The sequence below is a fragment of the Grampus griseus genome (assembly GCF_964374135.1).
Source record: "Grampus griseus genome assembly, chromosome: 13".
Classification (NCBI taxonomy): domain Eukaryota; kingdom Metazoa; phylum Chordata; class Mammalia; order Artiodactyla; family Delphinidae; genus Grampus; species Grampus griseus.
The window spans coordinates 78,295,497-78,817,893 of NC_139007.1; the positions used below are offsets into that span (position 1 = coordinate 78,295,497).

Below are 522,397 nucleotides of genomic sequence, written 5' to 3' on the forward strand. Positions count from 1 at the left end.
CTACATCTAACGTGAACCATCACTCAGTTGCCTTGTTTTCTTGTGGAATAGTGGGATCTTAGGTTCAGAGTTAAATTCATCCCCTGTCGTGACATGGCACCACGCTAGGCACCTGCACGGAAGTCAACTCACCTTGTCCTTATGCAAGGGTATGGGGCTGCTATTAATATCTGTCTAGTAACATAAGGAAAAAGGGTTTAGTAGGTCGTGCGATTTGTATAGTCATACAGACTAGTTCAGACTTGCAGGCCTAGCTTTTTAAACTCCAAGTTTCAATACTACGTAACTTAGAAGTGACTTCATCCTTGACCTATTATTTTTCTCTACAACCATCTCTCACGAGCTATCTTTATTTCCTCCTTTCCTCCTTTTCTCATCCTTGTCTTTCTTCTCCCGTCCCCACCATGGTCACTTTTTTCTAGACTCTGGATGGCTGGCGAGGAGGAGGATTAAAGGGCTGTAAGCAGAGGAAATCCTATCCATCAGAAGAGGATGGAGGCAGAGCCGGGGACTTCTGCTCCTGCTGCCAAGTTAATATGGTACGAGAACCAGCTGGGTCGGGTCTGGACACGCTTTTCTGTTCTGCAGCTCACAGAATTTTTTTGTGACTTCAACTTCAGTGATCTTTGGTGCCCCTGAAGGCAAGTAGCACACCTGAATCATAAAGCTTCAGATGAGTTGAGTTCAAAGTTTTATTTTCTCCTTTTAAAGCCCTCAATAAATTAGGGCAAAGGTAGTTTGGAATCCACCCTCCTGCCTTGGCGTTCCTCTGGGATTATTAAGGTTGGCTAAACAATACGCTCTTGAGAAACCAGGTGTAACGAGACCTGGGCGGAGGGATCTGGGGGTTGTTTGTGGAACTTTCTCCTCTTCTGTGGCATATGCCAGAGTCTTTCCGGAGCGATCCTGCGAGCTGGGCGCCATCGCTACGTGGTGAAGTCGTGGCGGACACAAGAGAGAGGAAAGGGGTCACTGAATTCTGGGCTGCAGGCTCAGTACATCTCTTCACGCCCTCCACCCCCTTTACCTTCTCCCCCATCATCTTTAGAAGCCTAGTTTGCTAATATTCAAAGAGAAGTAATGCTTCAGAGCTCTGCCACCAACTTGACTCGAGTTCTGAGGGTTAAAATGATATAATACAGTCAAAATGAACATTCTGTACAAATCTAAGTTGATCCTAAAGGAAGCAATTAATTGTCACTGTTCTGTTTCCCTTATCTTTATGTGGAATCATATTTTGTCCTCGCTGTCTAATGTTTTTACATTTCCAGCAAAATAGTTGATTCTAACGCTCTTTTAAAAATTATAGTGTCGGGGTAGTCAGCAATTCCTGTTTCTTCTCTGAGCATGTGTACCTGCAAATCTCCTCCTGCTGCAGCGACTAACGTGCTTTTTGAATCCAAGCCTGCAGAGATGCCATTTGCTATAATTTTCCAGGTTGTGCTGTTTCCTCAGGGAAAACTCAGAGAGCCTGCGACATGTATGTATGTTGAGACAGGACGGGAACTTAGAGCAGCAGAAGGAATGTGGCATAAGGTGGCTCCATTCCAAGCCCCTAGTATGCCCCCTCAATCACGCCAAAATCCTGTTCTGGAAGATCTGACCCGCTCAAATCTGGTTCCCAACAAAAACAACTGACAAAAGTAGGTGGGAGTGGGAACTGTGGAAGGATCAGCCCCCCACGAATGAGCTTGCTGATCTTACAAATGCCTTCCTTTCGAATAGAGTGGAACTTAGAAAAACAGAGGCTCTCTTGCAGGAAGAAAACAAAAAGAGAAAATGAACTCCTTATCAAAGATAAAGGAAATCTTTTTCACTCTGCTTTGTACTTTGATCTAAACCTACTGGAAGTCAGACCCAAAAGAGCTACAACCCCAAATTGGTAAGAATATCATGCTGTCAGCTCCATGGGGTTTGAAAAAAGCTGAGAAGTGATTCCATTCCTCAGGGTCCTCCAGGACATTCTCCAGTGATCTTCACGGTGATACCAGCTGCTTCTCTACCTCTGGTTATTTACTAGAGGGTGTTCTGCATGGAGAAGAAGGACCCCTTTCTACTTTATTCCAATGTAGTGGTCATTTTTATAGCTCTTTATCTCCGTGGTCCCCAAAGTATTTTACAGAGGAATCTAAATCTATTATTATGGGGAAAATACAGACTTTTGAGGAACTGAAATGAGAAAACCCTTTGGCTAGAATAACTTTTCCTTTATTTCATACAGGCTCTCAGTAACATAGAACCTAACTATGCAGTAAATAGATTCAAAGTCATAGAGAAAATGACCCAAAGATTATTTTTTTGTTTTTACTCTTTTGTTACGTTCTTTGAATCAATTTAGAAAGTTAACGATTTTCAAAGTGGGGTAGTCTTTTACTTACACATTTACAAATCAACATTGACACATGTCCTTAAATAAAATTAAAAACCAACTACTAATCATTTAAATCATGGTGCAAAAAAGAGCTTGTTATAACCAGCAGACCAAAGGACCATTTATAGAGTAAAAGGTAGATGAATTAGACCGAAGGGGAAGTATGGAAGATCAACCTAAGTTACTGATTGTTCCTTTTCTCAAAATTCTTTTTGGCAAAGATTAAATTATACCAGGGCTTCCCTGGTGGTGCAGTGGTTGAGAGTCCGCCTGCAAAAAAAAAAAAAAAAAAAAGTTAAATTATACCAAATATCAATCAGTTTTTTTTTTTGTTTTTTGTTTTTTGTTTTTATGGCGGTACGCGGGCCTCTCACTGTTGTGGCCTCTCCCGTTGCGGAGCACAGGCTCTGGACGCGCAGGCTCAGCGGCCATGGCTCACGGGCCCAGCCGCTCCGCGGCATGTGGGATCTTCCCGGACTGGGGCACGAACCCGTGTCCCTGCATCGGCAGGTGGGCTCTCAACCACTGCGCCACCAGGGAAGCCCATCAATCAGTTTTTTGATGGTAAGACTATCAAACTTGTTTCATTAAACACTTTGCCTTTGTAAGAGAAGTTGTAGCTCCCTATCAATCCAGAGTTATGATTATGCTGTAACTTGGGAGATCCCTCATATCAAATATTAATATTTGTATAGTTATTAAAGTACTTGATGACTTGTACAGGGACTCTCAAATTAAATATAACATGTCATTTATAGTCTTTCCTTAGGAAATTATTTTCTAACCTTTGTCTCTGCTGGAACAACTTGTAGGATGATTTATACTTTAAGTAGTATATATAATAATGAAACACTTTTAAAAAGTACAGCATTTAAGCAAAATCTTTTACATTATGTAATGCAGTGGTTTTTCAGACTGCATTTACCCAAGGACTCTTTGAAAAAATATATATATATGTATATATTAAATAGAAGCCAAATAAATAAAACAGATAAAAACAGAGTGTTGGGGGGCAGGCAGTGGAGAAACAGGTTTTAATAATTTTAACCTTTTCAAGGGCCATAGAAGCACCTTTGAGGAACACTGGAGCTCTAGGGAAGTGCGAACGCCAGTGCAATATAAGTAGACTTATAAAAAAGAAAAAAATAAAGGGCACTGTTGGAGATGACATACCTCTTCCTTGCAGCTGTATGTATGTGTGTCTGTGTCTGTATATGTGTTTGTGAAATCTCACTCAATTAATATCTGGCTCCTGTATTTATCATTCTTGCTCTCAGGCTGCAAGTTTTGTGACATTTTATGATAGTGCAATTGGATTCTGTGTCTATGATTTTCAAATTCTTACTTTTTTTTTTTTTATCCTAGCAGTACAGAAAAGGTCAGAGGATATGTTAGGGCAAAATATATATGACCTCCATGAAATTATTTAGATAAATATTTCTATTTTATAGAATAACAGTAACATCTCAAGAAATGATTGTCAAATTATGATTAGGACTTTAGAGACTATTTCACCCCAAGATTCTAATTTTTTTTTTTCAGTTGAGAGGACTGAGGTCCTCGAAATTGAGAGACCTCACCATGGTTACAAGGGTAAATTCCAGATCCAGACACGATCTTCTTGCCCTTGAGTCACATGGTTTTTTAACTACTCTATGGGCTGCATTATATAAATTAATATGGAACTTTTACAATTTGAAAATATCAGAATTAACTGTTGACTGAAATCAGTTGAATATTTCTACATTTGTTTAGACTAATCCAGTCTGGTTCACATTCAGTCACAGTCAAGAAACACAGCTTGTGTTAGATCGAAGATCGTGGAAATATCCTTAAGCAACACACGTCTCCTGCAAAAGGATTTCAGGAGGTCGTACAGGGAGACAAAGCATACTAACATACACAAAGCATTCATGCCTTCCTTGGAAAGCAGAGGTTGCATAAGCATGTTACGGAGACAGATTAGCAAATCTGAGGCTGAGGGTGGAAGGCTGAAACTTTGGTTTGGAAGAGTCTGGTCCTTTTCCGCCATTGAGAGCTCCTTTCACACCTAACTCCTTGAGCAGGAAGTGGGGAAAGATTGATCCAGAAGCTGACCTTCTCATAAACCCAGAGCATGAAATTTGGGGCTAGATGAGAAAGTCTGTGATTTTTTGACCTGCCTTGTGTACGTACTATCAAAATAAGTGAGGTTTGTGTGGTTTTTACTAGTCTAGGGGTATTTGTGCATATGCCACCTACATTTTCAAATTACATAATTGGACACTTTATTTAGAAGTCACATTTCTTTAAACATGCCATTCTCTGCTTCAGGCTAAGTTGGAATTGTTTAAGTTCCTTTTGAGCTTTCAAGAGAAAGAGTAGAGACAGATTTGCTATGAACCAAATAAATACGCTAGGTTCCATTCTTGTTTTTTGGCAGCTTTGTTTCTGCCAGTGAATATTAGCTGCTGTAACGTTAGCTATTGTGTGCCTAATTGTATATACAATTATATTACATGCATTTCAGTATTTATAAATGCAAATGCTTTAGAGTGAACAACTACCATAGGCTTCAGTGGGGCAGCCGGACAAGGGGTCAGGTCTGTAGGTGAGGTTGTTCAGCCAGGTCTATCGAAGGCGATCCATAATGAGTCTCCAGCTGGGGGCTTACTTGTTGTTTAGAATAGTTTGGTAAATGGAAGATTCTTGTCTTTTCAAAAGCATCTGGGGTACTTGAGGCAATGATAATGTGTGTTATCTAGTTTATTCAGATTACATTATCCAGGTCGGCCTTGATTTTTAAATCATATGCTCTATTCAGTATTTAAAGTTGCCTCAGAGCAAAGCTAAAAGGAAAAAGAAAAGTGCTTGTTGTCTATGATTCAATACTTACGCACCCTCTCTCACAGGATTAGTGTGAAAAGCAAATAAATTTGAAAACTGCTAGGGACGTTGCAAACTGTGAAGAATTATTCACATCTGTTGATATAGATACATATTTGAATTACATGTCAGCACTGAAGTAAAGATAAAAAGTTCAGATGACCACTTTGACCCACTCCTATAAAAACATATGACACTTACTGGGTTTTCCTTTAACAGCTTTACTGAAGTATAATTTACATACCGTAGAACCCACTCACTGTAAGTATACAGCTTACTGAATTTTAGTCAATGGGTGCAGTTGTGCAGCCATCACTAGAACCCAGTTTTAGAACATTTCCATGACCCCAAAACGTTCCCTCCTGCCCATTAGCAGTTAATCCCTTTTCTAACTCCCAGCCCCAAGAAATCATTGGTGTGCTTACTGTCTCTGTAAATTTGCCTTTTCTGGATATTTTATATAAATGGAGTCATACAAATATAGTCTTTTCCAACTGGCTTCTTTCATTTAGCATATGTTTTTGAGATTCATCCATGTTGTAATATGTATCAGTACTTGGCTCCTTTTAATTGCTGAGTAGAATTCCATTGTATGGGTATACCACATTTTATTTATCCATTCATCAGCTGACAGACATTTGGGTTGTTTCAAGTTTGGGGCTATTATGGAAAATACCACTATGAACATTCACATATATACCTTTGGACATATGTTTTCATTTCTCCTGAGTGGATTTATACGAGTGAATTGTTGTATTTCCTGGTAAGTTTGTACTTAACTTGTTAGGAAAATGCCAGTCTGTTATCCAAAGTGGCTATATCATTTTATTTTTCCATCAGCAATGTATGGGGGTTTCAGGTTCTCCACATCCTTGTCAGCACTTTATATTGTCTTCTTTTTTATTATAATCATCCTAGTGGGTGTGTAGTGATATCTCATTGCAGTTTGGATTTGCATTTCCCTAATTACTAATGATGTTGATCATCTTTCTGTGTGCTTATTAGACATTAGTACATCTTCCTTGTTGAAATGTCTATTCAAATCTTTTGCCCATTTTTAAAAACTAGGTTGATTGGCTTACTATTGAGTTGGATACCACTTGTTTTGTTACCATTAATTACCACTTCATCTTACACTCACCTGTGGCTCTTGTATTCTGCTGTCTTCCACTGTTACTAAACTTCTATACTGCTATTTAACTTTTCGTGTGAATGCATTTCTTTTCTCCAAACTTGTTTATTTTTCAATTTTTCAATTTTTTTTTTTTTTTTTTTTGCGGCACGCGGGCCTCTCACTGCGTGGCCTCTCCCGTTGCAGAGCACAGGCTCCGGACGTGCAGGCTCAGCGGCCATGGCTCACGGGCCCAGCCGCTCCGCAGCATGTGGGATCCTCCCGGACCGGGGCACAAACCCGTGTCCCCCGCATCGGCAGGCGGACTCTCAACCACTGTGCCACCAGGGAAGCCCTTTCAATTTTTAAATTGAGGTGTAATTGACATGTAACATCATTTTAGTTTCAGATGTACAACATAATGATTCGATATTTGTATATATTGCAAAATGGTCACTACAGTAAGTCTAGTTAACACCTGTTGCCATACATAGTTAGAAAAATCTTTTTTCTTGTGATGAGAACTTTTAAGATTTACTCTTTTAGCAACTTTCAAATATGCACTACAGTATTATTAACTATAGCCGCCATACTGTACATTACATCCCCAGGACTTACTTATAAGTGAAAGTTTGTAGTTTTTGACCTCCTTCATTTTACCGCCTCCCACCCCCAGCCTCTGGCCACCACCAACCTGTTGTTCATATGAATGAGCTTTTTTTTTTTTTAGATTCCACATATAAGTGAGATCATATGGTATTTGTCTTTCTCTGACTTATTTCACTTAGCATAATGCCCTCAAGGTCCATCCGTGTTGTCACAAATGGCAAGATTTCCTTTATATGGCTGAGTAATATTCTTTTGTATGTATACATACACACTTTCTTTATCTATTCATCCATCAATGGACAGTTTCTCCAAACTTGATTTTTAAACTCTCTCAAGAAGATGAGCACTTTCACCTTCTGTACTTTTTTTCCCCACAAACCAGGCCTAGCAAAATACTCTGAAAATAATATATCCTTAATAAGTATTTCTAATATATATGATAAAAAGCTCATCATCTTTGTAGAAATAGCATCAGCATACCTGGTATCATAATTTACTAGCAAGTCGAATTGAATTTTATTTCTTTATTACTTGTTTTGCACATCAGAGGTTTCAGTTTTAAAACCATTTTTGAAAGGAAGGAGTGCTTCAGAGTATACACTTAGACAAACAAATTTAATTATCAGAGAAAAATTGAAAGGGATTCTGAGGAAACATTAAAATTTTGTGGTAATCAATATGTTTAAATAAAATAAACCCAAAATTTTAGGTATTTTTTTCTGCAAATGTCCCTAAGTACCTTAACAAGAGTAGCAAAAACATGTTAATCACGAATAGTCAATGCTCTCAAGTGTACCCACAAGTAAGTAGAAAGCCACCAGATACCCCAACTATTGCCAGTACTGTGGACCCAAAGTAAAAGATTTCAGGTTATCAATATAAACTTACTTATGTGTAAGCCTGAACGTAAAACGAAAACAACTTCCCCTATAACTGGTAAATAACAGGGGGAAAAAAAAAACTTTTGAGCCTTGCCTGGAAGGATGCCAAAGATATACACTTGAGAATATTTTAAGGTAATTAGCATTTTTGTCTCTGTGTCAGTAAAAGTAGGCTTTTGCCTGCTACTAATTTTCTTTGGGTTAGTGAGACCATTGTATGAATGAAGGGCTGTTAAAGGCCATTTATATTGTGCAAACAGAGGCACAAATTAGAGAGGGCATGTTAATAAGGAAAGGGGGCTTATGAGTGCTCAATTATGAGCCCAGAACCTGTTTCTATTTTAGGGGGATAGAAAACACATCAATCTTGCTTTTAGAATATTTTCAATTAAAATGAACAGCACATGGCACACTAAGAAGCAGAAAAGGCTGCGGCCATGTGGATTTTGAATAATTCTTACGTACCATCTTAGTATCAAAACTGAATACATATAATGGGCTGAAATATAATTTGAGATCCCAGAAGACGGAAGTCCTTGAGCTGCATAAGAAATTCTAAAGGAAAAGAAGTATAAAACTGGACCATCTGTTTCACTTTTTAGCATGCAACCTTTACAGTAGAATAGTTGGAGGAAGATGCTGTTTAAAACCTGAATAGGGATGAAATATCGTGCGTACACTCGCAACATATCATTAACCTCTCTCCTAAGTATAATCAATAGCGTCTGCAAGCCTAGTTCTGCACATTAAAAGCAAAGTACAGTGTTAGCTGCACAGAGGTTCACTTCTCCCCACACCAAGACTATAGTGAGTAGGTTACTCTCCGTCCCTACTCAGCGCCTCCTGCCTAATTGGGGTGTGCAGAGGGAGACATCCCCTCTGCACAGTCAAGTGTTTGGGGAACCTAATTACAGTTTGCGTATGCAACTATATGCATAAGGGGCATATCAGTTTTGCCCCTGTTTTAGCCACTACTTCCGATTGCCTAATAACATGTTTTTTTGTATGTATTTATGAAAACATTTCAAGATACCCCCAAAGCTACCTTTTCCCCTATATAGAATACCTATTTTGGAATTACAGTTAACAGGTCACCAGGGTTCACATAGTGGTCATGCAGTGGAAAACACTAAATAACACAGCAAAGGGTGACAAGAATGAACGCCTTTGGTCTCAAAGTAGAGAAACCATTACCCCCCCCAAGGCTATTCAGTAAGTCCAATGCTGAACCTCTGCAAACCATGATTTTATTGGATTTTGGCCTTTCTTTTTCAGGTGGCTCTAGTCCTGTCTCTTGAAACCTTTGTTAACTATTAAGGCTAAAGTGCCATTTAAAGAAAAAGAAAGGCAAAGAAATGAGCTAAACGAAGCCATGGTGAGTTGTTTGTCAATGTATCCTTTCTTGAGCTCATTGGGGGAGCAGACTTCACGGTGGCGGGATCATAGGCTTTATTTTGAATTTGTCTGTTATAACCTTAAAGCTTTCTTCAAGGGAGATACGTAGGGTTCATGCCTGATACACAATGTCTGTTGCTATGGAAAGGTTTGTACTTAATCATATTACAGTGTTCTGTTAGGAGCAGGGAAACTGGGATATCAGTTCATCTCTTTTTAAAAACCTTATGTTTTATGGGATAAAACAAAACAAAACAAAAACGTGCACAGCACGTACTTCCGACATTGGAGAACACTTTTAAAGGCTTTCTTTACATTGTGTGTATCAAGAAGTTATTCTGCATCCTAAGATCCAGAGTAGCCTCTTGCTACGGAAGTTAGTAATAAATAATGTTATACATGGCAATTGCTCACAGTATATTATCTAATCTCCTCTGATGTTTCCATCTCTAAATTCATTTCCTTGTGGCATTTCTCATTTCTACCTGAATATCTGCTGTTGGGTCCACAAGACAGCTCTCCTTTTGGCAGGTTATCTAGTGCTCCGTTCTTGGTGAACAGTTTCAACATGGTAAGATTGTACCATGAACACTCACTGTCCGTGAGTCTCCTGTTCAAAATGGAAAGGTGGAGGCTGCTCTAGTATTAAAATCTTGGCTTTTCTAGAAAAAAAGCAACATTGCTTAAGCAATACAAAAATGTTCAGCTTTCACATTTTTCTTTGTATCAAAGATTGCAAAGTGTTGTTTCATGTTTTAAAAGTAATATATTGTATGATGCTAACTCCTACACTTGTAGGAAAACATGTTGGTTCAGAGTATGGATTCTAGAGCCAGACTGCTAGGGTGGGCATCCAGGTACGCCATTTGTAGCCTGTGTGATCTTGGGCAGGCTTCTGAACCTCTCTTTGCCTGTTTCCACATCTGTGTCACTGGGTTAATAATAGTATCTATTTCATGGGGTTGAAGATAGTTCTGGTAAAGCACTTAAAATAGTGCCTGGCATGTAGTAAGTATGAAGTAAGTGTTCGTTTATTATATTGGTGAATGTCTTCATCATCCTACAATTTTTAATCTCACCTTTTTCCATGAATATGCAACCACTTCCCTTAATTCAGAAGAATTTTGAATGGTAGAGTCTGGAGCAGTGTGCCAGGATGTTTGAAAAATACGTGGGATTGGGGGACTTTCCTGTGTCCCAAAAATAATACTAAGAATATAATTGACAGCTTCCCCATACCCGTAAGGACAACTTTGCCTTTCAGTCTACAGTGACTATGATTCCCTCTTTGCCCATTGTCCTGGTGAAAGCTCCTTTTTGGTTCTAGATAATAAAAATTTAAAAACAGTTTCTCTAGAGGTATATGGGTTACATATATCCTTAAAACTTGTTCACATCACGGCTTTATTAACAATCTTTATATGTTATTAAATGTGGAAAGGGGTTTAAGATAACTTTGATAATTTAACCCAACGTATGCAAAGCTTTACCACTATTCCAAGTAGAATAAATGTAGACATATAGAAAAAGACAAAGAGCTCATTTTGTGCATATTCAAACTGATGCCTGAGGTTTCAGCCCAGACCTGGAATTCATTGTCAGTACTTGGCATTTATCCACAACCAGCGGAACCACTGTTAGTGGGCCTGTTTTCTTTACTCAGAACATAATTTGGTACTGTCAAGTCAATCTAGCCACAAATGAATGGAATTTTTTATCTTTAAAGTTTTTTTTTTCACATTTCATTTATATACTATCTCTAGTGAGGTCAAATCCCCCTGTAAATGTTATCTAATTTATTCTCATAACATGTCTAAGAGATCAGGTTCATTTGTCTTTATTGTTAGCATCTGGTTTTAAGAGATTCACATTTACTTTGTTGGGAATCACCAGGAATAAATCTTATGTAGACGCTAATGAAAAATATAATAGGAGATAAATACAGGTATGTCTGCAAACGAAGATATTTTCCCACCTTTGATATCTGTTGACTAAAAGGATAAAAAGTGGATCAACTTACGATGATTAAATAGTAATAAAAAGCAGCATTTAATCTAAATCTCTCCTTCCCATGATTACAGCATGCTAAATATTACTCAATACTAGAGAGTCTGCTGATGAGCTCTGTAAATGTTTTCCAATAAAATTAAATAGATTAGATTTGGAAAGCAAATGTTAATGTTTCTAAGCCTTTAAAAGTCTTCTTTTAAAACTTTCCTGAAAAATACAAGTTAAGACTATGTCACAGTGTCATCAGTCCGAGCAGGGTGAACATCATTGTTTCCACAAGGACAGACTAGGCAGAGGCAACCATCATGTTCAAGAAGTTCTTGTCGTCTATGATCCTTTATTGTTAATTCTCTTCATGTATTTTGCCTGCTGCTTTGTTTTGCTTGTCAAAATTTGTTACTGAGACAAGACTAAGATCATCCTACTCTGACAGCCGCAGATTGAGTCAGCGTGACGCACCATGAGGTAAGTCTAATTGCTGTTAATATTGGAAGGATGAATAATCCTATTAAAAAGAAGAACAGTTATAAAAAAATAAATAAGTGGAGGCAAGTCTAGATTACATGAAAGAAGGACAGCTTGATGAGGAGAAACCCATTAACCTGAAAGGAAACAGTTCTTTGCTTCCAATTTAGCAGTTGTGAACAAGACCACATTCATACTAAATCAAAATAAAAACAATTTTTCTGATTCATTCATAGACTTAAATGCTAGGTTTCCTTATATGTGGAAAATGAGACCCTACTGTGATTCTGAATTGTTAATAGAATATCAAAATGCTACATTAGGTAGGTTTATGGGAAAACCTTCACCTTGTTCCTTAGTTACTAATGAGTTAGAAGAGGTAACTCTGAGGTGGAGAGCACAGTACTCTAAACCATTGCTTCCCAGACACGAATGTGCATTTGCATCATCTGGGATCTTGATAAAGTGCAGATTCTGATTCAGCAGCTCCGTGTCCAAGATGCTACATTGGAGAAGCTCCCAGGAGACTCCCATGGAGCGGAATCAGGACCACTCTTGCAGAAGTCAGGCTCCAGAAAACTATTTTAAAAAGAAGTACAGTTTAACTTGCTTTGTCATCATTTCAGGAAATTGAAGGCATTGAGATGACAAGCCCCAAACCACTTGCTTTGTAAATGGAAATGGAGAGAAAGGGCCAATGCAAAGCATCAAGGACTCTTTTAAGGACAATCTGAATTACTGGTAAAGTTGAAGCTATAATGGAACGGTCTGGAAAGGCAGAACGTCTCCTGGTTCCTACTGGAGCATCATTCGTTGCCTCCTTCAGTGCCTCCTTTCCCATGATCATAGTCATTAGACGGCTACAGGAAATGCAGAAGTATTCCCGCTAAAGTATAGACTTCACTGCTTGAATTCATGATGCCTTACTAAGAGAGAGCATTATGCATTTCTTCCTTTCATCCTCCTGCAAACCAAGGTGTTAAGAGAACACCACGAGGGTCTCACATCATGCACATTTCACCCCTGCAGTCTGTGCCGAGGATATGCAGTTTACTGCTGGTTACGTTCTGGTAAGATCATCTGACACCCCCCAGCTCGAAGTCTAGTGTTGTAGGCTCTTGAATGCATTAATCTTAATCAAACCTCAAATAGCTGAATAAGAGGGAGAGCACAGAATTATTTTGAATAACTAAGAGTGCATTTGAGTCAGGAGAGCTTTAAATGGGGAAAATGAGTTTCAGAAACTTGACTCCCTGTTAAATACACTTAATTTTGGGTGATCACAAACTTTCATTTATTACTTATCTAGTAAGTATGTAGGGACAGCACAAATCTAAAAAACAGATGGTAGGAAAGCAGGTTACAGCTATCTGAACAGTGTGTGCATGTATTAGTCTGCTCAGGCTGTTACAAAAATATACCATAAACAACAGACATTTAGTCTAAGATCAAGGTGCTACCAACTCAGATCCTAGTGTGCAGACAGCTACTAATCCCATCATGAGTACCCCACCCTCATGACTTCATCTTATCTCAATTATCTCCGGAAGCCCTCATCTCCAAATACCGTCACAATAGAATAGAGCTTCAACATATAAGTTTGGTCCACAGCAGTGCATTAAAGGCCAATGAAGATAGTCACTTGGCAATTATAATACAAGCACAAAGATGAAGACTTTTATTCTTGCTTTTCACCTTATAATTATATATATATTCTTTACAATTGTCTTGAAAACCTTAAGTTTATATGTATATCATACTGATATCAAGTCTGGAAATAAGGTTCCTGATGATAGTTTCATCACAATATTGAAGCTTATTTGTTCTAAAATTAATTTATTCTCCTACCCGCATAGAACCTTTTAAAAATATAGTTGTGACAAATTTAATGACTACTAACTCACATAATCCTACCCTACAAGGACAAATTTGATACAACTCTATGAGGGCAAATATACTTCTAGCATGTTAGAAAAAATATCTTACACTTTCTAGTATATGCAATTAGAAAGTGAGCGTGGTGGACAAATGGGACATGGAAAGACTCCCTTCCTAGTACAGATTCATGGAAGTGATGGATAGAATGAAGCAACAAAACTCCCCGGACGTCAGAAATAAACAAGAAACAAAAGCCAAAGCAATAAGTACAAGCTGATGCTACAGGGACCTATGGGGATTTAGTCCTGGATAAAGACTCGTAGAGATGAGGATGGGACAGGAAATAAGGCCTTAGATTTACTGGGTTGGAAGGCTGAAGCCAGTGCCCTACAGAAAGTCCAGAGCCTCAGAAAGAGAGCTAGCAAAACATACCACTTGGCCTGTAGAAGGAGCAAGGAAGTTTGCTGTTATTGATCCCTAGAGTGAGCACAGGTCAAGGAAGGGACATCTTTTGAAAGAAACTAACACCAGCCTGGGTCACATATTGAGAGGTCTGAATTTATACTATTTGCTTAGAATCCTAGCCCTAAGTCCATTATCTTGGAATGGACTCTCTAAGCCAGTAAATTAACATAAAAATAGGGCCAGAACCTTGAACACCTAGGAATCTGATAGAAGCAAGTGCAAAAGCACCCTGTGAGGTTACATTCACAACCTAGGGTTCACAAACTGTCTTAGTCTGTTCAGGCTGCCGTAACAAAATACCACAGACTGGGTGGTTTAAATAACAGAATATATATATTTTTTTTCTCACAGTTCTGGAGGCTGGAAGTCCAAGATCAAGGTGTTGGCAGGTTTGGTTTTTCCTGAGGCCTTTCACCTTGGCTTGCAGACAGCTGCCTTCTTGCTGCATCTTCACATGGCCTTTACTCCGTGTATGACATCCTTGGTGTCTCTTCCAATTCCTATAAGGAAACTAGTCATATTGGATTAGGAACCCATCCTTATGACCTTATTTAATGTTAATTAGCTCTTTAAAGGTCCTATGTCCAAATATAGTCCCACTGGGGGTTAGGGCTATGATGTATGCATTTAGGGGTGGGTACAGAATTCATTTCATAACAGAAGCCTCTCTGAAAAACAACTGAACCCACTGGAGATGAATTCACAACAACAACAAAACGTTATAAAGTACACAAGGAACACTACTCTAAAGGAGAGCCATCAGAGGCAAAAATCAAGAGAAGAAGCACCAAAACAACTATAGATGGCAGAACGAAATCAAAGACACTCTAAAATAAATAAAAGAGCAAAGAAATTTTAAAAAAAGAATTGAAAACATCATGAAACAATAGGACACCGTGAAAATAAAGAATAGGCAAATTTGAAATGAAACAAATAGAATGTCTAGAAATGGAAATTATAGTCATTAAAATCTCACCAGATAAGTTAAACAGCATGTTAGACACATCCAAAGAGAAAATTAACCAAACTGGAAGATATATTTGAGGAAACCACTTAGAATGAAGTACAGAGAGAAAGAGATGAATGGTTCAGAGATGTGGAAGATAAAATGAGAAGGTCCAATGAAAATGTCTCATGAGACATAGGGAGAGAGTAAGAAATGGGAGACAGGTAACATTCAGAAAGAAAGACAATAAAATTTTCTATAATGGAATGCAAGGGTATAAAAATGGAAGTACACTGATTCCCAAGGAGGAAAAACAAAAGCAAGTATATACCTAGTTGGAGAAAAATCCAACAATTCTAAAGTTTCCCATGAAGGAAATCTCAATAAATAACAAAAAATTGGTTTCATATAGAACATATTCTCTGATCATAATGCAGTAAAATTAGAAATTAGTAGCAAAATAATAGCTGCTAGGAAAATGAAAATGACCATAGTATCAATAAAAAGGGTCTGGATAACACAAACTATATTAAAACATGAATCTTTTAAACGATTTCATTACCTCAATACATAGAAGAAAACAAGTTTTTAAGGTATTTGGTATATACTTGTGCCTGATTATTTACAATTCTGGTTTCATGAGCAAGTAATTTTCCTTTGCCTCATGGCTATTCCTGAGACTATTTTGTTAGCCTCTGTTTGACCCTGATATTAGAGGACTATATTTTGTTGGAACTTTACAAAGTACTTTCACATACATCCTATCAGCATCTAATCTCTCCTTCTTGGTCATACAAGTCAGAGATGTATTTGCAACATCCTTAACTAGCATGCAAATCACTTACCAATATGCAAATGAACAAATACTACTGCAGTCAGAAATTTCTTGCCAAGTGATTTTACTTCCTTTCACAGCACATAGAGACCTCATGACGTATGCCCAGTGAGTAGAGCTTTACAGAGGAAAATTACTGACATTAAGGACTGAGGAGCTTGAAGACAGTACTCTCCCACCAGTAGTAAATATTAGATACAAGTTATAATAGGTTTGTTATTTAATTGATCTAATTCAAAATAGCCTTAAAATATTTTATAATGGAGCAGAGACAGTGTAAATAGAAAAACTTATTTTTCATTTAAAACCTGACTATGAAAATTAAATAGATCATTTTTGGAAAAAAAATTTTTGACTGACTTTTAAAACATGACCGCTTTGACTTTAGGCCCTTAAGACCTAAAATTCTGTTGAAGATTATGTTCATGTAATTTCTTTAATAAATCACCCATAGAGGCCTACTTTGGGAGGTTCTTGTCTCTGAATGTGTTGCTAGTGAATTTTGATTGCTATTCCAGAGGGGCAGGGCACTGAGTCTTGAGCAGTGTTGCATAGGCCCAGTAGCATTCAGAACCCCAGACGCAACCAAATGGCAAAGCATTTGACGTAAAACTCTCTCGGTGCTTATTTATTTATTTTTGGTATATGTTACTAAGACGTCCTTTTCAGCTATGTTGTGCTGACCGTTCACTTTGACATGAACTCTTTCTATTCACTGGCTTCCACATGAAATCCTATCAGTCCAATAGTCTAAAAGATTCACTGAAGATTTGTGGTGGCGTAGTGAGGAGTTACATCCCACACTGTGCTCACCTTCACCCCACAATCCCATGACCACGTCCTACCCCATCCCTGACCCTGGGTCCCCAACCATCAGAAGTCCCGTTTCCTCACACACTCTCCAGCACAGCCTCCACTGGAGCCTCGCTCTTTCCTCCAGGATTTTCTCAATGTAAACTCGTTTGCCACCTGCCCACCCCACCCCGCCACCGCTGCCTAGTAAGCAGGGTAATTCAGTCATCAAGCCCAAGTCCCCTAGCTTATCCAGAACCTAGTAAACTGACAGCTACAAGAATTTATCCTCAGAGAGAAATGAGGGATACAACCAACAAGAATTCCGTTATGTATAAACATAAATGCTTTATTAAACTAGCGGTACTGACATTTTTTTCCCCCAAAACACGTTTGTCTTATGAATAAATTAAAATGCAATATAAAGTCATTTTTAAAGAAATGCAATCATCTAACAACAGGTTGGTTATATTTCCACATTATTACTAATATATCATAACTAAAATTTGAGTTTATTTTGGGGTAGACAGACACTTCTGGATTAAAACCACATGGACTCGGCTTTTACAAAGGCTTTTACAAAGTCTACATAGCCCTTGACTCAGACTTCAAATGCTTTTAATTCAGTTCTCATCCAAATTAATCTCAACAGGTGCTCAGTAAATATTGGTTTAATGAATGGAAGGGACTGTAAATACTACAACTTCCAGATTCCTTGGGTCAAAACTCTGCCTGTCTTCCGATATGTCTTCTCTTTTTTCCCTTACTGAATCAAAAACAAAAACAAAATACACTAGTCTCCCTTGCCCAAACCAAAAAAGAAACAAAAAAAGGAAAAATAAATATTAATAAATTAGAATAAAATAAATTAAATGTTATAACAAATATTCTTAAGATAGTAAATAAAATAATTTTTAAATAACCCTTACTTCATCCATATTTAAAAGTAAACTAAAAATGCTTACCTACCAACATATTTTAATTATATCAGATTTTAATTTAGTCACTTCATTACAATGCCTGCAATTTTATAGGCTCTTTAGTACAAGGGATAATTCATTTCTTAACATTAGTCAATTGATTAAAAAATAAACCATTGAGCATCAAAAACAGTCTGGAACCTGAAACAACGGTTTGCAAACATAGGTAAATAGTTACTTCCACATAAAATCCTAGAATCGTGAGTTCATAGAATTTTAGAGGTTAAACTGTAGAATAATATGATTCTCAGAGATTTAGAAATATTAAAGAATTTCATTTACCTAAACCTGCCTTTAGCATTTAGGTTACTTCATCTAGCATCGATGTTCTAATTTTCCAGCGATAACACTTTGAGGAGCATTAGTTAAATCAAGCAGGTTAAAACACTGCTACTGATAAACCATAAGCCCAGTGATCTGAGATTTAGACAGTGACCTTTCTATAAAATTGTGTATGGAATCTAACAGTGATTAACTTTTAGATCAATCCTATTTCCCTCAAAATATATAAAATTTCAGAAGATATGTGAGATAATTTGGGAAAGAGAGTATGGATAAAAAGAAGGAGTTTGAAATATGTTCCCCAAAGAGGGAATTGCAATAGAAATGATAAAGAAGAAATTTGGCAAAGTAATTAAGGAGAAAGTTCTGAGCCAGGCTTGAAATCCTCATGAATGTTCTATGCTTTATATTCTTAATTTATTTTATTCTAAAGATTTTATGAAAATGAAGATGGTCATCATTATTCTTTGGCTTTTCATTGTTCTTTCCTAATGTTTTCCTTCTTTCTGAAACATAAATCTATCTTTGAGGTAATGATTATGTATTAAAGTTACATCAAACAACTATCTTAAGATTAAATCAAATAGAAGAATGCATTTTCTTTGGAAAATTGATTAAATCAAGGCTCCCTAGTGAGAGATATAAATAGAAATTATTTTAAATCAAACTCACTCTGGATAAGGCATCTACTGGTAAAATTAGGAATATCCTTTTAAAGCAGAATGTTTATTACACATTCTTGGAAAAACATTTTTAATACATATGACAATGTGTTAATTTCCTTAATATCCAAATATTCTTACATATTAATAAAAAGTAAACAAGTTAAGTTTAAAACAATAGATAAACAGTTTGTTTGCAGGGAAAAAACTGATTGATAAACATATACAAAGTTCAAGTTCAGTTATAGTTGAAGAAATGAAAATTTCTAAAATTGAAAAATGAATTTTCTTTTTTCATATTGCCGGGGATGAAAATATTCGTTGTGAGTGTGGGAAACTGCAGTCTCAGATCCATCAGTAGGAGTGTAAATTGATACAAACTTTTTAGAGAGCAATTTGGCAGGATGTGTTAAATTTTAACACATGAGTTTTACTTTTCAATTTAAATAACACATCCTTTGATCTTACAATTCCATTTAGAAATTTACCCTATAGTTTTTTACACAGATGTACAACAATAATCATTGTCATGTTATTTGTAAATAGCCAAAAAAACCCAAAAAAACAAAAAGCTGAAGATCCATCAATAAGGATCTAGTTCTCTTAAAAATGATGGCACATCTGTGCTTGCATGCAGATGTTTAAAGGAAGGAAATAGAGCTATATATGCTACTAGAAAGAAGTCCAAGATAAATTGTTTCATGTAGAAAGAAAAGGCAAGTTGGAGAACATATATTGTAATCCCATCTGTCTGAAGTAAATATATATATATATTTTTAATAAATTTATTTATTATTCATTTTTGGCTGCGTTGGGTCTTTGCTGCTGCGCGCGGGCTCTCTCCAGTTGCGACGAGCGGCGGCCCCTCCTCGCTGCGGTGCGTGGGCTTCTCATTGCAGTGGCTTCTCCTGTTGTGGAGCACGGGCTCTAGGCGCACCGGCCTCAGCAGTTGCGTCACTGAGGCTCAGGAGTTGTGGCACACGGGCTTAGCTGTTCCGTGGCATGTGGGATCTTCCCAGACCAGGGCCCAAACCCGTGTCCCCTACATTGGCAGGCGGACTCCCAGCCACTGTGCCACCAGGGAAGTCCCTGATGTAAATATTTTATGTATATGCTCTGGAAAAAACACTGGGAAGTAGGAGTGTGAAAAGTACTTTTTCTTTGTACGTTATTCTGTACTGTACCATGTCTTTTATTTTCTTTCTTTTTTGTTTTCTTGTTGTTCTATTTATTTGTTTGTTGCCATGAGCATGTATGATTTTTATAAAAACATATAGCTAATGGTGAAAGTCATTTTTACCTATATTAAATATTTTGTTTAATGTCCCTAAATCGGCTGGGAGCCACAATATCTGGATTTTTTCCAAGAATAGGAACAAGATCAAGAATGTTATCAGCCCCTTTTCCTCTTGTCTCCCTCATAGCATCCCTGGTGGAGAGACTCTTCTTTAATTGTTGACTACAGAGAAAAAGGTGCCTCTGAGGCCAGAAGCTGCTTAGGGACATGTGCACACCAGGTCGAAGGGGAAAGTGGGCTTTAAAAACAAGAGTTAAATGTGCTTTTGTAAAGAACCTATATTTATGTGTGGCCCTTCTTCACCTTCTCTCATACTGTATCACTTAGCAGCTATTAATTACAAGTAAGGGAAAGTGGAGAGGAATTAAAGGCACGAAATGAAGCAAATATTTTGAAGCTCTCTTTGGTAGGAGATATTCCAATTCCAAATAACTCTTCCAATTCTAAATAGCAGCACCAACAAGAACCAGGATTGCTTCACATCATGTAGACATCAGTTATGTGTGGAGAAAAAAATAAAATATTCGTGCTACAGGAGAGTGACTTTTGCAGACTGAAAAGCAACTGTGATACACTTACAAATGCTTATTTCAGTGAGATTTTCTGCCATTGGACTCAATGCACTGGGGGGGGAAAAAATGGAAGGAGAGAAATAGGCTGTCCTAATAGCTGTTTTATTTATTTCTCTTATTTTCTCAAATTTTCTTGCAAACTCCTTTGCAGGTAGAAGTTTATTTTAGTAGGCAGTACCTTGGTTGAAGCTGCTTTTCAAAGGAGGAGGATGGATGAATCTGTCCTCTTCCTAATTGCTTTGTGAAGCCTTCCCTTCTCCCTAATCTCACTGTATTTTCTCAAGAAATGAGGCACTTACATATCCCAAGGGGTTAAATGGAGATTTCTGCTGCAGAGGGTAAAGTAGGGAGTTTGCTGCATTAATCATTGAATAACATCAATCAAGCATCCGCTTGGGCAGTTAAATTTCTGTTGAACAAAGTACAGAAGTACCTGGGGAATGTCTTCCTCTTTGTAAATGGTATCATTAGACATCTGTCATGAAGACCTTGTGAAAATAGATTTTGGGATGCAAACAAAGTCATTTCAATGCTGACACAATTATAGGCACATAATGAGTAATATTCTATAAAAATTATTGAATTAATAAATAAAATTGTAAAATAAATTATTGCACCAATTTCCTAAACAATTAGTTACTTTCTTACTCCAAATTTGTGTGTTCATTGCAGCAAGAAGTATCTTCCTTAAGCGCCATTTTGATTTTTAAGACTCATTTTCAGAAACTATAATAGGTCCAAATTTTTGCTCTCATAAAATCCATTTTGCTGACCCATGTTGAAATATTTTTTAACAATTAGTTATCTTCTCCCTAATTTCCCTTTTTAAAAATTATTGTATATTTATATTATCTTTGCTAGCCTAGAACACACGTGAATCTGCCTCTTAATTTGCTTTCTCCAGCCCAAATGCTACTTTTGCCATCTGCAATGCCTTTCACCCTCTCCTTTACCATTACAGATCAATTCTATTCTGCTCTTATTGCCATTTGTCATTGCAGCCAGATTTGCAGGGTGTAAGTACAGAGCAGTGTATTTACAATAATAAAGTTATGGAGCATTTTATTTCTGTTTTATACAGCTTCGTGTCAACTCAATGCAGTCTTATTTATCTTTAGTGGAATATGAGCACATTGGAGGCAAAGTCCGCTTTCATGACTTTCTTACTCTTATCAAAATGTCTAACATATACGAGAGGCTTTATAGCCTAATGTGAAGCATCTGATAGCATCTAAGAAAAAGGTCATAGTGACTTCATTTGAAAATAAAAGGAAATATCATATTGATGAGTCAGTAGTAAAAAAAAAAGTGTCAAATATTTGCAAATCAATCTAAAACTATAATGAAATTCCAAACAAAGTCCCAGCTGTGGTAGATCTATGGATTTTTTGTTTTGTTTTGTTGGAATACATTTTTTAAAGCATTCTAAAATTCATCATGAGAAATTTTTTAAAATTTATTAGGGAGAATATACCACATCAGTTATTTGCAAATATTTAAAAGATAGAATGATTAAAGCTATGGCACTGGTAGAGAAATAGATATATAGATCAATAGAACATAACTGAGGGATCAAAATGATCCATGTACATAAGGGGAATTTAGTTTTCCCTGGAGATAATATTTTGTATCAGGGGATAAAGAATGACTTATTCAACAACTGTTGAAATATTTGGTTATCCTCTTGGAAAAGTAAAAGCTTAGATCTCTATCATATAGCAAAATAAGTACCAGATGGATTAACAGTTTCAAAGTAAGTTTAATAAAAACAAAATAACACATAAAAGTATTAGTGGATATTGTAGGCAAATATTTCTATAATATGTAAGAAGAGAGAACTTTCTGAAAAATGATACCAAAGAGAAATCCTGATAAAGTTTTAAAATCCTGCATAAAAATACCATAAACAATGTGTAACAGCAATGAACTGTCTGAAAAAAAATTAATGCTATGTAAGACAAAGGGTTAAATACTCTATATATAAAGAGTCTTTTAAAATCAATATGAAAAAGAATGCCTTAATAGAAAAATGATCAAGGAACTTCAAGAAGCAACATATGAAAGAATAAACACTTCCTACTGTATAGCACAGGAAACTATACTCAATATCCTGAGATAAACCATAATGGGAAAGAATATAAAAAAGAATTATATATATATATATATATATACATATATATATATGTATGTGTATCTATATATACAACTGAATCACTATGCTGTATAGCAGAAATTAACACAACATTTTAAATCAACTATACTTCAATTAAAAAAAACACAAATAGCAAACAAATTTTTAAAAATGTTTAACCATCCCAGTAATCAAAAAATGCAATCATATTCTTAGCCTATCTGATTGTCAAAGATTGGCAAGAATGATACCTGCTGTTGGAATGGGTATGGGATAATGGAGCACTTTTATTCACTGCTGGTGGAAGAGTAAAGTTGTACAATCTTATGGAGTGAAATCTGGCAATACATCTCAAAAGCCTTTAAAATGATATATCACATGATTTATACATTCCATTAGAAGTGGGGAAATATATGCATAAAGGAATGCTTACTGCAGCCTATCATTGCAGCAAAATACTTGGGAAAACATGCGTTATTCAGGAAAATCCCAAATAATAATAGTTTAAAGAAGGTAGAAATTTGTTTTCCTGCCATGTAAATAAAGTCCTAAGATAAGCAATCTGCAAACAACAGTGACCCAGGTTCCTTCTATCTTGTGTCTACAATCTTTTCTCTATGAGCGTTCTACCTTGTGATCCAGGATAGTTATTTGATCTCCAAGCATCTCATCCATACACATCAGAAGTCATATATGAAGATACACAAGGAAGAAATGAGGGCAGAAAAGACACAGTTCTTCTCTTTAAGGATACTTCCTGGAAGTTGAACATGACACTTCCATTTGGTCACATGGCCACAACAAACTGGAAAGGAAACTGGGAAATAAGTTTTTATTCCAAACAACACCTTCCAGCTAAAAACTAGGAGTCTTGTTACTAAGGAAGAAGGGAAGAAGGGATATTAGGAGATAACCTGCAGTCTCTAACACATAACCAAAATGTTGACTCATAAATGGTTCAACAGCAAATAAAGTATGGTACATTGAGACAATGAATTATTTATCTACTTATCTCTTATTGATCTATCTAGTTGCCCTTTCATATATGTTTTCTATCTATGTTGAAGTACCTTTTAGTTTCTAAAATAATAGAATCTTTAAATTGTCTTGTTCGTTTTTTAACTTCTGACTGTATTGCATTGTGATATGTAATGTGCTCTGTATGAAATGAATACTTTGGTATTTGTGTGACTGGATTGTGGTCGCTCTCTGATAATTATCTGTTTTCTTTAATTATTGGGAGCAGGATTCTCTATATGTCCATTATACCAAGCTTATTGTGTTGTTCAAAATATTTTATACTTCCTAATTATTTGTGGGCTTTCTATATCAGTTTCTGAGAGATGTGTGTTAAAAATACCCACCAGGGGGCTTCCCTGGTGGTGCAGTGGTTGAGAGTCCGCCTGCCGATCCAGGGGACACGGGTTCGTGCCCCGGTCCGGGAAGATCCCACATGCCTCAGAGCGGCTGGGCCCGTGAGCCATGGCCACTGAGCCTGCGCGTCCGGAGCCTGTGCTCCGCAACGGGAGAGGCCACAACAGTGAGAGGCCCGCGTACCGCAAAAAAAAAAAAAAAAAACCATGACTGGGGAATTTAACAATTATTTTAGTATATATCACTATGTGTCTTTACATATTTTGAGGCTAGGGTTTGGGGTGCATGCAAGTTCAGGATTATTATATTTTCTTGGTAATTTTTTTTTATTAAATAACGGTCCTTTTTAGCTAATATTATTGCCTTAAATTCTGTTTCATCTAATATTGCTTTTCTACTTTTATTTTTGTATTTACGTGGACTATGTTTCCCATAATTTTACTTCAGATTTTGAGGTTCATTGTCTTTTATGCTTGCAAAGGGCATACATGTAGTATTTGTATTTCAATTCAGATGATTTCTGCTTTTTAACAGGTGAATTTAATATTTACATTTATTAGGATTGCTTATAGTTGGATTTATTTATACATCTCATTTTGTGTTTTCTATTTACCATATCTTTCTTCACTATTTTGGGGGTTTTTCTTTCTATTGGACTGATTGAGTTTGTTCCCTTTTTCCCCCTCCAGTGTTTTGGAAGATATATATTCTATTTCTTTCAGAGGTTATTACCCTTGAATTTTGAATATGTTGCACTTGACTTAAGAAAGACTGAAGTTCATCAATAGCTCTGATCTCTCTTCTCTGTTATCGTTGTCTAGTTTATTAGTTTCACCTGTTTTTAAACATCTCTCCAAATTAGCATTTATTATTAGGGCCATAGGGTATCCCACACATAGCACTTACCTGGAATTCAGAACCAATATGGAGAAAGAAGGAAGGAGAGAGGCAGGAATAAGAGATGGAAAATCAAAATACAGTATTAGCTTTATTTCAGATAAAGCGGATTGGAGAAAGTTATTTAAGATCTGTGGCCAGATGGGCTTGCTGATACTGTACTTCATTCCTGAATTAGATGGACTGAGGCCCCAGTGGCACAGTGAAGCACCAGCAGGTTTCCCTAATAAGGCTGGTCATTCACCACCTGGACACAGGCAGCTTTCCTTCAGTGGGGCAGGCAGTTCTGAAGGAGAGAGAACAGCAGGGGCTGAGCCAAGCATCTTGCTTGGGTCTTCCTCCTAAACTCTCCAAACCTCCTGCTTTTGGGGAGGAATGGTTAAGGGAGCAGAGAGAAGTTGAGAGTGTTCTTATACTACTCCTTATGAAGATTGGAGCAGAATTTCTTTTCTATGGATGTATGAGTGGGAAGTAATTGTTCTTGTCAATAGTGTTTTCTATAGTCCCTGCTTAAGGCTGATTTCCCATGAAGCTAATGGTTCCGCTTCAGGGCCCTTAACTTGATAGATGCTCCCGAGGCCCTGATCCCAGGAGATAGCAGCAGCTCCAAGAAAGTTGAAGAAATGAAGTCCTGCTAGCCTGGAGGTTATTCTATTTGCCCTGGTGGTGGTCTTGGAGCTGCAGGAGGGGGGCAGGCATTGGGCACCATTCCCGGTGACAACCTACACTCTGTGGACCCCATGCAGCATCAGCATCTTCCCCAAGGAGAAGAATCTGACTGAGACACTGTTCCACTCTCAGCCTGAGGGCCATGTGACTTGGCTTTGTGGACACCTTGGCACATGCCACTGCTGAGAACTGCCCTGGCACAGTAGGGGGTGGGAGGGTTGCTGGGCGTGGTGAAACCCAGCCGACCTTGGTCAGCCTGCTGTGACAGTGGGATCAAAGGACTGGACTTATCTGACGACTCTCCGACCACTACTAATGAATGTGAAGCTAAAATAAACTTTTCTAAACTATGACTGATTTTTTTTTTAAAGAACAAATTTTGACCAACTGTGTCAGAAGACTGGTTTATCTTTCTACTTCTTTGTATAGGTGATATTTAAAGGTAATTATCACATTAAGAGGTGAGCAAGGAGTATGCAGCCAAAAAACAGAAACCAAATTTCACTTACATAGAGGAAATGAAATTATAATAAAAATAATTAAAATTATTTTTGAGGTTTTGCAACATTTAGCTAAAATTTAAATTTTTTTGTGTGATTTATATTTTTATTCCAAGGAAATACAAACCTTAGTACCTAATTTTCTATTAATACTTTTTTTTTTTTTTTTTTTTTTTTTTTTTGCGGTACGCTGGCCTCTCACTGTTGCGGCCCCTCCCGTTGCGGAGCACAGGGTCCGGACGCGCAGGCCCAGCGGCCATGGCTCACGGGCCTAGCCGCTCCGCGGCATGTGGGATCCTCCCGGACCGGGGCACAAACCCGTGTCCCCTGCATCGGCAGGCGGACTCTCAACCACTGCGCCACTAGGGAAGCCCTCTATTAATACTTTGGTATTCTTTTCTTAAAAAGTGTTCCTTGAATTATGGAAACTTTAAGTCCCAGGAAACATGGATCCACCCCTGTTTTTTTTCAATTTTACAAAAATGTTTGCCAATTTTTTTTCTCCTTGTTTCCCACATCTTTTTTTCTGGGTAATTTTCCTTCTTAACTACGTACATCTTTTAGTAGTTCTTCTAGTGAAGGTCTGTTACGGCCAAACTTTTTGATAAAGTCATTATTTAGCCCTCAGTCATGAATTAAACTTAGCTGGGTAAAGAATTCTATTCAAGATTTTTTTTTCCCCTTTCAGTACTTAGAGTTGTTATTTCATTTCTGGAGTTTGTCATTGTTGCAGAGAAATGTACTTTTTCCTCTGAGAAAAGGCAATCTGTCTTTTCTCCTTGAGTTTTCTTTCTGTCTTTTGTGCTCTTCAGTGTCACTCTCATCCATCATCTAGGTTTGAATTTGTTTTTATTTAACTTACAAGGGCTGGGGAGTACTGATGTCCTTTTTCAATCCTGGAAAGGTATGACTCTTTAGCATTCTATTTTTAAATTGTTTTTAACAAATACTGAGCAGATCCAAAACAATATCTTAAGATATGTGTAAAGTATAAAGAATATGGGAAAAATTTAAAAGAATAAGAGTACAACACTTAGGTGCACACCATCCAATGTGCGAAACGAACAAAAAGAGCATCACCATTATTCTTCAGTTCCCCTGTGCTCCCTCCCCCTGCCACACCACCTTTCCCCTCTCCCTTCAGAGGCTATTATCCTAAACTTAGTATTTATCATTTCTTTCTTTTCTTTGTAGTTCCACAATGAAAATATATTGTGATGCATGTTTTTAAACATTACATCAAGGGACTGATGCTATAAATGTTATTCAATTTGTTTTTTCCACTCAAAATTGTGTTCCTGAGATTCTACTATGTCGTTGAGTATAACTGTAGTTTATTCCTAGTCATTACTGTATATCTCCCATGTTCTATCCATTCTGCTGTTAATGGATATTGGCTTGTTTCTAGTTTTTTACTAGTAGGCATAATGCTACTTTAAGCATTTCATAAATGCCTCCTGGAAAAGGATAGTTTCTCTAGAGTTTACACCTAGGAGAGGAATTGCTAGGTCATAAAGTATGGGCATCTTCATAAAGCAAAATTGCTTTCCAAAGTGATTGTACTAATTTACACTCCCATCAGTGCTATATAAGAGATTGTCTTGTTCCACATCCCTGCCAATGCATGATAGTTTCAGACTTTCATATTTGCCAGTTTTGTGAATATGTAATGGTACTTCATGGTAGAATTAACTTGTATTTTCCTGACTGGTGATGAGACTGAGTGACACTTTATATGTTTATTGGCCATTTATGCTTTCTTTTCCAAAAAAGGCTTGTGTAATTCTTTAGACCCTTTAAAAGTTGCTTTGCCTTTTTCGTATTGATTTGTAATAACTCTTTACATATTCAGGATACTAATACCTTGACAGTTATATATTTAGCAACTATTTCCTCCCAGTCTGTGGCTGGTCACTTCATTCTCATTATGGTATCTTTTGATAAACTGATATTATTATTTTTAGTGTAGCTAATTTGTCAATTTTTCCTCTGTGGTTTTCATTTTTATTACTTGCTTAAGAAAATTAGATCATAAAAGTATTCTCCTATATTGAATTCTAAAATTTTTATAGTTTTATATTTCACATGTAGCTCATTAATTCACCTGGAGCTGATTTTTTTATATGATATGATAAAGGGATGTAAATCCTAATTATCTTATGTATCTTATCAGTGTTTGTTTTTATTTGTATATGTTATTATCTCTCATCTCATTTGTTATGCAGAAGATACATTGTGGGATGCAGGAAAATGTTATTCTGAGAGAAATTCATAGCCTTAATACTTAAAGTTTAAAAATTAGGTATCTGGGCTTCCCTGGTGGCGCAGTGGTTGAGAGTCCACCTGCCGATGCAGGGCACACGGGTTCGTGCCCCGGTCTGGGAAGATCCCACATGCCGCGGAGCGGGTGGGCCTGTCAGCCATGGCTGCTGAGCCTGCGCATCCGGAGCCTGTGCTCTGCAACGGGAGAGGCCACAACAGTGAGAGGCCCGCGTACCGCAAAAAAAAAAAAAAAAAAAAATTAGGTATCTGTGTTTCCAAATTTGAAAGTCAAGAAAGTATAACAGAAAAAAACACAAAGGAAGTGCAATAAAAAACACTATAAAGAGCAGAAACAAATTAAATAACTATCATATAAACAATATCAATTAAACAGAAATCATATTAAGTAACAGAGAGGCGCAACAAAGCCAAAATATTGTTTTTTGAAAAGACTAACAAAATAAACTAAGGTGTGACTACTCAAGAAAAAAGAAAAGGCACAGATAAATGTCATTAGATTCTACAATGAGATATCAGCTCACCTTATGCCTGTCAGAATGGTTATCATCAAAAAGGTCACAAATAACAAATATCGGTGAGGTTGTGAAGAAAAGGGAATCCTAATGCACTGTTGGTGGGAATGTAAATGTGTGTAGCCACTATGGAAAACAGTATGGAGTTTCCTCAAAAAAGCTAAAAATAGAACTACCGTATGATCCAGCAATTCCACTCCTGGGTACATATCCAAAGAAAAAGAAAACACTAATTTGAAAAGATACATGCACCCCGGTATTCATAGCAGCATTATTTACAATAGTAAAGAGTTACGGAAGCAACCTAAGTGTCCATCAATAGATGAATGGGTAAAGAAGACACGATATATGTATACAATGGACTACTCAGTCATAAAAGAGAATAAAATTCTTCCATTTGCAACAATGTGGATGGACCTAGAGAGTATTATGCTTAGTGAAATAAGTCAGAGAAAGACAAATACTGTATGTTATCACTTACATGTGAAATCTAAAAAATAAAATGAATGTATATAACAAAACAGAAACAGACTCACAGATATAGAGAACAAGCTAGTGGTTACCAGTGGAGAGAGGGATGGGAGGAGAGGCAAGTTAGGGGTATGACGTCAAGAAGTACAAAACTATTATGCAGAAAATAGATAAGCAACAAGGATATATCATACAGCACAGAGAAATATAGCCGTTATTTTGTAATTATTATAAATGGAGTATAATCTATAAAAATATTGAATCTCTATATTGTACACCTGAAAATAATATATTATAAATGAACTGTACTTCATTAAAAATCATTAAATTGATAACATCATAAATTCAGATGTAACAAATTTAAAAGATAAGGAAATGCTTTTAATTAACTTTATGCTAATAAAATTGAAAATTTAGAAGAAAACATGCAAATTTCCAGGAAAAAAATGTATATTAATTTTGCATCTATCTTGCTAAACTCTCAGTAATTTTAATAATTTCTGTGTGGATAATTCTGGGTTTTTTACATAAAACAACATGTAAATTGTAACAGTATTTTTCTTCTCCCACTATCTCTTTGAATGCCTCTACAACTTTTTCTCTGGAATGCCTCTTAGAAGTATATTGAAACTTCTCATTCTATCTTCCATGTCTCATAACCTCTCTTTATATTTCCATCTTGTTATCTCTGTGTTGCATTATGGGTGATTTATTCAGATCTATTTTTCAGTTGACTATTTTACGTGATTATTCATTGAGTTTTTAATTTGAATGAACTAATCTTTTATTTCCAGGAGTCCAATTTTGTTCTGTTTCAAATCTGCTTATTCTCTGCTCATATTGTTCCTTTGTTTCATTATTTCAATTCCTTCTTTTACTTGTTTAATCATTTTAAACATAGCAATATTTATAGTCCCTTTCAGAGTGTTCAATTTTCTGTGGTTCTTTGGGTACTAATTTTGTTAATTATTGAGACTTTTGATTGATCCTCATTTCCTCATATGGTTTATAATTTTATATTGTGAGCTCATCTTAAGCAGTGATGGTTCTTCTGTGTGAGTCCTACATATCCCAAATTATGGATTTGCCCCCTGTAATGAGGATTTACATTTGGTTCCTGGAGTTTTCGTGGACCAAATTTGTGGGGGTTTTCCCAACTTTTTCATTAACCAGCTGAGAATTTTCATGCTGTAAGACCAGAATAAAATTAGATCCTACACTCAGGCTTGGGGTTTTAATTTCTTAGATGTTTCTTTTTCATTCATACTCACACTTGAATAGTACAAGATTCCTTGCTCTTTTTCCTTGCTGGAGTTCTTTTTAGTGCCATTTTAATGGACTAAGCAACTTTGCAAGAGCCTGTCCTTAATTCAGACTTTTAATTCCAGATATTCATCTTAAGTGGACCCAAGGCCATGTCTCTTATCTCCATGTGAGGTTTATACTCCAACTCCATTCTCTAGGTGCTGGTTCTATCAGTCCAACCTTACAGCTTGAGCTACTAGAGGATTTTCCTTTCTTCCTTCCTGGCCCAATTATCTACTTTTAGAAACACAATTTATTTGTTTATCAGTAATTTCTTGTATTGATTATATTTACCCCAAATATCTATGTATTTATTACAGGAGTGTGTCTGCATCAGTCCCTCAGGTTGCTGAACCAGAAGTAGAAAAAAAGGCTTGATTTACACCCAAATTTACATCATATTTAAATAAATAGTCTCTGTTGAATGGGATTACAGGTGATTTTGATCTTCTATTAAAGTCTTTTATTGTCTAGACTTTATACAATGACTATGCAATAGTTTTATTAGTTGAAAATATTATTAAATGATTTCAATTTTGAAAAGAAAGTTTAATGAAAGCTAGATTAGGGTATTATATTACTGTATAGTTCATAAATTATTTTGCTCTTTATGTGAAGCAGGGAGAGAAGTCACACAAAATTCTAAAATTATATTATGTTTGACTTCAGAATACATTACAAATGAAACATCACTATTTCAGGCTAAATGAAGAAAATGAATCTAAGTTAGTCTAAAGCCTGAATATTTTTAATGCTTTTTAAATTTATTCAAGTAAATGCAATAAATGGAACAAGAAATGGTGTTATTAGGAAAGGTTCTATGTTTTATAACAAACAAATATTAGTTGTTTTATGCTTTTAAGTAGAAAAATATTTCCCATTCCCATCTCTACTCCTCAATCCTTGTATTTACTAGTTTCCATTAAAGTCATGTATCCTTGAGGTTGTTGGACTGATAACTTTTTAAATGCCTATAGTTTCAATTTCCTAATGATATTTTTGTATGTTTGTTTCTGGGTATATCTGGGGATGTGGGATGTGTCCCAGGGTGTGAGGGCATGTATGTATGTTTGAGGGAGACTGTTGGGGGTGTCTGTGCCTGATGATTTTTAAGTTCCCTTACTCTTTCAATGAATACACTTACTTTTAACCTTGTCCCTATTCAAGTGATCTCTAATTCTAAGTTATTGAGGCTCAAATAATGTTTTTCTCTAAATTATTTTCCAATATGTATGTACAGAAATTGTCTTAATTCAAGGGTTTTTAAAAACCTAAATCCTAAAGGAGTGGAAAACATAAAATATCCTCCACAAATGGCTTATCAACACATCACACAGTATAATATCTGAACATTTTGTTCACGGCCCCTGCTTCCTTCAGAAAGCCTTTACAAAGAATTTTATTAAAACAAATTCTGTATAGAACAAAAGATTGCCAGTATAACAAAATGTGTTAGACAGTTTCTCACAACAGACTTTCAATGGAATATAAACCTCTAGATGTTATAGCTTTCCTAAGACCTTAGAAAAATTTTAAAGTTTTCTTAGAGAAGGAAAGAAAAAAAGAAGGAAGAGAGGAAGCAAGGAAGGAATGAAGGGGGGGAGGAAGAGAACGATAAAAACCTAATAAAGTTTTACCAAATATAAATATATTTGTTTATAAATGTAGCATTTCCCCTTCCAAATTATTGGTGGTCCTGAGCTAGAAGAAGTAAGGAAAATGGTTCCTATGTTGTGGGTTAGGTGTGCATGGAAGGGCTAACTACGGGAGACTAGAACAGTTAGGCAATGTCTATTGTGACCCATCTGTCAAGTTGGATAGAAACTACAGAACCAAATTCAGCCCAGGAAACTGGGAGAGGTGCAGCAGTTCAGGCTTCCCCTAGGTCCGGAGAGCATGGCCACTGGCCATAGGACTTCCCTAACTAGCTAAACTAGCTGAAGACTCCTCCAGTTTAGCGTCAGACATACCTGTGTCCAATCCCAGATTCTCCCTTTACTGGTTTCATGAGTTTAAGCAAGTTATTTTACTTCACCTTTTTTTTCAGGATCCTTATCCATGTACCTACGTCCTAGGATCTTCATGAAGATCAAAGGAGATGATGCCTGTGGAGCCCTTTGTACCATGCCCTGTCACACAGCAAGCACTCATTGTCACTGTTTGTACAGTTACTCTAGTACTTCTGGTAAGCAGTAGGTGTCAGGGAGTGTTCAGTAAGGAGGAAGCTGATATTTCGCAATCCAGGCAGTCAGACAGCATCAGATACAGTTGTCGACGGATACCAAGCCTACAGCCATGAGCCAAGAGTGAAGGGATCAGACTTCAGTGCCAAGGGAGGATGGAAGGATAAAACTGCCATAGTGGTAGGAGCAAAGCAGAGCTCCCAGCTCAGGATAGAATAACAGGCAGGATTCAATGGCTGGGACCCAATCCCAGGAAACAAGACAAGGATGTGGTTAGCAAAACTGATGGACGAAATGAAGACTGATCTCAGCTACAAAGCACAGCATAGCCCTGGAGGACCAGGATTAAAGGGGAATGGATGTCCAGTCTAAAAGTTCTGTCCATAGCTTTTGAAACCTGCCATACCCATCACCCTGCCCCAATTAGCTAATGACTGGTCCTTGAGCCAGAGGGGGCTATACCTGCTGGAGAAGATTAATGGAATTTTTTCAGCTTTATTATTTTTTATTGGCTTGCTTTTGTTTATTTGTTTTTATTGGAGTATAGCTGCTTTACAATGTTCTGTTTCTACTGTACAGCAAAGTGAATCAGCTATACATATACATATAATCCCCTCTTTTTTGGATTTCTTTCCCATTTAGGTCACCACACAGCACTTTTTCAGCTTTAGTTTTACTTATTTGTGAACATATATTTATGATTTGGAAGTCAAAACTGTATAGAAAGGTACACACAGGAAGTCTCACTTCCACTGTCTTCTCCATTCCATTCTCTTCCACCCCCTACAGATAACTACCCCCTACAGATAACCAACCCCTACAGATAGTTATCCTTTCAGTGTTTCTTTTTATAAATATAAACAAATATGTGTACATACTCTTACTCTCCTTGCCTGTTACACAAAAGGTAGCACACTGTATAACCTTGGGGTTTTTTTTGTTTTTTTGTTTTTTGTTTTTTGCGGTACGTGGGCCTCTCACTGCTGTGGCCTCTCCCGTTGCGGAGCACAGGTTCCGGACCCGCAGGCTCAGCAGCCATGGCTCACGGGCCCAGCCGCTCCGCGGCATGTGGGATCTTCCCGGACCTGGGCACGAACCCGCGACCCCTGCATCGGCAGGCAGACTCTCAACCACTGTGCCACCAGGGAAGCCCGACCTTGGATTTTTTTACTTAACAAAATACCTTGTAGACTTCTCCACACTGGAAGATGGAAAACTTTGTTCTATTTTATGGCTGCATAGTACTCCACGGTGTGGATGCACCATAGTTATTTTGAACAAATTTCTTATCATTGCTGAGTACTTGGGTTATTTCTAATCTTTTGCTGTTAGAAACAATGTCACAAGGCATGATGCTGGCTATATGTTATTTTGTACTTTTACAAGGTATCAATAGGATAGCTGCTTAGAAGTGCAGTGGCTGCTCAAAGGTAAGTTCATTGATAATTTTGCTCATTATTACCAAGTCTTTCCAAAAGAACTGTTCCATTTTTCACTAATACTGGCAATATATGAGAATTCCTGTTCCTCCACAGCCTCAACAACACATTATGTTGTCAAACTTTTAGACTGTTGCCAAGCTGGTGGGAAGATTGTAATTTTGGAGTCTAATGAAAGGTGAATTGTACTTTCATAAAAGCCACAGTAAGTAATGGTTTATTATTTGGAGTGGTCCTTCTTCCTTCCTTCTTCTCCTTTTTCCTTTAAATGCCATAGACCCAAATATTTTGTGTTTAGTTATGTGGGCTTAGTTATGTATTCCAAAACCTGAAGTGTTCTATGATGAATTAGACTGGCTGGCATAGGTGAGAAAGATGAAGAATTTAAAATCCTGACTGGGGAATTCCCTGGTGGTCCAGTGGTTGGGACTCCGTGCTTTCACTGCTGAGGGTGTGGGTTCAATCCCTGCTCAGGGAACTAAGATCCCGAAAGCTGCACAGCACGGAAAAACAGAACAAAACTCCTGACTGACGTCTGGGTCCTGAACAGCACGTGAACTTCTCCCTCCCCTTGGGTCATCCTAGCTCCTGGCCACCCTCCCGCCGCTGCACACCAATACGAGCTAGGTCCCCCCAACACTGGGCTGACCTCCCAGCCTTGGCGGAGTGGCATCTCTGCGCACATTCTCTCACAGCCTGCAGCCCTCTGGCTACCGCCTCACACATACTAGTACCTGTGGCACGTAGGAGGCAGTGGGAAGAATTCTGGAAGCCTTGCATGCAGTACAATTAGCAGACTAAGAACAAGAATAACCTTGAGAGTTGTGACACAGAGGCCTCAGCCAGGGTGACAGGTTTGTGGAGGAGCACATGTTATTTCCAATATGTTTTATTTTCAGTGAGTGTGGGTCTGGAAAGATACATCTTTTTCTACCTTGTATTTTTCTAATTTGGACTCTAGGCATTAAAAATGGCTTTGAGCAGGCCTAAGGGATTTTATGGACAAAGGGGACACTCTTGGTGCCCAGGGCTGGAAGAACAGATGCCAGCAGAGGGTCCTGGGTGTGCTGGCACACCTGCCTCTCCGTCCTGGAGGAGATGCTCCCACTTCTGCAAGGCTCCTGCTACCAAATGCGGGGCCACCTTCACTGGGGAATTTTCATATGGAGGCTGCCAGAAGCCAAATTAACACTCTCCTGAGACTGCAAAACAGATCAGTATATTTCCCCCCAAACTCTGGAACGTAAAACTATTCAAAACAAAGAAATAAAATCAGATTCTGCCAGAATAATACAAGGCCAAGACTGCACATCATATCATAGCTAGCATCTTATACTGGGACGAAAAAAATTAGAAGTTAAACCAAAGTATCTGGAAAAAACATCTCCACTCAGCTATGATTAGCCTAGTTTAGATCAGTCATGCTAATAATTTTATTTTTTGTAGTACAAAGAAATATCTAGTATCTGTATCTAATAATTGTAATAATCTTGAGCTCTTTGGAATTATACTGTCAAAGATTTTGCAACAGTGTATTTTAGTTATAGAACCTTTAAAAAAAATGCTAAGTCTATAGGTGGCCAAAAAGTCTTTTTTCATGCTAGTTAGAAGTTATATGTATGGTCCTCTCCACGAAAATCTTTTTTCCCCCATGTTCTTCCAGATATCTCCTCCGACACTGCCGACTGAAAATTATTGAAACATCCATGATAGCTGTTCCTCAGTCTTTGACTCTTGTTACATGAAGTGGGGAATTTTTCTTTCATATTGTCCCAAGGCAAATCTCCCCATTTGTTAAGTAACTTCCCCATGCTGTGAGAAGTTCTCCAGCTCCAGGAGAGAATGCTGATGCTGTGTCTTGTTGCAGGAGGGAGGTTGTCTCACTTTCTCTTTCCTGCACCAACCACCATGAAGTGCATCTGGATGAGCAGAGTGGCTGGCACTTGTCTTGCCATAATATGGTTCTACTGGGTGATCTTCTGAAATTGCTGCCCATATCCTGACATGGGAAGGATTCTGCTTAATTTCCTTAGAATAATGAATTGATTACTAAGGATACATTCTCATGTGTAGGGACTTTGTGACTGTTCAGGAAGTGTCAGAGGAGCTCAGGTATATCAGTCACACTGGTACCATACTGAGGGAGGAGGTGATGTTGCCCTCTTATCACACTGACAGGTTGCAGAGGTCATTCATTCATTCAACAAACACTAATGGAAGACCAGGTCCTACATTAGGCCCTGGATATTAAAAAAAAAAATGTGGGGTGCCTTCCTGGAGTACTCAGTCTAGGGGTGGAGATGTAAAAATTCACAAAAATTTACAGTATAATATAATAAGGGCCAAAACAGTGATGTCCACAGCTGGTTTCATAGCTCACAGGTGACTATTCCACTAGGTGTGTGGGAACTGTGATCAGGAAGACTTCACAATGGGAGTGACATTTGGGCTGAACTTTGGAAGACCAAAGCTCTTGACCAAGCAATGGGAAAGAGAATAGAAAGTAGCAAATGTAAAGGCATAGAGGTGTGAGAGAGTCTGGTGGGGCAAGTGATTACAAATGTAATCCATCAGGGACAACATCTCAGAGCAGGTGAGCAGTGAGCCAGACTCTGGAGGAAGTGGCTGGACATCCAGAGGAATTAAGTGCACAGAGAGAGGAATCAGCAAAAGTGTATCAGGGCAGACAGGGTGCCATCTTGGCCAGGGCAGGGCTGTCCCCGGGTCACCGTTCCCTGAGCTTCTCCTGTCCCTCTGGCTTTGATACCAGTGTTCTTCTGTAGTGGAGCTGGTTCACTGTGCTTCCTTATCTCCTCCAAAGTAAAAGTGTTCCACATCATTCGCTGTCCTCTCTAGCCACAGAATCATGGAATGATCTTTGGCCTGGAAACACACCCCCATTCTGCCTCTCCCCATCAGTGCCCACCTCGATCTGCCAAAGGTCAACCGTAACACAGCAATGACAAATCCTGGGATTCCAGCCTTAGGAAATGCTTGACGATCCGCAAGCCTGAGCTCTTAGGATGGAAAGCAAAACTTCTTCAATATTTAGATATGCTTTCCTTTTCATACTTTCAGCCCATTAATACGTTACACTGTTTCTGAGGGTAACGGAATTCTCCAGTAAACAGAGTTTGTCCCTCTGCCATTTCAGCCTCCCATTCGCCGCAGTCACTCCTCTTCCTCTCACCTTCTCTCTTGTACCCATCCTGCTTCTCATCCCGTCTTCTGCATCAAAGCAGGCCTTCAGGCATAGATCCGGAGTATATTCACCATAAGGTGTAAATGACTGATAGAAGCTTAAGGTATTCCTCGTTATAAGCATAGTTGTATTTTGACAGGGCTCAAAGCCTTTAGAGAAAGGAACAAATCCATAAAGATTTAATGGAGAAATTTTAATTAGGCAACAGGAGGAACGTTTGGGGTTGCGTGGAGTATACCTGGTTTTCCTGAAATCACATGCCAGACAACTATTCTATTTAGAAATTAAAATACATATACACACACATACCCTACTTACCTGTTTAATTCCAGGTAATATGTTAAATGCTTTACAAATACTCTCTCATTTAATTCTTGCACCCCAAATCCTGCAAAGTAGACATTTAGTGTTTCACGTACATTCTGCTGCACAACAAGGTTAAGTAAATTGCCAAACATGCAGAGCCCATAAATGAGGAACTGGGATGTGAATCCAGCTTCTTTCTACAGATCAGGAAGCCCCTCGAGGTAACACTCTTTTCATGTGGTGGGAAGCAGTCTTCCTGCTTGCCTCCTGGGGGTTGCTGAGTTAATGAACATATAGAGCTTTAAAAATCTTTTCCAATAAGTCATCTTAAAAAGCACCCTTAATCATCTTTGTTTTTCTCTGAACTCCCCAGACTTTGTGTATGTCATCCTCATAATGATGTGCCCCTATAAAACATAGTGGCCTGTTCTATTTTCATTTTTCAGCCTGTGCAGGATATAAAAAATAAACAGCATATGGTGAAAAGTTCATGTGATTAAAAAAAAATAACTTCACTTAAAATAATCCACAGGCTTTTCTACATGGGTTCTTGGTTTGGTTTCAAAAACCACAGGAGTTTTACTATGCTTTAGAAAAGGGTGAATATTTGCATTGTTTCTATTGGGGTCAGTGGAAAGCCAATCTCATAGAATCGGCACTAATAATCATGTTGTTTATAAACAAGTGCCACGCTAAACTAGTACAGACCAAGACTACTGTGATGTGCTCCAGCATTAAACACACTCAAGGCAACACTGTAACTCTCTCTCCAGTTATAAATCTCACGCCAACACAATGCTGCTTTAGCCAACAAGAATAATGAAGTCTTACCTAGAGAATAAGATGGGACATCAGACAAATAGGTAGATCTGACCTTTTAAGAAGAACTTCCTATACCTTGAGGCAAATAAAAAATAAATTTAAGAATCCTGTCTTTATTTTAAAAGTGTAACTACATAAAAAGTCATTGTTGCTTAAACTACATCAGTTCTCAGCACTGAAAGAAACAAGTAACTTAAAAATGCAGGTAAATAATTTTATTGGCACATTTGTGTTCAGCCACAAAGTTCTCTCAGCAATTAAGTGCAGAGCCCACTGTGGGTCCAGGATTGTTCTGAGCATTGTGGAAAATGGAAGAGATCCTGAAGATAGGGACGTTATCCTTCAGGAATTGATGATCCAGCTACAGAGATGTTAGGTCCTTAATAAAATAAAGAAGAGTATCAAACACTTCCCTTGTGCCAGGCACTGTGCTCAGAGATCTGCAGGGATTATTTCATCTAATCCTCAGAAGCCCAGAGAAGTAGGTACTATTATTTGACACAGGAGGAAATCAAGGCTTAAGAGGTTAACTGAACTCTCAAAGAGTTGTAAGAATTATATGAGAAACCATAATGCACTATATCAGTTCGGTGTAGATTTTGTTTCCTACTGAAAAAAAAAAGAAAAGAAAAAAACCCCAAACAAAACAAAGCAAGATAAATCAGTAGCTTAAACAGAGGTTTATTTTTCTCTCTCATAAACCAAGTCCGGAGGTAGACAGTAACTAAACCAGCACCACAGCTCTCCTTCAACACAGGGACACACCTACCTCCAAGGCATCTGGGAAATGTGCAGACATTTTTTTCTTACAAGTGGTCATGTGCCCTGTTAAAAAGTGGGGCTTCTCTTACTACAGGTGAGGAGAACAGATATTAGGTTAGGCAACTTGCATCTCTGCCACATGTTTGCAGAGTGCTGGGCACAGGACAGACACAACAAAGGTTAAGTGATAATAATTATAAAACTCAAAGCAGCCCGGAAGTGGCTTGGTTTATTGATTAAGTACAACTATGTCTGCCCGAGGTTTTCCCTTTTCCAGACTCCTGCCCTATCCCTAAATAGGCATGTGAGTGAGAGGAAGGGAGTGCGTGCTGGGTGCTCCAAACGCTGCCTCCTGGGAGCACCGACTCCCAGGCCTGGCCTCTCCATTTCCTCCTCCAGACATTAGAGGTGGTTTGCCCCAACGTTTGCACCTGTGGAAAGGTGGCAGAAAGCCAGGTCATGACACAAAATAAGGACAATGCCCACGCCTGGGCATTTCCCAACCTGGGCTCCTGCTTTCTTCCCATGCCCACTTTCAGGGACTGCAAATGACAGCTCTGGCCTCTCGCAAATGCAGAAGGAGCAGGGCAGTCACACTGCATTAACTCCAGGGGACAAGCAGCCACACTGGACAGAGATGTCCTTTAGATCAGTGACAACAAGCATGGCATTCCTTGGTGCTGTGCAAACAGGAGGCTCTGGGAAGGCGGCAAATTGTAACTTATGGGTTGAGTGTCAACTCATTTGGTTTATTGGTTTCGAAGAGTTTTCCATGGATCATCTCAATCTCACAGATTCCTAGGTAAGAGAGAAGGCTCTCACATCGCAAAATATTTGCACCGTGTGGATCTGAGGAGTTTCCCTCAGTCTCTTAAAACTTCTAAGTTGTTTTTAGGTTTAAGATTCTATGACGGACAGAGCTGGCTTATCATAACGGTTGGGGTGTGGTACAGAGAAAACTGGGTAGGATCGATGGATAAGGTGAAGTGGACAGGATGGTAGGGATAAAAGCTGGAGTTTCCAGCTGTTTCATCATTGGTTTGGACCAGGAAGGGGGGTATGGAAAAGGAAGTGAGAGGTAGGAACTTGATCCTTCTATTTGCTCACCCCCATATCCAATCTATTACCAAGTTCTATGTTATTTCCTTGCCCTCCCTGCCATGGAGGGCCACTGCAAGCACGCACGATGATTTGTGCAAATTAGAAAAAGACACCCCATCCTCCAGCAGACTCAGTCCTGTGCCAGGACTCAATGGGCAGCAAGTAAGGCTCTGGCTGAACTGCAACCCCCATTCACATCCTTGGTTGGAAGCCCTTGCTCAGTGAAGAATCCGCAGATTCTTAAGTGGTGGACTCAAGTGGTGGACTCTTTAGTGGTGGAATCAGTTCACTTACCTCCATCCCCGTGATCCCTCCTGCCTCCTTCCTGGCTCCATCATCTCTCATCTCTCACGTGGACGATGCTCCGTCATGACAGGTAACTGGGAGAGGGTGTACAGAGGGTCTCAAATTCAGGCTTGGTGTGGTTGCCAAGTAAGGTTATTCATACAAGGACTAAACGAAAAGGTGTTCATCCTATTACTTGTTTTTAGACTTGTGATCGATTTAACAGACCACCCAGCCTGTGGGGCACGACACTGTAACTTAATCAAACATAAATGAATCTTAGTTATTCTGTGAAAAACACACTTGTATCACCTTCTATTTTTGAGGCCGAGTATGTTTTAAAGAAACCCGTGAACATTCAAATAGACTCATCTTACGATGCTTTTATTATCCCTTAGTATCGCAGAGTACCAGGAGGCTCCCCGCACGAGCGCGCCCGGCCGGGGCCGAGCCGCGGGAGCCTGGACTCCCGGGGCCGGCCCCACGCTCACGCCCAGCCGCCCTGGCCCCGCCTCTCTTCCCAGCAGCCCGTGGGTCCCGTGACCACCCAGGGCCCCGGCTCGGCCCCCGGCTCGGACGCTGCAGCTTCCTCGCGTGGCTCTCGAAGCGCGAGCCCAGCGCGGGGGACCCTCCTCCGCGGCCGCGGCGGCGCTCCTGCCCCTCTCCGCCCCCAGCCCCGCTGGCCTCCTGCTGTCTGCGACGCTCTTTCCCTTCCTTCTCGGGTTCATTTCTCCTCACTTTTCGGTTGTCAGTCCCAGCCACGTTTCCTCCGGGAAGGCTTCCCTCGGGCCCCAGTCTACGTCAGCTTCTTCGTTTATTTCCCTCATAGAACCCTGGCATCTTTCCTTCCGAGCACGTTATCTCTGTGCAATTTGACACTTATTAGTGGGATCATTTGATTAATGTCGAGCTGGTAGACGGTGCAGGAAGTTCCTTACACCCCCCCCCCCCCGCCCCCCTCAGTGTAGTGCCGCAGAGCCTAGCACAGGGCTGGTGCAGAGTTAGGCAGGGCTCGGCAATGATTTGCTGGATGGATGGATGAATGAATGAATGAATGGGGTTGAGCCAAGAAGCTACCTTCTCAGCAGCTCCTTGTGGGTTATGCTTTGGGAGGGAAACCTATATCCCACATGGTCCTTGAGAAAGCAGGTCACAGCACCACAGAGAGATGTACAGCTTGAGAGGAGACGTCTGAGGGTCAGAGAAGGGGCCAGGTATAGGCCCCTGAATTTTAAGTCCTATAGTAACATACTACAATGTGGACATTTCCTTTAAGTAAGGGAGAGAAAAAAATATTTATGCTTAACCACTTGGGCATTTCTAGAGGAATGCATTGATAAGCAAATTCCCCAATGAAATTATATCATTTGGTATAACAGCAGCATATCACCAAGCCCTTTGGCCCTTAGAACAATCAGATGACTGTCAGTAATTTGCCCTTAAAGATGCTTACTGATTCCCTTAATGAATTAGGGACAAAGCAATCGAAGATAAGGAGGGTGAAATAAATATCTCGAATGCACTACATTAATGCACATGAGGTATTGTTTGGAATTTATTGTGCTTGATAAGTAGTTTTATTTTAGAAGGTTATATGTACTATGAAGCAATTAATCACATATGACAAAGACGCAGAAGGCCTTCAGCTAGGTCGCTAAAATCTTTCCATAAAATTGAGGTATTAACTCTCCAAATGATTTCCCTTATATTCTTGATTATTACAAAATTACCTCAAATATGTTTACTTCCCAAGTATTTATTTATGAGGAACTAGAGTGGTGTTATCAATAAAGTGCCTTTATGCAAGCAGCAGGTTATCAGTGACAGAAGCCATATAGATGAGTATATGTCACGATGTAATCATAGGTGCTCAGTAAGTGATTCTGACGATGGCAAAATGAGGACAATCTTGGGAATAAAGTGAAAGAAATGCCATTGAACACACATTTGTCTAAAAGTTATAGAACATTTCTAAACTAGGCTGTAATAAAAAATTTTATTACACATCATTCAAAATGTGGACAGTCCAGTATAAGATACATAGTACAGTGTTCCAAAATGTATTAAGGAAATAAATGTAATTTATTTCACTGCTGTTACTATGTTTCTAGGGACTTTGGAGAGAAACTGTAGTAGCCTAATGGTAAACCTGACTTAGGGTTCTGGAAGTCTAGCTCCAACATTGGTGGGTTCCCAGCATCATGTCAAAGCCGTGCCAGACTGAGTATTAGGGTGAGGTGCCCGGCTGATGGCAGCCAACAGGGCAGACCTGCAGGGAAGGTTGTTAGGTGGGGAAGCCTGAACTTACTTCTTTCCTGGCCAGATCCTCTATGATGTTTCAGGGCAGCCCTAAGTATGTTTTAGGTAATAGTTTCTCTCTCCTGTTGAGGACAGGACGAAGGTAATATTTATCTTTTTATTCTCAGGGAATGTCACAAAGTGGATTCTAGATAAGTTTGTTGGAAAAAAAAAAAAGTGTAGTTTATCCCTATCCCCATGGAGGTTTATTATCCCCACTATAATATTCTTAGTAAATATAGTAGCGCTATTGTTAGTCAGAGTCCCCAGATTTACTTAAATTTTTTCTTGCCTAGATTTTTTTCAAATCCTAATTGTTTTGTGTCCTAAACTTATGGGCCACTATTAAATTTGCATAGTTGTTTCAAGCCAAATGCTACATCCCGTATCTTGCGTTTACTTAGTTATTCACTGCCAACGTCTAAATCAGAGACGTGAAAAGGACAATTGTTTAGTGCTCTTTAAAGTCGCTGACCAAGATTAGTAGGGAAATCCCATTAGCTCCATTCATTGCATTTCTCATAAATCTAAAAGGAAAGCAAGTATCCAAAGCCTTATTCTTTAATAGTTCTTACTTGTAAAACCTTGACAGGGCTTTATTCTAAATTGCTTCCAAATGATGCAAAGAATACTGAGAAATATGATGGGTAGTGAATTGTGATAGTTTCAGTTGTCGAATAAATAACCAGAACACTAAAAGGGGACTAATCTTAAAGCAAACAGGATGATGGGCTACGATGAGGCAAAAAGAACAGAACCGTGGCATTCTTAAACTACCATCTGGCTCAATCCTCTTTAAGTGGGCAAGTTTGAAGAGCCTTTTATTCACTGCCCTAAAACTTATTCAAAGGAAATTGTATTTGAATATTAATTTTTCATATAGTTAAAAAAACCTCACCAAACCCAACCCCATTTTTGTAGCCAAAAAGTAATGTTTAACAAAGTAATGGGTGACCCTCTGGCTAAACATGAAGGCGTGGGGCAACCTTGGCTGCAGGCGTGGAGAGGCCACTCTGCAGCTTTTGGGCCTTCACTTCCTGGGCTCCTTCGTGGCTGGAGTAACTTATTAAAGTTGTCACCATGGTTTGAAATTTAGGCAAGAGGTGTAAAAATAAAAAATTCGTTAGGAAAAGAGTACGCGGTGATTTCTAGTATTTTATTTTACATTAAAAAATACTGTAGAATTGCCATATAGGATAATTGAGGCAACTGGCACAGTAGAAACCATAATTTATAGTTCAAGTTGTGCTTTTGTGAAATTGTGAACCTATTTCATCACTTTCTCACAGACCCCTGACAACTGTGATTGCATTTAAGTCCTGGATTTTTAAATGAAACTGTTAAGAGGCTTTTGTTTTCCCCGAGAAGGTGTGTTTGAGAAGCCTAAGTTGAATAAATAGGAGCCCACTACTTATCTTCAGCAAGACGCTTTTAAAAAAGGTATTTTAGCATTCTCTGTGGTTTAAGAGACAAAACCAAGTCCTGCTGGCTTTGTGTGTTGTGCTTCTCTTACAGACTGCAGTGCCTTCTGTCTGCTTTAGGGTGTGGCATCTGCCATTGGGGAGGAGAAACTGGCATGTGTCGCCTTTTATAGCAGACTGATTTCATTGTGCTGGGGGCCTCTATTTCATAGCCTCTTGGCTCCAATCTTCTAGTTGACTTGCTGAAGCAAAAGGAATTAAAAGAGATTTCGACCTACATACCTAATTTTTTTTTAAGTTTCATGATTTTTCTATATGAAAAAAATTTTTTTAAAAGGGCCAGAGGTGAACTTGGTGACTCATTTTCCCTTTTTAGGATTAGTTGTGAAAATAAGCCACAAAATACGGCTACACTTGTACAAACTGACTTTGATGTATTTTATCAGTTTGAAAAAATGCATTTTTATGATTATATCTATATATTTAGTTTGACTATAAATGTTTAAAAGCATACATATGTAATGGATTTTAGAATATATGTATAAACACATATACACAAAACAGACATATTTATATTTGCATATGAAAAACTTTAAAAATTCAACTTATGTGGTATAATCATATAATTAGTATGTATTTGAATATATAGAGGGAGAAAATCCAGGACAAAGTGTCAAAGAGGCACACTAACAAAGATGTAGTATTCTCTTGGCAAAAACTGATGAATGATTTGGCATGAATTTACCTTACGGTTCTGTTATTCTCTCTTACACATGATGATATAACTCCTGTTTTCCAGTTGTTTGCAATTTGTTGAATGCAAATTTGTGGTTTCTACACTCTGTAATGACCCTTGGGTGTGCACCTGATTCCCCTTCCCCCAATCAGTCACCAGTTTTTCACATCTATCATTTTCTATTTAGTCACGTAACATATTTACACTCGGTCAAGCAAACAAAAATAACCACTGCAGTTGAAATAAACTAAAATAGCCTTTATGGAAAGCTAAAGAATGAGATGATTTTAGAAAGCTACATTCTACCAAAATCATATGTATCATTTCAGCTAGCAGGACTTCTTGAAAGCTCTGGTTTCAAGTGCTTTCTCTCCATGAAAACTGAGTCCACACTAGTACACTAGTACAACTGAGCTATTGTTCAGGTTAAGAAGTCCTGCTTTTGAAGATATTCAAGATGTTACCAGGTGACAAATTCACAATAATAAAAACATTTAAAGCATCAAAAAGTGATAGAATAATGGATAGTATTTTTTTTTAAAAAAAACAAAGCGTGAAACGTTTTTGCTCTAGGATTAGATTCGACGGATTTATATCATTACTGATCTTACGTTTATTAAATATAACATGTATTTCTTTTAGTTTTGTTTCACATCACTTAGAAATGAACCCGTATCAAGAGGGTTAATTGTGCACATAACCTCTGAAATAGGGGGAAAGGCATCATACAGATTTATGAAGACAAGAGATAAACCTTAGCTATTATGCTGCCAATAGTTAAATTTCCACGTGCAAGCTGTTGGGAGCATAAGGCACCACTCTACATATTTGAGGACGTTCCCTTCAGAGAGAAGACAGACAAGTGCATTGCAGGAAAAATGCTCCTCTGGGACTACTTCGTGTTTTCGTTGATAAGCCTACGTACACACATAAGATGCCTTAAAAAAAAGTTATATCAACGTTATCTTTGGGCAGGTGCAGTCAATAATAAGCATATATTGAGTACCTGCTGTGTACAGGGCACACCGCTCCGGGAATGTGCTAACCTTCACTTAAACTCTTTCCTAATTTTGCAGTTTGAAGAAGTTGTGGGAAATACGCTGATGGCCCGAAATCAAGGGAGAGAGACTAACATTCTGAAAAATTACATAACTCTTGGGAGAGGCAGTACTTTTGCACAGATTGCCCAAATATTTTCTTTCTCCGCCGGCTCGTCGTAACCTTTGGGGCCAGCGGACAACTTTGTTCCTCAGCCCTTCTCCCTCTTTTGTCTGCTCGTCAGACTCGTTTTCCACCTTTGTATCGGGCCTTTTAGACGTGAAAACAAACACGCGAACGCCCGGTTGGCAAGGAGACGGAGGCACGAGGGGAAAGTGCAGGCTCCAGTTGCCCCACGCCGCCGCCGCGCTCCGGGCGCCTGCGGCGCCTCCCGAGCCCCCGGCCCGGGGCCGCCGGTGCCCGCGAGGGTGCGCCCGGGCGGGCGCAGGGCCCGGCGGGCGGGCGGGCGGCGGCGGCCGCGGCCGCGGCCCGGGCCGAGTCCAGTCCGCGTTTTGCGAGTGCGCGCGAGTAATCAGAGAGAAGTGGATAATAGTTGCTCGGGCTCGCTCGGCTCCCTCTCATGCCATGCTGGGCCCGATAGGCTCAGTCAGTCGTGTATTTACCCATATCCGGGTTAGAGAGGAAAAGAGAAAAGTTTCATTTAAACCTGAACTAAAAACTTTCACCATGAAATCACACAGCGAGAACAGGCCCAGACCGTAAGGCGTGACTCCCGGTTCGGCTCCGGTGGGGCCTGTGGAGGGGGAGGGGGCTCGCTCGATTCCCGTCGGGGCGTGCGGATGCGCACAGGAGGGGCTGCTGACTAAAAAGTGGGTTTTATTGTCTCCCCCCCCGCCCCCCGCCCGGCCTCGCCACGCCGCGGCGATCATGGCCGCGCGGGCAGCGGCGGCGGCGGCGCGGGCGCGGGCTGGCAGCGGCGAGCGGCGGGCGCCCCCCGGGCCGCGGCCGGCGCCCGGGGCCCGGGACCTAGAGGCGGGGGCGCGCGGCGCGGCGGCGGCGGCGGCGGCACCGGGACCCATGCCGGGGGGCGGCGGCGACGGCAGCGGCCTGAATAACGTGCACCACCACCCCCCGCACCCCCGTCACGAACTGAACATGGCCCATAACGCGAGCGCGGCGGCGGCCGCCGCCAGCGCTAACAGCGCCAAGAGCGGCGGCTCCGAGGCGGCTCTCAAGGAGGGTGGAAGCGCCGCCGCGCTGTCCTCCTCCTCCTCCTCCTCCGCGGCGGCGTCCTCCTCTTCCTCCTCGGCGGGCCCGGGCTCGGCCATGGAGACGGGGCTGCTCCCCAACCACAAACTGAAAACCGTTGGCGAAGCCCCCGCCGCACCGCCCCACCAGCAGCACCACCACCACCACCATGCCCACCACCTGCACCACCATGCCCACCACCTCCACCGCCACCACCACGCACTACAACAGCAGCTAAGCCAGTTCCAGCAGCAGCAGCAGCAGCAGCAGCGGCAGCAGCATCCCATTTCCAACAACAGTCTCAGCGGCGCGGGCAGTGGCACGGCTCAGCCCGGTCCCGACATGGAGCAACCGCAACATGGAGGGGCCAAGGACAGTGCCGGGGGCAGCCAGGCCGAGCCCCCGGGCCAGCCTCTGCTGAGCAAGCCGGGCGACGAGGACGACGCGCCGCCCAAGATGGGGGAGCCGGCGGGCGGCCGCTACGAGCAGCCGGGCCTGGGCGCCCTGGGCGCGCAGCAGCAGCCGGTCGCCGTGCCCGGGGGCGGCGGCGGCGTCGGCGGCGGCGGCGTCGGCGGCGGCGTCGGCGGCCCGGCGGCCGTCTCGGAGTTTAATAATTACTATGGCAGCGCTGCCCCAGCTAGCGGCGGCCCCGGCGGCCGCGCTGGGCCTTGCTTTGATCAACATGGCGGACAACAAAGCCCCGGGATGGGGATGATGCACTCCGCCTCAGCTGCCGCCGGAGCCCCCAACAGCATGGACCCCCTGCAGAACTCCCACGAAGGGTACCCCAACAGCCAGTACAACCATTATCCGGGCTACAGCCGGCCCAGCGCGGGCGGCGGCGGCGGCGGCGGCGGAGGAGGAGGAGGAGGAGGCAGCGGAGGAGGAGGAGGAGGAGGAGGAGCAGGAGCGGGAGCTGTGGCGGCGGCGGCCGCGGCGGCGGCGGCAGCAGCAGCAGGAGGCGGCGGCGGCGGCGGCTATGGGGGCTCGTCCTCGGGGTACGGGGTGCTGAGCTCCCCCCGGCAGCAGGGCGGCGGCATGATGATGGGCCCCGGGGGCGGCGGGGCCGCAAGCCTCAGCAAGGCGGCCGCCGGCGCGGCGGCGGGGGGCTTCCAGCGCTTCGCCGGGCAGAACCAGCACCCGTCGGGGGCCACTCCGACCCTCAACCAGCTGCTCACCTCGCCCAGCCCCATGATGAGGAGCTACGGCGGCAGCTACCCGGACTACAGCAGCCCCAGCGCGCCGCCGCCGCCGCCGCCGTCGCAGCCCCAGTCCCAGGCGGCGGCGGCGGGGGCGGCGGCGGGCGGCCAGCAGGCGGCCGCGGGCATGGGCTTGGGCAAGGACATGGGCGCCCAGTACGCCGCTGCCAGCCCGGCCTGGGCGGCCGCGCAACAAAGGAGCCACCCGGCGATGAGCCCCGGCACCCCCGGCCCGACCATGGGCAGATCCCAGGTAACCCCCGCGCCGGCCGGGCCTGCTTCCGCCGCGGCGGCCTCGCCGCGCGCCGCGAGCCCTAGTTTCTTTCTTTCCGCGTACTTTTTCTGCGTCTTCTGCCGGGGGAGGCGGGGGCGAGGCGCCCAAAGCCATTTTAACTCGCGGCTGCCTCCCTCCGAGGCCGGGCGGTGCACAGGGTCGGACTGCGCGGCGCGGGGGCCGGGGCCTGGGGAGGGGGTCTCTCCGAGGCCCGGGACGCGCGCCGCGATCGCCGGTCGCCGGGCACCCGCCTCGCCACCCCACCCCGGGCGCCGAGCCGCGCGTGCGGGAGTCGGGGCCCGCGCCGCGGGGAAGCCGCGTGGGCGCTGGGGACCGTTCGGGCAGCTCTTTCAACAAAATAGGCGCTCCCGGCCAGTAGGGTCTGGGGAGGAATATTGACTCCCTCGTCTCGGTTAGCGCCAACAATGAGCGAGAACTGGGAAAAGAATGAGGAACTTTGTCCTCCCTCCGGCCACACTGCGTTGCCTCTTAGCTCACAAGGTGAAGGCAGGAAAAATAGGTTAGCTTTGTGGCAGCCTGGTGTGTGTTTCGTAGTTGTGCCTAGCCATTCGGGGATATTCGATGCGGGCTTTGAGTTTAAGCGTTTAGTAGCAGCAGTCGTACCCACATTTACAACGATGTGAAGCTCAAAAAATCCAAAAATATATCGATCCATTCCTAAGAATAGCCGGGAAATCCATTATTTGGCTTGCAGGCTCCTTGAAAGGAGTCACCTTCAACAGATAGGCTGTGTTAAAGGAACACATTCCGGTTGAATTGAACTTATTTTGATCGTGGATTAGGCGTACATTTTATTCAGCGAACCCAGGGAAGTAGCAGACCAGTGCAAATTGATCTTTTTGGATCGGATTTATTTGGATTTTTAATTTCCTGTCACCCAAGTCTTGCAGCGTTGTTAGGAAGTGTCCTGCACTCTTGCTGTTTCTTGCTCGAAGGCTGAGCCTAAAGACTTGACTTGATCTCCTTTGCAAGGTTTGGAATTTGAATTGTGGAGGTAAACTGGCTGTAATAGTCTCCAGACAGCTGCCTCTGAGTTGACATCTAATCTGCCATCTGATTGGCTCCCCTCTCACCATTGGGCATTTAGCACTGCTGATGTAAATAGAAGTGCTGAGCAGTACAGTCACAAAAATTCTTGCCACAAATAATAACTGAGCTCTATTACAAGCAGATGTAAGGTTGAATATTATTTAAAGCTTAAATTATTCTACATCATAGTTACTAATAAGAGGATTAAATACATAGAAACATTATGCTGGTGTCCAGGATTGGGCATTTACAAAATCCAGCTCTTTGACAGTCTCAGCAGGGCCATTCACTTCAATTGTAGGGTGAGGATATGGCAATTGAAAAATAATTAAACCAAGAATTTTACTAATTTTTGGATTTGTAAAGCTTTTATAAAAGTACCCTTTATGGATTAAACCATGGAAAAAATTTGAATTATGTCATCACATGTGGTTTAATGTAAAATTAAAATTTATTTCATTAAAAATGTCAAGATTCTGATATCCAACAATATCTTTTAGTAGTATTTAATTAGCTTTATAACAAGATTAAATCTATGTTTCTAGTAAGTTGTGTTTTAACAGTTCTGATTGTTTTAAGCTGTTGGTGGATGAGAAGTTTTAGTTAGAATTGACATTATGTTTAAGAAAACATGAAGTGAGGAAGCTATATAATAATTTTTGCAGACAACAGTTAGTTAAAAGGGAAGAAATGGATGTTCTTGCGAAATTTAAAAAATCATTTTACATTTGCTTCTGCTTTGGAAGCAAATGCCCCAGGAATCTTTTTTTTCCCCCTTGATTATTTTGCTAGGTTAGGTAATGTGAACCTTATTTGAACTGCTCACACAATGTTTTAGGGAAACTATATTACATGCAAGTTGTGCTGGGTATGTTTCTTCCAAATAATTTTACTTTCATAGACATTACAATTTTTTAAACTTTCAGAGCATTAAAATATGTTAGAAAGGAATAATGGGGGTTGTAATATATATTTTTACTCAGCTCATTTATTTTAGGAAGGTGTATTTTAATAATAACCATATCTTAGATGAGAGACCTGTCAGAGTGAATGCAGTACTGAATTTAACAGATAATCATGCGAATCCCAGGCTGAGGACGTTGGTGTCCACTCCTTTCTAATCTTTAGTTAGTGGAATTTTACTTTTAATAATAATGTGTTTTCCTATTCTTCATAGAAAACTTGGAATTTCAATTTTTATGATTTGTACAGGTAAAAACATAGAAAAACCTTGTGTAAATAAACCCATGTAATTTTAAAAAGATTTGCTTTGTCAACTTCCTTTTAAAGGGACAGTTTAGAATTCACATCTCTGTAAACTAGAAACCAGGATGATAGAGGCAGATGTAGGTCGGGGTTGCTTTACGCTATTTTTTCGTAATGGAACCAATTATTTTAAGTATTTTGTTTTCTTGGAATGAGAGTGAATTCATTATGTCCCCAGTATGACCCTTGGGAATAGCTTTTTTATTTTTGAGGGGGAAGAAAAATGATGGGCATGTGACCTAGATTCACAGATTTCTTTTAGGTACCACCGTTTAACATGTGGAATGTGTCTCTTTTTTATATTTTTTCTTTTTGGAAGGCTGGTATCATTTAATATTTGTTGTGACAGTTATCCTAAGGAACAGTCGTTTGTCCAGAATATTAAATTACTGCATAACTATAGGTCATGAAGTACTATTAAATTTTCTTGTGGCTTTTAACACATTTAGTTTCATTTTTGATTTTAGGAATGGTTTACATTGGGTGGCAAATGTTTTTGTAATTGAGAACAAAACATGTGCGTATATTGTAACGGGAGGGTCTTTTTAAAAAGTGAAATAAGGCATTTTACGATACAGTTTGTTAGTAGGTTTCTGTGAGATAAAGTATTCAGATAAAGCAATCTCAAAAGAAATACTGAGGTCTGCTCACATAACTAAGATTTTATGATGTCCACATTTGTGCTGAATTTCATTAATGCTATTTTAAATTTACTTTTATATAATATAATACAATGTAATTTAAAAAAAGCTTTATCTACCATTAAAAGAAAAGTGATTAGCTGACTTACAAAGCAGGAAGTTACAGGCTGGTTCCTGATTACCTTAAAATTTGTATAAGGTACATTATAGCACTTCCCACTTTGCCCACTCAGTGCAGTGTTACCCTATGTGATATGTTAAATCTTGTAAACAAATATTTGTGGCCTAAATTGATATATTTGCCAAGGTATGACTGGCCAGCTGCTCCATCGTCAGAAGAGGTGGAATTGACAACTGTGTTTCATAGAAAAGGTTTACCATTTAAAAAACAAAGAAAATATAACAAAAATGTCTGTAGTTGTCTTTCTGTATTATTGATTTTAGTTGATTTTCTGTATTATTTGGAATGAAATTATGCATAGCTTAAAATTGTTTTCATTGGTGATCTTGATTTCTGTGTACTTTTGGCAGTGTGTTGTTTTTTAATGGCAACTACTCTGTAAGACAGCTATCACTTAAATTTACGTTTATATTAACACAAAATCGATAAGTATGTTCCAGGGAGCAACATATTCTTACCTTGCATCTATGAAGAGAAACCCTATTCCCTCGTTTTTCTTTGGTTTTGTTTTTTATCTATATTTAGGAATGAATTTTTGGCAAAGCTTTTTAGACTTGTTCCATTTTTCCCATGCCATGTTGTATCAGAAGTATTAGAATTGTGTTGTGGATATGGAAATATTCCAAATCACACTTAGACACTTGTATTAATGAACAAGCCTCTAAATATCGTTTTCTTTCATTAGAACTAAGAGAGTAACATCTTCACTCTGGTATAAAAACAGTGTTAATTCTGGCTTGAGAACCGATTTAAAAAATGTAAGACAATGTAGAGGAAGTCTCTTAATATAAAACTCGGTAGTTTTATTAGACATAGACACATTTTAAAGAAAACAGGTGTAACAATGTGGTTGAATTTTCAGTTCTATTTCTTATTAATGGACTTTATTACTTTATAATTTGGAGCAGGGTGTATCTAAAACAATGACTTCTGATGTAATAGGAACTTACTTATTTCCCTAGGATAAATACCAGTGTGACAGGCAAACCAAAAAGATGATCATTTCGTTTATTTAACCCTATCCTCTCCTAGGGAGAAAGTAGTTTCGTTGAAAGTTTTTGGGGGTTCTATGAAATTTTGCTACTTATGTTGAAAACTGACTTGGAAATGTATATTTTGGATGTATTGGCATAGGAAAATATATTAGCTTTTTGCCTAGTGTCCTCAATTGAGAGGTTTTTCTTCCTACTCTCCGGGACACTGATACTGCTCAGTTAATGGATCTGTGTGCTTTGATCGTATTTGAGGAAAAGGAACTAGAATTTCACTTGTGTCACTTTCATTTTGGGCTGTGTGTAGATGTATAAATTTGAGTCTTATATTTGTGTTTGAAAGAACTCTTGTGTGTTACTTAAAACAACAGATTTATGGAGGCTCAAAACGAGTATTAAAAAAACTCAAGTTCCATGAATATTTTTGCAATATTTAGATTTTCAAAATGGATATTACAAAAATTTATGACATTTTACAATCTTCTTTATACTTAAGGACCACATCCACATGCTAGGCCTTGTTGGAATTGGGTAGATTTTGATCATATGCCTTTTCAGAGGTGTCCTTTCTTTATCAGGATATTGGTGCAGATTCTCTGTGGCTATGTAAAGGAGAGTTGCACAGTTGCTGTGTATGCATGCTTGAGGCAGAGGAATCCCAGGTCCTAGTTCCCTGTAGTGTTGGGGGAAACTACCAGGCAAAACTGCTCATCCACCAAGGGTACATTTATGTAGATGTACAACTATTACACAGTATTGCTTTTTCCAGTTTGGAGGCTGTTTATGTAAGACTTAAGTGGCCCTTTTTGGTTTAATTCAGTGGTTGAGTGAATTAATTTTGATCTAAAATCTTGGTATATGTTAGTGACTTTTTCTCTTAGAAATCTGATGAAAAGAAAATGACTTAGGTATAATTACCTAAGTATCATTTATTGTCCAGTTATTTTGCTTTATGCCATTGGAATGAATGGAATTGTTGATATATGTATATAATAGTTTCAACAATTCACGTTAATTGAATGAGTGAGTTTATCAAAGTAAAATATGTGTTTCTACAGTAAATTTTCAACAAATATGTTCTATTTTCAAAGTCTTTAACTTGGAGTAATTCTAAGAAAACTGTTTCCTTAGATTTACTTAATTGAATAGGAAGGATCCAGTGGCCGGTTTTTTTTAAACCACTTCTGAATGGGTCAATGCCAAGGATATTAGAAGGCTACTGAGTTTGACAGGTGAACTAATGATGAAATTGATTTGTTTCTTGAGTGATATTTATTGCTAGGAAAGAGACGAAACCCTTAAAATCTTAAGCATATCTGATTTACCCATAGACTCTTATTTTTGGTAGATGGCAGCAGAATCTGGAGTACATCTGTCACAGCAAGGCAGTCCTTCTGAATTGAACTAGATTTGGCCTCTTTAACTACATTCTGTAGGATGCACTTCTCAGTGTCTCCTTGGGCCTTGATGAAAGATGAAACTTGAGAATCAGACGAGAAGTCATTCCTTATTAGGTGACTCTGGAAGGGAAGCCATATTTGATGAAATCCAGGAGAAAATTCTAGGCCATGTTTTTTTTTCTTCTGTGTGGGATGCTAAAAAAGTTATATATATGTGTATTTTTTTGATAGTGGCAAAATATACATAACATAAAATTTACCAGTTTAGGTGTAAAGTTCAGTGGTGTTAAATACATTCACATTGTTGTGCACCCCATCCTTTCCAGGACGTTTTCATCCTCCCAAATTGAAATAAAAAAATTTTTCTTCCCTTTCTTCATGTCAGAATTTAAAATTGTTAGTTATTAACATGTAAGTAAAATAAGCTTATTTTTATAACCATTAATCTTGCCACTTCATAGTTTATGAGTAAATCCTTCCTCAGAGGAACACTAATGGTGTTTTTGGTTTGTTTGTTTTTAGTTCATTACTTCCAATTCTAACTTTAGGTTCGTCTTCCCAGGTTTTGTCAATTTGGAAATGTGCATTGTGTAGGTTAGTTGTTTCATTGTCAGTTATGTCATTAACAGCTGAAAAGCAGCTTTTTGAAGGCTTTCTGTTTAAAGGTTTGAGGTACTTTGTTGAGAGAAGTCTGGGACTTTGTTAAATAATAGGATATGGAAATGAACTGTTAGCATGATCATTTTCCCCATATTTCTCATCTTTTGCATTTTTAGCCTCTTTAAAAAATTATTGGTTTTATCTTTCTACTATTAGCGGAAATCAATTGTAATGATAATTTTTTAAAAAAGGGTATTTTAAGTGTTGGGGCATCTCACCCTCCCAACCTAGAGCAAACAACCAATCCACGTGATGCTGTGTCCTTTTTCATAGTGTTCTGTGCCCCAAATTTATGCTTCCCCCCCTCATGCTTTTAATTTGTAGTCCTCTGCAAAACTGCAGAAAGTCTTTGCAGGTGGAAAAATTCCTAAATTAAGATGATTGGTCTCTTAATTAAATTTTCGAGGCAGCTGCAAAGGGATACTTCTTGGAATCTGGTTAGTCTTTCCCGTGAACAGGCTTTTTGTGTGTAAAATATTGGGATTGCATTTTAGTTACTGTTGATGCTGATATGCAGTCACATCTTTATATGACCAGTTATGTACTTTAACACCAGAGTCCATAGAGGGCACAGAGAAAATGAACCGTGATTAAAGAGCTTGTGCCGGGAAGCAACAATTACTTCTTAAGGTGTAAGCATTTACCATTTGTGTATGCTGTGAGGTGTATGTTAGGTAAATATATCTACTACAGACTATCAATTGGCAAATATTTATTGAGCAGCCATTTTCTTAATCAGCCGTGTGCCAGACCCAGATGATAGCCAGGGTGTGGGGATCATTGCTGCTCCTGTGTGCAGTTCAGGCCAGAGACATCCTGCCAAAGCCTGCTCTCCCTGTACCTGGGCTTGGTATTTTTGGCATGGTCGTTGACTTAGAACTGGCTCATTTAAACAAAGTGCAAACAGCAACCATGTGGGTCAGCCGTCTTCTTGGGTAGGGGAGTAGATTTTGGCAAAACAAATAATTGTAGATTGTTGTGATATAGTTGAGGTGAGCTAATGACTCTTCCGTTGCTACCAATCAATTGCTGGCTTGGTGCCAGAGCACGATAGAGATCTACTACGGAAAATGATAACTAAAAGAAGGAAAATATGATGTCTTTGAAATTTATGTAGAGTGGTTCTTTTTCTTTTTCTCAGTTTTCTACATTATACAGGCTCTTGGGAAAAAAGTTAAAACAGTCTGCTCAGATTTAGGAAGATACTTAGATTGCTAGAGTATTTTTGGTAACTGTTTAAATAATGTATGCTGGCTGAGGAGTAAATTCAGCTACTGCTTCTGGGTCCTGAAATAAACCTTTCAGAAAGCAAGGCATTGGTGATTAGTGGAGGATGTTCCAGAATCCTTAGTATCTCCTGTTTCTTTTTGTGATGAGTATCTGAGAAATGAAACCACTCACCATACTTCATAGTCTAATTTTGAAATGCTTGGTAATTCTAGAATGTGTCTAGAATTTGGCATATAATTTCTGAAATTTTAAGAAGCAGATTTTAAGATTCAGTGATCATGTATTTATATATACAAGCTGTAAACCCATTTTACTATCCTTTAACGTATCTGCTACCTGTTGGTATTTTTAATAATAAGTTTACTTTACCCAATGAATTATAACTGACCTTGGAAACGGAAATGTAAAACATTGCTACTGCTGAGTAAGTATCTTTCTGAAGAAGCAGACAAATTCCTAAGGGAGCTGACATGCTTGTTGTGTATTAGTTTATTTCTGTGATTATGAGGATTTATGAGAGAATATGAATATATTGCCAGGTTTCCTGATGTAAGGGAAAGATTGTGGGCTTGGAGTTGGGCAGACCCTTTGATTGATTTGTAGGCTTCAGTGCTCATTTTCTCTGAGACCTGGCAGGGGCTCAGCTTTCTTATCTGTACTGTGGCCTGCTGGGCGGGGTTGTCACTGAGGTCATCTCTGCAAATCCTGTAGCATCCTTACGTGGCACCTCTTCTTTCCCCACCTGTCTGTCCACTGGTGTAGTGAAGCGGGCCTGGGTTCTTGTTCTCTGCCTGGCCCTGCTGCGCTTCAGGGTGTGGTTGAGGACAAGTCCCCGCCTCCATCAGATAGTGACCCCTGGTCCCTCCCAGCTGCAGAGTTCTGTGCAGCTTTGAATTTAAAAGAAAATATACTGCCTAATCAGTTATGCACCACTGAATATCTTATTAAACTACACTAGATCCCAGACGCGTTCAGAGAATATCAACTGAGACCTGTGCAGATGTATAGATTTTGTGAATTCCACTGTAATTTCCCTCAGAAATGTAGTTATGTGCTGATTGGGACTCTTGTAAACAGTTACATGAATTGGTTTTGGTTTACCAATAGCGCGGGGGACTGATGCCATAGGAGCTAAGCCACTGACCCATTCAAGATTCCATGCTATGTATTAGTAAGTTCTGTCCTCGGGCCAAGAGTCATTCCTTTCTTCGGCCTCTTAGACCTTTCCACTTTCATGATCTGCAAAAACGACTGGCTTTTTAGGGGAAGTATTTTTTGCAAAGGAACGAAGTTTAAAAACTTTAAAAATAGGCTTCTTTGAGCTTCTGGGTGGTAGACTTTGGTCTCTCATTAGTTAAGTAACTTGCTTCTGTATCTGCTTCAACTTCACTGAATATATGGTTCAGATTTGGTCCATAGCAAGATTATAATTTACATATCATGGAAGTTTAGGTCTGCTCTCAAACCGGCAAAACAGGGAATGTAAAACCTGAGAATGCCAAGGGCTTGTCTCAAATATGTAGAGAAGAACAGTCTTTCTTTTTTATGCTAAGATATTTAAAAGTATCAGGGACAAAATTTAATTCTGTTATGAACAAATACTTACCGAGCGCCACTTGGTGCTAAGATACAAAGAGTAAATATAACATATGATCCGTAATTTTCCCTGTTGAATTATCATAGACTCCTGGTGTTTTTACAAAGTGGAAATTAAAATGAATGGCTACATTATTTCTTCTGCAGTTCTATGCAGAAAGACTATATCCACCAAAGTGCATCATCTAACAACCTGAAGAGTAGATGATAATACCTTGCAGTTCTATGCAGAAAGACTGTATCCATCAAAGTGCATCATCTAACAATCAAGAGTAGATGATAATACCCGCAGTTCTATGCAGAAAGACTATATCCATCAAAGTGCATCATCTAACAATTTGAAGAGTAGATGATAATGTATGTAAACTGAAAATTTCCTGATGAGTGTTATTATACATTTCACTAATTTACGTGGAAGGTCAGTGTACTTGAAGGTTGTTCTTAGGTGCTGTGACATTGATGAGAAAATGATCTTAATTTGGATTTTATTTTGGGTATCATACAGTGATTTTTCTCCTAAAGAAATGACTTTATAATATCAGTATCGTGAAGGATTTAAAATTCAGTTCATTTACCTTCACTGTATTGAACAGCCTTGAAATGTCAGGGCTTTGGGACTATAGGCTTATGTCAGTGTAGCGAGACCTGGGGCATCAGGCAGACGTTTGTGGAGAGCCTACTGTGTGCTTGGCCATTTGTTGGATGATGGATCCCTTGATGAGAAGTCCTGCCCTTTGACTAATTGACGGTGCAGAGACTAAGGACAGGTAGGCATGCTGCACAATACAGCGTAAACAGTTTAGGTGGGACAAGTTTAGATGTTAGAGGGACACCTCGCAGAGACCGGGGTGGGGTAGGAGTAGGAAGACTGTGTAGTACAGCAGGTCGAATAAGCTAAGACCTGGCTGAGGAGCAGAAGTTGACCACGTGAAGAGGCTTGGGGATTAAAGCAAGGGCAAAGGCAAGAGCTGAAGGTGTGGAGGTTAGAGAACCTGAAGGCTGGGCATTTACTACCTGTGTGACCCTGGGCAAGTCGCTTCCCCTCTCTGAGGTTTGTAGCTTCCTCATTTCAAAGGAATGGGAAAGAATACATAACTCATGGAATTCTTGTGAGAAGTAGATTTGATAAGTACTGGTATACTACCTGGCAAGGAAAGGGATGTGTGATAAGGAATTGAAACTAGTTAGGTGTGATTCTGTATTAGTTAATTTAACAAGTTAATTTAACAGCCTATTAGTCTTTCCTCTCAGAACAAATAGGTTAATATTCAAAGCTTATTTCGAATCCAGACAGTGTCAGTTTTTATTGCCCGGTATGTCTTTATCTTGCCAGGTGTTTAGGAAAAGTTATGGAGCAATTTATCACATTTCTAAAATGTCTCCTGTGTTTTCCAATTTTTTTTTTTAACAGTCATGTTTTTTAACTGGTTAGGAAAAATAAATGCAGAAGATCGATAATTAGAACATTTAATTTCACCACCATCAACAAACATTTAGTGACCTTGGTGTGTAGTGACCTTGGTGTAGTGACCTACAGGGACACGGTATTAGATAAAAAGATACCCAGAGAATATTGGGAAATGGTTAAACATCGTGATGTGCATTGTTTAGCCTAGAGGAATATTCTTAGATTGCTAAGTGAACATTGGCAACTAAAATAAATAGAGACAGTTTGTGGTATATGTTTATTTTACTGACTGCTCCATTTAATTAGAATATGGATTGAATAACTCTGACCTCATAAGCAATCTAAAATTTGAGTTGAAGGAAATTGGTGGTAGGCAGACAGTTTGCAGGTTGATGAAATGGATCTTTTGCTTCCAATTAATTTTTGCCGTATACTAAACAAGTAGTTTATTATTGTTAACTGCTGAAAGTTTTTAAAATTGTAGTAATGTTTGTAACGATGTTGCTGGGTCTGAAACCCACCCTTTTCCCCACTCTTGGTGCCAACTCCCTTTCACTTCATTTGTCTGGGTAGAGACAACTCAGGAAATGCCGTGCCCCCAGCAGGCAGAGGCGTGCTTCATGAAGGCTTGGTTTCTCCCCTGGTATCCATTATGTGTGGCAAGACTGTCCTTTCTCCTCCATTGAGATGTTTGTCAGAAGTATGAGCACTTTAAAGCAGGAGTGTTTTACTTTTATTCAACCATTCATTAGTGAAAATAGGATGTGAAAAGCAGTTTTGTGTTTTGTCTTTTACCATGCATTAAGTTCCTGTAATTTTCCACATTGCTATATTATTAGTGAAGAGAGAGAGGAGAATGGAGGGAGAAGATGAATTTTATTTAAGGCAGTCATACTCAGATAACTTGAAGGAATGTGCTTTTTTAGTGTAAATACCCTTTTCTTGGTGTTTCACGGTTCTTTGAAAAACTAATGCAAAAAACTTGTAATCAGCTATTAAGATATTTGAGGCAACTGGTTGTCAATATGTTGACGTTTTATTCCCGGTGGATCTAGAAATTTCATATAAGCGCATTTTGTGAAGAGGGAGATGTGCCAGCCTGGCTAAACTGGTAAAGCTGGAATCTGAATTTGATTTGCATATGTGGTATTTTTTAGGGACTCGCAAAGTTTCGCACATGAAATAAACTAGGTAGTGTGTATGGCATCACATGATCAAAATATTTTTCCCCTTGCTGCTGCCAGAAGCTATCTATTGCTTTTCAACAATCTTACTTGTTGGGCATCATGCCAAGATGTTTAAGACAACCCCTTACGTGAGCTGTTCCATTCTTAACTTCTTTGACTGAAGAGCCGTGACCTTCACATATGTAGATTAGCCATGTGCTCTGTGAATTGAAACTTGCTGCCTCAGGAAGAAAGGGTTTTTCTTTTTATTCCACTGGGAATTTGACAGCCATTCATCCCTGACCTGGGCAGAGGTAATGCAAGGAAATTGGATTCAAATGGAACGTGGACAGATAACGCAGAGAGGCAGGCAAGCTTACCTCCTTGTCGAGGATGAAACTATCTGTGGTGTGGATAATGTGTTGTTGTGAAGGATCTGAGAAGCAATAGGTACACGGGGCGGGGGCGACGGGGTAGGGAGAGAGAAATCAGTGTAGGAGTTCCGGAACAATGTCCTTTTAAAATGGGAAAGCGTCATTATGGGCATTTCTAATTAGTTTTGACTCCACTCTTTTTCTCCTAACCTAAATTTTTGAAATCTTTTTCAATTTTTGTTTATTCCTTAATACTACTCGAGAATTAAATAATTTTAATATTGTGGGCAATCATGGGCTTAAATACATTTAATTTAGACGAGTCTTTCAAAAGTAGAAGTCACTAAAAGGTTGGGGAGATGAATGTATCACCCGTGTCTGGAGGAATCAGCGTGTTTGTCTTTGCCTTACAGAATCTTGAAATGAATTGATAGTCATGGACATAGATTTACTCATGTGCGAGTCCTTACTCAGTTTTGTAATGATTAGTAAAAGTAATGAACAGTGAATTAGGGGATTTTTATGAGACAAAACTAGATTTAAAGAATGTTTACCTTTGCTCTGTTAGTAAACATACTTGAAATTAAAGTAAAATTCAGTCTAAATAATAGTTGTGACACTTGATTAGGTTGCTGTGATAGAGCGTTGAGAAGGAAAGTTCTTATAAGAATCCTGCAACTGAAGTGGCACTCCAGCCAGTTTCTTAGAAGGAGGGGATGATGAGGGCAGTCTGAAATTTATGAGCGCTTTTGTGTGGCTTTCAGAGCCCAGCCTTTCCTGTGTACATTAGGGCTTGTGAAATATTATGGGTCAGAGCATCCCTTACGGGCTCTGTGGGAGGCCTTGTTGGTGCCCAGCTCTCTCTGTGGGGTGCAGAAGAGGACGTCTGTGTGGGGAACATGCTTAATGGATACAGTAGACTAAGAGGGAAGGAAAATTATCCTTAACTTGAGGAAGACTTGTTTCTTTACCATATGAGGATTAACAAAAAAATAGGAAAAAGTACCTGGTCATGATCATGCAGAACATGGGGCCTTTCCTGGATTTCTGTTAACGTAGCAGACGTTAGGAGTGATGGTCCATAGGTGGCAGGACTGATGTCTGACCGACATCTTCGCGTGCAGTTGGGAAGATGGAGCAGCAGGTGCACCCGCAAAATTACATTAATTCAAGGGCGGAGGTGAGGAGGAATGGCCCGCCCCCCGAAGACAGGGTCATTCTGCCATTGGAGGAGGAGCAGGGCAGGCACGTGACTGAGATCAGAGCGGCCAAGTGCGAGCGGCCTTCCTGGGGAGCGGCCAGCTGGGTGCAGACGAGGCAGGAAAAACGACAAGGTGGTAGTGAGTCGGCAACCAAATCTTGAGTGATTTTTTCCTTTTTTTTTTTTTTTGCGATACGCGGACCTCTCACTGTTGTGGCCTCTCCCTTGCGGAGCACAGGCTCCGGACGCGCAGGCTCAGCGGCCATGGCTCACGGGCCCATACGCTCCGCGGCACGAACCCGCATCCGCCTCATCGGCAGGCGGACTCTCAATCGCTGCGCCACCAGGGAAGCCCGATTTCTCCTTTTTTTAAAGGGCGACCTGTGTAAGACTGTAGCGTAGCGACACATGAAGCTCTTACAAATAAACTGCTTTCCATTCTCCGCCTCCCGAGTAGAGAAGTGCAGATTCAGAGAAAAATTTTTAGAAGAGTCCTAAATAATAGTGAGCTACTAAGATCACTCCTTTTACTGAACACGGACTCCGTGTGCCAGGCCAGGCACACTGCACGGAGTAACTGCAGCCCTCGCAGCAGTCTTGCCAGACAAGTGTCCCTGTTTCCTAGACAAGTAAACTGGTAGAACTAAGAAAGTTCTTCAATACCCAGGTCTGTCTGATGCTCAGGCCTACATCCTCTCCGCTAAAGGAGTGGTTCTCAAACCTGGTTGCCTGTCAGATTCACCCAGGGAGGTGGGCAGGGTCCCCAGGCCCCTCCCCCAGGATTCAGATGCTCAGGCTGTGGCATGGCCTGTATGCCCACCTTTCTGCCACCCACAGAGGTCGTGGACAAGCTAGAGGTAACGTTTAAATAGACAGACTTCGTGTAACCATTAAGACATGTAGAATTACGTTCTTGTAATTGAGCTTTGGTGTATTTTAGCCCCATAGTCATACCAGACACAGGAGAGGAGAAATCTGCTCCAAGGGCATGAAGGTGGCTATTGGATTTTTCTGATAGTGTCACTGAGCATTAATTTACATCCGCCTGTTGGGGGAAACTGTCCCATGATCTGGGTCACTGCTTTAAGTTGAGTCGTCAGGGGAGGCTGTGAAACAGTCTGTTGACGTTTCAAGAGGAGCACAGGTTCTCTTCTGTTTGGGGTTACTATTTGCATGTGGCTGTAACTGAAGCTTCTGGGATGGGGAGGCGATGGATCAGCATGTAGAACAGTGTCTACTAATATGTGCTTAATAAATATTTTTGGATGAGAGAATAGATGAATGTACCGGACAGCATCTCAAGGTCACTTGGTGTTAGGAGTCCAGAAACCTGTAAGTCCAAGAACGTAGAGGAGAGGACAAGTGGCAGTCAGGGACCAGAAGATTGGAGAGAAGGGAGGATACGAGCAACTGGAAGAGAGAATTTCAGAGTGAAATATCAGCAAAATAAAAGTGAATGTCATTATGTGCCCAGAGCGAACTCCTGTGGTGGTAAAAGTTGTAAGACAAACCCCCAAATTAGCATATCTTAATCAGGGTGTTAATGTACAGTTAAAAGAACAAATGTAAGGCAGGAAAATCCTCTAATTCTTTGGTGAGGTCATTTCATGACATTGTAGTCATGATGATTTCCTTTTTTGCTGTTGCCACATGGCCCTCCTGGAGTTGTCGGTGGTGTTGGGAAGATGTGAAGAGCACTCCGTCTCTGGAACTAGTCAAACTCCTCATTTTCATTTGCTGCCTACTTAGCTGAGGAACTTCTAGGCTGGCTGGGGCCAAAGGATGTCAGGATGGGTCCTGAGACCCTTTTAGTCTTTTCTCTTGCTAATTGTGTCTAGTGGTAAGGTACAGTACTGGGAAATTCCCCTTTTATGTCCCCACCTATTTTTCTCTTCTAAAATTTGTCAGTTAAACCAAATCTCACAGCTTTGAAAAAGAAATCAGTTTGGCTCATAACCTTGTTTTAGACAAGCGATGCAAGTTAAATTCCACTTAACCAATGCTGCAGAAGTGTTTGAGCGTTAGGAAAGTTCACAGTACGGGCTCTGTTCATGTCTATTTCCTGGGTTTTGAGCTTGTGTTTTCCTCACCTCCTGCTTGATCCTAAATTTGAGGCTGAGAATATTTACAAATGACCTACCTCCACAGTGCTGTTTATAGCTTAGAATTAAATGAAGGCTTTCCTGTCTCTTGTTTCCTATTTTCTGATGATATTTGATTTCATTTTACTCTTTATAATAATATATCACTACTAGAGTAATCTTGGATTTACAGTTTTTGAAGTTAATGCTGACTGTACCTAAACCATCTCAAGCAAATGAATCAACAGCCTATTTGTAGGAACCCACAGAAGGAAAAAAAACAAAGCAAAACTGGTAGCCTGTTGCTTAGGCCTGTTGCCATGTGTTACAGGCACGTCCTTTTCTCAAGACCCGACCTTTAATTTTGTTTGGTTCTTCAAACTTCTGAAGGGATGGGTGCAGCCACATTTTAATCTTGTTTGTTATGATATAAGGTATGTCTTGCCTAGAAAGCTAACACCTGTCTACCTGTGCTAGTCCTTTCAGAGAATTTCTGCAGGAATGTTATCATTCACCTAGTGCTGTGGTTTTCAACAGTGCAGCCTTAACATTCTGAAACAGCTGAGAAAGCCCTAAGAAAATACCTGTCAAAATGCTCATGAACTTAACTCTGTCAGAGAAGAATAAAGCCGTTGCCCCCTTCTTCAGGCTTAGATGATAGTTACTTTGTTCCCCGTGGTAACTTTCCTTTTGGCCATATTATAAGTACAAAGTGGAGAAGTTAGTTGAGCAGCTCTGGGGAGCAGTTTCGAAGTGAGGCACCCGTGGAAGCAGACAGGTGAGATGCCATAAGTTCTGCCAAAACACAGGGAGGAAACAAGCTGTGCTGGCTGGTCCCTTGTGCCCTTCTGAGGGCATCGGGGGAGAAGCAGGTCAAGCCTTACACGCCTTGCGTCTTTGAGAGCCTCGGACACCTCCTGTCTGCAGGAGAGACAGTGAGTCAGTGATATGGGGACATTTTGAGGGGTACTTTCTGTACCCCAGAAGACCCTGCGAAAGAAGAGTGGGAAGCCAGCGTTGGAGCAGGTGGAAGACCTGTTGATCGCCAGCTACTGTGCTACCTTATGTGCATACTTGACTCATTCTGCAAATAGCTGTTGCTATCTACCTAGATGCTGGTATCTATTTAGCACCTACTGTGTGACAATAGTGTCAGGTGCTAGGGATAAAACAATGAATAAAACCCAGGCCCTGCTTTCATAGGGTCTACCTTCCAGTGAAATTTAATCCTAGAGATAGCGGAACCACGCATCTACAGGGCGGTGGTAGCTTTTATGGTAGGCAGACCAGCAGCACAGGGGAGTGCAGGAGAATCGAACATTTTCATAGGAATGAGGCTATATAAGAATATATATAAAAATCAGTTTGTAGAGGAGCCATCGTGGTTACTTCCGTAGTCTTTTACAAACGCTTGGCACGCACCCCTTGTGTCACAGGGCAGTGATCAGACGTAGCACTTTCACTGTCAGTGGTTGAAATGGCCCAGGGCAGCCCCAGTGCTGTCTTCATTCCCTCCAAGCTGGGAGGAAGAGGTGGTGCAAACCCAGAGTTCTGGATCTGACTCCACAGGGAGAAATCCCATGGGATGGTAACCTTTTGAAGGTGTTCAGTTGCTTTTGAATCATCCTGTATATTTAGTAACAGGCTGTGGTTTTGAACATGTTGGGTTTGAGATGTGCTCCGAACAGCTAAGTGGAGATGCCTGTAGGCAGATGGAAAGTAGGGATCTGGAGTAGAGGAGGGTGATCTGGGCCCAGAATATAAATGTGGGTTCTCAGCATGGGGTGTCAGTTGAGAGTGGGGTTCATGAGATTGCCCTTGGGAGCACGTGTGTGAAGAGAGGGGTGCTAAGGACTTTCAGGGGGCATCAGCATTGAACGAGTGAAAGGAGCCAGCCAAAGAGTTGTAAAAGGAGGTGGAAAATGTGGGGCAAGCTCCACAGAAGCCACGGAGGACAGAGGTTTCTGGAAGAAAGACCTGCACAGCTGTGGTAAGCGCTGAGGAATGGTTAGGTAAGAGTGGGAGTTGGCATCTGGGTCATTTGGGCATTGGTGGCCTTTGGAAGAGCAGTGAGGAAGGGGGCAAGCAGGGGGCTGAGGAATGCATAGGAAATGAGAGAGACAAATTAACTGGAAAACAAATTAACTGGAAGAGAGGTAGAGAAGTCGCATTTGCTGTGCTGCCTTCTTTGTGCCCAGGAGCTGTGCTGGGTGATCCCGAAATGTCAGTTGACCTTTTGCCTCTCCCAGTGGACCGGGCACTGCTCTGCTGGGGACAGGAGGGCTGTCCTCTTCCTTGTATCCCCAGTGCCCGACGCATCCCCACTGGCGGGACTCAATGTTTGCTTATTGAGGGCCACACATGTTGCACAAGGCCTCAGATTTAATCCTTGCAACATGACTACGTGACAGGTTTTGCCATCCTCATTTTATAGATTCTAAGGAAACGTAGGATCAGAGGGGCACGTGTACTTTGACCAAGGGCATCAAGTGTTGGCCCTGGAGTTGAACCTGAGTCAGGTTCACGCGAAGCCCATGCTGCCCTGGTCTTTGTTGAGGGTGGAGGGTATTTCATTAGAGTTGTAGGCTGAAGAGAAGGAGCCACATTTTTATAACGATTATTTACAGACATTTTCGGAAAATAAGTTTTGTGATATGTTGAGCTGCCAGTGTATTTTGGGTGCTTTTGCTACCTTTGGTAAGCCGGACTGTGAACATGAAGTAGTGAGTCAGCTGGTGTGATGGAGACATCTTTGATGTGTGGAGAGACCTCTTAAAACAGAGGTGATTGCATTTGGGAAATTAGCTGTGGCTTTGGCAGTCATCTTAGGCTAAGGCAGTGGTCAGAAGGAGTATAAGTTGTTCATCGTTTTCTCGTTATTCCCTCTGAAAACTTGTGTTTGAGAGCTGGCATTCAGGATTGGCCACTAAAAATTCTGAAACAGTTTGCTCTGTGTGTGTAAGTTATTCTCTGATGTTAAAATTGTTACTGTAAGACAGGTATACGTTTTCTACCACCTACTTGTGACACCGTTCTTTAAATTACAACTCACATACACATCCCCTTTTTGAGTATTACAGATTATAGGTCAGAGTCCCACCTGGTGCCTAAAACCTCAAAGGGAACCTCATTTGTTTTTCCATTGTACTGAAATTTTATGTATTGAATAATTAGTAACATATGCTTTGATGAAGAGTTACTAGGTATCAAGCACTGTGCTAAGAACCATATATGCATTATCTATGCATTTGGTAGTATTATTGTATACATTTTACAAATGCGTAAACGAAGGCACAATCTAGATAAGCTTAAGGCACATATCTAGGAAGTGGCGGAGGCTCAGCGCGAACCCGTACATCTGTCTCTATTGCCTTCTCAGATACTGTGCTGTCTGTATTTGTGCTCAGCAGTTACTGGCATGCGTAGATTTAGGTGAGTGACCTGAATTTATATTTTGGAAGCTGTCATTATAGTAGCAATTTTTTTCTTGCTTTTTGCATTCACATCATTTGATTCTATTCTATTCTATGAGGATATTGAAAAAGTTGATGAAGAAAGATACCTCCTTTCCATAGATCGGATATTATTTTGTTAGAGAGATAGCGAAAATAGAACCTTCCAAGAAGCCGCACAGTAAGCGGTAGGAGTCCCAGCCACCGGGTAAGACAGGAGGAGTTGTGTCCTTGGTGTCCGAGACTGGGACTCTCCCTCCTTTCCCTGTGGCAGACATTTTTCTTATGCATGTCCCTTCTGCCCCATCAGTAAGGAAGCAGATTTGAACTCAAGTGTATTTCTTTTTTGATGAGAATGTGGAGGGGATCTTTATACTTGGTTTAGCTTTCATTACCATTCCCCCTTCCAAAAGAGAAAACTCAGCATCAGGGTACATAACATGACTGAAGGATCTTTTTTTCCAGCAGACAGCCTTTTTAGCATTAAAAGTACTCTCTAGAACTGCTCTGTCCAGTTTTGTAGCCAGTAGCCACATGTGGCTATTAAAATTAGTTAAAATTAAATAAAATTAAAAATTTAGTTCTGCAGCTGGACTAGTCACAATTTAAGTGCTTAAAAGCAAATACAGCACAGAATAGAACATTGCAGAAAGTTTTATTGGCCACTGCTGCTCTAGAGCCTGGTTGCATCTTGTAATTTTTAAAACAATTTAAACATACGATCACTGTGCACTGCTCTTAGTAAGTACAAAACGTGAGCTATTTGAATTCTGGATGGCTATAAATAGGAAAGGGTCTGTATAATCATTTTCGAAACTCTTTGTCATCAACGGTACAGATGTATTGTGATGATCCAAAATTAGAAGGAATAATGAAAAATCCGATGAAACAATATTATAAGAAAGAATTTCTTTCTCTGTTTTGGAGTGTTCTGCCCAGGCTTCTGCCAAGTTTCCTGAGGACCATAGACACAGGGAGGGCATCTGTGTCATCCACTGTTTTTAATAGGAGAGAAGATGTGGCTGCTGTTTGTACCCAAGCATGCGGGAGGCCTTTTAAGTTGATTTTGTTTTATATCCACTGCAAATAAATGTAAGACTAGTTAGTGTTTTTTTCTTCTGCAACATTTGAAGGGAAGTACTTGATTTCTGTCTGTGTCGCACTTTGAACTTTAACCAGTGGCCTGGTAGTTGGAATAGGTTATGCATTTTGCGGTGGAAAAAAATCAAATTGCTTTCTCAAGGTTGACTGAAATGTTTTAACTCTTCATAGCAAATGAGGCGTGAAACAAATTGTCAAAAGGATGGAGACGAAATTATCGCAGTGCCGAGTGTTTAACTGGCTGGTGACGCTCCACTGAAGGTGTGAGCTGGGCAGATAAATGTGTAAACGGCACCTTTCTCTTTTTCTCCTACCCGATTTCTCGCAGCTTGTCTTCACTAAAGGACCTAAATCTGTGTCAGAAAAATCACAGCCCTTCTGGAAGTGTTAGATTAGTGTTGCTAGGAGGAATAATTAAGAAGTACTATAGGCTGTGGATTAGAAGAAATACACTTCCTGTTTGCAAACATTTGACTTCACATCATCATTAGATGAAGCAAAAATAAGTTTTTAGTGTCTCTGAAAGCTTGATTATGTGTAAAGTATGTCAGTGGTTCTCTATGCCCATATACTTCGCTCTTCATTTGTTGTGCATTGCTGTACTCAGAATAACACCCTTTCTAGGATTTAGGATTTTACGATTTAGTTGTTTGAATAATAATGCTTGAACGGAAAGATAATGAAGTGTTTAAATCGTGGACTTTTTACTTTTAGAATATCAAATGTTAATTTAAGGAATGGTGGAGGTTTAGTTTACTAGGGGGCACTTTATAGTTTTGGCTGTGCTACTCCTTCACTTTTCATTTTGAAGCTCCTCTTTAGGTTCTTAGAATTTATTAAGAGATAGCAAATAGAAGGTTACAGCTCTCCTAGCCTGCTGGGGCTTTTAATTTTGAACACAGATCATAGAATGGCTACAATAGATGTTTCATACAAAGTGAGGGGAGAAGTATTAAATTAAGAGAAAGGTCATGCATTGGCCTTGTTTTTCTGTGGCTAAGTATAAGTTATTTTTATATTTTTAAGTATTTTTAGCATCTTATAAGCAAAGGGGTATATGAATATATGTGTACATATATGTTCATGAGTACGTGTCTTAGGTATATTTATGTATGTGTGTATGTATTTGATATTGGGTTGGCCCAAAAGTTCGTTCGGTTAAGCAATACGTTGTTCAATAAAGTTCTTGGTGAAAATGAAAAAGGTCTCTTATTTTTTACTTGAAACCGAACGAACTTTTTGGCCAACCCAGTATAACTACAAATACGGACAACAGTGGAAAGTATAATCCTCTCACACTGGCACAGCTGATGGTACTTTGGCATCTTTCCCTCTGCTTGTTCCTTCTGATGGATGTATATTTGAGTACGACCACTATTTTCATCCTCTTTTTTACTTACTGCCATAGTAGTACATATATGTAAGGGGTATTATCAATTGATTATGCAGCTTCCAAGCAACCGTGTTTCCTTTTTATCAGGCTAACTCCAATATGCAGAGATGATTGAGTTTTTTTGCGTGTGATTTTGTCCGTTTATTAAAAGTCTTTCAGTGAAGATGTAAGAGCCAGCATTTTATGTATGGAATGTAGTCCACCTTTATAAATTTATGTAATAGAAATGCATGTATATTTCCTGTGGGTTTTCACATATAAAGGAGTAGTAGGTCTTCAAAGATTGTAGTGGATGCAACTTACCTTTTTAAGAGGGAACCAAAATATTTTCCTTTCCCTTCCCTTTGATTGACTTTCATCTTTGAGCTAACTAGCCATCTGTCTGTCTGTCTATCTACCTGTTTATCTATATCTACTGTCATCTGTCATCTTCATCCCTCTGTGTCATATCTGTCTCGTATTTACCTAGACTTATCTTTGCTTTTGTTTTTGCATTTCTTTATGACCTGTCCACCTCCCACATCAAGTGAATTCTCCGGTTGCTTTCACAGCGTGCTCTTTCTTGCTTTCATTTTGTCTTTTTCTTTTTTTTTCCTTTTCCTTTTCTTGATCCAGTTCTTCCTGTCCCCTCCTCAGCTCCTCACGTTATAAGCTTCAAATTCCATATCCTGCCTTGAGTGGGCATTCATGTAAAATTTTTCCTGTGTCTGTTGTTACTTTTTGCCAATGCGTATTAAAGATCTGGCCCTTTTTATTTCTTAATGTCCCTGGTTTTTTTTCCTCCTAAAACTGTAAATTTAAGATTAGGCAATATTACTAATTGCCAATATTTATAAAGAGGCATGCAGTTAGAACAAGAGTTTAACAAATGCAAACATCTTGCTGAAGTTCTCTACTCGCTGACCTTTTGACTGTTTAACCAATAATTGCATATTATGACTGTATTTGTTTGCTTTTGGAACCAACATCCCTCAACTTACCCTGAGTCTGGCTGCGTCTTAGATGCTTTTTCTGGGGTGTGGTGTTGGCTCCTTGGATTTGAATCTGAAGGCAGATTTAGCATAAACACTTGACTCTCTCCTGTCTCTTGCTGGGCAGTATGCTTAGCGAGGAAGGGAGTGAATAGAATAGTCCAGCAAGTAAGGGATTCGGTTTGAGCTCTGCCGCATATTAGGTGATAAAGTACCTGAGTGCTGGGTGGTTAAATGAGGTAGTATACATAAAGCATGTAGAAAGTGTCCTTAAGTGTTCCTTATTACCGTTGCCATCATGGAGGAAGCAGGTCTACACTTAATCGAAGATCGAGCGTTGATTTGCCTGTAGGAATACTCTCTGCTCTTAGGGCTCTTACCAGAAAACTTTTTATCTATCCAGTGGACACCTTCGCGTAGAAAAAGTTTTTTTCTATCCACAGGCCACCTTTGGTTTTATTTTCTTTCTTTTCCACACCTGGATGGAAGAATAAAGTAGGAAAAAGAGTTACATACATTTTGCGACTTTGAAACCTTGTGATGCGATCGTTTTCCAGTTGGAAAGCTACATTCCTAATTTATATAATGGCTACTTTGCCTCTCTCACATTCACTAAATTAAGTTTGATGCTGCACCCAAAAATCTTAACCATAAACCTTCTGTGTCCTTATCAGTAAAATGGGGATTATGTGAACTGCTGTGAGGTCCTTGGTAAATGATAAACGCATGTACGGTGTATCTAAATAAACCTTTACAGCGTGTTTTTTTTTTTTTTTTTTTTAAAGATTATGGTCTTCAAAAAGTGCTTTTAAGGGCTTCCCTGGTGGCGCAGTGGTTGAGAGTCCGCCTGCCGATGCAGGGGACACAGGTTCGTGCCCCGGTCCGGCAGGATCCCACATGCCGCGGAGCGGCTGGGCCCGTGAGCCATGGCCGCTGAGCCTGCGCGTCCGGAGCCTGTGCTCCGCAACGGCAGAGGCCACGGCAGTGAGAGGCCCGCGTACCGCAAAAAAAATAAATAAGTAAATAAAAGTGCTTTTAGTTTCTGAAGTTGAGACACTGTGCCTTAGTATGCCACTCAGCTGATGAACGGGTCCCGTCTATGGCTTTCATGATTTCACCAGAGCTGGCTTAGAGGTGTTCCTGCTCTCCATTTGTCCTTTGTTCTAAAAACACATTTCCCATAAAAATATATTTCACAAGTTTTTCTGCATCACATTTTCAACCAAAGTTTAAATGTGGATTGCTTGCTTTTACTTAGTAATAACAACTTTGCGGATCACTTAATTTCCAAAGTGCTTTTCTTAACCCAGTTCTCACAGTAATCTTGTGAGGTTTGGTTAATATCCCTCCCTGAAGCACAGTGACTTGGTTAAGGACGCACTTGGATCTCAGCTAGATTTTGTTCCCCAAACCTAGCTTTGGCACTGCACACCATCTCTGTGGTGTGTATGGTATCCGTTCGACTTATGGACACACTCAGCGTTTAGAGCAGGGGTGGGCAAACTTTTCCTATAGAGCGCCAGGTAGTAGCTATTTTTGGCTTTACGGGCATGGTCTTTGACTTTCTGCTGAGGTCCCTCTAAAGTAGGCACAGACAGTCTGTGAATGAAGGGGGAGGTTGCGTGTCCATAACAGTATGGACACAGACATTTGAATTCACGTAATTTTACATGTTGTAAAATACACTTCTTTTGATTTTTTTCCAACTGTTTAAAAATGTAAAAAGCATTCTTAGCACACTGGTCCCGCAAAAACAGGTGGTAGACCAGATTTGGCCCACGGGCTGTAGTTTGCCAACCTCCGGTTTAGATCATGATAAGGACAGGATACACTTTTCCATTTCAGATTCCATCCAGATCCGTCACCTTCCCCCCCAGTTAGCCGTCTTTATTTACACAACTCTCTATTCCCTCGGATTTTGGCTCAGGCAGCAGCACTTAGCTGGCATGGAGCTAGGAAGATTTTCTGTCTTTCAGATGAGACTGAGGTCTAGAGGGAGTAAAGAGATCACCCAGGGCTGGAAATCCCATTAGCAGTAGAGCCTGCGCATGTTAATCCAGGGTTCTTGATTCTCCATGCAGCGGTTTATTTTGTTTTATTTTTTACTGGCTGTGATTTAATTGTGTTTCTTCGTGTTCTAGGCAGTCTGTCCATTCCTTAATTTCCCCCCCCAACATTTTGAGTTTTAGTCTGAAGTTTTTTTGTTTTTTTTTTAAATTACTGAAGTGCAGTGCATGAATACATTCTTACGTAGAAGATTCAGACACTGGCAACAAGTACATTGAATATTTAAATTTCCTTTTACTGCTTCTACTTCCCCAAAGTATACACTCATAAGATCAATGTATTTTTTCTGATCTATTTTTTCTTTAAAAATACTGCATATGACCATATACAATTATATAAACATAAACATCCATGTATAAATCATACTATACATATTCTTGGACTGGCCTTTTGCCCCATTGAAGCCTCTTTCAGACACATCACAGCATGTCTGGGTAATTGTGTGTGTGTGTGTGTGTGTGTGTGTATGTGTGTGTAGAGGTTCTCTTATTATTGTCTAAGCAGTCACTGAAAAAAACACAATATCGTTTCTCCTGTGGGCCACCGAGCCGTTTTGGACTGTCGCTGTCTGCTGAGGGAGTTGGCCAGGAGGATTTGCCTGGAAGGACCACGAAGGGTCTTTAGGCAGCAGCCCCGCATCACTTTCTCTTCTGATACCCTCAGATGCTGTCCTAAGTCTCCTGTGTCGCTGTGTGCTGTCCATAACAAAAGTTTCGTACAAAGACTGTGTTATAAAAATGCAACCTCTTCATCGCTGTGTTAACCCTTGATGCTTTAACTCTATTGTATTCCAAAGCTGAGACAGAGGGAGACATTTCAAAGTAATAGAATTTAGTAATTGAAATTTCAAAAGTAATTGAGAGAAGAGAGCATTTCCTATTTGGAAGGCATCAGCTGGATTTTTTTCCTTAAGTTATTTTCATTGTATCTAGTTAGCTTCAGAAATAAGAGTGGGGAGAACAGAAAGCAGAACGTGGAGTGTGTACCGTGGATCTCGGAATACCTCGAAGTTCTCATTCCTTTTCAGGTACAATACTAAATAGGTAGGCTACTCAGATGTAGGTCATAACTTTGTAATTAAAATCTCTAGAAAAAAAAGGGAGCCTTCATTGTGTGCTTGGCAGGCTATCACGTGGTGTTCTTGTGAGTGTGGGCTCTGGCCAAAATTGACTGTGACCCAGAGCAGCCCTGGTGCTGAAGTAAATACTTGTAATTCTCTGTAGTCCCCGTACCACAGATTGCCGTGGAGTCATACCTTTTCCCCTTTCATTCTCTTTCATACTTGATTTTTTTTCAGTTTAGCTGAAATTAAAAAATAACACTGAAGTACGCTGAATCTCCGTAGTTAATGAAAATTGAAAATAAAAACATCTGTGTTGTTTATTAATAAGGATTTATTCATTAGTTGTGCCAATTATTTGTTGATCTGGTTTTAAAATATAAACGAATATCCCTCTTGTTTTTGCTTGATAAAAGAAACTTGAAAAAAAAATTTAGAGCTACTAAAATCTCTGATTAAAAAAAGTGTGAATGATTTTAATTTCCTTGGACTTTGGGGAGACTATTTTAAAGTTTGTACACAGAAGTTTGTTTTATCTGTGTGACTCTAATTAAAGTTAATCAAAGTCACATGGCTGAGCAGATCTCTGCACTATTACTTTTTGGAGATTTTTATTCATTGTATCTGATTTACTCAGTTGATTTGCTGTTATTCTGTTTAAAAGTAGAACCCCAGTAACCTAATGTAAGAAAGCATTGGCCATCTTATTTTTGGGCTCCTTTACGTTGTTTATTCTGTGCACCAAGCTGGTGCATAAAGGCTCAGTGTGTTTTGGCTCTGGACTGCTGAATAGCGTCATGTCATGACTGACCTCCTGACTGTAGAGAAATCAGCACGAGACCCACAGTGAGTCTTTTGGTCTTTGCTTCATATGCTTTGTGAAAGATGTGGTCGTTTTGTACGCAAGATGTTATAATGGGGTATTGACATTTTATTGACCCAGAAACCTGGGTATAAATTCAGCTGCCTTTCTTTTTAAAAAGAAATTTTACAGTTGTAAAATTTTAGCCCTATTTTAATTTTGGAATCTAGATGAAACATAATCCCTGGAGTGCTCTTTCACTGTTGCAGTGTAATCTTTTCATATGATACCTGATTTAGTTGGAAACAAATTAGTAACTATGCATGCTTAAAGGAAGCAATTTAATAAACAGGATTTTAGAGAAACCTAATCAGAATTGTAAAATGATACTAGCGAATCAATTACATTATACAGAATTACTGGGTTAGATGCAGCTTTTAGATAAGTGTGGGCAAATCTGAGGCTTCTGTACCACCATTGTCAAGAGCATTTAAAAATTTGCCTCTCACTTAAAAAAAGAGGGAGGAGGAGAACTTCCCTTTCCCCTAAATTTATTGGTTCATTCAAAAATGATTCACAAATAACCATCTCAGATCACTTGGGCTGAGGCCAACCAGACAATACATCTGGCTACAGCTGTGACACGGTCTCTAAAATTAAGTTCAGCGTGCTGGGCAAGGCTTGCCGTTTGGAGTTGGGCAGGGTGTATTATGTGGTAAGGTAACATGAAAAAGATAAAGGGATACAATCCTGAACCTGAGGATTTAAGTAATCAGCTGGGAAACCTCTATGGCTCAAAGCCAAGGAACCAGCTTTAGGAGTGAGGTGAAGGCTGGCAGGTGCCACAGGCTCTAACCCAGAGACATTTGGCTAACCTTACACATGAGGTATAGGCAATGAGGAGTAAACAACTCCCATTTTAGATCATTTACGTCCCTTGTCAGCATATATGTATATACTATTAATAGTTGCCATTAGTTTTAACCACTTATTTTTTTTTTTATTTTTTATTTTTTCTGTACGCAGGCCTCTCACTGCTGTGGCCTCTCCCGCTGCGGAGCACAGGCTCCGGACGCGCAGGCCCAGCGGCCATGGCTCACGGGCCCAGCTGCTCCGCGGCACGCGGGATCCTCCCGGATTGGGGCACGAACCCGTGTCCCTTGCATTGGCAGGCGGACTCTCAACCACTGCGCCACCAGGGAAGCCCTAACCACTTATTTTTAATTCACAATTTTGTCCACATTTTCTTACATTGGTATCACTGCTAGTAACTTGTTTTTTGAGTTAGACTTTACGTTGACCTTTCAATCATATTTTAATTGTCTCATTCAGTCTACAGACATGTATTGTGCTGGGCTCTGGGCATAAAAATTTAGTACCTACTTGCAAACTATTCTGTTTTATAGATGAGGAAATTGAGGCCTAGAGAAATTGAGTGACTTGCCTCATTTCAGGTCCTCTCGCTGGTGAACGAGAATTGGATTCCTGTTCCAGTTCTGTCTAGATTACAATGTGAGGGGCGTTTTCTTTTATCTTTGTAAACTCAAAGTTCTCTTAGACTACAGAAGAGACTAGGGCTTCCCTGGTGGCGCCGTTGGTTGAGAGTCTGCCTGCCAGTGCAGGGGACGCGGGTTCGAGCCCTGGTCTGGGAAGATCCCACATGCCGCGGAGCAACTGGGCCCGTGAGTCACACCTGCTGAGCCTGCGCGTCTGGAGCCTGTGCTCCGCAACAAGGGAGGCCGCGGCAGTGAGAGGCCCGCGCACCGCGATGAAGAGTGGCCCCCGCTCGCCGTGACTAGAGAAAGCCCTCGCACAGAAACGAAGACCCAACACAGCCAATCAATCAATCAGTAGAAATGCTGTAGAATTATAAAAAAAGAAAAAAGGAGAGACTTTTAATTCTTTCTGATGATTTCATAACAAACTCGATGGGGAAGTTGATCCTTGAATCCAGGTTTGAAGGATGAGTAGGAGTTTGCCCAGAAATCGGGAAAGTAAAGAGCCCCCAATAACTTCTGGGACTGTATGTTTTAGGGCTTCCTGTCAGTGAAATCATAGAGTGCCAACACAAATATTTTGAGCAGTAGCAGGTCCTGCCTGGGCGTAGGTTAGGAGCAGCAGTCTGCTTGAACATGGAAGTGAGGAGGAGATATGTGGAAAACATTCTTTTCCCTAAGCTGTGGATTAGTTTTCTTTTTCTGCATAACAAATTGAATGGCTTAAAACAACACATTGATTATCTCAGAGTTGCTGTGGGTAGGGAGTCCAGGCATGACTTAGCTGTGTCCTCTATTCAGGGTCTCCGGTAGTCAGCTGGGCTGCATTCTCATCTGGAGGCTTGGCTGGGGAAGGCTCCTTCAGACTGTTGGCAGAATTCATTTCCTCGTGGCCGTGGGATTCAGAGCAGCTTGCCTCCCAGTGCCACCACAGAGAGAGTCTCTGCTCCTGGGAGCCTCTCACTTCTGGGGAGGCCTGGACCTTCTTTTAAAGGGCCCATATGATCATCACGTCAGGCCCATGGGGATATTCTCAATTTTGATTAACTCAAAGTCAACTGATTAGAGATTTTAATTACCTCTGCAAAATCCCTTCACCTTTGCTATAATCTCTGGCCTAGATGCAGGTCACAGGTCTTGCCCGTACTCCAGAGGAGGGGATTGCACAGGAGTATGGATATTGGGGGGGGGGGCAGGAATCCCAGGGAGCCCTCTCAGAATTCAGGTTGTATGCTAAAAATCAATAAAAGTAACAGTGGTGCGTCTTAGTCTGCGGTACTAAACTACTGTAGGGTGAGTGGCTTAAACAACAGAAACTTACTTCTCACGGTTCTGGAGTTCTGATGTCTAAGATCAAGGTGCCAGCAACGTAGGTTCCATTCTGAGGTGTCTCCTCTTTGCTTGTACACCTTGCTGTGTGCTCTCACGACCTCTTTGTGTGTGCCTGGGGACAGAGACAGAATGCCCTGGGCTTTCATCTTGTTACGAGGACACCAATTCTGTGAGATTGGGACCTACCCATATGACCTCATTTAACCTTTGTTACCTGCTTAAAGGCCCCATCTCCAGATAGTTACACTAGGGGGTTAGAGCTTCAGCATAATTTGGGGGGACACAATTCAGGTTAAAAGAGTTTTCTATTCACAGTTCTTTCATATCAAGAAATATTAATCGGAGTAGCTTGGAGGGGAATCTAATGGCTGTTCTAGTCTTCTTCCCCAAAGAGCACCGGTCAGACCTGGGGAAATCCTGGCTTCATCATTATTGTAGGGTGATCTTGGGCAAGTTCCCTAATCTAGGAGTTGGTTTCCTTCAACTAAAATTGGTTTGTAGTATTAACTACTTTGCAGGATTTTCGTTAGGATTGGTCATGTCGTTTGTAAAGCACCTAGCACAGTGCTCAGCTCATAGTAGGCACTCATTAAATGGTGGCTGTTATTATCACATCTGTGCCTTGATATTTCTGTATATCTTCTTCATCTTTTATTATCTACCTTAAATGATAAATTTCCCATGAATCCTTCCATTTCTTGCAACTGGAGGTTAGAACCCTCAGCTGAACTCCCATAGGACTTTCTTTTTCTCTGTCTTGTGGCATTTACAAGTGTATTTATACCTTGTATTATTTATATACGTCTCTTATCTCTATTCTGATGTATGTTTCTTAAAGTCAAGGACTGTCTTACACATCTACTTATCTTTTACGGTGCCTTACACATTAGTGTTTTTTCAGTTTAAATAATGTTAAATGAATGAGTGGCTATGGTCTCTGACTAACTTCTTGCCTCTTTTATCTAAATCTTTGTTTCTTAACCGTTTCTAACTCATGCCTCCTTTTGATAAGCATAAATTTCCTGACACCTCTTCCAGCATTCAGATATATCCTCTCAAAAGACCAAGTCCCTACTCCCTACCTCCCTTGGAAAGACAGCTAGATTTTTCCTGCAAATCTTCAACGATTAATTTTTTTAAAAATTAAATAATTTATTTTTGGCTGCGTTGGGTCTTCGTTTCTGTGCGAGGGCTTTCTCTAGTTGTGGCAAGTGGGGGCCACTCTTCATTGCGGTGCATGGGCCTCTCACTGTCGCGGCCTCTCTTGTTGTGGAGCACAGGCTCCAGACGCGCAGGCTCAGTAGTTGTGGCTCACGGGCCCAGTTGCTCCACGGCATGTGGGATCTTCCCAGACGAGGGCTCGAACCCGTGTCCCCTGCATTGGCAGGCAGATTCTCAACCACTGCGCCACCAGGGAAGCCCCAACGATTAATAATATTATTTTTATCAACCTTTACTTTTGCATAGTATGTTATATAGGTAATACTTCCCTCCCTTTCCAAATGGAACATTATAATCCTGAATATACATTTTCAACTGCACCTTCCTGTCAGCTTCATTCTTGTTTATATAGCATTCATCCATTTTCACTTCTGTGAGTTACTGCTCTAAACCGTTTCTGACATACTGTAGAATCCTGTCATAGGTAGTAGTGATGCTAGCATTAAATGTTTAGGTGAAGTCTCCACCCTCCTTGCACAGGCTTAAGAGATTCTCTGTGTCGTCCCCCATCTCCCACCCCATTCAGTTCTTTTGTAATGAAGGGTGTTGAACTGATATGTATTTGAATTTGTGAATTGTATTTTCCAGAACAGTTACATTGTGTGCAGCTTAAGGAGTGATCCTAGGCATGCATTATGCTTTCACAATGCCTTTCTTTCCAGAATTAAAGCACATTGTAGACATGACCTTGGCAACACTTAGGGCGTCCCTAAGAGCTAAGTAAAAATTAGAGACCGTTGCTCTTATTCTGCCAGGGAGTAAAATGTGGCCGAGAGGTCAAGGAGGGGCCTGCCCTTCTAAGGCCCCCTGCCCCTCCCCTGGTATGTGTGCTGGAAAGACTTTGCCTTTACGTTCTCCAACCATGAATTTGTTCTTTCAGCCGGCAGTGGGGGAGCGGGTACAGTGTGCCAATTAGCTCTCTTTACCAAGCCAGCAAATAAAACACGTCGGTCACAAGATAATAGAGCAAATTTATGAGGTGATCTTCCTTTTGAAAGGAAATCTGTGACTGTACATAGGAATCAAAATTCACTGTACTGAAAGGAAAGTAAATTACCTGTGGTCTCCTGAGGAGGCCTCCTTTAAATTCAAAGTGACCCTTTTAAAGAGGCCTTATTTGGAATTGGATTGCATTGAATGGGGATTGTTTTAAATGAGTCCCCATCTATACTATGGAAATTATTTTATGCCTTTGAAAACAACTTGGTGCCACGCGGTCCACCTTGCTTTTATGGAATGTTGAGGATGTGGGAGACGTACCTGTGAGCTTGGAGGGTGCACTACTTAGGGTGCTTTTGCAGAATTGAGCATTCTTTCTGAAGAGGAAAGTTAGTGGTAAAGAAAAATGGAATCTTTGGCAGGTTCCATGCTCACATGGCTTCGTCTGAAAATATGACAAAGGTAATGTGGTCTCACTTTTCATGATACTCAGTAACTTAAAAATTCCCTCTTTCCTCCCTTGTTCTGTACTGTCTTTTCCTTTTCTTTTACAGGGGAAGGATTTTTTAGCCTAATTTTTATTAATTAATTGTGATGACAGGTTTTTAGGTGAAGACCCATCAATTACCAATAGACTACTAAATATTAAATAGTGAGCAAGAAATTAAATGTAAAAAGTGTGTAACAATACTAGATACTGTTTTTGAAAGACCGATGAATGTATGCTTTTGTGTGTTTTGCATATGCTTAAAATATATTTTGGTATTAGTCATAAACTCCTAAAATTTCTGGTCATGCCTTTTTTGTTTTGTTTTTTTTTTTTTTTTTTGGTTTTTCTTTTTCTTTTTTTTTTTTTTGCAGTACGCGGGCCTCTCACTGCTGTGGCCTCTCGCGTTGTGGAGCGCAGGCTCAGCGGCCATGGCTCACGGGCCCAGCCGCTCCGCGGCACGTGGGGTCTTCCCGGACCGGGGCACGAACCCGTGTCCCCTGCATCAGCAGGCGGACTCTCAACCACTGCGCCACCAGGGAAGCACCCTGGTCATGCCTTTTTTTATTAGAAAGTGTGAGAAAGGCAGAGTATGGGAAATTGAAATGGTGAGCAGTAGACCAGTAGTCTGCCAGACTAATCAGTGCTGCCCTTTATCTGTCTATCTATATCAAGATACATATTTTATAACATAGGTTACAATTTAACTCTAGTGGTGAATCTGTGCTTTTACATTCTAGTTATTATTTTAAGATAGTAAAAATCCTTCATGCCCTGAACCCTAGATTTGTATGTTAATTAATTTAGCAGAAGGGTATTGATACAGTGTAATTAGCATGAAAATCACTTTCAACTTTCTTTCAGGCTGAAGGGGGTAATGTAACTTCTTTGGTTTTCCTCTTTTATCCCTTTCTCCCCTCACCCATTTTTAAAATAGCAGTGCTTTTCATACTGTCAGAATTTCATGTTGTGACACCCTACTCAGGAGTTATGACAGCAGGGTAATGGCAGCAACTGCCTCCTGAGGATCAATCAGGCAATTAATTTTGTAAATGAAATGCTGATTATACAAAGCTTCACACGAGAGGCCCAGTGATTAAAATCAATTTAACAAATTGTTTCAGGTGGGGCTTGATTAATCATTTGCCGTAAATGCTAAGGATATATGACCAGCATACCTTGTTGTTACTCTTACTATCCAGCTATATATAAAAATACCTTGTAGTTGCTCTGACTGCCCGACTGTATATAAATATCTACAGGTAAGCTAAGCACTGTGTTGTCCTCCCACACTTCCTAGGATGGAAGGCTTGCATGCGCACACACGCTCACGCACGCTCTTTGGTTGTCTACCTACATAGACCCAGCTAACAACGAAAATGGAATGCATTCTTACATTTTTTATATCATGCTAGTTTATGTTTTCCTGTGTTCTACTTAACAAAACAAAACAAAACAAAACAGAAAACTTGCCCAGCTTTGGGTACGACCAAATTAAATAGGTTTTTTTCTGTGTAGGATGCTTTAGACTTTTCTTATGCTGACATATATTATGTATCTTAAAGAGTGGTATGTACTTTATAGACATCTTTCACTCTTAGTTACAGTAACAGCTATAAACATAGTTTGGGAAATGATGTTCTAGGGATGTTAAGAATGGTGACAGTGTAGCCTGGAAATAAAAATGCCTGTTGGGAGCATTATAATCTGAATCCAGGAGAAGTCGCACTTGGAATAGGAGATACAGTTGGATGTCTTTCTCACATGCGTGTACCAAACATTTATTAAGTGCCTGTTACAAGCCAGACTCGGGATCGGGTTTCATAGTTTTTTTTTTTAGTTTTTGCGGTCCGCGGCCTCTCACTGTTGTGGCCTCTCCCGCTGCGGAGCACAGGCTCCGGATGCGCAGGCTCAGCGGCCATGGCTCACGGGCCCAGCCGCTCCGCGGCATGTGGGATCCTCCCAGACCGGGGCACGAACCCGTGTCCCCTGCATCGGCAGGCGGACTCTTCAACCACTGCGCCACCAGGGAAGCCCGGGTTTCATGGTTTTTATTACCTGTCATTGACACATCTAGGAAGGCAGTACAATATTATTTAGGAGAGGATAGCTTGGAGAGGTAAGGGTTAAGGTGCACTTGAATTCTTTTATTTTGTTTTTTTATTAATAAAATAACAGCAGCAGTAATTGCTCACCGTGTATAAGTTGGGTCTATGAGGAGAATTAGGATGAGGAAGACACCATTTCTGCCCTTAAGGAGTCTGTTGAGGAGGGAGACTGACAGAAGCAAAGAGTTGCCGTTGGTTGTAATGAATGTTGACCGGCTGTTAGGTAGGCGAGTCTCAATAGATGGCGGGAGCCCTGAGGAGGCAGAATGCTTTATCTGATGGCACTTTGCGGAGTCGGAAGAGTTTCTCCAGTTCACAGGTGGCCACGGCACGTGCGGCGCAAGGGCTTTCCACATGGGGGTGTTCCTTAGTGCACGGGCCCGGAGGTGTGCAAGAGGGCTGTCCAGGTGTAGTGTGGTGAAGACTTGACAGGTGGCAGGCGTGTCACCTTAAGGCGAGTGTTGATTGCTTGGATGTTGAACTTTTCGGGTTTGAATTCTTTAGAGCCCTTTTATAGCCCTCTCTCTTTGACCTTCAGGGCAGTTTATTGATAAGATTTCTGGTCAAAGAATGAGACAGAAAGGAGAAATATCCCTAACGGTTCACATCCCTTTTGACATTTTACCATGACATTGGAAGTTCTGGTGGATGATTCTAGAATTAGAGCATGCTAGTACGGGAAGAGACTTACGGTAAGAGTTCATTTCTCAATCCCTCACTTTACATGTGAGGAGTCATGAAGCTCAGAGGAGTGAAGTTATCCAGTAGTAATCATCTCTGACGTTATAATTGAGCACTTACTATGTGCCAGCCACTGTTCTGTGTGTTTTGTATCTACTATGTTATTTAAGACTTAACAACCATGCTCTGAGGTGGGTACTCCTATTATCCCAACTTTTCAGAGGAGGAAGCTGAAGTTCAGAGAATTTATGAGATCTGCCCAAGGTCACACAGTAAGTGGTGAGCCAGGCGGCCTTAACTCCAGAGTCTGTGTACTTGACCTCGCTCCACTGTACCAAAGCTTCTTAAGATCCTAAGACTGGACAGTTGGAGAGTTAGGCTCCCTCTGCAGAGTGAGCACTTAAACTGTTAATTAGTTGGCAGTCTCTGAACCCTGTTTCCTGCAACTGAAACCTTTGTCAACCACAGTTTTGGGATATTTCTCTTTTTTATTTATACTAAGATTTAAAAATCCCAGATATGTTTTCATTTGGGTAGTTGCTTCCCTTATTTTAAACCTGAGAACTTGACGGAGGCGCTGCTAGGGGAGCTGGTCTGCTTATACCCTTTGTAGAGAAGAGGCAGGAGCAGGGCGACATGTGAAAAGTGGTGGTTATAAAAGCACTTTTTGAAACTTACAAAAACAAACAAGGAAGGGTTCTGGGTTAAAAGATGGCACATCTCGCATCTTTCAGGGTTGGGTTGAGCTCTTTGAAAAAGCCTTGTAAGAAACCTGAGGGGGCAGAAGCCTCATTACATCTTGAGGATTGAGGCTGATGACCTGCAAAGGCGATTTGTGAGAAAGGGTCTCTACCAGAGCAGGGTTTTAACCTGGGGGATCCTTTTTTTTTTTTCTTTAGATTAAGTTTTTGTGGAACGGAAGCTTCCTAAGAATTTTTAGAAAAAAGTATTTCAAAGTTTGCATTCATTATGTGTTTTGCCAACTTGAGTACTTTTAGGAACAGTGCAGCAACCTCTACCCCTTCCCAGCTCCACCTTATCACGCCCACTTCTTTCTTCCATCCGTCGTGCTGTCTCTCCTAGTTTTTTGACGTTTCCTTTGCCCTGTAGTCCTCCCCACACCGCCCGCCCCTCAGCCTGCCAGAGACCCCTGACATTGCGCATTCATTGGTGTCTCTTGGTTCTGAGCAGCTGCAGACCTCCTTGCAGACCCCTTGTGAGGGGTAGTGATTATTTTGTTTGGTTTTCAGTTATCCTTTCCTTTTTGCCCCTTCTCCTGTTTTAGCTTTTATTTTGAAGCAATTTCAAATTTATAGGAAAGTTACAAGAATAGTACAGAGAAATCCCATATACCTTTTACTCTTATACATCAAATTTCAACATTTCGCTATTTATTTTATCTGTTAATCTACCCACCTCCCTATCTGCAGTGTATTTTCCCAGAATCATTTGAGAGTAGGTTGCATACATAGTGCCCCTTTACTCCTCAGTGTCTCTGCGCCCTGTGTATTTCCTAGGAACAAGGTTTTTCTTTTATATACCCCAGTGCAATCATCACCATCCAGATGCTTAACTTTGAAGCAGTGCTTTAACCTACAGTCCATATTTTAATTTTGTCTCCTCTCCTGATAGCATCTGTATAGTAATCTTCTTTCCGTTGTTATAGTACCCTGTCTAGGGCTTATATGTTGTGTTTAGCTGCCTTGTCTTTTTCAGTATATAAGATTTGACTATATATGAGTCATGTTACCTTTTTTCCTTTGAATAATCACATTACAGTAAGAGTCAGTATATGCTTTCACTTCATTATGGTTCTGATAAAGTAGATCTTAAATAGGGCCACGTCTCTGAAAAGCACATTTACACCAGGGGGCTGTAGCCTGTGTATCTGCACAGCAGGCATTCTTTGTCCAGCGGTAGGTAAGTCAATTGCTAACATTCATCATATTTTAATGCATTTTCTTTAATGCCAGTTTAAAGTTGTTACTTTATAAAAATTAATAAAATACTTTGAAAGAGGCATGATGGCAACCATGGAGATTGCTGGAGAAATCAGTACCTTGTCTGTCTGTCTTTAGGTTCGGCTCTGACATGTCTGGAATTGTTTACCCATGCAAACCACACATCAGATATCTTTAGAATGATTGTCTTTTTCAGGGCAGTATTATCTTCACTTGAAAGATGGGAAAACGCAGGCTTTGGGCACTGGCTAATTCACCCAGCATATTTCATGGCCAGTCAGAAGCCGGAGATGGATATGCATTCAGGTCTACCCAATGGCAAACTTTATGTATTTCCATTGTACTGCAGAGAGCAAATTGGATTCTGATTGCAAAATCTGATAGTCCACAGTGGCTGCGTGCCACTCCACAGGGTGAAAGATGCTGAGGCTTACTGGACTTTGGGAAAATGAATGCTAGGATTGATAAGCAGTGCCTGTCTTATGCACATTAGTGGAGGAGTAGAGGGTATCCATGCCTCATAGTGACTATTCTGGTGTTATACCTCCATATAATGATGATGATGATAAAATCTATCCCTATTAAAAGGCTGTCGTGTCGAACCTTGACTATTATCTCTCATTCTCTAACAACTCTATAGTGATAGTGGTAGTATTCTTGGTATGTAGCTGAGTTAACTGAGATGCAGAGAAGTTAAGAGGTGAATTTTTTTTTTTTTTTTTTTTTTTGTGGTACGCGGGCCTCTCACTGTTGTGGCCTCTCCCGTTGCGGAGCACAGGCTCCGGACGCGCAGGCTCAGCGACCATGGCTCACGGGCCCAGCCTCTCCGTGGCATGTGGAATCTTCCCGGACCGGGGCACGAACCCGTGTCCCCTGCATCGGCAGGCGGACTCTCAACCACTGCGCCACCAGGGAAGCCCCAAGAGGTGAATTTTTTTAGCATCACACAGCTTTAAAAGTGGTAGGGTTGAAATTTGACTTATTCTCACAAAAGCTTCCTTTGTTGATTTAAATCTGTATTTACATGGGAAATATACCATATTATTTCCATTTCTTAAATAAGAGCCTGCTACTAGGTTGTCAGTAGTGATACATGGATATGAACAATATTGCGTACTTAGAGATATAAATTTTAGAAATTGTCAACACCATGATAATAGTTTTACAGTTGTTTTGGATGGTGAGAATAACAAATCTGAGGAAAACAGAAATATATTCAATTACTATTTTGATATTCCTTTTAGATCTAATTTACTCTTGAAACAAAAAAAATACGTATACACTTTGATTTGTTCATAAAATTACTATGTTTGCTAAATTACATTTAAAAGTATAGTTTAGGGCTTCCCTGGTGGCACAGTGGTTGGGAGTTGCCTGCCAATGCAGGGGACACGGGTTCGAGCCCTGGTCCGGGAAAATTCCACATGCCGCGGAGCAACTAAGTCTGTGCGCCACAACTACTGAACCTGTACGCTAGAGCCCGTGAGCCACAACTACTGAAGCCCATGCGCCTAGAGCCCATGCTCCGCAACAAGAGAAGCCACCGCAATGAGAAGCGCGCGCACCTCAACGAAGAGTAGCCCTCGCTCGCTGCAACTAGAGAAAGCCTGCGTGCAGCAACGAAGACCCAACAGCCCCCCCCCCCCGCCAAAAAAAAAGTGTAGTTTAGTCAGACAGTAATTTACTCATTGAATTGACTTACAAGTTGCTGAGCTTGGCGGATTAGGCAAATAATAGGTTTTGCCAATTTATAAAAATCAGGTAAAAACCAGGAAACCAAAACAGCCTTATATTCTGTTGTACCTAGACGATAGCTACAAATGGGTTTAATATTTGTCTTCTTCACTTCCTGTTCCTTTTCCTGCGGGACAATCTAGTTGGGGATATGTATCAAGTAGTCACAAATATTCTTACAGACTCTGATGAGTGCTATGAAGGAAAAGCACAGTGGTTTTGGAGAGGATCCTGCCTCGGTCTGGAGCTCAGGGAGGGTTTCTCTGAGGACAGGGCTGTAGCGCTGAGTTCTGCAGGAGAGCAGAGCTCCTTCTTCGTGGCGGGAACAGGGTCGTTGAAGGCCCAGTGGTGGGAAGGTGTGTGGATCTTCTAGAGGCCCACAGAGGCCAGTATGGTTGGAGGGGGAGATTTCCTGTTGGCCTCAATGACGTGTCCAGCTGACCAGACTTGGTGAGTGGTTGGCTGTGGTGGAGAGGAGAGAGGGGAGTCAGGAGCACCCCTGGACCCTGTTTTGTACATCTGGATGGGGGTGTCTTTCACTGAGATCACAAACAGAAGGGGAGGATCCTGGGTATCCAGGCAGGAATGTTGGGTGGCAGTTGGAAATAGAACTCTGAAGCTGAGAGAAAGCAGCCAAGGGTGACACCTTTGGGGCACAGACATGAGGGGGTACTGGAAGCTGTGGCTTACGTGAACTTGGGAAAAGTGAAGCTTTGTCTGCAGTGATGCATGCTTCTTTGCCTATGGTACCCCTTGGCCATCAGAGGCCTACAGTCTGATAGAGCCCTGCTGTTTAACCAGCATTGCGGTGTTGCGGAAGCCATTGCTCTTTCTGTTCAGCAAATGTTAATCATGCCAGGCATTCTACTGAGTGCTAGGTGTGCAAAGATGAATAAGGCAAAATGTCCACCTTTAATTAACAGTATGCGGGTGAGACAAGAAAGTAAATGGATTAAATTATCGAGTGATTGTTTGCTCTGACTTCAACTTGCTAATTTGTTGAGAGGAAAAGAAAAAAGATTTAGGAACCTCCCACTGTGTGATAAATCCTGTGGTACCTCATTTAATCAGTCCCCCAGCAACACCAGAGGTGAACACAACTGTGCTGTATTAAATGTGAACCGAATTTTACGTAGCTAATAAGTAGTATAGGCAGGATTCACACCCAGGTTTGTCTGAGTCTAAGCCACCTCCCTTTCCGTTGTACCTTTTTGTCTCAAGTTCTAAGTGTTTTTCTAAACTTTGGACTATCTATTTTATATATTAGGAAAGATGGAGGAATTTGAAGTGGGCAGGAGGTTGTCATCCAGAGGTAGGTACGGACTTGGGCGTGCGTCATGAGCGTAATGAGTGAATCGGAAGAGTGCTGTGGATGAGTGGAGTGGAAAGGCTTTTCCTAAGGTTTCTGATGAAGACCTTCCTCCAAGAGCTCTGATGCCTGGATTTATGTCAGGCCTTATGAATGGGACTAGTAGTTAGCCAAGGCTCTGTCCTCTCCCTTGACCTCTTCAGTATTTTTATCAGTGCCGTGGAGGGAGGTATGAATGAAATGGCATGCTGATTTAATTGGTGGTTGACGTCAAGATAGGAAATGCAGTTAGTATGTTAGATGTCAGGCCAGAATAGTGACCAGAAACAAGCAAAATGAAAATAAGCAGAGATAAAAATTTTTGCCACTTGAGTCAGCTAACCAGCTGTATAATAGGAGATGGGGGAGGTAGGGTTCCGTCACAGCTGATGGGACGGATCAAGGGCGTGATGAGTCTGTCAAATAATACAGGTACCTGAGGCCAGATTTGTACTAATGTAGGATTTGTCCTAATGTAGGAGGAGAAGCAAAGTCCTCCCCATGATATGTTTTGTGTTAAGAGGACTAAGAACTGGCATATTTTGCTCAGAAAAGGGAAATAGATATAGCTATCTTCAAATATTCTGCGAAAGGATCAAAGTAACAAAACCAATGGGTGTAAATTACAAGGAACAGATTTTTGTTATATAGAAGGAAGAAATTCATAACATTCATGGTTGCAGACACTTTTAGGGGATTCATACGTACATCATGTATGGACCAATGAGGTTCTTTTCAGTTCTTAGATGCTGTGTTTCATTGATAAATCCTTTATCAGGGTGCCTTAAGAATTGTGTGATCAAATGATAATGTGTTAAAGTGCTTTGGAAGTGCATGGTAGATGTTGGTCATTATATGATTATGCAGGTCAGGAGGGTCTTTGGATGGGTTTCTAGAGGATATTATACGAACCTCTGACACTATATGCTAGATTTGAGATGTATATACATCCTGGATGTATTTTTTTTTAAAAAAGAGTGTCCCTAAGAGTTAAGAATCACAGCTTCTGATTGTTACTTTTTATGGGTAGTTGATGGAAATTAGTTTATATACATAGGTAACAACCTATTAATATTTTATTTCTAATCTTAATAATTCTGAAAAGTAAAAATCCAGTGATATTTTAGATTTTTAGATTAGAGATAAAATTTAAAATGTGGTTAGGAAAAAATACTGTGCCTTCTACTCCTGTTTTGTTTAATGATATATATGTGAAAAACAAACTTCTTTATTTAAAACTGTAAATCAAAACATGTTTATTTCAGAGAAAAACTGCTCAAATAAAAGTTGTCTATAATCCCACCTTTACAAAAAAAATTTTTATCATCCCCTTGCCCCCTTCCTTCAGATTTCGTTTTGTGGCTCCACAAATATGTATGTTCCCTGTAACTTGCCTTAAGGAAACCAAACGAAAAACAAAAATATTGACAATGGTCCTCTTTCCAAGTCAGTATATGAGTATTTCGGTTCCTCCCTGCCCCTCCTCTCACGTTGTGAATGGCATCATGGTTAGAGGGCATCAGTAATTTGATGGTTCTTAGAGCCAAGAACAAAACAGCCTTTCCTGCCTTGTCTGATGTCTTAGGATTCCAGTTCTTGATCCTTCCTGTACCGTTGTAGAATGTGGCAAATATTCCTGACTGACCAGAGGAGAACCTACAGTGTATAGATAACCAAATTTGAAGTTTCAGTGTTTTAGTTCGAGTCTTAATTAAACAGGCACTATTTTGCCATTAATAGAAGTAAAAAAAAAAAAGTGGTTTTAGATGCTGGGTTGCATTTTTTTTCTACCTGATTCTCATGATCGTACACAGAGGCGTGATACAGCGGAAGGAAATGTGGACCTGAGTCAGGAGACCTGCACTAGTACTGCAGCCCTGGGCCAGTCCCCGCAGCTCCAAGCCTCCATTACGTCATCTTCGGTAATTGGATTCTGTGGTAGTAGTGACAGTGGTAACTGAGAATCTTGGTATTTTCTGGCTTGAAGGGAATATGAATGAAGTGAGGGAAGAATATTTAGTGCCCCGTGCCTGTTTTTGACTTAAACTGATTTTTTTTTTTTTTTTTTTTTTTTTGCGGTACACGGGCCTCTCACTGTTGTGGTCTCTCCCGTTGCGGAGCACAGGCTCCGAACGCGCAGGCTCAGCGGCCATGGCTCACGGGCGCAGCCGCTCCGCGGCATGTGGGATCTTCCCGGACCGGGGCACGAACCCGTGTCGCCTCCATCGGCAGGCGGACTCTCAACCACTGCGCCACCAGGGAAGCCCACTTAAACTGATTTTAATGCCATTAGGAGAAGAATTTGACTACTAATGTTGCATTATATATTATCATTGACTTTACGTGCATCTTCTGCATGTGTGTACAGAAATTGCTTAGTGAGTTTTACTTTTTATTTTCGAGAACACTTTATGTGATCAGTCCTCATTCCCAGGCAGTTATGAGGCACCATGATCCTCCTAAGTCATTTGTGCTGTATGCTGAGTGAGACATAAAAAAGTACAAAGCATGGACATTGCCATTTTAGTCTCCTTGGGAGTTAAGAAGTAACACATAAAAATGAAAAAAACGGTACATGAGTTAAATATCAATATAAGGCAACCCAGAAGTCGGTTACAGCCTGCATAGGAGAGATTCTAGCAGGTCCCACAGATAGTGTTACTGGGGTGTGGTCCTTGATCCGGGGCTTGAGTGAGCTTGGGTTTAGACAGGCAAAGAGCAGAGCAGCAGCATCCTCCTGCTTGTGTGTGCTGTGAGTGAGGGTGTAGGTGCGGGGACGGAGGCGGCCGAATGTGGGGCAGCTGTGTCCCGCCCACCCCCATCCCCCAGCAAGCCATGGTAGTGTTCGCAGGATGCCTGGGAAAAAACAGGCATTTTATAGTTATATTTAGACATCATCACAGAAAAGTCAACATAGATTGCCTCGCGATATGACAGCCACTACTTACAGGTCACTCTGGCTGGCCCTGATCGCTATCAACTGAGTTTTCACACAGCTGTAATTCATGCACATCACTCTTAAACATTTGACATTGTTTTAGATGTACTTTTCCATGTCCCTGTCCATTCCACTATGCTGATATATTATGGCTCATTCTCATATTCTACAATCGTTGAATAGTTGGGTTGTTTCAGTTTTCTTCTTTGAACAACTAGTCGCTCTGAGATCCTTTTAGTTCTCACTAATTCAATTTTCATTATAATTATGAGGCAGGTATTTCTCGCATTTAGTGAGTGAGAAAACTAAGAAATAGGCACCAATATTCAGAGTCACACAGTGGTATTAACTGTTGGGATAAGGGTGTGGACCCTCTCTGAGTCCAAAGTCCATGCTTTCCCCACAGGACAGACCATGCTTTCTCCCCTCAGTATTAGAAATCATGTAGCTGCAGACAAATTTGGATAAATAGCACCCCTGCCCCATTCGAGAGGGTATTATAGTTGGAACAAGGTAATAATTTTTGAAGCTTTTGTTTAAAGCTTCTTGTCATAGTGGGCTTCCCTGGCGGCGCAGTGGTTAAGAATCCGCCCGCCAATGCAGGGGACACGGGTTCAATCCCTAGTCTGGGAAGATCCCACATGCCACGGAGCAACTAAGCCCATGCGCCACAACTACTGAGCCTGTGCTCTAGAACCTGTGAGCCACAGCCACTGAGCCCACGTGTCACAACTGGTGAAGCCGACGCGCCTAGAGCCCGTGCTCTGCAACAAGAGAAGCCACCGCAATAAGAAGCCTGCACACTGCAACGAAGAGTAGCCCCCGCTCGCCACAACTAGAGAAAGCCCGCGTGCAGCAGTGAAGACCCAACAGAGCCAAAAAATAAATAAAATAATAATAATAATAAAAGCTTCTTGTCATATTATCCTTCAGAAAGAGTTTACCACTGCTTTATACATACTAGTTCAAATACTCGTTGACTCACATTGGGATTTATTATTTTTGTCATTTCATACGTAATGGAATATTACTTCAAAAGTTTTCTTTGGTTGCTGGTAAGACAGAACATTTTCCCAAATAATGATTCAAAAGGGGGAGAGTTTTTCTTTCCTTGAGCTCTTGTTTAATCCAGATATATAGATATGATTATAGATCAAGAAGATGTGATAGTTCTTCTTTCTGTGGGTTTTTCAATGTCTTTCTTCAATTTGTGGTTTAAGGAATTTGGCTGAAAAAATTGTGAAATATTATATTCATAAAGAAACTACTAATAAGATATCCCCTTAACTTGATATTTAGGAGTGAATACGGTTACGTAGATATCTTTATTATAAATACTTGTGTATGTATACTCTGAAAGAGGGATAATGAGGGAATATCTAAGTATAAAAAGCATCTGAAGGATGCTATAATATCTGAATATATATCTGAAGGATGCTAAAAATATATAGGGACTTGTTCTTTAACTTGGATAATCTTTAAAGGGTAGGTGGATTTCCAGGCCAGCCTCTGAAACCCTATTTAACCTATAATACAGCCTAACTGTGCTACCTGATATGTCTAGAATCTATATTCAAATATATATTTAAAAAATTTACTTCGTACTCCTTCTTATTTAGTAGTCCCAGGGATGGGAAACCTTCTGAGACTTTGGAGGATGTAGGCAGCAGTGGCAGCTTGCCAGAAGGAGATCCAGGAAACGGGTGTGTGTGTGTGTGTGTGTGTGTGTGTGTGTGTGTGTGTGTGTGTGTGTGTGTGTGTGTGTGTGTGTGTGTGAGAGAGAGAGAGAGAGAGAGGGAGGGAGGGAGGGAGAGGGGGAGGGAGAGGGGGAGGGAGAGAGAGTTATAACTCATACATACATAACTACATTTTTTTTTTTTTTTTTTGCTGTACACGGCCCTCACACTGTTGTGGCCTCTCCTGTTGCGGAGCACAGGCTCCGGACGCGCAGGCTCAGTGGCCATGGCTCACGGGCCCAGCCGCTCCGCGGCATGTGGTATCTTCCTGGACCGGGGCACGAACCCGTGTCCCCTGCATCGGCAGGTGGACTCTCAACCACTGTGCCACTAGGGAACCCCCATAACTACATATTTAAATATATACATATGTAAAAACTTACTTGAATAAGGAAGAGTTACAAGAAAGTCTTATCAAGTAATAAAATTCATTAGAAGCTGAGTAACTAAACATAGACTAGTTATGTTAAGACTTCTTTGAAAATGGGCTGGACACACTGTGACTCTAAAAGCGCTTGTCTTATTTTATGGAATTGAAGTCCAAATTGCAGCAGTTGTGGAATGGTAACTAGAAAGGAAAAATGTGCTTGGAATAACATATTTAGAGAAATATTTGAGGACTATTCTTAATGTGGTGGTCTCTGATATAAATTATATGTGAGAATTGAAAATGGTGATACTGGAGAATCAATAGAAGGGTAGATGATAAAAATACAAAGTTGTTTTGGGTTAGATGTGACTATGAGAAGTGAATTGATTTTTGGGAAAGTCTTAGATTTGATCTGGGTTTTGTTTTCTTTAAGGAGAGAGTTGTAAAAAGCAGGGGTTGAGATCCTGCAGTGGTACATATTTAGTGTTAAAAGTAGCAAGAGTACACAGTGGGATGAATTTGGATTGTGGTTGATTATTTAATAATAGGCCATAAGGAGAGAAGGTTAAAATTAAATAATTTGCACTGTGTAAGTATCTTATTTTCATATCTGAATCTCACTGAAAGGCATTTGATGCATTTTGAGAGGTAGAGATAATCTGTGTATTTCATGCTTTCGATTTTCAGAAATCTCAGGGTTAAGCTAACATTTTGACATGGGTGCAAATTAACTGAATTTTAAGTAGGGCTGTGAGAGTTTATGGCAGTGATGAGAAAGATATTACAAAACAGTTTCAGTCACTGATAAGGTGAATTTGCTGCACTGTTATCTATAGCATTAAAATATAGACATTCCAATCATTCTCCCATTTTAAATTTCTGCTTTAATTAAGCCAGTTTGGGTCGTGCACTATTTAAAGTCAAGTAAGCAGACCTTTCCTATGCCCCGGCTAATTCAGATTGAATGTGAAGATAGGGCTGCCTCGGGCCCCATATTGGAAATTTAGCCTGAAATCTGATTTACTCTCTGTGGGCCATTCATTCACTCTGCGGATTCTAGCATCACCAGCTCAGCCTTGATTTTCACACTTTCATAGAAAGTTTTATTTTATCTTTTGAAAGAAAGTGTGGAAAATCATTACATTTTGCTTTTCTTAGGCATAAATTCTAATTTAAATCATTCTGAGAAAACTTAATTTAGTTTTCAATTTTAGTTTCATTACATGAGGTCACCATGTATGTTTGTATGTTGATTGTGAAGTCAGCACAGTTTGTGTAACATCAGTATATTGTTTGAGCAATTTCTGTCACAGTAAGTAAACGTTTTTCTTGGCTGGTGAAAGTGGCACAGTTGAAATTCCATGAAATTGTGAATTTTGAGCGGAGCTGTTTGGCCTACACATATCTTCATTCAGGTGAGATCAGTTCCTGGCAAATTCCTATGAACCCCTCAGGACTAAGCTCAGGTATTTCTATAGGTGGGCTTTGTGAGAACTCAGACCCACTGGCGTGCTCTCTCCTCACGGCCCCTTCAGGATGTCTGCTGGGCTGCACTGTCATCTTTGTTCAGCCTGTTCACCTCTCCAGGACAGCCACCGACACTTGTCCACTTTTTGCTTCCAGTGTCCTGCGTAGTGCATATGGTAGATGCTTAGTAAATGTGTGATGAGTGGGTTACTCAAGTCATTGAAATGAGCACCAGGGTACCCCTAAGAAGGAGGGAGGGCAGAGACTGCGGGCAGCCTTGGGGGATGTGTAGGACTGGGGCTTCTTTTTTTTTTTACATCTTTATTGGAGTATAATTGCTTGATTGGGGCTTCTTGTAGCTTTCCCGCCTTGGGTTTGGGGTCTACACTCCTGGCTCCCCCTCACCTCCTATTCATGCCCAGCTCCCGGTCTTCCAGGAGCTGCCCTCACCTCTGCAACGAGACTGCCCTCGCCCAGCTCAGCAGTTACCTCCCAGTCACGAGGCGTAGCCAGAGCTTCAGCCCTCACCTGTCGGACTCCTGGGCTGCAGTTGGCATGTTGCGACACCTGCTCCCTTCTCCTCCATAGCACCGTGCTCTCTACAACCTCTAACTACATTTTCTGACCATTCTTTTGCCTCCTTTTCCCTTCTACCTACTGTTCTCTTTTCATATATTCTTCCTGGGTAGAGTCCTTGAGTTTTATGTTCTTCATATTAATGAATTCATCCAGTATTTACTGAGGAGTTACTGTGTGCCAGGTGCACTGTTTGACTTGTGTCCTGGAGATATAATGTGAGTGAGTAAAACAGGAGTCGCCGCCCTCCAGGAGCATGTATTCTCTGTATGCTGACTTCCCTATTTATGATTCTGGGTCAGACCTTCCTCCCCAAGTTGGAAACTCATGGTGGCTCTTCCTTCTGGATATTTTCACCTGGATTTCCTTACAGGAACCTCAGTTTTAATATGCAGAATACTAAAGGCTCCCGCCCTCTGGGGAGGGTTGATCTGCTTCTACTACTGCATGCTGTCTCACCTGGTGTCTTATCATCTGTTAAGCCACCCTTGACACCTGTCTTCCATCACTCACAAGTCGTGCTGTGTTGCCATTCTCTTACTTGAATCTGGGCTTGCTTTTGCCCAGCGCTGCTACCAGCCCAGGACCTCAGCTCCCCTGCCTCTGTGGCAGCCCACCCTGGCTCCGGGCAGCTGCCAAGAGAGTGGTCCTTGCGGAAGGCGGATCTGACTCTATAGTTCTCTGTTAAAAGCACCCGGTGGTTTATCCCCAAGGTACAATCTGAAGCCTTTAAAATAGCACGTAAGGCTCACCCATCTACTGGCTTCTGCCTGCTCCAGCTGCCGCTTGGCTTCTTGGATCTAAACTGCTTATGTTTCCTCACACACGCCAGGCAGCTCAGCTCCCTTGAGCCTGTGCTTTATGCCGTTTCTTCTGCTCCGTGGTACTCTGTGCCCTGGCCCTCCCCACCTTGAACGTGGCTTCTTCCATTTACCCTGCTAATCTTCAAGCCTTCCTGAGAGTCCCCGTGTACTCAGTGTGAACATAGAGTCTGGCACACAGTAGGCATCAGTATATGGTTTTGGAAGGAAGGAAGGAGGGATCTGTAGGCCTTTGTAGCACCGCGGTGAGGGACTTCCGCCACCACCGCTTTGCTCCTTTGAAGCACCCAGGGCATGAAAGCGCAGACTGAGGCTCCAGTTCGGCTCTCCTGAATGGCCTTGGCCCTGAGGCCCATGGGCTGACTCACCAAGCCAAAAATAAAACTCAAAGTCTAGTTTTGAACTGGTTATGTTTGGTAAGATGCTTACTTGCATGGAGAAGGTGGCTTGTGACTCACAGTCTGGGTGCTTATTCATGTGCACTAGTGATCTTTGAAAATTTTTACCCTAGACATTCTGTGTTATCTGAAATCTATCCTTTCACTTTCTAATGAGCACTCAGATGCATTAATGTTTGATCAGGACTTGCAGACTCAGGTCTAAAATAAAGTAATTGTTCTAAGAATACTTTGAAGTCAGAAAGGGTTCCTAACCACTCGCTGTGCTTTACCTTTGTTACTAGTAAGCTAAAAGGAGCTGGGTGAGATTAACTCATGCCCGTTTCCCGTATGCATAGTAGAATTTTAGATGAACGCGAAATCTTTCCTTATATTGTTTGCTCCAGATCCCTCTTAATTATTAAAGCCTTACTAAAAGTAAAAAATTAAATGTCTTATATCCACCTAGGTTTTTTTCTTAATGTTTTTCTGGGTTTTATTTGTCAGGTCATCGTTTTTAATATTTTCAAAAGAAAGGATAGTTGCGTTTATAATGTATACGTTAGCATAGCAAACTTTCTGCCTTTGTAATAATGACTTAATAAGCCTACTTCTTCGTGTATTTCTTCACAGGGCAGCCCAATGGATCCCATGGTGATGAAGAGACCTCAGCTGTATGGGATGGGCAGTAACCCTCATTCTCAGCCACAGCAGAGCAGCCCTTACCCGGCAGGTTCCTACGGCCCCCCAGGCCCACAGCGGTATCCGATTGGCATTCAAGGTCGGACCCCAGGGGCCATGGGAGGAATGCAGTACCCACAGCAGCAGGTTTGTGCTAGTTTTTACTCCACTTCCCCGCACAGTTGGTCCTAGTTTTGTCTTTGTCTTTTACTGTCTACCGAAGATTAGTTTTGAGAGTATTGGGGGGGCATTTCACTGATTTTTCTCTACTTTTTAAAAGATTTCATAGTTTCTTGAAATAATCACAGGTACAATGTTTCCCACCCTCTCTTTTAAAGAAAGAAAAGTGACCTTCTTAGAGCAAAGTGGACAGAATTCCTGTTTGGTAGGAAGCCTGTGTTACCAGCTATATTTGAAAGATTGACTGTGTCCTCATTTTGCAGCAAATTATATAGATCTAAACCCCAAAGTGAACTTGGCTTTCTAATATTTCTGATGTCAGACAGTGTCAAATTTTGAGCTGTGAATAAACTTCTTAGGGTGAAGTTTTAAGTTATTTAAAGGTCTTTCTCATAAAGATGGCATCAGCTTAAAATTTTTTGAGTCTCCCCAGAAGTTATTTTGCTTTTATTTCTTGACGTATTTCTTCTGTATCTTTTAAAAAAGATTTCTGTATTTCTTATAAGAGAATTTGATGTGTATCAGTTTTCGTAGGTTTGATGGGTTTTGTGTTTTTACATAAACAAAAAAGAGTTTTTCTTCTTTTAAAAAACAATATTCTTCTCCTTTTTCTCTAGAATCAAATAGTTGGAGTTACCTTAAATGACCATCTACCTTCTTGCAGTAGTAAGCCTCCAGTCTCTTGGATACTGGAGAGTATATCCTTGTAATGTTGCCATGAGGAGAGTCAGACTTGTTTTAGGGTATGTCGTTTCTAGGAGCACCAGAAAGGCTGATTTATAAATTCCCGCACCATGCCTTTAACCTGGTGGTGCATCGGGTTGATGCCCTGCTTGTTTTCCTGCCTCCAGATAGGTTATTCCACAGTGTTGCCAAGCAACCCGTTCCAGAGTTTCACAGTACTTCCTCTCAGGAAATTCTTCCCCATGTTTGACCAAAAATCACTGTGGAAAAAGGTTGGATAGAACTTTTGTTCTCTCTGAAGTGAATGTGGAGAATGATATACTTTATATGCTCCATAGCTGTGTCCTAAAAGTTCACAGATAAATGACACTTCAGCCCTGTCTTTTTAGAGACTGAAAATTGTCTTTCCTCTTTATCTTAGTTTGTCCTTTGGCGATATTTTTATGTTAAGGCAGTTGTAAGGAAAGATAGAAGCAGCTCAGCCTTTGAATCCCAGCTATTGATTCTTTAAATGGCCTTCGTTATTGTCAGAAGTTCTCACCCCTTGTTTATTAAAGATTGGCCACTCAGAATTTTAGCAGTCAGTTGCATACTTAATTGTATTGTAATTTGATTCAACATTACTCCTTTCTTCCAGTAATACTTTGCTGCCTAGAGTAAAATTCTTTAGTTGAGGCTGCTAGTTATGAGAAGGATTTAATTTGTAAATGATTGAAAAGTACGATGAGAGTTGTGATTTTTTTTTTCCTCTCTCTCTCTTCCTTTTATTTTATTTTACTTATTTTTACGTTTTAAAGCTAATTTTCCCTTAGTTGAGGGGAAGAAGGCCCAGGCAGCCAGCCGAATAGAGTCCTGATTCTGCTCTACAGCTGATTTCTTTTGGGCTCTGACAGTTCTGTATGATACTCTGGCCACAGGAAGAGAGTAGAGACAGAAGGGCAGTGAGAAATGGCAGGACGGGTGGAGGGAAGTAGATGCCGCCACTCCCTGTTCCTGCACCTTCCTCTCCACCATGTTTTCCTGAAGGGAAATTCGAGAGTCATTTCAAAAGGAGCTGTTCATGGCAAGCTACTGGATGACCCTTTACCTTTTTCTCTGAATGAGTTGAAGTCTTATTCGAAGTTTAAGACGTTGGTTTATTTTGCAGTCCCAAGGTGGGAATCTAACAAATGGAGAGGTGTGAAGAATGATCACCTAGGAATATTTTTTTTCATTATTTTCTTCCCACATATGTAAGGCTAAAAGTAGAGGACATACACAGTTACATAGAATAACCTTAGTTTTCTTGGCTTTTCTGTTTTATTTCATCCTGGTGGATTTACATACTTTCAAAATCCAGTAACTCTCAGATTTATTTGAAGGGACAAATTGATAAAGGTTACCCACCAAGTATTTTAGCAAATTTTTTAATTAAGATTTTAGATTAGGTATTTTACTACTAACCCCAAAAAAATGCCTAATTCTGATTAAGCACAGATCTTTCTGATAATGAAAGAAAAGTAGGGTATCTGGTAAGAAATGGAATGCCCTGGCTGTCACACTTCCATATTGAGTTAATCATAATCGGACGTTCTAAATAATGTTTATTGCTTTTTTACTTTTTCATTTAGTTATAATAAGACCTTCAAGTATTGTTTTTTTGTTTTGAAACCTAAAAGGCTAAAAAGAACTGCTAATGCATTTTTGAATGTGTGTAACATTTTAAAGGGGACACACAGCACAGTACCAAGTTCATGTGATCAGTTAGGTGTAGGCTAATTAATAGCTTTGGAAAGGAAAAGAAATAATGTGGGTTTTGGTAAAGGTTATTAGAACACATTTATTTTTTTAGCTTTAGTCTGTGTCCTTTGGTGAGGAATTTTCGGTGAGTTGCTTTATTTGCGAATTTTGGATAATTATAAACTTGGTCCACAAACAAGGTCCTGGCACAGTGATTGGCTGCCAGTCCTATCCATCTTCTCTTAGTGCTGATGTAATTGGTTAAGCATTGTTGTGGTCATGGCTGGTAATGTTCTTCAGGGAAAAAACTGGAAGATAATGATGACATTGAGTTTTTATTGAGTGGACATCACCACCTAGGCATGACTTTACTTTGGATGGCCTCCAAAGCTTTCTGTGCTTGGTTTGTGAACCTCTAATGAGCTGAATCCAGTTCATTTAATATCGCTCATATATTTCTGCAAAGGATTAAAATGTAGGAATTCAAGTTTGTATGTTGAGTTGCCCACTTACTAGCTGAGTGGTAAGTTGTCTTTGGCTCAGGGGTCACAGTTTGATTCCTGGCTGGCGTTCTACTCCTGTGACAGGAATTTTAAATGAGTATTCTGTTAGAAAGAACCACAGTGCTTATATGAAATTTAACATTCATAGTATCACTGCTTACTTTTTGTCTTGGAGAGTTAGGGGGAACTGGCCACTGAGTGTTGGATTTTAGTATTAACCTGGGGATTCTTGATTTGTATGGTGATAATTTTATTTTTGAACTATACTCATGACTGGGTCTTCGAAGCATGATGTGATAATAGTACATCGTTTTGGTATTTATTAACTGGAACTAGACTTGTGGTCTTTCGCTTGCTGATTCTCTCACATCATCAGACAAAGACATGGTAAACAGATTAGTTTTGCACCGTGTCCTAAAAACTAGTCTACTTGGGTTTTTATTGAGCTGAGAGGGGAAATGAATTTTCTGTGCCTCTGTGGAGAATGTTCTGCCCCTAGGCTCCTGGAATTCAAACCTGGGGATGGTTAACAGAAGTACACTGGTTGATTTCATCTAATACGGAGCTACACAGAGGATGTATATTCTTTAAGGTTACTAGAATCTGACTCTGAGTTTTTTAGATTTTGTTTTTTTAAACTTAGACACCAATGTATCCTTTGCTTGATCGGGGATGTGGGTGAGCAAATGTTTTATTTCATTTTTCTTGTCCTTTGTGATCATAAATGTATACATAGGCCTATGCTGACTTGCTTTAAAAAAGATTTGTCATATAAAAGAAATAACACCGAGAAGAAATAGGTTACAGAAGCGAAGTTATATTTATTTGTGTCAAGCTGATTTCAATTATGTGGTCTGAGATTTTTCTCGAGTTATCAAGTGTTATTGGACTGGTATTTTAACTCTCCATATCTTGTTGCAGATGTTTGTATAACCTGATACCTGTTGGAATTATAAAACCAGGGAAGGAGAAAAAGGGCAAAGTGAGAGATGTATAAGTTCATGAGTGCTTCTGCAATGGGAAAACATGACTTTTTAGTTTTTAAACACATCTGTATTGTGAAGACCTTTACAACAACAAGAATATGGAATATAATTATTGCTTTGAAAGATATCGTGGCAAAATTAAATAGAACTTGTTATTTTTGTTAAGGTGACCCATCTGAACTTATCACTTTCAATCTGAATAACAACTGAATTAAACACCAAGGTTGTTTTGAAAAAGGCTTTAAAAATGAATAGGTGTTTCAATTTGTGCCTTTATCCTCTACACCCTTTGGATGTGTCTATTTTGCTGTGTGTTTTTTGAGTAGAATATTTATTTCAGAACATAAGCATTTTATTTGGTACCATCTTAACAGCCAAAACACTTCTTCCAACACACGTATTTATTTTGGCAGCAGATGTTTCTAAAAGGAGACAAACATTACAATTGTTTGGCTAAAATAAATGTTTTCCTTGGGGTTATTAAGGAGCCAGGTGAATTCTAGGATTCCCACCTGTGTTACTTTATATTGTCAATCTATTCTGGAAAAAAATTGCTTTTTAAAATACAGTTAAAATTATGTTTCGATATAGTTTTAACAATGTTTCTGAAAAGTAAGGAAGAATGGGGTGAGAAGGACTGGTTAAAAGAGTTTTTTTTTTTTTTTGCGGTACGCGGGCCTCTCACTGTCGTGGCCCCTCCCGTTGCGGAGCACAGGCTCTGGACGCGCAGGCTCAGCAGCCATGGCTCACGGGCCCAGCCGCTCCGCGGCATGTGGGATCTTCCCAGACCGGGGCACGAACCCGTGTCGCCTCCATCGGCGGGCGGACTCTCAACCACTGCGCCACCAGGGAAGCCCTAAAAGAGTTTTTTGACATGAAATGTTTATTTAGACTTACTCTCTGAATCCTAAGTGTGAATTCAATAGTCAGGGCTTAATTTTAGTTTTCTCTAAAACAGAGCTGAGTTTTCTCTAAAACAGAGCTTCCTATTTAAGGAGCATAATAGGGTGTGATAGGATGAGAAAGGAAGGCTTGACGTAGTGAAATAAAGGAAGGCTTAACATAATGGAGAGGAATGGGTGCCTAGTGTCTGTTTTACCTTCAGAGTCTTAATTTTTTGATAGTTTGTATTCACTCAGAGACATCTACCTGTACTAAATAATATATTAAACATGTATTTTACATGTATATAGATATATACACATATAAACAAACAAATCAATAAGATGAAGGTAAACTTTTTGGCCAGTAAAATAGTGAATGCTTTGAGATTTCTTCTGCTGTGTTATTCACAGCATTTTTCTATACGCATGTTCTGTTCTAAGAGAGTTGGAGCCAAGCTGCTTTGCTTGTATACCTGAAACGTTTGGAGTTTTTTTTCACGGGTTGCAGATTTTATAAATAATGGCCTTTTGTTGGCCACATTTTGTCTTGATTTCCTCACTTGTTCTTCATCAGTGAATATGAAGATATATAAGCTTTACACCTCACATTTCTGCTTCCAAGTAGATAGCAGATGCTACTGTCTTTGATGCCAAAGTTCCCTGTAGATGGAGTTTTGTACCAAGAAAATATTTTTGAAAAGATCTCTAGATATGTTAATTTTTAGTTGTGCTTTAAAATTTAAATTTCTGGACTATTTAACTGGTTTTATTTACTTCTTATATTGTAGTTGAATTTCAACATATTTTGAAACATTCAGTGTGACATTCTTAACAGAGGTGTGTTAGAAGAGGTTAAATTTTAGGTTAAATATAAAGTTTTAAATCTTTAGCCTTTTTTCTTAAAAATGAGGGAAGACCAGGTTTTATACTTGAAAGTTTAATGAGAAAATGTGAAATGATTTCTCTTGTAGTTTGGAAAACTACTTTTTTAAAATAATTAATTAATTTAAGTTTTGGCTGCATTGGGTCTTCGTTGCTGAGTGCGGGCTTTCTCTAGTTGTGGCAAGCGGGGGCTACTCTTTGTTGTGGTGCACGGGCTTCTCATTGCAGTGGCTTCTCTTGTTGCAGACCATGGGCTCTAGGCATGCGGGCTTCAGTAGTTGTGGCACACGGGCTTCAGTAGCTGTGGCACGTGGGCTCTAGAGCGCAGGCTCAGTAATTGAGGCGCAGGGACTTACTTGCTCCGCGGCATGTGGGACCTTCTCAGACCAGGGCTCGAACCCGCATCCCCTGCATTGGCAGGCGGATTCTTAACCACTGCGCCACCAGGGAAGTCCTGGAAAGCTACTTTTATATTAGGAAGTTTATACTGATGTGTGTGTGTGTATATTTTTTATTATTATTATTATTTTTTAACCTGGACATTTACATTGCCCTAGAAATTTTAAAGGTTACATACAGTGTACAGTGCCTATTCTCTGCTGGTAGCTTATTCTGTTTTTTCATTTACATATGAGTTCTATGTATTTTACATATCTAGACATTCAACCTAAAATATCTGTTAAGCTTTTCTATTATATTTTTATTTTTGAAATGTAAAACTCAAGTATACGTTTTAGGCAGCGTTATAATCACCTGGATATTTAAATACATTTGGTTTATTTGCTTTCATCAAAGAAACATTTAGTGTGATATTTATGTTAAAATTTAAACAATTCAGTTAAAGCTAACAGTTGATAACAGTAAAATCAACCAACCACGTTCCTTCACAGCTCCCTGAAAAGCAAACGGTAAAAACAAAAATACCAGAAGATAAATAGAAAGTTAAACTAAGTGGCTTAGCTTAGGCCAGTGGTTCTCCAACTTTGCCGAAGGTTAGACTCTCCTACAGTGCTTTGATACCTCCCAGGTGGATGCCCATATCAATGGCATCTGAATGTAAAAGCTTCCCTCTTTCTAAGCTCCACAGGTGACTCCTGTGCAGCTAGGGTTAACAACCAGGTGTCAGAGATAGACACAGAAGCAGCTTCCTGACCTGCAGGTGTACGCCCTGGGTGCTTGCTCTCCAGCCCTCCTCCAGTGAGTCAGAAACTCACCACTGCTTAAAGGGAAGAAATGTGGCCAGAACCAGGAGTTGGAACAGTTCAGTCCTTGTCGGTTAATGCTTAATCTATGTGCAATACTGAAAAAATCTGTATCTCACTCTGCTCATCTGCTAAATGAGTTTGACTGTAAGATCTCCCAGCTTGGATTTTCCCTTTAAGATAATAGTAAGTTAATGTCTTTTTATTTTAGAGTTTAGAGTCTTGTCATTTCAAATACAGTCTGGTGAAATTTAAGGGTTAACGTTTGACAAGTTGTATTAGTACAGCTACTAACCCAAATCCTTTAAAATTCTTTCTAAAGGGGAAAGAGATTAGCTCAAAGATTTAGCAAATTGTTGTAATCAGTACAATAAATTATCTTCTAACTTTTTTTTTCAATACATTCATTTATTTATTTTTGGCTGCGTTGGGTCTTCGTTGCTGAGCGTGGGTTTTCTCTAGTTGCGGCGAGTGGGGGCTACTCTTCATGGTGGTGTGCGGACTTCTCATTGTGGTGGCTTCTCTTGTTGCAGAGCACGGGCTCTAGGTGCGCGGGCTCAGTAGTTGTGGCACATGGGCTCAGTAGTTGTGGCTCACGGGCTCTAGAGCACAGGCTCAGTAGTTGTGGTGCACGGGCTTAGTTGCTCTGTGGCATGTGGGATCTTCCTGGCCCAGGGCTCGAACCTGTGTCCCCTGCGTTGGCAGGCGATTCTTAACCACTGGGCCACCAGGGAAGTCCCCTAATTTATTATTTTTAAAGTGAAAATTTTCTCAGGGAAACTCTTCCTTCTGAATACCTGGTGTGTGTTAGATATGTAGAATGTTATTTTTTTTTTAGTATGTAGAAAATCTTAAGTTTGAGGGTGCTAACTTTACTTGGAGTCACAAAAAGAATCAAAGAGAGCCAGTAATTACTTACACATTTTACACACTATTACTTTCTAAGTAGTTCTGAAAATAGTGTATACTGTACAACATTGGGATAAACTGTGTACAGTGAATTCTTAATGGAAATAATAAGTTTTAAAAGATTTGTCCTGTGCCGTTACTTCAACTCCTCTTTCACCTCCACAAAGAAGAGCTGGATGGCTTTGTTTTTGTATTTTAAAACAAGTTTTTTCCTAAGGGTAAAGGAAGTCTCTTCTTTTATATTAGTGGAAGAAAGTTAAATTCTTTCTGGTAAAAAGTTGTTTATGGCAGTTTGATTATTTTTATATGCAACAAATCTATTAAGGCCATTTGCCCTTACAGTTTTGAAAATAGCTATAAAAGTTAAAACTGTAGTTGTGAATGGAATTAGAAAAACACTTTAGTAGAGAGGGAGAAGAGAAAGAAGGTGGGTGGAAGCATGAAGGGAAGAGGGGATTACAAGGAGAAAAAGCAGGGAGCCACAGCAGCCTTGCTTTTCTCAGTGGGACTGTGTGGACTCCTCACTAGCACTGGGGACCTTGCTCAGTCCAGGTTTCTCTGACCTCAAGAGGAACTCCCTACGTGGAGCCAGGTGTTAGAAAGTTCCTGGAAATTCTGGAGCTGAGACTTGAGTGTGGTTAGTGTGTGTATATAACATGAACATCCCTTGCCTACTAACAAAGTCCGAAACCCAAGATTAGTAACTGTCTACAGCAGCAGGCATTACGCAGCTTCCCATTTCCTACAAAAAAGTGTGTTTAATCTAGAAAACAGATTGTTCCAAAGATTTAAGCAAATTGGTCTCCCTTTATTGGTATTAAATCATTAAGAGTATACTTTTTTTTTTTTTAATTAACTACCAAACAGACCAGTGGAATTGGCTCTTCAGGGTTAGTCAAAGGCACTGCCTTTGTTCTAGACAACATCAAACATTCAGAAACAAAAAGTAAGATGAATAGCAAAAAAAAAAAAAAACCCAAAAAACAAACCCAGAAAGTACTGGAATAAAAATGCAAAAAAATCTATCATTGCTGAGGTAATTAAGTTTTACTTAATGGTCCTGAGACTGAAAAAATTGAGTTCTACCTGGATGGTTGTAGGAGCTGGTCCCAAGGAGGGCTGGAGAGATTTCTGCTGGGAAGGGAACACCAATTTGAGATGTTTCCACAGAAAAGACAGCCAAGCAGGGACGGTTTCCCAACACTAAAAGTAAAAAGTTCCTTTTTAATCAATATCATCATCATCATTGCTGCCAGAGAGAACTGCGGAAGAGCTGAGGGTCAGAATAATTGTTGGTCTGTGGGCTTCAGAATATTCCTTAAAACAGTCAGCCATGGGGCTTCCCTGGTGGCGCAGTGGTTGGGAGTCTGCCTGCCGATGCAGGGGACACGGGTTCGTGCCCCGGTCCGGGAAGATCCCACATGCCGCGGAGCGGCTGGGCCCGTGAGCCATGGCCGCTGAGCCTGCGCGTCCGGAGCCTGTGCTCCGCAACGGGAGAGGCCACAACAGTGAGAGGCCCGCGTACCGCAAAACAGTCAGCCAGAAAGGAGACTTCCCTTTCCTTTAGTTACTATGTTACCTTGAAATTTCCAATAAGATCTTGAGATAGCCCAGTAATCTAGGTGTCTAGATTATCTAGATAGCTGAGTATCTACGCCTAGGTATGTAGGCGTTTCACATCTTTGGAGGGTCTCCTCAGTGTTGTGGGCTTCATACAGAAATACGACTTTCCTTCTGTACTTCCTACCTGTATGTCCCTTGCCACTTGTCAGGGTCTCAGAGATGAGAGGATCTTATTCCCCGGTAGTTGGCCAAATTCTCATAGTTGGAGAGAAGAGGAGAGACCAGAGTTCCCTTCCAAGTGCACTGGGCTGCTGGAGGGAGAGCTCTCTCCCTTGTCCACTGTTGTCTGCGGCTGAGTTCTCCCCCATTCTTCTTCCTCGTTGGCTTAAAAAATAAAGGGTGGAAGGAGTGATAACGTATGACATCACTGGCCCTGTCTTCACGACATCAGGTGTATCACAGCACATGTAGAGAACGTCCCAGAATGAACAGTTAAAGGACATTTTACTCCACACATGCAGCAGGTCACAAGAGTAATAACGTACAGAGTGCACAGTGAAGCACAGGGATCCGGGGGGATTCCAGTTCTGACCACAGCTGCTAAAAGCTGCAGAAATGGGGCAACGAGCAACATGCAGCGTGTGTAGTTTCAAGTCAGATTCGGCTATGGTCAGTCTAACTGGAAGAATTTAAGTCATCTGAATGCATCCTAGCTGCAAGGGAGGCTATGAATTTGAGTTCTGAATTCATAACTGGCGGGGGACGGGGCGGGGTGCTTTTGGTTACTAAATCTTTGTAGAGAACATTTGACGGTTCCCAAGTTTCTCCTGTGTAAAAAGCACCTGCTCCATTTCCTCCTACCGTTTTCCTCACCCCATAAATGGCAGCTTTGTGCTTCTGCTTTGCTTGCCCAGGCCCAAACCTCACAGTCATCCTCTCTTTCTCAGCCTTTCAATCTGTTAAATAATTCCATTGCCCCTTTTTTTCAAGATAGATCCTGAAACTGAGTACTTCTCACCACCTTGATAGCTGCCACCCTGTGGCCAAGCCCCCATCTCCCATGTGGATTATCACAGCGGACTCCAGAATGGTCCTTTTAGAGGGCGTCCGTCGGGCCCTGGCCTTGCCTCTGGGAGTCCCCCCTTCACTCAGGGTCCCTGAGCCTCCACCACTGACCCTCACCCCTCAGAATACCGTCTTTCTTCCTCTGTGCCTTCGTGTTTGTCCTTCCTGTGCCTCTGAGGCTTTGGCAGGGTCTTTGTGAGTCTTGCTGTCTTATTACTTCTAGCTTTCTCTTCGAAGAAATGTTAACTTGAGGTGCCGTCTGCGACTCGCTGGAGTAGAAGCACACACTCCTCCCGCCCGGGCATTCGTCCTTCCTCCGCCGCGCTTACCACCTGCGTGTGCTTTGCTCCTGTTCGGGCAGAAGCTCTGGGCAGCAGGCACTTGGTTTTGCCCCGCTGTAGCCCATCATCTAGAGCAGTACGTGACACTTCACCAACATTTTCAAACAAGCGAAGGAAAGAATTTGCAGAATTGTAGCCTCTGGCCAGTGGGATCCGTGGACCCCAGTGCAGAGAGGTCTGAGTGTGGTAGCGGCGCGTCTGGCACCTGTGCTCGGCTGCGGGCAGGCTCTTTCCCCGTTGCCTCCTTAGATTCCAGTTGAACTCAGTGACCATCTCCTTTGCTGACCTGTAGGAAGCCTGCTGACGTCTCTGAGCTGTACTTTTAACCCTGTTTTTAGACCCCTGAGGAGTTTCTGATGCCTGAGCTAATTACAGCAGCTGGTTTTCTGTCGTCGCTTATTTCAGTGTGTGCAGTGCAGGGCCCTGTATTCCTTCTGGCTGGGACTAACCCCATTGACTGGGCTGGAGACAGCTGCTCCATGACTGCCTGGCCGGTGATGTTCCTCTGCGTTTGCCTGTGTTTAGTGTAGCGCTCTCAGGAGGGAGAGGAGCTAAGATTCTAGCTCAGAGCTGACTCAGATTTGGTGCCGGTGCGCTGCGAGCTCAGCTCTTCGTCCGAACACCGGCCATCTGACGTTGCTTGCTGTGGACCACCCCTGCCCTCCACCCCCAAACAGTTAGGAGGCCGTTTATAGAAAGACAGTTTTCCGGTGGGGATTTACTGCCGGAGGGTAGAGAATTCCTTCCCAGTGGAGGCAGAGCTCTGTCCTGTGTGGTGGAAGTATGGGGGCTGTGAAATGATGGGGGCACATTTTACATCCATGCTCATACTGGAATTGTGTAAAAGTCAGTGTTTATTTATGGAGAAAACCGTGAAGTTTGACATTTTAGTTCTCCGTAAGTGGAATTGATAAGTTGAGCTCACTGTTCTGAGTAGACGTGCTTTATGGGGCCAGAGCACTTCGCAGACGCTTAGCTTTTAGAAAGGGTATATTGCGGACAGAGATTTGGAGCTGTAGCCTTTACACCCACACTGCACTGTAGCTTGTTTCCGGAAGTGGAGGTTGCGGCTACACCTAGGAGTAGAGAGAGGTGATTTAGCCTGAATCTTTAAAAATTACTGCCGTGTGGTTTATTCCCGTTGAGGATGTATGGTAGGTAAGTAATTCTCACTTTCCAGGAAGGACAGGAATTACCGGCCCCCTCCTCCCCCCACAGTGTCCTTGTCTTCTTCCTGGGCCCGTTTCCCTAGTACTCTTGAGAGGCGGTCACTAGATGACAAAGTACAGTCGTGGTGCCAGGAATTATACTAATAAGTACTTTTACATTACACTCATTTAATTCTTGCCACGCGATTTATCTCCATTTTAAATTATTAATAATAATAATAGCTAGCGTTTGTTAGGGCTTATTCTCTGTCAGGCACTGTTTTTCTTGCTTTACGTCGATTAACTCAGTCCTCACGATGGCCTTCTGAGGTAGGTGTTAGGATCCTCAGTTTACAGATGAGGAAAGTGAGGCGAGAGAGGTTGATCAGGTTGTTCCAATTTACATGCTTACTAAGTGGCGGAGCAAGGACTTCAGATCCCTGGCGCTTTAAGTCTGGGCCCGTGCTAGCACTGCATTTTATGATTCTGGTAAAACTGGAACGCTTCTCATCACTGAGACTAGGATTCATTTGAGTTCTTAAATAATAAGACTGATTATAATTAAGGTAGCCTCATTTTGACATTGCATATTAGTTTCATGGAAAGTCCTTTGTGACTTTTACCAAGTTGAAAACCGAATGTTACCATGTCTGTCACACTTAGAGTTTTTTTTTTATTGAGGTGATATTCACATAACGTAAAATTAACCACTTTAAAGTGTACAATTCAGTGACATTTAGTACATTCACAGTATTGCATAACTATCATCTCTGTCTAGTTCCAAAATGTTTTTGTCACCACCAAATGAGACCCCTGTGTCCATTAAGCACTCACTTCCTGGTTCCTCCTCCCCCTAGGTCCCCTCCCCCTGGCAACCACTAATCTGCTTTCTGTCTCTATAGATTTGCCTATTCTGGACACTTCATTATAAATGGAATCATATAATGTGGGACCTTTTGTGTCTGGCTGCTTTCAGGGTTCACCCCTGTGGTAGCATGTATCAGTGCTTCATTCCTTCTTGTGTTTGAACATTATTCCATTATGTGGATAATACCACATTTTATTTATCCATTCATCTGTTGATGGATGTTGGGTCATTTCCACTTTTTAGCTATTGTGACATGGAAATACATAAAGAAGCTAAGTTTTGAATAAAAACGTAAACATTTTTCATTTCCCCCTTAAACGAGTTTACTAGTTGACTTTTATGTTCATCTCTGACCTCTGCTTTTATAAGTAGGAATGTAAAAAACTGCACCTCTCATCACTTTTTCTGATTATTGCCAGTTTTACCTGTTATTATTGCCCCTGATAACATATTTTAGGGCATCTTTTCTTGTTTTTTTTTTATTAGTATTCATTACATTGTTTTTAATATTATGACAAGATGTGAGCCTGGCGTTATATGATTATTAAACATTAGTTACATGGAAATCCAGAGCCACACACGAATTAAGTCAAATGATTTCTTTTCAAGGTAAAGATGTAAGGGATGACTTATCTTGTTTTAAGTTGATTACCTGATTCTTATAATTCGAATATGAGTAAGGAAGCTCGCAAATCCTTCGTTACTAGTGGCTCACCTGCCATTGGGAAACCTGCATTTGAACTTACGTTTTGATTGCTTTGCCGAATATGCGCACTTGAATCATTCCTACAGATAACATATAGTTGCAATATCTAGCAAGTTACTTATAAAGATTAGATTAAAAAGGACGCCAGTGTCAGTGTCAGGATTCGCAGATTTTCCCTTGTTGCCATTACTGTTACACTTGGCTTAGTTTGCTTCTGGCGCATGGACCACAGGGTCAGTCTGATTGGCTGGGCAATGCAGCTGAGCCCAACAGTCTCTTCTTTTTTTTGTTTTATTATTATTTTTTTTTGCGGTACGCGGGCCTCTCACTGTTGCGGCCTCTCCCATTGCAGAGCACAGGCTCCGGACGCGCAGGCTCACGGGCCCAGCCGCTCCACGGCATGTGGGATCTTCCCGGACCGGGGCACGAACCCGCGTCCCCTGCATCGGCAGGCGGACTCTCAACCACTGCGCCACCGGGGAAGCCCTACAACAGTCTCTTCTTAATGAATTATCATATTCATTCTGAGGGATCTTTCCTATTTGTATTTGAAAAAGAGAGAGTACCTTAAAAAATATCACAGCTATTTAATGTTGGTTGGACATCTGGCTACAGATGACCAGTGTTAAAGAGGGTCTACGGTATGCTCCTTACTCGGTAGAAAGGACTTGCCATCGAGAGGCTCACAGTCTAGTGGAGGAGACATGTAAATTGAAAAGTTAAAAAAGAGTTTCCTCAGTGTGTGTACGCGGTTTAAAAAATAGTATTACAAGGCTTCTTGAGAAAAATACCAATTCCTACTCCATCTTTCCCTGCCCGTGAGTTCCATTTCCTGGAGGCAGCCATTTTCAATTCATAATAATTTATTCTGGTACTTAAATCCATTTCTAAATGACATGATTATATTGCTATTTTTTTTTTCAAATTTAGATTTTATCTATTCTACTATGTAAAAGTTAACTCTTTTTACACTGTCCTGCCTTAGAGTTCCTTTTCCCTTTCTCGTCCCATTAAGGCTAAATCAACATTCAGTGTTTACATTAATAGGGCTGTATAAAGTAACTGTCTTTAGTTGAGACATGAACTATGAATATATTTCTTTAATATACAACTTTCTGTTATCTTGGTGTTGGTAATTGCCTCACTGTTTCACTTTTGAAAAATGTAAACATCACCAATTCGTCTTCATCCTCTGATAGAACTGTACAGGGCCTCTCAGTAAGGTGGGACCCATCAATTAATCAGCTGTATTCAATGTTTTTCATGTTCTTGGATGCCCACCCTCTGATGAATAGCTGTTTGGAGAAATGCCCACGTTTAAGAGCTCTGCCTCTACAGTTCAGGACTCAAATTCATAGGCTCCCTTGCAGCTAGGATGCATTCAGATGACTTAAATTCTTTCAGTTAGACTGATCACGGCAGATTTTGATCTGGAATGAAGCGTGTTGCGTGTTTCCAGATTTCTGTGGCTTTCAGCAGGCAGTGGTTGAGTCCCCAGTCAGAACTGGAATCCCTCTTCCTCTTTTTTCTGCATTCTGAACTCCGTTCCTCTCATGTCTTGCTGCATATGTGTAGTAAAATTTCCCTTAACCATCATTCTTAGAATTACTTTGGCTTCAAACTCAATTTTCTGAACCCATGTCTTCATGTATTCCCTCATTTTAGTGGGGTATATTCTCCAGTAGCTCCTTAAGAAGGGTGAGAGGAATGTTTCCCTGCATGTCAGAAAGATGTCATTTCTACCATTACACTTGATTAGTTGTTTGGTTGAGTATAGAATTGTAGATTGGAAATAATTTTCCTTCAGAAGTTACTGTTCGATTGTTCTCTAAGCTTCTGTTGAGAAATCTAGTGCCTCATCTTTTTTATGCCACCTATTTTTTTCCTCTCTGGTGACTTTAGAAGCTTTTTATTTCTCTGATTCTAAAATATTGATGAACCTTGCAGGTGGTATTTTTATGTTCATTTTGCTGGGCCAATCCAGTATGAAACTCTTCAATTCAGGGAATTTTTTGGAAGGGAGGGCTGTCATTTCTTTGATAATTTCCTCATCTTGATTTTTCTCCTCTCTTACTACCTGGAACTATTATTAGTCAGATGTTAGAAATTCTGGACTTGTTTATTGTTTGTTTATTTATTTTTGCGGTACGTGGGCCTCTCACTGTTGCGGCCTCTCCCGTTGTGGAGCACAGGCTCTGGACGCGCAGGCTCAGCAGCCATGGCTCACGGGCCCAGCCACTCCGTGGCACGTGGGATCTTCCCGGACCGGGGCATGAACCTGTGTCCCCTGCATCGTCGGGCGGACTCTCAACCACTGCGCCACCAGGGAAGCCCTAATTCTTTATTTTTTAAACCTTTTGTTCTATCTTTTTTTCATCCCTTTGTCTTTTTTATTCTGTTTCCTGGTAGATAGTCTTAGTTTGTTTTCCAGCTCTTCTGGTGAATTTTTGGTTTCTGCTTTCATAGTTTCACTTTCCATGAACTTGTTTTTGTCTAAATTGCCTTTTTAAAAATGCCATCTTACTCTTTTTCTGATGGATGCGGTAGTTTATCTCGCCGATGATCATCTTAGGATCTTTGTTTTTGGAGATTTGCTCCACAGTGTTCTCTTGAAGCCTTTCTTGAAACGTCTGTTGTAACAGTTTGGTGCACATGGACAGAAAGCTAAACACTGATAGAAAGCTCTGTGTACTCCGACAGGCATGCCCACTGCTGGGCCTGGTTAATGGGGAGGGGAGCAGACCATTTTGTCTGAGACCCCTCAGATGTTATCTGTGTTCTCCCTTCCCCACAGTTACTCATCCAGAGAGGAAGTCAGGGCATCTGGAAGCTGAATATGTGTGTGTACGTGTATGTGCATATGTCTGTGTGCGTGTGTGTGTGTGTTTCCATTTAATGCTCTCTTCTCCAGCCCCTCTCTACTGCCAACCCCTCCAGATGGGAATCCTCTTGACTTCTGACAGGACTGGGGTTGGGATTAGGGAGGGGGGCTCTGAATAACTACTAACACATTTCACCCAGCCCCCTGCCATCCTCTGACTCCTGAGTCTTTGGGGTTCTGAGCTTTAATTAGTTTGCTTCTTATCCTCTCACCTAGAACAAATTAAAACTTTAATTATCACTTGTCTGTCTGCTTTACTCCTTCCAAAAATTTTTGACCTCTCTTATCTGCTGTCATCTCATCTTCGGTTTTCTTTGTCCTTGTGGGTTTATAGTTTAAAACAGTTCCTTTACTTTTATTTTAATGGGGTTCTATGAGGGAGTAGAGATAAACATGATTATTTAATCTGACATGTTTGCTGGAAATCTCTACAAAGACATCTTTAATAAAGCAGTTTTTTTTCTTACCAATCTGTTGGGAACTCAAGAGGTTTGCACAGTGTGCTACCTGGTAATACCCTAGACTTTCCAGTGGCTCAAGGAATTTGAAGACCCAGAGTCAGCCTATGAATAAATGAACTGAACAGCACAACTGGAGTGTCCTCTGGTTGGCAGGGCGCCTGGCCTGAGGAGGCTGTGTGAGGCGGGGATGGCCTTTGTTTAGAGTAGCCAGGAAAAGCCTCCTGGAATTCAGGAAGTGGTGCTCAGGGGAAAATGACCTCCCCAGCTGTGTTTAGGAAGGAGCCAAGGGGAGGTCGGAAGTAGGAAGGCCAGTAAGGCTCTCCTACCAGCCAGAGGAGAGATCAGTGCCGTCAGGATAAAAGTTCCCCACTGAAGGGGAACCGGGAGGCAGAGTCTAGTTGAGAGAGGTGATACAACAGGGGAAAAAAAAGCTGGAGGTTAATGGCATATGAGAGCAGACATTTTAATGACATTTAGGTCGAAGATGATCCTAGTGTTTTCAGTTTTAAGGATACACTGAATGTGGCTACACTGAATGTGGCTACATTCTGTGATAAAATTATTTAATGCAAATCTACAAGTAGATAACATTTTTCTGGTTGCCTTTTGCTTTTAAGAGGAAAAAAAAAGGGCAGGTTACATAAAATTTTGTAAGCTTAACCTTTAAATAGAAAGGAGTTCCTGACTATAGCTCTGGGCCTGCTGTCCCCCACCTGCACGCACCCTGGGAGCCTCTGGAGGACCCAGTCCATCCAGCAGTCAGAGAGCAGCGGCTCTGCTTCCGGCCACACTTACCTGCCTCCGCCTCGTCCTGTCACCGCACACCTCTGCTTTCAAGGTTGAGAGTAAGAATCATGACAGAGACGTCTGAAAACCTTCAGTTCTCCAAGAAAGAGGAAATGATATTCATTCACGGCAGAAAATTTTTACTAATGTCGATGTTCACATGGAATTTTTAACAATAAAGGCTGAAACTAAAAGAAAGTTCTGATTAATACTTATTTATCCAGAAAATTACATTAACCATAGTAGCACAATCCTTGAGCCCTTCAGCACTCAGCTTTGTGTGATCTTGCCGCATTGGCATTCTGTCTGAGGGGGCAGCTTCATGGTATCTGTATGTGTGGCCCAGTGCCAAGACCAGTGGGAAACTAAGAACAACGACAGCAAACTGTTAGAGTAATTACAACAAAAGTCAAGATTGTAGTCTTACGTGTCAGGAATAAAAAATAAGAGTCCAATTTATTTGGCCAGCGTTTGATGTTCACATGGCCGTTTACGTAACTGTACATATGGTCTTTCAAAGTGATTGTGCTTTTTCACAATGAAGTATCTGCCCACTTTTATCAGCTTTCACGAATGTTATCTTTTTATGTCTCCATCACCATTAAAACACTGATTGGTAGTCAGAAAAATTCAGGAAGAAAATCTGATGTATCGACCACCGTCCTGGCTGGAGGTGGTGGTTATTCTTCCCTGAACATTCTGGTGCACTGGTGTTGGCCTCATCCTCAGGCCCCCTTAAGTTAAAAATACCTGGTGTGTGGTCTTGCCAGCGGGCCAGAGGCCAGGCTTTTTATAGCCTTGTCTGGCCTGGGAGTGGAACTTAGCACTCAGGGGAGGCGCAGGAGTGGCCCTGTGGGTAGTGTCTTCTCTGGCTTGGGGGGCCCTGCTGCCACCCTGTCCTAACTCTGTCATCCTAAATAAAATACAAGAGTAATCTGATGCCAATCCCCACTCCCCCGTAGCTTTTGGTAAGATGTTTGTGAAGCTAACCAAGGAGACAACTTGAAGTAAGTTTTCCCCTTATTTTTGAAGCCTGTTGTACCATCTGCTAGGGAGAAACTTTCCTGCCTAAGTACATATACTTGTACTAATTAATTGAGCACCAGGTTCCTAGCGAAACATGTTTATTAAATGTCAACAACTTGGGGACATTTAGTCTTCATTTTTGGTCTTCTGTGTCCACAAGCATTTTTCCTGAATTACGTCCAGAATTTCCTTGGGATTATGCATGCTGCTTTTTATTCCAAATTGTTGCTTTGTTTTTTTCTGAAGTTTTCATTGGTTTCCGTGGTTCTTCCCCTTCCTCCCAACAATACCTAGAAAATTATTTTTATCTTCTTTTCCCCCTCCCATCTTTCCTGGGTCCTGTTTCATACACGAAAACCATAGGATTAAAGTAAAAAAATGCCATTCACACTGTTTTGTTACTAAATTTGGTGAAGTGAGGTGTGACGATACAGAATTTTCATTAGAAATAATTTTCAAGCCATGCACTTCAGTCAGGCATTACCTGTGACCCACTGCTAAGACTTCAGTTAACATTCTGCTATTTCATATTTTTAATTCATAGAACCTTCTGCATTTACATAGTTCGGAAGAGTCAAATTTAAACTCCTCTTTGCGTAAACTCTTACTTTCTTTGTATGCTCTTCTGTCCTGAAGAGCGGACAGTCACATTGATTCTCTCCCTCCTCTCTTACCACTTGATGGAAGGGGGAAAAGAAGAAGACAAATATTTGTGTGGGTGTGGGGAGGGACGAGGTTTTTTGTCTTGTTTTTGTTTTTAAAGCTCTTAAGGAGCGTGATTGGTAAGCCAGTTGTAACAGTTTGTGTGGACCCCAAGGAAGGGAAACCGTGTCATTGGCCCTGACGCTGATGATTGAAGGACAGTTGTTCACTTTCTCTTGCGGATTAAAAATGCATTAGAGTACTTTTTGACGCTGAGTTTGCTAAAATATCACTGCTGTCTTTTTTTTGCGGTACGCGGGCCTCTCACTGTTGTGGCCTCTCCCGTTGCGGAGCACAGGCTCCGGACGCGCAGGCTCAGCGGCCACAGCTCCCGGGCCCAGCCGCTCCGTGGCATGTGGGATCTTCCCGGACTGGGGCACGAACCCGTGTCCCCTGCATCGGCAGGCAGACTCTCAACCACTGCGCCACCAGGGAAGCCCACTGCTGTCATTTTTGTAATACTCCTGTGGATGTTTTTGTACGAAGTGGCGTCTGTCAGAACTTGAAGTATCCTTGCAGAGCTGTTTTTGAACAGGTAGCACAGAACAGGTTTTATTTTAGCACTTACCTAGTTCCTCGACACAGGGCTGCCTATGACTGGGAGAGAATTCTTGCTTGCATGTCTCTGAGTTGAGGGGCAGAGAACTCTGCCAGTTTACATACTCACTGTACATAACTGCCACGTTCCCATTTCGAATCATTTCTTTTTTTGAAAATAGAAAAAAATGGGACACAGTGGTGGAAAACCTTCAGAATGCTGGAACGATTTATGATTAGATTGGAGAGGCTTGTTTTTGCTGGTCAATATGAACTTAGGTATTTTGATTGTGACAGTTTTGGTGATTTTGAACTCCAACATTCTTATTCAGGATTGAATTTTCACCACAAGACACTGCATAAATATTTTTCTTTTGGAGGAACTGTTTCTAAAGTACAAGTGGCTTTTGTAAATTCATATCGTGAATTCTTAATTTTGTAGGATGGGAAATCCATAAAAGCAATCCTATTTTTAATGTCCTTTATATTCATAATTTCAAGAAGTTTAGTAGGCTGAATGAATTAAGACCATTTCCAGTCTTGTTGCTGCATGTGGTATTAGTTTTCAGTAAATGAGGTACATATAGCTGCAAATGGATATGTTTTATTTCCGGGGAAATGACGGACTTCAAATTTGGGGTGAATGGGGCGCTAGTTTTAATTTCCTGACTACAAATTACTTTTGTAGAAGATTAAAACATTTTTTGAAATGCTTACTGCAGAAAATAAATGGCTAAAAAATCTCCTCTGAAATCTCACTCCTCGGAGATTGGTCTGGTATATGTACTTCTATTTTTTTTTTTTTAATTTTTTAATTTATTTATTTTTGGCTGCGTTGAGTCTTCGTTGCTGCGCACGGGCTTTTCTCCAGTTGCAGCGAGCAGGGGCTACTCTTCATTGAGGTGCGCGGGCTTCTCACTGCGGTGGCTCCTCTTGTTGTGGAGCATGGGCTCTAGGCGCGCGGGCTCAGTAGCTGTGGCTCGCGGGCTCTAGAGCGCAGGCTCAGTCATTCTGGCACATGGGCTTAATTGCTCCGCGGCACGTGGGATGTTCCCGGACCAGGGCTCAAACCCGTGTCCCCTGCATTGGCAGGTAGATTCTTAACCACTGCGCCACCAGGGAAGTCCCTGGTATATGTACTTCTAAACAGAGTTTTAAAATGGTGGAATATTATACATATTCTTCTACCACTTGCTTGCCTTGCTTAATATATCTTAGACATTTTTCTACCTGTTTCCGTTATCCATATTTAGATAATGCTGCACCGTATTCCTTAGAATAGATATATCTTTAGTTATTTGACCAAATTTCTGATTGAGGAATATTTGGGTTGATTCCGATATTTAGCTATGACAAATGATGTTGCAAAGAATGCTATCTTACAGTTGTACGCTTGTGAGATTATTTCTTTAAGATGAATTTCTAGAAGTAAAATTGGAGGGTCAGAGAGTCAGGGTTACTTTTCTTGTAATAGGATAACAGTCAAAACACAAGCATTCAACTTTGGCCGTCTGCTTTTTAAAAAAGTATTCTTTTACTATATCATCAAAAATTAGGACTCTAGGTAAACTGCATTTTGAAGGGGAAAATCTCTCAGGATTAATTTTTGTTTGGAAATGGAATTTTTGTTATTTAACTTTCTCAGATAGTTTTTGATCTGCAATTCAACAGCCTTTCTTTACAGGAAATGAGTTTTAGAATATTTAAATTTTGCTTGCATTTTATAACAGATGATTCGTAAAATGATACGTATAGTCTGTTTGGTGTGAACATTGTTTCCTCCTGTTTTATGATCTGCACCAAATACTGTAATGTTAGGAAACTTCTTTGAGCTTATTTGTTGCCTTTGAGTTTTTTTTTTGATTTTGTAGTCAAAATGATAGCTAAAGTCTAGAAAGTGGGTAATGTTTATTGGTCAGTAATTTATTGAACACTGTTCTGTGCAAAGTGTTCAACCAAGTGTGAGAAAGTTTCTGTCCTCAGGCAGGTGGGGATTTGATTGGAGTTACAAGACATAAAAGCCTAAAAGGATGAAAAGTAATGTGAGGCAGAATAGGCTAGATGGAAACACTATAATAAACCCTTAGACTAAGCGTATAGCATTTTTAATAATCACAAAGTGGCTCCCCATTCTAATTAGTATAATTCCACAGATAAATACTTAACATACAAGAAGTTTAAGTGATTTTTTTCTCTCTGAAAATTAAAGTTAGACCTAGTATTTCACAATTCTTCTGTGTAGAAAGAATTGTGTAGTTCAATTACCCCTTAAGGCACATGACAGATAAGTAGTTTTGCTGGTCGTTGCAACTGTTCTTCCTTTTTTTTTTTTTTTTAAATGATCTGGGGCTGAATAGACATGTTTGAAAGCCACTGACCTGGTTGAAGATGTTAAACTTGCTTATCATCCCTTCTTTGAAGCCACACTGAATTAAAAATTAAAAAAGGAAAATGGTTATTTATTTTTTTTTCTGACAGGAGAAATGATAGGTGTCTTCTGTAATATGTCCAGGTAATGTGAAAAATATAAAGACATAACAATTCTGCAGTAATCCTTCCACCCACAGATAACGGGTTAACAAGGCATTGTATGAATCTCTACAGCTTTGCATATTTGTTTAACAAATATTTATTAACAACAGTGGGCACTATTTTGTACACATTCTGTGTGGTCATATAGTTTATTAGCATGTTGGAGTTGGAATGGACAGGCCCTGGTGTTTGAGTTCTCCTGTTACACACGGAAAGAGTCAGTTGCTTTGGGCTCTGTGTTTGCTAGAGCCCAGCAGGTAGGGGCTGTTTCCAGGTCTTCAGAACCTGGAATGGGGATACAGAACTTTTGCCTCTGAGGAGGAGGAGTTGTCCCTTCTTTGTTAATAAGGGTTCACCTTGTTCTTTGTTATTTTGCAGCTTCTGTTTTCCGGTTTGCTTTTGGCACTCCCATATTTCAATAGTATATATAAGAAATAACAATAAAGAGTCTATGTTTTAAAGAAGAATATATTTTGGAAGGGATTTTTCTTCCTCTTCTTTTTTTTTTTTTTTTTTTTGCGGTACGCGGGCCTCTCACTGTTGTGGCCTCTCCTGTTGCTGAGCACAGGCTCTGGATGCGCAGGCTCAGCGGCCATGGCTCACGGGCCCAGCCGCTCCGCGGCATGTGGGATCTTCCCGGACCGGGGCACGCACCCACGCCCCCTGCATCGGCAGGCGGAACCCCCAACCACTGTGCCACCAGGGAAGCCCCTGGATTTTTCTTCTTTTGACAGTGAATTAGACTCCCTCTGAGGCTCTGGATCTAGGTTATTGCAGGGTTTGCCTTCTCTAAGCTGGAACTGTCCAACTGTTAGGCTGTTTCAGACCTGGCCCATCTCTCACTTTCAAGCTCCAGAGATAATTTATAGCTGTAGGGTGTCAGGAGTGCATTTGAATTGGGCCTGCACAGTGTAACATGAAATTTTGCAAAGATTGCTAAAACTTACTATTTCAGCATTCAAATGACCAGGTACAGTAAACTTCTTACACAGTTAATTTATTTGAATATTTATTGATTGAGTGCTTCATGTAGAATACTAAAATAATGAAAATAACCCCAGCACATGTTCAGAGCTGATCCGGCTTTTTAAAAAAGTCTGGGCTTGAATATAGCATCTAAATGATCTTTAGCAAAATTGTCAGTACACAGATCCCTGTGGTCTGGGATCAGCTGCTTATTCTTTAAGGGTATTACAGAGGTATTGTTATCTTTTAGTATTAGGTCGGTCTAGAAAAGGGACATTTTCAGTTGTACAGATACTTGTGATTTACGTATTTCCTTTCTAATTGGGGAAAGTTGTATTTCTGCTCTTTATCTCTGGAATAAGCATACAGGGACTTTGAATCAGAATATTTTGTTTGTTCAGTCCGTAGTAGCTTTCATAAGTTTGTTTCTGTGTTTGTCTCTTTTAACTTAAAAAAAAAAAAATTGAGAGCCAGTAATTGGACTTCGTTAATATAATGTTTTCATAAAAATTAGTCTCCTAAGACTGTGACTCTTTTCCACCCAGAAGGATGTAATTTTTCCCTCTCAGAACCAAAAATTTTACCATTAGCAGATGTTTTTCCAAAACTGACCACAAGGAAACTTGTCAAGACTAACTCAGGATTATACAGAAGATTACACTATGATTTAATTACAACAATTGACTCTCTGGCTCTATTAATAGCTAATGACTTATATTTTCCTGTGCCTGTGAGCTATGCTTTACTGTGTTATAGAGCTTTCGGATACAGTCATTAGTGTACCCAGAGACAAGACTTCCCAGAGATGAGATTCTTCCTTTTCATTTATGATTTAGTTTTTATACTTAATGTTTCTTCCTCCCCATTTAATTGGGGAGCAGAGGAAGAGAAGTTTGCCAAACAGAGTTAGGCTTGAAAACCCAAACCTCCTTATGCCGTTGTGAGCTTGCTGTAAAGTGCAGGGGATCCTGTTACAATGCTGATAGGAGCGATAGTGTCCAGAAACTTTTAGTGTTACCTTGAGGAATGTACCGTGCACATCATTTGCACGTAGGCAATCTGTTTGACAGGTGGAATTACCAGGACCATGGTATAGAGTGGTACTTTATAATCTTATAGAGTTTAAGAACTGGATTAGGAATTAAGAACTTCAGAATTCCAGGCTTAGCTCTGTGCTTTAAGTCCTAATTAACCCACTGGAATTATAGTCCTTAAATCAGCCTGTGTTGTAATGGTGTTGTGAGACTAGATGAAAGTCTATGTGAAAGTGATGTGAAATACTTTGCTATATTCTTTAAGACAGTCTTGTCATTTTAAAATTCAGAGTCCTGAGAGTGTCTAAGGCTGACCTTTATTTCTGCCCTGAGCATAATAATGGGCCCTGATGGTAGATCCCTAAGCTGGTCAATTTGGGGCCCAAGCTTCCTTTCCAGGGAGGCCTTGGTTTACCTCCAGGTCACCCTGTGGGTTGAGGTAGGGCACAGCTGGAGCCTGTTGGAAGCCTGCTTCTTTCTTCTTCCACCTGGGCATTTTGTGGTGGAAGGAATGTCTGACTTCTTGTTACTTCTGATTTGCCAGCACAGTTGTGCTTGTTTTATATTGTGTCACTTTTGTGACACATGGACTTCTTCCTGTTTGCTTTTGAGCTCTCAAGCTCACCCTTAACCTCTGGGAGATGGTTTCTGCATTTGTAAAATGGGTCTGATAATATTAATCTGCCTCCATAGGTTTTTACGGTTAAACGAGGTGATAACTTGTGAAGACTTTACCAGTAGAGCTCACTGAAAAACATTTTTTTTCTTTTTTGGGTGAAAAACGCTGTTATGAATGTTTTCACAAAACATATGGTTCTTCATTGAGTTTTGAATTGTGACGTTAACAGTTTTCTTTTATGAACTAAAGCCAGCTTATAACTAGTACCCTATTCTCCCTCTTTCTTCTTTTCTTTCTTTTTTTTTCCGGCTAAGGATTGAACACGATTGCCATAATGAGCTAAAATGAACTTGAAACGGCTGTTTTCTTTGGGTTTGAGTAATTATTGATTTTTATTTGGGGATTTTCCATGGAATTCAGAAAATTAAGAATCCTTACCACCCATACCTGAGGCAGTTTAAGGACCCTTTGAGAGGGTAGGAGGCAGGGGTCGGGGGTGATGGAGCAGCAGAGAGCGCTGAAGATTTGAGTGTCTGGTTCATTTGTCCAGGCTTATTAAATAGCCGCTTCAGACCCAAGGCAGGTGTTGGGAGAGATGTCAGAATTGACCAAATTGTCTCAGGATTGAGAAACTCTAGGCTATGCTGTTTCCCATGCTTTAGATCTTACAGATGTAAATGACTGAGGAGTCACCCCCCCCCCCCACCCCGCCCTCGATCTGGTTAATGTGGAGTGCTTTCAGACTCTGGAAATCAGCTAATGCAGTGCAGTCTGGTTGTTGTGTTGAGTGTGTTGGGCATGGATGAAATATTGAAAGATTTGGGAAGGTTTTATTATATTGAGAGTTCATTTCTTTTGTGAAAATGTTACAACACATTAACTGCTATAATTACCATAAATAATTAAAACAAAAACAGGATCACTAGAATAAATGAACAAAATGTGTTAGGTGGTAACATGGGCTTCTGTTTCTTTCATTGCTTTGTCCTGTTAACTTCCAGTTAACCGCTAGGCAGTTTTTGTCCATTTGGGCCACTTTGATAAGGCTTTTGTGATAAACTACTAGCTCAGGGCGGGAGGGGGTTAGGTGGATGCTTCGCATATCGAATGGAATTATGTGTTAAAGTTGAAATCCATGCTGTAGGGGCTTCCCTGGTGGCACAGTGGTTAGGAGTCTGCCTGCCAATGCAGGGGACACGGGTTCGAGCCCTGGTCCTGGAAGATCCCACATGCTGCAGAGCAGCTAAGCCCGTACGCCACAACTACTAAGTCAGCGCTCTAGCGCCTGCAAGCCATAACTACTGAGCCCACGTGCCACAACTACTGAAGCCCGTGTGTCTAGAGACCGTGCTCTGCAACAAGAGAAGCCACCGCAGTGAGAAGCCCGCGCACTGCAGCGAAGAGTAGCCCCCGCTCGCCACAACTAGAGAAAGCTGCGCACAGCAACAAAGACCCAGTGCAGCCAGAAATAATAATAAATAAATAAATTTATATGAAAAAAATCCATGCTGTAATAACAGTACCAGTGTCAGCTTAATTTAACATGAAGGGATGAATGAATATAGGTCAGAAAGACTGGGAATAATGTTCAATTTTGGAAGAACAAGTTTATAATATTATCTAAGTTATATTAAGAATTAGCAGTAAGTTGTCAAGTGGAGTGCATGACACTTTAAAAGTAAGTTAATGAGGAAATTGCTCTTTGATTTTCAAAAGCTGGGGATTCAACAGAATTTACACTGAGAGTGAACTTTAGCTACGAAAACATTAATGTATACAAATGCATCCAAGTTTACCTTCTGCAGAATATAGGCTCTTTCTTTTTTTTTTTTTTTTTTTTTTTGCGGTACTCGGGCCTCTCACTGTCGTGGCCTCTCCTGTTGCTGAGCACAGGCTCCGGAGGCGCAGGCTCAGCGACCATGGCTCACGGGCCCAGCCGCTCCGTGGCATGTGGGATCTTCCCGGACCGGGGCACGAACCCGTGTCCCCTGCATCGGCAGGCGGACTCTCAACCACTGCGCCACCAGGGAAGCCCTAGGCTATTTCTTTTGTGGAAGTGTATGTTAAAATAGAAGCATGAGATTGTAGCACGCAAAGTATAGCAGACCTGTATCTTCACTTCTGTGTTTCATTTGTCCTGGTTTAACTGGTATTTATTTCACAAATGAATAATCATTTGATCGAGCTACGAGTTTACGTTTATTTTTAGTTTCTCTGTTTTGACAGATATCACATATTTTAGGCAGTGTTTCTGATAAAAGTTGTAAAATAATCTTTTATAATTTTATTAAGATGAAATATTAATAATCAAGCCAAGCAATAAGTTAGCTATATGAAAACTGATGAAAACAATGAAGCTTTAAGTTCATCAAAACAGTTCATTGTTTTGAATGGAGCCCTAAATCTGGGGGGTGTGTGTGTGTGTGTATGTGTGTGTGTGTGTGTTTGTGTGTATTGTTTAAAATACCACAGTTAGAGATGGGAGTATGTAATCCACTGATTTATATCAGAGAAATTAAAATTGACTCTATAATATAGGAAGTAGCTGACTGCTCTCTTATTCATGGGATCCTTAGAGATGCCGTAGTACTCTTATGAAAAAGAGTTGTTGAAAATACCAGTATGAAAGTAAAGACTATAGTGGTTTGTTCTCTGTTATCAAATTCATAAGGAAAAATTTTGGTTATGTAACCTGCTGTTTTCATGTACTGTGATTATAACTGTGTTCATGTAAACTGGTGGCCAGTAGTGGATAAGATAGTGGGTTCAGGAGTCATTCTGCACCTCAGTTTCCTTGTAGGGTTGTTATGAGGATTAAACATGTTCATATATCATTGAGTTCTTAGAACAGTGCTCGGCATAGGGTAAACACTCAGTATGTGTTAACCTAATGTTAACCCAAATGAACTTTCTGTAGATACCATATGGAAAGATGTGTGTATGCTTAAACAAATCCATTCAAATTCAGTTGCCCCTTGAACAATACGGCTTTGAAATCCCAGGTCCCTGTACATTCAGACTTTTTCCACTAAATGTGTACTATGGTGCTGCGCGCTTCACGGCTGGTTGAACCCTTGATGCAGAGCTGCGGATCCAGAGGGCTGACTGTAAGTTACACATGGAGTTTTGATACGCCAACCCTCGTGTTGCTCAAAGGTCACCTGTATCTGAACGCATAGAACCATATATACATGTGTCTATGATGATCTTATAACCTACGCTTTTCAGGACACATTGAATGATGTTAATATAAACACTTAACATCCCCCAGTATATGCCATATGCTGTTTCTATCATTTTATCAATACATAACTCATTAAACTTCACAGCAATTCTATGAGGTATATACTATCTCATTTTACAGATGACGAAACTAAGGCACGGAGAGATTAATAAGTAACTTTCCCCGTACTTGTAGTGAAGAAGCTGGAATTCATTCCGGTCAGCACTACTCTAGACTCTTAACCACTAAGCCATGCTGCCCCCTCAGCATCACACACTGGGTTTTGTGTGTAGATTGGATTCTTATATTTGGCTCACTCTCTTATAGCCATAGGTGTGTGTGTGTATGTGTGTGTGTGTACACACACACATCATAGCCCATATGTACATATATATGCACACACACATATCTATATCATAGCTCATTTGTTGCGTTGTGTATATATATATATGTGTGTGTGTGTGTGTGTGTTTCTATGTGTGTGTGTGTATTCTCACACATGAAAATAAATGTCAGCTCTTCTAAATGCTTAGGTCTAGTAAACCCCACTGCTTAAAAATACACTGCTTTGCTTAAATGTAAAATGTATCAACCGTTTTGTGGAAACTATGGCATAAAATGTAAAGGGAAGACGCTTGGGGGAAAAGCTAGAAAAATGATGGATGCAGTATCTAAACTGAGCAGTTGAGAGACCGAAGTACTGGTGATGTAAGGTTAGGATGGCGTCTCTGACTTCACTAATTCATTCCAAGGTTGTAATGACCCAGAAAGGCCTATGGTTGAATTTACGGGTATCCTGTGGTGACAGCTGTGATGGAGGGAAACTTATATTTCCCACTATGGAAAAGTATTACAACAACTAGAACATCAACTTAGTAAGGTTTGTACAGCTTGTTAAGTGCTTTTAAACCAGTAATCTCACTTGAACCTCATAATAGCCTTGTTAAGTAGTACCTGGAGTATTACTATTCTCCAGATGAGGAAATGGAGGTTTAGGTTAAGTAACATTCCCAAGGTTATACAGTTTTGAAGTGTCAAAAGGTGAACTCAGGGGGCTTCCCTGGTGGCGCAGTGGTTGGGAGTCCGCCTGCTGATGCAGGGGTCGCGGGTTCGTGCCTTGGTCCGGGGGGATCCCACATGCCGTGGAGTGGCTGGGCCTGTGAGCCATGGCCGCTGGGCCTGCGCGTCCGGGGCCTGTGCTCAGCAACAGGAGAGGCCACAACAGTGAGAGGCCTGCGTACCGAAAAAAAAAAAAAAAAAAAAGTGAACCTAGGTTTTCTGAAGACAAAAGTATGTTGTTTTCCTGCCACCCACATTTTGGAGAATGCAGAACCCTGTCCTCCCCATGTAGAGGCAGTTTGTAGGCCCTCTGAAGCTTAAGTACCAGGCATAAGCCACTTGAAATTAAAGGACAGGTGGCCCAGTGGATAGAAGGAGAGGCCCTGGTGTGGCCATGGCCTGGGTCCAGATTTCTGGTGTAGGGCTCCGCCAGGCTCTCCTGCTCGCGAGCGCTGTTACTTATTTGCGTCCCTGGGCTTAGTGTTAGGGAGGGCTTTTTTCTGAAATTTCTGTTTAACTGGAAATTGAAGGTGGAGCTGGAGATGAGCGAGGGGCTAGAGAGCCATGACCAAGGTGCTGGTCGCCTGTTCTGGGACTGCTTTCATTTTCATTTTTCTTTTTTAATTTGGCTTGAAGGGGAAAAGAGGCAAATAGCTTTCTAATCCTTAATCATTACTGTAGTCAGTTTTTCATTTGAAATATAAATGAATCAACAATGTCTAATTTATTCCTTCTCTGTTATCCTTTAAACTTTTGGCCGTAAACCTGATGTGATGATGTGCTGGAGATCAGTACTGCTATTGATGCCATTGGCATTGCCACCCATTGCCTGATTTATTTTGGCCGTAATGGGATTCAGAGCAGGGAAGCGCTCTCCTTCCCTTAAGAGTTAGTATTCTTTGGTGACTTAAATAATATTTAGATTTTAGTTTTTCGGTTGTTTTTTCTTAAACATTCCAGTGTTTAACTGGCATGTTGTAGTACAAATGTGAAAAGGAAACTGTTGAAAATGTATTTTATAATTTATACACCAGCGTTTTATATGGAGCCATGCGTATGGCAGCTTTTCTGTTTGTGTTAACTGGGACTAAAGCTTTTCTAGATTAAAAACTGTAGGTTGCAAAACATGTGGTTTTTTCCATGTGCAGTTATTTCTTTATCGCTGAGTCGTCCTTCCAAGCCTGGTCTAAATGTACTTGAAAATTACCATCTGCTCCCTGCAGTTTGGAGAGGGCACAGAAAGACTAAGGTGGAAAGCTGTCACTTCTAATATTTTCATTCAAACTTTCGCACCCTTCTTGTCTAGTTGTGTAATTGCATGCAGCAGGAGTTGTTGTTTCAACCGCTTGGTGCTATTCTACCTTTTAAAGGGTGGGGTGGGGGGCACAGGGAAAGACTGTGCTTTTAACACAGTACTGATGCAGATTTGAGAATCTGATAAGCCGTAAAAGGACTGAGAATTTAACCTCTCTGCTCATCGAGTTAGTGGCTAAGTGCATTGCATAAGTGAGATGAATGTGAATAAAAACACTTATGGATACATTTTCTTATGCAGAATTTGCTTTCTTACCAATTTTTAATGCTATATTCTCAAATTTCATTTTCTAAAGTTGGTATAGCATAGATTTAATGACTTAGTAGTTCTTTATAATCTTATTTAATGCTCAGATTTTATTGTAGATAATATTGGAAGGATTTTAGATTGCTTGCATAATTTATTTTTTAATGTCCCTTTTCTTAATCTTCAAAATTGATCGATTTTGGTTTTGATTGGGATGAACAGCCACAGTAGGATTTGGAAGTGAAACATGACGGAAGCCTGTTAGTGTAAACTGCCAATAATTTCTAATAGTCGGGAACCAGAAGACCATTAAAAAAATGGGATTTATGCCAATAAAAAGGTAGTAAGATAAAATGATAGTACTACTGTAGTCCAGAGCTGTAAATTTTGCTCTTCCTGCAAGTTAATTATCTAACATCTATACCAAGATGAAGACAATAGTTTTACCCTTTCATTTTCTTGGGAATTATTGTAAGGGAAAAAAAGAATTTCAGTCTTCAGTTGGCAAAATGATAGTTTTAACTTCCATTTAATGGAGTCTTCAGTCACTTCCACAAATCATATTTAATTAAGATGTCAATAACTGATTTTTGAGGAACAGCATTCTGTATTTCTCATAATTAGAATAGAGAACTTAAAACAGAAATCCTCTTTTTTTCCCCTGCTATTTTGTTTCTAGACTGTGACAGTCTGAGTCTCTTTAGAAAAAAGCCTTGGGTCTATTTAAGGCACCCCCTTCGTGCCAAGGTAATTTGCCTTTTGTGCAACCAACATTTTATAATTTCTCTAATGTAACAAAAACTTGGTTTTGAAAAAGATATACATTCTAGGCCCTTAGAGAACACTTGAAGAGCCATAGAGCAGGTATGTCAACAACCTCATATAGTGTGGTAATTAGTATCATAGAGGTTTATAAAAAGAGCTATGGGAATCAGAGGTGAGGGAGATATTGATTCTGTGAAGGCTGGAGTGGGAAGGCTTTACAAGAAAGGAAGGTAACATTTGAAGCAGGTTTAATGAGAATAACAGGAGTGTGTGTGTGTATGTGTTTCATATTCTTGACAGTGGAAATGTTTTATAATCCTAAACTTGATTGGTATGTTGATGAAGAGTAATCTGATTCTCACAGGGCTAAAGATGTTGGAGAATGTGACAGAAGTTTGGATTGGGAAAGTAGATTAGAGAAAGGCTGTGAATATGAGTGGTATTATACACCATTCCAAGGAATTTGAACTTTACCATGTCTAAGTAGGAGAGCTTTCTCTTTTTGTAGGAAGTTTTACCTGGGAAGTAACTATAAATCTGTGTCTAGATAGGTGATCGCTGGTGGTGTGGAGGGTAGACTGAACAGGGAGCCTGGAAGAAGGGTGAATGATAAGGAAGTTACCCTACTTAGGGCTTGAGGGGTCGGGGCTGCCTAAGATGTATTTAATAGGTCGAACACATGGATCTTAGTAACTGAGTATCAGGTAAGGCAAGGGAAAGGTTCCCCAGTGTGTAGCTTGGGCACCCATGTAGGTGTCAATTTAGAGATAAAGGAATCCAGGAGGAGGAGCAGATCTGAGGGAAGATATCAACTTTGGTTTTATGAAAGGAGTGTGCAGGAAACAAGTGTTCAGTGGGCATTTGGAAATATGGTTCAGGGGGTTGTGGATGTTGAAGAAATTTGAGGTTCCATTCTAAAGTTAATGTGTGGCTCAGTGCTTCTGAGCCCTGGCATTCCTTTAGAATCAAGTGGGGAATTTTAACAAGTGTCCATGGTGAATACTTCCCCAGAGAGTTTATTTTACTTGATCTGGAGTGGGTCCTAGACCCTGTGTAACCTGGGTTGAGAATTGCAATGGTAGGTCCATTGTAGAAACCATAAGAAAGGAGGTGCATTGCCAAAGGAATAGAAGAAGGAAGGGGACTGAGGACAAACCAAGGGGAAAACAAGCACTTCAGAGGTGAGTGGCAAAAGAGGAGACCGAAGGTACAGTACAGAAGACAGAGTGGTGAGAGGAGTATCAGTGTTATGAAAGAGCTGGGTATCTGTTACAGAGTAGTACAGAGTGGCCAGCAATACCACATGCTGCAGAAGGGTCAAGAAGAAACAAGGATTATGAAGTGGCTAGGGATTTTTTCCTGTGATTTAGTAAAAGCTAAATTGCGGTGGTTTGAGGAGTGAATGAAGAAAGGGGCAGTGAATGTAGACTGTTCTTTGAGTTGGCATCTTTTGTTTTGTAAGATTGATGAGTGCTTCTGCATTATTGCAGGCCCACTCTGTGTCTACCTGGGTGCTGGACCCTGGCAGGGTGAAGTTGTGACTAAATTACTTCCCAACCTTGATGAGCTTGTAGTCTTGTAAGGTGATGGTTTTAATCAGATCATCAGCCAAGTTTTATAAGATGAATAAGAGTCATTAAAAAAAAAAGAAAGGCGAGACTTGTGTCTCAGGCAGAAAGAATAGCATACGGGTGGGTGGGAAGTGGTGTGTGGTGCCAGCCGGTCTTGCTTGCTATAGGGACCTTTGCTTAGTTGCTTGTGGGTAGCTTGCTTGGGATGATACTGGAGGGGTGCTGGTCATGGAGAACTCGTAATGCCAAGTTGGGAAGCTTGACTTGATCCTGTAAAACAATATGGAGACTTTCTAGTTCCAAGGAGGAGGAGGGGGTGGCCCTTTGAAGTTAGCATTTTAGGTAGGCCATTTTCTGCCTGCTGCTTGGTAGGGAAGAAGGATTTAAAGGAAAAAAACCTGGAGACAGGGAATGATCTGCTCTGAGTTTTGCCACACAAAGACCAAAATAAAGTAGGGTCCCAGTGGATTAGTATAGTGGTGGTAAGGATAAAAAGGAAAGGCGTGGGACTGAGTGTTTTTGTCTCCCCATAATTCATATGTTGAAACCACTGTGATGTTATTAGGAGGTGGGACCTTTGGGAGGTGATTAGGTCATGAGGGCAGAGCCCTCACGAATGGGGTTAGTGCCCTTATAAAAAAAGACCCCAGAAGGGCAGAGTCAAGATGGCCATGTGGGAAGACACCGAGTTAGCGTCTCCCCACAACTAGGGTACCTGCCAGCCACTGGTAGGGCACACTGACGCCCAAGGAGGCGGGAGGAACCCCCAAGTGAACCGCCACCCCACGCAGCTTGTGGGATCTTGGTTCACGAGCTGGGGGTTGGGCCGAAGCTCCTGTGGTGGGAGCTCCAAGTCTGAACACTGGACTAAGAGAGAACCTCAGACGCCAGGGAATATTCATCGGAGTGAGGTCTCACAGAGGTCCTCATCTCTACCCAACAGCCTACAAACTCCAGCGTTGGAAGCCTGAGGCCAAACAACCAGTAAGACAGAAACACAATCCCACTCATAAAAAGAAAAAAAAAAATTTGAGACAGCAAAAAATTATGTCACAGATGGAGGAGAAAGGTAAAAGCCTATAAGACCAAATAAATGAAGAGGAAATAGGCAATCTACCTGAAAAAGAATTCGGAGTAATGATAGTAAAGATGATCCAGAATCTTGGGAATAGAATGGAGGCACAGAGTGAGAAAATACAAGAAATGTTTAACAAAGATCTAGAAGAACTAAAGAACAAACAAACAGAGATGAACAACACAATAACTGAAATGAAAAATACACTAGAAGGAATCAATAGCAGAATAACTGAGACAGAAGAACGAATAAGTGAGCCAGAAGACAAAATGGTGGAAATAACTGCTGAGGAGGAGATAAAGAAAAAAGAATGAAAACAATTGAAGACAATCTCAGAGACCTCTGGGACGACACTAAACGCACCAACATTCGAATTATAGGGGTCCCAGAAGGAAAAGAGAAAAAGAAAGGGTCTGAGAAAATATTTGATGAGATTATAGTCAAAAACTTGCCTAATATGGGAAAGGAAATAGTCACCCAAGTCAAGGAAGCACAGAGAGTCACATACAGGATAAACCCTAGGAAAAACACACCAAGACACATATTAATCAAATTAACAAAAAAGAAATTCAAAGAAAAAATATTAAAAGCAGCAAGGGAAAAACAAAAAATAACATACAAGGGAATCCCCATAAGGTTATCAGCTGATTTTTCAACAGAAACTCTGCAGGCCAGAAGGGAGTGGCAGGATATACTTGAAGTGATGAAAGAGAAAAACCTACAACCAAGATTACTCTTCCCAGCAAGGATCTCCTTCATATTTGATGGAGAAATCAAAAGCTTTTCAGACAGGCAAAAGTTAAGAGAGTTCAGTACCATCAAACCAGCTTTACAACAAATGCTAAAGAAACTTCTCTAGGCGGGAAGCACAACAAAAGAAAAAGACCCACAAAAACAAACCCCCAAACCATTAAGAAAATGGTAATAGGAACATACATATTGATAATAACCTTGAATGTAAATGGATTAAATGCCCCAACCAAAAGACACAGACTGGCTGAATGGATAAAAAAACAAGACCCATATATATGCTGTCTACAAGAGACCCACGTCAGACCTAGGGACACATACAGACTGAAAGTGAAGGGGTGGAAAAAGATATTCCTTGCAAATGGAAGTCAAAAGAAAGCTGGAGTAGCAATACTTGTATCAGATAAAATAGACTTTGAAATAAAGACTGTTGCAAGAGATAAGGAGGGACACTACATAACGATCAAAGGATCAATCCAAGAAGAAGATATAACAATTATAAATGTTTATGCACCCAACATAGGATCACCTCAATACATAAGGCAAATACTAACAACCATGAAAGGAGAAATCAACAGTAACACAATAATAGTAGGGGACTTTAACACCCCACTTACACCAATGGACAGATCATCCAAACAGAAAATAAATAAGGAAACACAAGCTTTAAATGACACAATAGACCCAATAGATAGATTTAATTCATATTTGTAGAACATTCCACCCAAAAGTGGTAGAATATACTTCTCAAGTACACATGGAACACATGATCCTCCAGGACAGATCACATCTTGGGTCACAAATCAAGCCTCAGTAAATTTAAGAAAGTTGAAATCATATCAAGCATCTCTTCTGACCACAGCGCTATGAGATTGGAAATCAATTACAGGAAAAGAATGTAAAAAACACAAGTATATGGAGGCTAAACAGTGTGCTACTAAATAACCAAGAGATCACTGAAGAAATCAAAGTAGAAATAAAAAAATACATAGAAACAACTGAAGTGAAAACACGAAGACCGAAAACCTATGGGATGCAGCAAAAGCAGTTCTGAGAGGGAAGTTTATAGCAATTCAGTCTCACCTCAAGAAACAAGAAAAATCTCAAATAAACAATCTAACACTACACTTAAAACAACTAGAGAAAGAAGAACAAAGAAAACCCAAAGTCAGTAGAAGGAAAGAAATCATAAAGATCAGAGCAGAAATAAATGAAATAGAAACGAAGAAAACAATAGCAAAGGTCAATAAAACTAAAAGCTGGTTCTTTGAGAAGATAAACAAAATAGATAAACCCTTAACCAGACTCATCAAGAAAAAAAGGGAGAGGTCACAAATCAATAAAATTAGAAATGAAAAAGGAGAAATCACAACTGACATTGCAGAAATACAAAGGATTATAAGAGAGTATTACAAACAACTATATGCCAATAAAATGGACAACCACGAAGAAATGGACAAATTCTTGGAAAAGTACAATTTCCCAAGACTGAACCAGGAAGAATTAGAAAATATAAACAGACCTATCACAAGTAATGAAATTGAAGCCGTAATTAAAAATCTTCCAACAAACAAAAGTCCAGGACCAGATGGCTTCACAGGTGAATTCTATCAAACATTTAGAGAAGAGCTAACACTGATCCTTCTCAAATTCATTCAACCAAGCCACTATCACCCTGATACCAAAACCAGAAAAAGATACCACAAAAAAAGAAAATTATGGACCTATATCACTGATGAACATAGATGCAAAAATCCTGAACAAAATACTAGCAAACAGAATCCAAAAGCACATTAAAAGAATCATACACCATGATCAAGTGGTATTTATCCCAGGGATGTAAGGATTCTTCAATATATGCAAATCAATCATTGTGATACACCACATTAACAAATTAAGGAATAAGAACCATATGATCATCTCAATAGATGCAGAAAAAGCTTTTGACAAAATTCAACACCAATTTATCATAAAAACACTCCAGATAAGGCTCATAGAGGGAACCTACCTCAACATAATAAATGCCATATATGACAAACCCACAGCAAGCATCATGCTCAGTGGTGAAAAACTGAAAGCATTTCCACTAAGATCAGGAACAAGACAAGGAGGTCCACTTTCACCACTACTATTCATCATAGTTTTGGAAGTCCTAGCCATGGCAATCAGAGAAGAAAAAGAAATAAAAGTAGTACAAGTTGGAAAAGAAGTAAAACTGTCACTGTTTGCAGATGACATGGTACTATACATAGAAAATCCTAATGTGTCACCAGAAAACTACTAGAGCTAATTAAGAAATTTGGTAAGGTTGCAGGATACAAAATTAATGCACAGAAATATCTTGCATTCCTATACACTAATGATGAAAAATCTGAAAGAGAAATTAAGGAAACAGTCCCATTTACCATTGCAAAAAAAGAATAAAAACACCTAGGAATAAACCTGCCTAAGGAGGCGAAAGACTTGTACTCAGAAAACTATAAAACACTGATGAAAGAAATCAAAGATGACATAAACAGATGGAGAAATATATACCATGTTCTTGGATTGGAAGAATCAATATTGTGAAAATAACTATACTACCCAAAGCAATCTACAGATTCAATGCAATCCCTGTCAAACTACCAACGGCATTCTTCACAGCATTAGAACAAAACTTTTACAATTCGTATGAAAACGCAAAAGACCCCGAATAGCCAAAGCAATCCTGAGAAAGAAAAATGGAGCCGGAGGAATCAGGCTACCTGACTTCAAACTATACCACAAAGCTACAGTAGTCGGGACAGTATAGTACTGGCGCAAAAACAGAAATATAGACCAGTGGAACAGGATAGAAAGCCCAGAGATAAACTCACACACATATGGTCACCTAATTTACCACAAAGGAGGCAAGAGCATACAGTGGAGAAAAGACAGCATCTTCAGTAAGTGGTGCTGGGAAAACTGGACAGCTGCATTTAAAAGAATGAAATTAGAACACTCTCTAACACCATATGCAAAAATAAACTCCAAATGGATTAAAGACCTAAATGTAAGACCAGACACTATAAAACTCTTAGAGCAAAACATAGGAGAAACACTCTTTGACATAAACTACAGCAAGATCTTTTTGACCCGCCTCCTAGGGTAACGGAAATAAAAGCCAAAATAAACAGATGGGACCAGCAAAGGAAACCATAAACCAGACAAAAAGACAACCCTCAGAATGGGAGAAAACATTTGCAAATTAAACAAGGCAAAGGATTAATCTCCAAAATATACAAATAGCTTATGCAGCTCAATATCAAAAAAAACAAACAATCCAGTTAAAAAATGGGCAGAAGACCGAAATAGACATTTCACCAGGGAAGACATACAGATGGCCAAGAGGCACATGAAAAGATGCTCAACATCACTAATCATTAGAGAAATGCAAATCAAAACTACAGTGAGGTACCACCTCACACCAGTCAGAATGGCCACTATCAAAAAATCTAGAAACAATAAATGCTGGCAAGGGTGTGGTGAAAAGGGAACCCTCCAGCACTGTTGGTGGGAATGTAAATTGATACAGCCACTATGGAGAACAGTATGGAGGTTCCTTAAAAAACTAAAAATAGAACTACCATATGACTCAGCAATACCACTACTGGGCATATACCCTGAGAAAACCACAATTCAAAAAGAGTCATGTACCACAATGTTCATTGCAGCACTATTTGCAATACCCAGGGCATGGAACCAAATTAAATGTCCATCGACATATGAATGGATAAAGAAGATATGGCGCATATATACAATGGAATATTACTCAGCCATAAAAAGCAATGAAATTGAGTTATTTGTAGTGAGGTGGATGGACCTAGAGTCTGTCATACAGAGTGAAGTAAGTCAGAAAGAAAAACAAATACCGTATGGCAACACATACACATGGAATCAAAAAAAAAAAAAAACGTTCTGAAAAACCTAGGGGCAGGACAGGAATAAAGATGCAGACATAGAGAATGGAGTTGACACGGGGATGGGGAAGGGTAAGCTGGGACGAAGTGAGAGAGTGGCATGGACATATATACACTACCAAATGTAAAATAGCTAGTGGGAAGCAGCCACATAGCACAGGGAGATCAGCTCGGTGCTTTGCGATGACCTAGAGGGGTGGGATAGGGAGGGTGGGAGGGAGGCTCAAGAGGGAGGGGATATGGGGACACGTGTATGCATATGGCTGATTCAGTTTGTTGTACAACAGAAACGAACACAGTATTGTGAAGCAATTATACTCCAATAAAGATCTGGTAAAAAAAAAAAAAAAAAAAGACCCCAGAGAGCTCCTTTTTCCTTTTTACCACGCGAGAACACAGCGAAAATATGGTTGTCTATGAACCAGGAAGTGGGCTCTCACCAGATATCAAATCTACCGGTGCTTTGGCTTGACTGTGAGAAATAACTTACTGTTGTTTGTAAGCCACCTGGTTTATGGTATTTCTGTTACAGCTTGAAGAGGTTAAGACAAAATCTATATGGAAGGGAAACTAGGTAGGGCATGGAGACTGATTACATTGAGGTACAAAGGTGCAGGATGGGAGAGGAGGAGCGTTAGATGATCCAGATTCCCTGGTTTGAGTGGAAGAGAAGATTTGGGGGCCATTAACCCAGAGCCTGAATACAGAAGGAGAGTCAAGTTTTGAGAAGGTGGATGATGAGTCTGATTTTAGACATATTGAGTTTGGGGTGATTGTATTCATTGTATATAGTGAGGATAGTAAAGAGATTATATTGGATTTCTTTTTTCCTTTAAGAATCTTAAATGTATTCATTCCACTTTCATAAACTTTTCCTCTGAAATATATTTTACAGATGGGAAAGTTGAAGCAATTAAAATATTAAGTGACTTAACCAAAAGTATAAAATAGGAAGTGGAGCCTAGGTTTATGAATACCCCAGTTCTGTGATATAATTACATATAGTAATTACCAAAAATGTGTTTTAAATTGTTAATGGATAAGTGAATCATTTTGACCTCGTGATTCTGCGCACAGCCCCGGAGCGTTTTGGTTGGTCACTGAACCTCTCTGAGCCCTGGGCTCCTCATCTGCAGAACTGGATGCATATGGGGCGTGAAGACGGGAGAAGAGATTCTGTGACCTCTTAGATCCTTTCAAGCTCAAACGTTCTGTGTTTCTAGACTTTCATTGCCATCATCTTGAATTTTTCTTTGAAGTAACTAAAAAAATAGTGTTCCACCCCAACAGATGATTTATGTTCTATCCTCTTTTTCTTCAAGTAGAGAGTGGAAAAATTATGTCTGTAGAACACAGTAGTCTAGAAATGTCTTGTGAGAACTAGTTCCATATTTTCTTAAAATTAGTCTTTTCCCTCATAGCAAAGCCTCATGTACTTTAAAGTAATTGAAAGGGCTGCAGGGTATACTGGGAATTGTAGTTTTCCACTTCTTTGTGTTCTGAAGATTAATAATCTTGCAGCCCTCTGAGGGAGATAAGGAGAGGACGCTCTCTGATAAATTGTTATCTTGTCTTTCAGAAGTGTGCTCTGAGCAGTGAGTATACCCTCAACGCCTCCCCTGGGCTTTTAGCTTAATTCTAAGTAACGGTGATATAGAAAGGATGGCTTTTAAATTTGTTTGGCGTATGATACTGTACATCTTTTCCACTGGTGTCTTTAATCTTTTAGCCTAGTTTTTGAAAAATTTTTATTTGTATCAGGGTTGCAGATGTCAATGGTTTACAAAGTCAGTGGTTCTACAATATTTACCATCAAAAGCAGTAGTAGCTGCCCTCCTTCCCGCATTCCCCTTCCCCAGAGGCAGCTACTTTGAGCTCTGCTAGCTGATTCTTCCAGGATGCCTCCATAGTTTTGAATAATGTACTTGAATTACTACTTTCAGTTTTAAGCTTTATCTGTTGATTTCTCCTGCAAGATGACCATTTAATTCCCTTTTTTTTACCATGTCCTCACCACAAGCATGAATCCTTCATATCAGCTCATCTTGCCAGTATGGATGTGTTACGATTTTGATTTGATCACTGTTCTGTTTACGTTATTGAGACTGGGGAAACTGTTCAGAAGTGAGCTGTGTAGTAAACTACTATTTTCCTTTTCTACACAGTTCTTTGTTTTTCTTAGAGTTAATAATCGATTTTTCTTTAATTTTCTACATGTACTTATCACTCCATTTAAAAGTTTTTATCAGTTACAATTGTCCATTTTTGTTGTAAGATGTTCAGCTCCAACAGGTATATTATCAGTTTTATCTTCTAGAGATATCTCTGCTAGAACCTCTACCTTATACCAATCTCTCAGGGTACCCCCTGTGTCTAATGCACACTTGTTATCCAGGGTCTCCCTTTACTGTCATCGTGCAGTTTCCCTCCAACTCTTTGGATCTTCGGCTTCCTAGATTCTGCATCTTTCTCGTTTTGGTGAAGCCCATCCTCCAGCAGCTTTCTCGAGATGTTTCAGGGAAGTAAAATTTAAGATCTTGCATTCTGAAAACGTCTTCATTTTACCCTCATACATGACTTAAAGATTGACTGAGAATAGAATTCTGGAAATCATTTTCCTTCAGAATTTTGAAACAGTTGCTCGCCTGTCATTTAGCTCCCAGTGCTGTGGTTCTGAAGTCTGAAGCCATTCTTCTTGCTTCCTGATTCTCTGTAGATACTCTCTCCACTCCCTAATGTCTGTGGGGCCTTCTTTTCCCGCAGTGTCCTTAAGTTTCATCTGGGTCCCTTTTTATCCACTGCCCTGTGCGTTCCTTTCAGTCATGGAAAATTGAATTACTTCTTTGATCTCCCTTCCCCTCCTTTTTACTCTTCTCCCTTTCTAGAACTTTTTTCATCTGATACTGGACTTATTGGACTTCTTACTTTCTTATCTTTCCTACTATTTTCTGTATCATTTTCTTTTTGTTACCTTTTCTGGAAGAGTTCTTCATTCCTTTATATTTTTAATTTCCAAGGCTCTCTCTAGTCCTCTCAGAATCCCTCTCTTCCTCCCTCCCTTTTTCCTCCTGTTTCCTGTTTCTTCCTTTTCATTTCCTAATTCTTTTTTGTTTTGTTTTAATAGAATCCTGTTCTTGTTTCATGGTGTTTTCTTTTATCTCTTTGAGATACTAATGATTGTACTCTGTATTGCAGCATTTCATTGTCTTCTAGTTCATCTTTTTTTTTTTTGCTTGTTTTGGTCTCTAGTTCATGTTGAAGGTTTTCCTCAGCTATCAGTGATCCTTGGTTGTCTGAATGCCTTGGCAGGACTTGCTGACCATCAGTTCTACTGTGGGGTACCTGGGTAGGCTGTTGAGGGGAATTTGGGACACCCCTTCTCCTACCCCAGTACATAGTTAGATCTTCCCTATTGGTCTGGCCTCAGATTTACCAAGGGAAGGGTACTGTTTGGCAGGGTTGTATGAGGGTATCTCAACGTTCAGTAGATGTTGCTGTAGTGCTGCTCCAGCAATGGTTCTGGAACTACTCTTTGTCCTCTTCTGGGAGTACTCTGGGCTTCTGTTAGGTTGAGGGAAGTGCTGTGCTTATTGGGAGAGGTGCTGCTTCTTAGTCAACTTTTAACTATTCCTCCTTGTTTTAGGCACCGGCTCACTCCCCCTCTTGCCCTGCCCCCGTCCCCGCCCCCAGCACACCACCCCTTTGCTCTCAGAGGTATCTGGTACCACCAGTTTCTGAGCCTTGTGAAGATTCTGCCTCGTCAACTGTGTTGGCTAAGTTAGTTCCTACTTGTCCATCTGTTTTTGCATTCACAATTTTGTTGCTGTTCCTATTCTTGTGAGTTTGTGTTATAAAAACAAACGAACAAAAAAACAAATGAAAAGCAAACTGTACTGTTGATTTTGTTTTTAGGAGAGGATGACACTAGATGTTAGCATTGAATCCGCCATGTTTACCCAGAATCTCTCTGTAGGTTATAAATATGTACATTTAATTTGTAGGTCTGACCCAAGTGTGCTGCTTTATAAATATCTCTGTAATTTATGTGAATATGTACATACTGTGGGTTACAGTCTGTCCAGTACATAAACAGAATTGTCATAGACATTAAAATGTAATTAACAGCTACAAAAACTGTCTACACTCTGTGATCTCTTCTGAGTGGTTTATACTATTTGCAAGTTAAATGCAGTTGATTTTGCAAGCATCATGGAAGTCACTTCATTTAAATGTGGTTTCGTGCATTTTATTTTCTGTACAGACATCTGAAAATGACTTGTGACCATGGTCTTCCCCTGTACATGAATAGCCCATTCAGTGTGGCCTGGCACAGTGCTCACTTGCTATAATGATATTTGTTTCTGATGTACCTGGGTGCTACCATTGTATCATTACGACATTAGGATAAATATTTAGGATCTAAACATAATATGATGGAGAATTGACTTTAGAAAGCAGAAATGCTGCAAAGCTTTAAGACAAAACAAAGCAAAATAATACATATTCACACACCAAACCATTCAGTACTGTAAATGATGTCTCTTTAGAAATAGAATCTAGAGAAAACTTTTAATTTCACTTTTTAAATATGGTATTTTCTGTTCTATCAGTGTGAAATTGAAAGGTTTTTGAAGAGGAATTCAGCAAAATCATTATAAAAGAGATGACAGACTGGTGAAGACCAGTGATTATTGGAATATCAAATTTTACTCAGGGTGTCTAATTTTAACTGGTTGAGGGAGAGACATATGATGGTTTATAAAACTTTTCTGATTTAAACAATAAATTTAGCCTTTTCTCCTTGAATGCATTAAATTATCTGTTATCAATTGATATTTTTAATTTCATTTTAATTGATGTACTTTGTATATACTGTGTATGTATTTTTTTCAAGAAGAATTTGAAGATTTGGAAATCCATATTCAAATTTGTTTCAGAGTGGCCAAATTCTCAGATTTAATAATTTTAGCTTTTTTTCTGAATGATAATTCTTACAAAGACAAGAGACTAAAAAAAAATCTTTGCGTTTTTCTTATAGGTCATCTTCTTTCTTTGGTATAATTCATTCATCTTCCATTGCTTCAGCATTTGGCTATAAAAAGTGAATAATAGTATTTATTCGAAATTTGTACTACATTTTTGGACGAAAAATCTCTATTATTAGAAGATAAACATTGAGGAGCACAACTGTCCTATAAATATTAATGAAATTTTATACTCAAATTAATTTTTAAGCTGTTACTCTGCACGAATTTGATTTATCTGAAAATAGAAAATTAAAGAAGGAAAGTGATGTATATTAACTACTCCAAGGGGTTGGGGCATATAAAGACCTAATTTTATGCTATTTTCCTTGCATTAGTTTAGTAGGCTTGCAGGCACGCCAAGAGTCAGATAATATGTGAAGAGATGGATTTGTCTAGAGTGAACTATAAGTGAATTTCTTTGTATTAAATTTTATGTGCCCATTGAAATTCTTTTAAAAAAAAAAAGTGATGCATTCCTATGGGGGAAAATTGGTTCTGAGAACTAGTAGTAAACTCATACTTAAGAACTTTAGACATCTGTTAAAAATGCATATTTAAATATCTTTTCCAATATTCATTGTACAAGATAGAGCAGTTGATAATTATAGATATTACTGATTTCCCTGGTGAATGTTCCCTACACAGCAGGGACCAAGGGGAGTGGGACAGCGGCGGAGGGCAGCCAGTCTGGTTGTTGTCTGCTTTTTCGTTATCTTGCTGGTCCGGTTGGGTCAGGACTCTGCTTCTCCTGTCATTCCTACTTGCTTTCTTCATTCCAGACAGTTCTAGCTCTGAAACATCCTGGATTACAGTGTCTGAAGAAGTTGAAAAGCCAGTGGCTGAAATGCCTACTCGTGGCCTTGCCTTGTAAATGGAGATGACCATCCTGCATTCTGTTGGGTGATAATGGGAGAGGCTGGAGAGGGCTGTCGGTTTCACTGGGAATTTCAGTAAATCTCCCTTCTCTCTCCCGACTACATGCATTTATCATATGATAGCAAGTCCCCGTTCTGAGCCCCACTCCTGGCTTGCGTTAAGAGACAGGACTATGGCAGGGAGTTCCAGCTGGCATTCTGATGGTTGTTTATAGCTAGACACTGCCTGACCCTGAACGCAGTGCATCCAGCCTGGTGCCAGAGGCCAAGGACACCTGGAAACGTCCTAACTTCAGGGCTTAGGATAACATGGAGTAAATATATTTGCCATTAAACAAATTATCTAGGTTAAATTTCATTCATTGTCTTTTATATATTGGTAGTTTAAAAGGTTTCTTGTGCTTTAGTGGCTACGTATTGAAGAGCTAGCTTTGAACTAAATCCTGTCAAAGACTGTGTGGTAACTTATGATGGGAAAAGTGTGGATTCTGTGTTTTGCCGGGAAAAATAGAAGTACTTTTCAAGCAGTACTTAAAATGGTAGCGTATATCTTCATAAACTGGGAAAAGAGCTGCTAAGGATATTATATTTGAACATTTTACATATGTTTAAATATTTAAAAAAATTGTGTCACATTGGACTCTAGACCCAGAGTTAGAATATTTTACTAAACCTCACTTTCTTGTGACAATATTTAGTGATGATTCTCTATTCAAAAGTTCCCTAATAACATCTCACAAACAACCGTAATAAGTCTGAACCTGTTTTATATTTGTGATTTTCATTCTTGTTTTGTGATACCTAGGACCTTTGGGTTTCCTAGCATTATATCTGAAAGGGCTTTAGTGCTTATCTCATTAAGTTTTGTAACTCTAATTTAAGTGGGTTTTTTCACTTGTCATTAATCTGGAAAAAAGAAAGACACCCGTTGATGAAGAGGTATAAGCAGATTTGAAACGAAGCCCGCTTTCATAGTTTCTTCTGTATTGTGCAGTCTTTGTTTCTTATAAATACCCATATAAACTATAGTCTGTGGTGTAGAAAAGTGAAACTTCTGGAGAGCAGGGCTTAGTCATCTCCTGTGTTTATCAGCACCTAGCTGGTGTAGTGCCCGACATGTAGGAGATGATAAATGTTTGTTAAGTGAAGCTGTAACAGAATGTCGAGGGAACCCCACTGAATGGTCTTGCTTACTTATGTAATGGACAGTATAAAAAATGGTCCTCGATAGACTAGAAATCAAATTTCTTGCATAATCCTCTTGAACGCTGTATAGCGTGTAGTGGAGAAGGCCTGATAGAGATGGGGAACTAAGATTTTCTTAGAGCGGGTAAGTTGCTCAAGGTCACCTGATTACGGGACAGAGCCACCGTTAGAGTCCTGCTCTGACTGACTCCAACCACACTGTTGTCCGTAACTACTTTATCCTACTTTTGTGAATTTGTAAGTGCTGTGTGGAAGGACGTATTCTGGTTTGAGAGTATCTTTTTCTTCTTACATGCTCTCTCTGTAGGGAGAGCCAGCATGTCGGCAGTCTTCCCTCTGTGGCGTGAGGTTATGGGAGCCTCACCACGGGGGTGTAGTGTCCTGTGTATGACGATGCCAGTACCTTCCAGGGCCACTTGAGACTGACTGGACTCAGTAGGGGTTACAGGAGCAGTCACTTCTTTTTTCCACTCTTGAGGAATCACTGTGTGCTTTTTTTCTGATGGCTTCTTGGTGTTTGAATGGTTTATGTATTCTTGAAGGCTTAAGTTTTTCTTTCTGTTTTTATTTATGTTTTTAGATTTGAAAAAATAACAAATAAATGCTTAGATAATATGGTATCAAGACATATATGATCCCAGAGTGCTGTATTAGGGGGAGGGTGGAGTGGAGTCTGTGGAATAAAATAAACCTGGATTTAAGCAACAGGTGCGTGATCTAGAGCAAGCTGCTTAAATAGTCAATGCCCTCCTTATTAAAAGAGAGTTGTAATTACTAAATGAGATTTTGTGTGAAAAAGCCGGTAGTCTCGGACCCAGCACTAAGGGCCTAAGAAACGTTCCTTCCTCCATTTCATCCTTTCTTGGAGTCATAGCTGATCTGATTAACCCATCAGTTCTTAGTCTGTCTTGTTTCATGGCTTGATAAACACTCCTTGATCATTTTCATTCAGCAAGATAGAGCCTTCTCAGAGACTGGTAAGGGGAAATAGGTATTTAGGAAATAACAAGACCACTGAATGCTTCCTCCCTAACTGTGACGGTCTCACTGTTGATGTTCCATGAACCTGCTGCTGTGGTTGTCCTCACACATTCTCTTGTTTCTCGGCTCTTTGTTTTTCTACATGCTGTTTCTTTTCTTTTTTTTTTTTTTTTTGCGGTACGCGGGCCTCTCACTGTTGTGGCCTCTCCCGTTGCGGAGCACAGGCTCCAGATGCGCAGGCTCAGCGGCCATGGCTCACGGGCCCAGCCTCTCCGCGGCATGTGGGATCCTCCCGGACCGGGGCTTGAACCTGCGTCCCCTGCATCGGCAGGTGGACTCTCAACCACTGCGCCGCCAGGGAAGCCCTACATGCTGTGTCTTGACTGGAGCTCCCACCCATCTACCCAGTTATACTGTGTGATGGGTGGTTCCTCCTGCTCCAAGACTTCTCTGCTCAGTGAAGCCTTTACTTTCCCTTCTTTGCCACTCTTTCCATGACTGCAGCCTGAGCTCCAGCGTGGCCATGTTCATACTTGGCAGTTAGTGTTGCTTTTTTTTCCTCCTCCCTCTGTGGTACTTTATTTCCCACCCCCAACTTTATTGAGGAATAATTGACACATAGAATTGTATTTATCTAAAGTGTTCAGTATGATGGTTTGGTATACATATACGTTGTGGAATAATTACCAAGATCAAAATAATTAACACATTCATCACCCTCACATAGTTAACTTTTTTTTTTCCGTGAGGGCATTTAAGATCTATTCTCAGCAGATTTCAACTCTACAAAACCATCTTATTAACTGTAGTCACCATACTGAACAGTAGCTCCTCAGAATTCTTCCTTATAACTGAAAGTGTGTACACTTTGTATATTTCCTCATTTCTCCCTACCCTAACCCCTGGCAATCACCATTCTCTTCTGTTTCTGTGAAGTTGGCTTTTTTTGTTTTTTCTTTTTTTTAAGGTTCCACATAAGTGATATCATATAGTATTTGTCTTTGTCTTCCAGGTTCATCCATGTTATCACAAATGGCAGGATTTCCTTCTTTTTAATGGCTGAATAATATTACTCTGTGTGTGTGTGATTTTCTTTATCCATTCATTCATCAAAGGACATTTAGGCTGTTTCCGTATCTCGGCTATTGTGAATAAAGCTTCAGTGGACGTGGGGGTGCAGATCCTCTTCAAGATCCTGATTTCATTTTCTTCAGATGTGTACCCAGCAGAGGAATTGCTGGATTATATGGTAGTTCTCTTTTTAACTTTTTGAGGAAAACTCCATACCATTTTCCATAATGGCTGTACTAATTTACATTCCTGCCAGCAGTTACCAGGGTTCCCTTTTCTCAACATCCTTGCCAACATTTGATATCTTTTTTTTTCTTCAACTAATAGCCATCCTAACAATTGTGAGGTGATATTGTGGTTTTGATTTGCATTTCCCTGATGATTGGTGATGTTGAGCACACCTTTTCACCTACTTATTGGCCATTTGTATGTCTTCTTTGGGAAAATGCCTATTCAGGTCCTTTGCACCTTTTAAAAATTGGATTATTTGCTTTTTTGCTGTTGAGTTGAATGAGGCCTTTACATATTTTGGATATTAACGCCTTATCAAATATATGGTTTGCAAATGTTTTCTCTAATTTTGTAGGTTGCCTTTCCAATTTATTGTTTTGTTTTGCTTTTTTGCTCTGCAGAAGCCCTTTAGTTTGATGGAGTCTCACTTATTTATTTTTGACTTTGTTGCCTTTGCTTTTGGTGTCTTAGCCAAGAAATCATTGTCAAAACCAGTGTCAAGAAGTTTTTCCTTTGTTTTTCCTCAAGGAGTTTCATGGTATCAGGTTTTACATTTAAGTCTTTAATCCATTTTGAGTTAATTTTTGTGTTTGTTATAAGGTATGGGTCCACTTAAATCTTTTGCACATGGATATCCAGTTTGGCCAACACCATTTACTGAAGAAACTATCCTTTATCCATTGTGTGTTCTTGACATTCTTGTCAAAAATTAATTGACTGTATATGCATGGGTTTACTTCTGGGCTCTACATTCTATTCCGCTGGTCTATGTGCCTGTTTTTATGGCAATACCATGCTGTTTTGATTACTACAGCTTTGCAGCATAGTTTGAAATCAGGAAATATGATGCTTCCAGCTTCGTTTTTCTTTCTCAAGATTGCTTTGGCTGTTGGACGTGTTTTGTGGTTGCATACAAAGTTTAGGGTATTTTTTTCTGTTTCTGTGGAAAATGCCATTGAAATTTTGTTTCCGTCTAACTGCATCAGAAGCCAGGGTGCATGGCTTTTCTTGTTTTTGTTCCTGACACCTCACACAATGCCTTACAAATAGGAGGGCTTCAGGGAAAGTGTTTGAATAAATGGGACCAGGGCACAAATTTTGGTATTCGTGTAAAATTAACTTGTAGATTAATGATTAGAAAATTCTGGGTTAGGCCACTTGTATAAAATTTTCTATCACTATAATTGTATAATGGTTCAACTCACGATACTGATATATAAGTTCAAGGTAAGTAGTTTCTTTTCTCTTAGAAAACATCCTTCTTGTGAAGAAATTATACTTTGAGGGGAAGGTAACTAATACTAGTCTATTTTTACTGCTTTAAATGTAAATTTAGGCATGTATATTTTTGTGACCTTTGGTGTAAAATTTAGAGACTGATTTTTGAAAGGGGGAAACAGTATTTCCCAGGGTAGGTGAAAATATGAATATATGTCATTGAAGATCCAGAACCATTTATTTGAAATCTATAAACCATCTGCTTTGGTAGAGTCTGTGTCTTTACAGTTGGTTCGTGGATTAGAGCTATAATATACAATGCAAATTATTTAGCAGATGAAGTGGAATCTTGTACAGTGCTTTTATGGTAATACTTCAAGCACTTTGAGGATTTTTCTTTTTTTAAAAATAAATTTATTTATTTAATTTATTTTGGCTCTGTTGGGTCTTCGTTGCTGCACGGGCTTTCTCTAGTGCCGCGAGTGGGGGCTACTCTTCGTTGCAGTGCGCGGGCTTCTCATTGCGGTGGCTTCTCTTGTTGTGGAACACAGGCTCTAGGTGCGTGGGCTTCAGTAGTTGTGGCTTGTAGGCTCTAGAGCCCAGGCTCAGTAGTTGTGGCACACGGGCTTAGTTGCTCCCTGGCATGTGGGATCTTCCCGGCCCAGGGCTTGAACCCCAGTCCCCTGCATTGGCAGACGGATTCTTAACCACTGCGCCACCAGGGAAGCCCGAGGATTTTTCTTAATTTAGATGTGTTTGCCTGATTGTATCCTGAAGGATAAGCCTGGTTTTCCATCCTCTTGTCTCTGTACAGCCCCTTTGTTGATAGTCTTAGGCCTCAGTTAGCTTCAGCTATCCCCTTGAGGCCATGACTCCTAGCTCTCACCTACTCCCATCTCCAGGCTTGCCTTTTCAACTGCCTGCTAAGAAGTTGCCCAAGTCTCCTCAGAAACAGCTATTCCTCCCCCTGTTTATCTATTTCTCTAACAAAACCATGGTATTCTCAGTCCCATGGGGGCGATACCAAAGAGTCATATTTCATTTTGCCCTGGATTCCTATATTGGTTAACTTCTCAAGTTGAGTTCATTTTAATGTATTACAGTAGGGGCCCTGGCCCCAGGTATTCTAGATTTCTAGTCTGGCTTATTTATTTATTAGGTGTGTGATGTTCAAATCACTCACCTAGGTAGCCTTGGTCTCCTTATCTATAAAGTAAGGATGATGCCCTCTACCTCATCAGGTTGTTGAGAGAGTGAAGCGACATGGCCCAGGGCCTAGCATATAGGTCCAGTGACCAGCATATAGTAGACCTTCAGATTGGAATTCCGTCTCCCACTCCTGTCACTTGTTAGATAATTCTTTGAGAGTTATTCCACGCACAGGAACTCTCTGTGCTAGCCCATCCCTTCATCTTCCTCCATCCTTGTCTCTCATTCCCCTTCTTACACACACCCTGCCTTCTTAAATATGCCCCACATTTTATTTATTTATTATTTATTTATTTGGCTGCACTGGGTCTTAGTTGTGGCCCGTGGGATGTTTAGTTGCAGCATGCAGGATCTAGTTTCCTGACCAGGGATTGTACCTTGGCCCCCTGCATTGGGAGCCTTAACCACTGGACCAACAGGGAAGTCCCTGCCCCATACCTTTTATTGTGCCATTAGTAGTATTTTTTAATTTCTTTATTTTTTTTTTACACAGCAGGTTCTTATTAGTGTATACATGTCAATCCCAATCTCCCAGTTTATCCCACGCCCCACCCACCCCGTTTCCCCCCCTTGGTGTCCATACGTTTGTTCTCTACATCTGTGTCTCCATTTCTGCCTTGCAGACCGGTTCATCTGTACCATTTTTCTAGATTCCACATATATGCGTTAATATACGATATTTGTTTTTCTCTTTCTGACTTACTTCACTCTGTATGACAGTCTCTAGGTCCATCCACATCTCTACAAATGACCCAGTTTCGTTCCTTTTTATGGCTGAGTAATATTCCATTGTGTATATGTACCACATCTTTTTTATCCATTCATCTGTCGATGGGCATTTAGGTTGCTTCCATAACCTGGCTATTGTAAATAGAGCGTGCAGTGAACATTGGGGTGCATGTGTCTTTCTGAATTATGGTTTTCTCAGGGTATATGCCCAGTAGTGGGATTGCTGGGTCCTATGGTAATTCTGTTTTTAGTTTTTTAAGGAACCTCCATACTGTTCTCCATAGTGGCTGTATCAGTTTACATTCCTACCAGCAGTGCAAGAGGGTTCCCTTTTCTCCACACACTCTCCAGCGTTTGTTGTTTGTAGATTTTCTGAGGAAGTTCATTTTAACCGGTGTGAGGTGATACCTCATTGTAGTTTTGATTTGCATTTCTGTAATAATTAGTGATGTTGAGCAGCTTTTCATGTGCCCCTTGGCCATCTGTGTGTCTTCTTTGGAGAAATGTCTGTTTAGGTCTTCTGCCCATTTCTTGCTTGGGTTGTTTGTTTTTGTAATATTGAGCTGCATGAGCTGTTTATATATTTTGGAGATTAATCCTTTGTCTGTTGATTAGTTTGTGTATATTTTCTCCCATTCTGAGGGTTGTCTTTTTGTCTTGTTTATAGTTTCCTTTGCTGTGCAAAAGCTTTTGAGTTTCATTAAGTCCCATTTATTTATTTTTGTTTTTATTTCCATCACTCTAGGAGGTGGGTCAAAAAAGATCTTGCTGTGATTTATGTCAAAGAGTGTTCTTCCTATGTTTTCCTCTAAGAGTTTTGTAGTGTCTGGCCTTACATTTAGGTCTTTAATCCATTTTGAGTTTATTTTTGTGTATGGTGTTAGGGAGTGTTCTAATTTCATTCTTTTAAATGTAACTGTCCAGTTTTCCCAGCACCACTTATTGAAGAGGTTGTCTTTTCTCCATTGTATATCCTTGCCTCTTTTGTCATAGATTAGTTGACCATAGGTGCATGAGTTTATCTCTGGGCTTTCTACCCTGTTCCATTTTTCTGTATTTCTGTTTTGGTGCCAGTACCATATTGCCTTGATTACTGTAGCTTTGTAGTGTAGTCTGAAGTCAGGGAGCCTGATTCCTCCAACTCCGTTTCTCTTTCTCAAGACTGCTGTAACTATTCAGGGTCTTTTGTGTCTCCATACACATTTAAAAATTTTTTGGTTCTAGTTCTGTAAAAAATGCCATTGGTAATTTGATGGGGATTGCATTGAATCTGTAGATTGTTTTGGGTAGTATGGTCATTTTCACAATATTGTTTCTTCCAATCCAAGTACATGGTATATCCCTCCATCTGTTTGTGTCATCTTTGATTTCTTTCATTAGTGTCTTATAGTTTTCTGAGTACAGGTCTTTTACCTCCTTAGGCAGGTTTATTCCTAGGTATTTTATTCTTTGTGTTGCATTGCTGAATGGGATTGTTTCCTTAATTTCTCTTTCTGATCTTTCATTGTCAGTGTATAGGAATGCAAGAGATTTCTGTGCATTAATTTTGTATCCTGCAACTTAACCAAATTCATCAATTAACTCTAGTAGTTTTCTGGTGGCATCTTTAGGATTCTCTGTATAATATCATGCTATCTGCAAACAGTGACAGTTTTACTTCTTCTTTTCCAATTTGTATTCCTCTTATTTCTTCTCTGATTGCCGTGGCTAGGACTTCCAAAACTATGTTGAATAATAGTGGTGAGAGTGGACATCCTTGTCTTGTTCTTGATCTTAGAGAGATGCTTTCAGTTTTTCACCATTGAGAATGATGTTTGCTGTGGGTTTGTCGTATATGGCCTTTACTATGTTGAGGTAGGTTCCCTCTGTGCCCACTTTCTGGAGAGTTTTTTATCATAAATGGGTGTTGAATTTTGTCAAAAGCTTTTCTGCATCTATTAAGATGATCATATGGTTTTTATTCTTCAGTTTGTTAATATGGTGTATCACATTGATTGATTTGCGTATATTGAAGAATCCTTGCATCCCTGGGATAAATCCCACTTGATCATGGTGTATGATCCTTTTGTTGGATTTTGTTTGCTAGTATTTTGTTGAGGATTATTGCATCTATATTCATCAGTGATATTGGTCTGTAATTTTCTTTTTTTGTAGTACGTTTGTCTGGTTTTGGTATCAGGGTGATGGTGGCCTCATAGAATGAGTTTGGGAGTGTTCTTTCCTCTGCAGTTTCTTGGAAGAGTTTGGGAAGGATGGGTGTTAGCTTTTGTCTAAATGTTTGATAGAATTCACCTGTGAAGCCATCTGGTCATGGACTTTTGCTTTTTGGAAGATTTTTAATCGGAGTTTCAATTTCATTACTTGTGAGTGGTCTGTTCATATTTTCTACTTCTTCCCAGTTCAGTCTTGGAAAGTTATACCTTTCTAAGAATTTGTCCATTTCTTCCAGGTTGTCCATTTTATTGGCATATAGTTGCTTGTAGTAGTCTCTTATGCTTTGTATTTCTGCAGTGTCTGTTGTAACTTCTCCTTTTTCATTTCTAATTTTATTGATTTGAGTCCTCTACCTCTTTTTCTTGATGAGTCTGGCTAAAGGTTTATCAATTTTGTTTATGTTCTCAAAGAGCCAGCTTTTAGTTTTATTGATGTTTGCTATTGTTTCCTTTGTTTCTATTTCATTTACTTCTGCTCTGATCTTTATGTTTTCTTTCCTTCTACTAACTTTGGGTTTTTTTTGTTCTTCTTTCTCTAGTTCCTTTACATGTAAGGTTAGATTGATTATTTGAAATTTTTCTTGTGTCTTGAGGTAGGATTGAATTGCTGTAAACTTCCCTCTTAGAACTGCTTTTGCTGCATCTCATAGGTTTTGGATCATCAAGTTTTCGTTGTCTGTGCCATTATTTTTGATTTGGAAGTCCTGATTTCTTTACCTCTTTATCTCTGTCTGCTGAACCTTGGGCCATTCCTCAAAGTTCAGTTCCGTTCTCCTTTGTGGAGCATGTCTTTGTTTCCAGAATATGCCATAAGTGTGCTTCATCATGGTCACAGATACTGAATCTTGACGTACAGTACTTTGAGTACTGGTCCTTTCTCCTTTGGTTCCTTAAGAGCAGGAGCCACATCTTGACTTAATTGCTGTGGCATAACGTATAATAGCCTGTGTGTAGTAACTGGTCAATTACATATTTGAATTTAATTGACATATAATATTTTATTTTACCTGCTAAAATTGACCATGTACTTTGAAAGACCATCTTTAAATTACCTATTTGAGTGTATAAGCATTTATTCATTGTTATTGTTCCCTCATTCCATCATTGCGTTGACATTAAGTACCATTGCGCTTCAGTATGTCATGTAGCAGAAAGCGCATCATGTAGAAGGAAAGAATTCTTTAGTCTTTTAGGAAATGATTGTGAGTATGTATGTACTGCATGATCAGATTTCAGAACTTTAGAAATTGTTAATTGAGTGCCATAAACTTTCTTCATATCTGTGTCCATCTTTCAGTCTAGTGACATCTATACTTTATTCCCTAGGAAAGTATAGAACCATTTGCCATTTCTTCAAAATTAATTGTGTTTATAATTCTCCATGATAAAAGCTGAGCAAAGTGATAAAGAGATATATGACCATTCAGAACTATATTCTGGATTAATGTTTTTGTTATTTCTATTTCATACCCTGCATTTTAGTGTGAGAATAATGGAACCTTTAAAATTATTATAGTTTTTCTCCTGCCAACTTCTCCTCACAAAGTAGAGATACCAGACTTTGCCCAAATTTTAACAGTATCATGCTTTTGCCAGGAAGCTATTGTTTAAAATGATTTCCTTAGGGGAAAAAAAAATCACAAAGAATGCTGTACTTATTGAGAATGTTTTCTTTTTCTTAGTAGAAGGATGGCTTACTGCCACGTTTTGTTGTTGTTTAATATTATAGAGGTTTTACTGCAGCTCTGTTGGTGATTACAAGAGTGCTACATTTTGGCTAACAAATAGAGTAAATGTGATGAAAATCCCCTATTTTGTGTGTTTCTCCGAATAACATGTTTATATAACATGCTAAATACTTCTGTTGGAAAAAATTGCTTTTCTGAAAGGAGGTTGCAAATTCCTTTTTAGAGTTTTGGTGTTACTGAAGTGTATCACTGACTATGCTGAATTGTATGGATATTTTAAAAACATCCTGAAAATTTTTATTTGCACACACTATCCTTTTTGAAGTCACGGCTCTGAAAAAATTGAGAATTGTTATCTCTGCATAATAATGTTGATTTTCTTATTGTACCTACGGGCCACTGAATGGAGTTATTTAAAGGTTTTATATTTTTTTGGAGTAGATAGCACTCATGTGACCATGCAGACAGATCACATGCACAAACTGGTACATTTGTGTTTCTGTTTATAAAATGACATTGTGGTGGCGGTCTGACTCTGAACCGAGGCCCTCCTAGCCTCACGCTTCTGTGGACTTCATGCTGCGTCCTAGGAGCCTTCCCTTTGTGGTCTCTGGCCTGCCTCGTATCCTCCAGACCCAGCCACATCTAGCTGTTTCATGTAGCTTCTGGTGTTCCTTGTTGGTCCAGTGACTCTACCCTGGACTATGGGCTCCTCAGTTTGAGGCTCTGATTTCTGATTGCCAGGTGGGCATCTCCACCTGGATGTAACCCTGGAAACTCCGTGCTGAGTATTCCATTGGCTTATCTTCTCCTGAGTCCATTTGTCCCATAAAATCATGGTACAGCTCATTCAATTAAGTCATCCCTCTAGAAGTCATGCTTGGTGTTCCTCCCTCACACCCCACATCCAGCTGATCACTAATTCCTGCAAATTACGTCGGACCTTTTCTGTCCTCTCTGTTCGTGGCCTTCTTCACAGTAATCTCTGAAGTTGAGTTCTTTACCATCACCGGCGTGGGCAGTTGCTCTTGCCTGTCACCCAGCGTCTTTGCCAGTTGTCTCTCTCCTGCTTCTAGGTCATTCTCACTTTGAGGTCCCGGGACCCCTGAGTGTTCACAGATGGACTTCAGAAGGCTGTGGGTTCTTTGAAATTCAATATTAAGATTTCTGTGTATGTGTGTAGGTGCAGTTTCTGGTCATCATATTCTCAAAGGATCTATGAGTCCGGAATGGTTAAGAACAGTTTTTGTGTAGTTAGTTCTTCATGTGGCATCTTCACAGTCATCTCGCTCATATAAAATGTAAATCTGATAAGTTGCTCTCCTGCTTACGGTTCTTTAGTGAAATCCTGTTTTATGTAAAATCCAAACTTGTTAGCCTAATGGCATGGCCCTTCTGAACTTTCCCACCTTATCTTCTACCAGCCCTTCCTCCTGTGTCTGTGCATCGGTCTACTGAAGTATTTTCAGTTTGAGTATATACCATGCTTTGTTTCCCACTATTCCTTCTGTCCGAGATTACCCATTCCACCTTGCCCCTTCCCTGTTTGCTTTATGTGTCACTTTCTCTGTGAGTGAAGTCTTCCTTGCTCACTGACCCCCAACTACATTTAGGCAACTTCTATTTCAATTAAAACTTCTTTCTGTATATTAAAATTATTGGTTTATATTGAACATGTCCACTACTGAACTTGTGATCTCCATGTAGTACATTAGAACTTCCTGCCTCTGAAATCTCATTACGTGTGACTTGTGAACCTTCTCACATAACCATATTTATTTTTGACTTTTGATTAGTTAGCTAAGATCTTATGAAGGACTTAGTTCTTTTCTTGTTCTTGACTTAAGCGACTGCCCTTCATCATGTGTATCGTGACAGCTGTGTATCATGTTGTGTCTCCTCTTTTTGCTCTGCTGTGCTACACACTTTGAAGTTCTCCTTTACCTTCTCTACCTATCTTTTCTACCATTTCCAAAACTGCTTCTATCAGCCAGAATTCTTGGTTGTTAGCAGTGAAAACCAAGTTTGGCATATCCACGCAGAAAAGGAAGTATCGACAGGCTAGTGGGAAGCTGCAGAATTGCCAGGAAGGATGAAGAACTGGGCCAGCAAGAAGGGAAAGCACATGGGCCACCACGCTGTGAGGACAATGCCAAGGCCAGGTCATGAGGACAGAGAAGGCACCCACAGTCACTTAGTAGGCAGCACCACAGCGTGTCCTCCACCGTCACCCCCATTGGTATCTTGGAAACATACACCTGTGACACACACCTGAAATTGAGTATTGCTGTCTTTCTTTGTTTGTGTTCCTGGCTATTGAGTCAAAGAGCAGAGCATGTGCATCTGATTGGCTGATCCTGGGTCACATGCCAATACCCTAGTTGCCAGTGAGTTTGGTAAAGCAAGTGTGGCATTTTCAGCCTATTAGGAGGCAGAGTCTATCTCTACAATCCTGACTAATTACAGCGTCTGTTTTTTCCCCACACCACTAAGCAATTCTCAGATACCAGTTGGGTGTCGTACAGTTTAACTCAATTCTGACGCTGTCTACCTGGAAATAGCATTAGATCCCACAGATTAAGGGCTCAGTCCTACAGTACAGCCCCCAATCCCCACTTCCGATGGCAGTCACAAATCCAGGTCGTCATCTGTGCTTTAATTGGCTGGCTGTAGATCCAGAAGTCCCAGCAGCCCTTTCCTCGGGTTCCATTAATTCGCTAGCGCAGCTCACAGAACTCAGAGAAGCGTTTCACGTACCAGATTACTGGTTTGTTATAAAAAGATGTAACTCAGGAATAGCCGGATGGAAGAGATGAGTAGGGCAAGGGCGGGAGCTTCCCTGCTCTCTGAGTGCACCACTCTCCCAGCACTTCCGCGTGTTCAGCCACCTGGAAGCTCTCTGCACCTGCCCTTTTGAGTTGTAGGGAGGCTTCACATAAGCACGATTGATTAAATCTTTGCCCCCTGGTGATTGATTCAACCTCCAAACACTGTCCCCTCCCCAGAAATCCAGGGCTAGGACTGAAAGTTTCGACCCTCTAATCACTTGGTTGGTCCTCCTGGCAACCGGCCCCCATCCTTAGGTGAGTTTTGAAAGTGTCATTAACATAACAAAAGACACCTTTTAGGCTGTCAACATTTAGGAAATTCCAAGCGATTTTGGAGCTCAGTGCCAGAAATGGGGACAAAGACCAAATATGTATTTCTCACTCTAAATCACCACATCACAGCCTCCTATCACACTCAGTGAGGAATTATCCAAATACCAGAAGTGTTCGTAGCCTGGGCAACCAAACGGACGGACAGATGTTTACCACTCGGGCTAGATGTACTTTGGGGAGTTTTTATTGGTGAGATACGTGTTACTATCTTGTGACTGTTTAGAGTGGCTGACCATTTGGGAAGCTTTCACGTCAGCATCTCATTCAATGAGGTGGGGGGAGTGTTGTAGTCCTATCACATAAGGAACCTGGTGGGCAAAGAAGTAATGCAGTCTGACAAAGGATACGTAGCCGTTCAGGGCAGAACTGGAGCTTGACCTTGCGCTTCCGACTTCGGAGTCCGCGCAGCCTGTTCCCACTGCACCAGCCTGCAAGACACAGTGCCCTGGTGCAGTGCCGAGAGGGGCTCAGGAAGGTGTGTTCACACATGCACGCTCACACGGAGCCTCTTCCGAGGACAGCAGTGCGCGCTTATCTGGTTCTGCGAGGGCCAGTTTAGCATTTTGTATCCTCGTTCTGTCTACTTGTGTTGTTCAGTGTTGTAACATCTCTCTGGTTGACTGAAGCCATATGTCATCCAAATGGAACCTGGACTGTGGCATTGGCCTGGCAAACCCTTGGCTGTGGAGTACAGCAGCAGAAATTATGAACACTGTATCTGTTCATCAGGCCAGTGGAATTTACAGGCACTTCTGTGGCTGTGCCCCACACCTGTGCACCCTGGCAGATGAGAGTACAGCAGGTTAAGCCTTCACACTCTTTTTCCTCTCTGTGAATCGTGCATTTGCTTCCTTTTGTGGATTGCTGTAGAAGCCAGGTGGATGAGCACTTTAAAGGATTATAACATTGGCAAATATATTTGGGGAATGACTACCTCAAAACAAGTAGTATGAGAAGTGTTCAAGTTGATTTTTTTTCATATCATATTAAATACTTCTGCTTGCATCATATTAAACACTTCTTAAATTCTTAAGAATTTTAAGAATATTAGGTAATTTTTCTGTTATAGGGACAGAGGGTTTGTATCTTACTGTTTCTTATAAAGTAGGACATCGATTCTTGCTGTGAGTTAAGATATTAACTTGACACACGCATGTATACGCATGCGAGGTGGAGGGTATATATGTTAAGCTTAATGTTCCTGTGTTTTAGACTAGGGAATCTCTCATATCTTGCGGGAAAAGCTGAGTCAACTCTTTCACAATGATGGGAGGAAAACAAAGCAAAAACAGCAATAACAAAAATCTCAAACCCTCTCTGCATCAGGAGATGGCAAAGTATCACCAGAGTGGAAGAACCCTTCCAACATTGGAAGGTCCGCCTTGGTGTATTTGAGGCGTGAGGTGGGGGCCAGGTGGTAAGAGAGTGCAGGTTATTGTCGCCAAGGGGAGAGGAGGCTGCGAGGGCAAGTCTGGGAATTAGAAGAAGTATATTTTCTGGGGAGGGGGACATCATAAAGTGAAGAATAACCCTGTCATTAGTCAGGAGAGTCAGAGGGAAAGAGGGATGTGATTGGAGAGAGAAGGGAGGGGGTAGAAACTGGACTGCTGGTAATGAAGGATAATGGGAGAAAACCAGGGAGAATGTCATATGATTGTGTTAGAAGCTTACTCCAGAGCCTTTGCAGGGGAGTTGATAAGTTGGTGTAGTGTTTAAATGTCAAACATAATGCTTTATATAGAATAAGAAAATTTTGTAATTATTTAATAAATATCTTGTGTAAAATTTGCGTAAGAAAAAATACTGATGGCTTTTGGCGGATGGTAGTTACTAAGCTTTTATTATTTTAGAAAATACTTGTAAATTTTGTTCAGGAAACAGATTTTACTTTGACAACAGTTTGTGTGGTTGTTTTCTCATATTTCTAATGTAGAGAAAAAGGCCAAAGAGAAGAATTTGGAAGCTTGATAGATAGAGGAGGTCTTGTTGGCTTGGTAGAGGTTAGAAGGGATTTAAAATGCAGGAGCCCGTGTGTCTGTGCAGCTGCACTGTTGCAGTGTGTTGCCCTGGGCCTGCCGGACTTTCCACAGCTCTACCAGGTGACTAACTTGTAACTGGGCCCAAGTGAGCCACCCCTAATGCCCAACTGCTCCCCTCTCGCCTCCCTCCCAACCCTCACCTTGGCTGTGAGGTCTGGAACAGCCTCTCTGTGGGCCCTCCTGTGACCGCCGCAGGCCAATTTCAGTTATTTAGTACCAGGGTAACCCTATAGTTGTTTACCTGGACCCAGATTGAGGTCTGATATATGGTATTTGAAAATTTGGATGTATCGGATTTGAAATTCATGATATGCCGAAAGAAATTGGAAGAAATTAGATAATTTTTAGTAGTTTTATTTTTCAAATAAACAAATATGTACGTATATAGGTAGCGTCACCTATACCGTCTTCAGGTGCTTTCTCTTACTGTGTGCACATGTGATACATTGTCTTCAGCTCTGCATCACTCACTTTTCAGGGAGTCTGAGGATTGCATGGGTTTGTGGACCTCAGTATTTGACTACTTTCATCACCCATTATTGGAATTTTAGTCTAAGTAATACCCATTGGGGCATGCTCAGTGTTTGTTCATGTTGATTAAAGGGGAACAATTACAGCAATAATTTCCAAATGGTAGGTATTCTTTAAAAATTATTGCATGGTTTTGGAATGCAATATTTGATTTCAGAGAGCAGAAAGTTTGCCTCCTTACCAATGGCTTATTTGGGTTACCATGAAAAAGATGTGTTCTTGGCCAGTAATGTAAGGAGGCGTCCTAAAGGTGTCTGTGACAAGGCGGAAAGCCTTAATGGGCTTAAAATTTTTCCAAGGACAATTCGCAATTGATATTTGAGAGTTAACTGTAAGTCATTATCTTGGGTGGTAACTCATAAGTTTATGTTTTAAAATGAAATGTACTAATTTATTACAGAGTCAACCATTCATACAGCCAGTGTTGTTTTTTTTTGTTTTTTTTTGGTTTGTTTGTTTCTTTGTTTAAGCATCTGCAGTGTGCATAATGTGGCCTGGGCATTAATCAAAATTATTCTCTATCATTACCTCACACTGCACTGAACTGTTTATTCCTCATACCCTTAATGTGTTCCTGTCTTCCCCACCTGGGTTTCTGTTACTCAACAGGGATTCCTCTTTTTTCTCTTCTCTGCCAGTTGAGAGTCAAGTCCTCCCTCCAGGCCTAGGGCCAGTACCTCTGGTCTGAGCAGCATTTCCTAACGCTCTAGGACTCGTTTCCGCAACTCTTCAAGTGGAATTTACCTGCTTCCTTCTCTCCTGTCCTGTTACTGCTCAAAATCTTCCTGTTTATTCTGAACTGTAAACATGTATTACCTCTCTTTTCTGCTTGTAAGCTGCTGTGTGCAGGGATTTTGTCTTATTCGTATTTCTGTCTTCTATAGAGACTAGGATGATTCTTTTGGTACTTTATTGCTTAATAAAATGTTGAATCAGTACATGTGATATAATGGAATGTATAGAGAAGTTCAAAATCCATCTGTGAAAACAAAGCACAGATACCGACTTTAAGGGAGCCTTGCCGTATCTTTCTCTTTCAACACTGCAGTCTGTTTGAATCAGGAGACCAGCCATCTATCACTGATTCTGTCACCAGTTGGCCACATACTCTTAGAACCTTCACAGAGAAGGTTCTCTGTGAAAGGAGACTAACTCTACCTTTTTTCATAGAATTATCACAGAGTTAAATGAGATCATCTGTGTGAAAGAAGTTTAAAAGCGCTTTGTACATATGAAGTATCGATATTGTCATGAATTGGGGGGGGTGGTTAGCTGATAACAATGAACAATTTTTATGATGACATCTTTCTGGTAGTTACTGTAGTCAGTTGTTTGGAGAAAAGAATCAGAGCTGATTAGTCTTATACTCTAATTTGTGGTATAGGGGATTTCATATTGAGGTCTCGGGGTAGAGAACAAAGTAAGGTTATGATAAAAGAGTACAAGGGAAACGTGACAAGAGGGAGAGTTCCATAGCTTAATTTCTGTATTTTCTAAAGGTGCAAACTCAGTGGATACAACTGCCTTCAGTTTCTTCTGTTTTCCAGTGTTGGTTGTCCAGGGAACATTTGTGAGACACCTTCAGGCTCCCTGTTCTTGTAGCGTCTTACCCAGTGCCTCTCTACCTATAATAGTCTATCTTGTGAACATTCACTTTTTCGATTATATGTTAACTTCCCTTATTCTTCTTAGGAGCATCACTGCAACAAATATATTGCCTTGTCCCTATGAGGTTTTACGTTTCTTCTTTTGGGATCTATGTGGCAAATCAAAAGAAGTCATAGCCCTTTCTCTTTACTCTTTATATTTAAAAATTTACTCATTTTCCTTTCTTCGCCTCCTCTGGAATTCAATCCATTCCATGCTTTTAATCTCATTTCTTTCCTCCAGCGGTAATACGTTTGATATGTACCATCTCTGGCACTGGCCTGTTGTTCAACATGGCACGCCCTCATTCTCCAGATTCTCTGCTCAGCCTCCTGTCTCTCCTTCACCCGTTCTTGCTGTGACTCCCGATTCCTTCCAGGAGCTGCTGTCTCCTCCTCTCTGAGCAGTAGGCGCCATGGGTGGCTTGTTGCCCTGCGCTGTTGGAGTTTGCCTTCTCTCTCTTTGCTGGTTGTCTCCTGTTGAACCGCTCCAGCTGTTCAACCTACTCAGATCAAATCAGCAGTGGTTTTGTTCTCTGGCAGTGGCGTCGAGTATCGATGGCAGCTGCAGGTCAGGGGAAAGGAACTTTAGGAACCAATATCCATGGACCCTGATTGATTCGGATACAATATCACTTGGAACAGCTTTCCCTGAGATGCTCTGAAAGAAATCATCCTTGAGTGCAATGTTTTTTAAACTATTCATTGTAATCTGTTAGTGGGAGCATGAAAGCAGTGTATTAAGCTGCAACCGGAAATTTTTAAAAAGGGAATTTGAATATAAACAAAATATGAATGTATCACATGTAGTAAGGATGTCATGTGTGTTCAAGGTTGTGATAGAAAACGTAATTCTTCTTTTGATTTGGAATCAAAACATTTGAAAGCCGTTGCTCTGCTTACCCTTCAGTATTTTTAGCACCTTTGATTCCTCACCCCTTTTCTTTCTAATGGAAGTTTAAGATTTTTTTTTTTTTACAGTTGAGATAAAGTAGAATTAGAATATGGCCTATTTGCAGGACAACTTGATGGAAAATTGAAAGCACAGTTACTTGATTTACCAGTTGCAGGGCAGGTCACTTACCCTCCACATCAGCTCCACGTCAGGGCGTGGCCAGCTAAGCAGCCTGTGTCCCAGCAGAAGCCCCCTGAAGAAGCCTGCAGTGAAGGCACCCCACCTGGAGGCTGTCCTGCAGATGGAGAGTTTCATTCAGGAGCATTAGGACCTGTTCAGGATGGCACGCCCAGACCCTAACAATGGATTCGTCTGGGACGTATGGGGTAATCACAGTCTCCTAAGGGGGTGGCGGGGATTTCTAGATTCATTAGGCTCCCACCAGTCTGGGGAGTGGAGGATATTGGAAAGAGATTTTAGGAAACACCAAATGGCTAGATACTAGTGTTGTTACTTCTTTTCTCTGGCAGTAAGAAATAGCTATAGGTTTTAAGTGATTGTGATGATTATTGAATGTAATATCTCTGGTTAGAAAATGACCATTCTTCACTAATTCCTCATACCTGGTCCTGATTCGGGGAGACTTCGTGACCCCAGTGTTAACCTTGCTACTCTGATGGACTTCCACTGGTCTTGTAAGCAACGTTCTTGAAAGGAAACTAAATATGTCAGATGAATAGTTGGAAATCATCCCCCTCCCCCAATAATATGTATAATGCATCTTTTAAATTTAAAGGATTTATTAAAATGAAAATTATTTTGGCATACTGTTTGAAGTCTGGCTTTTTCCTTCTAAAGGTAATGAAGAAATTGGTTTTTTGTAGTTAAAGTAGGATTAGAATATGGTCTAATGAGAAACATTTTGACCCTGTTATCTTTATTTGCCATTGGATTGGAGGACTGTATCTTAGGACAATTATTTTGTACCCCTTCATGTTTTAGGAAAATAGTTAAATGACTTTTGTATTATCCCAAAGTCTACTGACTTCCCTGCAGAGGTGCTTAGAATGGACAGTCTGAGAACACATCTGTGTTCAAGTATAGTTTTGTGAGGGATAATTATAATTTTGATTATTTGTTGTGTTTCAAAATGAATGGGTTATAGAATGTCTAATTTTAATGATTTAAAATAAATTATTAAATATAAATAGAAGAGACGGTAGAGAAAGAAGTGAAACATTTAATTTGTTGATAATTCTACATTAGGTAAAGCTTCCTCTGTCCGCCCCCAAGTGTCTTTCTGTTAATGATTTTAAAATATCAACATCCTATATTTTTTCCTGACCAATCTTTTGGGACTATTTGGCACGTGTGTTCCATCTGATGAAATAAAAAAAAATTGCAGATCTCAAGGGAAATAATTAAATGATTTTCTCTTCTTATATAAACATTTGCTTTGAAATATATTTATACTTCAAGGGCTTTGATATTTTTATCTAAAGCATCATTTCCTCATACTGTCTCAACCTCAAAATGAAACTCCTCTTTAAACTATTACCCAATATCACAAGTTTATCATATAGGTTAAATTTATGTGCCAAATGACTAAAAATGAAGCGCCTCCCCGCCTCCTCTCTTTTGCCTTGAGTATATGATATCTGTGTTGGTAGAAATTTTATATCTTAATCCTTTCTAATTTCAGTGTTTAAAACTTTAAAAAATGTGTGTACATTTCTCTTTTGTAGCCACTGTGTTTTTATTCACCGAGCTCCCTTTTTTCAACCCCTTCCCACTCCAGCTGCTTCCCTTAGGTTCTTTGGGCTCCCCAATACTCTTGTCTGTTCTTAGACTGCTCTCTGCTAGAACAGAGCAGGGTGTCCAGAGTGTCCTTTGCTCTTCCTGTCCCAGCCTGAGTGTCTTCCATGCTTAGCTTAACATGCTACTCCCCAGTCCTTCCATTCAATGACTGAGCACCCTGGGAGAGTGGAATGAGCCCTGGGTGGGGAGGGGGTGTGCGCAGAGAGTTGAATTCCGATTGAGACTCCAGCTGGGTGAAATTGTGCAGGTTTCCTAACCCTTGACCCTACCTTCTTGATCTTAATAAGGACAGGGTTGAACCAGTGATCTCTGAAATCTCTACCAGTTCTAATAGCGCATGATAAAATAATTTACAATAAAGTGTAATTAGGCTTAGCCTTCTGAGGATGGGCGAATGAGTGTGTATTTTCAGTTTAAAACAATAGCTTATTGATCCAAATATGTGATTGTGTGTGTTGCATGTATTTTTGAGCATTTCCACCCGGCCCCCCAACTCAGACTATGATCCAGGGAATAAAATGCAAGGAGTCAGTTTTTCAGCCACTAATGTGCATATATATTTCCTTTAGTCTTACCTTTGCAGGTGGGGTTCAGGAGAGATATCACTGATTTGTGAGAGAGGGTGGGTTAGTGGTGGTAGGAACACCTCCCAGAGCAAAAGGACTCCTTTATTTTCACTCCTCATTATTTGTTATGAGTTCATTCTGAAAGGGCAAAAAATAAAATGACCAGCTAATTATGGTAATTTGAAGGCTGTTGTGTCCCTGGGTAGCACAGGACAAAGCCTGCAGCTGTCTCCCCACCCTCCGGGCCAGTGTCAGTGCCTCTACTCAGGGGGGATGCCGGTAAAGGTCCCCATACTGGTTCGTCCCCCGGGACTGTCTATTCTTAGATTCTTCCGTCTACTGAATTCTCAAAGTCTCAGAGGAAGCCAGGTTTGGGTTTTGGCCGTGTTACATGGAGAAGTCTGACCCTTTTGCATTACCGTCGCTATTACTTTTCTTCATTCATACAGTTTTCACCATATACATTATTTACATTTAGGCGTGGATAGATAAATGAGTACAAGTTTCTCCTTTAAAAGGTACCTTATAGAATACTTAGACTGTATATTTTTAAAGGATCACGTTTTAACACAATATAGTTTTTGAAATATCCATTTTTGAGGGGCTTGGTGGTTTCTTTACTCACATTTTTATAAACTCAGTTACTAAAATCATTCCCTCCCTCCCTCCCTCTCTCTTTTTTTTGTGAGCAGGAGAGAGAGGATATAGAAGCAACTAGCCCCCTTACCCTCCATGGATGAACTTTAGACTCTTGGAAAAGTGTCATCACATAGTTCCCCGCTTTGACTCTTTAATTAAAAAAAGAAAAAAGAAACAACTTCAAAACTGCATTAACACATCTCACACACACACTCGCGCGCGTGCGCGCGCACACACACGGGGTTTAAATGCATGGTATAAAATCCCCAAGGTAGAAAGATCCTGCTGTGAACGGTCTCTCTCCTCATGTCCCCCCACCATCAAGTTCCCCTCCATAGAAGATACCAGTTGCTTGTCTCTCCATTGGCTGGTTTAAAATTCTAGTCTGATTCTGGTAAATCCCTGTTTTCTCTGTTTTCCCCCACTCCATAGTTATCTGCAGTAGAACAGTCTTTTCAGTCTAGCATTCACTGCACATGTTCCAGTCATGCGGTTACAGAGTTGACCCTGCAGCCTCAGCAAAGGTTATCTCTTCAAAATTCTCTGAAACGCCCTTTCGGCACGTCCATTTTGGCAGCTGGGTTTATGTGGGAGAGTTGGCAAAGCTCTTGGCCTCCTTTCTGTGCTTTATGAAATCTGGCCAGAAGGGCAGCTAGGCAAGAAGTTCCCATCAGTTGCACTGCTGAGTATTTTCCATTTTTTACCTGTAGTAAACAACAGTGTTCTTACCACGTGTGAGTAGACCAAGTGGGTGGTTTTTAAAAACATGAACGTACTGTAGCCTCACACTTAAAGTCCTATTAGAAAACTGCTGTTCTAATATGTGTGTGAGGTACTGTTGTACTGTTTTGACTTTTGATTTTGTAATCTTTTTATATATATTTTTAAAAATTGAAACAACTCAAAGATTATATTCACCAGTTACAGCTACCTGTTGCAGTTTGGCCAGTAGTATAACAAGAAAGATGGAAACTCCAAGTTGCTTTTCAGTGAGATGTATTCATTACATACAACATCACGTGCCTGGGTTCTTGGTAAAGTGCTTTCTTGAATGGAGACAACTGAGTCCCTGTGAGGCAGCTCAGGCCTTTTCTTCCTCCCTCCCTCCCTCCCTCCCTCTTTCCTTCCTTCCTTTTTAAAAAATGTTTTTATTTTTAAGTCACTTTTTCTAAGAAAATGTTGCTTCTGTAGCAGAGTTGACCTATTTATTTCTATAGATGGCCATCAGAGCCCTTCTTTTCTTTCTGTACATACCGCGAGCTCCACAGAAGTAGGGCTTCACGCAAACCATGTTGATGCATTTCCATAGTTATGATTCTCTAATTGAAAAATGACTGCGTGTGTTTGGTATGGAAAATACTTATTTTTCATTTTGTTTTAAATGTAAATACTAGTAACCTAGATGTCAAAGCTTCTGCGTTAGAAATGAGCAAGGCTCCTTTTACTACTAAGTTTTTTTCCTGCTTGTATTATTATATTAGTAAGGCTCGCAGACTCATAGGTGAATTTTTCTCCCCATGTTGATTTATGAAAGATTTTAGACCACTTGGCTTTGGTATGCTGGTTCTGGTTGCTTCAAGAACAGGTAGTAAGAATTCATCTTTTACTCTTAGGTAGTAGACCCCTCACCCATTCATACACATTGGAAATATGCTCTTTTTCTAGCTAAAATTTTTAGAATGAGATTTATCATCATGTACATTGCATGCATACTTTCTTTCCGAAGCTGCAGGTTTTTTTCTCGTTATGCTTCTCTTTTGTCAAAGAAGTGCACTGTAGACCTCATAGATCTGTGATACCAAATGCCTTCGATGGATCCTTGGGAAGAAAGTGTTTTAAAGTGCATAATTAGGGCACTTGAGCATAAAACTACAATTATACACTTGTGTGTTAATTTTGTGTACAGTAAGACTTTCGTTCAACACTGGTTGTAAATGAGAGGAAGCATTTTCCTGCCAGTGAATGCCTGCGTTTTATGAATACTTAAAACCTCCTCTAATTGGCTGACCTGGAAAAAAAGGTGAAAACATCTGTAGTTAAGAGGTAGAGGAGAATACAAAATGTGTACTAGAGGTTTCTTTTTAAAAGTAAGTAGAGAAGTGATTTTACTTTCGTGTGCAGCCACGGTTGCTGTGCCTTTGGAATCACTTATGCAATTTTAGCTGCTATTCCACAATAAAGACTAACAGTGAAAGCAGTTTAGATAAGGCAGTGAAAATAATCAAGGGACTGAGGGGGGCAGAAAGCAGTTGACAAGGAATCTCTGATCTGGTACAATAAAGGCTTTGGCTGGCATTGATTGACCATGTATTTGTCAATCAAGTTCCATGTACTAGCATTAGGGGGCACTCCTTGAAATTTGGAGTTAATTTTATGGAAACTAAAGGATGTACCACTTTACAGAATGGATAGTAATGTTCCAGAACTTGTTACCCTCAAGAGACTAGAAATATAAATTAATTTAAGAAGGGTATAAATAAATTTGTGGGTAATAGAATGACAGTGATTATGAAGAGGAAATAAAGGCTGTTCAGGACATATTGCTGACTTTTGGAAATTGAGGTCATGAAAGGCACTACCATTTAGTTCCCACAGCCATGTAGCGTATTCACTCTGCAGAACATTGGTCTGACATAGTATTCACTTAAGCTGTGATTTGCTAAATATAGAGCAGTTGGACTTAGAATAAGCAGTGAAATTTTGTAGGCAATTAATAATTATAAAGAAGTCCAAGAGAGATTATATATATATTATTTTCACTGTTTATGATCTTATAAACGTAAAGTGTGTACCTGATAAGGAAGTTTTAGAAAGCAAAATTTGTCATGAGAAAAAATTTATTGCTGATGACAAATGAGAACTTTTTAATTTAGTTTCACAAATCAAAAGTAAAGCTATTTTCTGCTATGAATTAAAAAAAAAATTTTAAGCTAAGGGAGTGGGCTAAAGTAGCCCAGATATGTTGGTTTTTTTTCAGTCTGTTAAACAACAGCAGTGTTTATGGCCCGGAAGTTATCTGTTAGGTACAAGGGCATAGACAAAAATGGAAGTGGGCTCCGTAGCAACGAGAGCTGAGTAACTAGCTTGTTTGCGTGGTTGGTCATCAAGCCTGTTCTGGAGTTTAGACACTGCTTGACCCTTGACTTCTTTGCTGACTCCTCCAAGCCCACGTTGTCTTTTTTCTGTTACTCAAGGGAAGCTGGACAAAATTTGAAGGAACTTATGGCTTTACTATACAGTGCATACAGTAAGCACTCAGTATACATTCGTTGATTGTTTCTCAGTTTTCAAGCATGAAGGAGTAATTTCAGGAAGTTACGGAGTATTTTTTCCCCCCTTAGACAAGCTTAAGGACAAGATTTATTTCTCTTTTTAAAATAAGAAAGTGAATTTAAAAAGCACCTAAATTGTTTAAAAGTCTCAGTTGGGAACTTAGCTTAAGGGACTATATAGATTGTGGAGCATTTGTAGGATTTTGACCTTGTAAACTTTATTTATTACCTTCTAACACATTATTTTTGACTGGACATGTTGACATAATAAAATTTCCTCCTGCAGTTGGTTCAGCCACACATAGACTTAGCATCTGAATTCCTTGCTGTGGGGAATTTTCAGTCTGTGTCTTATGCATGAAAAATAGCATTTACTCTTTCTGTAAAATCAGAAGCCAGCAGAATATGCCACAGTAGTGACTAAAATGTAGCTGTTGTGAACTCATTTTTCCTATGCTTTTTGCCTTCCTTTTTTTGTAGAATTTATCTGGAAGGACTCACATTTATGATGGAAAACAAACAAATAAAAATTAGGAAGCTTTCTGCTGTTAAATATAAATTGTTATAATATACTTTTTGATAATTCTTAGAAAGACAGCAATAATTAATCCAAAATAAATTGCATTTAGTTTTAGATTCATGAAAAACTCAGAGTTGGTTTAAGAAATGATACATAACATTTGATGTATATTCTTCTGGGCTATTAATTCTTTACTCACCACACATATACAGATTTTCATGTTAAAAAATATATATATATGGTTTTGTAACCTGCTACCCCTTAAGTCCCACCTCAAAAATCCAGGGACAGACTTTCTTGCTATTCAATACATATTATCTACAATTAGAATCATTCATTTTAATGACTCTGTGATATTTTATTGAATAGAATATCATTACCCTCCCCTTTTAAACCAGTCTCTGTGGAGGCACATTTAACCATTTAGGCTGCTTCCCTGTTTTTGAGTGGGGGTGGTATCAGGGGCGTGCAGTGACCTCCTTGCCACACATATCTTTGCACACTTGTTTTATATTTTTCCTTAAGGTAAATTCCCAAAAGCAGAATTCTGGGTTGAAGGGATATCGTTCCTATACATATTGTGACTTGCGTTAAATATTTGAATTTACATACTCATTATGATTGTTTCAGTATTAATTGCTGTGTAGTATTTTGGAATTATGTAAATTGAAAGTATGAAAACTCCCTGTTAACTCCTAGAAACAGTTACTATTTTATTATCAAATAGGAAACTTACATCTAGGTTTAAGTAAGGCCAGAATGGTTTGACATAAATACATTAGAAAAAACGTGAGGTCAAAAGTTTAGATACCTTCTTCGTTGTTAAGTGTATATACATACTTTTAAAGTTATAATATACATACAATGAAATGCTCAGACCTTAAGTGTACAGTTCGATGAGTTTTGACAACTAAGGTACACCTATGAACCAACCATCCCAGTTAAGATACAGAATATTTTCATCACCCCAGAAGTTTCCTCACCCCTCTTTCTCACCAGCCCCCATATCCCACAAGCACTGTTTTGATTACTATCACTATAAATCAGTTTTGCTATAGATTTTGTTTTTGAACTTCATATAAACAGATTATACAGTTCGTTGAATGTGTGTTGTATTCGTTTAATATAGTTCTAGAGGGAAGTGTAGATACCAAACCAAACTGTTCTTAGAACAAAAGGATCTGAAGCTGATACGAAAATTATATACTAGAGTAAGAACAACAGGTCTTTCAAAAGAAGGAAGTTGGACCCTTACCTTACACTATGTGCAAAAATTAACTCAAAATGGGTCAGACCTAAAAACATAAGAGCTAAAGCTCTAAAGCTCTTAGAAGAAAACCTAGGGGAAAGCTTGATGACGTTAAATTTGGCGGTGATTATCGGACATGGAAACCAAATGTGCAGACAGCAAAAGAAAAGATAGATAAATTGGAGTATATCAAAATTGAAAACTTTCGTGCATCAAAGGACACTATCACGAGAACAAAAAGGCCACCCACAAAAGAGGAGAAAATATTTGCAAATCATATAAGGGATTAATACACAGAATATATAAAGCATTCCTACAACTCAACAACAAAAACCTAACAACCCAATCAAAAAATGGGCAAAAGACTTTAATACATTTTTCCAAGTAAGATAAACAAATGACTGATAAGCATGCAAAAGCTGCTCAAATCACTAATCATTAGGGAAATGAAAATCAAACCCATAATGAGTGTGACACCACTTCACACCCATGAGGATGGCTATTACAAAAACAAACAGAAAATAGCAGGTGTTGTCAAGGATGTGGAGAAATTAGAACCCTTGTGCACAGCTGGCAGGAATTAAAAAATGGTATTGCTGCTGTGAAAAACAGTATGGCGGTTGCTCAGAAAATTAAACATAGAACTACCGTATGATCCAGCCGTTCCACTTATGGGCTGGGTATATGTCCAAAAGAAGTGAAAGAAAAGGCTTGAGCAGGTATTTGTATGCCTGTTTTCGTAGCAGTATTATTCACAATAACCAAAAGGTAGAAACAACCCACCCATTGCCCACGATGGGACAAAATATTGTATATACTTAAAATGGAAATATTTTTAGCCTTAGAAAGGAATGAAATTCTGATTCATGCTGGAACATGGATGAACCTTGAAGGCACGAGGCTAAGTGAAATAAGCCCGACTCAAAAGGAATAACCAAATTCATGGGGACAGAAAGCAGAATAGTCGTTCCCAGGGACTGCGGTGGGGGATAGGAATGGGGAGTTACTGTTTAATGGAAATGGAATTTCATTTGGGGATGGTGAGGTTCTGAAGATGGATAGATGTGATGGTCGCACAGCAGTGTGAATCTACTTAATGCTACTAAGCTGTACCCTTTATGGTTAGAATTCCACGTATGACTCTAGCAAAATCTATTTTTCCCATTTACTTACTGTGTTGGAATTAGATTGCTTCCTCTTTCTGGCTCTTGTAAATAGTGTTGGATGGAATATCCTTCCTGGGACACATGTGAGTGTTTCATGGGTATGTATTCACAAGGGGAATTGCTGGGTCGTAGGGCAGTGCACCTTGAAACTTAGTGGAGAAACTGCTTTCTCAAACTTCTTTAGATAGGAAAAGGATGAGAATATAAACCTGATCATTTCTTCAGTGTTGAAGTATGAGCAAAGAGTTCAAGGTAAAGTAAAATGAAAAATGGGGCCTGGAATTCTGCACATTTAACATGACACAGAGATTTGAAAGTTAATACTCATGTCCTTTATCAGAGTAGTTTCATAAAATAAATACTCAAAGTAAATGAATCATTTTTAGCTATACTTTCCCTCTCCGATAATGTTTGAAAGCATTCACATTTCTTTGAAAATTGGAATAAAACATTTTGTGACTGTGTGTGTGCATGTTCCACTTGAAGATCCTCTTTATTTAGAAATGAGAGAAATTTTTGTTCTTCTTATTTTTACATAACAAATAGAAAATCCCTGATCTTAGGCATTTTCTGGAGATTTCCATTTGGTTTAGTTTAGTGATAAATGTCCAGCACGTTGGCTGGGCAGTAATGACCTCGAGGGTTAGCCGGTAATAGCCGAGGGTCCTCTGCTGCTGTCAATGTGAGGTTTGGGGTTTTTGTCTATTGGATGAAGCTGAATCAAAGACTTGGATGGTATAAGTCATTTCAGTTTTATAATGTGTTCCATCATTAAAGTTTTATATAATATATGTGCTGCCGAAGCGAGCGCTAAAGTTTTATATAATAATAACTTGATTTAATAATCCATCGAACAACATTCATTATTCATCCAACAAACATTTCAGTGGCAGGCCCCCTTCCAGGAGGCATACCACGGGTGTAGGAGTGTGTAGTCTAGTGATGAGGACAAACGGTAAACACATGAACACATAATTAAAGGGGTAACTGACGAAATCTAATAATCTCCCCTGTGGTAAAATCAAATCAGAAGTGGCATGAAAATGATGGTGGGTTAGGCCGGTTAGGGGACGCGTGGTATCTGAGACAGAAGTGCTTTGTTTCCTCAATTCTCAGCACTTGGTTCCTGAAACTCAGTAACTCTTGGTTAAATTTCAACAGTTTGGTAACTGTTGAACAGTTGAATTCAACAGTTTGGTAATCTTACTTACCCTGAATATGGTTAAGAACTAAGAGATAAGCAAAAAGACTCTTAGTAGCCAAAATTGATTTCACAAAACTTGAGACAATAAAAGCTCATATGCTTCCCTCATGGTTTAGTCCTTTGGGTCTTCATAACAGTGTAGTGGGTTTCTCAGTCCTCAGCAGATGCTGTGAAAGATGGAGGTCTGAGCGAGGAGCGTTGTGGCTGAAGGCCTTGATGCTGTGTGAGAAGCCGGCAGTGCGAGACCACAGTTTCTCTGGGGTTTGTGCAGACAACTTCCAGCAGTAGGCTCTGGGGCAGTCCATGTATTACGGCTCCGCCCTTCCATTTATGTTTCCTAATAATGATTGTTTGGTTTAAGATGTCAGAAAATCATATAATAGAACTTTGAAAGCCCTACATCTAAACTGATTAAAGCAAAAACATTGTTGCCCATTAAAGAATTGACATTAGTTCCTGACAGCTGAGGTGTATTATATTTAGAAATTGCCTTTTAAAGGTAACACTTAGTTAACAATGTTGTAGAGGTAGCACTACAACTTAGTTTAATAAGTAATAATTATTGTGTAGCATTCCGGATAGGATTATAATATTGCTGGTTATAATATTAATAGGAATTAATAGAGGAGGTAACCCCATTTTGCAGATGGAGATGTAAGGCATATCATTATGTGATCGATCGTATTCACACAACTGAGGTACAGGAGGGCTTGGATTCAGATTTCATATGTTTCTAGTACAGAGATGCTTTAGGTAGACTAGAACTTAGTCATCTCTGTTTTGTCATGGCTCCCACGTAAGGACAGTAAACCAAATGCAGTTGATTGGCTCTAGGCCCTATCAGTTATCCCAGGGTCTCAGAAGGTTAGTTAGCCAGTTAGTTAGTACCAAATAATTAGACCATGTATTTAAAAGGATAGCAGGTAGGTTTTTAATTGTGGAAGACAGTGATGGAATCTCCCAAGCAGATGCTTTGGGTGGTTCCCCCTCTGACGTTTGCCCTGTTCTGCAGCTTGTTGCCATGGATCCATTGAAGATTTGCTTACACTCCCACCCATCCTACCTGCCTCCCCTGCATCCGGCTTGCTTCCCCACTTTTCGGAGTTGGAATAGATAGTAAAAGAATCTAGTAAGTTCATGGCTTCTCTAGTGTGAGGAGACTCCTGCAATATGTCCTCTTGTTGTCTTGCTTAGAAAATAGAACCCCCCCCACACACACTTCCATATTGTGTGTAAGGGTTTCTGTAAACCAGAAAGTCAACATATTAAAGTGCAATTCACAGGGGAGTTGCTGGCTGTGTTGACTGAGCTTTACAGTCATTTTAACACTGGCAAAGTGTTACCCTAACTGCTTCAAATCAAACTGCAAAGATGCTTGTGTGAAATGCAGTATTAGATATCAAATCAAACATATGGGTGTTGAACGGAAGGGTATGTGTTGTGGTAGTATATGGTATTCTAGCATGTGGAGTTGTATTTTATGGAAATTCTTTGGCTTGGCTTATGTCAGGGACATACATTCATTATGAGATATCAAGCTGTAAAATAAATAAAAGCAAAGAATTCAACTGTGCTGTTGCATGGTTTTCAATACAAACTTGTCTGTTCTACTAACTTGGGGTCTGCGAAATGAGAGGCATTTGTAAGCCATTGTGGCCAAATGTTTTGTCAGCGTTGCTAGCAGCTTGAGAATAATCTAGATCGGGTCAAAAGGAATATGCACTTTAGCTTTCTGCATTTTTTCCCTTTTACTTCATTGAATATGTTGCCAATTACTGTGCTAATTGGTCTTAGAGGCAGAGTGTTTAATATTTTCCTCCTCACTCTCTTCTTTTCCTCATTCAGTATTCTGTAGTCAATTTGTTTTTTAAGTGTATATCTGGGACTGATGACTGAGTTCTTAAGTATGTGTGCTTATGGGGATCATGTTCTTGCAGTTCTCAAATGGACCCTATTGTGGTGTTCACAGTGACTTCACCATTCTCATTCCAGGAGTGCTTTTTGCCGTCCTGATATCTTGTTTTTCTTTTCCTCGCCTGTTCTTTCTCTCAATTAGGGGGAAAAAATGTCAATAGATTTCTCATTTGAAAGAACATCAGAAAATATCATCAGTGGTGTATTTACTGAATGAGGAAGGACTTTTGTTTGAACAATGATTTCAAGATTTTTTAGGCTCATGTAAATTAGAAATGGAGAAGACTGATTTTAGGTCATTCTGTCTGTAACTCGGGTATTTGCAGCACAGTACGCTTTGCTTTATATCAGTAACCGTTTTATCAACTAGGAAAATACTACCCTTGTATAGCTATGAATATCTTTCCATCAAGAACTCATATTGATAGTTATATTGTTTGATATACATAGTATTGTTTTCTAAATGGGTTTCATTTTATTATAAAGCAGTGTTGTTTCTTTTTAGCCAGAATAGTATCGGGTAATGGAATTGCTGCTGTAACTGGTATCTGCTAAAATGTAATTGAGGCATTCTGACCTTAGTTGAAACAAACATGTCCCCAAACCACAAACATCCTACAAAGTATTAGTGAGCTTGGACTGGAGTTCATTTTCATCTGAGTGTTGCATGAGAATGGATTAGCATAATGCTGCTTTGACTTTCTAGCGGAAACAATTTTTTTTTTTTTTTTTTTTTTTTTTTTTTTTTTTTGCGTTACACGGGCCTCTCACTGTTGTGGCCTCTCCCATTGCGGAGCACAGGCTCCGGACGCGCAGGCTCAACGGCCATGGCTCACGGGCCCGGCCACTCCACGGCATGTGGGATCTTCCTGGACCGGGGCACGAACCCGTGTCCCCTGCATCGGCAGGCGGACTCTCAACCACTGCGCCACCAGGGAAGCCCTAGCAGAAACAATTTTTTGACGTCAGTATTAGAAACTCGCCCCGACCCTGCCACTGGATTTTTGTGAAATTATCAATTTTTGATGTCTGATAATTTAACTCTGCTTCAAAAAATACTTTGTCTTTTGTCTTCATTGATAGTATGTGAGTAGAAAGCAGTATGCCAATTTATCTAATGGGGAGAATATTAAAAATATCGAATTCAATTGCTTAGCAAAGAACCCACTTCCTGTTGCTGAATTGAAACCATATTTGATTTCGCTGAATGGCACGTCTTGACTTTCTCACTTGCCCCGCTTGACTCCGTAACAGGTGCCGCCTCAGTATGGCCAGCCAGGTGTGAGCGGTTACTGCCAGCAGGGCCAGCAGCCTTACTACAGCCAGCAGCCGCAGGCGCAGTATCTGCCGTCCCAGCCCCAGCAGAGGTACCAGCCGCAGCAGGTGAGCACAGTCCTGGTCCCCAGGCCTCTGTTCTGAGATGTCTTCCCGGCCCCTTGAAAACATTTCTGTTCTCAGTGGGAAAAATTGAAGTTTTGAGAAAATGCAGAACTATAACCTAAACTCTTTGTTTACGAATGGATGTTTGAGATTGAAGGGTGGGAAGAATGACTAGTTTAATAGCTTCTTACATTACTGGTTAGTGACAGCAGAAAATGTCAGTCATTTCATGTTCTTTGTCATTTGTGTTCTGAATCTTTCCAGAAAGTACTCTGTCACTCCGTTGAGGCTTATTCAGGAAAATGGTTTTATTGATCATGTAATCTTTCTAGTTGGCACATACATGGTGTTTTTATGTTGAGCCTTCTTTTGATTTGTTTTTGTTTTAATGGTAAGTGCTACTGGGACGAAACATTGTTGCCTTTGGCAGTGTTATTCTTCCTAAACTAGCTTATAGACAGATAATCACTTCAATTACAATATATTAAAATACTAAAGGGAATCATGTACTTTTAAGTATGTTAAACACTTTCTAGTTTAAATTAGCCTCATTAAATACTCTTTTAGGTTATTGGGCTATGTATTTCAGCTTACATGATTTGTAGAAAAATAGTACATATGCATTTGGTACAGTGATTCAGTTTCATCTTGTTTTAGAGATTGTCGCTGAGTGATATTAAAAGATATCATGAGCTCAGGACCTGTACTCTGAATTCAAATAGAGCTTTCATAGAACTTTCAGTCATAAGCATCAAAATGTAACTTTGCATTTTATATTTTCCTCTCTTCTTTCATTTTTGTGGGTTGGGGGTGGTGAAGAGAGGGGAAGACAGTGACGTTGACTATTCAGTTTTTAAAGTGCTACTTACACAGCTTGGAGAGATTGTTGATGCTAAGCAACATATATAAATATATGAAGCTTAATTTTAATAAATTCAGCCGATTTCTTAAGTATTTTCTTGGGTTCTTTGGAGTCTTCTCCCATGTGACTTTTATTTGAGTTCCAAAAAGAGTTTATGACTTCAAAGAAAACATGTTAAAACAACAGCCGAGATTGAAGATCTGTAGAATCTTGTTTTTTGCATATATGTGTTCAAAATTTTGGTTTTATATAAAGCAATTTATAGAGGTAGGAATGTACATTATTTCAAAGTTATTCAGTCTGGTCTTTTATTAAAATGTGGGAAAATTAAATAACCTTTCAATACCGTTTCTTTTTAAGTGAGAGAGACTGGTGTCTGGGTTTATGATATATAAAGTTACAGGCTTTTCCTGGGCTTTCAGAGCCTTATTGAGCTTCTCTGTAGACAGAATGTTTTGTCATGTCATCAGAGTTTAAGGAGGACTCAATAGAGAGATTATATTACTCATTTTCCTTCAGTGAGCTAAAATGAATCTCTGATTGTAAAACCAATTTGATTAAGGATTCTGAGTGCCTGTCATTTCCTTCAAGACCAAGTTCAAAATTTACTTCCTTTATGAAGCATTCACTGATGACTTCTTCCACATGGCAATTAGTTATTTAATATCCTTCATATTTAAATATTTAAAGCATACTACAGGTCAAATCGTATTTTAATGAATACTATTTTAATGTGCTTAGTTTAGGCATCTTTTATGCTTTGAACGATACTGCTGTTATTTTATTGACTTGAATATAATAAATTATATGTCAGGAAATACTATATAAAAATGATTCCTTAATGTAAATACTGTCATTTTTTTTGTATATCCTGAGGAAAAACAAATATTTCTCAACGTATATTGGAAATTTTTTCTTGTTTTCATACTCCCTAACTATAGAATGTCTAAATATTTTTTAAGTTTAAGTTTCAGTAAACTCTTCTGGGACAAAGAAATGGAAATCAGAGAGATTTAGGTAGCCTGAGACATTTAGGTAGCCTAATCAGAGGGTCTGGTTTGACAGGAACAGTTTTACTTTTTAGGGGATTTGATGTTCAGATAGATTTGGAAAGTTTATCTAGGAAATGAGATCTAGCATTTTAGATATAGTTAGCACCTCCAAAACCAGAATAATCCCCCCAAATCTATCCCAAAACAAAGTAAAAATAACCACTAGAATATTTTCAAAATCAAGCCAAATTTTAATAAGAATTTAGAATGCTGAATTCACATGCATTTAAAAAACAAAGGAGCTCAACTGTATTTAATGTAAGAAGCCAGTGTTTCATAACAGACAGAACATTCCTTCCTGTAGACTTTCCTTTTGTTCCCAGATATAGCATACACAGTCTGTTGATTTTTGTATTAGGAGATAATCAGCAAGTATGACTTTGTGTCTTTTGTTAATGTGGTTGGTACAAAAGGTAATTTTAGGGTTCCATTAAGATACCTCACTTTGTGTCTTTAACATTTTTGAATGTGTAATGTTTTAGATAATCAATACATTCATATGGTTCAAAAATTAACAAGTACAAGGAAAGGGTACAGATTCCAGTCTCCACCGTAGTTCCTCTTGTCTAGCTCACCACCCTCCTCACCCTTTGCTAGATAACCACTTCATTAGTTTATTGTATGTTTCTTTATATAAAGAAGCAAAATACCATATTTTAATTGTTAGCTCTATTTTTACACAGATGTTGGTACACTGTAACATACTGTAAACATTCTTCTGTTCTTTGTCATTCCCCCTTCCCTACCCACTTAAATATATTTTCTGTGGTTCTTTCCAGAGGAGTACATAAAGCAATCCTCCATTCTTTTATAGCTTCATTCCATTTTATGGACATATCATAATGTACTTAACCAGTTCTCCTTTGATGGGCATTTAGATTATTTTTAGTTATTTGCAATTCAGACAATACTGCCATGATGCTCTGTATATGTGTCATTTCACAAATGTCCGAGTGTATCTGTAGGATCAATTCCTGGCTGTATCAGTGGGTATATGCAGTGGAAATTCTGGTAAATATTGCTGGATTGTTCCTCTTAGGGGTTGTGCCAGTTTATACTCCCACCATCGATGTGTGAGAGTACCTACCATGTGCCAGTAGCATGGTTTTAAGAAGCTTCTGGATTTTTACCAATCTGATAATGTAGTTTTAATTTACATTTTTCTTGTTATGAGTGATTTTGAACATCTTATATATGTAAAAATGTTTACATTTCCTTTTTTCCTGGACTGTCAGTTCATATCTTTTTATCTTGAATTTTTCTATTCAGTTGTTTGTCTCTTAAAAATTGATTTATATAATAAAAACTAGGTATATTAGGGAGACTAGACCTCTGTCCATGATATGAATTACTCACTTCTGCATCTTATCATTTGTCTTTTGACATTAATTGTGGTACATTTTTTTTGTCATGCAGAAGGGTTTTTTGAATTTAAAAAAATGTTTATGTAGTCAGAATTAGCAGTGTTTTCTTTTATGATATCTGGATTTTATTTTTAGTGAGATTATGAACCTTCCATACTCTGAAGTTACAAAGGAACTGTCCCCCTGTTATTTTGTAGTATTTTCATAGAGTAATTTCTACATTTCACTTATCCTAATCTATGGAGAGAGGTGTGATCCAACATAATTTGTTTTTCTCTAGATGACCACTTGGTTAAGTAACTTTTCTTGTATTAGGTCTCGCCAGAGAACTAGCCTATTGGTTAGGATGAAGATATTTTATTTTAAGGAATTGACTCAGACAGTTATGGAAGCTGGAAAGTCCAAAATCTAGCATGGACCAGCAGGCTGAGACCCAGGAGAGCTGATGGTGAAGATGAAGCCTGAAGGCAGTCTGCTGGAGAACTCCCTCTTGCTTGGGGGGCTGGTCTTTTTGTTCTATTTAGGCCTTCAACTGATTGGATGAGGCCCACCCACATTATGGAGGGTAATCTGCTTTACTCAAGGTCACTGATTTAAATGCTAATTTCATCCCCAAATACTCTCCAACTTGACACACAAAATTAACCATTACTGTTATCTTTCCTTTTAAACTTTTAAAATTTTCCTTTATGTACAGTGTTTGAGGTTATTCTGGGACTTTTATTCTTTTCCATTGGTCCTTCTGTTAGTGCGCCAGTACTGTACTGTTTTTATCATGTTTTAATATCTGGTAGGGTTAGTACATCTTCATTACTCTTTTCAGAGCTCTCTTGGCAATTTGTGTTTGCTTATTATTCATATAAACTTTTCATTTTTTACCGTGCTTTTTCCTAAGAATTTTGTCTTTTTTGTTGTTATTATAATGGGATTTTTTTTCATTGTTCCTTTTTTGTTTTATGTGAAATAGGTGATGCTTATAAAATAATAAGAGTTAAAAAAAAAAGTACCTCATTTGAACAATTAGCAACACACGTAATAGAACGAGCTGGGTTTACCTGCCTTGGGTTACTAGGGGCCAGGGAGAACACGCCCCTGCGGAGCCTCACGGAAGGTGTGGGGTTGGGAGGTTTATAGGGTAGGGGTTGGGGTGTGTGCTGGATGGTTCTAAGAGGTATCAGGGGAGTGAGGGTCAGTCTGGACTGGCTACTTCAAAGCAGCTGTGAGCATTTGGTGGTTAGGTGTCTTAATTTTGAGCCATGAGGCAGGACTTAAGTGTGTCCGGGCTTTGTCATCGGTAAAGAAGCACCAGTCACTTCGAGAAAGACAGTGTTAGTAAGAAGAGGCAGATGTTTAGTCATTTTTGTTGTCAAAAAGTGGCCTTGTCCAAATCTGCTTTCAGCGCTGCTTATGTGCTATGGGTGGTGCTCCGGTCTGCTTGTTCTCAGGGCTGATTTTCCTTTTCTTCTCACATTCCTACCCCACTGTCCCTCCTCTTCCTGAATGACTTCTCTCTCCATTTCTTCATTTGTTTAGATAGTTTTAAATTTCTTTTATAATATTCTTCAAAAAGAACTGTTGTACTTTTTGGTTAGAATTATTCCTATATACGTTATATTTTTCTTGGTATTGTAAACATAGATTTTATATTTTTATTATATTACATTTTTTCATTGTTTCAGGTATATACAAATATAATGAACTTGGTATATTAAATTTTGTTGTACATTGACCCTTTTAAGTTCTTGTGAATTCTACTAACTCTAATCATTTATAGATTCTCTTATGTTTTCCAAATTTTATTTTTTTAATTGCTTAAAAAAAAAAACACTCCCATCTCCCCTTCTTTTGTCCTTCCTCAGACAGCTTCTTCAATGCATTATTTGAAAGGACTGTCTGTTTTTGTATAATCTCTGATTTAAAAGAAGGCTTTCAGCATTTCATCATTAAATATAATGTTTACTCTCTTTTTCTTTTCTTTTCTTTGTAGCTGCCCATTGTTGGATAAGGAAGTTCCCTTCTTTTTCTAGGTTGCTAAGAATTTATCATGAATGGATGCTGAATTTTATCTTATGTGTTTTTTTTGTGTGTGTCTTTTGGGATGATCACTTTGTTTTCCCTCTTATAATCTGTTATTGGGGTATATTACATTTTTTTAAGTATTATGCCAAACACGCATTCTAGAATAAACCTAGCCTCATGACATATTTTTTGCACATCACTGAATTCAGTCTGCTGACATTTATTTAGGTTTCTTGAATCACTGTTCATAAAAGGGATTGGACTGTAATTATCCTCGTGTGGTTTTGTTATCTGTATTACGAAGTTTTGCAGAATGAGTTAGACACTAGTCTCGCCCCCTCTCCCCGCCCCCCCCACACTTTTTAAAATTTTTGGCCACACTGCTGCGTGACTTGCGGGATCTCAGTTTCCCTACCAGGGATTGAACCCAGACCATGGCAGTGAAAGCCCAGAATCCTAACCACTAGGCCACCAGGGAACTCCCAAACTAGTCCCTTTTTTTTTTTTTTTTTTTTGCAGTACGCGGGCCTCTCACTGTTGTGGCCTCTCCCGTTATGGAGCACAGGCTCCAGACGCGCAGGCTCAGCGGCCATGGCTCACGGGCCCAGCTGCTCCGCGGCATGTGGGATCTTCCCGGACCAGGGCACGAACCCGTGTCCCCTGCATTGGCAGGCGGACTTTCAACCACTGCGCCACCAGGGAAACCCCCTTTTTAAACTTACTGGAAGACTTTAAAGTCTGGAATTACCTGCTTTTGGAGTGTTTGGTAGAAGCATCTGTAAAGTCATAAAGGATTGTGTAGCCCTTGATGTTTTAACTTTTGTCCCATTCCTGATTTTTGATCTTATTTCTTTTGTGAATATAGGCATATCAAGTTATCGAATTCTTCTTGAGTCAGCTTTTTACTTATATATATTCCTATATACGTATCCATTTCATCAAGGTTTTCAAGTTTATTAACCTGAAGTTCATAATAGTCTTTATTTCTTTAATTTTTATAACATCCAGAGTTAAGCATTTTAATTAATAATGTTATTACTTCTTTTATTAATCTTGATTAATCTTGCCAGTGGTTTGTCTTTCCAAAACAAGTTTGGTCACTGTCCTCATTATTACATGTTCTTTTTTATAAGTTTAATTAAATTCTGTTCTTACTTTGATTATATCTTGCTTTTTGTCTGATAAAGCCAAATAAATATGCCTAAAAAATTTCCTCCTAAGTACTACTTTGGCTAAATCTCTCAAATTTTTTTTTTTTTTTTTTTTTTTGCGGTACGCGAGCCTCTCACTGTTGTGGACTCTCCCGCCGCAGAGCACAGGCTCCGGACGCGCAGGCTCAGCGGCCATGGCTCACGGGCCCAGCCGCTCCGCGGCATGTGGGATCTTCCCGGACCGGGGCACGAACTCGCGTCCCCTGCATGGGCAGGCGGACTCTCAACCACTATGCCACCAGGGAAGCCCAAATCTCTCAAATGTTGATGCGCATTATTTTTGTTCTCTTTTAGTTCTAAGAATTTTCTTACTTCCCTTCATTCATTTTTTTAAATAGTTTTATTGAGGCTTGGGTTTGTGTCCTGTTCCCTCAGAAGGATTGTTGTATGCTTTTGCCAGTTGCTTGTGGGCACTAGTTAGTCATCAGGAATCATATTTCATATTTCAGTTTGTAAAGTTTTATTGCTTAGAAAGTTCTTAATAGGCTGACAAACAGGATGATAGAATGAGCATTCACATGCCACCGTAAGTTCTTTTCATTTACTAACCTAGCCATATTCGGAGATCCCCAGTTGTCATCAGAATGCCTTATTTATAGTTAATTTGTTTCAAGCAGAATTCATACAGGGTTACTACATTGATTTGCTCCTTAAGTCTTTTTATCTGGAACAGTTCTCTTTTACCCCACCCACATTCATGCCTTTGGCATGTTGAGAAAACGGAGTCAGTTGTCCTATGAAATGGCTTTGTCTGATTGTTTTCCCTTGATGTGGCTTAATTTGTTCATCTAGCCCCTCTGTTTCCTGTAAATTGCAAGTTAGATCCAAAGGCTTGAAGTTAAACATTTTCATTTGTGATTGTGTTTAGGTCACTGCTTCTGTTTAGTGGAGGGGTCTGTGACCCTCCCTTTGAGTGAAGAAGCCTCCAAAAGGTTCCAGCCCCAGGCCGTCTGGTGACTATCAGCTGTCTTCCAGCTGAGGCTGTAGAGACGTTGTGATGAGGATAGGCTTTCCCTTTTGTACTCTGTCCGGATTCCTCACCCACAGAATCTGTGAGCATAATACGTGCTGGTGGCTTTAGGCCACTAAGTTTGTGGTGGCTTGTTACACATCCTTACTGACTGACATGGTTTGTATACTTCCTAGGTGATGCAGTGAGGGTGTTACATCAGGATGTTAACATCCTAATATTTCGTTGTCCTACCACAACTGGTATTAAGATTGATCAGTGGGTTCAGGTCATATGGCCTCTGGGACCATTTTAAATGGAATTCTCTTCTTGAGGTTTTACAGAGCACACCATTAAGTGTTAATTTTGACCAGAAACTCTGGTGATGGTTAGCCTGTGGTTGCTAATTCTCAAAGGAGTCATTTCTTAATTCCTCCTACCTCTCAGTATCAAGTTCAAGACAGGTATTTTTCCTTTCTCTTTAGTGAGTTTTCATGCTCTTAAATGATGGATGTAGCCCTTCTTAGTCCCTAAGTTATTTGAGAGGTATTGTCTCATATTTTACTCCCTTTTGGGGGGGCCCTAGATTCCTCCTTTCCCCTGTTCCCTGTATCGTCATCGAATGGAAAGTTAAAACCCATAACAGAAGTCAGTTTCTATTGCTCTCTTACTTTCCATGTTCTTGGTTTACTTTCTGTGTTCTTCGTTTCAGTCACATTCATGCCAAGTTTGTGATCCATTTAAAAAGGCATGTTATCGGGCTTCCCTGGTGGCGCAAGTGGTTGAGAGTCCGCCTGCCGATGCGGGGGACACAGGTTCGTGCCCCGGTCTGGGAAGATCCCACATGCCGCAGAGCGGCTGGGCCCGTGAGCCATGGCCGCTGAGCCTGCGCGTCCGGAGCCTGTGCTCCGCAACAGGAGAGGCCACAACAGTGAGAGGCCCGCGTACCACAAAAAAAAAAAAAAAAAAAAAGCATGTTATCAAGTATTTTAGATATTTCAATTATAGGCACTTAGAGTATCCAATCTGCCATACTCCTGGAACTGGTACTGTCTTCTGTTTTCTAGTTGTTTATTTGATATCTTGTATACAGTTTAAAACTATATAAACATGTAATATAATAATTTAGAACATACAGACAGTACATTCCTATTTCATAATGAAACTTTTTTAATAAATTTATTTGTTTATATTTTTGGCTGTGCTGGGTCTTCATTGCTGCGTGCGGGCTTTCTCTCGTCACGGCGAGAGGGGGCTACTCTTCGTTGCAGTGTGTGGGCTTCTCATTGCAGTGGCTTCTCTTTGTTGTGGAGCACGGGCTCTAGGCATGCAGGCTTCAGTAGCTGTGGCACGCGGGCTCAGTAGTTGTGGCTCATGGTCTCTATAACACAGGCTCAGTAGTTGTGGTGCATTGGCTTAGTTGCTCTGCGGCATGTGGGCTCTTCCCGGACCAGGACTCAAACCTGTGTCTCCTGCATTGGCAGGCTGATTCTTAACCACTGCGCCACCAGGGAAGTCCTATAATGAAACTTTTCTACTGCCTCCTTTATTCTTTTGAAATAAATTCATAGATAATATGTTACCTACACAAAATTCATAGATACTGTTTTGTTACTACACAAAATTTTAAACAGTTCTCAATAATGCACTAACTGTACATGGAAAAGTGAAAAGAAATTGGTGTATAATAAAATATTGTGTATTTAACTAAATAAATGCTCGGGCATGACTACATTGAAGGTTTGTGAAATGAAAGCTTGCGTGTATATGTGGGATCCGTGTGGGCCTGACAGCTACACAATGAGGCTGATGCAGGAGTGTGGTATCAGCCTCTCAGATGTCTTAGGCAGGGTTGTCAGTGGAGATGTCATCTTTTAAGATGATGAGCAGCTCTTGGTCAGAGTCCGACCAAAACAAAATATAATCTTCCCTCAGTATATATGGTAGTTTTATTCCTAGAAAATACAGTATATCAATAAAGTTGTTTTAACAATAGTTTGTTCTTATATGCAGAATGGAGTTGGGTTCTAGGCTTAGACAAATAGTTAGCTTTTTGTTTGTTTTTACATCTAAATGAATGCTGGGTCTTGTGAAATGAATGTGGTATGATGATCTGTTGGATCAATCTCTTATACATCATAGGACAATCTAGCATTCCTACCTTACACCCTTAAATTTCATTGCATTTCCTTATCCTTGTGACAACTAACCGCCCCCTTGAAATCTTATCAATATGAATAACTTAGGCTTCCTTATTTTTTTCTGAAATAAAGTTCATACATAATTAGTTACCTATATACAAAGTTTCAAACATCAGTATAATGCCATAAATGTAATGGAAAGGACAGAAAGTTTATAATAAAATATTGCTCAGATGTGTCTACATTAGAAGACTTGTGAAATAGTCTGGGGCTTGCATCTATGTGTGTAATAACAATGAACTCCACTGGTACAAATGAGAGTGATAGAGTTATATTGTATGAACAGCTCAAAATTGTGAACAGGGTTTGAATCCATGCGATTTATTACCATATAACAGCAATTCTATACAATGAAAATATTGAACATTTTAAATAACATGCTCACAGAATTGTTTAACAGAAAAAGTAAGGTACCCCAAAGTGTGGAGATATCCTAAGTTTGCAAATAAAGTGTACACACACACACACACACACACACACACACACACACACACACACACACAGTAAAAATCAGTAAGTAACAGTAGGCCTGGTTTATTCTTCCTATTGTAGTCCAAGAGATGAACTAATACAAAAGGGACATGAACTGTCCAGTCACCAAACATTTTATTTACTCAGCATGCTGACATTTCCTGCTTTTAAAAGGTGTTAATTTTAAAGTTCTTTTAAAATTTAGTTCTTGTTTAAAAAAAAAAGCTATTTGAAGAGGTTGCTTCCACTTGGAAGCATTTTTGTATCCTAGCTTACTTGCTCAAACTCCTTCACCTGAGATTTAATAATTCGGTACAGTAGAGAAAACCTCCCTTAATGCCGTAAGTTTTCATGGTTTTATTTTTTGTTTCAAAGTTTCCATTTTGTCATTCTTGGGTCATAAAGTATTATAGTTAGGTTTGTTTCCTGGTTCACTGTAACGAGAGCAAACTCTCGTTACCTTCCTCTCTCCTCCTTGTGCCTATAGCCTCGTCGTCTTTTTCCTTTTGCCTCTCAACTCCTGTCCTACTTCAGGTCCACTCTCGTGAGATGCTGGAGAAGAGATCATGTTTCTCTTGTGGCACACGTTTCTCCCAGACCTTCTTCCCACTGCTCCTAACGGAAGCAGCTGCTAGGTGTCAAGGGCAGTGTTCCAAGAATCGAGTAACCTGAAGGGAGTTGCCTGGTATGGAAACCAGACTGTCTGTCAATACCCTTTCCTTTGACATTGGTCTTGTGCTGATTCAGCTTCCTTTCCAGGACTGTGACAGTTGGCAGCCTTGCAGAACACTGTTTTCATGGCTTTAAACTACACTGTTGTTTCCATAGCTAGAAAAAAATCTTTCTTTCCTTAGAGAAAATTTGTAGGAGGTAACTCCATTCAAGTAAGTCTCAGTTTAAAGAAGATATATCAGGATCTTAAAACAGCAACAGCAATAACAAAACTCTAGTTTAAAGCAGTGAGAGTATTTCAAACTTTGCCTTTTTAGGTATAGTTTTTTAGCCGATAGAATTATCTCAGATTCTTGAGAGAAATATTGGGTATTATGAATGTGTATGCTTCTCAAGGTACAACTTTTATCTTTTTAATATATTTTTTTAACCTCAGGCTTGTTGGAAAAGTTGCAGAAGACAGGAAAAGCAAAACATAAACTGTTTATTGAATCCGTTTGTGCTTGGGAATGTTCTCTATGCTGGGAATCCAGTGATTAATAAGACATTGTATCTGAAGTGAAGGAATTCCCAGCTGAATAGAAGGGTCAACATGGGCAGATGACAGACAGTACAGTAGGAGAGGTGTGTTTTCGAGCTATGACTAGATACTAGTAAAAGTGTCCCAGAGGACGTCTTGAAGAATGAGTAAGAGTTTGCTGGTGAGAGAAAAAATGATCTTGGGGTAGCTAACTCTTTGTTAGTGAGAACAGAGGTAATGCCCAACCCTGAATGATACCGAACTAGACTCTAAGTTTGGTTCAGTAGTCAAGGTCATTTAGAAGGAGCATATTAATTATGCTTGGAACTGGTGAATTTCATTGCTTTTCCTCAGTGATTAAGAATGAAGTAAAAGGTTATTTTTCAATAATTTTTTTAAAGCAGAAAATAGTTCTAGCTCAGCGGTTCACTTGTAACAGTGGATCATTGCTCAGTAGTTAAGCCAGTTGGAAGTCTAAGTCTGCTTACATGTGCGTCGGTAGAAACGAGTGTTTAAATTATATTTTCTAAAATACCACTTCATTTGGACATCTTTGTGGACAGAATTTTTCAGAAGGAGATGCAGTAAACAAAGTATTTGGAAAACGGGCATCATTTTGAAAAGAAGGTGATAGCATTGGAAACGAGGGTAAAATACTTCAGAATTAATAACTTGCCACTGAAGTCTCTGAAGGAGTTCAGATGTTACATTAAGTGTATTGACGGTGATGCATTGTGGCACAGACCTTTATTGTTAATTATTTATTCTAATCTTTGTTTCTTATTATTTATATAACAGGATGTTAATTTATAAGCCACTTGTATTCTGCAGCTTCTGGAGGAAATTAGGCAGAGAAGGCCTGTGTTACATTACTGAAGCGCTCATATCGTTTGCTTTATAAGATTTTGTTGTCAGAGCAAAGACAAGGACATTTATAGTTTGCTGCCATTAATTGCCCAGCATTTAGATATTAACACAGGAGTCTGTTAATGAACTTGATAATAAAAACTTTTGGGATGTCAGTTGATAAAGGTATTATTTGTTTTAAAGGAGATTGCTAGTGAAGCCTGGGGTTTCCTTTGCATTTGACTCTCTTTCTTTCTTGCTGACCAGGCTCGCAGTTGTCCTAGGCTTTGAACCAGGGCTGGGGATTTCCTTTTATGTTTAAAGAGCTTGTGAGCATCTGAGGAGAAAACTTTTGAGTTGCTTTCAGGTCAGAGCAAGACCCACTCCTAGACTGATTTCTGCTTGTTCGCTTGGGTAACCAACCGCATAACTGCTTCTAGACTCAGGTTGGAGACGTTCCTGGGAGCTCACATGGTGCTCAGGGCCTGCTTGGCAAGGCTCTTGGCTGGGGGGGAGGGTAGGGGTCAGAGGTTAGGAGGACAGGAATGAGAAAGTGGCAACTTTTCCCCTCTCTCCTACTTTTTTGTCCCGTGGGAGACAGAGCAGTATATTAAAAATGTAGCACTAGTTTTGAATATACTCTACATGTAACTTGCTGCCATGAAAGTTTCAGTTTATGTAGAATGGTCAGTTCCGTGTGTATATTCGTGTGTGTGTTTTGTTTTGGTTCTTGTTATTCCTGAAAGCTTCTTAAATAAGCAAATAGAAAAAACTACTGGAGAATGAAGAAAAACTTTTTGATAATGTTAAAATTTGCTATGAATGTTTTGGTTTTAATTGCTGTAAAAATCAGGGTGGTCCTATGCAACTATGCCTGCCTGGGTCTTTGCTTTTATTTTATTAAAAGTGGAGAAAAGGAAGAGAAAATTCTCACATCTTGCACAGATTGTTTCCAGTAATAAAGCATTTTTGGCTCTCTGATGGAAAACTTTCAATAGTTATTCTTTTTATGTTTCGGATTGTACCTGGGACTCTAACTGCATTGGACTATAATTTGATAATGCTATTCATATTCATGTTCAGAATATTTTTAAAATAATTTTCTTCCTTTCAAGTACCAGAATTAAAGGAAAACAGAGCCAGGAAGTGAGGAATTATAGAGCAATAACCATATTTTCAGTACTTAATTTACTTCTGGAAAGGTGATGGAAGCTCCCTCCTGAGAAGAGGAAAGCCCCAGGCGGGCCTGGGATGTGTGTGCAGCCCGGCCCCGGCTTAGGCTGTGCTCCGACCTGTCCCGCAGGCTGCTCGTCAGAGCATCAGGCTTCCTTAGAAATGCGCAGAAGATCAAATCAGCTGGCTGTGACTGTCTGCTGTGGTGATAGAAGAGGAAAACCTTACATTGTTTAAGATACGTTTTATGAAAAGCTGAAGAAAAATCTCAAACACGAGAGCAGGATTTGGTCTAAAAATCATTTAAGCTCCACACCATTCCCTGTTTCTAACGTAGCTGTAATAGTGAGTGAGCTTTTTAAAGTTCTTTTCCTCACTTTTTTCTTTCCCCTCTCCCCCATCTCCATCTCCGTCTCCAATAGAGATGGAGCCATGGGATTGAACTGGATGCCCGGACACTTGGGTACACTCGGGACTTGTTCTCTAGCTCTTTATCCTAGTTGCCCAGACTCGGCGAGCAGGTGGGGGAGGAAGCCCCTCCTCTGCAGAGGGGGATATCGCGAGGAACTGGCACTCACACCTGATGTGGTTCTCTTCATACCCCTTCAACTTTCTCTCTCCTCTGACGCCCCATTGGGACTGAGGGATGAAGTTGAGGATAGAATAGGTTATGCAGTTAGAAGCATCATCGAGGCTCATTATATTTGTTCATACAATTCTCTTTGTTTGATATTTAAATTCTGACACTAGGGAGATTGAGGAATTTTTATTTTTCCTGGATTGTTTTTTTGCTACTCTCAGCTGTCTTCATTTGTCTTTAAATGCTCATTTCAATTTGTTGAAGTATAGAAAATAAAGTAAAACATAACTTACATATATAACAGTAAAATTCTTCCTTCATCAATTTCTTTGATTTTTAAAAGTTCTTAGGGTAACAAACTCTATGTATATGTATTCCAGAAGATGATTATCTGCAGATGTTTGAAACATAGGGTTACTTTTAGAACTGCATTGCTAGTGTGGGCAGTGACCACCTTTTTTCCTGGAAGGATAGCAGAACCAGCTCCAGTCCACTCACTGATTTTCCTTAGAGTGCTAGACTTTGGGGAGAGGAGTGGATGCATATCTCTTTGCATTATTTAGCCTTGGGAGGTGAAGGAAAGATAGAGCTGGAAGTAGGGTCAGGCGGAGCCATTGGATACGTGTACACCTGTGGTTTCCTAAAAAGAGAGAAAGGGACTGTCTGCCTCACAATCACCTGGAGTGTTTGCTCAAGTAAGTTCTCTTACTCCAAAACTGTTTGAGGGGGTGGGGAGTAGCTGGGGATCTGCATTTAACTCCAGCAGGCAATTCTGATGCCTTCCAAAGTTTGAGAGCCATGGAGAGCAGAAATACTAACCAGAGCTTTCCAATCTTGTACTCTAGCATGGCAGATGGATGTTACCCCCTATATTATGTTAACAGTGACCCTCAGAGGTCCTACAGCAAGTTATGCCTGAATGTGGTGGGGCTTGGTTTTGATCCCAACTCTGTTTTATTTTATTTTATTTTATTTTTTTTTGAAGTATAGTGGAATTACAGTGTGTTAATTACTGCTGTACAGCAAAGTGACTCAGTTATACAAATATATACATTCTTTTTCATATTCTTTTCCGTTATGGCTTATCACAGGAGGTTGAATACAGTCCCTAGGGTTTACTGTCTTCTTTATTGTTGTTTGCAGGAGAGATGCATTTTGTTTCAGAGACGGGCTGAAATTCAGGTCTTAAGGCCACTGTTACGGGCCTTTGCAATTGTTCGCCCAGGGTTTTTACAATTTTAGTGAGCACTAGAATCTCCTGGAAGGCCTGTTAAAACACACATTGTTGAACTGTACACCCAGAGTTTCTGACTCTGTAGTTTGGACTTTGGGCGAGTTTCTCAACCTCTGTGCCTCAGTTTCTTCATCTGAAAATAGTACTTATTTCGTGGAGTTGATGTCGAGACCATAAGTGTTTATTCAGTGAGTAAAGTACTCTCAGGAGTGCCTGGTGAAGAGTAAACGTTACATAATTGTTAGCTGCTGCTGTCAGCAGCATCGTGGTCACAGGATGAAGTTCCAGTGGTTCAGTGAAAATTTTGATTCTTATTCTTAAATGTGGTTTTAGATAATGTAAATAACAATAGCTGACATTTATTGAACATTTAAATGTGTCAAGCACAGTGCTCATTGCTTAGTCCCTCCTTTAATCATTAATAGAACTTTTGGAGATAAGTTCCTGTTATCTTGTTTTTATGGATGAGGAAATTCTTTAAGTGATAAGTTACAGAGCTGGGTTTTCTTTTTGCTCTGTGTATTATTATTATTAATTACATACACTATTTTTCCCTATAAAAAGTACAGCTGAACATTTACTGTGGCTCATTTGCTTTGTGAGTTTAATAAAATTAATTAATCTATTAAAAATCTTAATTACTTTACTCCTTAGCTCTTGAGTATCTTCATATTTCTCTTTAGTATTTTAGGAGAAGTGAAATTTAGGTAACCACGTAGCTTCCCTTCTCACTCTGGACCCCTTGTTAGTTTAGGAAGAAGTTCTTGCAAAAACCAAAATAAAATAAAGGATTTTCTTAAGTCTTGAATGCCAGAGTAGTGGCCTCCAGGGTCCTAACTTGATTAACGTAAGAGAGGCAGCTGCTCTTGCTGGCTCCTCTCTCTAATCTCCAGTCCTCTCATGCCCCTTTACTGCAGGCGTGGGGGCAGCTGCAGCCTCAGGTATACTGGTAAGTCCCGTGTCATAGTGACATTCTTGTTGATGGCAGGCTACAGTGGTAGCGAGGGATCTATTATCAATATTAATGAGACTCATCAGAAAGAAAATAACAGAGTAGTTTGGATAAGCCTGTTCTTTTTCTAGAATGGTTCTTTTTTAATGGAAATAATTATTCCTTTCAGTTAATAGAAAATTAACAATATTCTGAATCTAGCCTTTGGACTCATCAGTATATCTAGTGTATTACAGATAATAAGGCTTTAATATAAGCTTAGCGTCTGCCTGTGGAATCAGTAGCAGTAAAACAAACCATATGAGCTTTGGTCCTGTGATTTTTTTAATCTGATGTAAAAGATTTTTGGAGCAAGGGTGAGGGAAGATGCAGGGGAAAGTATTGATATGGACTTAGAATTAAAGTGACTTACCATTATCCTAAAAGATAGCGGTCGTGATATATAAGAAACCCCATTCAGCCCCTGTTCTTGAAGTACCATGTGCCTAAGCTGCAGAGGCACTGGGAGGGAAGGAGGCATTGTACCCTGAGCCTTCTCAGCGCCACTCAATCTGATACAGTTTCCAGAGCAGGAAACAACTCAGGAAAATTTGTTCAGGGTTGCACAGCTAGTGAATAGTCCAGAAGTTGGAATTTGAGCTTGGGTTGGTTTGACTCAAGTGTTTGTGGTCTCTGGCGAGATCTGTGGCTGGAAAAGGCATTTTGGAGTCAGTGAAATTGGACACTGGGCCTTTAAGAGGCTGAGCCAAAGTCAGTGTAAGAGTGTCAGATTTAGGCAAGGAGGGCATCTTGATCAGGAGATGAGGTCCAGAAAGGGTCAGAGTCAATATAAGGAGGTTTTACCTGGGGATCTAGGGGAAAATGAAACTGGGAAGGTTAATTTGGTTAAGATTATGGAGGGATTTTTTTTAATGCTTTTAAGGGTTTATTTTGATGTATTTATTAATTTTTTAAAATTTTATTTATTTTTGGCCGCGTTGGGTCTTCATTGCTGCACGCGGGCTTTCTCTAGTTGCGGCGAGCGGGGGCTACTCTTCGTTGCGGTGCATGGGCTTCTCATTGCGGTGGCTTCTCGTTGCAGAGCATGGGCTCTAGGCACGCGGGCTTCAGGAGTTGTGGTGCACGGGCTCAGTAGTTGTGGCTCGCGGGCTCCAGGGCGCAGGCTCGGTAGTTGTGGAGCAACAGCTTAGTTGCTGTGCAGCATGTGGGATCTTCCCAGACCAGGGCTCGAGCCCGTGTCCCCTGCATTGGCAGGCCGATTCTTAACCACTGCGCCACCAGGGAAGTCCGATTTTTTTTTTTTTTAAAGACAGTTAAGTGTTAGGATTAAATAGTACAGCAAATATGTTAAAGATAAAATGGGGAGAGGTTAAGAAACTGTGAAAGAGTAAATGGTCAACGCATAGTGGGCTTTCTTGGGAGATTGAGGATTGCAGGCAAGGGACCAATTCAGAAGTTTTGTGGTCTTGCAGGTGTAAGCCGGAGTCAGTACCACAGCCTCAGTCCCAGTTCTGGATTCCTGAATTCGTCTTTCATACCATTAACTCCATTTTACTTTAAATGGACATTTTCAAACAATGAACAGAAGTAGACAAAAATATAACGAGCCCCACACACCCATCGCTCAGCCTTCAACGATTATATGGCCAGTGTTGTTGTGTGTACATTTGCTCTTCCTTCACCCCCCCAATCCCCGCCCTCAATATTATTTTGAAGTAAATCCCAGCTATTGTATCATTTAATCTGTCAATATTTCAGTATATAGCTCTAAAAAATAAAGGGCTTAAAAAAAGAAACACAAACATACTACAGTTATCACATTTAAAGAATATTTTTCATACCAATTATCCAGTGTTCAAATTTCCAGTAGTTTCATAAATGGATTAAATGTTTCTGTTTAATTTACATTGTGGGGTAGTTTGAGTCAAGGTCCAAATAAAATCCACTCTCATAATTGGTTGATACCTTTTCATCTCTATAGTTTTCCTCTTTCTTCATCTCTTCATCTCTCCCTCTCTTCCTCTCTCCTTTCCTTTTTGCTGTTACAACTTAACTTGTTGAAGAAACTAGGTCATTTTTCTAGTAGAGGTTCCCACAGTTTGAGATTTGCTGATTGATTTGCTATGGCTTAATGTATTCCTCAGCCCTTTTTAATTTCCTATAAATTGGTAGTTAGATATACAGGCTTTATCAAACTCATTATCAGATTTTTTTTTTTCCTGCAAGAATATCTCATTGCTGTTCTGATCATTAGGAGGTAAAGGATGTCTTGATTTTTCTCGTTTTTGATGACACCACTGATGATCACGATAGTCTTTTCCCTGCCTCTTAATTTCCAGTTTTTTTTGCTTGTTTTTTTTTTACTGCATTCTTTTATAGTCATCTTTTTGCCGTAAGACTGCCAGTAACAAACAGCAAAATGTGTTTTGTAGCATATTGCTACCAGGCAGTGTAGCTGTTAACATGATAAATATTCTTGGACATGAGCCCAAGTTTTGTTCAGTTTTATGTTTGTCCTCATACATTTATTTTGTATGGCTGTGTCTAATTCTAAGTGTAAGCTCTTGGAAGGCATTCAGTCAGTAATTCACCAGGCTTTTGAGTACCTGTCGGTGCTCAGCGCTGGGAACCCAAGAGGAAGTAAGAGTCCAGTTCAGGAGATACACAAACAAATAGTTTAAGAATTTATAATGCTGTATTTTAAGAATACATCTGAAGTTGTGAGGTAGTTGTTTGGGGGAATGGAGGAGTTAATTTCTAGCAGGATCTTGAAGGCAGCGATGCTTTGCAGACACAGAAGGAAGGGCACCCACCTGGACTGAGAGAGTTGCACATGCAGGCAGGTGGCCCTGTGGAAGCCTGTGAGCAGTCAAGTGCGTGAAGCTGAGGACTTGCAGTGGGCCCGGGGGAAGGCCAAGATGAAGCTGGGGTGGCAGCTGGAGGTTGTTTGATGAGCTTTTCTGTGCCGGAGCAAGGACTGTGGGCTTCATTCTGTAGGCGCCACGGGGGAGGCCTTACCAGGCAGTAGCGCACCGTGGCCGTTTGTGTTTTAGCAAGTCTGCTCTGGTGGCGTGGCGGGCAAGAGGCTGTAGTGTAAAGGAGCTGACAGCTGCAGGGAAGATGAAGGGCGTGGACTTGACAGTGATTTTAGGTCTGGTCATGTGTCAGGTCTATATGGATGGTGAGAGAGGTAAGGGGTGTGGAAGGACTCTGAGAAGTCCATGTGGATGGGGATGCCCTTGACCAGGTGGCCCTTGAAGGAAGGGGATCAGATTTGAGGAGGACAGTTAAGAGAGTCATTTCTTGACATACAAGGGACTCCTTGACTACAAGGGACTCCTTCATAATGCAGTTAAGATATATGGGACTTGAAGTAGAGAGATTCGGGAATCATCACCATCCAGGAGTCTGCGTGGAGTCCTTGGAGGGAAAGAGAGGAACCAGCAGAGGATCCTTAAGCGAACATAATCTGAGGAGGCAAGATGGGTCTCTTTATCTTGTTTTCCATCAGCCTGTGGACCTTAAACGACTATTTGATGATAACGAGTAGTAGGTAGAGTGGCCTTGTATTCAGATTTGTGGGAGTTTGAATACTTTTTAATTCATAATATTATAATTGAATGTTTTGGAAGTATCCCACATACAAAATACTTAAGATTCATAATTTTTGAAAAGGGAATTGAGGAGAATAGGTGGAAGCTAGGATAATACCTTAAAAAGTTAAAATTACATCAAATCCTTATGATAGTGCTCAAAGCTTACAGTTGTCTGTAGAGTACAGTTAGGGTGGAAATGAAGATTTGTCCATCACGTAGAGATGCTAGCAATGTTCTCAGACACTAGCTACGCACATTGCGTAAGATTTTGTTTCCTCGTGGTAAAAAACAAGGTGATAGATAATAGGGGCCATCTCCTGGGGTTATTATAAAGGTGGAGTGTGCACAGCACCTGTCACGGAGCCCTGCCTGCAGTGTCAGCTGTCCTAGATCGTACTCTTTCCGTTAGGGCGTTCCTGAGGAGGCAGGGGGGTGATTTGGTCCATTCTCGAAGTGGATACTTTATAGGTTTATATTGTTTTCTTTTTGGAAAGGATATTTTAAATTTAGGTATCTACAAACTAAAATAGGTCAGTAGCTCGGGAAGTTTCATGGGCAGAGTGATGAGTTCATGTGACTGGCAGCCCTGTGTGGCCAGCAGGCATTTTCTCTGTGGAGTTGATTGCACTCTCCTCTCCACTGCAGTGTCTTACGTGCCAGGACCCTATCTGTTTCCCATTAGTATTTGGGATTGATGATAGGAGCTTCCAAAGCAGGAAGAGAAAAGGAGCGAGAAATTATTCTGACCTAGATATTGTGAGATGCTATGAGGCTACTCAGATCCTCGTCACCCCACTTTAGATTACTGCAGTAGTAATAAGTACCATCATCATTCTCTTTCTGGTACATCTGTACTTCATGTGATTATTGGAAAAACCTTTCTTAACTAACGTGAGAATCATCTCATTCTAGATCTAGAGGCCACAGTGGCTCCCTGTTGCCTTTGTTTCAGATCTGAAGCCCTCTCTGCAGGACTCTAAAGACAGCCAGTGTTTGCTAGCTTCTTGACTTAGCCTCCCCAGCCTCTTAGTACCACAGCTGTTGGTTTGTCTAAATTGTTTTCTTCTGTTACTATCTACCGGTCCTCCCGCCTCTCCCCTGGTCTGAGTTTGCTGCCTTTTGTACTGTGGTTGGGCATACCCTGATGCTGAGGTAAACATCTTTAGCCAGGTGATAGACTGTGAGTGTTAATTGACACTCCTTTTGCTGAGAGCACTTTGCCAGCCTCCATCAAAATTTTAAATGTACCAACCCTTTGGCAGAAGTTCCCCTTGTGGAGAGTAACGCTACAGAAGTATTTCAGCTGAAGATGTATGCACAAGGATGTGTATTATAGTGCTGTATGAAGTAGGGAGAGACTGGGAACAACCTGAATGTCCATCAGTGGGGGACTGGTTAAATAAGTCACAGAAGTGACTAATACAATACTGCATAGCAAAAAAAAGAGAATAATGTAGATGTTTAGGCGCAGATATAGAAGGAGATATATAATGTATTGTTAAGGGACCACAGAATAGACTGTGTACAGCAAATACGCTCCAGTTGTTTTTAAAGGAAAAGATTTAAATTCACATTTATACTTGGTTGTGCATTGAATGATTGTGGAAAGATAAATAACCTATTAGCAGTAAGCTTTGTGGAAGGGATCCTGGGAAGTAGGAGACAGTCTTTCTTTTCATTGTTTATCTCTTTGTATCCTTTGAACTCATACCATGGGAATATTTTTCCTTTTCAATTTTTTTTTTTTTTTTGCGGTACGTGGGCCTCTCACTGCTGTGGCCTCTCCCGTTGCAGAGCACAGGCTCCGGACGCACAGGCTCAGCGGCCATGGCTCACGGGCCCAGCCGCTCCACAGCATGTGGGATCTTCCCGGACGAGGGCACGAACCTGTGTCCCCTGCATCGGCAGGCGGACTCTCAAACCACTGCGCCACCAGGGAAGCCCCTCAAATATTTTATAAGTGTCCTTGACGTTACTTACTTATTTATTTATTTATTTTGGCTGTGTTGGGTCTTTGTTGCTGCGCGTGGGCTTTCTCTAGTTGAGGCGAGCGGGGGCTACTCTTTGTTGTGGTGCGCGGGCTTCTCATTGCAGTGGCTTCTCTTGTTGCGGAGCACGGGCTCTAGAGCGCAGGCTCAGTAGTTGTGGCGCACGGGCTTAGTTGTTCTGCCACATGTGGGATCTTCCTGGACCAGGGCTCGAACCCGTGTCCCCTGCATTGGCAGGCAGAGTCTTAACCACTGTGCCACCAGGGAAGCCCTGTCCTTGACATTTTATTCTACATTTTCTTCATAGTCCCATGTTGCCGTTAGTACTTAATTCATTTCATTATAAAAGAAAACAGAAGTACTCCTGCTCTTGGCCTCTACACTAGAGCCAGGACATAGTTTTGATCTTATCCTTCCTCACAATAGCACAGTATAACTAGTGTTTCCTTCCTGGTCATCCTTCACACCGTAAGATGTTAAGCACCCAGTGAAGGGACTGGTCCATACAAGATATTCAATAAATGTTTAGACATATTTTAAAATAAATTTATTTATTTATATTTATTTTTGGCTGCGTTGGGTCTTCGTTGCTGTGTGCGGGCTTTCTCTAGTTGCCGCGAGCGGGGGCTACTCTTTGTTGTGGTGTGTGGGCTTCTCATTGCGGTGGCTTCTCTTGTTGCAGAGCACGGGCTCTAGGCACGCGGGCTTCAGTAGTTGTGGCACACGGGCTCAGTAGTTGTGGCTCATGGGCTCAGTAGTTGTGACTCGCAGGCTCTAGAGTGCAGGCTCAGTACATGTGGCTCACGGACTCAGTAGTTGTGGCGCGCGGGCTTAGTTGCTCCGCGGCATGTGCGATCTTCCCGGACCAGGGATCAAACCGGTGTGCCCTGCATTGGCAGGCGGATTCTTAACCACTGTGCCACCAGGGAAGTCCCTAGACATTTGTTAAAAGTAACATCTAAGTGAAAACTTCTGAAACAAATGTGTACATGCCCCTATCTCAAGCTCTTTTCACACTTTTTTTGTTTTGTGAGTCAGTCTCTGTTTTCCCTTTGATCTATAACATAAAGATGGTTAAAACCAGAATCAGTCAGTGGTGAAAAGCTTGTGAGTGAGATGAAGAAAAATAGTACTGATAAAGGACTCTGAAAGGATAAACCACACTTCCCTTGTGTGGCTCCTTTGCGTTGTAGCATTATTACAGTGTGATGCTCTCTTAAATAGTCACAGCTGTGTATTTGTCACAGTGACAATCTGCGTGTGTGAACTAGTGTGCACACTAGTGCGCACTGGTTTAAACCTTTGAATATCAGAGACTGCAGTGATGTGTTAAACATGAAGGCTGTGCTTAGTTGTTGTTTATAAACTATGGTGCTGAACGTATTTCTTGTTTTCTAATAGACATTGGCCTCTTCTTGTCTGTTAAATTACTTATTCCTACTTACTTTTCCTGAGATGAAAATAAGTATCTACCAGAAAATAAGTATAGCTCTGAAGGGGAAAAACCTCAGGTTTGTTATGCTATATAACTTTTATATCTTTATTACAGCTGCCAAATGTAGCCTTTATAGTCCCAGTGTAAGTTACGTAGATGATGGTTGTTTTAGGTTAAAACCTGGTACCTTTTCTGGATGTTCTCTCGGTTAAATTAATCCTTATGTTCAAACATAAATTGAAGCAGAACAAGTTCCATTTTCAGTGATTCTCACTAAATTTTGTTTTGGTTTTATTTCCAGCTGTATTTAATAACGGAAAGCCTCTTGTGGTTAAGAATAGTGTTTGAGATTTTGGTGGGATCTAATTATTTAAAAATTTTAAGCCTTAAAAAATGAAATGTAAAGTCATAGTAAAATTTCATGATGGCTTTCATAGTCTGTTAGTTCAGTGTTGCTTATTTTAGAGGGGACAGTATCCACATTAAAATGTGTATTTACTGTAGTTGTAACGGTCTTTTTCAGCTCGTTTTAAAAATCAGTTCATTTAGCCACAAAGAGAAAACAAAAGGAAATGTAAAAGGCTTATAAGCATAGGGCATGTGAGCCTGTTCCTGTTTCTTAACAGTTTACTAAAACAAGTGTCTAAGCACTGCCCGTAAACCTTGTGTGCACGTGTGTGTGTTTGAGGCACAGGTGGGGATCTGCTAGTTTGTTTGCCCATTGCGTGGCCGTTCTGCTCCTTCGTGGGGGTTTTTTTGTAACAGGGTGAAGGTCCCTGAATGGAGGCCTTGTTCCTGGCTTGATTTTGAAGTCCTCGCTATTAATCTAAAGGAACCTGCAGGACATGCAGCTGGAAGTCCGTGTGACAAGTGAAAGTCTGGGATCCAGAGCAAGTAGTGTGTGTGTGTGTGTGTGTGTGTGTGTGTGTGTGTGAGAGAGAGAGAGAGAGAGAGAGAGAGAGAGAGAGAGAGAGAGAGAGAGAGAGAGAGTTCCCCCCCCCCCCCACCAGTCTAATTGTTAACCTCTGCCAGCAGCCAGACTGAGGAGCTACCCTTTTAAATATCCTTGGGCTGTCTGTGCTCAGAGACCTCACCTAAATGTTATCAGGTAAAAACGTGGACAATTGAGTGTAATTCTCCTACTATAGTATAGTACTGACTGGGCATTCTGCGCTGCTGTTAGAGGCTAGATATCTTGCTTGGTTGTTTGGGGGGTTTATGTAAAAGGAAGAAGAGTTGCTTGGGAAATGCTGGATTGCTGGCGTGCTCTTTGCTTCAGAGCCTGTTTAAAGGCAGGTTGCACCGACACTTGGCTAGTGAAGTCTAGTTGGTACAGCTTGTGTACTTTCAGTACCAGCTATTGGTCCAAAGTTTCTTGGCTTAAGAAGCTGTGTCATTTTAAGTGTATACTGTATGAGAGAGGGGTGGGGCAGCAGGAGCTTTTTATAGGGTTTCAACTCATTAATTTTTAAAGTAATATTTTGAGAATTTAACAGGGGAAGTAGAACTTGTATATTGTGTTTCTTTAATTCTAACACATACTTAAACTGACAGGGAAGAAGGAGAGAATTTTATTTTTAAGTGATATTTTCCATTCTTTTTTTTTCTTCCCAATCAGAAACTGGTTCTTCAACTTTCAGTGCCAATTAAGACATGCTATAATAAGCATTTTACACTCTGTCCTGCTGTTTGACTTCGGGTGTAAATGGGGGTAGAATGTTTAGTAACTGAGCATGCATAGTTAAACAGCTAGAGATCTGACATACAGTAAGTTTGGCGTGGTATTTGGTTTATATTTCAGCATAATACTGAAACCATGCAGAATTCCTCCTGGAAAAGTGTTCAGCAGGATGCCAGAAAGGCCATGTTACTGATAAGTTTCTCTACTTCAGTAGGTTTTTTTAGTGTGTTTTGTCCTCACTGCTGTTTTATTCTTTATTGTGGTTCTTTGGTAACTGTGCCACGTGAACATGAAATTCTATACGTGAGTGTTTATTGGTTTTGTAGAAACCCCAGGATACTGTCAGCTTAATAACTGTGTTGTTTTGTGGGTTGCTGAGAGGGCGTATTAAAAGTCAGTTGATAATAAAGTTTTCATTAATTATTTTACATTTTCAAGGTAATATTAAAGACGGTTCAACCAAAATCAGAATTAAACAATAACATGAGCTTTTGGTTTGCTATGGTTTAAGAGAGTTTGGTTATAGCTGGCTTTCTTTCCCTTCTATTACTGACTGTCACCTTCCTGCAGAACTCAAATATGGTCTTTAGGTTGTATGGTTGCCTAATAAATTTAATTGCTAATTATATGTATTTTTGCTCTTGATGATCCACTGCCTTTTTGTATTTTATTTTTGCTTTTGAGAAAGTGTTACAGAAATGATAATTCTAACATAGATGTCTGCTTAAATGTAAGATGAATTGATACTTTGTGATAAGCCTTTGCTTCATCTTGGTTACCAAAGAAGCTTGTAACTCACTGAGATATTTCTTTATATTTGTGTTTGTTTAGGATATGTCTCAGGAAGGCTATGGAACTAGGTCTCAACCTCCTCTGGCTCCTGGAAAACCCAACCATGAAGACTTGAACTTAATACAACAAGAAAGACCATCAAGTTTACCAGTAAGACTATTAATGTACTGATTTGGAAATTCAGTGAGTTACAGATTTCTAAAAAGAGCATTGGTTTTTGTTTATTCTACTTTATGTTGAGACTTGAGGGAGAAGCTTATGGATTTCAGGTATATTTGTGATATATTAATTTTTATTTTACAGTTTCCTTCTCAAAGGAGCTGTGTAGTCATTTGTAGGTGTCTCCGAGTCCAGTGTTGTAGGTATCTCTAAGTCCAATTGGAAGCTTATATTTGGCTGACAGGTTTTGTGGCACAAAGGTGTTTCTTTTGTACAGTTGTGCTTTGCATAGCCTGTTGCTTTCTGGTAGTGATTCAGAACAGAGGTATCTATATAGGAGTTATATGTAAAGGAAATTCCGATTTGGCAAAGAATGAGATAAGGCATCCAGTGGTAGTTTGAATTTCTTCTGGGACTTCATGTAACGAGAAGTCACCCAATCTTTTTTCACCCAAAAGAAAGTATTTTAGTTTAAAATTGGAAAATACAGCTTATAAGTATTTCCATTAGCAAATTATTGGGTATATATTGACTAGAGTAGTAGCTAAATTATAGGTTACATGTTAATGCCCTTAAATAGTTCACCTGGGCTTAATTTTCTTTTTTTTATCCCCCCATGGGCAACCTCATTTAAATGAGATATTCCTTAAAAATTCAAAGAATATATTTGTGCAAACAAATTTTTATATATATTTTCTTGTTAAAATATTTTGATGTGAAGACATTGTTATTGCTTAGTCTCTATTAAGAAGTCATATTTAAGACAGGAACTCAGACTAACCGTGATTTTAATTTGAATCTTAAACATGTTTACATTAAGTAAGATTTATTATATTACTTCTAAACATTTGAGAGCCAGCATTTGTAAAGACTGTTATACATGACATTTGGCACATACCATACCCATTTTTAAGTTATATGTAGCCGTAGAGTAGAAGGTAAGTGATGGCTACAGGATGTGTAATATCTTTGAATCTGATGCACATGTATTTGAAACCCTAATTTTTACAGCTTTTATTTCTATGGTGGGAAGTGGGTAAAATTTACTGTGGTCATTTTTTAGTCACACTGGAATATTTATTATCTAGTTATATGGTTTTTGAAGGAATGAAAAAGGTAATGGACTCTTGTGTTCTAAGCTGTAAGCTTTTTTATTCAGCAGATAATTCAGAGCTTGGTGAGCATGGGGGTGTGTGTGTGTGCGTGTGCGTGTGTGTGCGTGTGCGTGCGTGCGCGCGCACCTGCATCCGCAAATGCACGTGAATGCTGTTGATAAATGCAACATTTGCTGAACATTTGGAAATTGGCTTGTGGTTTTAGGAAATTTAAATTGACTCGTGGGAAGGTGAGCAGTGGTTGACAGTGAATTCTACTTTTTTACCACAGGATTTTTAGTGTTTTAGATAAGCCCCACTTTTTAGGTTTGTCATTGGCTGGTGATGTGTACTGTTTTACAGGTTGGAGAATTTGTTAAAGATCGATACCGGTTTTCTACAGAGCTATAAGAATAGTTTGCAGCGTACTGCTTTCTTCACATCCATTTGAACTTCTGTGTCACCTACTAGGCTATGCTTCTTTTCATTGCTCTGCTTTGGAATCAATGGTTGACTTTCAGCTAACTGTACAGCATAATTGGGGGAGAATGAAGTGTGGTAGTCCCAGAAAACTGAAGAGTTCTGCTTTGGGATGGTGCAAAGTTGGTTACTGGAAAAGGAGCTCAGAGTATTTTAGGAGGTGAACCAATATATTCTTCAACAGTTTAAGTCTTTTGGATGGTTCTATTTGTATACATACAATGGCTAACTTTATTCTTTAATGTTTATCTTACTTCCTTCCCTAGGGGATTTAAGGTTGCTCATAATATAAATTTTCTTATGAAGCTATTAAAAAAAGAAACGCCCTAATTAGTGGTTTCTTTCTGTAACTCACAGATAAATAGCATGCTGATTTTAATTTTGATTTTAATTTGAATTTCAAACATGTTTAAGTAAGATTTATTATGTTACTTCTAAACATTTGAGAACCGGCATTTGTAAAGAATGTTGTACATGACATTTGGCGCATACCACACCCATGTACTCAATAACATTTCAATAATCTTTTTTTAGAGAGGAAAGTTTCCAGGTTTTATGCTGAGTACATAGAAGCATCAGTTACTGAATAAAGGACAAATTGTAGATTGGTTGGTTGTACCTAACTAAACCTCCTGCCCCCAATCTGTTAAGACGAAAATTGGCTTTATGTAAATGAATTTTGGTGTACCACTTTTCTTTCAACAGGTTTTGTTTGTGTAGAAAGTTTTTCTATATAGAGTTTAGAAATATATTTTTATTGATATAGACACTGCATCAATATGTTATATAAAACAAAGGTAATTACAGTTTTGGGCAGAGATTTGTTGGTATTCTATATGGCTCTAATATGTATTTTTACTCTAACTTGGATAAATTGATTCTATAAGTACCATGAAACTGTATTTGTTATCACGTCTGAATTTATTAGGTGTTTTGTAGATTTCTGCTGTGTTTTTTCCTTTTCAAGTGTTAGTGATGCAACTTTTGTCTTTTTACTTAAGGTTAAAGGCCATCCATCGTATTTGTAATCTCTCGTTTTGTAATTTTGAACCAAGGAAATTGTGGGTCTTATCTGTATGTTTAAAAATATGTGGTAAAAATGATTCTAATGTATAATCAAATCTCTATCCGTTATGTATGTGACTATAAGAAGGAAGCTTCTTAAGTAGTTGTTTCTTAAATTTTTGCTTAAGTTGAGTTAGATTGATAGAGTTTGTAATGTTTTTCTGCATGTGGGGTATTTTCTGTAGTGTGTTTTTGTTATACAGTTAACTTTCCATTACAAGAAATCAAGGCATTTTCTTACGCTAGATCTAGAATTTGCTTCTCTCAGCAACTTGTCCTCTCACCATTGTTTAAATTGGTATTTGTCTGTATTTGCATTTCATTAAGTTCTTGGTGATCTTCAGTAGCTAATGCAGTTGTGTTTTCCATCTGACCGAGTTCTTCAGCTCATCCACATGAAGCCAATGACTGATAACTTAATATTTGTCGTCTTGTTGTCTTGGTGCCGTGACCAGTAATATTTGCTTTTCACTTAATGCACTCAGACCTAAGCTCCGAACAAATCTTCCTTAATAATGTCTACTGCTTTCTATACCTCTTAATCATATAGCCTTCTCCCTGTTGAGGTTCATTAGCTTACATATCATTGGTGTTACCATTACTAACAAATTTTAACATATAGCATGTGACATAAAAATTAGCTTGAAGACCTGACTCTATCTCCTTGGAATATTATCACTTAAAATTTGAGCACATTCTATAATTTTTTTCTACCTCTAATATAGATACGAAGTGAAGCCATCATTAAGTAAAATATACAGTGGAAGGTCTAAACAAATGCTATAGCTTATCAACTCCTTTATTTTATAAACATTGAGTATATCTCAATTTACACTCTGACCCCCAGACTATGATTTAATACATTTTTTGTTGAGTCTTTTTTTAACTTTTTCATCTCTTATGGCATTTACTAGTCATCCTTTTATTGCAGTTACTTTTTGTTTTTTTTGTTTTTTTGCGGTACGCGGGCCTCTCACTGTTGTGGGCTCTCCCGTTGCGGAGCACAGGCTCTGGACGCGCAGGCTCAGCGGCCACGGCTCACGGGCCCAGCCGCTCCACAGCACGTGGGATCTTCCCGGACCGGGGCACGAACCCGTGTCCCCTGCATCGGCAGGCGGACTCTCAACCACTGCGCCACCAGGGAAGCCCTATTGCAGTTACTTTTATAATTGTCTTGCCTCTCCCTCTCACCCTCAACAGACTAGAATCTTTTCACTGTATTTATTATGTTTTATTCAGTAAGTATTTTCCTAATAGAATTTATGTAAGAATTTTTCAGTACATTCTTCCCCTAGTTGCAGAATTTTCTTTTAATTGCTTACAGGATCTTTTCCAAGGTATTGAATTGACATCAGGAGAGCCTATGTTCTCCATATGCTACTGATACTAAAGGATTATATGAATGTGGTATCTGTATTGGCAGGGTGGTTTTATTCTTAAAACTATTTTCTTTTATTATAAAATGACATTTGAGTTTTACTTTGGTAACCTTAACCTTCAAGAGAAGAAAAAGTGGGCACTTTTGTATAATTAATCTAAAAGTAGTGTGAAACATTCTTTTCTTAATAATGTATATTTTTTAAGAAAAATATTTATTTATTTAGGCTGTGCTGGGTCTTAGTTGTGGCACGCAGGCTGTTCGCTGTGGCATGCGGGATCTTTTAGTTGCGGCATGCGTGCTCATAGTTGTGGTATGCGTGCGTGATCTAGTTTCGCAACCAGGGGTCGAACCTGGGCCCCCTGTATTGGGAGCACAGAGTCTTATGCGCTGGAACACCATAATGTATATTTTTAATTGTAAAAGTGAATAAATTGACAAACAGTAATCATGAATTCAGTGAATACAGTAAATACATGTTTATACTATTATTATAAAGCATCTGCAGACACAGTTAACCATTTGCATAACTTTGAAACTGAAGGTACAGACACACTTTGATAACTTGGAGAAGTGTTAAATGGAGCGTACAACATTCCGTTTCTTTCCTAGGATTTACCGTAATTTCCTTGTTCTAAGCAAATAGTGCTTTCTCCTCCAGGGATCTGAAGAGTTGCTGATACTCCTCAGTTTAGAAATAACTTATTTGTTTTTTTCTTCAGAGAGACCTGCCACCGGTTTGTATTTCAGATAGCAGGTCCATTATTCTGTTTACCTAAGATACAGAGTATGATCAGTCATATTCTAAAGGCCTTTGCGAAGGCCCATCAGGTCATTGAAAACCTCTTTCTGACCCTTTCTTTCTTAAATAGGAAGCATTTAAAGAGGTTGACATGAAAAGGGTTTGATCTGTCCAAGTTTAGTAAAAACCCTAAATGTCCTGTGGAACCGTGCTTATGGCTCTTTTGTTGAGCTTGCAATTAGAAGGAAGTATTGAGGTTTAGATAAAACGTATTCTTTTTCCCCTTTGTGAAAGGAAGGAGGTGGTATATGCTGGTTGTTCTTTGAAATAGAGGGTGTTAAACAGGATATTGGAAGCCTGAAAGAGAATGGTTGAAAAACTGTTATTACCAAGAATGTTCTTTGGGAGTTAGGTATTAGCAACAGAGCATGCAATGATTTCCCTTTATTGAAAAAGAATACTTCTGTGTGTGTGTTTGTTTTATTAATCTTTAATGACACATGTTGGGTTAGGGGTAAATGGTCATGTACTTCGGAAGCATGTATGAAAAATGATATGTTAATAGGGACATTTTAAGTGTGTGGATTTGATAATATAGTTCCTATGAACAATTAGCAACTATTGGAAAAGCTAGGCAGAGCAGTTTTTAACTGGGTTTTGCCTTTACCAAGTTCTCAATCCATCTAAGAATACAAATTGTTAAGATGATCTTAACCTGTTAGTTGTCAGGTTTTTGCAAAAGTTAAAATCTACCAGGTAAGAATTAGATGTTTGGCTGCTGAATGAACTTTTTCCAAACTTTTTAAAATTTGTATCTTGAGCTTGAATTAAGTGGTTGTCATTAAAAGGTTAAGAGTGTAACTGTCTTCTGTTGATTGATCGTTCTCAAATCGTCCTGAACATTTAAAAAAGTCTAAGTTAATAAAAAGAGAAATTTAAACTGTTGTCCCCCTTCTCTCAGTGTTCAAGCAGTGATAATCCCTGTGTGCAGCTGAAGACATCAGCTGTCTGTTATCAGTGTTTCCTAAATGTTATCAGGGTATGTTGGGTCTTGAAGTCATGGAAGTCTTAAAAAGTGGGCACCTGGTGAATGGAGCAGGAGGTTCTCTGAAGGGTGTGTCTTGTCAGCGAGAGCATCTGCAGACACAGTTAACCATTATGCATAACTTTGAAACGGAAGGTACAGACACATTTTGATATCTTGGAGAAGTGTTAAATGGAGCGTACAACATTCCGTTTCTTACCTAGGATTTACCATAATTTGCAAATGTAATTTTAGTCTCTGGTCTATTCTATATGGAGACGACAGTTCTTTTTGGATTCAGTTTGAGAGAAATATGAAAAGACCTTACTTGAAGGTCCTAATTTAGGAAAAGTGATAGTGACTCTGACAGATGTTTATTTTCCCACATGGATTATTTCTTTAAGATGTGATATTCTGTAATTTTATCCCCCAGAGTATTTTTGTGATATTTTGAAAATAGGGGAAATACTCGAACCTTGAGCAAGGTAAGAAGTCGTAGGAAGTGGGAAGGTATGTTTCTCTGTCTTTCAAAACAATCTTCCACTTAAATATTTGTTCTGTAAATGAATGTTCAATAAAACCTTACCAGTTTGGATTTCTTCCAGGTTACAGCAGGCTAAATATATGGAAATCTTGAATAAATTAATATTTAAAAAGAACTATAGTTTGTTTTTAAATAACTCGAATGTTTGTGTGCAAAGTGTTTCTAATTTGAGATCTTTCAGTCCTTTTGAAATAGATGGATAATTCTAAATTCATTAGAGCTGAGGTATTTGCTTAGTGGTGATGCATTATTTTCAGAAATTCGTTTAATTTTTAAAAACACATTTGAACTAAGCATACCTCCTGTAGACCTTTTTACATAATATTCTGAAGCTTTCCATTTAAAATATGGGGGAAATGAATTTTAACCCATTTTATGGGACTGTCAATTCCAAAAAAAAAATAATGAAGGAGTACTGTAAAAAAGAGACACTAGACAAAATTGGAGATGAAGAGAGGCTGAAACATAACTGATTTTCAGGATATTGGTTTTGATAATAGAAGGATAACTATGATCTGTAGTTGATAAATGAGGCTCATTAAGTAAGCGATGATAAATGCAGATATTCCTGGCTAATAGGAAAGTCAGCATACAAATTTTGCTGTAACAAATGGGAGACTGGAAGGTTTTGACCAGCCTTTCGGCTCTTCAGATGACCTGTGAGAGGCCATGGAGCCTCCTCTGTGGCCTCACAGGCTGGGGTGCACGTAACTGTCAGGTCTGAATGCAAATAGCCGCAGAACCATACCTGGACATAAGCCTCTTTTACCAGAGGGCCGTCTCTGAGCACAAGGGGGTGAGCAGCAGTGTTGGGCTTTAGTACAAACCACAAAGAGCCGTGTGTGTGAGGGATTCTCACATGTGGGCATGGGGGCTCCAGTAGGACAGTTATCAGCAGCGTAGCTCCTTCGAGGTTTTTTTTTTTTTTTTTTGCCTTATGCGGGCCTCTCACTGTTGTGGCCTCTCCCGTTGCGGAGCACAGGCTCCGGACGCGCAGGCTCAGCGGCCATGGCTCACAGGCCCAGCCGCTCTGCGGCATGTGGGATATTCCCGGACCGGGGCACGAACCCATGTCCCCTGCATCGGCAGGCAGACTCCCAACCACTGCGCCACCAGGGAAGCCCTCTCCTTCGAGTTTTAATTTCAATTTTTTATGCTAGAACAAAAAAACGAGTGATGTTCAAGAGGTACCTTTTCATATTTTAACCTGCCGTTTCAGTTTCCACAGATGGCAGTTCTTGGCATGTTGAGCCAGAAAGCCGCCTCCTTTTCTTCCTGGTGCTTCTCCTGTTCACTGGCATCTAGAAGGGGTAGCGGGCTTCCTCCAGATTATACAGGCATGGCCATTGTAAGACGTTGAGTTGAATGCATTTTACTTTACATTATCCAAGTTAGCTAGGAAGTAAATTTTAGTTTGCAGATTTCCACTTTGTTTGTAACTGAAGGCACACATCTGTAGTATGTAACAAGAGACACATAACCAACAGGAGCTCAGAGTAGCATTTGTGGACTGGTTAATTGCTTTTATTTTTTTTTTTTGAACTGGAAGGAACTGTTTTGAATATTAACTGTCAGTTTAGGAGAGGAAATAAATACATGTAGAGAAGGTTCTTACCTGAGAGCAAAAATTTCTATTTTTCCTTCACAATGTAAAATTTTAGAGGTGTCTCTCTCTTTCTCATCTTTTTTCTTTGCCTTTGCTAAATTGTAAAATAACTGAATGGTCTCGTTTTCCTTTGTTTGGGTCAAGAAATTTTAGCTGAAAATTGTTACTGTGTGAAAGAAGATTATTGACTCAACAAGCCTTCAATTTTCCGTGAATAACACTCCCACCCCCTAGCTTCAGGAACATGCCGTGCATGCATTCTATTTTAAAATACAGACTGTAATTTAAAACAGGCGGTTTGATGCCCCACTGAACTTTGTTTAAGCCTGGAATAAAAGAGGGGAAAAAAGCTTTAAGCCACAAAAAAGTGACTAAGCTTTCTCAACCAGTTTTCTTCATAATGCATTCTATTCAATAAAAAAAAGTTTCCAGGTACTATTGTTGTCTCTTCCCATACAACCTGCATTTTTATCCAATGTTAGATTGTGGCGTGTGCGTTTTTTCCCTTTATTTCATTACCGGGCTGTCATTGACTTTTTAAAGTGTTCAGAGTAGTGTTCGTTTGCAGTGGGATCTGCGTGCTGTGTGCCTCTGTGCATGTTGTCCACATTCAGCGTGTGTGAGAACATTAATTCTACAATTAAACCCATAGTTTTTAGTATTCATTTATTGATAGCTAATTTTCTAGAGTTCTGTTGTTTTAAATAGTACCTGATTATTAGACTGGACTGATATAAATAGTTAACTATAACATTTTTTACTATCAGATCATTATAAAAATGATTCATTAGAAGCATTTTATATCACTTGCCTTTTTTTCCCCCTTCTCACAGAAATGAAAGTGAACGGCTTATAATGACTTGTATGGAAGGAATGATGACTTTGTTTTGATAAAACGATATGTATTGACCTGGAGACCTGTTATAATGATGGTGCTGTATGGCAGAGGCAGGATTAAGTCTCAGCCAGGGTTCTGGTCTTGAGCAATTCATGTCACTTCTCAGGACGTGTGTGTCCTTGTCTGAAAAATGAATGTTAGAGCATGTTCCGACTCCTAGATTTTACGTTAAAGGCTTTGTTTGTTAGTATATGAGAAAAGCACTGACAAAATGAACTCTTTGCTTTCAGGGAGAAGTTGAATGAGAGAAGTGCAGCCATCTTGAAATCTTCAGTAACAGCTTGTGTATGCCCTTGGTGGCTCCTCTCCCATATTCTTAGGAGCCATTTGCCTCTGAACATATTTAAGGATTTGGGGTTGCCTAGTTGAGCGCCTAGCCTTATTCTTTAGGTCATGCGGGAGCCGTGGGCCTTCTTGTGGACTCCGTCTCCAACATCTCAGGGATTGCAGAGGTTCCCCTCTCTCCCCATGGGATCAGTTTGGGAGTCTGATGTATATGAGTCGGGGAAGCCTGGGGAGAAGAAAAGTCCATGTGAGAAGTTGAAAAGTACATATTCCAGGTAACTTTATGGCCTCCTGCTAAAGTGGGGGGTAGAAAAGACAAATAAGGAAGCTGCAGGACAATGAAATCTTGTCTTTGTAATGCACGGTCTAATGCCTTTTCCTACTGCACCGGTGGGAACCCAGCAGGGACAGTTTTCTGAACCAAGATGATCAGGTGTGAGTGGATTTTAATTTTATGCTGGTGGAAGGAAGGTCCTGATGGCCTACACCTGAGGTCTCTATTTACTTCTGACACGCCAGGTTTACATTTGTATATTGTAAAGTAATTGCATAATAACTCTTTGCTTTTTAAACTGAAATATACCACCAGTGGAAATATTAGCAACCCAGGGACATAAAAACCACCATTTCTTTTTAATGAACCCAAACCAGTTTTAATGCCCCCTGCATTTCTATAGTTTGTTTCTGTGTGCCTTTTAAGTCTTTGGAGCTCGCTGTTTTGATTTGGGTAGAATGCTATGTGACAAGTCTTACTTTTACTTGTCATTTTACTTCTCTTTCTTTCTTTTTTTTTTTTTTTAAGTATTTATTTGACTGCACTGGATCTTAGTTTCGGCACTCGGGATCTTCATTGTGGTGTGCGGGATTCTTAGTTGCGGCATGTGCAATCCAGCTCCCTGACCAGGGGTTGAACCCAGGCCCCCTGCGTTGGGAGTGGGGAGTCTCAACCACTGGACCGCTAGGGAAGTCCCTACTTCTCTTTCTATCAAAGCACAAAATGGTGTTCATTGAGGCGGTGGCATAGACTATACCTGATCCACAGGTAAACGTCTTTTCTCAAAGTAGACTAGAATGAGTGAACCTGGAGGCCACTGAGTGACAGGACAGTACAGCATTATCCTGCCCCCATCTGAAACCTGCCCTGATACCGATACTCTTTCTTCTTTTTCAAAATTTTCTAATGTAAGTAGGGATCTTCATTAGTCTTTATTTTTCCCCTGGGTTTGGGTGGTTGAGTGCAGTGAGCCACTTAGTACCTTCTGACACTAAAAATATGTGGTTGGTCTTTTGTAAGTATCTGCATCTGGAGAAAATTTGGCTTCAAAATAATAATATATTTATTATATATATAATAATTTATTTGGTACCATTATAAAATGTCGTGTTTTATATAAATAAAATTTTCAGTTGTTATTAGAAACTGCTAGTAAAAGAAGAATAAATATGCCCAGAGTACGATTTTTAGTGAATATCCTAGGTAAAGCACATGAACTTTAAAGACAGGACTTCCTGACATCTGTTTTGCCTGCTCAAAGCCACATCCCACCCCATTCTTCTATTTTTGAACGTCTGGGACTTTTAGGTTACCAAGACAAGTGAATTGTACCATGCCTTTTAGTTATGAAAAGCGTTCATTTTTCAAAATGCCTTTATTACTGCTGGAGACAGGGAGACAAGTTTAGAGCTATTGTATTATCTCAATAATGAGGTTGAGTCAGATTATTAAGAAGTGATAGCAGTGAGAACACAGAGGGAGAAAGTTGTGGAAATAAAGGGAGGGATGAATGGTAGTTGCTTTTAAGTTTTTAAACTAAATGACCAGGAGGTATGGTGGTGTTGGTGACAAACACAGGGAAATGGTGGTGGGGAGTTGGTTTGCGGAGAAAAGAATACCCAGAGATTTTATGAGATTAAAAGGCAAGTCCTGAATAACTGTGCTGGAATTCTAAAACTCCTAAAAGGGAGCAATTCATCTTTGCTACCAAAGCCTTATTTTTTGTATAGTTCTTTACATGGGTTAAAATATTGTCATAAATAGGAATTGATGTTAAAAGAATGATGGCATTGGCTATAACTTTACATTTCATTTAAATTCTTGGAGATGATTTGAAGAATATCATAGCAGAGTTTGTATAAACAACTCAGCAGATCATTCCAGAGAGTTTCTAACTCTAATTGGAATAAGACAAGAGTACAGTCTCAAGAAATAGAAGAAACTTTATTATTATTATTTTTTCAATTGGCATTCGTGGCTGGTCTCATCATCTTTGCTTTTAAGGTAGTGCAGTAAGTTTATATCCTAAAATGTTCCTTTCCTTGGGTAGGGACGGGTTACTTTATATTGTGTTGTTTGGTTTACTTTTGAATGATTTAGACTTTGTTCTTGTACCAATTCGTTTTGGAGGAACATTCCTTAGTTATCTCATAATCTCTTCTTTTCTGAAACTTATTTTGAGTATATGGGTTTGTGAGCCTAGTATACAAATTTATGTCTTGCGTGTGTGTGTGTGTTGTTGTTTTTTTCCTTCTTTTAGGGTGACTGTGGGAGGGGGCAGGGAACCTAGTTTTAACATGCTGTTTCTGAAAGATGTTCTATTTTAGAAATGGTTTACCCCTTTAAGCACCATGAATTTCTGTGATACATTTGAATCCCAGCAGAGGAAATGGGACCTCAGGGAGATAACTGTGCACTCTGAAGGGATACTCTCTTGTTTGTTTGTTTGTTTTTAAATCAAGCCCCTCCCCACTTTTTTCTTCCATTTTTAAAGCGTAGTCATTTCACTTCCTACATGCAGAGCAAAAGTTTAATATAAATGAGTTCTTAAAATGTGTGTATTTTGGGGCTTCCCTGGTGGCGCAGTGGTTGAGAGTCCGCCTGCCGATGCAGGGGACGCGGGTTCGTGCCCCGGTCCGGGAGGATCCCACATGCCGCGGAGCGGCTGGGCCCGGTGAGCCATGGCCGCTGAGCCTGCGCGTCCGGAGCCTGTGCTCCGCAGCGGGAGAGGCCACAACAGTGAGGGCCCGCGTACCACAAAAAAAAAAAAAAAAAAAGTGTGTATTTTTACGTATTTAATTTGATTCAGATTTTTAAAAATTCTGTTTCCCAGATGTGAAAATAGAGACTCAAAAATGGCAGGAAACTTGCCTCAAAGTTCGACAGCAGTGGAGTTACAGTGAGTCTGTAGCTCATTCCATTATAGCAGCTGTCTGCATATACCTGTTCCTGCGTACACCTCAGTGTCCTTGTAAACTTTGGTTGTTAAACCTAAAGTCCTTCTTTTTTTAAAAAATAAAACCGTTCTACCAATTTTGATTAAAATCATGAGTGTCCTTGAATAAACATGAATGTGTGCAAATTTCCCCAAGTGTTCTTACTTTTCATAGTTACTACATTTAGGCTTTTCTGAGCTAGCATGCCTAAATGTTGATATCCACTATAAAGGCACAAGATTTCACTTTATACAGAAAATTTCAATTACATTTAACAATCACTTATTGATTACCTCCTTTGTTTAAAATTTTATATTAGCTGTAATGAAATAAAAATAAAATTTTAATTATTTCACTAGCTTATTAGTGTTTGTTCTTTCCTATAACAATTCAGCAATAAGAGATCAACAAGAAAACAGGTCTGTGTTCAGGATGCCTGTTATTTAAAATATTTTAACATATTATCTCATTTTACCTTCAGAGAACCATCTATAGAATCTGCAGAATTCATACTTTCAGTATGTGTTATTTCAAGGAAATGATTTGTCATTTTCTGGAAGTCTTAAATATTTGAAAGTGTAAGAGCAGTGATGGCTATATCAAAATTATATTCACCTTTTATACAAGACATTCAAGTGGCTTTTAATCACGTATTATCAGCGCTAGTGGTTTTAGAAAAAGGAGAACACTGTTTGCCAGCACTTTTGTGATCACTTGGCTTGATAGAGTAACGATCACGCTGGCTTTCTTGAGTGGCTTCATAAGGAATTTTATTATTTTTACTACTTTTTTCCTGACTTAATTTGCACTTTCTATTTTTATAGGGATGAAGACAAAATAATAAAGTTCTAGTCATCTTTGACTAGACTTTGGCCCTGTTTTGAGATATCAGATTTTGAAAAGTGTACCTAATAATGCATGTTATGGTTGACACAGCATGTTCACACTTGCCATCAATTCAGTGTGACTGCCTGGTACTTCCCTTGACCCCTCTGCATCACCAGAGATATAACACATATAAAACCTCTTGTGTAGTACTTGTGACCTGTGTAGGTGCTCAATAAATGTCAATTTCTTAGCCTTTGTTTGCCCTCCTTCTGCTTTGAAATTGCATTTCGCACATCTTTAGTGCATGACTGCGGGTAATTTTTGGTTTAAGTACTGCAGACTGAATTATTGGGGGAGGGCTAGGATGGGGATGAAGAGGCAAAATCCTCTAGGGTTCATCTCATGGCTAACTACTAAGGAAAAATTACAGATGAATAGTTCAGACAATTGAAATATATTGATAATTCAAAAATGTAATGGTGGTCACTGGTTTTATATGGGTTTTTTTTAGTTAACTATAACAATGTAGTTAACTAAACAGTTGCAGTGATTGGAGTTTACTTTTTCCTTGCTCCTTCCAGCTTGTGTACTATCAGTGAGAAATAAAATCACCTAAAAGAAGAGAGAGAAAACAAAAAGAAGGCATAAGCAAAGGCATGGGTAGAAATCTACTTTGCTAGCAGTGAAGTCTGCTTTTTAGAACTCCTTAGATTTCACAAAGGATTTTCAGATTTCTGAGAGAACTGTGTGAACCCTAGTAGTCATCCAGGAAAAACCAGGTGTGACTGATGACACATCTTTAGTGCGTGACTGCAGGTAAAATAACAAGATATCCTTTTAAGTCAAATACATACACACACCCTATCTATCTATCTATCTATCTATCTATCTAGACATGCCTAAGTAATTATATCGATGTAGGAAATAATACCTTTTTTAATTCTGCCTTTTTTCATCTCAACTGATTTCAGTGATGTTAAATAAATATATGTTGTTGTGAGTCAGGTGGTATTTTGTAGGGGAGAAACACCCGGTTTTTTAGTGTTGCTCTTTTAGACAGTTGTATTAATTGATGTTTAAAGTATATATCCTAAATAGGGCACTTCTGCAAATGGTTAATTCATAAGTCAACTATATTTAGCCAGCAATGGAAGCTAGTGAAAAGGTACCTGGACAAATCATAGAGGAAATGAATATGACTTTACAGTTGTAAATAGATTCGATATTTTCCTTTTTCCAACATTTTATTGACTATCTTGTCATATCCTTTGTGTATTATACTGACCATCGCCAGTTTTACTTCTGACTTTACCTATAAACATTACAAACATAGTTTCTTATTAAAATATATAAAGTTTAATGTAATTAATACATTTTTTGGCCTTGGACTGAATGTTTTTATACTGTGGCATTCCGATATAAAATATGACCCAGATACTGTGTAACTTAATGGCCAAATTTAAGAATATGGATTTTTTTCATCTACAAAAGTGTTTAAAAAAAGAGCTTGGATGTCTTTCAACATGTGTCCCTATGAATTATAAATAAATTTGTTTACTTTTAAATATACCAATGGCCACTTTTAACTCAAAGAGTCCTGTTGTGACAGAAGGTTTTCATTTCCTATGATATTTTTATATAGAATTTATAACCTGGCTGCTTCTAAAAAGGGTTTGAGCTGACCTACAGTAAAACATTTGTATAAACTGAGACTACTCAAAGCAGAATACAAAGTTTTAAAAAATGTTTTTAAAAGGTAGACACAAGCAAACCATGATAATGCAGTACCAGAAATAATAATTAAATTTAAGGCTGCATTCCTTACTATCAAGATTGGAGGGAGAAATGAGGTTATGTAATTATTAAATAATGCAAAAAAACATTTATTAAAGAAGGAATATCACTTTTCCCCTATTATTTTGTAAAAGGAAATATTCTATAAAGGAACATATACTCCTGAGAAAATAATGAATAATGATGCCAAAATATGGGTTTTCTGGGTTTTTATAATGTTAAGTTTTTTCATGTTACTTGGGATGATTATCCAGGGCCTAAATTAGGCATCCTGTTACACAAATGAATGATTGGCTATTTTTTTCTATAACTTGCTCAAATGTCACAATTATAAATTCAGCAATTTTGTCCAAATGAGTAGCTTATTGAACCATTTTCATTTTGCAGTAATTTTTAAAAGTAATTATTTTGTAAGCATATTATATATTGTAGGATGAAAGCCATTTAGTAAAGCAAATAGTTCAGTTGTAAAGAGAGTATATTTTATCAATTTATTATTTTTTTTTTGTTTTGAGGAATAAATGACATTTTGTTTTGTAATTTGGCGTTTTCCTGTTGTTTTTATGGGAGAAGATTGCTAATCTTTGGGTTATGAGATTTGGACTTAAGGTTAATTGGTGAGATTGATGATGGCTTAAATTTTACAATACAAACATTACAATAAATGACTTAATAATTATAGCCACTCCAATTTATCTCTTGTGGCAAAATTTATACAATTTGTTTTTCTTGTACCTCTTGGCTTGAGTACATTATCAAATTGGAGATGTGTTTTTCAGGAGAAAAAGGATAAATCCATAATCTGTCTGGTTCCTTCAGAGTGTTAGTGGGGAGGAACGCTAAAGCTGGCGTGATATATCTATATATCCCACCCCGAGCTCTCAGGACTAGCCATGGAAAAAACTTAGACTTAAGCTATATTTTGGTGGTTGTACCTTATGCTTTAGAGAGAGTGGGTGTGGGCCTGTGACCCAATAGCGGGTAAGGATCTTGACACCAGCCCTGATTTGAGTCCACAGTTATCTTTCCCTTTTGGCCATCCATCAACCTTTTCAGGGAAGGGGAACAGGGTGTGTCCTTCAGATCTGTTGAAAAGGGGCAGCTGTGTTGTGCTCCTGTTGTTGGTAGGGAATGGGGCTTTTCTGAGCCCTAAACCATACAACGGAATTTAACAAAAAGAAAATTTAACATATATTTATTCTTATAAAACAACAATAGCATTATAATATAACTACCTCTGTTCATCTGTTGGCCAGTCTAGTCATTTACAACTTCCTTCAAGTAAAAGCAAGTCCTAGTAGTTTGGTAGTTCCTCCTTGTAGAGAATCTTCAAAAAGACTTTTAACTCCAGCGTTTGGTATTTCATTACCTGTAGGAAAATTACTCGCTCAGGATTTTGTGGCTCTCTCAACTGTAAGGGCTTGTGCTTTTAAAAACCGTTCGGCTGCAAAATCATGAAACAACACTGTATGTCAGCTTTATTTATGGTATTTTTCTTTTTACGACACAAAAACCTGTAAATTGGCAAATTGTTTTTCAGGATTTTCCCTTCAGAGGGCTTAAAAAAATACCTTGAGTATGCTGGGATTAGATTGGGTGGCTGGAAAAAGGCTCCAAGAGTTAGGGTAGCTGTTCTCCAGTAGCTGAAGTGCACAAATCAGTTTTGCTCCCTTAGCTGGCTGCTTGTGCTTAAAACAATTTTTGACAAATGCTGGAGTTTCACAAACGTAGGAGTAGCAGTTATGGAGGTGGTTTTGCAAGTCCCTTGGAACAGCCATGCACATCTTCAGTCACTCTTAATTTGAATGAGAAAGGGGATGGTAGAAGCTATTTTTATTTTCTCATGGGAGCAAGAGAAAAGGAAGGCAGAAGTCTGTACCATGTAATTTTAAAAAAGAAAAAAACCAAATTCCATTGAGATTCTTCCTTGTTTACTTTTTGTCTTACTCTTGCTATCTCCCAGTGTGTTTGACTAATGTAAGTCTTCCCCCGGGAATATGAGAATATATGGTACAGTCCGCCTCATAACCTTCCTGGATATTTTTATAATTTATCATCAGCTGACACCGCCTGGGTAGAATATTCTTACCACTCCCTCTGGCTGCTGGAAGTCTGAAATTACATCTTTGTCTTTGAAGTCAGGCATACTGTTAGCGTTGCTATGGCGACAGGGTGGGTAATGGCGTCCACAGACAGGAGATTGGTATTTAGCGTTTAAATGCTGCTGTACACAAGGCCTTGATTTTTAGAGTGGTTACTGAACTATCCCCTTTTAGTAAATGTTTAAAAATTACATTTTTACATGGTCTTACTAGATTAATAGTCATGGTTTATTTCATTTTAACTGCAAGGATAAAAGCATTATTCCATTAAATGGGTAGCTTTTTTTCTCTTTTGGTTTATGCATTATTAACACAGGCTTTCCTGTTTTGCTTGTAACATTTTATAGGCTTTTTCAAACATGCAGTCAGATTTGCTCTGTTGCTTCTTTATTTTTTGGACTTAACCCATTGTGGGACTGACCTTGCAAGATTTCAGAGGAGACAAAGTTCTAAGAAGGAACTAAGCTTTTAAAATATTAAAAATGAATGACATATTTTTTAAACTCTGAATATGACAGTGATAATTGGTCAGTCTTTTCCTGTGAATTGCAGCAGTAACTTTATTTTTAAATGTTTCTTTTGTTTCAGGTTTCTGTTTAGTCCCTCTCTTATACTATACCCTCACATAGGGATATTAAAGGAGAGACTCTTCACAGTTGTGGGGAACTGTAGGACATTTTGTAAAGGTTTTAGTGAATGTAACTTTTGAAGTTTTAATAAGTAATATTCTGTCACTTATTCAATGTGTTTGGTCTGAAGCCAGCTACTTATAGTTACATATGATTTGTTGATTCTTGATTATTTTGTCTTTAGAATAATGGTGAATCTTAAAAGTTCACATAATATATATATATGTCCCTCCCTATCTGATATATGAATTGCTTCTAAAATATAATTTTGAATGCCTTTTGCAGTGGAACTTACGACTTCATAAAGTATTTTATTTCTGGTAATTTAAATAGTTAGGAAATTCTTCCTTATATTAACTTGAAATGTTTTCTTGGATTTGTATTCTACTTCTGCATTCTTAAGTCTAAATCTGTCTTCTATATCATGGCTATTCAAATATTTGAAGATAGTTTTTACTTTACCTGAGTTTTCACGAGACTAACTAGTTGCTTTAAGTATTTCACCAATTATGTGGTTTCAGGTCCCTCTACTACCATGTTCTTAACACTTTGATAAACTTCATTTTTGTGGAAGCACCTTCAAATACGAATCCACAACTAAACTGAATACTCCAAAGTTATAGCCGGTATAGCCCCAGCCTGCCACCCACTTTATTCTGAACTGTCATGATACTAGGGGGCCAGGTTTTATAACAGCTGCATCCCATTCTGGCACTCTGATGTGAACGACCTCTAAGGCATATGTCTCATCTATCCTGTACCTGAACCCAAGTACAGTTTTCACATTTACCCTTTCTGAATGTGGTCTTGTTTGGGTCCATTGTTCAAGCCTGCTAATGTGTGTTTGGACCCTGTTATCATCCATTGTATTTAGTGTAATTCCTACTTTTTTTTGTCACCCGTAAATTTTATCTCATGACAGCTCTTAATATAAAAAGTTAAATAGACCAAATGCAGAACTTTCTGACATTCTGGTTTTGCCATTCATCCGAGTATAATAAATCTGGAGCTGCTATATGTTCTAGGTCATACTCTACACGTTAACCACAATACTATCCTAAGAGACTTGGTCAGTGGCTAGGTGGGTATCCAGAACAATTAGGGCTCTACTCCTATTATGTATGCTCTAGGACTATTTTTCAAAATTATTGTGGATTATACATGACTTTTACAATGAAATAAGACATATAAAAGCTTTATCATATTGAAAGTTATACATAATTTGCTATTGAGATAATTTTATTTTCATCAAACCTAAGTTTTCTGTATGAGAGAAGAAAATCTATCTATACTTCGTAAACCAGTTAATATTGCTGCATCCGATTATATGCATTGGCTTCTTCTCTATATCCAGGAGGAATATTCAAGATAAACATGAAGAAAAGGTAGAACAACCTGTGTTCATCCCCAGAAGGGCCTAGAAACAGAGCCCTGAATGTCATGCGTCCAAGGCAGAAGATAGTCCCCCCTGGTCCTGGGATCTTAGAAATGAAGCCGTCCCATTTGAGGGGCCTAAGATTTCAGGTAATGAGACACAGAAGCCATGGCCTATCCCGTCGGGATGGTAACTGGAAAGAGCAGGTAGCGGATGCAAGGGCCTCCTCTACTTCTTCCATGTTTCTTCATATTCAACTGTGTATCTGACGCATGCCTCACGCTTTACGTTTCATCAACAGCTGTCCAGGACCGAGGAGGTTCTGGGTACTAGGGAAGTTAAAACTGGTGTAGTCTTTTCCAAGCATCCAAAACCTTGGGGAAGACATGCACTGAGAGCCTGGTATTGGGGAAGAGACCAGGGCACCCACTTCTGTGGTACAGGGGGCTTTGCCTCCTTGCTCACCACTGCCTGTGCAAGGGGAGAGGGAAGGGTGAGCCTAGTGGGTGATTAACAAAAAAGATGTTGTTTTTTGAATGTGTCCCAGGCCCTTTCATGTACTCGTGGAGGCTAGGTACACAGTTTCTGCGTAGACTTGTAATAAGCCATCTGCTCCCTCCCCAACTCACACCCACACCTTCTGTCTCTGCTGAAGCCAGTGCTCAAATTCTGGAGATAGGCACCTGGGAGGCAGAACGCTTACAAATGAAAAGTCTGACAGTAAGCTTCATAGGCTGGAAAACACAAGTTGCTCCAGACCAGTGCTGGTTCACTGGTGGGAAGTGATCCTCTGGAGGTGGTCTCTAGGGACAGCATCTGTCCTTCATCGTTCAGTAGGCACTACGTGACTGGTGACCATTTAAGCTTCTCTAACTGACCGGCAGTTTTGGCTTGAATCTGGGGTGAGGGATGGGCAGATTGTCACTCCACTGAACCTCTTGATGAGATTTTCATTAAATGAATCGCCCCCAAAAGGAAAAGTATGAGTGAGTTTTAGGTCTGAATATTGCCCTCTTTACAGCATTTGTAGCAGAAAGTTATAAGAACTTTTAGGTATTCTAGATCAGCACTGTCCGGTAGAACTTTCTGCAGTGTTGGAAGTATTCCGTATCTGTGCTGTCCAGTAGGTTAGCCACTAGGCATATGTTGCTGTGCAGCACTTGAAATACGGCTAGTGTGAGTAATTGAATTTTAAATTTTAATTACATTGAAATAAGCACACGTGGCTAATAGCTACCATATTAGGCAGGGCAGTTTCAGATTATGGCTGCTGTGTGGTCATGTTTTTACTACAAAGTGGATTTTGATGAAAATAACAATGTGCTTATTTACATTAAGCCTTTCACGTTCTTGGCATATAAATCATTGATGTGCAGTGCATTCCGAACTAGCATGTAAACTTAACTCATTCATACATGTGTATAGGAGATCACAGGTACAAATGTGATATGTTTTAGATGTACAGTTTATCTGTTGCATGGTTTTGGCATATAGGTTGAAAATCAAGATTTCAGGAGTAAGGACAATCGTGCATTAGTGAATGAATGCTGTGCACTTGAGTACTGTTTTAGAAGTTAGAAAGCTGAGGTGCCTGCCTGTCTTTTGACTTGCCTGTTTCTCTGAGTTTCCAATTATCTATATTTACTGGAAATAGTTATTACAGAGGTGGTTACATTAAGGATGTTTTCTGGGTACCCCCTCCTCCCTCCCACATACACACCAGTATCAATGTTAGCTTCGGCTGTGAGGAGTCTGGGCCCCTGGGCACAGACTTCAGGTCGAGCAGTGGTGTGACCCACGGGGAGCAGAGCATATCACGTGCAGTTCCAGGATTCTGGGTGCCCGCACGCACCATTGTGCAGGTCTAAGCTGGGATGTGGAGTGTAAAATATCTTACGGCCTATCACTTGGCATCTTTCTCATAACTTGGATGTCACGTGTGACAAATAGGTTAGGGTTGAGCCTGTGGTGTTGTACATAATTTCCCTTGAATGTGTACAGCTAGTGTCTACTGATTCTTAGGACTGTCTACCTTCTGTTTAATTGTAAAGGGCAATGAGGTGTTTTCTTCCATGAGTCTCGGATGATTTTATATATTTAGAGCATGAGAGTAGGTGACAACTTCAGGGCAGGATAGGAAATTTTCAGACTCTTGACTTTTTAAATCTGATTTCCTCATTTGCCAGGTGATGATGGAGATGATGATGCCAGTGAAACCTGGATGTTGAGCCCATATCACAGCCACTTCCAAGTCCCCCAAACAACTGGATTTTTTTATTCTGTTAGAGAATTTGTGTGTAACAGTGCCTTCGCCTTAGATTTAAAAGCAGCTACTTCCTTCACTTTTTAAGTGGTCTGCATGTTGAGAACTTTCATAAAGACTGTATTTCACATTCAAAATAATGTAGTTGAGTAGTTTGAATAATATGTTCCAGGATTTCCAATTCACTTGTCACCGCCTTCAGAATTCAACTTTTGCTTGTTGTCTACATTCATTTCACTAAACACTGCATTTTAACGGTCATGGCACTGTCAATGTGGTGTGTCTTTTTCCTGATATCAAAGGGTTAAATATCGACTTGTTTGTTTTTCATTTCATTTTTTTTCATCATCACCCTGTTATCTGACACCTGGGAGCATCTTTTTATTTTTAAACTGTTTACCTCCCCCCACCCTCCACGAAGAGGAAGAAAACACTAGGAATGAATCATAATAATTTCTCAATATTTGTTTGATTCTGTGGCGTACTGTACACTTCAGCATCAAGAGTCGATGGATGGATTATTATTGCTAGTTGTTCTTACTCATTCAGTCTATAAACCTAATTTGTTTTATTTATGATGGGAGAAGGGGAATTTATGAATTCATTTTACTAAGCAATTCTTGAGTCTTTGTAGTATGCCGTTATGATGGATACATTCCTGTTTTGAAGAAAAATGAAGAAATACAGAGTCCCTGAGATTATGAAGCACCTTTCGGCAAGCATGTTTTGTTGTGATATACGTGCATTTACCCATCTTGTTGTGGGGTATTTAAATGTTCTCCAGATGTCTTCAGTATTTCTTTTGAATAATCAGTGTTTTTTTTATTACAGTTTGGATTTCTCTTTCCTGTTTTGACAAATAATAGTTCTCTCTCCCCCTGCTCCCCGCCTTTTGGAAAAGTCAGTAATCTGGGTAATTTCTATTAAGGAAGCGCTGTTAAAACCAAGGAGTGATTGCAGTCCAGTTAATGAAGCAAAGCACGAAAGAAGATGAGGACAGGAGCGATAGGGGGTTAGTTCACTAATGAAGCAAAGTTCTTTGAAGGGTAAGGAAATATAAAGAAGCCCCCTTGCCTTTCTTCCAGCCTGGCTGTTATCGGGAATTTTTACTTAGATAAAACCATAAACTACTTATATGTGCCTCAAACTAAACACAAAACCCCAAACACAGTTTAATTATCAAATTTTTGTTAAGATTATGGGAAGGTTATTAAACAAGTCTGTGAGACTTGCATAGGAAAGATGCTCTGCAAAAATGGAATTCTTTCTTCTATTAATAAGAATTCTTGGCTTGTATTCTTTTTTCTCTTTTTTTGTGGTACGCGGGCCTCTCACTGCTGTGGCCTCTCCCGTTGCGGAGCAGAGGCTCCGCACGCGCAGGCTCAGCGGCCATGGCTCACGGGCCCAGCCGCTCCGCGGCATGTGGGATCTTCCCGGACCGGGGCACGAACCCGTGTCCCCTGCATCGACAGGCGGACTCTCAACCACTGCGCCACCAGGGAAGCCCGGCTTGTGTTCTTTTTTAATGGTTGAGTGTAATATTCTGCTTTTTTAGTCTAGTCTGTGAAGGGTGAAAGCAAGAAAGTGACCATTACTTCACTCTGCCGGAAAGGTCTTACCTAATTTGAGTTGTTTGTTGTTACAGTGTGTAGGGTTTCATTCTTAAAACCTCTTCAAAGGGTGGATGTATATTGTCTTCTTATCAAGACATTTTCACTAAAATTTTAGCAATTTACTGAAATTTTACAAGAAGTCTTTCAAAAGAAACTGTAACAGTTGTAGAGTTGTTGACTACATTGAGTCAGTCCTTTTAAATATATCATCAGTTTTAAAAATACGGATCCTTCCTCACATTCCCCCAGTAAATAAATAATATTTAAAGCTTTAGATTTCTCCTGCTGTAGTTTTCTTTGTATATAGTTTAGTTGGGTGAAATCTGTAAGAGCACTGCTCGAAGTGAGAAGTGATTCAGCGGGTATCTATGAGGCATTTAGCTATTAAGGTTTTGTTTCTGCTGAGAAAGCATCAAGGTATGAGTTTAGAATGGGGTGGGGAGAGTGTGAATAATGCTTTCTGCTTGTGATAGCTCTTTGTTGATCTAAAGGGCATTTAAAGAGAGCTAGGTCACTCTAGTTGGTAGAAGAGCATTTTGTTTTCTCAAATCAGGATGGAAACAGTCTACCTTTTGAATGAGTTGGAACTGCATTGACTTCCTTGCCCCCACCCGGGTCCTCCTTTAATCCGTTACTGGCACGTGAGAAGTCTGCACACCATGCCTCTTTCTCTGGTTTGCTCTGTGGCTGCCCATGTTTCCCGGTTAAATTTTCATTCAGAATTGTCTTTGAAGATCATCCACTTCTTGATTTAACGGAGAACATTATGTTCGTCTTAAACTACCGTTGAGATTTTTTTAAAAGCAGTGTTTCATTTAACTTTACAATTCCTAAATTTCTTTGCTTAAAAATAAAACAGTAATTTTTTGTTTTCTGATGAGGAGTTGGGCCTTCTACATGTGTGATCTGGCATCTGTTTGTATGACAGATGTCCGTTATTGACTCGCTGTAAGTTCCCTTGTGTTCCCTTGATATAATGGAATTATTGTTCTTAAAATAATTTATCCTAATTTATAGTAAACAAAAATTTTCATTTGGTAATTATATTCAGTCAGCAAGAAATAATATGCATAAACCTTGTTTTATTGACAAAATGTTGCCCTTAAAAGTACTATTTTTGTTTATGAGCAATTGTGTTTAGTTTGTGTGGGTTTGGTATACATGCCTTTGAGTCGGTGCCCATAGGGTAGCTATTGACTAAAGCCTTAAAAATTAGAGCAACAATTTCACTTGTAGTCTTTGCATTTATTTTTATGTACTTCCAGGGCAGAGAACCCCAAATTACTCTCGGGGGAAAAAAAAAGTCTGGTAAACTAGGATAGCATTTGAATTTAGCAAAGTTACACGGTTTTAGAATTATAGGCACACAACACTTTCCTGTATTTTTTAAGGCTTGAATTTAGAGAGGTGATTCTGTTCAGTGAAAAAGCAGAATTATTCCCTGAGCGTTTTATGAAAAAGCACCAGGAAGTCTAGAGAGCACACCTCGCTGTGTTTTCTTGTATGTAGTATGGGGTGCCACTCTGAAAAACCATTGCAAAATGGGCCACCTTTTTACTTTGTTAAAGAGGAACAAAGAGTTGTAAAATGGAACATTGATTTCTAAATTTGAAGTTTTCTGTGTTCTCACAGGAAAGGTAAGAAATCGCCCTCCTAGAAGTCACAGAAAGAAGCCCCAAGCCCCTCAGCTCTTGCAGAGATGTCTTGGTCTCTAAGAGAGAACAGAGCCCAGCGCAGGAGGCGTGTGGACCTGTGCACGCTCCGTGGCTGGGCACCCCCTGCCCTGGGGCGGCTTCATCGAAACCAAGAACTTTTTACGTTCAGTCAACTTTCTTTCACTGTCAGATTTCAAGCCAAACCACATTTTGAAAACGTGATGCTATTCCATACAACTGAGGTGTGTATTTTGGAGAGTGAAATGAAAGAAGTGACCAGTAAGGACCTTTGGGAGGTGGTGAACGCTGACTTAGAAAACTGTGACTTTGGCTCTTCCATGTGGAGCTGAGGTGACTTCTTCGCGCGGCATCAGGCCCAGCCCTTCAGCTGCTTGCTGGCTGTTGCCAGGTGGCAAGTACTGCACCTCCGAGCCTGTGTCCTCATCTAGGGTAACGGGTTTGGAGCCGTTCCAGGAGCACATGTGCCGGGCCCTTCGCCTGCCGCTGCTCCCTATCTCAGGGTCACCATTGGAGCGGCCTCTTGATAGAAGCCTGGTGATCAGCAGTGTTACTGGGAATACTTGAAATTAGGCGTGAAGGGCAAGGTCACTGTATGCATAGCTCTTATCTCCCGTTGAATGTGAAATCCATACACAGGTAATATTCGCTGGTTGTTTGTTGAACTAGAAATAAATGGGCACACGAGGCTAAAGAACAGCTCCCTGTCTGATCTTACGTGGCTGAGGTTTTGTTTACTGAGGAATACATTTTTGAAAAGAAAATTTATTTTATTTCTATATATTCCAAAATGAAGTAAGAAACATCATGTGGGGGGGGGGCAGCCTGCCAGTTTTTTTCCGTATAAAAAATAAGTCAACTGTTTTTACTAAAAGGAATGGATATACTGATTTATTTCCTAGAGTAATTTTATACACACACACACACACACACACATATATATATATATACTCTTTTCAAAATACTACAAAAGGGTAAATGACAATTCACCAGTAAATGCAAATTTCCTTCCCCCACTTAATTAAACAGTTCTTTCTAACATTTCAAAATAAAACCAGGGTAAAATGCACCTCATTGTTTCTTAATTTTGTTTTTATTTTTTAGTTTTAGAAGGTAGTGTTTCAGAAATCTGTGCCTGTGTCAGTTTCTTTAGTTTATAGTTGGCATAACTTATTTTGATAGGTTCTGTTTGTCTTAGTGTGTTTAAAAATCACTCTTTGTTTTACTTACAGTTTATTTAACTGTGTTAAATTCTTGCATGAAAAAAGGAATGTAGAGTTAGATTAGAAAATAAGATAGAAGCCTACAGCTCAGTGATGAAAGTTTTCTTTGTTTAAAAATATCTTTACTCGTTATTTTAATGATGTAGGTGATATATATATTCATTATAAAGTTGAGATTACTATTTTCTATATCTTAGATTTGTTTTCTCTGTGTACATTCATGGTAATTCATTTCTTTTAGAAAAACAGGGTCCTATCATCTATGTACTGTCTTATAACCTGCTTAGAAAACTTAACATAATTTCTTGTCAAATATAGTTGTGTACCATCATTTTAAATGATTGCATAGCATCCATATGGAATGATGAATGAGCACATTTAAGAAAATATGAAGCCTAATTCCCATACACTAATGATGAAAAGTCTGAAAGTGAAATTAAGAAAACACTTCCATTTACCATTGCAACAAAAAGAATAAAATATCTAGGAATAAACCTACCTAAGGAGACAAAAGACATGTATGCAGAAAATTATAAGACACTGATGAAAGAAATTAAAGATGATACAAATAGATGGAGAGATATGCCATGTTCTTGGATTGGAAGAATCGACATTGTGAAAATGACTCTACTACCCAAAGCAATCTACAGATTCAGTGCAATCCCTATCAAACTACCACTGTCATTTTTCACAGAACTAGAACAAAAAACTTCACAATTTGTAAGGAAACACAAAAGACCCCGAATAGCCAAAGCAATCTTAAGAAAAACAGAGCTGGAGGAATCAGGCTCCTGGATTTCAGACTATACCACAAAGCTACAGTCATCAAGACGGTATGGTACTGGCACAAAAACAGAAATATAGATCAGTGGAGCAGGATAGAAAGCCCAGAGATAAACCCACGCACATATGGTCACCTTATCTTTGATAAAGGAGGCAAGAATATACAGTGGAGAAAAGACAGCCTCTTCAATAAGTGGTGCTGGGAAAACTGGACAACTATATGTAAAAGAATGAAATTAGAACACACCCAAACACCATACACAAAAATAAATTCAAAATGGATTAAAGACCTAAATGTAAGGCCAGGCACTATCAAACTCTTAGAGAAAAACATAGGCAGAACACTCTATGACATAAATCACAGCAAGATCCTTTTTGACCCACCTCCTAGAGAAATGGAAATAAAAACAAAAATAAACAACTGGGACCTAATGAAACTGAAAAGCTTTTGCACAGCAAAAGAAACCATAAACAAGATGAAAAGACAACCCTCAGAATGGGAGAAAATACTTGCAAACAAAGCAACCGACAAAGGATTAATCTCCAGAATATACAAGCAGCTCATGCAGCTCAATACCAAAAAAACAAACAACCCAATCCAGAAATGGGCAGAAGACCTAAATAAACATTTCTCCAAAGAAGATACACAGATTGCCAACAAACACATGAAAGAATGCTCAACATCATTAATCATTAGAGAAATGCAAATCAAAACTACAATGAGATATCATCTCACACCGGTCACAATGGCCATCATCAAAAAATCTACAAACAAGAAATGCTGGAGAGGCTGTGGAGAAAAGGGAACCCTCTTGCACTGTTGGTGGGAATGTAAATTGATACAGCCACTATGGAGAACAGTATGGAGGTTCCTTAAAAAACTAATAATAGAACTACCGTATGACCCAGCAATCCCACTGCTGGGCATATACCCTGAGAAAACCATAATTCAAAAAGAGTCATGTACCACAATGTCCATTGCAGATCTATTTACAATAGCCAGGACATGGAAGCAACCTAAGTGCCCATCGACAGATGAATGGGTAAAGAAGATGTGGCACGTATATACAATGGAATATTACTCAGCCATAAAAAGAAACGAAATTGAGTTATTTGTAGTGAGGTGGATGGACCTAGAGTCTGTCATACAGAGTGAAGTAAGTCAGAAAGAGAAAAACAAATACCATATGCTAACACATATATATATATATATGGAATCAAAATAAAAAGTCATGAAGAACCTAGGGGCAAGACGGGAATAAAGACACAGACCTACTAGAGAATGGACTTGAGGATACGAGGAGGGGGAAGGGTAAGCTGGGACAAAGCGAGAGAGTAACGTGGACATATATGCACTACCAAACGTAAAATAGCTAGCTAGTGGCAAGCAGCCGCATAGCACAGGGAGATAGATCAGCTCAGTGCTTTGTGACCACCTAGAGGGGTGGGATAGGGAGGGTGGGAGGGAGGGAGGCGCAAGAGGGAAGAGATATGGGGACATATGTATATGTATAACTGATTCACTTTGTTATAAAGCAGAAACTAACACATTATTGTAAAGCAATTATACTCCAATAAAGATGTTTAAAAAAATATGAAGCCTAAATATACTGTATAATTAAGCATTGCATATTTGAGTTGTCTTCCTTGTTATATTGATCTTTAGTGTTTAAAATGATACTTAGACTTTTAAAAAAATGCAGGGCTTCCCTGGTGGCGCAGTGATTGAGAGTCCGCCTGTCGATGCAGGGGACACGGGTTCGTGACCCGGTCCGGGAAGACCCCACATGCCGCGGAGCGGCTGGGGCCATGAGCCATGGCCGCTGAGCCTGCGCGTCCGGAGCCTGTGCCCTGCAACGGGAGAGGCCACAACAGTGAGAGGCCCGCGTACCACACAAAAGTGCTGAGCGGGGGCTTCCCTGGTTGCGCAGAGGTTGAGAATCTGCCTGCCAATGCAGGGGACACGGGTTCGAGCCCTGGTCTGGGAAGATCCCACATGCCGCGGAGCAACTGGGCCCGTGAGCCACAATTACTGAGCCTGCGCGTCTGGAGCCTGTGCTCCGCAACAAGAGAGGCCGCGATAGTGAGAGGCCCATGCACCGCGATGAAGAGTGGCCCCCGCTTGCCACAACTAGAGAAAGCCCTCGCACAGAAACGACCCAACACAGCCATAAATAAATAAATAAAGCAAACTGTCAACAAGTAAAAATAAAGAAACACTTAAAAAAAAACATTCTGAACGGTATTTACTAACAATGATCAGATGCTACTTTAAATTACATCAAGACCATGGAAGAGTTTGTTGTATAAACAAACAGAATTCCTCGAGACAGACTTTTCCTTTCGACATATTTATTTGAGATTCTCCTTGTTTACAGGAATTGTATCATGTTTATTTTGAAAAGAGAGAAATTTAATGTGCTTATGAGGGTAACAGTCTGAGAGGGATGACAGATAATCTATAGCATGAACTACGCATGACGTAAGTCTGGGTTCTGAGACAGTTTTCTGTTCCCTCTGTCTTCAGAATAAACTGGTGCTTGCCAAGTGGGGAAAGAAGCTCTCGTTGATAACACTTGAATGAGAACTTCTTGCATACCACGTTTTTGTTGCCATTTCAGAATCTCTTCTGTCTTGGGGAGAAGTCATAGCGATTCTGCATTCTGGCTTACTGTTGTGGGAGCCCTGTGTCCCATTGTCTCCCTCCACGCCTGGCCTTGCCTTGGGCCCAGCTGCCTGCCTTGTTACCGCATCTTGTACCCTTTGGCCCCTCAGGGCTAGGAGCTGTCAGGGCTCCCTGTGACATCAGTAGTATGTGACTTGCACGGATGTACTGCATATGCTGAATCGGCTGTTTTTTTTTTTTTTTTTTGGTCCCTTCCCAATGAGAAAAGCAGGCGCTAAGTCTCATTTTGAGAATTTATTTCTATCTGTTGGGGACACTTTAGAGACCACTCTGCTTATTTGACTGATAACCAAATGGAAGCTAATAGTCTGTTTTGACCATTGAAGCTTAAAATCCTACTAATTTCTTTCCCTGACAAAAAAAATCTCTTCATGCTTTTATGCTGAGACTGCAGACTGGCTCATTTGATACTTTGTGTAGGGAAAATTAGGATAGGATTATTTGTGTGATTTATGGTTTTAAATTCTTTTTTGATAGCGTAATCATATATGTATACTCAGGTCATAGGAGGTTGTGTGTATGTGTTTGTGTGTTTCTGTGCTTGTAAAAACTGTAAATTTGGAGTTAATGATTTTGCAGGAAAGAAGATACGTTTTTAAACAGCTTAACTTCAGTTGAAGTATGATTCTCTTATTTGAAAAGGTTTATTTTTCATGTTTTAGGAAAACTTACTAAGGTTTATGTGGTCTGTAAATGTTTTGTTTCAGATATTTGGAATCATTCTTTAATTCTTTTTTATTTTAGCTTGTAAGAATTGAAAAATATACGAACAATCAAAATATTAACATGGATGAGGTGCTAAATAGTAATAAGCACCAGAGGACATAAGAATGTATTAATCTCAAAGCTGCATGATGATTTTTGTGTTGTGAAAGTTTAGCTTTTAAATTGCAATACTTAATTACTTTTCAAATGAATATTTCATTACAGTTATTTTGTCATTGAATATACATCTACATACGTATTCTATTCCCCATGTGGTAGACATTGGTTAGCAGCAGTTTGAAATTCAGTTATCCACCACCCCCCGCCTTTTTTTTTTCCATGGAGCAGCTGTGATTGAGTTTCTTATTTTAAAAAAAAAAAATTATGGTTCAAAGTAATAAAATTCAGCAGTGCTTTCACACGTTGAATGTGACTGTGTGGTTTATTTTCTAAATTTTATCTAAGCTTGTCCCTGTTAAAAATATGACACCCACCGGTGTTTTCCACCTTCACACAGGCACTCCTGTTCATCTCGATGAGGCTATCTTTCTTACTCAGTCTCACTTCTACTTTATCTTAGCCGTGTGGAAAGTGTTTGTCATTTAAGAAAAATTACTGTTGATTATTCCCTGTCTGTTTTTCTAGGAATAAGCTCAATTTGCACTTCTATTCATGAATATATATTAATAGTTGTAGAAAGCTTAGAATACTTACATTAAGTTTAAAAACTTAGTGGTTTCAATGTAGGCAAAAAGCTTTGTTATATAAATATGGATAACTTTATAGCTTGCTAATTATCTTTGGGGGGAATTTGTGAACAGTAAAAAAAAAATTTTTGTTGTTAGCTTGATTATCCAGAAGTCATATTTAAATGTACATTTGGGGTTTATTGCAGATTATGCAAAAATTCAGTAATCTTTACTAAGGTCTGAGAATTTTCAGATTAGACTTATTTAATTTCGTCTTTAAGATGTAGGTGGTATATAGCTTTTGTGTTTTAATTACTGAGATGTATTCTTTGTATATTTACAAGCTTTGTTTTTATTTTATTTACTGCTTGCTGATGCAGTAGTAGCAGAACTAGATGGTACCTCTGATTGGCCTCAGCAGAGAGACCACAACTGCTCATAGTATCTGAGATATTTAGGGTATGCTGCCCATTTTCTGTCCAGTAAAGGGAATGAGTCTCCATTTGTATATACTGTTAATATTCAACAAGGTAGACCTACAGCCAAGCAAATTGTAGTTAACCATTTCTTGCTTAACTGGAAATTCATGTTAAGACTTTAGAGTGGGCAAATAATACTTTGTTATTTATTGGTATTTTGCTGTCCACAGTACACCAAGACTCTAAAATCGTGTTAGTCTTCTTACTTTGATAGTGTAAATGCTTAGAAGGAGTAGTTTCAACTTGTGGAAAAAGTTATTAGAGCACAAATATAGGTAACTTTTAATAGCCTCTTTTTCTAGCTCTTTTAATAACTTAGTCCATTTCCTTTTTCTCTGTATTTGCTCTTTGTTAATGGTGATGATGTTGTCCTGCTACTTTTAAATTGCCTTGATTAGAGATTTTATCTCAACCATCATTAGAGATATATAAATCTATTATTTTGCGGGACTTTGAAAGGGTCATAGTATTCTTCTTTTTTTAATTAATTAATTAATTTTTGGCTGCATTAGGTCTTCGATGCTGTGTGCGGGCTTTCTCTAGCTGCGGCAAGCGGGGGCTGCTCTCCGTTGAGGTGCACGGGCTCTAGGCGCGCAGGCTTCAGTAATTGTGACACGTGGGCTTAGTAGTTGTGACTCGCTGGCTCTAGAGCCACAGGCTCAGTAGTTGTGGAGCACGGACTTAGTTGCTCTGTGGCATGTGGGATCTTCCCGGACCAGGGCTCGAACCTGTGTCCCCTGCATTGGCAGGCGGATTCTTAACCACTGCGCCACCAGGGAAGCCCAGGGTCATAGTATTCTTGCTGTTTTTCAAAATATATCTTACATTTGAACATTTGAAGATAAGCATTACTGAATACAAATTAGTTTCGTACATACATATGTACATGTATATACGCATACACTTTTTAGATAAAAACAGTCACAGTATTAAGGCAAGAGTCACCATAGGAAATATCATTAAATAGGTATGAAAAAGTCATGAAGATAAGTCAGCTGTCATCAGTGAGGTTAATGATTAATTTGGAAAAATGGGATTTTTCTTTTTCTTCCTCTTGACGCTTCCCTCTTTTGATTGGTTTTCACTGCTCTCGGAATGATGAATAAGAAAAAGAAAGAGAGAGGAGGAGAGAAAGAATGTGTATGTTTGTGCAGTTGGTGCATACAATTTATTTTAATGCTTTAAAATATAGTAATATTAATTTACCTTATGTATTCCATTTGAAGTAAAAATTTCTAATCTGCCAGTATGGGTTAAAGCATATGTTGTATTTGTTATTATTATCATAGTGAAAATCTAAATTTTAGACTTCTCTGAATGTATTTTAATATTATTTGAATTGATCAGTGAGTTGAAATTATCTTTTCTTATAACATCAACGTACAATTGTATCTGAAACATAAATATTGTATGAACCTCGTTTTGGGGGACTTGCGGTTATTTTGACAATGATGGAGGTAAGATTCAAAAAGAACTTTGATTCATTTAATAGGGAGCTCAGTTACAAAATTTATTTTTCAGTTAAGTAAATCTTTGCAGTAGATATATGCAGAATTCAGATGCGTGTAGATTTTTGCACACTGAATTTGTTTCCTCTTCATTATGTCCTAGGAAAGGATTGTCCTTTCTTTCACCTTAGGTCACCAGTGACCTTTCCCAGTCCCTGTCTGTTCATGCTCTTTGCCTGCTGGGTCAGAGTGCGGGACTGCCCGTGTGCCACAGAGCCCTCTTTCCCGTGTTGTTAGCTAGACACCCTTAAACACCGTATCTGGATGTTGTCCATAACCTGGAAATGATTCTGTTAAACTGTTGATATTGGTAATGCTGCTTGGTAGCCAGTATTTTAATTTTAGTTATTGCGTATTATAAGTTGAAACAAACATTAGAATATTTTGCTCATTTTGCCCTTACAGTACAAACATTTTACAAAAATGAGGGTAAAATGGGAAATTGAGAATGATAATATTAGTGATGAGAAATGTGTCTGAAAAATATAATACAAAGATGTGAAACGTTTGGAGAGGATAAATGTAGAGAATATTTTGTCCTAACTGATTATTCATTGCCCCTTAGCAAAAAAGTAAATCCTCCTCGGAGATTATGTTTTAGAAGGAAAAGTATAAATTAATCATCTCTTCTCTTCTCCCACGTCATTTTCATGCTTATCCTCATCTTCATCACCATAACTCTGTCTGGTGTAGAAGCCCCACTGGGATTACCTTTGCTCTTGGGTTTTGTACATGTTTTTAGAAATCTCCTGTGTGAGTGTAGGATTACCTGTAATCTCAAAATTCTTGTCACCTCCAGTGGTTATAAGAATAGAGTCTGCTGCGGTTAGTTGGATCTGCATTTGAATCTCACTACCACCACTTCTGGCCCTGTGATCCGAGCAATTTCTTTGACTCTTCACCTGTTTGTTTTGCTGAAAATGGGAATCAAAGTTCTTTTTCACAAGGTTATTGTCAGGATTACTTAAGATCATGTAAGTACAGCACCTCAGTAAGTGGTGGCTCATTTTTGTTGTTAATGGTTAATTCTGGCTTGAGGTTCTTTGCTGCCTGCTTGGAGTGAAGGAATGGGAACAGATCTCTTACAACTTGTGAGTAGAACCCAGACACACAGAGCAGGACTCTCAGCCTGCAGCCAGCTGACTTTTGCTCCAGAGGGAAGCACTGTTGTAAAGAATGGTTAGCTTCTGGTAACACTGGTTCTGTTTGTGAGTTGAAATTTTTCTTGGGCTGAGAAATTTAACTTCAGTTTAGTGTGCTTCTGGAATGCATTCCAGGTTCCAAACAGCTTGACTTAGAGATGAACTTTAGTGTAACTTATTTGTAAATTATTTCAATAATGGTCACCAAGTAAAAACATACCCTGCTATTAATACCTCAGTTGATTTTATTTGTGTTTGTGTGTGCGTGTGTCAACAAAATTATCCAGAAAATATTCAAGATGAATGTAAATCTCTATTCAAAATAAGTTTGTTGGTCTAGGCTAAAACTGTATCCCCTTCCAGCCCAAGGGTGGGTGGTGGTTAGATTTGTACTGTTTATGTCTTGCTCAAGCTGCCTGCCTGTCATATGTTGGACCTGGTTCTCTCTCAGCCTTGTGTTGACCATCCTACCTATTCCTGGATCTCTAGCGGAGAAAGATAATTTTGCTCCAGTGTGTGTCTTGTGTGGAAGTGTAGATGGTTGATTTTCTCTGGGTGCTGACTTTTCTCTCTGCTGCTGGTTTCCTTAGCTGGGGAAGCTCTGATGCTAGTCATACATACAAACGACAGACTGCTGTGTCCTCATTCATCCTCATGTATCCTAAAATTCACTGTGGATGACATTTGTAGAAATTTATTTCTATTTAAGAATTATCACAGAGTAAAAACAGAAATTTGGGGGGGATTTTTGGGCTTAGGATTCAAATAGTTTGAATTCAGACATTCCTGTTTTTGCTTCTACTTGCCTGTGATCTTGAAAAAATTATGACTTCTCTGAAATTGCAATGTCTTCAGTAAAATGAGCCTCCTATCCTTATTGATAGTAGATTACATGAGCTGCCTAATGTAAAGAGCTAACAAATTCCTTCCTACATACAGTAGGACTTAGTTTATTCCCATGTCATTTAGCCTCAAGCTCCTTATCTTTATTTTTTTTTATTTATTTAAAAAAAATTTTAACATCTTTATTGGAGTATAATTGCTTTACAATGGTGTGTTAGTTTCTGCTTTATAACAAAATGAATCAGTTATACATATACATATGTTCCCATATCTCTTCCCTCTTGCATCTCCCTCCCTCCCACCCTCCCTATCCCACCCCTCTAGGTGGTCACAAAGCACCGAGCTGATCTCCCTGTGCTATGCGGCTGCTTCCCACTAGCTATCTACTTTACGTTTGGTAGTGTATATATGTCCATGCCACTCTCTCACTTTGTCCCAGCTTACCCTTCCCCCTCCTCATATCCTCAAGTCCATTCTCTAGTAAGTCTGTGTCTTTATTCCCGTCTTACCCCTAGGTTCTTCATGACCTTTTTTTTTTTTTCTTAGATTCCATATATATGTGTTAGTATACGGTATTTGTTTTTCTCTTTCCGACTTACTTCACTCTGTATGACAGACTCTAGGTCCATCCACCTCACTACAAATAACTCAATTTCGTTTCTTTTTATGGCTGAGTAATATTCCATTGTATATATATGCCACATCTTCTTTATCCATTCATCTGTCGATGGACACCTAGGTTGCTTCCATGTCCTGGCTGTTGTAAATACAGCTGCAGTGAACATTGTGGTACATGTCTGTTTTTGAATTATGGTTTTCTCAGGGTATATGCCCAGTAGTGGGATTGCTGGGTCGTATGGTAGTTCTATTTTTAGTTTTTTAAGGAACCTCCATACTGTTCTCCATAGTGGCTGTATCAATTTACTTTCCCACCAACAGTGCGAGAGGGCACCCTTTTCTCCACACCCTCTCCAGCATTTATTGTTTCTAGATTTTTTTTTTTTTTGCGGTACGCGGGCCTCTCACTGTTGTGGCCTCTCCCATTATGGATTACAGGCTCCGGACGCGCAGGCTCAGCGGCCATGGCTCACGGGCCTAGCTGCTCTGCGGCATGTGGGATCTTCCCGGACCGGGGCACAAACCCGTGTCCCCTGCATCGGCAGGCGGACTCTCAACCACTGCGCCACCAGGGAAGCCCTCTAGATTTTTTGATGATGGCCATTCTGACCGGTGTGAGATTATATCTCATTGTGGTTTTGATTTGCATTTCTCTCATGATTAATGATGTTGAGCATTCTTTCATGTGTTTGTTGGAAGCTCCTTATTTTAAAACGGGAATAATAACATGTAGCACAATTTAACACAGAGTTAATTGAGAAAAGGGGGTGTGTATTCATAGAAAATTTCTGGATGAGATATATCAATCAGTAAACAGTGGAAGAGCTTGGGAATGTGTTAGTTTCCTATTACCATGTAATAAATTACCGCTAATTTAGAGGCCTAAAACAATGCCTTTTATTATGTCATGGTTTCCGTGGGTTAGCAATCTGGGCACCGTGTAGCCAAGTCCTCTGCTCAGGGTGTCAGTTGGGGCCAGGGTATCATCTGAGGTGTGGGTTCTCTTCTAGGCTCATGTGGTTGTTGGCAGAATGTATTTCCTGCAGCTGTAGAACTTAGGGCAGCTTGCTTCTTCAAGGCCAGCTGGAGGGAGTCGCTGACCCTATTAAAGGGGCTCTCCTGATTAGGTCAGGCCCACCCAAGATAATCTCCCTTTTGATTAACTCAAAGTCAGTCAGTTAGTGACCTTAATTTCATCTGCAAAGTCCCTGACCTTTGCCATATAATGTAAGTTAATCAAGGGTTTAACATCCCAACATATTCACAGGCCCTTGCTGTGCTCATGGGGAGAGGATTATACAGGCTATGTATATCAGGGGCCAGGCATCTTGGGAGCCATCTGAGAATTCTGCCTACCACAGAGTGGGAATGGATTGGGAAAGATTTACGTTCCTTAGTTCGTAGGGCTCTGAACTTTAAAAATTTTAACATAGTAACAATTTAAAAGCCCAAGACAATTTTTTAGAGTTCACTTGACAGGAGAGTGCCTCCAGAACTTCTAAGTAAAAATTACGAAATTGAAATTCTAGAAGGAGTTTTAGCTCATATCTGTGAAGTCAACAGTAGCAGGTCTCAAATTTTATTGAGCGCTGAACAGTCTCTGAGGGACTGACCACCAGAAATAAGAAGTTAATAGTCCAGGGGAGCCCGGTGGTTTGCTCAGTGTCACAGCACCAGTGAGTGAGGGCTGGCAGTGAGCTGCCCATTTCACCTGGTGCCTCACCTTTGTCTCTCTGAGTATAAAATTATACAAATCTACATTATTAAGAATTTTTCCTTAGTAACCAGTGGAAGATGAACATTTAGTAAGCAGGTGAACCTAAACTTGAGTACTGTAGTTTGAAATCAGTCCCCTAAGCGGAGAGGCTTACCCACTGTTTGTTAAAATAGGAGGCTGTCTCTGCCACATCTTTTCAGGTAGACCCTTGCTCTCTCCTTAGTAATCCTTTAGGACTCAGGTGAGCAATTGAATTATAGCAGTCTCTTCATGTTCAACTGGATCTACCCAGAGGAACCTATAGAAATCAGACGTGGAATTGGCTGTGGTTCAGAGATACTTCTCTTTAAAACAATCTTCTATCAAAGCACCCACCAAAGAGGTTATCCTAGGAATTCTGGTCAAAATAATTCTGTTTAAAAGACACTTCAAACTTACAGGAGTTTTTCGGTATTTTGATTCTTTTGAAGGAAATAAATAGAAAAATCATGGAAATAAGTCATAGTTTATGTGGTTGGCATCTCTTCTTATTGCATTGTTGTAGCCTCACATCATATTATGTAAGTGAGAAGCGCCAGTCTGAGGTGTGCTGTGCAGCACAGTAGCCTTTGGGTACATGCGGTTGTTGAGCACTTGAAGTGCGGCTGGTACAGTTGAGGAGCTGAATTTGGAATTTTATTTAATTTTAATGAATTTAAAGTTAAATAGATGCATGTGGTTAGTGGTTGTCATAATGACAGCACAGAATATAGAACGTTTCTCTTGTCATAGCAAGTTCATTTGAGCAGTGCTGGTGTAAGTGAATGTAGTTTATAAGTTCATGTGATAAAGAGCCAACTAAACGAGTTTTAATATCCATTCTGGTTCTCAAATTCTGTGCTTTATTGTTTCCTATAAATTACTTTAAAATGCATTTTATTAGGATATGTAGGTTTATTTTATTAGTGAGTGTCTAAGTTGCTCATCTTCCTGCATATATATTTTTACTTTTATGCAGTGAAACCAGTTTTTATGTTGTTTTAAAAGGAACTTAGTTTTTTTAAGCATCACAGAATTCCCACTATTAAATAAAGAAGCTAGAGGCACATGAAATTCATAAAGAATATTCCATTTAGTTTATATTTTTAACTCTCCAAAACCATGCGTTGAATGAGCCTGCCCCCTGCCCCCATGAACACATTTATTTTTGATTCAGTTTGATCTAACTTATCTCAATAGCCATAACATCAGATTTATTTAAAAATTCCTTCATAACCATTTAGTGACAGTTCTTTACTCTGATTATGAATAGAAAACAGGAAACTATTGAGATGTGTATTTGTGGTTATAATGAAAACATGTGTTGTGGTCTGTGTCTTTTTGTTTTATTTCCAACTCCCGAACTTCTTGGCCATTCTGGTTATTTTTTACGTGGCTTAAACAGAGGTTTTCTGTGTATCTCAAAAGTTTTCCTTATGGAACGTTTTTCTACAACATTTTGCTCGATTAATTTAGATGTGATTTCCCAAAGGGCACCTAACTTAAAAAAATTATTTTATTCATTCAGGGATTGACAATGCCCAGGTTTTAGGAGAACAAAAAAACCCCAGAGAGTGTGGGGAGGAGTGAAGTAAAAACTGTAGTTTTGAATTTTGAGTTTTCACTGTGGGTATATTTCAAAGCTATCTATGTACATTTTACTTTTAATACTCTGGATAAAGATGTGCAATCTAAACAAGTTCACATTAACTACAGTTCAGGGTTTTAAAGCATGTAAACTCTTTGGGGAGCTTTAGTTTTATAAACCTTGTAATAACAAAGTCATATGAGTCCTGCAATCATTATTCATACTTCTTAGTTTCTCACAAGGGAAGCATTATTGACTCTTCTTTCTGCAGAGCATACCTCATTTTAAAACACAGTGAATTATGGTTATCAAATAGTGTTGTATAGTAAATACTCTTGTTTGGTTAATGGACATGAAAGGCTAATTGTGTGGAGATAGAGAGCAAAGTGTTGCAATTTTGCCTAAGATTGGAGAGGGTAAAGGTTAAATTGTTCCTTGAAAACGTGAAAACGCAGAACAGAAAACAACCGTCAGTACTGTTCTCTTGCCATCTTCACACAAGACATATTATGTCAATGAAATTCAGATAACTAAAAAGCCAAGTGAAAGCAGGTATAAAAATCTCCTATCTTTTAGTTTACCTTTTGTTAGATATTGGCAGGTTTGTTACAACTCAGTGGGTAGCATCACCCGGAACGTAGAATGTATTGGCTGTGTTTTGTTGTGTTGTTTTATCTGTAGCGTCAGCGTTTCAAATATACATTTTTACTTATCCCAGCCTATCTTCAACGTTTATTATACCACTGCACGGGTAGTGTAAGAACCTTACAGCAATGTACTGTTTTCTCCCCTTGGGCCTTTTTGCTATTATTATCACAGGTTTAATTAACCACTTATACATTTTATTTACCCACCTTTTGATGGATATTTGGGTTGTTTCACTTTTTGGTTATTATGAATACTTCTGCCAGGAACAGTCATGTGTTGAGTCTTTCTGTAGACGTCGTAATGTTTTCATTTCTCTTGAGTAGTTACCTACTAGTGGAATTTTGCTAGGACATGTGGTAAATTTCTGTTTAACAATTTAAGAAAGGGCTAAGCTGCTTTCCACAGTGTCTGTACCATTTTACATTCCTGCCAGCGATGTGCCTCCCCACATCCTCACCAATCCTCATCCTTTCACCTTCTTTCTCTTCTTTGTTAGCCATTCTTGTGGATGTGACTGGGGTTTTAATTTGCATTTCCATAATAGCTAGTGATACTGAACATCTCTTCATGTGGCATTCACCATTTGTATACCTTCTTTAGGGGAAATGTCTATTCAAATCTTTTGTCCCTTTTTTTTTTTTTTTTGGCGGTACGCGGGCCTCTCACTGTTGTGGCCTCTCCCGCCGCGGAGCACAGGCTCCAGACCCGCAGGCTCAGCGGCCATGGCTCACGGGCCCAGCCGCTCCGCGGCATGTGGGATCCTCCCGGACCGGGGCACGAACCCGTGTCCCCTGTATCGGCAGGCGGACTCTCAACCACTGCGCCACCAGGGAAGCCCCTTTTGTCCATTTTTAAATTGAATTATTTTCTCTTCTTCTTATTGAGTTTTTAAGGGTTCTTTATATATCCTGGCTACAAGTTCTTTATCAGGTATAATTGGCAGATACTTTCTCACAGTCTGTGGCTTATCTTTTCACTTTCTCAAAGGTATCTTTTGAAGGCTCACTCCCCCAAAGCCTTTACTGAAGTTCAGTTTATCATTTCTAAAACCACATCCGATTTTTCTGTGAAGTGTATGATTGCTTCATTTTTGAAAGATATTTTCACTGAATATAGAATTTTAGTTTGACCGTATTTTTCTTTCAGTACTTTAAACACATTGCTCCGTTGTCTTCTGGTCTTCTGTTTCTGACAAGAAGTCTGTCTTCTTGTCCTTTGCGTAATGTGTTATGTGCACCCACCCCCCTTAAAATTATCACTGGTTTTAGGCAGTTTGATCATTATATGCCTGTAGTCATATGTATAGCTGTGTGGCTGTAGTTTTCTTTGTCTTTTCCTTGGAGCTCATTGACTGTTTTGGATCTGTGTATTTACAGATCATCAAATTTGGAAAATTTTCAGCCATTTTTTCCTTCAAAACTGATATTGAGAGAATATTATTTCTTCCATAAATTTTGTTATTGCCTTTGAGTTTTACTGTGTAAACATGCGCTAGACATCATTTTAGTGTTGTTTTGAAAGAAACGTGGAAGTCCCAGTATATGGTACAGAATCCATTTCTTCACCATGAAAAATCTTCGTTCTTCTGCAATACCAATGATTCAAGCCTGTCGTGTGTCATTATGTAAAAAGTTATTTTCACTGTGCTACTTTATTAGATGGATCTTTACTTAAAAACCTATTTAGTTCCATGGTAGGAGTGTCTTCATTAATATAATCCAAAAAAGAATTTAATTTGAGAGTTTTGTTAGTTTAAAAAAGAACTATTTCCTTTGGAGAATCATAAGTTCTACCTTGCAGTAGGATATATTTAAATGTGATAATATTACTTTTTCCAGCTACATATCTTTTTCCAGGCTTCCTTATTATAGCAGAATCAAACTGTTATTCTGTTTGTTCCAAATCTCTTTCCATTTTTTATCCAGATGGCAGCTGACTCAAGTGTACATGATAGTACATTTACATTTTTGAGTTAAAAGTAATAAACCTGTTTTTTTGTTTGTTTTTTGTTTTGTTTTGTTTTGTTGGTGTTTTTTGGTTTGGTTTTGTTTTTAGCTGTTGAATTGCTTGATGAATGAAAGAAGATTTAAATGTCTTCGGTGCTTATGTCTCAGTTTGTAAAATGAATAATCCTGAAAGTACTAGTAGTGTTGATAATGCTGCCTGATTGTGATTTAAGAATTTTACTTTCTGTCATTAGTTTGCATATTCTTCTGCTTACAGTATCATTGAAAATTCTCAATTTACAGAGATCCCACCTTTGCAAAGATAAGTATATAGTATATCATGTTATAATAAAGTACCTATCTAAAGTAACTGCTGAAATGCCTAGTTGGAAACTTTTACCCTTTCTAGGTCAAGTTCCCGTGTTTCCCTTATACAGAATAAGGCAAACGGACTCAGCTGTAAACTCTCTGTATCCTGCCATGGGGAGAAATTACCCACCCCAGTGACAGGTATGGGAGGCTGGGAGGACAGGACGCTGCTGCTCATTTTCTTTGCTGCTGAGGGTATTAGAAATTACTACTTGCTCTACCTGAATTTGCACTTGGTAATGGTCCAGGAACATTAGAGATTTGCGTGAAATACACACATGAATTATTTTTAGTCAGTTCGTTCTTCCTTTTAAATGCTGAATGCAATGTGGCTTTTCTTTCTTTCTTTCTTTTTTTAAAACCACCCAATTTAAAAGACTCTAAAGAAAGTATCTTTAAAAGTTTAGTATTTCTCATTAAACAATCATCAAAATTTCTAATAAGGCTTAGATCCATAATTATAGTGTTATAATTTGATTAGTATATCTGGAAAAGAATTGAGCTCCTTTCTGTGTGCCAGGCAGTGTGCCGACTACTGGGGATACGGAGTTGAAATTCATGGTGGCTTCCCCTGAGGGGGGTGTGTGGTCGAGTGGCAGAGGCACTCCCTGAAGCGGTGGCATGGAATGAACTCTGTGTTGTCAGCTGAGGCCCTGTAGGAGACCCAGTGAGGGTTACTCTGCAGCTGAGGGAAGACCTTTCAGACTGTGGAGAGGGTCTGTCCTGTGCGGCAGTGTGGAGACTGTACATTGCAGAGGGGGCAGTCGTTTTCCATGTGCCAGGAGCTGAGATTTTAGCTTGAAGCCTCGAAGAGCCTTCGACATACAAAGTAGTGCACAGATCTTGGTGGATGTTTTTGGAGATAACCCCTTTCAATCATTTTCATTCACTGCAAGAAACAATTTCATGGTAAATCTACTCAGTATTTATTTTGATACTTACATTTTGGTATAGATCTCTGTCATCCTGGCAGTTGTGTGAAACCACTGTTCTTTTTTTTTTAATACATTTATTTATTTGTTTGTTTTTATTTTTGGCTGCACTGGGTCTTCGTTGCTGCATGTGGGCTTTCTCTAGTTGCGGTGCGCGGGCTACTATTCGTTGCGGTGCGCGGGCTTCTCATTGCGGTGGTTTTTCTTGTTGTGGAGCATGGGCTCTAGGTGCGTGGGCTTCAGTAGTTGTGGCTCGCGGGCTCTAGGTGCGTGGGCTTCAGTAGTTGTGGCACACGGGCTTAGTTGCTCCGCGGCATGTGGGATCTTCCCAGACCAGGGCTCGAACCTGTGAACCCTGCATTAGCAGGCAGATTCTTAACCACTGTGCCACCAGGGAAGCCCCACTGTTCTTGTTTAATTCATGACTTGGCTAGAAAAACAAAAGGTGTCTAATTTCTCGAGACTTCTAGCAAGCATCCTCCCTTATCTACTTCTGTGTGTGATGCCAGAGCTGTCCCGACTGTGAGAAGGCACCGCGAGTCTCTTTTCTCTAAGACTGCCCACACACTCACATTAGCTGTGGATGCGCAGGGCAGATGAGGTTTGGTTTGGTTTTATTGAGGGGTGGTAGTAAAGCAGGAAATGGGAGGTAATTAATGGCCTACTTAACTGAAATTGGGAAATGGAGAGTGTCTGCCTTTCTTCATGTCTAGTGTATAGAATCAAACGTGGGAAAACAAAAATGGCTTAAAGGCACATATGTCCCTTTTTAAGTTTTCAAAACTAGATAAAATTTAGAAAAGTGTAATTCATCGGTGATACAAAAAAATCAAACGAAACTGTCTTTTTTATATAAAATATTGATATGTCTGTATATCCTTAAACGCGCATTCATACAATCGTTAATATATGTTATTTTTTAAATTCGGTATTTTTTGATGACTTTTGCGTAGATGAGGATTATAGCTTGCTTTCCACCCTCTTTCCCACTCTTCCCCATCCTCCCAGTGTAATTACATCTCAACTTTTGGTTAAGCCTATATTACTATTTTCATTATTGTATCATTTAAAGTATTGTTCATATTAATGTAAGTAGTATACAGTACTATAATTACACTTCCTTTCTTGGGTAACTTTTAGCTTTGTCTAGAGTTAAAATTTGCCTCATTTTTTTCTCATGGTTCATTTTCTTTGAACATCCAACTAGCTCTTCCCACACCCTTCACCAGCTCAGCAATAAGACAGTTTTTCATCCTGTCGTTACCTATCAGATACTTGTTTTCAACGCTATTTTTTTCCTCTTAAGAGACATACTTTCTGAATTTCCAGAGTCTCCTATCCCAATTTGGAGTAGTGGTTATTTTTAGGTGTATACAGCTGTATCCTGGGCTGTCCCTTCATTATTTTTCTGACTCTTAGCCTCTTATTTATGGATCTTCTGTTTCCTAAATCACTTATTTGATTGTGCACAATCTTCAGTAGCTTCATGAGAAAGTGTGCTTGGGAGATAAATTTTTTGACCTTGTATTTTTAAGATACCTTCAGTATACGCTCACATTTAAATAGCTTGGCTAGGCTAGACAGAATAATCTATGATGGAAATAATTTTCTCTAAGAATTAAAAAAATAAAACCTTCTAACTTCTGACATTCTTGCCTTCAAACATCTCGTGTCGCTGTTGAGAAATTAGATGCCGTTTTGCTGAGTGGTCCTTTCTTAGTATGTGACCTACTCCCCCGCCCCTTCTAGGAGCTGTTAGGATTTTTCACCCATGTTCTAAAATAATGAAGTGGGTTTCTTTGGATTTTTGTTGTTGTTGTTGTTCTTCAGCAACACAGTTGTTGAATTGTGTGCTGGGCACTAAGTTTATACTAGTCTTCATTTCTGGGCAATTACGAGATTTATTTGATAATTTCTCTCTCTCCCTTTATCTACTCTAATTCTGAAACTCCTGTTGGTTGGATTTGGAAACTGGATTGATCTTTTCTTTCCTCTACTAATTTTTGCATTCCTTTATTATTTTCTAAGAGATAATGTTGACTTTATCTTACAACCTGATTATTATTTTATTTTTCTTTTTATATTTTTTATTTCAAAGTGTTTATACTCTGTTGCTTTTTAATAGCATCCTTTATTTGTTTCATGCAATAAATGCAATATCTTTTTTCCCTTTGAAACAGAATGTTATTTAAAAAAATGTTTCTTCTATTTCTTGCATCGTCTCTGTTTCTTCTGAGTTATTCTTTTTACTTTTTATAATCTCTCTTATGCCAGAGGCTTTGCTCCAGAGTGTTCTTATACGCGTGTGAAGTACTGAACTACTGTTGGGAAGCTCTCCACGTGAGCTGGACTTGTGGACTGGCAGGCGTTTCTTTAGGGCCATCACGTTATCAGCCAGCTTTCTCACTGGGGATTTCGTCAGGTTGGTGTCTGAAAATCTTTTTCTCTGGAGTTCATCGTTTATTTTTTTCCGGAGGAGGTACCTGTAGTCTTCTGCTTGGAGAGATGGTGAGTGATGTCTACGCTTGGCTGCTGACGTCCTGGAGCTGGATTAGGGAAGGGGGTTTCAGGTCTCAGTGCTCAGTACTTATCTCATTACAGCCTGTTGCCATCTCCTGGGCTTTCTCCTCCCTGGGAGCCCTGAACATTTCGGGTTCCATGTCTACAGAGAATCCCCCTTCTCTGATGGGGATGGTAGTGGTCTGATGCTATGGATTTGCAGACTTTCATTTAATCCCCTTGATTTTGGTCTGGAGATCCCCAGCTCTTGAGTTTTCCAGGTTATGCAGGCTATCTTGGTTTGTTCCTTATTGATACCCTATGTCTTGTGCCCCTCAGACATTTAGGATTGGCCTTCCTTCTCTCTGAGTTGTTTCTCATCCTTCCATTTCCTTTTACATCTGCATATATTGTTAGTAATTGTTTCGGTTAACAGATAACCTCAAAACCTCATTTTATGAAAGCAATCATTTGATGATCTCTCCCTGTTTCTTTGGGTCAGGAATTCAGGAAAGGTGAGGTTTTGGCCAGCCGTCTCTCACATGGTTGCAGACAAGACATTGGCTGGAGTTGCGAGGAGGGCACAGAGCAGCTCGCAATTGGCTGGTCATCGCTTCATGATGTATCAGAGCAAAAGCTTAGAGACAGAAAACAGTGTAGCACGGTTGTGCTGCAGCGGTAGTGCGGCCTAGCTCCAGAAATAGGAGTAAGCCATGGGAGATGGACCCATTAGCTGAATAATCATTGGAACTAATTCTCTTTTCAGCTTTCCCTTGGGTCTTTTCAAATTTCTACTTAAATCTTTTCTCAAAATACAATTTTCAGATCCTTGTTTTTGTCCCACGGGGCTCTCATTCTGCTGTTTTAAAGGAACCTGAACGTGACTGTGGAAGAAAAGGACATTCTGGATACATGAGAAACGCGCCAAAGCAGCTATTTTCCAAATTGGGACTTGGATCTCCTTGGACCTGTTTGGTGTCTGCTGGCATTTTAGGAATTTTCGAGGGGTGTGTCATGATGATGTGATGTTACTGGAAAGTAAAGTGAGGAAAAGCAGCTCTCTCTGAATGCTTTGGAGAAGGTTCCAGGGAGGGAAGCCGTGGGCGGTGCAGGTGCTAGGTGGAAGCTGCTGTGTGGCTGCATCTCCAGCACAGATCTGGAAAGAAATCAGAAGATTTCGCTCAGCTAAACAGAGTGTATTTCAGAAACAGTTTTTGCGAGTAAAGACCTTCATTTCCAGATAAACACGGTAGATTATTGTTAAATACTGCTTTATTTTTTAAAAAGTTCTTATGGACAGAAAGCTTTGGTGTATTTTAAACATTTTGAGATGCTTTCAGGCTGTGGCTCTTAAGGGCAGCCCATGACATATTTTATTGGTAGCAGACTTTGAAAGAAAAAAGAGTAAAGAGTAGTGAGAATATTGTGTTCTGTAAAAATTACTAAAATGATTTTAAATCGATAGTAGCCTTTGGATTGTCCCTTTCTAAAATCAATGTAATAATATCCCCAGCTTTGAGAAACTTAGCTGGCAAAGTCTTATTTAGTGTTTGTGTATAGAGCGTAAAGAAGGGTTTTTAATTCAGAGTAAATGTTCACGTTCAAAAGACAGTACATGAATCTGGAAGAAGGAAATCTTTGAATTGTAAGGCTGTCTGCTCACATTTAATTGGCCCATGTTTAAACATGGGTTGCAACGGATCATTTGCTATTTAACGGGCATTAACGACCTCAGCTAACTCCTGTTTTTATATTGCATTGGCTGTTTATTTTTTAATTTACTTTAGTATTCAGCTTCCTATAGACAAAGTTTTTCTTTTTATAAGTATAAAAAACTACTGTGTCTTGAATCTTTCTCTTTTTATTAAAACTTTTATACAGATATTGGGTTTAATTGCATATGCTTTTTATATAGTCCGAGAACCATATTGATAATAAAGCTTGAACATCTGCACATTGTTGCAAAACTTAATTCTGCCAGAAAACTCACACCGAAGTGTCATGATACCGTCCAGATCATCTTTAGAAAGTCGATTGTGCCCTACCTTTCACCTTGCATCAGCCTGCAGGAACTGATAGGCTCACTGCAGCAAAGCCAAAACAGAACCTTTACAACTTTCATTTTGAGAGGAGATGTTCCATTGTACGAGGTAATTTTCACTAGTATTCTTACCTCCTGCTATTTTTCTGTCAATTTTTTATCAATTTCTACCAAATTTCCTTTGCTTGGAAGGCTTTTGTCTTTTTTAAAATTAATTAATTAATTAACTTATTTTTGGCTTCATTGGGTCTTCATTGCTGCACACGGGCTTTCTCTAGTTGAGGCGAGCGGGGGCAACTCTTCGTTGTGATGCGCGGGCTTCTCATGGCGGTGGCTTCTCTTGTTGCAGAGCACGGGCTCCAGTAGTTGTGGTGCCTTGCGGGCTCCAGTAGTTGTGGCTCGCGGGCTCTAGAGCGCAGGCTCAGTAGTTGTGGCGCACGGCCTTAGCTGCTCCGTGTTGTGTGGGATCTTCCCGGACCAGAGCTCGAACCTGTGTCCCCTGCATTGGCAGGTGAACTCCCAACCACTGTGCCACCAGGGAAGCCCGGAAGGCTTTTGTCTTTGATCTGTCAAGATTCACACTAGTGAGGGAGGAGAGCAGGGAGGCTTCTCAGCCCTTCATTTCAGAGTTACTTAATTCCCGTTTGAATTACTCGTCTACCCTCAGGTGTCATGATTTCAGGGTGGATTTTTTTTTTGTTAGCCACCCTCACCTTCCTCTCATCCCCTTAACTAGTTAAGTGAGCAGCACCTCTCAAACAAGTTCATGACTAATGTTTATTAAAGAGAGAATTTTGTTTCAATTCTAATTTCTGTTTAGTAAAAAGATTTTAAGTTTCCAAGTTTGGTTGACTAATGACTTCTAAGCATTATTCAAAGTATAAACCTTCTGCCGACTAAGCGTTACAGACAAGTTAGCCAGGACCGACGGTTAGACTCTTCGGTTTGAATCTGGCTCTGCCACGCGCTTGTGCAAATTGTCTGATTTCTTTATGCTTTAGTTTCCTTGCCTGTCAAATGGGACAATAATACGTTCGTCTTAGCCTAAGATTAACATGTAATGCAATTAGAACACTGCCTGGCACATAGCAATTACTCAGTAATTAACTAGCTGTTGCTATTACTATTATTATTAAAGACCCATAGATCCTTTTACACAGACTACAGTCAACTTTTTTTAAAAGCTAGTGCTACCATTTTTTAAGGAAACAACTCTTAGCATAACAGTAGTAAAAGTGATTAAACAGGGCTTCCCTGGTGGCGCAGTGGTTGGGGGGTCCACCTGCCCATGTGGGGGACGCGGGTTCGTGCCCCAGTCCGGGAGGATTCCACATGCCGCGGAGCGGCTGGGCCCGTGAGCCATGGCCGCTGAGCCTGCGCGTCCGGGGCCTGTGCTCCGCAACAGGAGAGGCCATGGCATTGAGAGGCCCACGTACCACCAAAAAAAAAAAAAAAAAAAAAAGTGATTAAAACACAAGACTCCTCGCTTTCACGGCTGCGGGCCCGGGTTCAATCCCTGGTCAGGGTACAAAGATCCCACAAGCAGCATGGTACAGCCAATGCCCCCCAAAACAAAATATAAAGCAAAACAAAATAAAACCCCACAAACTGTCTACTCGTAAGTAATTTATAAAACACTAGAAAATATAAAAGCGGTAGTGGATACTTGGCTTTCTTCCATTCCAGAGAGAGAGTTAATTACAGCTAATGTTTTTATCTATTTCCTGAATGTTAATCTTCAGTGACTACAAGTTGTTGGAAGCTCTCGTAGCTGTACTACACAAAGCCAGTGCATAAATTGAAGAAATTCTAAATTTTTACTGCTAGTGGATCGTCATTTAGTAAGGACTGTTGGGTCACACACATTTGGGTTTTAATCCCAGTTGGCCCACTTGATGGCTGTGTGACTATGGCCAATTTACTTAACATCTGTCTCTAAACATCTCTAAACCTACGTTACCTTGTCTGTAAAATGGAGATGGTGACCCATTCACAGGGCTGCTCTGAGGAGTCGGTGAGATCATGTTTGCCCTTCACTTATTAGTGTGCACACAGATAAGACGCTCAGTCAGGGAGGTGGTGGTCATAGCTGCAGACGTAATAGTATTTCTTGTTATTTCGCATATGTTGAGAACCTTCTCTGCTGCTGCCATGTGGGGTGGTGATAAGAAATAGTGATCTAATATTTAATCAGAGACATCTAAGCTTGTAGTTTATCCCTTTAGTGTAATTCTTGCCAGTTAATTTGGTTTTTAACTTTACAGTGAGTAATGTAAAATTTCTTACACAAATAGCATTTACTTAACTTTGATTCAGTGAGCACTTAAGGAGCATGTGCTATATTGCCAGGCACTGGGCTTACCGTCCTGGGAGTGCAAATGTGAACAGGATGTGGCTTTGGTCCTTCAAGAACTTAAGAGTCTGGTGAATCGTAGAGTCAGTGAACTGGATAGAGAGCCAAGGAGGATTTCCATAACTTTTTGTTTTATTTTATGTTTTTGCTGTATTGTGCTTAATAATTAGGTGTCATAAATGGCTTTTCGTGGCTAATAATATTTCATAGTCAAGATGATTAATAATTACAACTGTAGTGGTAACAATAAGTAACATTGATTGAGGGTTAACTTGTGAGCCGGGCACTTTTGCAAGCGTTTTACAAGTATTAACTAATTTAATTTTCACAGCACTCCTACGAGGACTCTTATTTGTCCTGTTTTATCTTCATGCTCTGAGGAGCAGTAACTTGGCCATGATTGCACAGCTGACATAAATGTCAGGGTTAGAATTGGAACCCTGACGGTGAGGCCCCCCCACAGACCCTACTGTGCTGGCTTGTAGTGATATTCATTAGAAAATGGGGGTCCATCTATATATTAATCGAGGATTGCTGACAATATTGCACCAATTTAGAATTGGAAATCTATATTTCTTGTATCCATCTTGAATTTCAGAAATTTAAAGGACATTTTCATGAATACAGTGTCAGGATATTGACTTTCAATTTACTTTAATTAAGAATAATTGGAACTTAATGTGTTCATAAACATAAAAAGTAATTACTCTAAATGTCCTGATTCCCACTCCCACAAACATTTTCGGTACTTCAAAACTTCTATTGAAATTGGATGCAGTAATTGAATTTTTTTGGTAAAAAGTTCAATTGGATGCAAACTAATTTGCATCCAATTGAAATTGGATGCAAAAACTTGTAAAAATTGCTCTTTATTTTTACCTTAATTTGCTCCTCATGTATATGTTTGTTCAAGTATAGGTTTTTAAATTCTTAATATTGAAAATTGTCCAAACACGGGTAACAAAATTGTAATCCTAACAAAATAATATCTTAAGAATAGTCAACAAAGTTACAAAGATACATCTGTTGTTCTGAACAATAACCAAAACATAGTTGCTTAATTTTAATTTTTTTCACAACAGAAATATTTCATATGTAGTGTTTAGTAGGGGATGTAATATTTTAACATATAATAATAACTATACAATATAACATATAAATGTTAATTGCACTAAGCTTACATTTTAGCTTTGGGTTTATGATTTTCAGAGGTAAATAGTTACAGATATAGACACAAGTGTGCTTGTGTGTGTTTGTGCAGGACTTCATTTGGGAAAGCCATTTGGTTGCCCCTTTCTAGGTTTGCAGGTTCAAGGGAAAAAAATCTGACTAAACAAAAATGTTATCTATTAACATCTCATCATGTTTTAAATGCTCCTTCCAACTTGTTCAAAATCATTAAAAGATCATAATTATAAAAAATGAAAATCCAATGACTTTCGTTTCATTTTCACAGCCGTAGAATATAGAATATGGTTAGTGTGTTTTCAGCGATTCTCCAGCTATGTTCTAAATATGTTTTCCATTTTGGTGTGTGCCTCTTTGTGCTTCCTCTGTTTGTTTTCCGTATCAGAAAACGAGCCCAGTGAACAGAAGGACAGAAGGCCAGCACCAGGGCCTTGCCTTCTGGAGCGGGAGGTTTTCAGCGTGGGCTCCCATCTGTTGGGCCTGTTCACTGATAAAGCTTGCAGGAGCTGTCCTGGCTCCCCAGACGTGTCCTGTTCTGCTCACAGGCCACTGGGCCTTGGAGAGTCGGCTCAGCTGTAGAGAAGTCCCATTAGGCTTCTAGGCACCACAGTGATGCAGTGGCACGAAGGTTGGCAAGCAGGTATGGGATTTGAGTGAGCCACCAGCTACAGAAAGGATTGTGGGAGCAGCGACGCAGTGTCTTTCTTCTGGGGGCCAAGTTTATGTTTTGGATTTAAAAAGAAAACTAACCATGATTAAGAAAACAGTATTCAGTGAACTAAAAGACACACCTTATTAATAGGTCTAAAATTCAAATGCCTCCTGTAGAGGATTGAGATTTACTCAGTGGTGGGTATTCTAACTGTTACAAGGGATAAGGGAAATTTCTTTTTATCAGATTTTTAGCAGAAGTATTCTGTTAGACACACAGTGTAGTGACTCTAGCACACAAACATTTCCTATTTTGTGAGATGTTTGTGTTACTCCATTTTATATTAGTTTGTAGATAGGCATGTTGCTTGGATATAAAATATTTTAGACCTTTAAGGTCTTAATATTATATTTTTAAAAATTCTCTAAAATAACTTTTCTTCCAAGTGGCCATCAGGAAGTTGTATATCTAATGACAATACCAAGGCTGCTTTTGTACAACTGTCTTAACTTTCAGAATTTTCTGAGTGCGGTAGAAATAATACTTGTTCTGTTGACAAGCACTGATTGGAACCATTGCTGTTTCATAAAGGGTAGAAACAAAAAGTGTTGTTTTTTTTTTTGAAACAGTCTAGTGACTTGTGATGATTAACTTTTGAATTTCTGTTGATAAACATATGGACAATACATTCTAAAATTAATAAAAATCAAATGCAAATTTTGAAAGTTATCTCTTTGTTAAATATTTCCTGTACCAAATCGTTACTGAATAGCTAATGTTATTATTGAATGACACTTATTCACATTATAAAATCAGTATTTATTGAATGTCCCAGGCTGACGAAAGGCCACTGCGCCATGATAGCAAAGATAACGAAGCAGCGTGAAGTTTGTTTCGTAGAAAAAGAGACACACATTTCCACTTCGGGGAAATTCTTGTTCATGGATTTCTGTGTTTGCTTTATCCAGAAGTATTGTTTGATAATATTTGACACAGTGACAGTGGAAGTAGTGACTTATTTTTTTCCTTTATGAGTCATTCGACTTAAGGGATTGAACGGCTTCGTGTGTTTAAAGTAACGTCAATACCGGCACTCTGCTCATCATGTATGTTGGTCCACGTTCTCTCTCTTTTTTTTTTTTTTTTGCGGTACGCGGGCCTCTCACCAATGCGGCCTCTCCCGTTGTGGAGCACAGGCTCCGGACGCGCAGGCTCAGCGGCCACGGCTCACGGGCCCAGCTGCTCCGCGGCATGTGGGATCTTCCCGGACCGGGGCACGAACCCATGTCCCCTGCATCGGCAGGCGGACTCTCAACCACTGCGCCACCAGGGAAGCCCCACGTTCTCTTTTATAGCTATTTATTTATGGTTGCGTTGGGTCTTCGTTGCTGCACGCGGGCTTTCTCTAGTTGCGGCGAGCGGGCTTCTCATTGCAGTGGCTTCTCTTGTTGCGGAGCATGGGCTCTAGGCACGCAGGCTTCAGTAGTTGTGGCACACGGGCTCAGTAGTTGTGGCTTGCGGGCTCTAGAGCACAGGCTCAGTAGTTGTGGCGCACGGGCTCAGTTGCTCTGCGGCATGTGGGATTTTCCTGGACCAGGGCTCGAACCCATGTACCCTGCATTGGCAGGTGGATTCTTAACCATGTTCTCTTTTAATAACAGATCTGACTTACACATAAGTGATAGGTGGGCTTAATGCAGAATGCTCCAGTGGCTTTTATACATGTGATAATAGCAGTTTGACTCCAAAGAATGCCATTTGATTGCGAGGTACATTTATTGATTTACTCCCTCCAAAGGAGGAAATGATATTTAAACAAACACACAAACAAAAATATATTAATAAAATGCTTTTCCCAAGTAAAAACTCACACTCATACTTGGATAATCAGAAACAGCTTTTGTTGTTGTTGTCCTTTAAAATTGTTCAGAGTCATTAAGTAAAGGTAGCTACACGCCTGTTATTTCTAACAACTACTGTCATTGTCAGCTATTCGGGGTCACCTTACGTGCTCTATCTCTAATCCTCAGACCAGTCCCTCACACTTCAGTGAAATTTAGTGACCTGACCAAGACCATACAGCTGTTGAGAGACAGAAAATTGCTTCCAGGATTTGTCCTCCACTGTTTCCTCTTGTTACATGACATTGCTACCCTCTCCTCTCTGTGCCCTGGATTTCTCTCTCCCTGTCTCTGTCTCTGTGTCTCCTTGGCAGGGTTCTTTACCCTGAGCACCAAGCCCCCACCTGGCCAGCCATGTGTGGGTGAACCAAGCGGCAGAGAAGTCAGGGCACACAGACTTTTCAGTGAGTGCTCTCTGAGGCACCCCTCTGCTGTGCAGGATTGTGAACAGGAGGTCGCTGAACTTCTCAGTTGAGTCGCTCTCCAAAGAGAGCCCAGGAAGTACCAGAGGCGGTGGCTGTACCCTGTTCTTCTGGGCTTGGGGCTTCTACGTGCACCCGTTGTCTACTGAGGTAGTAGGAAGCCAGTGCCTCCCAGGATGGGCTGGGATGTTTTTGTTTTTGTTTTTGTTTTTGTGGTACACGGACCTCTCACTGTTGTGGTCTCTCCCGTTGCGGAGCACAGGCTCCGGACACGCAGGCTCAGCGGCCATGGCTCACAGGCCCAGCCGCTCCGCGGCATGCGGGATCTTCCCGGACCGGGGCACGAACCCGCGTCCCCTGCATCGGCAGGTAGACTCTCAACCACTGTGCCGCCAGGGAAGCCCTGGGCTGAGATGTTTTACAAAAAAGTTCCTGAAAAATTAATTTCATTTTCTTTTTTCCTTTAATTTTTTCTTACCACAAAGAACTCTGGGTGCACCTAAGGTACAAAAAGGGCCAAGAAAAAGGAAGAGATTGTAAATAGCTAACCTAAACCCTATTCTACCGATGGATTTAGGAACCAGCTGATGAGGTGCTTTACGGACAGAGATTGTCTTAAATTAAGCAGCAGAGGTTTGGTAACTCTTCACACAGGCTGCATTACAAGGGTTAAGTATTTGTTGCTAAGTAATCTATGGTCCTGTAGTGTGGTGCGTCTGCCTTGTGCTGAGCCTAGGGCACTGTACTGGGAACTGAACAACTTGGGAGTCCCCTTTATAACCTTTCTGAGCCTCAGTTTTCACTTTTGTGGCTAGTGCATAGTTCTTGTGAAAATGTGCTCAGTGACAGAGTGCTGGAGGATGAAATCATAGTTAATGCTGCACTAGCTACTATTAAGCTGTCACCAGATTAGCTGGACAACCTGCTTGCAATCTAGTCATGTGCTACCGTGTCGTGGATATGTAAGTAGAGTTGCCAGATAAAACACAGGACAAATTTGAATTTCAGGTAAGCGATGAATAATTTTTTAGCGTAAGTAGATACTATATATTGCGTGGGACACATTACACAGAACATACTATTGAGTCTGGCAATCCCGTACGGAAGAAGAATTCACTCTGGCAATGAGAAGAGGCCTCTCCATGAGTTCAGCTGCTGAAAACCTCTGGACCACACATCAGTTGGAATTCTTCATCTTAAGCTCCCCTGCATCTTTAAGCTTTTCAAAAGTCAGGACTAAATCCTTTAACCCTGCATCAAACTCAAGTACTGCGTGAACAGGAATACCTTCTATCCACAGAAATCTTAATTTACGTTAATGTTGTCCAGAAGCTTGGTTGATGATGAGTAGTCTAACCAGAATCTGGATGCCATGACTGTTCTCTGCTAGTGGTCCAAAACCCATGAGGAACATCTGCACGGCCGAGCCGTAACCCAGGTACAGATTTCCTTTTCCTGCAGTGAGAAGTGTCCTGATGAGATTCTGGGACAACCAGAAGGGGCTGAGTGTTCTAAGAATTCCCCAAAGCCTCAGAAAGGTGATCTTACAAACCCATCCCCAACAACCCACCACCTTCATGGTACCTGGTTAGAGACAGGATGATGAAATGAAAGAATGCTGAACTTTAGGAGCCAACGCCCAAGCCTTCACCGTCAGAGCTGGACTTAAGTTTTTATTTCTCTGGCCCTCAGTTTGTTCACTATAAAATGGGGTAGTATCTGCCCTCCAAGGATTGTTTGGGGAGTCAAAGTAAATGATAAATCAAAATGCAGTACTGAAAGTGTTTCATAAGTTGTAGTGTGTTTTACAGATAGAGGGTATTAAGGCTGTGAGTTTTTTAGCGACTGTGAACTTTAAGCCTTAGCAGTGCTTCATATTGAAGTAGTTTTTTTCCTGTTAATAAATTTTGTGAATTGGAATTATGGCTTCACAGTGGCTTCCTGGTGTGTGTGTGTGTGTGTGTGTGTGTGTGTGTGTGTGTGTGTGTGTTTTAATCCACACTTTTACTTGAAGTGGCCATGTCAGTATATAACCCTGATAATTTATTATAATGACTTAAAAATCACAGTGAAAATATGGTGGCATGTGATGCTGGGGGCAGAAAGCAACGTGTCCTTAATAGAGAGCATGCAACATGGTAACATTGGCCCAGCAGACATGATCATTAGCATTACTTAAGGGAGATAAATTTTCAATAATCTCAGTCTCCAGGGAATTTTTAAAAATTAATTAATTTATGGCTGAGTTGGGTCTTTGTTGCTGCGCGCAGGCTTTCTCTAGTTGCGGCGAGCGGGGGCTACTCTTTGTTGTGGTGCGCGGGCTTCTCATTGCGGTGGCTTCTCTTGTTGTGGAGCACGGGCTCTAGGCGTGCAGGCTTCAGTAGTTGTGGTATGCGGGCTTAGTAGTTGTGGCTTGCGGGCTCTAGAGCGCAGGCTCAGTAGTTGTGGTGCACAGGCTTAGCTGCTCCGTGGCATGTGGGATCTTCCCGGACCAGGGCTCAAACCCGTGTCCCCTGCCTTGGCAGGAGGACTCTTAAACCACTGCGCCACCAGGGAAGCCCCCAGGGAATTATTTTTGAATCTGTTGTTTTCACAAGCACATGTGAATTGTTGTGTGCTGTGGGAAACATGAAAATAGGTGTAAAATTGATGTTCTTAAGAGATGTGATTTACTATGTATATTATACCAGTCATTTATATAAACATGATTTTTTTCCCTTTTTGACAAAATTTAGGGGTTGAATTTGACATACACCTCAAAATCGTAGAGGTTTATGTTTGTATTACAGCTTCCTCTAATGTTCTGTGTTAAGAATCCTACAATCTGTCTTACAGCACTTTAATCTTTTTCCTGTTCTGTATACGTCTGGGGATTGTAATGATACACTTGGCACGCCTTTTACTTTATTATGAAGATACAGTTCTTTATTGTTGTCATTGTCACTAACTCTTACCTTTGTATAGCCCTTTGTATAGCATTTAGAAGTTTTGCCTTGTTATCTGATTAAATATTCACAATTACCAAGAGGTAAATATGGCAAGCATTTTTATCCTTATTCTATGTAAGAGGTAATGGATGTAGAAAATATTTTATTACAAAGTTCGGGTGGTAACTGGAAGAGCTGAGATTTAAACACATGTATTTTAACTTCTTTTTTTACTGTTATTTTCAATGTACCAACTACTCCCACAAGAACCTCTCCCCCATCATTTCTAAAAATTTACATTTAAGTTTACATTAGCGTAAAGGAATGCATTTTAATATCTAAAGATTCTCTTATTGAAAATTGATATGAAGTTATTTGATTCTAAATATATTATTTCTGAAAGATTTAGAAGACTGAAATTATACAAAATAAACTGTAAGCCTAAAAACATCATTATCCCAGGAAATCATTTATCTGAAAATGAATAAATTTTCAGATTTATTCATTTTATTTATTTAAATGAGTAAAGTCACCATAATTTTAGTATAATGGGTGTGAATAAATTCATATATGGGAAAACATTTGGGGGTATATTCCTACTTTTTTAGTCTAATGCTTAAAGCAGCCATGTCATCTTGGAAGTTGTTACTTTGGTAATCCTGTTGGTCTCAAAACAGAGAGAGTGTGGATTTTAGGTCCATTGTAGTGTAATTGTTACAACTCTTCTTCTCGCTGTGGACAGAAAGCTCTGAATGTGCTTGTGATGTGAGCGTGTAGTTTACTGGACGTAGCTTTTCTCTTTTGACTCCCTCTCCGTTTTTTTCTCTTTTGAAAGAAGGTAGGAAAAGTTCAGAGAGGTTGAGGGAGTTTGGAATGATAGGGGTGCAGAGCTGTCCAGCCCCAGAGTCAGTACTTATACCCAGTTTCCCGTCATCCTGAGCATAGTGGGTTGCTTTCCTGTTCTCAGTTGTTGAGTCAGAAAACATGGTAGAAGCAACACTGCATGTGAAAATTTGGTCTGTGTAACACTAAGGTAAAAAAGTAACCACTGCGTTTTCTCTGGTTCTGTGATAAAATGGTTAACTCCAAGCCATATTTAGTCTGCTTGGAAAAGAGAAAAAAGACATTCTTTTCCTTCAACTGTGATTGTCTGTGGCTCTTCAAAGATTTCTGTGCGCTTTCAGCAGGCTTTGAGTGTTGTGAGAACATGTTCTAAGTTATTCAGCAGAGCTGTCGGAAGAAATTTGGAGTGGGAGAAGGAAAAATGTTTATATGTCCGGTCTTCGGTGATGCCCTCAACCTCGTGTGGCACATCCACAATGTTCCTGGGCCAGTAACTTCCAACCCAGGAGGCCCCAGAGGTAGCACAGAGGCCCCAAAGTATGCAGTTGTGTGGAGACCAAATGCATAGTGAACTCTGTGTTTACATGTACCGTGTGCTGTTCGGATGTAGGAAGCCGCTGTCTTCATCAGTGCATTAGGGTTGCCATAAGGAGCTTCATTTTATCCGTTTACCCTTGGGACATGTAATCAGGTAAAGCCCAGCCATGCAAGCCAACTAGTTGTGTGACCTTGGAGAGGACTCTTGATTTCTCTAAGTTATAATTTCCTCATCTATAAAGTAAAAGTAACCATACCTGTCTAATAGTGCTTTTGTATCAGAGGAACCCATGTCTGAGCCTGGCCACCAAGAGCCCAGTAGTTTTTGTTACACTGTGATTCTCATCACTGTCATCACCATCATTCTTGGCTCAGTCACGAATACTACAGAGAGTTGCTCCCTTGTGGAGGTGCAGAACGCTGTTACTTTGTCTTTTGTTTCTGCCACTGGTTTCACACGCTGATGCTGGAAAGCAAAACGCCGGAGGAAGCACACAGGCACCAGGACATCTGGTGGTGATGTTCGTGTGTTGGGTGCTGTGTTGTCTGAGGTTGTGAGCGTACAGGTGCCCCTGAGCCACATCAGAGGCCTGTCTTTTCAGCAAACGTTTATGACCCGCTTTTCAGTGCGGTGCTAGGAACAGAGTCAGGCAAAGACCGGCACAGTTGCTGCTCTCAGGGAGCCTGTTTTAGTGGAAGACGGTGATCAGTAAACAAATAGATGTACAGAAAATGGCAGAGAGTGATGACTGCTGTGCATAGAATTAGATGTGACCATGTGAAAGTGAATGAGCAGGTGGCTAATTTATGTTGTATGGTCAGGGAAGACCTCTCAGAGGAAATAAGCCTTTAAGCTAAAAATCCAAAGGACAAGGAGCTAGCCGTGCAAAGATCTGAAATGACAGCATTCCAGGAAGAGGGAGTAAGTAGCTAAGGAGAAGGCTGTGACACTGGAATGGGTGGGACATAACTGGAGACAAGTCATAGGGGAACGGAGGGAGAGGCAGAGCCAGAATCATGTGCTTTAACTAGTTCTTACAGAGTCGGAGTTGGAGATTTTCTATATTACGTTGCTGAATAGAACTCCAGAAAAGTCACTGTGAACCAGAATGTTCGGCTGCTTTGCCCCTGAAAACTTTTCTTAGTTATCACATGGAGATATGTTTGTGTCTCTTTGTGATGGGGATATGAGTATATTAAAGTGCATGAAAAATGTCCTATGTACTGTGAACCAAATACACATTGAAAGTAGAGTGCAACGTCATACTTTAGTAAAATAATTTCAGAATTTTTGTCCTAATTTTGCTTTTGTGTATGATTATTTTCTTGGTATTTAGCACTCTATATAGATACGGAATGATGGTCTTAAGTTTTCCCACCATTGTAAACATATTGGGGAGGAGGGTGATTTCTCCAGTAATTACGTTGGATTTGCACTCTTTCCAAACACCTATGTTTAGTAAGGCATGCCCAGGCTAGGGATGAGTGTTACGGCACCATTCCTTGGCATTTTAAATTAGCAAGAACACGTTTTTATAGCTCTCTTTATAGTCCTTCAGAACTTAGTACACATTTAATTTCTAAGGGTATTTTCTTAATGCCATATAATAAGGAAACAGAGTGTAGGGGTTAAAAACTCGGCTGAGCACCTACTATATTCTAGGTTATTTTAAAAAGATCTCATTGCAGCAGCCTAGCAAAGCAGGTTGAAATTACCTCCTTTTTCAGGTGAAGAAACTGCTGCTCAGAGGCTTAGGGCCCTGTTCATACATCTCACAGTAGCAGAGCCAGGATTTGAAATCAGAGTTCAGGGTCCCTCCCAGTCTACATGGATAAATGATAGGTGCTGCAGGTTTCATGTGAACCATGTTTTAACCAGCTACAGATGGCTATGAGGTTCTGGATTATTGTGCACATTAAAAAAAAATTTTTTTTTGTAAAGCACTTATACTCCAATAAAGATGGTAAAAAAATTTTTTTTTTTTTTAAATTTTGCACATTTTATCTGAGGTTGCTTATGCTTCTCTAGCAAGAACAGGTCTTCTTTCTGGTGTCGAGTAGCCTAAGAGACCATGAGAACCAGCTACCTTATGATCCCTGTTTTAAGTGTTTGAAGGTTATTGAAATTTGTATTCCTGAGTATTTAACAATTTAATAATCTTGAGTATTAAAGCCAGGAAGCCTTGTTTGATATTTTATGCAGTACTACATCTAAAGTATATTTGGATTTTTATTTAGATTGACAAACAAACAGGGAAGGTGGAAGTATTTGTATTTCTGGGTTTATGAGCACCTAAATGCTAGCTGTGAACAGGACTCTGCTGCTGTCCTTGGCCGGTTGACTCATCATTACGTTAGCACCTCTATTCTAAGAAGGTGGATCCTGCAAAAGGTAGGGACAATTGGGTGAGATGACGCTGGCTCCCGGGGTCCCTCTTGAATTCCTCCTGAAGGGAGAGGAGGTTTGGCGCCAGGTAGCAGTACACCTTACCAACAGAGACCTGTCTCCTGGAGTGTTTGAGGATGGGAAGGGTGTCTCTAAGTATTTACGGGGTGTTCACATGAATGAAACTGTGTCCATAGAATTCCTGCTCTGCTGTATATCAGCTGTGATGGTACAGCAGAAATGTTAGCTTTTATTTATAGCTAGAACTTAGAAAAGCTCCATTTTAGTTTCCTGACTGCCAAGTCAGAATGAGAAATAGATTTCATAACTGTGATACACTTAATACCTTGGGGCAAATGTTTAACTTTGAAAAGTTAGATGTGTAACTTTTTGAAATTTTAGTATTTTATGTTCCTTTTGAAGATCTCTGTACTTCTATTTTTGAAGGAAACTTCAGCCAAAGGCATCTTTACATTTTTTATTCCTTCTACTTAAAAAAAATTGTTCAGAGGCTTCTCCTTTAACCTTAGATTCTGAAACCTCCTAATCTCTAGGAGGGCTAAAAAATTCCATACGTTAAGTTTATTATACAAAGTTGGCACTTGTAATGAACAAATCTTTGCATTTATAAGAAGGATACAGATGTACTGTATTAATCCACCATATTGCTGTCTAACCGGAAGCATTTGCTGGCTCCTGAGGTCTCCTCATTCTTGATACGTTTTTTTTGTGTGTGTGTGGTACGCGGGCCTCTCACTGTTGTGGCCTCTCCCGTTGCGGGGCACAGGCTCCGGACGCGCAGGCTCAGCGGCCATGGCTCACGGGCCCAGCCGCTCCGCGGCATGTGGGATCTTCCCGCACCGGGGCACGATCCCGCGTCCCCTGCATTGGCAGGCGGACTCTCAACCACTGCGCCACCAGGGAAGCCCTTGATACTTTCTATGGTTGTGTTAAATTTGTCTTTTGGAAATACTTTGAAAAATATTAAACTCATTTGTTAGAATTGTGAAATGGTTGTTGGAATATTTTAATTTGGTCTGCGTGAAAATGTTCATTTGATCATTCATCTAGTCCACCTGCTACGAGTAGAGAAAACAGTAATGAACAGGAAACAAGTCTGTTACTGTATAATTTAGTGGGGCAGAACAATTTGCAGGTAAAATGCAAATTGATAAAATGTTGCATTAGGAAGAAACATGGGATAACCTAGAAACAGGGTGTTAATCTTTTATTAAATCAGAGAAGGCATGTATGTAAACGAAGAACTGAAGGACGAGTAGCCAAGCACCAGAATGAAAAGGGGATTCTAGCAAGAGGGAGCAGCTGAGACCAGGTACGTGGGAGTTTGGGATGATCTAGGAATTCCAAGTAGTACAGTGTCCACTGGGGAAAGAAGCCAGGAAGTGGAAGCCTAGTACTAAAGCCCCCACAAGGGGCTTTTAAATTCATGTTAGTTTAGCCTTGATCCAGAGAGCAATGGGAAACTGTTGACAAGGGATTTTATCTTAATCTGGGACATAACCTGAGTACACTTGAATTTCTGACCGCAGTGTAGAGCATGGATTAGAGGGACTGTCTGTGTATGGCCATCATGGCCTTGCAGGTTACGCAGCACTGAATTTTAGGGAGCGTAATGTTGCGGTCCCATCCTCTGTTTTTAGTGCACAACCCAGGTGATGTTACACAACAGCTCTGGAGAAGTTGTAGACATTCGGAATGGAGACTCTGGTGGTCTGGGTTTAGGCAGTGACCTTGGAGTTGAAGAAAAACAGAATTAGGGGTTCTTGAGGAAGAAGAGCCACAGGTCTTAGAATGGATTGGCTGTAAAGGCGAAGGAGGGGGACAAGCTAGGAAGATACCTAGTTTTCAGACTTGGCTTATTTGAGTGGATAAGGGAAGGAGCACATCCATTTATTGTTTCTACCTCTTTTCACAAAGGAATCGACCATCCTGCAGTAAAGGGATAAGGGCAGCTTCTTTGGCTCTGCCTTTTATAGTCCAAATTCATCTAAGGGCTGTCGATCAACATTAGGGCACATCCCATGATGGTCTTCATTGAAATGTCTCAAGCTTGGAAAATTAAATATATACCACCCCTCCAAAAAGAGCTTAAAGTGCTATATTGTTCTGTCAGCTATATGTTTGCTAAGTGTTTATTAGGTGTGATCATTTTACAGCTCCTAGAATGTTAAGTGAAGCCATTTTGTTTCTCTTGTGAGCAAATATTAGAAACAGAGATCTAAGTGATAAAATACCACAATTTTGCTTGACTTCATGAAATGTAATTTCTTGACATAAAGGCTTAAAGGAACACTGAGACCAAGTAAGGATTTTGTAATTTTAAAACATAAGTTGTAATTTAAAAGTTAAAAATTGTTTCTTTTATAAACCGACAGATGATAGTTACCTTAAATTTAGAAATGTATTCAGAATAGTTGTAAAGATGAATTTGGCTTTGTGCACTAAGCACCTTTGTATTAATGTTAGAATAATTCTGTGTGGTTGAGTTTTTGAGAAGGGACACACTTTTGTACTATATTGCATACTAATTTTGTTAATCTTCATCAGTGGATACTAAAAAGAATCTAATTGTTTCTCAGAATAGGAAAGAAATATCTTTAGAACAGTAACATTTCTCCTTACCTATTTTTCCTGTATATTTTTAAAATTCAGGGTCATTTTTGACACAAGATTCATTTTCACCAAAAAATGGCATTTGAAAAGTCTTGATTCTCAAGGAAGTCCGCTTTACCAGCTTCCAAGAAGAATCAATAATTAGTTAATTTAACCATAAAGATGAAATCCCAACACCCTACGTTTTATGAGCAGATGACTTTAACATAATGTATTTTGAGTTCATAGACTAACAAAATAATTTCAAATATTTTAAATTGCTTTTTAAAAATGTGGCCAGCATTTCAACCTTTTCCCCAATTCGCTCTCCTGTGCTACTTCCTAACTCTGAGAATTGAGCTCTGGGCTTGTTTTTACGTCGCTAGCTTTAACTTTGTTTCTTATGCCATGGATCTAAGTGTCATAGCTACACTGCTACTTTAGGAGGCTTACTTACTGAGGTTTCCCCTCTCTGGTCCTCCTGTCTCCCCTTCCTTTTCCTTCTTCTGTTCTCCCTTCCCCTTGTGCCCTCCCCCACCACCCCTGCCCCACCCCAAAAGATCCAAACAAAAGAGAGTCCTTTGCCCTTGGTATTCTATAGAAAGTTCACAGATATATTATGTTACTATTATAGAAATTCATAGCACATATTAGCTCAAAAAAGGTTCTTACTTCAAAGACCTGATTTGAAGACCATTTGGAACCATCTCTGCGCTCTACCATTGATATGCAGTTTTACACCATCACTTCATTAATGTTATGTCAGAAACTCAGTGTATTGCAAGCCATTTTATTAAAACAAATGCTGGTGGGGAGAGTAGCTCCATGTAATGTGGCTGATGTGGAATATTGTCTAACAGTCTCTTCTCCACCCATACCCCACCTCCACCCCCTGGCATTAAAGTTGTCATTCTGAACAGAAAAAAAAATATTTAAGGAATTGTAGCGTAAGGTCAAATTTATGTTATTTTATAAAAATACTACTGTAGTATAGAGGTAGTATGTCATTGGAAAGAAGTACCAGTTTCAGTTCTGATTAAGCAGTCCTTTGGATATGACTAGGAGAGCATTCTTAGAAACTAAGCTCGTTTCCAACAAATACACAGTTTTTATTTATTTCAGTTATTAATTGTTAAGAAATGTCTTCAAGTTTTTTTTTTTTTTTTTTTAACATTGGAAAGATATCAACAAGAAGTGTGTAATCAGGGCATCCCTGGTGGCGCAGTGGTTGAGAGTCCGCCTGCCGATGCAGGGGACGCCGGTCCGTGCCCCGGTCTGGGAGGATCCCACATGCCGCGGAGCGGCTGGGCCCGTGAGCCATGGCCGCTGAGCCTGCGCGTCCGGAGCCTGTGCTCCGCAACGGGAGAGGCCACAACAGTGAGAGGCCCGCGTACCGCCAAAAAAAAAAAAAAAAGTGCGTAATCAGAATGAAAAATATTTTAATTTGTTCAAAATTCTCAGAGCAGCTATAATGTTCTTAATAGACTAAAGAGGAGCCTGTGCTGTTATCTCTTCCATGAAGAGCCTTTAAAGCACACAGCCGCAGTTTCTAGATGGAATGTTTTTATTTCAGAAAATGGAAAAGAGATGTTAATATGCGTGTTATCAAAGAATTTGTGTTTTATTACAAGTGAATTTAAATGCATCAGTACCAAAAAGTTTATTTATTGTCTTTCTCTATTGCCCTGTCTTGATCGATAGCTCTGTTGCATATTTCAAAGGGTATTGTTATTCCTCAGAATTTATGAAAATAAGGAATCTACAGATCCAGGAAGCACAGTGTATTTCCAAGTTTAAATAAGAAATATATGCCTGTCTGAACTGTAGAACACCAAAGACAGAGAGAATGCCTTACAAGCAGCTGGAGAAAAGAACAGGTCACCTATAAAGAAATAGAATGGTAGCAAATTTCTGTAGTTCTGTGGAATCCAGAAGAAGTAGGAAAGTGTCTACAAACTGAATTTAGCTAAATTATTTTAAGTACTATTCAAGAATTGCAATAAAAACGAAAATATTTAGAGATAGACAACAACTGAGGGAGTTTATCACTGAACTGAGGGAGTTTCTTACAGTTCCTCTAAGGAACTTCTATAGGATGTAATTCAAAAGAAAGAAAAATTGTCCCAGAAGGAATGCCTGAGGCGCAAGATGGAATAATAAACAGATAGAAGGCACAAATATAGAGCCAAATAATAATTGTCTAATTTATGGAATTAAAAGTAAAAGAACTGAAATGTTCAACAAGAGAATGTAAGCTGGAAAGAGGGAGATGGCAGCTACAGTCCTTTTACTCTCCAGAACATAAAGAGATTTTGTGTAGTTAAATATGTGGTAAAATGTTGAGGGAAACCACTGAAAGAATAAAGAGAGTGAAAAATATTACAAAACAGTGCACTGGGGTGGGGGTGGGGAAGATGGGGTCCTACTAGCCTGATAGTAATCTTACAAAAACAAAATAAACCATTTTCAACTAGAGCGACTCAGGGCTTTTAAAAAGATCATTAGGGCTTCCCTGGTGGCGCAGTGGTTGAGAGTCCGCCTGCCGATGCAGGGGACACGGGTTCTGTGCCCCAGTCCGGGAAGATCCCACATGCCGCGGAGCGGCTGGGCCCGTGAGCCATGGCCGCTGAGCTTGTGCGTCCGGAGCCTGTGCTCCACAACGGGAGAGGCCACAACAGTGAGAGGCCCGCGCACAGCAAAAAAAAAAAAAAAAAAAAAAAAGATCATTAGCCTTATTCCTGATTATGCAAATCTATAAACAATGTAGTCATTTTTAATCTTAAATTTGTTTACAGTATTGATCAGTTTAGGAAACCCATCCAAGCTCATTCCAGATTAAGAGACTGAAGTTACTGAGGCTTTACTCTTCTATATGATGAGATGTAATTCTGAGTCCTAAAGGGATCGCTGACATTCATGGGATTGCTAGGTGCTTAGCTTATGAAATGAGTATTGTAGATGAAAATAGGCATGCAGGTAGCTTATACGTTATGTCAGTGTTCAGTAATTGTGACTGCAGACGCCACTTATGTCTTTCTGTTTATTCTCTGTCTCCTAATTTGAAAATCTAATAATTGCTCTCATTTATTGAGCACCATTTTGGTCTGGGCATCTTGTTACTTGTTTTACGTATTTATCATTTGTAGTCCTTATGGTAGCTCTGCAAAGACAGGTATTATTTTATCCATTTCAGACATTAGAGACTAGATGTTGCAAGCAGTTACCCTGACCAGGGCTCCACAGCTGACCAGCGGCAGAGGCAGAATCCAAACCCAAGTTGGCTTCACTTTAAAGTCTTGATACTCTTTATACAACAGGTCCCCCTAACTCTTCATGTGTTTTTAAATAAATGAATAGCAGTAATGCTTTCAGATTGTTGTTTTTGTTAACCTGTGGATTGTCTCTCTTTCTGAGAGGCAGTTGTTTTGTTAAAAAGAACAATAGGGGAAGACTGTACGGAGAGATGTTTTGAGTGCCCTTGTGAATGCTGTGGTAGAGCCAGATTCCTAGATCTTGCATTTTATGGCAGAACAACCAAAGAGCTTTGCCCCAGAGACTTAGAAGCCCTGGCTAGCAGAACTCGTAGGAGTTATATTTCCCTGCCATGGAGAAATGTGACCCAGGTGTCTTTCAGTCACCATCACTTGTGTTCAGACCTGAAGCATTCGTGAGATGCACTTTTACTTCTGATCCTTTAAGCTGTACCGTCAATGCCCACATGAGATGCCACTGATTGGTTTCCCATCTAGGGGACAAAAATACTGGGTCTCTATAGCCACTGTGTTGCTTTGTTTGAAGGAGGATACTGTTCATCAGGATACTGATTCTCAAAGAGCTAGACTTTGGGGTGAAGGGAAGGTAGTGGCATCTGAAACATCAAAAATTCCGGTAATCCGAACCTACGAAATCTGAGGACACTGTCGTGTAAGATCCCCACAGCCTTATTAGACCCGTGGTTGCCCTTGGAGCCACAGCCTCACACTCAGAATGAACTGCCTTCTGTGCCCACTCGTTTCTCTTCACTGCTTTGCGTACAAGTGCAAAGGTTTAATTTTGTAAAAGCTCCCAGTAATCATAGGTCTGGTGATACCACGTTGGTATGAAAAAAAGAATACAAGATATCTCATAAATACATGGGCTTCCCTGGTGGCATAGTGGTTGGGAGTCCGCCTGCAGGTGCAGGGGACACGGGTTCGTGCCCCGGTCCGGGAAGATCCCACATGCCGCGGAGCGGCTGGGCCCGTGAGCCATGGCCGCTGAGCCTGCGCGTCCGGAGCCTGTGCTCCGCAACGGGAGAGGCCACAACAGTGACAGGCCCGCGTACCGCAAAAAAAAACAAAAAAACAAAAAGACAAATAAATATCTTTATCTTTGGCAGCGATTCTCAAACCTTAGTTGAAAATTAAAATGACCTGGAAGCTTTAAGAACTCATCAAACCCAGGTTACCCTCCAGTTAGTTAACAGTGGAATCTCTGGAAATGAGATCCAGACATCAGTAAAGTATATCGTGTAACTTTTAAAGGCTCCTATAAATCCATGGCTCCTAAAAGTCCGATTTTTAACACTTTTAGTTAAATTCATTAATTGAACAACTCTTGCTGTTTTTCTCATTTTTAACTTAAGCTCATTGTGTTACAATTTATCTTTATTTCTTCTTGTTTGTGTGTTCTATGGAGTAAGAAATAATACATTAATATATTTGAAAGAGACAGAGTATTTAATTCTAAGAAGTGAAAGCTGTGAGAGATGCAGGGTTTCAAGTTATTCTGTGGAAAGCAGGTTCTAGGGGAAAGGGTCGTAAGCCTAAGGCGGGCTGGAAAGAGGCTAGTTAATTTAGTTCAGAGTTGGCCTCCAGAAAAATGCGTCCAGAAGTAAACTTTTCAAGAAATAAGCTTTCAAGAATGTGGGACATTCCACGTTGGGTAGTGGTGTGTACCAGCACCACCTGACAGAGGTTTTCCTTGCCAGCAGCTCACGGTCATTTCTTGATTCCCAGAGGGAGTTGGTCCAGGTTGAAAAACTCTAGACAGGCAGTGATGGGAATACGGGAGTGGCATAATAAAGTAGATTAGAAGGGCTCCACTCTCAGCAGACAAGTGGAATAGAAACCAGGAACCGAGTCACTTACATAGAGAATACATGCTAGGGATGCCACCTACATTTTGGTAGATAGAAGGGTATTTGGGAGGCTAAGGGCAACCTGTATGGACAAGCTGCTGACACACAACTGGCCTTGGTGGTCATTGGTTGACTCTAACCTAAAGATTCTTCAGTTTGTAGCTGGCTCTCACCAAATATCGAGGCATTATTGGAATGGCATAGTATTGTATAGTACAAAGAGCGCTGACAGGGTCAAGAGACCTGGGTTTTAGTCTGATTTTCTCAAACGACTATGTTTGTGGCCTTAGACAAGTCATTTAACCTGTTGGGCTTCCACTTTGCCTCATCTATGGAATAAGAAATACTTGCTTAGTATCCAGTTTTTCTTTCAGATCTGCGAATATCCCTGCAAAATACCAACGAACGCAATGAATGTGCTCAGGTGATACGCACGGTAGAAAGATTGTGTTTTCAAGTAGGGTGTGAAGTTTTTGAGCTAGTCACCTCATGGGCCTGACATTGCCTACAGCACACTATACCTTGTAGAGGTAGTCAGTGCCTCCAAAGCTTGATCTCAGCTTAAGTTACTTGTCTTCTGAGATGATCCCAGGCACTAGCAACTCTAGTCCCTAATATTTAGATTCCATACTTTCTGCAGTATATTGACTCAGCATTATTCATTTCGTAGGAATGATGGCAGAAAAAGAATTCAATATCAGAACTATTGCACCCTGAATTGAGGTCTCAGTTGAGCCTAATGATAGAAAATAAATGCTAGGAGTACTATTACTGCTTTATATATGCTTCATTTGGTTGGGCAAAAGGTATTTACCGGATTATGTAACTAACACTGAAGACAGGATCCGTCATGAGCCAAGAACTGCAGTGTGTGTTTTGCTCAAAGTGAGCCTGGTGTCCAACACTCACATTAAATACCATGTGAAGTTTTTGGGTGAGAGTGAATCGAAGGTTGAGGGGCACTTGCATACAATCTCATGAACTTATTTTCTTCTGTGCTTCCTGGGAACTGATTGCACCGTAGCAAAATTAGATGTCAGCACAAAGGCAATTCAGAGGCATACCTGAACAGAGTAGAAGTGACAGGCGAAAATCAGTTAAAGGAGCCAGCCACATGGGTATATGGCCAGCACTGTAGGAATCTTATACTCAACACCTTGCTTGAGAGCAGTGCTTTGACTTTGTGCATTGCTGACACACGTACAGAAAACCTATGGGCATCATGATATTTTTGATGATACTGAATATTTGCTGGGTGTTTTGGTTTGTTTTTGAAGGCTACTTTCTTTTGGGGTCATTCCTCCAAGGATGAGACTTAGTAAAAAACAACTTTGTTTTTTTCGCTACTGAATCCAAAGGAGACCAGATCTTACAAGCTGTTGAGAGAACGTGTGACTAAGCCTTGGCCAGTCATAAGCTCCTGCTTGATTAAACGACACAGAAGTTGAGAGTCCAGCAATATTGGAAGCGTTGTGTGTCCATTATTGTAAATGCTGGTGGTGGCGTTCTGGGAAAATAATTTCTGTTGACCTATCTCCCTCGTTTCTTACCTCTTTTCCAATCCTGGTCCTCCACAATCAATTCTGTTAACTATCCTAATATTATTTCGTGAAATTCCCTCCTGGGATGAATGAGATAAACTCAGTTTCATTTCTTTTTAAGAAGTTTGATTAGTATAGTTAGTAAACTAGCTACCGTATAAGTTTTAAACTAAGGGGGGGTATGCTATGAATCACTGGTAACTTGGGTCCTGCTAGATTAAATGATAAGTGGTGGTCTTTCTATACTTACATGGATTAAAATTTACTTGTAATTGCATTGTTACGGAGTATAAGCTTTTTTTTTTTTTGTCTTACCAGTTACAGCTACTGGGTTTTGTAGATGCAAAACTTCATATGAGAGCTTCTAGATTTCTAACAATACAGTGTGGGATGATGTTATCAACTCCATTGAAATAAACAGCTTTTTGATAGAAGGGTGATCATCTAGATTTTAGTTAAATATGAACCTTTAGGTGGTATCACAAGTGTAACTGTTAAGTCTCCTTTGTAAACTAAAGGGTGATAAACCAAATGTTTATTTCATTTATTTTTATTCATTAGAATTTATCAGTTACCTTCTGTATACTAAATACCGTGCTGTTTCCGTATTATTCCAGGAATAAAAAGATGAATAGCAAAGTATGTTATTCTGTATCTTCTAGGGACTTTCGCAGGCTTTAGCCTGCACAGAAAACAAATAATCAGATACAAACAAATAATTTGTAGAAAACAAATAATCAGATCGTTGTAATTCAGTATTTTGAGAAGGAGTTGGCTAACCTGACTGAGATATAGGACTGGGAAAGAAGAGGTGACATTTGATATCAAGGACCTCTTATATATCCAGCATATTTCACACAGTGCTTGCTACATACATGGGAGGCACTTAGAAAATGTTTGTTGAATTAAGTTTGAACTGTGCCCTGAAGAAAAAAGAGCTGGTGAGAGCCTGGATTAAAGAGAAAGATGACAGTATGATTTCCGATTGGAACAGTCTCAGGAGACACGGATGAATTCCAAAGTTTTGAGCTCAGGCAAAGTGGTAGTCATTTGTCATTGAACAAAGAAAATACAGAAGTTGGTTTGAGATCAGTGGTATGATAAGAGAAAATTAGTTTAGCTTTTGACTGGCTAAATTCAAGGTTTTTGAGTGACATTCTCACAAGACTGTTCCATGTGCAGTTGGAGAGGTCTGGTCAGTCCTGGAGCTCAAGTAGAAAAAATGAAGATTTAGGATTCATCACAATGTTTGATATTGGAAGCCATCGGAGTGAGTGAGATTGCTCAGGGAAAGTGATAAGAATGTCTGTGACAGATGTATGAGGAAGAGAGTATTTTCAAATTGACATTTCTGGAGCTGATTAGATGTATTTTAAAAGGGACCCACCCTTGATGGAACCAAGCACCTCAACAGCCTCTTTCTAATGGAAGCATTTGGTTCTCTGGATTTAGAATTTAGCAAGTGCTGACTATCTAATGTTGCATTTGCTGTCATTCTGTCTTCCCTTCACTCCTTTCATCCCTGGCATGATAGTAAAATTGTAGGAAATGCCCTACTGTCCTTATTGTGCCAGTCACAGCATTACCCCCGTCCTACCACTGCATACGTCCCACCCCTCAGAAAGAAAGGCAGATTACGACAGGATTCCTGCATCTTCATTGCCCTTAAACACAGCAAAAATGATCTCAGACTGATCCAAGCCTCTTGATAGAGCTGTAAGAGACATTCACTGGAGACTTCTCACAGATGGAAGCACTTTTGCAGTTTGGTATAGGGAAGGGTCACTAGAAATGGTTTCTTCATTTCTGTCTCTCAGAAGACATTTGACTAATTTATATACTTGAGCACTTGGCTGCTGTTTTTACATTATTAGAAACATTTCAGTGTTAATCTTTATAGATCCTCCTTGAATGTTTTGTCCTGTGTTTCCATATCAGTAAAGGAATCACTGATACGCTTTATGCAGTGATGTCTTTAGTTTAAAAAAAGAAATGCACCTCAGTATAAATTTAAACGACATCATCCAATCCCAAATAGTTTTGTTGTTATTTTTCCAAGATAATTAGACCTATCCAGTATGGCTGTTGAGCCCTTGAACTGGGGCTAGTCCAAAATGATATGTGCCGCAACTGTAAATTATGCATCGGGTTTTGAAGACAATATAAAAAAGGTAAAATATCTCACGTATTTTTATATTGAGCATATGTTGAAATGATAATATTTTGGATTTATTGAGTCAGACAAAATATATTATTAAATTACTTTCACCATTTTTCTCTTCTTAATGTGGCTCCTCAAAAACTTTAAATTACGTATGTGGTTGCGTTAAATTTCTACTGGACAGTGTGACTCTAGACTAATCTACACCAAATACAACCTCCACCCCACCCCACCCCTGCGCATACCCCAAAGGAATTGCTCCGGCTTGTGGATTTGTTAGTGATTGATTGCTCTTGTTTCTACTGTCACTGCCCAGTGTGGAAGCCTATGGTAGTCTAACAACAATTCTGGTGATTTTTAAAACCATGTTTGTTGATTACAGAGAATTTTGCAAAGGGCAAATTGGGGAAATAATTTACATTTATTGAGCTACTGAAAAATAATACTTGCAACCAGAAAAACCGTCTATTGGGGACCACAGGAAGTTGTTTTTTGTTTGTTTGGGCTGTAATTTCTATAACTATTGGATTTTATAAAGTATGTTTTTACTTTCTTTTTTGTTCCAAAAGGGATTTAGTCAATTTTATAAAGTAAGTAATTGGTTAGCACCATTTTAGGAATCCATCAGTAGAAAGATGGTATTTATTTTAGGAATTTCTCATGCTAGCCGAAACTCCAGTAAAATAAAAATTTCCTCTAGGTGATTGCTTCTTACTCCTTTTTTGGTCTCTCTCCTGAAACCAGACCTCATTCATCTGGAAACAAAGCTCTATCAATCTGACAGAGGACGATCCATAGGTAAAGAGCACCTCACCTTCTCAGATTATGCTTTGAAACTGAAGTAAACTGAAAGTAAACATAGCCCCAGCTCCTTCTGTGTGGTGCAAATGTCTATAGCCTAAACTTGTAAAATGGAAACTTCCTTTTTTAGTAGGGAAAAAATGGTCAAAAATAAGCTGTAAATTTTAAAAATGACCTTTTTATGACGGTATAGAAAACTGTCTACTTCCTGGACATACTTACCCCAATACAGTTATTTAATGATTGCCTGTCTGCATATGAGAAAGAGAACCTTCAGGTCTCAACCTTACTCCTGTTTACTAATCTGAGGATTTGTATAGCTAGAGTATGAGAATGTCTGATTTCTAGCTTTTATCCCTCTTTTTAAGTTTTTGCTTAATTTAGTTACCTAAATGTGTGTAGCACACTTCCTAGGAGTTTTACGGGTAGCACACTTTCTAGGGGTTTTATGGGTAGTAGAACATACATAGGTACACAATGGATGGACCTTGCCTTCAGAGATCTAGAGGAAAATAGACTTGTATGATTACGTATAAAATTATATAAATCCAATCCAGTACTGTACAAAGTGCAGTAATTCTAATGAAGGGGATCAATAAGGTCTTATTGGAAGAAAGCATGGCGATTTCAAAAGGGCAAAATTATAGGGAAGGTAAAGGGCTCAGTATGAATACAGGCCTGGAAAAAAAAAAATATGGTAGGTTCAGCACGCAAGTTACCAAAGGTGATTAAAGGAACGAGTACAGGGAGATGAAACTGAATGGCAGATAAGAAACAGACTACCCAGGGCCCTTATCCCAAGGTAAGGAGTCTAGACCCAATTCTCTTGATATTCTGAAGGGTTTTGAGCAGAGTGACATAATTCAAATCTATGTTTGCTGAAGACAACACTGGGGCACTGTGCAAGGTGATGGGTGGGAAAGAGCCTGGTGTCAAGGAAACCAGTTTCACAGTATTCTAGGTTTTAAAGGGAGAGATGAGGCACTCAACTAAGGCAGTGGTAACAGGAATAGAGGCTAGGATGGATTTGAAAATCCGGATGTGGGGAGTGATTGGATGATGATCAAAGCGAACTTTTAGTCAGGTGCTATTTAATTCTCATAGCAACTATCTGCTGTCATTATTATACTCACTTTACACAGGAGGAAGCTGAGGCACAGAGACGCTGAGCAACATGCCTAAAGATACAAAGCCAGTGCTTGGAGGAATTAAAATCAGTCCCGGGTAGTCTTGCCTGAGTCCAAACTCTTAATTTCTATTTCTCCCTGGTTGTGGAGGAAAAAGCAACTCTGAAATCCTAACATTTCTACCCTATGGCTGTTATACTTCCATCAGCAGAGGGAGGAACTTGTCTTTTACATGTCGATGCCCATGAAGGTTCTGTTTAGGCTGCTCTGTTCTCATCTTATTCTGCATGCTTTTCTATATATAATAAGCTCAGTCATCTGCTCCCATGAACTCAGCTATCATCTAATTGCCCATGACTTCAAGTTCTTTAGTCTTCAGTGCAGGTACCCTGACCTGTACTTCCTGCTGCCAGCTGGCTGGCTCTCTCCTCCCGGGGTTGTACCACAAGCATGTGAAAATAAACAGCGCCAAACCAGACTCATTAGTCGCTAGTTAATGACATAGCCTTGCTATCATTCAGCCCAGCAAGTTGAAAACTGGGGTGTCATGTTGACTACCGTCACACATAACCATCATATCTCATTAGAACTCTCTGAAAATCTCATTATGTCCCTTTAAGCATTTTTTTTTCCTGCCTTTTTCTTCTGATGTGCGTGCAGGCAAGCAGAAATACGTATATACATAAATACCTTCCTACCTACCAACCAACTGACATAATTTGGAAAACTAAAAAGCAGCCAAAGACCAAAAAGTAGCTGTGAAAGGGGGGACAGGAGGAGAGAGAAATTTCAGGAAGAAGGGAATAGTGCATGTATAACTAAGGAAATGTCAACTATTTATGGTTTTAAAAAACCTTGAAATAAAATTGAAAACCATTTAGCAAAGTATGTTTTAGGAAAATGAATAATATTCAGAAAATAAATGGAATGAATATAAATGTTTTGAACATTCCCTCTTTGATGAGAAATTTACCTAAATGGGTTTGAATAGTTCTCTGTATTCTTGTCTTTTATCCTTGTAGATAGCAGTGTTTATATGTTACTCTTTTACACCCTGCTAAAAGTTCAGCACTTCATAAGGGATATAATTTAAAGTTAAAAAATAAAACGTTCATGGGCACATCTTTTTTATTGGTAAAATGTTGTTATAACCATGTAATTGTAAATTGAGACCTAAAAAATATGGAATCCAAAATTAATGAGCATCATCTTTTTTTTATTACCCCAAACTTTAAAATTTGAATAAGGGCTTATAAGTGCTTTAAGTCTTAGCTATGTGCCACCATGCGTGTTTTTCTGTTACTGTTTCTAGGTAGGGTTAAATGAGAAATGGTTTCATATAAACAACAATGAAATCTAATTTTAGCCATTTCTCTTACTCAAATTGAAATTCATAATCCTACACAGTAGGGATTTAAAACTCTATTTAAACAGTTTCCTCAAAATTAATCTTGTTCCTCTAATTTTGTTTTCTTTTTTCCTCAAACCATTGTTACCTCCCGCCACATAACTCTTGTTTATAGCTCAAGACTTTTCTTCCCACTAATGGTATGTGAGTTTATGCTGTATATATTTTCCTTTAATGATCTACGTGATTCCTTTATTTTCTTCCAAAAAGAAATAATACGGCATTTGTGGCTATAAATTATACATAACCTTAATGAGTGACAGAATGCTGCTTACTTGCAGAATTTGATAATTAAATCACATATACATTCGGAAAACTAAAACTTTAAACATTGGCCCTCAAAGGCAAGGATGTTACGGCTGATGTTTCAGACGCGGCGACCACTGGCAACCGCTGAGAGGGAGACGCTTCCTGCGGGAGCCGCTTCCTGCGCGAGCCGCTTCCTGCGCGGCCCTTGCTCCAGCCCGCTCCCTCCGCGACGCTCCCGACTCCGGCCCTAGTGTGCCTCCGCCTGCTGCTCCTCCTGCCTTGCCTGTCGGCTTCAGGGTTTATCATTCACCACTCTAATAATCTACCTCTTTTTATTCATTGCCAGAGACTGGCTTTGGAGAGTATCAGATACTTGAAGCAGCGAGAACCCCTTTCTAGCCACTAGCCCCAATATTACTGTTTTCATTTTTCTATGCGTTAAAAATTAACAACTCTGCGTTTGTTTCTTTCGCTTTCATAACCAAGATACGTTGAACAGTTGACACATCTAGAGGTTTGCTTCGGCCATCAATTAGGGGAAAAAACAAAAACAAAAACAGACAAACGTTTAGGAAGAAAGTAAAAAGGAATCCGAAAGGGTGGCGAGGTGGGGGCGGGGGAGATGAGTGATTTAAGCCAGTTCAGAAATTCCCTTGGTGCCTGGAGCCCCAGGAACCCCGAGTCTCCGCTCCGAGGCGCTGCGGCGGAGCCGGTGAGGGAGCGGACAGGGCGGCTGGGGCGATGGGGCGAGGTTGTGCAACAAAGCTCTCGGAGGCGAGCTCCCAGCAGGCACCGCGCCCCGCCCACCACTCCAGGTTTCCCGGCAGGCAGCCTTCGCCCCGCCCTCCCCGCCACCCCTCCCCCGCACGTAGCCTGTGAGCCTGTGTGTTGGGCGGGGGTGGGGGCGGAGTGGGGGGTGTCTTCCAGCTTGACTAGCCAGGGCCCCTGCCTCTGTGGCCATGTTGCCCGGGACTGCACGGCCCCGGGTCCTTTCTTGGGGGGCGCTGGGAGGGGGAGCCCGTGGCGCCTCCCGTGGAGCTTTCTGCAAGCCGGAAAATTGGCACCTAGGCAGGAGGTGCCTAGTGCCCTGTCCAACGTAGTTCTGTAAAGTTTCTGCTGACACAGCTTAACATTTAAACGAAACGCACCGGCCGGACTGACGCAGGCAGAAGAGCGTTTTTTCTGTGCCAGTTCTAGCCACAGTTCCACACGAAATTGCTTCCTTTCCTCCCTAACCTCCTCTTCCTCCTCCAGTTCGGCTTGCCAAAATCGGTGTGCTTTAATTTTTCCTCTACTTTGGCGCGTCTCTCTTCACTCTTCCCTCCCCCGCCCCAAAAGGAACACCACCACCCAACTTCCAGGGCTGGATGAGTTGCAGCTCGTTTTGCATGATTAAAACGAGTGTCTGATGGTGGAAAAGCACTGAAGGCGCTGAGGAGGAAGGTCCGAGCACTGCCCAGGCCTCTAAACGCAGGGTGGGGCCGGTGTTCAAAACCCACTTGACAAAAACAGGGCGGGGCTGGCAGGCGAGGGGCGGGGTCAGAGCTCGGAGCCCAGGCTGCCGAACGTTGGGCGGGGCCCGTGCCAGAGGACAGCCGCGGGGTGGAGCCTGAAGCCCAGGCCTATGAGAACTCAGCTGGGCCGGCGGGTGAGGGGCGGGGCGGCCGCCGCCGTTGGCCGCTCTGCTGCTGCCCGGAGTCAGGCTGACCCAGGCTGGGGCTGCTTAGACTGCGCTTGGTTTCCATTTGTGTAATAACGGCTATTTGGGGCCAAGTACATTGCTCGTCCACCTTTGGCGGGAAAACCAACTCAGCATTTATTTAAAAGCCGGGAGAGGGGTGGGGGAGGGATGGACTGGGAGTTTGGGGTTAGTGGATGCAGCCTATTATGTATAGAATGGATAAGCAACAAGGTCTTGCTGTAGAGCGCAAGGAGCTATATTCAATATTCTGAGATAAACCATAAAGGAAAACGATATAAAAAAGAATGTATATATGTGTGTAACTGAGTCACTTTGCTGTATAGCAGAAATTAACACAACTTTGTAAATCAAATATACGTCAATAAAATACAATTTTTTTAAAGCTGAGGAGACTCTTGACATATATATACTAACATGTATAGAATAGATAATAAAAACCTGCTGTATAAAAAATAAATAAAATCAAATTCAAAACAGAAAAGAAAAAGCTGAGAAGACTCTAAGCTTGTAAAGTTTTATCTCCTGCCTGTGTTTTCCTGCTCATAGGCTTTTTGGAATATTCCCTTTCTGCTGTTTAGCCTTTCTCTGTTGTGAAGACTTAGGGATCATTCAGTGTTCTCATTGGTCACCTTCTCTAGGAGTCTTAAGGAGAATGTTGCAATTTAGACATCTTTGACGTTTTCAAGTAAGCTAAACGACACATAAAACTATAGTACAATAGATTAATTAAGATATGCATTTAATCCAACTAGTAGTAATCAACTGTGGCCAATTGGTTTTAAATTTTTTTTATTCTACTCCATGGACTATGTAATTTCTAAAGTTTATTTACTTTGATACTGTTTACATAAATAGCTTACTATGTGGTATGTTTCTTCTATCATTCAAGTCAGCTTAATCTTGGAATTCTGGAAACTTGATGATCTATTATGGGAATGTCATTTTGAGTTAGTTTATCAATACTGATGTAGAGGCAGAACCTAGGAAATGTGTCGTGAAGAATATAAGAGAAATGGCCTTGAATAGGAGTTCTGAATATTAACATTCTTCTATTTGCTTTTATGTGTTATAATGTTATTATGTTTATTGTGGCAGATGAATGTGCACAATATTTTCACTTGTGATGTGTATACAAACAAGAGATTTTGTAGAAAATAATAGATTCTAGCAGGGACGTTCCTAACCTTGATCATAGTTGCTTGCGTAGGACACTTGCCAGTTCCCTTTTAAATTAAATCAAATCAAATATTATTTGAGTGTTTTGTTAAAAGGGGAGGGTCATGTACCAGTTTATGGTATTGTACACCTCTTCACATTTTAGTGAGTATGAAGAGCAAATGCAGTGTTAGCATTAAGCCTTCATTGGTGATCATCAGTGGGCCAAGATAGCAGCTCTTTTTAGATTTTGAGCTACCGTCTTGTGTAACAGTGGTTAAGTTGGTTCTGGTAAGTGAATTTTGGGTTGACAAGCTTTTTAACTCTCTAGCTTTCTGAGTACTGAATTAATGGAAAGGCTTAATTTTCTGTGTATCTCAGAAATGATATATAATTGCAAAAGAAAACAAACTTTTCACAGAAGTTGATGGAATTTGAGAAAAGTATAACATAAATTGAATAAAAAACAATTTCACTTCTTTCACATCCTCCCAGCACCATATTCCATGGTTACATGAATACCCCCTAATCCCATTGGTGAAAAGACATCTGAAATTATAGGTACATCAAACTTTATTTAGGAGTCAGTATTCTCTTGTTGATCATAAAGTCTTAGATTCAGAAACCCTAACCCAAATAAGTGTCAGCACAAAAGACATACCTATTTTGAATAGTCATTTATGCCATTTATGCCCACTGTCTCCAGGAGCCGTTTCTGTTTGCTCCAAGCATTTGCATGGTTTACAGCAAATTGTGAAATTATACTTTGCCTGCCTAATAGTCCTAGTGACTATGCGATTCCTACGCTCCCCCAGGTTTTTCAGAGGGAGTCTTGAAGTAAATAATAGATTTCAGTGAGATTTCAATCAAATGTCTGATTTGGGGCTTCCCTGGTGGCGCAGTGGTTGAGAGTCCGCCTGCCAATGCGGGGGACGCGGGTTCGTGCCCCGGTCCGGGAGGATCCCACATGCCGTGCGGAGCGGCTGGGCCCGTGAGCCATGGCCGCTGAGCCTGCGCGTCCGGAGCCTGTGCTCCGCAACGGGAGAGGCCACAGCAGTGAGAGGCCCGCGTACCGCAAAAAAAAAAAAAAAAAAAAAAAGTCTGATTTGACTAATCTTGCAATTAGGTAATAGATAAGGCTAAGATATACACATATGAACATGCACACACCTGCATCTATATATGTTAACAGGCTTTAGCTATCTCAGAGGTTATTTTTACTTTTGGCTTTTACCCATTCCCCCATTTTGTAAAATAAGTGAATTTGTATTAATTATAATTGGTAACAACTCTCCCTTTTAAAAAATAAAATAAAATATGGCATTGAGCTCACATTTTGTGAGTAGGTTTATCTCCCTGTGCAGAGTTGTCACTGAGCTTGAGAGCTGCTTTCTGGAAGAAAAATTTGTCTTACAGCATTTTACTTCAACAGTACTAAACCACTGCTTTGTGGAACCTTGGTTCTGTAGCCCTTCCGCCATGAACATGATGATAATGCAGTGTAACTGTTTCAGCACCTGAGGCAGCTTTCATTCCAAACACTGTTTTTTTTTCCTGTTAATAAAATCAAGATTTGAATCAAGGCTTTTCTTCCTGTGCTTAATATCAGTAGCTGGGATTTCCCATGTCTAGACCAGAGTTTCTAACCTTGGTACCATTGACAGTTTGGGGCCTGATAAGTCATTGTTGTAAAAAGGCTACTCTGTGCTTTGTAGTACCCACAAGATACCAGGAGCAAACCCCAGCCTAACCCCCAACTGTGATGACTAAAAATGTCACTAGACATTGTCATACATCCCCTGACTTATTGGAGGGGGGAGGGGCACAAACTTTTTCCTGGTTGAGAATCACTGGTCTAGACAAAAATTAAATCCATTGGAGATCCTTGGCCAAAATTGTTTATAAACTCTTGGTGAAACATGACATGAATGTTACTGCCAAGTAACTAGTTTTTTAAAATTTTATTTTAAGTTTGGTTGTACATTTTTAATTTCAGAAAACTCATTTTTGCTTAAAAAGCTGTAAAGAGGGACCTCCCTGGTGGCGCAGTGGTTAAGAATCCGCCTGCCAATGCAGGGGACGCGGGTTCTATTCCTGGTCCGGGGAGATCCCACATGCCGCGGAGCAACTAGGCCCGTGCGCCACAACTACTGAGCCTGCACTCTAGAGCCCGCAAGCCACAACTACTGAGCCCGCACGCCTAGAGCCCATGCTCCGCAACAAGGGAAGCCGCCGCAATGAGAAGCCCGCTCACCTCAACAAAGAATAGCCCCCGCTCGCTGCAACTAGAGAAAGCCCATGGGCAGCAACGAAGACCCAATGTAGCCAAAAATAAATTAAAAAAAAAAAAAAAAGCTGTAAAGACTTTGTATGAACAAAACTGAGTCTACTTAATATAACAGTGTTGAAAGGGCCTACTGAGAGTAAATATTTCATACGTTAAAAACCAAGTTTTTCAACCTTGAGACTGTATTTCAAGCTTTTTGCTACTTTATATGTAGAAAATAGTTTCACGGTATAAGCTCAGTAACTCTGAATTTTCTCATACATCTCTTAGAGTTATTACGGCTGGATTACCAAATAAATGTAAATATGTGGTCCTTTAACAGGTTTTTTTTTAAGATTTGAATTTTAAAAACTGAACTTCAAAATTTCTGAGCTATAGCTTATGAAGAGGTAAGTGTCATACTTCATATCTGAAGGTTGTATTGTATTTTCTTGTCTGAACTTGTACATACTACTTTAACTTTAGTGTTGGCTGTAGTTTTGATTTTTAAGTTGATTTTGCTGGTTTTCATGTTGAAATTCAATTTTATGTGCAATTTTATGCGTATTAAATACCAAAGATTTTCATTAGACACGATCCCTTTTTAGTTTCAAAAAAGACCCTAAAGTTGTTTTCTACCTTACCAAAAAATTTCAGAAACCTCAAATCCCCCCTCCCAGAAGAAAAATCTAGCAATTCCCAAATCATTCAGAAATCTCTAGAAATTATCGTCTGAAAATTTCAGTCCTATGATCTAGAACACATTATCAAAAAAGAAAAAAGGCGCACTCTACAATAAAAATCAAAGGCGTTTTGAGGATGACAAACTGGAATATTATTTTACTTTAGTTCTTGTCTGTGTATTTGGAAATGGTAATATTCGCTGAGTACCGTGGATTACTGTTTTGTGAAATGCAAAACTCAATGATATGCGAAGAATAGTATTCCAGTAGAACCTTAGAACCTTTTTAATAGAACTTTCCCATCACCCCGTTTCCTTTGCCCCTGTGTAGTCAGCTCCTCCCTCCACAACCAGCTCCTAGCAACCACTGATCTGTTGTCTTTCCTGACAGTTTTGCCTTTTCTGGAATGTCTTAGAAATGGAATCATACAGTCAGTAGCCTTTTGAGTCTGGCTTTAGCTTCTTTTACTTAGCACAATACATTTGACATGCATTCGTGTTGTTGCTTATATCAGTAATCAATTCCTTTTTTATTGGTGAGTAGTTTTCTGCTGTATGGATGTAGTCCATTGTTTTGTGTCTCCATTCACCAATTGATAGACATTTGGATTGTTTGCAGTTTTTGACAATTTTGAGTAAAGCCTCTATAAACATTTTCATACAGGTTTTCAGGTGAACATGTTTTCATTTCTCTTGAGTAAGTACATAGAAGTGAGATGTCTGGATCATGTGGTAAGGCTACTTTTATTTTATTATCTTGTCACAGTAGATTACTTGAAAAAAATCAGTTCTCGTGTTCGAATCCCATGTTTTTAAACAAATTACTCATATTTTCTTTTGCCATATGGTACTGCTGTCTGTGGTGGAACCAGAGGGTTCCTCCTTGATAATTTACTCTTCAGGGGAGCGCTGTAATCATCCATCAGCACTGTTTCAGAAAGTGGCTCTATTATTTCAGGTCAAGGTGTGCCCCTTGACATGAAGTAGTGACGTGAGTGTCACTAACAAGTGTGGTGCCTTCCTTCTCCTTTGGGTCAGCCTTTGTTCCGAAGAGGTGCCTTTTCAGGTTTCTGTTAGTTGTTTCCAGTCTGACCTGAGCCTCATGTGTCCCCAGGCATCCAGCTCTTCAGTGAGCAAATGAAGGTTTGTAATTATCTCCCTGACATTTTTCTGTACTGAAATGCCCGTGTCCTGAATTACCAGTATTTTTCGAGTGTTCACAACTAGAGATTCTTTAGAGACAAGGCCTGTATGACCCTTTATTATAGAAGATTAATAGTGAACAATTTTGAACTCAGAAAGGTATTAAAATAAACTCAGTAGCAAAGCTTTTTCACACAACTAATACCCATTTTTGAAGGCTTCCTCTTTTTCTTGTACAGTTTTTTTTAGACAACATGCTTATTTTGGAGAGAGGAAGACTGGGCAGACTGGAATAGTGGTGTGCCATCAGTTAGTTGCCTTGAAGACTTTAATATATTTACATTAGGTGGAGCATGTTTTAAAATCTTGTTAGATCTACAGCTGTGTCAAATTGTGGTTTATAAACGTGTATTCATATTTTCATTGTGTTACAGTCCTCAACACATTCATTCATACCCACTCATTGATTTGTTCAACAGTTATTTATTGGGCTCCTACTCCATGTCGGGCACTTTTCTAGGTAAGAAACACACAACAGTGAATGACACTTGCAAGGTCCCTACTCTTGTGAAGTTTACATTTTAGTAAAGGGATAAGTAAGCAAATTTCAGGTGGTAATACCAGAAAGGTAGAGGGGCTCTTTGAGGAGGCGACCCTTAAACTGAGGTGTGAGTGATTTGAAGGGACCAGTAAATAGAAAGATCTGGTAGCAGAGTGTTCCAGGAGGAGAGGACAGCAAGTGCAAAGGCTATGAGGTAAGAGAGGGCCATGTGATGCATCATTTTGACAGTCTGGCCCGGGTATTTTTCCTGGTTTCTGCCGGGCTCATTCTCCCGTCTTCAGTTAGCGATGCTGATCTGCTAAATGGCTCCGCTCCTTGAAGTTGACGGGCTCTTGGCTAGGATGATGTGGTAACGGAACCATACGTGTCTTATCCTCCAGCAAACTAGCATGGCCTCGTTCACATGGTGGCTGGTTGACTTTCAAGAGTATGGTTAAAAGGGTGCATTGCCTCTTGAGTCTTAGACTTGGAAGTGGTACACTATGCTTCCTCTTGCTGCATTCCGTTGATCCAGGCAAATCATATGTCCAGCCCAGATTAAAGGGTTAGAGAAACAGACTCCACCTGCAGAGTGGGGCTATTTTTGCATGCTGTTCTATACTCAAGGTCTGTCTTCTCTGAGCCATATCATGAGTTTGTGATTGCTTTGTGAATCTTAAGTGAAGGTATCCTCACCCCGTTAGAGAACATAATTAGAAAGAGGAGTGTGACCACAATGCTCACAACCTTTGTTTTAAATTTAACAGCCCAGGTTATGAAGATACAGCTAACATTCTAGTATAGAAGATGATGTGAGCATAACACTTGCAGTGAAAACTGTAATTATAACATATCCATTGTTTGTCTTGAAATTGTATTACACTATATTAAGTATAACAGAAATGGTGTTTGGTGTATAGATAATAATACTTATTAATATTTATCCGTTCCCTATATAGGTACAAGTTTTTAGTTAATTTTAAATACATTCAGAGAATGGATGTTCTACTCAGAGCACTTAATAGTAGAAGGCATCACTGTGTGTTCTATTACCAGCTAACCAAACACCTAGCAGTTTCTGCAAGCTGTGTCCTTGAGCTGTCATGTGGCCCGTACATGCTGAGAAGAAGAATGAGGAGAATAATAAGTAAGAGAAGAATGCTGCCAGGGTTTTACATGGTTTTTTTTAAGTGTTCGTTTTTTAAATGGATTACAAAAAAGTAAATAATAATGATAGTAGTGGTAATAATAAACAATAGTAATATTAAAAAGATGAAACAAGTTCCTTGCTTGCTAAAATTAAAACTTTGCAACCCAAGGTGAGCTGTCTGTGTGCTTATGTGAGAGGGAGAGGGAGAGGAAGAGAGGTGGAGGATGGAGAGCTTTTCTTCCTACAGACTACATTTCATAAATCCTGTGACATGGTTTTGGAGAACAATTTATTTATTAACGTCTGCTTCTCCTTAATGTATAATAGGTAAAAGTGTGCATAATCGTTGTAGTTGGTGTATTGGTCTTTTCGGACCAACCAAAAAAGAGACACAGCAATCTTTGTAAGTAGAATAGTATCTTTAACCCTTGAACATCAATCTAGGCAAAAATCATTTTTTCTAAAAGCATTGAATGCTTAGTAATTTACTTGTGGACAAATATTGTGATTGCAGATTCCATCAGATTCTTCTCCTCCTCTCACTCCCATCTGCCTTTGGGTTGAACACCTCACAGATAGTTTTGCTTTTCCCATCCCTACCTGGAATTGGAGGCAAACTTGGTATCATTTTAATGTTTTATTATGGTGAAGGTATGGTATGTATGATCACTGGAGAAAATAATGGATCATTCTGCATCACAGTTATTCAAATGGAAAATTAAAACTGCGTGTCCTCCTCCCCTTGTTATTTCAAAATAAATTATAGATGGATCAAATATTTAAATGTAAAAAATAAAAAGTGAAACGTACTAAAAGAAAACATGAATGAATATTATAAAATCCAGGAGTGGGCAAGACAATTTCCAGCATGGCACATATTCTAGAAGGCATGGAGGGAACAAATGGATAGATTGGATTATTTATAATGTCAACTTTCTGTTTTTAATCCAACTTTAAAATTTTAACATGTCAAAAGCATTTCCCTAATTTATAAAATATTTCTTGAAAAGTTGAGTTTTTCATGGTTATGCAATGGTCAATCATATATAATACTTTGTTTAACCAGTCCCTATTTTTATACTTTTTTCTAATTTGTCATCATTTCAAATAATGATGTAGTATTCACACTTAATGTATAAACACTTGATCACAAATCAGATCACAAAGATTTCTCTAGCAAATAGATTGCTGGGTAAATGGGTATGAATATGTTTGAGGCTATTGATGTATAATGGAAAACTGTTTTCTGGGAGGGCTGTTCTCATTTACATACCCATCACAAGTGTTGAAGGGTCTGGTTGTACACACAAGCGCTGACTACTATACTTTTAAGCTTTGCCAACTTGCAAGATAAGACTTTTACTTACATTTCTATGATTATTATTGACATTGAACAATTTATAATGTTATCGTTGGCTTATTTTGTTAACTAATTACTTTTAATTGAACAAGAAAAACACATGCGTTGGTGAAAAAATTCTTAAATTGTGAGACAAAATACAATGAAAAATAAGTCTCTCCCTTGAGGCAATCACTGATGTATTTCTTACGTATCTTTACAAAATAGTCTAAGTGTATCAATCATATTAATCGACTCCCACTTTTATTTATTTATTTTTTTTCCTTGCGGTACGCAGGCCTCTCAGTGCTGTGGCCTCTCCCGCTCGGAGCACAGGCTCCAGACGCGCAGGCCCAGCGGCCATGGCCCACGGGCCCAGCCACCCCGCAGCATGCGGGATCCTCCCGGACCGGGGCACGAACCTGCGTCCCCCGCATCGGCAGGCGGACCCTCAACCACTGCGCCACCAGGGAAGCCCTCCCACTTTTATTTTTAACACAGATGTTAGCTTACTATGTACACTATTCTGATTCTTTTCACTTCATGTGATATCGTAGAAATTTTTCCTTATCTACACAGATAGACACACCTCCTTTTTAACAGTATTATAATATTCTACTGCTTAGCTGTATGAGAACTTATTAAACACCCCCTTGTTGATGGACGTTTTGTTGGTGGTGGTTTTCAGCTTTTTAGTGTTGCAAACAACTCTAGTAAACAACTTTGTAAATCTTTATTTTTGCACTTGAATATCAGTGGAATTGTTGGGTTTACACCTAATCGCATGTGTATACATTTTGGTGGATACTGCCAAATTGCATTTTATTCCAATATATGTTCTTATCAGTGCAAGACCATGATTTGAGTGATTTCCCACATCTTTGTCGATATTATAATTATCTAAGTTTTTAATCTTTGGTAATCCATGGTGAGAAAAATAGAATAATGTTGGAAGTTTTGACTTGCATTCTTTTAATTATGAGTAAGAATCTGTGCACATAATTATAAATCATCATTGTTACTTTATTTCTTTTTGTGACAGTGTGATCCCGATTTTAGAATCTTTATTAAAATGGGACATAGTTTTGTCAATTTTTTTTTACATATATGTTTTTATTCTTTTTCAAATTCTTTTCCCATTTAGGTTATTACAGAATACTGAGCAGAGTTCCCTGTGCTATATAGTAGGTCCTTGTTGGTTATCTGTTTTAAATATAGCAGTGTGTACATGAAAATGCTGCTGAATATTTGTGTTTTCTGCTTTAGAGATGAAAGTAAAAAAGGCTTTGAAAGTGATTCAAGAAAGGGGAAGGTACAACCACTGTTACTTCCAAATTCATGAATTCACATTTTCCCAATTTTCTTAATAGAATGATTGGAAATTAAAGTGTTTTATTTTAATTTTGGCAGAGGGAGGGCTTGTTAGGGTAATTGGGAGAGAGAGAAGCCAATTGAAGGTTTTTTGCTTGATTAGAATGCAAGAACTGTGAATGGTGTAGCTGCTTCTGAACTTGGCGGATTGAATTTCCACAGTGGTTTTAGAAATTCTCTACAAATGGAATCCTTTTAGGCATGTGAAGTGTTGATTGTAGCATCATTTGAAAGAAGCATGGTTTAACGGCAAGGGCAGGACTTATCCTGGACTTAGGAAGTCTCTGCTTTGTTAGCCCACACAAATCCCTTCACACCTTATACCTCAGGACCCCTTGACAGGTTCTCTCTCCCAGTGATGTCAGGTATGCTTCTCATCAGTATATTCAGAGTCATCTTTGGCATTTGTTACAGCATCTGTGTGGAGAAGGAGAACATTGGGTATCATGTCCTAATTTTAATTTAGATAAACCTGTGACCTTTTTTCTGGATGATTTTATAATATTGCTAGTTTTAAATCTCCCTAAACTGAAGATTAAAAAGAAAAATGACACCATGAGTAATCTCGTCTATTCATTTCTGGATTGAATTTATTTTTTAAATGAATGTTTAAATACATTGTACCCAATTAATAATAATTTAGTGAAACTCACCACTTTTTATCTCATACAGCACTGAGCACATGTCTTACATGTAGTAAATATCCAGAAAGTCTTTGTTAATGAGTCAAGTGAATGCAGACTGTCAGCACTTTATCCTCCCGCTACATTATTAAATCTTTACACTTAGAATGTACTGATTTTTTCCAGTTGTAAATTCTTGTTTTAACTTAAAATTGAGACTACGTCATAGTAGTCTCAATTTGCTGATGATGGTTGTCTAATAACTAAAATCCCATCAGATAAGCACAAATCTACTTCTAGCTTATTTATAGGAATTATAGATGTTGGGCTTATGAAATAGAAAATCCTTATCCTCCTTCTGTTTTCAAAAGATTCAAATTTATGATAAAAGAACAAAAAAGCTTAGCTGGTTTCTGTTGCTAGTTAAGTTTAATGACTACCACCTGAAAATCATGTGTGACAGTTGAAATACTCCCTTACTCCCACTAGAGGGGGATTCCTTCCAACTTAGGTAAAAATGCTATTAGATACAACATGAAAACTTCTGTGTGACATTGATCTTTCTTTTTTATTAAATTGAAGTTAATCTCATGTTTTAAAAATCAGCTGTCCTTCTGTAGGTATTGCAATTAAAATCTTACAGGAATAGAAATTATAAAGGATACTGAACTAGAGTGCACATGTATTTAAACCATAGTGCTTTTGAACAAACCGTAAATTTTTAAAAGTTGCTTTAATTAAACTGGTTAATACTTGGGAATTTCAAAACATCACTTTGAGCCCTCCTGGAGATAAAATCTAGGGTAGAAGATGAGGCTGACCTTTTGAGATCCACCTCCTTACTCCAATCCCCAAAGTCTGTCTTCGTCTCTGTCTGCTGACATACCACATGGAGAGTTCCTAAATTTCACTTGAAAGTTTTGGTTTGCTATCATCTCAAGTTGTCCAATATATTAAAGCCATATCTTTAAATAGATTTCTATTTGCCATTGAATTTTCTTACTACTTTGACTTTTCGTACTGTGTTAAGCAAATGCAGAACTCACTCTGGAGATGATCTTTGCAGATTTAAACATACAATATGTTCTAAAAACAATTCTATACATATTAAAATATCATATCAAGGGTGAATGTACCTAACACTGAGGTATGCAGATATGAAGTATGTGTATAATTCAAGAGTAAATGTCATATTGTGTTTATAGTAGCTGAGATTTGGTGACTTTGTTGCTTGTGCTTTTCCTTAACTAAAGTTTCCAATGTCGATTAGAAGTTTTAATGTAAAAATATTTGAGGCTAGTAACCTAGTGTTGTGAAAGGCAGGACTTAGGAAATTCAAACATATGTAAATTGCAAATAACTGAGTTCTTTTTCTTTTTCCTTAAAGACTATAAGAAGATCTTGTTTCTAAGTCTAACAATTAGCTTTAGAAATCTAAGTGTAAACACAAATGCTGTCAGTGAATCTTATAATGATCTTGTGCAGTAGTTATCCAACATTTCAGTCTTTAGCCTAAAATCACATTTGGTATCAGCAACATATGGTTTTCATCAGAACTAGGCTGCTCGTCTTCTCAATATCATTCATGCGTTTCTCTTGCTTTGTGTACCAACCTCTGTCAGGTAGCAGGTGGTGGGTGAGCGTCACTTTCAGTAGAGCAGTTGGAGAGTGCAATTTGTTTCCTCATTTCTTCTGTGACCCCTTTACTTTCATACTGGATGACAGTCTTATTGCAGTGATCTTCCTTTCAGTATTTTCTCCCCCCCAAGGGAAAAATCCAGTGTTTTTTTATAGCAAGATACATTGGATAGCCTGTATGTTTTCTACTTAAGTGTCTACCACAAATGCCTGACTTTAAGGTGTTTAAAACTAACAGTGAGAGAATTCCCTGGTGGTCCAGTGATTGGGACTTTGCCTTCCAATGCAGGGGGTGCAGGTTCGATCCCTGGTCAGGGAGCTGGGTTCCCGCATGCCTAGAAGCCAAGAAGCCAAGATGTGGAGCGGAGGCAATATTGTAACAAATTCAATAGAGACTTAGAAAATGGTCCGCATTAAAAAAAAAACAAAAACAAAAAGCCCCACTAACAGTGAAGCCAGGTAGTCTGATGTTACTGCCCCACCTCCACTGTCTTCCCCAGACACTTAAAAAAATATTCCTATTTGTTCTGTTGCTTTCTTTCCTTGCTCTTTTCCATCATATACTGGTACTTTGTAGTAGTCAAACTTAAACGCTTTATACACCAGACTGAATAATTAGGTTTAAAAAACAGTAATTATCAATACACGTCTTGTTCCACACAGCTTTTAAAATTCATGTTAATGAGCTCTGTCTTCTAATGCATAAGACTGACAGGCAATTTTGAAGTTTTGCCATCATTTCACAACTTGTTGCTTAGACTCTGCCTGCCTCTTCCTGAGTATTGCTTTCAGGAAGTCTTGCTCTGCAGCATTCCCGAGATTCAGGACTACCCACTCTGATGTGAACGAGACAAGAAATTACTAGCAGCTTTACAAGCATGATGAAATTGCTTTATGGAGCATAACTTTCCCCTCACTGACAGTAAAAGTTCAAGAAGTATGCGCGACATCTTGTGATCTAAGTGAGAAGCATGATTCTCCTAACTTCCCAGATCATTTTGAGGAACTTCTACCACCACTTCAACATGATAGCAAATATATTAATTTGATAGGTGCTCACCCTGTTATAAAACTGGAAGCCAGGGCAGTGACCTGGATTTATACCCACTCATGAAGAGACTCACAGATCTCTCTTTCTTGACACCTGACATAAGTTGAACACCAGCTTTCTCAAAATTCTCAGTTCTGGGCCATGCCTGTGCTCTGGTGTCTGCGGTTAGACTCAAAGAAGGCTTTTGATAGTGCCTGAATTATTTTTTTCCTTATGATTTCAGGTTGAAGTCTTGACCTCGGAGGATACTACCTTTGGACTCAAGGTGTGTAGTCTGATGTAGCTTGTTGTGTAGGTCTCATCAGCTCCCCTAAGTGGATTGGAAGGCTCAACAGAGAGGACTTGTGTTTTTTTAATCAAATGGAGAGGTCCTAAAATCTTCCAAAGTTTCAGATTTCCCTGTTATTGGGATTAAGATCAGATTATGGTAGTATTTTCTTTTCCTTCTTTCTTTGTCGTGGTGAATATGAGAAATAGTATAGGAGACCAAGAGTTGTATTTAGTAGTAAATGACTTTTAAATTTGAATTAGCCATGGAATAGAATTTACTGAAATTCCCACGCCCCCAGGTTGGGGGCTGTGAAATTCAACCACTGAATGGTATCAGAATGCTGTGTTTACTTCATAATTCTAACTTCATTCATTCATTTATTTCTTATCCCCGCTTCAAATATTTATTGGACCCTTATGTTCCAATCACAACTAGATGAAATCTCAGCTCCTGCCCTTGAGCTACTCAGTCAGTTTGTGGGTGCAGGCCTATAGACAGGTAAATTATCCTGTGGTGTGGTTGTCCCCATGCTGAGTTATGCCAAGGATGTGGAGTGTGGTGGAGTTGATGGGAAGGCATTCTCGGTGGTTGATCCCTGGGCAGAGCTTGAGGGCTTGGCTTGTATTTAGGCAAGAGAGGACAGGAGAGATGAGAGCTGTTTTCAGGTCAGAGGAGATCCATGAAAAAACTCAGAGGGAACGAAAAGTAGTTAAATTCTGCCTCTGTGGCAAGCTCTAGGGTTGAAAAGGTTAAAGATTTGAATTTTATCCTACAGAAAATGCGTAGCTATTACAAGATTTAAAGTCAGGTAGTGGTTAGACCTGCAACCTAGGTAGATGATTTGGGCCACTTTGTGGAGGATGGGTTTGCCAGAGACCAGTGAAGGGGTTGACTGGCTCAGGTGAAAAGATGATGTGGGCCAGAGCTGGCATAGTGGAAGAGGAAAGAGATCCTTAAGAAGTAAGTCTGCAGGACCTGAAGATCACAGATACGCAGGGTAAGGAAGGCAGAGGAGCTGAGGGTGAGATCAAGGAATAGATTGGCTGCCCTGAAATACAGAGCACAGACGGAGGAGTCACAGATTTTTAGAATCGTGGTCTTCCAGACCTGTAGTTCGTTTTATTAGATTTACTTGCCTTTTGTACATATTTGCTAGTAATTCTTAAGCCACGTAACTAAACTGGTGAGAAGTACTTACTAGGTAGGGGAGCCTGACTTTCCTCTCATGTAGCTGCATAGAAGGACAGCCTAGGCGCCATCAATTACTTTGAAAATCACAAGTCTCGGAGGGTAGTTGGTGAAAACTTGAGAGCGTAAGGTACGGGTGCTCTTACCTGACTCCTGCTTTCCTTTCTAGATGCGTGGCATTGTGTTAGTACAGTCAAACTAGTTGTGCTGCAAGTACAGGTGGAATGATGTTGTAATACTACCAAAATCAAAACTGTTTAGAGGTTATAAGCTTAGCAAGGTATTACATTATAAATAAATATAAATTAAAAGTAAAAAGACATTAACACTTTATAAATATTTAAATATTTGGTAAACTAACTCAAGTTTTATATCCTTTGTTTTTTTTGCCTCTGTATCTACCAAAAATTACTAAAAGAAAACTAATTATAAATAGAGCTAATTCGGTATTTGCAGTATTTAACATATGGTCGTCTTCTGCATTTTTCATTGTTTATTAAATACCCAGCATGCATGCAGAATATTCACTGCATATTTAATAAACCTGTAGGGTCAGTTCTTGTGAACTCATCTCCACAATCCTTCATGCTTATACTGAGTATGCAGCAGGACTGTGGAAGATTATCGTGCCAGCAGCTCTCATGGCTTGCCCCACTGTGTAAAGGCTTTGCATTTGTTTTGTGGCTAAACTAGCAGATTGCTTCTGTAGCCTTAAATTCAACTTGTGGGAACACGATTTGAAATTTTTTTCCATGATTGAATGATTTTTAAAGAATTAGATGCTTTTCACTTTTGCATATCTACTCAAAAGTGTTCATACAGGTAACTATTATCTGTAAGTCAGCAAATATATTTTTATCTTGTTTCTTCAAAGGTCTAGGTATTCAGTATTGGTCAGGTTTTTGAACACTTATTTGCAATTGATCTTTTCTCCTGTTTCTATATACACTGGGAAGAATAACTGAAATCTGACTCACTGGTAACACATTAATGGCATCGTCTTGGTGGATGTGGCATGTGTGTCTATATCCCATATACGTCTCTGATCCTTTTAGTGATCTTTAATGTGCCTTTGATCTTTCTTTACTTTTTCTTTTGGACACTATCTAATTACTCGTTTCTTGTATGCTTCGTTTTCTCCCAAGTCGAACTAAAATCTACAAACTTAATATTTACTTAATGTCTATGAGCATGAATTAGTGGAAAATGACTTAACTGTGTTGGGACCCAGAGGTGCAAACGACCTATTTCTGTTTATGAGTGTGGTGAAACTATAACCCAGGAATACAATTTTGCAGTCATTCAGAACTGTCATGCCTATTGTGGCTGTTTTAACATTAATTTTTTAAAGCTAATCTAATAGGAAGGAAGTATCTGCGCTCTTTCTTCTCCTCCACAAAACCTTAATTTTGCACAAATCCTGACTCATTGTTTTATTAGGCTTATCTCAAAAAAGGTAACTTAGAATTTGAACATTTCAACTGATTTCTAGTGGTTCTGAGTTTTGTAACTTTGGCGGTTGTTTCTATACAGGTCTAGTAAGATGCTTAATTAATTTAAAATTATGTATACTTCTCACAAACAAGAATTTCAGTGAATAGAAGAGGTGTTTGAAAATTAAAAAATGAGCAAAGATATTTGGAAAGGAAAGTTCTGCAAACTATAAACTGCTGATCTTGACGTCAGCTGTGATCAGGACTTGAATATATTAAAAGTTTATAATTCTATAGAATAATAAATCAGGAATCTCCGAGGCAGCCAACATGGGTTGGTTCTTTTTACAAGAGAAGTACGCCTTCTATGTCATTAATATACTAGGTAAAGCTGGTAGTGATAATGAGACGATAAATCAGCTAATCAAATATATATATAATGATATTGTTAAACATAGAAAAAGGCTAAAAATTGGACTTTGTTGCCTGTGAGTTCTACAAAGAAATTTATAGTAGGGAAGTAAAAAAGAAATGAATGAAATATCTCTGGGTTGTTAAAAAAGAAAAACTATGTAAACATAACTTTTCCATAAATTTCTTAAGAGATCTTAATCAGAATCTAAATAAATCACTTAAAAATTTCATGACCACAAATCTTTTGCCCTCTCATTTGTTGTATATAGCTAAGTCAACAGTTATAAAGAAGCAAGATTTATTTCACTATTAACTTAAATATCTTTGCTAATCTTAGTTCTGCAGTTACACTCATTGAATTCATTCGGTCATTCTAATGCATTTCATTTAAACAAATACCTGTGGAATAAAAGTACATGTTTATTTGTGTGCTGGGAATGCAGTAGTAAGAATAATAAACCCTTGCTTCTGTGGACCTTACATCCTTTTTTTTTTTTTTAATTTACTTATTTATTTTTGGGGGGGCAGCGTTGGGTCTTCATTGCTGCGCGTAGGCTTTCTCTAGTTGCGGCGAGTGGGGACTACTCTTCGTTGAGTTGTGTGGGCTTCTCATTGCGGTGTCTTCTCTTGTTGCCGAGCACAGGCTCCAAGCGCATGGTCAGGCTTCAGTCGTTGTGGCTTGGGGCTCTAGAGCACAAACTCAGTAGTTGTGGCTCGCGGGCTCTAGAGCACAAGTTCAGTAGTTGTAGCACGTGGGCTCAGTAGTCGTTTCTCGCGGGCTCTAGAGCACAGGCTCAGTAGTTGTGGCGCACGGGCTTAGTTTGCTCTGCAGCATTTGGGATCTTCCCCGGACCAGGGCTGGAACCCATGTCCCCCTGCATTGGCAGCAGGCGGATTCTTAACCACTGCGCCACCAGAGAAGTCCCAGACCTTATATTCTTGACACAACTTTTGGAATGATCTTATTCCAGGCAGGAATTCTAGAAGAGATGCAAATTTATATTCTCCTCTTGTATATAATTTTTTGCTACTCTATGGTATAAATTGCTTTAATTGAATCTATTTGTTGTATTCTACAAAATGGAATAGAATTCCAGTTTGACTTATAAAACTTATAAATGGCAAAAGGATTAGTCATCTGTAAACAAAATTTCAAAATAAAAGTGAAATTCATTTTGTCTTTTCAAAAATAAGGTACTTTTAATTGTGGACAACTGTCTAGGTGGAGGATCATATTTGGCAGTGACTTCAGTTACCTTTGGACTTACTCCTTTATTTTGACATCTGGCCATTATGAAAATCATCTGTATTTTCCTCCTTCATATAAAAGTAAAAGTTATGTTGCAGTCTAACTGCTTGTCATAACTGCTTCTCATAAGGTCTAAGAGGGAAATAGAACACAAAATTGGTAGCGCATCTCTGAATGGGCTCCCTTTACTAAACAACCAAAAAAGTGACCTTGGGGAAAAGCGGGAGGAGGCTCACTTGCTGTTTTTCTTTTCTGATCAGTTCATCTTACAGGAGTCAGGCCTTATTAGTTCTCACTGCATATTCTGGTCATCTAGAACTGTGCTAATAATGGTAGTTACTACCATGTGTGGCTATTTAAATTTACATTAATTCAAATTAAGTTTAAAATTTATTTCTTCAGTTGCGCTAGCTAGCTACATTTCAATAGCTACGTGTTGTTAGCAGCTACCATATTGTCATAGTGCATGTACTTGAAGTGCATTTCCAACTTGAAAGAAAGTTCTGTTGGCCAGAGCTGGTCTAGAAAATAAAAGTTCCAAGTGTTCGTAAGACACATTGTAACATAATACATTTCACAATTAGAATAGAAATTTTTTTAATTGATAAAAAATCCTGAGGATTAGAGCAGATTAGTAGAGAACAGAAGGAATTTGCTCTTTTGGTAAAGTAGCATAAAGCAGAGGGGATGTTCTGTTCAGTAAAAATATATATAAAAAATACAATAAAGTTGGCATTTCCCATTGGATTTTGAGAGTAGAAAGGTTTTAAACTGGGTCATGAAGTTAGGCATCCTTCTGGTTCTGACTGTTGTAATGCATCATTAATTCATTGATTTACCTGCGGTTATGCCTGGGGGCTAGGAGTATAGTATTTCAGATTTAGAATGTTTAGCGTCACGTAATGAGAGATTCTACCTGTTCAAATATCCTTTCTTTATTAATGTAACCACATGAAAGCATACATTAATATGTTTGTGTTTTTTTTTTTTTCCTTCTTGTGAAGCCATGTTAACTTCAGTTCTTCTAAACTCTTTCCATCTTCTTACCAGGATGTGTTTTCTAGTGAATTTACTTGGCTAACTCTCTAAGAGGGGTGTGAATATAAGTTAGGTGTAAAAGTATATTTAGGGTAACAATGTCGTTGAAATGAACCAGCAAACATTTTCTTTTTGAAGTTCATAATCATATCAACTCATATTACTTTTCATAATATAAAGGATTTATTTTTGCATTTACAATTCTTTATTTAATGAAAATCTACTGGAAATCCTTAGAGGAATAAAGGACCAAGCTTATTCTTTACTGTTTCAGCCATTGAATCTAAGTTAAAATGAGAATATATATATATATATTGGTAAAGCAAAAGAATTTTCTGTTTCTCCGTAGAAGAAAGACTGGAGGAGGAAAAACAAAATCCATAGCAATTCTCAAGTCTGGATTTGGGAACCCATGTTGAGTCCTTCCCTTCTTTTGTTAGAGAATTTCCCAGCCTCTCAGTCTGCCACCTGCTGGTGGTTCAAACACTTACATGTTTGATTTTTAAATAAATCTGCTTTTTTCTTCTTTAGGAAAGATTTGGGGGAAATGTTCTATTTATACTCACCTGAAATATTTTGGTGCAGTTTTACTTGTCCTGTTTAATTATATTTTTAAAAGCTATTTTAGCTTCTTTTTCAGCTCTGTCTTTAGAGGATTATGTAAATATAAAATTTAGAAAAGACAGAATATTATGAAGGCCAAAGCATATACCACTAAGAGATAAAGACAGACTTATAAAGGTCTTGAGGTCTTGAGTGCCATGAAAGGGGTTACTTGACAGTTGTTGTGGGGGGCAGGAGGGTCTCCCCTAATTTCTGAATTTGGATGAAATACGGAACAGCAGCCCTTCTCTGCTCTTTTGTAATTAAGACTACTTAAGTGGAAGTGAGCAGACCTAGAGTTTACTTTAAGTCATAGTATAAGATTGGAAAATTGATTCCTTGCTCTCACTAAGGTTCTTTTCAGCCCTAAAATGCCACAGGTCGTCTGTATTCATTAGGTCAAACCTTCAAGTCTGTGCTCATTTATTCTTCTTCTGATGTCTCCCTGCGAGTGCTTACTAGTTTAAGCTATTCTCATTGTGTTGGGGGAAATATAACTATTTTTTGTCCATAAACAAACATTCCCAATGAAATAAAGCCAGGCAAAGATTTTAAAAAGAGAAACAAAGTAGAGGAATTTCATTTTCTGCCATCTTTATCTCCTGTCCTAACTTCCCTTGGAGCCTCCTTGACTAATTCTAGAGCCTTAGATTCATGGGTCAGTTATTTGTTCATCATTTTCTCAAAGAGGAAAAGTACTCCAAAATATTCATCTCAATTTACTTTCACGATGACTAAGGCTGAGGGAGGGAACAGGACTGATTTTAAGCCCTATTTAATGACCAAGTAGGAAAAAAAATTCAAGTTTCTGCCTCCCGGGCCAGTGCCCTTTATACAGAATTACAGCAATGCTTATTTTTAGTCTTCCCAGTACTGGAGCTGTAGATTAGATTGAATCCTACAGTATTGACATTTTTACAGCTTAAATTGCCAACAGTGTTGGCAATTTCATATGACTCAATCCAGTGTATTAGGGCTCTCCTATATCATTTTAGATCCGCATTCAGTAGTGAAAACACTGTTTTTCTTTAAAAGCTGTTTCCCCCAATTGCAGTGTGTATGTGCATACTAGTTGAAATATCAGGTGATCACAGATGTTTGTGGAATTTAATCGGCATGACAGGACTCTAAGCCACATAGTCCAATGAAGAATGTGTGATGTTTCCAGAATAGGCTCTGACAGTATATAAAAAATCAGAAATATTCATCATGACCACGTGGGTTCTTAGTGTGGTAGGAGCTCCATTTCTTCTAGACCAAATGCTCTGTCAGGTGATGGTAGAGGGCAGACTCTTCGGATGGACTTCCTGACTGTGTGGCGTGGGTCGCTAGATCTCCTAAGTATATTTGTACAAAAATGTTTGCCCTGATGGTGGTGAATGAAGGAATGTGAGTGGAGGCTAGCAGAATTCATGCCTGCTTTTGTCAGACTTACATTGGTTTTTAAGAAAAGATGGTAGGAATTAAGCACGGCCTCAGGTGCTGCAGATCTCAGAAGTGATCTTTTTAAGGGAGGGAAGAGTTATGCTTGAATGAAAGCTTATTTACTTGCATATCCTGGCATTTGATTGACTCTGTTTTTCTGCTGGGACATTATTTTGGCACTCTTATCTGAGGACTTAATTTCTAGTAATAATCAGAATGTGCATATATTCTCCTTATCCCCACCCTGAAACACCTGTTCATTGGGATGTGTACAGATAATTAGAGACACGTCTCTGGGCTTGCCTAGAAGATTCCTTAGCATAGAGTTACTGTGACCATATTAATAATCATCAAGCTGCTTAAGATTTTGTTGGGAAGAAGCAAAGCAGTTATTCTAGGGGAGATGGGGGATGATTTTGATTGCATGTGTTTTAAGTTCTCTCCTATGCCAAATTTTAAAGCCAGTTTTGTTTCTTCAGATGGTGAAAACCCTCCTCCTCCCTTAAATCTGGCTTTTACCCAAGCCATGTCAATTTTTGCAAGTCAGTTGAGAATGTCAAAGTGACTGGTGTTGAAAGAGCCAATATGTTGGAAGATGTTTAAAGCCAAGTAGAACATTTATATGAATTAAAGAATATATTAGGATATGATTTTTCAAAATCAGATTTGAAAAAAAAACCTGTTGAATTAATACTTGCGTACCAGATGTATCACTGATACATACTTGTAACAGATATTCCCCAATAAGCAATAAAATTACCATTTTACAACTGAAGTAATCTATCCTGTGGGTCCATTTGCAAAGATATGCCAACGAAAATACATGCAGAGTTCTTGAAGTAATAATGCAAATAAAACATTTCATATTGTAATTTTAAAACAACAGGATTAGGAAACAAAAAGTCTGGGAGACTATTTGTTGTGTCTAAATTCTCCTTTTACTCTGGTCTTTTGACAGTTGGCTTTTTGATATTGTGTAATTGCCTTAGTGTCTTTGTGTGTACTGAAGGACTGAATTATCTGACAGAGTTGTGGTTGAAAATCGTACAAATTCTAAATAATGAAAGTAATAAGTATATCTTGTTTGCTTCATTGCAATAATTGCCTATTTTCATACTTTCCTGAATTCTGCTGGTGTCGTGGCTACCATTGGATCACAAAGTAGAGGGTTTTGCCATGTATAATTTATTCATTTGTGCACAGCCAAAGCATCCGTGCAGTGTGCAGTGATTGTGTGGCCCTGTGTGCCAGGTCACTGAGACCTGCTGCTGAGATTCGCTGCCCACTTTGCCCAGCGAGTGGGCACTGGCCTCCAGATGAGCGGGGAAGCCTTCTCTCCAGGCCAGAGCATACCTCAGGTGTGGATTTCCTTTGGTCTTAGATGGAAATGTGAAAAGGAGTGATGAAGGTGAGGAAGGGAAAAGTACAAGAAATAGTAGGTCTCATGCTCTATGTGATCGAGATAGAGTAAATTAAATCCTACAGAAAATTTCATTTACTTCTAGCTACACGTTGCAATTTAAGGCGCTGAATTGGCTGCTTCCTAAGAAGCTACGTACATTTTTATAAGAAATTCCACTTAACTTCCCTCCACTCTTCCCAAATTAAATTTTCATTTCAGGACGACTTTTTTGTGTCTCACTGAAGGGGGGGAGAGGAGGTGAAGAATGGAGTAGCAAATGAATACATATTATTTAAAATGAGAATTCAGGACTTCCCTGGTGGCAGAGTGGATAAGAATCCGCCTGCCAATGCAGGGGACACAGGTTCGAGCCCTGGTCCGCGAAGATCCCACATGCCACGGAACAACTAAGCCCATGTGCCACGACTACTGAGCCTGTGCGCCTAGAGCCTGTGCTCCGCAACAAGAGAAGCCACCGCGGTGAGAAGCCCACGCACCGCAATGAAGAATAGTCCCCGATCGCCACAACTAGAGAAAGCTCGCGCACAGCAACGAAGACACAACGCAGCCAATAAGTAAATAAATAAAGTAAAATGAGAATAAAATGAGAATTGGGTGTAGGCCTGGATTGGATATTACACGTTAAATATCATGGTAAAATCAATAAGCTTATAAAAAGTATTCAAACAAATTTCCTGAACATTTGTCAGAATTTTAAAATATGTGTGTTTATTTATTGTATCTTAAATTTGTGATTATGTTCTTCTAAGTTTCTCACATTATATTCCTATTTTTGTCTCATTTAATTTTTAATCCCCTTCTCAAGATGTAAGCATAGTTTCTTTATTCGTGGTAATGTGTTAACCTGTATTTAATATTGTCATAGTTTCAAAAAAGTTATTACATACAATTGCAGTATAAGAATAACAACAGATATTCAATTAAAAAGTATTTCCTGTGACAAATGAGTATTTTGGAAAGAAGCTGGGAAATCCTGATTTTTTAGGATGAAGAAGATAATCTTCACCATGTAGACATTTGAAGGGCTTCAATTTTGAAAGTAAATAAAAAATTTATAAAAAATTTAATATTTTGTTTTACCTTATATGAGTCATGAAGTAGAACTAATGACATCATTCATGAAATGACTGTTTTTTGATTGACAGTGGAATTTTTCATTTTGTGCTATTTAATAGTATGTGCAAACATCTGGAATCACAAGTATTATAAAGACATGCAGGTGCATGTTGTAAATAGTTCCCGCTTGTGCACATGTATGTGTACATTCTTTTCTTTTACATAGAATGTATGGAGAAGTTGACCTCCCTAAAGGATAAGTTTGAAAAGGAGGGAAATGGAGATCTGCCAGGCTTGTTGGCTAGAGTCATGGACAAGAGCAAGGCCTGTCTGAACTGCCACTCAGTTTTTATTCTGCGAGTTTGCAGGGTTGGTGATTAGAGTGGCTTTCGCCCAATTATGCTGTGATTATTCTGCTGCACTGTAATTGACTGGGGAGATATGCTAATACCTGTCATTTGGGATGATAAAAGATGAGCGGGGGACGCAATGCATTATTTAGCTGGCTGTGTGATAGATGAGGGATGCGCAGAGTGCTTTAATTGCTGAGAAGAGAGGTTAAGCTGAACGAACGGATGAATTAGAAATGAGTTTTTTTATGGCTTGTGGAAAAGTGAAATAAAGGAAAATGTGCCTTAAACTAAAGCAGCAGATAGAAGTGAGCACAACGAAACTAGATCCAGGCAGCTTGCTTTAGCAATTTAAATATTAACGAAACATGTTTAGAGTTCAGTAAATAATAATTGGAAGGAGAATATACAATAGATTCTCATATTAAGCAAAAAAAAATTGTTAAAGGAATTGTTTTTATTTGTGATTTGTAACCTCTTAAATTCATACTGTATGTTAGATTATACTGAAATGTAATATGCAACTATTCTGAATTGCATGCTTTGTGTCTTTTGAATGTTAGCTTAGAGGTATCTAGATTTCTTGTGCCTGTGTATCCTTCAGTAAATGCAGGCAGAGGAAGGCAAGAAAGAAGAAAAAAAGAAGAATGTTTATATATATATCAGGAAAATGTAATGATATAATTGGTGAGAGAGAGTGTATAGTTAATTCTTAAGTGACAGGATTGAAGGCAGCCAGTGGTACAGTTTTTACATGCTGCACACTCAGGTATTGGTATTTTTATGGCAAATAAATTCATGAAAGTGTGGTATTTTCCCTTTCGTATTGTTTCCTTTTGTCACACCCATGTCTAATCTTGTATCTGTATTTCACAAAAGTATTTTAAAATACTCCATTGTAATCTGCATGGTCATTTATACAATTTGATGTTAGCGTTTTGCGTTATTTTATTTTTTGTGCATTTAATAAGTAGGTAATTATTTTAAGAATGCAGTCAGGCTAACAGTTTGTGGAAACGGACTGTTAGAAGCTGAAGGCTGAGGCCTTGCCCACATTGTCGGCTTTCAGGCACATTCTACTGTACCAGATAATGATGTAGGAGAGTGTTGTTGTCCCCAGCTGTCCTATTTTGTCTTGTAGATGAAGCAATGAGAATACAGGTTGAATCGCAGAAGTTGTGTTTTTTGTAAAATGAAGAAAATGACCCTTATATATTGTTGAATTATCTCCAGACCGTCCAGCTTCTCAGAGCCCGTGTGACTCGGCTAATAGAGCAGAATTTATCAGGGAATAGCTTTCAACCAGGTTATTGAATGGTAATGGATCTGTCTAGAACAAAGCATGCCTATTGGAATGGATGTCAGCTGTAGAGAGATGCTACACTCTGCTACTCCAGTAAGTTTTGTTGGAGCCGATGGCTTTCGCCCAGTGTAATTGACACCTCTTTTGCACATTCCTTCTGAAACTCAGTGAAGTTTCCTTATGGATGTTTTTAATCAGTGTCCTTGGAATTCCCAAGTAGACTCTTGTAACTACCTAACTCTTTCAGACAGATATAATATTTAAGGGCTGCTTCTATAGAACATCTTGTAAGGCTAAGTGGAAGTTATAAAGGAAAAGATGCAGTTAGCATCAAAGAACTTAAAATTAAATGGACAAAGGTAGGACAGACACAGCAACTTATGAACAAACAACAGCAGCGAAGGACAGTTTTTACAAGCTTTAGTTACACTAATTTAAAATTTCATGTTTTAGTTAATATCACCTTTAGCTGACTCCGTAATGAAGGATGACAGCAGCACTTTGGAGATGTGGTATCTTGGGTTTTTTTCTTGTCAATAGTATAAAAAGTAGTATACAAACCTATTTAATTTTGTACATCTTTTAAAAACATTACTAGCAGTTTAGTATTTTTCCTTCCTGGTAGGCAGTTATTCAATCCTGAGACATTGTGCCTGAATCTTGACTATAATTATCATCACTTGAATGTGAAAATGATTCTTTCAGCGTCCTCAGTTTGAAAGGTTTTGCTTTGTTTAATGTGGTCAGAAAAAAACAAATCATGTTTGTGGCTTTTGTTGTTGCTGTTTACTTGATGTAAAGTGTCTCACTGTAAATTTGTTGATAGCACGAAATTGTTCTTTTTTACACAATTGGATGTCTGGGAACTGTGATGTCACCATTCTTTACCTTAGATTTAAGTTCTTCCCCTTGGAAATGCTCTATCTTGAAACAGAATTGTAACATGAGACAACATAAAGCTTTCTTAAATTTCCTTAGCATTCTTTAATACACTTACTGCCCAATAGAAGGTTTTTGTTTTTTGTATTTTTTTGCGGTACACGGGCCTCTCACTGCTGCGGCCTCTCCCGCTGCGGAGCGCAGGCTCAGCGGCCATGGCTCATGGGCCCAGCCGCTCCGCGGCACGTGGGATCTTCCCAGACCGGGGCACGAACCCGTGTCCCCTGCATCGGCAGGCGGACTCTCAACCACTGCGCCACCAGGGAAGCCCGTTTTCGTTTTTAATGGTGATGAGTTATAATTTTTTTTTAACTAATGTGGTTATATTATTTTATAAAATTTAAAATATGATTATAAAATTATTGCCACAGGGGACATTATTATATAGTTCATTTCTCTCATGTTATAAAGGTAGCAAGTGAAGCTCATGCAAGAATAACAGACCCACTAGACCTAGTATCTCCTTGCTCCTAATCTGGGGCTTTTTCTTTTATACCTGTGGAATTGGTTCCTGCCTAATGAGCAAGGTATGTGGAAAATAGTTGTACACACTGAGCTGTGCAAGGGAAAAGAACCACCACATAAGCCTACTTACTAGACGTTACCAGTTCAGGTATGGGTGCTCAAGTTGGTTAAAACAAATCATTGAAAAATGATACATACGTTATACATTTTATTTTAACACAAAGTGTATTTATACGTACCTCCCTCTCCATCCATCTTACATCTTACAGTTGTCTCAGCCATGCCTAATTCTACAGCGATTTTTTAACAGTTTGTTCAGCTTTAGTAGAGTAGGATTTTTCCATCTCCCTTCTTTTCACATTCATCCATTACTTGATTCCATTTTTCATTAAGTTTCACAACTAGAGGAGCATGTAGCATAAGTATGCTTATAGGAGGAAGCACAGGTAACTGCTGGGAAGCAGGCCCCTCAGCTGCCATGAGAAGGGAAGCAGGAGGGCCTTCTAGAGAGTAGCGTCCTCCTCTCTGACGTGGAGCAGATGTCAGGAGGCAGTGAAGGCTTTGTTAGTGTACCCAGTGAGTATGTCAAGTTTCCGCTGTGTGAACCTGCAGGCCGTACACTGCTTCCCCTTTGCTGTCTTTTTTACAACTCCTAGTTCATTTCCTTAAGAAGTAACAAGTCATTACTTTTCCTTCTGCATCCAGCCAGGTCCTCGATAATGTGCCACTAGAAAAGATAGAGGTCATTAATCAATTTACTAGAGAATAGTCGTGAGTTTACCTGTCTTATTTTATGGTTTTGATTTTTTTCTTGCCAGTAAGGTAGTGTTTTTTTGTTTTTGTCTTTGTCGTGTAAATTCACCTGCAGAACTTGCGCAAAGTACCCTTGAGAATAAATGTTCAGAATTTTTGCTTTAAAAAGAAAATATAAATGTGAATAATTACCTTCAAGCCTTTAGTGCTCAATGTAATATCTCCTTGCAATGTTTTGTCTTCCTTAGATTTATTATACTACTCTTGATGAGGATAGAAAACTAACCTTTAAAAAAGGCAAAATTCAAAAATTCTTACATGTGCCCTCTGGTTAGATTGGAAAGGAAAGGAAAATTGCTAACGTATTCCTTTTCTACTGCTGAGTAACAAATTACCACAGATTTAGCAGTTTAAGACAACCACACCCATTAACTTATCTCACAGTTTTCATGGATCAGCAGTCCAGTTCTGGGGTCCTCCGCTCGGAGTCTCACAAGGTGGAGGTTGAGGTATTGTTGGGGCTGAGGTCTCATCTGAGGTACAGGTCCTCCTCCAGGCCCACTGGTTGTTGACAGAATTCACTTCCTTGTGGCTCTAGTTCTGAGGTCCCCGGTTTCTTGCTGGACATCAGTCATGAGCCATTTCCCCATCACATGGCCCTCTCCGCAACATTTTACTGGCAGGAGAGTTGCTTCAAATCTCTCCCACCTCTCTTAAGGTAAGGGGTCACCTGATTAAGTCAGGCCCACTGAGGGTAATCTTCTTTAGTAATTCAGAGTCAACTGCTTAGGGACCTTAGTTACGTCTGCAAAATCCCTTCCTCCCTATAAAGTAACATAGTCACTGGAGTGTTATTTTTCACATTCACAGCCTCACTTGCACTCCAAGGGAGGAAATTATTGCAGAGTACGTACACTAGGAGCTAGGAATCTTGGGGGCCATCCTAGAATTCTGCCTGCCACAGGTACTGATTCACATACGCTGTCAGATTTTAGGGATGAAAAGGTTTTGTCTGCATGTACTCAAAGTATCCTTACCTTGAATTTCAAAAAATGCAGTTCTGAGGAAGTGAAAGGGGGGTATAATAGAACATATTTGACTGACAACATTGAAAATAAATGATAAGCACCTTTAACAGAGTGATCCATCGTAACAGCAGTTTTATTTCTCGTACTGTTAGCTCCTGGGGCTTTGCTCTACAGCCAGAGAAGTCGTTTCTTACTCTGGACTCTTACTCTGCTCAGTTGGTGTACTTCTGGGGCAGGTGGAGAACGCTCTGCATTGCTGTTTCCAGTGCTTCTGTTGCACGGTTTTGATTATTTCAGTTTCTTCTTCCAGTGAACATGTTTGGTTCTGATCTTCGGGATCTTCACAGGTGTGCCAGTTACAGAAAACCAAGGCTGGTGATTCCGGTTAGTTTTATAGACTTGCAATGCAAAGAAAAAAATTCTCTTGCTATTAAAAAAAACATTTTGGGGGCTTCCCTGGTGGCCCAGTGGTTGAGAGTCCGCCTGCCGATGCAGGGACACGGGTTCGTGCCCCGGTCCGGGAAGATCCCACATGCCGCGGAGCGGCTGGGCCCGTGAGCCGTGGCCGCTGAGCCTGCGCGTCCGGAGCCTGTGCTCCACAACGGGAGAGGCCACAACAGTGAGAGGCCCGCGTACCGCAAAAAACAAACCAAAACAAAACATTTTGACACTCAAATTTGACTAATCATTTTTGGAGTATATAAGGAAACTTGGCTTATGAAAATCAAGTTTTAATTTTTAAAGAATTATTGTATTTTTTCCTACAAATTCTGTGGATCAGGCCCAGATATAATGTATAAAAAAATACAAACTACCTTTTTTCTTTTTTAAAAAATTCCATCTTACTTATCCTCTTAAAATTATATACCCACATAAAGATATTTTGAATTTATCTTTTGCCATACGTGCCTCCTTTCAGAATTACTTTAGAGAAAAGTAGTATATTTTAAATAGGAATTCTTTTCATTTGATTAGAGTCCTTTTGATAGTGGAATTTCGTTGAGCCAAAAATTTAAACTGGCAGATGTGAAGCAAATCTAATGATGTTTCAACGTTACTTTAAAGTTACTTTGAAAATGTAACAAATATTTTAGTTTTAAAAATAACAAATATTTACTGCACTTAGTTCTAGAATCAAATAAAAGTTTAGAAGGATTAATTTTAGATGGGGTTGATGATGCCAACAACATACTCCATACCTAGAATAGGATTATTTTCTAATATTACAGAGGAATTACTAATGTTGGCGTAAAAATTACTAATTTTGCTTCTTTTACAGAACTTTTTGAATTTTAGTGAAGTATTTTATGGATTCATACCTTTCTGGGAATATGCGTGGCCACAAGATGAGTTATACAGCACTTAAGAAAAGCAATGGCGTAGCGTGACAAGACAGGTGCTACTTAAAGATAAGCTGAAGTGGCGAAACCATTGTTCCATGTATTCCCAGGGATCCCTGTACACCAGCCCCTTTACATCCCCTCCAGTAGGGTTAGGGAGTTAAGATACACTTGATGCCTCCCTGAATGACACCAAGCTTTTCTCTAAAGTTTTGTCAACAACTGTTCCTTGAACTACTTTATGCTGATCCCTGTGCTAGGCTATTCATTTCCCACCACTCTGAAGGCCATCCATTTTGATGGCATGATATTTAATAGGAGCAGGCCTTGTGACCAGAGAGGAGAAGCTGTGGCACATGGGTTCTTGTCTCATTCCCTCTTGGTTGGGCATCCAGGATGTGAGAGTTGGTTCCAGCCTTCATTGACTGTCCCGAGCAGTTGGAGAAATGGGTTGGTAAAGCACATGACAAGTGCTAACTGGTTTTGACACAACAGGACTCCGTGAGTAGAAAGTACAGTGTGATTGAGGATGCTATGCCCTTGAAGGACATTGGACTTGGTGCCATTGGGGAAGCATCACAGACAGGCAGGAATGAGTAAACAGATTTGGCTGGGGCTAATGACTTCTGTAGGAGAGAAGTTCGAGGGCGTTGAGTATCTTGCCTAGATGTTTCACCATGTTTCAGCATAATGAGATAACCAAAGGTGCCACAGCTTGGAAATGGGGTTTTCGGTTTTTAAAAAAAAAAAAGAGAGAGAGAGGTTCATTTGTCAACAGTATCTCTTGGTATAAGAAAGACCGGATTTGGAGAAGATGTATTGATTAATTTTATATCTTTAGCTTTTCAGAATCAAACAAGAAAATATGAAAGTGCTTGGAAAATAGTAAATTGCTGTATAAATGAAAGTTTTACATGATCATTTATAGCAGCTTGTTATATAATACATTTACGTGGTGTCAGGAATAAAAGAAACTAGTAAAATGACTCCATTAGCTAGAAAATGGTTTGGATAGAATAATCAGCCCAGCTAAGTCATTGCTTTTTAAAGAAATAGTTTGAGATACATATTTGTTCTTTGCTTTACTTCCTAAAACCTTCATCACCTAGTGAATCTGTTTGCAAATGTTCAGTCGTGTACTATAAAATGTGAGATTTGTTGAAGATAGAGTCTGATTAATGTAATGGAAATTAGTCAGTTGGTAAGTGAAAGAAATCTTTATTCTTGAATTTTACAAAAAGTTTTACGTGATTAGAGTGTTGGCAGGCTCTGAGGCTCATTTACTCAACGTTTATGAATTGCTTTCAGTGGACCGGGCCCTGTGGAGAGCCTGGGGTATACTGAAGAGCAAGATACAAGTGACTGTTGGTTTCCTCCCACCCCAACTGCTGCCTGACTGGAAGTGGTGGCCTTGAAATCTGCTTCCTATCTTGGAAAGATTTTATGAGAGAGAGCAACCTCTTTCGAGTATTAGTGATTCTGAATTTGACTACTTATTTCCAAATTCACACAATGCTTTGTAGGAGTTTAAATGAGATATAATGCATTTGGTTTTAGGGAGAACAGTGAGGGGAGAAATTTATTTCAGTGCTTGTTGCTTAATCAACATCTACACTGCCACTTCACATCAGCGTCTGTCCTTTCCAAGTGAATTAGGTCTTGTGGGCAGCACGTCAAGAGGATGTGTATTATTCCTGGCAGGGCACTTGAATTTCTAATTACCAGATTCCTGACTTAATTGCAATTACCTGGACACCCAGGCAGGGTGAACTTTTGGAAAAGAATGTAATTAGTGAAACAGGAACTTTGCTGCCAACTCCTTGTCTAGATACGAACACTAAACAGAACACTGATAAGTTCACATCTGTAAAGACAACCCATCAGTTGATGAAAACAGTTCTTAAAGTAAATTATGTATAGTACATCTCAGCTTTGGATTCAGAAACAAATGTGACGTTAAAGCAGAGAATATTCAATTTTTGCTTTATATTAGTGTAGAGTATGCGTATGTATGTGTATCTTTTAAGATTGGGTAAGTAAGCATCTGGAGGAAAAGAATTATTTACCGAATGCTCTATTTCTATAAGAACACAGGCGTTACATACTTCGATTAATAAATGTAAAACCCCAAGGTCTGAGGTCATTGGAAGAAAAAAACCGTTTTCCAATATTTAGTGTCTTCAATAGTAATTTTTCTTAATACTTTTCATTAAAAACAAATTTGCACACACAAAAATTTCAACCTGGTTACAAACACAGATTTAAATTTATTTTAAAAGCACTTTATTATCTTTAAAGCAAAATCTGAAATATTTATTTCTTCCATTTCTCTCATTTTCTCATCACTTTCAGTGGCCCCAACATGCTGTCTTAGCACAGATTCACAATCTTGAGTTGGTAATAAATATCTACTTATTGCTTATTGAACGCATTTTTGATTCAGACCTTAACCCCCTGCTAATTTGCTCTTCTCGGCTTCTCTGAGCTATGTCCTTCCTTTCCATCTCAACAAATCCCTTGTCCACACCAAGGTTAATTTTGTCCATCTATGGTTAGTTAACTCATAAATGATCTTTCACAGCTTCTTCCCCATGGAGCTGCTGGTCTTTTTCATTCTTAGCCTTCTTGAACAATGTTACAGGGGGGAGCACCCCTGCCCCTGTGCTGTGGCAGCCTCTGGACAGCAGAGGGGTGGGGGCTGCGTCTCTCCTCCCATGGCTCTTTACTCAGGCTGTTCCCCAGCTGAGATCATCGTATTTATTTTTACCATAGTTTAATTCCTTCTAATTATTTAACAATATTAAGAACATCTATTTTGTATCTTTTTGCATACATTTTATCTTTTTGCAGCAGTAAATTAAGAGCACAGACTCCGGAGCCTGGCTGCACTTGAATTTACATTGCTAGCTCTTTGAATAATAAGAATATATAATGGTAAAATGTTAAATGGGAATTATAATAGCAAATACCTCAAAAGATTGAGTGAATTAGTCACGAAAGGCACTTGCAGTACTGCCTGGCACATATAAGCGCTGTGTGTTTGCTGCTGCTATTATTTGAGTCTCACATCAACCCTGCAAGGCAGCTGTGGCAGGTTTCCGTTTCGTAGTGAATAACAGGACAGCGCTAGGGGGTTAAGTCACCTGCTTAACATCACGCAGCTGGTGGTGGACCTGGGCACTGGGCTCATGTATTTTATCTCCTAGTTATTATGACTTTTTCCATCCATCTGTTGAGGGTTTCCAGATTTAAAAAAAAAAAAAAATACAGATCTCCCAGTTAAATGGATAAAATTTTAGTGTAAGTATGTCCCAAATATTGCAGGGTACATACTTAATACTAACAAATTATTTGTTGTTTATCTGAAATACAAATTTAACTTGGTTTCTGTATCTTATCTGGTGATCCTAATTCATCCAGAGTGTCAACTCTGTGCCAGTCCTTAAATGATAGTCTAGAAATTTAAAGGTTAGTTGATTAAACCCTTTCTGTACTTTTTCATAACATACAAAATTTATATTTGGTTTTCACACAGTCCAGTTAAGGACAATTAAGTTGAAGTGTCTATGCTATAGTCTTCCCAAGCCAGCATCATGTTGTAGGTGGAAAAATATTTTTATGAGAGAGACACCATAGTAAATGTTTCCAGCAGCTAATAAACACTGAGTTTGCAGTGGGGAGAGAAAGACAGTAAATATGAAAGGAGCTAAAGATAGTCCCTGTTTACTGTCATTTTCTGGAGATATCCAAAGGTTTGACAAAGCAGTCGTGATAAGCTGAATCTCCTTTTCCAAATACATCATTACAGCATTAGATGGTTGCTTTTGCTTTCCATTGCTGTTGTGCTTAACCTCCATTTCTGTTTTCCCTTCTGCTAATTGTTGTGAATTACTGTAGACATGCGTTTGGTTTTAAAGCTTTTAAAACTTCTCATAAAAAGTATGTGGAGTGAGGGTACCGTAAGAAATTGGTAACGGTGGTCTGGTCAGGGCTCTCTCATCCTGTTCCTTCTGTGATGTTTGTGGTTTTATACAAAGCATCTGTTAATCTGATAATGTTTTAAAGTACATTTTAAAGAATTAAGTCTCATTTCAGAAGGAGAATGGATGGGACCAACCAGACCATTGTTGCTCTAGGGTTTGAAGGATATAGAGAATTTTCCGTATGGCGGCTCTTCCTTTTTTCAATCTTAACAGATTACACTCAAACGCTCCAAGACAGAATATCTACCATTTACTGAACAACAAGTAAATACGAGATACTCTGAAAAGTACTTTACATGTACTTCTCCTTTTAATACAGTACCTTAAGAGGCAGGTGGTATAATGCCACTTTTACAAATGAAGAAATAGGCTCAGAGGTTAGGTAGCTGATACCAGCGGACATGTAATAAAAAGCCAGTACTTTTTCCATGCCACCAAGATGCTTATCTTCAGGGCCGTTTTGTTCTCTGTCGGAGATTTTTTTAGATGATTGGTCTATACAAACTGGATTTAATTCTGTATTACTACTGTGAGAGTTGAGTCTGTGAAAGAACAATATATTAACTTATCAGATGTTAGTGAGTTAAAATGTGTAAAAAATGTAAAACCTTCATTAAATGTACTTCTAATAAGTCAAATTTCCTAATTTATAATGGTTGTTTATGTATGGAATTAATGCTAGTGGGTAGGCCTAACAATCTATTCCTTGTAGAACTTTCAAATGACCAGGGTTTTAACCAGAGAATTGTAGTTCTTCATGATTCATCACAGGGTGACATTACTTTAGCAGATGTGCTTAAGTCCAGGTCTGGTTCTCTATTCTGCAAGGCTCAGAAAGCAGTTTTATCAGGAGGGTACCAAGAGATGGTTGAACTGTCTCTCTGGAGAAGACACTGACCACCCTAGTTGGCAAGGCAGTGGTCTACCTGGTGGCAGATCTACACAGAAAGATGTCACTTTGTGAGTATGGCATCAGAATGTGGGATGGTTAAATAGTTTGAAGGTTTTGTAGTATCAGACTAGGTTAGCCAGATACATCCATTTCCACAATAGGCATTCCATGCTGTTTCCCATGCTTCATTATCACATAATAATCTTCGTGATCTGTTGGTCTGGATTCCTTCTCCCATTGTCAGCTTTTTCTTGTAGAACCTCTGTGATTTTTCCTTTTCTATGCTTCTACTGCTTGTCAGCCTCTCATTTGATCAGTAAAGTTTCTTTTGAGTTAGATCAGTTTAACTTGTCTGATTAAAGGAAGGTATCTCTAAGCCTAGACGTTTACCTTTCTCTTTAAGGTAACTTTATATGTATATATGCTCAACAGTATTAACTGTTCTTCTTGTGTTTATAACACTGTGAATCTGAAGCCCTTTTCTTAAGAAAGCTTGTTTAGCAGTGTCCATTTGTAATACTGAAGAGCAAAATAAAACATTTAGAGTCTGTATTGTTTTTCTAATGATGTGGAAATGTTCTTTGTAGCATTTCTTCTGTGTTTTGAATATATTGTTGTTCACAGTGGAGACTTTTGTCTTAATTTTTACTCTTCCAGACCTCTCATTGGTGAGTCCTTGTAACCCAGTCCAAAGTTAGTCAAGTGGAAAATGTTCAGTGCTGGCTGGAATCGTAGCAGGGTCTTCCAGATGCTTCCTTAGCTGCTGTTGGCCTGAAGAGTGTCATGCTCCACTGTCCCTACATCCTCACCTGACTAGTCCCAATGAAACGTACTTGAGAGATATGACCCTGGCATAATCCAGCCTCTGAGGTCAAGTCTCTGCCTTTTGAGTGCAATCCCCGATCTTTCTTTAGAACCTTGTCTTTCCCTTCTTCCCTCTCCTATTCTTCCTCTTTTATCTTGAGGTCTCACTCTCCTTCTCTCTCCCACCCCCCCGCCGCTTTTTTGGTGTCTTCTCCCTTTCCTTCCTGTTCTGTACAAATAAACATTAGAAGGAATTACATGTCTTGTTCGGTTTTTTTTTTGAGAACTGAATTCAATCCTGAATAAGTACTGTGTCATCAAGTCCAACTACAGCTTTTGCACCAACTTTAACATATTCTCTACTGACTGAGGAAGTTTGTTTAAACTAACAAAGAAATTATTATTTGCAAGTAGTTCTGTTTACATATGTGAAAAGTATAAAGTAGTGTTTAAGCAGGAAGATTATTGAAGCAGGATTTTGTCATATTTGGGGAAATTTACGTCTCTGAGTCACTATCTAATCCATTGTAACCATGCTAGTTAAAGTCATGAGGAGTACAAGTTAAAAGAAGTTCAAATTAATTAAAACTTAAAGGAATATCTCAGACAACTGGACAGTGCTCTCAAATATACTACTACTAAAGGCAATAAAGATAAAACAGTTCTTTTAAGGTAGAACTGCTTTGGCTTTGGGTGTTACTGATTCTGTACCTTAATTGGGATGTATCCTTCCATACCTGTATACCTGTGAATTGGTTAATGTAAATTGTGGTGATTTTTGGTTTATACTTTCATTTAAATTCAAAAACCGTCTTTAATTGATGAAATGTGTCTTTATGGTGCAGTTATTTCCAAATACTTCGAGCGCTGCTTGTGTCAATCCTTGACTTGTGGGCATGTTGGTCTTTGACCCAGAACTGGTAAATGAACCCTGCAGGGAAGTCATTAGAGAAGTGGAACAATTGTGGTGATGGGGTCAGGGGTCAAACCATTACCTACCCATCGGAACTTCCATTTAAATTGGACTCTTGCTTTCCTGATAGCAGATCATATATTCAGGGAGAATACTGAAAAAAGAGCTCAGCACATGTCAGTGCTGACCTATCAGGATGAGACAGGACTCCAGAGGTGGGTGGTTTGGGTTTGCTTTGGTCTGTTGCTTTTTCCTCCTGTGTCATGACAAATGACTGCGTGGTTGTTGTCTAGAAGTCAGTTTTTTCGATGTAAATGTAAGTACAAGGAAGTACAAAATTACAAGTGTGCAGCTTGATGTGTTTCCTAAGTGAACGCATGTGTACAATCGATACCCCGTGCAAAAAAACCCGCCAGAACCCTGGAAATGCTCTTCCATCCCTCAGCCCCCACCAAGGCAGACCCCTGTCTGAATGAAAGTCGGTGATATCTCAAGAGTCCGTGGCGCTAATGGTAATCCATTCTTAATTTTGTGTGAAGAAAACACAAACCTTATTCAAGGAGTTTATATCAACATCAGTTTTTACTTTTTCATATGACTATTAAAGGAAATTTTAGAAATGATGGGTGTCATGGAAGAGAGTATTCTTTCCTTTGCACTGAAAAATCAGTAGTTCAACAGTTACCCTGTAAGAATGTCAGAGAAAAGGAAAATTATAGTTCAACTTGTTTCAGTTTTGTTTTTACTATTCTTCCTTATATATTTTCTTGTATATATACATTTTCTGAGGACTGTAGATAATCTCAATTTTAAATTGTCCCCTGACAAATAATGCATATTAGTTTTAAAATAGCTTCTATTAAATATCTAAATGAACAAAGTCTTAATTCTAACGACATTTTTAGGCCAGAAGACCGTCCTGTTTGCATGATGTTATTATGGTCTTTAACAGGTCTGGATTCAGGGTCATCTTTTATTCCAAAAAATGAATCGCACTTAGTCCACTTGTTAGAACACTGGTGGTGGTGTTTTGCCACTCCCTTAGTCCAGTAGAGGGTCCGGGAGCTAATTGCAGCGGGGAAGATTGTCATTTTCCATCAAAGCAAAGCTAAGAGGTTTTTGCCGGGAGAGGGAGAAGATGCACTTGGATTGTTAAAGGGTTTTCATCCTAGAAACACTGATAAGAGTACGTTTATTCCTCTACTCTGGCTTTTTTCTTTTCCTTTGTTTGACATCGTAATAGGGGTAACCAGGAGGAGGAACGAGGAGAGAAACATGGAAACGTGGGCGTACCTTGGGCTTTGAAGTCAGAGAGCTGGGCTGGACTCATGGCCCAGGCAGCTCACCCTCGGAGCCTGTTTCCTCGTGTGTAAAATGCAGTTGGTTGTCCCCGCCTAATTTGACTGCTGTCAGGATTAAAAAGGGTTTGGATAAAAATAGATGATATTAAGAAGGGTTTGGATGATATGATATTTTATGATTTTTATGATATTTATGATTTTTATGATATTAAAAAGGGTTTGTATAAAAATATATGATAAAAATAGCTGTAGTTTATCATATTCCCACTATATGCCAAGCACTATTCTGTGTGCTTTCTTTTGTATCATTGTAACCATAAATTTAACACTTCTACCAGTTTATCAGCGAAGAAATTGAGGCCTCAGTTTGAGAGTCTAAGTAATATGCGTAAGGCTGAATGACTAGTAATTAGAAATAAGAAGAGAACCAGGGTCAGACCACAAGTCCCAAGCTCCTAACTGCTGGTTCTTCCCAGCTCGTCTTTTACCAGATAAGTCGTGGCCGTCTGTGGTACCAGCAGGGTCGCCATGGTGGTGCACCTAGCACTCACTTCTGGAGGGAAATAACTGGGTTGAAATCGGGCTGAGGCACTTTGCTAAGACAGAGTCTCCCTGCTCCCCTGAGCCCTGAGAAAGGGCTCCAGTTTTCTTCCACTGAGGCACCATGGTTCCGTGGGGCTGCATCTGCCCAGAAGACTACTTTTTTTTTTTTTTTTTGCTTCTCACAAAGGTGCTTCGTGTCCAAATGTATGTGTAGAGTTTGCGCCGCTGTTTAGCCTACCGATTTAAGGTGAAAATCTTAAGCAGTATTTATTATTAGCCGGGTCTGCCCAAAGCTTTCTCTACTTCGTTTGCTTTATTTTGCACATGTAGTCATCGTTCTATTCATTCGCTCATCCAGGAACTACTTCAACACCTACTATGCATATTATCCTGTGCTTTATATTCTCCTGCCCTTTGTTACTTCCTCCCATTTTCTTTTGGTCTCTCCTTCGCCCTTTTCTTCCTGTCCTTCTGTTCTGCTGGATGTAATCGGGTATCACATGTGCCCAGCTTTTCCAAAAGTTCAGTTAATTCCACTGTTCTCAGGAATTTAAATTCCGTTTGCACTGTACCCCACACGTTTAAGACCTAAAACAATTATAGGTACTTCAGAACTCTATAAAATATTTACCCTATCAGATTGCAGTGGGGAGCCATTGCAGGTTGAGAACTGTGCTAGCTCACAGATGGCATACTTCATGGATTATGATTTCACAAAACAGTCTGTCTTCACAGTTTGCTTCTCTTCTGTTTCACTCTTGTGAATCCTGTGGGTGTAGTCGCCAGACAGAATGAAAAAATCGGATGCTTTATCAGTTTCAGTGATTAAAATACATTTACCTTCTTACTGTTTGGATCTCCTCTGAATGTAGTCATGAGTTCCTTCGCTGTGTTGGAGGCGGGCATCCTGCCCAGGTCAGGTCGCAAGGTAAGAGGATGTGTATATTCTGTCTTTCTGTGGCCATGGGAGGCTCTTGCCCTCTGAGGTGCCACTTTATCGCCTCTTGGTTTATGGGCCTGTGTGTGTCAGCTAGTGTGCTTCACCCACAAGGAGATGGAGTGAACAAGAAATCAGAGAACGAGAGAAAACATTCTGTGAGGCTCACCAAAGGGTACAAATTAGAAAATGAAAGATTTGTTTTAAATCACCAAAGGATCTATTAAACTGTCCTACTGTTGTACATCCTGGGACATCTCTGCTACATGGTTTTGCATGTCGTTCTTCCTTTTATCACTGACAAAGTCATATCCTTATCACTAAGTGAAACAAGAGATTTTGAGATAGAGGCAGGTACCTAGATACGTAGTGTGAAATAATAACTTAGAAAATACGGTTAAGTAGATATACGCGCGCTCTCGTGAGCAGTAACGCGTGCGTGCACGCACACTCTGTCCTTTGAAATCTTGAGTGAGGTTAACAGTGTCAGCAGTAATGTTTTAACGAAGATACCTAGAAGCCTGCATTCTAATGTAGTCTGTGTCTATAGAACCTGTGCATAGTTTTGAAATAAATAATTTAGCCTCTCTGGACCTCAGTTTCACATTTTAAAAACGCAGGGTAGGAGTGAATGTTTACTATGGCTTTGTTTAGTTCTGAAAATTCTGTGCAGCTCATAACAATCCATCTTAAGTGTTTCTCTTCCAAGGGAGCCAAACTTCGCTCTCCCCACGTTTTATTATTTATCTAATAACACATTTGTACCTGAAATACTGGATATGAGCCCTAACAACTCTTAAGAATTGGTGAAGTCTAGTTTGGTTAATACTAGCATGAGTTAGCTGTTGAAGTCTAAAAATAGGTCCTTTTTTTTTAATATACTATTCATGTCCTAAGTGTGTCAGATTTGGGACCCTTGTTTTTACTATTTATTACTTTTGACAGAATATTCGGTAGTAAGTTCCTGAGAACTCTTTATGGCCTAATATTGTCAACGATGGGCTACGTGGTTATAAAGCTACTGATCGAAAAATGTAATATGACGTTTGCGGTCCACTGCAAGTTTAACACCACAGATTTCTTATACAGGCTACAGTTAATGTAGTAACTTAGCTGCTTCAGAAATATTCTCTAGAAAAGCCCACCTTCCCCACCAATGTAAAGTAAGGCCTGTTTTAGTTTCTTACCACTGTTGGACATTTAAACTACTCTTTTCAGCATTTATTCATGTTCCTTGTACCCGTGATGTTATGCTAGTCAAGGGCAATCCTCTGTGAATGCTGAGAACATAGACCAATTGCCAGTATCTAAAGCAAACATGGAGAATTTTCTCTGTGAAGAATTCAACATCAGCTTGACACTAATAATCATGAGTGGTAGGTAATGAGAGGCTGCAAGCCAGTGAAAAGTAATTCTGCAAACATACCTTTCTTTACAAAACACCCGCACTTAATAGCCGAGTTTCTATAACTGACTAAGTAACTGCACAAATTGGTATTCCAGCATCCTAGCCTCTGAGAACAACTTTCTATTCTTGGAAACTTTCATTATTCTCTTAAAGGGGGTGATGTGGGACACTTAGAATTTTTAAAATTTACAATTACATAAAAACTTCACAAATTATAAAACTGAAAATCAGCTGGGGAAAAATGTTCATTTTTTTGATAGAGGATGACAGGTCAGTTGGTGCCTTATTTATTTTTGTATACACATTGTGCTTAGAGATATGCTGTTTTGGGGCTTCCTTGGTGGCACAGTGGTTAAGAATCTGCCTGCCAATGCAGGGGACACGTGTTCGAACCCTGGTCCGGGAAGATCCCACATGCCGTGGAGTAATTAAGCCCGTGCGCCACAACTACTGAGCCTGCTCTCTAGAGCCCGCGAGCCACAACTACTGAGCCCAAGTGCTGCAACTACTGAAGCCCGCACGCCTAGAGCCCGTGCTCCACAACAAGGGAAGCCACCGCAATGAGAAGCCCGCGCACTGCAACGAAGAGTAGCCCCCACTCGCCGCAACCAGAGAAAGCTCTCGCGCAGCAACAAAGACCCAACGCAGCTAAAAATAAATAAATAAAAAAAAGAAAAAAAAGATATGCTGTTTTGCTCTTCTTAAGGAAAAAGACTAGAAGGAAATATGGCAAAATATTAGAATTTGGTTAGCTCTAAATAGTGGCACTACTGAGGATTTTTATTTTCTATTTGGTTTTCTGATATATTTCTCCTTTGTTTATATTACTTAAAGATACTTATTTTATTTTTCCTTTTAAAGAAAATGAATGACACCATGAAATATGTTGTTGTTACTGAAGAAAAATATGTCTTCGTTTTGACTTAGTAAATGGAATCAAGTTTATCAGGTTTTTTTCTCTGTTGGATTATTATGTGTATTGGGATAATTGGAAGTTTGTTCTCAGCCCTTCTTAGAATACAAGGACTTAAAATTAAGAAAGAATTGAGGTTTGCATCTCACTTTTTAAATATTACAAAACTAAATCTTCTGTTCTATTAAGAGGCATTGATAAGAGCTCTTAAGATGTCGATTTGCCTTATGCAAAAGGTAATGTTTATCTTTAGAGACCCAATAATACATTACTATTTTTTAATTGCTAAAAATCAACATCTCTGTCATTAGTAGATTTGTACCTCCTTTTTTTGTTACTAGTTAAAAATCCTCAGTAAAATAAAGTTAACACTAAATGTCACTTCATAATTGCAGTAATGATCACACAGCTGTGCTTCCCTCAGTTGATAACACATGTCAGCATCAGTTTAGGAGTTCAGCTTCACTTCCTGCCCAGATAGAATTCTGCAGACTGTTATTGTGGTGAGAAAGCAGAGCATCCTGTTGGTCACTGCTGGGCTGCGAAGGCCAGGACTGAAGGTGCTCCAGCTTTCGGAAACGCCAGGCTAAGCTCTGCCGTTGGCCGTGCTTCTGTCCTTTCTATATTTATTTACTTGCTTACTTATTTTCTTACTTTTCAAGTATTTTTCTTTGCTGGATTAAGAACCATTTTGTTTATGAGTATCTGAGTTTTCAAGGAGGAACTCTTACACTTAAATGAACCTGTAAGAAGCCCACAGGAAAGCAAGTACCTGCAGCGCTAATAATGAGAACTGACAAGGCAATCCTGCTGGGTTTATTTATGACCTTCTGCCTTTGTTAGCTCTCGTGAGAAATTCCTTTCTAACCATAACAATATTGTTGGAGTTTGGCACTGTACAGAGAAATCCTACCGAGCCCCGAGGCCCACAAACTGGCACTCATTCAGCTCATAACAGATTGCTATGCTTGTTGTAGTTTTACATTTTTCCTTCACTCCTCTTTTATTTAATTCATAAGTAGTTTTCACCAATCTTTATATACATGCTTTAAAAATATATTGCTTTTATTCTCAGAGCCAAAATCCATCTTTTCCTTAATACGATGTCTTATCTACTTAGCAGTGTTGAGGAAAATTCAGAAGTGAACAGCATACAGAAAGGCAAGAAGAGACAGGTATATTCAACACTAGGACAAATCATAGAAAGTCATATCACATTCTACAAACTGGTGGACCATTGTGGCACTCCTAAACAGTCACATGTGGTTACTCATTCTAGAAGTTAAAGTGAGCTCAGTAGAACAAATTTACCTCCAGTTATAATTTTATACTTAGCTTATTATTTAAACTCCATTTTGATACTTTTAAGTGTTCAGGTTGCTTGCTTTCTTTTACAACTTCCAAATGAAATAGATTTAAAAGCATCAATTCACAAAGAGAATTGTGTTTACAATTGTAGTTTTCTTTGGAAGTAAAAGGAAATCAATAATTTTGAACATGTAACTCTTACAGCGAGACATTTGATGGCAGTGTTCTGTATGGAGTTATTTAGACCATAGAAGACAGAGAAACCTGAAGCAGTGGTATTCAGTGTTTCCTATTAACTGGTCCTACTTCTTCAGTGTTGCCAACAATGACAGATTTACAGTTGTATTAGATTCTATCTAAAATATTGATAGACATGTGACTTCTGTTTCTTCTGAGACTCCTTGGGTTCAAGATGCCAGCTTCTGTGGGGAACCAGCTCTGTGGAACCCATTTAACTAAAAGTGCCTGTGTCTGTGTATGTTGAGTGTTCATCACTTTTAGCGGTTGCGTTGTCAGGCTGGGGCCTGCTGTATCATAAGGCCATACTATTAAAATCAATATTTATATTTTTGCTGTATTCCGTTTGCCTAAAATTTGATTTTTAAAGTTTTCCTCCGCCATCTTACTCAAGTATGTACATGAAGTATGTACATGCATGTACATGTACATGCTAATGAAGACCATGAGGAAAATTTTATTAAAATACCTTAGCCTGAAAGAATGTGAAAAGTATGCATGTGAGCATAATTTGTATTTGTCCAGCTTTGTCCCATTATTTCATTACCATATACTTTTGCATTAAGTTTTAACATCTATTCTGAAAATACTAATATGATTCAATGCTACTACTGTGCAGCTATTTCCCGTCTTTTAAATGGACTTTTGTTAAAGACTGTTGAAATCTGTAGGTTTGCCTTTTGTTTTATTTCTTTCACAAAAAACTTCAGCATTTATTAAAATAACTGCTCAAGTACAAGGAAGAAAGAGAAAATCCTCCCAGATCCAATCACATAAAATAACCACTGTTAAAATTTTGTTGAGCATCAAGGGTTAAAAAGATATATGCACACACACATGTTTTACACGTATACATAAATGTATATGTTCGTGAAATATTTTCTACTGTTTTACATAAATTAGATACTAGTAGTTGTTTTTCTGCTGTTACTACTGATTTTCACTCAATAAAAATTACATTATTTAAAATATATATTTCTGATAATTAGTATGTAGTTTTAGATAGCCCACTAGTAAATTTATATTTAAGTGGTTTCTAGTTTTTTGCCATTTTAACATGTAGTTTTCTAGATGTGAACAAGAAATATTGTTTTAAATTTATCTGGATACTATGTGACGTAATAAAAATCAAACTCATGATGGCTAATATTTATTAAATGGATTCTTGATTAAACTCATTTAGTTCTTGCCGCCTCTTTGAGGCAGATCCATTTTATAGGTGAAGAAACTGAGGCTTTGGGATATTAATTCGCTTGCCGAATTCACACCACTAAGAACTGATGGCGCAGATTTGAAATGAACCAAGACTTCACAACCTGGGCTGATTACCTTTTCCAGTCAGTGCCCTCCTTCTTGTGCAGTGTTTATAATTGGTGACACGACATCTTATAGAAATGCCAAAGGCTGTTTTACTTAGTTATGTTAACAATTAATATTATACTATTTTCCTAACGCACATTATGTTATCTGTTAAGTATTTGTTAAAGAACAGAAGGATACCTTCATGCCACTGCTGTTTACTCATCCATCTTATTATAAGTGAGATATTTTTCTAGAAGTCATTTGTAAAGTCTTTATTCTGTATTCAAAATGCATTTTACATTATAAACAGGGCTTTTTAAAAAACATACATATTTGAAATGTGTGTATAGTTATATGTGTATATATGCATTTATATACATAGCACCTATTTATTGAACATTTACTATATGCTTAATACTTATTTTTCATAATTATATTTAATCCTCACCATGGCATTATTAATATTTCCCTCCTATTTTAGATGGTGAATCTGAGGCTCAGTGAAGTTAAGTAACTTACCCAGGATTAGGTGAAGAAACGATGGAGCCGGGACTTGATTTCAAACTGCTCTTACTCCAGAATTTATGCTTTCAACCGCTACACTATTACTGTGTACCTACATTACAGTAAATATTTAATGAGCACTTATCTGGCGCCAGGCAGCATGCTTAGTACTTTATGCAGAGCATTTACCTCATTTAACCCCACCCAGCACTGTGAGGTCATTACTTCTGTTGTCCCTGTACTGTGTGCGGATGAGAGGTGGCGGCTGATGGGACTCAGTCGCTTGCCTGAGTCCTCTGAGTCAGTGAGAGAGCAGCTAGTGTTGGGGGCAGCTTTGTGGTTCCAGAGCCCGATTCCTTGCAAGCTCCCACCCCCAATACAATACAAATATTCAAGAGAAAACTAACATCTAATAAACGCATTTTAAAAGTAAGTCATTAGAGGAGGGGAATAAGATGTAGAGGTTCAGAAGGAGGCTTCATAGCACTTTCCAGGGATTTTTAGGTTGATGAAGAGTTTAAGTCCAGTTTTATTTCAAAACTTATGATTTACTGGGATAAAGAGCAATTCAGCAATGTGATGGGCTTGCGAGTCAGGTTATTTGGTGTCTCCCTTGTTCAAAGGTTTTAGAAGGCTAAGGAAATGTGAATTTTACCCTTCTGCCTTTCAGAATCCTGTGTCTTAATTTGTTTATGCCGTCTTTGAGACCACTTAAAGTGGTCATCAGAGAAAACTCTATTCTTCTTGTTGGCCTGGGAACATGCTCCAAGCAACAGGATAATTAACCTGTACGTGTGAGGTACAGTACCTCATACCCTTGCCTAGCATACAAATGGCTCTGTTGGGAGGTAGTGTGGTTGAGTGTGAAACATGCTGGACTTCAAGACCTAACTCAGGCCCTTCTTTACTGATACTATGATCCTCATCATCGTTGTTATTATTGGTATTAGAAGTTTCTGTCTGAAACCCTGAATAGGTTTATAACCAGCGCCTTTCAAGAAGTAGTTTTGAAGTAATATATTATAAAATGGTTATATGCTCTTAGGCAGATTTGTTATGTAAAACTGTCCTTTAGTGCTAGCACTTGAGGTGTTGAGTGACCGGCTGCCCCTGTACAAGGTTGAAAACAACCTCTCATCTGAGTGAGTCTGTAAATCATAACTGAAAATGAGAAAAATGCATGTTTTTAAGTTTGACTTTGGGGGGAGTGTTGCATGTATTGAATTTCACTTTAAAATAGAAAAATAGCCTTTACACAGCATTTCCATCTGTAATCCAGTCAGGCTAATCATGTAAAAAAAAATTCTGGATTCTCTACTTTTTTCTAAAAAATTCAGGCATCTTAAAAATGATTCCAATGGAAATATAAAAACACTTTCTGTTATTGAAGCTATTAGACTCTTTCCGTGTTTAACAAGATAATTTTTATTTATTTATTTATTTATTTTTGCGGTACGCGGGCCTCTCACTGCTGCGGCCTCTCCCGCTGCAGAGCACAGGCTCCGGACGCGCAGGCTCAGCGGCCATGGCTCACGGGCCCAGCTGCTCTGCGGCACGTGGGATCTTCCTGGACCGGGGCACGAACCCGTGTCCCCTGCATTGGCAGGCGGACTCTCAACCACTGTGCCACCAGGGGAGCCCCTAACAAGATAATTTAAAACTTCCTTCAAATTTTTAACACTGAAGAAATGAAACAACTCTTGTTTTTACATTTTTTGGCATTAATACAAACGGTGATATGAATTTAAGGAAGGAGATTGTGATTTGAATTGATATGTCCTTAGTATTTATTTCATTATTATTATATTTCTGACTTATTCTTTAAAACAAGTGCTTTGAATCTTGTATCTAATATATAAATTAGCCTCAGGAAATAATATCTTATGTTTTGGTTTTTCTTTTGCGGTACGCGGGCCTCTCACTGTTGTGGCCTCTCCCGTTGCGGAGCACAGGCTCCGGACGCGCAGGCTCAGTGGCCATGGCTCACGGGCCCAGCCGCTCCACGGCATGTGGGATCTTCCCGGACCGGGGCACGAACCCGTGTCCCCTGCATCGGCAGGCGGACTCTCAACCACTGCACTACCAGGGAAGCCCCATCTTATGTTTTAAAAGTGATATTCTTCACAATTTCCATATCATGTGCTTTATTCATTATATTGAGTGATTGAGATAATAAACATTATAATCCCCATTTTACAACTGAATAAAAGTTTAGATTGTCTTGTTCATAGCTGATCAGTGGTGGCACCGAGCTTTAAACTCCTCTTACAGCCGGCACTCTTTCTTCCACAGCATAATGGTCTCTCTGTGGTAATACTTTTGCATTTGTGATTCTTAAATAGTGGGTCATGATGGGTGTTTTTCTTAACTACTTTCCAGTACTCAAATATTTGTTATAACTTCATTGATAGGATTATCGTTGAAAGCCTGTGTTCATAAACAGTGCAGGCCGTCTTTGTCTTACTCATTAAAGAGCTTATGAATGATGGAGCGGACACCTGGAAAACAAAAACTAAACAAAAAAACCTACCTCTTCTACACATAATTCCCCTTCTCTTTGGTTGCTACTGTCTGGGTTTCCGTTTTTTTTAACCGGATTCCTAACTCTTGCTCGACTTGGTTCCCCTAGAGCCTGCAGAGCCTTCACCAGTACCCCCTGGGATCAGGAAACATGGGGAGGGCACATTTCCCTGCCTCTTCTTCACTCTTCAGCCACTTGCTTCTGGTAACACTGTTGTCTTGCACTGTATCCCCAGTGACAAACGGTTCGGGCTCTCTAACCCACTGCCTCTCCCTTATGGTTAATAATGATAATAGCTTACACTTAACGGAGATCCTACTGGGCTAATTCTTTTACGTATAACTTCTCATTTAATTCTCACAACAACTCTTTTTGACAGATACTAGTATTTCCCCCATTTTATAGATGAGGAGGGTGAGGCACAGAAAGGTTAAGTATGTTGCCCACGGTCAGGGTCAGTGTCAAAGCCGAAGTTTGAATGTAAGTGGTCCTACTCCAGAGTTTGCATTGTAGCAGATGCTAACAATTCATTAAAACTCAACACGGGAAGTTCTGTAGTTGATAAATACGATGTGGGATCATAGAGGAAGGAGCTGTGTAGCTCATTCTGGTGCTGTAGATGTCGGGGGAGACTTTACCAGGATAGGAGCGGACGGCTCTTGGAAGGAAGTGGGGCTTAATTGAGTGGACAGTGCAGAGGTTCGTTTCGTTCTCCCTTCTAATCTGTAGACAATGCTACTCCCACTCTCGTTACCTCTTCTGAGCTTTGCTTAACTGCTGCTGCTCTAGACTTTGAATTTCCACTACCAGGTTAACAGTCCACTACTTTCTTTTTGTTCCATCTCTTCTGTATTAGTTCAGTATTGCTACGTTGAGATTTTTGGTCAGTTTTCTATCAGTATTGTTTGTGAGCTTCCTATTAACATTTTTGTTTGTTTGTTTTTGTGGTACACGGGCCTCTCACTGCTGTGGCCTCTCCTGTTGCGGAGCACAGGCTCCGGACACGCAGGCTCAGCGGCCATGGCTCACGGGCCCATCCGCTCCGCGGCATGTGGGATCTTCCCGGACGGGGGCACGAACCCGTGTCCCCTGCATCGGCAGGCGGACTCTCAACCACCGCGCCACCAGGGAAGCCCCCTATTAACGTTTTTAGTTCTAGCTCATTCAGTTTCATTGCTGTATGGTATCCCATTTTCTGAATATATCTCTTGATTTTATATTGCTGGAAAATCAGATTGTCTCCATTTTTTTTTTTTTACTATTACAGTACTGAAACAATGCTACTGTGCTTGTATATATATGCATGTGCCAGTGTATAAACCTAGGAGTGGACATTCTGGGTCATAAGATAGATGCGTCTTTAGCTTTACAAGATGCTTACGAATTGTTGTCCGAAGTGATTATACTAAGTTATATGCTTCTAGCTGTGTCTGGAAAAGCAAAGAGTGCATATTTTTCTCTCTCCCGTATTTTATGATCATGAAATCTCGACTGGAGGTACTACTACCATTTAGTGTTGATAAGAGTATCACCTAATCATCATAAAGGAACTTAAGTTGCACCAAAAAGATGTATAAGACGATTGTCTTGACCATGTAAAAATGAATGGAGACAGGACATCTCCTCCTACATAGGAATTCCAGATAATAAATGTAAAAGGAATGAAGGAAATAGAAAATCAACACTATTAGAACACTAGAGTAGTGCTGCAGGCAAGATCGACTGATAAATACTAAAATTAGGCAAAACTTGAAGGTGAAACAGATACGTGCATAGTTGCAAATATATCCCCGCAAATATGTACTAATTATTGTGTGGCATTAACATACATGCACTAATTCTTTGATAAGCCTCCTCCAAGAGGTGGAAATTAATTGCCCTCCCTTGGGTGTGGCTGGGTTCAGTGACTCCCTCCTCATGAACAGAGTGTGGAAAGGGCAAAAGAGCAACTTGACAGTGGAGGGACCTGGCACACAGCACCTTAACCAGGTGATCCAAGTCAACATCACCTGTACTAAGTCGTGTTGATATCATACCCCTATATGTTGCTTTGCGAAGGAGGTTTCACTTCTGTGGTATTCTTCCCCAAAATCTATAACCCCAGCCTAACCATGAGAAAGCATTAAACAGACGCAAATTGAAGGACATTCTACAAAATACCTCAGGAGTGCTCTTCAAATGTGTCGTGGTTGTGAAAAACAAGGAAAGATTTGAGAAATTGTCACAGACTGGAGGAGACTAAGGAGACAAGGTGAATAAATGTGACATGTATCCTGGATTGGGTCCTGGAACAGAAGACGGACATTACTGGCAAGACTGGTAAAATGCAAATTAAGTCTGTGTTTCATTAATAGTATTGTACCGATGTCAAGTTCATAGTTTTGATAAACATGCCATGGTTACTATGTAAAATGTTAACGTTAAGGGAAACTGAGTGAAAGAACAGTGAGTACTGTCTTTGCCACTTTGGGGTAAGTCTAAAGTCACTTCAAAACAAAAGGTTTTAAAAATCCAGTGAAGGATGTAGAACAAGTATGTATGTTCATAGGGCTCCACGTGACTGCAGAAAATGTCAAAAAACGAAGTTTTAGGGCTTCCCTGGTGGTGCAGTGGTTGAGAGTCCGCCTGTGGATGCAGGGGACATGGGTTCGTGCCCAAGTCCGGGAAGATCCCACATGCCGCGGAGCAGCTGGGCCTGTGAGCCATGGCCGCTGAGCCTGCGCGCCCGAAGCCTGTGCTCCGCAACGGGAGAGGCCACAACAGTGAGAGGCCCGCGTACCGCAAAAAAAAAAAAAAAAAAAACCGAAGTTTTAGCATTATTCTGTGACAGAACTTCCCTTTATTCCATGTAGACTCGGTACAATTTGTGAGGTTTTTTTTGTTTGTTTTTGTTTTTTTAAGTTGCTAATTTATTTGCAGTTCCTATACGTCTTACTATTTTAAAGTATTTCATTGCTATATAGTGAAGAAATAGATGTCTCCTGAGGGTTCATGCCTTTTTGTTTTTAAGTTTTATTTTCAGAATTTCTGTGTGCTAAGCATTGTACTTCTAGGTAAACAATAGTCGGGGTTTTTTTGTTTTTTACCATGAGAGATGCAAAAAAGTTGGTGTTGATTGCTCTTCTGCCATAAAAATTTATGATGTACTTTCAGCAATAAGACCTCATATCAGTAGACAAACTCTAAATCTTACATATTTACGGATCTTGTTAGTTTGTCCATTTGCTTTCAAAGCACGTGGGTCATTCATACTTATAGTTTCATACCTGGCATTGATATTTGTAAAGCACCAACCCATAAACCCACATCCCTGCCCCTACATGTCATGGGCGGATTTTCCTCCTTTGTAACTAAATGTCTTCAGAGTCACCGATTTGGAATAGAATATATAGTTAAAGAACATAATCTGTTAAACTATGTTACTCATAATTAGTTTTTAGACACTGTTGTGCTGTTTTAAGGGTAAAGGCTATTACCCTTCAATTCATTTTATCCGTTAATTCTTACATATAAATGAAAGGAATAGGATGCCTGTAGCCTCGTGAAATTATTGCAGTTAGAAAGCACGCTAATATTTAACCTGGACTGTAGTTATTGAGGCACTTTTTGTTTTTGTTCATTTACTTGTTAAATGTTATATAGTGCTAAAAATATATAGATTTTTTTTTAAGTTTTACAAATTTATTTTTGAATGGTACCTGTCATTTTAATCACATTTAAAGCATTCTTTGTTCATAAACATTTGAAAACAAGGGTTTTTTTTTTTGGCTTAAAACGTTTATCAATTCTCATTTGGCACCCACTGTATTTTTTTGTCTGTTTGTTTGATAATATTAAAACTCACCTTTCAGACCTCTGTTGGCCCCCTAGTTCCTAAAACTGTAAGCCCGTATTCCTTGGCGTGGGCATATGAAGTCATTCACAACTGCCTCTTCAGCCTCGTCCTCTCTCGCTCTGCTTTTCCAGCCTCTCTGATCTCCTCACCCTTCCCAAGGGGCATGGCCTCCCTTAGTGTTTTTTGCCTTCACACATTGTTCTCTCTGCCCTCCATTTGTCCACAGGGCACACCTTCACTCCTAGTCTGGACCTGTGTCAGACAGCAGCCCCTGGGCAGATGTGCGCTGGCTGAAGACGTACCATTCTTTATTCCACACTTGTTAGTTCGCTTTTTCTTAGAATTTCTGTTTAGCTGTTTGTCTCTTTTCATTGAGACTCCATGAAAGGAGGACATTTAAGTGTACAAGGTCAACCTATACAGGCCAACTTAAACATAAAATGTCATCCACATGTAAAAACTGTCTTCCACCTTTTTTTCCCCTACTGCCTCCCACCTACCCACCCCGCAGCTCCATCTGCTAACCTTAGAGAGGGCATGCCTGCCTAAGGGTAAGACTCAGTACAAATATCTCTCCCCAAATTATTCAGTATTCTCACTTTATTATATAGTTTTATTTTCCCCCAGTAGTCTGTCATTTGTATTAATTAGTATATTCTTTAAGATGCCATTGCCCTTAGAAATAACAAAGGGCCAGCACTTATTCATATGTGAGTCTTTTTTAGTGTTTTCAGCACTGATTTGGGCCTTGACTTGAGGTCGAGAAGGGTCCTGGCTATTTTGGACAATGAAATCAGTTAAAAAACATTTTGCCTGGTAGGAACAATGGACTGGAGCTCACAAGGCGCTGTAGTCTCCTCATGAAAGAAAATGTACATAATATCTCTGCTATGGAGAATGGTAGTCACAGTTGTTATCGCTAAACATCAAATCATTGTGATCATGAACGTCATCATCATCACCTGAAAGGGTAGCCTAGGATGGTAACCAAGAGGACAGTGTTAATCCCAAATTCCGTGCAACCAAAAGATAACTGTAAAATAAATTTTCTTACCAAATTATTTTTAAGTTTAAGACTGCCCATACTGTGGTTACGGGTCTATGTGCTGTTATTCCTGGTCTACATAACGTCTGCTGTTAATAGTGGAAGAGCAGAGACTCTTCCTGGGCAGAGTTCAAAAACAGAATAATTTAGGATCCCCCTGAGGCCTGTGCAATGGAGAAAAATTCCCTTACATGATGCATATTTCATACTTACATTGTTCACCACTTCTAAATTTAGAATGGCAGCACATTTCGTATCAGGGGTTTCTAACCCAAGGACCTTTGAGGATAGCTTTTATTTTGGGTGTGAATTTTTTTAAAATCAAAGGAAATATAACCATTATAAAAATTTTTGCTTATGATGGTATGCTTAACTCTGAGGCCTGCTTCTGTAAAGTATCAGATTAGCTGATTATCCTTATATATGTCCCTTTAAAATGAGAGTTACCCGTAATGGAATCTTTGCTTGAGAAAGAATACAAATGAATCAGGTGAAAGTAATTTCCCCCCAAAATGGTTCTTGGCTACCTCCCTTAAAATGAATTCTGACTCATTAATTTTCCTTGTGTTATCCCTGGCTTTGGATATGAATTTGTCATTTGTTGAGCTTGTGACTATTTTTAAATTAAGATCAAATATTTTTTTTCCAGTTGACCTTCTACATATTAAGGCTAAGGATTGTATATATTGTCACATATAACAAAGAGATAAATATTTGTTATTGGACATGTTTAAGAAGAAAGGGAGATATATATAACTTTGTAAGAAGATGCTTTGCAGGCCTAAAAATTAGTGCTTGGAAGGATTTTCTTTGTGGATTCTGCCTTTCTGTGCCTTTGCATTTTTTAATTCATTTAGACAGGAAATCTAAGCTTTTAACTCATTTGCTGTCTAGACAAATGAAAGCAGCAGGGACTTTGGTGGGCGTCTTTGAAATGCACTGTTACATGGGTTTGTGCTGAAAAGAAGCCTACAAACATCATGGAAATTAAACAGTCACTGTGAGGTTTTTCCTTTTGTGTATATATGTCAGTCAAATTATTGGCTCAATTCTAATATCAACTTCAAGGTGTATTTGTATCCCATGTCTGAAATGATAGTTCTAAAATAAGGTTGGAGGGTATGAAGTGATTTTACAGTGTGTTTCCAAAGAGCTAAGCATCTAACGAGGCTAGATGCTTGGCCTCCAGGATGCTAATTGGAAACAGAGGGCCGAGAATTCAGTGGTAAATTTTAATAGCGATCTCAGTCGTTTTCACTAGAGCATTTATGGTAAATATTCAGAAATGTGTGCGCGTGCTGGCTTACTTTGTACAGTATTTGCAGCTGCATTTTACTGTAGAGCTTATAAATTCAGTGGCACTGACCAGCGACCAGTCAAATGCTCCTCTCTAACACCAGACCTGGCACGAGGAGTCACTGCCCTTAAGAAAGTTAGGGTCTAGTTGGAGAGAGAAAAAGAAAAACCGCATGCCAGGATTTGATATTCAATATTCTAAAAAGGAGAAGAGACACTGTTTCTGCGTTTGAAGATCATGAGAGACTTTTTGAAAGACCATCAGGCTGCCATTTTAACCTGTGCTTCAAGCCCATGGGAAGTCACAATGAGAAATCATTAACTGTATCGTATAAAAATCCTTAAACAGGAGACCTGAACTCATCTCATTGATTGAAATATCCTCTCTGTTTCTAATTCAGTGTTTATCCTCATCCTCTCTTGGGGCACTTCTGAGCAAGAGATGCCCAGTGTGTGTGACGCTTTGCAGTTTTCTACCAATGGCTGATATAATACCGTCAACTAATTGTATTGAGAACCGTAGCTGAGAGTATTTTGGAGTTGATTTGCTTTTTTAAAAAACCCACTTATTTAATTGAACAAGGGAGTAAAATTTTCTAGCTTATTCCCAGTTCAAGACAGTAAGACATCACCAGCATTGACTGAATTTATCCTTTAGTAAACTAACTTATCAGATAAATTGATTACCATCAAAACCAAAGATGTCTCTAGAGGTAGTAAGTCATAATATATGAACATAAAGTATTTTTAGGGAGGATCATATATAGTATGCAGACATATTTATACTTAATGTTGTATGTCTATTTTATATATTTGCAGATCTCTAAAAATTCCTCCTGTGCTCCTTCCTGGCATGTTCTTATATACGTTCCTCTGTCACTGCCCTCCCCCACCCTATCCCGTCATGTCAATCAGGAACATATTTGTGCTCTATGTTAATTCATAAGTGTTTCTCTTGTCGGAGTCTGATAGGATTGTTATTGCTCCCCGGTGGCATTTCGTTCTAAGCACAGTGAAATCTCTTGTACTTGTCACTTGGGTTAGAATGAAAATTTTACATGGGCGGAGGGTGGAAGGATGATGGTTACAGAGGGGAAAGTCTTTGCAGGGAACTTGCATTTAAATTAAATTTTAAAGTAAAACAAGCTTTTCCAAAAAGCGGCATTGATTTTCTAAATATAAACTAACCGCTGATAGTAGGGGTTGTATTATTTTGGGTGTGCTGGAAAGTATTCGGCATTCTGAGTGATGTCAGATATTGAAAACCGAACTTGATTGCAAGATTTTGCCAAATCAAATTGTCATGGCAAAATACTGAATTTACTATGCATGAGCCCATGAAGTCATTGCCTTAGCAGTCATTCCATCAATAAAGAGGAAGGATGTAAGGAATGCTGTGGGGCAGGGGGACTCCAGCCCCTTAAAAGAGTCCTCCCTGCAATTACCTTACCTGCCAGCTTTCCAGCAAGATAAATGGAAGCACTGTAGCTTGAAGGTGGCTTGGTTAGAATGAGATGCAGTAAGGTCTCTCTGTTCTTCACAGGCATCATAGATCTGATAGTACTTATAAAAGAAGAATAGAGTTGGTGTCCTGCTGACTAAATTGTCCTCTAGAGGGGTATTCGTTACAGAGCTTCTTTGTTAACTAGGCTGAATGTTTAAACCACTGTTGAACTTCTTTTATTAACGTTTTAAGATAGCTATACATATGGATACCCTAAGTATCTGCAGTGCGGGAATATTTCTCTATAATTTACATATAAAAGATACGTGTGTGTATAACAGTAATATAGAAATTATATCTTTTTATTACTCTTCTGTTACACTGAGGTGTAGTCAGCACTGAAATTCTGATGACTTGTGAACACTAAGAAAGCCACCATTTTTATATTTTTCTCTTGATATTTCTTCCATCAGCTTGTTGAACAACAGAAATGTTTTTCATGCCTTTGCAGCTTGAACGAAGCTCTCTTAACACCCATCCGTGTCACTTTTTCAACCATGACATGGAATTTTAAGGGAGGACAGGGAAGGAATTTATAGGTACTGTAGAGAATTTTAAAATTTTCAAAGTAACAGTTTGTTTTTTTATGAAGAAAGATTTGCATAAAATTATTTAACTTCAAATAGTGATGTCTTTGAAAACTGAATCTATGTTGTCTTTTCTGTTGAATTCTGTATTGTAGTATAATAGAAGATAAAGATTTTATATCTAGTTATGCACCAATTTTTTTTCTTTAAAGAAATCATGAAAAGCATATTTCCTCCCAACTGATTCTTACGTGATAGACCCTTATTTATGCATGGTATACATTTGTTAGGTATTAGAGAGGATATCTGTACACGGAGCCCACCACCCATTCTTAACCAGGGGCTGATACCGTTAAAGAGGAAAATTCTGTGTGGCTCCCACTCAGGTTTTCCAGGCGGGTGTAGATGTGGAGTCGGTCCCTGTTCTTGGTGAAGCTTGTATAATTCCTGACACATAGGTCACCGTGCATTTCAGCTGAGACCTGTCCTTCTTTTGTTTCCCCCAAGGAAGAGGCAAAGGCATTAGAGGCTATACTAGATACCGCAGGTCGGCACACTTTTTCTGTAAGGGCCGGATAGTGAATCGTTTTAGGCTTTGAGGGCTACCATCTCTGTCAAGGTCTCCATTGTGGCCCAAAGGGAGCCATAGACAATACATAAAAGGAATGGCTGTGACTGTGTTCCGGTAAGATGTTGTATACACCGAAATTTGAATTTCAAATATTTTTAATATATCACAAAATATTACTCTTTTTTATTTATTTGTTTGTTTGTTTATTTATTTATTTTGTGGTATGAGGGCCTCTCACCGTTGTGACCTCTCCCATCGCGGAGCACAGGCTCCGGACGCGCAGGCTCAGTGGCCATGGCTCACGGGCCCAGCCGCTCCGCGGCATGTGGGATCCTCCCGGACTGGGGCACAAACCCGTGTCCCCTGCATCGGCAGGCAGACTCTCAACCACTGCGCCACCAGGGAAGCCCCACAAAATATTACTCTTGATTTTTTTTCAGTCATTTAAAAATGTTTGGCTTACAGGTGGAGCCGGAATAGGTAAGGTCTGCTTTTAGCCCTCAGGCAAGCCATAGCTTGCCTTGTCCTGGAGCCCACAGGTGTGTCCCTTCGCACTTCTGTGAATTGGTTATATCAGGTTAGGAAGGGAATGCTTTAGGGGCAGGTACTTTAAGAATTACCCAGGACCCAGCCACTCTTCTAGACCCCCCGCCCTCCCTGGCTCTGAGACGGTGGGGGTGGGGTGGGGGGCAGATGTCAGGCAACTCAGCATTCAGCCTGGGGTGGGAGGAGTGGGTGGAATCCTGTCCTGTCGTCCCTTTCAGCATTCAGCAGCTCTGCATGTGTGCATGTGCACACATCTATTAGCTTAAGTTTTGTTTCCAGGAACTCAGATAATTGCCTTGATTGCTGAAGTGTGAATCCTTTCTACATTGGATGTAGCATATTACTTGCTTAATAATCTTCCTCTGTTTCTACCTGGCTTCACAAAAAATTCTGAAAGTCTGAATCGAACTATTGTTGAACCCAGTAATACAATGTTTTACCAGCTGAACATGTGCAAAATCATTCATCTCACGTGCCCTAAGTAGAGATGTTTATATATTTTTTCTCTGAATTTTGAAAATGTGGTTCAGTTTGCCCCATTTTATTTTGGAGATGATACTTTTTCTAGGAGGTGATATTTTCAATCACCTGCTACTATTAATGTTTCTTACTTATAAGCTCAGTTATATGACATTGAAGATTACTCTATTTTACTTAAATGTTATTCTTCTTAGCATAAGAAATTTTTGTTTTTCTGTAACATTCATTTTTTTGTGAGATTTTCATCAGCTCTTCTTTAGAACGTGTTTTTTAATCATTGGCAATTTTGCTGTTAATAAAAGAGAAGTTAATTATATAACAGATGGTTAACAGATAAACTTTCCAGGAGCCTAGGATCCTGATTCTGAGTTTGCTTTGTGACATTTTGGGGTACCCTGAAGAGCTCTAACCAGCTCTGCTTTACCTGGCCCCCTTTGTACTTCCTGGTCTAGATTCATTCTTCCAATCCTAAGCATCTTCCTCCACCAGTTTCCAAAGCCCTAGTTTCAGCAGTCCCAGTAGTAAGCAGTGAGGTAAAATTAAACATTAATAAAATTGCATGAGTGGAAGATGTCAATTAGTGTTGAATATGCTTTGCAGACAGTAGCATAACCTGGTATTTCTGATCCCATTCTGCAGTATTTAGTCCTAGATTATCAAGACAAATATCTTTTATCCTGCCTCTCAGTCTTTAGGGCTCATTCAGCACCTAGCTCCGGGTCTCCCCTGGGTTTGCAGACTTAGTGATCTGGGAGCCCAGCCATTGCGGCAGGCCTGCACTGATGTACTGACTCCTGCTGGTGGGGGCTGTGGCACATGCCCTAGTGCCACAGCCATGAGGAAGACAGAGTAAAGGCTCTGTCCTCTCACTCTGATGAGGGTGTGGAAGACAGTTTCCTCCTTCCTCTTCTCTCAACCTCCCTTCATAATCTTTAGCAGATGTCGCCTGTCCTCAGTGGTGTAACTAGTAACAATAACCTTGACTCTCTGATCTTTGGTTTCTGTGTCTGTCAAATGAGGATTTTAATAACTGCCTAGAGGTTGTTATGATAAAATTACAGGACCTTAAAGATTGTTTGTGTAGCTTAAAACTGTATAAAAAGTAAGTTATAACATTAGGACTCATTTCTGCCAACATAACTTCAAAGGGATTTATTGTCACAGTATGACATAAAAATACACATCACTCTTTTACTATAAGAGCACTTTTGCAATTACCTAAAATGTAAGAATTTCTCACCACAAGGTTTGGTTACAATTTTGACTATTACGTTAGAAGATCATAGTTTGAAATTCAGACAGTCCTCCAATGTTGATTTCTAAACAGGAGGATCCAAAGCCTATAGTTTTCAGCTTACTGAAGTAATCATTTACGAATCAGGCATTCCATTCGGATGGTATATCACCGCATAAAGTGCTTTTCCTGTGAGTCTTTGACAGGTTTGTTGGACTAGATGCTGACAGCTTACAGGAAAGCTATAGGATAGTTCAATGAAAGGGAGGTACAACTTTACTCACTTTTTAACGATAGATCAGATCCTATGGGTTCAACTTACAAGAGACCTCATTAAAGTCTTCTGATAACAAGTGGCCGTGCTCTGAATTTTGGGCGTTATCTAGAAAAACTTTGAAGGGGGCATTGTTATGATTTTCAAATAGTATTCTGAACAGGTATTGGTCCAAGTATGTGTTATTCTATAAATGCATGCTATTTCTTTCTTTCTTAGGACCTGTCTGGCTCCATTGATGACCTCCCCACGGGAACGGAAGCAACTTTGAGCTCAGCAGTCAGTGCATCCGGGTCCACAAGCAGCCAAGGGGATCAGAGCAACCCAGCTCAGTCGCCTTTCTCTCCACACGCATCTCCCCATCTCTCCAGCATCCCTGGGGGCCCATCGCCTTCTCCTGTCGGCTCTCCTGTAGGAAGCAACCAGTCACGATCTGGCCCAATTTCTCCTGCAAGTATTCCAGGTACTCACTTCTTAATGATTATTATTTTACTCTGTAGTAAATACAGACCTAGTGTTCATCAATAACAACATGCATACCATTCTTTCTTTTACTATTTAAAAACCTAATGATGGGACCACATATTAGGAGCATAGCTGTGAATTATCACCAAAGTATACAAGCATCCCAGTTCCTAAATATACTTGACTAATGACTGTAAACACCTAATTAATAAAATCAGCAATTACTTTGATATTTTCAGTTCGCACATTTACCTTAGCTTATGCCAGAAAATTATTTATTCTCTTAGCATATGTTTTGTGATGATTCTGTTAACTAAGCTCCTGTGTTGATAAGTGCCACGAAAGTGAGATCATGGGTAGCACTAGCCTTAGTTTTTAGGCTTCTATTTAATTTATACCATGGCAGTTATTTTCTAAAATATCTTTAGTGTTTATACTTCTTGTCTTAATTTGCCAGCACACATTCAAGGCCTTGTTATTTATACAAATTCTTGCCTTCTAATTTTTATATAAGAAGTGCATGTTCCAATTAACCTCTTGCATTCAGCTATTTCAGTAGTCATACTACTTCTGTATCTTTTGCTTCCTTTATTATGTGCGTGGGGTTATGTATTTGTTTACTTACTTGTCAGCTGCCTCATCCTATCCCAGCTGTCTTTCTTATATCAAACATCATTCATTCAAACCCACCAAGCAACTAGCTTTCCTTTATCTGCAAAGTAGGTGTAATTTTTTTTCTGTGTAAATTTTGCTAGCGTGATGCAGGTGACTGGCTGCCAGAAAAGTACTTTTTACTAATCTATCAGAATTGATATTGAATTGCTGATAAATTTCCTGATAGGTTGTTCTATTATCTTAAAAACATGGGTGGCAGTTTTAACCCTTTTTACTATTTTGCTCCTTTTATATTTTAAATACATGTTGTATGTGTATAAACATATGTATGAACGTATGAAAAATGCTAATTATGAAACGTAACTCAAATGAGTACTCATGACTCACGATCCAATTTAAGAATTGGAGTACTGCCAGTGTTGTTTCTACCTGTGTGTTCCTTCCTTTTCTTCAGCCCTATAACTCTCCCCAGCCTCAGATATTCTCTGAATGTATTTTAAATCATTCTTTTTGGATTATTTGGAGTTTTTAAAGAATTTTATTACGAACATTCATAGAGTACGTATTGTTAGTTTTATTTAGTTTTGAGCTTTATAGAAATGTATCATATTTAAGTGACTATATAATTTATCAACCAAGCTGAGGCACCTTTGAGCTTTTAAGGGTTGCTATTAATAATTGAAGTAGAACAGGTATAAACCAGGAAGATTCTGGGCAAATCATGAAGTATGGTCACCCCAGTAATACAATATGTGGCCTTCTCCACTTAGCTTTTTTGACTAAATGTTATGTGCCTAGGATCCATATTTTAAACTACCTATAATTTTGATACACTTTATTGACGGCATCTTGATGTTTACCTTTCTTTCAAAAATATTTGTCCTCATAATGATTGTAATAAAACCTGGATTTACCTGCTTTTAATATTTTTAAAGCTATGACTACTATGTATTTCAGTATTCCTTAGGCAATTTTTGGTATTGAGATGGTTTTTGAGGTATCGCCTACCTAAACACTGGGAAGTTATATGTAAAATACTAAGTTTGTCAAAGAACCCACTCCATTTTTCTGAATTGCATCCAAAGGACTTTTCTTAATAACTTAAATGAAAACTTTTCTGAGGCATCAAGATATTTTAGTTTTCCATTTAAAATTCCTAGCATGGGTAGTTCACCATCTGATGATTTTCATACATATACTTATCATTCCAGATGGGGATTTTGACACTTTTATTTCACTGTTTGGATTTTGGTACTGTATAGAACACACAAAACCCAACAAAAGAGCTCAATTTGGGTACATGATATCACATTAGAGGTAGATGTAATTGGTCTAAGAGTCTGGTACTTAGTTGTGTTTTGCACAGGGTAAGGTTGGTCAGTGAATTACGATTCTGATGACCTCTATTAGCCCTGTCACAAATGAGGCCTGTCCTTCACAGTACCTTCAGGGGAGGACCTGAATGTGATTTTTCTCTGCTGACTTCCTAGGGAAGTGAGTTTTTAATAGAAAGCTTTCAGCTTTCTTGGAAATGATGTTTAAGGCTAATAGTTTGTTTTGTAAACTTGTGTCAGAAATTCTGACCGCCCAGGGCCAGGGCCTACGTTTCATTTCATCATATTGCAGCCTATATTACTCTACACGATGCTTGATAAAACTATTCAGTGAAATTTAGTACAGGGATAAAATTACATAGTAAAAGTTCCACTTGTGTTCAGAGGCACGCGATTCAGATAAATCCAGAATTATCTCTGCTGAGTTAAAGCTGTAGAGTAATAGAGTTATATAAAACGTGGCAAATAGAACATTTCTTGAATGTCAGTGTTATTGCAAGGGGAATAAACTCTTAGAAAATCTGGTGAGCGGTTTTGGCATTTATTCACCTTCCTCCCAGGTGTGGAATGACAAATAACATTTGAGCTGGATGGACTTTCCTAATCATCTGATCCCACCTCCTCGTTTTATTGCCACTTACCAGCTGTGTAACCTTGGACAAGCCTCTAAGCCTCCTTATGCCTCAGTTTCTGCATCTGTAAAGATAATAACCACATCTCCTAGGATTACTGTAAAGATTAAATGTGTTAATATGTATAAAGCAGGCACATGGTAAGCATTCAGTGCACGGTAGTGATGGTTGTGATTACGGTTATTATTATTCACACTGAGATGTAGAGACTTGTCCATGATCATCACTGTCCGGAACACCACAAGTGGTTTTGGCTTCAAGTCTTCTGATTCTTAATCCAGTAGTGTTCTTGTACCATTCAGAAGACACGTATATAAAGTTTCCAGTGATGATTTGCTGTGTGTACTGAGGTTATTCGATAGGATCGCTAGAACTAGCCATGGAAGCGCGATGTATTTTCACAAAGTTGAAACCATCTTTCTCCCGACCTGAAAAAACAGATAGGTCAGCGGTCGCTCTTCTGGGAGGCTGGGTCTGAGAAGGTTAAGAAGGGACAGAAGACAAGCGTTGAAACCCCTGCTTCGCTCAGATCGTAGGCAGGTAGACTTCTGCGTGAGGTGATAGGCAGGCAGTGTAGCATAAAATTTACCAATAGCTGCAGTTCAGAATCCTGGGTTATTTCTCACACTTTCTGCATGTATTGAGACAACGTGAGTCCCACCCGCTCCGTGTTCCCAGCCAGGGCTGCCACATGCACTTGAGCAGGTTGCTCACTGGACCAGGGACATGGGCCGGGGGAGTAAATGGCAGTGAAGCGCCGGCTGCTCTCCTGGGGGAGGGGCACCCTCTGTAATTCATACAGCGGAGCCGCAGAGCTATCAGCACTCTTGTCCTGGACCTCTTGGTAGTCATCCTCGTGGCTTGAGTACAGATACCACCTGTTTCTCTACTCTTTTCCCCAGCTAAGCTCAGGGACACTCAAACATACATTTTTGGTAGACGCTCATCAAACATTTTATGTGGTGTTGTTTTACGGGGATTTGTTAAAAATCATGCAGGTTTTATTGAAAAACATTTTGGTCTTCTCTTTCCCTCCGTTTAGCCTATATGCCCTTCTTTTAAAAAGTTATTTTAAATACATTTTTGTGAACTTTGTCATAAATAATAAAACCACACTTTAGAGACGATCGTAACGTTGATTATTTGGGGGGCTGTTATTTAACTAAATGCAGACACCCTTCCTTAGAGAATAAATGAGCCCTTAGGCTGATTGAGTAGTCTCACCTCCTCCTTTTCCCATCTCCAGCCCTTATGTTAAATTTCGTGGGTCTGTACCTTAGAGTCTGAGAGCACTTCCGATCTACCTACATTTGCTTCTGAGTCTGAACCAATGAAATGCAAATGTCCGGTAAAGATTACATGGTTTCTCACCCAGGGCATGATACTCAGACTGCTTTTTTTGGGGAACATCTGTTTGGAATTTCCCTTTATTTTTCTGTCTGTAGCCTTTTGCTTTCTTTTCTCCCCCTTCCTTCCTCTCATTCCCAGCACTGACTTGTTTTTCCTGCCCTTACTTCTCTCCCATTAACTCCTGTTATATCTTGCTCTAGTGCCTCTCCATGCGTCACACAGATTGGCTCGTTCACTCATTGTCTCTCCAGCAAGGCACTGTTAAAATGAGCAGCTGTTGTGTAGCTGACAGCTGGGGTGAGGCAAAGCCAAAATGTTGTGCGGCCTCTTCCTGGTGTTGCTTTCCCAGGGTTTTTTGAAAAAGTGCAACCGTCTTTCTCCATCTCTACTCTGGTAAATAAAATTGACAGCTAATGAGAAGTATCCCAGAAGTAGATGAACAAAAGCCCACGAAAGCATCCCGAATGGCTGAATCTGTTTCTTGCCTGTTAAACCTTTTCTCCACCCACTGCAAATTTGCCCTCCTATCATGCTGCCTCACAAACATTGTGAGTGTCGTGGGAACAACTACTGTGATACACCGGCACATCAGCCCTGGTACATCCCTCCCTAACTCAGTGGGGCTTTTCCTTCCTGCGTTCTTTTGAAAAGCAGGATGGAGATTTTCTGTGGTAAGTAGCCACATGGATTCTCTCCCTTTGTTTGCACATTACTGGGCTCCAGCATTGCAGCTGTCTATGGTTAGAAGGGAAAGGATTCAGCCTGGTTGTTTAATCTAAACAAGCATTTGAGAACAGAAATGTATACGTTGTACGTTCAGTGCCATTGTACATTTTCCGGGTTTTTACTTAATGTTTCATTTCTCTCTCCTCTTGATATATTTATATTTAGAAACAGAAATGAAATATCCCCATCTTTCTAATTGTTAGTGTGCATGTATGTACACATTTAAATAAAGCAAATCTAACGTAGGGCGCAGTTGATTCCGAAATGTATGATATTAAACATTTTGTTTCCCTTCTAATAAATGATCCCATTGCATTGCTTCCTGGGTTACAGCCGAGAGTTATTGACCTTGATTTAAGGAGAATAAACTATTGGGTCTTGAATGTACTGTGTAGGTCTTACACTGGGCCTGATTCGTCCTAACACATAGTGGAGGCTGACACAGCACAACGGCAGAATGCATTGCTGTTGCCAAAAGATTTAGTGGATGTTAATTTCACTTGTCTTGCCTCCAGAACCAACCACTGCAGTTTACTAACAAAGCAAAAATGTAAATAAGCTGAACGGTTTTTATTTTTATTTTATTGGCCGAAGGCTTTTGTCAGCTTTTTCCTCCACGTGCTCTAAGCAGCAACAGTGTTTAAATATTCAGAAAGGTGAACATCTGGTGGGGGCTGCTGATAGGCAGGCGGATATTAACTGTTCGTAGCCTAATAAACAGTTTTGTTTATAAAAACTTTAAATGTTCAGACTGTTGAGGTTAGTTCATCGGTTTTATTATCAAAGATCTAAGGAAGGATAGAACCTGTAAATTCCTGAATAGATTTTTCCCCACTCTGTTTTTTAGCATTTGGCATTTGTGCCAAGTCCAGTTTTAGGTGGAGCTAAGTCACTTTCATCTGACAGCCGAGGGGCTATTGATTATTGTAGACTAGGACCCCAGATAGAAAATTAGGTATTCACAGTAGTGTCGTGATGAGGAGACATTTCTTTCCAACCATTCTTTTTCTGGCATAGTATTAGGTGTTTATTATGAGAAGACCAATCAAAGTCAACATTTTCCTAGCTGTCATGGACAGAAATAAAATAAAGTTTCATCAAATACGAGAGTAAAACTCCCTCCTTTTAAGTTTTATGTGCTTTGCTGTTGGAGGTGTCTCACCTCCCGCCTTGCCCCTCCCCAGATTGACTGCTGGCCAAAGGAGAGCACGAGGCCGTGGGTCAGGGTGTTCTAAGAGCTGAGAGATGTAAAGGAAGAAGAAGGGCAAGGGGAGAGTGGTCTTTCATCAGTCTTTTAAGAGCTGCCCTCCTTGCTCCAGTCTTTTTCCATTCATGCCTCCCGCCCCCAGAAGCTCTCCTTTCCCTCCCTCTCCAGCCAGCTGGAGCCTCCCCCATGAGCATCTCTGCCCATGTGCCTCCCCAGGTGGAGCTGCTCTGTCCCTCTTTACTTACATAGACTCATACCTGGCAAATAAGTTGCTGTCCTTTGAAAAGGACCACAGGTTTTTTTTTTTTTTTTTTTTTTTTTTTTGCGTTACGCGGGCCTCTCACTGTTGTGGCCTCTCCCGTTGCGGAGCACAGGCTCCGGATGCGCAGGCTCAGCGGCCACGGCTCACGGGCCCAGCCGCTCCGCGGCATGTGGGATCTTCCCGGACCGGGGCACGAACCTGTGTCCCCTGCATCGGCAGGCGGACTCTCAACCACTGCGCCACCAGGGAAGCCCAGGACCACAGGTTTTAAGAGCCTGCGGAAATGGCTTTGCCAGAGATAGCCCTTCCACTTTCATAAAGCACCAGTTACTTTATGGTTAAGCCTGATTCTCTGAAGCTTTATCATGTCAGTTCCCAGATGGTGAGCGATGCATCCAGCGTACCAACTAACCATAATGAATTTGTGCCCCTCAGGAAAATCTTAGACACTAAAAGAATGAATTCCAAAAAAGGTAGCACGTATTAGATTAAATATGGAAAATAACTCTTTGGACAGCGTTGTGGTTTATTTAGAGTTCTTCTGTATAAGTGCTCACCTGGTTTACCCTCTGCTTTGAAAGTGAGAGCTAAGTAGATTTCTGTAGGAGCTGATATAGCTGCAGATACAAACAAGAAGATATTCTGGTCAAAAAAGCTAATTTTCTTGCTTAATTTGACATTCAGACAAGCAAATTCTGGAAGGATGCTATAATGGGAAAGAGAAAAATGAATTGCAGTTAGGAGTTAGTCATAGGCTGGAGTGAACAGGAAGGATTTTAGTGAGAGGAAATGATAGTTCCTGGTCTAATTTGTCAAGATTAGTACCTAAAAAATGAACACCGGAGGGTGTAAATCAGTGTCTCTCTCTTTTTTAATCCATTCCCCTGGGATTTTTAGAACTCTTAGGGCTCAAGCCCAACCCATCCTAAATAAGTAAAATTTTCACTTTTTAATTTATCCTTGCTTAATAAAACTCAGGGTCAAATTATGAGCTAATTTCTATATGTAAGGGGTTCTAAACCAGTTTCCTTTCATGATAACAGCAGGATCTCTAAAATTTTTTATTGAAAGTCTGCACAGTCACCCTACCTGGTAATCTGATTTTGAAACATCTATCAAGTGTTCTTTTTTGGCTTCACTCGCAGTAGAAATCCTGCAACAGCTTGTTGCAAGGAACATGCATGCTGCTTATTGGCAAGCTGTGCAGGAAAAAAAAAATTCTTAAACACAAAATGCCATTGATATATTCGTGTTTTTAATCTGTGGCAGCCCAGAAAACATTGATTCAGCACTTCTACAAACCAAAGAGAACTTCAGCCAGTATTTTTTTTCCCTTACAAAGTAAAATATTTGTGTGTTATACAAAGCAGTAATTTCAGATCCTTTCCAAATGATGCTTAGCAATACTTTAAAAAAGCAACAATATATTTTGTCTTTTAGAGAGATGCCATTGCAGCTCTCTGTGGCTGGGTTACTGGTTATTAGAGCCTCCCCCTTTAAGATACTAATTTAAAATTCAGCCAGGATCCTGGCTGTACCTTGGTCTCCTGCTGTTTCTAAAGGGCAGGTTCCCCACTGCTGACCTGCAGCCAGACCCTTGCATTTGCAGCAGCTGCTCCAGGATTCTTAGCTACCCTGCCCTTTAGAGGTCCCTCCTGACCCAAGGCAGGTATCCTGATAAACTGGGGAATGAGTATGTCTCCTTCTTTTCCAAAAGTAGAGATCGTTCCAGTTCTTCCATCCCAACAAATTTCAAAGTAAGCCTTTTATCCTCCTCTCACATTCAGAAATGAGAGCACGGGGATTTTCTCAAAATACACAGTCCCACTTGGTTTTGCTCCCCCTCTTAGTTAAAATTAAGTCAGGCAGTTCAGTTTAAACTCTCCTCTCATTTTCCATTCCCTTTCTTTGATCTTCTGCATATGAAAATGTAGGAAAGCCTGTGTCATCAAGGTCATATTTTGTGCCTCATCCTGCTCTGTAAGATCCGCAGTAACGAACGTGCTGACGTGCTGGATCCAGCAGTCCACTCCCACTTCTCCACGATTTCTTTTTTTACGTTATTCACTGAAGAAGCACTTCAGACACCTTGTTCACTGTTTGTTTTCATTTCTTGAGCTAAATGGGCTGTCACTGTTCTCGACTTGTGCTTAACTGAGTATTGTTGCTTCTTCTTTTTTTTTTTTTTTTGCGATACACGGGCCTCTCACTGCTGTGGCCTCTCCCGTTGCGGAGCACAGGCTCCGGACGCGCAGGCTCAGCGGCCATGGCTCACGGGCCCAGCTGCTCCGCGGCACGTGGGATCCTCCTGGACCGGAGCACGAACCCATGTCCCCTGCATTGGCAGTCGGCCTCTCAACCACTGCGCGACCAGGGAAGCCCTGTTGCTTCTTGAAGCAGCATTGCGCTGCCGCTGTTGGAACGCTATTGGCATCGAACTGCTGTATTTTCTGTCTTCACTGGGAATGAGGAATCGGAAGGAAGGGGCACAAAAGCTTTTAGGGACTAATTTTAGCCTAGAAGTAAAAGTTTCAAAAGTCATTTAGCTACATTTTGGAAAACGGTGATAAAGCAAATAGTTATTACAGTCAAGATGTTCCTAAAGTTGATTCCACAAACTTTAGATGTGTTACTCTATTTTCTAAAGGGAAGAAATAGTAGTTGTGAAAGGAACAAAACCATTTTACAAGGAGTGTCATGCTTATTTACCTATTTTCTGATAATCCTGGAGCCAGGATTATTATGATGTGTTGATTGATTATAGCCGTTATGTCTCCTACTAATCAGTTTCATCACTTATTCTCAGTTCACACACTTGCACCTTTGATTTCTCTTCCATAACAGGGTGATACGGGTTGTTATTGACTAATGAAGAACAGAATTGGTTTCGGCAAGAGACAAACAGAATGCTGACACCAATCCTAAAGTGCATTAATCTTTAATAATCCACATCTGCTTGTTCATAAATGATATAGCCAGGGATTGTTAATGTTGATACTCTCCCTTCCAAACAGAAAGCGACATAGGAGTTTGTACTTGGAAACTACGGTAAATGTATACATAGCTGAGTGCCAAGAATGTGGCCGTGCTGAGGACGCCAAATGGATTAATTCATTGAATTTTTTTTTTTTTTAAGTAGCATGTTGCACTTCACTATTGGGTAATCAGGTGATATCCTGAGGAAAGCCCATTAGCCCAACTGCTCATTTTCTTCTCTCATTCATTAATTCAGCAAAGTGCTGAATGCATCCTGTGCTGTGGGCGTGTTTCTAGAACTGGAGAAAAATACACTGAATATAAATGACAAAGGGACCTGTCCTCATGAAACTTAAGTTCTAATGAGAAAGACAGGAAATACACAAACAGTATTGGGTTGGCCAAAAGGCTCGTTCGTTTTTTTCTGTACGATGCCTGTAGTAGCACTCAATTGTCTTTAACTTCATTCGAAACAGTTTTGTTAGATTGTATGTGACAGCTGTCATATCAGCGTGAATTTAAAAAAAGACTTATCAGAATTGGTGAATTTTTGTGTATCCATTTTAATATTGAAGTTGGAAGGAAAAAGCAACATTTTCGGCATATTATGCTTTATTATTTCAAGAAAGGTAAAAATGCAACTGAAGCGCAAAAAAAGATTTGTGCAGCGTATGGAGAAGATGCTGTGACTGATCAAACATGTCAGAAGTGGTTTGCAAAGTTTCATGCTGGAGATTTCTTGCTGGACGATGCTCCACTGTCGGGTAAAACGGTTGAAGTTGATAGTGATCAAATTGAGACATTAATTGAGAACAATCAACGCTATACCATGCAGGAGATAGCCGACATACTCAAAATATACAAATGAAGTGTTGAAAACCATTTGCACTAGCTTGGTTATGTTCATTGCTTTGATGTTTGGGTTAAGTGTAAATTAAGCAAAAACAAAACCTCTTGACTATATTTCAGCATGCGATTCTCTACTTAAATGTAATGAAAACGTTCTTTTTTTTTTTTTTTTTTTTGACTTGAAACATCACCCATTTATTATCTCACAGATCTGTAGGTTGTAAGTCTGGCACTGTGTGGTTGGATTCTCCGCTGAGGGTCTTACAACATCAAAGTGTTGACAGGGCTGTGTAGCTTTCCAGAAGCCCTGAGGAAGAATCTGCTTCTAAGTTCACTAAGGTTGTCAGAATTCAGTTTCCTGTGGTTGTAGGACTGCGGTCCCCGTTTCCTTGACACATGGCCCCAGCCGTCTTCTGGCCAGCAACACTCAATCGTTCTCGCTCTTCAGATTTCTCTGATGTTCCCTCTGCCTTGCTCTTCAGCTTTTAAGGGCTCATGTGACTACACTTTGTCTATGCAGAAATTCAGGATAATCTGCCTATTTTAAGATGTGTTGATTGTTAACCTAATTTAGGAACTGCAAAGTTCCCTTTGTCATGTAAGGTGGTGTATTCACAATCATCCTGGGGATTTAGGCATGGGATTTTTTGTTGGAGGTTGGGACATAATTCTCTCCGGCATAGTGTCTTACAAAGAGCAAAGGATATCATAATGAAAACGTTCCGTTTTTAAAACAAATTGTGACAGGCGATGAGAAGTGGATACTGTACAATAATGTGGAACAGAAGAGATCGTGGGGCAGGTGACGTGAACCACCACCAACCACACCAAAGGCCAGTCTTCATCCAGAGAAGTTGATGTTGTGTATATGGTGGGATTGGAAGGGAGTCCTCTATTATGAGCTCCTTCCGGAAAACCAAACGTTTAATTCCAACAAGTACTGCTCCCAGTTAGACCAACTGAAAGCAGCACGTGATGAAAAGCGTCCAGAATTAGTCAACAGAAAACGCATAATCTTCCATCAGGATATTGCAAGACCGCATGTTTCTCTGATGACCAGACAACAACTGTTACAGCTTGGCTGGGAAGTTCTGATTCCTCCGCCATATTCACCAGACATTGTACCTACAGATTTCCATTTATTTCGGTCTTTACAAAATTCTCTTAATAGAAAAAATTTCCATACCCTGGAAGACTGTAAAAGGCACCTGGAAGAGTTCTTTGCTCAAAAAGATAAAAAGTTTGGGGAAGATGGAATTGTGAAGTTGCCTGAAAAGTGGCAGAAGGTAGTGGAACGAAACAGTGAATACTTTGTTCAGTACAGTTCTTGGTGAAAAGGAAAAATGTGTCCTTTATTTTTACTTAAAAACCGAAGGCACTTTTTGGCCAATCCAATATATAGCTTATTGTTGGGGAGAAAATCAGATTGCTTCTTTAGATGACAATAATTAGGGAATGTATCTCTAAGAAATTAATATTCGAGGGCTTCCCTGGTGGTGCAGTGGTTAAGAATCCACCTGCCAATGCAAGGGACATGTTTTCAAGCCCTGATCCAGGAAGATCCTGCGTGCCACGGAGCAGCTAAGCCTGTGTGCCACAACTACTGAGCCTGCACTCTAGAGCCTGTGAGCCACAACTACTGAAGCCCTTGTGCCTAGAGCTTGTGCTCCACAACAAGAGAAGCCACCACAATGAGAAGCCCGCGCACCGCAATGAAGAGTAGCCCCTGCTCCCGCAACTAGAGAAAGCCCGTGCGCAGCACCGGAGATCCATGGCAGCCAAAAATAAATAAATAAATTTTTAAGAAAAGAAATTAATATTCGAACAAGAGGCTCAGTGAATGAAGGTGAAAAGCAAGCCATGTGAATATCTGGGAGTGAGGTATCCAGGCAGAGCAAAGAGCAAGTACAAAGGCCCTGAGTCAGTAATGTGTTTGGTGTGCTGGGCAGGGGACACAGAAAGGTAGGCAGTTAGATTAGAGAGTGACCCAGGACCAGCTTATATCGGGCTTTGTAGGTTATGATTGGAATTTAGGAATTTAAGTGTGATGGTAGAGAAGGCAGAGAGGATGGCGTGATCCATTGCAGGCTGTAAAAGGGTCATTGTGCCTGCTGAGTGACCTGTAGAGGGGACGGCTAGAAGCCACGAGACTGGTTAGGAGGCCACTGCAGTAGCCTAGGGGAAGCTTGGTCATGGCTGGATGTGTGGGTAGCAGTAGCGGGGGCAGAAGGTTTTTGGCCCAAGAGATTGGTAAATGGTGGTTCTGTATGGTGGAAGACAAAGGAAGGAACAGGTGTTTGTAGGGGGAATCTAGAGTTTGATTTTGAAGATGTTACATTTGACACGCCTGTTAGGCATCCGAAGGGAGATTTTGGATAGGCAGCTGGTTATACGAAGACTCTGGATTCAGAGTAGAGATCTAGGCTGGAGAAAACAGTTTGTGAGTCATTAGAATTCTAGGTGAGATCACCTAGGACACCTGGCCTACATCACAGTCACCTGGAGGGCTTGTGTAAGCACAGATGACCGGACCCCACACCGAGTTTCTGAGTCAGTAGGTTTGGGGTGGAGCTGGAGAATTGGCGTTTCCGACACGTTCCTAACTGAAGCTGAAGTTGCGGCCTGGGAACTGCTGACCCGGGGAATGAGTAAAGGTCAGTGGTTCTCAACTCTGGCTATACAGGACATCCTGGGAGAGGCTGGTGGTAGGCCAGACCCCAGAGATGCCAACTTAATTGTTCTAACGGGAATACTCCATGTACTTTTTTTAAAGCTCTCCAGGTGATTATTACGTGCAGCCAAGGTTGACACTGAGAGAAGAATTCTGAGGACTGAATCCTAGGGCACTCCAAAATGTAGAGACCATGAATAGGAGAAGGAACAGCCAGTGGCAGAACTGGAAAATAGGGAGAGTGTGGTGCTCTAGAAGCAATGCAAAGAAAGAGTTTCTGGGATGTGGAAGAGACCAACTGTGTCCATTACAGCCTAACACTTCCCTTGAAGTGTTCCAAAGGCATGTTTTAAAAGGAAGCTAGTATTCCCAGTTATGATCATGTATGTATTGGTCATAGAAAAGCTTAGGGGTAAATAGCTCACTTTTTGAGGGCTGCGTATTGCTTTTTTTTTCTTTCTTTCTATAACTAGGGTATGATTCAGTTGAAATTGTAATGTCATGGGGAAAAAATTATTGTGATAAAATAATTGTTATATTCTCAGGCCTAATTGAGTTAGTAATAGAATCCCTTATTTTCACAGTTGTTCCCCTAATTCTGTTTCACACAAAATCCAAGAATCATGTCATTTAAATTCTACTTGAAAAAAAAGGCAAGGGCTTCCCTGGTGGCACAGTGGTTGAGAGTCCGCCTGCCAATGCAGGGGACACGGGTTCATGCCCCGGTCCGGGAAGATCCCACATGCCGCGTAGCGGCTGGGCCCCGTGAGCCACGGCCGCTGAGCCTGCGCGTCCAGAGCCTGTGCTCCGCAACGGGAGAGGCCACAACAGTGAGAGGCCCGCGTATTGTAAAAAAAAAAAAAAAAAAAAGGCAAAACATGTATTTTTAGAGAGCTGAACCCTAGTGCATACTTTTTTTATGTTGCATCACTGCTTTGTACTAGAAGTGCACAGAGGGAACTAGGTTAGTATATTCCCTGTTTCAATTCTACTAAGAGTGATTTTGTGTCAGATCTTTGTTCCTAGAGTTGAATTCCTTTTGCCTGGAATATCCATCCTGCCCCTTACCAGCTGGCAAACTCCTGCTTATCCTTCAAGACCCAACTTCATTGTCTTTCCCTTTGCAAAGTCATACCTATCCCTCCATGCCAAAGAGAGTCCTACTGTCCGTCCTACTGTCTAGGGTCCTCCAAATAGCCCGGAGCCTCTTGAGGGCAGTGATCATTGCTTCCTTTTTATCCTCCGTGCCAAGAACAGTGCCTGACAAGTAAGAGGCGCTCCAAAAATGTTGGCCAAACCAAAGAGCTCACAGTTGTCTTGGAATAAACAGGAATTCAAGAAAAGAAAGTACTAAAATTTATAACTTATATAACCTTTCCTCCTATAGGCTGGGAACCATCTTTCTGCATCTGTGTTTCACCGTTTATGGGATCATTCTATTTCCCTCCCTCTGGAAAGAGATTCCACTATGATAAAATTATTCTACTTTCTTTCCCCTCAAAAACAGAACATGAATTAGTGGTCCCAAGATTTGTCAGTTTAAACCAGACCTCTACATATGTAGACCCTGCCTGATTCTAATTCATCATACACAGAAATTGTGTCACATAAGTATTGTAGCAAATTTCTGGGATTGTCTGATATCCAGTTTTATTCATTATCTCATTGTTTTTAATAAATATCTATTATTAATAACTAACTGTATCTTCCAAGAAAATGGCCAATTAGATTGGCTACGGGGAGAGTTTTGTCATTACCCAGATAATATTCCCGTTTCCCAAGTAGCCATTATCAGCGTTGGCTGGATAAACATGGAGTTTGAAATATTAGCTAGTGACTAGAATTTGGCCTTCAGCAACACATGAGTAATAGGCTCCAGATATTTGAAAGTGACAAGTAGAAGAAGATAAAAAAAAATGTCTAGGGCTTCCCTGGTGGCGCAGTGGTTGGGAGTCCGCCTGCCGATGCAGGGGACACGGGGTTCGTGTCCCGGTCTGGGAGGATCCCACATGCCGCGGAGCGGCTGGGCCCGTGAGCCATGGCCGCTGAGCCTGCGCGTCCAGAGCCTGTGCTCCGCAACGGGAGAGGCCACAGCAGTGAGAGGCCCGCGTTTGCAAAAAAAAAAAAAGTCTATTCGTGAAAAAGATACATTTCCAAAGCATATCTGAACATTTACTTAAAATCTGAAATAAAAGAGAGATTAAAATATACATGAGGAGGGCTTCCCTGGTGGCGCAGTGGTTAAGAATCCGCCTGCCAATGCAGGGGACACGGGTTCGAGCCCTGGTCCGGGAAGATCCCACATGCCGTGGAGCAACTAACCCCGTGCACCACAGCTGCTGAAGCCCGCGCGCCTAGAGCCCGTGCTCCGCAGCAAGAGAAGCCCACGCACCACAACGAAGAGCAGGCCCCGCTCGCCACAACTAGAGAAAGCCCGCGCACAGCAACGAAGAGCCATCACAGCCAAAAATAAGTAAATTGATATATTTTAAAAATACATGAGGATATGATCCAGAACGTCTTCCTTTGTCTCTGTGTTGCCACAGTCGATGGACATCCTGCTCTCTCAGAATGGCCCCTGTATCAGGCTCTGCGTGACCTGGGCTTGCCCACGAGGCCCCTTTGCAGTCACTCCTAGAGTGTTGCTTTGCCGGCAGCCCTGGCCATCCTTTGTTCCTAAGAGGCGTAGCCCTGAGCACATCACTGCTGCCTCCTCAACTTGGCTACCCCTAGTACCTTTAAATTAAAATAATAAAGTAGTGTAAAGTGTTGGCTGTGCCTCTTAGAACCGGTCCCAACCTTTCTGGCACCAGGGACCAGTTTCATGGAAGACAGTTCTTCCACAGACGGGGGGGGGTGGGGGGGTGGGGGGGTGGGGGGGGATGGTTCAGGCGGTAATGTGAGCGGGGCCCCCTCCCTGCAGGGCGTAAGGACACTCCTCTGTGGGTCTCTGTGATAGCTGCACAACAGCTCCGCGCTGGTGAGCATCCGTGTGTGGTACTTTCCACAGCTACTTACGTTTACACTTGAGAGGTGTCCTGACTTGTTGGGACCCAGGATGAGAAATTTGTGACAAGAGGGGATAGAGGCGAGTGAAACTGTTATTTAAGGAGAGAACGTGCCTTGGCTTTAGAAAGGCCTGTCTCTATCAGGCAGTGTAGAGCAGCGATCAAGTAGGAGAAGAGGGAGCAGGCAGGCGCCTCATCTAATCTTTCTCCTGGGGGCCCAGGTGGACAAATTGGCAACCCTGTTCGCACCTTTTTTTCCCTCTCCCCTTTGTACCGTAAGAACTGCTAATCGGATCCATGCTGCTGCAACTGTGGTTAGTTATTAACGAAATAAAAGCAGATTTCTTCAAAAGAACGGATGGGGGAAACGACTATACAAAATTGCCAGGTTGTTAGCATCTTAAATGCACAGCAGTCGATTTTTTCCCTTATTCTGAATTATACGATGAATACAAGTCTTTCATCCGTCACTATACCCATTTCTTCAGAAGGCAGCCAAATGGTAAGCTTCTCAAACAGAAAAGGAGTCTTAGAAAGAGGAAAAATATTGAGCAGGCATAAGAATGGGTCAGAGCAGGGGGAAATTCAGTTTGGTTTTTATTAATTTGTCCTCATGGAATAGAAACGGCCTGCTCTATGGTTTCCCCTCCCCGCCTCTTACCTGACGTCAGAGCACGGATTAGAACAGATGCGGCTGGTAGCTCTCCTGCATTTTATGTCTGGTGCTCCGCATGATTCAGAAGCTGCCTGTTTCCTATAGATGACAGAGTGCTATGGAGCTAGACTTCCTGGTGGAGGACAGACCAGCTATGTTATATCTGAACACAAATCTACTTCTCTTTCCTCAAAGATTTTTCTGTACCCAGAGACTTTTGGATTGTGTACCTTAGCTTTAAAGGTGTTGCGGAGGATGTATATTTATGAGGCTGGAACGCAGACGCTGAGCAGATTTTCAGTATGGGCGTTTATATATTTTCGTGCATTTCTGACGTTCATAAGGGATACCTCCTGAGATCCTCGAGTTTCCCAAAGATGGAAGTGGCTCCCGCTTTCAACCAAATCACATCTCTGGTCATATTACCTATTTCCTGTGCATGTCTTCACACTGAAAGTTAACTAAAGTTGATAAACTTTCTCTAAGGTTTTGTCTTTCATTTAGTGGCTTTTTTTCTTGTCTCGCAAAGGAACGGTTGTTGACTCACGTCACCAGAGTTGGTAGGGGAGTAAAGAAGGTCTGAACTGAACAGCACTGGGAACGGGGGCCAGCCAGATTAAGCCACATTGCTCGGGCCCTCGCCAGCTGTAGGACAGGACTGAGAGTCACACCGCCGTAAAATCAGGCACCACACCTCTCCCACCCCTTCTAGGTCTCTTAGGAACAGTCCAAACTAAGAAGGGTATATTTTAAGGCTGCAAATCTCCTCCTGTAGCTAAGTGTTTTAGGGCTCTGGTTTATCTTGAATCAAAGATTTCAGAGATCCAAAGAGTAGAGTTTAGAAGTCTGTTCTGCCCTGTATTCCCTGACTTGTCGTGCACCTTGTGAGAGAGTGAGTTTCTTGCCTCAAGTTCTCTGGAGAAAAGTGTCTACCCAAAAGGACTTTAATGAGTGTCAGGTAATGAGGCTATCCGACTGGCTTCCGTGTGAAAAGACGTTAGGTAACTTTAGTACTTACGAACAGAGGGCAAATGGGAAAATTCTGGTTTGAATCCAGTCGGCTAGGTGAGATAATAATGTCTTATAACAAGTTTACAAAATAAAAACAAGCAAACAAACAAAACCCCCAAAGAGTTTGTAGTACAGCCCTGTGAAGGCATAATTCTTACGTAGAATGCATCATATTTGCTTTGTTTTTCACTTGTCAGCTACTCTAAGTTGGACTTCAGCAGTAAGGGTAACAGGAAGACTCATAACCCTCAGACTACAGTGGGGGAAATAGTTGGAAACGTAATCCAGCTGGTGTTTGTTTGCTTAGAGTGAAGATACGTGGCTCTCGTAAGGGTTCTGTCATGTTCGGGGCATCTTGGGAATTTCCTCATTACCTTAATGCCTTAGAAGTATACAAGTTGAGTATGCCTTTGCAGTACTAATTTATATTTTTAGGACCCAGTGACACATCAACAGTTTGCAGTATCTTGGGTAAGGACTGATGAAAATCTAACCCTGTTTTGAATGAACTTTTGAGCCATAAGACAGAGAAAGGTTTGTCATCCAAGGTTCACGCTAACTCTTTAAAGTTGGGGGACCAGGTTGCTGTGGTTCTCTGCTTCCATTTGGAGGGTACAGGTAGGTGAAAACATTACTTTCTGGTTTATACTGCTCTAATCTGAGATTGAGTTGGTTCACAGTAAAGAATTGTGTTGACAGCCTGTTCACAGCTGCCTTCCCACCTTCCGTACCCTGATACAGCACCTCCTGATAAGAGTGAGATCCTATTTAAAACACACCAAACAATAGTAAGTGCTGTGAGTCCACAGTCAAGCCCTTCTGTAAACTCTTCACTCTAAGCTGCACCCTGAGCAGATTCCATATTTTTTTTCTTTTTTTTTTTTTGTGTGTGGTACACGGGCCTCTCACTGTTGTGGCCTCTCCCGTTGCGGAGCACAGGCTCCGGACGCGCAGGCTCAGCGGCCATGGCTCACGGGCCCAGCTGCTCCGCGGCATGTGGGATCTTCCCGGACCGGGGCACAAACCCGTGTCCCCTGCATTGGCAGGCGGACTCTCAACCACTGCGCCACCAGAGAAGCCCCAGATTCCATATTTTTAATGTCTGCTTTGGAGCACACTGGAGTTGATGGCAGTCAGCTGGCTTTGTGAATCTGAGTAAGAAAGATTTTTTTCCCTTTATTGAAGCAAATGAAATAGAAGACACTGGCAGAGCGATGCTATACTCAAAATAATTTGTGGATTTTCTAACTTTTCTAAAGAAATGCCTAAGACTGGGACATTCGATGAATTTATGGATTATTGAAAACTCATTTTTCACTCACACCATTGCTCTTAGGCATTATGCAGGTATTTAAGTTTACTAAAGAAATGACCAGTGAAATCCTTGCTGCTTGCATTGCAGAGCTGCACTATCTAATCACACTCTGGTTTGGATACTATCTTAGATAAGATGTTCAGTGATTTCCATAGATATGGAGCCCACCGTGCAATCCACCATTGCCATCTCTTAACAAAATCATGTTTGTCTTTTACCATGGCAGAAGAGAAGATCCTAACCAGTACTTTGTGTTTTAGAAATGAAAGGAATAGCTTCTACTGTGGAAAGAAGTTACAGTGTTCTTACCAGGGACTGGCAGAATATAAGAAATATATCATCCAGGGCTTCCCTGGTGGCGCAGTGGTTAAGAATCTGCCTGCCAACGCAGGGGACACGAGTTCAAGCCCTGGTCCGGGAAGATCCCACATGCTGCGGAGCAACAAAGCCCATGTGCCACAACTACTGAGCCCGTGCACCACAACTACTGAGCCCGCATGCCACAACTACTGAAGCCCACATGCCTAGAGCCCGTGCTCGGCAACAGGAGAAGCCACCGCAATGAGAAGCCCATGCACCACAACGAAGGGTAGCCCTTGCTCGCCGCAACTAGAGAAAGCCCGCGCACAGCATCGAAGACCCAATGCAGCAGAAAATAAAAATAAATAAGAATTAGAATAAAGAAGAAAAGAAATATATCATACAGAAAATCTGTAAAGTCAGACTGTGGGAGAGAGTCTCATGTTCTGCTTGAGAGAGAGCTGACTTCCATAACATGAAGAAAGTATGAGGATATATTAGAAAAAAGCAACCCAGTGTCTTAGTTTGGGATGCGCAGAACTGAGTAATAGAGGGAAGTGCAAAATGAAAGTTGGTCAGGGCTGTGATGTGTTGGTGACTGGTAGCAGTAGTTTCTACAATGTGTTGTTTTTTATTTTTAAGCTCCTCACTAAAGTTAGTGACACCACTAAGAATTCTTGAAGAGCAGAAGAATAATTCAGTTGCTAATTGCTAAAAACTGTGTAATATATATTGATTTCTGTAGCAGCATTCCAGGGAAAGAACTTAGTCATAGTAGAATTGTTCGCAAAGTGACTGGAAACAGTCCTCGTTTCTTCTCAATATTCGTCAACGGCCACAGCTGCCCTACATATTCTAACAAGCCTGTCTTACCCTTGTTAATTTCAAGAAATTTATGAATAGGATCCAAGACTTTGTCCCTGAACACCTCATGATCCCCACATACCCGAAAGACCCTTACTGAGGAGGATTGGCCAACAAAATCCTTCAGGTTTCTATGATTCAATGTGTCGTTTCAGGTTAATTTTAAGACGCCAATCCTCTTGAACTACTAATGGAGGAATATCATTTAGGACATTGCCTTATATATGGGAAGTACAGAGTGGTTTTTTATGTCATTTTTTACATTCAAGTAAAACCATCTCCAATTTATATAAGAACTTGATAAGACAAATAAATATGCATTCCGGATGTCGCTCTGTCTTTATCCACTTTTGCCCAATGTCAGCTAATGTAGTAAAATTGGAGGGGGAGAATGGATTCCTGGGCGTAAATTTGAGATCAACTAGTGCCTGTCATTAAAACTCCAGATTTGCCATGTTGATTAGTTATATCACTATTCCATCTTGGATAACTAAATCCATCTTAGCTTGGTTGATTTTTTTTTTTTTTTTTTTTTTTTAGCTACAACAGTGAGAAGGGAAGAAATGCTTTTTCTCCGGCCAGTACAACTTTTGAAAAATAGGATTTCTGGGTATTTCTTTGTCTGTTAGTATTATTTAGAGATAGCACAATGTTACTTTTAAAAGGGTGAATGATTTGTTTGCTAGAGGCTGTTGTAGTTCAGAGTTAGTGTGTTTGTTCTTATTGAGTTTCTATAGTTGTATGCTGTAGTAATTTAGAAAGGAATTAACCAAGGGAAATTTTAGTGTAAGTAAATGATTAATGTAGAAATCCTACTCATCTCATGTTTATTCTCTGCTACCCCAACACAACAGTGGTGGAGTATAACTTAAACATGATTACATCTGATCAATAGTTCTGATTTGTTTATTGGTTTTGGTCTGGCCAAAAAAAGTTGGAAGAATAAAACTACAAGGAACCACTTCTCTAAAAATATATCTGCTAAATGTACTTGCCATTTAAGTCTTAGACCTGCATTTGCATTAAGTGCTGGGGAATCCAGTGCATCCTGTACTAGATCTAATTTGAAGAGGACATAAATCAAATTCTGTTACTGACATTTATTTATGGAGGCCTCTTTACTAAGTATGGAGAGTGTACCAGCTTTTTAAGTCATTGCTGTTGTTAATAAATACCATTCGATATTTACTGACTTTTTGAGCAGGTGTTCCTGAATGTTTTTTTAATGATATTACTGTTTAGAATAGGGGTCAGCAACTACCACCTTTGGGCCAAATCCAGCTCGCCACCTGTTTTTGTATGTAAAGGTTTATTTATGCTCCTCTGTTTATATGTTGTCTATGGCTGCTTTTGTACTACAACAGCTGAGTTGCATAGTTGAGACAGAACATATAGCCTGCAAAACCTAGAATTTATACTATCTGGCAATCTACAGGAAAAAGTTTGCGTATTCCTGATCTAGAATAATAAGATAAAACTACATGATTACTGATAGCTTATAAAGATCTAATTAACTGTTAGTCTGCACTTGGTTTCTGGAGTAATCAACCACACATTTATTTATTCAACAAATATTTATTGTTTTTGTTTTTGCGGTACGTGGACCTCTCACTGTCGCGGCCTCTCCCATCACGGAGCACAGGCTCCGGACGCGCAGGCTCAGCGGCCATGGCCACGGGCCCAGCCGCTCCGCGGCATGTGGGATCTTCCCAGACCGGGGCACAAACCCGCGTCCCCTGCAACGGCAGGCGGACTCTCAACCACTGCGCCACCAGGGAAGCCCAACAAATATTTATTGAATGCTTACTGTATGTCCGGTTCAGGGGATGTAGTAGGGAAAAAATAGAATTCTCCATACTCGTGGAATTTACATTCTGGTGAGATGAGACAATACAGGGGAGTAAAATAAGAACTATGGGGATTGTCAAGACTGTGTTGCCTGTAAGAAACAGAGCTTAGCACTTGTGAGTACTGACTGCCCCACCATCTTGGTCTATGAAGTATATGAACCTGTAATATATTCATGTCTCATTCCATCCACTGTAAGTTACACATTACTAGATGTGTGCTAATTTACCAAAATTATACATATTAGCCTGTTCTCCCAATTTGTTACATACTAAAATGGTAATGTTTTGTTCATAAAATTGTTTAATTGATGATTATCTTGATTCAGTTCTTAAAAGCTATTTTTAATTAGAATAATTTCCCTCAAACCCTATCCTAGTGTTAAAATTCTAAGGAAAATATTAGCAAAGAAAATACAGTAGTACATTAGGAAAATAATGCCCCATGACTAAATGAGATTTATTCCAGCAATGCAAGATTGGTTCAATATTAACAACTCCATTATTATGATATGCCATATAAACAAATATAAAGAAAAATATTATTTCCTTTAATAAAATTCAATACCCAATCATGATAAAAAACACTCAAGGAAATAGCAATTGAAGGACACTTTCTCAACATGGTAAAATGCACATGCCTTAGTTGTAAAGCCAATATCTTATGTAGTGAGGGGAATCATTAGAGACATTTCCACTAAGATAGAAACAAGGCAACGATGACCACTGTCTCCACAGCTATTCAACAGTGTTCTAGAGACATTAGCCAGTGCAGTTAGACAAGAGAACTCAAAGGCATAAGAATGAGCATAGAAGAAGTAAAACTGTCCTCTATACAGATGATACAATAGTAAACCTAGAAAACCCCAGAGAATCAATGATAAATTAACTCAAACTATTAAAGAATTCAGTGCAGTAGCAGGATATAAAGTTAACATACAAAAAGCAGTAGCCTATACACAAGCAATAAACAGAAGACCTACTGGTAGGAAAAAAAAAATCCTATTTGTAATAGCAACAAAGAAGGTGAAATGCACAGGAATAAATTTAACATAAAATGTGCTGCAAAACTTCTTTGTACCTGAAAGAAACTAAAGAAGACTTGAACAAATGAAAGCCATCTCCTGTTGTTGAATACGATGAACCCAACAGTCATCAGTTCTCCTTCTGTTAATTTCTAATATTGGTGTAATCCCAGTAAACATATCAACAAGTTATTTTATATAGTTAGATAGGTTGATACTAAACTTCAGATAGAAAAAACAACCATGCTAAAAAAACATTGAAAAAGGAAAAGCAGGGATGGGAGTTGGGGGAGGACCAGCCTCACTAGACATTAAAACATGCTGTAAGAGTAGACTTTAAAAGGTTCTCATCACAAAAGATAAAATTAGATCCATATCTCTTACCACACAAACAAAAAAGTTCCCAGTATATTAAGATGAAAACACATGTGTACGTGAAAAAAACTGAGTTCCTCTTTAACTTTGGCGCAGAGAAACGCTTTCTCACTATAACTTAGAACCCAAAGACAATAAAAATAAAAATGGATGAGGCACTTCCCTCATGGCGCAATGGTTAAGAATCTGCCTGCCAATGCAGGGGACACGGGTTCGAGCCCTGGTCCGGGAAGATCCCACATGCCGTGGAGCAACTAAGCCCATGAGTTACAACTGCTGAGCCCACGTGCCTAGAGCCCGTGCTCCACAACAAGAGAAGCCGCTGCAATGAGAAGCCCGTGCCCTGCAACGAAGAGTAGCCCCTGCTTGCCGCAACTAGCGAAAGCCCATATGCAGCAACGAAGACCCAGTGCAGCCAAAGATAAATAAATTAATTTTAAAAAAAAGAGGACGGACATAAATTATTAAAAAAAAAAAAGGATGACTTTGATTACCTTTTTAAAAATCCCATTATAAAATATACCATAAACAAAAGACAGCTGACAGACTCGGAGACAATATTCACAACTTACACCGCAGACAAAGGGCTAACATCCCTGATATATAAAGAACTATTAAAAATTTCAGGACAAAGGACTAAAAACCCAGGTAGAAAAATGGGGGGACGACAGGAACAACAGATTCACAAAATATAAAAATAGCCCCCAAACATGAAAATGTGGTCAGACTCAGAATTAGAGAAATGCAGATTCAAAAATCACAGATACCATTTCTCACATAAAGACTGGCAGGCATTTTTTAAATGACAGCATATTGTTAGCGAAGTTATGGAGAGACAGGCCCTTCAGACATTGCTGGTGAGAATGTAAGTCTTTTTGTACATAAGTACATATGTCTTTTTATATAACTGACTCTTCGAACCAGAGAAATATTTCACAGACCAACAAATATCAAAACAATTAAAGCGTCATGGAGGGAAATTTGAAAATACAGAACCTCTTGACCCAGCGATCCCTCTACAAGGAATTTACCCTAAAGATAGGCCTCCAACAGCACAGAAATGCATATGCAAAAGATTGGAAACAACCTAAATGCCTATACATAGGAAAGTGGTTGAGTAAACTATGGAACACTCACAAAAAGGAGAGAGCTATGTACCTATTTTTTAAATAAGGAAAATGATATAAATTGATAGGAAGTACTCTCGGGACATGCTGTTAAGTGAAAAAGCAAAGCTTGAAAGATAACCTAGGATATGCAACTTTTCACATAAGGAAGAAGATACTATAAGGGAATATACAGCTATCTTCTCATTTATGCAAAAAAAAAATATGTGAAAGATAAAGATAAACCAAAAACTAAAGGGGCCGGTTATTTATAGAGGGCAGATGGGAAAAGGGGTAGGAAGAAGGAGAAATGGGAAGAAGGTAGCAGGGACGAGGAGGGAGTGACTCCTGGGCATATGTCTTTTTGTGTAGCTCTGACTCTTAGAACCATAAAAGTATTTCACATACCCCCTAAATTTGAGAACAGTTAAAACCAATCAGTATGCGAAGGGAACTCAAAATGAAATACAAGCCCTAACAAATGACTCGGTGTTTTTCATAAGGATATAGTCTAGTAATTCTGAAATTACTTTGTGTATAGAACAGAACTGAACAATATGTAAATTGATTTAGATAATGAGAACTGCTTTTCTTAATGTTGGAGAAAGAACTTATAAATAAGGACAGGGAGAAGGGTAAAATGTACCCTCTAGTTTTGGATTGGAGTTAGAGGTATTTGCATAAACTCATGATTACATACACACATAAATGCTGAGATACAGAGTATATATGTATGCATTAGTGTACATACACATTTCCTACCTGTGTTCACTGAGAGGGCCTAGAAGCAGTAAGTCCCCGGGAATAATGCAGACCCAACGCCCAGATCTTAGTCTCTGAACACCATCTTCCGATAAAAGAGATGAGCCTGGAAAATCTTGTGATTCCAAAAATAAGGATTTGAACGAAATAAAATAAGAATTTGGAACAATTTGAGCAACAAAATAATGGCAAGTTTGGATTTTAATCCACAAGTGTGTGAGTTTTCTGTTCTGTATGACGAATTATCACAAATTTTGCAGCTTAGAACAGCACACATTTATTATCTCACATTTTCTCTAGCCAGGAGTCCAGGCACAGCCTCACTGGGTCCTCTTCTCAGGGTCACAAGGCTGTAGTCAGGGTGTTGGATGGTCTCGTTTTCATCTGGAGGCTCAACTAGGGAATGGTCTGCTTCCAATCTCATCCAGATTGTTAGAAGAATTCATTTCCAGTGGTTGTAGAAGTGAGGCCCTCAGGTTCCAGAGGCTGCCTGTCCTTGCCATGTGGCCCAGTTCACATCACAGAAGCTTACTTCTTCAAGGCCATCAGGAGCCTCCTTCAGCTCAGAGAAGCCCCAAGTCCTCTTTTAACATCAGGCCTACACAGGGCTATCTAACTTTTGATTTTTTCAGAGTCAACCGGTTAGGGACTTTAATTACATCTGTAAAATCGCTTTAACTTTGCCATATAAAATAATTTTAGGAATGATAGCCCATCGCTTTTGTTATATTCTTTGGCTAGAAGCCAAGTCACAGGTTCTGCCCTCAGTGAAGAGGTGGAGATTACAGAAGAGTGTGACTCATTGGAAGTCATTCTGTAGTGTGTCTACCACACTGAGTCTGGATACCAACAGTCTAATAAATACATAAACAAGTAGAGAAGAAGAGATAGTTCTTCCTTGTAATAGATTCCCATTAACAAATGTGGAAGGAAAGAGGGAAATAAAGAATCGCTGTTAGCAAACACCACTGTAATAAATGTTGCAGACAAGATTCTCTAATGGATGCTAAAATTAGTGGATGCAGGTTTGAGGAGACACAGGATTTGCATAGTCTCAAATACCTCCTAAGATACTTATCAATTACCAAGGGCAGAACAGTAACTTTTTATTGGAGCTTGGTGGACAACAGCTTTGCCTAGTAATCAAGGTAAAGGTTACCACAATGAAACATCAATGTCATGAACCCCTTGGTAGAATGAACTGGGAAAGGCGTGACACTTTTGTGGTACCAAAGTGCGCTACCTAGTTTCAATCATGACCCAATAACAGACTAAGCCAAATTGAAGAACATTCTACAAAATGACTGGTCAGCACTCTTCAAAAGCATCAAGGTCATAAAATATAAGGAAAGACTGATTAGACTGAAGGAGACTAGGGAGAAATAACAACTAAATGCGATATGAGACCCTAGAATGGAAAAAGAGACGTTAAGTGGAAAAATTGGTGAAATTCAAATATCTTTAATTAATAATCTTGTACCATCTTGTTCCTCTTGATAATTATATAAAGGTTCTATAAGATATGAACACAGGGGAGGTGGATTAAGGAATATAAGGCAGCTCCTTGTATAGCTTTATAACTTTTCTCTGAGTCTAAAATTCATTAAACATAGAGCTTTTTTGTAAAAAATTATAGTATAGACTTGTGCTTACAGTATTAAGTCAGCAAAAGTAGAAATTCAGGTGACTTATTGATGTTTCATTTTTTTGTTTGTTGCACCAAAATTTAGGACAATATTGTGTACATAGTCACTGAAGAATGAATACATCAGTGTGAAGTGGTGGAATTTATTCTATCTCACAGGATAGTTGTTTTCCAGTTTTTTCCCCCCATTATGCTTACATCGTTATAGACACAGACTAAGGGGAAAATGGGGCTTTCTTTATTTTTTTATTTTTTGCAATACACGGGCCTCTCACTGCTGTGGCCTCTTCCGTTGTGGAGCACAGGCTCCGGACGTGCAGGCTCAGCGGCCGTGGCTCACGGGCCCAGCCGCTCGGCGGCATGTGGGATCTTCCCGGATCGGGGCACGAACCCCTGTCCCCTGCATCGGCAGGTGGACTCTCAACCACTGCGCCACCAGGGAAGCCCGGGGCTTTCTTTAAAAACTCAGTTTTAATGTTAAAGCCTTCTTGTGAATTTGGTTTATTTACTATATATGGCAACATTCTCTTTTAAAATAATTACCAAGAGGTTTTACTTACGTCAAACATGTATCATAAAAATCCATGGTTTTGGAGGTGTTCAGTCAATTCAGTTGGTTCAAAGGGCTCTACATTTTCTTCTTTATATGGACAGTGGACAGAAATGAGTATTCTATATTATGTTTCTCAGACATGCTTTCTGATTCATCATCTGCTGTGACGGTGCTTATACCTGTGCTAATGGTGGATGAAGTTACTTCTTCGTAACTATGCAGCTACTGATGGAACGATAGGGGTTGGAAGCAAATGGAGAATTTTAAACAGTTTGGGCAAGTCTGGCTTTACCATGAAAAAGCTCTTGTTTGTTTCTTTAAAGGGTGGATTTAGTAAATGAGTAGATAGCTCATTGCTTTAGAGATATCTCTCTTAGAATTGCACCAGACAACCAGTAGTGCTGCTTGGATATGGAAGTATTTTATGAATTCATGAGAGTTCTTACAGCCTTTTTTATTTTTATTTGAAATATTGTATATAAGAGCAGTGCCTGGGGCGTGCATAGTGTAAGTAGTGGTGTCCAGTATTAACGTAGAATTACTGTTTGTTTTTACTGTCATGAGTCTATGAATCCAGTCTGTCATGCAGAAACAATCATTATAATGTAAGCGCTTGCTGTCTTACTGCAGCTGATTCCCCAGTGACATTTTAGGAAGTCAGTATCTGGCTGCCGAGTGCTTTAAGTTTCTAAATGGACTGGAGCTTGGGGGCCTTAGGGTATTTCATGGGAACCACATGACCCTGAGTGGACACACAGCAACTTTTGTTACCTGTAGCCAAGCTGATGGCAGTGTTTACCCTTGAAGTTGGTTTCACCCAAAATGTAAGTGTTTTTTACTTTATATTTAATTATTTGGTACTAATACTAATTTATTACAGCTGTCCAAGAGTAAATGATGAATGGGTAAACAAATTCTTTGCTGTCTGTCTAGGTCTTTTATCATCTAGTTGTGGCTCTAACTCCTGCTGGTTTCACAGCACATTTTTCAGTGTCTATAAATTCAGCTCTTGATTTTCACTTTATCTGAGAATGAAAGTGGCAGTTGTACCCAGCAGCATTCAAGTACATTCATAAGGTTTACATTATTTTCTAAAAGTGAGAAACTAAACTCCCAAAAACAGTTTGAGAATTTTTTATAGTTGTATTTTAACAACTCTTTATACCTATTATCTAGATAGAAAATCATCTTCCTGCCTCTCTGGCTGTCACAGATACAGCTGTTATTAGAGTCAGTTAATGAGGGGTGGTCCTCAGAGACTATTCTTTTCCTGGTCTGTACTCAGGCTGCCTGGCCTAATAGATACGCCATCAGGTAAAAACACAAGAAGGGGTTGTTTTTTGTGTAAAACACCAGGCTCTGCATCACGACCTTTGCTGAGGTGAATTGGTGGTAATCTTCAGTACATTAATTTCCCTCTCTACTCAATAACTGTGATTCCTCTTAGCAATATACAGAACTATGCAAGAAGTGGGTCCTATGGTGTCAGAGCAGTTCACCTGATCTAGCATGATCACAGACTACTGTACCAGAGGGCTATGTAGGGATATATATATATGCAGGTATATATGGATATGTATGTATATGTGTGTGTGTATTTCTGTCTTTCCAATCTATTTTAGCAAAGGGGGAGGTTAGAAGATAAAAATAGCATGGTCCTCATATGCTTTGTGTATCTGTAGCCATGTTGATGGCAGTGTTTACGCTTCAAGCTGTCACCCAGAATGTAGGTGTTTTTTACTTTATAGTTATTTATTTGGTACTAATACTAATTTACTACAGGTGTCCAAGAGTAAATGAATGGTTAAACAGTGCTTTGAGGATTATGCTAAATTCAACTGCCGTTTTTATTCTATAATACTTTTAGTCTCAGAAATGTATCTAAACTTCTGAGGCAGAAAGTGAGTTGAGATTGTCAGGTGGCTCTGATGATTCTTAAATTTCAAAATCCTGTCTCTAGCCTTCACATGATTCACTGTCTCTCTTTAATTAATAAGATAGTAAATATCTTTTGCTTTAATTCATATTCTCAGATTAAGGACCATTCAATAACAAAGATTTATTAAATATTTGTTATGCTAATGGAGGGATTAAAGGCGTAAAAGGCATGATTCCTGGCTCGAGGAGCTTACATTATAATTTGAAAAGACAAACAGCAAAAATTAAATAAATGGAAATCAAATAGATGGTAAATATTGCTTTATTGGCAATAAAGATCAAAAGAGATACAGAATAATATTTCTTCTTTAGTGATAATGTACACTATATTTTATAGTAGTGTGTTTTTTAATTGAGATTTTCCTCTACGTTTTTGTTAAATCTCTGACTTATAAAGATTTTTTAGAAGTCGCTTGATATTACTATATTGAATAAATATTACGAATGAAAAATTGTTGGCCACTATTCATGCCTTCCCACTTAGAGACTAGTCTAAACTCAGGAGGATGAGTTTAATTCATCAGTCTTGGATTTCGTTAAATGCATTGTCGAAGTGTGTGTCGGGAGATTTCAGCTACAGATTGATTTGTCTGTGAATCTGGGGACTCATACAGTAAGAAACTGAACTTTCCAGGAGGTAATTCGATAAATATGTTTATGCCTGTTTCCTCATTGTTTTACCAAAAATGTGTAAAAATATCACTCTTCGAGCTATATAATTTTCTTTGTGAAGCCATACTTTTGGGAACATGAAGATTAAATTTAACCGTGTCTTGGTTTTGCACAATTGCAACGTTAATGCAGAGGGTTCTCTATCCCCACTTCCCCTCCTGTGTTTTACAGGCAGTCAGATGCCTCCTCAGCCACCTGGGAGCCAGTCAGAATCCAGTTCTCATCCTGCCTTGAGCCAGTCACCAATGCCACAGGAAAGAGGTTGGTCTTCGATTCATATCTTACATACCTTTGCGTTTTGAGTATATAAGGCTTATATGAATTTGCTTACCTATGCACCTCCTTATAAATAATTTTTCAAAGGATATTATGTTTCCTTATCAGATGAAAGTAATAAATAAGAACCTACATGTACCAATAAATACTGAAAAGAAGGATGCTTTCTTGCAGATGGGGTGGTTTTACCAAAGTGCAGTTCAAGACCCAAAGAATATATATGTCCACATAGAACCATGAAGTATACTTCATACGTGACTATAGTCTGATATTTGATCTAGCTGTGTAAAAATGACTATTAATGATTCAATTGGGATATTGGTCCTAAAGAGGTAAAAAAGTATTGTTGAGTATGTGTGTCTGTTTAGCGGGTTGGATCAGTTACTTGTCCCATGATACTTAACAGTAAAATTTTAAACACAGAGTAAGACCTTGTACTGTAGAATTATAGGATCTTAGAACTGGAGCTGACCTGAAAGATTATAGAGTCTGTTCACCTCAATTTATGAATAATGAATATGAGGACCGCAGAGGTTCTGTGTGACCTTCCCATCCTCAGAAGCAAGTTAGTGCCAGAGCCAGAGAAAAGAATGTGAGCTATTCCTGAAGCCCTTGGACAATCAGGTTGTCCCACATCTGCAAACTCTCTGACCTTTCACTCAGTTCTGCATGCTGACCCCCGTGTTATTGCCTTGATTGAAGCCTTAGGCCTCCCTTTGTTTGCTTCTCTCTTCTCTCTCCCCTTCAGAAGTAAAGCTACTTTTGTTGATGGTGGAGGTGGTGATTTTAATCCAGATTAGCATAGGTTGGGCCTTATAAGCCTGCTGCACCGTCTAGTGCTTTGCCAAATCGCTTCCCACTGCCTGTGGGTCAAGGCTCATCTGCCCCACCGCATGGAGACGCCACTTTCCTTCACTCCCCTTCCTCTTTCACACCCGCCCAGAAGACAGAAACTGCTGGCTTGGTAGCCGATACTTAAAGGCTCCTGACCCCCAGTGTTTATAATTATTACTGTATGGATTGTAAAGACGATGATTTGTTTCTAATTAGAATTATAAGTATAAAGTTTCAGTTATTTTACATATTAAAAACTCAGCAATGTGTTATTTAGAAAGTAATACCAGTGAAAAGATGAATTAGCCTTATCTATCTATCATTCACGTTAAAATGAATGTTTAGTAAGAATAAAATGAAGTTTCAATTTCTAATACCTTTACATATTTAACTTTTTTATTATAATGTATAATTAATACTTTAATTCCCTTATCAAAATACTACAATATGTCTTAATAATGGAGTAGTTCATGGTTTTTAAACCTTAGGGTGCACAAGAATCATCTGGAGAACTTGTCACACTAGATTGCTAGGCCACACCCGCAGGTGTCTGATTCAGTAGGTCTGAGGTGTGGAGGCTCACAGTCTGCACTCCTGACAAGTTCCCAGGTGTTGCTGACGCTGCTGACCTGAGGACCGCACTTGGGCAGCCCCTGCCTTGTAACGATGCTATAATATGTTTTCATGGTTGTGTGATGTGTGTATTTGTTTCTCTGAACTTTCCACTGTGGCCTCCTGTAAATCAGTCTTGCATCTCACATCCTCTCTATCAATTGCTTGTTCTGTGTTAACTCCTCATATGGCTCTGGTTGTCTAGAAGACATTACAGACGTTCATGGAGAGAGCACTAACGCCAAGCCAGGGGGAATTCTCCCCAAACTCCTTTTCTTGGCCGTGGGTTGTACCTACCTTGTGTGGCTCGGTCAAGGAAGTGAAGAAAAAAGGATAAAAGAAATTATCCTACACTGAAAGCCCACTCAGGCCAGACCCAGGGCTAAAATGAAGATTTTTGTTATTTAATCTTCACCATATCCCTGAAACATCATTCCTACTGCGAGAATTCTGCTAATTTTGCAAGGATCAAAAGATAAGAGATACCTTATTTGGAAGCCCTACAGTTCTAACCTTTACTGCTAAGAACTAAAAAAGAGAACCCCCCCCTCCACATCCTCCAGTGTCTTTCCAACCCCTTCCTCCTGATAAATGTTTCAGGAATTTTAAAATGTAGAAAACCAAATATGAAGGACGAGATGACAAGAAATGTAGTTAAATCAAACTTTTGACTTCATACATTCGCAAGGCAAAATTGAGGATGTTCCTCTGGTGTCACTGTATGGAAACCACTATGTTGATATGTTTGGGGTTTTTCCCCCCCTCTTATGTATAGTGCGTTTTTGGTAACTATAGTGGATACATAACAATCTGGCTAATATAATGACCATTTCCTTCAAATAGCAAAAATGAGTTTTATGATTTGCGAAATCTGAATTGATTTTTATGAACGTATTCCTCAAACTTCCCCTGAGACTGTGCTGCCTGCACCATGTGCGTCCCTTGTGCGCCTTTTGTTGGTTGGACAACCCCTGAGAAGGAAAACTTATTTAAAAATGACTGTTGGATGATACTTTGCCATGCGTGAGTTAAATTTCCTCTAAAATTGGGTAGCAAGTACTTTTTTAAAAAATGGCTTTGTTATTTGTTAAAATCTAGGAAGAAACGTTAGTTCCTGCCTAATGCACTTGATCAGATATTTTAATGGCAAATGACACATTTTAATGATTTGATACGATAATGAAAACCTTTTCCTCGTTTTACCATCATTTGGTATGTACCAACAGTATATATAGTGCAAAATAAATCTAAGAAAACCGTTGCTAGAAAATTCCCCAGTGTTGATTCCCATGTATTGAAAAGTAATTTAACTTCATTTATACCTTTACAGTTTGTATATCTGCCCCCTCCCCTTATTTAAGGAAGTAATGAAAGAAGCAGAGAGGAAAAAAGATACATTGGTGAGTTAGCATCTTATTTTAAAAAATGTATTCTTTCTCAGAAACCATGGACCTTGATAGACAAGATAAGAACATAGCTTCTGTACTGCTGAGTGCTAAAATAACCAAGTTAAACACTTCCTTTTACACTTACTTTGTTTTAACAAGTAAGATTATAAGAGAGTAAGATTCCACAATTATACACATTTTCTTTAATGTACCCACAGGAGATAGATTTTCTTTAATGGCAGAGAATCTAGAAACACACTTGCCCAGAGACAGCTGCACAGAACAGGAGATGCAGCCTACTTTCCTTTGGAGGTGCAGTTTTCTGGGTCGTCTCCAAAGTCCTCGTGGGGGACAGCAGTGCTAACAAACTGCCCTGGAGCTAGGTTCCTGCAGGCCCAAGAAGCTGATCTCTTGCTCTGCTGTCATTCCTTTGTGTTTGGTCTTTGTATCCCCATTCAGGAAGAACATTTATTAATAAACTACATACCCTGTTTAGGAGAAGTTTGCGAATCGGAGGCTGTCCTGGGGTCTGAAGAGCACTGACAACAGCAAGGCCATGCCGTCTCCCCGAAGTTGAGCGCAGAGTCCGTGCCCTGTCCAGATCCCAGGCCCTGCAGTGCCCACCCCCCTCTTCAGCTCAATACCCTCTTCACCTGGTGGTTCTGGTGTCGAGTGTGTCAAAGGACATCAGTCACAAATTCATTTCCCCACATTGTACGTAGGTGAAAATAACTGAATTCCTGTAGTTTTCTCTTCTCCATCTATGAAGGTATACGTGGATATGCCCTTCATAAGTTACAAAAGGGAGGGAGACACTTGGGATGTTTACTGGCCGCTTTATTCTTCTGTAGTATTGTCACTACGTTTCATGTACTTTCCACTATAAAACTTGATTTAGTTCTCTCCTGTTTGCGTATTATGTGGTGCTTCTTACTAACTGAATAAAGAAAATTAGTTCAGATTCTTTGGTTTTAACTTCTTCATTACTGATATAAGTTTTGGCTTGCTTTTTTTTTTAAACGTCAGTTTAGTGTTCTGTAACACATTTGCCATTGGTTTTTGTTTTAAACCACATCTTTTCTCTGTAGACCTCATGTAACAACATACAGAATTGCTATTCAAGCATCTCACGCAGAAAATCAAATACAGTACTGTGAATTATATGAACTAAGGCAATGGAGGAACAGTTAGGATAACCCTAAAATACTGAAATACGTTTTACAAGAAAATTGTAGCTAACATGTTTAGATTAGCTTTATCCTTCTTATTCTTTAGCATATATATCTTAAAATTTGAAAAGAGCAATAGGAAATGGCTTATTAGTGGGTTGTCCTGTTTTCCAAGAGGACTTGGAGGGAGTGTGGAATGATTGTCTGAGTAGGTAAATAAGCATAATTATTATTAACATCAAAATGATCACATTTTTAACCCCTGTAAAATGTTAAGCTTCATGAAACTAGCAAATGCCCTTCTAGTTTATTGGATTAGCAATTAGGTGAAAATGTTTCAAGAAGGCTTATTTATTTGGACAGATGTAGAGAGGTTCAGAATTAATGTTTTGAAAAGCTTTTAATTGAATTCCCTTTTAATTTTCACAGTGGTGTCTAGTTAAATATTCATTTTAATGCTAGTGGTTTTCTGAAGGTCTGAACTAGATCTGGATTCTCAAAATCAACATAGGTTATTTAACCCTTTTCATCTAGTGCGCCAGCAGGGACTTCCTTAGTGTAATCCCATAGTATTTGAATAATTAGAAGGTAGTAATGAGGATTTAATTAGTCCTTGAGATATGCTGAAAGCAGAACCGCTAAGAACTTTCCCTTTTGGACATGGATTGCAAGCAGAACTGATGCTGCTACCGGACCGTGATGTGCTAGAAAATGTATTCTATCACTGGAGGTACTTCTTTGGCACCATTCCGTGACCGTCAGATCTGTACGGAGGGCATCCTGGGTGAAATCTTCCAGAATTACTGAGTTCCCCAACCCCCAACCTTTATTCTTGTCCAGCCACATGACAGCCTTTTCTTCCTCTCAACTGTTTAAACAGAGTAGCAGTCAAAGTATACAGGCTTCCTGTAGCTAATTGAGAATCAACTGTTACTGTATCAGTGGTGCCCAAATTAGACAAGCTAGACAAGTTGTGTATCTACTCTATAGTTGCAGGACAAGGAAAAAAATAACAAAATTTTGCCGTTTCACATATCTCAAGTATTTAATCCAGCCAGACTTAGTCCTTGACAGCTGTACGTCAAGTGAATCACAGAATCCTCATCTTTGGAATCTGATATTCACAGTGATATTTATCAGTAGCTCCAGTTTGATAAATACAAACAGTGCCATTATCCAGAAAAAGTGTGTAGCAGATGGGGTGAGCTCAGGCATTTAGATGTTCTTTTTGTGTGCTACCATGAGAAGGTGAATCAGAATCTGTGTACTTCAAAAGTATAAGGTTTCAAACTTACATATTCTATGTAGATTGATTGAATAGAATATGTCTTCATTATTCTTATATATTTTTATTCCGTTATTAATCCCAAATGTTAACTGCCTTGGCATAATTTTATTCCCTCTTTAATGAGGTATGTTAGCTTCTTTCAGCATCTGAATAGAATATTCCTTATTAAATTTCTAGGTACATTCTATTTGCTGAGGGCAAGTCTCTCTCTTACTTTTTAATGCCAAGGGCAAGAAAGAGATCTCTTAAAATAAATCCAGCGTCTTACTGTAGCTTAGACTGAACTCTTAGGGCCAGAACTGAAGCTCGTTTATGTTCTGCATCCCTGTGTCTACAGCAGCACCTCCTATATAATAGATGTTCAGCAAAGATTGAGCTGGACAACAGAAAGTAATTCAGCCTTCACAGCCATTCAGAAGTGTCAAATCTTTTCAGAGCACAGAACAACCAAAGAACAAAACATTTCTCGTTCTGAAATGAAGAAAGCTTACCATATTGATATGTCTCCTTTCAGTTTTCCCATTATAGGTCATTTGCTGGAGCGTAGAGTGTTTCTCTCTCTTGCTCCAGATTAAAGCTACCACTTCTGTCTTCCATTCTTCCCAGGCATATTTCTACAACCATACAGACCCGATGTCAGTCTGAGCTGGGGTGCTCGCACCTGGAGCCTTGCACTAAGTGAATTGTCCAGGGGCCAGCCATGCTCTTTATAACCCAGGAATATTTAGATGGAAATAAGTAAAACTTTGGGAAAAAATGTTAATGCTACTAGCTTATTTCCTAGTGATATCTACACCAAAAACCAGTTTTGAAATTTTAAAAATTATTTTTGATCATCTTAATTGACCTAACTCAATTGTTGAGAACAGATTAGCCAGTAAGTATAGAAATGAAGGAGACCACCGAGATAATTGTTCAGGACTTGGAAGTAGGTTTTTTTTTTTCTGTTTCTGCAAACTACAGAAATTATTTTGTTGCTCTTTCTATGAGATTCTCAGTTTTAAGTATGACAGTCAGTCTGCAGATGCTGAGATGTTTCACAGGGTAGGTATACTGGTTGTCCGAAAACGATCTCCTAATCTACCTTTCTAATTGTTCTTGCATATAAAAGTGTTCTTATCATTTATATCATGAGCATACTAAATATAAAAAGATGCTGCCTTTCAGGACAAGGGTATTGTCAAAGAGAAAACAGATGTCTTTCCTCAAGCATTGTCGAGTAAACATAGTAGATCAACGTGTTAAGGCATTAATGATAGTCTGCCCCCACCCCCAGATGCAATTAATTTAGCCTCTGCTCTTAATTGAGGATCCTTTTTTATAATCAGTGACAGATGAAAATAAACTCAAATGGGAGGTACTATACAAGAGAGAATATCTACAAAGCTGTTTCTAATTTCTTCAGCCCCAGAACTCTACCTCTGGGCTGGATTGTGGACCAAGCGGAACTAGTCAGTAATGAAGGGAATAACAGTCTAGGAATTGTATTAGGGTTAGTGTTGAATTCCTATTAAGTCTACTATCCAGAGATCTGTTCACCAAAGAGCTCAGAAAACAAGTATCACATACAATAAAGGTCGATTTATATTCATTGAAGAATCATCAGTCTCAATTTTAGAATATTTTAAAAGAAGCAAAGTTTTGTTACTTTTGTATGTGCAGTAATTTTTTTAATTGCCAGTTAAAGCTTGCTTTTAATAGTTAACACTCATTTGTAATTGGCTCATTATTCTTCAGTGAAAGTATTTGAGAATATCTGGATCTTAGGTAAATTCAGCATTGCGTGCACTTATTTCTAAAAACATGTTTTCTCCTGTGCTTTTTGGGTCTGTGACCTCAGTGAAAGACTGCTGTCTGCCTCGTTTCTCAAGCCAGAAAGCTAGAAGGCATCCTTGATGTCTTTTTCTCTCCCATCTGCCCTACACTAGTCATCCCATTCTGCGACCTCCACCCCTGGGTTGTTTCTCACAGGTCCCCCTTTCTTGGCTTTCACTGTCACGACCCCTGCCCAGGCCACCGAGGCATCATCAGCACCTCCCAACCACTCTTCCTGTCTCAGCTTTGCTCCCGTCCATTCCACTTCCATGCTGCATCCAGAATGATCTTTCCAGAAGACTGGTGAGATCATGTCATTTCCTTCATAAAAGCCTTGAAGAGCTTGCCGTTGCCTTCGGAGAAAGGCTTTACTGACGCACTTGGTTACTAGGCCCCTTCTCATCCCTTTCAGCCTCCCTTTGTGGTCTCGCTCCCATCACACCACTGCCTCACAGTCTCTGGCTACACTGAGTCCCTTCTGGGATCTTCATGTAAGCTCCTCTCCGACCCTTTTGCCACCCACCCACTCCTCAACCCCCACCCCACCCCATCCCTTGCCCATCTTTACTCACCCTTCATGTCCTCCGAACAGCCTGGCACCTGTTAGGTCCCTGAGTCCAGTCCGCGTTTACTGAGAGAACAAAGAACAAAGGCCTGCCCCACAGGCCGGGCACCGTCCCACCCAGGCAGGCGGTGCTCAGGACCCCTTGCTGGGGTTACCAGTGGAGTTCTCTCCCAGCGAGAGCTCTGTGAGTACCATGTGGCCTTGTTCAGTGTCAGAGCTCCAGTGCCTCTTACAGTACATTCTTTTCCTCATCTTAACCTTTAGGCAGTTTGGAACCAAAAAATTTGCGTTTAGGTGCAGACTTATCACTAACTGGTTTTGTGACCTTGGACGGTTAATTAAATCTCTGCTTCCTCATTTGTACAATGGGGATCAGAGCATCCTGTGGATATGTTGTATGGATCAAATGCAACCTCGTATCCAAAAGTTATGTATTGCAAAGCACTGTGCAAATGTTGATAATAAGCGTAAGCATCCGGCACAGATGACTCAGGTGAGACCTGGGTCGAAAGCCTTAAAAGGTGGTTTCTCTGCTTCTTCCAGCACATAGTGACACACACAGTTGGCTTTGCCCTCAGCACTGAAGCGGACTTTTGCAGCTAAAACTCCAAAGAATTGTACAAGGGAAGGCCGGGTATTTTGCCCCCATCTACCATCTGGGTAATTAGTCTGGTCCCTCCCCTGACTCTCATTTTCCTGATGATGGATGATGTCAGCAGCCGAGAGGGCTTTGTGGGCGTGGATGGGGAGAACTTAGATGCTGTTGCCTGTGCCTCCGAATATAGGGCGCTGTAGTGGCAGGGAAGGAAGAGGGAGCGATTCTGCCAGTTAACCTGAGAGCACAGCTGGGAGAACACTGGGGGGCCCGGGTTACAGCCTTGAATGGGTCATTAGTTTCTGTCTTCCTCAGAGCAGTTCATGTTGTGAAGAGAAGCAGGCAGGCAAATAAACACCGAAGATATTAAAATGTAACAAGAATATTCTTTAAAATCTATTTTTCTCTCCAAATGGGAATCTGACACCTATTTGTGATGAGAAATCACTCTGTGTTTACTGTCGGAGGCTCCCTGCTAAGGTGGTACAGCGTGTGACCATTATTTCACACATGTGGAGAAACATCTTTTAGTGAACTGCCTTGAAGAAACAAGGCAGTTGTTCTGTGAATTTTTAACAGATGCCAACATGACGATAAATTGTCCACGTGCCAAAGGCAAAACGCGCCTGGCTTTTTGGTGGCTTATGGAACCCTGGGTGTTTTGTGGGTGTCCTGACGGCGCTGGAGCTCTGCCAGCCGAAGAGGCACCTCTGACGAAGGAATCCCATTTGTGTGTAGTTGGTACTGCGCCCGATTGCTCTCCTGCAGTAGCCTGAGCACGGTGGCTCTTCCTGTGCTGTGCTGTCTTTCATGGGTGGCATGAACCATGATTTGGGCCTTGGGCTTAACGTTGCTTTTTCTAACAGGATTCAAGGTCTCCAGTGATGACGTTGCAGAGTTTGTTGTCTTGCACCAAGAGGGAAAGGATATACAGCTGGAGGCTCAGGTCCATGTTAAAATGCCTTCCAGTTTAATTTTCTGAAACTCCCTGGGTTTGCTCCATTATTTATTTGACTTTCTTTCTAAATCAGTTTTGTAACAGCCTTCAACTTAGGGATGCATGTTCATTGGATGGTCCTTTAACCCATCAGTGACCCTTGTGGAGCTGTGATAACCTGTCATTGCTTATTTGGATTCATGGTGCTTTCCTCTGTATTTTTCTGTGTAGCATCTCCTCCAGATAGGACTTAAGGCCTGAGTATAATTTCATTCTATTTTTGAGAATTTTTAAAGTACTTCTAAAGATAAGCTGTATCTCTGTCTTTGCAGTGAAGAGTTTTTCTTCATTCATATTGCGTAGAAGCATTCTGTATTCATTTCATCCCTTATATGGAAAATGTGATTTGTTTATAAGGACTACATAAATCAGTTGCTTGAGAAAATTTTTTTGATCTGCTAAGGTTTAGATAGTCACAGTGGATTTTTCTTTTCTCTAAGAATTTTCTTTTTTTCAAATAAGAGAATCATATAGCATTTTTTAAAATATTAAGTGGAAAAATACCCACTTAATAAACCACAAATAGTATGGTGTTGAAGAAAATATTTAAAAGGTCTTGAAAACTCACTTATCTGATAATAACATAGATAGACATTTTAGAAATGCCAATTCTCTGTTAGGCCAGTTTTCTAAGATTTCAAGATAGCAATGTGTTTTCTTAAAAACACATTAAGAAAAAGAGAAGCATCTTTGGCTTAATTAGTCTTTAATACTGGCCTCTGTATAAAGATTGAAGTAGCATTTTCCCTAGACTTAACATGACTTATACTGCCATGCAATATTTAGAATAGATTGTTTGTCTAGGAATTTTCCATTGATTAATAATATAAATATTTGTAGGGGAATGACCCTAATGAAAACCATTCTCAACCTGCAGACTGAATAACTCCAGATGAGGTCCTGCCTTCAGCTATTGGATACATGGAAAACGGCATTCAGAAAATTATCAAACTGTGGGGACTTCCCTGGTGGTCCAGTGGTTAAGACTCCGTGCTTCCAGTGTAGGGAGCGCGGGTTTGATCCTTGGTCAGGGAACTAGGATCCCACATGCTGTGTGGCACAGCCAGAAAGTTAAAAGAAAAATTATCAAGTTGTAATTAAATATCTAAGTGAACCCATGTGCCTTTGCAATAAACTTCAGGACAAGTTGTAAAGCTCTTACTAGGTGGTGGAAACGAGCCTGGCCAAGATGGGGCCTGTCTCACATGAGCTCCAGGGCCCCTTGCCAAGCCCCCAGCAGAAGAGCAGTACGCCCTGATGCTTGGGCGAGGTCTCGGGGGTTTTCCTTTATAACCAGAAAGAGAAAAGTCTTATTTCAGACTCTGGTCTCCCTTCAAACCCCACAAAAAACCCTAATGGATTGATTCATCCTTGCATAAATGTTTATCAAGCTAGTGATTATCATACGTGCTCGTGATCCAGTAACAAACAGAAATCGAGATCCTTGCTCTTTATATCGAGTCTATTCAGGCACTTGATAGGACTCATACCTATTTCTGTGTATCTGTGTACCTTTCTTCTCTTCCTTCTCCCCGCTCCTTCTGCTCCCCAGTCCCACTCTCCCTCTCTTAATAGGCAAACTCCGGGGATTCTGCAGGATTGGGAAGGATGTACACTGAGTCTTCCGCCCCTCAGAGCTAAGCAGTACTAGAGTTGTTGGTTAAGTGGCCTGAAACTGACAAGCTTCAGTCCTCTGAGCCGAGTAACATGGGCAGCCAGTTATTGCTGGAACTAGCTGTCAGGGAAAGGACACTGGTTTCTGGATAGTGCGCTGAGTGGGGAACGCTACCCATCAGCTGTAACTGGCTCTGGTGGAGGAGGTGCAGAGCTGGCAGGCCAGCACAGTGACACAGAGCTGTGTGCTACCTGGGGAAAGGCAGCAAGCCATTTGCCAGGAGGCCACAGGGTGCGGCATTTATCACTCGGTGAATTCAGCGCAGTCCAGGGATGTGCGGCACTTCCTGACTTAGCCGCAGTGAATGGCTTGAAGGGGAGCCTGGCAAGGGAGGCTAGTTTGAAAACTTGGAGTCATTCAGCTGGGAAATAAATGGTGGATTGTATTAAAAATAATATGAATAATAACACCTGTCACTTATTGAGCCTCTGCTCTGTGTGCAGGCACTGAGCTGTACGCTTTACATAACGTTTTCTCATTTACTCTTATGAGGTGGGCTCCGTTGTCATGCACCTTTCTCAGAGAAGGAAACTGAGGCTTCACTGTTAACTAACTTGCCTGAAGTCACCTAACCATAAGTGGTGAAGCTAAAATTTGAATTTGCAGTGACCGTGGAGACGGGCAGAGCGAATGCACACGGCAGGTATTTAGGTGATAGAAATAACGGTGCTTCTGGGCCATTAACTGTCAGTGGTTCTTTTTTTGAGGGAAGGGGGATCTCTCCCCTTATTTTCTTTTTATTTTTTTAATTTATTTATTTTATTTATTTACTTTTGGCTGCATTGGGTCTTCATTGCTGCCCGCAGGCTTTGTCTAGTTGCGGCGAGCGGGGGCTACTGTTCATTGTGGTGCGCGGGCTTCTCATTGCGGTGGCTTCTCTTGTGGAGCACGGGCTCTAGGCACGCGAGCTCAGCAGTTGTGGCTCACAGGCTTAGTTGCTCCGCAGCATGTGGGATCTTCCCGAACCAGGGCTCGAATCCGTGTCCCCGGCATTGGCAGGTGGATTCTTAACCACTGCGCCACCAGGGAAGCCCTCAGTTGTTCTTTTTTTGAATAGCTGTCCTCCTTTCCCCAGAAATGATTACTTGAATATACTCACTCTGAAACAAGGAGCCAGACCATCACAGTTATTAAGCTGTTTTCCCGAAGTAACAGTAAATGGGTTCTGAATGAAGATGTTTTCTTATTCATTAAAAACCTGTACTATTTGGTTCCAGTTCTCTGCCAGTCACTTTGCGTGGTCCTGAGGAGTCAGATACGAAGAGAGTGTGTTGTTTAAAGCCTCAGTGCTCACAATCTGGGGGGAGATAGTCACCCCAGCAAATGATGGCAGTGTGACAACTTCTCTGTCTCAGCTAACATACAGCATATGAAAGTGTCTGCTTTTCTGGAAGGCCAGGGAATGCCATGGAAGCCGCAGGAGACAGAGCCAGGAAGGATAGGAGCACGTCAGTGTCGTGGAGGCAGACGGCCCTCTGGGCACACTGTGAACCAGTGTTCGGTAGAGGACACAGTCTAGCATTCTGTTCCCAAACTGCGCCGCTCAGTCATGTGTTTTTTCAGTGAGAAAAATATATAAAATATCAGACAACATTGCACATAATCAGGGTAGAAATTGTTTTGTGAAGAGTACAGTGTGTGTGAATACTGAATGTGAATATATAAACACGTGCATACTCACCTATACACATTGAATCATGGTATACGATATATTTCTTTACATGGATTGTGGTTAAAAAAAAAAGTTTGAAAGTGGTTTCAGCGAATTAACCTCTGTGAGCCTCAATGTCTTCATAGTTGTTTTGAAGTTTAAAAGGACAAGTAATGAACAAAGCCATTAGCACATAATATCTGCTCATTAAATGTCAACTGTTGTTATTAGATCAGTGAATAGCCCATTACCAGGAACATGAGAGGTAGTCAATAAATAATGGTTAAGTGAGTGAATGTGTGAATGTTTACAGGTCGAAAGCAACCTGGTGCCTGCAGGGAGGTAAAAGTGGGAGTGATCGAATCAGAGCGGGGTCGCCATGATGACCGTGTAGCCATGATGGGGAAATAGGTCAGGTCACATTTTGAAGAGACTTGATTGCTGGGCTGATGAGTTTGGCTTCATTCTGTTAAGCAGTCAAGAGCCATTGACTAGTTTTGTTGAACAGACACTGTTGAACATCCCTGGAGAGATGTGAAGGGTCGGAATTCAGAGCATCAAGTGGAGGCCCTGCCTTGGATGCAAGGACGAGGTTTCCTTTTGAAAGTAGGAAAGTCCATAAAGATGGGACATGGATGTCAGTGTCCGTAGGTGAGAGGGCAGGCCGTTGTAGAGGGGTGATGCTGCCTTTTCCTGTGGTTTCTTTACATTTAGCAGCAGAATTAGGGGAAGCCTTCAAGAAAGGGATTGTAAATGCTAAACCAACCATTCACAAGACCTAACCAAACAAAAGGGTGCCCAGTGACCACTAGGATTCAGCTGAAGGCAGGAACTTTGGCTTCCAAGAATATACGTTGTGGCATCCACTTCACCGGTCAGACATAGTCTTAGTCTTATTTGGATCTAGTTTGATTTACCTGCATCCTAACTTCAGCTAAGGTCTCAGCTTAAATAGGACTTCTTTGGGGAAATTTCACTGTCCCTAGTCTAAGTTGGGTCCTCCTCTTATACCCTCAGAGTTCCTGTACTTCTGTTTTCTTATACTCATACTTAACTTTTAGTTGTTTATTAGATGGCCGTCTCTGCCACTAGGATGTGAGGTCCACGAGGGCAGACACTGTTTTGCTCATGGTTTACATCCTCAGCACCGAGGATGCTGCCTGGAATCTCGTTCGGTTGCTCTGTGACTTTAGTTTATCATTTTTCCCTGTTGATAGGTTTTCTTTTCTTTCTTTCTTTGTTTTTTTCCCAAGATTTTTGTTTTTTGATGTGGACCATTTTTTTAAGTCTATATTGAATTTGTTACAATATTGCTTCTGTTTTATATTTTGGTTTTTTGGCCACGAGGCATGTGGGATCTTAGCTTCTCAACCAGGGATCGAACCTGCACCCCTTGCATTAGAAGGCGAAGTCTTAACCACTGGACTACCAGGGAAGTCCCCAGGTTTTATTTTCTACTCAACTAAATGGTAATTCTTCAAGGACAAGGATCATATCTTTTACTTTTTTTTTTTTAATGCTCTCTTATTCTTACCACAGCTCCATGAATGCCAGAGTAAAATTAGGGCATGCTGATAGAAGATTTGTGTATCATTATTGTGGATTGAGTTACCAGTATGATAGCTTAGATCAGAACTCACACAGTGAATGAAGAGCTTGTAGCATCACCAAAAAGGCAATAGTAATGCCTTTGTATAGCATTTTCATGGTGTGTTTCAGTTTAGAAAAGCACAGTCACATACGTTTTTCTTATTTGACTCTCAGAATGATCTTGGAAGCCAGGACAGGAAGTGCATTCACTGTTTCATACAAGAGAACCCATGAGTCCACACAGTGGATGGTGGAGGCAGCCTCTAACCCACATGTGATTTCAAACAGATGGTGTGTGCGTGTGTGTATGTGTGTGTGTATGTGTGTGTGTGTGTGTCCTATTACTACATTACCTTCTCTCTCAGAATAGAGCCTGCGCCTCTTCATCTGGAGTTTGGTTGTACAAGTGTTCGTGATTGCATACACATGTAATGAAGGACTCAAAAATAGTAAATCCATTTATATAAGCCTTCTATGCATGTATTTTATGGATGAAGTGTACAAATCATTTTCATATAGTTTCTAAGATTTTTATTTCAGTAAGTTCTTTTATATAATGTAAATAATAATTATCTAAATTAGTACTTTTTTCCAAAGTTTGAATTTTCCATGTAAGATTATTTACCTAGGGCATATAATTCCATAATACATCTAGAAATTCAACATACTTTTATAATATATGGGAAATTCACTTTATACTTTCTAAATTTTCCTTACTAGATAGTCAGGTTTTCTAAACTCAGATGGTTTATAACTAGAAAAATTTCACAACTTTAAAAAAAAGAAAAAAACAGCTTCATTCTCTCAGCTGTCAGTTTTTCTGTTCATAAACTGTGTTACAAGCTGCCATTTTGTAATAACTTTCTAAAGGAAGCAAAATACAATCAAATATGTCACCATAAATAGAAAATTATTGTTTGAACTTTGATATTTGGAAACATTTTAGCATTTATTTCATTCAAAATTAAGTTTAAAATAAAACAAAATGAAGAATATCCCACAAATAAATATACATGCAAATTTTAGACCTGAATTAGATTTTTCACACAAAAAAAGTTTAAGCCAGAATCATAGAGAACTAGAGATAGAAGTGCCGTTACAAATATCGTATGTCTTCCCTCTCACCATTTAACAGGTGAGGAAACTGAGGGCCAAGAGGCTAGGTTAATTGCTGCATTCTGCACAGCGAATGTGGAAGGCCCACGACTGACATCCTAGTCAGTTCCCTTGCTGTCACAGCATGCTGCCTCTCTTGCTTTCCTTTTTTGAATATATAATGATAGTAATAGCTAGTGATTAGTGAAAGTTCACTGTGTGCCAGGCACTACTATAAATTTTTTTACGTGTATCATCTCATTTAATCCCCGCAGCAACCCTATGAGGTAGATACAGTTGTCCCTATTATATAGATGAGGAAACAAAGAATGCACATGCAGGTCTCTATCTTTAGGATGAAAAGTAGAAATACTTCTTTTTTCATTAACTTCTGTCTTCTAATTTTTCATGAGTTTGTTTATATTATGATGATACTCAATAACCTCTTAAAAATATGGTTATATCCATAACGGAAGCCTTTTTAGTAGGATTATTGCTGGCATTTCATTGTGACTATATATTATGGATCACTTTACCTACCTCCTAACCGGTCTCCTAACTTTTAGCCTTACTCTCCTTCAGTCCTTTCTTCTTGCGGCATATTATGGCAGAATTAGCTTTTGAGAATGCAAGTCAGATCATATTGCTTTCCTACTAAGACTGTGTATGGCCTTTGCCAGTGTTAATCACACTGAAGGACCAGATTTTCATAGGATTGCAGATGCAAGAGTTTTGGTGAACTGTACAGCTATTTGGTAATAACAGCTGAATCTGCAAGATGAAATGCTCCCCTAGTCAAGACGTAGAGGGGCCAACAGAAAAATGGGCAAATGATATAAATAGTTGTAGAAAAGGAGTCAAAACTGCTGTAAAACAAAATGTTCAGCCTTACTCATGATAAAAGGAATACACAGTCTAACAGAATCCAATTATAAAATATCCCTGAAAGGATACATTAAAAAACCATTTGTCTTTGACCAGGGGAACTCAGTGGTAGGAGATGGGGTATATTTTTTGTAAGCTTTTGGAATTTGTAGACAGTTACACAAGTACTGGAGTACTGTGGATCCCACATATTTAAATAAAAAAACAAATGTAGAAATAAAAACCAGCTTGTTCATGCTAGTTGGAAACTACGCCTGAATACGTGGGGTATTCAGGAGTTAAAAGATACTCGTGGCAGTTTATAAACCAGAAAGTTATCATCATACTGTCTTCCTTTTGTGTATACATTTCAGATTATAGAACATCTTCATGTGCTGTCTCAGTTGTTCTTGCAGCAACCTCATCTGCATTTTAAGGTGAGGAAACTGAGCCTCAGATAAATTATGATTCACCTAAGGTCACAGAGCTAGTTTTGATCAGTTCACACACTGCAGTATATTTATTTACATATCTGTCTACTCTACCAGATTCTGAGCTAGCGACACAAACAAAGCTGTAATGTAGGCCTTCTATTCCCAGTTGACTGCCTTTCGATGCTTGTAGTTCAGAAAAGAGCCAGTGAAATTATGTCACCTCCTTTCATTGTCTTGGGGAATACATGAAAGGGATGCGTCTCACCAAAAATATAAAACAAGGTTTCAGAAACCTCTTGTAAGTGGTGCCGTTGCAAAAGCATACAGAGAACAAAATAGCTTTTCCAGTTTTAATTTCTGTGGAAGGAGGTGGGCTCCATACTCCACAGAACCTTGTTGTTGGAATTCGATGTTGCTACACATTCCATTTGGATTAGCTTTAACATTCTACCTCTTTATGAGCCTTTTGACAAAACTTGATTTTCTGCAAAATTCCAGTGATGAGTGAGACAGTTCAAGTGGATCATGGCATATATATACATATTGTTAAGGACGGAATAAAGAGTCAGAAATAAATAACTTGCCCAGGTAAGAATTCTTCTTAGAAGTCATTTGAGCAAACCTTAAGCTTATAGTAAGTGTTCAAGAGGCAGCAGTAACTTAAGGATGTGCTGTGTTGCCAGCAGTTCTAAATCCTTCAGCGTGGACACTTTCTTGGTTGAAGTGAAATTTAATGCTAAAAAACGGACATGTAGTATTTTCCTTAACTAATGAAGAAGAAAACAGCCATTCTTGAAAGAAAGAAAGGAAGAAAAACGTATACAATCTGTATGGAATTTAAACACTTTTTTTTATTAAACAGGACTCTATATGAAACTCTTGAGAATTTTATAGTCAGGCTTAGATAAATATTTCATGTTACATCTTAAGATGCAATCATTTATAGTAATTTTAGCACTCTGATTTCTGTTTGTTTTCAGATTTGAAAAAGCAAACATTTTCTATGATGATTTGTATCTGGGAGCCGCCAATTGAGCCCAATTTCACATGACTTTATCTTTATAAATAAATGAAATAGGATAATAAGGAAGAGCTCTACGTACTTGTATTTTATGTCTATCTCTTTAGACAGAAGCAGTGTTAGAAGATCTCTTCTTTTTCTTACTGAAATGTAAACCATGGCCTTTGTAAATGCCCTACTCTGTTTAACCCCCTAAGTTTAAGCTGACCTTGGATGCAGGCATCATCTTCCCCTCCGGCTGCCTCAGGAGACTCTCTTTCTCAAGCCACTGTTCTCAGTTCTCCTCTGGAGTAGGTGGAAACCTGCCCCCTCTCTGCACTCACCCTGTACTAAAGCCTTCAGCTGACACCTGTGAACTCTCAGCAACTCTAACTCCTGGGTTCTGGGAGGTTTTTTTTCAAACTGCCCTTTGTTAGTTTCTGGTTGGATGGTGTATCTTTTTCTTAGCTACCTGTCTTGATTTGGGGTATTCTTTGTCTGAATGCGTCTTCACAGTTCATTCTATGTACTTGCTTACGTTTGGCTGAACTACTGATGATGGCGCCGTACCTTGACTTTATAAAAAGTCCTGCACAACTGAAAGGTGTATTTTCTTTATCCATTTGTCCAACTACCTGCTAAGCACCTACTGTGCTGTGCTCAGCACTCTGAGTACGGGAGGAATTTAATACTCATTCTTTCAGCACATAGTTTTTGATACCTACTACGTGCCAGACGCCCTGCTGGGCGCTGAGAACGCAGCAGAGAGCACACACGTTATCCTTGCCTTCGTGGGGCTTATGTTTTAGTGGGGAAGAGAGAGCTTAAGTGAGTCAGAAATAAAGTAAGATGATTACATGTTACGAAAAGCACGTGAGGAGAAAGGGTGGCGCCGCCAGGGCAGTCAGGGAAGGTGGACCTGGAGGACAGGAAGGAACCGGCAGTAGGACGCTCTCGGAAGAGGCAACGGGAGAGAGTAGGCTCTATCAAGGGAAAGGGCTTGATGTTATCTTCTAGGAAGCATGAGAAGGCCAGTGGACTTCAGGCTAGTGAAGGAGAGAAAACTATAGGAAGTGGGGTTAAAGTGAGAAAGGCAACCCCAGACCACAAAAGAGCCCACAGACCGTAGTCAGATGGGGGCATTTTGTTCCAGGTCTAATGAGAAGCCTGGTGGCAGGATGGTTATACAGAGAAGATACGCTCTGATTTCCTTTTTTATTCCTGAAAAGTCATTCTGGCGGCTTCGCGAAAGTGAACCAAAAGGCACAAAAACGGGGCAGGGCTGAGAGGGGTGAGCCAGACCATGACCATGTCTGGTCGTGGGAGAGAAGATGGTAGCTGGGCGGCTTGGCTTTTGTAGATGAGGAAATGGAGAAGAGGAGTGACCCAAGATACATTTCGGAAGTAGAGGCAACAGACGTGCCAATGGATCCATCACACCGTAGGACATCAGGGCGGGAGGAAGGAATCGTGGGTGGCACACTGGAAGGAAGTCAGGGTCTGTTTGGAAAGCAGAGGACACTTCAGACCCTCCACTTGTGTGCAGTTCCCCCCGAGGGGTAGTATGAATCAGGTGGTAAGTCGGCAGGACTATAAGAGTCACGGTGAACAATTGTGGCCCCAGGAGATCAGAGGGGAGAAAAACGGTTATGTGCAGGGGAGAGCTGGGTGCTGGCCTGGGCTTGAGAGAGCGGTGGGATGTTTGAGTGAGCGGGGACACGTGGCCCAGAGATCGGGGAGTGAGCCGAGGCTCTGAGGGGCGCACACATGTCCCGCCAGGCAAGAATGGAGGTTAGGAGAGGTCAAGGTTATTGGCCTGTTCACCCTCTTCTCCTCTTCCCTAGTTCATGTCCACAGTCCATTGGGTTCCCAGGAACTCTAGTGAGAGCTCAGAGTGAGGACTAGGGTAGCCCCCTGGGCCCTCTCACGTCCTCCACACAGGGTTTGAGATGTCTTTAGATGTTCTTTAGGGGAATCCCACAGCACCAGTCCTCTCCCATCTACCTTTGACACAATTCCATGTTCACTTTTGTCACCTGCATTTATATATTTCCATTTATTTCTCACTTAGGTTTTATGGCAGGCACACAAAGAAACCCTCAGATGTCTCAATATGGACCTCAACAGACAGGACCATCCATGTCGCCTCATCCTTCTCCTGGAGGCCAGATGCATCCTGGAATCAGTAGCTTTCAGCAGAGTAACTCAAGTGGGACTTACGGTCCACAGATGAGCCAGTATGGACCACAAGGTAAAAAAGTTTCTCCAAAATACACTGCAGTAGGTTGTAGAAATTTTGTTAATATGTTAGTCCTTCAAGACCTTAACATTATAAACATCTTTTAAGATCCAGTTATTTGTTACCTGACAGATCTGTGAGGTTAATGCAAACCCACAGTCCTTCAGTTGCCCGTAGTGATGGGAAGAATAATTATAGCAACTATTCATTAAGCATTCATGCATCAGACACTGCGGTAAGTGCCCTTCATACGTGTGCTGTTAATAATGAAGGAGTAAAGCCTGTTTCTGCAACGTAGCTCTAAATGCTTGTCCTCAAAAAGTTTCTGATTTAAAACCTAGGTTTCATTATGTTGTATTCTAACTTTGTCCCCTCCCTCTCTGTAATTATGTTTGTAACAATATTCTCACTACTCAGAAGGATTTCATGTGTCTCTAGATGAAATCTCTCATCTCTCTTCATCTAATCTGTCTCCAAAGTGCTCTATCAGGTAAATAATGGTTCTGATTTTCACAGTCATTACCAGTTTTACTCTTAGAAGGCAGGACAAAGCGTGAAATGGACATGTCTTTCAAAAAGGAAAGAGTAGAAAAATAAGTGGAACTTGCCCCAAATACACCATTTTCATTCTGCCTTCCTGGACATTGACGTCTGTTTTGTCTTACACATGCAGAATCCTTTTATCAGGGTTTTTAACCTGATATATATATATATTTTTTTCTAAGTCACTTTTGGCAGTAAGGCATTTGAAATTAGCACCTTCTTTATATTTTGTTTCTTTAAATTAGACATTAATGGATAATTTAGAGAGAATGAGCTAACCTGGCACAATTCCCAGAGCTTCCTCATTTCTGAAAATACCAGAATATTCTGAGTGAAGACAATGCCCGGTAGGAAACTGTAGTAAAATGTTCGCTACCTCCACAACGAAGTCGGCTCCCCTGACTTAATAAAGCCTTAATACTTCTGAGAGCTTTTCTGTCCGTCTGGAAAACGTGCTGCGTCGAGGACCTTTGAGCTTCTCCGGCCATCAAATAAGTGCCTGGCAGGCGGACAATTCTTTGAGGAGGCCAGGCACCTTCTCGGCTTTTTACCAGGTGTTTCTCAGAAGAGCTTTCCTTGCTTCACGGTTTGAAAATTGTCTTATTTTCTGAAGATCTCTTTCGGGAGGATTTTAAGCACCTTCATTGCTATCAGTGTAGCACCATCGCCTTGCCTTATGCTGCTCTGTCATTTTACATTCCAGCTATTTCTGTTGTCGGGAAAATGATATTAAAACACCCAAAACAAAATTTTTCCATGGCCCCTTCCTGCCTCTGTCCATGTGCACGTAGTCAGGGTGGACACAGACGTGGGTTTTGCTTGATTCCCTTCACACCGTATCATAAATGGAGTTCCGTGTTGTGAATTCCAGTAAGCTCTAGGAGTTTAAGGTCCCAGTTGACAGTGTCTTCTCAGTTCCCCATCAGCCCCAGGTAGTTGTGACATGTGGTAGTTTGTTGCTGAGCTAAGGCAGGACGTGTCACTAGCTGGGAAAGCGCCTACTTGCCCGCTGCACCCACTCAGTGGGTATCTTCAAAACTGGGGGGCTTCGGCTATCAGGAAAGGAAGAAAACTTTAGTGAAGGTTGGAAAGGCAGTTTATAAGTTGTGATACGCACAGAAAAATATGGACTTTTGTTCAGAATGTAACTGGAGAATCCTGGAGGTCAGGACCTTATTCTCAGAATTAGGGGTGGCTGGAGGCCTGGGATTTAACCACTAGCACTCACTAGGGCTTCCTGTTATCTTCAAAACTGGTTTCTCTACTCTTAATAATTCACTCTTGAAGTCTCGTCCTCTGCTGCTCTCAAATAAGGGGAAGTGGAGCCTTGGACTATCTGATGAGTCTTTTGTGAACGGCTGTGAAAACACTTAATGCTTTAGGAGTTAGGTAATAACACAAAAGGTAATTTCTATAGAATGGACTTATTTTCTGAAAAAAACCCTCAGTTTTTTGGAATCGTTGAATGTTAAGATTCTTTTTTTTTAATTTATTTGGCTGCATTGGGTCTTAGTTGCAGCACACAGGATCTGCGTTGTGGCACGCACGGGCTCTTCGTTGCACCGCGCAGGCTTCTCTCTACTTGTGGCGTGTGGGCTCTAGAGCACAGGCTCAGTAGTTGCAGCGTGCTGGCTTAGTTGCCCCGCGACACGTGGGATCTTAGTTCCCCAACCAGGGATCGAACCCACCACCCCTGCTTTAGGGAGGTGGATTCTTAACCAGAGGACCACCAGGGAAGTCCCAAGATTCCTGATTTAGGAACACTGCACCTGTGAGGGTTCTCACCCAAACTTGTGTGCCCTTGAAAGTTGCTTACTCTCTGGGATTTACTTCTCCTATAGAAAATGGGAAAATTAGACGGTGTTACCTTGGAAGTTGCTTCTACTTCTCATATTCTGAGTCTAAATTTTGCTTCAACTCCAGGGCCTTTTATGTTAACACGGCCCACTGGATCCACTGCGTAACATTTTGGTTATGTAGACAAGAAGGTTTTTGTTTGGGGTTTTTTTTTAAGGCATAAATGCTGAGTTTAGGTTGACATTAGAGACAATTGAAAATAAGGCTGATAATTTCCATACACAGCACTTTCTAACTTTGAAAAAAAGTGCCTGCACATCTGTGCTCTCGGCAATGTTCTCCTTCCAAGAGGCATCTCTAGCACATTCTAGCACATTCCACCTTGAGGCGTGTCCCCTCCTGGGTTCCTCGACTGGCTCCCAGTGCTGTGGGCTGCCAGTCAGTGTCCCAGTGCTCTGTGTGCAAATCAGAATTGTTTGCGTTCCTCCTTGCATTATGCTCTCCTCGGCAAACACTGAATGACGGGAAATTATGCTTGTGACCTGCGTCACTCAGTTCAGTAAATGTTCTTACCTTTACATTTCTCTTGGTTGATCATTTTAAATAGAGACCCGAATAAAGTATTTTTTTCTCTCTCTCTTAATTAACTACTCAAATTATTAGTAAAATATTCAGCTTACATCTTCGCGTTACACGTTTTGATGTCTGGAAAGAATGGCTTGTGCAGCGACCCACAGGGTCATCGGTCCACATCTTCTATGTCTGGTACTAACTAGATGGCTTTCTTCTGGGCTGGTTTCGTTTTTAAGAGATCTCAGGGGGAAATATTTTACAGTCTTTTTTGCTATAACCTTTTTGCTGTCAGGAGCAGCTTCTTCAAAATTATTAGTAACAACCAGCAACGTTTATTAAACACTACTGGGTCCTGGTCTCGGTGTTTTTCATATATTAATTCATTTAATCCTCACAACATGCTGTGTTATAGGTACTGTTATTACTCCACTTGACAGAGCAAGAGACTGAGGCGTGCACCACATACACACCTTTGCCCCGGGCACACGGTGGGACGCCAGGATTCAACTTCAGACATACTTTCCCATTTTTATTAATTAACAGGAAGCCCTTGACGTTATCCCATTTTGCAAAGGAGCCGGTTAAGTAATTTACGCACAGTCCCACAGCTGTTAAGGGCAGAGCCAGGGTTCACACGGAGGGAGACTGCAGAGGCCACTCACAGAGCCACTGGTGCGTCGCTTCCCAGGCCTGAGATGTACTCCTTCCCTGCCGTTCCTTCAGTGAGCGGAGAGAGAAGAAAGCGAAAGGCAAACCACTGGCCTTCAAGGAGCAAAGGAACATTTGGGGAATGCAGGCGTGGAAATGCATCAGAAATACTAGAGATTAAGGAAAGCCATAACTATTAAGAAGAAATTTTTGGAAGTGTGTATGACACTGTAAAATCTGAATTATTAAACGTACTAACGGGGCTTCCCCCTTCGGCTCGCGTTTCTCTCTGCGCCGCATTTTCTCGACGCTGCTATTTTGAGCTCCTCCGCAGGGCTGGGTGACAAAGGCGCCGCCGCCGGCATTTTCTACCCGTGGCTCGGCCACCCGGCCGGCCCTCTCTCTGCACCCACGGAATCCCCGAGGCCCCAAAGCACCTCCGGAAAGGATGCGCCGAAGAGCGGCGGCCTTCCTCGCCCCGAAGTGCGCGTTGGCTCCTTGACGGTCTCCCAACAGCTGCTAGGCCATCATCGAGGCCGCGATGCCCCCTCCCATACAAAAGGCGACCTTGAGCGCCGGTAACGGGAAACACCCAGTCGGTTTTGGACAAATATCAAAATACCCTAATGGGGGGCTTCCCTGGTGGCGCAGTGGTTGGGAGTCCGCCTGCCGATGCAGGGAACACGGGTTCGTGCCCCGGTCCGGGAGGATCCCACGTGCCGCGGAGCGGCTGGGCCCGTGAGCCATGGCCGCTGAGCCTGCGCGTCCGGAGCCTGTGCTCCACAGCCTGTGCTCCACAACGGGAGAGGCCACAACAGCGAGAGGCCCGCGTACCGCAAAAAAAAAAAAAAAAAAAAAAAATACCCTAATGGGATGAAGCCAATCTAAATGTGTAAAAGTGTTTAATTGCAGTATACTTGATGAAATAGTACTTTCCTACCTTCAAGCAGGCACGTGTAAAATAACTACCCTTACAAACGGTTTGCAGTAGGAAGGGCCATAGAGACTTGCTCTAATAAATAGAAAGCAATCATGTGATTGACATGTTAATTATTAATAAATGCCTTTGTATGGGAAAAAGGGAGCGGAAATCAATTTCATCTTCACAGCCTTTCTATTTCCTAAGGACAGACACTGTCTTGTTTGTGTGTTCTCTAGAACAGTGTCTGTCACAGACTGTCCACAAGTATTTTTGGCATGTTTGTCACTAATTGCAAAAAGTGAGGGTCTAGCCTTAGTTTTGCAAGGAATTAGGAGTATTACCTTGGGCAACTAACAGGGATTCTGAGCCTAGATTCCCCTCCACTTATCACTCCCTTGTATGTTAGTGTCTGGGCCACCCCTTACAGCTACACACGTTGTACACTGGCTCAACCTTGGTTTTATGCCTTAATTTGTATAGTGTGTCTTAGGAAGCAGGGAACTTCTAAGTATGTGAGTCTGAAGAACGTTTTATTCCTAAATTACTTGGTCAAAGAGGCTTTTCAGAAGGGTTTAACGTGTTTTTCTCTAAAATAAATAAGATGCCATCAGAACTCTTCCTTCTCCTTCTTTCATTAAAATGTTTCTCACAGATTCAGCAAAGGCAAACTTCAGACGATACCTAGTTGAAATGAATGCAGTTCCAAAATAGTGAATTGCACATTAATAATCTTACAGCTATTCCAGTTCAGAGGAACAACATATAAATGTTACCAGTTGGCAGCCCACTGGCTACTTGAAGAGTGCCTTACAGGCCCATGGCAATCTTGGTGTCACCATGACCCAAGATTTCAGTCTCTGCTCTTACTCTCAAATTAAACTAGATTCAGCCTCTCTTCTACAGAAGTGAGATGTGTCTGCCACATGGATTCATGTTTTCTCCCCGGACAGTGCTGCAAATTGGAGATCTTCTTCTTTGGCTTTTTCCAAAGGCTGGTTTCTGTGCAGATCACGCCCCCTTCGGTTTCACTCATTTTTTGTTTCTTAAAACAGTTTGTAATATACTTGATATGTTCACTGCTTCCTGTTACCTTTATTTTATGGTTAAATGGACATTGCTAGGCAAAAGTATTAATTCCATATTCTATACGGCTTTGTTAAAAAATTCTAAATCTTTATCTTGCCCACAGTAGCAAAAACAGATTGTAGTAGATCATTTTACAGCAAAAGGTGGTAATGCCATGTTCTTTTGATGCTCAAATTTAGCCTTCAAGTTAAAAGGTTTAAGCATGAATTTTTCTTAGCAGACTGATAATCATCATGATTTTATCAAAACCTGGGAATTAGGGAAGAAGTAAGGAAAACAAAGTACCAATCAACTTTAAGAAAGAAAAAGGAAAAACATAAAGCAACACTGATTTTGACTAGTGTGAAGCTAATTATTTTACGTTGCTTATTGAAATCAACAGCACACAGAGTGCCAGCATCCCCTCCCCTCACTGAATGACTAAGCACCTCACGGGGCGTGGTCATCCGGTGGACTTGTACCACAGGCCTGGATCATGACAATTGTGGATGGCAGTGTAGAAACGCAGGATGTGGACGTGCAGCTTTACTTTACATCTTAGCAAGGTGCCTTTTCCTGAGGCTCACAGCTCTGCCATTTTTTTCAAATGTTTGTTTGAAAAGAAATGACCGGTTTTCAAATCTTTAAGAGTTGGTACCACGGGTTCTTTCAGAAGACTTCCTGCACCTGCCATCAGGTGAAGCAGATCAGAGCTCTCCCTCCAGGGGGCGCCGTTCCCATGCAGTCTGTGGGTGTGCACAGGGCACAGCGGCTCCGAGCCTAGGGAGGACGCAGGTGCTCAGGCACCTGTGACGACAGTGACTGAGAATCCTTCGTTCCTTACCGTAGAGATTTTACTGTTTTATGCCACATTTGGCTATTGAATTAAGATAATACAATTTTACATTTTTTAGGTGAGTACTTACTTTTTCTTATACTTTGTTTGAGAAATAAATTTAATATCTGTGCATCTTGAAAGTAAAATTAGGCATATGATGCAATATATAATAAAAAGAATTTCACTGATTGAAAAGTTATCTTACATTAATATTGGAACAGTTTCTTTCTATTCCTTGACAAATTCTAACCATTGTCAGTGTCCAGCAATAGTTACTGTTAATATTTTTTTCCTCACAGCAATCACACGAGATAGAGAATCTCGTATCACACCCTTTTTGCAGAAGGGGAAACTGAGCATTGTGTGTGAAATGTCTGCGTGTGTGTGGCCTTTCTGAAGGCCACACACACGCAGACATTTATGCCCCTGCTTCTTGAGGGCCTGTTCTCTCAAGACTCACTGCTCTGAAGTTAGATACTGGCATCGGACTTACCATATGTCCCCCAAGCCTGTGTGCGACGTCAGCCTTGGCGGCGGTGGTTTCTCCAAAGATGCGCTTCTACACAGAGGCAGCCAGCACGCACACAGCTCCCTTCTCCGCGTGGCTCTCCTCTGTCACTGGCTCAGGGACCTGCCCTCTCCACTCTGTGTAAGTTCTCCCTGCTTTGTTCTCCTTCAGAGCGCTTGACACCACACGACATGCTCTAGATTTGTTTATTAGCCTGTCTCCTGCCAGCAGAATGTAAGCTCTTTGCCTTTGCTCATTGCTGAATCCCCATCTGTTAGCACAGAGCTGGCATATTAGAGGCTCTTAAGAACTGTTTCCTAAATGGATGAAGACAGAGTGTTCCAGAGACACTGGTATACCTTCTTGACCCTGCGTTGCTGCTTGATGGGTATTGGGTTGACTACTCAATGCTGAAGAATTATCTTTGGGAGATGGCACTAAGGATCATGGTTGTCTGGGTTTTTTTGTTTGTTTGTTTGTTTGTTTTGCGGTACGCGGGCCTCTCACTCTTGCTGCCTCTCCCGTTGCGGAGCACAGGCTCCGGACGCGCAGGCTCAGCGGCCATGGCTCACGGGCCCAGCTGCTCCGTGGCATGTGGGATCTTCCCGGACCGGGGCACGAACCCGTGTCCCCTGCATCGACAGGCGGACTCCCAACCACTGCGCCACCAGGGAAGCCCATGGTTGTCTGTTTTTCTCTGTTCTTTTATATTTTCTATATTGCGCTTGCATCACTGTATAAGTAAATTTTTAAAGGAGTTAAACTTTGTAACATATATGGGAAAAAACACCAAAAGTAACATATGTGGGAAGAAAACTACCAAAACTACCAAAAAAACTACCCAAACTACTGAAGTCATACTGTAATGTAATAGGTCTTTTCTCCTCTTTTACAAGCTTTATGTAATATTATTTTTACATTTTGAAGACTTTTTAAAATGCATGTTGACCTAGGAAAAATATGGTGTCATATATCAGTTCAAAAGATAAATTATCGCTATTCCCACAAATAGTAGGATTTAATGCAACTTGGGGTAAGTTCACTTTCATTTTGAATCTGCATTTGTGGTCTTCTTTACTCAGTCAGTTTCTCTCCTGAAGCAGTGGCTGGAAGTACAGCATTGTGAGATCAGTCTGAGAGAAAGGTAGCGTGGGAAGAAGGTTTTTTAAATGTAACTTTTTTTTGCACAGCAAGGATCTTACATCCATGAAAAATACTCTCAAAATCATTTGTCATTAGAGAAATGAAAAGTAAAGCCACAACAGTATCCGCTACACACCTACTGGAATGGCTCATATTTTAAAAAAATTGGCAATATCCAGGATGTACAGTAGAGCAGTTAGAACTCTCATATGTATTGTAGTGGGGTTTCTTACAAAGTTAAAAATGCACTTATCATACAACCTAGCACTCTCATCCCTAGAGTTTACCAAGAGAGATGAAACATATATCCACTCAGAGACCTGTGTGCAAACGTCAACAGCTTTATTCGTGATTGCCAGAAACTGGAAACAGCCCGAACGTTCACAGAATAGGATACTCCTCAGCAACAAAAGGGAACAAACTACTGATAACGTACAACATTATGGGTGAATTTGGAAAGCACGGTGCTGAGTGAAAGGAGCCAGACACAGCACACTGTGACTCTATTTATGTGACACCCTGGGGAAGGCAAAACTGTAGGAAGAGAAGTCAGATCAGCGGTTGCCAGGGGTGGGGATGAGATTGACCACAAAGTGGCAACTTTTTGTCATGATAGAAATATCCCATGTCTCAACTGTGCTGGTGGTTATAGGGCATATATGGTTGCTGATGCATATAAATTCTACCTCAATAAACATGACTTAAAATTGTGTAGTAGATGGCTATGTGACGTGATGATTACTGGCCAAATTTAGCCCTAAGTCACAAATGTGTTTATCATCGTATGTAGCTAATTATCCATTTATTTTTTTCCCACTCAGGGTCAGCTGTCTGTTCTGTGATTTGTGCACCGTTTTACCCTCCACAGCAAAGGGGAAAATAATACAGGACTTTGCGTGTAGTAGTTGTTCATAAGTAATTGTTGTGTGGTTGAAACTGAGAAGTAAAATAAACGGAAGCATTTAATGATTCAATAAAAGCAGTAAGCTTGGAATATTAATTGTAACTAGCAAATTTGAAAATTTAGAGTCAGGTACAGAATTATCTGTGATCCTCTAAACTAATGATGGTGACTTGAATAGAGTCTAGCTCCGGCTTCCTCTGTCTGGTGCTTGAATACAACTCCTGGTGGGTTGAAATCTGAATTCATTTGGTGACCAATTTTCCAAAGCTGGTGTGCCAAGATGAACCCACTTGAAAACTGTGGGCTCTCGTACTTGGCTGCAAGACCCGTCCAGCTGAGGTGGGCTGGCCCAGCATCTGCAGCCTTCATTGTGCTTAATGCTGGAACCATCTGTTTTCTGTCAGAGCTAGTGCCAACAAATTACTAATCTATTAGAGAAACATGGAAATAAGATTGCGCTTCTCATTCCTGGCTTTTCCTCTCATATTTTGCTTGGCTTACATATTTGGTTTTTGTTTATTTTGGGGAGAAAGATATGTTATCGAGTAGGCAAAGTGGGGGGGTGTGTGTGAATCATTTTTCACTTCTTCCACACATTTTCAAAAGATGGAGAAAAAATCATATTCATGCTTATTGATAATAATAGTATTATTGTTGGTGATCATGGTGATAGCTATCATTTTTTAGGTAGTTCTGTGCTTGGCACTGAGCTAGTCACTTTCTACCTGTTCCCCGTTATTATTGTTACTTTACCTGGCAAAACTGATGTTCCGAGAGGTTAAGTAGCTTGTCCAAGGTCATGCCCCTAGGAAGTGTCAGACCAGTATTCAAACCCAGTTTCTAGAGCCTGTGCTTTATCCGTTGCTGCCTCTTAAGCCATTTAAAGCCTTTAGAAACCATTTTTATCCAGGCATGTGAGTTTAATGAGGGAAGTCTTGAAAGTTTCAAGGAGAAGAAAAGGGGACTTTGTATTTCTTCTACCAAATAGAGGCCTCTATAATTAGAACATATTCCCTTGACATGTGCTTTTGAGTGCCAGTTTGTGAAATCAGCCTAACTGATTGAGGAAAAATAAGATTGGGGGCCCAGCACTCAATGGGCCTTTCTAAGGACAAGTGCACGCGTGCGTGTATGGGTGTGCATGGTGGTTGTGCTCTGACGCATACTCCACCCGATTACAGAATGCTTCCTGCTGTGCAACGAAGACCAGCTGCTGAATTGAGCAAAGTGATTGAAACCCAGCTCTTGTCTTCTTAGTACATAAAATGAATGAAAAAGCTAGAAGTCAAGTAGAGGGTTACTGAACATCTCAGTTGTTTCTTTGTGTTCATTAAAATACAGCCCCTGACTGCCAGTTAAACCCAAGGTGCAGGAACCCAGAGTGACAGTATTTCTCTGTTCCAAGTATGAACGGCATTCTACTTCAACTCTAAGCAGAATTCCACAGAATCAGGGACCTTACTCTCATATAAAACTGCATTGTGGGCATAGTCTGCAACAACCAGGTAAATGCTTGTTTTGTAAAACAAGATTAAAGTGTCATTTCACTTCCTTCAAAGGCAAAGCGTAGGTATGTTTTCACTGAATAAAGTTTCGTACCAAATGAGTCGCTTATCAGGTGTTGAGGGGGGTGGAAACTAGCTGCAGAGCAATAGCAAGAATATGTGAATTGATATCATTTGTGTTCAAAGTGTAAATGAGTTTGTTTCTTTTTAATAAAAGCAAGAGCCAGAAAGGCACCGCTGGATCTCACTGATGTTATCAGATAATCTGGAAGTGAAGGGCTGTGAGGTCAGTAGGGCGGGGCGGGGGGAGTCTCCAACCCGCTGCAGAGAAGAGTTCCGAGGACTGTGCTCTGAGAAGGCGTGGGAAGAGGCAGGACACAGCATCCTGCCCATTGTTCTGCGTCCCTCCCAACCAGGATGAGTATAAGGGGCCCTTTCCGCGGAGACGGTGTGATGGGAAAACCGACGGGGACCTTCTGTGTGGTCCTGTGGGACGGGAGATTCAGAGCAACCTCAGAACTTTTTATAAAGAACTTTGATAAACAGTGAATGTTCACCTTTTACTTGAAAACAGTATCAGTTTGATTACGTCTGCAAAGGCAGAGTGTCTTCATGCAAAGGCAGTTTAAATTTGAGGTGCTGGCGTAAAAGACTAACTCACAGTGCAATTCGGAGGCCCCTGAGGTGATGTATGTTGAACCTCTCCTGTCCCTTCCTTCCCTTCCCTTTTGTTTTCCTATCCATTCCACCTCCTTGGACGGCCAGTGCCTCGCTCGGTTGTTCCTCTCCAGCCTTTCTTTGGCTTCCAGGGATATTGAGGGGAAAGTAGCTGCTGGCTGTAACAAGTCACTTTCTGTGTTGCTGGAGCATTTTCTTAAGAAGCTTGTCCCAAGACCGGTCTGTGGCGGGGCTCAGCAGATTAGGGCCACTCTGGCCGGCCGTCGTGTTCGTAACGCAGGGGCTCCCGTTGGTGTGTGTGTTGCTTCCAGCCATGTCAGGGCTGCAGTGGCAGTTTAGCTTTTGTTTGTTTGGTTGGTTTTTTGCGGTATGTGGGCCTCTCACTGTTGTGGCCTCTCCCGTTGCGGAGCACAGGCTCCGGACGCGCAGGCTCAGCGGCCATGGCTCACGGGCCCAGCCGCTCCGCAGCATGTGGGATCTTCCCAGACCGGGGCATGAACCCGTGTCCCTTGCATCGGCGGGCGGACTCTCAACCACTGTGCCACCAGGGAAGCCCGGCAGTTTAGTTTTGACAGACACCATCTAGCCCACAAAGCCTAAAGTATTTAGTCTCCAGCACTTTACAGAAAGTGTGCCCGGCCCGTGGTCTGTGTGAACAGTGACCTTCACACCGTCTCCAGTGAGTAATACACTTCATAGACAGCCACGTAAGAGAGCTCACGTGAGGCACCTAACAGAGCAAATACCAGTCAGTGCTGAATAGTCTGGGCTTCCTGCAGATTTGTAGGTGGTCTGCACTTGAGAAGACCTGCTTTCACGACTGTGATGATAATGTGATGTAAGTGTGGTTTTCCTTAAGTATTTGAGAGGCCAGTCAAGGCTGTGGCTAGTGGGGTGCAGACTGTGGCTCTGAGGCATGTTAGCCACGTGACCTTGGGACAGGCCACTCAACCTCCCGCACCTCAGGGTCCTCCCTGAAGGGAGGGTGGTAATGACCGGGACCTCTTAGGCTTGATGTAAGCATTAAAGGAGGTGATGCAAAGAACTCGAAACTGAGCTTAGCACACAGTAAATATCAATTGCTGGCTTTTGTTGTTGTTACTAATCCAACCCAACTTCTGCTGGAAAACCTGGAGAAACTCCTTCTCACCTTCAGAATAGGTCCCAGGCTTGGCAGCCTGGTATATGGGGGCCTCTTCCCTCTGTCCCCTTCTCGCGGCCCCATGAAGCTCAGCAGTGACTTGCTCTTGAGTTCGCCCCTTCGCTGTCTGTGCCGTCGTCCACGGCCTCTTCCATAGGCGCTCCCTGCCCTCTTCTGCCTTAATCACCATCCGACGGTAACCCCCTAGCACTTTTGCACTCAACGTTTGAGATACTTTACATGTTACGTCATTTAATCCTAACAGCAACTCTTCAAGTAGACAGTATGGAAGAGGCTTATCTCTGTTTTACAGAGAAGAGAAGGAAACAAAGAAAGATTAAAACGACTTAGCTCTAAGGTCACATGGTCAGTATATATAGGGAGTCTTCCCTCAGCCCCAGTTCTCCCAGATCCCAAAGCCTGCCCCACACGGACGCCTGGGTTGCGACCCAAGGTGGTTTTTCAAAACCTTTCGCTCAACGCCCAACCATGGACAACCCCCCGTATCCCCACCCGACACAGACTTATTCTTCTTTCTCTTATGCTTTTCACAGTGCGTTATCTTTTTGTTTTTGTATTTTTTCTCATCTTACCCCTGCTACTCCACCTTATACACACACAAACACACACATACACACACACACACACACACACACACACAAACACACACACACACATACACACTTAGGTCGTGAGCTCCTTGAGTACAGGAATTGCATTGTATTTAACTTCACATTCCCTGTGCCTAGAACAGTTATGTTATATAGATGAGGAGATTCTTCCAGAAAGTAGTAAGGACAGGTGGAGGAACACTAATCCATATTCTACAGACACTTATCCTTTTGCATATATTTCATTTCAACAGTCACTTATTGGGAGGCAGCATATTTTATTGGTTAATTACATGGGTTCCATAATCATTTTGCTTGAGCTTGAATCCTAACCTACTAGCTGTTGACTTTCTTCATTTGTAAGTGGAGTCATGGTCGTACCTACATTTCATATAATTATTGGAGAAAAGAATGAAATCATTGATGCAAAGCACTTAGCCCAATGTCTCACACGTAGTATGGTTCAGCAATTATTATTATTGAAGTGGCATTATATATGCCTTCAATTTACTTGAATGTAGTTTATGTGCACTTGATCAAAAGAAAAGGTGTGAAGGAGAGAGAAAACACAACTACTGCACTAGTCCAGGCCATTCTACTCCGTGAGCATGTGCCCCGTGTGAGCAGAGATGAGAGGTGAGACTGTGGACGCTTATCTCAGTCTGGGACCCTGCCTGCTTCCCATAGTGCCACCATCTCGCTGGGCTGAGCGCCATGCCAGTGCTTGAAACTTATTTCATAAGACGTGGCCTCAAGTGCAAACCAGCCACTTTATCTGGTGCTCAAACAAAAAAAGTCTTCCAGACACCAGAGGAAAGACAACTGTGCTGGATTAATGTCGCGTTTCCACATGACACCTCCCGTGGGGTTTTGAAGGGTAATTTTGACCACATGTGCATGTTTTCTTACACCTGCTGAACCCTTTATCGTAACTGTCCAGTGTGGTAGTGGTGTAGTGGTGCAGTCTCAGATTGGTGTTCACCTGCGGACGGGGGGCTGAAATACTTGTTTCAGTTAAATCTTGGTAAGAGTACGAGGTGCTGGATGAGCTAGAGCACCACTCAGCACTAGCATCCCGTGTCCATCCACAGATGGTTTCAGTGATCAGCCTGGGTCTCCCTCCGTGTTACAGTGGTCCTGTGTGGCTCTTTGCCTTTGGAATGTGCAGAGAGAGCGTATTTTGACTGCCAACCTCATCAGCGCCAATAGGGGAAAGGGTTAATGAGGAAAATGACTAATGTTCTGTGTTGATGACACTGTTGGACACAAAGTGTTTCCAGTGAATGTTTTCACAAGTTCAAATATTAAGTAAAAGGCTTTAATTTGTGTTTGATTTTTGTTTAGGTAACTACTCCAGACCCCCAACATATAGTGGGGTGCCCAGTGCAAGCTACAGCGGCCCAGGGCCCGGCATGGGCATCAATGCCAACAGCCAGATGCATGGACAAGGGCCAAGCCAGCCGTGTGGTGCTATGCCCCTGGGACGAATGCCATCAGCTGGGATGCAGAACAGACCCTTTCCTGGAAATATGAGCAGCATGACCCCTAGTTCTCCTGGCATGTCTCAGCAGGGAGGGCCAGGAATGGGGCCACCAATGCCAACCGTGAACCGTAAGGCACAGGAGGCAGCTGCCGCAGTGATGCAGGCCGCTGCGAACTCGGCACAAAGCAGGTATGCCGTCGGGCGGGCGGTCTGTGTGTGGATGTGTGCGCACATGCGGAGCCCAGAGCTGCATCATCCCCGGCTCCCACGGGGGCGGAGAGCAGCAGAGGGTCCCTTGGCTTGGCCATTCCTTTTGTGTTAAATATATTCTGTACCATAAAGGTCAGAGAAGTAAATAATAGATCACGTTGTATGAGACATGGAAGAAGGAATCACTGGTGGGCAAGTCAGCTGTGGGAGGTTATTTGAAACAGCTGTGAATAGTCGCTGCACCAAGCAACCTAGAGCCAGTGGCATCGCAAGTGTCTGTGGTTCCACTTAACACAGTGAGGTTTAGGCGGGAAAGTCTAGAGCCTAAAAACTGGCTAAAATCTAAAACATTCAAAAAGAACTTCTCCCTTTTTTTTTTTTTTTTACCTCACCATAAAAATCTTTATTAAAATAGAAACTTTGTATGTGTACATATGTGTACTGTGTGTGTTTGTCTAAGTGTATATGTGTGAGATTTATTACTTCACGTTCTTATGTTGTATTTTATTTTTCTGGGCATAGCTCTCTCTCTGTCCAAACCAAAAGGTGGTTAATAAAACAAGGATTATATTTCTGAAACTTTAAGTTGATAGAGCAAAGGCTCTAGCCTCAACTACTTCCTTGTTTTTAATCCTGAATTTTAAAATTAATTCTTGAAGTAAATACTTGACCTGTCTAAAAATAACTGAATTAAAAATTTAGGAGGCAAAGTGAATATGTTTTAAAAGACTCACATGTAAAAATGTTTGAATTATGTTTAACATGTCAAGGTATGTTTTAAAACAAAGGACACCGACAGATATGTATGAACATACGGTATCTTCAGAAGAAAAGAGAGAAGATTCTGAGTTTGTCAAAGGGAAATAAGAGCTTTTGTGTGTGTGTGTGTGTGTGTGTGTGTGTGTGTTTAAATGTATCCCTTTGTTGCTTTTCCTCTGAAGTTGCTATTCGGGAATGTTAGGGACCCTTCCAGTCTCACTGTTTGCTCCACATAATAAAATGAAAGTCAGTCATATTCTCTCTCCCCCTCTCTCCCTCTCCCTCCACCCCACCCCCCACCCTCTCCTCCGCGTTACAATTACTTAGGATCTTCTGAACCCCAGCGCTATACCTCTGAACTGAACCTATGCAGGCTGTAGAGAGAATGTTTTAATAAACCTGTCCGTGAGGACTGGTTTGGCTGGTCCAGTTGAAGTTCTAATTTAGGTTTAAATGAATTGTCCACTGTCACAACTCAAAAAGCACAAGTTATTTCCTTTTTAAGGAGTAAGTACTTGATTGCATTTGACATGAAGCCTTGGGTAGTGATCTGGGAAGAAGATAACTGTAGAGATTAAGGCATAATTGTTTGATTAAAAAGCCTTGCTGTGCTCCCTTTCTGAATCAGTTTATATATAATTTTATATAAGTTACCGTATAGGTATACATCCATACATTTTCATTTTCTATTGCTAATCGGTAGGCCATTCCAAAGCCTCACCCTCACATTCCACCCATCAGAGCTCTCCAGGAGTCTGAATGGAGACTGTTTATTTTTTGGCTTCTACCAAAGTCAAAGCTATGCTTCGGAACTGTAAACCTGAGATTGGCTCTGAGAATCTTACTCCTCTCTCTCCTTTGCCCCGTCCCCCACCCCTTTTTTGAAGGGTTGTTCTCCAGCTCCACTGCCAGGCAGCTGCATGGCACAGAGTGTCTTATGCCACCTTCTGTAGCCTCCGCACCTGTGTGGAGATGGCAATGGGCGGGCCCGCCTGTCTGCGGAGCAAAAATCCAAAGAAGTTGTTCTTCTGTTCTACCTTAGGCCACCGCACATTAGGTCGCCTGCGTACCCCAGCCAGCCTGGGGCTGGCGGACGCCCCATGTTTTCTTCCCAGCACCCCAGCTATGGCAACTCTCAGGCTCCCATGATGAACCAGCCTGACCAGTACGGGTAGGTAGCAACGTGCCCTGACTTGCTGCGGGTCCTGGGCATTGTTTTAAACTGTTAATGAACATGCCGTCTGGCTGCGAAAGGAACACCCAAAGTAAGAGAGTGAAAGACCTAATAGGAAATCCATCTCAGAGGGGGCTGTCTTTTGTTTATTTTTGTTTGTTTTGGGTTTTTTGTTTGTTTTGTTCTGTTTCGTTTTGCATCCTCACCAGCAGTACTGTGGTAGTTTGGTGGAGACCTGCATGCCGTCCCCCAGATCCTGTCTTTGCATGGCTTCGGCATGGCTTCTTTCCTTCGTGCCTGAGAGGGAAACAAAAACTTTTATCTACGTAAAAGTAATGAAGTCACCTACTCCGGCGTCATGTCCCCCACTGTTGTCGTTGTGTCGTCTAGGACTTGTGTAGCACTGTTATCATGACTGTGTTCTTGTCGTTCCTGCCACTACAGGGACCTGCTTCCACACTCGCCCTGAATTCAGAGTGCGGTGGCCCCATGGAGCCCCACTGCAGGAGGCAGGGCTTAGGTTCTTAATAGGACTTGCGAGGGGCCTCGTGCCATCATCACTGAGCAGACATCTGCGCCAACGATTTCTATTATTTCCTTCTCCCAAGGAGGTTTAGAATATTAAAGTCACCAGGAGAATACAACCAAATAATGCAACACAGAATTTTTTTTTTCTAAACACAGTGTTGCCATATTATTATCAATTTCGACACAGGAATTACATACAGCAACAAAAAGTATCTCTCTTCTTTCCTACTACAAAACTATAATATCAGGCTGTCACTGTCGTTAGGTTAGTAAATACTCTTAAAGTATATTATTTTTACCGATATCATTTAGCATATAGTAATAATAAGATTATCTCATGTAGATTGAAGAGTGTTAAGGGGTTAGTTTCAGCAGAAAGATACAACAATTTTGTAAAATAAAACCGGAAACAACCAACTAGCTTTGTTTAAAGACTAAACTTACAGAACTGTGTTTTCACTACTTGTTATGAATGCATGACACAGAGGGCTTTTTTGTAGCTTTATATTCAATATACATTTATTTAGGCAACAAGAGCAAATGATAATTTTGCAATTGAGAGTTCTAAATCCTGTAAACATGGCCCTAAATGTGGACCAACAAATAAAGAATTCTGTAAACATAATCCTAAAAGTGAACTAAGCGTAGAATGAGGTAAACAGACTTATTTTGGAGAAATCGTCTTTCCTCTCTTTTCCTTTCTTGTGCTACTCTCAAGGTCACTTCATGAGTTAGTAGGAAGATAACGGTGGGGGGAGAAGAGCATTTATCATCAGCTGCTAATCCATAGGATCTGTCCTTCACCAACTCAGGAGTCCTATTTAGACCCACAAAGCGAGTTTGGCTGTGCCTTGCCAAGCCACATTAAGCAGCTGTGTAAAATGAATTTAAATGGCATGCATCAGAGTAAAATGTCTTTCACTGGGGCAGAAAATCAATGTTAGCTAACCAGCACGGGAAGATCAAATCTGCATTTCAGCCAGCAGCATCCAGAGAGCTTCCTTAGAATACAACACCTCCTCCTTAATTAAAACTAAGAAAAAGGAAGATGTTGGAGGGATTCTTTGTAAATCATATGAAGCACAGTTGGCAAAGGCTCATCTTTGCAGCCCCATCTGTGTTAGCTCTGAATTTTGCCGTTTGCGTTTACACTATCCTTTCTAAAAAAGAAAGAAAAAGTTTGATTTCTATTTTAAATCTTCCTTCCTTTGCACTTTGCAATATACATAACCTGTTGTGCCCCCTTTTTTTTTTAAAGTAGAAGCTTGAATGTGAGAAAACATGTAGAGTACATGTTTCAGTGCTATGGGTTAGGAAACTTGATTTCCAACATGTTTTTGCTTTATACTTAACAGCTCACTGCAGCAGACTTGTGTTTTTGCTTTTGTTCTTGTTTTCTTTCCCCACTGATAGCTCTGTCAGGGTAAAGTTAGGTTGGCAACTTGGAGAGCCAGTCCACTAAATGGCAGACTGTCAGGGAGAAGTGGCCCAAGCCTTTCAGAAACACAATATTCACAGAGTTGGTTATAATGACTTCTTTCTCAAGTCAGAATCCCAAAGGGCCTAGAGCCTAAGAAAGAATCTGAAAAAGACAAATTAGTGATGAAGGGAGTGAGTGTGTGTGTGTGTGTGTGTGTGTGTGTGTGTGCGCACGTGTGCGCGTGCGCAATTAGAGACAGAAAGCTAACTGCAGAAATGAAGGATTATGGCAATTATGCTTCAGGCTTTTTCAGCTAGTTGGATGTAAAATAATATAGAGGAAAAAACACACAGATTAAACTTGTTAGAAGCTGTTTCACTAATTCCTTTTTTAAGAGTGACATTGTGAGAGCAGAGCTGCTGCAGTGGATAAGTTAAGGAACATGTGGATGAACTGTGTTTTCTTTGTCACCTTTTGAGTAAAGGACTCCCTCATTTTGATTTTCAGACAATTTACAATAGAACGTGATGAATCGTACTGTTCCGGTACTAGATTAGCTGAGTAGTACTATACAATAATTTGAAGTTAGCAATTTATATGTAATATCTGTCCAGGACCTCCCCCCATACACATTTGATATACTTTTTTACTCAGAAGATACCTTTCTGTGTTCGGTTTTAAAGCATTTCTAGATCATGTTCTATTCTTTTGAAGTAACGAGAAACAGAGAGTGGGAAATACTAGTTGTCTTACTAAAAGCCTAGTCGGGGCTGGCGGATGACGTTCATCGTCAGTCCAGTTCTGGACCGTCATGTCGGAGGGACTCTGAGACACTGTCAAAGTACAGACGAGCCCAGGTTGGCCAGAAGTTTAGGAAGGACTTTGGCCTACTGCTTCTAAAGAAGCATTTCCATGAATCCCAGGCTATAACATAATCCTTCATATTTTTTGAATGATTGACCTCTATGCTTAACACACACACGCATAAAATAAATTTCCCTCGGTCATTTACTGTGTTTTGCATTCATTCTTTCACTCTAGGTGGCACCCACCTGGTACCGTCCGACAGTTGACATCTCTGCCCAGTGTAGCTGATCTGTGGCTTTGGATATTTCAGCGTTATCCAGATTTTTTTTTTTTTCTTGGAAATGAGCTCCCAGGGTGATGCGTGACTTCAGTGAACTTACAGAAGGCCTGGCAAGCCCTAGACCTTTAAGCCATGGTAGATTTTGATTCCTTGAAGTCAGCCATCCCCAGCACCTCCTATATCTCAACTTTAATCAAGTCTTCGGTGACTTGAGATGGTTTGTGTCAAAATCCTGGCACAGATCTTTAGGATAATATTTTCACCAGGATCGGTTCCAAGAGGATATAGACTTTCAGTTGTACAATAATAGAATTTTAGAGCTGGAAAGATTTTAGATGGCATCCAGTCTGTACCCCTCAATTCTATGATGAAGGAAACCAAGATCTACAAAGTTACCTGCCATGGGTTACTTAGTTAGTTACAGGCGGGGCAAAGTCGACCCCAGGGCCCTGTCTCCTAGGCCTGTGGCTCTTCCTTCCACTTAGTGCTGTCTCTGTAGATTTTCTTTTTTAAAAAAAATCTCTTAATTTTACTTCTCCCTTATGTCTAAAGGCAAATCTATTGATAACTAGTAGAAAGCAAACATTAATCAGTGTCTCATTGGAGATCCTATTTCTTGCATCGAAGTCTGAATTGTTTTTCTTTAGCTCAGCCTTTGTTGTATCTGAAAGGAAGGGAGCGCTTTGCTGCTTCCACTCAGACTTGCCTGCACGCCGCGAGTCGTTTGTTTCTGGAACCACACACCTTATGAAGTGAAGTGACAGTTTACTTGATGACACACAGTTGGGTTTGAATTTCTGTCCTTTTCACCCTTCGATTGCCCACCAATGGCGCTTTAACATCTTGCATTCTTGAGACTGGAGTGTAGCTGTTAAAATAAGGATTCTGAGTCGTGCAAGAGGAGAAACAGAAGTCGGCATTTTTACCCAGATAAATGCATACACCTACGTGATGCTGATACAAGCAATATGTGTCATCCTCTTCTGTCCCTTTAAAGACTCCCCATTGAACCAACTTAATATCAGACAGAGGAAGACTCTCAGACTTCTTAGGTTTTAAAAAAAAAAAAAAAGAAAGAAAGAAAGAGCAAAAACGAGTCAATTTGAAAAGTCTCATTTCTCCTGCCGAGGAGGGAATTTTTATACTGAATATCACAACCTGAGTCTGGAGACGTACATCTTAATTCTTAAGTCATACCAAAAGCTAGGATAACTGAAAATAGCTTTTAAATATTTTTGTTTTCCTAGTAAAGTAGGAGATTAGGGATTTTAATTAATATTATTTTCCAATCTTAGCCGCTCTTTAACAGGGTGAATAAATTTCATGAAGTCTTAACCATAAGGTAGCTTGATCAGTAGCGTCTAACAATTGATGTTGACGTGGCTGAATGTTTTGTGAGAGTCTGAGCAGTGGTTCCTCTGCTTGGGAACAGCTAGCTGCACGTACAGACCCTGGTGGATTGGGCCTACGTAGACGCTTATACCTGTCTTATATGCGCCATCGCCCCCCACCCCCGCCCCAGCTTCCAGCAACTCTTCTTTAGTGGGGGGGGGGGTGTTTATAATTCATTTCGCCTGTTGCTATTTGCCAGCAAGGCACTTTTTTTCTATTTTTTTCCTCTGAAGCCAGTATGACTCAGTCTGCTGATGGGCTAGGAGGCACTGATGTGGAAACAAAGTAATGGAGATAGTGCATTAACACATCAAAGAGAAGGGGCAAAAACGCATGTGTGTGCAACCTCAGTTATAGTGGGCCCATGGGCTTAAAGAGCTGTGAGTGATCTGTGTTAACTAAGAATTTAGCCCTTTGGATTTTGGACAATTAGGTATTAAAATAATAGCTATGATTTGAGAAGTCATGTTATTGAAAGACAAAGCGAAAAGATTTCAAAGGCTTAAATAGAGTTTTAATTTTTACAATTAAATGTTAGCCTTTGTTTTAACATCTAAACACTATGCTTTAATTTTTAGCTCCTTTTTTGCCTTCAAAATTTAGAATTGGAATGCATATTGCTGTGTTGGTATTTTAAGATTATGATTTCAACCAAATCTTTCAGAGTTCCAGAATTATTATAGCAGCCATAAAGTACATGTATTAGTCTTCAAATCAAAAAGTAGTAAAACACTAATTTTTAAAATACCAAGAGAGATTTTTTTTTTAAAGTTTAATGAGATCCAAGGAATCGAAGTATGAAATGTACAGCAAACCTTTCATGGACTCGAGTCTGTGAAGTTCCTTAAACCACTGGTTGTTATCTAGAGAGATTTTTAAACATACACACACACCCTCACCCCAGCCGCACGCCAGGTGAGGCTCGTGAGCCTGTAATCTTTATAAACCTACTGGCTGATCCTGGCGTAGAAGACCAGCACAGATCTGGGGATTGCATTAGGGGTTCCTGCTGCTGAGGCGCACTAGTGAGAAACACAGAGGGAAGAGGCAGGAAAGCCCAAGCTCGGCGAGCCCGTGCTTTGTACCTGATAGACGCTGACTGAAGAGAATACTGGACTAGAGCTGGGGACACTGGACAGAATTAGAAGGAACTGATGTTTAAACAGACCTGACACCGTGACTCAGGCTTTGGCGATCTTTTGTCTCACTTTCTACCTCTGAGCATCCTCTCAGATATCAGTATCTTCCTGATACTCTGAGATATTCCAAGTTCCCCTCCATTCCTAGAACTGCCTTCTTAATTCAGAATGTCTTCTATCCACGTCCCAGTCTGCACGTCTCACAGCTGGGTGCTGTCCTCACGTCTAAGGGAGCTCTCAATGATGTGTGTATCGGGTTGGGGCTCTGATTAACCGGGCCAGTCCTCCATCAGTGGAGTGTGTGCCCAGGTTTACTCATCCAGGCCACTTGTCTTCCTTTCTAACCTCATGGGCCCACTAACATCTCTTCCCCCACATACCACATGTTCACACCGGACAAACTGGGAATATCACATCTAGAATCAGCATTACAGTCCACCCGTCACTGGAAAAAAATCAGCAACACAGCCCAGCCAATCCCAGCTGTTCGGAGTTGTTAAAGGTAGGAGTGCTGAGATCACATTTGTCTCAGGTAGTACCATTGGCCTCAGCCCCAGCCTGCAAGGCTTTCAGGTTGAAACCAGGAAGTGTCAAGTTGTTCTCAGTCTGAAATCTCATAACCTCATCAGGGTTTGGGGCCGAAGGCAGCAAGAAGAGTTTGTAAGCGATGAAGAGGCTGTGATCCGGGTCTTGGTCTATCCCAGTCTGGGGTTGGGGAGGTGTCATGGGTGACCGAGTGAAGATCATAGGTGGGGGGCTGCATTGTCCGACTGCCCAGAGGGCCTCTTAGCTGGTAGCGTTAAGCCTGTGGCAGCAACTCCCTGAGGCTCTTCTAATCTTGACCTTCATTCTTATTTTGAACTCCATTTCCATCACGTAGATTAAAAAACAAAACCAAACCACAAGGTTTCGTCCCTTGCTTTAAAAGTTAACTCTTACTGGATTGCCTTTGATTGTTAAATACCTACCGGTACGAACTTGCCGGGTCCTGCCCCTCCAGCTTCTCGGGCCAGAGCACCTGGCATGGACGTAAAGAACTATAGTTCTCTCAGCTATCAGGCCTTTCTTGCAACATTTTTTACCCTAATTTTGAACGGTGTTTTGCTGAAATAAATTAAGTAACTTTGTGGCCCAAGGCCACCTTTAGCTCAGAAAATCTGTAAGAATTTTAGGAGGATTTTTTTCGTAAGTTGGAAATAACCATATTGATATATTTCCTGGCACTGCGGCCCTGGACAAGTGCATTCCTTGTTAGAGGGTCTGACAGAATGTTGCTGTGGTAAAGTGTATGAGATGCGGATCTCGGGACCCAAATTCCATTTTATTTTTTTAGCCGACAGCCTGGTCCATTAAGGTACAAGAAGTCTGAATGCATGTGAGACCTGTGCCCTCTCGGTTGTCCCCTCCTAAAGCAGCACTGGGGTCAGCTCGTTGCTACCTGCTACCTGGCTCCTCGGTAGCTGCCACGCCCATTTGCTGCCTGAGTCCCAGGTGTCCAGACCTCCAAGGAGACCCACCCCCGTGTCAATTCGCTCTCCCTTAACGGCTTGTACCCAGGAAGGGAGTGTCCTGGTGCAAAGGTGGGAACTCCTATCGCAGAGAAGGAATAGCCTTCTTTGTCAATCATTCGAGGTCTTAATGGCATTATGATCTCAAGATAAACTTTCTTAAAAATCTTTAATATAATGCAGTTAGAAGGGGGCACTTTTTTCTTTCTAAGGGGGACATCAGAGGCAACTAGTTTCTCTTTCACAAGGTTCAACAGATCTCATTTTTACCAGACAAGGGAACTGTGCCAGTTACGTCTTGTTAGAGGCCAGTCGGAAGCCACGGGTGCCAGCACCCACCCACCAAAGTGCCACGCTCACCTCTTGCAGGGAAAAGACAGGTTTGGGGCCCGGTGTTGGCCCTGTGGCTTTCCTAACGCCTTGCCCTTGAAGGAAGTGCTGATGTCAAAACCTCTGAATGTAGCATCTTCAAAAGGGAGTTTTTTAGTTCATTTTCGTAAGATTGCCATAAACAGTTCATAAGAACAGAACAATGGGTTTAACAAACCAAAATCAACCTTGAGATGAAGAGAACATCCTTAGTTAGCAATTACCAAAATTCAAGGAGCCAGATAGTTTTTGCACTTTCTTCACACTCCGACAAGGAAGTGTCTCGCTTCAGAAGCCTAGAGCTCTATTTGTTCTCCTGGCTGCTTTGAGAGAGAAGGTGAAGATCAGTCAGCTGCTTTAGGAACAACTAAAACGGGTTACCTGCACTGAAGCGAAAAGGAAGTACTGAATCTTGAAATTGCACGACAGGTGCCATTTTAGAGTGAGTGCCAGGAGCAGAGCTGGGAGCAGGTTGGAGCCCTTTGAGGAGTCTGCAGGAAATAGTTAACAGAAAGGGAAACAAGGTTTCTGATGTTACAGGGTTTCAGGAAATTCAGCGTGGAATATGCAGGATTCCTCCGTGCTTGGTGGAAACAGCTTCACTGAGATGCAGGGGTGAAAATACAGCTCTCTGGAGAAAGGTGGAGACAACCAGAGTGCTTTAGGCCCAGAGAGGCCCAGTGGACAGCGCCACGTTATATAGGCCCATGGCAGAGACACACGTGGGAGAAGCTATGCTCTGAAGAGTCATCTGCAAATATACACTCACTAAAGACGGTTCTGGAGGATTTGCTAAGAAAGTCATTACTCCCCTCTATTGAAAGGGTCTTTTTCATAGAGACGTTGAATGTTATTACATTCCTCTTTGTCCATGCTTAAAGGAAGAAAAAAAAAAAACTTAAACGTATCAATTACCAAAGGGTTTGGGGAGTTATTAATTTATAGCTGGGAAGTGACTGATAATTGTTGCTCTAGCTAATTTGTTGCTGTCATCATACCCACTTCAGCTCTCCTTAAGGGAACAGGCTGCCTTGAAAAGAGGTGATGTTCACACAGGGAAGATCTTAGAAAACAGACCAAGAAGTATGATAAAGGGCGTTCCTGCCTAGGGAGGAAGGCTGACGGAAAGGACTCGCCCTCCGCTTCCCAGACTTGGTCTCCAGCCGCCTCCGTGACGTGGCCTCCTGGCCGCTCAGACCCCACGTGTCCAGAGCACAGCTCACGTCTCTTGCAGGTCTTTCCGCGCAGCAGCGGCCCCTTACCTGCCCCTTGTGCAGCCGGGCAGCCAGGGGACGTCGGGCCACCTTTTCTTACCCCACAATGTCTGACTCATCACCGAGTGCTGCCGGTCTACCTCTGAGGGAGCGCTCAGCTCCCCGTCACTCCCACCCCGGTTCCGCGCGCCACCTTCTCTCATCTGGACTCGCGTGACAGCCACACACCTGTTGCCCTGCGTTCGTCCTTCCTGCCTTTGCTGTGTCCTCCCCGCCGCCCCCCAGCCAGAGGACCATGCCTTTGAAATACACATCCTTTTCTGCCATTTCTCCTGCTTAAACCCCTTGTCTCTGCCAGCTCCTCTTAGGGGACAGGCGAAACCCCAGGGAACCGTAAGCCACATGTGACCTGGCCCCCGCCCTCTCCCTCTCATCTCTTAATCTCTCCTCTCCTCTTCTCTCCTCCTCACCTGATTGAGTCCCTTTCCATCCCTCAGATCTCACCTGAGGAGGGGGTTCAGAGGGGCCAGCATCCCTTCCTCAGGGAACGTGCTCTGACCTCCTCATTATAAGCTCCCCCAGTGTGTGCACCTCTCCTTTATCCGCACGGCGTGGTTGCAGTTGGACACTCCCTGCTCTGGTTACTTGACTCGTGTTTGCTTTTGTCTGGGCCTGCCGGTGGGCGCCTTCCTCCCCTTCCCCTCCCACACCCATCATGAACACATGTCTGTAACTGTCAGCTACACAGAAGGTATTTCTGACTAATTTTGTTATTATAGCACGCCTTCCCGAGTGAAAGGGGTGCAACAGTTTTTTAAAAAGTAGTGTGTGGGCTGTGCATCTTTCTAGGAATTTTAAGTCATTGGCACTTGGATTTGTTCTTTGTCTTTGGTTTAATGATATAAGTGCCACTTTACCTTCACAGGGTTGATTTCTAGCCAAAGCAACTGGCTTGTTGAGATTATAACGTTATTTCCCCACTAGAACTGCAGTTGCATTTGCTGTCACAGGTGTACTGATGGATTAGCCACACCGAAAATGGGCTGCAGTTCGGACAGCTTTCACTTCTGTTTTGATTGTGTTGTTTTGGGGGCAAAGCTAGTGATTTTCATTCTTCAGATATTAGATTTTAAATAATCTTGACTGAATGTCCCTGTTGGTACTGCTTTGGAAGAGCTGCTGTGTAACTTAGGTTGAAAGTCTGTTTCACCAGTGATCTGGACACGTACGTGCAAATTATTTGTTTATAAAGCCGATTATTTGTGTTTATTAAAATAGAGCATCCTGTGTAATGTTATGTATACGATTGGAGCTCTCCGAGGTTGAACTGCTGGAATCGGGCTTTTTAAAGTTTCAAGTTCCTGATAACTACTGGGCTGAAGTGGGAAAGTACCCCAAGTTTTAGTGTTAGTCTCATTTATTTTGTCAGTAGCCAGTCTTTTCTGGCTTCATAACTTAAACTACATCCATAGTGACAGTCCGTATAGAGAAAGATACATACGTTTGGCAGTCATGCCGTTGTCCAATAAAGCATGCACTGCTTTATCTTCCTTTTGAGCATAATTCAATAATGATATTTTCAGTGCTAGGATTCTTCAGAGTGGAGCTTCTCTCTGTGTGTCTTTGCCACTAGACTTTATATAAAGTGGCTTCACTCACCTGGTGTCTATTTCCAGAGCGTTTCTTCTGTCTGTCCCTACCCTCCTCCAAAGAGCTGTATCAGAAATCCATTCATTTTCAAAATAAACACTTCACACTTTCCAGTCTATCCCTATTGAGAAAAAGTAGTGGTGATTGCTAAAACAATACGGCCTAAATATTCTTTTAAAGCACGAAAATCATATACAGACTTTATTTTACTTTAAATTTTATCGTAGTTGACTTAAAAACACGATATTTAGACATGTGTGGTTACTCTGTATTGGATTTCATACTGACATTTTTACCTGCTAAATTCAAACTGTGGTGGGAAGCTGTATTCTCCTTTCTGTTTTCACGGTGAACCATTGGAAATGGTCACTTTAAAATTGGTATTTGCTTCTGGGTTTTTTTCCCCCAAAGCCAGCCCTTTATTGGCAGATTAATGTGTAATGTTTGAGAAATCTCCAAAGTGAATAAAAGGACGAGCTATGAGAAACCACTTGTTTGTGTGTAGACCGAGGAGTGCTAGAGGGAAGTGCGCCTGCCAGCTCCTCTTCTGAATCATTCTCGTTGGAATAACCTGCTTTTTGTCATGGAATGACAGATCTTAAACACTTAGGTCTAGTCCCAACTGAAGACCAATTCAAGTGCCTCTGGTTACTCTGCAAGTCCGCACGTTTACATAGCAACCGCCTACGTCACACCTCGGCACTCCTGAGCTGGGGGAGTCCTGCCGGGGCTATGCCCCGGCCCCCTGGCCCCCGGCCAGCACAGGGCCACGTGGTAGTAAGCGCCTTGTGATTTGTGGCACCGCCCAACACGGTCGGTTCCACAGGGCACAGTCCAGTAGCTGCCTCAGCAGCATAACAGCAACAAAACGTTATTTTCCAATGTTTATCACCCCTACCCCCAGACATTATTGGGCATTCATTGCCACAGCCATTGCGGGTTAGGAATCCATGCCGTCAGGAGAGCGGTCATTCGTAACCAAAACCATCTGAGCCCATAGACCCGCTAGAAACAACATCCCAGCAGTTCACAGACCCAAAGATCAAGGTAGGGCACTTTGCTCTTCCAGGTACAACTTACGTTGTACGTCTTGGTAGGGTTTTACGTTGAAAATCTTTCCCTCATGTCAGTTTGTATTTTTGCCTGTTTTTGTTTTGTCGCTCTTGTTTCCTTTTGAAAACAGGAAACTGGTGACTTGTTTCTTTGCTCTCCTAATTCCATTTGGAGCATTCCAAATGTTGCTGTGGTCAGAAAGAGAGCTGGTAGTCGGTGAGCACTGCCTCTGGAAAGGGACCAGCATCCTCTGAGGCGGCTGTGGTCCTGGTAATGGTAGAGTCGCCCCAACCAAATCAGCTTTGTGTTGTGAGCCCTGGAAGTGCTCTTCTGTCAGCGACACCACAGTGAGCTGGAGCGCTCGGCCTAGTCAGAGAGGCAACCATCTGATGTGTCCTTCCAAAAAACAAATTGTCTCGATTTCCAAAATTCAACAGAGGGCATTGAAAGCTCTTTTTTAGTATCAAGCCCATTTTGCTTGTTCAAAATTACCAACAGTCTTGGCAGTCATTTCCAAAGCAGTAATGAATAGGATTTCTTCTGTGATGATGACAGACTGGCTCTCTCCCCCATTTAGACAGGTGGCCAAGTGCTATGCTCGTGGCCGCACGTGCCCTGCTCTCCTGGGAAGGCCCGTTTCCCTCTCAGCTCCTTCCTTGCTTGGATACTACCCAAGAGGCCCGTAGTACCCAGGATAAACTCCCTCCTCAAGGCCGGTGTCCAGGGGGCTGGTCTGTCCACTTCCACTACCTCTCACTGTGTGAGCCCTCCAGGAAGCCCAGAGGAAAGCACCGCTGTGATTTGTCACTTTCTACACCAAAAGAGGAGTATGGTAGACAACAGGAAGGAGCACAACAGGCTGCTTTGTGTCATCGAGAGTTAGCGTTGTTACAGGGCCCTTAGAGAGGAAGTATATAGCATACTGGGCTGAAAGCAGGCTTGGGGACTTCTCTTCCTGCCACTTACTGTGTGTCTTCAGGCAAGTTATTTAGTCTCTCTGATCCTTATTTTCTTTCTCTGTCTGTGAACATAGTGCCACCTCCCTTCCTCCAGGAACTTAAAAAATTAAATGTGTAAAGTACCTAGAAATCATGCCACGCATATTTGTAAGTACTGGATAAGTTATTGATGTTATTATCATTATCAGTTCCTCCATGTTCAGATGTAAAAACTGAGGCTAAGAGAGCCAAAGTGATTTTCCCCCTGGATCCCAGTGCCAGTAGAAGGTGTCACTAGTGACAGAGTCAAGAGTCCTGGCTTTCCAACCAGACTCTTGAAACTATAGGCATAGTTTAATTGAGGACCGTTGTAACCAGCAACTGACATCCACCACATGGACCTTTAAATCTTTAACTTTTTGTTATTTTAAGTATATTTTTTAAAACCTCTGTTATGTGCACTTTCATCATCTTACGGTGATTGAAGATGAACGGTGCAGACTTGGGGGAGAAATAATAGATTAGAGTTGGGCCTTTGAGGTTACTTAATGGAACCATTTGCCTGATGGATTTTATACTCTGATTCTCTTTTTCCCCCTTAGTTATAAACAAGTGTGCTTAAGGAACTGTTAGTTTCATACACACGTTAGTTTCACCACGTGTGAAACTGAATTTGGTGGAAGTTTGAAAAGGGGGCCATCTTTCAAAATGCCTATTCACAATGATAATGTTCTCTATCAATTCATTCATTTAACAAAGACTTTTTAGTAGCTGTGATGTGCTCATTTGTACTTCTCAGGAGGCATATACACCTATAAGAGCCAAAACATGAACATAAATTATTGTAATATACAAAGGAAAATGCAGAAGCTATAAAGCTATAAAAAGCTATATAGGCACAGAGTCTGGAGAAGGCAGAGCTTCCAGGTCGGAGAATAAGGGCGGCCTTCATGGAGGAGGCTGCCCCTAAAACTGGATCTTGAAGGACAGGTCAGAGCAGTCACTGACTTGGAAGTAGTCTCCACAAAACACAGCCTGTTCCTAAGTTAAGGATGCTCTTCATGTGATTCATCAGCTAAAGAAATTAAGAGGACAGTCCCAACAGGTGCTACTTGTTCTCCTTTGAAACAGTGACACGAATGCTAAATCGTCTTTTTGAATGAAACTCCTCAGAAGTGAACCTAAGATAGTGAAGTCAACGCCAACAGTCTACATTGCTGATGTTTAAGACCCTAACCGTATAGGGGTATGTTCATAGCTGCTGGGCAGCGTATTATAAGTATTTGATACCTAGGGGTTAATCGGAAGGCATTGGGTGATCCTGGGCTCACCCTAATGAACTGCCGTCTAGTCCCACCAGCGTTAGTTATTCGAAGCGGGGGTAGGTGAGCTGCGGTTCAGGGCAGAAGTAAGACTCCCCCCCTCCCAGAGCTTCACTCACAACAGTAGCCTCTCAGACTTCTGGAACATTCTTTCCAAACCATCATAAGTGTTCGTTTGTACAGAACTTCTCTGAATGGTTGATAAAATATTTAAAAGAAAAAAAAGACCACTCAAATCTCCGGTACTTTGAATTTTCAGACAGACCATGTCGGAACTTCTTCTACCAAGCAGAAAGTTAAATCCACTGAAAATAGCTACACAAAAAGAATAGTATTTTTTTAATGACTTACGTTAATTTCTTAAAGAATCTCTTAAAATTTTTTTTTTTACTATTATGCATTAAGAGCCACCAAATGACAGTCTAATGGAGGCGGAGGGGTTGTAAGTGCAGTTAGTTTGGAGCAGATCAGCAACGTGTCGGGATTTTTACCTCTCCTAGCAGCTCTACTCCTAAGAGTAAACGTTAGTCGTTAGTCGCCAAAAGTTTGATAAGTTTTTAAATGTATACTATTTACATAAGAAAAGCTTGACGACAACAGTGGAGTCTTTTCAGGATTTTGCCACATTGCCATCATCTTTCTTTTTGCATTGTAATCTTCCTGGGACAGTTAAACCTCTTCTCCCCACCTTTCCCTGTCTCATTCCAGCCGTTAGAGACATGACATTATGTGACAGTTGTCTCCTTCAGATCAAAGAATACCCTTTTCCTCTTTGCAAGAGTGAAGAGAAGTTTGTCTTTCCCAGAGCAGAGCGTAGGCACAAAACTAACAAAACTAAGTCACCAGAAAAATGAGTCTGCACAGCAGTGGGGGAGGGCTGCCTGGGAGCCTACTGGGACACGTACAGCCAGTCTAAAAGCTCCCCTTCCCTTCTGTCTCAGGAGACGTCGTGCAAAAGAAGTGGAAGTCTGATGTTTACTGTGTAATTTTAATATAGGGAAATTGATGTGTTTTTAACAGTACCTAATCGCAGAATGTTGAAGGGAGCTTTGGAAATGCTTTCTCCAGGATTCATTATATCAGAAAAGTTAGGTCAAAGAAAAAAGTTTTTAAACAACATTTTCACACTGCCCATTCGTTTTTTGTTTCTCGACTTTTGGTTTTCGATGCGAGGATATTAAGTAGTGTTAACAAAGAGTCAGATCTTTTTAAATGTTAGAAATTAATTTTGCTTGCTTTTGTAATTCCTGTTCTTATTTCAAGTTCCCCCTTTCCTGCTTATAGTCCTCTATATAAATTATAACCTGGAACACCAGACATGATTATCTGTGGAACTTACATTGTTTGGAATTTTTACATAGTATATTAAATAATTACTTAGCAGTAGAGTTCAGCCTCTTGGTCCAGGAAATAAATTACTTTAAGGGAGCAACCCCTTGCATAAATGACTGCCGTTATGAGAAATGACTGCCGGGGTAAACTGCTGCTACTGTGCGTGGTCAGGATACGTATGCGTGTGCTTTCTCTTCATATAGGCAAGGCGGCTTTCCCGGCGTGAATCAGAGCGGACTCATGGCTTCCAGCTCTCCCTACAGCCAGCCCATGAGCAACAGCTCTGGGCTGATGAACACCCAGGCGCCCCCCTACAGCATGACGCCCAATATGGTGAACAGCTCAACAGGTAACCTTGGCGGCTCTGTGCTTCTGAGGGCTGTCCTCCCCCTTCCCTCTTCTCCTCTTAGGCTGGTACCACTGAGCGTGTAAAAGCAACTCGAGCAGTCGGATCATTTGGTGAAAAGGGGAAAATGCTACTTCTCTGCTGCTTGGATACTTGCTCCATCTGTTAAGACTTGAGGATTACATTACATTTTATGTAAATTGTTTTTATTCATTCTGTGTTTGTGTAATACGTGGACATATTTCAAGTGTCATTGGAGATTGCTTGCAAAGTATATACACTAAGCTCTTTTTGTCTTTGGGCATTATTAGGAGTATTGGAAGATTCCGTGACAAAGTCTATCTCCATTTGATAGTGGTAGAGATAAACATTTAAAATTCATATTTCAGAGGAAATGATTGAAGGGCAGGACAAGGGGGTGTTTGAAATAGTTTTTTTTTTTTCATTTAGGAGAACTCACCTTTAAATTTACACATGAAAGTAGTTGTTTACTGTCGCTCTTGAGAAATTATACATTTTTAAATGAATTGTTTTAAATTTTTCATGATGTTTAACTTTTTCAGCACACTTTATGATCTCAACAATTGCATTTTTACCAAATGCCATCTGATTAGTGGAGTAAGAGTATGCTGTCAGTTTGTGGAAATAACAAAAATGTCTAAGACTGGGCAAATGCTCCACGTTCTTAGGCCCCCAAGGTCCCGAACCACCCTTTACAAGCCCGCTATCTAGTGATGCTGAGCGCTGCTCCGTATCTCACCTGACCTGTTAACTTTTTCTGGCACCGACGTTTGGGGTAGGATTCCCTCCTTTAGTCACTACAGAGCTTTGCATAGCCAGCTGTGCGTCCAGCAGTGCTTTATGATGTGTTAGAAAAACACTGTGGAGTCAGAGGCTGGGCTCCCTCTTATTACGTTTTTTCATTTCCTCTGCCTTTCGCCGCCTTTCTGACCTCTCCATCTTTGAAAGACGCCCCAGGAGCTGTTGTTTCTTTGTCAGGAACGACAGTCAGCTAGAGGCTGGGCTTGCATCCCATCTGAGCTTCTAGGGTTGTTGGTTTCTAGGGTCTAATTTAATAGTGCCACTCCCTGATTACTTCTCTTTAAAAGTTTATGGAAGAGGAAAAAATAGATACTACTGGTGAAAATGAAGCTTTTTAAATAAATAAATCCAACAGCCCTTCCTGATGTTAAACAGGCGTTCATCCCAGCAGGTGGATGTTTTCGTTTTTGTTGTTTTAAATTTATTTATTTTATTTTTGGCTGCATTGGGTCTTTGTTGCTGCGGGCGGGCTTCTCCAGCTGCGACGAGCAGGGGCCACTCCCAGCTGCGGTGCGCGGGCTTCTCACTGCAGCGTCCCCCCCATCCCAACCCTGTTGCGGAGCATGGGCTCCAGGCACGCGGGCCTCAGCAGTTGTGGCACACGGGCCCAGCAGTTGTAGCTCACGGGCTCAGCAGTTGTAGCTCGCGGGCTCTAGAATACAGGCTCAGCAGCTGGGGCGCACGGGCTTAGTTGCTCTGCAGCACGTGGGATCCTCCCAGACCAGGGCTCGGACCGGCGTCCCCTGCATTGGCAGATGGACTCCCAACCATTGCGCCACCAGGGAAGCCCCGAGGTGGATGTTTTTACATTTGAAATGAAAGATAAAAAGCTTGAACTATTAGCTAGAAGCTTCCCCTTCCCTTCCCAGCACTGTCCGAGGTAATGGTGTATTGGGGTTATGACATGATGTGTTTTGTCTGACTTGCTGAAATAAAATTACTTCAGAGCATTGAAACGACACAATAAATTTTCACTCACTATTAGCACTACTCATTTTTCCCTTTTTTCCTTTGGACCCCAGAACCACAAAAAATAACCAACAACAAATAGATACCCTGCCTAAGAAGATTTATGTATTCCTGAGGAATAACCAGTTTAATGGACATTCACAGAGAGGGTTTCTTTTTATTATTATTATTCAGATAATTCAGCTATTTGTTAGTTCATACAGAGGAAATGTTCAGTGAAGGGCCGTCTATCCTCACAGTCTTTTGTATGGGCTACTAGTAGTATATATATTTTTTTATTGCATTGTGCGTTTTGAAGTATTGAATTTTTAATAATTTACCAAATTTTCCTCTACCCATTTATGTGATTTGATTCCAGCTTTATTAAGTCAAACGCTACCTGATAGAAAGTAATCATCCAGCATCTCCAAGGAATATTGATGACTTAGCATTTACTGTGTCTCTATTGATAGATACATGTGAATCTGCTATAACTGTGTTACAATCTCTGAGGGAAACAGGAATGACAAAGGAACCCAGACTGTTACAGTGTGGCTCCTGATAGGAGTTTTGGTCTGAAGGCATACGCTTGACTTTTCTAGAGATGGGCCAGAAATGGCTTGGATCATCACCACCTCAGATTACTTGGTTTGGGCTCATGGAGATAAATTCCCAGTGACAACAGCAAAGCGTTTTCTCCAACAAAGGACACTTTTGGAGAAAGTGCAGATAATACAAATGATGGCCAGTGGGGTTTTATGAACCTCAGTTAGCAGCTTTGTGCAGCCGGCATTCCAGCATCCCCTTTGCTGAGTTCAGACGGTTGTGCTGTAGGCAGTGTGCAGGGCCAAAAACAGTCCTCCTGTGTAGTGACAAATTGTTACAAGCCTCAGTGAGCAAGTAATTATTTAAATGGAGTCAGTGTGACTGTGAAGGTGGCGCCTCTTTCTTCACTTCAGATGTGGGGAGAAGTGGGATGGTGAGCAGTGGGGATTGTTTCCCTCTAAAGAAGCTTTTTAAAAATATGTAGTTAGACTAAAAGATGAGAATTATGTATTACTATGGGGAAAACTATAAATTATGTATAACCTTGTTAAAGATACCCTTATATAATACTTGTGTTGTTACATTGTACTTAGTTATGTTTCATTTTATAATATCCATTAGTCATATAATTATCTGCATGTAAACTGTCGCCTTCAAGAAGAAATCTAAATGCTAGAAAACATATCTACTGTCTGTGATTCTAAGTTTGCCTCACCAGGAGTCACTGTACAAAGTATAGGGCATTTCCATCTGAATAACTTACAAATAGTAAATGAGCAGCCGCATGGCACTGTGGCCACGCACTGTCCCCTTGGAGGTAGGTCCGCACAGGGAAATTTCAAGGCCTTGCTGATCCAGCCAGAGACGAGTGTTTCTCCTGAGCTTTTCTCATACCCTTTGTATGTGTTAAGAGTATTCTTTATATATTTGCCACATATAAAAATAGTCGTGACTATCTACAAATGTATACACGTAGATAGACCCTTTGTGTTTTCAAAAACAAGGAATAAGATATTTTACGGAGTATGGTATGTTAGTTACCATGAACAGAAAAGATCTGTTTGTGTGTTTCCGGTCCTGTTTTACCATCTTCTGGGAATGATTTTGCAGCCTTGCAGGGAGACTAAGTAAAGGAAGCTGGGAGAGTAGGAATGGATGTTTAAGGCCCGTTTTACTTGCACCATATGTTCTTTATGTTCTTTTTGAATATATTAAATCCAGGTGGAATAACTGCCTTAGGACCTTGACCCGAACTTACTCCAAGAAGTCATTCTAGCTCTTAAATTCCAATGGTAGAGCCAGAGGCTACTAGTTGAAATGTATTTGCAGTACTCACACAGCACTTTCTGTAGCCAGAAAGTTCTTTACGGCCCCTTTTTATGTCTGAACTTTACATGCTGGATTACTGATGTCAAGAGGAGGAAGAACAGTGACTTGATTTAACAAATTTAACAAATCCTTATAATATTGGTGGTCTTTCTCTTCTGGGAAAGAAGAAAAAAATAGTGCCCCTGGAGTAACAGTGCCCTGGAAAGCATATGGCTCTTTGCAGTATTCATTGAGAATTCTGGTAAGAAGTCAAAAATAAGCATTTTAACAAAAGGAATAGTAAAAGCCACAGTAAGGAAAGACCTTATGATCCATTTAGTAAAATAAAACTTACATCGTAAGTAAAGCTATTACCCTATATTCTATACTTATTTATCTCTCAAAATAATATAGCATTGTACTTTTTAAATTTTATTTGTTTGTTTATTTTTGGCTGTGTTGGGTCTTCATTGCTGCGCGCGGGCTTTCTCTAGTTGCAGCAAGCAGGGGCTACTCTTCATCGCGGTGCACGGGCTTCTTGTTGCGGAGCACGAGCACGGGCTCTAGGCGCGCGGGCTTCAGTAGTTGTGGTGCACAGGCTCATAGTTGTAGTGCACGGGCCCTAGAGTGCAGGCTCAGTAGCTGTGGTGCACGGGCTCTAGAGCGCAGGCTCAGTAGCTGTGGTGCACGGGCTCTAGAGCGCAGGCTCAGTAGCTGTGGTGCACGGGCTTAGTTGCTCCACAGCATGTGGGATCTTCCCGGACCAGGGCTCGAACCCGTGTCCCCTGCTTTGGCAGGCGGATTCTTAACCACTGCACCACCAGGGAAGTCCCAGCAATGTAATTTTCGAAATATGTTTGCATCCCACGAATGCCCATTTTTAAATATATAATAGGAAATGAAGAAGTTTGGGGAATTTCAAACCAATATACATGCTTATATTCATCTAAGTGTGATTTTTAAATCACTGTAAATTGTCATTAATTATCATAATACAATATTGGCCTAGTTCTTTATGCTAAAAAACCCGCCTTTTATGTACATTAACACATTTCATGCATGAAGAAGGAATTAGAAAGAAATTACTATTTTTCAAAAATAATATTCAGGCATAATCTATTATAAATGCTACCAAACTGTCTGTTACAACCTTAGGAGGAGCAGTATTTAAGCCGTGTGTCCATGGCTTTGCCAGTTTCTCTGAAATTGTGTGGCTGTCGTCCCTTTGAACCCACTCTGGGAATACCTAGCAAGGACACGTGGGCTTTCATAAAGAAGCCCCTCTTTCCATACTCATCCTGCTTTCTTTCCCCATCTCTTCTTCTACAAAGGGGGTTTCTTAATGTATAGATTTACTGGTTCCTATCTCGCTAGACGCAAGGGGTAAAACTGCACGAAAGCAATCCACTACTTTGCACGAGGCTGTCTTCTTGGTGTAATATCTCTCAGCTGCTTTTTTGAGGTTTCACACGTTCACAAAAATAACAGCATTTTTAGCTGATCCCAATAGATTTTTCTCTGCAGCTGCATCACTTGAAAAAGCTTTTTGTTCCAGTTCTTAAAGTCTAAGTATTGAAAGTAATTTGGAAAAAAAAAAGAAAAAGAAAAACATCCCAATTATGATTTGTGTGTGTGGTGATGACTTCAAGGGCTGACTGAGCTGCAAATGGGCTTTGAAAAACAAGCCAATGTGCCCATGGAAAATACAGGCATTTCAGAGCGCATCATTGAGTGTGCTGATGTAAACTCACAGGCACGTGCCTGGGTAGGCTTTTTTGGCAGGACCTCTGGTCTCAACCTGCAGTGATGCTAACGATATTAGCAAATTAGCACCACAAAGCTTGCCAGCTAATTCGCCAGAGCCCTGCTCACTCTCTCACTGCTGTAATTAAAACTAATTATTTTCTAAAACATAGTAATACATGAATATGTGCAATAATCATTTTGTAGTGGGCAATCTGTGGAGCCTTTTTTTTAAGCTTTTTTTTTTTTTTTTCACATTATGCTGCATGTGCACTGCCATGGTTAGGCCAGCACGTTGATTTGCAGAATGTAAAATGGGTCCTGTTCATAAAACCTCAAGGTTTATTTTATTTTGAAATGGGAATGTTTTCGGTTTTTCACTCATTTCCAAGGCTCGTGATTCTCTCCCCTCTCCCTTTTCTCCTTCCACCTCTCCTCACTCTGCCTCCTCACACAGCTGTGTGGTGTGACACTCACAGCCCAGTGCTGTGCAGATGGTTTGCACAGTGGGGTTCTGGAGGAATTCAGCTGTTATTCCCCGGATATCTGCACTGATTCCCTACTGTAGCCTTGTTCTTCCTTTAAAAGGAAATCTACATCCGTATTTTTGACTTGAAAATATCTAGTAGTGTTTGCAATAAATGCGTGTAAATCCGTTGTTCTTTGGTGAACCTTTCATTCTAAAGCCTAAACGAACTTGATTGAATTTCTGAGCCAGGAGCTGGGAAATGAGTTTTGCCTGGGACCGTAGGGTTGGCTTGAGCTGGTGTGGGTGTCTAACCTGGGCATTTGAGCTGAGGCTGAGGACTGATCCATGTGTGCACTGCACCAGAATGAAAGGAAACCAGCCCCGTTGCAAAATAATTAGAAATCCTCTCCTTCAAAAATTACTTTTGATTATTGTTTTTGAAGTCATCTGTTACAACCGCCTTCTGTTATTGTAGCCTATGCCATATGTAATAGATGCGATTCTCAAATGAAACAATATAAAGTGGTCAATGATTTTACAAACTATGGATTATGTGAATTTAGGAAGTTAAGAAAGCAGTAAATCCTCTAGTCAACCCGTGAAAATAGACGTATCCAGCATTTGAATCCCCCATGAGCAATTTAGACATTGGGCAGATTTCTGCTCGCACCTACTCTATTAAAGCTGTAATAATTTTGAAAAAATAATATTGATAAAAGTTGACTTTCAGTGGCTTAGGTCTTGAGTAAATGATTGCTTTTTTTCCCCCTAAGATAAAAAAGGATTGCCAGAACGTCATGCTACTTAGATTTCAGAAATGAGTATTCTCTGAGTTACAGTTGCTTTTTCCTTCCTTCTTTCCTTCCTTGGAGGGAAATTCGGGTGCCCCATCACTCAGTAGCTTGTGTTAGCGGGAGCGCAGCCTGACACATCATGTATAATCCCAAACTCTTTTCTCCTGTTTTCGATTAGCATCTATGGGTCTTGCAGATATGATGTCTCCTGGTGAATCCAAACTGCCCCTGCCTCTCAAAGCAGATGGTAAAGAAGAAGGCACCGCACAGCCGGAGAGCAAGTCGAAGGTATTCCTCTCTCCTCTGCACGCGGTGTGGGGTCTGCTCGCTGCAGCTGCCGTGTGGCTCTCTCCTCACTTTTTTTCATTTAGTCTCTTCTCTTCCGCATGCCTCCATCTTGTGCGAAACGTTTGCAGTCTTCTTTCCCCGCCCCCCTCATGGTGTGGATCTGAAAGTTACTAGTTCTTACGGCATTTAACTCGTGGCTGGGGGAGAGGGGTGGAGGGACAGGACCCACCCAGAGAAATGCTTCGGGGGTGGGGAGAAGGAAGGGATCTTGCCTGGTTGGTACTTGAAGCCATTTTCTCTGCCTTCAGTTTGTAGCTTCCTGTTTTGGCCGCCTTAGCAACAACAACATACTTAATATTTTGCTTTCCTACCTTATTTGATAAATAAGGTGAACAGCTTTTTTTTTTTTTTCCTTTCTTTCTCTCATAAGGGGTAACCCATGCTTAGCATTCCATGTAAGCTTGAAGTAAGCATGGTGGCTCAGTGGTCCTATCCAGCATCCAGCAAACTTACCAAGTTATACTAATTAAGAATGTTGTTTTAATACTTTTATATGTGTGTGGTTTTGTGTGTTTGTTTGTACATGTCTTTATATATATATATCTCTATTATATATAAAAATTAGTCTGTTAAACTGGATGTGCTTTTTGTTATTTTAAATAAAGTTTGCCCTACCTTTGTCTTTTTTTTTTTTTTTTATCCCTCTACCACAGGATAGCTACAGCTCTCAGGGTATTTCTCAGCCCCCAACCCCCGGCAACCTGCCAGTCCCTTCCCCAATGTCCCCCAGCTCTGCTAGCATCTCCTCATTTCATGGAGATGAAAGTGATAGCATTAGCAGCCCAGGCTGGCCAAAGACTCCATCAAGCCCTGTAAGTGGCTCTGGTTTTTTGTTTTTTTTGTTTTTTTGGGGTTTTTTGATAATTAATTCTATTTTAATGCTTGCTTATTTATTTGTTTCATAAGACTTTTTCTTCATAATTTATCCATGAAAGGGTTTTCTTTGTAGTAGTAACAAAATGAGTAAAGTTTATATGCATCATACATAAGTTGATTGCTGGTAATGAAACCACTGATGTAAAGAAGCGTCTCTATACGAAGCATGTGATTGTGTTACTGGGTCCAAACTCCTTCACGCAATGACTTTGTTTAAATGTCTAATCCATTGTGCGCTTATAGAAGATCTTTAAAATGAGTTAACTGTCCATTTACATGGGAACTAATAGCAGCCATGGAGTATATGATAAGTTTGGCCTTTGGCCTAAATCTTTCATCGGCTATTGTGTCTGAAACATCTTATTTCAAAACTGCCTATCTTGAAAATATAAATATTACACTCTGGGCACAGTTTAGCATATCATCAGCCAGGCCTTGTTTCAATCTGCCTGTCAGAAATTAACAGAAAAGTTGTAGAAATGTTAGTGCATGTGAATATTTGGAACGCTACTCCTAGATTAATGTGTGCCTACATTAGAATCAGTTGAGATAGAAAAATTATATCCTGCACAAGCCTGCTCATAATCTTGATATTAAGTGTTGATTTCATACGATATTTTAAAAAACAAAAATGGAAATGTGCATATAAGGGAATTTTTTTAGCCTTAATATTCTTCTGTCTGTAGAGCTAGGCCTTTATTTTCCTACTAAAGAAATTAATTCTGTGCCATTAAAAAAGAAGAAGAATGGCACTGTCGTAACCTTTATTTTACATTCATATAAGGAATCAAAAGATCTTTAAAAAAAAAAAAAAATCTTAACATGCAATTACTTGCCAAGCAGGCTTAATTAATGCGCTAATTTTTGCAAGACAATGTATTGAAGAGCACAGCTCAGGAAAAGCAAGTTGGAGGGAAGAAGACCCTGACTGCAGAATCTGGCAATCTAGTCAAAACCCCAAAAGGAGGCTGCTATTAATTATCCATTCGCTGGTTTAAGCAGATAGAGCTGAAGGTTTGAAGACTTGGTAGTTCCAGTAAATGTTTGTAAAATTCATGTGGAGCTCTAGTATAACCAGCATTTTCCTTTTCAGAGGAAGAAAGGGCAATATTCGCTGTTACCTCCTTTGTAGACATATGTTTCGCTTTTTCAACAACCGAGATGAAATGAAAAATGCTTCTAATATGGATTAAGCAGAACTAATGGAAGAGAGAGTGCAGCTCCTTAATTCTGATATCTTTGTGTTATTTGCTTTGAGTCTCAGAAGGCAGCCAACATTGGGGGGCGGGGGGGGGCGGTCCCATGATCTACTCTGGTGTTTTGTTTTAATCATAGAAAAAGTGTTTTTGAATCAGTGATACTCTCAAGTTAACAGGTAGAACCCCAGCTATAACTTTTCAAAAACATTTGTTTATTGGCTCAGAGGGGAAGATTTCAGAGGTTGAAAATATCTTTAAAACCTTAAGATAATAATTAAGAATAATAACTTATTAAAGACTACTAATAGACCATATTATAGGTTTAAAATTTCCATCTTGCTGATTTCTGAATTATAAAGAATGATTGAGATATTTATTTTAAGTTACTAGTCACATTATCTCTATCCAATAAGTCCTGTAGGAAACTATTATCAAAACCCTCCTTTCTACTTAAATATGAGAAAAAAGAAAACTGAATTGTTGATTTCATTAATATTTCTACATACATTATCTCTCCCTGTACCATAGCCATTTTTTTGTTTAAGAATTTACAAGCAAACTTCTGGCTCCAGTCTTACAACAAGGGAACAGCAGAAGATGTGGTTTGAGGTAGTGGGAGGTGTTAGAGATTGCTCTGTGTTGAAAAAACAGTACCACCCTCTAATGAGATGTTCATTCAAGAAAGGAACTAAAGGAGATTGTTATGCAGGACCTAAACTTATCTCTGCTATCAAATCACTGCAGATATATATTGAAGAGTATTTAACTTCTCTTTCTGAGATACAACTTTAATTTGTACTTAAAATTGCTCCTAACAGTGTTTCTAATAAAGCCTATCTAATAGCAGGCCTGAAATGGACTAAATAACAGAGATGTTCTATGCTTTGACAGTGTGCCATGGACCAGCGCTGTTTTGTTACAAAACATTCTAAAATAAAAATAAACATTTGCACATACACATGCATATACACATATTACCAGGCATATGGTAAAGACTGCTGAAATGTAAATCTGCTTCAAAGACTTGAGGAAAAGTGTACTTATAGACTTAATTAAGTTATATGCAAGGAAAACATTTGTGGCACCATAATAATGTCTTGCTGTAATTTTTCAGCTATCTCCATTTCTTTTTCTTGCCTCCAAGACTGTTTCATGCAGTAGGATACAATTTTTACAACACCAGAGCAATATGAGGTGGTGCTAGTGGCCTGAAAAAGTTAACCAGCTTTCTTCGGGGCTAGTTTTCTTGCCCATTGTTCGATGGGTAGAGTGTAAATGACGTTTATTCAAAGGTCACATCATAATTAATGTCTCTGAACAAAAAAAGTATGTTTTGAGCCTGATCAGGGATAAAGTGTATAGTCTTTATTTCCTAGGGCTTTTGTTTCTCTTAATGTCCTTTTTCTCTGTTTGGGCACCCAAATACCAACTTTGGGAATGGGCCAGTGTGCAGCCCAGGAAGCTGGGAATGGAGATGTTACTTGCCCACCAATCCCTTCTCAGCTTTCAGTCTTATTCGATTGTGTCCACATTCACTTAGCACTTCACTCACCGAAAACCTGTTTATAGAATATTTTAACCAGCTGTTAATTCTTACTTGGGTGGTGCTAGACTTTTCAGACCTTTCTTGTTCATGTGAGTATCCACTCAGAGCAAATAATGTGCTGAGTGCCTTCAGTCTGCTGTCACTGTTGGTGATTCAAGATCAACCCAGTTCCTGCCTCGTGGAACTTAAAGTCTAGTCAGGAGAGTGGAGGGCAGACAGCTAATCCCACGCGAAACATAGGCCTCTGTGCACCGTGAGGCCAGGTACCACCAAGGACAAATAAGGCTTTTGCGATGATGATTCAGACCAGGGAGCCGGCACCAGGGGAGGCCTCTTCTAGGACCTGACATAAAACTGAGGCTTGACCACTTTCTTTTCACACAGATGCATTTGTTTACGTAATGGCACCATAGAATGCATTTTTGAAGATCTAAAAACTATGAAAAGTAAAACAATTCTATTAACAACTGTTATCTTCATTAAGGTTTTCTAATTTTATGAGAACAAATTGAGATATGTAGAAGTTAATTAAACTTAAGTTCACTTAACAAAGAAAGGTAAGGAAAGTTCAAATACGGATAGTCAAAAACTAAGTAAATCATTACTTTAGGCCGGTTTCAGGTTACGAGAATCCCCTCCTTTCATAGATAGGAACAAACACTTCACAGTCTCATTGCTTGGGCCACGAGTAACTTTCTCCTGGAGCCCTTCCACGGTTTGGGTTTAGAGAGGACCTGGCCGGGAACAGCAGCTGGATCTTTTTACTCGGGATGTTGGCGGAGCACCTAGAGTGACTGTAAACTGAAACGACTGATTTTATATCTCTTATTTTTAAATGGAATCTCAGACTTTTCCTCTGAGTTCTTCACAGATGAAATGCAAGGGGGAGGTTCATGGTGGTGGTTTTAATTGATTTTAGGTGATAATGGTTTTTTCCTCTGGCTCTTCTTTCAAATTTTTATTTTTTAAAAAAAAGATTGGGTCCATTGTTTTCAGTGTACCTCCCAATAAAGACAAAGTTTCAAAACTATGATTTGGAAACCTCCTGTTCGTAACTACCTCATTAATGATGACGAAGTTTCTGAAACGTTCCCAGTATGAGAACGCGGTGTAAAATGCGTTAGAACAGTTTCTTTTCCGAGTCAGATGTTCCCTGGGTGTGAGAATATGGTAAATAAATTTTAAAAGCTTATTTGGTTATGGAGTATGTTCCATGATCTGGTATGTACGTGAGTTTATAGACATATATAGGAACATGTATACATACTTAAGTTCTTATCTAAAGTAACTTTCTTTAGCTTCAGCTTCAAATTCTAAAAGATCACATTTTTTTTATCCTACCACTCTACTTTCTTTATTTATATCAACTGTATTACCCAGTTTTATATATTTTATGTAAAGATTTTATGCTTCAATAATTCTAAAGCTGAAGGCTTAAAATTTTAGCCAGAACAGCTTGGGAAAATTACATGTTAATTGGGGGGACCTCTGCCACTCACCAGCTTGATTAGTTTCATTCTCAAGCATCTTTCTCAGGCCCTACCACCACCACTGCCCCCATTTCAGCAGTAGGCTTAAAATTATCTTGAGCTAAATATAGTGAAAAAGAGTTAAGAAAAACTCCATCTAAAATAAGAGCTATACACTCACTGCAAATGACAACCTAGTAAATAAACATGACTAAATGAAGTATATTATTATTCCAAGGAAATCTTTATCGAGACTTTACAAGTAGTTTTGCACAATGATCCCGGAGTGGCAGATATTACAAGTGCACAAATATTGTTACAAATACAGAGATGTAAAAGAAAGGAAAAATATACAGTTGGGCTCTTTATGAAACAGCAACTTTTGACATTTTAGAATCAAATACATAGTTAGAAAAATAAAAGACCAAGAATTAGAGCATCAGTATAAACCAAATGGGCACATGAAAGTAAACGTGTGTCCATAGATATGCTGGGAGTATGAAATAGCACATGTCTTTGTGATTAACACGTGGCTGCTTAAGAAATGTATTAAACTATCTAAACAGCCCCTTAACCTTGGCAGAGAAGTTCAAGGAATCTTAAGTCGGGAAAGCAGGTTGTTACGAGTGAACGCCAGAGCTTCAGCTGGTCATTGGTTTACAAAGAGCCCACACACCACTGGGTCCTGTGACATGTGACCTACCTTATATTTTTCAGCAAGTACCACGTGTTTGCTCTTCCTCCATATGATTTAGTTTTAATGAAGACACACATCAGCCATCCACATTTTGACAAGGAAATGTAGGAGACCATGTAGTTTTTTAGGGCTCTATAACATTACGTGTGAAATTTTAAATTCACTGTGATCATTCAATGAGCTAGCACCCTTTTGTTTTTAAAAATGACGCGAGGTGTCATTGGAATCTTGCCTTCTGGGATTCAACGCTTATATTGATAAAGTAAAAGAAAGTTTTTGTTCCTTTCTTTTTGTTTTTCAAGTATATAAAAGGGGGAGTTTGGGCCCTTTATTTAAAGTCAAAGTAAATTCTTAATTAAGACAATGTATACTTTGTGCCTGAACTAGTAGCCTTCATTCCTAATTGTTGTGTGATAGCAGTAGTTTTAAAATTTCTTCTCTTCTTGTATTTGGTAGCTCATTACTTTTTTCTCACCTTCTTCCCTTTCCCTCTGCCCACCCATGCCCCATCTCCAAATGCTCCTTCTGGGCTCTAGAAGTCCAGCTCATCCACCACCACTGGCGAAAAGATCACAAAGGTGTATGAATTGGGGAATGAGCCAGAGAGAAAGCTTTGGGTAGACCGATACCTCACCTTCATGGAGGAGAGAGGCTCCCCGGTCTCAAGTCTGCCTGCGGTGGGCAAGAAGCCCCTGGACCTGTTCCGACTCTATGTCTGCGTTAAAGAGATTGGAGGTTTGGCACAGGTGAGAATGAATGAATGAATGAGGAGATGCTATAGATAAGCTCTTACAGCAGCTTTCTTTGAATATACAGACTCGAATTTTTTTCTCACAAAGAAAAAGCGAAGCCCCTGGGAAGGTCACCTTTACTGGGATCCATGTTCATGTGCTGCAGGGGGAGGGTGCTGGGGCCAGGGACCCGGATCCGCTGCCCACTCGCAGAGTGATCTTGGTCATTTATATGGGTCTCAGTCCTCATCTGTAAGATGAGACATTTGGGCTAGATTTTGCTTTCGGGTCCCTGACAGCTCCAGAATTCTACTGAATCTGTCAGAATTTCATAGTAAATAAAAATGTTTTGCAAATGACTAAGTTGTCTAGATTAGATATAAATCAAAAATTCACTGTTTCCCTCTATCCAGAGCAATTGAGCAAGAAAACTAAGTCATCCTTCTAAGACCACGTCCACCATACCTGGGCGACGAGAAGAGCAGTGCTGTCCCTTTTTCACAGGGCTGGGACTGGCATGGGCAGAAGTGGCACCCGGAGTGCAGAATTCCAGGAGGCACTCGTTTTGGGGTTGTGCAGATGCCTCCCCTGCAATTCCCCTTTCAATTTTGTACCCTAGAGGCCACACTTTCCTCCCCAGTCTCAGCCCAGTTTTTAGCATTGGGTCTGGTTTGTATATCCATGTCCCGAAGTAGAATGGGGGAAAGTGTCCTAAGGGGTGAGTGCCCACTGCGTCCTGGGCACTGTGCTTTTTCTTGTCACTTTTTTTCTCAATACCCGTGAAATGCAAGGTCATCAGCCCTGAAGAAGAGATGTAACAAGATGAAGTACAGTTGTCCCTTGGGATCCATGGGGGATTGGTTCCAGGACCCCGACGAACACCAAAATCCTCAGAGCTCGAGTCCCTTATTTATATAACCTACACACAACCTCCCGTATACTTTAAATCATCTCTAGATTACTTACAATATCCAATAAAATGTAATGCTGCCTAAATATTTGCTGGTACAAATGCAAGTTTTGATTTTTGGAACTTTCTGGAATTTTTTTTTTTTGATTCTTTGAATTTGAAGTTGGCTGAATTCACAAATGCATCACCCAGGGACACGGAAGGCTGACTGTACAATGTTGTGGTCCAGGGATTCTCAGGCTAGGTGGTGAGGCCAGGTCTGTCTGATTGCAAAACGCAAGCCCTTATTTCTGCCCGTAGTTCTCAGACCTAGCTGTTCATTAGCACCACCTGGGAGAATTTAAAACCTGTCAATACCTGGGCTCCCACCCAGATCAATGAAAGTAGCTGCTCGGGCCTCAGGTGGTGCGGGGCCTCGCTATCCAAAGGCAGGTCGTGTAATCCACAGGTATCACCGAGGGCCCGCCCTGGTCTCGGTGCCACACAGCTCTTGGGGATGCAGGAGAGGCCTTTGTTCTCAGCCCTCCCTGAGGTGCCTCCTCCCACCCGAGACCCGAGGCCTACAACTGAAGCAATCAGAGCTTGACCCCAGACTGCCTGATCAGATGGTAAATCATAGGATGCAGACCAGGTGTGAGTGGTGGTCAGTGAAGGGAGAGGTCAGGATACACACCTCTCTCTTGCACTTAAACCCTCTGACCTTTCCCCTCTGTACCTGGACACCCCTGACCTTTCCTCTCTGAGCATAGACCCCCCCGACCTTTCCTCTCTAGACACCCCTGACATTTCTCCTATGGGCATAGACTCCCCTGACCGTTCTTTCTTTACACCTAGACCCCCTGACAGATTTTTTAGAATCCCCAGGACGCCAAACAATTGGGTGTCACCCCTCGCAGCAGCGTAGGGATCGTCTAGACACCTCACTCTGTCAGTAGTGTGTATTCCCATGTTGGGTCTGTGAGCAGGACTCTGCTGGCTTAGCTAATGAAGCTGCTTGAACGTAGCAGTGATTCACAGCGGTGATGAGCTCCTTGGCAGCACTGTTGCTCACACCCTGTCTGGCGCTCTACCTGGTGGCCATCAGATGTGGTTGGAATAGGTGCTGCAGCCACAGACAGATCAGCTCATTCAGGGTATATCAGGCAGCGCTCTGCTTACTGTTTGGGAAGCAATTGCAAGCCTGCTTGTTGCAGCCTGGCGTTAAGTAACAAAAATGGCATTGAGCGTTCCCAGGAGTATTCCATGGCTTATCATGCACCGTTTAGTACTAAGTAAATGGACATAAAGAGCTTTGTGAGAAAGTTTGAATGCAAAAATTGAACATGTCATTAAAACTCACTGTCCCCTTAACCTATGCTACTTAACACAGGAAACGTCTAAAGGCAAAATATTCCCCAAGTATTTGCAGGCCTTCACGTGTCCTTCGTGTCTCAGTGTCATGTAACTGTGTTCCCACGTGGGAATCAAAAGGTTAAAGTAATTCCTCAAATCCTTTTATAACATTTGAGGATTTCCTTTCTTTTTTCTCTTCTCTTTTTGCAGTTGTGTTCCCTCCATCCGAAGTGTGACTGGGAACACTGGGTAGTCCTGTGCACCCCTTCCCAAGCCCACAGGTGCTGCCATGTCAGCGACCTGCTGCCTCCACAGCTCAGACAGGGCTGATGGCTTCGGCCAGGCTTTTAAGTTGGGGTCATTTGGCTGGGGCCTTATTCACCCAACACCACAAGAAAGCCTCGTGAGAGGCTGGGCACGGACCAAAATTATAGGCTCATCTTTCCGGAAGCTTGCGGCTGTTGGAAGAAGATATTGTTTTTCATATTAAGGCCCAAACACTTACCTTGCCAAATAGTTCTGTTATTGCTTCTTATGTTAGTTTTTTAGACACCCTTTTTTTTTTTTTTTAAAGATAAGAAGTGGTATGGGGATGAGTGTGAGCGAGAGCGTACATTTGCTCAGAGGTAAATTGCTGGGCCCGGACAGCACCAGCTCTGGAAGAGCGTGAGGCGTTAGAAGATGCACCAGGCAGAAGAATCTCCACGAGCAGTGCTTTCTGTGTAGCTATCAGCAGGTTCCTTAATGGTTTTATAACTGTAAATGCTGTCTATGCACTACTGAGTGGGAATAAGGAGCATTAGTTAAAAGAGGCAAGTGAAGAAAAAAAAAAAGTAAAACAGGACATTAAGTGCTTTTCTTTTGTCTCCTGGCTTTAAACAAGCCACTTTGCTGCAAACCAATGATCCTGCCTTTTTTTTTTTTTTTTTTTTTTTTGCCAGGTTAATAAAAACAAGAAGTGGCGCGAGCTGGCAACCAACCTAAATGTCGGCACTTCAAGCAGTGCAGCGAGCTCCCTGAAAAAGCAGTATATTCAGTACCTGTTTGCCTTTGAGTGCAAGACTGAGCGAGGGGAGGAGCCCCCGCCGGAAGTCTTCAGCACGGGAGACACCAAGAAGCAGCCCAAGCTCCAGCCGCCCTCTCCTGGTAAGTGGTGGTGCTGCAGCTGTAGCGGCGGTCGAGCCGGGGACCCCGCCCCCATGGAGTCCCTCCCAGGCTCTAAGAAGGCCGCTCAGAGTAAAGCGAGCAGAGCAAACTGGGATCTTAGAGAGCCAGGGGTGTTCTCTTCTGCCTTGTCTGTTTAATTAGACCCCGTTGGCAGTGCTTAAGGGAAGAAAGAATAAAATTGGGGGTCTTGTCATTTCTGGTCAGCACTTTGAAGGCACGGTTCTTTTGCTTTACCTTTTTTTAGCCAAAGTAGACTTTGGAATTCTGAGTTTTATACCTTTATTCCTTATACAATTATTTTAAAATATTCCATCTAACCGTCAAAATAAGTCTCCCCAGTAACCTGTGCTGATGCTGGAAACGCCACTCTGCGGATTTAACGGCCAGCTTCTACCAGCTCTGCCTCTGTCAGAGACACTCCGATTTGTACGTTAACAAAACGAAATTTGGACTTAGTTTTTAATATCCCCTGCCAAGCAAGTTTCTGCTTGTAGGGAATTCAGCAGACTGTCAAGATAAAGGTCTATATAGCCCTATTTCTGAGAAAGAGTAGTCCAGTTAACTTTGACCCCAAGGTCAGGAATCTTAAAATACCGCTTAGGAATAATGGTGATTCACTTAAATTCTCATAAGCAAAATCATATTGATGATACCTGCCTTCTCTCCTATCTCTTCACTCAGCTGTTGGAGACCCTGCCATTCTTTCAGCTCTCCCGCTAGCTTTTGTTCTGCCTGTTAGTGTTTCAAATTTGATATTACTGGATCATTATATTCTGATAAATACGATATTAGAGATGGGAAGAAACTTGCATCATCCTTAGTTCTGGGTGGTGACCTCACTCAAGTTAAATTTGATCATTCTGTTGTCTGTTTCTGGCCGTGTCCAAGCCCTGGGGTGGTCCACGCTTAGTCACACTGTCCTGCATACAAGATGGGGCTGATTGTACCTGCCACTTCCCCCAGCAGAGGCTTGCTCTGCGGTCAGATGATCATAGCTCATTGCCAGTATTTCTTGAGCACTGACAGTGTGCCAGACGCTCTTCTAAGTGCTTTAATCATTTAATCTTCATGTTAGCCCTGTGATAAAGATACTGTTCTAAAATCCCTGAGAAAACTGAGGCACATAAAATCTAAACAGACTGATATACACTAATTTGTATGAAATAGATAACTAATAAGAACTTGCTGTATAAAAAAATAAATAAAATAAAATTCAAAAATTCGATAAATAAATAATCTAAGCAGACTGGCCCATTATTGCTAGTGAGTGGGAAAACCGGGCCTTGATCTCAGACATCTGGCTCTGGCATTAGAGAGGTAGGTGTGCCTACTACACCTGTGTTTAAAGTAGCGCTGTAATCGGTAAACTGTTTACACATAGGACGTGGTATCTGTGAGCCAAAGAAAGGAGTTGTTTCTCCTTTAATTATTCCCTCTAGCTGATATCTGGATGGCGATGCCAATATCTAAGGCCACTTAGAGATCTCAAATAAATACTTTTTAGGCCCAAGGTGCACTTGTAATGAGCATACCTAGAGATAGATCTGTTGGTTCTAAATACAAATAGAGAAGTCCTCCTCTCTAACCCCACCCTTAAAGATTCACAGCCTTTGCCAGTTATGGTGTACTTTAAAAACGGGGAAATCTAATTTCGAAAATCTCACCACATTAACAAGCTGCCTGTGAACAGCTCTGAAACTATTTTTCCAAAATAAAAACCCGGTGGGGTGTAGGGACCAAAGTGGCAATGTCTGCACAGATCTAAAAGTATATTTTATTTGCCAGGAAAGAACTCATGTCACTGAATGGTCTGCACTTCTGTATGGAGAATAGCTCTCCCAGTGTGCATCAGCTTCAGTACAAGAAATCCTGCTGAGGTATAGATAGTTCAGAAAGTACAGGGCCTGTTCTCTTAACAGTCAGCTCTTTCCTTTCCCCCCTTTTTTTTTAAAACTACCGTTTTTATGGCAACATTATCGCTTTAACTGCACAAAAGAGCTTGGATTGCAGATGCACTTCTGATAATACATTCTTCTTAGTGGTCCAAATGGAGCCCAAGTCCTGTGAAACAGGAAGCAGGGGAGGAAAGCTTCCTGAGTCTAGCCATTCAGCCAGTGCAAGGCCTGGAAGGCATCGTGAAGGGTGCACGGGGCCAGTCTGCTTGGCTCATGTGCTCTGCACACCACTCAGCAAGAGAGACGGACACACGGACTGGGCAGTAGGGCAGTGAGTCACATCAGCCTCTCAACCAAAGACCAGGCATCTCCTCCAGCATCTGTGCATTGTCGCCTCTTTGATTCCAGACCTATCATTAAGGAAAATGCCTCTGAAACATTTTTATTGTCAGAGAAGGGAAACAAATTATTCCCAGGTATTTGCCGTGTCAGGGCCTCATATACTACAAAATTTTTTTTAACTAATTTTCAACCAATGTTTGTGTTCTTTGAAGTCGGTTTTTCCCATAAGAACATAACTGTAGTTTATTCCTTACGAGTACATCCAGGCAAACAACTAAAAGATTCCTAAGAAACATTCTAGACGGTTTTTTCAAATGGTCATTCTGAACCAACTTAAATCCTAAGTGCTAATGACTTAGCATTCTAAGTCATCCCTCTGCATTCTAGTTTTGATTTGATGCAGCTGATACTGATCTGAAATTCAATCCTGTCAGCCCCTGAGAGGTATCACCCCTTAGCCCTGGGGGCTGCACCAGGATCTTCATTGTTGAGTGGCTGTGTGGTTTCTCATGCCAGAGATCCAGGTTGTGTCTTCCGGGGACTAGAGTAAGTCAGCCAAAGGAAGGCTCCTGAATGAAGCCTGAGCAAGGACTGGGGGTGTGGTTGCATCTCTGAGGTGCCGGCGGGCTCTTGTTATAACAGACTGTAAAAGTTTGTGGAGATCTAATGAACGGTCACAGGAATCGCCTCCCCAGGTGGCCTGGGCCCGCCTGTAAGCTAGAGTCGGGGAGGGGCGGGGAGGGGACCCGCCTGGGAGGAGTGCGGGGAGGTGGCAGGAAGCTCCCCTTTCAGTTAGTAAGTCTGTAACCAAAAACCCATCCATCTTTGCTGGCAGGTGGCTGACTGCATTTCTATTATTAGCTGACGGGTGATGTCACAGAACTTGTCATGGATTGTCATGGATCCAACTAGGGAATCCTCAGTGGGAAGATAAATGAGAAAGGGGCTCGGGTTATAAACAGAGGTGCCCTCTGGGTGACCTCTGGTCGCTGTAGACCTGAGACATACCAGCTATTGCTCTTCTCCCCACCCTACTTCCCGTAACCCCAGCCAGAGCTGGGGCACCGGGTTCATGCTGTGTAAATTATCTTCCCAGCTAGGAGTCTGGCTGTACAGTCTCAAGTGTGTGGATGCACTTAACCTTCAGTAACCTTTGCATTGTTTACTTTCGAGTATACATCTGTAACTTCTGGCACAAGGTGGGGATATCCTGGAGAGCCAGCCTCCTGGCTGCCTTCTTTTTTTTTTTTTTTTTTCCTAAAAGGAAAGGAAAACACACTGGCAAGAGGGGAGAATTTTTCCTGTTTTTTTTTTCCTTATTAGCTGTAAATGTGAATACTTGTAAATAAGGGTCATTCTGAGATCACAGCCTTGTGAGCCGTGTTCCACAGAAGATGTACAGACTGCTGTACAATCTGCTTCTTGATGTAAGAAACCAGTTATTCCTCCTGCCAGCTCTACGGTGCAGTCATATGTGTAGGGTTATCCTTATACGTTTGTAAAAGACTCTACTTTTTTCTTTTATTATATCTCCTTTTTAAATATGCATTTCCAGGGTTTTACCAAAATTTGGTTTGGAAGCATGAGTTGGTAAGTTTTTATTTTAAGGTATCTACATCTAAGAAGATACCTACTTTTGAAGTTAGTCTTCCTGGCACCTGTGAGAACGTCCCTGAGTCACTCCAGCCCTGGGCACCCAGGGGAGATATTACGGAACAAGCTCCCCGTTGGCTAGCGTAGTCGTCAGTGTTCATTCTCGACACGGCCAGGACCCAGGACCGGGCAGACCTGGCCTCGCTAGCAAAGTCTGGGCTCAGCTGAGGCTTTCTGACGAGAAGCAACAGGCTCATTGCTGTTTCTTACGCCTTTGTAGCACACTCTGTAGTCTCCAGTGATTTGTTCAACTCCGTTTCCTCTAAAGTGTGGGTGGTGGTAGCTGTGGTGAGCCTTTGGAACTCCATAGGAGAGGAGCTATGGATAGTAACATACGCAATATTATTGTTTACAAGCAGCCATTAATTCTGTGTGTTAGGGTTACCATTCTGAAAGTAGTCATTGTAAACTGTATGGGGGCAGGAATTCTTGTCTTTTTCCGTCTTTGCTGCATCCAGCGGTAGAAAACAGCCTACAATATAGCAAGCACTTTATTCATTCAATTAGTAGTTGCTTAATTAATAAGTGAAACCAGTATCTATTGAACATCTGACATGCTAAAGACTGTGATCAATGATAAAGCAAGAGCCCTTAAAATATTATGTTTTCAGGTGGGGTTAATTGTTTGCAAGAATCCCACTTAAGTTTTTAAAAGATCTGCTCAGTTCTGAGCTCTGTTATTCTAATGTAATTATAGTTAAAGCCAAGTCTTGTACCTCTGATGCTGACATTAAAGAACTCCAAACCAATATGACTTGTGTTCTGTAAATAACAAATAAGATTTCATAGCTCTAAAGATGACTGTTAATGACAGCACAGACATATCCAGACATTGAGAAGGTACTGAAATGATATAAAGCTCTTTATTACTTTGTATCGTTGCTTTACAACGGAAACACTTCTCATTGCCTAAGACCCAGATAATTTTTCTAATCGTCCATCAAATTGATATACCAAACTTTTCATGCCATTTTTCCTTATTCTCAGATATTCAGATTATCTCCATTATAAACAACACTGAAATAAACATTTTTCTGCCGAAAGCCTTCTTTATATTAGATTATTTTCTTGGGATAAAGCAATTACCCAGTCAAAAGGTATAAATATATTTTATGGCTCACATCTGAAGTGTGTTGCCAAATCGTTTACCAAAAAAAGCTTTTACTAATTTTCACTGTAAACAATGTAAGAGCAATTAATTTTACTACATTGTTACCAGCAATGGATATTGTTACTACTTCTACATAAGATGATGTCTTATTTTCTTTCCTTTTTTTTTTTTTTTTTTTCAATAACTATCAAGGATGAGCTTACTTGATAACCTCTAGATTTTCCCCCATTTTCTCTTGGTACTACTACTATCAGCTAACTCAGGATCCTTGCAAGGTCCACAGACTCCCCAGTCAACTGGCAGTAATTCCATGGCAGAGGTTCCAGGTGACCTGAAGCCACCGACTCCGGCCTCCACCCCTCACGGACAGATTACCCCAATGCAAGGTGGAAGGTATGTTGAAACATCTCGGTGAGCCATACAAAATCAGATTTGTCTATTTTCATTTTTCTGGAGCAAAGTTTTTATAGAGAGAGGCAATGGTGTTCTCTAGTGAGTTTTGTAAATATTAACTACCACTAGTTTTATTCATATGCTTTACTTTGGATGGTTTTTGCAGGTACAGATTTCAAGGTTGGCTTATTTTCTCAGTAAGTGTTTGGAGGTGACTAATGCTCTGTCGTTAAGCTTTCATGTCTCTCATCTTATCAGAAGCAGTACAGTCAGTGTGCACGACCCATTCTCAGACGCAAGTGATTCATCATTCCCAAAACGCAACTCCATGACTCCGAGCGCCCCGTACCAGCAGGGCATGAGCATGCCAGAAGTGATGGGCAGGATGCCCTACGAGCCCAACAAGGACCCCTTTGGAGGAATGAGAAAAGGTAAATGCCGAGGGGCCTCTGCAGAGTTGGTCCAGAGGGTGTTCTTCTGTCTGCCATCCCATGACTGATTCACTGATCCATTCGAGACATATTTGAGTCCCAGCTCCCCAGCCTACTAAATTTCTGGCCTTGGGCACAGTACTTAGCATCTCTGTACGTCTGTTTCCTCATCTAGAAATGGGGATAATAATGGGCCACAAGGATTAATTGAGTTAATGCACGTAAACACAGCCCTTAGAAGAGTGACTGGTATGTATTGTAAGCAAACGTGCTCCCAGTGCAGCCTGGAGTTGGTGTCATGGTCGTCATGGCATGACCTGGGCATGGGGCTGAGTGCCAGGTAGAATGCTGGTAAACCAGACGGTCTACAAACAAGAAACAAAAAGTAAGTTAAACTACATATATATGGTTAAGGATGGTGGTTGATGGAAGGAAGGAAACAAACAGGCAAGAAAGGACACAAAGAGCAATGACGTTGGGTGACGGTCATGGAAGGAGGGGCATCTCCTAAGGAGGGTGGTGGGGAGGAGAGGGCTCAGAGGAACTGTCAGTTATCTGCTGAGACGTGGGGAGCGGGAGTAAGTTGGGGAGGCCGAGGCAGGAGCGGGGCTGGTGTGTTTGAGGAGGTGCAAGGCTCCTGGGCACAGAGAGCAGGGGGCAAGCTGAGCACGTCGAGGCCGACGGGGCAGAGCCTTTGTGCCTTCCTGGGCACGTTGATGAGTTTGGGGTTTTATGCAGGAAGTGAGGTGACTGGATTTTTTGTTAAAAATAAATAAGTAAATAACTGGATATTTATGGAGAACATAGTGGAGAGAGGTGAGGGTGGAGATGGGGAGACCACTGTCATAATCCAGGGAGAGGTGATGGGTTGGAGTCAGACCCCAGCAGGGAGCTTGAGAAGTGGACCCACCCGGTATATACGTTGGGGGATAGAAACAACAGGATGTGCTGATGGACTGAACGTGGGGAGAAGAACCAAGTGATGGTGACTGAGAGGGTGAAGATGTTACCACCTGAGTGTGGGCAGTTGGGAAAGAGAGGGAAATAAGGTTGGCTGTTACTACCTGTGGTGTGGACATCTGGGAAATGAACAAGCTAGAGAAGGAAATCCCGAGTTGACTTGTGGATAAGTCAGGGCGGTAAGTTGTGGAGTGTATGTCTGGAGCTGGGCAGAGCGTTGGAATTAGGTATAATCTTGGAGAACTAAGCAGAGAAGTGGTATCGACAGCTGTAGGATGGACGAGGTCACCGAGAGTTCTCACTAACATTAGCGAACACCCAGGGTGGGGTTCTCCTTCGTGGGTATCAGCCCCCAGCACTCCCGTAGCCCTGAGACTGTAGCCATCTAAGCCCGTTTTAGCTCCTCCAGTGGCATCCACGTGCCAAATGTTGTTGGCACACTTCCAGATGCAGTTGAGTCCTGTGACATTGAGGCATGCTATGAATATTTTTTGAAAAGCGTACAGAAAAATGGTGAATAATATTTTTATGGAAGTACTTATTCTGGGATCCCTTGAATAATAGTACTTCTGCTGTATTTAGATGTTTGGGGTACATGAATTTCTTGATACTGTCTTGAGTAGAGAGAAACATAAAGCCCCGAAGCCTTGGCTTTCACAGGTATTACAGAGCAATGCAAAATAAAAATGAATAATCTCAAATTTTTAGATGTTGGGCATATTACCATTTAATTAACAAATGAGATTGTATTTCATATGTATTTCAGATATCTGTTATACAAAGCAAGATGATCTATAATTTTTCCTTCCAAAAGGTTTACGAGCTGCTTATTCCAAGTAAAGATTTTGCAGAACATGCAGTAGATCCATAAGCTCAGAAATTCGAAAGCTTTGTGAGTGTTGGCGTTAGGTGTCTTCCTTAGTGGTATGAGACGCTAGAAGGAACACGTTGTTAGTGCTGTTGGTGGATGTATAACATTTTTAGACTCTGAAAATATGACAATAACATGGAAAAAATAATGACGTTTTGGAATCTGGTTTCAAAAGTTATTGTAAAGTATTCCAACATCCTACCCATATGCTGCGTTAGACAGCAAGAGTTCTGTTTCTTTTGTTTCCTTACGCCGCTAATTGTTTTATAATGAAAATAAACATGGGAGTGGGGGGTGACTGGATCACCTGGCTAGACACTAGGTAGCTCTACAACGTGTTTTCATCAACCGTGTGAATGGTACAGTGGTTCAGCGGGCAGCTCTGCCTCGCATTTCCCCAGTCTATTTCAGCTCACCTGCTACCTTACGGTGCTGGTATATTTAGTATCAAATTAAAGCAGATAAGCAGAAAACCCACAGGAAACATATTTTCTTACCGCCCTACCCCCTGTATAATGAAGTTTTCCATTCCTCGGTTCACCATACCGTGGCGGCGAGCTTGGTGGCGCTCTGAATTTTTGTTGAACGACCAACATCAGTGGCCATCACACTTCCTGTTGTTGGTGTCGGTATTGTCGCTCCTGCTGCCGACCTGTAGTGTGGTGGTGGAGTAGATGAAAGAGCCCAGTCTAAGATTCAGCAGCCCTGAGTAGCCTCGGCCCCACCTGTCCACCTGCCTGCCTTCCCCACCTACTCACTTAATTCATCACTGATTGAGGGATTGATTGATTAACTGCTTGTAAGTGAACAATAAGTGAATATTTATATATTGTTTAACTTAACCGTGTGTTTATTTTTATTTTTATTTGGCTGTGTTGGGTCTTCGTTGCTGCACACGGGCTTTCTCTAGTTGCAGAGAGAGGCCAGCGGGGGCTGCTCTTCGTTATGGTGCGCGGGCTTCTCACTGCGGTGGCTTCTTTTGTTGCAGAGCATGGGCTATAGGTGCGTGGGCTTCAGTAGTTGTGGCTCGCGGGCTCAGTAGTTGTGGCTCGTGGGCTCAGTAGTTGTGGCTCGTGGGCTCTAGAGCACAGGCTCAGTAGTTGTGGCTCGTGGGCTCTGGAGCACAGGCTCAGTAGTTGTGGCGCACGGGCTTAGTCGCTCAGCGGCATGTGGGATCTTCCCCGACCAGGGCTCGAACCCGTATCCCCTGCCTTGACAGGCAGATTCTTAACCACTGCGCCACCAGGGAAGCCCAAACAGCGTATGTTGAATATTTATTAGCATCTACACATACAGTCCTACTTATTCTTTTTAATGCTCTAGCAATGGATGGTTTGTTTCATAATATTTTGCTATTATAAATAATGATGCAGCGATTATTGAAGTATGGCTGTTTTTTCACACTTGTAAGAGTGTTTCTGTGAATAGATTCCTAGAAGGAGAATAACCGCATCAAAGGATAAGAATTCTTCTTTCATTTACTGAGTATCTTCTACTATTGTAACAAACTATCCCCAAACTTAGTAGCTTTAGCAACAACACTTGATTCTGTCTCACAGCCTGTGATGGGCGGGGTGGCCCTGGGCTCCACACGTGCTCAGCTGGGGCTCTGAGGGGCCGCTGTCCACTGAAGCCTGACGGAGAGCTCTGCTGAGCTGGGGTGTCATTTGAATGGCTGTGTCACCTGGAGGCTCTGCTGGGAGCTCCTGGAGCTGTTGGTGGGGGCCTGCTCCGTGGGGCCTTTCCACAGGGCCTCTCCGTGGAGCTCCTTGGGCGCCTCGTGACATGGTAGACGGGTTCCAGAAGGAGCACTCCAAGAGTGCAGCCGCTCACAACTCTCTGCTGCGTCACATTTGCTGGTGCCCAGCCTCCTAGTGGGTGGGACTCCACAAGCTATGAACGGAACACCAGAGGTGTGCTTCTTTGGGGGGGGTCACCAAAATATAGCCTATCATAGCAGGTATGGGCAAGTTATACCAATTTAATACTCTTAACATGAGCATGTGGGTCCTCCCATACCAAGAATGATTATTATCAGTGGTTTTAATATTTGCCAATCAGATTGGGAGAGGGGGAAAGCCTCACAGTTGTTTTAACTTGGATTTCCTTAATTATAAATGAGATCATACATCTTTTCATATATTGAGCTGCCATTTATTTGTCTTTTCCTGTGAATGTCCATCGACGTGTTCACCCATTTTTTAATTTGATTGTCTTTTTCCTTATTAATTTTTAAGAACTCTTTATGTTAGGGAATTAAGTTATTTAGCTTTAATTATCTTTCTTATTTCTGTCTGTCTGTTTTTACATCTGTAAAATGGAAAGTAACCTCAAAACTGGTTCTACTGCAGGTTGATTTAAGATCTTGTAAGATATAAAGTACGTGAAAGCACCTTACAAAGCAAAACACATTCTGCCAGCGTCAGGCTTCACTATTTGCACCTCTCTACCAGCCAAACATTTTATCAGCCCACAAAATTTTAATCGGCTTTTATCCCATGGAACATAAAAGTAACCTTCAGGTGGTGGTAGTACTGTATATCAATTAAGATTTGCATTAAAATGTTTAATTTGCCTACAGGCTAGTTTCTGGGCCTGACCCAATTCAATTTCCTTCAGGCTCTGAGCTAATGCTAATTTGCATATTTGACCTAATTGACACTCTACCCCTTGTTAGAAATAGTTGTATCTCATCCCTTCTTGAGCTGTTCTTAGCTCCCTAGTGATTTTCTTCATCCTGATTTTAGAGTGAGTCAGCGCATGGGTGGTTATGTTAAGGTTTTCACTTTTTTTTTTTTTTTCCTAAAAGGGAAGGGAAGTAACTCTCCCTATATATTTCATCTCTTCCTTACAACCATTCCATGAGATGATATTCCCAACCACATTTTATAGACAAGGAATTAAACTTAGAAGTTCAGCAGCTTACCCAAATAAGTATGGATCTGGGCCTGTGTTCGCTTCCTGTATTACTGCATAACACAAACTTGTGGCTTAAAACAACATACACGTATGCCCTCGCAGTTTCTGTGGGTTCTCAGCTCACAGCAGAAATCAAGCTGTCAGCCGGGACTCCATTTCTTCTGAGCTTGTTCAGGTTGCTGGTGGAATTTGTTTCCTCGCAGTTGTCGGACTGAGGTCCCGTTTTCTTATTGACCGTCATCTGGGGCCTTCTCTGCTCCTGGAGGCTTCCGTCGTTCCTAACACTTGGGCCTCTCAGGCCAGCGGGGGAGAGTGTCTCCGACTTGCTTGTCTCTCACCTCTAGATGCTGATTTAAAGGGCCCACGTAGGTGCTCTCCCTTTTGGTTAGTTCAGCCAGCTGATGAGTGACTTTAATTACATCTGTGAAATCCCTTTTGCCCTGTGATGTAGCATAATCCTGGGAGTGACATCCTATCCCATTTGTAGGTTCTACCCACACTCAGAGGGAGAGACTCATACAAGGTGTGTACGGGGGTGGGGAAGGGGGACCTCAGGGTCCATCTTAGAATCCTGCCCCAACAGGGCCCATCTTGACTCCAGACCTTATGCGCTTTCATCGGTATTGTTGTCTGTCATATTAAGGATAACAGCAATGACTAGAAAGGGATGTTTGGGCCCTTTGGCTTTTGAAAGTGCTTAATTTTTCATCTGTTCCTGAAAATATTGCAGTGCCTGGAAGTAGCGAGCCGTTTATGACGCAAGGACAGATGGCCGCCAGCAGCATGCAGGACATGTACAACCAGAGTCCGTCTGGAGCGATGTCCAGTCTAGGCATGGGGCAGCGGCAGCCGTTTCCCTATGGAGCCAGTTACGATCGAAGGTGAGTGTTTCCTAAAATGAAGATGAGGTGACTCACTAGAAACTGCCCTCCTCAAACACACACTTCTGAGCCCGGGGAGCCGATGGAGTTTCAAAGGATTGTGCGCGTCAGGTGGCTGCCTTCAGTCGACGACTGTAACAGGACTGGGGAGAAGGACCTTGTCCCCAGGCCACCAAGTACAGCTGTATTTTTATTAGCGAGTGCCCAAAAGCACAAATGAGAAATATGCTGGGGCTGGGCTGGCCAGGGCAAGAGTCTCCTCTCTCAGGATGCAAGAGCCAGGGCTGTCACCACACCGAGACCGCCGCCTCGAGCCTCCACACCTGGCTCCTCCTGTGACCTCAGCGCCAGCCTGTCTCCCGGAGGCTGAGGTCTGGGCAGTGGTACCACACTGGGCTGCCAGCAGGCTCAATGGTAGTGGTTCTTGGTAAGGTCTTCCAGGTGTTGTTTTTTCAGTTGTTTCCACTGTGAACATTTTAAACAGGGAGGGAATACTTTGTTCCTTAATAAACATCTCTGAGAAAAGCCAGGGCAGCTTTTTTTTTTTTTTTTTTTTCAGGACAGCATCTTGATATTAAAATGTCAAGTAAGGTTGCACTACTGGCCCAGATTATTTTAATAAGATAGAAGGAAAGTCATTGAAACGTCTCTGAGAGGAAGCTCCCTCCTAAAATAGTGGCTTAGGGGGGACTTCTTTGTGTGAAGAAGGCTCCTGACCTTGGTCCTTAACCACGGAAGCCCCTTCCTTTGGTTGGCATATTCGTTACCTCCCTAACGGAGAAGTGCTCAGAAACAAAGGCTTCGATTTAACATTTTTTAAGAAAACCAGTGGAGGTGCAGTAGAAGGCTCCTTTTCTAACTGTCGCTGCGCGGGCAGTTCTCAGGACAGGCAATGGTTTCCATCGTTTCCTTGGAATCCCATGTGGTGAGGCCTCCGTCCACACTGCTCCCCTTTCCTCAGTACACATGCTATAGGTTAGGTAGTGAGGTGTCCCTGGTTTAACACAAAGGAAAAAAGGTTTGAAAAATCACTGTTTTACCGAGTAAGGTTTCTTTCTAGCATTCTCTGTGAGCCTGGTTCTTGAGTTTACACAGCCTCACGTGCTCAAAGCCATGTGGTACTTTCTAATAGTGACTCAGGAATCTTGACTTCTTATTCTGACCTCCTAGTGAAGGTTTATTTGTGAAATCTGCCTCAGTCAGTTACCATTGTGTGATGTCTAGTGTACTGGATCGGGGTTTTACTAAGGTTTGGTTTGTTTTTGAGGGTCCAGGAAAAGCTTTTGGTGAGGGTAGGGGGTGAGGGGTAGGCTGATGGGATTAAACGGAGAACAGTCATCCTGGGACATACATTCTTAAAGGAACCCAAGCAAATATGCCTTTCTATTTCTTCTGGAATGCTTTCTGGAATAGTGCGTGGCCTGGGTTTAATAGTCATTTGGACTCTACCACGTAAGGATTTACCTCGTTTTCTCTTCTGAAAAGTGTTACTTGTTCAGCTGAAATTTTATCCACGTCAATTATATTTTTTTCCTCCTAACTGTAAGCTACCTTCTAGATATCCATGTCATTAGCAAAAACTTCCCATGTATCTGTTTTACATGTGATAGTCTAAAAATTCATTTATTTTCCTTCTTATTCTCACTCCTTGACCAGTTTAGGAGTATATTCAGTCCAAGTATTCTCTTTCTTACAAGATTCAGTATACTAACTACACCAGCTTAGTTTTTAAGTTTTCGATTCATTGCTCTTTTAAACATGCTATTTTTATGGTATTTATAATTTCTCAATATGAAATAAATGTATTGCTCATTCCCATTTTAAGATTTAATAGAAGTACTTAAATCATCCCTGTTATTCTTTTTTGTAGCCTTTTAAGGTCATAGGACTTTGAAATTTTGAGTAGTTTTGTCTATACTTAGTATCATTTGGATTGATTTTGAAGTATCCCTTTAAAAACTTGCAGATTTTGTATTCATGATGAGAAAGTAAGACATATAAACATTTTCCACCATTATATGCCAATGTTCTGGTACTCCTAGAAATACTGCTTTGATTCTTTGGTTCTCCTGTTATTTCTTTTTTTTTTTTTTTAAGATTTATTTATTTATTTATTTATTTATGGCTGTGTTGGGTCTTCGTTTCTGTGCGAGGGCTTTCTCTAGTTGCGGCGAGCGGGGGCCACTCTTCATCGCGGTGCACGGGCCTCTCACTGTCGCGGCCTCTATTGTTGCGGAGCACAGGCTCCAGACGCGCAGGCTCAGCAGCTGTGGCTCACAGGCCTAGTTGCTCCGCGGCATGTGGAGGGCTCGAACCCGTGTCCCCTGCATTGGCAGGCGGACTCTCAACCACTGCACCACCAGGCAAGCCCCTCCTGTTATTTCTTGCCCTCGTTAATACCTCACATCAGCCTGTGCCATGCCCTCCCCCGTCCCTCAGTGGATGGGCGGGGCCTCTCTTCAGAGGCGGAGGGTGGCCCCGTCCAGCGGGGCTCCTCCCACCCACCGGCCAGGGATCGGCAGCGTCCCCAGAGTGGGTGCTGCCACCCCTTCTGCTGGGAGCTGAACTGCTGCTGCAGCTCCCAGCGCCTGTCTGGAGGGTGCAGTGGGGTTTCCAGAAATGGACTCTTCCTTCCTCCCTTGGCCTGAGGTCCATGGTAAGTGAAGTTCTCTTTGAATGCCTCATTCTAGGCATGAACCTTACGGGCAACAGTACCCAGGCCAAGGCCCTCCCTCAGGACAGCCAGCATATGGAGGACACCAGCCGGGCCTGTATCCACAGCAGACGGTGAGTTGGCGAGCGGCATGCATCTCTGTGCTTTCTGTTTAAAATTCAAACTCGTACTACTTCTGGACAGTTTTAGGAAGTATAACAAAAATGACATATAACAATCAGGTTATGTTTGTTTTTGCTAAAAAATATTCCTAGGATTTTGAAATCAGAAAATTAGAAATAGCTCTTGAAAATATAACATGTCGTAGGAAGTTAAGGACATTTCATCCTTGTAAATAATAAGCCCAAGTTCAAGTATGGTTTAGACATATGTGTGTTCATTTTAGCACAGAAATTTGTCGATATGTTTTAAAGAGGATATGTAGGGAAAACAACTTAAAATATTACATACTAATAGTGAAAGTTGATTTGTTTTTAAGAGTAAGATATTAATGACCGCCTATTTTCACTTTATAGGATAGGTGTTAGGTTTATGCTGTTTACACAGCGCTGCAGCTCAGAGATGGTGAAGTATGTGAGGTAACCTTGCAGTTATCACGACCAGTGCAGAGGATTGCACAACATGCCATGGCTTTTCAGACACAGGAATTTACTGTTTCTAAACCACTTTTCAGGTCTAAGACCTCTTGTAAAATAGAAGGGATTTTAAACATTTATTTAATTTTATTGGAGCATGTTTCTACAGTGAATTGTATTATCAAACCAACTGATCTTAAACAGTTTTCAAGTAAAGTGAAAGAACGCTAATTAGCATATGAGCATCTCCCTCCCTCCCTCTCATCAGGAGCTTCCCACCCTGATCAAGTGCTGGAACCCCCGGCGTCCCTGGGGAGGAGAGTTAGGAGCAGGGCTGCACCAGCCCTGTCCTCAGAGGCTTTCATGGAGAATGTGACCCACACAAGCTGGAAGTCGGGACGGGGCCATGGAATGTCAGGTGTCAGGGGGCACAGGTCCAGTCTGAAGAGCCAGGTTCTGTGTGGAAGTTTTTCTGTAAAGTTAGGCCCAAGGAATCTGTTTAACCCAGGACCCCTTCGGGCTGGCCCTCAAAGGGCTCAGTCCCTTCCGATGAGGTCTCTCTCTACCTACGGAAGTCACCCTAGTGCATCCCCAAGCCCCTGTTCAGCACTGCCTCTGTGGTGGTCACCAAAACCATACACTCCCCAAATTGCAGCCCTGGAAAATAACCAGGCGAGAAGGCTTCCCCCCCCCCGCCCCCCCGCAGAAAATTTGAAGCACATGAAAACGAACCGCGGAAGCTCCTTCAGAGTACGTGACCTGGTTTATGCAATGCTGAATACAGTGCGTAAAATTGTTAGTCCGTAGATGTTGTGGGAGCTTCCCCTATTCATTTGGAAATGCACATTCCACCAGGTAATAACTGTTCTGCATAATTCAAGTGTGTGATTATACCTGGAAAAGCACATCAGTATGATCTGTCTTTGTGTGAATTTTCAGAATTACAAGCGCCATATGGATGGCGTGTATGGGCCTCCAGCCAAACGCCACGAGGGAGACATGTACAACATGCAGTACGGCAACCAGCAGCAAGAGATGTATAACCAGTACGGAAGTTCCTACTCCGGACCCGACAGGAGGCCCATCCAGGGACAGTACCCGTACCCCTACACCAGGGAGAGGATGCAAGGCCCGGGGCAGATACAGGCACACGGGATCCCACCCCAGATGATGGGCGGCCCAATGCAGTCGTCTTCCAGCGAAGGGCCTCAGCAGAGTATGTGGGCGACACGCAACGATATGCCTTATCCCTACCAGAGCAGGCAAGGCCCCGGCGGCCCTGCACAGACACCTCCTTACCCAGGCATGAACCGCACGGACGACATGATGGTACCTGATCAAAGGATAAACCACGAGAGCCAGTGGCCTTCTCACGTCAGCCAGCGTCAGCCTTACATGTCCTCTTCAGCCTCCATGCAGCCCATCACGCGCCCGCCTCAGTCATCCTACCAGACGCCACCGTCGCTGCCAAATCATATCTCCAGGGCGCCCAGCCCCGCCTCCTTCCAGCGCTCCCTGGAGAGCCGCATGTCTCCCAGCAAGTCCCCCTTCCTCCCCTCCATGAAGATGCAGAAGGTCATGCCCACCGTCCCCACGGCCCAGGTCACGGGGCCGGCCCCCCAGCCACCCCCAGTCAGAAGGGAGATTACCTTTCCTCCTGGCTCTGTGGAAGCGTCACAGCCCGTCTTGAAACAGAGGCGGAAGATTACCTCAAAAGATATTGGTAAGTACTCCCAAGGCTCTGCTCCTGAAGTGAATTCCTGTTGTGATCTAGAACTTTAACTTTAGGTTGGATGTAGTTGCTTAATCTCAAAGGGATGCCATTCTGTGACTACAAACCATCAGGACGTGTTTTTGTGCAGGAGCTACAGTTGGAAGCCGCTCCTATGAGTTAAGCAGTAGTGCCAGAGAAGAGCGAGAGTTAAAATGGCATTTTTACGTGTGAGTGTTATTTGTGTGAGAGGGTAGAGCTCCATGTGAGAGACCAGGGATTCCTCAGTGACTGTGGACTGTGTTTTGGGCTTAAAGATTTGATCTTAACCAAACACTCAATCTCTGCCACGTGTGCCTAATAGAACAGCTGCCAGGCTGATGAAACACTAGGGCGGCCTGAGAAGATTTGACGGCAGGTCACTCCGTAATTTTGGCAACAACATACAGTGAGTTTCCCCAGGAGCTAAACAGAAAACTGACTGTGCTATGTAGATAGATGCGTGATGTGCAGTATGGAACTTCATATGACAGGATACATAGAATTGTTGTAATCCGGGCAGCACTGCTGATAGCGGCCGAGGAACTCTTTCCGTTGAACGCTTATGTCACTTATTCATCCTATTCGGAGCGTTCTGAATACTAAATAGAGATTCGGAGTATCTGGGAGTACCCAGAGTTTTTCTGCATTATTTTTGAAGTACTTTTTAACACAGCAAAGGAAATAATAGGGTTCAGTTGTATAAAAATTTTTTTCCAAAAATCTCAGAATCACTTGGCTTGAAATCAGTTGCAGTGATTAGAAAATTAAAGCTATTAAGGATGTTTTCAATCACTGGACATTAAGGATGTATATGGGGGGTGGGGAGTAAGGAGTTCTACATAGAAAGGGTACTGGAGGCGAGAGAGAGATAGACCCTGAGCACCATGTTACGTATGGAAATATATATGTAAAAATATACGCATGTATTTGTGTGTTTATGTGTGTGTGTATAGACGTTTAAATAAATATATATATATTTAAATTTTAAAAAAATTTCTTAGTCCATGTTATACCAACCTAGGGAAACTTATGTTCCTTATTTTAAAATGAAAGCTTGCCTTTTCTACTGCAAAAGTATTATGTGCCTATCTTAGAAAATTTGAGAACTAGATGGAATTAAAATAAAGTTGGAAACCCACGACCCCCACACGGAAGCTTGCTGTTGGCGTCTGGGCTGCCTGCTGCTGTGGGGAGTTCCGACTGCCGGAACCACGTGCTGCCGCCGGTTTCCTGAGATGGCTTCCCTTGAAATTTCAGGCACATGATGGGCCTCTCCTCCCAGCCCCATCTTTTGACAGATCTTACAGATCTTTTCCCCTTATCGCTCTGGCTCAAGCCAACCTCCTGAAAAACCTGAACCGTCAAAGTGCTAATACTTAGCAGCACGTTGTGTGGGCAGGAGCTCAGACAGAAGACAGCACGGGAGAATGAAGGCTTTGTATCTGAGAAGGTGCTGCTTGGGAATTAAATTCTGCTTATATTCTGCGTATTCACCAGCCTTCGGAAGACGCCACCTTGAGACATTTGTGAACGGAGCAAAAGAAGACAAACGGAAAGGCTCATTCGTGCTTACTCACTCCCACCTCTGTTTAACCTGCGAAGCGAAAAGCTCTTCAACCACAGAAGTTTCTTAGTGCAGCTGTCACCTCCACCTAAGAATCTGAAATGACCACGTTTAACTGTCCCTCAGAACATTTGTTTAAAATCAGTATTTAACTTAACACTCTGCTTCTTTTTCTTTTGTTATTTTCTATTCTTTCGTGCGTAGAGTTAGTATTAATCACATCCTTGTTTTTTCCCCCGTTTTTAGTTACTCCTGAGGCCTGGCGTGTGATGATGTCCCTTAAGTCAGGTCTTCTGGCTGAAAGTACTTGGGCTTTGGACACTATTAATATTCTTCTATATGATGACAGCACTGTCGCTACTTTCAATCTCTCCCAGGTAAGCCAGCAGCAATCCAGCTGAGGACCAAATTAGAATAAGAAAGTGAAGTACTGCCTAATTCTTAAGCTAATGCCTCAGGTAATTAGCACGCACCAGCTAACACTTTTTTTATCATTGCAGCTGTTATAAACCAACATCAGTCAATGTGTATTTGTCTGAGAATTTTGTCTGGAATAATAATTTATTTCAGTCTTTAGTATAAATACACACATACCTGTATTTCTCATAAGCAAATAGTGACCTTGTGTGCACATGTGTGTATGTATATGGAATAGACAATAGTGGTGAAATTAAATTGTTGTTTAGAATGAATATTAGCAGGCCAATGGGAATTAATCCAAATGTAACACAAAGTTATGGCTGTAGTCAGTGTTGGATGAGACATTACCATACAGTAGATAGCAGTGAGACATTACCCTATTTTCCAGGGGGACCTAACATCTTTCTTTTATTAAAAAGAAATGTAAAATTTAAAAAGAATTTTTATATTACAGAAAATGATTAGTATTGGGTTGGCCAGAAGGTTCGTTTGGGGTTTGTCTGTTATGGAAACCCGAACGAACTTTTTGGCCAAACCAATATTACAGAGAAGTCGAGAAAACAGTTTAAGAAACCCCCTTGTACCCATCATTCTGCTGCAATAGTAATGAGGTCATGGCCAAACTTGTTTCTTGGTCCATTCCCTCCCTTCTCTGCCTCCCTCAAGGCTATTTTGAAGCAGTCATTTACAAGCCTACTACTTTAAAAAAAAAAAACAAAAAAAAACCCTCCTTTGTTCTGTTCTAGTCTTCAAGTAGCTTCCAGCATAATAGCTAGAAGAGAGCAAGGGAGCAGAGGATTAGGAAAAAGGCCCAAGAGTCAGCTGGACTACAGACTTTTTAAGAAATATTTAGAAACAAAAATCAGAAAAGGTTATTTTCCCTTCTGTGTATGAACAACTCTGCTTTTGCCGAAAAAAGCCAAAACATCTAATTGCATTGCTTCTCCTGAACTAGGACCAGAATCTTCCACTTCCTCTTTCTTCTCTCATTTAAGTCCTCATTAGAGCCCTGAAAGGCAATTCTTCAGTTGATAGCAAGTATATTAATAAGGTTATAAACATTGCATGAAATCCATTTTAACAGAAAATAAGTATTAAAAGAATATATACTACCTTTGCTAGAGGAATAATTTTTCATCCTTACGCTAGGTGAACTAACTGCTCTTGAGCACACTTTTTCATAACCAGAATTGCGTCAGCAGTTTTCCCTCTTCCCTTGCCCTGGGAAGAAACTAAGCTTTAAGTTGGGGGCGGGGTGGGAGGGGGGCGACATCCAAACCTCCACCTGAAAAATTGTGCCTTCATCCCCTAAAGGCAAGTACTGTCTGGTTGGTCCTTGGGTTTCCTCTTACTTCTTTTTTTTTTTTTTTTTTTTTTTGCGGTACGCGGGCCTCTCACTGTTGTGGCCTCTCCCGTTGCGGAGCACAGGCTCCGGACGCGCAGGCTCAGCGGCCATGGCTCACGGGCCCAGCCGCTCCGCGGCATGTGGGATCTTCCCGGACCGGGCCACGAACCCGTGTCCCCTGCATCGGCAGGCGGACTCTCAACCACTGCGCCACCAGGGAAGCCCTCCTCTTACTTCTTAATAATTGTTTCAAACCCACTTTCAGGAAACTTACAGCAGGATATGAAATTATGGTTGATTTCCATAACATCTGTCATTAAGAAATCCTTGTTCACTTACTTACCCTTTATCATCCCTAAATGCAGCAGCACGGGATTGAGGGAGGGATCAGGCCAGTTGCTAACCATGGAGTATGTTGGTTTTCTTGATATAAACATTTGCTTAAAGGAAACAAAGATGGTTCTCATAGTGGCTTTTGTCTTTCAGCTGGAGTTGTGAATAGCTAAAATACACAAGTGCGTTCTGTGAAACATTCTCATTCATTTATCAGGGACTGAATTGATTTGTGTTTATGAGCTACTACATTGCTGAAATTATCTTCTCCCCCAAATATATGGAGAATGTAAATTAGAATAACCTATGGCACCTAAGACAAAAATAACCATAAAATCCTAGAATAATAATAACCATAAAAATCCAGGCAAGCAAAGTTTTAGATAAATAAGAGGACAGACTCAGTTTGGGTAAATGAGTCTAGAAAATCCACGTTCCCACTCTTCTAGTCATGATTGCATTGTGTCTAAATCAGAAACAAAGGTGCAGAACAGCAGAGCACTCCCTCACTGACAATATCAGAAATGTGAAAATAACAAGGAAGTTTTCATGTTGATACTGTAAGAAGGTAAACAGCAAATAAGAAAGATGGTACATGTTGGTTTGATCAATAATGAAAAATTCAGGAAGATAGTTCTAGCTGACATATGGTTTCTCTTTCCTGGCCTGGCCAAAAAGGAATCAAAACATGAAAATAATCATAGCAAATGCATTGCTAGCTCTCAGGATTTTCACCCACTCAGTCGCACCTGAGGTTATGACATGGTACCTCTTCTCTTTCTCGTCTCTCTAGTTGTCCGGATTTCTCGAACTTTTAGTAGAGTACTTTAGGAAATGCCTGATTGACATTTTTGGGATTCTTATGGAATATGAAGTGGGAGACCCCAGCCAAAAAGCACTTGATCACAATGTGGTAAAGAGAGATGACAGCCAGTCCTTGGCCGACGATTCTGGGAAAGAGGAAGAAGATGCCGAATGTATTGATGAGGAGGAAGACGAGGAGGAGGACGAGGAGGAAGACGGTGGGAAGGCGGAGACTGAGGACAGGAGCAGCATGGCCTTGGCCTCCCCCGATGCCACCGCGGATCCAAAGGAGAAGCCCAGGCAAGCCAGTAAGTTCGACAAGCTGCCAATAAAGATAGTCAAAAAGAACAACCTGTTTGTCGTCGACCGGTCTGACAAGCTGGGCCGTGTTCAGGAGTTCAGCAGTGGACTTCTGCACTGGCAGCTCGGTGGCGGGGACACCACCGAGCACATCCAGACTCACTTTGAGAGCAAGATGGAAATTCCTCCTCGCAGGCGTCCACCTCCCCCTTTAAGCGCCACAGGTAGAAAGAAAGAGCAAGAAGGCAAAGGGGACCCTGAAGAGCAGCAAGAGAAGAGCATCATTGCAACCATTGATGACGTCCTGTCTGCTCGGCCAGGGGCTCTTCCTGAAGACGCAAACCCTGGTACCCAAACCGAAAGCAGTAAGTTTCCCTTTGGAATCCATCAAGCCAAAAGTCACCGCAATATCAAGCTGCTGGAGGACGAGCCGCGGAGCCGGGACGAGGCTCCGCTCTGCACCGTCGCGCACTGGCAGGACTCGCTGGCTAAGCGCTGCATCTGCGTGTCGAATATTGTCCGGAGCTTGTCTTTTGTGCCTGGGAATGACGCTGAAATGTCCAAACATCCAGGCTTGGTGCTGATCTTGGGGAAGCTGATTCTTCTTCACCACGAGCATCCCGAGAGAAAACGAGCGCCGCAGACCTACGAGAAGGAGGAAGACGAGGACAAAGGGGTGGCCTGCAGCAAAGATGAGTGGTGGTGGGACTGCCTCGAGGTCTTAAGGGATAACACGTTGGTCACCTTGGCCAACATTTCTGGGCAGCTAGACTTGTCTGCTTACACGGAAAGCATCTGCTTGCCAATATTGGATGGCTTGCTGCACTGGATGGTGTGCCCGTCAGCAGAGGCACAAGACCCCTTTCCCACTGTGGGACCCAACTCTGTCCTGTCGCCTCAGAGACTTGTGCTGGAGACGCTCTGTAAACTCAGCATCCAGGACAACAATGTGGACCTGATCTTGGCTACGCCTCCATTTAGTCGTCAGGAGAAATTCTATGCCACGTTAGTTAGGTACGTTGGGGATCGCAAAAACCCAGTCTGTCGAGAAATGTCCATGGCGCTTTTATCGAACCTTGCCCAAGGGGACGCGCTGGCTGCAAGGGCCATAGCTGTGCAGAAAGGAAGCATCGGGAACTTGATAAGCTTCCTAGAGGATGGGGTCACGATGGCCCAGTATCAGCAGAGCCAGCATAACCTCATGCACATGCAGCCCCCGCCTCTAGAGCCCCCTAGCGTGGACATGATGTGCAGGGCGGCCAAGGCTCTGCTGGCCATGGCCAGAGTGGACGAGAACCGCTCAGAGTTCCTTCTGCACGAGGGTCGATTGCTGGATATCTCGATATCAGCCGTCCTGAACTCTCTGGTTGCGTCTGTCATCTGTGATGTACTGTTTCAGATTGGGCAGTTATGACATCAGTGAGAAGGCAGCATGTGTGAGTGAAGACTAGAGGCTCCCGTATAACTGGCTGTTTTCTGTTCTTGTTTCTCCAGTGTAGGAAGATGGAAAGAAAATCTTTGCTCCTCTGCCCCATCCACTATTTACCAATTGGGAATTAAAGAGATAATTAATTCGAACAGTTATGAAATTAATATTTGCCATCTGTGTGTATAAGTACATCCTTTTGGGTTTTTTTTTATTTTGTTGGTTTTTTTTTTTAACCAAAGTTGCTGTCTAGTGCATTCAAAGGTCACTTTTTGTTTTTCACCGGTTTTCTTTTTAATGTGCTTTTCCATGTCTTACTGCATTTTTTGGGAAGCGAATTGACTTTAAAGAAAAAAGCTAGGGTAAAAGATGCTAAGATGGGAAAATTTCACCACACTGAGGCAAAAAGGTGAAAAATTATCAATTTCCTAGCTGTGTTATTCTTCAAATAATGAAAAAATTAAAACTGCATCCCATCGCCCAAAGCTCTGTGCAATAGAAACTTCTAGAGATGTAGGTATAGGGGCTCACGGAGGTGTGTCAGTCAGCAGTCAAAGTATGAAATGATACTGGTTTCTCCACAGGAAAATGGTTACATTAGGCTAGGAGCAAAAACAATGTTTCTTTAAGTTAAGATTGAAAACACATACCTGACAACGATCAACAGAAATTGCTTCCTCACCACTACCGTCATGTCTGCTGTCTGTTGTTTGACCTTCCACATGACAGTTCTTCACAATTCCTTTAATCATTTTTTAAATATTTTTTTTACTGCCTATGGGCTGTGATGTATATAGAAGTTGTACATTAAACATACCCTCATTTTTTCTTTTCTTTTTCTTTTCCTTTTTTTTTTTTTTTTTAGTACAGAGTTTTTAGTTTCTTTTTCATGATGTGGTAACTACGAAGTGATGGTAGATTTAAATAATTTTTTATTTTTATTTTATATATTTTTTCATTAGGGCCATATCTCCAAAAAAAAAGAAAAAATACAAAAACAAACAAAAAAAACAAAAAAAAAGAGGGTAATGTACAAGTTTCTGTATGTATAAAGTCATGCTCTATTTCGGGAGAGCAGCTGATCACAATTTGCTTCATGAATCAAGGTGTGGAAATGGTTGCATATGGATTGATTTAGACAATGGTTACCAGTACAGACAAAAAGAAAAAAATACAACTAAAAGGAAGAAACACAACTTCAAAGATTTTTCAGTGAAGAGAATCCACATTTGTATTTCAAGATAATGTAGTTTAAAAAAAAAAGAAAAAAACTTGATGTAAATTCCTCCTTTTCCTCTGGCTTAATGAATATCATTTATTCAGTATAAAATCTTTATATGTTCCACATGTTAAGAATAAATGTACATTAAATCTTGTTAAGCACTGTGATGGGTGTTCTTGAATACTGTTCTAGTTTCCTTAAAGTGGTTTCATAGTAACCAAGTAACAAATAGGGGGAAAACAGCCGTGTACTAACATAGCCCCTCGTTAAGAAACCCTGAGGTCGGGAGGGACCTTTAAGGGTTACCTACTTGAGAGTGGGGAGCAACAGTTTGATTTTCTCAAAGTATTTAGCTAATTAGTCTTTGTTTGAAGCGATCAACTCTAACAACATTGAGGTATGAGAATTTTCAGTGTGCATGGGAGGTGGCTGCCGGCCCTTGAGGTGAGATCCCAGGAGCTCACTGGCCTGCCAGGTTAACACCCTGCCTTTTTCTATCCCCATCTTAATTTCGATCAGAGTTCAATCTATTCCATGTTTCTCTTGTGTGCCTCAAAGTTATTTTGCATTAGTTTACTCCACCGTGTATAATATTTATATTGTGCAATGTTAAAAAGAATATGTTATATTGTATGTGGTGTACATAGTGCAAAGTGATTATTTCTATTTCAGGGCATATTAATATCCTCATATTCCTTCCTACCCGGTGCACAGCAGCTTTTTAATACTTGTCACTTCTAATTTAAACTTTTTCTTCCTGGGTCGTTGACTGCTATTATGTAACAATCAATTTCTTTGAAACGGCTGCAGAGTTCAGCTGTTAGTGGACACCCTTCTGACTCTACCTCTTCGCACCACCTTACAATCTCAGCAGACTCAGAAATTCCAAGTCCATTCGCCAGACCTGTTACCCGGGCGCACATTACTCACGATAATACATGGAAGAGTTAGACGAGAGCGCTCAGTTATCATCAGAGTGTGAAACAGGACTCCAGTGTTACAAGACAACATTTTTTCTGCAAGCGTTCTCATCATCTGGCAACTCCCACATTACTCAGTCTTCTTATATAATAAGGCAGCCAAATATATGTTGAATTTAAAACCCATTTATAATTCTACTTTAAATACATCTGCTTGCTAAGAACAGATTCTAGTGCTCCAACCTTCAAATATGGAGACTTGTAAGAGGGAATTCAATATTATTCTAATTTCTCTCTTACAGAGTATGAATAAAAGGTATACACAAACTTGGAAGTTTGTCAATCAAAAGAGTAAAATCATTACAAAAGACTGTTGTTGTCATGGTTGTTATCGATACCTAGAGTCTGAGCAAAAAGATTTTACATACGATACACAGCATAATCTCTATAATAATCCAGGAAGATTTTAGCATCCTTTCTACATTTTCACCCCAGAATGAAGACTACAGAAGCCCATGAAGAACTTACAACCTGCCTGAGATCATCTTGCCTACAAACTGAGTTATTGCTTTGTCCTAAAAATGAGTTGGTTTTTTTTTTCCTATGAGGCTTTTCAGAAATTTACAGGATGCCCATACTTTAAATGTGTACCAAAAAAAAAAAAAAAAAAAGATTAAAATAAAGGTGCAAAGAAAGTTTAGTATTTTGGAATGGTGCTATAAAGTTGAATCTGTTGGTATTTGAGTGAATTCTTTAATGTCACATAAGATATTACTGGGTGGCATGTGTGCAGAAATAACTATTCAAATGTTTTGTTTGAGATTGGGAATGATATAGAATCAGTTTTTATTGGTGAATGTGGCCTATTCAAAAACTAGTTAGGCAGTTTTTGTAAAGTTATAATGGAGAACGATTCTTTTAAGGGGGTATGAGCAGTTTGGTGATAAAGAATGTAAGCTATTAACTACCTCTTTTACGAAAAGAAAATGGCTTTAGCCCTGAAATCATCCATTTAAAACCTGCTGGAAATATTTCATTTTTTATCAAACACCATGTACAGATTCCCATATCTGTTCACCTGCAAGGAAGCAAAGAAAGTATTATAAATGAGCCAAAGTGACAATTCAAACAGCCCATTTTCTTGCTGAGTTTTGTTTCACTTCTTTATCTGGGGAGCTGAGCGCAGCTGCCTGATACGCCCGCACTCTGCCATCCCGTCAGCTCTCTTGGAGAACCTCAGAGTCAAATGAGCTTTTAAAAATGCCAGTACATGGTGATAGTATATAACCTGCTAAGATGTCACGTTATTCATTAATTCAGCAGAAATGCACTGACCACATGCTGCGTGCCAAGCTCTGTTGTTCTAGGTGCTGAAGGGTCATTCATGAGCCAAGACCCTGATTCAGTTATGTTCTGGTCGTTCTTGTCAGACAATTACAGAAATAAACTCATCTTCCAAATACAGCTTTTATGCATTGAGAACACTGAGTACATTTTGTTGACTAAGAAGTGAAGCGAGGATCTAGCTGTGGGAATTGGGGTCTGGTATAAGAAGAGTTCTGGACTAAAATCAGAACTCAGTCAACTCTCAGCTGGGGCCTGACCCACATGCTTGTGAGCTCTAGAAAACGCAGTGGGACAGCCGGTCTCTGAGGCCCCTTCCAGCCCTACAGTGTGACTCTAAAGTGTCTGGTTCCCTTCCTGATTCTCTGCACACGAGGGTGCTTGTACGTTCCCAAGTGGAGGGGAAAAAGCCAGAGTCAGTAGCCTGGCACCCAGTGATCCCAGCTTACGTGATCAGCCCTTGGAAGTTCAGGAATTGACTAAAACTATACAAGAAGACCTTATTTAAGGGCTTTTTTGTTCTTAAGTTCCACAAACCGCCACACGCGCCCATGCGCATCTCCAGTCACTGTGTTTCATGCTTCTATCGGCTGATTTCCAGTCGTACGTTTGTTTTAATGATGATCCAAGTCGTGCAATCCCCTCAAATGCCAAAGTCAAGTTAATTCACTTGGGATTTAAATATATGAAACCCTGAGGGGAAGGTGGGGGAAGAACATCCAATGTGTCCCAAAGTATGAGACTCATTTTTCTTCCTGAATCTGATTTCAAGGACTTTTTCAAGTTTTACCCCAGCTTTTTCTAAAGTATATTCTAAGAAGCAGAGGAGATCTAAAAAAAAAAAAAAAAAACACTCCTCACATGTTCCCCTCTTGGCCATCTATAATCTATAGTATCACGTTAAAGACTGAGAAATCCTACAAAAAAGAAATCTGTTTACCCCAAGTACTGAATATTTCCTGACTTAACCAACCTTGGACATTTTGTTTTTTAATCCATATACACGTGCTGCAGAGCTCTGGGAAATCACTGCATCAGCCGAGGATCATGCTTGACTTCTAAACATCCATGTTCCTTGCTTATCCTCAGTGTATTCTTATTTCTTAAACTGAAGCTGAGATGTCCTCACTGAAGGAGACGTCACGGAATCTTCTCTTGCTTCTCCGTGACCTTCAGCAAGGTACTTAGATTCTTTGAAACTCACTTCCTCACCTGTAATGTGGGTGTAACACCTACCTCAAGATTGGTGAGGATTAAATTAGATAATTGTATAAAGGGCTTGTAACCTAAGCGATTACCATATATGAATCCCAAACATACATACACACTTTCCGTTTGGTGAGTGCCCGAAAGCGTATTTCACATAATTTAAAAATCTGGTCTAAGAATCTTTCCATTTTCATAGTCGCACAGTTTGTGTGACTTGTTTGTTTGGTTTTGGTTTTCTAGTAAAAGCCGTAAAAGCTTAGCCTATTGATTGGCTGTGTTTAGTGCCAAGGGGGATTCTGCATAATTTCTCTACTGAATGTCAGTTTTGGCTGTCAGATATCCAGAGGTGGTAGGAGACCTCACCTTTCATTCTGCAGGCCTGGGGAAGAAGCACATCTCTGGAATACAGTGCAGTCATGCAGTAAACTTGTCCTGTCCTGTCCTTCTAAAAAAAAAAGAAAAGTGGCTCATAACATATTTCAGGGGTCAAATACCACAGGTGGCCGATCACAGTGTTTTCTTTGCTATTCCTTTTCGTCTGATATGCACAGCAGAGAGCTTCCCTAGAGAAAAAGGACTGCAGTCTTCACACTTAGCTGGAGATGGGCCGTATATCTGTGGGATATAGAAGTGGAATTAAGGGTGTTCTTCATTTCCGTGTAAGCTTAAGGTCAGGTAAATAAATGAAGCCTGAGCTTTGATCTTCTGCATAAATTTGGTATTTAGCTGGCCCTGGATCTGTATGTTCAACAAACTAGATTTTCCCAAAGACTTATGGAACCTAAACTTGGATTCAGCTCCTTGAAGATATCCTTGTCCAAACAAAAGCGATTCCTTCAGGCAAGAACCAGCAGCATTTATAACACTGCTTACTGGTAAGTGGTAATTACTTCACATTTGGATGTTTTTTGCACTTGAAAGAATTTCACAGCTATTAGTTGTTCTTTATAGAAGCCTTAGTATAGAACATTATAACATCCGTTCTCGCAGAACAGAATCAGAGGCTGACACACAAAGTAGTTGGAACAAAACCGTTCCAAGGATGTATATTTGCCTCAAGAATGTTTTCAGCTTTATGCCACATCCAGAGGAGACACGGACTTTTAAAACAGAAGCCATGAAGTATGTTAGCCACAGATTGAAGCAGGGGGATGGGGGTGTCTTTTGTAAAGTCTCATGACCAAGACACAATGTCATATGCTCACTTTACATCTGTGCCTCTGTTCAAGGGAACACAGTCTAAATTCAAACCCAGATCAGCAACTTCTGGGCAACGCTCTGTCCTTCTATGACAGGTCCTTTCAACAGCCTCTCTCTGCTGTCATCTTCATAGTCCTCAAGAGCTTCATCTGTATGTTTTGTGTTGAGATACAAACATAATTATCACCCACTCCCTGGTGTAAGCTACCCATGTTACAGGTCTCAGTCCTCCAAGCCTGCCTTGGGCCTCCCTTCTCACCTCCAAGGTTGTGTGAACTCCTGTTAGAAACTCAGGATTACGTCCCTACTGGACACAAGATACTCTGCCAAGGACAGATTCCCAAGACATGCCAGATTTTCAAATACATCATAACACTTGGAATGTAAATTTCCTCAAAAGTACTGCTGGGCCCATGGGCTTTTCATAGATGATACTTTATGAGAAATTAGAATGAACCAAACCCCAGGTGGCTTTAAATCGAAATCCACAGTCATCCAGGGAATGGGCCTGTCCAGTAGGAACTGGCACAACATTCAGCTTTGTGGTTTCTTAGGTTGGCTGGGGTCTGTTGGAGTTTTCTACCAATCAGTGACCTTTTTGGTGCCCCTGCCAGACAACATTGAGGGTTTTAATTTCATAATATTTTTTTCTTTCCTGTCTGACTTTTCAGTCACTTGTTGTGACTCAAAAGAGGACACCTGAGGAATGAAAAGTGACAAGGGACATATGGGGAGGACACCAGTTGCTTATGTTTGGATCATAGCTTTAAAAATGCTGGTCTAATACAAGCAGTTATTTGTTCCCAAGGGGAGGAAAAATGACATGACATCTTCTGCACATTTAAGATGAATACACTTTTAGCATGATAAAAAATTTACCCATAAGTGCAATGCTTGTTTTGTTGGTTCAGTGTATTTTTCACCAAATGGTGTGAACATATGGCCAGTACTTCTCTTGGCCATAAGATCTGAAGGGAGAAGACTCCTGATGGCGAGGAGCCATGGTGATTTATCGAGATGAGTTTCAATTCCAAAGGGGAGCTTGGAGTGAAGGCCTCTCTCAGCCAACTCTTGATGTGCAATCCCCTCTGCCCACATTTAACATTTGATGTCTGCTTTGGTGGGTAACAGATCGGAATGCATCTGGAAAAAGAAGGGTTTTGTTAATTAGTGGAATTGCATCTTGGTGGGCCTTGTTTTTGGAAATTAAATTCGATATTAGTTTGGGGGCTCAGAGTACTGAGCAATCAAATCTTGATACAGACTGGCATCTGCCACGCACCCAGAATCTGTCTTTAAGGGCCGATGTTAAATAGTGAGATTCCTAAGTGCCTGTAGATCGTTTTTGAGTTCTCGTGCTTGTCCAGGGAATTGAACTTTCGTTTTTGGAGAACACTCTCAAAGCCTCCTGCCTGGCTTCCTTTATGGAGGTGGAGGTGAGAAGTCTGTTTACTCTGTTCTCAAAAGCATATAGGAAACCGAGCTTTGGTGCAGCCCTGCCAGGGGATTTCACAGGGCTCCCATCATCCTCGGGAGAGGCCTGCCTTCCCAGCTCGGCTGCTGACGAGCTCCCCACGCCCTCCAGCCCTCCTCACCTCCAGGACGGAGGGCTTCTGACCCTCCCACCCTGCAAGGGCACGGGGGTGGACACAACCCAGCCCAGTACTTGCCAGGGGGGAGACAGAGCCAGCCATGTGCTGCCTCAGGCCCGGCGGGTCTTCCCAAAGAGCAGGGTTCCTTGTGTTCTGCCGCAGCCCGGTCTGAATTTGCCTACCTCCATGCCTCTGCCATTCCCTTCAGCATAACGTAGTGGGCAAAGCCTGAGCCTGCCATCTAGCACATATTAGGCATTTAATAATCATAGCGCTTTCTCGTTGCATCACGTGCCTAAAGGGGGCCACAAGTTAGCAAGTAAGAACCATTCAGTGTGATGTGTGTTGCAGAGTCACGGGCAGAGGATACAGCAGAAGAACCCAGCCGGGCTTGGAGCCAGCAACCTGAGGCGGCTTCCTGTAGGAAAATGCTTGAGTTGGAGCAGGGCTAAGAAAAGGTGTTCTTTTCCAGGCAGAGGGCTCATCATATAGGAAAGAGTCATGAAAGATCCCTGGGCATTCTGGGACCTAAAAGAAATCCAATATTGTTCAACTGCAGGTTTTGAAGAGACCTGAGAGAGAGGAGGGGTGGGAGTGCCGCGGATGAGACTGGAGAGGCAAGCGAGTACAGGACCACGAGAGCCCTGCATCCCCCTGAGAAAGCTGGCCTTAATGGGCTGCGGAAAGACTTAAAACTCGGGAACAGTGTAATGAGAGCCTCAGCTTAGAATCTGAGACCGGTGGGTGAAAACCACGAGGGGTTTTGCAGTATTCCAGCAAGGAATGCTGAGGGCTGGGTGAGAGCAGCTCCAGGAAACTAATGCAGGGGCTTCTTGAGTTTGTGGTGCTTATGGAACATGCTAGGGTGGCTAGTCAGTGGGCAGTTGCACATGAGGTCTGGAAGCCAGCGCCTGAGTAGAGGCTGGAGTGAAGGTGTGTGGGTGTCATCTGCATAGAAGGGGAGAGTGTGCTGACTGGGAAGACGTGAGGGCCGGGCTCAGGATTCAGAACGAGAGCGTTGAAGGGAGAAACTGGGGAGGAAGAGGAGAAGCCCGGGAGAAGCAGAATCCCGAGGTGGAGGACATCAGGAGGGCGGTGTGAGAGCCAAGGGCAGAGTCCCGGCTGCAGACCACCCGCCAATAGGAGATGCTCTGTGTCCACGCGCTCCGGCGAGGGGAAGGTCATGGGCATGGGGAGGGTGTTTCGCCGTCCGGCAGGGGGATGTGCTGCACCCCTTCAGACCTCCCCCAGCCTCCCGAGGCTGGGCCCGGGCCCCCGTTTAAGATGCTCCTCAGAAGACTGGTGAGGGCACAGCTCGTCACTGTCGACCAGGGAAGTCCTGCCTGACCAGCAGTCGGGCCTCGTGGTGAGCAGGCAGAAATAATTCTACTCCTCTCTGCGCAAATGCTCAGATCAAGGAAACCAACTGGCCAATCAGCAGTGTTCTCGCCGTGGGAGGTGGCCTCTGACGTCTGCGTGCCGCGTAGTGGAGCCCACGTGGGGGCCGCACGCGCTCCGGAGCGCCGCCCGCTCCGCACGGTCTCCGGCCCAGCGGTGGTGGAAACCGGACTCCGCAGGCTCTGGCACATCGGTCTTGAGTCAGGGGATAGATCTAGAAGCTGGGCCACTTAAGCCGGATCCACAGTGGCCTGCGTCCTGGGGTCCAGGAGTGCCCTCAGGCTGCCGCGACGACGGCCGGGGTCCGAGGCAAGCGAGGAGGCGCCACACGGCGCTCCCCCATCACGGCCCGCCTTCTCCTGCCGGCCCTGGTCCTCGCCAAGTCCCCAGCCCCGGCCACCAGCGCCTCAGGACCAGCCTTTCGAAGTCACCGGAACATTCCGAGGTGAGCGCCTAGGCTTACAGCCCCTGCTTCCTCCGCGTGCGGCGCAGCCACCTGGGGAGGGCGCCCCAGAACGGCCTGCGGACGCTGCTCAGCGGGCCCGGCCCGGTGCGCTGCCTGGCGTCCCCCGCCAGGGCCCCGGGAGAGCCCCGCGCCGCCGGCTCGGCCCAGCGAGCGTTCACTTCCGCGCCGGAAGCCCCGCGACGGCAGGAGATGGGGCCGCCCTTCGCGTCTCTCCCCGCGGGTCTCCTCCCAGCCCGCGAGGGCCTCCCCTTACCCGGGCTGCTCGCCTCCTGCTCCTCCGGCCTCGGGACCTGCAGCCCCCGCCACTGCCTTACCGCGTGGGCGCCATCCTGCCCTCCTTCCCGGGCTGCTCGCTCCGCTGTGAATCTCAGCTTCTCGTCCCTTCTTCCCTCTGGGTTGTTTTGTTATTTTCCTACCTTTTCGTTGGAATATTTACCTTTATTTCTGTTTGATTTTGTAGGACACATTCAAGTTATCCATTTTCTCGCGGGAATATTCCTTCAGCCCTGACGGCTGTGTGGTGAGGATTGTTTCTTTTCCTCCCTCCACCGCGGATGCTCTGGGGCGAGGGGAGCTCTCTTTTCGGTTGAAAGTGGTTTCATTTTTACCCTCCTGTTCTTCTCTTTGCTAGTGATCTTTCGTTTTCTTGCATTACTGTCGGGGACTATGGCTTATGTAAATTTCTATATCGGAGCATTTTTCTTCTATTATTTCTTATTCTCTACTCCGTTATTTCCTTCTGGAAAACCTGTTGTGCGATCTCCCCAACAGATACTCTGTGATCTTCCTTTTTATCATCCTTGTTATTCGTCGTTTTCACCTCTTTATATTTTCTTCTAAGGGCTCAGAGAATTTCTCGAGGTATTAGTTTGGCTTTCTGTAACATCCAGTACACTGTTCACTGCTTCTGTGGAGCTAAGAAACAATGAGTAATGTTTTACTTCTAGAAACAGTATTTTAAACATTTCAGATGGTTCTCTTTTCATAGATGAAATTTCCTCCCTAGTGTCTTTTTTTTTTTTGCGGTACGCGGGCCTCTCACTGTTGTGGCCTCTCTCGTTGCGGAGCACAGGCTCCGGACGTGCAGGCTCAGCGGCCATGGGTCACGGGCCTAGCCGCTCCACGGCATGTGGGATCTTCCCGGACCGGGGCACGATCCCACGTCCCCTGCCTGCATCAGCAGGCGGACTCTCAACCACTGCGCCACCAGGGAAAACCCCTCCCTAGTGTCTTTGAGAATATAAAGTTTTCTTCTTTCTGGGAGAAGATCAATTTCACAGGAAAATGCTTGTTCACATAAGCCCCCTTATTGTAGGTTTCTGAATCTTTTTATAAGTTCAACTATTTTTCTCCATAATTTATTGGATTTGAGGTGGATTTTGTTAGAAACTGTGTTAAAAGATTTCAGTCTCACACAAAGGAGTAAAGAGGAAACTTTATGTTTTCTGTAATTGAATTTTGTTTCACTGGAGGCTCCGTGAGCCACAAAGGAGAGGGTTGAAGCCATGTTGGAAAGAACACAGCCATAAAAGTCTGCTATGCTCCGAAGTGCGGCACTCAGGGTGCTTCTGGAGGCCGTTCGCGGACATTGGCCTTTTGCCAGTAAATTCAGGGCTTGTCCTGCCACCCTACACTAGGGTGAGGGGTAGGGGGTACAGCCATAGAGGTGGCTGGGCAGTGTGGTAATGTGTGTCTGGGTGCCTGGGTGTGTCTGCACGTGTGTCTGTGTGTATTGGCCGGGGTGCTGCAACCTTTCTCTAACTGCTGCCGCCACCTCCATGAGAGGCCCTTATAGAAATATCCCCGTTTTACTAATCATAGTGTCCCTTGCAGATTGGCCCTGGGGATGGATGCCAACTCGGGGCTCTCCACCAACGTTTCCTAGAACCTTTCCATCGGCCCCCATGCCCAGCCCTGGCCAGTTCCTGGGAAACTAGTGGTTCCACTCCAACAGCCTCAGGTAGAAAATTATGTCCCGGCTCTTATTTTTCCCTTTTGGAATTTGTGGGAGCTAACTTCTGTGACCTGACATGGCCAGGTTTTTGTTAAGAAAAGTTTTATCCCATATCTTTTTAAATGACTTTCTGTTTCTCAGTAATTACAGATTTACAGGAAGTTGCACAAACAGTACAGAGAGGTCCCCTGTACCCTTCACCAGTTTCCCCAGTGGTTACATCTTAGATAAACATATTCAGTATCAAAACCAGGAACTTGATGTTGGTACAATGTGTGTGTATATGCCATACTTTTAAATATTCAAAGGTAATGAAAATATCCGTTTCACCCCCAGGTGCCTCCCCCTTAGTCAGTCCGCAGCGCCCTGAGTCACTGCGGGCGCTGGGCCTCTGAACCCTCCCCGGGCTCAAGGTTGCCTCCTGTGTCACTAGGTGGTGAGCCTGAAAGCTGGCCCGGCTTTCTGTCCTCACGGCTCTTGACCTTCGCTTCACCACACATGCTCACACTCCAGGGCCAGGCTTGGTGTTTGGAGCCCCCAGCCAACGCAGGGCACCAGCCCTCACTCCTCCCTCACAGTGGCCCCCCAACGGTCCTCCCTCACAAATGACCTCGGTCCATTAGAGGTGTTTAGTAATAGGAAACCTAAGTGGTCCTGGCTTTCCTCCAGCTCGCCCAGGCCTCTCCTGAGCCCCCGGGGCCCCGCTTTCTCATCCTCCCCTCAGTGAACGCCGGATCCTGAGTTTGCCCACGGCCGCCCAGCACCACACTGGCACCTGTCTCCAGACCTGAGTCCCAGGGGCGGGAGCTGAGAGTCATTCCACACAAGGCCTGGTCCCTGGGGATCAAAGGTAAGCTCTCAGAGGAAACAGGAAGGTCCTCCAAGGAAATCCTGCAAAAGGAGTATAGTTAAGAGAGTGGGATGACCCCAGTTCATAGCTGTATGTTTTCTCATGAGCTTATTGTTCGTTTATTGAGTTTACTGTTACAGAGGAAAAAAAGCAACATTTCCTCTTTCTTAAAAGATGTCCTGTGGCCATTGGTAAGCTGGGGTTTCCCTGGCTTTCCCCAGAACAAAGAGCCCTCCTTCCAGTGCCTGGAAGTGAGGAGGATCTGTCTTCTCGAGAAGGACCAATCTCTGGGCCCAGCCCGAGGATGTGGTAGCCACTATGGCCAGGCCCTGCTCAGAGACGGGAGGGCACAAATGCAGACGTGTCACCAGGGGAGGACATGGTGGAGGGCGTTGATGATGCAACGAGGTTTCTTTTGAGAGGGATGGTCTGAGTGACCACAGGTAATGAACAGCTCCAAGCCTTCCCAAGGAGACCCCTCTGAATAGCACTCACTGCACGTGGAGGGAGGTGATGGGTGCAACTCTGTGCAGTAAACAGAGTCTCATCAGCATTCCATGACTCGTGAGTCTGCAATAACCCAAAGGCACCAGAAATGTTAATAATACCAGTAGCAGGAAAACCTCAGTAATGAACCTGGAACTGGAAAGTCTGCCCCAACACTGGAGAGGGTAGAGATGGGACACCTAACCCTTGTGTACTCTTGCCACCATTCCGGCTTCCCCCACCAGGCCATCGATGCTTCCAGCAGCCCTGGGAGGGAGCTGTGGGCCCAGCCAGGGCCCTTGGTTGCCAGTGGCAGAAACCGACATGGGCTAATTCAAGCAGAGATGCGATTTATTAGAAGGATATCAGGTGGCTCACAGAATCAACAGAAAGAAAACCAGGCTCAGCAAAAGGGCAGAGACCACAGGAGGGTGGCAGCTGAGAACACACCAGCCATGCCCCTGGACCAGTGCCCACTCAGACCTTGCTGCCAGAATCGTGCCAAGGCAGTGGAGGGACACTGGCAAGGGGACGGGCTGCGTTGTGGCAGAGTGGACTGTGAAAGCTGTGTGCCCCTCCGTGTGGCTCTCTGCCCACGGGACTCTCGCGGTTCGGCGGATGGGGAGGGACACACTGTGCTCCAGGTGAAGTGTGGCCAGAAGGAATTCTTTCTCTGCCGATGCGTCAGGCAGCTCCTCGGGTTAACGAGGCTTCTGTGGGCGCGGGTGCTTCACTGAGAGGGCGGCGTGGGTGGTAATGGGGGCTCTCGGGCGCTCCTGGATGGGGCTCAGGACTCGAAGTGGGTGCAGGGTGCGTGGATGACAGAACAAATGGGGCCCCCTAATAAGGGGGAGAAAGCAAGTTATTTGGGGAAGACTCAGAGAATCCTAAAGAGTAGAATTCTGACAGCGGGTGAAGACGTGGTTCAGAGGACTCGTGGGGACAGACAGGTGTCGAGTGTCGTGCGGATGAGGGTGTTCTTGACAAAGTGAAGCAAGCAGGCAGTCGTTAGAGCGCGGCGACGGCCGTCACTTGCGTTCCCTGGCAGCTTTGACGGCTTCTAATCATCCTGCCCCTGCAGTTACCCTCGGGAGCAAGCTGGGCCTCCAGCCGAGCCTTCCCAGCCCGCAGACTAAGTGAGGAAATGAGAGCCAGGATGTTCAACGTGCCTCTAAGTCTCATCGGAGCAATTAGAAGTTTCCAGAATTGCCTGGAGAAGAGAAGGCCAGCAGGTGAGGACGGGGACGGAGGTGCCGAGGGTGCAGTCAGTGGTGGCTGTGAGGGACGAGGAAGCAAGGGCAGCGATCCCAGCCGCAAGGGTGGGGGAGGCGGGGAAAGGCCCTCCCACGGGCGTCCCGGGAGGGGGCCCGCTGCTCAGCGGCCACCCGGGGGGGTTGGCTATTCAAGTTAAAGGCCAAAGCAGCGTCCCATCGGGGCCTGCAGCTGGCTGAGTCTGGGGAGGCCTTGGGATTTCCAGGCCCCATCACAGCGTTCGCAAGGCCTCTCACCCCCGCCGCCCAAGGGGAGCAGCCCTTTTGGGGGGCGGGGGCCTCCGTGGGAGCTGGGCTGGGTGAGTGAGGGGGCGGGTGGCGCTGGCCTTCAGCCCTTGTGCCGTCGAAGGGTTAGGACTCGTGCACTTCCTCCCACTGCAGAACAGGGACTGATAAAGTCTCATGTATGAAATCAAAGCAAACAGGAACCTGTTTGTAAAAGATGCGGAAAAGAGAGAGCCCAGAGGAGAGGCCAGAGCCCTGCGCACTGGGACATACGGCACTTGTCAATCAAACGCAGAGCGACTTTCAGAGAGCCGGCGGAAGGCAGCCCCGTGCCGGCCGCCCTGTGTGCGCTGCCGGCGCCTCTGTCCCGCAGGCCCCGCAGACGCTCCCATCCGGGGACGAATCAGCCTTCCAGAGGGCAGTCAAGGGCCCTCTGCTGGAACTTGGTTAGCAACTGAGCCCTCAGGTGGCTTCACGTGGACGCCGCTAGACGTGGGCAAAAGCCAGGGAGGCGGTGGCTCCCCTCGGGGGCGGACAGGCTGCCTCTTCCTCCCAGGCGGCTTTCCTCCCCTTCCCGCTGCCCTTTCTCTCTGACAGCACCCCTCAGGCTTCGCCACGTAGTCCAGGTGTGCGTTTGTGTCAGTGACCGTATCCGGAAGGGGGGCCAGGGCGGGGACAGTTCCCTCACTGTGAACTTCAGGGCCTGGCGGCGCCTGGCAGGGAGCACGTGCAGCTCCAGCGGGCGGTGGCACAGGTTTTGTCCCCGCTGGACTAACCGGGAGGAGTTCCTTTGAGGAACATGCTTCTCATAGGGCAGACGGGTTTCTCGCCTCCTGTTTTTAACGTGGTCTACATTTAGGAAGAATTTGGTCCCTGAATGCTCCTTCTCTAAGTCTTCTCGGTGTGGTCTTCCTCCACCTGCCGGGGGTCCGCACCACTTGGAGTCATGTGGAAGCGCCAACCCCTGCCGCTTCTTTACCTCAAACGCGCCTGGTCTGCGCCCGTCCTCAGACCGGTGCCACCTGCCCTACCGCTCGGAGAGAGGTGGCCCCGGTTGGCCTGGGGCTGTGTAACGCCATCGCAGGGCTCCCGGGTCCTCTGTGCTGCCGCCTTTGCCCCATGTCCCCATCCAGTGCCCCATGAGCCCATCCTCCGCCCTTGCTCCTGGCTCAGGGCTCCTGCCCGGTTTTTCCACCTAGACTCGTGGGGAGGCCCTGGGAACTGGGAGCTGGCCCTTTGGTGTCAGGAAGGGAGGGCGAGTCTTACCCAGCAGGGGGAGGAGGAAACCAAGTGGAAAGTACTTCCCACCCGGTTCTCCCTCGTCTGAATCTGGGGCAGGGAATTGGGATGTTGGAAAAGTGAAACTCTAGATAGTCCCAGGAACAAGAAGGTGTGGAAACAAGGAAGAGGCACCAGGTACCAGAAACCACCCGAATGAACGAAAATCCAGTTAGGGTCTATTCATCACTTGAACCAGGTACAAACAGGCCTGCAGGCTGCCCTTGACCTTGAACACCGTTGTCTTATTCTGCAGTGTCTGCCGACAGGCTGAACTCCTGGGTGCAGGACCCAGAGCCACTGTGTGGATGCTGGGCACGGTGGGGCTCCGGGTGTGAAGGACAGCCTTGACTGAGCCCCTGACCCCGCAGCTACTGGTAATGGGGCGCAGCAGCGTTAGCACATAACCTCACAAATACTGATTTCCGTCACTCCCTGCAGCCTCCCTTCCACAATCCAGTCTTCCTTCCGTGCCCTTTTCTTAAAGTAAGAGGTTAAAGAATGTGTCCATTGTAGAAAATTTGAAAGTATGGGAGCATAGAGATAAAAATTTTAAATAAAAATTACCTCCAATTCTGGCACTCAGAAATATCTACTTGAATAAAGTGTTGAATTTTATAAGCAAATTTTAAAATTTATTACATCATGAGCCTTTTCATGTCAGTAATTTTTCTAAAATTTGAATCTTAGTGGCTGCCTAGGGCTCCATTTATTTCACCAGTCCCCTGTTGTTGGACATTTATGTCTTTTTCCAAATTTTCACCACCATAAAAAATGCTGCAATGAACATCCTAGAAGATAAATCTTTTTGACTATCTCTAATTAATTAAGATAAATTCCTAGAATAAATTCCTGTAAAAACAATGTATCAAGTGGGATAATGCTATTTAAAGCTATTTGGACACATCACCAAGGTACGCTCCGGGGAAATCACATCTTTGAAAATCCCAATGGACGTGTACAAAGGGTCCAGTTCCTTGAACCCAGCCAGCACTATCTTTTTCCCCCCAAAATTTGATAGACAAAAAAGACCTTTTATTGTTTTGTTTTCATTTCTTTGTCAACAAGATTGAATATTTTAAAATATGTTCTTAACTCAGTTATATTTTGTCTTTTGGAAAATTTCAATTTGTATCCTTTGTCAATTTCTCCACAAGATTATTAATCTTTTATAAAATTGTTTCTGACTTCAGTCTCCTTATCTGCAAAAAGGATCACTTGGACCAAATGACCTCTTGACCCCAAGGTTATTTCAAAGAGCTCAAATCTTCCTCTCTGCTGTCACCCTCCCCTCATCAGCAGCCTGCCCAGGTCTCTAAACCTATTAGCATAGCTCCAGGAAAACTTGAATTTCAAATGTCTGCCTGGGTTGAGTTTCACAGTTGAATAATCAAGTCAGGTGGCTAATCAGACCCACAGGTGTGAGTGGGAGCCAGTCCCTCCCTGAGGAAAGGACCAGGCTGAGGTCTCTGCCTTTCACACCAGCTGGGTGTGGGCAGTTCTAACTTGTGCAGAAATGCCTAATGGGGGCCAACCTCCCCCACTTACTGGTTGAGGAAATGATGATATATCCATGCAAGGGACTTAGATGTAGATGTAAATTTTGTGACATGGAAGAATTTATTTTTAAATAAGAAAAGTAGATTCCAGAAGAATGAAAGCCCTTTCATACGTGCTCACGTGCACACTCAGAGAACGTGATCTGGAAGCATATTCTGCAGTATATTAACAATTTCCATCACTAGGAGGTGGGGCTACCAGTTTTGTTTTGTTTTGTTTTGTTTTGCGGTACGCGGGCCTCTCACTGCCGTGGCCTCTCCCGTTGCGGAGCACAGGCTCCGGACGCGCAGACCCAGCGGCCATGGCCCACGGGCCCAGCCGCTCCGCGGCATGCAGGATCCCCCCAGACCAGGGCACGAACCCGTGTCCCCTGCATCGGCAGGCGGACTCCCAACCACTGCGCCACCAGGGAAGCCCCAGGGCTACCAGTTTTTACTTGGTTCTTTTAATTTGTACTTTTCGACACAAATGTGAATATCACTCAGGGAGCAAGGCCACTCCTCTCTCTCTCTTTTCCTTTCACATGTTGCCTAAAGTGGACACTGAGGCAGCTACCCACTGAAGTCACGTCCCCAGGGCCAGTGTGTCATCAGCTTCAGGCGGCTCTGGGTGGAACCTCATTACACTGTCTGCCAGGTCCTGTCAGGCCTTGTCGGGCCCGGAAAGCTGGCCCGCAGAGGCCCCACTCCCGTACATGGACTGGGCTTTCTTCAGGAGGAATGTTCTCCCACTGGCCTTTTGTGGCTCTCTGGGCCTGGAGCTACAGCCCCCTGAAGTAGGGGGTCCCCGGGGGCATGAGAGCAGAATTGAGTGCCCTGCTCTTCAGTCTGCACTCCCGGGCCAGCAGGAAAACATGGTCCGGGAATTTACCACTGACCTGCCTGGCATACTCTCCCCGCCCCCTCGCACACGCGTGTGCACATGCATGCTTCTCTAGGCAGACTCAGGCAACCTCTCGGGCCTGGGGTCTCTCGCTGGCTCTCCCAGGCTGGTTTCCCAAGGACCTAAAACAGCTGTTTTGTTGTGACAGGTGAAGTCAAGGCTGCAGCTGGGTCGAGGAGGGAGCGCTGCTGGTGAAAGAGAAAAATCTAGGTAGTCCTGCAATGCTGTCCATCCTCCTGCATGCCCAGAAGTGGAGTGGACTGGCAGACATCCATTAGCTTTAGGCTGCCTTCAGCGGAAGACGTGGGGATCGAGCACCTTTGTAAGTATGCGAGTCAGGGCTCACAAGTGCAAGTCTGCTTAGGGCTGGCCGCCGCTGGCTGGTGGCCACTGCCCTGCGGCCTCGGTTCCCAGACAAGCCTCCTTAATGCAGGACCTGGGGTGGGATGCCTTAGCTCAGGCTCAGGGTCATAGCAGACAAAATGCCCCTTCCAGACACCAAGAGGCAGCTCCCCAAATTCAGAGTGTGGGAAGAGAGCTGCAGGCCGGGGCTGGGGGAGCAGGGAGAGCTCGGGGCTCCAGGGAAGAGAGTGACAGGTACTTTTACAAACACATATCACTGTCAAGGTTCAGAACTGTTAACACCTGGGATTCTTGTGATGGCTCAGAGAAAGCCCCCCCCCCCTTTTTTTAAGCCCTTTTAAATAATTCTTTAAATTTAAGAAAACCCAGTTTTCCAGTTCCACGTGGATAAATTGCAGGGGGCGGGTGTTGGAGTCAGAAAGACCTTGAGCAAATTAAACTTCCAGTGTTTAAACACACCTCCAGTGTGCTTGTTTGTGAATGGGAACTCTCATATGGGTCTCAGATTAAATGGGGTGATGTTTGTGGGTCCTTTGCTCAGTGCCTGGAATGGCAAGAGCTCAGTAAACAGTCACTCTCTCCTCCTGTTGCCTGGGAATCAGAACCAGGAAAAACCCAGGGGGGCCCAGTGTCGAGGTCAGGTGGACAGGGCAGGACTGTGCACCTGCCAGGGCAGCCCTGGGCGGTGACAGAGAGTGGAGATCAGCTCCTGGTCTAGCGGGAGTGTGTTCAATGAGAAATAGGGCAGTTAGTCAAATAATGATAATCATGACAAAATTAGAGACTAACAGGCAAAGTGATCTGGGAGTCCAAGGAAGGAGAGTCAGTCATTTATTATTTATGTATTTATGATATATGTATTATATATTGCATATTACATACATATATGCCTGGAATACGATAGATGATAGACAGACAGACAGATGAAAGATGTCTGGTGTGAACCAGGAGCTGTGTTCATAGTGTGAACAAAGCAACTTAGATACTCTGCCCTCAGGGCTGCTCAGCAAAGTGGGGGAGACAATGAACAGGGAGGTGAGTGAAAAAACAATTACACATGGGAGCCCATACTGTAAAGGGAAGATACTGAGGTGACACAAGAGGATGAACAGGAGGTTCCCATGTCGGTGTATCAGAGAGGGCTCCTCTGAGGAGGTGACATAGTCAAGCCCAGAGGGCACCGTGGGACAAGTGGGGAGCAGCCCCAAGCGTGTGGGAAGCAGTTCACCAGTCAGAGACCACAGGGCAAGAGCTGGCCAGGGGCCAGGAGCGAGGCTGGAGAGGCCATGGGCCTGAGAAGAGCATCATCCCCCTCAGGAACCTGCAAGCCTTGGGGGGTCCAGACAAAAGTCTTAGGGCAAATGGGTCAGAGGTCTGCACCAGGGAATGCTCACTCGTTCGCTGTTTTTATCTGTAGCTGCTTTTTCATCCAGGGCCACTGCAAGAGCAGTTACATGGTACCGCGTTTGCCCCACGTCACCACCAGGAGGGTGCTGCCGCCATGCCCTTGAGAGCTGGAGCCCCCCAGGCCGCTGGGCCAGGAGATGCCACTGTCCGGAAGATGTCGCTCAGACACCACCTGACAAGGATCTCCTCCTTGTCCTCCTTCCCTTAACTCCGCCTACCCTTCAGCTTCACAGCTGCTGGCCTCCTGGTATGCAACCCCCCCTTCCCCCATGCGCCTCTGCTTTGGGTACGTGGCCAGTTATCTGCAGCCCCTGAGTCTTCGTTCGGGAACTTTACACGTATTCAACTCTCTGGCTCTCGTTGAAAATCCATCCCTACAACCTTTTTTCCTGCCTCCCTGGGCCTACTGCCCATTTGTCTGGTCTCCACGGCGAAGGGCACCTCTAATGGATGCGCAGTTCCTATGAGGTCAGACCCGGGCCTCTTGTCACCTCCCTGCCTGCACACACCCCCCATCTCACTGGCAGCTGCCTCTTCCCCCAAATGACCCACATACATCGATGGTCTAGTTTCATCTTCTAAAATTCCTTTTCCTCCTCTTCTCTTGTTTTCTGCCCAGTTTTAAGTATCCCTAAGATGGTTTACTAGAACCTTTCCTGATCTGCTCTGGACCCTGGTCTCTTGACAGTGGGGATTGGGGATTAAGGATGGCCAGGGATGTGGCTACGCTGTGCAGGGGATGCGAGTGTGATGACCTGACTGGAGGGCGAGGCTGCTCTGTGCACCATCAGGAAGGGCATGGGCTGCGGTGGCGGCTTAGTCGGATTGGAATCCCCAAGCAGCCACTTGCTAGGTGTGTTCAGTGAACAATTCCGAAGCACCTACTGTGATGCAGGTCCTGGGAGTACATTCTTGGATCATATAGTCTCTGTCTTCTTGTAGCCTTTGGGCTGGTGGGAATAGGGTCACCACATTTAGCAATAAATATACAAATTGGTCAGTTAGATTTGAGTTTCAGACAAATGATGAATTTCTCTTTAGTGTAAAATTCAATATTTGTTGCTTATCTGAAATTCAAATTTAACTGGACATCCCGTATTTTATCTGACAACCCTGAGTGAGATGGAAAGAAAACAAATAAGTAAATACAGAAATAACGTAATTCCAGGATTCTGGTGGATAACTGGGAAGAAAAAGCCAGTGTTCTGTGAGAGCATCCCAAGGGGCCAACTGGATGGTGAGAGATGGGCTCCAGGAGTCTGGCAGCCTGGGAAGGAGCCTCTATTTGCAAAGCCCAGGGGTGAGCATTCCAGGCAGATGGAATAGCAAATGCAAAGGCCCTGAGGTGGGAAAGAGTTTGACATGATCCTCTGTCAACAGGCCCGTGTGACTGGATGGAGGGGCTGGTAGGCAGGTGTGTACGACTTGATGACATGATCGACCGGGCCACATTGAGTAAGGTACTCAACAAATTATATCATGAGTTATTAATAATTACGATTTTTAAAGTCAGTCAAATATGAATTCCAAACATTGTGTGGAATACTCTTTCAGTCACCTAACTGCCATACTTAACTTTCTATAAAGAGGCCATTTTAGTGCATATGGTACTGAATACCATCCAGCCAGGCATAATATATTTGCCTTACCTTTAAGAGTTCTCTTAAAAAATTAAGCTGCAGAATATTGTCTGAAATCCCTTTTTCCATCATAAGACATTAAAAAGTCAACCAGGACACTCCCCCGCCCCCGCCACCAGTGACACTAGGGAAGTTGTAAATCACAGGTGTCAGTCAGCAGAGACACTGGGCTTCTGCTGGCCCCTCTGTACTCCCCTGACAGCCCACATCTGGTGTGTGACTTGGGGCTTGTCACTTGACCTCTCCGAGAACTGCTCATCTGTAAAACAGGAATAAGGATAACACCTTGACGCAGAGGGTCATCGTGAGGGTCCAGGAAATAATGTCAGTCAGTTTGTAAGGCATTGAAGGTCACAAGAAAAGCGTGGCCTGACTGCTGTTTATACCATAGTCGTCCCAATTATCACCTCCCTCAGCTAAAAGAGAAGGAAAGGCAGTCAGAGTTAAATCACATGCCCAAGGATTCCAAGCAGTCCAGAAAAGTCATCTTCCTGCTTCATTTTTCTGTGCACATTACTTTCAGCCTGCTGAGGCGGGGAGAGATGATTGAACAAACTGCTTGTGAGCACTGAGGTAAGATTTAGTGCAGGGACACGTGTCTACAATGTAGCTTAACCTCTGAAGGTTCAATGTCAGTGGACAGTGCTGACCCTCCTCGCATGCAACCATGATTGAAGGCCACAGCAGAAGCCTTCTTCTTCAGCTGCTAAGCCAGGTTTATGTCACAAAATCCCACCAACAGTAGGGACTGGAGGTCTCTGTCTCAGGCAGAGCCTGCTCTCGGTGGGACACGGTGGTCAGGGGCCCCGGGGCTGGCCCCAGAGCTTAACTCCATGACCCATTGGCCCTGTGAGGCTCGGTTTTCTCCTCTGCCACTTGGGGCTGGGGCGGTGCTGTCTACGTCACAGGGAGGTGGCGTGGGTTCAACGCGATGGCATGTGGCTAACATGCTTAGCACAGCGCCTGGAACCTGGAAACATTCAGCAAAAGCCAAGGGCAAAGCCAGCGCCACCTTCAAGGTCGCCCAGGTTGTTGGGGGAGGCGTCATGCACAATATCACCATTGCTGAGCGTGAGTGTGTGCTCGTGTGTGCAGATGGCCTGAGCCACAATCAGGGCAGATCCCAGAGGTCCCCAAATCCTTTCCTGCCCCGTTGCTGACGCCTGGAAGGCAGCGTCAGCTGCCCATCCCCTCTGTTTGGGCTCTGACCCTGCACTGAATTCTGTCTTCAGCCCTGTGAATCCTGGTGTGAACATCAGGTGCCTGAATATGGGCTGGGCCTCCGGAGGGGGTGAGGGCTGGGGGCACTGCTGGCCTCTGGTTGCCAGTCGAGGTGCAGCCACTTCCTAGGGAAGTGAGCCACACGGGAGGAGAGCGCAACCTTTTATTTTTGCTGCACCTCAAAAGAAAACTTTACATTTGAAATTAACAGCATGTCTGCTGCCAGTATTTGTGGTTACTACCTGTAACATAAATCTCTTCTAGAGATGTGTGAGAACAGCATACATAATGAAATATCAAATGAAGCTTGATTTAAAGTGGCTGTTCATTAATATAACAAATGAAGTGTACCAAAGTTTGAAAGTATATTCCTTTGGGCCTAATTAAAACACTGAACAGAATACATGTATATGTATGTTTTAAACGAAGACATTCAGCGGCCAGAATCCGCTACAAAAATTAATTCGTATCGAAAAGTGCACTGTGCTCGCGTGGTCGTTACTAACCTAGCCCATCCTCTTCCCTGAGATGTCTCCGATTTAACACCTGCATGAGGTGTCAGGGGAGTTTTGCTTTAAAAATATCACCCCCTACACAGCGGCGCGCCTCACGGGGCTGCCTTTTGGTCAGAGAGTTTTCTGTGCGCCTTGGAAGGCTTCTGAGAACTGGATGTCCTCTGAGTGAGGAGAATGCCCTTGGCCTTCGGTCTGTGGCCTCTGCCTGGGAGGGCGGGGCTGGAGCTGGGAAGCAGCGGGCTCCCTCCAAACGGAGAGGAGCGCTGACTAGAGGGGCCTGGACCACCCACGGTGGCGTCCAGGTATAGGAACCTGGGGGCGGCTAGGGGATGGTGGGGAGACGGGGGTGAGGAGAGTGGCCATGTGGCTGAGCACTGTGGCCCCACCCCTGGATTGAGGGCGGGGAGTAGATGCGGCATCTGCCGTGACCCTCACCTCCACCCTTTGAGGGCAGTGAACTCAGGGGTACCCTGGAAACCCAGCGGAGGCCCCAAGAGTCTGTACTCCGAGGCCGGGGTGAGAAGGGGGCGTGGGGAGGGCAGTGACTCCCTGGTGACGATTTTGTTCAGGGGCAAAAGATGCCTCAGAGGCCAGGCTGCCTGACCGACCGAGAGACCTCATGCATCCACGTGTCCCGTCAGCCATGTGGGACCAGGTCTTGCTACCAGGCCGTGGAGCCGGACTTCTTAACACGACCCTCTGGAACAGGATGGGCCTCTATACTTGCAGGGAAATACCTCCCGGCCCAGTGAGGCCTCGAGGGGCGACAGGGCCCAAGTGGCGAGTGAAGTGGTGTGTGTGTGTGTGTGTGTGTGTGTGTGGACACACGTGCTGTGTGTAGTGTGAGGATGCAGCCTTGGAAAGATGGACTCTGCAAACAGTGACCATGTCTGTGCTGGTCAGCTGGTGACCTAGAGCTCCCATGAGGGGCAAGTGGTTAACCCCTCTGTTCCTCACCTGTACGTGGAGACACCAGTAGTACTCTCCCCACAGGATCCGTGTGAGGGTTGAATTCAGTACTTCACGTGAAGTGTTGTTCCTCAGAGCAGTAAGCATTTCATGATGGTTCATTATTCTTATTATTCTGTAAGTTATGGGCTCCTAGTTCAGTCCCTGGGGACTGTTAGGAAGTGAAGGACCACACTAATAACTCAGATTTGTATAGCACTTTACAATTTACACGTGACTTTCACAGACCTTATCTCCTCTAAACGTGTGATGATGTAGGCAAGGGGCTGGGTTGTTATTCCTCCCTTCTCGGAGGAAACACGCTCAAAGGGTCTGGACTTGCCCTGCATCACACAGCCTCTAAAGGGTGGGACGCAAGTTCTGGTCTGAGTTTCAGCCTTTGAACCATTTGGCCCTCCACCCTGGGGCTGGGAGAGGAGCTCCCATGGGGAACCTCAGAAAGCTGTACAGAACTTGCAGAACTTCACAGGCTGGGGAAGAAGAAAGTGAGCGAGGTGGGGCGGGCACTGATGGCAGAGTGAGCCCAGCCAGGACCGTCCCCTCCAAACACTTGGACCAGGTCAAGAACAGGCTCTACTTCCATGCAGCGGTGACTGCATATCTCCCTGGTGATGGGAGGACCCAAGGCCCCAGGTCAAACCTCTCCCTTTCTGGGTGATTTATCAGAAGGCTGGTGGCTGCTACCAAAATCTCTGTATTTAACTGGAAACGTATTAACAGGCACGTGGTAAAGAGTTCTGGGCCATGGGAATCCTTAGATCTCAAGTTGTCATATGTGGCCTTTTGCGTTGGAAGATGCTGTCATTTCCCACAAACACAAGCCTAGGGGAAAGTACAGTGCCAACCAGACCTTTTCCCCAGGCTGGCTCTAGGAAGAGGCCTTGCCGTGTGTAGTGGGCAGTGTTTATGTACCGGGTGGGGCTGTTGCTGGTCGTGACGCTAACACAAATGGTCTCCACAAACAGGCGAGCGAGCTCTCCTCTGCCGGCGATCATCCCGCCTTTGGTTCAGCAACAGTGAGTAACACCCTGTTGCTCCATGAGCACGATCTCCAAGGAATCAAGGTTCAGAGATGGGGGTCACACGGGGCTGGTGGTGGAGGGGTTGGGAAACCTGCCCGTTTGAGGAGATGTTGAGAAGAGGTCAAGGTGGAAAAGGTTGGTTGGGCCTCTTCTGTTGTGAGAGGCAGCGGCCTGATCCCAGCCTTCAAAGGCTAAGGGGACACGGGCATGTGTGGCACGAGAGGAGCTAGAGTTTGTTCTGGCGTGTGCGCAGGAAGTCCTCCTCAGCCCTGGGGAGGACACTTCAGAAGCTCTTTGCTCCTCAAGAAATGGTGGAGACAGGAAATGGAACTGGACGCCAAGGGCTCTTGGGCAGACTTAAGAACCGAGAAGAGAGGAGGTTTTTGAAGGGCAGGGGACTAAAAGGGATATGCTGGCTTCCAAAGCACTGCGACAAAGGTCAGGTGGCCTGGTGAGCCGTCCAGCAGGGAACTCCAGACCGCTGGCCGGCTCCCAGCCTGGGGTGCGCTTGCTGCCCCTTGCCTTCACATCTGCTGTTCCCTTGTCTGGAACACCCCTCCTCTCACTCCTGGCCTTTGAGACTCCGCCTTCATTGAACATCATGTGGACGTGAGTGACACTTCAAGGAGAGAATTGGCAGGGTTTGGATCAGACTGGATTTGTGTTGAAAAGAGCAAGGGAGGGGAAGGTGTCAACCTGGGTCACATGTATTTGACGCTGGAGTAATTGGGGGTTGAGGCTATTGGAAGTAGTGGGGAAACTGGAGGCAGAGAGGCTCTCCTTCCTTTCGGATAGGAGAAGTTCCCCTGTGAGTGAGACAGTCATGGAAGACCACCTGGAGCCCCCCAGAGAGGGCTCTGTGAGGACTCAGGCCTGGGTGTGGTGACCTGGAAGTAACTCGGGTTGCTGGTGGCCAGGCCTGGGACGGAGGGGGAAACACACAGGATGGGGAAATCAGGTTGAGGGTGGGTGTGGGACGCAAAAGCAGGCCAGGTGGGCAGGGATCAGGCCCCTCTCGCCTGGCAATTTTAACCTGGTCACATCAACCTTGGCTTTCTTCACTGCTCTGGAAGGGAACCCAAAGGCCCAGCATTTAAAATCTTAAGCCGCCGCTCAAATAGAACAATTAAAAAGAAAAAAGCATTCCTGGGCACTTGGAATTTGCTAGCTGATGGTTTGGGGTGGAGTCCAGGAGCAGAGCTGGGATGCACAGAACCAAGCCAGACAGGCAGCTTCGGGGAGGGTGCTGCGCCGCCCCCGCCTTCAGTTACCAGAAGCAAATAGGATTCTGCCGAGAACTGAGGCCAAAGACGGTTATGTGTCCCTGGGCTGCTGCCCTCCTCTGCCTTCGGCCCAGTCCACACTGCGGGCCGCACGGCTTCCTGAGATCGTCTCTAACCTGGAGTCCTGGCTTCCCTGGGGTGGGGGTGGGGGGTTACAGGCCGGTCCTGAGCAGGACAGAAGGTGGGAGAGAAGTAAAACGCCCCTGTTTAGAGGCACAATAAGCACTGGGAAGCGAAGGGGGCTTCCCAGGGCCAGAGAGGAGGGGGAGGCGGAAGGCGGAACGTCAGGAGCGCGGAGGCCCTTGGGAGGCACTGGTGCCTCCTCCCACTGTGGCGGAATGGGGGTGAGGGTGGGGGGCCTCGGCGGCGTGTGGGGTCCAGAGGGGAGAGGGCAGGGGCGCGGGATGCGGGCGGGGGGTCCCTGAGGGGGCTGGGCACAGCCTCGGAGCGCATTTACCCTGCCCCTGCGGTCGGCGGGGTTGGGACGACAGATGCACGTCGCGGCCCCATCCCAGTGCCCCCTTGCAGGCCTGGGGCCGGTCCATCGCCGCAGGGCGGCAGCGGCCCGCGGTCCAGGGCGCGCCTCTGAGTCGCCTGCGGGCAAGGCGGCGGCGCAGGGGGAAACACACCACGGGTCCACGGGCTCGGCCCCGCGAGGTCGCCTCTCCTGGGGCCCACCCACGACTCAGACGGCTGCCCCCAAACTGAAGCGTGGGATGGTTCCACCGCCCTAAATCACGCAAACTTAGCGGTGCAGGGCCTGCTTCCCCGCAGCCGCGCCTCCGGAGCGCGGGGCGGACCGCGGGCACCTCCCGCCAAGGTCAACAACGGGTGCCCCCGCGCCTGCCCTTCCTCCTCCCGAGCGGTCAGCTCTGTAGGGACCTGGTCGGGGCGGCAGCGGAAGGCGGGCACGGAGCCTGGTGGGAGCCCAGGCACCACCTGTGCCGGAGTCAGGGCTGGGGGGGGGGGGGCGCCGCTGCCCACGCGCAGATTCCAGGCCGCCCGGGCCAACCTTTCGGCGCCTCAGGGCGAGCGACCCAGGAAACCGCGTTATAAACCAGCCTCGGCGTGAAATTCGGCGGCCGCTGTTCCGCACACTCGTGCACTCTCCCGGGCGCTTTGGTGGCGTTAGAAAACGCGCCCCCTGCGAGGCGCGCCCCCCGCCCCTCCGGGGTGGCCTGCGTCCGCGCATGCGGGGTTCGTCGAGCCCTGGGCGCCGCCTCCGCGCGCTGCCGGCGGAGTAAAGACGACGGGGTCCCGAGGGGGCGCTTGGCAGGACGGTGCGGAGGGGCGCGCAAAGGTGTGAGCGGTCCTTGTCGGGGGCGTGCGGTCCTAGTTGGAAGTGGATGTTAAAGATGAGAAATTCGGTTTTGTAAAGTGAAATGTCACGGATTTAGAGTTTCGAACCCACCCCTAGCCTTTGGTATTTGACTGTCTCTATCCTTGGCAGTGTGTGAGTCCCATATTTCAAAGAAAGAACTTTAAAGTTTCATAAAGCTCCAAAGATTTCAAATAGCTTTATTGAAAGCACTTTGATGGTTTAAATGCAAACACATGAATTACGTATCTCTTAAATTACACAGGGTTTTAAATCTAAGGGAACATGTTTTTGGCAAGATGGATTGGGGCTTTGTCTTGTGTGGGTATTTCTTTTTTTTTAAGCGTGTGTAACGTGTATTCAGGTTGTTGGTGGGAAGAGAAGAGAAAGGAGGCATCAGGTGAAGGATGCTGAGACTTCCTGCCTTCCTGCCACCTGGCCCCCCAGTGGCTCTCAGAGCAGAGAAGTGACACACCCACTGGGCCCTTCGTGTTCCTCCTAGGCAAGGGCAGTGACGTGGCCATATGAGGCTCCTGAAGGGCCACAGGGGAGCTCCTCCAGGGAAAGCCTTGACCTCATCATGCCTTCTCCACCCAGATCAGTGGTGAATGAATGAATGAATGATACAGAGAACACAGGTAGCTATCACATCTCCACTCTTGCTACACCTGCAGCTTGCCCACGACCTAAACTGATTCATCTTTTCAATTTCCCCGGGTCAGACCTTCAGGATACCAGCATCAACCAGATTCTCTAGCCTGGGAAGGGAGACAGTTTGATATGGGGCGACTCAGGCTTTGGAGTCAGGCCACATGGGCTTGAATTGCTGCTCTGACACTTATTATTTGGGTGACCTCTTTAATCTTCAGTGCCCTCATCTAGAAAAATGGGGTCATAGTGGTCCCTGAGTCGCTGGGTTGTTGTGAGGATTGATCTAGATATATGTAAAGCCCTTAGCAAAGGCCTGGCCCACAGGCACCTTTAAGAATAAATGGTGGGAATTCCTTGGCGGTCCAGTGGTTAGGACTTGGCACTTTCACTGCCAAGGGTGCGGGTTTGCTCCCTGGTTGGGGAACTACAACCCCACAAGCCACACAGCACGGCCAAAAAAAAAAAGAAGAAATGGTGATAGTGGTGATGGTGGTGATAGTGGTGATGTTGGTGATGGTGGTGCAGGTGCTGCTGGTGATGGTACTGATGGAATATATGGGGATAACGATGGTACTGATGGTGGTGATGGCAGACGTCCCTCAAGCTCTCTTTTAGCAATTGGGTCTCAGTGTTGTCACCCAGCTCTTCTGGTGACTGTGCCTGTTGTCTGTGCCATGAGCTTCGGTGCACAGCCCGTCTCATCTCATCATCCTATATTGTTGGTCGATCCCCAGGGCAGGCATCCTGTTCCTCACTCGTGGTCAGCCCATGGGCAGGAGCCAACCCTCAACCAGCCAGCTATGGCAGCTGGTAGTCTTGCAGGGTAGTGGAATAAACACCATCCCCCCAACCCCAAGAGCATCCCTTCTAGGGGCCTAAGAGGTTCACCTGCTGATGAAGTGGATATGCAGAGAGGCAGGCTCTCCCACCCTGCTTGGGCACAGTGGACTTTGCTGGAGAGTTTCTAGAGCTGCCCAGGAGTCCCTGAACAGCCTTGGCCTTGGGCATGAGCAAGAGATGGAAGAAAAGATAAAAAGATAAACTATTTCTCAGAACAATAAACGTGGGAATGAGATTTCTCTAGAAGAGAGGGGTTTTGGAAGACAGATTAAGGGGTCGTGGTTCTTCCGGAGAGGCAGAAAATACTGGTGAGCAGGCTCTGGGGATGGGCCAGGTCCACCGAGACAACTTCCAACGACCAGTGCTTCCCTGGAGCCCTTTGCACAGAAAGAAAAGTCCCATTGAGCACACTTCACCCCCTGCCCCAGGAGTTCTCAGTGCCTCTCACCCACCCCTGACTTGACAAGATGCTAGTTCCTTACCTACTTGGTTTGGGAACTTGCTCCGTATTTGCTCATTCATCTGGTTCCTGTGCCCCAGTTCAGCTGGGATTGTAAGGCTCTGGAGGGCAGGATGCTGGACTTGCTTCCTCAAATGTCTCACAAAGCCCTTGGTAGACAGCAGAAGGGGCCCCCATATTTGGCATCACCCATGAATCTAGCACCATGCTTTGCTCATCCTGGGTGTTGGTTAATGTCTACTGAAAGGCAGGCGTTGACAGAGGTGAGGGTGCATGTCATCTTCTCCAGGCAGGCACCATCCTTGTCCTTCCCAACGCAGATGGCTCCAAATGCCATGTGCTCAGGGCCATAGTCACGTCCAGCTGGGACCACTGGCAGCTAAGCTACTCCATGAGGTGCCTGTGGAGGTGAGTCACCTGGCCACTCCCAACGCGCACCTCACATTTTAAACCCAGCCTGAGAGCTCCTGGGGGACTTGCCTCCCCCCGCTCACTAGGAAACACTTTGTGATGTTAGATGTTAAACCATCAGTATTATCAGATTTTTAAAAAACGCATTCCTCATGCGGTCAGTTTTCATTCCAAATGCAGAAATGCTTCAAATCTCAAAACCCTCCACATCAGGATGTCCCGTGAAAAGTGCTAACTCTGGATTTTACCCTGTGTTTCATCGTGGACTTGAGGGCTCTGGGGGTGGGGATCGAGCCAGCAATCCCAACACAGCTCGACCATCGTCCTAATCTCTCTCTATTATGAAAATGGATGGCAGGATGGGGATTACTGTGCCCATAAATCAGCGTTGTGTTCTGGATAATCTAATACATTTTTCAAGTGTTGTTCTCGTTGTCTGGCATGCACGGAACTGCTCAGTTGGCACAAAGTTTGCAATCAATCTCTCCTGCCTGCTCCCCACCCGGCCTCGCCACCTCCTCCGAACCTTCCTGATATTTTATACATAAACCAGTTTGGATTCACGGGGCATTCCAGCTAGTAAATGCTCTGAAGATTCATCTTTATGGACTAGCAGCCCAGCCTTGTAGCGTCCCAGCTTCTCAAGATGAAAAGGAATTTTATTTGGTGTGTTCATGCTACGCGGGGAGTGGATGCTGGCGGCTTGCTAGGTTCTGTTATTACCGCGCGTGCTCTTCTCCAGGGAGGAGAGACAAGGCCAGAGAGCTGGCCTCATGGGTGGGGCCCTCAGAAAAATGAGCCTCCCCCGTTCCCCCTCTTGTTCCAAGGCCCTCCCAGCAGTGTGAGCCCTTCAAGGCTCCCCAAGACCCAAGGGAGTGGGGATGGGGAGTTTACAGCGACCAAGCTCAGGTCTCAGCGGGTCACATTGCATCCCTGTGCTTCGGGAAGAGGGACCAGGGATCAAATAGATTAAGACAGCTTTTGGGGGAGGGGCACGGCCCCACCAAAGGAAATGAAAATAGTTGCAGTTTCATTTGCTTTAAAGCGCAGCCCTCGTAATAAACGTGTGCGGCAAATGTGCTGAGCAAACACCTCAGCCGTCATCAATATGCGGGGGCTGTTTATTGCCTCATAAACTTGGAAGCAAGTGATATTGTCTCTTAAATCAATGGCTGTGCGGACAGCCTTGGTGCTCCAGGAGAACAGGACATCCAGGCTGCGCCGGCACTTAAATTAATGGCTGGAACTGTGACTGAAAGGTGCTTAGTCACTGCCTGAGGAATTAGGAGCCGGTGCAGAGGGTGAGGAGCCTCCTTAGTGCGCATCTGTGTCAGGACGATGGGCGAGAGCGCCTGGGATGCTGCGGGGCCTCCCCACCTGTGAGCTGAGCTACCTGGGACCCGCCGGGGTGTGGAAGGAGGGGGGGGGGGTCTGTCTACAGACTCTGGGTCCTTGAGGGTGCTCTGGGTCCCTCTGCTTCGGATCCCCAGCACCTTGCATCAGGCCCATTAGGGTAAAAGCTGGAGGAAAAGGGCAGGAGGGAAGGAGGCCAGGCAGCCAGGTTTCAAAAGGTGGTCATGCAAGTGTTTATGGGGGTGGATTCTGCAGTGGAGGGAATTCCACGTACTGGGGTGGGATGGGGATAAAGACACCGGCCATTGAGAAGGCTGCAGTGTTCATGCAGTACCAGCCCAGCTGAGAGACATCCATCAGGCCAATCATTAATGAAGGGCCGGGGCAGGAGGGCACTTGGAAGCTAGCCCAGGCTGCTCCCCAGGCTCCTGTAGTGTGCTGAGTGGTGGACCCCAAAAGATATGTCCATGCCCTGATCTCTGGAACCTGTGAATATGACTTTATTTGGAAAAAGGGTCTTTGCAGATGCAGTTAAGGATCTTGAAATGAGATCATTCTGAATTATCTGCGTGGGCCCTAATTCCCAACAAGTGTCCTTATAAGAGAGAGGCAGAGGGAGATTTGAGACAGAAGAAGGAGGGCACAGAGGGGAGGAGGAGGCCCTGTGACCACAGAGGCAGAGAGTGGCCTGATGTGGCTACAAGCCAAGCAACACCTAGGGTTGCCAGCAGCCTCCAGAGTGAGGAGACAGGCATGGAACAGATTCCGCTCCGCCCCGCCCCACTGGCGGCCCCCAAACTTGACTCCATCCAGACTCTGGCCTCCAAACCAGAAGAGAATACATTTCTGTTGTCTTAAGCCACCAGGGTTGTGGTAATTAGTAACAGCAACCACAGAGACTAATATGCTTCTCTTCCCCAAACTTGGGCTCAGAAAAGTAGGTGCTCACCATTGGGCCTTCTAGCAACTGCTCCTACATTCTGGAGATAACTGATTCTGGCCGGAAGTGCTCAAACTGGTGGGGACAGCCCAGCCTGGCAGAACACTGGAAGAACTCAGCATCCCTGCTTTCCTTCTCTTGGCCTCAGCCCTTATAATAGAACCCTTCGAAGCGCAGGTGGCTTTGTACACCTCAATTTGTTAACCTGCTCACACGCTCCACGACTCCTGCCGGGTAAAAGTATCAATTAAAGCAGCAGTTGCCACTGGAATTTCACTGAGGTCACATTCGGGCTTGGGGACGTGTAACAGGAACCTACGATACGGGCGTGTGGTTTCCATCCGGCAGCTTACGTCGCCCTTCCTGGACTGCAGCCACCTCAAGCTCAATGCTGATTCTCGGCTGCCCGCCTAGGTAGTGTGTCTTGATGTTTCTCTCGTTTCCTGCTAAGCGCCCACCACCGCTGACCCCCCCCGTCCCCTGAAGAGTGGGCAGCACCCAAGCCTGTGTAGTCGTGATTCAGTCGTCCTGCACGTTAGTGAGTTCGCTGCCCAACCGACACAGCGGAAGTTCATGTGGAGGCAGATTCCCTCCAATAAATTAAAGAAGGTGCCACGGGGGGAAACCTGGTCTTCTTTCCAGAGCCTCATATGACCTTGATAATTCTGAGTGTGGTTTAAGGTCAAGCTCACTGCCTTAAAGACTCAGAGACCCCAGATGGTTCACACCCAGAGTCCTTCCTCTCAAAACGGGCTCACAGGAGACAAGGGCTCCAGAATGACAGTTTATTAAACTACAGTGAGAAATAGTTAGGCTCAACTGTGTGAAATTACCAATATTCGAATGCTTTCTACCTAGAAGAGTGGCAATTCCATGTGGTTTAACAGTAACATTACTGCACGGATCCGGAATACTCAGGTCCATGTGGCCACAGTTGTCCCCTGCAGGTCCCGTATGTGGGAAACCCAATTATAATCAAAGAGGTGCTTGGTGAGCGATGAACTGGAGCAAGGATTCTGGGGCTGGATGGTGAGAAGCAAACACGCAGGCCCTGGCAGCTGTCAGCTGGGAGCTGGCCTGGCCCTCGCAGCTCGGCCATGGTGTTCTTTTGTTGAACAAACACAATTTCACTGAACACCAACATCGAACAAGGTCACTCTGTGACCAGGATGGAGAGAAAACAAGGCCACTCCATATTCATGTTTGAACACAGACAAAAAGATAAGCGCACTGTTTAAACCGCCAGCGGCATGTTCCTCCCTCCCACCTGGCATGTGACGGCCATTTCTCTACCAATTACAGTCTTATGTAAAATGGGATGCCCAGTCATACCCAGTCTCAACGTTCTGGTTTCCAATCCAGAGCGACTGCCCCGAACATCATCTAACACAAGCCCAAATCCTAACGTGGATTCCCCCCCAGCCCCCCTCACTCAGATTCTCCGAGGTTCTCCACGGTAAGCCATCTCCCTAATGGCAACGAGTACCAAGAAACCCAGCTTTGTTCAACTACCCATATGTTCCTGGTGTGTTTTGCTAGTGGGCAGTGCTGACAGCATCAGGCTCTGCCAGCCCATCCTGGCATCTCCGCGTTGAGGCAGGCTCACTGCTCTACCGTCACCATCATCACCCCGACCATTACCCCACCGTGGTAATCAAGTCCACCATCACCTCAACAGTACCCACCACCCCTCTGCTAAGTGACTTAGATACATGTACTGTTTTATCCTTCTTCAACGCAGTGGGAAGAGTACAGTTACCTACATTTTCCCAAATAAAGCTACGACGGTTCAGAGAGGTTAAGTCACTGGCTCAAGATTACATAGCTAGTAAATGGCAAAGAAGGGGTTTGAAACCCCAGTCGCCATGTACGCTCTACTGCTTCCTACCTAGCAGAATGCCCCAGGGCTTGGCCCAGAGGTACCCTGCCGCCTCCCCCTCCAGTCTTCCCTTTGCTTGAACGTGAGCTGCCGCAGCTGCTTCTGTGACTGTCCCGTGCAACCCTGGCTGACCCGCATCCGGCCTGTAAACTGTTGTGTTTCTTGAAGGTGGCTTTGCACATGTTTGCTCTGGTCTTATGTGTGGATTTCATAATTTAACTTTTACAGGAAGATTTTATTTCCTTCATATCCAAGTTCTTGAGTCTCTCTCCCTGTTGTCTCCATGTGCCAAATGCAGTGAACACGTAGTCTTTCCGGAGCCAAGAATAGAAACTAAGGTTTATGAGTTTCAATCTATTACTGTAAGCAGCAGGATCACTAACTCCCCGTATCTTTTATTTCATGACCATATTTTTCTCCATAAATGGCATCTTTTTAAAGATGCTTAGCTATTGGGCTAAGAGGCCCAATTCAAAGTTTTAAATTCAGATGATTCAGGCTATCTGAAAACATTCTAAGCATCTGAACTACGGCTGGAAAATACCCTTTTTACATGCTTGAATAAGTCCAAAACAGCTTAAAGGATTTTCTTCAATTTAAAAAAAAATAATTCACTTCTGGACTGATGAAAAAAATATGATAAATTTCTACACAAAAGCAATGCCCTAAGAGAGAATAGCATATGTGGCTGTGGAAACCAGAGGCTTTGAAGCATACGCAGCCCAGCCTACAAGCAAAGCTTTTTCGGGCTTGTAATGTATACGTCAAGGGTATTTTCCAGGGAACCTGGCTCAGGTGGGTTTAGGGGTGTTCAAAGTCTGAGATTTCTTCTTCAGGTGTGTGTGTGTGTGTGTGTTAAACAACCACCTGGTACAAAGATTAGAAACTGTAATTGGGCTGGCCATAAAATATTTTGAATTATTTTTGATGTTATCAAATGTGAAAGGGGGACTTCTTCAGTGAGGAAGAGTGGAATGGCCGCTTGACACCATTCACGGGAAGTGCAGCGACCCCCCCAGATGCCACAGAGACTTTCTCCTCTTCTTTCCTGTAAGGCTGTACTGTGACCTAGAAGCAGCTTCCAAAAGTCCTCAGAAGACACATCTCGTGTAGTGGTGGCTACTCCCTCACTGGGCTCCTGGGTGCCTAGCACTTGGAGCTGTGAGCACGGAGGTCTGGCATTTTCTGACTGTAGCCCTCGGCCAGGATCTTCCCTCTGCTGGTCCCAGCTCTGGGGCCAGGCACCTGAGAGTGGGCCTCACAAGGCTCCCAGACCTGCTTTCCAGGCCCGGGTCCCCTCCAGGCTCACACACGGGAGGGATCACTCTGCCTACCTTAACCGGACACCAAGAGAGGCCATGCCATTTTCTGTCTTCCTTCCTTCCTTTCTTTCTGTGTTCTTTGTTGCTTCTCGCGGGCTTTCTCTAGTTGGCGGTGAGCAGGGGCTACTCTTTGTTGCGGTGAGTGGGCTTCTCATCGCGGTGGCTTCCCTTGTTGCGTTACATGGGCTCTAGGCGCACGGGCTTCAGTAGTTGTGGCTCGCAGGCTCTAGAGCGCAGGCTCAGTAGTTGTGGCGCACGGGCTTAGTTGCTCCGCGGCATGTGGGATCTTCCCGGACCAGGGCTCGAACCTGTGTCCCCTGCGTTGGCAGGCGGATTCTTAACCACTGTGCCACCAGGGAAGTCCGCCATTGTCTTTCTTGAGTAAAACCTTCAAACTAGGTCAAGGGTCCCCTCATGGGGTGAGTACTCGACTACTTTTCTCTTTCCTCAATGCATCATTTTGAAGGGAAAACAAAATTTAAGGCTCCGTAGAACACTTGTCTCATCTGCTTTGCTCATAGACAGTCACCCTCCCCAGCAAAAACAGAAACACAGAAACAAACGGGAAACAACGAACAGTGCCATCTTCCCAGAGACCTTGGGCAGCTGCCAGCTGGGAGAAGAGATGCGCTTTTCACCCACGCCCAGGAGGTTGTTTTAGTTTTAATATCTCACAATGGTGATTCCAGCCAGTAACCAAAGCATTGAAAGGCTCCTGTCTCGTCACCTCCTGCTCAGCCCTGTCGTGTGTGGGGGATGCTTGCCACCCCGATTCGAAGTGGCAGATCCTTGGCAGGGTCTGTTCTGTCCATGAAACAGCAGACCCTCCAAGCAGAGAGTGTGGGCTGGCCGCTCCACTCAGCCCCTTGGTCCCCGCGCCCTGCACCCACCTGCACTCATCCGTACCCCCCCAAGCCCATCTGATCCGGTAGGGGGAGCCCACGCGGAATCTGCTCCCCAGGCCCGCACAGCCCGCGGGGCGCCTCTCCGCAGGCACAGGCACGTCGCGGGGCCGGGACGGATCAGTGCTTCTGCAGCCACGTCAGAAACACATTGATTTTCGTTACAGCAACAAGGCCCATCCAATTAAAAATCATCACCCGCGTGTTCCAAGTCTTCATTCTTGCCAAGTGTATTTGCCGCTGGCAGAAAACAATGCTGTTTGTTAAACGTGGCCTCACTTCCCCCACTGATCAGAGTTTTGAAGCACCCCCCAATGCTGGAAGGCGTGAGGTTTCCTGACGTGATAGTAATAAACACTTGAGCCTTGAGGGGGCTGGGGCAGGGCCCCTTTCCTTGTCTGGAGCTGGAGTTGTCACTGTGTTTTAAGTTTCTGTCTAGGGTTAGTGACACTGGCCAACCTGCTGAGGAGGGTGGGAGGCGAGAGGATGATTCTGCGCTTGTAATTCCTGCCTGGGAAGTAGTATTTATGAACTGTCAGCTGGATGGGGAGTGGGGGGAAGACAAGGCAGCCATGTGAAATTACAGAGCAAACCGTACACACGTACTTCTTAGCGTCACAAAAACAGAACGCATGAAAGACAAATAGGACAGAGGCAGGACACATACCTGCCCAAGGAGGCCTGTGTATATGTATGTCAAGAGGTCAGTCCCTTGGTGGAAGCAGTAATAGATTGGAATAGACAGGCACTGATATCAGACAAAGCTGGGTTTCAATCCTGGCTCTGCCTCTTTCCAGCTGTGTGACTTTAGGCAAGTTACTTAATCTCTCTGAAGGCCATCATCTCTATGATCTGGCGAATAATACCTTCCTTTAGAGAGTGAATAAAATTGTCACACATAAAACTTCTATAAGAGTACCTGGCAAATAGCAATCGATGGACAAAATTTTAATTATACTTTGTAGTTCTCTGCAACTTTCAACGATCTTCCTAATGTCTATTTGCACAAGTCTGGAAGTGTCTCAAGAGTCTATATTTAACTTTTTCCTTTTCTGGTTCAGGGTAGCAAAGAAAGAAGTTAAATTATGCACAGACAAAGATTCACTGACATATCCCACTTTTCTTCCTAGAGATACTCCTTCTGTTTCCAAACTTCCCAAGGTTTCCTTTTTAACCCAAATTTCTGTACAGTGACCCAGTGAGATGCCGGTTGTCCGTGGAGTGTCTTCCTCTCCATTCTTGCTGTCGTGGCGTTTCTTTTTGTGTGGTCTTTATGGCATTGCTACTAAGTGAGTGGGAGCTGGGGTGATGCAGGGGTTAAGCCGTGGGCTGGGGAATTGACCCGTCTGCCTGGAACCTTTCACATTAACTCACTTTTTAAAAAAGATTTATTTATTTTATATATTTTTGGCCACGTCGGGTCTTAGTTGCAGCACGCGGGATCTTTGTTGAGGCATGTGGGATCTTTCTCTGCGGCGTGCGGGCTTCTCTCTAGTTGCAGCATGCGGGTTTTCTCTTCTCTAGTTGTGGCGTGCAGGCTCCAGGGCGTGTGGGCTCTGTAGTTGTGGCTCACGGGGTCCAGAGCACGTGGACTCCGTAGTTTGTGGAACGTGGGCTCTCTTGTTGAGGCCTGTGAGCTCAGTAGTTATGGTGTGCGAGCTTAGTTGCCCCGCAGCATGTGGGATCTTAGTTCCCTGACCAGGGATCAAACCCACGTCCCCTGCGTTGTAAGGCAGATTCTTCACCACTGGACCACCAGAGAAGTCGCAACACTAACTCATTTTGTGATCCAGGTTCTCCAGGTCTCAGTACACTTGTCTGTTAAATGGAGATTAGAAGAATGGTCCCTTACTCCCGGGACTGTTGACCCAGGATACTGAGCTTTAGGTTCCTGACATCAAATTAACCATTATGTTGCAATTTTGCACTCTTCTGAAATAACTTTTTCTAGAAAGTAACCAAATTATTTCTGACTCAGATTTGATATCTCATTGCTGTCTGCATCCTTGCCAGACTGTGGTATGGTCAGTCTTTCTAATATAGCCATTCTAATAGGGGTGTAGTGGTATCTCACAGTGGTTTTAATTTGCATTTCCCTAGTAATGAAGTTTTTGAGTATCTTTCATGTGAGGATTTGCCATTTGTATGTCTTCTTTGGCATTATCTGACAATTTGGCAAATTATCTGTTCAAATCTTCTGTCTAGTTTTTAGTTGTGTTGTTTATTTTCTTTTTTTACTGAGTTTTGAGAGTTTTCAAAAATTTTTTCTTGGTACAAGGCCTTTATCAAGTAGGTATTTTGCAAATATTTTCTCCCAGTCTATGGCATGTCTTTTCATTCTCTTAGCATCATCTGTTGAAGAGATGAAATTTTTAATCTTGATAAAGTCTATATTGTAAATCAACTATGTTCCAATAAAAATTAAAATAATAATAAATAAAATTCAGCCATGACCTAAAAAAGTATCTTCATAAAGTCCAATTTATCACCTTTTTTCTCTTATAAGTTATGTGTTTGGTGTTGTAGCTAAGAAATCTTTGCCTAAACCTAGGTCACAAAAATTTTTCCTATGTTGTCTTCCGGAAGTGTTATAGCTTTAGGCTTTAAATTGAGGTCCATGATCCATTTTGAATTAATTTTTGTATGTGGTGTGAGATTTGGTTAGAGGTTCATTTTTTTGACTATGAATGTCTACTTGTTCCAGCATAATCAGTGAAAAGATTATCCTTTCCCCATTAAATTGCCTTTGCACCTTTGCTGAAAATTAATTGGCCATCTATGTATGCATCTATTCTGGAGAGAGTCTTGATTTTCATCATATAATCCTGTACTGAAATTCTCTGCTTCCGGCCTTCAGCCCCTGAAACTCTTCCCCATGATACCCAGACAGGCCCCTCTCCCTCCCCATGGACACCACTGGCTGTTGGGTCCCCAGCACAACCAGCATGGACTGCTTTTCTACATTCCTGAAGCTCCTTAAGCCTTGTCCTAGTGGGGCTTGGCTACAGATGAATCCACAGATCTCCCAGAGGTGGCTGGTCCCCAAACCATGTTTTCCAAGAAGCCTATTATACAAAAGCACACTCCCAACTCTGGACCATAGATCCAGATGCCCAAGAGACTCTGAAACCCTGGCCAAGCTGGAGAACCCAGAGCTCCCTCACTTCCCCCCACCTGCACCCCAGTACCCCACCTCCCATTCTCACCTCCCCTTAACTCCAGTCAGGCTGGAGAACCTTCAAGAGAAAGATCAATTAGAAGATCCCATCTGTTTTTTGAAAACACGGGAGGTTAGCCCTTCCGGCAGCCATCTTGGCTGCCTCTCCTCCTCCAGCTGCCTGCGGAGGGCCGCAACAGAGAGAAGGGAACATCGGAAGAATCTCTCGCTTATTTTCCCAGCAGTTAGGAATTAGATGAATCCAGAACTGGCTCTACACTTGGCAAAGCACCTGGACACAATAGTATGCTAATGAAACGATTAAATGTCTCCACAGCGGAGCCCCATTTCATTTACTTAACTTTTATTGACCTCTGATGAATGTCTGCCAAAATTGTAGCACAGCGTGGAAAGGCGCAAGGGAAGCGTCTGCCGGCAGGCAGGGTTTAACCTGACCCTGTAGTTTCCTCCTTCTTCCCCAAGCCGGAGAACCCACAGCCATCATCTCCTCTCTCTAAGGCACCCCCCCTCCGTAGATAACTTAATTGGTACTGAACTGGAAAACTAACAATAAAAATGTTTCCTTTTTCAAATAAAACTGGTCTTGGCTAGGAAGAAATGCAAGGGGCTGTGTTCCTTCCTCAACGTTTCCACCTCTTTCTTAAGGATGAGGTGCTACTGGCTTTAGGACATTCAACTGCCCGAAAACCATGTGGTTTGTATCTAGGACAAAACACAGGGCCAGAGAGTTCTACCAGGGTGTTCCACAAAAACATATTTTTAAAGGGGGGAGGTTTTTGTAAAATTTTTTATAAATTTATTTATTTTAATTTTGTTTGCGTTGGGTCTGCTGCTGCTCGTGGGCTTTCTCTGGTTGCGGCGAGCAGGGGCTGCTCTTCATTGCAGGGCGTGGGCTTCTCATTGCGGTGGCTTCTCTTGTTGTGGAGCACGGGCTCTAGGCGTGTGGGCTCAGTAGTTGTGGCTCGCGGACTCTAGAGCACAGGCTCTGTAGTTGTGGTGCACTCGTTGCATGTTGGATCTTCCCGGACCAGAGCTCGAACCGTGTCCCCTGCATTAGCAGGTGGATTCTTAACCACTGCGCCACCAGGGAAGACCCCAAAGGGGGCAGTTTTAATGATAAAATTCATTTGAGAAACCTGTCTGCTTTATCCCTCCTGTAAGATTCAACAACACACTTTATCATGTTAAAGACTCTAGAGAGTCCTGATGCAGCAGATTCACTTGTTCAGCTAAATCCACCTGCAGTTTCCCCAAACTTACTTAAGCTAAGAACACCTTTTTTTTTTTTGCAAACCTAATACCTGTTAACACCAGGGAACTCGGTTGGGAAATGATGTTCCAAAAAATTCTGTAAGATATTCCTACGAAAGCAATGTCTGTTGTTCTGTTCTATTCAACTAACCTCTTAGAATTAGTGAGTGGTGAAATAATGAGGAATCGGGGGTTTTCCCGGGCTCCCTGACATTTCCAGCTTGGGATGTAGAAGGAAACACTGAGGTTTCCAGGCACACGGGGCGGGGAGGGGGGGCGGGGTGGGGGCAGAAGCCCCAACCAGAGCTTTGCGATTAGCCAGGTGATTAATTAAGACTGCTCGGGAGCCCCCTAGGTCAGAAGTCCACCTCCCTGAATTAGCACAGTAAGTTGCTATCTAGCACATCCGTTTTTTTCCTTGCTTCTCATGCCAGTTTTCCGAAGAAATTCATTTTTTCCAACACTTCCAATCTGTCTCTTAGGAGGCATCAGCTACGAAACAATGGAATCGCTACAACAGTGGCTTCCTCCCTTAGTTTAGAGCCTTCTCTGCCACTAACGTGCAAAGAGATTAAGCGCCGCTGCCCCCTGGACCGAGCTCTCCCGCTTTCAGGAGACGTGCAAAGTAAAGCCCCGAGTCAGCAGCTCGGCCGTCACCCTCCCCTCACCCTCTCTCTGCACAGCGCCCTGTGCTGTCATCTGGAGCACGTGTGCTCATTCTAATTCTTTATGCCTTGTTATTCTGTCGATTTCTTAATCTATTTATGCTGACTTTATTTTTAGTGAGCCTGTTGTGACAGCAGACCCTGAAATTGGTTGTTTCTTGAAAATGGCCGTTACCAAACGTACTGCAGACCCCGAATAAAATGATGTAAGCCCCAGGCACTTCCTGGGCGTCCACAGCAGCTGTCTCCTTTTAGAGCTGCGTATCAATTTCCCCCTCGCACAGGCTTGCCCGGGAAAGGCGGAAAGCAACGCAGTCTAAGATTTAGATGAGCATCTCTGGGTCTCGCTGAGAATGCTCATTTCTTCTCCTTTTGGAGAATTTCTTCGAACATTAATAAATTCCCTCCTCTCTCGCTATTTTTTGTTGGCAAACTATTAAAAAATGCAAATGACCCAGAAACCAATTAATTTTTAGAAGGTTGCAGCTGTTTTGCTCTGTTCACAAGACATGGTGGGCATATTTAGGGTGTGTGTCTGCGAACGCACACCCACATGTGGAAGGCACTGCCCATCACAGACGCGTCACATCTCCAGGCATGAGCCATCACTCCACCGTGTCCATGCAAGCAGATCGCTTTCAAAATGCTTTCCACTTCAGAAGCATCGCAAACAGAGGCAAGAAGGCGATAAAATGAAGTTTCAACTTCTCAGGATGAGGAAGTGCCCTGTGGGGAGGCAGGTGCCTGCACGGGCGTTCTTCCGCAGGCTGTGTGCTTCTGGCCACCATCCAGGCGAGGGCCCGGTGTCCTGAGCCCTGGGGACTTAACGCACTACAGCTGCAGGCCCCACTGGTGGAATTTGGTTAGGTTTAGAGCTCATAATCGCAGGCATCAAAGTCTTTCTTTTCTGGTGGTTCTCAACCTGTCACAACAGTATTCCTGCAAGAGGACGTGGTAGGTTTTTCTTCCACCTTCCATTATACGTGCCCCGTGCTCTTCGTGGCCCACCCAACAGCCATTCTCCTTCCCCATTTTTCCCTGCTGGGAGCAGCTGGGTTTGGTTGAGGAGAGGGATGGGGGTCCAGTAACACCAACCTCACAAGTGCAGCTCAAAGCGAATCACCACAGCGCCACAACTGCTGCAGGACTGGGCACGCGACCCAGCTGTGGCCAGTGAGGCACAGGGCAAGTCTGCTGACGGGGCTCCTGGCAAAGACTTTTTTTTTCCCAGTAAAAAAGACAAGTCAGTTAAGGAAAGTCTTTTTGTACCTTCTTCTTTTCTGCCCCAGAGAATGCTTTTGTGTGCTCTTGTGTTGCTTGTGGCTTGGCAGTATCCTGTGACCGTAAGTGGCAGGACTAGGGTGGACAGCCCAGTGCTGAGGATAGTGGAGGGGCGCCTAGGAAGCCGTCCAGCACCTGCACCCACACCCGTCTCGGACCTGCCGACCTCCAGACTTCCAGCCGTGGGAGATAGTCACCTCTCTTTATTCTTAGCTGCTGTTTGTCAGGTATTTTGTTACTTGTGGTCAGAAGCATTCCTGACTGATGCAAGGCTCTCTGGGTTGGAAGAGACCTTACAGTCGTGTCGTCTAGAATCACTGCTCTAGGCTGCTTGGACCCCTGCTCTGTCATTTCCACGAACTGATCTTCCAAACTGTGCTTCAATGATCAGAGGAGGAGTAGTTGCTTCCTTCTGGAGCCCCCAGGCTGCCACGGAGCACGTCCGCTGGAAAGTCTTCCTGATGTGAGGAGAGCATTCTGTTTGCTAGCGTGTGAGCTGGAGACCTGGGGCTAGGGCTGAGCCCAGCTGTGAAGGGCAGGGGCAGACAGGGGAAGGCTGCAGGAGATGCTGAGGGGGAAGCTGCTGAGGTATGCCCTCCTCCCCCAGCTTTGCTCCCTCCTGTGAGCCTGTGGTTACTCTTGAGGGTTATTTTTTAAACAGTTTTATTGAGATATAATTCATATACCATAACAATTCACCCATGTAAAGTGTACAATCCAAAGTGTATTCACAGATATGTGCAACCAATCACCAGAATCAATTTTAGATAATTTTCATCACCCAGAATGAAACCCTGTACCCTTTAGTTATCGCTCCTCTACTCACCATCTCCCCTCCCTCCCCCAGTCCCAAGCAACCACTAATCTTTCTGTCTATAGATTTCCCTCTTCTGGACATTTCATAAAATTGAATCGTTTAATACACGCTCTTTTGTGACTGGCTTCTTTCACTTCGCATAATGTTTTCAAAGTTCACCCACACTGTTTCAGCACTCATTTCTTTTTATGGCCAAAAAATACTCCACTGTGTGGCTATACAGTCAATTCTTGTTATTTTTGCTAGTTGCTTTCTATAAAGTCGCCATGAACATTGAACTAGCAAATACTGCACCATTGCTCCTGGGCAAATACGGGGTTGGGTTTCTGTGAGCCTCTGGCCACGACATTCTCATCAGTGAATCAATACATCACCTCGTTTTGTGGTATTTGTGTTTAAAGACACCTTAGTTGATACATATTGTTGACTCGTTAACATTGAGCTCATGGCCAACAGCACAATAATTCAAATCTGAAAGAGCGGGGTGGGGGGGACGGGGACGGGAGTGTTGCCTGAGAGGACTCCTAGGACAGACACACCTGAGTCTGCCCAGCGACAGGCTTCCTGGGGCGGGGCTGGGCTGGGCTGGGCTTTCAGCGCCGAACCCCGGCAGTCCGGGATGGCTGTTCACCCTTCCCATCTCCCTAGAACTTCTGCTCACCCACAGGCCCTGCTTCTGCCCTTTAGAGTGACGCAAAACAAAGACAGTCCTCCTCCCTGTCACACGAAGACCCTCCCAACGCTTGAAGACGCGCCTTGGACCCTCCCAAATCCTCTCGGGCTCAACGTCCTCGTTTCGTGGACCTTCCTCGCGTCGCGCAGCATGGCAGCGGCCGCCGGCTGATCACGGAGCGGGTTTCTTCTGCCCTAACGACCAGACTGCACTTCCCAGCCTCTTTGGCAGGTAGGTGTGGCCATGGGGGTGCTAGAATGTGAGCCAAAGGCATGTGGCCACCTCCAGACCTGGCCCCCACACGCCTTGCCCTCTGGGTCCCCACCCTCTTTCAGCATCACCACTGGAGGGGGCTGACCCCCTCGCAGGAGCACGGTGCCCATGTTTGTTAGTACCTGCAATCATTTCCTTTATTTGATTGGGGTCTGTCTTTCCCACTTGAATGTAACCTTCCTGAGGACAGGGGAACCCTCTCCCCTGGGGGCCTGGCACCCACATGAGTGAGTGAGTGAATCCGGTTCTCACCTGTGCCTCTTGGTGGCCCATGCCCCCATCTAGTGACAGTGGCAGCACCCCCAACCCAGGCCTAAAAGTCACCGGGAAACCCAGTGGGGACAGAAGGGAGAGGCCTGAACCCACCCCCAGAAAGCCTAGGAGGTCACAGAAGGATGACAGCTTTTCTTTTTCCTTGATATCACCTCAGTATTTGTCAGGTCCTGGCCTCCTGCCTGAAATAACAAGATGAAAAAGTCCATCGTATCAGTTCCTTTTAGTCCACGTTTCTCTGAGTTTCCTTAATTGATGATTATTTATTTTCTATAATAATCTCATTAATTTTTTTTTGAAAAAGTATCTTCTGTGTTTATCAGCAAAATGCCAGGAGCAGGTAAATACCGTTAGAGAGAGCCACTCAGGCCTGGGCCAGCTGCTGTGTAACTGGACTGGGATACGGAGGTGCTACTTGGGTTGAAAGCCTGAGGCTCCTTGTAGCACCAAGTTCTTTCCGGAAAGAAGTTCTCCTTCTGTGGAGGGGAGTGGGGAGCTCAGGGGTGGTCCCGAGCAGCCAGGGTTCTACCCAGGGCGTCACAGAATTACCATCACCCCCAACATGGTCATCGTCGTCTCTGCATTTACCAAGTGTCTGCTCTATACCAGGTCCTCGAGTACAGCGGTCCCCAACCTTTTTGGCACCAGGGACTGGTTTCGTGGAAGACAGTTTTTCCACAGACGGTGGGGGATGGAGGGATGGTTTCGGGATGATTCGAGTGCATTACATTTATTGTGTGCTTTGTTTCTATTATTATTACATTGTAATCTATAATGAAATAATTATACAAAGTAATTGATCTATCATGGTCTCTGTGCAGTCAGACCTCTCTGCTAAGGATAATCTGTGTTTGCAGCCGCTCCCCAGCACTGGCATCACCACCTCAGATCATCAGCCATTAGGTTCTCATGAGGAGCGAGCAGCAACCTAGATCCCTCCTACGCATGGTTCACGGCAGGGTTCGCGCTCCTGTGAGAAGCTAATGCGGTGCTGATCTGACAGGAGGCGGAGCTCAGGTCGTATTGCGAGTGACGGGGAGCGGCTGTGAGTACAGTTGAACCTTCGCTTGCTACCCTGTCGCTCACCTTCTGTCGTGTGGCCCAGTTCCTATCAGGCCACAGACTAGTACCGTCCATGGCCCAGGGGTTGGGGACCCCTGCTCTAGTAGGTGCCTTACCCACAAGGTCTTCTAGAAGTATCACGCTGAGGCCAAAACACCTTCGTCAAAGATGTGGCAAACCAGCACAAGTTATGAAAATACCGGTGCAAACAGAGCACATGTGACCCTCACCCCCATGCACATAGCCAACAACCAAGAACTTCAGTGACATGTGCTAAGATTTAGCTGGGGCAATGTCTGCACCTGACAAGGAGTTGCTGCTCTAGGCCGGGTGTGGCTGGGAGCCTCAGCTTCTCCCTTCAGAGCCTGGGGCCAGCCGGATGCCTCTACTCCAGGTGTGCACGCCGGGCCCAGGCTCAAGGGGCAGCAGCTGCTCCAGGGAAGCTTTTTCTCACAGTCATGGCAAAAGTGCAAGAAATCAAGTGGGAACGGACAGGTTCTCCTAGGAACCATCACGTCACTCTCCCCCGTGCCTACAGCTGAAGTGAGCCACGTGGGCGAGCCTAGCGCCAAAGAGGCAGGGATGCCTAGCTCATTGTCACGTCATCAAGGACACCTGGTGGTTTGTGACACAGTGAGTGTGGCAATGTACCTGACACGCCTTCCCCTCCCTTCCACACGGTGGAAGCCCCCGAACTCCTGCTCCTCTGCTGTGAAGGCAGGTCAGGGTGAGGGCTTTTGGGGGGGGGGGGTAGGCAGGCAGCCGTGTGGAGCAGCCCTGTCTACTAAGGGTTCAATTTCTGTTTCTGTCACCTGCCAGCTTTGTGACCTTGGACAAGCCACTTAACCTCTCCAAGCTTCAGTGCCAAGTATGTAAAGTCCGGATAATAACAGTCCTGGAGAAGAAGGTAAGGATAGCGTGTGGAGCCCCAGCCCACAGCCTGACGCAGGGCAGGGCTCGGGAGACGGCAGCCTCTTGAGGCTTCTGGCTCTCCCTAAGTGGTGGGGCATTTGGGTGGAAGAGGAAACAGCTGTGATGCTCCCCAAAGAGCTGGTCTCTCCAGAAGGTCAAGCAAAGAGCATGCAAGTGGGGAAGGAGGGAAATGATCCAGGTGAGGACGAGGCAGAACCCAAACAGGACTTGATTCCTGGAAGCGCCCAGGTGTTTTCAGCATTTGTGTAGGGAATCTGGATGCTTCCAGAAGAGGGGACAGAAGAGCAGGACGGAAGCTGGCGGAGTCGATGAGGCAATGTGTTACTTCACGCCGGGCGTTTGAAGGTGGGGTGGCACCAGGTTTGTCCCGTGGGGTCTCTGCATCCCCCTCAGCTGCACATCCAATCAGTCTCCGGAGGACGGGGTTCTCTCTCAGGGTCTCTGCATTGGGAGCCAGGAAACCGGCCCAGCCTGGATCACGTGCCCACTCCTAACCAATCACTGCCATGGAGATCAGCTTGGCCTTGGGCCAATCAGGGTGCGGCCCGGCGCTGGGGGAGGGGTCCGTCCCGAGTAGTTTGTGGCGGCAGCCACAGGGGCGCCCCGGGCCCACAGGGACTGCAGGCCCAACAGGAGTCGTTCAAAAGGATCCAGAACTGAAGATGCCTCCCTTTCACTGGATCCGTGTGGAGCCCAGCCCCGGGCGCGGGTGAGAGTGGGTGGGGGGCACGGGGAGGGGGTTCCGGCGGCGGATACCCTGCTGGGGGCCAGGACTCGGTGGAGGGCGGTCTTGGGACCCTGAGTTCCCACGCTGGCTGTACCGCGAGGCGTCCAGCGTGCGCCCCTGGAAGCGCGGTGGCGCTGGGAGCTCAGGTGTATTGCGCCTCCACACAGCGGTTCTAACGTCAGCTTTAGAAAGGAGGCCCGCGGGAGAGCTGGGTTTTCTTGACACCATCTTCCTGGGGCCGGAGGGCGAGGGGAAGTTCTGCACGTGCGGCCGCCGGCCCCGCGGGTTCAAGTCACAGCTCCTGGGGCCGTGCTTGCGATTGGGTTTCCAGCTCCTGGGGTAGTTTTCAGGATGTGAAGGCGGAAATCGGGAGGAAGACGGAGGGCCCCAATACCCCGATCCCAGAGCTGCGGCCCCCCGTCCCCAGTGGGCGTTGTCCGGTGCGTGGGGCGGGGCGCGGAAGTTGGTGATGGAGAGGTTGGGCATCAGAGGTGGAGGCCAAGAACGGCAGACCCCAGACCGCGCGGCTCCAGCGGCCCAGCTGACGCCAAAATCCTGGTGGTTCGGGGCTTCCCTGGTGGCACAGTGGTTGAGAGTACGCCTGCCGGTGCAGGGGACACGCGTTCGTGCCCCGGTCTGGGAGGATGCCCCATGCCACGGAGTGGCTGGGCCCGTGAGCCATGGCCTCTGACCCTGCGCGTCCGGAGCCTGTGCTCCGCAGCGGGAGAGGCCACAGCAGTGAGAGGCCCGCGTACCGCAAACAAACAACAACAAAATGAATGAACAAACCAAACAAAAACAAATACAGAGAACAGAGTGGTGGTTACCAGAAGGGAAGTGGGGGGAGGGCAAAAGAGGTAAAGAGTTTGGTGATGAATGGAATCTAAATTTCTGGTGCTGAGTATGCTGTAGGGTATAAGAAGTAGAAATATAATGCACACATGATACTTAAATAAAAACGTTTTTTGAATTAAAAAAGAGACACAAACGTTTTGTTTCTGAAAACATTTTTGAAGCACTGGAACAGAACAGTGTGTGCATGGGCAAACACACACACACAGGCAGCTGACAGGACGTGGCAGGGACACTGACAAGTGCAGCAAGCTTATGAAAGTGGAGGGGACCCCCCTCCCGTCAGACACAGCCTTGTGACCTAGGGAACCCCTTCCTTCATCCCGTGGCATCCGAGTCCCTTCTGGTTTTACTCCCTGCCCCCCGAGGCCGTGGCCCTTCCTTTATTCTGGATAGCTCAGCGAAAAAGAGGTTCAGAGAAAGAACCTCTGGTACGAGGGGCAACATGGAACGTTGTCTTTAGGGTTTGGTGTTCCAGTCGGCCCTAAACTGAGCCACCCATAACACGTGAGATTATACCCCAGGACTGGTTTAATGATGAAAACATTATTCACTTGGCAACAAGCAATTGAGTGTTATGTTTTGCCTTGACCCAGACGGATCTTCTAGCCCGATAAGCGGTATTTTACATTTGAAGCAGTTATCGTCGTAATTACAGAGGTGGCTGCCATTAGAAAGGTGGTATTCTAGGAAGAGTGTCAGAGGCTCCTGCACACTTTGTTCCAGAATCCACAGTTGTAAGCCAAATTGGATTTTTTTTAAATTAATTATTATTTATTTATGGCTGTGTTGGGTCTTCATTGCTGCATGCAGGCTTTCTCTAGTTGCGGCGAACAGGGGCCACTCTTCGTTGCAGTGCATGGGCTTCTCATTGCAGTGGCTTCTCTTGTGAAGCATGGGCTCTAGGCGCTCGGGCTTCAATAGTTGTGGCACATGGGCTCAGTAGTTGTGGCTCGTGGGCTCTAGAGCGCAGGCTCAGTAGTTGTGGCGCACGGGCTTAGTTGCTCCAGGGCATGTGGGATCTTCCTGGACCATGGCTCGAACCCGTGTCTCCTGCGTTGGCAGGTGCATTCTTAACCACTGCGCCACCAGGGAAGTCCCAAATTGGAATTTTTAATGAGTCCCCTTGCCTCTCTGTTTGCTTTTTGGAAGTAACATGATATCAACTTTGGATATCATTTCCTGGTTTGGTTGGAGTCTTCAGAAAACTGGCTTTTATAGTATTTAAGGCTAACTTACTGATTGCTTTGGTGCTTTTGAATCGTTGGCTTAAAGAATGTAGTGGGGAAAAATCGCAGTCACCAATCACAGGAGCAGAAAGTGTAACTTTATCTTTTCTACAATTAAACTTAATTTTTATCCTGAATCCCATTTCTGTCTAATGGCGGAAAACCTAATTTAGGTAAATTACAGGTTAACTGTGGACAGTTTCATGATCTAGCAGCCATTTTGTGCTTCAGATCAGTTAAATCAGTTGGTAGATTGCAAGAGTGGCCCAATCCCTCCCCCGCCCCGTCAGGAGTGCCCACCCACTCTGACTCTGGCCTTGAATGTGTGACTTGCTTTGACCAATGGGATCTTAGCAAATGAGAAGCAATTAGAGGCTCCAGAAGCACTTGCATTGATCAGACTTTGTTGATCTTTTCCTCTGCCGTTAATACTAGGAATGCCTACCCTAGTTCGCTGACCCAGGAGAAGAATGAGACTCTTGGAGCAGAGCTCTCACCCCAGGTGTGACCTAGGCCATCCTAGATCCGTCGGGCACAGCTACTGCAGGTGCGTGAGAGGCACGTTTCAGGTGAGCTGTACCCCACGGGCTCCTGAGGTGTATACCACCCAGGCTTGTGGTGGTTTGTTATGTAGCATTTTAGTGGTAGTGAATGAATGACCACATGAGGTGGTGGTACCTAGGGGCAGTGTCTGCCCTGCTTGCACTAGCATTCGCGGAGGTATGACGTCTTCCTCTCATGTTTCACTAATGACGTCCATTCCTAATGAGATTCCCTGGCCAGAACTGTCCGTTATCGGTGTCCACCAAGGTGGCCACAGTTCCATGTGGCCTCAGGCTTGCATTGGTCATGGCGATGCCCGTGGCCTTGCCTTCCAGGGCACCGGGAGGGTTGCCGACCTCCACCACCTCCCTGCGGCTGAGAGAGACTCAGGAGTATCAACCAGCCTCTCTTCCGCTGCTCCAGGAAAACACCTCGACTCTCCTGGCCCAGTCCTTGGTGGCATGGGTTCTGTTTGTGCGCCGGGCGGCCCTCCCAGAGCTCCAGACAGTTAGGAGGCCCGAGCCCTCTGTCCTCGGATTCCAAAGTCCTGTCTTAGTGACCTGGTGCCGGCGCCCCACTCCCCTTGAGAGGGGTCTGCGTCTCCTCAAGCCTGTGTCGTGTCCCTGTTGTCCTCCCCGCCCCTTCTCCCTGGACATCAGTCCCCTTCTAAGGGCGTCCCCGCACCCGAGCCCCTTCCCCCGCAGCCTGAGCCGTCTTCACGTGGCGTGTGGTCCTCTGACTCGCAGTGCGGTATTTATGGCAACGCCTCTGACTGGATCCCTTGAGCGCACTTGCCTTCAAGACAGTTATCTCTGTGATGGGATTCAAGAAACGATTTTAATCTGAAAAGCCAAGAACTTGACCCCTCTGCACCCCAGTGTCTCTGGGTTCTTTCCATTTTCTGGGCGTGTTGTGTTGCTGAGCGCGTTGGAACAGGCTGGTAACTTGACTCAACAAGGAAATGTGTGTGAAAGAAACCAGGGTTTATCCTGTCACAAGAATATGATTACATTGACAGTCTTTTCTTGATCTGAGGTGATTGGCCAGTGAGAGTTTGGGGCAAAGCTGATGAAGAGTTTGTGTGGGGAGCGAGGAGAGGTTGTGTGAGCGGGGGCCAGCAGGGTGCTGATTCCCGTCCCAGGGCCGATGCTGCCCTCGGGCCTCGGCGTGAGTCACTTAGCTTCTCACAGCCTCAGCTTCGTCCTCTGGAACACCGGGTTGGACCAGGTGATCGTTTCGTTCTCTTCCGGCTTGGAAGTCCCGTGATGCTGGGATTCACGCCAAGCACAACCAAGAAGCCAGATTTCTGACCTTGCTGAACTGACCCCCTGTCCTTCTTTAAACTGGCAGCTTTCGCTTCAGTTTCAAAGTCTGATCATTTCCGTAATTATTGTGCAGTAGTTTGACACCGGACCTTGGGTGACAACTGGACCCCACGTAAACATCAGAGGGTAACAGGAAAAAGATCATGGGCTTTGAAGTTAGACCAACCCAGGGTTTACCTTAGGAGGTGTTTAACCGAAAATAACTAATAAAGTCCTGACGGACCATGGCTTCGACCATCTGGACGTTTGCTGCTGACTCAACAGGAGTCTGGAGGTAGGAGGTCCTAAGATTGGTTGGACAGCCCAGCCGTGTCATCCGGGCCCTGGGCACGTGCCAGGCTTCCATTGCATCTTCAGCTGGTTGGCTTTATCCTTATTGCCTCATGGTGCTGAAAAGACTGCCACAGGCAGACACCTTACCCTCCCACAACATGTCCACCAGCAAGAAGGAGAGGCAGAGGATGCCAAGGGGACCTGTCCTTGAACTGTTCTCTCCTTTCTATCAGGGAGAAAATCTTTGCCAGAAGTTTCTGTTCCCGCCGCTTTCTCTCCCATCTCATTGGCCAGAAGGGGTCCCAGGCTCACCCCATACTAACAGTGGCAAAGGAGGACAGGAGTCTTGTGACCGGCCAAGACCAGTCAGGATGCATCTCTTGGGGCCAGCCAGTTTCCATAAAAGCCAGGTGCCATTAGCACAGAAAAGGGGGCATTAGCTCGTAGGATCTGCCCCCACCCCCACTTTTAAATTTGGGCTCCATTTAATTGTCTGTGTGAGCCTGAACGAATCACTCAGCTTCTCTGAGCCCCATTTTTAGCATCTGAAAATTAGGGAGAAGCCTACTGACTTCACAGGCTGTGGGAGGGACTGAGTCAGACAACGTGGGGAATGGCCCCAGAACACTTGACCGTACCCTGCACGGGCCAGGCACTCGAGCAGTGGTACCCTTGCCCTTCCCGGCAGCGCTCTGGATGACAGCCGGTGAGGGCAGCTTTGCTGAGCTGTCGATTCCCAGTTCCCAGTTTCGATGAACTCCATTTCCAGGACAAGACACGCACGAGCATTGCCAGAGCCAACGCGTTTGGCTCCAGCGTTTACTGCTGTGACACCTGCTGCTCGAACGGGCTCTGTGCTGTTTTGTACATGTTAGTTTTGGGCAGTGGCTGCACATTCTGTCTTCGGATTTCTTAGTGGGGAGAGGTAGCATCTGGCAGCATGGCCTCCGACCGCGCGGCGTCTCGAGCAAGCACTGTCGCCGGCTGTGAGCTGGGATCGGACTTCTGTGAAGGGAGAGAAGGGCATCTGTTCAGAGAGGTGTGGCCGCCCCGGGGGAGGCCCCGTCGTCCACATTCCCACAGGGCTGGCTAATGGGCCTCTCCAAATGCAAACATGAGGCAGAACTCCAGGGCTTCTGTCCCCTCGCTGCGTACAGCCGGCCCATCAGCCCTCCCTAAAGCCCGCCGTCTTCCCACATCTCCTTTTGTACAGCCCCAGGCCAGGCCGGCCTCCTGGGTTCCCCACGCGGCGCCAAGTGGTGCTTCAAAGACAGACCCCACGCAGATCCCCCCAGGCCTGGGCCCTTCCTGTAGCCTCCAGCACAGGTACAGACCGTCCCCGACTTGCGGTGGTTGGACTTAAGATTTTTCAAGTTTATGATGGTGTGAAAGTGATACACGCTCGGTAGAAACTGTACTTTGAACTTTGAATTTAGATCTCTTCCCAGGTTAGGGATGTGCGGGACCATCTCTCTTGCGATGCTGGGCAGCGCCAGCAGTCCCGCGGTCACAAGGGTCAACAGCCAATAACCTGCGGCCACTCTGTACCCGGACACTTTGTTTTTCACTTTCAGTACAGTATTCAGAAAATCACAAGAGATATGCAACACTTTATTGTAAGACAGGCTTTGTGCTAGACGATTTTGCCCCAGCGTAGGCTAATGTAGGTGTTCTGAGCACGTTTAGGGTGGGTGAGGCTGAGCTATGGTGTCCGGTAGGTTTGGTGTATTACATGCATTTCAACCTTTACAGTATTTTCAGTTTACAATGGGTTTATCAGATGTGACCCCATCATAAGTCGAGGAAGACTGTAGAATAAAATCCAGCTCTTTCCTCGGCCCAAAGCCTCATGATCCGGCCCCGTCCACCTCTCAGCCCCTTCCTCACACAGGGCCGGCTTCACAGGCACCACGTCTGCCGTCCCGCCGGTCCCACGCTTCCTTCTTCCTCTGCTGTCGCCGTCTGGAATCCTGAATAATTTGTGAACGAGGGCCCGCGTTTTCATTTTGCACTGGGCCCTGCAGATTGTGTCCTGTCCTCACATCCTCCTGCTGTTGGCCACACTCCAACTCTCCTGGTCCCTGGAACACCCAGGCTGCTTCTCCTCTGGGGCCTTGGCCGTTGCCCCCGCTCTTTGCAGGGCCCCTGCCTTTTCAGCGGGTGGCCTCAGAGGGGACTTCCGCCCACACTCCCCCCCGCCTGCCCAATATCCACCCACCGCTACACTCCAGGCTCACCCTGTCCCTGTCTCACCAGCGTCCTCACACTTCAGACAGCGCCCAGCACAGTGCAAGTACTCGATACACAGGTGCTGCGTGAGTGAAGGACATAGAGCAGCTGTCAGTTCCAGAACTTAGGCTCTGTTTCTGGCCTGAAGGTAGTAACTGTGGGAGTTAAAAAGTGTTGCTCACAGAAAGAGTTAACTGCTCTGTGACTTTGATTTGGGACGGGGGTCAGCTGAAGGAGAGAGAGGGAGTGCGGCCGCCCCTTCGGTGGGGCCAGCACTGGCTTCTGCAGAGACGCGATTAACTGAATATTCTGAACACTCAGTGAAGAGCTCTGATGACTTAATAAAATTAGGAACTGCAGTAAAGGACAGTGCCCGGAAGAAGAGCACCTTACACACACACACACATCTATACACCTACCCATACACACATCTACACACACACCCCTACACATATACACGTATACACGCATATGCATACACACATACACACACCCACATACATGCCACACACACCTATACACATACACACACCTACATACACACACGTATACACACATGCATACACATACACCCACATACATGCCACACACCTATACACATACATGTACACACATATGCATACACATACACGCCATACACACACCTATACACATACAGACACACATACATACACCTACACATATACACCCATACACATACACACACCCATATACAAATATACACATGCCTATATACATATACGTACACCCCTACACGCACATGCACATACACACATCTACACATATATATACACACACACACATATACATATACATACACACACCTACACACATATGCACATACACCTACATGCACACACATATGCACACACACACACACAGTCTAAGGCAGCGTCCATCTCTTTTGGGCAGCTGGGAGATGGACTCAGCCCCAGATTCAGATGGGCTCCCAGGGCAGTGGCGGGCAGGCCTGGACGTGGTGCGCACTCTTCCCCAGACCCCAGGCTCTGCCCTCAGACCCACAGGCTCTGGACTGAGAGGGAGGAAGCCGGATCCAGATGGCCCAGGACTCCCCGCTTGCTCCAGGTGGCCTGAGAAGCACCTTGAGATCCTGGGTGAGCTGCACCGCCCATCTCAGTGCTCCAGTCTCTTCTAGAAAAGGCCTGGAGCACATTGTAGATGTGAGGACAAAAAATTACTGTCTCCTCTGAGGAGGCCTATTGCTGGCCCCGTGCAAGCTGACCTGCGAGTGAGCCAGGGCAGCGTTACTCTTCAGCCCGTCGCCCGTCCTCAGGCTGCTGCGAGGATTAAGTGAGGTGACTCAGTGAACTGCCAAGTAGGCTGGAAAACGCAGTCCTGGCAGGAGGTGGGCGCTCCGTAAACTTGCATCGGTCCTGGTTGTGAACAACAGAATGCACCCAACTAGTTTAGGCCGAAAGGGAACTATTGGTGTGGATTAGGTGTGAACACACAGAAACGTGGAGTAGCTGGAGAAACAGAGCAAGGCTGCTCTTCCAGGATCAGTGCCTCAGATCACACCACGCCCTGACGTGGGGAGCACCGCTGTCTCCACTGATGGCCCTCCTGCCCTGGGAGCTGGACCTGGTAGCCCCCCGACCCCGCGGACATCACCTGAGACCAGGTGCATTTGCCTCCCAAGTGCCAGCTAAACGGAACCCGTCCGCGCCCTCAGAGCCTGTTCCCGCCCACCACTCACCTCTGAACTGGGGCCTCGCACGGCCCTGTCTGATGGATGGATCCTGCATCCCAGCTGCAAGGGGAGCTGGGAGCTGAGTCCTGACTTGTGTGGAGCAGTCAGGACTCGCAGCGTGGGATTTCCTCAACGTAGAAGGTTAGTTGGAAGACGAGGGGTAGCTGCAGATGGGACAGCTATACACAGCGGGGAGCCCTGGCACAGGAATGAACGAATGAGTAAATAAGTGGAAGCCTCGGAAAATTCCTCACCTAACCAAGGCCTTGGTTTCTCTGTGCAAGGCCCGGCTGGCATCAGTCTTGGTGATGGTGGTAACCTGGTGCTCCACAGGGAGAGAGAGTGGCTGGCTGTGGGTGCAGATTACGGGGCATGTGTGAAACCAGGGACAGCTGCAGCTGGACAGTCTGTGGACCTTGAGGTCTGGGGTGGGGTCATCCAAGACAGAAGTCCAGTTCCAGGGCATCTAACAACCCCACATCGAACCCCAATCTAATTATACCAGTGGTGCAACTTTCCCAATGGTCTGTTAGGCCAGTGCCCAACTGCTGCCCAGGGGAAGTAATAATAAATGATCGTTGTTGTAACTTGCATTGTGCCTGGCGCTGAACCAAGTGCTTGAAGTCTTTTTTTTTTTTTTTTTTTTTTGCGGTACGCGGGCCTCTCACTGTTGTGGCCTCTCCCATTGTGGAGCACAGCCTCCGGACGCGCAGGCTCAGCAGCCATGGCTCACGGGCCCAGCCACCCCGTGGCATGTGGGATCTTCCCGGACCAGGGCACGAACCCGCGTCCCCTGCATCGGCAGGCAGACTCTCAACCACTGCGCCACCAGGGAAGCCCTTGATTATTTTTAAAATCATTTTTCTGGGTCTTTGAAAGATATATATGAAATTTTTATGTTTGCTTTCTCTACCCTACTGCAATTCTTTTCTAAAGACAAGTCCGAGTGTCAATGAACAGACGAACACACAAGCCTGCAGCACTTTACACCCTGAGCTCCTGTCGCGAGCTGACCAAGTTCACTAGGCAAGCTGGGGTTTGGGTTGACCTAGAATAGTCTTCAACCACAGGCTTTTTTTTTTTTTTTTTTTTTTTTTTTCAGAACCTGCAGTTTTGGTTGTGCCCTCTCTCTGGACACCTGCCCTGTGGTTAAAGGGGCCTTGCACTTTCTATGTCAAGCCTCTGGGCCTCTGGGCTGTTGAGTGAGAAGCCCTCCAAGGAGCTCTCTGCAGTGTCTGCAGTTTTGCAGACATGTGGGGGGTTCATGCTCTTCCTCAGACAGTCTGGCTGCAAGGAGCCCTGCCTCCTCCCAATGCCTGGGGGGGGGGGACTTCTGGGCTCCCTAGCGGTACCCCAACCTCTGGAGGACAACTGTTTCCTCTACAAACCTAGTCTTGTCATGCTGGACTTGAGAACGATTCACTGGCCGTCGCGGCCTGTATCTGGTGGCATATGTGGCTGGGTTGGGAGTGAGTCTGTGGGAAGTCACATCACGGCTTGTAAAGAGACAGCTCCATGTGGTGGCGCAGGGCCTGGGACCTGGGTCCCGGCTGCCTGGGGCCGAGTCTGGGCTCCTCCTGCACTAGCTGGGTGGCTGACTTGGCCTCTCTTCCTCAACATCCTCACCTGCGGGATAGTGATAAACCTCCCTCACGGGGTTACTATATTTAGAGATAAAAGACTTCAAGTGGGGCCCGTGAGCCGTGGCCGCTGAGCCTGCGCGTCCGGAGCCTGTGCTCCACAACGGGAGAGGCCGCAGCGGTGAGAGACCCTCGTACTGCAAAAAAAAAAAAAAAAAAAAATCAAGACAAGGATAAAATTAGAATGCGAATGGGCAAGCCGGAGGCCTGCTTAAGGACCGCAGTGGATCCGCAGATGCGGCCCCGAGATTCCTGAGGGTGGAGTGGGAAGAGGCACCGACCTGCCTCCTGACAGGCTCCCTGCTTCCTGCCGCCCTCCGTCTTTCCTGGTCAGAAGTCCTGATTCCTGTCTGCCCTCCCGGGGAGCCTCCCTCCTGCTCTCTCCCTTCCTGCCCTCGATTCCTCGCCCTTCTCTGGGTTTTTTTTGCAGCCGCCTTCTCTTTCTGAAGCTGCCGGAGCTGCACAAATAGGCCGGGCGCCTCGGCCCCAGCTGGGTTTGGAGGCCAGGGTGGAAGGAGGTCTGCACCTCCAGCCAGCCCGCGTGGGACGGGGCGGAGTGCTGGCCGCTCCCCCAGAGCTCAGGGACTGCTCTGACCTCCCTCGTTACTCCTGGCTCGTTTATAATCAGCTCTTCCATTCTCTTAACCCGAAGCCCTCTCAGAATCACAGTAATTGCCCATGACTGCAGCTGGGTGGTTCATTTATTCTTTCTAATTTGGAGGATCCAAATGGTTTAACCCCCGTTTTTATTTTAAAAGCTTTAGGGGTTTTGTAAACTTTGAACGCACTAAAGCCAAAGTGGCCAGACACATGCTCACACAAGTCGAAGTACACGCACCATGGGGCACGCCACGGCACCTGCAGGGCAGACTTTTTGAGTGAGGAGTCGGGGAGGCAGGTAATATGATCTGAGAGACTGGTATGTAAGCTGCACCACCCACACCTACACCGCCAAGGACACCAACATCACCTCCACCTCCATCAACTGCACCGCCATTACCACCACTTCCATCACTACCACCACCAAAACTAATACCCCCTCACTACCACCATCTTCACCTCCATTTCCACTATCACCACCACCCCTTACCCAGGTGCCTAAAATTCCACCATCGCAGCTTCATTTCTTTGGCTTAATCATTTGCTTTCTTCAGCCATTCTCTTTGAATTACATTAGTGTGAAATAGTGAGGCTCAGACCTGCTTTTCTCAATGACTGAATGTCTTCAGGAGTATGAGCCAGATGCCAAGAGGAGGTCTCTCAAAATAGGAGGGCGGGAAGATGAGTGTGTGTGTGTGTGTGTGTGTGTGTGTGTGTGCGCGCGCGCGCGCATAAGCATGTCTTATCAGTTTAATAAGTCTGAAAAAAGAAAACGTCTACTGACGCCTCTGCAACAATGTCAGGGCTCATTGTTTATGTTTCGATCTTAACAGGGCAAATCCTAAGTTTCCATCTTAGGGAGCAGATTATAAAAAACTGATTTATCCTGAAGATAAGTGGTTCTCAAACCTTATCAAGCAAGAGAATCACCCAGAGGGCTTGTTCAGACGTAGACTCTGAGTCTCCCAGTCAGCAGGCCTGGGGCGCGGCTCTGTGATCTGCATTTCGCACAGGTTCCCAGTGATACCGCGGCTGCTGCAGTTCTGCAACCACGCTTGAGAATCAGTCCAGTAGGTGAAAACACACCCACGCTGTTACGGCACGCGCACGCACGCACACACACACACACCACAAACACAAACTTGCAGAATGCGTCAGCCCTTTCTGTGTAGATATTCCTGTCCTGTGTAGAGCTTGAAGAATGTGAATAAAAATAAAATACCATGGAGAGCTAAAGACATATTAGGGTCATCCAACCAGCTGAGAAGAGTAGTGTTATAATACGATTGGCCCAGAGATGTGGATGGGAGAACGTACATAGAAAATATGGAGTCTTGAGTAAAAGTAACATAACTTACCCTAGGTCGGGGGCGGCCGACACAGCAATTTAAGAACAGCCAGCGCAGGGAGGCCAAAGGTGGCTGAGCTGACCCCGGAGCAGCGAGGGCCTGAGAGGAGTTCCTGCTCCAGCAAAGTGGGGCCGTGAGGGGTGAGGCGCTCCAGGGGCAGCCAGGGAGCAGCGCTACAATATGCCTGCGGCCTGCGCCTGTTTCCGGACTCAACAAATGCCCCCAGGAAGGAGGCCGCCCGCTGAGGCCGTGGGAGGCGAGGCCCCAAGTCAGAAGCCTGTTGCCCACCAGCACCGGCGGAGCCCCCTGAGGTTCTGGCAGCCTCGTCTACAAAATGCCGATGATCATCTGCGTTTGGCAGGATGGTTGTGAGGGTTAAATGAGATTCTGCGTGCTCCTGTGCTCTGTAGGGTGTAAAATGCTCTTACCACTAAAAGACAAAAATGCAGATGCTATATCCAACTCAAGGGAAGAAGAGACGGCTTAAAGTTTTAAGTAATGTTTGTTCACTTGTGTCAGACCTGAGACTCGTTTTTTAAAAAGGAGTGAACAGATAAATTTGGAAAAAGAAGGTGTTAGGAGGACTGGGGTCAGGGGTGAAACACCAACCGCCACCCCAGGCCGAGTCATCTCCCGTCCTGCCTCTTGGTGTCTGGAATGCCGCCTTCTCCTATGTTGTTAGTAGGAAGGATTCTCCACTTTCTCTGCTAAAAATGCAAATATCCCTGGGAGTGGCACCCTTGAAGCTCTTAAACCCCCAGGCAGCAGCTCCCAGGTCTGCTCCCTCCTGGCGCCGGGACGGCTGGTGAACCTCGCCCCTGGACCCCAGGAATATATGAAGCTGTTATTTCAATTCTCCAAACATCCAAGGAGGAAGAAGAAGCCAGAAAACACAGGCCTCAAATTGACCAGGTTTTGGAACCTCAACATTCAGGTGGAAAGGAAGCCCATTTGAAGCCAATCCTGACGCTTCTAGACACAAAATATGGGCTTGTTCCCAGGAAGCCATTCAAGGATCTCATGATTTCTTGCAACAGCTCCTTTCCTGCCCCACCACACCCCGACACTGACGTCGGTCTTGGGGTGTGGGTCAGAGGGCGTGTGTCCCGAGGCTCTAACTCTGCTGCAGTTGGACACTCCTGGGGAACGTTTGAAAGTCTCAGTGCCCAGACGCCCCCCAAACCAGTTAAATCAGGATCTCTGGGGCGTGGCCTTGGCATCAGCATTTTCCAGACGCCCTGGGGGATTCTGTTGAGCACTGGAGTTTGAGAGCCAGCGGCCTAGTCTGGTTTAGGGCGGGAGAAACCTGGGTGGATGTCCTTCTCCCCCGTTGGCTTTGTGGCTTCAGGTAAATCCCCTGGAGTCTGAGAGCCTCACGAGTGCTCACCTGTGAGGTGGGGCGACTCTTCCGTCACAGGCTCGTGAGTGGTGCAGAGGTGCGTGAAAGAGCCCCAGGCACAGCTGGTCCCTGACACAGGGAGATGCTGCTCTTTGTAAGTTCAGAAACTGGGGCGCGAGGCTTTGAGTGCACCTCAGATGGGGCCCCGTGTCCCACCTGGAAAATGAGGCGGTCAGATTAGAAACGTCTCAGGTTCCCTTGAGCACTAACACCCCGGGAGTCTGCAGTCAAGAGGGGTGAATTGCAGGTGGTCCTGAATAGCTCTGGGAACATCGGAAACCATGACAATGAGCAAAGCAGGGCTACCAAATTACCGTCCCCTGCACCCGACCCTCCCCCACCTCACTGCTCCGTCCGCTCGCTCAGGAGACTTCAACCTCTTGCCTTCTTTGTCAGCAGCCCTTTCATGTCCTGGCCGGGTGGACAGGGCCTAGCAGTGACCAGTCAAGGCCATGGCCCCTTGGGTGGGGCTACAGGCCGAGCAAGGCTGCCAGGCTCTTGGGCCCCAAGGAGAGCGTCAAGGACCCTCTGGTCCGGAGCTTGGCACTGTTGACCTTTGGGGTGGCTAATTCTTCACTTCTGGGGGCTGTCCTGTGCTTTGTGGGCTGTTCAGCAGCATCTCTGGCCTCTATCCACTAGGTGCCAGCAGCAGCCCCCGAGGTCATGACAAAGACGTCTCCAGACGTTGCCAAACGTCCCCTGGGGTCAGAATCGTCTCCCCTCACCCCTCACCCCTCGTTGAGAACCACTGATCTGGAGTCCCATCCTTCCCAGCCCAGATGCAGAAAGAATGATGTTCTTTCGTGTGTGGATATGGATTAGTTTTGTGTTTCTCGAATATAGTCACAGGAGAGAGAGGAGGTGCTTTAAAAGCGCAGAATTGTTTCCACTCAAAGGTGGGCGGAGCTGGAGAAAAGGGGCGGGCATGGGGGGGTGTCTCTTCAAAAGGAGGAACCGAAAGCCCAGGCCGCTGCCTCCCAGTAGAGACCTTACCTACCCAGGGCAGTGCCAGCCTTGGAGACAGGTGCCTGTGACGCTCCTGCCCCCCAGAGGTCCCCGGAGGGAGCCCTCGCCGGCTTCGGGACCCCCGGGTGCGTTTTCAGCTGCGGCCTTCGTGGTGAGATGCTCTCGTGGGTCGCTGAGTGGAAGAGCAGGTTACAGAGGTCCCGAGAGGGTGTGATCCCCACTGGGGAAAAATGATACAGATCTGTCTGCACGCAGAGGGCACGACGTGGCCGTACCGACACCAAGGTGTTAATGTGGTTATGACGGAGGCTGGGATTTCAGGTTTTAACTTATTTGCTTGTCTGTTTTCTCAGTTTTGTACCTTGAACATTGTAGTTACTGGCAGCAAGGGGGGGAAAAGTCACTCAAAAAAGTAGAGAAGAGGCAAACACTTGGGCAAAGTCACGTCAAACCCACGTCGCCAGAAACACTGCTGGGGTCACAAAAAGGCAGTGAGAGGGTAGGTCTGCCGACCTCCAGCCTTGGCGCCCGCGATGGGTGGGTAGGGGTCGCCCGCAGTGCTGCCTGTCTGAGGAGGGGGCCAGAGAGGGAGCCTGCAAATAAGGAATCGGAGTGCGCCGGGGTGGACCGGGTCTGGGTGCAGCCGGGGGCCTGGTCCTGGGGACGCAGACCCTGCACGACGTTGAGGACCGTCGCCGTCGTCGGGATCTGTCAGCTTCGCGGGGGTGGGGGGCCGGAGAGGGGGAGACGTGCGTGACCACGTGGCTGAGGCCGCGCCTCTAGGACGCGGGGTCCGAGGTGTGTCGCGTGGGCCCCGGAGCCCTGATGGCCCGGGGTTAGGGAGTGGAGGCAGAAGGAGGAAAGGAAGCAGCGCTCCGGGACTGAGCTAGCGAGGCTCGGGGACGCGAGCTGGGCTGGGCGCCCGCCGCCCGGATGAGACGGTCCCGAGCCGCGGTCGCCGTGTCCCGAGGTGACGGTCGTAGCTCCTCCGCCCCACTCTGCGCGGGCCGGCCCTGGCCACCGGAAGGGCCGAGCCCCGCGCCGTCGCCCGCCGACGGCGAGGGGGTGTTCCCGCGGCCTGTCCCCGCTCCCGGCCCAGCACAGACCGCGACACGCGGCGGCCGCGGGGCCCGGGCTCGGCTGCCCTCTGCTGGGAGAAGCGAGAAGCGCAGCCTCAGGTTGGGCCCCACCGTCCCGTCCAGCCGGAAATCGACGCCGCCGAGTCCTTGAGAACGCGAACGTGGGAAGACTGGGAATGGGGCACGTGGTGGGAGTGTAGACCGATCTTAGAAGGAAAGGCCGTCGTGGTGCATCAGGGGAGAGCGGGAGAGGCTGCCCTCTGCGTCCCACCGGGTCCCCGAGATGGGGACATTTGCCCTGCATCTACCGCGTGCACAGTGCTGGCTGCATGGGGGCCGTGGTTGGCAGGGGAGCAGGGCGTGGGCCCAGCTCCTCAGGAACCGGCACATAAGGAGAGGGACGGCCAGGCAAGCGGTAGGGCCACGTGCAGCCCAGTGGGATGGGGGCTGGCGGTGCAGGTGGCTTCAGAGCAGGCTGCGGGACTCATGTGCGTGTGGGGCACACAAGGGCGTTCTATCAGTGTCCTGGGTTGGCTTTGAACAAAGGAAATTTATTCTCTCAGAGAAATTTATTCTGGAGGCCAAAAGTCCAAAATCCAGGTGTCGAGAGGGTCACTCCAGTCCCTCGGAAGGCTCCAGGGGAGAATCTGTCCGTGGCCTTTCTCTTAAGTTCTGGGGTTCCCTGAAATCCTCGGCGGCCCTCGACTTGTAGACACATGACTCCAGTCTCTGCCTCCCGTCTGGTCACCTGGCTGTCTTCCTCCACGTGCCTGCGTGCCTTCTCCTCTTATAAGGACACCAGTCGATCTGATGAGGTCTACAGAGTCCCTGTTTCCAAATAAAGGCACCTTCTCAGGTATCGGCTTAGGACTTGGGCGTGCCTTGGGGGGCTGTACATGATTCAACCCGTATCACTCATGTTGGGGTGTGGGCGGGAAAGTCCAGAGGGGAGCTTGGGCTTCACTCCAGAGGCAGAGAGAATGTGGAGAGATCCTGATGACCTAATCTAATCTGAGAGGCGCCAGGCAGGCAGGAGCCAGGATGGAGACAGGCTTCAGGAGGTGGGGCTGTGATTCTGGAGAGGGAGTCGGGGCATTTCTGCTTCCCCTCCTGGGAACTGGACTTGAGGACTGTCTGGGGGTTTAGATCAACCAATATACAGTAGGCAGTGTTTTCTTATTCTCAAAATTATTTTAAAAGCTCCGTTTTTTTTCTAGTTCAAAGAGCGATCCATGGTCACTTAAAAAAAAAAGTCCGTGCAGAATAGTGTACAGAAGATTATCAAAATCACAGGAACCTCAGCAGCCAGGGATAACTGCATGTAAATAGATGCATATATATGTAAATGGTTGTGACGATGCTGTTCACGGTGAGAATCATGCCACACGGCCAACCTCTCTGGAGCTGTGACTTTTGCCAGCACTTTATAAATTTAGTTATGTAGATTCTTTTTAAGAAGGCTATTCTTAGCTCAAAATTTGACCCACAATTAGGATCAGTGTTGCCTCTGCAAGGGGCAGTTGCCTTGCTCATGTGGCCCAGAAGATGAGGCAAGTCTCGTCTCCCCAGGTGAGCCCAGGTGGGCTTGGGGGGAGGCCACAGGGAGAGGCAGGAGGCCCAACCAGGGTGAATAACCAGGGTCATCGCCAGAAGAACCAGACTGTGGCGGAGGGAGGGGTCACACCTCAAGTGCAAAGGGCCCAGAGAAGGCGGGAATGTCCTCAGCTAGCTAAAAATAGTCCCCCAATTTTAAGCAATACCTGTTCAGATTTAGGTGAGGTGGTGCAGGCAGTCATTATGCGAAGTATAATGTTTACAAGCCGATTTCCCCGGAAAAGTTCTCAGTTGTGAGTCCAGGATTATAGCAGCCCAGGGTCTTTCACAGAAATAGAAATTTTAAAATGTCTCCATGCATAAAATGTTTTTTGTTGAATTTATCACAGACTCCAAGTCAGGACTTCAGATAAGTCCAGAAATAAGAGAGTGACAATGGGAAGATTTCAGCAGTATTAATTTTTATAATTTATATCCTGTCCGCTTCTGAAAAGGGTTTTAGGCTGCTTCCAGTGAAAGACATGTGCACAACAGGGTTGCTAAAATGGGACTAGAAAGTTGGAGGCTCATTCAGGAGGAGGAGGATGTGAAGGAGATAAACCTACTGTAACGCAAGGTTAAACTTAGTGCCGAGCATCCCGGCAGCTCAACGACGAGGGCCTCTGAGGGAAGGTGACAGGAGGGTCCAGCTCAGCAGCCTGAGGGTAGAGGGGCAGGTTCAGTGCACGGCTGCAAGAGCACCTGGCTTGGATGGGGGGACCTGGACTGCAAAAGGGGACCCACCTGACCCTGGCCTCCTCCCAGGGTCTGTCCTCTCGAGAGAGGCCTGCCCTGCTGGAGTTCACACCCCTGGGCCCGAGGAGCAGCAAGGGGCGGCTAGTGGGACACCAGGTGTCATCTGGTTGTCCACATGTGTGTGCAAGCAAGGTCCTGGCAGTGCAGGGTA

General features: G+C 41.8%; 1 protein-coding gene across 8 annotated transcripts; it reads left to right on the forward strand.

Moving 5' to 3' along the window:
* The first annotated feature begins 46,742 nt into the window (after window positions 1-46,742).
* ARID1B (AT-rich interaction domain 1B) lies at window positions 46,743-458,591 on the forward strand. 8 transcript variants are annotated; one of them, XM_082668765.1, is made up of 22 exons: window positions 46,743-46,870; window positions 97,151-97,345; window positions 174,647-174,775; window positions 200,410-200,520; window positions 290,679-290,720; window positions 335,831-336,074; window positions 365,946-366,035; window positions 385,694-385,873; window positions 400,082-400,409; window positions 402,232-402,360; window positions 417,519-417,664; window positions 424,470-424,579; window positions 425,293-425,451; window positions 430,963-431,172; window positions 434,341-434,545; window positions 439,822-439,960; window positions 440,219-440,391; window positions 445,872-446,022; window positions 448,713-448,809; window positions 450,211-450,994; window positions 452,835-452,965; window positions 455,480-458,591. In XM_082668765.1, the coding sequence occupies exons 2-22, from the start codon at window positions 97,160-97,162 to the stop codon at window positions 457,202-457,204; spliced, it is 5,469 nt and encodes a 1,822-aa protein (XP_082524891.1). In that variant the 5' UTR covers window positions 46,743-46,870; window positions 97,151-97,159; the 3' UTR covers window positions 457,205-458,591. The 8 variants fall into 8 exon arrangements, with proteins under 8 accessions (XP_082524891.1, XP_082524884.1, XP_082524885.1 ...); XM_082668758.1 differs by lacking the exon at window positions 46,743-46,870 and adding an exon at window positions 47,321-48,812; XM_082668759.1 differs by lacking the exon at window positions 46,743-46,870 and adding an exon at window positions 47,321-48,812 and having other exon boundaries at window positions 424,488-424,579.
* Window positions 458,592-522,397: the final 63,806 nt, after the last annotated feature.

Coding starts and splice junctions, on each gene's coding strand:
- ARID1B (XM_082668758.1), top strand. CDS start 47,439: ATGGAGACGGGGCTGCTCCCCAACCACAAACTGAAAACCGTTGGCGAA. Junction 366,036..385,693: donor ACCAATGCCACAGGAAAGAG/GTTGGTCTTCGA, acceptor TTTCTCACTTAG/GTTTTATGGCAGGCACACAA. Junction 446,023..448,712: donor GGAGCCAGTTACGATCGAAG/GTGAGTGTTTCC, acceptor GCCTCATTCTAG/GCATGAACCTTACGGGCAAC.